The sequence below is a fragment of the Lissotriton helveticus genome, chromosome 7 (genome assembly GCF_964261635.1).
Source record: "Lissotriton helveticus chromosome 7, aLisHel1.1, whole genome shotgun sequence".
Lineage (NCBI taxonomy): Eukaryota > Metazoa > Chordata > Amphibia > Caudata > Salamandridae > Lissotriton > Lissotriton helveticus.
The window spans coordinates 1,445,973,609-1,446,407,852 of NC_136068.1; the positions used below are offsets into that span (position 1 = coordinate 1,445,973,609).

The 434,244-nt window shown below is 45.5% G+C and overlaps 1 protein-coding gene across 1 annotated transcript; it reads left to right on the plus strand.

Moving 5' to 3' along the window:
• Positions 1-87,965: 87,965 nt before the first annotated feature.
• Positions 87,966-358,156, plus strand: LOC144769520 (uncharacterized). The gene is made up of 15 exons (XM_078653661.1): positions 87,966-88,101; positions 102,390-102,505; positions 125,297-125,431; positions 147,490-147,616; positions 158,950-159,054; positions 166,452-166,562; positions 167,810-168,849; positions 234,766-235,352; positions 237,597-237,648; positions 278,724-278,786; positions 279,198-279,324; positions 313,968-314,069; positions 328,715-328,828; positions 351,965-352,084; positions 356,943-358,156. The coding sequence occupies exons 3-15, from the start codon at positions 125,408-125,410 to the stop codon at positions 358,007-358,009; spliced, it is 3,639 nt and encodes a 1,212-aa protein (XP_078509787.1). The 5' UTR covers positions 87,966-88,101; positions 102,390-102,505; positions 125,297-125,407; the 3' UTR covers positions 358,010-358,156.
• Positions 358,157-434,244: the final 76,088 nt, after the last annotated feature.

Here is a 434,244-nt window from a genome sequence, read left to right on the forward strand (position 1 = left end):
TTCAAACAGGATTCATGTCTGGTAGGGTGGTAATATACCACTGATCTATTCATCCTTCCTTGTTCCTTGTGACACGTGTTTATATAACATATATCGCACTAAGTATATTATTCCTGCAGTAGCACACCACATCATCTAGGTCCTGAAGAAAGCCGGGCTAATTGGCCATTAACGGCTGAAACATGTTGACCTCACATTTAGCCAGGAGATAGTAAATTTGTTCCATACTATCGTTTTTTTTTATCCATGACACTTGGACAATATTCAATAAACACATTTTTTGTCCTCTTAGTAATTTTTAGTTCAAATCTATTTTATTTTGAACACAGCGTTAAGCCTACAACCTCATGCCGAGGCCGGCCGCGTATGGGATATCTCTCGTTGTTCAGTGCCAGTGTGGTCGGGGAAGAAGCTTTAACACCTCTTAGTCATTTGTATCACTTTCACTTTCACCTTCACTAGCACTGCACCCCATCAGCTGTACTATACTTTGACAAGCTTTCTAGCTGAGATGATTGGAGTATGAGATTAAGTATTTCATCTTGTTAGCCGCTGCGGAACACTGGCTACTTTCTCTTTACTCCTCTAGATTTCCAGATGATGAGGCTCCGCCAATTGGGTGGGCTGATGGAGATCACACTCATACTAGAGGCGGGGCAAACTATTTGTTCCTGGTGAACAATTTTCTGCTGAGTATTTAGAGGTTTAATTGTCCTATCCCTAGACTGACTATCTCCCAGTATCTGTTCAGTGTTCAGTAGTATCCATCCCCCTTCTAAATCCATATTGCAGTCTTGACACAATCCCTGTACTATTCGCCCAGGTCTCAAGTCCCGCAAGGATAACCCTCTTCATTATTTTAGCCGTAGCATCAATTAACGAAATTGACCTGTAGCAGGCAGGGTCATTCCTACTACCTTTCTTATATACTGGAACACCAATTACCTCCTTCCAGGTTAATGGTATGGGACTGATCACTACAGCTTTAAAAACATTAGTTAGTATGGGTGCCCATAATTTAGGATTATTTTTAAACAAATCAGGAGGAACTCCATTGGGGCCTGTGGCTTTCATACTAATTACCCTTGATAGAGCCTCCTCTACCTATTATACTGTAATCAATAAGCTTAATGGTAAGGCCAAGCTTAAATCAAATACCGGTTCCCCTTTTGCTTCGACTATTGAGGCATTTTTTGGATTAAATATGGCTGAGAAGCGAGATTTCCAGATAGGCCCCAAAATCAGTGAATCCACAAGTTTAGGTTCATCCATAAATAGAGGGTGATTAATTATTTCCCAGAAACTCTTTGCATCTTTCAGAGCACTTCCTCTCTTGGTGGTCCTCCCACACCAGACTCCTCAGTTCATCTCGTCCTTGTTTGATAGTACGTTTATAGATCTGCCTTATATTTTTAATTTGTGTACTGTCACGTGGGGTGGTATAAAGGGTAATTTTTAGATTCCTAGGTGCTCTAGAACACTCCGCATTAAACCATCTTACCCCCTGAGGTTCCTTTCTTCGAACCGATCTGGTCAGATCTTTTGCCACTTCTGCATCAGTTCAAAGTCATGAACCACCTCATTAGGGGGAGTATCATCATGAATTCAATTCATAATAAGATTTAAGTTTGCCTTAATAATTTTTACTTCAAATTGTGTGGGATCAACTATACCCCATTTTAGCCTCTTTCCCTTGTTTTGATTGAAATCAATAACACATCCCTTACCTTTCCCTATTCTGGCTGTTATTTTAAAGTACAGTTAGTGGATTATGGTCAATTACAACATATGGTGCTAACTCAAAGTCACCAACAAGAGGGGAATACTTCCAGGGTATAAACATAAAATCGATTGTACTTCCTCTACCTCCTCCAACATATGTGGAGCATTGAGTAACGAACTGCAGTCCAAACAATTATTATTTCTGAGACCTAGATAGTTATCCATGATAATGGAGTTCAAGGCATCACCCTGTACAGTATGGGTAACATGTGGCTGACCATCTGTGTCTAACAGCCCACAAACTCCAGTATTACTCAAAGTGCAAATAGTATAATTAAAATCCCCTACCCACAAGATACATAAGGGCTGCCACTTCCCTGCAATGTTAATAATCTGCACCTGTAAGTCCTCAATCATATGACTGCTGTTCTGGTCAAAGATATTATAGTACCAGTTTATTAGCAGTAACTTAACCTGAATTAGGTTAGAAATGAGGACTAAATGGTACTAAGGTGTGGTTTTTACAACATGGGTTTGTATATACCCATATTTAACTCAGATAAAAATCACAAGCCCTCCTTTAGCCCTCCCAGCTGCTGAAGGTGTTGCATTGACACTAAGGGAACAATAACCGTCCAACACAATGTCAGCTTGGTGCTATGTCTCTTGGAGACAAATAATATCAGAATCCTTAATATAATTCACCCAATACTCATTGGTTAGTTTTACACATATTCCTGCAATGTTCCATGAGATAATTCTACACAGGGGGTAGCAGGATCCTGGCTCACCAGACCTACATTGGTTGGTTGCGATGCAGATATGGTGGGCGTGGAGAAGATACTGGATCCCTCACTCCCCAAATTCAGATTTAAAAAACAGAATTAAGTCCCAAATGAGAGATTCAGGGATCTTCAAATCATGGCTAGGGGTATTGATGTTTAGAAAAATGGGACAAGATAGATCTGTTAGTTTTCTACTCCCGATGTCATCCGTATCTAAACTTCTCCCTGAAACAGGGCGCCATGGCTATAATCTTTTCAGATTGACTAGACTGCCTGATTAAACAGTCATTTGTTGTATTATCCATCCAATGTCTGGTGTGAGGGAAATGGCTTTAGGGAGAGTGAGGAGTGGACTAGTAGTTACTACTTCACTGACTGCAGTTGCAACTCCAATTCGGCAAAAAAAGAGTAAGACGGTCAGGATGGATTGTGAACAAGAAGGACAGTGACACACACAAATAATAAAGTAAATGATGTTCCTCAGCTATATATATATTTTTTTGTGCTTCAAAAAGGAAGAAAGAAAGTAACTTGAGTCAACTTGAAAGCCTAGTTGTCAGGGAAATAGAGCTCGTCCTCAAACTCTAGTGGTTTACCCAGAAGTGTGTCACCTAACACACTACTTCCATGACCTGAGTCGCCGTCATCATCTTCCTGCTGTGCTACTTCAGGTATGGTGTAATGCAGTGGTATAAAGTGCTGAATCATTTTGATCATGGTTAATCTCTCTACTTTTTGGGGTGAGAGACTGGTCCTTCTCACCGTCAGAACTGCACCAGCAGCACTGGAAACACGCTCAAAAGAGACACTTGGACAGGGCAGGCCAGATAGTTTATCGCCAGCCTCCTGAGCACTGGCTATTGGCGCCTTTTCCCATACCAATACAGCAACAGGTTTTAATCAAAGTAGACCTTTGTTGGGTCATCCAGATAGGCTTGGACCGTCCGCTCAATGCTCATGGGTGCTCCGCTTTGCTCAGCCTCTTTTGTCTTTGCCTCAGCACTGGACTTAAGCCCTTGCTGTAGAAACCATTCCTATGCCGATTTTGGGGCTGATGCTCTGGTGCTTGTTGATGTTGTTCTTGGTGTTCTTGGTGGTTTTGGCTACTGTGAGCTAACCGCACTGCCCTCAAGCTCTGAATTTGAACTTGAAGCAGGCTGCCCTGGAGTAGCGGGCCTCTAATTCCCGGCTGTTCTTTTTCTAAATGACTGGCTTCCATAGCTATCTAAGTTTTGTAGTCAGCAATATCCCTGTCTGAAAAAAGAATGAAAGTGTGCAGTAATGGTTTGTACCGTGGATCAAAAATTGTGGCACACATGTAATGGTTGGATGACACAATGCCTCTTTACACCCTTTTATTTTCAGATAAGCGAAGGGTTAAACTCTTCACCAACTCATGTTTCTTTTTTTCCTCCACACCTGCGTACATTGCAGACACCCTCTTCAGCTTTTCCTGTAGAATGTGCAACAATGGGATAGCTTGGCCTACACTACAGTCCTCCTTGTTGACTTCACCTGTGAAGACCTTGAAAGGATGTAGCATCTCTGTCAGACATTTAACTAGGCTCCATTGGTCCATCTCAATGATCATGCCTTTCACAGTAGCATCCCCTGTTTGCATGACATATTCATTGATTGGTCTGTACTGCTCAAACAGACGTTCAAGCATGTAATAAGTAGAGTTCCAACGTGTTCGCACCTTCTGGATGAGTGCCTTAACTGACATTCTAATATCAGGTTGAATGATACTCAGCTCCCTCAGAGCTTTAAAAGAATTGCTGAAATGTGTGCAGATTCTTTTGCAGGTGGTCACTAAGTTGCTGACTCGGTCTTCCTCTTTCAGAAAGTGTTAAACAATGATGCTGATGCAGTGCACCAAACACAGCACCCTGAAATAGGCACCATCAGCCATGGCCTTAACTATATTACAGCCATTGTCCGTGGCCAATGTTAAGCCCTCTTGGTCACAGACATTCAAAGACCTTGCTGTCAAAGTCTTCCAAGATGTTTGCAGCAGTATGAGATTTCTCCATGGCATGGCTACAGTTGGATGTTTACGGGCGGCATTAAAAATCTCAGTAGTGGGGGGCGGAGCCGGGCCAGCGGCCAAGATGGTCGCACGAGTGCCCGGCTCCGCCGGCTCTCCTCTCCAGCCGCCTGTCTTCCCGTCTGCCCCGCACAACTTTGGAGCTTTCGTGTGTCAGAGGGGGAGCCGAGTGGATGAGTTCGCCTCCGAGCGCTTTCCGTGCCTCGGGAGCGGAGTTACGGCTATTTGTGTTCCTGGCCTGTGAGCGACTTCCAGCCGGGCCCTGGCATGATTGCGCCGCCGCCAGCGAGATCCACAACGTCGGATGCAGAGCTTCAGAAGGAACCGCCCCACAATTGAACAGGTCAGCCCGCCCCTGTAGACTTGGCTCCAGCACTACCCATGCACCGGGAGGTCAGAACGTACGCTGCTTTTCGCGCCGGTTTGGTGTCCCCCCCATCCCCTCTCCTTAATGGACTTCTTTGACCCCTACTTGTTGCTGGCTGCTTGGATGGCGTGCTGCCTGGCCTGCAAGGGGCTGCCTACTCCACATTTTCGCTGCGTGGGGCTGGCTCCGGCGCGGTACCACCACTGCGCCCTTTCGGATCGTGGGGGTTCGATCATGTTTATTCACATGCAGTGGGGCATAGACACTAATGGGTAGTGCGTGAGACTGCCGACTCCCTCTCCCCCCTTTTATCGGGCTTGGGGCGGGCGGCCATGACACTTGCTTTGGCGGCACTGGGATTTGGGGTCCCCCCGACGAGTGGTGATTTGATCGGTTGAGCCCACAGAATGTGCTGGAAGTGCACGAGGTGAAGGCTGGGGAGTAGAGTGGACGTCCCCCGTGCGCTGACAGGGAGGAGCTGGAATTGGATTACTGCGGGGGGCGCCGGACACCACCAGAACGGAGAGACGCATCGTCGCGGGCATTTTGAGTACGAGACTTTGCCCGTGCAGCCTTTGCTCGGACCTTTATTGCATATGTTTGGTGTTGGGACCCTGCTCCGTTTTTCTTGGCGACGTGGGAGAATGTTTGCGCTGGTATCACTTCTTGTGTGCTCTTCATTGACTGCCCACTTGACACTTGTTCATAAGCCTACGTTGGATGCTCGGGGAGTCCGCTGCTTTCATTTGACACATTATCCTTTTATTTGTTTATCCTGATGTCGAGCTTTGCAACCACGAAATGGCCGTCCTGGTTTTCCTATCTACTGTGCTTGGAAAGAAGACGCAAAATGGCGGCGGCGCCCCTGACGGTGCGGCTTCTTGTAACATTGCAGGACATTCTGTTCCTTTTGCGTTGGCATGCCCGCTCACTGTGTTGATTCACTTGTGTTTTCTCGCTTGTAACTTTGTGCCATGTTTCTATTCGGGCCGGTAAATTGTATGTACAACAATGACACTTGGCTCCTTTTTCCCTGGCATGGAGAGTTTTGCATATTGCCTGATTAGCTTGCGGGGGTGGACTGTATAACTGATTTTGTCCCTGCTTATGTTTTTTGTATCTCATTATTCGTCACAGTATTATTGCAGGGGTGCGGGACCCGGGGGGGGGGGGGGGGGGGGGTCGGGTTCCTTGTTAGGAGCCCCCCTAGCTTCTTTTCCCCTTCTGTGGGGTTTTCGATTATTTTCTTCTCTTTCCCCTCATTTTGTGTTGGATATTGTCTTTCTCTTTCCTCTTGCCTCTTTCTTTCTATATTTCGGGTTTAGACTCTGGGCGACAGGCACGCTGCTAGGGGGGTGGGCCGTGGCCGTATGCAGTGGTGCAGGGTGGGGGGATGGGGGTGGGGTATTGTTTTTGATTCTTTTTAGTTCCATGGCCTCTTTTCATGTTGTTATTTCGGCTTTTCTTTCCCTTTTCTTCCCTCTTTTTCCTTTTTTGGGGGTCGGATTCTAGGCTTGTCATTGTGCGTTTCTCTAGTTCAGTACAGGGGTCTCTGTTCTACTGCTTATTTACGTGGCGGGCGGGTATTGTCTGGGCAGAGGTCGGACCTGTTTGTCGAATATCCTGATTGTACGTTTTGCTATGCATACCCTGCCTATGATGGTCCTGCCGTAAATATCCTGTCTCGAGTGTAACCCTAGTGGTGGCGATGTTTAATGCTGTGATATCCGATCCTGTTTTTCTTCCTTTAAAAAAATAAAAAAATAAAACGAAACCTTTTTGATCCTGTGACCATGTTCCATTCGGCTCTCCTGAGTTGCGCATCGATGCTACAGGTGTACTATTGCTTTGATCCTGACTTACATTGTTTGACTATATTACCTCTGTACCCTTGCTTCACCGTGCCGTCTGCCGGACTTTGACTGTAACTGTGAAATGTCAATAAAGGTTTAAAAAAAAAAAAAAAAAATCTCAGTAGTGTCAACAACACCTTCTGCAGATATCTTTTCTCTAACCTCCACAAAAGAGATCCAGTGTGCAGTGATGCACATGTTATCAGTGGGTTGGCAACTGGCCCACATGTCTGTTGTCAGGTGGATGGTGTGAACAGCACTCTGCTGCAAAGCTTGCCAAGCAATTACATCACGTTGTGATGTAGTGCTGGAACAGCAAATCTGATGAAATAGGACCGGCTGGGAACCTTCCATTTCGGGCAGATGGCTGCCACAAATTCAAGAAAACCCACCCCTTCCACAAATGAAAAAGGGAGGAGGTCCAGCGCTATCATTTTAGCCAGCTTCACGTTGTACAAATGTGCCATTGGGTGGGTGCGTTCGTACTGCCCCTCCTACCTAAACATGCTGAGAATGGTAGCCTAGATTTTTTTCATTTCTGGTGCCACTGATGCAGGTGACTTCTTGACGTTGCAGTACTCTCTTGTGCCACTGCGATGTTGCTGATGATGATGTGGGCGGTACCACTCCACTGCTGGGGACAGGGCTGCTTTGTGTAACATAGAAAATGTCTCCATCTTGTTCACCTTCAACCGTGATTGTTTCTTCTTTTTTATCACCTCCACCAACAACAGGTGCAGTTTTTTGGCCACTAAGGTGCGCCTCCCACTGTATCAAGTGGTCTTTTCTCAGATGGGTTGTTTGGCCTCAGGTACCATAGTGTGTACCAAGCTTACCCCGACTAGCACCTTGCCCACAAATAGATCACATAGCAATGTTCACCTCCTTCTTGCTAACAGAAAAAAAGTCTCAAACTGCTGGTGCCACTTGCAATGTCGGATAAACTGGTGGGCGTGATGTTTGACTCTCTGCAGTACCTATTTCTACTCAGGTGGTTGTGCTGGATGCAAGTCACTGCCGGAGAAATATAGAAGCTGTGGGTGGTATTGGTGATATCCATGCCACATCCCTCACAGCAATTTTGTAGGGGATAATGTTGGTCTCCATTGGGGCAGCACTAATGTCTATGATGACTGGCTCATCATCATCCTCCTCTTCTACATCTACCTCCATAACTCTAAGGCTTTCTGGAACCTTCCTTTTCACTAGCCTTGTCTTGTGGCGTTTCTCCCTCTCAGACTGAGGTGGCTTCTAAGTGGTGTCTAGATCATCAGAAGGGGGGCTTTCAGAAGAAGTTGATGGACTAACCCTCCTTTTCCTTGCTGGGGAACTGGAAGACATTGGATCTTCTGAAAGAGTGGCTTGTTCATCTTCTTCCTTTGTAGGAATCTTGATCTCCTGAACTGCCCCTACTTCGGGAGAAACATCTAGTATTGGGGGTGGTTGTGGCTGTTGTTGCCCACTTATACGAGTTTCCTGCATTGACTGGGTACTACTTTGCGATAGCAATAAGTCAATTTCAACATCACTGTTCATCAGTGTTGGACTCGTGATTAGACTGGCTGTCTATGGGATAGACATGGGCTTGGGCCTAGGTTGGTGGGGTGGGTCCACTGATGCAGGGGTGCTGCTCCCAGCTTGCGCCCCAGATACCGCTGCTGCTGTAGTTGCGATTGTTGGTTTACTAAAAAAGGTCTTGGGCGACATACCGGTCTTGGTAAGTGTCAGTGCCTTCTTTGCACTGGCAACTGTCTTGGTAATGGACCTGGTACCTTTCTTTGGGGATATCTTAAAGATGTCAGCAGCACGCAGTGACACAAGTTAAAGAGATGCCTGTGGTCGCACGTCACGTGACGTCGTGCGTAGCGGGACTTTTGTCTGGCAGTATAATGAGTGATGTTGTCTCCTCCTCTTTTGTGTACCTAAAAGCAAAGAAGCAAGAAGAACATCAATGAAATGTGGCATTCATTGTTGAGGTTCAATTACTACTAGTACAAACAAACAAATATAAAATATTAGTTAGTGTGTGGTCACACTTGTTAGTGGTATTAATATTCTAAAGTGTATTACCTCAGTTATTTAAAAAAAAATAACATAACAATGTAGCCATTCGTGAGACTTTGAAAACAACAAGGGCGTTCATGGTTGGTGTACTGTACAGTACACTCAGGAAGGATAGGGAAGAAGAACAACAACAAAAGTGCAAATGCAACCGACCTAGTTTGGCATTGTGCATCAAGTGGGATTCAGCATTCAGGGAGCTGCAGCTGACAATATATAGAAGCAATAAACCAAGAGGAACAAAGGAAAGACATGCAGGCCTATGGCAAAAGCACACTAACTACCACCAGAAAGTGCCCACCAGCCACATGGTCACTCACAACAAGCAGGAGGACTGGAAAACAATGAGCTCAAGCAGGCCTATATGGACATAGACTTTACAAAAAGGCCCCTAGCCACATGGGGAGGCTCAGCCAAGGCAAATGCTGGCCCACTATTACACTCACACTCTTGCCAGACAGAGGAGGCATGCTTAACAACAAAGCTTTAATGCAACAATGCCAAAAAGTGAAAACCCACAGGGCTAAAAAAGGTTTGCATATTACAACCGCACACATCCAACAGAGGCATTTATTTAAGAGACATGAAAAAAAGTGAACTACCAAAAAAAAACATTTTGCATTTCAATCCAATACCAACTATGCCCTAAATGTTCTTTAAATTCAACAGACACCATAGAAACAGTTGTTTCATGCACCCATGAGTAGCTCTGGGCCTACTGGCTGAAAGGCTATTGGCAGACTATTGATCTTGTGAATTAAATAAATATCGCAAATTGATTTCAATAAATGTAAACAAAAATATGAAAAGTACAATAAGATGTAGGTGCAATGCCCCATTCAAACAAACAACACCAATTTTCCAATTTACAAGTGAAATCTCAAATTCAAAAGTCCTCAAATCCAATGATATATGATGCAGCTGACACAAAGAGGGATCTTTCCAGCTCCAAATCCAAATGAAAAGTGAACAAGAGATGGACAAAGAACTGGGAGGAGCCTGCTGGACAGGAACAGGAAGTTGTAGACTCTGGGACACTTCCTTCCTCTTAAAAATAATGTAAAAAAAAGTAAAAGGACTACGTGCACAAAAAAGCACAGCCAAATGTCAATCTGAGGAGGTTTTTTTAATCCAAATCATCATTTCAAGAAGGCTATGATGCTGCTCGGGAGAGAACCTTCTCCAGATTGCAGATTCTGCGTGTTCGAGATCACGTTCTTCATAAAACATCCGCCGGAAGACCGATGGTGTGACCGAATGGCGTGTTTGCGATTGCAGATTCTTGTGGGACTGTGAAGCCGGCTAGCAAATCTCATGGTGCTCGCAAATGGATGGGATATCTCGTCGGCGATCGCAGGCACCTGGTAAATCGCTCCAGCGCACATGAAAATGCATTTTGGGCGAGCAAACACAAAAAAACTCTGCTCCACTGTGCTGAGTCCCTTACGGAACCAGTACTGGCGGTCACTTATAATGTCCTCTTCCTCTGCCCATACCAGCATTCTGTCTAAAAGGACCCACCCCATGATCCTAACTGTTGAATCCAACAATGAGATCGGGCGGTAGCAAGCAGGATCTGCCCTGTCTCCCTTTTTAAAAATGGGGACGATAACGGATTCATACCAAGTTGGTAGGAAGCTGCATTTAGTGCAAGCACTAAAAACCTGTGTCAAAAGTGGTCCCCATAAGGCAACATTTGATTTCAAAATATCAACAGGAAGACCCAGGGGCCTTGCCACCCAGACTTAAATGAATTACCGCAGTAACTTCACTAAGTGTAAAATCTAGTGAAAGTTCTAATGCAATGACGTCCATGTTATGTGTGATTCCCTGGACATCTGATACAGGGTTGTTATATAGTTTATAGTAATGTTTTATCCACTCTGTTTCCGTAATGGAGATCTCTATGGATGCTATTACTTTATTAGCTAAGAAGGGGGCATTCACAGCCTTCCAAAAGGTAGAAGAATCACGAATTTCAGAAGCGCAGTGCAGTGCACGCCAAGCTTCCTCCTTTAAGACACTCTTTCTTGCGTTAAGTGCATGATTATAGTTTCTTCTAGCCTCTCTAATGTGTTCCCTGTTTTTCACTATAGCGTGAATAGAGAGTTTAAGTTGAGTATATGCCTTTGTACAAACAGTATCAAACCACCCTAGTTTAATAGTGGGTTTCCTCTTCGCTTTTACAAACAGTGACTTTTTTACATACTTAGAAATGGCCGAAAAATTATCCATAATTTCTTGTCTGGGTGAATTTTCATCCAGGCACACTAGGAGCATGTTTTTACAATTCTGCACAGTTTTAATAACAAATTCCTCGGTGTCCACATTAGTCCATCTAAGTACATATTCATTTTGTCTACTTAAATCAACATTATCAACAATATCGGCGGAATTAGTTCTAGAATTAATACCATGTCTATACAGCATCACATCTACACTTAGAGGAAAATGATCGCTAAGAGCAATCTCATGAGTCTTGAAATTTTTAATATGTGAAGAATATCTACTTGAGCATATTATAAAATCTATTGTAGAAAATGTGCCTCGGACACTAAAAGTAGGGCTAAAAGGAACCATAGGCAAACACAGATGATTAGCAAATCCTAAATCAAACATAAACATAATATAATTAAGGGAATCGCCATATGATGTGTGTGGAAAACGGGCGAAACTGGCGTCTTTCTCAAAAGTCAGACCGCAGACCTCATTGTCAGAATATTTACATAAGGGGGAATTAAGATCCCCACCCCAAACAACGAGGACCTCCTTCTTTATGCCCGTATGTAAATTATGTATATGGTAGCTTAAATATTTCAAAATTTCTTTTATCATCTCATGAGTTACATTATTATAAAAATTCAATATAGCCAGACAAAACATACAATCTATATGCAAACTAAATATTTGATAGTGAGCTTCAGTGATAATTGATTCAATTTTCCCTATATTCAAATAATTTGAGATGCATGTACACAACCCCCCTTTTGCTCTTCCATGCGAAGATGTAATAGCTGGGGTGTGAAAGGTTTTATATCCACTTCTATGAATACGGTCTGTCACCCACATTTCCTGTAGGCTAATGATATTAAAATTTCTTACAAACTCAATCCATAAGTCATTTGACACCTTAGTTTTTAAGCCTGCTACGTTCCAAAACACTAGCTGACAAATATCCCCCTGTTCTTTCTCACAATCTTTATTCATTCCAATGAAGGAATTGGTTAAGTTAGTTTGCTGAGGAGGGGGAATAATGAGTTACAAGGTGGTATGTGCCGTATAATTACCAGTCTCTACAATTTCTGTCATGGCTAAGCCATGTTGAGTAGATTTATTATTATTAGACAATAATCCCAGTGGGCATGCAATATACGGCATATCGGCACTACTAGTTATTACAGTGTGCTGTTCCCCCAGTCGTAGTCAGTCAACTAGGTCAAGGTTGTTAAAAGTCTCAAAACGATTATAAGTGGGCACCGTAAAATGGTGTCTAAGGCCCATTGATTGAGATTCCTTAAAGTTAGTACCAGTATTGTTACTCGGTGGTTTATAGAAATATCCCAATGGTACTACATTAACCCCCTGCCTTATAATTGTGTAGCTTCCAGCTCTATTCAGGATTAGTTGTACTAATTGTGGTGTTTTAACCGTCAATACCACACAGCCCCCAATCAAGCTCTTTCGGCCACCCACAGAAGCATCCTGTAAAAGTGTGTCTCAGGTCTGCCATTGCAGAGGCTGTGTGCAGTCTGGTACTGCCATGCTGCCTGGGCAAGTGCACCCACTTGCCAGTCCCTACAACTTCCCTTTTCGTCATATTAGACACCCCTATGGTAGGCCCAAGGGCAGGGTGCATTGTAGGTATAAGGTAGGACATGCCCTGGTGTGTGTGGCATGTCCTAATAGTGAATTACAGCCATTTTCGTTTTTCACTATTGCAAGGCTATCTGTTCTCCATAGGTCAGAATGGGCAGTTGGATTTTTACATCTTACAATCCTAACTGACTCAGGGAACATGGTAGAAATTCGAGTTTAGTATGCCTGAACTCAGAATGAAAAATTACATATTTTAGTTAGGTCGGTTTTAACATTCTGTGTTTGAAAAACCTCTTTTACAAAGTAGGTATTTTCTTGACTAACTAACCAAGCCTGCCTCTTCTAGGTTGTGTATTCCTTGTCTGGAGTTCGAGTGACAGGGCTGGGGGATTCCAGGAGACAGGGTGAGTAAGCCCAGTGGTGAATAGAGAGATTTGCATCTAGATGGGAGGGAGGAGTTGCACCTGGGACCTGAATAGAGCTTTGCCTTCCCTCCACAATGCTGGATCCACCTCCTGTGGTGCGTCTGATGTCTCTCCCCTGCACTGTGAAAGGAAGAAGTCATGTCAACAGAGTGCTCCAGAACTGGTTTGGACTATTCAAAGGCCTCTCTGCACTCAGAGGACAAAGGATTTTGGGGTATAAGTATTGGGACCCTGATCCCAAGAATTTAGATCACTTTTGGACACAAAGAAGAAACCCTTGCTGAGGAGAGGAACCTGGAGAAACTGAGTAGAGACTATCCCTAAGCTGAAGTGCGGCTTGGGGGATTGGCCTGCAGTAGTTGCCTGGCTGCCAAAGAAAGGAGAAAGGACTTTGTGTGCACTTTATTCAACTTGTGAAGGATCCCCAAAGGCCTGGGAAAAGAGCTTGCCTCCTGCTGAAGTCTCAGGGACAACAGACTTCAACCCCCAGCTCCCCAAAAGTTCTTTGAAAGTGCCTGCTGCTGTTTTGGGCCTTCTGAGGGACTGCGTGTCGCAAGGAGCTGGAAGCGCGACTCAAAAGGAAGAAGCGTATCACCGTCGCAGCCGCTGCTGTCGCATCATGAAGATGACGCCACTGTAGCTGCCGCATGGCACCACATCACAAGAAACGTTTCGCAACCTCGAAGCGGCGCGGCGCAGTCGCAGCCGCTGCCGTTGCATCACAGATGACGCCGCTGTAGCTGTCTCATTACACCACATCACAAGAAGTGCCTCACATCCACGGAGAAATCAAAAAATGGTGCCTGTGGTATATTTTATCAGTATTTTTTGCAGGACCGATACTATTAATTATCTTTCCTTGGAGCAATTAATCTAAAAAGAGATAAATCAATCTTAAATTGTATTTACACTTATTCATCTAAGTACAATCCAACAAATTCAATAAATCAGGAGAAACAGTCAAAGGTTGGTTAGCATAATTAGTTTAGTAAACCATATCTTTTTCAAAGAAAATCAATTCTCTTTTCTATTTTTTCTCCGTTTTTTTTAAACACACATATACACATTCAACATATATATCAACACATACCTACAATATATACATTCACAATATACAAACAAATGAAAAAATCAACAATGAAAAAATTTATTGAACCTTTTTTGTGGTTCTTTTGCCCACAATTATTTCAAAAAAGGATGTTTGGCAATTAATTACAAAACCACAATCCTTATGAACAGGTCACCAAACCCAAATACAGTGGAGCATATGAAGGTACAATCCTTAACCCTTCCCTTATGTTTAGCTCCTCTTCATTAATTTTATATGTTCAACATCAATTCTTGTATGGTGGTGCCTTTTCAACAACAGTGAACGCGTTTCAGCCTTTCATCAAATTGAGGCATCTTCAGGACTTTGGGCAAACAAAGCTCAACCTAAGAAGTTAAATATATCTTATTTACAAATATACATTATCTAGAATCACATTCTCAATATACACAACAGGTCTTGAAAAACAAATTTAGATGTGTCTAGTACCTCGAGGTAAGTGGCAACGTGAAGTCGACCAATCAGACACCCTTAAATGTGAATAAGTGCTTTCAGAGTGAAAGAAGGAAAGACCTCAAACATATTTTAAGAAAACAAGAATTTCATTAATATATCTATTTTCAAATCTCCTGTGTCTAAAATACATTTAGTGTATGAAACAACTACTCATTCTCACCCAAGTGACCCATAAAGCCTAAAATTCCATGCCGTCACCATCTACATCCATTTGAAGTATGGAATGCCTTATCCTTCTCTGTCCGACAACAAGCCAAATCTAAAGAGGAAGAAAAGGTTTCAAAAGTCATACTCTCTTCTCGAATTTATGCAGAATTGGGAACAATTGTCTCCAAGTCAGGTTATTACCAAGATAGTGCAGCTAAATTGAAGCTTACCGACAATCTGTAACGTGGGAATCCTCACTGTTCACAATATGGCCAAAACAACATTTCTGAAATTAAATTAAACGAAGTTGCAGTTGGCCACAAGCATATCAATGAAGTATCTATACAAGATACGAGCCTAAACGCTGGTCATAAATTAAGGCTGTTAAGGACACTAACCTTCACATTAAACTCAGAGTCACATCTCCTCCTTCGCCGCCAGCCCAGTATCGCATTGCAGCTCAGTCTCATACCGCGGTATTTACCCTCGGCGTGACTTCCATAATAAACATGAAAAACAGACTATACAGGAGCCTGAAAACACTTCACCAACATGGATGAGGGACTAAAAAGTATATCCCAACTATCCGTAGGGCGGAAAGAAAGACTACTTCTCACTGTAGGGAGATCTTCAAAAAAGGAAATTCCAACTTAGGAACGACCGTATTGTGAGGCCCTAAATAACTTGAGTAGACAAGTAAAATAGAATTAAAACGGCAACAAATTAAATAAACGGAGTGCAAACAAGTGTCCAAAAAGAAAATCGCATATAATTTGAATAGATACCTTATAGCCCTGTGCATTGCCCGTACCTCGTACAATCTGGAAATATGTATTCAGCCTAACAAGTAAAACAAATATCAGAACATGTAAGCATTGTTATACAATTTATGGAAACACAGTATATATGGCAATAAAACTATCTTTTCATGATAAAAGTGCCCAGATCTCATCTCTATCATTGAGGCCAATCTTAGATGTTTGGTATTTCTCAATCATTCTTGCTTCCAAACGATTCAATTTGATTTCTGTCTCTCCTCTATTTGCATTTGTGACAGTACACAATGCAGACCAATGTCCTTTTCTGAGTGATTGTACATTTAGAAATTACTTACCAAAGGGGCCCCTGGTGTTTTACATTTAACTCTAGATTTGTGTTGCAAAATACGAGTTTTTACTGTTTGAATGGTCTGTCCAATGTAAAATTTATTACAAGGACACTTGATACAGTATATCGTGTTTTTCGAATTGCAATTTGAAAATGATCTTTGAGTATGTATGGTTCCATTTATCACAATTTCTTTTGAATCTTTGGTTAAATCACATGGCAAGCAATTATGACATCTAAAATGTCCAATTATCGGAGGTAGTCTGAAGAGATCTCTAGTATCTCTCGGAGGGGACACAGTTTTCGTTGTTGCTTTTACAAGTTGATTCCGAATGTTTTTACCTTTTTTAAAAGCAAAGAGTGGTTTGGGTATGCCTAGGTCTTCTATCAATTTCCAATTTTTTTGGATAAATTTCTTGACTTTATTAGCCCTCGGATCAAAGGTCAGCACGCATGTAAGGGGAGTATTCTTATCCTTTATCTTTGGTACCAATAATGTCTCTCTTGGAGTATACCAAGCTCTTTTCAGAGCTACTTTTACTAATCTTTTGGGCTACCCCCGATTTAAAAGCTTTTCTTTTAGTCTTTCAGCATGAAAAAAGTAATTTTCCTTGGTACTGCAATTCCTCCTGACCTGGAGGAATTGACCGTACGGTAAATTTGCTTTCAGTGTACGGGGATGACTACTTGTAAAATGTAACAACGTGTTACAGTCTGTAGGTTTGGTGCACAGACTAACACTCAGTTTACCCTCTTCATGTTGAATGTATACATCCAGAACGTTTATCTTTTTTTGGTCACTCGTAACTGTGAAGTTACATTCCCGAGTTCTGCAATTCAGCCAATTATGGAACTCTGTTAACTGGGAAACATCCCCATTCCAAATCATGAATATATCATCTATATAGCGACACCAAAACTCCACATGATGTTTAAATGGGTTGGTGTCGCTATATATCCATTTTTGTTCGAACTGAGCCATAACCAGGTTGGCTATTTCTGGTGAAAAACTGCACCCTATTGCCACTCCAGATATTTGGAGGAAGAGATTGTCTTTGAAGTTGAAGAAGTTATTCTTCAAACACACTTACCTCGAGGTACTAGACACATCTAAATTTGTTTTTCAACACCTGTTGTGTATATTGAGAATGTGATTCTAGATAATGTATATTTGTAAATAAGATATATTTAAGTTAGGTTGAGCTTTGTTTGGCCAAAGTCCTGAAGATGACTCAATTTGATGAAAGGCTGAAACGCGTCGACTGTTGTTGAAAAGGCACCACCATACAAGAATTAATGTTGAACATATAAAATTAATGGAGAGGAGCTAAACATAAGGGAAGGGTAAAGGATTGTACCTTCATATGCTCCACCGTATTTGGGTTTGGTGACCTGGTCATAAGGAATGTGGTTTTGTAATTAATCGCCAAACATCCTTTTTTGAAATAATTGTGGGCATAAGAACCACAAAAAAGGTTTAATATATTTTTTCATTGTTGATTTTTTCCATTTGTTTGTATATTGTGAATGTATATATTGTAGATATGTGTTGATATATATGTTGAATGTGTATATATAAGTGGAGAAAAAATAGAAAAGAGAATTGATTTTCTTTGAAAAAGATATGCTTTACTAAACTAATTACGCTAACCAACCTTTGACTGTTTCTCCTGATTTATTGAATTTGTTGGATTGTATTTAGATGAATAAGTGTAAATACAATTTAAGATTGATTTAGCTCTTTTGAGATTAATTGCTCTAAGGAAAGATAATTAATAGTATCGGTCCTGCAAAAAATACTGATAAAATATACCACAGGCATCATTTTTTGATTTCTTAGTGTTTTATCCCAGATGCCTCCTGGTTTAATGGGTTCCCCCTGTTGTATTGATCACATCCACGGTGAAGCATGCCGCTGTCGTCCCATCATGGAACAAGGATGTCTCCGCTGCAGCTGTCGCAACGAGCGGGAGCGCCTCGCATCGTCGGAGCAGAGTGTCACTGCCAAAGCTGCTGTCGTTGCATCATGGAGCACGGGTGTCGCTGCTGCAGCATCGAGCCGAGACTTCTCACAACATCGGAGAAGCCTGCCGCATCAGGAAGAAAACAGCGTCTTTATTTCTTTGACTCGGATCTTAGCCGCATTTCCATCGCTGCAACACTCTTCGTTGCCCTGTGTGTTGCATCTTAAGGTACATTGACTCAAAGTGTTGCATTTTAAGATCTGAAGAGAATTAAGATAAACCTACCATTTTAAGAACAGTATTGTGGATTTTTGTCGTTTGTGATCTTGTGTTAAATCTATATAAAGAATACTTATTTTTAATATATAACTTGTGTGGTGTCCATCTGTAGTGTTGTCATTTGATTACTGTATGTGTTCACAAATGCTTTACACACTGCCTATTAGATAAGCCTGCCTGCTCGTGCCAAGCTACCAAGGGGGTGAGCAGGGGTTATTTTAGGAGTGTACCCCCTTACCCTGACCAGAGGCAAGGGTCACTATTTGTCACAAGTACCTACCTGTGCCAACTAGAGACCCCCAAATCTAACAGGGTGTTTAAGGCTTGGCAAGGGGTTTAAAATGCCAAGTCAACATGGCAGTAAAACTGCTCACACAGACTCTGTAGTGACAGACTCAGGACATGTTTAAAGGGCTACTGGTGTGGGTGGCACAGTCAGTGCTGAAGGCCCACTAGTAGCATTTAATTTACAGCACTGGGCACAGGTAGTACACTCTAATAGGTACCTATATATAAATTAAATCACCCAATTGTGGATAAACCAATGTAACCATGTTTAAGGGAAAAGCATATGCACTTTTGCACTGATCAGCAGTGGTAAAGTGCTCTGAGTCCTAAGGCCAACATAAAGAATCAGCAAAAAGAGGTGATAAGCAGGCATACGGTTTGGGGAAAGAGCACCCCAAGGCTGACAGGTTTAACAATTTTCCAATGCCTCAACTAACCACTTGTAAAACATGACCCCCCATACCTGACGCCTATCTTATTCCCTGCCCATTGCCCTTCCAAACTTTTCTTCCCTGAACCCCATCTCGGTCCCCCCCCTAATTTTACCCCTTGTAGGGCTCCTTGACCTCTTCACTTCACACTCTGCTGCAAGTAGTGCAATTTCAAAAACATTAGTTTAGATTAAACATTGTCTTTCTTTTTTCGTGTAAAGCCACGCAGTAATAGGCACCAGTCACTCATTTCACAAGCTTTTTAGATTGCCATCCAAAGCATATTGTCATCAGTTAACTTTGCACATTCAACAACAATCCGTGCACAAAGGTAGCACTTACAGATTCCTAAATCATCTCCACTGGAGATGACTAGATTACATTTCAGACACACCCTTGAGTCTGTCTAAATAATCTGTGAGGGATTCACCCTTATTCTGTTTGCAATTTCAAATCTTGAATTCTAATCTGCTCTTACCGGGGACACATCCACAACAGCATTCAACAATGAATTGTTTACATGTTAAAGGCCCCATCATTCCTGGACCCTGTTTTGTCCATGGCAACTTTCTCACTCCTCTTGAAACCACTACCCGCAGCAATTACCTCAGCCCCGATCAGTCAGCACGTTTCAAACACGCTTTGCAATTCTTCACAGAACTGAGTGGGTAAGGGGGTTGGGGGTAATGATCCAATATTGGGAAGCTTTTTCATAATGCTCATTGCTGCAGATGGGGTCTAAGGGGCCACTGACTCTACCCCTGCCCTCGGAGTGGGATACTCTTTTAAGCATATCAGCAGGGTGGGGTCCTTTCCATGGCTAGAGTGAGGGGAGACTTCTGCCCTCCCTCTCAGGAAGAGTCTCCTAGCCAGTTGGTCTGCTGTCCTCCTTAGACTTTCTTGAGTAATGGCGGGGCTGTGCACAGGGGGATCTCAATGCATAGCATCTACATCTCTCCAAATGAGTAGAGTCTGTGCCTTGTTTGTATATTTGCGTGCTTCTGCCTGATTGTCTATGGGCAGCCGCTCACATCACAGCACTCACTTGCAGCTACATCCTTGTGCTCCATCCACTGGTGGTCCTGCAGGTGTGCTCCATTTCCTGCAGCTTCATTTCTGACCTCATTGGCCAGTATGGGAAAACATCCAACAAAACAGCATCCCTCCAGTTCACACTCTCTGTTTCTCTTATGGTTTAGTGGTTTGGGTATTAAATAGGGAGGAGGCGGAGCAGTACAATAAAAGTATGTATACTTCTGTAATTCCTATGCCGTGGCAATTTTGGGGGGCAAAGAGTACTTCAGTTACTGCTGGATAAGATATCTGTGTTTCTTTGATATCTTCTTTTGGCTAACTGGTAGACAGCTTTTATTCTGAAATCTGACTGCTCACCCCGATTCTCTGTAGATGGGTTTGATATCTTACCTAGGGCATCACAACCAATGTTGGCCTTTACAGGGGGTTACTGGATTTAGAAATGGTACAAGGATAAAGCAGCTAGCAAATTGTGCATAATTGCATTCAACTTTGCTTTTTGGCTCACATACATTATTGAGCGGTTATCAGTGGCTCTATAGCTTTAACCATAGCACTATTCAGTTATTCAGTTATGGTCCTTCCGAATGCTAGGAATTCTAGTTTATGTCTCGGAAAGCTCTTCTGAACCTGGGCAGGAAACCATGTTTTGTACTGTTTTATGCAGCTGCGATTTATGTTGTGGTATTTTGTAGTAATTTTACTGTTAGGCCACATTTGATGGAGTGTGGCATAGTGAGTTGTGCTGTGTTTTTTTGTGTAGAATCTAGTGTTTTTTGGCAAGACTTTCGGGGGAGTTCCACTTTTTTGTGCTCTTTTGTGTTTTGCTTACATTTTCTGATTACGTTTTGTTTATTCTGTGTATTTTGTTTGTTTTGTCTGTTATTTGATGTGATATGTGTTATCTCTATTTATCGAGGGTGCTGCATTTTGTCAGCATTATTTGTTCCCCTGTCCTTACAATTCCCAAGACGATGTATTCATGTTGTGTGACCCCTCAACCAATCGCAAATCACCCAGTGGTTTCTAAATGCCCTTGTCATTTAATGATTTTGACCTGTAGAATCTTGGTTGGAAGGTTAGCTCCTATTGTGAGAATGGTAGGTGTGGCTTTATTACAGCAACCACTGTTCGTGTAAGGGACAGACAACATTTAACAGACAGGGGTTGCAATACCACCATATTGCAAATACTGCTACTCCTTGTATGTTTTAGTGCATAATTCGCATCTGGTCAAATACTGTCTCATGCAGCTTATGGCCAGCCTCTTTGTGTATACATCAGGCGCCGCTCAAAAAACTGACCACGTTGAATAAGCGCTGTAATAGTACCTGACCTGTGATCCCAACAGACACAAAGTCCTTACCTTGTACTTAGAGACAGCTTTTCGAACAGAAATGACAGAGTGAGTTTTGTGTTCCGGGCTCTGGTGGCATGCTTCACAGATAGGCTGCGTGTCATCTTGGCAGAACATCTCCAGCTCCGCCTTGTGCTTCTTGCAGTGGTTGTCCATTGCATTTCTCTTTCTCTTCAGGCTCATTTCTTTCACTATTTCTGCAACGTTGCCCAGCTGCCGGTTCGGAAGTAAGCGGATTTCTGGAAATATCTCCTGGCACTGAGGGCAGGGGTATTCTCCTGGTAGGACCTCCCAGCGGGCAGTGATGCAGGCCTTGCAGAAATTGTGCCCACATTCTGTAGTCACTGGTTCTGTGAAGAGCCGCAGGCAAATCAAGCAAGTTGCTTCGGTTTTGAGAGGCAGGTACTCATCAGCTGCATTCATTGTTTTGGCTAAGAGAAGCGGAGGGATATCATTTACAACTGTAGTCAGTTTCTTTAAACAATCATTCTCAAAGGCAGATCTGGCTTAACTGTGCTAATGCATTTGAACATAGGTATGTACACAAGCCCTATTTGTTTTGGCAGTAATTTCATGACACATGTCTGTGAAATTGTTATGGAATGCCAGATCACACTAAGGAACATCAAACAGACAAAAGGTGATGGAAGAAATGCTTGTAATAAGTCTAACCACCGGCAATCGCTCAGGGTAGCATTCCAACCCATCAGTCTTTTGCCCACCATACCACCTCAGTTTAGACCCAGTCAATGCAAATCAGTCATCAACCCTGCTCTGACAGGAACAGCCCGGCACAAATTTCCAGGCCAGGAAATCCCTAGACCAGAACACAAGAAACTCGGTGTAGCCTGGTGCCAGTGACACAGTGAGCATGGAACCCATGGCTGGACATACCCTTGCCTTGTATTCAGTAGGCTGCTGTATGCACACTATTAAGGAGACAGAAAGAATCTATAGCTTTTGTTACAAATTAATGATGAATGCAGAGCACAAGTTAAGGCATATCAACTTCTTCCATTTTTTTGGCCAAATATTCAGTGGAGAGAGGGCAAATAGAAAACAGAACAGTGAGATATGCTTAGACCAAACAATGGAACCAATGGAGATCTCTCTATGTGGTGGCAGAATGGAGACGTTACATGGCGGTTTAGTGTTTCGGCTATCGGCTCATCTCCAAAGGTTCTCATTGGCCTTTGGCTGGGTTTATGGCGGGTGATGTTGTTGGGGGATATGGGTGGCATAGCAGGTGGTTGCACAAGAAGCAACAGGAGTGGTTTGATAATATTGCACCTCTATGGCATTCAGAGGGCACTTCATGTCTTGGCACTGGAGTAGAAGCACTCTTTTGGTAGACTGAGAAAACTGCAGACATCTCAATATTCTGTTTTTAATCTTTTTTTTGCTATTACAGTAGCTCTGGCACACAACAATAGCTGCATCTGGACAGACTTAAAAATTAATAAGTCTCATTCATTCCTAATCGGGGCACAAGTCACAGTATTTGCACAGTTTAAATATCCCTTGCAAGGGGTGTGGCCAAGATGGCGGAGGAGTAGCTGCGTTTCTGCTGAGCTCTGCTTGCTGGCGCCGGTTCATTGGCACTGCAGCCGCATCGGGTCCCTAACCAGCATGGAATTGTCACAAACACACCGGGCACACTATTAAATTACTCTGGATCATAAGTACATTTTAAGTTGGTTTATTCAATAACAGCATGGCAGAACATCTATGCAAATGAAAGCTCCAGGCGCAACTGAAGTCCTTCACTGGATAAAATCACAGAGGTTCCAAATGGAGCTTAGAATAACAACTGAACAATAACAAAGCACATGCACAAGGTAATTTAAAGAGACAGAGGGAGAAATGCAACACATCCCTCTCATTTAATAAATGGAAAGATTAATACAGATAACCAGAACAAGTGAACTAAACATAATCTTCAAACCTTTTGGGGAACAATCTTACACGGTTAGAAATTTTAACCCTTGAAGAAACAGAATCATCTTTGGTAGCTTATTTTGGCCCATGGACAATATCAGGAATAAACTTGTTGTTAAAAGCAGAATTCACCTGAGTATTATGAAACATGTTAACAGGACATTTGGCAACTCTTCTAATGTTCCATATCTTACCATATTGAGAGGCAACAGAATTTCTAAAAACTCTTTTAATCTGGATGGGTTTTCCAAATTTATTAGCACCTTTGCTGATGATACCCGGTTTTAATATTCTGACCCAATCGCAAATTTCAAAAGATGGAATTTTAGTTTTCCACTTTTTGTCAAACCATGAACAAGTTTTATGTTGTTTATTCTCAACTCGAAAAGCAGTGTCTCTTACACAATCCCTTTACACTTCTTCCTAAACCACCATGGACATATTTTAAAAGCAGGTTCCCTTCCCTCCAGCAATTTGAAAGGACTGACCTCAGTCGTGGTGTCAGGAGTTATTCTATATAACCATATTTTTTCTCGAACTCTACTCAACCAATCATTTCCTAGTTTAATTGATTCAATTACTAAATCTTTCAAAACACGGTTAAATCTTTCTACCTGACCATTTTCATGTGGTCCATATAATGATGTAAATACATGTTTAATACCACATTCAGTCACAAAACTTTTCATTTATGTAGAAGTAAATTGTACTCCATTGTCAGTAACTAGACAAGATGGGCACCTGTCACGTGCAAAAACTTCTTTTAGAAAGTTTAAAACAACACTTGTGGTAATTTTCGCTACAAATTTTACTTCCGGCCACTTTGAATGATAATCCACTAAAACTAACGCAAAGTGGGAATTTTCTGGCAACATGTTAAACGGACCAGAAATGTCAAAGGCTATTTTCTGCCATGGTTCTTTTGGCCATTCAACCATTCTTAAAGGGGGAGTTTTAACACTCAACATTCTCTCACTAGATACACAAAATACACATTCCCTGACAATGCGGTCAATAAATTTGTCCATTCCAGGCCACCAAAAGAAATTTCTGATTAGACGTTTCATAGATGAAATGCCAGGATGTGTCTTGTGTGCTATACTGAGAATGACATCCTGCATCCTTTTGGGGGAATAGATTTGCCATTTTTAAAAAGAAGATCTCCTTCAAACTCCAAATCTTCTGCAACTTTTGAACATAGATAATAACTCAGGTCTAATTTGATTTTTGTTGGGCCAACCTTCCTTGATAAACCTCTTAATATCTAACCAATCTTTGTCCTTACTGACACATTCATTCCACATTCTTTCACTTATATCTTGAAATTATGCAGTCATAATGTCACAAATGGTTAGAACAAAATCAGACTCTTTGACTACACTTACTCCATTTTGAGCACATGGCAATCTAGAAAGAAAATCAGCTGTCACATTTTTCTTCCCTGGTACATGCTCTGTCTTAAAATTAAACTCTTGAAGCTTGGAGGATAGTCTGGCTACTCTAGCAGTAGAATTCAATCCTCCACCAGGAGAAAGAATATTAACCAAAGGTTTGTGGTCAGTCCTTAACGTAAATGTATTGCCCCACACATACAGCTTGTAGTGTTCAATAGCCCAAACACAGGCAAGGAGTTCTCTTTCTATCACAGCATACTTTCTCTCGGTGGTCTCATTTAGTGTCCTTGATAAGCATGGGCTGAAAATTTGTTCCGCTCGCGGAATTTGCGGATTTTCCACGATTTCGCGATCCGCGAATCTCGCGAAATCGCGGTAAAATCCGCGAACCAGCGGGGACGAATTTTCAGCCAAGCACTTACAGGGTTACAGCAGCAGGTGCAAAAGTTGAAGCTAATTTATTGTAACCTTTTACAAAAGGGTTACAAAGAAATTAACTGCAACTTGGGCACCTGCTGCTGTAAGCCTGTAAGTGCTTCCTGGCGCCTAGTTACCTACTTGCAACTATTCTCTGACCCTGCTCTGACCCTTGAAGCAGGGTCAGAGAATAGTTACAAGTAGACAATGAGGCGCCTGTCACGAATATTAAACCTCAACAGAAAGCACTGACAGATATAAAAACAAGCATTTGCAATGCAATAGGTCTCGCATTAGGAAAGTTTGAGCTATTGGTCTTGTAAATGACAATTTTTTTAATTTATGTGTTGTTTTTGAAAATAGCTAAATTAATAGCTTTGTCATTTACAATGCCAATAGTTATAACTTTCGCAAATGTGACACCTATAGCATGTGTAATGCAACATGTTTTGTATTTACGTGACTTAGCTGTATTGATATTACAAATTACAATGGCTTTTAATTTTTTTAAATAATTAATACTTAAATAAAAGTGATTTTAATTTATAATGGCAATAGCTTAAACTTTTGTAAATAACTTTTGTGAAGATTATGTTCAGTGTATTTTATTGTGACGAAAATCCAAGAACAGAAGTGAAATATTAACATCTTTTTGTGACATTTGTAATAAAGTTTGAAACATTCAGAGAACATATTTGAACCAGTTGTTGTTGAATGGTTGCGCAGATTGATGCTGGGGTGGTGCTGAGTGGTGCTGTGGTTGTGCTGAGTGGTGCTGTGGTGGTGCTGAGTGGGGCTGTGGTGGTGCTGAGTGATATTGGGATGGTGCTGAGTGATGCTGTGGTGGTGCTGAGTGATGCTGTGGTGGTACTGAGTGATGCTGTGGTGGTGCTGAGTGGTGCTGAGTGATAATGTGGTGGTGCTGAGTGATGCTGTGGTGGTGCTGAGTGATGCTCTGGTGGTGCTGAGTGGTGCTGTGGTTGTGCTGATTAGTGCTGTGGCGGTGCTGAGTGATGCTGTGGTGGTGCTGAGTGATGCTGTGGTGGTGCTGAGAGGTGCTGTGGTAGTGCTGAGTGATAATGTGGTGGCGCTGAGTGATGCTGTGGTGGCGCTGAGTGGTGCTGTGGTGGTGCTGAGTGGTGCTGTGGTGGTGCTGAGTGATGCTGTGGTGGTGCTGAGTGGTGCTGTGGTGGTGCTGAGTGATGCTGTGGTGGTGCTGAGTGATGCTGTGGTGGTGCTGAGTGGTGCTGTGGTGGTGCTGAGTGATAATGTGGTGGTGCTGACTGATGCTGTGGTGGTGCTGAGTGATGCTGTGGTGGCACTGAGTGGTGCTGTGGTGGTGCTGAGTGGTGCTGTGGTGGTGCTGAGTGATGCTGTGGTGGTGCTGAGTGATGCTGTGGTGGTGCTGAGTGGTGCTGTGGTGGTGCTGAGTGATAATGTGGTGGTGCTGAGTGATAATGTGGTGGTGCTGAGTGATGCTGGGGTAGCGCTGAGTGATGATGTGGTGATGCAGAGGGCAGAAAGGCACAAAAAGCAGTCTAACAAAGGGCAGAAGGGCAGAAAAACAAAGGAAAAACAAGTCTAACAGAGGGCAGAAGGGCACAAAAAAACAGTCTAATAGAGGACAGAAGGGCAGAAAAACAAGGGGAAAATGAGTCTAACAGAGGGCACCAGGGCACAAAAAACAAGTCTAACGGGGCAGAAAGGCACAAAAACGAGTCTAACAGTGGGCAGAAGGGCACAAAAAACGAGTCTAACAGAGGGCAGAAGGGAACAAAAACAAGGGAATAACAGAGGGCAGAGGGCACAAAAAACGAGCCTAACAGAGGGCAGAAGGGCAGAAAAACAAGGGAAAAACGAGTTAACAGAGGGCAGAAGGGCACAAAAAACGAGTCTAACAGGGGACAGAATGAATCCCGTCCTGCGTGTTTGTCCACGAAGATGCCACCTTTTTGTGCAATACCTCTACTCAACTGGAGTACTTCCTACTGTCTAATCAGTAAGTGCTCCCTCGTTGGCTAAATGTATAGGGGCAGATTTACAATAACTGGCGCATCCCCAGGGATGCGCCAGTTATTGTGCGCCGCAGCTCCGCCACCCATGGTGCGCCCCATTTACAATGTGGCAAAAACGGCACAGATGCGCCACGCATCTGTGCCGTAAAAGCAGCGCATTGCTGGAGCTGCGTCACGCTTGCGACGCAGCTCCAGCAATGCTCTGGGGGACTCTATCTCCCCAATGCTGCATCAAGCCTTGCGCCTGCTTCAAGCAGGCGCAGGGTTTTGACGCAGCATTGGCCTAAAAGTGACTGAGTGAAATTTTGTAGATTTCACTCAGCCACATTTAGGAGGCGTTCCTGCGCAGGAACGCCCTCCCCTGCGCCGGAACGCCTCCTGATGGCGCAGGGCTTTACAACGTGACGCATCACTCAGATGCGTCACATTGTTAATACCCAGCACCATGGCGCATCTTTTGTGCTGCCGCTGGGTCACAAAAGGTCTCGGTAGAGGGTGGCAGTGGTGAACTAGAGGGTGGCAGTGATGAACCAGAGGGTGACAGTGATGAACCAGAGGGTGACAGTGCTGAACCAGAGGGTGGCAGTGGTGAACCAGAGGGTGGCAGGGGTGAACCAGAGGGTGGCAGTGATGAACCAGATGGTGGCAGGGGTGAACCAGAAGGTGGCAGTGGTGAACCAGAGGGTGGCATGGGAGAACCAGAGGGTGGCAGTGGTAAACCAGACAGTGGCAGTGGTGAACCAGAGGGTGGCAGTGGTGAACCAGAGGGTGGCAGTGCTGAACCAGAGGGTGACAGTGGTTAACCAGAGGGTGGCAGTGGTGAACCAGAGGTGCTGTGATGAACCAGAGGGTGGCAGTCGTGAACCATAGGGTGGCAGTGGTGAACCAGAGGGTGACAGTGCTGAACCAGAGGGTGGCAGGGGTGAACCAGAGGGTGCTGTGATGAACCAGAGGCTGGCAGTGGTGAACCAGAGGGTGGCAGAGGTGAACCAGAGGGTGGCAGTGGTGAACCAGAGAGTGGCAGTGGTGAACCAGAGGGTGGCAGTGGTGAACCAGAGGGTGGCAGTGCTGAACCAGAGTGTGACAGTGGTTAACCAGAGGGTGGCAGTGGTGAACCAGAGGTGCTGTGATGAACCAGAGGGTGGCAGTCGTGAACCAGAGGGTGGCAGTGGTGAACCAGAAGGTGACAGTGCTGAACCAGAGGGTGGCAGGGGTGAACCAGAGGGTGCTGTGATGAACCAGAGGCTGGCAGTGGTGAACCAGAGGGTGGCAGAGGTGAACCAGAGGGTGGCAGTGGTGAACCAGAGGGTGGCAGTGCTGAACCAGAGGGTGACAGTGGTTAACCAGAGGGTGGCAGTGGTAAACCAGAGGTGCTGTGATGAACCAGAGGGTGGCAGTCGTGAACCAGAGGGTGGCAGTGGTGAACCAGAGGGTATGCAAAGTACAAAGGTAGGAAGCGCACAGCTTCTTTTGAACTTTACACAAGTTTTCTATAGAAAGTTCCTTAAATGCTTGGGTGCTCCTGACAGGTAACGTGTCCGTCCAACACGTCTCTTAATAATACATCATGTGTCACCATGGAATCATGGCGACATCCCTGAACGTTTTTTCACCATATCGTTAACCGCACGCCATGCGCTTCTTTAAGCACACCAGTATTTTGTTAGCATGTTTGTTCACGCTATGTTAATACTTAGACTCCGTCAGGCACTGTAAGATACACTCACTCGTTTTTTAACAGCGGACACCATTAGGCGTCCCTCACTATTGTTAGGCACCTTCATAAGTCGGGTTCTCAATGGCACGTTTTTGCACGTTAATGATTCTGACCCTCACTCGCGTACACAGTTTGATCTGCTTTAAAGGTTGTTTGTGGAGCACTCGATGCGCATATAATTCCCACGGCTATTTTTTCATTTTTTCACTTTCACTTAGAATTAATGTAAATGGGTAGACTATTGTTATTAAGGTTTTTTTAGTACATGATACCGATTGCTATGTCTGATTTGATTGCAGAAGCTCCCCGATGAAGGGCTTGCCATAGCCCGAAATGCATTGGAGCATGGAAATAAGTTTCTTTGGACAAATTCACTGTGAAATATCTAACTGATGAACTTCGTAAGAAATCGAATAATGAATGATTAAAATTCTTTTCGAACTTTTTTTCTGGAATCTCATTTTCTGAGAACCTAAAGGAGTGCCCTACGTTCAGGGATGTCGCCATGATTCCATGGTGACACATGATGTGAACCAGAGGGTGACAGTGCTGAACCAGAGGGTGGCAGGGGTGAACCAGAGAGTGGCAGTGCTGAACCTGAGGGGGGCAGTGGTGAACCAGAGGGTGGCAGTGGTGAACCAGAGGGTTGCAGGGGTGAACCAGAGGGTAGCAGGGGTGAACCAGAGGGTGGCAGTGGTGAACCAGAGGGTGGCAGTGATGAACCAGAGGGTGGCAGTGGTGAACCAGAGGGTGCTGTGCCCATACACGACCGCATGGGTAACTTCGCCATTCAAGCGGCCCGCGAACACGCAAAAAGCCCCGCGAACAGGCAAAAAACCCTGCGAACACGCAAAAAACCCTGTGAACACGCAAAAAAACAAAAATCTGCAAATTCGCACGAATTCGCGGATTTTGCGGATGGCGAATTCGATTTTGCGCGAATTCGCGGAACGCGAATTAGCAAATTTCGCCCATACTTAGTCCTTGAAGCGAATTCTACATTCCATTCTTCTCTACCACACCTTTGTGAAAGAACACCACCAATACCATAAAGACTTGCGTCCACTGTGAAAATACATTCTTTCTTTAGACAAAAAGGTTTCAAAGTTGGTGCATACACTATTTTTTGCTTTATATCATCAAAAGCTGATTGTTGAGTACAAGACCAATCATATTTAGCATCCTTTCTGAGTAAAACTCTCAAAGGTTCCATTTTGCTTGCAAAGTTATTAATGAATTCACATTTACTAAAGTACTCGCACATTCCCATAAAACTTAACAACTTTTCCTTGTTAATGGGAGCTGAAGCTTTTAAAATAGCATCCACATTAGATTTTCTTGGAACAACCCCATCGCCCGATAAAGTATATGCTAAGTACACTTTTTTTAAACAATTTGTATTTTTTTTCTTTAAGTGTGAGTCCATGCTTCTCCAATCTCATACAGACTTCATTTAAATGTAAAGAATGTTCAGACTCACTTTTAGAAAAGATTAATATGTCATCCTGAAAGCATTTTACATACTGATCTAAATCCCTGAAAATTTTGAACATAACCCTTCGGCGGCCAAAGTTAAACCAAAAGGCATCCTTGTATAATGATACAGACCTTGAGGGGTTATAAAAGCTGTCAAATTTTGGACTCCTCGGAAAGACAAATCTGATGGTACGCACACCTTAATTCCAATGTTGAAAACACCATGGCAACTTCCAACATGGATACCACCTCATTTATATTTGGAAGTGGATGACAGTCAATGATTATATTAGCATTCAAAGCTCTAAGGTCCACACATACCCTCAAATTTTTATTAGCCTTATGCACTAAAACTATGGGTGAAACCCATTCTGAAGATTCAATCTCTTCAACTACTCCTTTTTTTGTGAGATCCTTCAACAAATCTCTAAGCTCTTCTGTAACATTAATGGAAACACCCCATAGTTTTTGTATTACAGGTCGTGCATTTTAAAAAAAACAATTTTGTGCTCAAAATTCTTAAATTTTCCTAATTTGTCACTGAAAACGTTTTCTAATTTTCCAACTAATTCCTTAACTCTGTCACATGAATCTAACACAGCTACATTGTGTTTCAAACCATACTCTCCTAATATAACTGGTTCAGACAAACGTGAATCAAGCATGATACCAAGTTTCCACTGATCACGCCATCCTAGCACATTTACGCCCTTCACAGCAATGTATAACTTAATATCAGCAGATCTTCCTTAAACTAACAAAGTAACATTAAAATAACCTTCCATGTTGATTCTTGACCCATCAAAACTTTCAACAATGTCGTCACCGGCATGTAATGTTTTCCCATTACACATTACTGATAGTTTCTCTTTAAAATATTCCTTTGATATGATGGTCCATGGCGATGATGAATCAGCCATGAGTTGTAGATCTATTGCACTTGTATGATACATTTAGATGACTCAAGTAAAATGTCTTTCTTCCCTTCTATATTTCTCTCTACGATGGACACTACAAAACCTCTTTCACACTCAGAATTACAAGGATTCTCTTTTTCTTCAACACCATCATGTAACTTCTCACCTCCATTAATTGTCAATATTGACCCTGTAGAAGGTGTGTTATATCTCCTATTATGTCTGCAAACATTGCTAAAATGACCTAACCTCCCACATTTTCTGCATTCTCTGTTAATGGCAGGACAACCCATGAAAGATGCTAAATGTGTCTTACTACCACATTTAGAACATGAATTTTGGTTTCCAAATCTTCCATTACCTCTAAAAGAATGACTATTAATGTTTCTGTTTCCTGTAAATTTCTGATGAACATTTTCCTGCTTGCTACTATAACTCTCAGGTCTATCTCCAACTTTACTCTTAATTGCACACACTTCTTCAGCACCTTCATTTGTTTTGTATTTTGCCTGTTTGCATCCAACTTTCAAATTGTTCTACTGCTTTTGCATTTGCAATGGCTTCCAATAAATTAGGATCACCCATAACCCACAAATTCTTTTGAACCTTGTTTCTAACATGCACTATTATTTGATCTCTAATCATTTCATCTGCCATTGCGCCAAATTTACAATGAACACAGAAAGATCTTAAAGCAGTTAATAAGTAATCAAAAGATTTGTCTTCTTTTTGTGCCCTCGTATAACATTTAAATCTGTTCAAAGAAATGCTGGTAGTTGGCTTGAACCTTTTTTCTAGTCTCTGTAAGGCTTCAACATAAACATTTACATGTTCTTCTCCTAATTGCGGTGTGACTTGTGGTAATGCTCTAAAAATGTCCTGTCCTTCAGACCCCAAACAGTGTAGTAGAATACTTTTCTTTCTCTCTGCGCCCATGCGTTCTCCATCAATTGCACTCATATCGTTTAAAAATTCCTCTTTCCACCTTGTCCAAGGTAATGGAGATCTCCCTTGTTCTGTAAAAATGTTCCTGGTGGATCAAACTGCATTTTTTAAATATAATCCTTATCTTAACTTCCTTCTTGTTCCAATTTTCTTTTTCTTTTTTTTTACTTTTATTGATAAATAAAATACAACAACAACAATCAAGGCATTAGAGACAATACTAGCGGTCATGTGTCCGCACAGAGCGTTACTCCAAACATTCAGGAAAAATCATACACTTATAATCAGTCGAGAGGGGGGGGCAGTGGGGAAACAGTGCAACACTCATAGTACTAAACAGTACATGGAACGTCATTTTAGGGGGACAAGGGAACATCAAGTAATAAGTCTTGTGGGGGAGTACATATATTCCCACGATAGGCATTCCACTGAGACCAGACACTGTTCCATTTCCTAGGTCTACCCCTAGCCAGATACACCGTTTTCTCCCTAAACATACACCAATCCATGCTCTCCTTCCATACCAAGACCGTGGGCGACCTCTGGGAACACCACAACTGTGCGATGTCTCTCTTAGCTATCATGTTACCAAGGGTCGCCCAACGGATCTGAGCAACAGTGTAATCATTCGGCTCCCACACGTTCAGCAGGCAGCGCCTAGCTTCGGGTAATAACGACACTCCGGTAACTCTTTCCATCACCGCATGCACTCGGGCCCAATACCCCGCCACCGCCGAACACTCCCACAGAATGTGAAGGAAGGTTCCAGCCATGCCGCAACCACGTTTACACAACCCATCCAGAGAATAGCCCATTCGCACCAGACTCGGACCAGTAACATATATAGGGTGAAGGATCTTAAGTTGGACAAAGCGAAGACGGGCAGGAATAGCAACCTCCTTGGGTGACGACAACGCGGATTGCCAGTCTTCGTCATCTAATTCCAATCCATCCTCAGTCCATACCGCTCTGAGACGCACAAGTAGATCAGTCCGATTATTGATCAATTTTTTATAAATCAATGAGATCGTGCTGTCAGGGACATAACCGTCTAATATACGGTCTTCGAGAGGAGAGGACTCTGGAACGTCAGTGCCTGCGGCGAAAACCGACAGCAAGGCATGGCGCACCTGCACGTATCTGAAAAATTCCTTATCTCCGAGCTCATATTCCGTCCTCAGCGCCTCAAAGTTTTTAACATTTCCCTTAGTCCAGAGGTCACCCACTCTGCTGATACCAATCATGTTCCATTTCTCAAAACCTTTCGTTCTCCATAAATAACCCAAACGTTCAGAGTCATACAACAGAGCCGCACGAGTCAATCTATCACCCCACCCCAAAGCCGCATTTGCATCTCGCCAAACTCGCACAGCAATCTTAGTGGGCCCAGTTAACGTCCTGCAAATCCCCTTGGAGTAAAGCGCCCTACTATAATTCCCACCCGGTAAAAGGTGTTTATCTATCTCGAAAGCCGGTGAAGGACCCGGTGCACAGGTGGCATGATTAATCGCACTCAATTGAGAGGCCCAGTAGTAACGCTTAATGTCTGGGAAAGCGATGCCCCCATCGTACCAAGGGAGCGTAAGCTTGGGGAGAGCAATATGCGCGCGTCCGTCCCAAAACAAACGTCGCTGTAGGCTCTCCACCTCCCGAAAAAACCCGGAGGGAATAGGGTCAAAGAAGTTTTGGAGTGCGTAGAAAAATCTCGGCAGCGACATCATCTTAAAAAGAGCAGCACGCCCGAGCGGCGACAACGGTAACCGACGCCAGCGCGAGACATCAAGTTTCAGCCGCTGGAGTGGGGGAAGCAGGTTGTGCTCGTAGCGAACCACAGGATCCAGGGAGATATAAATCCCCAAATACTTAAACCCTGACTCGGTGACTTGAATCGGGAATCTGCGAGGCAGCGTGGGAAGCCCTCCTGCTAACACATAGACACAGGATTTCGTCCAATTAATAACAAGACCTGAGTTCTTCCCGAATGAAGTTAAAACGTCAAAAGGAACATTCATTTCTGGGGGATGTGAGGTACAAAAGGATGTCATCCACATAAAGCGAAATACGATCCTCGAAGTCAGGAGTCCACCTAATGCCCCTTATCGAGGGCTCCCAGCGGTTCGAGCACAAGGGCAAAAAGCAAGGGAGACAACGGGCAGCCCTGCCGAGTGCCCCGTCCGAGAGTAAAAATGCCAGATACCTTCCCATTAACCACCACCTGAGCCAGAGGCTTCTCATAAAGAAGTTTAACCCATGCAATGAATATAGGGCCAAAACCAAATTTGGCGAGAGCCGCCCAGAGATAAGGCCATTCAATAGTATCAAAAGCCATAGTGGCATCCAAGGAAGCCAAAATGGCCGGCTCAGAGAGGGTCCCGGCTCTCGCGAGAACTCCATGCAGCCGCCGAAGATTAAGGGCAGTATTGCAATGTGGGATAAAACCGGATTGCTCCGGATGGATCAAATCACAGATCACCTTAACCAAACGGTTAGCTAACAATTTGGCTAAAATTTTGGGTTCGGTGTTTAAAAGGGAGATGGGCCTATAAGAGGCACAACGGTCGCGCGGCTTACCTTCCTTGTGTATTACCACGATAGAGGCCAGCCGCTGATCTGCGGGGAGGGAACCAGATTTCAGCGCCTCAAGGAACATATCCCTCAGATAGGGCGCCATTTTGTCAGGCCGCAGTTTGTACAATTCAATAGGCAAGCCATTGGGGCCCAGCGCCTTACCAGAATGAAGGGAGCGGATGGCAATCGCTATTTCATCTGTCGTAAGCGATGCGTCCATAAAATCCCTATCAACATCAGAGAGACAGGGCAATGCAATGTCCCACAATAACAACTGGGAATCCTCCTCGTCCCTATCACAAACTGAAGAATACACAGTACGGAAATGATCCACAAAACAGTCAATGATCCCAGCCGGGTCAGTCACACACACTCCATCCGACCTTTCAATCACAGGAACTACACGATTCGCTCTTTCCTTCTTATCAAGCCATGCAAGCAATTTACCAGCCTTGTCACCCACATCATACAGCCTACCCTGTTGCTCTCTGTCCATTACTTTGGCAGCGTCGGTCACCAGGGCTTTATAATCAGATTGTTTTAAGCTGCGGGAGTGGAGTTTAGCACGGGTGACACCCGCCTCGAGGTCACTCTCAATGACAGTTATGTCAGCTTCAATGCGCACCAGTTCCTCACATTTGGCCTTCTTGGCGCCAGCAATTAACGACAAAGAATGTCCACGTATAACAGTCTTGAAAGCCTCCCACAATGACACAGATAAAGAAACTGATCCCACATTATCGAGGAAGTAATGATCAATAGATTTTATCAGCTCCTAGCGGATCTTAGGATTCCGGAGATACCAGGGGTTGATTGGAGCAACCCTGCCCTCACAACACGCCCCAGCTTCCACACAGAGCCACAAGGGGGAATGATCTGAGATGCCCCTGGGAAGGTGTCGGATTTCCCTGATAGAGGAGGATTGAGCCGCTGGCATTAGGAAATAATCAAGCCTGGAGAGGCTTCCGTGGGCTCCTGAATGGAAGGTATATTGTAACTGCACAGGATGCATCATGATGCATCAACCTCCAACTATCCACCAGCCCGAAAGTTTCCAAAAACCCACTCATCCATAACTGAGATCTAGCCAAATCTCTGGGAGGGTAGCGGTCCGAGGAGCCAGAGACGACAGAGTTAAAGTCCCCACCCAGGATTAAAAGACCTTCAGGAAGCCCTAGAACAACCTGTTCAATATCAGCAAAGGTGGAAGTCTTCAGGCCAGGGGGGACATAGATCGTGAGTATGGAGAGCGTCTTCCCCTCCCATCTACCAGTGAGCGCGGCGTAGCGTCCCCTATCATCAAGTATTACGTCATCAATCTCAAAGGGGAGGGAAGACCGGACCAGAATACCCACCCCCCTAGAGCCAGAAGTAAATCCGGAATGAGCAACCAAGCGATAGCCTCGTCTATTCATGGCTTGACAAGCGTTACCAATTAAGTGTGTCTCTTGCAGAAGGACAAAATCAGGAGAATGACGTCTCAAAAACTGCAGCACAATCCCTCGTTTTATCCTGTCCCCCAACCCGTTGACATTCCAAGACAGCAGTCTCAACTCACTACCCCCATTCCCGAAGAGACTGTAGAGCACACCCCACAAAGAACACATCCATCGAAGCAATAAGGAATACATTACGATGCCTTGCAAAAAAGAACAAACGAACAAACACCCCCCCACCACCCCCCAACTGGAACCCGTTACAACTCCCCCCACCCTGCACCCCTGCGTAAGACTCAATAGCCACCCCAACTTGCAGTGTGCCTGTCGCCCAGTCATTAAACTAATCTAAACAAAGAAACCCAGGAGGAGGAAAGAGTCCCGATTTACCCCCCCCCGCCACCCCGGGCCAAGATAGAACAGGACATAAGAAGACCCAAATATTAGACTCAGCTGAAATACGAATAAAAAGTTCAGACATCGGGAACCACAGTGTCACTCTTGTTCCGGCAAACCACCCTCGGCACCACCAGGGTGTTTGGATCGATCATCCTTTTTAGGCAAAGAGTCAAGCCAGTCACCGACACTCTCCGGGCGGTCAAAGAAAAATGTCCGATCCTCATACTCGATCCGAAGTCTAGTTGGGAACAGCATGGCGTACTTAAGGCCCAAGTCACGTAGCCGCCGTTTCACACCCTGAAAACCCATTCTCTGCCTTTGAACCAACTGAGTAAAATCCGGGTAGAAGTGAACGGACGTATTCTCGAACTTCACCGGGCCGCCCACCCGAGAAGCCTGCAGGATAGCGTCTCTATCACGAAAGTGAAAAAGTTTTGCAATGATAGGTCTAGGTGGGGCACCCAGTTTCTGTTTTCCACCCGGAACTCGATGGGCTCGCTCAACGGCGAAGAATTTGCTGAGCCCAAAGGGGGCGAGATGATTCAAAACAAGATCTTCCACCAGGAGATCGATCGAAGAATGTTCATGGTTCTCAGGGACTCCAATAATGTGTACATTATTACGCCGTGCCCTATTTTCAAAATACTCAAGCCGGTGTGCCATCAAGTCGTTCGAGGAACGTAGGTTGCCGACTTCAGTCTGTATGTCGGAGACGTCGGTAGTTAGGCTGGAGGTCTTCAAATCTAAGGACTTGACCCTCTCATTAGTTTTCGCCAGGTCCGCTCTAATCAAAGTGACGTCGACAGCCACCGTGTCGATCTTCGAGGCAAGGGCCTCGTATTGCTGACCCATGGAAGCCTTCATGCCGGCGATGGCACTCATGACATCCTGTAGAGAGGGTTCAGGAGAAGCAGCAGATTAAGCCCCAGGATTGTCAGGAGTACGGCCGGTACCACCGGGGGATGGGTGTAACGATCCATAACATTGGTTTGAATCTGTCCCCCTCGGAGAGGCGTCTTAGTCTTGCGCTTCTCTGGGTCAGGTCTGGTGGCCATATTGAAAAGGTTGCCCCGAAGGGGCCCGCGAGACTTGGTGAAAATGGCCGTTTATGGCGAGGCCAAAAGTCAGCAAAAGTGAGACACAGTGGGATAAGTGCCGGAAAAATTGAAGGCAAAATGTTCACAGACGTAACACGTTGCAGAGGGGCGAAGCCAGGCCCGATCAAGGGTAGATCGGAGCCGTTCTCCAATCGAACGAGGCCCGGAGTAGGAAAGCGAAACCGAAAGTTAAGATGAGGCCGTCTGGGGGAACCCCCTTCGGCCGATGTCATTCAACTATTCCACGGCTTGCTGGCTAAGAGAGTCCCCGGCCACGTCCTGGGGCAGGCCGCAAAAGTTGAAGTCGATGTAGCAGTGGTTCCCGACGTCCAAATGAAATTCTCGAAAAAGTTTTGAGATCAGCCAAAGCGCGTCTTCAAAAGCCCATCTCTGAAATCAGGATATATGTCAGGATAGTTGCGAAGGGCGGCGAGGGTCCCGGGAGCTCTGTGCTCACGCGACCATCTTGGATGATCGTGAAGCTCCTCCTCCAAATTTTTTTTTTTTAAAGAAACCTTAGTCAAAGAAAAATTATCATTTCCCTTTTTTGAATGAAATAAATAAATAAACTCTTTATTTTCATTGACAGTCTTTCTTTTCCTTGCATGTAATTTTGCTAATCAGTCTCTCTTTTCTTTCCTCGTTGAATAGCTTATGTATGTTTTTCTTTTCTTATTTAAGAATTTTCGGCTTGAAAATATCTTTAGAATTACCAACTTTCCACTCACCACCCGAATGTGCCACACTACCCGTTCCGGCGTGTGAAAAAATGCTTTGTTCAAACCTCTTAACCATTAATTTCCTTGTTAAAACGTGACAATCTCGTCTTGACACGGTACTTGTTTCCGTGTATTGGTTTCTATGGAAACTCAAAATTGCTTCCACATTGCGTACTTCGTCAGCGTGCGTCACTGCGTGATTTTCCTTGAGGCGCTGACGTGTACGTTACCAATGCTGCCTGAAGACTCTTTACTGTCGCCCAGATACTTGTGTGTAACGTCCGTGGCGTTCTAACTTTCCGCTCTACAGTATGATGATGTTGCTGTATGTTTTGTTTTGAACTCCTTCGTTGAGTTATGTTCCAATTCTTCCTAATCAAGCGATTTCTTCCAGAATAGGGACAACTTTGTTAAATTCCACAAGATATACGCTGTAAGCCTCTTCCTTAGCTTTTCTTCGAAATCCTCTGAAGGGCTGTTCACACCTAAAAATAAGTTCAGTTTCACCAAGAACAAAAATCATTCAATTTCTTAACATTCTTCGTTCCCATGCTGATGCTGACTGGAGAAATTATTCCTTGTCCCTCGTCGCCAATATTAAATTACTCTGGACCATTTTAAGTTGGTTTATTCAATAACAGCACGGCAGCACATCTATGCAGATGAAAGTTCCAGGCGCAACTGAAGTCCTTCACTCGATAAAATCACAGAGGTTTCAAATGGAGCTTAGAATAACAACTGAACAATAACAAAGCTCATGCACAGAGTGTTTACATGAACAAGGTAATTTAAAGAGAAAGAGGGAGAAATGCAACACACACATTGTCTGCTGGTGGGATCTGCAACGGGCGACGGACTCGATTGGCAGGCTGAGAGGCGCATCCGCTGGCGCCCGGAGGCTCGCGGCGTGGTGCACAGCAGGCCCTACCTTGAAGCAGTCTCATGAAGTGCAGAGTTTGAACTGGCGAGGGGCGCCCTCCATGAGCTGCGGGGATGCCCGATGAGATACTGGAGCGGAGCCGGGCCTGTGCCTGACCGGCCTGCAGTCTGGTCTAGTGTGAGGCATCTGGGAAGGCCATCCAGTGGCTTCGCTCCCAGCCCCAGTGCAGATGCGCTCCCAGCGGCTGCCCGGCTGACGAGGTGAAGAGTGTGGGGGATCCAGCCTCCGAACATAGAGAACTTTGCTGTTCGCTGTGCCGACACTGCAGTTGGCCCAACTACGAAACAGTGGCCTGAGCGAGCGGGGCCCATGCTGGTGCAGCCACGAGTAATGAGACCTTGGAGTGGCCCTGACGGCGCTCTTTGAGAAGAGGGCGCGCCTTCCCCTCTTTGGAGGATCTAAGCTACAGTGTGCTGTGGCCTGCGGGAGGGGGGCATCAGATCTGAAGGCTGTGAGGCGGTGAGTCGGCGGATTCCGCTTAACGAGGTGCCCATGCCTGACTGGCCTGAGCCTCTGGAGCAGGCCTTACCTCACTTGAGCCTCGGGAATCAGGCGGCACGTCGGAGAAGCCTCCGGGCATGGGCAAGAGCTGATTTTCCCCCAACTATTGTGAACAGCGCAGGGAGAGCCAGTGCACAGCAGAGCTGAGGAGCCAGGAATAGGCAGAGGCCTAGAGCCGCCCAGGTCTGAGATTGGGGAGTGGGCCTCGCCTGACGGAAGCCATGTCCTTGCCAGCACACTGCGGTCATGCCTGGGCAGGGACGATGATTGAGTGGGCCCCAGAGAGAAGAACCAAGTGACTGAGGCGAGAACTATAGCTCATGGCAGCAGCGCCATCAGTCGGTCGGGTGCCCTTGAGGCGGCGCACAAAGACAGATGTTGGGCTATCTGTGGCGCCCCTTCATGGGCGAGGCCCGATGGTTGGCCGCATGCTTGGCTGGCTCCCATGCTTTCAGGGCCCCCTGGATCGTAGCTGACTGATTCCTGGGGCACTGTCCCGAACATAGCAGCATTGGTGTAACCCACAGCATTAAGTCTGGGACCGGTCACAGGCGGAGTACCCCTGCAGTCTCATGGGGTCGGTGGCCCCTGAATAGTCTTGCAAACTAGTCTGACTTGGGTCCGGACACTGGGCAGTCGGTGAGCGCCTGCTCAGGCCCTGCAGAGATGTCCACGCATCGCCCAAAAAAGGACCCCACTAACAAAGACCACCTACAGAAACCAGGCCTCAAGAAGGGAGACCTGTCGATGGCCCAACAACAAGAGAAGGAAGTAGACTCTCCAGGTGAGCATGAGGAACCTATCACTCACGGATTCCTAGAACAGCTATTCGGCTCCCTTAGAGAGGACTTTGTGAACCTGAGGCAGGACGTTGCCTCAGACATCAAACAGATTAGAGTGGAGGTGCAGGAAATCGGCGACCGGTTAGATACACTGGAAATTAATGGCAACCGGAGGGAAGAGGAGATCACCGAGCAGACCTGTGAGTTGCGTGAGCTCAGGGACCGAAACGAGGAGCTTTACCTCCGCCTCGAGGACTTGGAGAACCGCTCTTGAAGGTCCGATATACGCATCAAAGGAGTACCTCTCCTGGCTGATGGGGGGAAATTAGGAAGGTGAGGAGCTGATCGGCCAAACTCAGAGTCGAGATGGGACCGGGGACAGCCTGAGCGTCTGACTGCATGTCCTGAGTTTGGCCCATACTGCTGTGTCTTGGAAATGCTGTGTTACACCCTGAGATGACAAAAACTGGCCTTGGCTGAGGGAGCCCAGGTCATACGACCTGATGACCACCTTACGGTCACATGGACTCTTGCACAATGGTGCGACTTCTGCCAGGTTCTTGTCATGTTCTCAATGTTTGCCTGTATGCTCGCTTCCTCCTTCTTTTCCTTTTTCTTCTACTCTTTCCTTTGCTAGAGAGACCTCTTACCTCTACTGTAGTCATGGAGGGGTGGAGTGATGGGGGAGTGGTCTGAGGGCACTCCTGTTAAAGGGCGGAAGCATAGTTCACACACTGGGGGTTCGACGACAGATTCTGGGCAGCTCCCATCTCATATGGTATATTAGGCCTGCATGCAGGTCACTAAGCCCCAAGGGATAAAATGGGAGGGACGCGGGGTGACACTCAACTCGAGGCCCACTGTTCTTGAAAGGAGTGGTCCTGAGGGGAGAGGGGATGGTACACTGTTGTCTTTGAAATTGGGTGCCTTAGAGGGCCATGGGCAGCTTTGGAAGGCTGGGTACGAGCCCCTGCATTGATGCAACTCCATACAGGGATCCCTGCATGCTGTTCAGGTAGCTAATATGTCCTTGATTAAGGTTAGAATAATGAGCTTTGATGTTCGAGCACTCAATACCCCGGTTAAGCGGTGGGCCTTACTCGCATTACTTAAAGAGGAGGGGTGTGACATTTGTTTATTGCAAGAGACCCATCTAATGCAGGTAGATTGGAAGCGTCTCTGCTCCAAATGGTTTGACAGACAATATTTTTCCTCAACGCCTAGTAAAAAGCGGGGATGGCCATACTGTTAGTGTGATGTATTCCTATAGGTACTGTATCGATTCCCCTATTCCTGACCCTGGTTTGGTTAATAATTAACTAGCAGCCATCCAACGGTGCAAAAAACGTTATCTGATTAAGCCACACCACGGCACAGAAGCGCGTTATCTGATTAGGTCATAACGCATGCCATCTAATTAGACAAGCGATATTCCTCCAGCCCTTGAAAAGGCATACGGAGTTCACAAAACAAATCAAACCTACAGCGACCTGGGAAATTCCCATAGCCATTGTTTTGATTTCACCGAGAACTTCAGCAAAAGAATGTGCGAACGAGCCCGTTCATATGACATCCTTATTGACGTATATATGTCCATCCTTACGTCAATCTCGGCACCTTTCAGGTATAAATATTACCGACATTGCCTTAAGCAAACACATGCGGTGGTGACGAGATCGGAGCAGCGAGACGTGCTGAGGAGCCCAGCAGAGAGCGAAGCCCACAGACGCTGCCCGCCTTCCTGACGCGCTGAGAACGAGACGCTGCCTTTCTCCTGCCGAGAAATCCAGCTCCGGCGCTTCCAAGCAGCCCTCGCAGGCAGCTGGAATATCAAGACCTGGGATAAGAGATACCAGCCCTCCATCATTCTAGATCTCAGGTACAGAACTGAATAACCCCTTGCAGAGAATTCTCGAGTCAGTCCCTTGGCAAAACAAACTTAACTTAAACTGCTACTTATCTACTCCCGCCCACGTATTAGGCTTAGGTCAGGTACATTGGGGTAGGCGTGGTTAGAAGCACCAGTTGAGTACGATTAGTCAAATGTATATATGTATGTATCTATTTTATCCATTTTAAAGTATCATATGGCTCAGAAACCATATCAATGCTTTTACAGTATTATTTTATAATTCTGTCTCTACTGTATGCACTTTACTTAACTACAAGTATTGCAATAATAGCGATTCATTTCTCTTGTATGAGAAAAGAGACTGATCAATAAATAACATCTTTTATTGAACCACGCCCATCTCTTATTTCTCTACAAACTGGTGAAACTAAGAATGCACGTACTGACTGAGTAAAATAAGTTGTCTATTGTTTTCACACGACTCTAGAGATACACTCTTGATTAGGGGAGAGCAAAGTTGTCATGTTCTATGGTTGTCAGAAACTAAATCCCTTCTTGTCTATCCAGGGAGGTTAAAATCCTCCTTGCCTATTCGAGAAAGTTTCTAGTGAACTCTGAGCTAGCTGGCAAACACAAAACTTTAAGTCTAATATCGTCGGTAGAAGACCTAGTTAACCTCTGCCCTAGGTCTATACTATTGAAGATATTATTCCAATGCGCAGAGCCTATTGGGATAATAGGAACTACACTACATTAGCCTCTCACTTCTTTGGCACGGTTACAGAGGTACTCACAGAAATTCAAGGCAGGATGTTAGCGCTGCTTGGAGACATGGTAGCACCACGGTCCGACCATATACCTTCTTCTTGGCGTCGCATCATACCTATGCGACGTTTGATCTGTTCCGGGTCTCCCAAAGAGTGTTGGGATATATGCAGGTTGCTACATTAGGGATAGCAGCCCTGTCGGACAACTCCCGGATCAGTCTTATCCTGGTCCTTCCAGGGTGCCCACCATGACAACGCTCTTGGAGGCTCAATCATAAACTACTCACATATGACTCTAATCTTGATCACATCTGGGCTACGATCCGAGAGTATATCGCAACTAACGATGATGGGTCAGTCCCACTTCCCCATGTCTGGGATGCACTTAAGGCTCTAAACAGGGGTCAAAACTAGTCCATCTCCACAGGGCTTAATAAAGAAAGGAGACATAAGAGGGAACTACTGGAGGTGCAAGTCAGTGGGTCCACCACCGCACAGGAACAACTCAGGCGCAAAGGCAACTTAATACGGCATGGAAACAGTTAAAGGCGCCGGATTATGATCGGGTGGAGTACGCACTCCTATGTACTAAGCAGCGCTACTATGAAGGTGGAAACAAGGCTGGAAAGCTACTTGCACTCCTCCTGCGTGCACAGACATATGCATGTCGAATTGCTTGCATAAGGAAACCGGATGGGGAGCTTCTCCAGTGGCATGCAGACATTGCGGCCGAGTTTGCAGCCTTCTACACCTCCTTATATATGGCGGAACACTTGGATGAGTCAGTAGCCATAAACTATTTCCAACAGGCGCCAGTGACTACTCTCCCCCGGACTGATGCTGAGGAGGTCTTGCGAACTATACAGAAATGTCTGGGAGGCAAGGTGCCGGGGTGTGATGGTTTCCCTGTAGATTTTTACAAGGCATTTGCCCCAGAGCTGGTGCCCATCTTGGTCCCTCTTTTCAATGGCTTCAGTGATGCGAGCTCGATAACCCCCACGATGACGATGGTAGAAGTGGTTGTGATATTGAAGCCAGGAATGCGCCTCATACTGTCCGATTTCTTTATTGAATGTGTACCTAAAGATATTTACTAGCATTTTGGCCACGTGGCTGGCTATGCACATGCAAGGCCTGGTTGACCCAGACCACTCAGGCTTCATCTATGTCACCTACTGGACAAAATCCACCACACACGACAGCCCATGGTTCATTTATCAGTCGACACCGAAAAGGCGTTTGACCTAGTACACTGGCCGTTCTTGAGACAAGCCTTGAACATATTAGGGGTTAGGGCCCACTTTCAGACATGGGTGCAGTGCATATATCGGGCACCGGAAGCACGTATTAAAGTGAATGGGATAACCTTCAGGCCAGGGGGACTCGCCAGGGCTGTCCTCTGCCCCCCTTGCTTTTCGTGCTCTATATGGAGCCATTCGCTGAGAGGGTACGTCATCTGCGGACGATTGCAGGGATCCGCATGGGAGACAGGAAGCATAAAATATCCCTTTATGCGGACCATGTGATGTTGTTTCTCACACTGCCAACTTTGTCTCTCCCCCCTCTGCTGGAGGAATTTGCAACATTTTGTGGCGTCTCAGGTTTTAAGATCAACCTAAAAAAAATGCAGGCTCTTAGCCTTACCCTCAAACGCAAGTTGCAGGATCAGCTGAGACAGGATTTCCCATTTGCATGGTCCTAAGGTGGCGTCCCCTATTTGGGGTTGCAAATCTTCCCCACGACCGAAAGCACAGCAAGGGCCAACTACTCCTCCACCTTATTGGACAAAACTCGACTCAAGCTCCTCAGTTGGAAGAAGCATGCCATGTCCTGGCTGAGTAGGCTGGCATCCAATAAAATGACCCTCCTGCCCGTATCCTGTATGTGATACAGATGCTCCCGCTGAGCCCCCACCCCATGTGTTGGCGCAACTACAGTACCTAATAGGGAACTTTATCTGGGAAGGGAAAAGAGCCCGTATGGCGCAACATCAAACCTTTATTCCACAGGTGGACAGAGGCCTCAGGGTACCGCATCTAGTGAAGTACTTCCAAGCAGCGCAACTGCGATACATGGTCGAATGGTACAACCGGGAATCAGAGAAGCATTGGTGCTTTATCGATCGTGGTGTTGCCGGGATGCATATTTGGAAGGTCCCCATGCTACCCAAAATCTACAGACTAGCAGGAGCTTATTTATCTCCAGTACTGAAGGTGACTATGGGGCCCTGGGATAGAGTGCAGGAAACCAATGGCCTTTCGACCCCGTCTCTCCGCTGACCCCTATCTCAGTCAACCCAGAGTTCCCCCCAGCGCTGGAAGAGACAGGGTACTTGCCTTGGCGAGAGGCTGACTGTAAAAGTGTAGGTGACTTATTTCATGAGAGAGGGATCATGGACTTTGACAAGCGGGTATCTGGTTTTGGACTACCCTGAGACACCTACTGGCAGTACAGGACGATCCGAAACTGGGTAACTCGACCGCATATGCAGCCTCAACCCACCCGCCCTCTCACTAAATTCAAACAATGGTACATCACTCGCACTTCCAACAAATGCCTACTCTCTGATATCTACTCTTTCCTCAATAAATCTAAACACAGTGGTAAAACCCCAGCGCAGCATAGATGGGAGGTAGAGCTGGAGTGGGAATTCTCCTCCAAAGAATTGCAAGTCATCATCCATAGGGCCAGAGCTTCCGCCTGTAGCATGGCTGGGAAAGAGATGTTTTTAAAGATTGCCCACCACTGGTACTACACCCCGGTGAGACTTGCTAAATGGAAACCAGCTGCCAGTGATTTATGCTGGCGTAACTGTGGTCAGTTAGGCACGTTAACTCACATTCTCTGGCAAAGCCCAAAGGTACAGCCCAACTGGGACTTGATCCTTCAGGAGGTAGACTCCATACACCACACCGAAATACCGAGATCCCCAGTTACATCCTCCTGGGATTGCCTAATCTCCTGACCTACCCTCTTAAATCATACAGAGGAAGAGACATTACTTTAACTCTGGGAGCCGCCAAACAGGTGTTACTATCGAAGTGGGGAACGGACGAGGTCCCAACCAGACTAGATTGGCTGTATCGGGTATGGGAGGTAGTGTGCATGGAAAAGATTACGGCTGGCTTGTCTCACACTCTCCCTAGATTCGACAAAATGTGGGGCACCACAATTGAACTCCTCTCCTCCGAGTTTGTAAGAACTTACATGCCCAAGATACCTGTGAGTACTCCACCTCTCTACCACGCAGACCTAGATTGGTGACCAACCCCAGCTCAAGACATAACCCCCTCTTTGTCCTCCAGGAAGTCAGGGACTCCCCTGCTGCATACTATAGCTGCTACCTTCTCTACTTCCTATCTGCCTTCTTCACTTCTCTCTTCCCTCTCTTTATCTATGTTGAACGACTTTAAAATCAAGATCCCCACCGGCCAAAGGATGTAGGTGGTGGCTAATGTTCATCTTTGCATCAAAATTAATAAAAAGATTGTAAACCATAAATATCCCTTACACAGTTGCATGAGCTCTGGGATTACATGATACTGGCCGACTTTAAGAAGGCGCTCCACACTATTGAATGGAAGTTCCTTTTTTGAGTGTTGCAGTGCATGAGGCTAAGCCCCCGCATTCTACTACATATTATATTCTTAAATGGTAGGAACCTAGCCCTGCTCAAATTGAAGGGAACACTCTTAGCACCCTTCCTGATCAAACGTAGCACCAGGCAGGGCTTATCCCTGCTCTTCACCTTTGCAAAGGAGCAATCTGGATCCAAGGCGACACTCAAGTAAGGGAATTTCACAAGGAGGGAGGGGGGGTGGTTCCTTCATATCGCTGTAGGTGGACGTTGCACTGCTCTTCATGGGAATTCTCCAGTGGATAGGGCCTAGATTTGTATTGAGATGTCTCTAACCTGAAGATTAACTGGGGAAAATAATCAGTTTGGGACTCAATGAATGGAGGGCCTGAGTCACCAACTGCCAGTCCAGATTGAGACTTCAAATTCAAAGTTTCAAATCTCTAGGCATATATATTAAAATAGACCCCGGACTCAACTGGAGCCTTAATCTGACTCAGATAGGCTACAAAAAGATGGACAAGCCTCCCATTGAACATCCTGGGTATGGTGGCCTTATACAATATTTGATAATACCTAAACTACTGTATGTGCAATAGATTGTCCCACTAAAGATTGCCCAGAAATGGTTTGATGATCTACAAGCTACTGTGTGGTTGTTTCTGCCTGCAGCGAAACACAACAAATGTATATAATCAATGTTTGATGGCAGTAGAATTTCACTTGTACAAAACAAAATGTTGTTATTATCAGCATTTGAGACATGAGCGTATAGCCCACCAAGCAGTTATAGCTGATACCCCTGAATATAACCCATTGGAAGATGAGGCGGTTCTATGCCCAATAGGAAAGGACTGAATTATACAGATATATTGACCCTTTGTAATAAATGCACCAGCCCTCTCCATGGGATGTTCCCCTAGGAGATGAACATTTCAGCAAAACTGCGTATCATAAAGCTCATATTGTGGCACATGAGCTGGATTCCTTCGCCACTATGCCACTATAGTTTAGATGAAGGCAGGTGAGGAGAAAGTTCTATCACGTTGTTCGGGAATTGTTACTGTTAACCCAATTGAACTTTTGTGTAGACCAGCTGAACTATCAGCACAAATTACATGATAGTGGGGGATATGAACATATTGTTTTCTAATATTTTCTCCACTAAGAAAACTTATTTTGAAAAATCTGTTGTAGTCATCAATGGAACGTAACATAGTGTAGAATCTAGTGACATCATCTGGAATGTGTTTGGCATTGAGGTATGGAACGCTGGGAGTACTGGCGTAACGCTGGCTGAGAGTCTGTTGGAGAGGGTAACCAGTTTTCTGGTCCATGGTGGTGTCAGCTGTTACAGCTACGAAACAGAGTGAATTTGGATTAAAGATATGGGACCAGTGGAGTAAGATGTACAACCGTTTTTTGTGGTCCCAACCAGGAAATTGGCCCGTTTGTGACCGCAAAAAATGGGGATGGTATTTACAAACACTATTTTGCAAAATAGTGTTTGCGAGTTGCAATTAGGAAGGGAAATACAGAGTATCCCTTCTTAATAGGGAATCAGAATGGTATGTACCATCGTTTTGCAACCGCATTTATGGTCGCAAAACACTCGCAGTTTACCACCTACTTCAAGTAGTTGGTAAGCCAAATGGTACGAATATACTTTTTAAGAGCAGGCTGTAGTGCCATGGACCACTGCCTACTCTTAAAAAATGAAACAGAAACGTCTCACTTTTCTTTTTTAAATGCAGCCCAGAAAACGGGCTGTATTTCATTTTTTAAACCTGCTGTATTGAAAAAACAGTCACAGGGATGGTGGTATGCTGACCCCAGCAGGCCACTATCCATGCGAGTGCTGGTCCTTCCCAAAGGGTCGAAAATTGCGACCTGCCTCGGGAATATTGATGAGGCTGATCATTTGCGACCCCATTAGGAATCGGAAACAGTGTCTGAGACACTGTTATACATTCCATTTTGAGAGTCACAAAACGTAGCAATTTGCGACTCACAAAATGGAATGGTCGTACATCTGTCCTTCAGTCTCTTCATTCCCCAAATTCAAAACAATTGACTTCTTTCCCTAAAAGTGCATTCAGAATAGGAAAAAGGTTTGAGGATAGTCCCAAATTTGCAAAATGTTTTGTCTTTGTAATCCTTCACAACTTTCATTCCCAATGGCTTTCCGCGTCCACTCCCATGAGTACTCCCATTTTTCCACTTGGCAGATTTCCCGCAGTTGTGGATTGCGCCCTGGTTGTAATGGTTCACAGGTCATTGGGGAAGTAGCTGTCACTGTAGTGGCAGAAAACACATTTTCCTCTCCTAGGTTAAACGTCAGTGAGCAAAGTTCTGACATTTGGACATTTAATTAACTGTTATGTTTCTTTGGAGCCACGGTGCCTCCATTTCCTACTATTGCAATGGTCTACAGTCGTTTGAATGCCAGCCCCCATTTGAGTTAAAAAAAAATCAGTCTGGGTGTAGTGTGCTTAATGACATGCCTGTCAATGTTTTACTACTGCCTCTTTAATTTAAAGAATCCTCATAGTATTGCTTGTTCCATGTTCTTTGCAGAACACCTGTATCAGAGGTTGTGCCAGCTGCTGTTTGACCCTCCTCTGATGCTGTGGTGTTCTTGCCTTGGGCCCATCTTTTGGATGTATGGAATAAACTACATTTTCATATACTTTGAAGAGTCCTGTCACGGTCATTCAGTCTAACCTCGAAACTACACTGGGTCTCAGCAAGTGACATTAAATGTTTAATGCGGGATGTGTTAGAGAGCATCACAAGCCCCTGGAGGGCTGGGTGGCATCCTTCTACTTAACACAGAATAGCAACAAGCTGATGTCCTGAGTCCTATGCTTTGTCCAGGATACTGTGGCCGGAGACTGTGGTGCTCCCTGACTCAAGAGCCAGAACACAGGGGGTGACCAAGACCTATTTTCTGTTGCGTAGATCCAGAGCGTTTTGGCCTCCTGTTTTTTTATACAAAGGGTGCTAAAAAGGATCCTCCCCTTTACCCAGAGGAAATGAGAGCATCTGTCATAGGGATATCATGCCTTGATTATGACAATGCTGTCTTCCTGAGTTTGTCTGAGTACTGGTGCGAAAGCAAGGCTGTAGAAGACGGCATGTGTCGCGTCGCCATCGGAAGATGGCTTGCTGAAAAAAACGTGCTTGTAGTTTAAGATGCTCTCATCGGTTCAGGAAACATTCTTCAGATTTGGACCGCTGTTCATTTCAATTTTTCCTCTACAGTATCTACTGTATACGATTACCACTATGCATTTAAAAATGTGAAAAAATGGTTTTACATTTTAGAACCACTAGTTTTTTTTATTTTTTTATTTAGGAAGTTTTCTATAGTGCTGTCAAGACCCGGAGGTAGCAGAGTGCTTTACAGTAATAGGATGACAACAATCTGTATAAACATATACATAACATAAACATGAACATAACATATGTAAGGTATAAGCATTCAATGAGTGACATTGTAAGCGGAACATGAGTGAGTTGCCGAGCTTCTTTGGTTATGGGATTCACTGTAGTCACATAGTTCAGGGGTTGCTTGCTGACCCCGGTTATCCACAGCCAAGGGAGCGGATCAGGAACAAGGATTTGAGTTGCCTTTTGAATTCCACAAAAGAAGGAATAGTTCTGATGTGCGGGGGGATGGAGTTCCAGATTTTGGGGGCGTTTCCAGTGAAGGAGCAGTCCGCTGTTCTTTTCTTTCTGGTTTTGGGTAGGATGAGCAGGAAGGAGTTAGAGCTTCTCAGATTCCTGGCTTGGCCTGCTTTTTTGAGTTTATTTGCCAGGTATTCGGGTTTGCCGGTATGGAGGGCTTTGTGTGTTAGGCAGGCCGTTAAGCATGGACGTAAAATCCGTTCCGCTCGCGGAATTTGCGGATTTTCGGTAAATTCGCAATCCGCGAGCTCTAGCGAATTTGCCGAAAATCCGTCAATTCGCACGCGGTGGATTTTTTTGCTTGGTGATACAATATTGCGGCGTGCGGCGTGGCGCACGGCGTTCACTTTCCGTCATTCAACGTTTGCCGAGTTGTTTTTCTCGATATTTTGCGAGTGCTGCGCCATTTTGGATCTTGCTGCGGGATCCCGCGGGAGTTGGCGCCCGCGAATACGTAATCGCGGCTTGCCACCTTACCTTGCACAGCACGCATCGCGAGAGTTCGCAATTGCGAACACGTAGGTGCGGCGGGCAGGAACAATCTCGCACTCGCGAAATAGAGATTTTGCAATTCTGCACAAGAAATCCACCAGCAAACAGCATAAACCTTCAGAAAATGATGATTTTTATCAGAATCACTCCTCAGGTTGACATTTGCCTGCACTTTTTTTTGCAAGGAATCCATTTTTTGGGGGGAGAGGAAGGAAGTGCCCCACAGTCTCCAACTTCCTGTTCCTGTCCAGCAGGCTCCTCCCAGTGCTTTCTTCATGTGCTGGTCACTTTCATTTGGACCTTGACCTGGAAGGATTACTTTTTGTGGGTGCTGCTGGATATTTGGATTTGAGGCCTTTTTGACTTTCTTTGGATCACTTTTGGATTAGAAATCAACTTTCACAAGTAAGTTTGTTTGGGGCATTACAGTTGCTGCAACTACAATTTTGGAACTTTTTCAGGACATTAAATAAAATATATTGTGGGTAGCCACAGTATCCAGTAGGACCAGGGTTGGTTATGGGTGCATGATACAACTGTTTTGTTGAATTTAAACATCATTGAGGCCATGGATGGGCTGGGATTGTGCTTAATTTTGTGTTTTTTGTCGATTTTTTGGGGCTGCTGTTGGGGCCTTTTGCCCAGGGGTAGTGAGTGGTGCATGGACTGAGTCTGCCTGTGGGGTCTTTTTAATGTAAACATCCTGGATGGCATTGGATTGTGGTGATTTTTGTGTGTTTTTTTTTGGGGTGTACTGTTGATTTGGACTGGCCATGTGGGTGGTGGTGGTGGCCATCTTGAGTGCTGGTACAGGCAACATGTGCTTGGGGTGCAAGGGGCCATTTTGAAGAGAGGCAGTGTCTGAGGCCTGCACTTATTTTGCCTCGCTTTCATCCATTATGCCCAGGGGTAGTGAGTGGTGCATGGGCCTAGTCTTTCTGTGGGGTGTCTTCTTGAATTTAAACACCATTGAGGCCATGGATGGGCTGGGATTGTGCTGAATTTTGTGTTTTTTGTCGTTTTTTTGGGGCTGCTGGTGGGCCCTTTTGCCCAGGGGTAGTGAGTGGTGCATGGGCCTAGTCTTTCTGTGGGGTGTCTTCTTGGATTTAAACACCATTGAGGCCATGGATGGGCTGGGATTGTGCTGAATTTTGTGTTTTTTGTCGTTTTTTTGGGGCTGCTGGTGGGGCCTTTTGCCCAGGGGTAGTGAGTGGTGCATGGGCCTAGTCTTTCTGTGGGGTGTCTTCGTGGATTTAAACACCATTGAGGCCATGGATGGGCTGGGATTGTGCTGAATTTTGTGGTTTTTGTCGATTTTTTTGGGGCTGCTGGTGTGGCCTTTTGCCCAGGGGTAGTGAGTGGTGCATGGGCCTAGTCTTTCTGTGGGGTGTCTTCTTGAATTTAAACATCATTGAGGCCATGGATGGGCTGGGATTGTGCTGAATTTTGTGTTTTTTGTTTTTTTTTTGGGGCTGCTGGTGGGGCCTTTTGCCCAGGGGTAGTGGTGCATGGACTGAGTCTGCCTGTGGGGTCTTTTTAATGTAAACATCCTGGATGGCATTGGATTGTGGTGATTTTTGTGTTTTTTCGTTTCTTTTTGGGGTGTACTGTTGATGTGGACTGGCCATGTGGGTGGTGGTGGTGGCCATCTTGAGTGCTGGTACAGGCAACATGTGCTTGGGGTTCAGGGGGCCATTTTGAAGAGAGGCAGTGTCTGAGGCCTGCACTTATTTTTCCTAGCTTTCATCCATTATGCCCAGGGGTAGTGAGTGGTGCATGGGCCTAGTCTTTCTGTGGGGTGTCTTTCTTGAATTTAAACACCATTGAGGCCATGGATGGGCTGGGATTGTGCTGAATTTTGTGTTTTTTGTCGTTTTTTTGGGGCTGCTGGTGGGGCCTTTTGCCCAGGGGTAGTGAGTGGTGCATGGGCCTAGTCTTTCTGTGGGGTGTCTTTCTTGAATTTAAACACCATTGAGGCCATGGATGGGCTTGGATTGTGCTGAATTTTGTGTTTTGTCGTTTTTTGGGGGCTGCTGGTGGGGCCTTTTGCCCAGGGGTAGTGGTGCATGGACTGAGTCTGCCTGTGGGGTCTTTTTAATGTAAACATCCTGGATGGCATTGGATTGTGGTGATTTTTGTGTGTTTTTCGTTTCTTTTTGGGGTGTACTGTTGATGTGGACTGGCCATGTGGGTGGTGGTGGTGGCCATCTTGAGTGCTGGACTGGTACAGGCAACATGTGCTTGGGGTTCAGGGGGCCATTTTGAAGAGAGGCAGTGTCTGAGGCCTGCACTTATTTTGCCTAGCTTTCATCCATTATGCCCAGGGGTAGTGAGTGGTGCATGGGCCTAGTCTTTCTGTGGGGTGTCTTTCTTGAATTTAAACACCATTGAGGCCATGGATGGGCTGGGCTTGTGCTGATTTTTGTGTGTTTTTTTCGACTTTTTGGGGTGTATAACTGATGTTCCTCTGTCTTCCATTGCTTGTAGGTGCACAAGAGAACCACCAGTGCCAGGAAGAAGTCCTGCTGCGGTGTGTGCAGCACAACGTCACGTGTGGCCACAGAAAACTCTGCAACTTGTGCAACTGCGGCCTGCTGTTCAGAGTGACATCTGAAGAAGATGGCCCCAAAAAAAGTTGTCCGTAGCTCCTCTAGCAAGAAAGTTGCCAGTAAGGAGCAGAAGAAGCAAGTGGCGCCACTTACCAAGGAGACTGGTGTGATGACGACCGCCACATTTTTTGGGATAAAAAAAGTACGCCTGCAGCAGCAGCGGGGTCTGCTGGGGACCAAGCTGGGAGCAGCACCTCCGCTCCATTGAGCTCAGTGCCACCCACACCACGCCAACTTAGGTCCAAGCCCTTGAGTGCTGCAGAGGCAGCCAGTATAGTTGTTCAATCACCATCGACCAGTGATGTTGGCTCATCGCAAGAAAGTAGCAGCAATGTCCCTCAATCAACACAGGTTGTTGTAACTCATCTGACGAGTGTTGAACAACCACAGCCGCAGCAACAATCACATGTGCAAGTACAAGACCAAGTACATGTGGAAGGAGAGGCGGCGCAAGGAGAGGAGCAAGCAGAGGTGCATGGAGGGGCACAACAAGTGGCCACAATAGTTGTTCCTCCAGAAGTAGGGGCACATCTGGAAATCGACAATCAAGCCATTCGAGGAATCATTCGAGGAAGCCACTTCTCCTGATGATCATTCATTGTCTTCCACATCCCGAGCAAGGAAAAGATCAAGGGTGTTGGTGTCTACATCTTCTTCAAGCCCACCTCCTTCTGATGATATGGATCTTACTTGGGACCCAGCACCACTGCCGTCTGAGAGTGAGGTTGAGGAGGCACACCATGATCTGACAAAGGTAGCTAAGCGTAAAAGGAAGGTCGTCGAAACTCTCCGAGTTATGGAGTGTGATGACGCTCAACAAGAAGTGGCGTATACTCCTGCTGCTGAAGACTCTCACGACGACGACGTAGTCATCATCACTAACGTCACTGAAGCCCCAGCGGGCATGCAGCAAACAGACATTTTGACCGTAGCCCGACAAGCTGCTGAGCGTGATGATGAAGCCGACGAGGAGGCAATGGGAATACCACAATCATTGATGTTAATTAGTACACCACAACCTACCGCTTCCATATTTCTTACTCGCCAGAAGGGACCTCCATCCACCTCGACCTCAATTAGTGGTGGTGAAAGTGCACAACGTAGTAAAGTTCAGCAATACACATCCTCCACTTCATCTGGCATTAGCAGCACGACCACCACCAGTATCGCCTCCTCCGGCCCCCACAGACATTTCAAGTCCGCAGTTTGGGACTTCTTTAGTGTTTGCCCAAAAAGGGAAAACATAGCCATTTGTAGCATTTGTAAGCTTGCAGTTAGTCGTGGTAAGCTTGGTACCAACTATGGGACTGGAGGCTAGAGAGGTCATCTTAAGAGACAGCACCTTGTCCAATGGCTTGCGCACCTAAAGGAGATCAAGGAAGCCCGAATTGCAAGTCGAGAAAACGTTGATGTAACATCTGATGATGACGAGGAGGAAGAAGTGTCACACACTTCACTTACACCCAGTACCCCTGTCAGCACACCCCCTGTGAGCCACACTAAGAGTGTGGGACAGAGTGAGACACCAATGCGAAAAAGTTCATCAGCGAGCGTAACTGGGTCGACGAAGTCATCATCATCATCCCGTAAAATGGTCCAGGGCAACATTAAAACAATGTTGTTTTCAGAAGCGCCATATGACCGCAACCACCCAGTGGTGCGTCTGTATAACACTAAGCTGGCTAAAATGCTAGCGCTGGATCTTCTCCCTTTTTCTTTTGTAGAAGGGGTTGGTTTTCTAGAATTAGTGGCAGCGCTCTGCCCTAAATGGAAGGTCCCTAGCCGGTACTATTTTGCCCGAGTTGCGGTTCCAGCACTACATGAAGATGTGCTGGAGGTGATTGGGGCAGCTTTGCAGAAGAGTGCTGTTCACACTATACATCTCACAACAGACATGTGGACCAGTGGCGCAGGCACTTATTACATGTGCATCACTGCACACTGGGTCTCTTTTTCAGGGGTTAAAGCAAAGCTAAACGCAGGTGCTGACCTGGACCAAGTTTTTAAAGCTGCTCGGAAACATGCAACACTAGCCATGTTTGGCTTGGAGAAACGTCATACAGCACAAAACATTTTGAATGAGTTCAACACAAAGGTCTTTCACTGTCTGTCTCCAAAAAAACGCGGCATTGGTTATGTTTCCACGGATAATGGCGCCAATGTAGTTAAGGCCATGGAACTGGGTGACTATTTCAGAGTGCCGTGTTTGGCGCACTGTATAAACCTGGTTGTTAAAAAATTCTTGGAGAAAGAAAGTCCAGGATGCCAGTTAGTGGTCACCTGCCGAAAAATGTGCCCAGAAGCATCTGAGGAGCCTGCTACATGAACGTCGAATGCCAGTGAAAGCACTCATCCAGGAGGTGCCAACACGTTGGAACTCAACCTTCTACATGCTTGAGCGTCTGTATGAGCAGTTTACGGTACTCGATCAGTATTTCTTAACAATGGGTACAGCTGTAAAGGAGGACCTGAGGTTAAATGCGGCGCAATGGGAGCTAGTTAAAAGCCTGACAGACATGCTTCGTCCTTTTGAGTTCTTCACGCGTGCAGTCAGCAGGGAGGACTGTAATTTGGGAAAAGCTATCCCATTGTTGCGCATGCTGGAGCACAAACTGAAGGCGGTGTCTTCAAAGTTTCAAAACGATGAAGAAAAGCAAGAAGCTTTTGTTTTGGCGGAGAAATTATTAGAGCGTCTACGTGGCGATGAACGTCTTCAAAAGATCCACTCAGAACAGCATTACATTGGATATGGATACTTTTGCTTGCTTGCAAGTGGTTTGGAAATACAATCCACGGTGGGTAAGGGGATATTTGGGCCTACTTTTACTTTCAAAGTACGTTTTGTCACCAGTTTTCTGCTAGGCCTCTTTTTTTGAGATCTGATTGGGGGTCTTCTACATTTTTGCGACTGGCTTTAGTAAGGGTCTAGGTGGGAGGCGGGAGCACTGATGGGAAGGTCTAATTTTGTTCTAAAACACAGTTTACAGTACACCTAGCTTGAGGGGAAAGATCCGCTAAATTAATTTGCCCATACTTATTTATCCTTCAAAAGGTGACTCAGACAGAGTACGCACTTTCAAAAATATTGTACTGTCTATTTGGAAAATCAAAGTGTGACTTTTTGCACTACACAGCGTACATACCTTGTATTTATTTATCAGTGGTGTTGTAATAGCACTTCCTATTTTTCGTTAAATAATTACAGGCCGGGTTTCAGTCTGTGCAATGGGGAAAAAAGGATGGAGTCAGGCTTCATATTAGCGAGCCGCAATTCAGCATCCGCCAGGCAAGCAGTGGACAGGGTGTCTTCTGGTCACCAACATTGATGGACGAAGCGTCAGCTGGAATGGAGGAGTGCCGCTAATAAGAGGAATTGTTTGCTGCATGCAACTTACTTACCAAATTCAACAGGACAACTACAACAACATACAGATACAGTATCCATTGTTTTCTTCTATGAGTGTGACTGCATTTCTTGGATATCTCTCTGCTTTTAAATTGATCCCTACAGCCATTCTATAGGTTTTACTTCGGCTAATTTTTAAACCTAATTTAATGTAAGAATAAGAAGTGTTTCTCTGAGTGCAGAGATAGGCAAGTGAAAACGCTGCAGCCCTGTACTGTCGCATTCTGGTACTACTTACTTTTCAGTAACAATGCATGCAGTAGGGCATGCACTTCCTTTATGTCACTTAAAAAGATTTATGGTTAGCTTTGTACCCAAAGATTTCTTTATCTTGAATTATTGTTTGTCCATGCTGGGCTTTTTTTTTCTCTCAACAAAACCTACCCAAAAAGAAACCCCCATTCCCATCCATTTTCCAAACCCTGACCCTCTTCCCCCGGGCTGTGTGGTTTTGCTTGATGTCTGACTAAATGACATCAATAATTCCACACACTTGCTGGGGAGGATAAGGTCATAGCAACAGGCTGGTGAAGGAATCCGAGGATATATTCTAGACTTACTCAGCTTCAGTACTATTTCTTGTAGTAGTAGCCAATGTCAAAGAAATTCAACGCAAGTACTAGTTATACTTTCAATACTTTACCATTTGTTAGGCTCTGTGTGGCACTGTTCTAGTGTACTGTCACCTGCTATATTCTCTATCGTACCGTTGTAATGCTACAGTAAGGACAAACCAGGTTTCATTTTCTTTTTTTCCATAGGCATGCAACTGCCACTGTGTCACACCACTAGTACCACCGCAATGAGGACATTTCATCCGCCCAGGATTGCCAACCTTAATCGCCATTTCCCGTGGAGCCAGCCCTGGGCCTAGCCCTACTTTCAAACACAAACTACAGGTAAGATAAGCGTTTGGTGGGAGGTAGTATAATGGAGTATTAGGAATAGACGAGAGATTGATGGTAGTACTACTAAAGTCCTAGGACTCTTCAGGAAAACAAACTTACTGTTAAACCCCCACCCACCAGACTCAAAAGCAGTAAAAAACAGGTATGGTCAGATAAAGTTTCAAAAGGTATATTTTTGTAGCCCTTACAAAATATTCTCCCGCAAGACCCTCCCTAACCCCAACGATTGTCCTTCAAAAGTCCCACAACCCAACTCCCAATTCCCACCCCCCAAAAGTCTCTAAAAAAGGGGCAAGGGACACTACACTACGGGAGGGTGCTGTTGACTTTAGCGGCCAGGGCATCATACTCCTTGCGGAGGGTGGCATGGTCGAAGCGGAGGCCCTCCACCAAGTTCTTATAGGTATGGACCTCCTGCTCCAGGTAGGACACTCTTAGGGATAAGCGGCGCTGGCGTGCCTTGCAACTCCTGTGGGGGGCAGCTGCTGTCTTTGCTGCTCGGCGGTGGCGGTTGGCTTTGGTAGCCCGACTCCGTACCGCTGGAGCACTGCGCTGGCTGGCAGTCCGTGGGTGCACGGAGGAGGATGCAGCTGTCCCAGTGGATGTTGTTGTTGTACCGGTAGACTGCGTCTCCTCCTCCTCCAGGGCCACCAGCCGCCGATATTCGGCGACAGTGGCATCCAGCCTCCGTTGCCGGGCCATTTGAGCTAGGTCACTCCTTGATGATCTTCTGGTTGATTTGGAAGGAGCAACTATATGAAGAAAGAAAGACATAGTCTGTAACCAATGCTCCTTAAGATTAACACAAAATGATTGAGCAGAAAGTTGTGTCACAGTACAAGTAGCAAATTTAAAGCACTGTACATAACTATTGAGGACAGTATCTATCTAACCTCCCACTTCTTCATCCTTGCTCTAACATTAGTGGGAGTTTAAGGAACAAATTCTACGAGCACGATGGACTTCCATTACAGTCGACTATGACAGTACACCAGTCTTATTCTTCTTCTTCTCTCTTGTTTAGGAAAATTGGTACGTTATCTTATGCAAGCCGGCATAATGCCAGCGCAGTGAACTTGCACCCGAGAAAAACAGACGCACAACATGATGAGTGAGACAGACTGTACCGGCCCAGTACATGCAGGTGGTGAAGCTCTTACTTTTCTATGACGGGTGGCACTGAGAATACTCTGTTAAAAGGGCTACTGCTTAATTAATTTAGCTTTCACCCTACAGTGCAAATGAGTACTAGAAAAGGAAAATGAAGAAGCTAAATAATCTGATTATCTATCACTTCACATGGGATGTATTTGATGACATATGGGATGACTTTAGGTGCTTTGCTTATTATTGAGTGAACAGTGTGCCCACACATGAATGACGTACTACTACTAAACTAAAGTTATTAAGAGAGGTAGGGAGTGTCCACCGTAATAACCGGATATATGCTGTGCTTGCAGTTGCTATACAAACTACTGCTACTATTCATGGTAGTATTTGGACAAAATTACAACTTCTTTTCCTTGCCTTTCCTACACTGGAACGGACTTGCGGGTGCGGTATTACATGCTCTTCAAAGTAACACTTAGTTCATCCAGTGACCGTCTACTCTCTCTAGATACACTTATGCTATCTAAGAGTCAGATAATACCATGATCCAGGCATCCATCCATTCAAAGTATATGCACACATACAGTTTCTGTTTCACCCACCCAGGTGGTTCTCCTTCCACCCATCCTTGCTTCATCATTCACCCAGCCATGCACCATACCATATTCTTACCTTCCCAGCCACCTCGGGGACCAAGCAAACACATATCATTCTCCTTTGCCAGTCATCATTAAATTTCTCGTCCTTCCACACTTACTTACACCCTTCTTTCGCTTTTCGTTCATCCCATCCATCAAGTTCATCTCAGATCTTATTGGGATTCTTCTCGCCAAAACCTTCACAGCTAAGTCGAAGTACATTTAGAGGAGGCTACTACCTGGTTGATTTATAATACACCCATGCAGAAAGCACACTATGCAGTCTTCAATCTCAATAAGTAAGGAATATATAGCTTACCTCTGCTCGCCACCACCGTGTGAACCCTCAGAGGCACGTCCGGCACTTGCACCGCCTCCTCCCCAGAGTTGTCCCCCTCATCCAATACCACCACCTCCGCGCTGGCCCCGCCACCAGATGTTCCACCTACAAAGTACATTTAAGAATGTTAGAATACACCACTCACTACTATATAATATTTGGTCTAGGAGGAATAAAGAAATGTGAAAAAACCAGAATACAATGTAATAATTTGTGTCTATCTACTCTAAAGTAAAAATTTCCCTTTTTCCAGGGAAGGCTGTTGTCTTGCTGCACTTTTTGGCACAACTGATGAATGCTTGCTTTTTATTTTTAACACGCACCACTTTTTCTCCTAACAGACAGAAGCTTGACTTCTAAGAACACGAGCAGGATCAAGTTCAAACCAGGTGAGAGCTCGGCTCGACCACAAGAAATGTGTCCAATTAATCGTCAGCACTAAGCAATTTACCATTTTCAGTTAAACGTTTAGTTTTATGACAAAGTTGATTTTTATAAATGTGTTTACTTTTAATAAAGCTTTTAAACTTAAATAGACTCTGTGGTTTTTGGTCCTCCAGACTAGAGTGGATGAGCTAAAGGTTGTGGAATTTTTGCAAGCATGAGTCCGTGCCTCTGACACTTCTTGACTCTGACTCCGTACTCTTGTCCTGCGTTGGATAATCTAATCATCATTGGGGATCAATCATCGGTGACTTTGGGAGCTAAATGACTCTGCCACACTATCTAGTCAGTAAGGAGATTGGGGGTTCAACTACAAAGTCTGTTATCACTGAGGTATGTGGAAAGTCTAACAGCACCTATTATAATTGATAAGCTAAGCAATGCATTATTTAGTGTCCATAGTTCTGTTTGTGCAGATTTGTCCCTGCAACAGTAGTAGAATGGATTGTCCTACTAGCCAAACCAAAAGTCTACAAGAAGATCAAAGACGATTTAGAAAAAATCGAATGAGGAACGCTAGGAAACAATAGGTACTCTATATTAAAATTAAAAACTTACTGGGGCCAGCAAAGGAGCCCTCGCCTGCCCGATCCTGGCCTGCATCCTGAACAGCACCCTCCTCCTCCTGTGTCCTCTTGCCCCTGGGGGGAGCTGATGTACAACATGAAAGAAAGAAAGACCAGAAAACATGGATGATATTTGTCAACCAAATCAAACATTTCAAAAGAACAATAACAAAATATTTTGGCGAATTAGCAAATAGACAACTATTCCACGGGATATACTGACCGATCTCATGTGGTCTACTACGTTATTGATTTGCGGACCGTTGACTTGGAAAGTTCCTATGTAACTCACTAAACAAACTACTAAAAAGGTTTGCCTAGGCCTGGCAGGCAGCAGTCCGCAGCACGCGAAGTGACAGACAAAGTCCATCGTGCTTGCAGATCAGTGAATACTCAAACTATCAATCCACCGACCACCACCACTATTTCTTCTTATAGCCATGTGTCTAAAGGAAGGACGGGACTTGAGTCTGTAGGGGCTGATTTAGTAGCCCCTTGCGGCTCTTTTGCTCCATTGTTGCGTGACTTTTGTGACGCAGCGTGGAAGGGTATACTCAGATGTGAGTCCCTTGCTCATTGCACCATCAGGATTCAAGCAAGCCGGGCCGACGACGCCTGAAATGGCAGAAACCGGTCCCCGGAAGCTTGTTTCCTTCCCAGTACAAGAATTGGCTTGGTAGTTTGGTTTGCCCTGTTCCCATCATGCACTGGGACAGGAACAGACTAATTTGCATATAGCCAAGTTCTGAGCTGGGATGGTGCAGTGAGCTAAAAAACGGTGATGGATCAAGCCCTGATCTTTGGACTGGGTAAGAGTGGTCTGCTTAATTCAGGCACTCTGTTCATCACCACCCCCTTTTCTGAATCATTTTGTGACGCAGCGGCAGAACAAAAGAGGCGCCATGGTGCGGCGTATATTAACAAAGTGACGCATATGGGAGATGCATCACGTTGTAAAGCCCTGCGCCATCAGGGGGCGTTCCGGCGCAAGGGAGGGCGTTCCTGCGCAGGAACGAATCCTAAAAGTGGCTGAGGGAAATCTACAAGATGTCAATCAGTCACTTTTAGGACAATGATGCGTGACTCAAACCCTGCGCCTGCTTGAAGCCGACGTAAGGCTTGATGCAGCATTGGGGAGATAGGGCACCCCAGAGCATTGCTGGAGCTGCTCCATCGTTGGCACGCAACTCCAGCAATGCGCTGCCTTTACGGCACAGATGTGTAAGGCTTCTGTGACGTTTTGGGCCCATGGTGCGCCATATTGTAAATACGGCGCACCATGGGTGGTGGTGGCATGGCGCACAATTACTGGCGCATCCCTGCTACTTTGCAGGGATGCGCCGGTAATTGAAAATCTGACCCTTAGTGTCTAGCATTACGCAGTTCTTTACACTACACTCATACATAATTTCTCAGGCCAATGAAATGAACATAAAATAGAAAACAAAAAAGCATAGTAGCAAGGCTACTGAGAAGGAGAGCAGTGCACCTGAAATGCATAGAAGATTTTGAAATATAATTTACCTACAATGTAATCGACAGCATTATTGCTCTTGGTAAAAAACAAAAATTTGCAATATAATAACACACAGAGCTGGATAAAACAGAGTAGTGATGAAATAGATATAAATAGCTACTACTACTCACCAAGCCCGGGGATCTCTACGCCGAGCACGTCCAGCAAGTCGCGTTCCCGGTCCATGAGATCCGTCCAGCGGTGGGTGGCCTGGTTATAGGTGCGCCGGACCCCAGAGTGTTCAAACATGGCCCGGCACACCTTCTCCCACCGCTTCCGGCGCTCCCGGATCCCGTAGCCGGTAGCGATCCTGCCGCCTCCCATGATGGTCTTGGGGAGGCGGCGCTGGACATGAAAGACTAGTGCGGCCACCTCCTCCGCACTAAAAATCTCCCGAGCTACAACTGTCTCCCCCCTCAAACGCCCGCACGGGAGCCGGGCACGGGGTGCGGGACCCTTCCCCTTTGCGGGCTTCTTCCCGGCTCCCTTTGCCATGGTCTGGGCAGAAAGGAAGCAAAATAAGAAAGAAGAAATAGAACAGGGAAGAAGAAAAGAAAAGTGTTTAAAAAAGTAGTTTAAAATGAACAAAAAGTAGCAGAAAACACAAAAATATAGAGCTAGAAAAATAGAGGGATAGATAATGAGTAAAATAGATCAAAAACAACTTCAAACAAGCAAAGGATGGCAGAGATTAAGAAAGGATACAGAGAGCATGCCCAGAACCATAGCAATGAATGAGAAACAAGATGGCCGCGCCCGTTCACGACCGCATGGGTAAGTTCGCACGAGATTTTCCTCGCGATCACACGCGAACATGTACGAGCGAGCCGCACACTTTGCGAGATTACACATAGCGCCCGGAAACGGAATTACGTCACGCAAACAAGATGGCTGCGCCCATGTACGACCGCTAGGGTAACTTCGCAAATGTTGCCCTACAAGCGGCTTGCGAACATGCAAAAAATCACGCGAACAAACACGCAGCAAAAAACAAATCGTGTATTCGCACGAATTCGCGGCTTCCGAAATCGATCTCGCACGAATTCGCGCCCTGCAAATTGCGCGAAATTGCAGAAAAACGATTTTTGCAAAACTGAAAGCAATCAGCAGGTGCAAAAGTTCAATCTTAACATTAGTAACCATTCACTCTAGTGCTTCCTGAGGGGCCCCTCCAGAGTTCAGTTGCCTATTTGCAACTATTCTATGACCCTGCTCTGACCCTCACAGCAGGCTCATAGAATAGCTACAAGTAGGCCATAAAGGTCCTGTGAAAAAAAATTGCACTGTAACAGAAAGCAAATTACAGATAAGGAAGGAAGCAGGTGCCAGCCAGACTGGAAGTTTAAAAATCAGTGACACATTAATCAACCCCAAATTAATTCATGGCAGTTGAAGCAGGGCAGGTGTGCTTGCTTTTTTTCACCCCCATAATCTACAGTGATAAACCAAACAGACGGTGGCAGTGAGGATGTACCAGAGGGTGGCATGGGTGTACCAGAGGGTGGCAGTGGTGAAACAGAGGGTGCTGTGAACCTGTGATGATGAACCAGACGTAGAAACAACATAGTCGCGGCCGTTGCGAGCCGAAAAGTAAGTTCGCAATTGCGAACTGGTAAACAAACCTCGCGAACTGGCAGAAACCCTTGCGAACACAAAAAAACACAAAAATCCGCAAATTCGCGAGAGTTCGCAGATTTTGCGGATTGCGAATCCGTAAATACGCAAGTTCGCGTACGCCAGATTCGCTAAATCCGCCCATGCTTACAGGCCGTTCTGAAGTTACTACGCATTTCTACTGGGAGCCATTTGAGTTCCTTGAGTGCTGGGGAGATGTGATCCGATTTTTTGATGCTGGTAGTCATTCTAGCTGCAGCATGTAGTGTTGTTTTGATCGGTGCCAAGTTCGATTTTGGGATGCCTGTTAGGATTGCGTTCCCATAGTCTAACCTTGACAGTACCAGAGATTGAGTGGCCAGTTTGAGATCCTTGTTAGGAATGTAGGGTTTGATCTTGTTTAACAGTCTGAGGTTAAAGAAAGCACCATTGGCTGCATTCTTGATGTGTTTTACCATGTTTAGTTTGGGGTCTATGATGATGCCAAGAGATTTAACAGAGTCGGCTAGAGTAAGATTTCCTTTAAGTGCATCGATAGCTTTTAGCCATTCGGTGATTTGGGGGTTGTCTTCCTTGTTCGAGATGAGGAGTGTCTCAGTTTTGTCTGGATTCAATATCAAGTGATTGTTTGTCAGCCATTGTTGAACATCTTTCAGGACATCATTTAGTCTATGTATATCAATGAGAGAGGAAGTTTCCAGATAGATTTGTGTATCATCCGCGTAGAGGTGAAAGCGGATGTTGGCTTTTCTGAGTAGCTTGGAGAGTGGTTCCATATAGATGTTAAAGAGCTGAGGCGAGAGCACCGAACCTTGGGGGATGCCCTTATTGACCTGTTGGATTTCAGAGGTGAAATTCTTGATTTTTATTATTTGTGTTCGGTTGTGTATGAATGAGGAGAACCATTTGAGAACTACTTCGCCGAGGCCAGCTCTTTCTTGAAGAGCCTTGGTGAGGAGTTTGTGATCCACCATATCGAATGCTGCAGAAAGGTCAAGGAGAATGAGGAGGCAGCATTTGTCTGAATCCAGAGATCCGTGGATATCATCTATGATGTTCAGCATCGCTGTTTCTGTGCTGCATCCTTGTCTGAAGCCACACTGGAGGGGGTCTAGGAGATTGATGTTGTCCAGATGATGAGTCAGTTGCAGGAGTACACAGCGTTCCAATGTTTTGGCTAGTAGAGGGAGGTTAGATATTGGTCTGAAGTTGTTCAGGTCTGTTGAGTCAAGACCTGGTTTTTTCAGCAGGGGGGTAACTTGCCCAATTTTTTAGGCAGTCAGGGACCACTCCGTTTTTTAGGGAGCTGTTTATGATTGTGCCCCATATAGGTGCAAGAGAGTGTTTCATTTTCATGATTAGTGAGGGAGGAATGGGGTCAGAGATATGAGCTGATGGTTTGGAGGACGAGATCAGCGAGATTATCTCTGCGTCTGGGACGGGGCGGAAGCTAAGCCAGGGGGTGCTCAAAGAGCCGGGAGAGAGAACCTGAGGAGCAGCCGAACTGGTCTTCTTGGGGTGTGAATTGTTGGGGTCAAGTGAAAGTTCAATTTTTGTGATCTTTTCGTTGAAGAAGTGGGCGAAATTGTCGCAAAGATCTTTGGACGCAGAAGAAGACAGTGGTTTGGACGTTTGTTGCCTGATGACGCTGTAAAGTTCCTTCGGTCTATTTTTGGCTTTGTCCAGAGCCTCGCGCAAGAAGCTGGATTTTTTTGTTTTTGATGTGGTTGTTGTATTTCCTTCGGGCTGCTTTCAGTTGATCACGAAGGATGGTCGTTGGGTTGTTTCTCCACTTTCTTTCCTTGGCTCTTAGAGTTCTCCTTTCTGCGTTGAGGTCAGCGTTGAACCACGTTCTGGAAGGGATAACGCTGCTTCTTTTGAGCTTTAGTGGCGCAAGTTTGTCGAGTATGGACACTAGCTCGGAGTTGTAGCAGTCAATGAGCTCATTGGTGGAAATGTGCGCTTTATTGGCCGGAAGAAGAGAGCTTAACTGATCATCCAGGATATCCAGGGGTATTTGAGAGAGGTTTCTTGTCCATTTGGAGGGTCTTGGGGGGGTTTATGTGAGGTAATGGGGTGATTGATATGAAAGAGGATCATGTGGTGGTCTGACCAGTCGACGGGAAGGATGTGGTTGATCGTGATTGATTTCTTTTGTGAGATGATAGCATCCAGTGTGGCTCCTTTGTAATGAGTCTCCTCGGTGCAATGTTGTTGCAGGTTGTTATCATGAAGGAGGCTGGATAACGATTGGATTAGGGGATTGTGTGTCTCATTCCAGCGAACATTCAGATCCCCAAGAATTAGGTTATTGGAGTCGCCGAGTGCGCCTTGTGCAAGCAGGTCGGAGGGTTGTTTTTACCTGGGGGGTGGTAGAGCAGGTGACACCGTAGAGAGTCTTGTCATTGGTCTTGATGATGGTGGATAAGCATTCGAATGTATCGTAGTCAAAAGAGGTGGTTTCCGAGATGTCCAGGCTGTCCTTGTGGATGATAGCCACCCCTCCTCCCCTATGCTCTATCCTGTCTTTGGTAATGAGGGAGAAGCCAGGTGGTACCAGCAAGTCAAGGCAGGGAGGGGATATCTTATTTAGCCAGGTCTCTGTGAGGAACGCAATGTCAATATCGTTAGTGAGGATGGCTTCAGCTAGTTCTGTTGCGTGCAGTGAGGCCGATCTACAGTTGATTAGCAAGCAATTGGAGAATTACTCCTGATTGCTGGCCGATTTATCTTTGATCTCCCTTGATATTGCGGTGAGGACCGGGTATCTCTGAGATTTCGTGCTGGGAGGGACTTTCCGGTGACCTGTGATTACTTGGATTTTGGATTTGGGAGAATCTAAGGCGGGGGTGTTGTATGTGGCAGATAGTAGGGCTGCTTCGTTGTCTGACATAGGTGCTGCTGATCTTAAAGGCCTTGAAGTCAAGTGTTTGGTGTCTGATAGGGGGTTTGGAGGAGTGTGGGGAGGAGTATGAGTCTTGGACCTAGGGAAGGGGTCTCCGGTTTTTGCAGTCTGCTGTAGGCAGGATTCCGAGATCTTGAGGGGGGGATAGTGAAGCTGGGTACTAGAGGTTTCTGTGGGCCTAGGAGAGCTGTTAGCGTTGCCGGAGTGAGCTGTCAGCGGGGGGCATTTGGAGGGTCTGCGGGCTATACCTAGGTTAGAAAGGATCTCCAGTAGGCCCTGGGTGATTGTGACAATCTGGTTTTCGAGAGCCGCGAGGCGTTGTGACACAGAGTTGAGGAAGGGGATGGGGGTATCTGGGGTAGCGCCAGGTGTGTTGTGGTTCGGGTTGGGTGTTGAGGGGTCCGGGGAGAGGACGGGCGAAAGGGAGGGGAAGGTGCAGGGGAGGACTTTGAGTGACTGTGAGCTGGGATGGGACTCGAGGGGAGGGGGGTTCCTGAAGGCGAAGGAAGGGAAGGGGAAGGGACAGGGGGAGGCTTTGAATGACTGTGAGCTGTGATGAGGCTCATGGGATCAGGTTGAGGGATCAGGGTGCGGTTGATGGGATCAGGTTGAGGGATCAGGGGAGAAGGCGGGGTAAGGGGAGGGGAAGGGACAGAAGAGGGCTTTGAGTGACTGTGAGTAGGGATGAGACTCGAGGGGGGGTTACTGAAGACGGAGGACGGGGAAGGGAAGGGACAGGGGGAGGCTTTGAGTGACTGTGAGTTGGGATGAAGTTCGTGGGGTGTGAGGTTCCTGGGGGTGAAGAAGTATTGTCAGTGGGGGGATGAGGGAGGCGGTAACTGGGGGAGGTGTGGCTGTTGGAAGAGGGGATTGAAGGAGGGGTTGGAGTTTCCTGTTGTGGCTGATTGGTAGTAAATGCCCGTTGTGAGACAACGGGGCAAGGGGGGGCGTAGCAGGCAGGAAAGATACCACGGAGGAGAGGATCATAGTCTTCTCTGTTAGTAGTAAGGGAGGGCGGAGAGGGGGTTGCGGCGTGGTGAGGTATGGTTGGGGAGGTTGATCTTAATGTGGGGAAAAGGACGTCGAAGGCTTCAAGGTTCTCGTTATTGGCCTGGATAAGGACCGTGCCGTTGGTGTTGGTGTAGATGGTCATCGTAGTGTAGCCTCTACCGACCGATTTAAAAGGGAGTATAGTGGTAAGTTTGCAATTATGGGGAGTGGATGTGGTTTTGGCGATAAATAGTTGCGTTCTGATCACGGAGATCCAGTAATCAGGTCTCTCAGTATGGAATATAAGGTCCATCTTAGTCGGACGAGTGGTAGATGTCTGTGATTAGGTTTTCCCTATGTTGACGGATAAGTTTCTGTTTGAAAGAGCGTCTCGATTTAGTAGAGAGGAGGGGGGGGGGTGATGGTGAAGGAGTTACGGCTGTGGGGTTTCAGGTGGGTAGATAATACTTGAGGGGAAGGGGAAGGTCGGTCTCGAGCTATCCTGAAGGTAGTGAAGGGCGTGAGAGTACCTTAGTTTAGTTACGATGTTGCGCTAGGTGACGTGACTCACCAAGGTTGTATCTGGTGTCCGTGAGCCGGAGAGTCCTTGAAGACAGCCAAATTGTAGACGAACCAGCATCAACTAGAGGATTGCGGGGACGGCTGAAGGTGGCTCCGGTACCTGTAAGTTTCGATCTGGAGGTGTCCTGGGGTTCACGGGAAGGCAGGGGAGCGTGGATCACGTTAACATGTGATCGGGCAGACAATCCCTGCTTTCCGATAGCGTGAGTCAGGCTGCACTTCCTTGCTTAGAGGTGGGCTAGAAGGTATGGAGCCGAGGCGCCAGCTTTGTTAGAGGGCAGAGTTTGAGCGTTTAAGGCAGTCGTAGTGCCCGAGTTGGGCCACAGATTGTGGAAAGGCTAGCGTTACTTCTTTGTTGACTGATTCGACAGGCTACGGTGACGCCCTACCGTGTCTCACGTATCTAACATGAGCACATGTTCGACTCGTTCAAGGAGCGCACCGGGCCTTTCGGGGCAGTATGTTCCTCATGGTTGGGTCTGGGCAGGACGATCTGCACCTCCTTGGTGCGCTGCCGGTAAGGGGGGGGGGGTAACTGGGGTGCCAGGTGTACTATAGATAGGAGGGCAGGAATCTGGGAGGTCAGGTGTACAAGGGGTGAAACGAACAATGTACTCACTGTTGCAGGAGAGACTGGAGCGCAAAGGGGAAATAACACGTTGCGGGCCCCTAGCCCGGTGTGAAACGAACAATGTACTCACTAGTGACTTCTTCCCGTATTTAAGACCCCACATCTCAGAGCCAGAGAAATACCCAGTAGACCCAGGGCTTTAAGTGAAATGAAAAAACTGGGGGTCTCTGTAAGGGGCGTGGCTTAACACACATAAGCTAAAAACCTGTGCTTAGCCCTCAGAACACCATAGGCAAAAAGACAATTGATGGACAGAATGCAGACAATTGATGCACAGAATGCAGAACAATGTCGTACATTCACCCCAGTACAGGGATCTGGGCCTAAATCCATCATTTTTTTGCTCCACATGCCATTCCAGTTTGGATCCAGCCATATGCAAATCAGTCTTGACCCTGCGCACAATGGGAACAGTCCAGCCCGAACTGCCAGGCCAGGTCCTCCCTGGACTGGAAACAAGCAATCTAGGACCCGTTTTGGGCTTTCAGTACACCACACGGTCCTTTCCTATCTACACCTCCTTCCCATTTACACTCACTGCATCCCCATGCTCTATTCCTTCCCTTGCTGGCCACTGCCTTTGCCGCACCTGTTATGTTTCCACGCAATGGAGACTGGAGCTCTGGGTTAAAACTTGGCCTTCACTCTGCACAGCTATGCGAAGATGGAACTGTGCAGAGGTGACATCACAAAGCTCTCTCTGGCACCAGGCACCAGGCCACTGTTTAAAGAAACAGTCTTAATTTATATTTACTTTTTCTTTCTAATGTCATGCCAGATCTAAAAACTAGTAACACCAAATCGTTTTAGGGCCCTGTACTGGGAAAATGCCTTTGTTTTTTATTTCTATCATTAAAACTCTCTCAAACTGCTCTCATGTGGTTGGATTAGTCAACAGAGACACAGGGAAAGAATGATTAGCCAAAGATGAAACAGTTTATTAAAGTCGGAGGCCTGTGATTGTAAAATTGATCTTCTTGATGCAAAGGTATTTTGGTGACTAGCCTATGAGAGTATGCACTCTCTACTTACTGGGATATAATCTCCCTGGCCCACTGAAACTGTGGCTAACAGATGTCCACCTTTCCTCTACTGTCTTTTGGGGTTTATCTACACTAACTATAGGTTCAACCCCCCACGTTCTTTGGATGAGGTCTGGCACTGGACCAGCACCTCTCTTTGGCTCAGACCAACCAATGAGACAATCAAGGGGGAGGTCTTTATTGACTATCACCTTTCTTCAACTAAGGGACCCAGCTATTTCTAGGAGCACTACAGCCCCAGGCCTGACAGTGACCTCCCCTGGGATAGCCCTTACTCTTTTTGTTTCCCCTGGTGATGCCGGTTTGAGAGTACCAACCTGTCATGAACCACAGTGTGACTAGCACAGGTATCTCTCAGGGCAGTGGCTGGGATTCCATTCACCAGTAGGCGGTGGAAGTGACTACTCCCTTCTGGAATCTACAACTGATCTTTTCGGCCCATCTTCCACCTGAAGGCTAGGAGGACTGCTTCATCTGAGGAACCACCCTCCAAAGCTACACTGGCAAACCCTGGAGCTAGGGTCCTGGCTTTTAGGACTGCTAGGGTCCTTGGTGTGGTGTCCTGTCTTTTGACAGTTGTGACATCATACCTTGTTGGGATCCCAACTCTTACCTTGGTAACCAGTTTTAGTTTGTGAGGTATATTTGGGCCCACCCTTTTGGACAGGTTTTAGGGGAGATACCTGGCACTCCTTACTTTTATCTTCAGGGTGGTCACTGTCTTTACTCTGGGGAGGTTTTGTAACCCTTTTCTTCAGGTCACCTCCAGTGGATGTCCTGGTCACTCTTGTCTTGACCCAGTGGTCCCCCTTCTTTCCCAGTTGTTGGGGAGAAATTGGACCAAGGTCTACCAGATACTGATGCAACTTTTCATAAATGCAATTACTTAATATGTGTTCTTTCATAAACAAATTATACAGACCATAATATTCTTGCACTTTACTTCCAGTCAATCAGCCACCTAGTGTTTTCATTGAGTAGTCTACAAATTCCACCCAGGGATGACTCTGGATTTTCTGAGCCCCCTGAATATAATTCTATACTCCTTAGTAGTGAGTTTGAATCCCTCAATCAGGGTGCCTTTCATGAGTTCATAGGCCTCTGCTTCTTTCCCCACTAAGGGTCAGAAGTCTGTCTCTGCACTTACCAGAGAACAATTCCCAAAGGAATGCCCCCTGTGAGTTTTCTTCACTCGTCTGGCTGCACAAGCCCTCTCAAAGGCTGTGAACCACTTGGTGATATGCTCACCATCCTCAAATTTAGGGACAATCCCTTTGGGGATTTTGGGATCATACGATTGCTCTCTGGCTCTAGTTACTACGTTGCTGCCACCACTGATGGGTGCTAGGTCCATCTCTGCTCTTTCTTTTTCTAGAGCCAGGAGTCGTGTCTCCAGGCCTAATCTTTTAGCCAACCTTACTAAATGGTCCGTCTCTTCATTGAGGCTGTCCTCAATGTCCTCAGAAGCACCTGACCCACCTGTGTGGGATCTTGATGCTGTGAGTTGTATTCTTGGATATTGGGGCACTGGGTCCTTCTCTCTCTCCCTAAGAAATTGGGGGGGGGGGGTAGTGGAAGGTATTCTCATCCCCTCCATCATCTTCCCCCCTTTGAAAGGTCTTCATCATTCTCAGAGGGAAGGTCCTTAGCATACTCTGCCAACAGCTCCTGGAGCTTTTGTTTGGAGGGATGTGACCCCATGTTTATGTTTTTAAGTTTACATGGAGACCTTAACTCCCTAAACTTTAAGTGGAGATAGGGGGTGAGGTTGAGCTCCTCAACCATATTCTCTATGTCATTAGTTTTATTTTCACTAACAGTTCTTGTTAAGAGACATTGTAAAAGAAAACTTATAACCCCTCTTAACACTAACTAAAACAGGCTTTCATTTTTCTAAAATTCTAAAGGGACTTAACCAAAGCCCAAACAAGACTTCTAGTATTTTGGAAAAATTTGTCATTTCAAAAATCTGAATTCTAAAGACAATTTAAGAGTTCTGTTGTGTGATCAGTTGTTGACCAAGTTAGTCCAGCAAATGCAAAATATGCCACCGCTGATCTACCAATGTAGGAAGCTGGCTCTGTATATACTATACCAAAATGAGGTACAGTGTGCACAGAGTCCGGTGGAACCCCAAAGGTGGGCAGAGGTAATAGCACCTTACTCTCTATTTGTGGTAGTGTGGGCGAGCAGTAAGGTTTTATCAGAGGGTATAGTTGAGCATTTGTTGTACACACTCAATCAGCAAATGATGTCACAAAACTCAAAGACTGAACTCAGAACAATTCGATTTGCATAAAAATAATATTTAGCTGTATTTATTTCCTAGAACCAAGCAAGCCTGGCACAGGTAAGTGAATTTAATATTTTTCAAGGCAGGTTGAACAATACAAGCATGCTGAATGAAAATAACTTATTTACAGGTTTGTAAATGCTTTCAATACAGTGGAAATTACTGTTAGATTACTTTTAATTACTTTGCAGATTACTTTCTGGATTACTTTTTCAATTCAATGTGATACGCCTAGATATCACACTGGGATATTTTCTAGCGAAAAGGTAAGTGAGCAATTTTTAGTTCTTTGCAGTTCTTTTTTTAAAGTTCAATACAACAACCAACTCCACATTTTTCAAGGAAAAACTGTCAATGTATTCTTATGGAGAGTAATGAAGTTATGCGTTAATATGTAAGTACTTTGTTGTGGGATTTGGTATTCTGGGATTAGAACCAGGGTTCCCCCAGGGTCAAGGATGCACTCTAGAAACACCCTCGACAGCTCCACTACGGCCGGGTGGTTTGCATGTTGACTCCACTTTGTTCTGCACCAAAACACACAGCCTGCAATGGCAGTGTGTGTGTGTGTGTGTAAGTAAAGGTGCAGGGCCTCTAAGGGTGGCACAATAAGTGCTACAGGCCCTAGAGGACTTCCCTGGCCACAGTGCCCATTGGTACCCATGGTACCTTTTACAAGGGACTGACATGTGGCCAGAGAGGTGCCAAATGGGGGTAAAAGGTACAGTTTTGGGAAAGAACACAAGCCCTGGGAACCTGATTGGCATGGACCCAGGGCACATCAAGTCAAAGTGCATCAGTAGTCTGGCAAAAAGTTGGGGGGTTACTGCAACAGAAACCCAGCTTCCTATACACACCCCTAGGATTAAATACAGGGTCTCTGAAACCATTAATTACGGAGTATGTGTAATGTTTCTGAGTTAACAATCAACCAAGTTCTTCTAAAACCAGGTAACAGAAAAGACAACAAAAGCGCACCAACGCAATATAAAGTCAAGCCACATGGGACTCATGCCAATGGAAGGAGGAAAGACCCATGGGACGTCAGTAAGGGGCCTGCTTAATACCCAAGTGTGTGCACCATTGCTTCATGTAGTTGAGCCGTTCCATGGTGATGACACCCAAGAACTAAATACCGCAAATATTTTGAAACTGGTACAAAGAAACACAGCCACCGAAGGAACTTCAAAGGGACTCACACCTTTAACTACCGCAAGACCACAAAAGTTATGTATGTTTCTGTGGTGGGTATGATATGCCTACAATAGGTAGTCCAACACTCGAGTACTATAGAGGCAATACCAAGTCAAAAGAGTCACTAATGGGGAACTACATCTGTTTAGGGACCTTTTGTATTTCACCAATAATTACACTAAACAGAACTCTAGCATCCCCATGCACTGCCCAGCGCCCTTTTACATAACACCTGGCATCATCACATGATCACAATCAGCTCTCAAGCATCATCCAGGTCATGTTATATCTGCTCGTTAACACCACATACCGCAGATAGGCTTTATCTGTCCCGAAAGGTAGCCCCTGAGAAAGCAGAATGCCTCATTCAGCTCTATCTGTGTAGAATAGAACCACACAGGGTAGTTGTAAACCTGATTTGATACAACACCAACTCAACAGCATTGTACCTCTTCACTGAGCCCATTGATATCGAAACCAAGCTTGACAGGTTGTGTAGGAAGGGCACCATAAGGGAAGATATCATTTGGTCCCAAGGTTTCCCAGAGAAGAGATTTTTGGAGGTAGCCAAACCCCCAACTCAGTGCACACATATGTCTGCTCCAATATTCACCTGCGGACTAAGAATGGCTCTTAGCATGTCTGGGGCAGTCTTCTTTAACAACAAGTGGTTTACTAACATGGAATTCCTGTGTAGGGCTTTTCCGCTCAGGGATGAAAAGCGGAATGGGTTGCATGGGGGAGGAATGAATGGAAGCATAGATTACCAATGTCAGGAAATCTGGGATACCGAGGTGGGTGTATACACTTGGTTCGAAAGAAAAGGTAAACTCCTGATTGTACGGAAACTTACACTATATTCCATATGTTTCAGAGGAAAAGGAACGCTTCTGATGGGCATGAATGCTAACTGCAGAATGATATTACACATTCCGGATACGCAATGGGGCACCTCCACGCTTATGAATTTCTACTGGCAGTGCGGCGAGCATGCCTATAGACAGCTGGTTCCTGGGTGGACAGGTCGGTTCTCCCTGGTAATACTGCACACCGAGCCTGGTCATTCCTGGAGAAGAGCTAACAGACTTGTATTAGCACCCATTAAGAAAAAAGACCACCTTGCTGCACCAAACTCGTGATAACAGAGCAATGGACTAGTTTGGCTGGGCTCAGTTCAAGGACATCCCAGAAGAATGTTGACTATTCACAGAGGCACAACTGAGGGTGGGGGTGGTCAATACCCTTTTCACCCTGCAGACAAAAGCTTCACATTACCTGTTGGGACATGCTCAAGATGATGAACAGCACTGAGCTCGGCCTCAATTTGAACAAGGAAGAAATGCGAGCTATCCGCCTCCTGGTAATGCAGCTTTGGGATGTGCTGGACTTAATGACTGCAATGCAGGGAGGGGTATGCCCCAAGGTCAGCGTTGTCTGCTGCAAATTTAACCGAGCCAAGGTTATGGACAAAGGAACATGGACACTTGCCATCCAAGCACTGCATAACCTATAGAGAAGCATACATGAAGAAGGAGGTGTCCCCGAGCAGGAGTGGTTTTCGAATTGGTTCTCCTGGCTCCCATGATGGGTCTGTTTAAATAACTGTCGCCAGTTATTATTGTGTTTCTATTGGTGTGTGGGGTCCTACAATTGGGGATCACCTGCTGTAAAAAAGCTTCCCTCAAATTGGGCAGAATGTAAGTAACTCAAAAGGTTGTCATAGTCAGAAGCAAGGAAAGGGAACAGCAGGACCCAAGTAACGTGATGGTTCAAATGCATGTATTAGATAGTGTAGTTGAAGAATCAACTATAGGGGGAAATGTTAATATGGATATCAATGAGTTTATTGATAAAAATGAACTGTCATCCTTACTAATAAGAATCGCCAGTCCTGACCTCAACACCGAGGTGGGTGGATACACTTGGTTCGAAAGGAAAGGTCAACCCCTGATTGTACGGAAACTTACACTATATTCCATATGTTTCAGAGGAAAAGGAACGTTTCTGATGGGCACGAATGCTAACTGCGGAATGATACTACACATTCCGGATTTACAATGGGGCACCTCCACGCTTATGAATTTCTACTGGCAGTGCGGCGAGCATGCCTATACTCAGCTGGTTCCAGGGTGGACAGGTTGGTTCTCTTTGGTAACACTCCACATTCATGGAGAAGAGCTAAGAGACTTGTATTGGCACCCGTTAAGGAAAAAGACCACCTTGTTCACCAAACTCGTGATAACAGAGCAATGGACTAGTTTGGCTGGGCTCAGTTCAAGGACATCCCAGAAGAATTGAGGCACAACTGAGGGTAGGGGGGTCAATACCCTTTTTCACCCTGCAGACAAATGCTTTACATTACCTGGTAATTGCAAACACAACAATGATGGACAGAATGTGGATCAATGTCACACATTCACCCCAGTCCAAAGATCTGGGCCCAAATCCATCGTTTTTCCACTCCACACCACCCTGGGTTAGACAATGGCGATATGCAAATCAGCGCTGACCCTGTGCCCCATGGGAACAGTCCAGTCCGAACTACAAATGCCATGTCCTTCCCAGAACGGAAACAAGCATCCGAGGACCGGCCCGGTTTCGAGGTAACACCTCTCATCAGCCCGGCTAGCTTGATTCCAGTGGTGTGGAGTGCCTGGGACTCACGTCTGAGCAGCCCCAGTACACTTAGAGCGGTAATTGCAAACACAACAATGATGGACAGAATGTGGATCAATGTCACACATTCACCCCAGTCCAAAGATCTGGGCCCAAATCCATCGTTTTTCCACTCCACACCACCCTGGGTTAGACAATGGCGATATGCAAATCAGCGCTGACCCTGTGGCCCAGATCTTTTGACTGGGGTGAATGTGTGACATTGATCCACATTCTGTTCATCATTGTTGTGTTTGCAGTTACCGCTCTAAGTGTACTGGGGATGCTCAGACGTGAGTCCCAGGCACTCCACACCACTGGAATCAAGCTAGCCGGGCTGATGAGAGGTGTTACCTCGAAACCGGGCCGGTCCTCGGATGCTTGTTTCCGTTCTGGGAAGGACATGGCTTTTGTAGTTCGGACTGGACTGTTCCCACGGGGCACAGGGTCAGCGCTGATTTGCATATCGCCATTGTCTAACCCAGGGTGGTGTGGAGTGGAAAAACTATGGATTTGGGCCCAGATCTTTGGACTGGGGTGAATGTGTGACATTGATCCACATTCTGTCCATCATTGTTGTGTTTGCAGTTACCGCTCTAAGTGTACTGGGGATGCTCAGACGTGAGTCCCAGGCACTCCACACCACTGGAATCAAGCTAGCCGGGCTGATGAGAGGTGTTACCTCGAAACCGGGCCGGTCCTCGGATGCTTGTTTCCGTTCTGGGAAGGACTTGGCTTTTGTAGTTCGGACTGGACTGTTCCCACGGGGCACAGGGTCAGCGCTGATTTGCATATCGCCATTGTCTAACCCAGGGTGGTGTGGAGTGGAAAAACGATGGGTTTGGGCCCAGATCTTTGGACTGGGGTGAATGTGTGACATTGATCCACATTCTGTCCATCATTGTTGTGTTTGCAGTTACCGCTCTAAGTGTACTGGGGATGCTCAGACGTGAGTCCCAGGCACTCCACACCACTGGAATCAAGCTAGAAGGGCTGATGAGAGGTGTTACCTCGAAACCGGGCCGGTCCTCGGATGCTTGTTTCCGTTCTCGGAAGGACATGGCTTTTGTAGTTCGGACTGGACTGTTCCCACGGGGCACAGGGTCAGCGCTGATTTGCATATCGCCATTGTCTAACCCAGGGTGGTGTGGAGTGAAAAAACGATGGATTTGGGCCCAGATCTTTGGACTGGGGTGAATGTGTGACATTGATCCACATTCTGTCCATCATTGTTGTGTTTGCAGTTACATTACCTGGTGGGACATGCTCAAGATGATGAACAGCACTGAGCTCGGCCTCAATTTGAACAAGGAAGAAATGCGAGCTAACCGCCTCATGGTAATGCAGCATTGGGATGTTCTGGACTTAATGACTGCAATGCAGGGAGGGGTATGCCCCAAGATCAGCACTGTCTGCTGCAACTTTAACCCAGAGAATGTCATGGACAATGGAACATTGACACTTGCCATCCAAGCACTGCATAACCTACAGAGAAGCATACATGAAGAAGGAGGTGCCCCTGAGCAGGAGTGGTTTTCGAATTGGTTCTCATGGCTCCCATGATGGATATCTGGTCTATTGTGTTTCTATTGGTTTGTGGGGTCGTACAATTGAGGGATCACCTGCTGTAAAAATGCAGTCCTCAAATTGGGCTGAATGTAAGTAACTCGAAAGGTTGTCATAGTCAAAAGCATGGAAAGGGGACAGCAGGACCGATGTAAAGTGATGGTTCAAATGCATGCATTAGATAGTGTAGTGCAGAATCAATTATAGGGGGAAATGTTAATATGGATATCGATGAGTTTATTGATAAAAATGAACTATCATCCTTACTAATGAGAATCGCCAGTCCTGACCTCAACATCTCCCTCAACACGCAAGTATGTAGTCAGGCAGGCCCCTGCGACCTAGGTCCGGGATTACTGATTGATGGGTCACAAGTGGGATGGTGCATAGCTGGCAGGCAAACACACGGGCAGATAACTCTTGATTAATCCCACAGACAGACTCAACGACATTACAATGGTCAGGGGAGATTGCCCCCAGTAAAGCGCACATGGCCAGAGGGAGTATACGTGTTTCTGAAAGTCAGATGCCACATTACTTAGGAACACATAGCCAATCAGGACCTAGCACACATAGTGATCATGCACGCATCTGGACATGTTCACCACTGGCCACACCGCGGCCATTCAAGGTCGACACCCACCTGTAGTATCCATTTGACCATTAATTTATGGCTCTAAAGCACCAGACACTATTCCTCACCATGTATAATATGCCGGAAACTTTTATTGCCTGTTGTGATTTTGTATATCAAGAGAGCAAAAACCCAATTTAAATTGAGACAGTCCTCAGACCTTCTGCATGTAACTGTTCTCCCGGATAAACTGATTAATTAAACAAACTGTTCCTGTTTTGCCAAACACCTCTTGTCTTCTGTTTTTACTAAGGAATTCGAACCCAGCAACAAAATAAAACAAGGATCACTAGCCATGATAAAGTACTGAAATCATTGCAGCCTTAGAGAGACACCAGCACCCAGAGAGGCAGGGAAGTGATGGGAGACCTGAGAGAACAGATTTGTTCTTATTTTCTGTAAATAGACAGAGGTCCAACTAACTTGTGTGTGCTCATTGTTCTTGGCATATTTATGGCTTGAGGTCCCGTCAGGTCACACACTCTTGTCTCCCAGAGGCGCACTGGATGAAGTTATTTAGTGACTTATAGTCCTCTGCCTCTACTCTTTTCCTGCAATGCGGGGAATAGGGGATTTCAAGTAATGCCACATGCTCTTAATACAATGTGACTTCTGATAACATGCTTCTAGCCCACCCTTTCCCATTTCGTCATAGATTGGAGTGTGGCCAGTAAGGCTTGTTGATCACACCCCACCATTTGAGTAGATAGGAAAGGGTGGAGTAATAGCAGCTGAGTGGCATGCAGACTTTAGAAGCCCAGGCTGGATAGCAAAACAGTCAAGGCTGTTTACTATGGGCGCTCCTGATGGAGGAGGATATGTCAGTGATGTCACTACATTATGAGAAAACATAAGGGCTGTGTGTGGGCAAGCCCTGTCTGACCTGCTGTGGAGCTTCAGCCACATATTCATACAGGTGCAGTGGGTCTTATGAAAGTGCAAGACTTCCACTTAGAGTAAGGGTCAAAGAAAATGCTGTGAACAAAATGCTTTCTTTTTAAAATGTATTTAAATAAGTGCTTTATTAGAGAGACCACAAATGGGAAGGGGTGTAGCCCTTCCCCCTTGAACACCAGCCATTCCTGCTTCTAGCAGAGTGAACATAATGTCATTAATGTTTAATTCACAATCTCATCATTTCAGAATTAAAACATTTCCAATATTAATTACTTACCGAAATATACTTGTTGTTACTTGTTTACTCATTTATCTTAAACAGCTAACAATCAATGACAAAGCCAATAGCCCTGACTGATTTTAGAGGTATGTTATTGTTGAGTAAAGAAGACTCCGTGAAGTAAGAAAAGGTCTTTATTAACAGGTCCTCTGGCACCGACTCCACAAGCTGTCTCAACATTCTAAGGCAAGCTTCAGTGTCAACGTTCTAAGGAGGGCGATACCAAAGGAGGAGAGAGGGGTAGAACATAGTACAAATAAAGCAGGGGCGGGGCATACCACTTGCGTAATGGGAAAAACACATGAAGATAAATACATATGACGGTAGGATTTGAACTGTAATGTATCTATTTATAACACAGCTCCTTCATCAAAAAAAATATGAAAACTGAAGGAGAACCACGGAATGGGAGAGGAGAGAAAGGGAAACCAGGGGAGGAACTCAGAGGAAGAAGGGAGGAGAGGCTAGAGACCAAGGGTGGAAAGAGGGAAAAGAAAGAGGAGAAAGGAACAGAAGTGAAATGAGAGAAACAGATCAGACAAGGAACTCTGAACAAAGAAGATAAATTCATGTCAAGATTCCCATGAAAATAGGGCAAGTGAACAAAAGTACTCTTTATAAGATATTAGCCTCCAAAAACAGGAAAGACAATACATAACTTAAATAATAAAACGAGTTAGTATATATCATAATCTCCATGCCATTTGGGTACTTGAATTTCCCTTCCACTCCGTTTACATTAGTCTCTTTCCCTGAATACTTGGTACCACCATTATTTTTGTCGTCCTTATCCAGCTTAAACCATGGTACCAACCTATCCATGCTCCAGATACATCCATCTGTCAGGACTGCCATATTTTTCTTCACTTCTTTTATTCTTTCTGGGCCAAGGTATTTATTGTACCTATTTTAGCTAAGGCCAGGTTTCTTGATCCATACATATTGTCCTACTTTCCAATGACGGTGCACCACTCCCCATTTATTGACATATACCTGTTTGTATTTCTTTTGGTGAGAACATATCTTTTCCTTAACCTCTTGTTCATCCCAATCAAAAAATTTGTTTTCAATTAGCCATTTAGGTGCTAATTTAGAGCCCGGTTTGCGACTTCTCAACAAGCAAAAAGGGGAGTAACCCGTTACACTGTGAGGAGTAATATGATATGACCATAACATGTCCCTGATGGATTGCACAATGGGCCTTTGAGCAACGATAGTCAATTGTAGAGCGTCTTTGATAAGTCTATTGCAGCGTTCCACCAAGCCATTTGCACGGGAGCAGTATAAGGGAGTGGGAACATGTTTAATTGCCAAACTTCTGAGGAACACCTTCATTTCTTCTGAAACTAATTGGACACCATTATCTGTTATGAGAGTATGGGGTATACTCTCATTGGCAAACACTTCTGACAAAAAACAAGTTATGATTTTGGTGTCCACCTTGTTGACAAATTTGATCGTAATCATTTTGAAAAATAGTCCACCAAGACTAAAAGGAATTTTTCTTGAAGCCCTGAAATTTGCAATGGACCTATGATGTCAAAACCAAGTTTTTCCCAGGTTTTTATGGGAATCTGCACTGGTTCTTAAGGTGCTTTTCTTGTGCATTTGGACTTATCACTAAGACCATAGGCATGACAACTTTTAACTAAATATTCAATCATAGAGTCCATGTGGGGGAACCAGTATCCTGAACGTAATTTGCTTTTTGTGAGGTTCCTCCCTAAGTGACCTTCATGGGCTATTTCACATATGTGTTTTCTGAGACCCTCTGGGGGAATGAGTTTATCGTACTTAAAAATGCTAATCCCCTCTAAAGAAAGTTCCTCCCTAACATTCCAAAATGGTTATATTTCCTCAGGAAGCTCCTTACACTTCTTGGGCCAACTTTTCCTTATAAATCCAGCAACATTTCTCAGCGTAGTATCCTTAGACATACTGCTTTCCCAAACCTCTCTTAATATGGCAGGAATACCCATGTGTAACACTTCAAAATCTTCAACAGATTCTTCTGCTTGCTTATTAACTGGAAGCCTAGAAAGAAAATCTGCTATACAATTTTTAGTACCAGGTATATATTCCATTTTGAAATTGAAACACTGTAAAGAAACCAACCATTTGCTGATTCTGGGTGTTGGTATTTTCAATATCTTTCAAAGTGAACAACGAAACCAAAGGTTTATGGTCCGTTCTGAGTACAAACGGTATTCCCCACAAAAAGTACATGAAATGATTGGTGGCCCAGAAACAGGAAAGAGCCTCTTTCTCAATAGTAGAATAATTGATTTCAGCATCTTTCAAAGTCCTAGAGGCAAAGGCTATTATTTTTTCCTTGCCTTCATGTATTTGTGAAAGAGTTGCTCCAATGCCCTTATTACTGGCATCTGTGGTTAGAAAAGTGTCCATTTTGCAGTCAAACTTTTCAATACATGGAGCTGAAGCAATGGCTTTTTTTGATGTTTTTGAAAGCATGTTCGTGGAATTGTGACCAACAAAAACTGGATCCTTTTTTTAAAAAATTCTCTTATAGGTTGTAGCACTTCCGAAAAGTTTATGAATTTGGACATATACTCTGTGAGACCTAAAAATGATTTCACTTCTTCTTTGTTAGAGGAAGTGGGAGCTTCTACAACTGATTCTATAAGATTCATTTTTGGTTTCATACCTTCAATAGAAAGAGTGTAGCCTAAAAAAATCCACGGAGGCCCCACCAATACTACATTTATCTTTCTTAATGGTAAAACCAGCTCCACAAAGTTTTGAACAAACTGTCCTAAAGTTTTTATTGTGATCTTCTTCATCAGCGCCATAAATGAGGATATCATCCTGAAAGCAAATGTTTTTTTCCACTCCTCCCAACACATGCTGCATAATTCTCTGAAATGCAGATGCAGCGGATGCCAATCCAAAAGGCATTCTCAAAAATTGGTATGTGCCGAAAGGAGTGGTAAAAGCAGTAAGGACCTGAGACTCAGGATGCAAAGCAACTTTATAATATGCAGAGGATAGGTCCAGCACTGAATAATATTTGGCTTCCTTAACGATGGACAACATTTCGTTTATTTTAGGTAAAGGATATCTGTCCATCCAAATGTTCGCATTAAGAGATCCTAAGTCAACACACATGTGAATATCATTTGTATTTTTCTTAGACGTGATCACGATGGCGGCCAACCACTCTGAACTTTCAATAACTTTTATGAAGCCTTGACCTTCTAATTTTTCCAGTTCCCTCTTTAATGGTTCTCTTATAACCAACGGAATACACCTTGTCCTATGTGCCACAGAACATGCATCTTTTTTAATATTGATATTGTGCACGTAATTTTTTAACATACCAATCTTATCCGTGAAAACTTCAGGTAATTCTTTACAAATATCCACTTTTATCAAAGATCTGTCAATAAGTAAAACTTGTTCTTGGTATTAGGGTCTAGAGTCTTTCTGATGTTTCCATCCCAAAAAATTACTTCCTTGCTCCGTGATGTAAACCTTACCAATAGTATGCCTATCTTTAAAGGTGATACGCATCCTAACCATACCTTTTAAAGGAATTGGCTCTTTATTATACCCACCTGGATGTATATCAGGCTTTTCTAAAATGTACTCATCTTCCTGGAACATGCCTTGGAAGGTATCATTGTCAATTAAGGTATAAGGGGAACAGGAATCAGCAAAGGCATTAACTTTTTTCCCATCCAAGTGTATTTCACATACTGGATATCTGATATTTTCATTATTCTCTAGACAATGCACTTGGAAAACAAACTTATCATCTGAAAATTCTGTCTTAGGTCGTTCATGTATGACGTTTATAACTTTACTTACATCTTTAGACTTGCATCATTTTGCAAAATGGCCTACTCTATTGCACTTTCTGCAGTGAACCCCTTTTGGTGAACACTTTAGGTAATTAGCCAGATGATTGGCATTACCACAGCGAAAGCATCTCACATTTTAATTTTTATGCTTATTTTTAACATCTATAACAGTATTCTGTACTTTACATATTGAACTTTCATCTTTAAGTTCATTCACATTTTTATCTTCACTGTTTACATCTTTATTAACTTTCATTTCTTTCACACAAAAAGCTGTGTGCTCAAAGCTCTTGGCAATAGAAATTGCTTCATCAAGATCAGGATTGCGGGTCAACAATCTTTCTTGCACTTTGTTGTCGTTTGTACAGCGAACTAAATGGTCCCTAATGAGGGAATCTGTGAGGACACCAAACTTGCATGTGGCAGACAAACCTCTCAAAGAGGCAATATAAGATGTAACCTTTTCATTTTTCCATTGTACCTTTGAAAAAACGTTTGTCTTTCCAACACAACATTGACTTTATCCTTAAAGTGTGCACCCAATTTTCTTAAAGTGGTAGTAAAAACATCAACATCCCCCTCACTCTCTTCGTCTGCAGTGTCAGCTAAATCTTCATATACTTTTCTCCCAAGAATTCCTAAATTATGTAACAAAGTGTGTTGTTTTCTAACTAATGAAAATGTTTCTCCTCCTCTAGCAATTAAATAGGAATGGAGTACTTTGGCCCATCTGTCCCATGGAATTTCAGGTTCTCCTTCATCATTTAAAAAAGGAGGAGGTTGACTCATGTTTGTAATTGACATGACAGCAAAGAAGACACTACTAAATTGAAAAATAGGAAGAGCAGTGCAGGGGTGTACAAGAGAGAATAACAGGTGCAAATACGTACTACAAGCAACCTAAAGCTCTGCTTGTCAGCGAGGAAACCTACATGCCAGGGAAGACACAGAGAGTCTCCTGAAGTTTCAAGAAAAACTAAAAACTTGAGTGTAGAAACATTGTGCCTACAAAGAAAAACACAATATTAAGGCATTTACAAAAATCTTTAACAAGTGGCAAACTGTGCTTGTCAGCGTCGATGATAAGAATAAAGCTGGAAAGCTGAAAAGGAATCTGTGAATAATGTAATGGAGTACTATGGAAAGCTGTGCCTGTCAGCGCTAAAAGAGGTTGACAGTCAGTAATTGGATGAAAAGTGAAATTAACTGCTTATTGTACTAAGGAAAGCTGTGCCCATCAGCGTTGGTAAAAATTGGCAGATAATAATACAGGCAGCTTCTTCTTATAGAAATGTTTTCCCTTCAGATATTTGTACAGAGAGAAACTTCTGTTCTGCACGTTTGAATTAGAATATGGAGAACCAATCTTTTATTAAAGTGAAATCTACCAGGAAATTTAGCAAAGGCTGAGGCTTGATGAAAATATGAGACTGAAGGCAGGAACAGAGATATTAGTGCCAAAGGTCTTTTAGTTATCACTCCCCAAAGTAGCAGTAAAAAAACAAGGAATAATCACTTGAGCGGACACTGCCACCTGCTGGAAGTAGGACGGAGATGCGCGTCTAAGATCTCCACAGCTGACGAACTTGTCAGTTACATGCAGAAGGCATCAGCACTCACGAAACTCCAGCCAAAGGAACACACCACAGCCTCAACACAAAAGCATAGGCACGGGGAAAGGAAGTGAGGCTTCACAATGCTGAAAATTCCTCAGGATTGTCAAATACGCTGACTGCACATTTCCAGTCGACGCCTCACACCATATGATTCCCATGGAACGCTGTGGAGAGAAGCAGGGAAAGCAGATATTCAATAGACGCTTCACTTGTAATAAATATTAACACAGCGATCCTCACAAATATAGTTCAAGTTCAAATAAAGATGTTGCCTCATAAGTAAACGTTTAAAATGCGGCTCCTTAAACTCTTTGCAAAATACAGTTCCCAACACGGAATTCACGGTGATGTCAGGATTAAAGCAGAAAAGAATTGCGTGTGAATTGATGAAGCAATATGCGACAGGATCATTCGGTGATGTAGGAATCAACAGGGGAGAGGACCCGACACTGCCCCCAGCGCAGTACAGACGAGAAAACAATCCCCGTCACCAAATGGTTGAGTAAAGAAGACTCTGTGAAGTAAAAAAAGGTCTTTATTAACTAGTCCTCTGGCACCGACTCCACAAGCTGTCCCTACATTCTAAGGCAAGCTTCAGTGTCAACGTTTTAAGGAGGGCGATACCAAAGGAGGAGAAGAAGGGAAGGACATAATACAATGAAATCAGGGGTGGAGCATACCACTTGCATAATGGGAAAAACACATGAAGATAAATACATATGAAGGTAGGATTTGAATTGTAATGTATCTATTTATAACAGTTATTTGTTGTGTTCTATATGAGGATGCAATAACAGAAAGCTCAGAGAGGCGCCAAAATACTGGTTGGGTAGCATGCTATAGAAATCACAGAAATTTAATTTACATTATTATCCCCTTTTATTATAGATCGTCCACTTTTTAACCAGACGTTCCTACAATGCTTACTCCTGTTAAGTGGTAAATGTACTGGAGCTACGTAGAGTAAGACATAATAATCACTATTATTGTGCTCAATATATGGACAGGTGAAACCTTTTAAAAATGATTAATTCAAAGGAGGAGAGATCTAGAATGTGTTCCATGGCTCGTAGACTATCAGGCGACGTTTCTTGAGGAGTAGGGGTACTATGAGCTATAGTACACTGACTCCTCAGCAACAGAGTGACCAGATGTCCCAGATTTTCCAGGACAGCTCCAGCTTTTAGAGGACTGTTCAAGCGTCCTGACGTTTTTCTTAATTTTAATTACATGTGCAGTTTTTGGGACAAATAACAACTCATCCTGCAAAGCAGATTTGAAACGTATGCTCTTGTTTCCACAGGTGCTTCTAAAATATTAAATGTTACCTAATTGTTCTTTTTCTCTCAGGTAACACCGGAGGAGATCAGCTGCATGCTCCCAACAGAGAAAAGACAGAGAGGGAGGAAAGAAAGCTTTAGGCTCAGAAAGGAGGTTCTGCTATAGCCAAGGTTGTGTAACCGTAGCCTAGTAATGTGTGCCTATGAAAAGGGGCACACATTTGCATGGCCACGTTTACATCTGACTTCCTTCTGTACTGCCTGAACGAAAAAGATAAATGATGCACATTATTTCAGATTTTAAAGGTGCCTGTGGAAACAGGAGTATATGTTTCAATTCTGCTAATATGTTTTGCCTGTCCCAGTTTTTGTTTCCCAAAGTCTGGTCCCCCCACTCAGCAAATGTGGGAAGAGGATGTAGCCTTAAGGCTAGAGCTGCTGACTTTGGACTTGGGGAACCAGGTCTTGGCGTCGGCTCAGCATCCTGTGATTCTGGCCAAATCCCTTAATCTCTCTGTGCCCGCCAAAAATGGCTGTGTCCTTGTGTAACGTAACTAGTGCTCACGTAAAGTGCTCTAATACCTTCGGGTTGAATTTGTGCTATATAAATACACAAAACAAAAAAGTTGTCTACACATGTGCATTGTGTCTCCAAGTGCACTAAGTGTCTACAAGCATGCAAAGATCTTCAGATATTGCAAGCTTTGCATTGTCTTATTTGCTCCTCATTGCATCTAATTTATTCATGTTTATAAGCGCACATTTCTTATTGATAAATGTGTAATTTACATTTACTTAATTGTGCGTTTACTATACATATATGCTAATCGACCCGATTTAGGCGGGAGGCTCCCGATGTTCGAAGCCCAAAATGTCTCTATTTTAGTTGTTTCCTGCCTGAAATTCCCTCTGTTTCAGTACTAATCAATGGGAAAAATGAATTCTCCCGATTTATTGTTTTAAATCACTTACTTGTTCTAAAATATTGGCATGTCTTGCTATACGTCGTTTGCGTTATTTTTAAGTTGATAATGCAGCAAAATAAAAGCCACCCCCATTAGTAAAGCAGAAAGCTAATAGAAGTGGTAATATCAGAGGAATCAACAGTAAATCCTGCCAACAACCGCCCTATAGGCCAGTTCGACCCTTTATGCATCAACATGTATTATAAAGTATAGTAGATTTTAGTAAATACAGTTCCTACCATTGCTAATAAGGGCACTTTCAAAGTTATCTCTGCTGCAAAAACAGATAAAACTGCTCAATCTTACAGGACAGCGCCATCTACTGGCAAAGCAGGCGGCGCACTAGTTCATTTATCTGTTTTATGAAGCCATACAGGGTCGCATGAGTATTTAGCGAGAAAAAAACAAAAAGTACCTTTGATAAGGTGCATCCAATTCTTTATGCCTCATAATTAAAACCAACGAAGACTAAGGTTGCCTTGCAAATGCGAAAAATCGGAAAAGAAAAACCTCGTAGACATGCTGTTTTTGATGCCACCGGTGTGGAAGCACTTTGGAACGCATGCGCAAAGCTCACCACCCGTGACGTCACTCGGGTGCGCTTTCAGGGTCTCTCTTGTACTTGCGCAGTGACACCGCTGTTGGGAGAAATGTGTTTTGGATGTTTTCTGGATCAGGGGACGTCAGAGGTTTAAGGACTTCTCTTAGTAGGTGAGTGGACTGCGACCATGTGTGGCTAACAGAAATGTCATTATCCCCAACTCAAATGAAGAGGCACTCACTCACACGCAGTTATCTTCAGACTGAAAGCTTCGGTGCCTCTGACTTCAGTCTAACAACCAGACCTACCCATGTGCACAGACTTGGAAAATATATTGTAGTGTGATCCTTTATCCATGGGGGGAGGGGGGGTCTATTTTTGCTGCTCGTGTAGTGGGTAAATCGCATCATGTGTCATTTCCTCCAAGGAAGTACAACAGTGGTATAAACCAGTACCAGTGCTTTAAACGGGGGGAAAAAGTGCAGGTACTCATCAGATCGAGTTGGGGGGCGGTGCAAGGAGGCGGGGCTAGAGGCAGGACTAAGGGTGGGTCTAATGAAAAACATTTGAAGGCTGCAAGAATGTTTTTTGGTTGCGAATGATGACAAATTGCTTCCCTCTGCAATTTATTGTTGATGCCCTTGCATGTATTAAGTTGTACTAGTTGACAGACTGTTGAAAGGTAACTATCCGGTTTCCCTTTTTGTCAGAGGCACCTGTAAATTAAGCAAAACATTAAAAGGTGCAGAAACTTGTTTCACTGAAAATTAATTAAAGGAAAAAAGACTACATATTAAAATGCAACTCTGACCCACATCGGGTGGAAGGAAGCCATCAGTTGTCATGCTTGTGATCCTTGGAGAAGAAAGTTATCTGGGGGTCTCACAATAGAGCAATAATATTTCACCCTTTCATTCACTTTCAGATACTGTGCCACGAAGCAAAACCTAGTCCAAATTTCTGAGGGGCTAGTAAAGGCACATATAACCATGAACATATGAGCATGGCGTCACTGATGATGGTGGTCAGCAGGCCTGCTGTAGCCACTGTTTCTGATATGGGAGGCACCCTGTACCCACATGTGTCTGATGCGCAAAGCTTCCCTTAGGCCTGCTCCTTCTCCTCAAGTCCAAGGTTTGGCTTCCTCCCTTGGGTGCTTTGGGTTCCCTGGTGCTCCCACTCCTACTGTGTGGCTCACTTTTTCATGAATACCAGATACAGCCAGCTGTTGTGTCAACTGGTGATGATGACCAGTCTGGTGCACCTAATAGTGCAGTGGAACCGTACAGATTTCTAACCTGCTGTAGTGGAAATTGGGTGGGGCATTGGGAGGGCCAGACATTTGGCACTTCTCGTTCATATCTCTGTACTGCTCACAGCCGCACACTTATGGATGCCTCCACAGCATTGTCCTGGAAAGACATACCTGCGATTCCCCGGCTAACCATGATCCTTTCTTCTTTTGACTTCTCTACCTGCTCCCTCCTTCCAGTGCGGGGATATGTGTCCTGGCCTGTAGTGGTGTGGGCGGTTCTTAAGCTCCCTGCCTGGCGGGAGGGGTCTAGCCCTCTGGCCACAACTGAAATAACAACTACATTCTTGGGACAATATTTACAGTAGTCTGTGTACCCCTTTGCCAATTCACTAATTTTACATGGATTGAAATCCATGTTCATATTAACTTTAACTTTATAAAGCTTTATTCCACAACAGTCATAAAAGCAATTTTACATCCTTACTTACACAATACAATAAATATTAAAACATGGTAAAAAACATCTTTTAAGAAACTGATTAAACATAATACTGTTGTTTACGAAATTAGCTTCCACAAATCATAATGATCAACCATATCTATGGTATCTTTAGACTGTGCCTAACTGCTGTAAAGTACGAGTACGTATGATCCATGACCAGCCTAGGAATTTTGCGATAGCAATAGCCAGATAGGGTGTACAGTCTGATTCCAATATTCTTAGTGCCTCTGTGCACCTGCGTATTCCTAGGTTCAGGCACGCTGGTTTTATCCATTTACGCCGTGGATTGACATACAAAGGGCAAACAAACAGTATATGGGCTGTATCCTCTATCAAATCTTTACAATAGGGACATTTATCGTCTGTATTTGTCGACCATTTGCAGGTAAACGCCTTTATGGGAAGCGTCCCAATCCTAAATTGAAAATACAATTTTCTGTCAAGTGGTTTTTCGATAATGTCCCAATAGAGTTCACAAGAAGGTACAGATTTAATATTCAAATATCGTATTGTTAAATTTGCGTTAGAGCCTGAACATTGGGTAGACAACCATACCATTTCCCAATACATGTTCTTTAACGTAGCCTTTGATGGGAAACTTTCGATGTTGGAATCGTTCCATAAGTGATCAAGTTCCATCTTGCTAAGCAATCCTCTTATTTCTTTTAACCACAGGATCGAGTGAAAACGATCTGCCCTTATAACATCTTTTAGGGCATTTGCAAAGTGCACGAGTTCTGGCGTGGTCATTAAGCGTCTCCAATATAGCAACGGACGAAGCCGTGCCAAATCCTTGATGCTTTTCCTGCCCAGATCATAGGCCAATGCTACGGTAGGAGTACTTTGGGGTACCCCAATCAAGCGACGGAAAAAACTGTTTTCCGCCATTGTTAATTGCTTCAGGTTGGAGAAACCCCAAAGTTCCGATCCATATAAAGAGGTACTGACTACCTTCATGTTATAAATTTCTAGTGCAGGAGTAATAGGCTTGGTCAATGAGGTTTTATGTTTATGAGCCACTATGCCTGCCAATTGGTGAAACTTTAACACAGCCATATCCGTATGTTTTTTCCAGCTCAAATTACTTTGCAGGCTTATTCCTAAGTATGTGAAAGCTTCAACCTGTTCCAGTGGGGTGCCATCAAAATTTATAGAACCCCTGAGGGTGTTCCGCTGGTTTAAGCACATGAATTTTGTCTTAGATGTATTTATCTCAAGTCCATGAGCTTTACAGAACTCTCCGAAGGCATTAACTGCCTTCTGGAGCCCACTTGGTGTACGGGACACTATGAACGTATCGTCCGCGAACATGAGAACGGGTACTCGAGCTCCAGCCAATATTGGTGCATCAGTGGGTAAGCGGCTTAAATGGTATACAATCCCATTGATGTAAATAGAGAACAACGTCGGTGCCAGGACACACCCCTGCCGTACCCCTCGCTCGATAGGGAATGTGTCAGTCACCTCGCCCTGAGCACCCCACCTGATTCTCGCATAATTGTTCTCATGTAAGCGGACGAGTAGCGTCAATAGTTCCCCGGGCTAGCCAGCTTCAGCCAGTACCCCCCAAAGTTTGGAACGAGGTACTCAATCAAAGGCTGATTTTAAGTCTACGAACACAGCGTAGAGGGTACCATTGGTGAGCAACACATTCCTCCAATACAGGGCTAAAAAGAAAAAGACCTGGTCAACTGAGCTTGTACAGGGACGAAACCCGGCTTGGTACGGGGATAGAATATCGTTTTCATCGATCCAGGTTTGTAATTTATTTTGTATTAAACGACCTATTATTTTTTGGGCAGTGTCTATAAGACTAATAGGTCTGTAGTTGCTGGGTAATGATTTATCTCCCTTTTTAAAAACCGGAATTATTTCTGCACCCTTCCAAGATGCAGGTATAGGTGCACCTCTAGCCACAGAATTTGCTAACCACACAAAATACTGGCACCAGGATGGGCGATCACTTAAAAACACATCCGCTGGTATGGCATCCATTCCTGGGGCGCGGCCCATGGTCACACAATCCAATGCTATACTAACCTCTTTTATAGTAAATAGCTGGTGTTGGTAGAAGATTGTAGGGGGTAAAATATATTCCCCGTTAGTTGGCGCAAAAGCGTATTGGGGTCTAAAGAAATCTACCCATTGATTTTGGGCTACGTTATTTTGTGGGGGTTCAGCCACCCCTCCTCTCTCCCATTTAACCTGAGCCCAAAATTGACTCTGGTTCCTTGTGTCACAGGCGGATTTCAAATCACGCCAATGGGCCTCATCCCATTTTTTCTTGGCCTCTTTTTGCACCTTCCTGTAGTTGTCCCTTGCTTTTCTCACCCCTAGAATATTCTTTTTCCTCAGTTCTAAGCTAAGGTTCTCACGGGCCTCTCTACAGGTCTTATCATACCATCCTTGCGTGGGCTTTTTATTCTGAGCATATCCTGTTTTATTCTCCCTCTTAAAAAACCCCTGGAGCTTTGTAAAGAAGGTCGAATGAGCATCAAGCATGATTTCAGGGAAATTTTGCTTGTTAACGTGTGTATTTATCTCAGCGACCTCTTCTAACACAGCTTTTTTTAGGTCCTCTAATCTCTCCGTGTTCTCAATAAGTCTACCCCATTTAATATGGCGCTGGTTGTTGGAAGAGACTATGTCTAGGGTGGTTTTACCTTCTCCTACAATTGGATATCTCAATCCTACATTTACTTTGAAAGCCATACAGAGAGGATTGTGGTCACTCTCTAATCGAGTTTTGACTACCATGTCAATTAGGCTGTGCCATAATCTGACATCCACTAGAATATAATCTATTCGACTGGAGGACCTACCATTATTAAATGTTTTGGTCCCCTGTCGATCTGATGGAGTTCTTCCATTTGCTGCTCTAATTCCTCTTGCTAGGCATAAGGCCTTCAATTGGATGGCCGGCTCTGTCCATCTATTAACTACAGGGAGTTCTAGCTGTGGAATACCCCATTTGCTGTCTTCTTCATCTGTTAAAATTTGGTCTTCTTGGCCAAGCGGTTCAAAGGTGGTATTAACATCACCCCCTACAATAAAAGGTAGGTATGTTGGAAGAACTTCAAGCTCGTGATCCAGAGCAGTTATTACTTCCGATGTTTTGCCACCCGCTATTCCCCTGGCGTAGATATTAAATATGACCATCCCATGACCATTGGTCCAGGTGAGACTAATTGACAATATGTCTATTAGTGGGGAGCTCCTTTGGTGGATACTGCAGCATAAATTTTGGCGAACCCAAATTATTAGACCCCCTAGTGGATGTCCCTTAGGGTTTTTTGTCGCTGGAATATGAAAATTAAGGTACCCATGGCGAAGTATTGGGATCACAGACCATGTTTCCTGGAACAGTAGAATATCGAATTGTTATATAAATGAGCACCATTCAGGAGATGTCAACTTATTGGTTATTCCAGCAATGTTCCAGGAAAGAAGGGTCAACCCTGTCTCTTCTATACCAGCTATCACTGCCTCAGGTGGAATCTGTAAAAGGGGAGATCCATGAGGATCACCCCCCCTCCCCATTTCTAAATCTATATGAATGTTATTGTGACATGGGGTTTCAAACATGAGTGCAGGTAAGTTGTGAACCTGTTCCACTATCAAAGGATCTAACTGTGACTTCAGAGGTCTATTCATATTTCCACTACTTAGGGTAGATGCTCCCTCTACCCTTGTCCCCATAACCGAGTGATTGGCATATGTCAAACTGTACTCTTCCTCTGCGGGGGTATCCTTGCTAATTAACTCCATTGGCTTATTTTGCACTGCTCTATCAGCCGGTTTGAGTCAATCACATTCATTCAAGTTAGATAACGCCCCAAATCGGTTTTCCAGATTAATTTCCCATTCACTGGGTTGGGGAATCCTACCCCACTTGTGCGATACCAGGTTCCACTTTGTTTTTAAGATACTCGGGTTCCCTATTTTACTGCTCTGGTAAAAAAAATCCAAAGTTAATGGAACGATATCTGTGCTCCTACGTTGTGGTGGAAGAAGATTTCTCAAGACCTCAGGAAGTACTTCCGGGTTTAAGAAATGTAGGACTACACAGTCGCCTTTGAATTTTTTAGCACCATTCCCTATCCAAACCACCCTTCTTGCCATAGTGATTTCTTCTGCTAATTGTTGTTTACCCCAAGGAGATATCACCATGTTATTGGATAGCCAGTGAAAAGCTTTGCTAATCAAAGAGGCTGTGGGTTCAGCTTGGCCAGATTTTAAGGGAGGTACATTGGCCAGAACCAAAACTAAAGGGGAGGCCTCTACTACAATTTGGACCGGGCCTTTCTCGGTACCTGTGCTCATGAATTTCGATGGTTGGGTTTCGATGTTAATTCCCTGGTCATTGTTGGATGCACAGTGGGGGGGAATTTGGGGCCGTTTTTTCCCTACTTTCTATCCCAGCACCTGGTGCATTTACTATTGGATCAACTCTACTGAAGACTGGGGTTGTTATATTACCCACCAATTCCACTGACTGGTTTATGATGCCCCCAAGCCTAGCCACCTCTTCAGTTAGATGATCAATTTTGTCTATCAGGGGTTTAACAATATTTGTAATTTTGGCGTCAATCATATTCACAAGTAATTTAATTTGCTCTTCCTCCAAGGACACCTTCTCACCAAGCTCCCCAGTTGTGTCTTTTTCGGGCATAGTTTTAGGAGTGGGGACAATCCTTTTCCTGCTAGAGCGCAGCCCACCATGTTTATTCAAGCCCTTTCTACAAGTTCTAACTGGTCTAGTTACTGGAACAGACACAGGGGAGGGTGGGGGTGATTTTTCTTGGGTCGTATTGGATTGTTCTAGGGAATCATTTACCAAATTGATAGCAGTGGAGATAGTTTGGTCAGGGTTGTCTTCCTGAGTGAATACATTATCAAGGGAGTCACTACGATGTACCTGTATCGGTACTTCAACCTGATTCGGTTCTAGTAGGGAGTTCTCAATAGGGATTATGGGAGTGGAACTCAAACCCAGGGATAATCTTCTAGACTTATTGATTGTACTAACTACCTGCACTAGGTAGTTGTCTATAGTGTTGGTAGCAGAGGAAGACTTCTGTTTAGACATTATGCGCTCGATAAATTGATGCCACAGTTAAACAAAAAAGCTCCAACAGCGCCAAGAAAATCAATTAACAATATAACATATCACCAGCAGTACGCAAGAGAAACAACAAAGAGTCTTACGGTCAGAGTGCCGCGAGGAAGCAGCAAGAGCAACGAGCCAAAGTCCCGGCCCAGTCCAGTCACGGTCAGTCTCGGACTGTCTCAGGCTGTCCGCCCTTTGTCCGGGCTTCGTCCGGCGTCCCGCACACGCGTCCCGCTATGCGTGGAGGGGCGGGAAGAGACACCAGGTGCGCTGTGTTGGACGTGCGCGAAGGACCCTGGTTCTCGCAGTCCCGGCCCCTGTGTGCAATCCGTAGAAATTCAAATGGAGATATTATCCCCTCTGCAAGGCTGGATGGATGGCTCTCTGTCACGGAGGGAGGCAGGATCAGGTAGCGTGTCCCAAAGCTACAGCTGCGTTCATGTGTTCATATTATACTATTATACTTTTGTCACAACACAGTAGTGGCACTCTGTGGGTGTAGAACTCCCAAGCTGGGGTGTTTGGTGTGCATCCAGAAGAAGGCAGCACATGAAACATAAACCACACCTAAAATAGATGGTTTTACTTTATTTAGCTGAAAACTGCAGTTATTTTCCTCAGAGAGTAATGTGAATTTGCATCAATTTGCTATAAATGGAGGTGAAGGGCTGGCTGTAAGTGTCCCTTCCCCAAGGCAGACAGTCTTTGGCATGCAGAAATAAAACTGAATTTCCCCATTTGTGATTATTGTAGGATGTCAGTAACATTCACTGTTTGGGGAATCTAGTAATTTCTGCATCTGTGGCAGGTAACTCGGTATGGGCCTGTCCCAGTATGGTAAGAGCTCTGCCTCCAGACATCCTTCCCTCCAGATGTCTGTGTCAGTCGAAGCCCTGGTCCTCACCCACCTAAATGGAGGCAACTCTCTGCCTATTAGCCTCCTTAACAATATTCAGACACCCATGAAAGCACCTTAACCACTGTAACACTTCCCATCATTGGCTTGTAGAAGTTGGCCAAATCCATCCACACTGAAGGTATTGTATTGTATTGTAATTGCATTTATATAGCCCTTACTACCCCCGACGAGGCATCAAAGTGCTTTTTTGGCGAGTAACACGCTACTCCGGAACCTAAGAAGGATTAGTGTTGAATTAGTATAGTGAAAATGTGAAAGTAATTTGAGTGGTGCATAGGTTAGTCAGTTATTTGGATTCAGAAGGATAGTGGAGGGATCGAAGGGGGAAAAAGGTTTGCATTTATATAGCGCTTGTTACCCCTGATGGGGTGTTGAAGCGCTTTTGTTTAGAGAGTAGCACTTATCAGGTTTAAAGAACAAAGAAATACCAAAAAGTGTGGCTGAGCATGTGTATGAAAGCAAAAAAAGCGTACTTGGCAATCTTGAATAGGCCTAGTTTCTGAGAAATGCTTGATATCAGACACAAGCATTCTGGAAGCAATTTAAATTGTGATCTAACATCATAGAAAGGAATGAGAAACATTCACCAAGCCATGTGACGTCATGTCTTAGTCGTGTTTGAATGCTTATATTGTTAGCTACTTTCAGTGTTTTCTGGTAAATGTGCATTTTCAACTCCGTGCACATCATTCTTCCCCTTCCACTGTGCCCCAGTAAGGTCTATACTGTGTTTAAGCATTTTGATAAATCCATTCTAACTCCAAATGTGCAATCTGAATTCTTATGATTGTTTGTTGGGCCTTTCATTGTTTAAGTTTGTTACAAAAAAATTAGTCACATTATGGTAAACTTTGTATTAGCTGATGAAAAAAAAAACACGACTTAAAAATTCCACCCTCCCCTCAAAATAATGTTTCTATTCAGCTGCCGCCCCCGCTTTAGATAACACTTTTTTGGATGACGAGATTCTCCCTACCTCTACCCTCTGATGTCCTACTCCCTAGCCCTTACTTACTAGCCCTCTGTCCCCTCCGATGCCCCATGTGTCTCTTTACATTTTCTCTTTTTGCAGGTGGTCACACCACCTTTCATCTTAAATGTCCCCTCGTTCCTTTCATCAAATTCCTTATCTTGCTTTTTCTAGGATACCCCTCCCCCACTTAAAATACCAGTCTGCCACTGCAGCTGTCACTCTGTCCTCACTCAACAGGCCCCTTCCAAAGACCTGTGTCATTATCGAAAGCTTTGGCTCTTACTTGGGACACCTACCCACCTCTGACTCTCATCAGATGATCCGCATCTCATCCATCAGCTGCTTTATTTTAATTTAAACCCACTGCCCCGCGCCCGCAGTGTATTCTCTAATATCGTTTGCTTGCCCCCTTCTTCATCTTCAGATAACCCCTCGATTTCTTCAGCTGACTGTGCTTTTACAAGCTCTCCTCAGTTGTCCCCTTTCTTATCCGCCAGCTGATGTGCTATCCTTTCCGTTTTTTTCGCATAGAAGAAAGGAAAAACCAGAGCAAATTCTGCTTTTTAAAGAGCTTCCCTTTCTTCCTGCGCGTCAAATTTCGGAGAGGGGTGAGGGGGGCTTGATTCCTCAGGCAAAAGGCAGAGTTGAGCTGCAGGGGCTCTGAGAAGGGGTGAAACACTTCAACGCCTCATTAACAAGCGAAAGGTCTTTTGAAGACCTGTGAAGTACTCGGGTGCGGTGTGTATGTCTGCCGGGAAGGTTGTCTCGGCCGAGCTGACACACACGAGATGGGGGGGCTGAAGCCCTTTGATCACAACGTTGCGCGCCTGGGTCATACGTTGCTCTGCCTTGGCGCCCTGGCGTTACTGCCCTCCTTGTGAAATCACCAATCTGTGAGCATGCGCCGCAGTGTAGAAATGCGATGCATGCTCACATGACTGTGTGACAGTGAGTACCGGTACTCTATTTAGTAACGGAGAAGTGCTGGTACTCTTGAGGGGGGGAAAAAAGAAGTACCGGTGAGTACCGGCCCATTTAAAGCACTGAGACCAGGACATTCCCATCCTCCTTTCCCCTGACGCGAATCTGGGTATGGCTAAAACGTTTTGCGTGAGTATTTTTTTAAAAAACTTGTCGCAGGTACTACCAGCTAGAACGTTAACGGAAAAAAGTCTTCCCTGTAGCAGTTCCTACAAGCTCTCCCAAAGCAATATAAGTATAATAATGTACGTACCTGCGCTACTCAGTCCCGGAGAGGCGGTAAAGCCCCGAATGTGTCGGAGCACAGCCTCCCAAAATAAAAGGCAGACTGCTTGCCCCACCTCCAGGTGTCGTTTGACCCCCGCCTCCAAATACAGGTCAGCCTGACCTCCTCCTCTCCTAGGTGCAGCCTCCCTCCAGGTCAGTGCACAAGTCCTAAAACAAGCATTTGCAATGCAATAGGTCTCGCTTTAATGAAAGTTTAAGCTATTGGCGTTGCAAATAATAATGCATTTGTGAGACTTTCAGTTATTGTATTTGTAAATATAAAAGCCGGTGCCATGCTGCAACATAAAGCGCAGGACCCGTGTTGTAAATATGAAAGCAGGCGCCTTGCTGAAACCTAAAGTCCGGCACCCATGCACATAAGTTATGCAGATGGTGGCCCAAAAAGCTGGCGCCATGCTAATAAAAAAAAAGATAATGGCGTGTACCGTGCTAAGACATAAAGTGCGGTGCCTGAGCATATTTGTTATTGGGGAGGGGGGAAACAAGTGCAAAAATACATAACAAAGCGCAGCTTAAATAGAACAGAAGATAATGTATCCAGGCGTGTGCAGCGTTTATGGTGAGGCAGCCATTTTTAAAGCAAAAACCATAAGTTAAAGCACAGTGTGTCGCTCTGCAGGTGAGCATGTTGTGTGTGCAATAGTAGAAAGTCATTTAAGAAAATAGCGCTGAGAGATTGTAAATAAAACACGCAGAGTAACAATACGTTACTGGGGCAGTCCTCATGGGAGGTTACAACAGGAGAAAAGGACGTAATAAGGAGGGACTACTAAGCCTATTCACAAATCTAAAGCCACCATTTACAAAGGATAGTCAGGGGAGCCAATTGAAAAGATGGGCAGGGAAAAAGTCCATACCTGAATACCGCATGCCTAGAAGAGACCGCGCTAGTATTGCTAAGCCAGTGATGTAAATGGGGGGGAAATAGTGCAGGTACTCATTTAAATATGGCGAGTGGGCGGGGCTTGGGGGTGTGGCTGAGGGAAAGACATGCCGATACTTAAGATAATACTTGCAGCACATACCAAAACAGATGAGAAATTTCTCTCAATAAACAAAGCAGGTTTGGTTACTCATTACTCATTATACACAAGTAAAGCCAAACGCTGCGATATTTAACATTTCCTTGTTTTGTTATATGTGCAACATCCATACTGTTAATTGCGGTTGCTTGGCACAATTCTATATATTCTCGAGGGACACAGAAAGAAACCAGCAGCCATGTACACACAAAGCATTCACACATTTCCTTCAATATAACCTCCAAGAGTGTCTCTATTCTCTCCCCCTTTCTCTTGTTAAATAAGAAAGCCCCATCCCGTCCCTGCCTGCGTGTTGTTGCAGATGGAAAGCAGACAACGTGTAGGTGCTGCTGAAAATGTCCCATGGTTTGGAAATTATACCGGGACGAGTACAGCACATTATTCAGTGGGGCCCAAATTCTTGGCAGGTTGGATGGCGTTCACCCTGTGAAAAAAGTGGGTGGACGCCGTCCTCCCGCGTGTACTCCCGACTCGTGCCCTGCTCCAGGTATAGCATACGTCTCCCCCCTCATATGGCTGACTGCACAGCTGCCAAGTTTTCAGGTTGCTTATGTGTGACATTTCAGTGGCTCCAATGTACTTATGAGTGACATTCAGCTGCCATATGTGTGACAATTTCTCGCCATTAAAGCCATGCAATGAAGTGCATTGAAAGAGCTAATATCAGAAATGGGGAGAGGATGTGGTCTAACTGCCAGGGCGGTCGACCTCAAACCGGGGAGCTGGGTTCGAGGCTCGGCAATGACGCTCAACATTCCTTGATTCTGAAATCACTTATTCTCCCTGTGCCTAACAAAAATGAATATGTCCTTGTGTGAAGCAACTGGTGCTCGTGTAAAGCATTCTGATACCTTTGGGTCAAGTTTGTGTTATATAAAACTGAATAATGTGAAGCCCTGAAGATAACTTCAAACTAATAGAAACTCATGAAATGAAACCTCTTTTAAAGATGACCATACTGTAATACAATTGTGGCAAAGCTTTTCATGGCAATGAAGACGCACAATGAGGAAGTTCGCAGGGTGGATGTGAGGCACTTGCTTAGCCTGACAAGACTTCAACCTTGGGGGGGCGTGGCTTGCGCGCCATAGAGAGAGGACGGCTTCTCTGTGAGCTCTGCTACGGACACTCAGCGCGGATGCCGTGAGAGCCTTTCTCGCCGTTTTCCGAACGGCTGACTGGGCTACAGTGTCGGCGGAAGGTGCGTGGACCAGGAAGACACAGATGTCCGACGCCTTCATGCAGCGAACCGGCATTTATCTGCTCCGGTAATTCCAACTTCTCCATTAACGTGAGCGGCCGCCATTTTATATGCCGACCTCCTGTTTTCACCTATCTTCATACGCTGCCTCTCTTCACATGACTGCCATTTAACTTTTGAAGGAGACACCTGGCTAAATCGTTCTTTTCTGCCAGTCCCTTGCTGTTATCTGCCAAATGCTTCTTGTCTCTCAGCTCCTGGCTCCTTATATTTGATCTATGTGAGGAAATCCGGCCGCCATTTTAGGAGTACCGATTTTGGAGTGTCCTATTTTCCTTCTTTACTGCTTATTATCTTTGCTCAATGTGTTGTTCGGAGGAAATGCCTGACATTATTTTTTTTTGCATATTTTCAACTTTCTTGTTGTTCCTGACCTCTGACCTCTTGCTACTACATTGGTAATGCCTTTTATCTCCTTTGTGAAGATAACACAATCGCCATTTTAGTCATGTTGGTTTTGGAATGTCATCTTCATTTTTATTGCTTTATATGGCGCAAACACCTATAACTTCTCAGCGTTTTTACAGTGTACTGCACCATATCTGGGCTGGCGTTTGTAGATGCTCTCCATATGTTTTGTGGTAATTATTAACTCAGTTTTGCGGATCTTTTTGGACATTCTCAACACTGTGAGTGCCTAAGCTCGCAAGGGTCGTGCATTCCTACCTGACCTTTTTCGTTTGCCTCACCTTACCATTTTTGGTGTGCCTCTATTACTACTTAAGCATCTTCACGCCAGTGCAACCTCTTCACTTTCATAGTCTCCTGCTGATTTCCTGTGAGGCTCTCTTTGCTAGGATTTTATCATCATGGCGAATGACTCTATTAATCCAAAATTGTCTCATACTGGAACTAAACCTAAGAGGCCTAAGAATGACCCGCCTTCTCCCATGAAGTCATCCTCTAATCCTGTTTTGGATACTATTCTTGAGGAAGTGCGTGGCCTTCAACCATTCATGATTGCCACTAATGCGAAGCTTCAGCAGATTGAGGAGCGCTGGGTTATCATGGAAGTCAAGGTTTTGAATCTGGAACAACGTGTTAGCGATATTCAAGATGCCTCATCTAAAATCCCATTATTGGAACAGGAGATCCACAAGCTCAAACTCCACACAGAGGATTTGAAAAATCGCAATCGTAGGAACAATCTACGCGTTTATGGTGTTCCGGAAAATGTAGAAGGATCTGACATGGTGTCTTTTATTCGGAAATTTCTGCGGGAACTCTTGGATCTTCAGCCAACTTTGCATCCTCTTAATATTCAGAGAGCCCATCGTCTTGGTCGTATTAATTCCAACTCTACGAAACCACGTGTCATCATTATGCTGTTCCTAGAATTTACGGAATTAATGTCCGTTCTGAAGGCCGCCAGGATTAAGCGACGTCTCCAATGGTCTGGTCATAACATTTTTATCTCGCAAGATCTTTCATCTGCTACGAATGCCCGACGCAAAGAATTCTTGAATCTTCGACCTCTAATGAGACAATTGAACATCCAATATGGAATCCTGCATCCTTGTTTTTGCAAGATCATACACAATGGCCGTACCAGATCCTTTGATGACCCGCAGAAGCTTCACACTTATCTTCAGAGTGTTTCCCCTTCCAACATGGACACTAATATATAATGTTTTTCCTCCTTTGTATTCTTCGCTGTAACTCTTCTTATTTTCTTTCTTGACCTCTTTTGTTCCTCTTTTTGTATCTTGATCCTCTTCTTGAGGTCTTGCTTTCACGTTCTTATTTCTTTTTGTTATGTTTATGTCCGTTCGTTCTTGGTAGCTCATGGGGTATGTCCCTCTTTCTGGTGCATCCTCGCCTCGAATGTTTTGCTCATTCTCTTTTTCTCAGATCAGACCTTTGTGCCTTGATCTGTTCATTCTCTCTCTTTCTTTACTTGTCTCTTTTTCCTATTCCTTCCTCTTCTTTTTTCCTCCTTCTTCTTGGCTGCTATTCCTTTTTCCCCTTTTTCAGTTTCATTCTAATCCTATACGTTCTCTACTTCTATTCTTGTTCTTCGTGTTGTTATTTCTTTTATTTCTTGATGTATTTGTTTTCAGTATTGTAAAAGTTCTGGGAGTTCCCTTCTTTAATCACTTATGTATTTTTTATCTTCCCTTTTGTAGTTATCTCCTTGCCATGTGTTTGCTCCATTTGTCGCCCATTTTCCCTTCTTACCATCATGTGTAACTTTGTTTCTTGGAACGTGCGTGGTCTTGGTCATCCTGTCAAGCGTCAAAAGGTATTGTCCCATTTATCTAAATTTCATTCACAGGTTGTTTTTCTTCAGGAAACGCACTGTTCGGATGCCGAATCTATTAAGCTAAAGAGGCAATGGGTGGGTCAAGTTGTGTTCTTCCCTGCTGTAAATAAAAAGGGAGGGGTTGCTATATTGTTTCATTAGTCTCTAAATGTTCAGATTCTTTCCTCTCATAATGATGATGAAGGACGTTGGGCAATGGCTAAGGTTGTCATACAAAATAAGACGTTGGTATTACTCAACATATATGGTCCTGTACGCCCTGATCCAAAATTTTGGAAAGGTATTAAAGTCCTGATTTCGTCCATAGATTGCCCTGACTTTGTCGTAGCAGGTGATTTTAACCAGTGGTTAGACCCATTTTCAGACAGATTATCCTCCAGTAAATTTGAACCTGACAAATCCCATAAGAGTTTTCAATCTACCATTGCCTCTCGTCCTTTATATGACTCTTGGAAAATGTGTAATCCGGATTTGCTAGAATATACTTTTTTTTCCAAATGTACATCATACACGCTCTAGAATTGATTACATTATGGTTAGTAAGTCTCTTTTGCCCTCCATTCAAAAATCTGTCATTGGTTCTATATTCATTTCTGACCATGCTCCTGTTTATACTACCCTAGACTTCTCCCTTATTTCTTCTAAATTCAGTCGTTGGAAATATAATTCTTTTCTTTTATCTGATGCCAGTTTTCTGAAAGAGTGTATGGGGTTTTTTACTGAGTTTTTCACTTATAATAATCCTTCGGACACCTCCATTCCTAACACTTGTGATGCCTTTAAGGCTGCTTTCCGAGCATTCACTATATCTTATGTTTCCAAAAAGAAGAAACTTAATAGACAAAAGTACGAAGACCAACTTCAGACCATTAAGCGCCTTGAACATTCCTATTCTTCCTCCAAGTCCTCCTCTGCCCTTCAGGAGCTAATCCTTGCCAAAACAGACCTCAACAAAATTATCACCAATGAAGCCTGTCACACCCTTCTCAAAATCAAATCTAAATTCCACGGTGGCCAGAATAAAGCAGGGAGAATGTTGGCGAACTATTTAAAAATCAAATCCGAACGTAAAACTGTAGGTCCCATATTTAATGAATCCATAAATAAATTAGTTTCGTCTGATGAGGATATCGCTGAAGTATTTCATAATTATTATCAAGTCCTATATACTGATGACACACACCCCTCTGACGAGCACTTATCGTCATTTTTTGACAACCTCCCATCCCCTCCTTCCCTTCCGGATGACTTTGCTCACTTGTACGGGAAATCAGTCTTCAAGAAGTCACGGCTGCCATTAATTATCTCAAAAAGTCAAAAGCCCCTGGTCCAGATGGTTTACCTGTTGAGTTTTATTCTTCTTTTCACTCCTCTTTTGCACCAAAACTCCTTCAATTGTTAAATTCATTTATTTTAGATGCCAAAGCCTCTGGATCCTTCTTGGATGCTCTAATTGTCATTATTCCCAAACCTGACAAAGATCACTCATATTGTAAAAATTACCGCCCCATCTCTTTAATTAATTACGACTGTAAAATTTTTGCTAAAATCCTTGCTTCTCGCCTTGATTCTATTATTCCCCGTTTAATCAAAACAGATCATATGGGATTTGTGAAAGGTAGACTTGCTGCTGACAATGCTCGCCTGTTTTCCAATGTCATTGCTCACAGTAAAAACAAAAGACTGCCAGCTCGGACATTTGGGGTTGTTTATATAGTACTAAAAAGAAGTCGCTAATTAGCATGGGATATAAACTTCTTAGTCAGTATAATGCGGATGACTGCATACGATTGTCACATAAGTGGACGCTAAAACTAGGAATTAATGTGACACCACAGAATATTTCAAACGCTTTCGTCAGCATTAACAAATTAGTACACTCCTCAAGCCTAAAATTACAACTATACAGGACGGTCAGTCAATTATATCATACTCCACTAAAAATATCCAAATGGTCAAAGAATAATCTAAATAATGACCGTACTAAATGCCCTAAATGCGATCTGGTGGCAGCAGATCTTATTCACATGCTTTATTCTTGTCCTAAGCTTGCAAACTACTGGAAAGAAATAGAAAATACTTTAAGTCAAAAACAATTGATTCATACATCACTCTCTGCACCTGTGGTTTTACTTTCTTTACACACGATGGGGAACAATAATATTAGCTGGCTTAATATAGCTCTGTCTTGTGCTAGATTGGTGGTAGCTCGAGCATGGATTTCACCAAACCCACCCTGTAGGACGGAGTGGTTAAATTTACTACACGAAATCTATACTATGGAAAAGGCCCTTGCCAATGGCAGAGGTCGAAAGTCTGTAGCGAAAACTGAAAAAATATGGATTAACTTTGTATAATTCTGAAAAGACACAATTTGTACATAATGTTTTCTCTGGTTTTTTTTTTATATATTTTTTTAACGTATAATGGGCCTTGTCTAGTGCTTGCTGTACATGACTTATCCTGGTTATCACTCAAAACTTGTATGTTTAAGAATATGTATTGTATATACTTTCTTTCTTCAAAAATGTATTTTTTTTTTGACTTGTTTGCCAAATAAAAAAAAAAAAAAAAAAAAAAAGCTCACAGTAAAAACATTAAAGTCCCGTTGGCGGCTTTGTCCTTAGATGCTGAAAAAGCTTTCGATCGTATAAATTGGCAATTCATGTTTTATACCCTTAAATGGTTTGGTTTTGGTCCCTCTTTCATATCCTTGGTCAAACTCCTTTACTCTTCCCCCCGTGCCAGTATTTTTGTCAACAACCAATTTTCTAGGTTTTTTTCATTATCTAGAGGCACGAGACAAGGTTGTCCCCTTTCCCCCTTATTATTTATTCCCTGTCTTGAACCTTTCTTAGAACGTATTCGTTCCAACCCTAATATTACTGGCCTCAAACTCTTATCTACTGAAACTAAATTGTCTGCTTATGCTGATGACGTCCTGATATACATGTCAGATCCTGAATCTTCCCTCCCACACTTTCTAAGTGAAGTACGTTTATATTCCTCTATATCAGGATACAAACTCAACTTGTCTAAAACGGAAGTTCTGCCCCTAAACTCGATCTGTTTCCAATACATGTTTGACAATACGGATTTTGCATGGTGTCCCTCCAAAATCAAATACCTTGGTATATGATTTTCATCTTCGTTAAAGAATACTCTTAAATTAACTTTTGATTCACTTTTTAAGAAGATCCAGTCCCTTCTTCAATGTTGGTCCCCCTTATTCCTTTCCTGGTGGGGCAGATTAGACACCATCAAAATTATGATTACTCCACATGTTCTTTATACTATTTCCATGCTCCCTTTTAAAATTCCCAAATCCTATTTTTCACGTATTAACTCTATTTGTGCCAAATTTTTGTGGAACAACAAACGCCCCCGAATTGCACTGCACAAGTTAATTCGACCTAAACCTGAAGGCGGTGTTCGATTTCCTGATTTCCAACTTTACCACTCTGCCTTCTTGATTAAACAATCCTTCTCTTTGGCATATGACTTCGCTGATAACCCCGTACCTAAATGGGTCCTCCTAGAGCGCTCCCTCTTAAAAGATTTCTCATTTCAACACACTGTTTTCATGTCAAATTGTTCTTTTTTAACCAAATATCCTATTTTGAAATACTCCCACTCACTGTTACATACTGTTTTCTTTTCTACTCTATCACCTCTTCAATGTATTTTATCCTCTACTGTGTGGTACAACAAATTCCTTAGATATAAATGCAAATCATTCTACTTTAAACATTGGAAAGAAAAGAATATCTTTTTTGTACATCAATTTTTTGTTGGTCCATCTCTCATTTCCTTTTCAGCAATGCAAAATTCATTCCATTTGCCTTCATCGTTTCTCCCTGAATATACCATTATAACATCTACCATTCAGTCACATTTATCTTCCTTTTCCTTGCCTGCTGCTTTTCCTTCCTTTATCCCTGCTACCCCATTGTATTCTTTATTTTCTATTCACCAACCCAAGGCTGCTCTTGTTTATTCAATTTTGTTATCAAATGTTTCTGACCGCCCTAAATCGAATGTAGAGAACGCTTGGGAGGCTGACCTAGATGTCTCCCTATCTGTTGCATTGTGGGATCGATTATGGTCCAAACTTTTTAAGGTATCTAATTACTCAATCTTTATTTTTTTATATATCATAGGGTTGTTATTACACCGGTTAGCATACACAAGTTTTCTCATACTTCTTCCTCGTTATGTTGGTCATGCTCCAAGGAAACTGGGACTCTTAAACATCAATTATACGAATGTCCCTCTGTTTTATCATTTTGGACTGAAGTATGGAATATCTGCATGCCAATGTTTTCTTGCTCCACCCCATTATCTTTATTGAATGTTTTTTTAGGTTCTTTATCTGATAATATTGTTATTGTATCCTCATCTGCTAAGTTATTGGACCTGTTTATTGCACTTGCATTCAAAGTTATTTTATCGTGTTGGAAAGATAATTCTAAGCTCTCTGTGCATACTTGGTGGAACTTTATTTGTGATGAACACAGAATTTCTATTGCATCCTCCAATTCTGTCCCCCTAAAAATTAAATCTGATCTTCTTTGGCTCCCGTTCACCACTTATCTTCCTCCAAGTCTCCTACTTCCTTACTTTCTACTAATCCCACGTTTTAATTCTTATCATCTCTTTCTTTTATTCTTTTCCCTCTTTCCTCTCCTCTTTTTTCCCTTCTCTTCCCCTATCCTCTTTCTCTTTTCCCCTCTTACTTATAAAATTATTTATGATTTCATATGACATGTATACGTAGTCTTATGTATTTTTTTTTCTTTTAACATACACAACATGTCTTTTGTATTATCTTTCAAATGATAAATAAAATATTTCTAAACAAAAAAAAAAAAGACTTCAACCTTGGATCAAAACTATGTAGCAGGCACCAAGTAAGTTTTAGAGGCCAGCACATCTGTAAATATACAGAGATTTAAAAAAAGCATGCCTCTGGGCATCAGTACAATATAACTAATAAAAAATGAAATGGTGGTGTAGTATGGTAATGTAGGCTGAAGAGTTGCAGCTAGTCCAGTCCTGAGCTGTCTTAGAGCTCGACTGTGTCTGCCAGCCAGACCGGGGAGGGAATGTCCCCCACACAAGGCCAGGACTTGGACAGAAAATAAACTATGTCACCAGACTAAAAGTGGCCCCCTAAATTAGCAAATCAGACAATGACCATCAGGGCAGTTTTGAACTTGTCAAGACACGCTCATGTTTTGTAATATAGCCTCAGAGACCGACCATATTCAAATGTTCTAATGTATAGAAGACTGCATGCATCTAAGCTTGCTGACTGTAATCGGATATCAGGTAAATCAATGGCAAAGCCCGGCGCTCTAGGCCAATGAACAGCCCAAATACATCAGCCCACACACTGACTTGGCATATGATCTATCATTCGGGAACTGGACTGGCAGCTGGCGTTTTAAGGAAAAAGAAAGCTGCTGGCATGCCAACCCCGCTATGTAGATAAAGGCTCCTTCATTTAAGCACCGGGCATGGTTTGGTAATTATATGAGGGGAATCAACATAAAAACCCAGTGCTGCCCACAAGACCAAACAGGCCCTCAAATAGCCAAAGAAAGTCTGCACACTCGCTGACCTGTGATAATGGCATTTATACTTTAGGAAGGGACTGCATTCACAGCAGGGAAAATGAAGGCTGCCACCCGCTGCCTCAGTGTCTCCACGAGCCAATCAGCTAGACTGCGAGATCACTGTGGAGGGGCACCTTGCTGGTAAAGAACAAACAGGCAAGGTGCCACCCCTGGACCTTCATGAGGTCACTGCCGGATCCTCCTGATTTCCTATTCTACAGGTGGTGCTGACAGACCACGTGCTATGCAGGAGCGTGAGGCCGGCTTGGCTAACTGAGGCCGCCCAAGTATACTATGGTGTTCTAATTAGTTATTTGACACTGCAGATCTGGTTTTAAGGCTGCACATAATGCATTCACTGGCAGTGCACGCTGCAAAGAAAGAGCTCCAGGTTCATTGGACAAGCGTGGCACAAGGTGCATGACTAATGCATTTTAGTTGCGGTGATGTGGAAATCACATTAAAATGCGTTAGCATAACTCCTAATGCGTGATACTTGACAGGGATGACTGTTTATCAGTTGCTCCTCTGGATAAACTGTCCTGACCTCCTGCTGTAGGTGCAGACTACTTTACTCCCCACCATATGTACTGCTCTTCCCCATCCTCCGGTGCAACCTGCTTTCCTTGCTGCCCCTTTCAGGAGCAGCTTGCCCCCAGAGGACCTCTCCCTTCCTCCAAGTGCAGCCTGCTTCCAGTGCAAACTGCGTCCACCCCCCCATCCCAGGAGTATTGTTTTTTATGGGCTATAAAATTGGATGAAGTCGTTAGTCTACATAAAGCTGGAATGGGTGTTTGGAATAATGACCCTTAAAGATCATTATCATCATTTCACTAATGTAGAGGCTTCAGGGCAGTCCCCTGCAGGTCGCATTGCTTCTTACTAGAGTCTCTGAAAAAGAATCGTTGTTCCTTAAGTACAACTCCATAATCGCAATAAACCATGGGTTTCTAATCGTTTCTTTAGTAAGAGCTATTTATATTCAGTGAAAACCACCCCAAGCTTCTATTAACATTGTATTACTGACTTATGTCAGACAAGATTACGTTAGGGGTCAGCCCGTGCAAGATTGTCAGCAGTGATCTTGATCAGCGGTAATATAAATAAATGCTTTATCAATGTAGCATGCCTCAAAGTATATATATATTTTTTTTTATATAGCGCGAACTAGTCCCGAAGGTATCAGAGCGCGTTCCATGAGCACCAGTTGCACACTTTCGGACACATTCATTAGGCTGCAATCGCTTGTTATGTTTGCCTCCCTGCGTATGTTTAGCAGAACACTTCCTGAAGATTTTGATTGTATAAGAATCCTTATGTTTGGTGTTACATTGGCTTCATCATTTGCACATAAAATGCATTTTATTAGGGGACCAGGGGCCTGTGATGACTTAATCACTGACAGCTAACTGTGGTTATCAGACTACACCTGCTGAAGTTGAAATCTCCCACCCACTCCCCTCCCACCAGGGGCCGCAGCCTTCGTCCCCCAAATCCATTGCATTTGTAAGCCTTTCTTAACTTCCTCAGCAGTGCAGATGCGTTACCCTTTTCTCTCCCTGGTGCAGACATACACTTTGCATTCCCAGTCTAGAAGGAACTCTTTTATTTTCGCCCTCGTGTGCCGATGTATTACTTATCCAAAAATGCAGAGGAACACTCTTCCCCTCATGGTGCAGATTACTGTACCCCTTGCTCCAATCCCATCATTCCAATTACTATCCAAAGGCGCCTCTCCTGTTGTGGACAGAATAGAATGTATTTGCAGAAGGTGGCATAATCTGTTGGTTCACAGATAAATGGTGGAAGTAAGTTCCAATGCTTTCTGATAGATAATAGAAAAATTAAAAAAAATCCTTGCAGGTTAGAGTGGGATTTGGAGAAAATGGATTGGTTAACTTGGTTTCCGGGCTATTCCTATATGACTTTTTTTGGTGGCGTAGGAGGTTTATACAGCGCGGGCTAGACTCGAAGGTATCAGAGCACTTAACATGAGCAGCAGTTGCGTTACAGACGGACACATTCATTTTATGTGAGGATTAAGTGATCTGCCCTGACGAGCGTCCCTGACGAGACTCAAGCACAGTACCTCAGCTTCAAGGTCGACCAATCTAACAGTTAGGCCACGTCCTCATTCTGAACATGAGTGGGGTAGGGGCTAGGATGTATTGTGCAGGTGTTTCTGTTTTTAGGTCTCGCTAGACGTACGTAAAAGCAAAGCTTTTGCACGCAAAAGCTTTGCTTTTGCGTACGTCTAGCGAGACAACTAATGTAATCACTTTCAGGGGAATGTAGACAGCAGACTGTCACGAGCGTCTCCTGCCGGAGATTCTACCTCGTGAGCGCGCACGTCGCCGTCCCTCATATTCCCATGCAAAGAAAGGCACACTGAACACACACATGCAGGCAAGAAGGCACACACACACAGGAGCGCACCTACACACATACAAAGCCCCCCCACACCCCCCCCCGCCGACGCCACATACATAGAAGTCCCCCCGCCACCTGCCGCCGCCGCATACATAGAAGGGCCCCCCCTCCCCCTGGCCGCCGCCGCATACATATAAGCCCCCCCCTCCCCCGCCGCATACATAGAAGTTCCCCCCCCCCACCGCCGTATACGTAAAAGTGCCCCCCCAGGTGCCGCATACATGCAAGCGCCCCCCCCACACCATACATGCAAGCGCCCCCCCCACACCATACATGCAAGCGCCCCCCCCTTACCGTGATTCTAAGGTCTTGCAGCCTCCGCGGGGCTCTCCCTCGGGCATGAGCCCCGCGTCACCAGCACTGCTTTCCCGTGGGCGCGTGCGCGGGCTTCCGAAGACGGAAGTCCCGCCCTAAGGAAGGTTTCGCTTTCGGAGCTGGTTTTGCTGGGAGGAGGGGGAAGGAGCCAGGTGCTGGTCCCGCGTTGGCACACTTGTGTTTTCTTGCGAGCGGCGGGAGGTCACTGGACATCCAATCTTATGCTTCAGACTAGGGTTGCCCTACAGTTCCACTGTTCGATGTGCTGCCCTAATGTGCGTACAGGCCCTCTCCGCTACTTGGAGTCCCTGACCTCCTGCTCAGACATGTGTAGCTAACCTCTATTATGGTTTGGCCCTCAAACTCCGAGCTATGTCGATTGAGAACCTTACCGTATCATAGCATCTGTTATTTTGAGCGCCGAGAAACACATGGGTTGTATGAAGCGCTGCATAAAATGCAAAAAACACAGTTGATGGACAGAATGTAGAACAATGTCATACATTCACCCCAGTACAAGGATCTGGGCCTAAATCCATCGTTTTTTTGCACTCCACATCACCCTGGGTTAGACACTGGCTATATGCAAATCAGCTCTGACCACTGGAATCAAGCTAGCCGGGCTGATGAGAGGTGTTACCTCGAAACCGGGCCGGTCCTCGGATGCTTGTTTCCGTTCTGGGAAGGACATGGCTTTTGTAGTTCGGACTGGACTGTTCCCATGGGGCACAGGGTCAACGCTGATTTGCATATCGCCATTGTCTAACCCAGGGTGGTGTGGAGTGGAAAAACGATGGATTTGGGCCCAGATCTTTGGACTGGGGTGAATGTGTGACATTGATCCACATTCTGTCCATCACTGTTGTGTTTGCAATTACCGCTCTAAGTGTACTGGGGATGCTCAGACGTGAGTCCCAGGCACTCCACACCACTGGAATCAAGCTAGCCGGGCTGATGAGAGGTGTTACCTCGAAACCGGGCCGGTCCTCGGATGCTTGTTTCCGTTCTGGGAAGGACATGGCTTTTGTAGTTCGGACTGGACTGTTCCCATGGGGCACAGGGTCAGCGCTGATTTGCATATCGCCATTGTCTAACCCAGGGTGGTGTGGAGTGGAAAAACGATGGATTTGGGCCCAGATCTTTGGACTGGGGTGAATGTGTGACATTGATCCACATTCTGTCCATCACTGTTGTGTTTGCAATTACCGCTCTAAGTGTACTGGGGATGCTCAGACGTGAGTCCCAGGCACTCCACACCACTGGAATCAAGCTAGCCGGGCTGATGAGAGGTGTTACCTCGAAACCGGGCCGGTCCTCGGATGCTTGTTTCCGTTCTGGGAAGGACATGGCTTTTGTAGTTCGGACTGGACTGTTCCCATGGGGCACAGGGTCAGCGCTGATTTGCATATCGCCATTGTCTAACCCAGGGTGGTGTGGAGTGGAAAAACGATGGATTTGGGCCCAGATCTTTGGACTGGGGTGAATGTGTGACATTGATCCACATTCTGTCCATCACTGTTGTGTTTGCAATTACCGCTCTAAGTGTACTGGGGATGCTCAGACGTGAGTCCCAGGCACTCCACACCACTGGAATCAAGCTAGCCGGGCTGATGAGAGGTGTTACCTCGAAACCGGGCCGGTCCTCGGATGCTTGTTTCCGTTCTGGGAAGGACATGGCTTTTGTAGTTCGGACTGGACTGTTCCCATGGGGCACAGGGTCAGCTCTGATTTGCATATCGCCATTGTCTAACCCAGGGTGGTGTGGAGTGGAAAAACGATGGATTTGGGCCCAGATCTTTGGACTGGGGTGAATGTGTGACATTGATCCACATTCTGTCCATCACTGTTGTGTTTGCAATTACCGCTCTAAGTGTACTGGGGATGCTCAGACGTGAGTCCCAGGCACTCCACACCACTGGAATCAAGCTAGCCGGGCTGATGAGAGGTGTTACCTCGAAACCGGGCCGGTCCTCGGATGCTTGTTTCCGTTCTGGGAAGGACCATGGCTTTTGTAGTTCGGACTGGACTGTTCCCATGGGGCACAGGGTCAGCGCTGATTTGCATATCGCCATTGTCTAACCCAGGGTGGTGTGGAGTGGAAAAACGATGGATTTGGGCCCAGATCTTTGGACTGGGGTGAATGTGTGACATTGATCCACATTCTGTCCATCACTGTTGTGTTTGCAATTACCGCTCTAAGTGTACTGGGGATGCTCAGACGTGAGTCCCAGGCACTCCACACCACTGGAATCAAGCTAGCCGGGCTGATGAGAGGTGTTACCTCGAAACCGGGCCGGTCCTCGGATGCTTGTTTCCGTTCTGGGAAGGACATGGCTTTTGTAGTTCGGACTGGACTGTTCCCATGGGGCACAGGGTCAGCGCTGATTTGCATATCGCCATTGTCTAACCCAGGGTGGTGTGGAGTGGAAAAACAATGGATTTGGGCCCAGATCTTTGGACTGGGGTGAATGTGTGACATTGATCCACATTCTGTCCATCACTGTTGTGTTTGCAATTACCGCTCTAAGTGTACTGGGGATGCTCAGACGTGAGTCCCAGGCACTCCACACCACTGGAATCAAGCTAGCCGGGCTGATGAGAGGTGTTACCTCGAAACCGGGCCGGTCCTCGGATGCTTGTTTCCGTTCTGGGAAGGACATGGCTTTTGTAGTTCGGACTGAACTGTTCCCATGGGGCACAGGGTCAGCGCTGATTTGCATATCGCCATTGTCTAACCCAGGGTGGTGTGGAGTGGAAAAACGATGGATTTGGGCCCAGATCTTTGGACTGGGGTGAATGTGTGACATTGATCCACATTCTGTCCATCACTGTTGTGTTTGCAATTACCGCATAAAATGCATCACTATAATTATTAGGCTAGAGTCGGCTAACTGTTGTGTTTGGGTTGAAGGGGGAGCTGAGCCCCTACGCCGTGTTTCACCCGCACACCCTCGCAGCCTGGTGTGTTGCACAGTAGGGCACAGCACCTCTGGGCGGGGACCTCCCTCGGGTCATGGATGCGAGTGGGGGGCGTTCTTTGTCCTGTCATGCCAGGCTGCTGGACCACAGAGCTGCCTTGTTCGGCCCTGCTCGGGGTGCCGGGAGCAGCCTGTGACCAGTGTTTGTGATGGTGTGTGCAGTTGGCTCGGCGCCTGCTGCATGTGCCCTCCGGCAGTCTGCCTCTGCAGAGCCCGCTTGTATCTACAGCACCTCTCCACAGTGAGAGCCTTTGCGTGTTTTCCTTTCTCAGAAGCGTTGCTTTTTGGGCGTGAATGTCCAAATACTGGTTTAACAAACAAAAGCCAAACGGTACAAGCGCGTTGTATTGAATAAAAAAATGGACCATAGACTGTCGTGTTTTTCCTACATCCAGAAAGTATTCTGAGGCAGCGAGTGAGGGGTTGAGCGGGTAGGGAGAGGCATCCCATGATCCAGATACAACTATATGTATATTCTATACCTTCTCGGGTTGCTTATTTCACTCGCCGTCTGCGTGTTTTACAGCAATCAGCTTTGTATGTGGGGCCCTGCCTTGGCACCGGGCCGTGGGCACTTCCTGGGCACCTCACCCACAACTTCGACTGCTGCGGGGAGGGCGGCCCCCCATGCCGCCGAACAGGTTGTTTGGATATGTGGAATCCTGTCGGGTGTGTGCGTGCCCGCGCGTGTGGGGGATCGGCCGGATGCCTTTGCTCCGAATACCTTGGTGCGTTTCTCTACTGTGTGTGTGTGTGTGTGTGTGTGTGTGTGCGCGCGCGCGCACACAGCACCACTCTTTCAGTGTTGGGGGGGAAGGTGGTCTCATTTCTGCGGTGTGTGGCTTGTCTGTTGTTTTGTGTGTGCGGTGTGTTTGTCTGCTGTGTGGGTGCGGCATGTCTGTTTGGTTGCTCTGTGTCTTGTGTCCTTTGTGTGTGCGGTGTGTCTGTATGCAGTGTCTCTTTTGTCTGCTGTTTCTTGTCTCCTTTGTGCCCGCGGTGTGTGGCTGCTGTGTTTTTGCTGTATGAGTGTGTCTGGTCTCTTGTGTGTATCTCGCCTGTGTGTGTGTGTCTGTCTGCTGTGGGGTGGGCTGTTTGCCATGTGTGGTGTCTATCGGCTGCGGGTGGTGCTTGGTCTTATCTGCTGGGTGTGTGCGTGCGTGTCTGTCTGCAGTGTGTGCATGGCGGCACTCTTTCAGTGTCTGGGCTGCCTCTGCTCCTCTCCGGTGGATTTATGGCCGTGTTCAAGGTCCTCCGAGTGATGGCCGCTCGCCCGCCGCGGCCCCGTCTGCTCTCGGTGTATCCCGGCCAGAAGGGACTGTTCTTTGCCTGGGGAGACGCTCCCCCGCGGGAGCAGTGGTGAGCCAAGCCTGGGCTCGTGTAAAGTAAATACCGGAGAAGTCACATGACCCGGCCTGAGAACTGAGGCCGTGCAGCGCTCTCTGCCCTGCCTTTGCGAGGGAGCTATCCCCCAACCCGTGTGTTGGGGAGGTACCCTTCTCTCGGGCAAGGACCCTCCGGCGCCCCCCAGCCCTTCTGTGGGGAGAGGGGACCTGTGATGGGACCCTCGTCTGCGAACAGCCCCGCTGGCTGCGGGGCGAGGGGACCTCTGCGGGGCCGCGCCCTAAGTACATTCGGCGTATCCAGCCATGCAGTGTGAATGACAACCGACATCCTTCTTGGGTCGGGCCTCTTTCTATGGACGGCGTGAACTAACCAAATCTGTGGACTCACTAAGCGTGCCACAAAATGTAACCCACACTAGAGTTGGTGCTTGCGTCCTGTCATGTAGCATGTGTGAGTGATGTAGGAGCTGGTCTTGCCTGTGCATCCTCCAAGGCCTGGGGTGGCAGTGCCGGGTTTCCTTTCCGCAGACAGGCGCAGTTTGTCTGCCTGCTGCAGGAGGGGTGCTCTGGCTCGCCTTCCCTGCAGTATGGTAGAGTTGCTGTGGCGATAGTGTTGGAAGTTGGGATTTTTGGTCCCAAATAGCACAATCCCCTGTCTGGGTGAAGCAGCGGCTCTCGGCCAGATGCGACCTTGGTGTGAACGTCGAGGCTGTAGACCCCAGCGGCTTTGAGACCACTTTCACTGATGCCAAGTCCCCTGGACTTTCTTTTAATTAGTTCACCAGTTTGCTGCCAAGTGAATTTGAGAGTAATAGTGGCAATCATGTTTGAAACTGCATAACGTGAGCGGAATAAGCTTGCAAGCCGCAATCACCCCACATCCACCACATCCACCACATCCACCACCACATCCACCACCACCTCCACATCCACCACCACCGCATCCACCACCACATCCACCACCACATCCACCCTCACCCTCACCCACCCTCAACCCCTCACCCTCAACCCCTCACTCACCCTCACCCTCACCCTCACCCTCACTCTCACTCACCCTCACTCACCCTCAACCCCTCACCCTCACCCTCACTCACCCTCACTCACCCTCACCCTCACTCACCCTCAACCCCTCACCCTCACTCACCCTCACCCTCACTCACCCTCAACCCCTCACCCTCACCCTCACTCACCCTCACCCACCCTCACCCTCACTCACCCTCAACCCCTCACCCTCACTCACCCTCACCCTCACTCACCCTCAACCCCTCACCCTCACTCACCCTCACTCACCCTCAACCCCTCACCCTCACCCTCAACCCCTCACCCTCACCCTCACTCACCCTCACCCTCACTCACCCTCACTCACCCTCACCCTCACTCACCCTCACTCACCCTCACTCACCCTCACCCTCACTCACCCTCAACCCCTCACCCTCACTCACCCTCAACCCCTCACCCCCTCACCCTCACTCACCCTCAACCCCTCACCCTCACTCACCCTCAACCCCTCACCCTCACTCACCCTCAACCCCTCACCCACCCTCAACCCCTCACCCTCAACCCCTCACTCACCCTCACTCTCACTCACCCTCACTCACCCTCAACCCCTCACCCACCCTCAACCCCTCACCCTCAACCCCTCACTCACCCTCACTCTCACTCACCCTCACTCACCCTCAACCCCTCACCCTCACTCACCCTCACTCACCCTCAACCCCTCACCCTCACTCACCCTCAACCCCTCACCATCACCCTCACTCACCCTCACTCACCCTCAACCCCTCACCCACCCTCAACCCCTCACCCTCACTCACTCTCAACCCCTCACCCTCACTCACCCTCAACCCCTCACCCTCACTCACCCTCAACCCCTCACCCTCACTCACCCTCAACCCCTCACCCTCACTCACCCTCAACCCCTCACCCTCAACCCCTCACCCACCCTCACAACACATATTGTGTTACAATAGGTGTCACATTTGCGAAAGATAAAACTATTGGCATTGTAAATAACAAAGCTATTAATTTCGCTATTTTCAAAACAAGCACATAAATAAAAAATGTGTCCTGTACAATACCAATAGCTCAAACTTTCCTAATGCGAGACCTATTGCATTGCTGTGCTTCTCTCCCCTGCTGCACTCTCCTGCTCTCTAGAGATGTGGCCTAACGACCAGAGCTGCCATCTAAGTCACGTAAATACAAAACATGTTGTATTCCAAATGCTATAGGTGTCACATTCGCGAAAGTTATAACTATTGGCATTGTAAATGACAAAGCCATCAATTTAGCAATTTTAAAAACCAACAAATAAATAAAATATGTCATTTACAAGACCAATAACTCCAACTTTTCTAATGCGAGACCTATTGCATTTGCAATGCTTGTTTTTTAATGTAATACATTCACTGTAGTGTTGAATTGTTGACCGAAGGGCTGTGAATGTCTGACAACTTGAATAAAAATTAGTTCTCCCCCCATATAAACTACTTCCCATCTAAATTTTCTTTATGGCTGAAACTGTCACAATTGACTCTGGATTTAATGGTTGTTTCATCATATTTTTCTGATATTCCAATAGGAGCAACGGCATAGCCGTGCACAACATTCTATATTTGAAGCAGTCTGGATGAGACTGATCTCGAAAAGGAAAGGCACAATAAAAACCAACACTCCAATTTCGGGCTGACTCAACCAACAAAGGGGCACTGCATACGGGGAGGCTAGCAAGGGGAACATCCTTTAGAACGCGGTGTTTACACCGCAGTGCCTTTAGAACGCTGCCATTACAACGCAAGTCGTTACTACGACTTGCGCTGAATGGCGCTGTTGGGCAAGGAATGTTGTAATTTTATATTCCAACACCTTCCCTACTGTTACGTGGACTGGTGTTGGAATATAAAATTATAAGATTCCAAAATCCGCGCCGACTTGCGTTGTAAGGCCCGCGTTGTCAAGTACCGTGATCTTTCAGATCGCGTTGTACTGACATACATCCTGCTAGCAATCTGGGGTCCAAAGCGTAATTGGTCATCCAAGGATAAAGATCTTGATCTTTGAGTTTCAAGAAAATTGTCTCATCCAAGAATGTACATTAGATATATAGGCTCTACAATTCTCTTTAAGGTAGCACAGATCTTCGTTAAAAATTGAATGATCAATGTGCCATCAGAATGGGACACATGGGAACAATGAAGTGCAACTATAAAAGGTAATGCCAGAGGGGTAAGATGAAGGTTGACAATATTAGGGTTCTGGGAAGAGCTGTTGAGTACCCACCAAATGGGAAATTTTAGGTTAGAGGGAAATGAAGGACGGTTCACAGATTGAGTTTGATGATAGTTCAATTTAAGTGCTCTGTTGAATACCTACAGAGTCAAGATGATGGATAATAATTGAGTGAGCAACTGTTTCAAAGACTGTGCAAAGGTTGAGCAGCATAAGAACTAATCATCATGCAGCTTGATGGAGGAACTTGTGAAATCCTCTTTTAACTGGCAACAGGGCAGCTTTTGCCCAGGTATGGGATAAACTCAGATCTAGCAGGTTGTTGATCTAAATAACGTCTGACATCTGTCCATTATTTTTTTTCCCTACAGTTTTAAAGAGAAAGGAAACAGGCATAGTGGTGTTTATTTTCAGAGGACTGACTGATTAGCTGAAGTTTTTTTTTTTTAACAAAGGGAGCACTATTACCTGATTTCATGTTTCCAGAACCAATGCTTCTGAGAGTAATTAATAATGCAAGGCTTTGAGTACAGGTGCAATAGTGTCTAATGTCTTCATAATCATTGTTGGATAATGATTTGTCAGGGAGCCACACTTGATAAAAGGACGGGGGAAATAGGTTATTTCCTGAGTGAGTGGAAAAAAAAGAGGGCAATATATTCTGGGAAGTGGGAGAATAACATCTTTATCAAATGATTGAAGCGATCTTCTGATGGATGAATTCCTTGAGGGTGGAGCAAATAAGTCTCTACAAATGTAAAACCCTTCTCTTGAAGAGTTTTTTTTTCTTTTTAGGTCTCGCCTGAGCCAGCGCGCATGTGCCTCACTGCGAGGCTTTTAGTAAGGGCTTTAAACTCGGAGCACACGCTTGTGCGTGTGTTTTTTCTTTTCTTCATCACCCGATATTGGCCTCTGCGTGCATCTTTCTAAGAAAGACAGCACGCAGTTGGCTAAAAAGGCGGGTGCATGTCCCGCCTTCTTTCTCCCCTGGCTTAGGGAACTTGGGAGCGAGCAGCAGCGCGGCTGGGTGCCATCTGTTTTTAATTAGCAGCGGCGGCGCGCAGTGTGCCAGATGGAGGGTAGGCTGCATTCCAGTCTCAGGTTACTTGTTTGTTTACTGTTCTTGTTTTAGGGTGGGTTTTTTCATGCCAGAGTCTTTTCCATGGACCATCGTGCATGTGAGTAAGGACACCCTTCTTGGCACCCATGTCATCTCCCCACTGCTCATATTACTCAGGTCCCACAAACGTTGTGGTCAACCTGGCGCCTATGGGGCCGGTATGAAATTAAGCAGCGAGATTAATTAACGCACGTGAGCAGAGTTTAGTTGGCTTCATCTAGAGAGTTGCACATATAAAGCATGTTGAACATTCAGCATAATTCAGGTTGTGGTTATAAATGTGGCCGATTTACTTTCTTCTACATTAGTCCAGCAGCGGGGACTTGGAAAAAGGCTTGGTTGGCAAGGCTCGCAACTGCAATATCCGCCCACACATCTGCCAAGGGGCATGCGTTAGAATTCATTTGTGCTGATTTGCAATCCCCTCGGGGTGCCTCACCTCTGCTCAAAGGCCTCGCTGCGTGCTGTACTGCTGCGCAGAGGTTCAGCTCACAGGCAGTGTCCTTGCTTGCTGTCTTTGGCCTCTTGCCCTCTGGGAGGGCAGGGCCCTTTCTCTTTACCAGGAACAGGGGACGGAGGACAAAAGTGACGAGAGGGGAATGGGACGGGTGCTATATTACATTTCCAGCCCCTCGTCCGAGCCGAGATGACGAGGGCACAAGGGCAGGCATGTGTTTCTGCTCGCGCATGGGCTGGGAGAAGCTGTGAAAGAATGGTTTGTAGTGTTACAAAACGGGGTCCATTGAAAGCGCGCGGAGGGGAGGGTTCCAAGTTCAAGCCGATTGCCGTATTCGGTGAATGCAGAGTTAAGACCAACTGACACCCTGATCTCTGCAGCGGCCCCTATCTCCATAACCTTCGAATGTACTTATGTGTCGGGAGCCCTCACCAGGGAGCGAGCCTCTTCCCTGGGGACGTATTTAAAGGTTGGGAAGAGGCGGGGGAGATAAAAGCATGGATAAAGAATTATGCTTTTATAGTTGATCTTTTATATGGCACCAACTCACCCACTGCTCAAAGTACCGGCGAGATATGTTATCACTCAGGCGACCTGCGAAGCAGGAGTGGACGCTGGATGTAGCCCGCGGTGCTGTTAACCCCCTGATGTAGCTCATCGGTTTGACTTTGCTTCCTGCACCACCGCCTTGCTGTCCTACCCCCAACACCCAGCTAATGAAGAGCCAGCGAAGTGCGCCGGATTTACTTTGTGTGATGCGCCTAGTATACATCTGTCAATCATTTCATGCACTAGTTGTACTCCGTGGGCGGGGAGGCAACTGCAGCAATCACCAGGGAACAACATCAACCTAGCCACGCCTTTGCAAACTTAATTTGTTGATGTCATGGAGGGTAGGATCTGTCCGTGCCGCCCTTCTGCCAACACTTGCTCGAAACGGCTTTCATGATCTGTTGCCATGCCAAAACAAGCATTGGCATAGCCAATAGGTCTCGCCTTTGGGACCTTATAAGTGTTTAGCCATGCAACAGTTGATGTTGTTGCACCAAGGATATTGCGCTGGATAACTAAACACTTATAAGGTCCCAAAGGCGAGACATATTGGCTATGCAAATGCTTGTTTTAGTTTAATAGGATAAGCGAGGCATAGCACATCAACCTCGTTTTTCTGACTAACTTAGTAGTTTTTGATGATGAAAAGATATCCGGCTTGAGTAGATGGACAATAATTTCACCTCAAATCTGCCTGCAGCATGACATTTATGGTTAGCTGTAAGCAGCTTCTCCGAACACCAAGGGCAGCGAATCGCTGAGATTGAGCATACATCTCCGGAGCAGTGTTGTCTAAAGGTGTCTTGATCTGAGAATCGAAAGCTTTGATGGATATGTTAATTTTTGAGGTACAGGATGGGGCACTGTGCATAATGGAGCTGTGGTTCTTCCAGGTATGCTTATGAACTAGGTAGGCAAAAGATTTAGTTTGAAGTAGTCAGCGTAACAGAGACTCCTAAATGAATGTCCAAACAAAAGGGTGGGGCTGTTGGGTCCAATCCCTGCTGAGAAGATAGATGCAAATAAAAATGATTGTGAAGTGTTTAAGCTCTAACAAGCTGTTGAAAATGTAGTAACAGCATTTCAGGGTATACGTCCAAGCATTAAGATTCACAGTAATGGAAAAACAAGCATTGGCCTGGCCAATATGTCTCGCGTTTGGGAGCTTATAAGTGTTAGCCATGCAGCACATTATTCCCCACTGGCATGCTATTCACTCTAAACATCTTGGAATAATCGTACAAGTTTTTTCTTTTTTTTAAATGGATCTGAAAATAAAATGTTGGGTTTTGCAGCTCATTGACAAGTAAACATCACATGAAAACAGACTAAAAACAGAGACAAGTTTAATGTACTGATAGTCTGGGAAAACAGTTAGTTGCTTTTAGAACTATAAATGCAAAACAAACACACAGCATATGTGATATTGGTACTTAGAAATGGTATGTCTAAAAGTGTCGACCATAAACGCCCGTGCTACTGATCTTTTCTTGTCTGCTGCGCAAAAAGTGGGTCCATGTTGGGGAGTAGAGACCGGCTAGGGTTGGAGTGACGAGCAGATGACCTGCTGCTTGCTCTGAAGCAAATGAGGTTGCAGGAGACGGAGCGCAGAAGGAGAGGCCGATGCTAGCGGGTGAGAGAGGAAAGCCGCGGCTAGTCTCTTGTCTCCACCTCTTTCAAATCAGTTCCAGAGGGGACAAGACCAGTGAGTGGGTCCGCAGAGGGCCCTCATGAGCAACAGACTGCCAGCACTGCAAAGGAGACCTACATCAGTTGCCAAGCTCCTAGTGGCGCTCTAAGGAGGTTTGAGGGAGGAAGAAGCGCAGTGCAACGGGAGGGGGAGGCAATGAGGGGTGAGAGGCAGCCAATTAAACTTCTGACCGACACATACATTAAGAAAATGTGGATGCCTATAATGTATCATTTCGGAGACAAAAGTAGCAATACGGTGGCAATAAGATTTCACATTGTATTTTTGTTAATGCTGTTGTAAATCTGTTTAGATGAAAAGCAGCATGCGAACCAGACACTCCGAATATGTAAGTGTTTACAACGGGTACCCTCTGTTTCATTGGTAAACCAGAAGAACAGACATGGGCAGCGCGAGGGGAAAAGAGAAGCGTACCTGAGCCAGCCGGTGTACACTGCCAAAGCATCCCTACTATCACCGGCATGCATCCTTTTTCTGCTGTCTGCTGCCCACCACTGACCTCGGTGTGCAACCAATTCAAAGGGGAAAAAAAAGTGCGCCGCACAAACCATAAATTATAGAGTATGGGGACATGTAACCAGGGCAGTAGCCATGAAAGTGTAAAACACACCCAAAGGCGGGACAAATGGCAATGTTTCACCAACGAAAAGAAACGAATTTAGAAAGGCACATGAAGGAGCCAATGAAAAGAGATGGCCGTGATGAAAGCACATACAGTAGATACAGCATGTCTCAAATTATTCTAACATAAGGCTACAATATGCCTTAGTGGACAAAGTTACAGTGCTTCAGTTACTAATAATGGTTCAGTGGTTTGCTGCTCAAGCAGGGAGGAGTGGTCACCTGGACAGACCTCAACTGGAACAAAGGCAAATTGCCTCCGAGCACTCTAGAACATCAAAAAGAAGTCTTCAATCGATATTCTTGTACTTCTATTCACTGTTTCCTTCAGTGTTTCAGAAAATGCACTTGTCATTGGATTTAATTGCCACCCACTTCTTCAGGGCTAGAATAAGTTTAGTATAGTGTTACTCTGTGTCCTACTTATATTCACAAAACGTCCACCATGGCCATACCAGCCTTAATAGATGAACTGCAAAGTGCAAGAACTGGTGCCAAGCCACCTCTAAAGGAAAGAGCTCTTTCTCTGAAGACTACTTGGTAAAATAACATTTAAATAAATAAAATATAAAAACAAAGAAACCAAAACAAGCTAAATTGACAAACAGTGAGCTGCTCTTCACTAAAACGGTCAGTTAAAATGAGCCCTCCTAGTGCAAACTATTTGCGCCCCAGCATAAAAAGACTCATCTTTTGGCGGTAGTGCATTTCTCTTCTGATCCGTTTCCAGTTGCTACCATTCCCACTGTGTCCAAATACACCTTTGTCATCTTCTGTGACAATGGGCCTTACCCCACCTCTAGCTCTGATTGTACTGGACTGGCTGTGAGAGCAGGACCCTCCTAACTCCCTGTGCAGACTGACGAGTACCATTGCAAATTATTAACTCCATGTCGACATACCGCCTGCCTTACACTGGTCTGCTTGACTGGATGTAAACCATGTTTTTTCCTGCATACATTTTATTCAGTTTTTCCATTTGTTTATTCATAGCTGCCAAGTTTTCTGATTGCTTATGTGTGACATTTCCATTGTTTCAATGTACTTGTGAGTGACATTAAACTGCCAAATGTGTGACACTTAGTGACACTTTCTAGCAAGTAAAACTGAGTGATGAAGTTCATGGAAAGAGATAAATGTAAAAAGAATACACCCTTATGAGCAATGAGAAGCTCTAAAACAATATTGAAACTGCTGGAAACCCCTGATATGAAATGACACTAACAGACTGCCCCTGTTTCAAAATAATGACTTGCACAGTCACAGTGCTTTTGGTTACAGTCTGGTACCTCGTAGCACTATAAATGCACAGTCGCATTCCTCGCTGCCAGGATTCAAAATCTGTTTCTCTGTGATCACACACACAGACATTAACATATGCACACCTCTGCAGTGATTGCATTAACTAATTGAGGTTTCATTACTTGAAAGAGGACATTTTCCACTGATGTTATTTTATATGCAATTTCCTTTGTGCATTATTTATATATCTGCAAATAAATTGCTTTAAATTAACCACTAAACCCCTTTGCACATTTTGCGGCAGCCTATCTAATACTGTGTGTAATACAGTTTTGAAATAATGACTATTCACAGCGCTTTTACTCGCAGTCTAGGACCTTGTAGCACTACAAGTACAGAAGCCCGTGTTTGCCACTGCACCAAACAGTGTTCTATTTGGTTTCTCTCTGGCTATTAACACACAGATATCTGTAGTGATTGTATTTACTATTGGGGGAAGTCAGCAGCAGTATTCTTGCGCTCGCACTGAGGCAATAGGGCAGTATCTTTTCATATAAAACTAACTCAGCAGCGAAACAAACACAGCTTAACTTGCTCAATTAAGTCTTATTGCTAACCAAGAGGATGGTGAGATGATACATTTTTAAAGTCTACGTGCAAATTTGATCTGGGGTGGGAGGACCCTGCCCAGGCACCGGCGATTATTGTCTCTGCCAGTGGGGGCTCATGGTGCTCAGCAGGCTGGGGCTACGATGAAAACTTAATTTGCCTGCTGCAGACTGACGTACCCCTGATGCGTGGTACTTAGCAGGTATGTTTATTATTTGTATTGGACATCTCAGCTGTGTGTGGGAACCATGCTTGCCTGTCTTTTTTTCCCGTCTGTTTAGTTATTTGTTACTTTATAATTCACATGGAGCATCATCAGGACACATGAATCCATAAGAGTACATTTTAATGACCGGAGCTTCATATTTGCTGCAAGGTTTCCCTGTCTGACCATTTGTTTCTGATCATTATACATTTCTGTTTTCTCAGTTGTTTAGCTTGCTTCAGCCCGGAACCTGATTTGAAAGATGGACACGAAAAGAAATGCTTCAATAATCACCTCTGTCAAATCATGTTGTCTTAACTGTTTTTTCTCTTTCTCTGCAGTTAGAGATGGACAGAGTTGTCTTCTCATTGAACCTTAGTCACTTTTAAAATTCATTTTGAAAGTGACCACACACACACCCTACTCCCATTTGGACGGAAACCGACCAGAACATGGAAGAATATATTTCAGCACAGGTACAACCTATGAATTTTTCCTGCAGTAACAGACGTGTTTTTAAATGCATTACAGTCATTTGTGTTACAAGTGAAAATCATTGAATGCGTGTTCAACATGGCAACTTATCCTTTCTCATCATTGTTCTGTGCTTTCAAACATTCGATTATCATTTCTATGGGCATGGTCGGTTCTTAAATGATTGAGACAGAGATGCTCAAAGTCATAAAGACGCAATAGTTATTCATGTGTGTTTTTGCCGCGTTACGTTTGACACAACTACTGTTCATCGAAGAGACCACTTCTAAGCCTTTTTTAGGACCAGAAAATAGTCTTGCGGTTCTTTTATATGCAGGTACACATGTCGCTTCTGTCCTGGAATAGTACCAGATTATGGGATAGGCCAAGGTGGGTTAAGGTCTAACTGAACAGTGAGAGAGATGGAGGCAATTGCCATGTCTGAATGACATTTTTATATTGTGGTGTCATTGCTGAGTTCTAGATTGTGGAGTAAATGCTGAGTAATAGAGAGATTTTGGTGTCAGTGCTAAGATAAATGTAGTGTTATGATTGTGAGATAGGCATACCATACAATGTGTATTTATATATATTAATCTTAAAAAAAAACTGGCAATCCCGTATAAACAGTTACATTATCTGCATCAAAAAATACCATTCCAGCAGGTAAAGCAGTTATGACCAAAAACATTTACAGCATTTCAGTGTGACGTTACTGTAGTCAAGCTATAGAATTATATCGCTATCTACAGTCCTAAAAGCAGGCATTTATAAATGGGGTTTCTACTTACAAAGTCATTTCTCATGCTCAAGGATTTCCTGATTCTCATATGACATCCCCAGCTCTATTGCAATCTTACCAATAGATTCAGGGAAAAGGTGAAACATCTAAACAACAGATACATTTAAGCTTATAGCCTCTGCAGGATAGATAAGTGTTTCAAGATGACTTCAGAGATGACATGTTGGTTGATAAGTTTGAAAATTTAGCATTCGTGAGATGCCATTGTCCCATAGCGTCACACCAATCCTCCAGAGCCAGGGTGTAGGTGATTTTCATTGGCAGAATATGGATAGTGCTGCTTTAGGCGGAGGTTAGCCAACGTCTTTTATGGTTAGCCATTCTTCGGATTTTGTTTGTATGGCGAAGCATAACTACATTGAGGGGCAAAGTGCAAGATCATTGGTCTGAGTCAGTTTCTCCCAGATCTTGTCCCAGAATTGCAAAGTAGCTTTTTGTGAAACCTCCCAATCCCTCACCTCCCACCTTTGTGGGTACATATATTTTGTAGAGTCTTGTATCTCGTCTCGCTTTCAAACGAGAGCGGCATTCACACAACTCTGGAGTTGATTATAATGTAGTAGGAAGTGCCAATCTAGGTGGTATTCCTCTTGTAGTTCCTACAAAGGTTTTGCTCTCTCTTCTGTGAGCACCTTCGAGACTGCCTTCGTGCTTCCATTTGTGTCAGGTGAAGGGGTGGCCCTCAATCATCAGTTAGGCATTGTCTCATGGGTGTCTGGAGGTAGCTAAGACTATCCAGCCAAAGAAGATGATCCGTATTTTCCATGCCCAAAGCGCAGTGGACATGAGCGGCTGTCTTTGGCTTCTCAGCAATGCTTTGTAAGTACAGAATTTACATACCCATCATTTTGTTCCGGAGAGCCTTTTTAAGTTTCCCCCAGTCTGGTATTTCTAAGCCCATGGTGAAGTAAGACTCCGTGTGTGACCGGTGTTGCGCATAGAAGTACATTGTTATATTCGTAAGCCTCCTAAAAGCGTGTTGGCTTATAGTTTTGGCATTGACCACACATTGTGGTGGTCAAGCTGTGGGGTAAAGAAATATCGAGACCGAGCGGTGAGAGGGGTGGTCTGTCGGTTAAGCTTTTACTGTTTGATGAGCTATTGCTTTAGGAGTTTGGTTTACAGCCTCTTGTGGACGTTTGAGAAGGGACAGATCCTGGTGGATTTAGAATGTGATAGTGTTCCAGATCCTTGGAGTTCAGTAGGAGAATGCTTGGCAATTCATAATTTTACATTTCAGTATTTCTAGCCTGGATATATGCTGCTGTTTGTAGTGTATGCTCCACTAGAGGTCTTGATCTTGGTTGCTAAGTTTTGTTAGTTGCCTTGATTTTTAGACAGTGTAGCATGAATAAGCTTTAGCTGGGCAGTGGGCACCATTGTAGTTCCTTGGGGATTGGTGTGATCTCTCATTCTTACAATGATCTTTGATGAAATAGACTTCAGCATGGACAACGTTCCATGTTGGAGTAAAGTGGATGTCGTGGGCGCTGCCCAGCAGAACTTTGCCTCTTAAGATAGTGGTCCTGAAGTTGGCTTCTAATAAAAAATAATTGCCTCTTTGGAGCAGTTGCAGCCGGGCATTTTCCATCTGTTAGCCCACAATTTAAGGATAGTATCAAGGTTTAATTTTAGGAACTTGCCGTTGTTGTCAAGTATGATTTCAAGAGAGACAGATTTTTACCTCTAGTTGTTTCCAGTTATGGCATTGCGGAATGACATTGGTAACTGTGCTCTTATAGTAAAGGGAAGGGTGAAAGACTATACTTAGGGTATAACACCAGACAGAATTTCTTTTTAAGTGTACGTTTGAACTTTTTAAAATAATTTTAAAGATCTAGGTTGTCCTGTTATTAAATTCTCCATATTTTGTACTAGATGAACTGTGGAGCAGATGTGATTTCCCCAAGGTTACTCCTTTTTAGGTCTCGCTGAGCCAGCGCGCATGCGCTGTCAGCGAGACATTTTGTAAGCCGCTTTTGTAAGTGCTTCCAAAGCGGCGAAAGTGGCGACCAGCTTACATGCACGCGCACAAGCACGTGCGCGATGTGCACAGCACTTCTTTCGTCGCGTGCGCACAACTCGCATTTAAAATAAAAATATTTTAATTCGCGGCCGGCCGCGCGGCCAATGCTTACGTCCTGCAGCCAGTGCGGTGTCCTCACAACTGGCCCTCCCCCACTACAGAGTGCGTTTCACGGCCGCACGGCATGCTTGTTTACCTGTGTCCAGTAGGTTCAAGATTCTGTTTTAATTGTGTCTTTACTCCAGCAGACAGCATTTAGAGGCACTCGCCACAAGCTCGTTTTTTTCAGGAGGAAGGGGTGCGCTTTAAAAAATACTGACTAAACTAGTTTTCTGTAAAAAAAAAAACAGTAAAATGGAATACTTTGATACAATACTAGTCCTGGATGTGCAGTGGACGCTCTTAGCGAACCTCAGGTTCAGTCTGGCTCGTGGGTCACACTGAGGGTCAAACTAAATATCGTCCTTCCAACCTTTGACTGTATAAGCAACTTAACGTACTCGGGAGTCCTGCTGGAACTGGCCCCTTGTTTTACGTTGATGTTGCTCACTTCTTCCACCCTCCCTTCATGTTATGCCCCATTTGGCTCGTCTTGTCGCCCCTCTCTTGCTCTACCACAAGCTATCCAACTCTTTCTTCTGCTTCTACGAACTTCTCTCATTCTAGGCTGTCCCCTAACATCCCTATGCTTCCCTGCTCTTTCGCCCTCCTCCAGGTCATGCCCTTTGCCCCCTCCAGGCTCAACTTTTCCGCTCCCGTTATTGCCCTGAAGTCCTCCTGACCCTTCTTTCCCCATGCTATCCCCCTTCTGCACCTTTCATCTTCCCCTGATGTCGCCTTCTGTGTTCTAGGTCTCCTTTCCTTCTTTCTTCCTTGCCCACCTCCTGCCACGTCTTTCTTCCCCCACTCCTATTCCCGCAACCTCATGTAACTCACCTGTGAGCGTTCTCTCCTCTAGCCCCTCAAGGTGTGCTCACTCACTATCCCCGTCCCCTCTCTGCTAGTCTCATAGTAACTTCTGCATCACTTTCTTCTCTCTTCACCATCTTTTCTCTTCACGCATGCTGTCTCCTTCTCCCCCCCCACACCTCCCCACCCCCTGGTTCTGCGGCAGTCTTCCCAGTCTCCCCCTCCTTGAAAGGTGAGATCAGCCTCTGTTGTATCCCCCTCTCAGGCCCGCACAGGGGGTCGTGCAATGTGCACTTCTGATTTCAGTGAGTGGAATATTTAGCATTTTTCCGGCTTCCTGGCGGTGCTGCCAGGGGCGTGGGGCAGGCACAAGCCAGGGCTCCGCAAATCATCTTCTGATCACTGATGCGGGGCCTACACAGCCTCCTGGCCTTGACAAACTGCGATGTGTCCCATAGCTGAAAGGAGGCTGGAATTAAAATCAGATTATTTTATTGTGCCCTGACCCAGAACCACTGCATCCGACCCCTACGGAGAGATGTGGTTTAGCGCTTCAGCCTTATTCTGTTTACTTGTAATTTCCTTGCCCATCTTTGTCGTGCAGTCGGTCATGAGTGGCTCTCGTCAGGTCCCGTCTGTGCTCCTCTCTTGGTTCTGGTCCGTTCTTTGCACCATTGGTTTAGTCGCGTGCTATCCTCACGTTCGTGTTTGGTCATAAATGGATTGATTTTTCTTGATGTATTCTTCTGGTGTACCTCATCCTTACCCCCTGCTTTTGCCTCGCACTTGTGTCGCTGTCCAGTTTCTCTTTTTCAGCTTTTTTTCTGGTCAGTTTATTGTGAGACTTAGTTTCTTTTTGATTTTCCTCTCATGTTTAAGTCGCATCCTACCCGCGTTCTATGGTTTGGTTTCTAGTCCTATCCTTTCTGTGCTGCCCAATTGTCAGTTGTTGCTGTGTTTAGCTTGCCTCATTCAGTAGATTGTTTGATTTTTATATTTTACAAGTTTTATATAGCGCTAGCTTGTTTCATCTTCTGTTTACTCTGTGCAATCTTTTACTTTTTCAAGTCACACTCGTGTTTTCTGTAGTCCCTCAGTCTGTAATCGAGAAAAGACTTGTAACAAACAGCCTTCCATAAGTCACTAAGGTCACTTTACATAGCTAGCAAGATGAGTTAGTGAGTTAAGGGCTTAGCTCTGCATTTGTTGTGATCTGCAGGGTGTAAGTGCAATTTCGTCAGGGATGATCAACATTTAACTTGTTTGATGTTCATACATGGAGTGACAAAGTACTGAAAACTGCATAAATGAAGTATTACACGCTAAATAAAAACAAGTTAGCATTTGCTATCTGCACTGACATTATAGCCTTATATAGTTATTACCCTCCTTTCTATGCTCAATACCTAATAATACGCATACATTGTTTCAACAACTAAATGCTGAAGGGGTCTTGAGGTTTGACCTCATCAGACTTTAGATCTACCTTGTTGCACCCAAGGGCCAACGATCCGAAATTCTGAAAGATAAAGGTCGCTAACATACTGCTGTAATTGGACCTAAGAGACTGAGCCAGGTGCTACCGAAGCAAATTGGAACCCTCTAAATCTTTGAGCCTTCACAGGAATCTAACGGTAGATTTATGCAAATACATAGAAAATTATAAAAAGTAATCTTCCAAAGGTAAAGATTAAAAACACGATGATTACATGATTGCAAAATGTTCCAACAAGGGCAATTTCAGAACAGTTCAATTGCACGTATTTTAGCACAAAATAGACCATGACACTTCAGTAAGAGCTATCTTCGATGTTTGCATATGCATGTACTGCAAATGATCCCGTAGCAGAAGAAATGATACGTTCTTACTGCATTCAATGCATTCAATTGTTTGCCTCTGAAAGTAATCCGTTCAGCAAGCTTCAACGATTATATGATTTAAAAAGAATCTATAAGCATGGCTAACATGCTTTAATCAGCAAAGGTAAGGCATGAATGCATACAGTTTTATGTAAGCTTCAAGTAAAACGCAACCTTAGCAAAGTGGAGTACATTTCAGCATCTTAATAAAACGACTCATCAGTGTAGAGCTGGGAGGCCTGTATCTACTACACCTAACTTCAGTTCATCATCAATTTTTATGTAAATAAAAGGCATTGTCATTTATAATGCCAATAGCTCAAACTCTCGCAAATGCGAGACCTATTGCATTGCAAATGCTTGTTTGTAATGTAAAGAAGGCAGAATTAGCATTCAGGTCGTATTCAGTTTTATCAAGTGTTATTACTGTCATTGTATATCGCTTACTCACAGGTCTGGGGGCGTGGCTAAACTAGCCAGGATGGCTGACTGATTTCCCTGAGGCTCCGTAAGCGGGTACGGCAATCGCCTTGCATCCATATCGGTGGGGCTCTGAAAATGGCCAAAAGGAAATTAAAAGACACACTGCGAATTCTGAAATGGCAAAGGCCACACCAGAGCATGGAGAAAACACGATTTGGCCAAGAGCACAGGAGAATAGAATACAGGACGCCTGAGCCCAACATGGCGGCTCCCTGAACACGGCGCAAACACACAAGCAGTACACACCTAACCGCCACCGTTCTCAGCCTGCAGATTATCCCCGCATGGTGCCAGAATTCATTTAACTAGGACGGAAGAAGTAACCGGAGCGTCCCCTTAAAGGAAGCACTGAGAGAGGGGAATTCAGTGCTGCAGTAGCCAGGCCGGGGAAGAGGAGGCCCGATCGAGGAACAAGTGGGTATACCGTGAGAGCTGCAGCAATGAGAAACTCCAGAAAATCTATACCCCCAGCCACCACAACGGGCGTATTTTGGGAAGGAGGCTGCTGCTGAATATACACAGCTCAAGGCTCGGAACACAGTGATCGTTCATGCGGCGAGACCTCTTGCTGTCAGTAGCCAATGTGAAGACCGGTAGAACTCAAGAGACAGATAAGCGGGGCCTCTCCCCTCTGTACACCCCCACCACCTCCGAAGATAGAGACCAAAGCGTGGTCTGGGCCCAGAGAGGGGGATTCACCAATGGGAACGCCTACAGTGGAAGAGAGAAGGGGTGCCCCCTCCAAGAGGGAGTATGTCCCCCCCATCCTCCAGACGAACTCCTATCCGGCACCTAGACTGAGGGCTCCATGCGCGGACGAGAGGCGCTTCTCCCTCCCTCGGAACATAACTGCAGGGCTTAGATTCTCAGGGACAGTGCCAAGTGCAAGGTCGGTCGCCAAAACGCACTCATACAGTAACCAGGGAAAAAGACCACAATACTGGCAACTCTGTCCCCTGCATTCAAACGCCTGGGGGGACACTCAGTTACTGGCACAAGACACGACGGGGGACTAGAGGGTGACCTTGCCTCCTCTTACCTCCCCCACAACGATACAGTGCTACACCAGACAGCAACCACAAATGTACATGTGGAGGGTGACCAAAATCTATCGTTTCAGAAGAGAACTAATAGAATCCTGGTGCGAGAAGAACCGTTTGTACCACATTGGGCGCTAATGTGGGCAGTTCTCGTTCTCCCCCAAGCCTGAAAGACAAAGAGAAGCTACAGGCAGGCACAGGAGAAACGGGAGGAAGCCAAACCGTGTCCCCACGAATCCAGAACCAAACATGCTGCCATACGAAAGCAGATCGACTCGGAACCGACATTCCCCTGACCCAGCCCTCAGGAACCACCTATTTCGGACCTAGACACAAACGCCAATGGCAGAAACGAAGAGTGAAACTCTTTGTATACTGAGAAAAGAAAACTAAAAAGATGCCGGACACCTGCAACAGCCCTCTGCAGCAATGGGGAGATTGCGCACCAATGGAGGATTTCAAACTTCCCACCCAATGCAGAATAAGTCCCCAATCACTGAAGGCCATTGTCTGACAGCAGAATCCTCATAACCACCTCCATGTTTGACAAACTCAAGAGTGCTAGTGGCCATTGAACACTCCAAGGTTACTATGGAGGACCGTTTACGAGCACTTGCCACAGATCCTAACCTTTTATGGGATGATCATCAAAAACTGGCAGACAAAGTTGCGGATGGAGAAAAGGCCCTATCTACATTACAACCTTTTTCAAAGACACAACAAGATGCACTGCGAGATCTAAAAACCCGGATCACACTAGAGTAGGGGAAAGCAGACCACCTGGAAGGATGCTCCAGACAGAGCAATCTCCGGGTGCTGAACCTACCAGAAGGGGTAGAAGGAACAACCCCCTGTCAACTACATAGAAACTTGGCTTAAATCGTTTACCCTGCTCACTGAACTGACTGCCTTCTTTTCTGTCAAAAGAGTGCACCGGGTGCCCGCGTGGCAGCCAACCCTGGGCTCACCCCCAAGACCACAACTTGTTACTCTCCTTCACTTCTGGGACTAAGACACAATATTACGGGCCGCCAGACCTAATGGTCCTATCACAGTGGAGGACAAGCATGTTATGCTCTTCCCTGACTACTCTAGAGCTGTGCAACACCAAAGATCTCCCTTCCTCGAGATAAAGCGGGGACTCCTGAATTCAGTACTCACTGCTGTTCCCGGCCTGCTTTAAAATCATACACAGAGTCCGCGATCTTCTTCACTGAACCAAAAGAAGCAATAAACTGGGCAGAACTTCATCTGCAAGTCAACCAGAGTGCGAGTGACATCCGGAAGGGTCAAGCACGTACGCCTTGGAACAAACGCCAGCAAGGAAAGAACACCCTACACCAATTGAGGTCCTAACCGCACGGCATCCTCAGTAAATCTCCAGATCTAGAACAAAAAAATCACAGAATGATGGAAAACCCACCAGGTGGCAGCAGAACTGGGAGCGGGCCTTATAGCCTCAGACGAGGCCCACACATCTTTCAGCAAACTCGAGGACCCCACCCCTGGTCACCCCTCAAACAGCAGACACACTTACATGAATGAAGTAGTTAAAGGTCCACACAATCTATCCTACTTTCTTGTCCACTATGGCACCCCAACAAATATGTCCCAACCAATCCACAAACGCAACATAACTAACTTGCCAACAACCAGAGCCCACACCGATGATCTATGTGGTCTTAACGGGCCGCGCCTACCGCAAACCCCGGTATTTTTCTCAAACCACCCCCCACAATACACTAGACCACAGCTTTCCAAACTATTCATGTTGGTGACACACCCTTTTGTGAAAAATTTTGTAGGGACACGGTAACGCGAGGAAGCGCAGCAAGCGAGCCCGAACCACCTATGGTGGGTTCGGGCACCACACCCCACACACACACACCCCACCCCACACACAAACCCACACACACCACCCCACAGACACACCACCCCACACAAACCCCACACACACACCCAACACACACCCCACACACATCCCACACACACACATCACACCCACCCCCCCCCACACACACACCCCACCCCCCCACACACACACACCTCCCACACACACCCCCCACATACACACACCGCACACACACACCCCACCCCCCCACACACACACCCCACACACAGAGACTTGAGGGGCACCGTTAAAAGGTACTAGTGAGGTGGCCTTTCCCTCCAACTGTCTCCCTCCATCTGTCTCCCTCCGACTGTCTGTCTCCCTCCCTCCCTCTCTGTCTCAATCCCTCTCTATCTCACACCTTCTCTGTCTCCCTCCCTCTCTGTCTTCCTCCCTCTGTCTTCCTCCCTCTGTCTCACTCCCTCCGACTGTCTACCTCCCTCTCTGTCTCACTCCCTCTCTGTCTCACACCCTCTGACTGTCTCTCTCCCTCCGTCTCCCTCTGTCTCACTCTCTCTGTTTCACTCTTTGTCTCTCTCCCTGTCTCCCTCTGTCTCACTCTCTCTTTCTGTCATCCTCCCTCTCTGTCTCCCTCCCTCCCTCTGCCTCACTCCCTCCCTCTCTGTCTCACTCCCTCCCTCTCCCCCAATGCAGTTAAGAGCAAGGGTTTCCTAATTGCAAGGAAGATTTTGTTCCTCTGACGAGGCCCTGAGCGGGATAAAGCTTTTTAGGTCGAGCCTGTCCCATTCCGCAGGAATGGATAGGATCGAATTCATGTCGGCAAAATCCTCTTCAAACTAAGGGGTTTCAGCCCGGCGTTTTCTTGCAGTTCACGTGAACATGCACGAGCATTCACGGCCAGGGCTTCTCCTCCCCTAGCAGCCCTCCTCCCACACCAGACACTCCCCCCTCCCACACCAGCACCTCCCCCCTCCCACACCAGCACCTCCCCTCTCTCTCCCTGCAAACACAGCCTTGCCGTAGCAGCACTCCTCCCCCTCCCCAGCCAGCTTCCCCCAGGCCGTGTTCCCTCAGATATGCTATTGCATATCGTTTGCTACCTCTTGTATTTTGTTGCTCTTGATACTTGCACAACTGTCACTATTGTCTCATGTAACGTAACGTTTGCTTTTGTAACATGCTCACTTGTAATTTTGGCTTCATGTATCTAAAAACGCCTCCCTCGCGCTCCTTTCTCCCTCTCTCCCACTGCCTAGTCCTCCCACCCCCTCCCTCTCCAGCGCGCGCTCCACTCGCATCTGCCTGCTGCTCCCCCGCCCACCCCCCCCACTCCCCCAACCAGCAATGCCGAGAAGCTTGTTTCCTCAAAGAACATATCATTTGCTACCTCCAGGCCGTGTTCCCTCAGATATGCTATTGCATATCGTTTGCTACCTCTTGTATTTTGTTGCTCTTGATACTTGCACAACTGTCACTATTGTCTCATGTAACGTAACGTTTGCTTTTGTAACATGCTCACTTGTAATTTTGGCTTCATGTATCTAAAAACGCCTCCCTCGCGCTCCTTTCTCCCTCTCTCCCGCTGCCTAGTCCTCCCACCCCCTCCCTCTCCAGCGCGCGCTCCACTCGCATCTGCCTGCTGCTCCCCCGCCCACCCCCCCACTCCCCCAACCAGCAATTCACACACAGCAACGCCACTCACACACGCAACGCAACTCATCCACGCAACCCCACTCATCGACGCAACCCCACTCATCAACGCAACGCCACTCACACACGCAACGCCACTCACACACGCAACGCCACTCACACACGCAACGCCACTCACACACGCAACGCCACTCACACGCAACGCCACTCACACACGCAACGCCACTCACACACGCAACGCCACTCACACACGCAACACCACTCACACACGCAACGCCACTCACACACGCAACGCCACTCACACACGCAACGCCACTCACACACGCAACGCCACTCACACACGCAACGCCACTCACACACGCAACGCCACTCACCCACGCAACGTCACTCACCCACGCAACCCCACTCACCCACGCAACGCCACTCACCCACGCAACGCCACTCACCCACGCAAAGCCACTCACCCACGCAACGCCACTCACCCACGCAACGCCACTCACCCACGCAACGCCACTCACACACGCAACGCCACTCACACGCAACGCCACTCACACACGCAACGCCACTCACACGCAACGCCACTCACACGCAACGCCACTCACACACGCAACGCCACTCACACACGCAACGCCACTCACACACCCAACGCCACTCACACACGCAACGCCACTCACACACGCAACGCCACTCACACACGCAACGCCACTCACCCACGCAACGCCACTCACCCACGCAACCCCACTCACCCACGCAACGCCACTCACACACGCAACGCCACTCACACACGCAACGCCACTCACACACGCAACGCCACTCACACACGCAACGCCACTCACACGCAACGCCACTCACACACGCAACACCACTCACACACGCAACGCCACTCACACACGCAACGCCACTCACACACGCAACACCACTCACACACGCAACGCCACTCACACACGCAACGCCACTCATCATATTGTGCTGCAAAACTAAATACTTATAAGGTCCCACAAGCGAGACCTATTGGCAATGCCAATGCTTGTTTGGATGCTGTATGCAGACATGTCCTTTTATCATGGCATGAAGAGGCGATAGCCACTGATAGGACAAGGCCCTTAATGTAAAGACACGAAGTGGACTGAAGGTAGTACTGTGAAAACATTGTACTTATGCTAAAAAAAATAGAGCAAACACATTTTGCTACTTTTTCCTCATATGATAGTGAATAGAGCAAACAGTTTTTCTCCAACCTCATTTCTTAATTATTTCCTCACCACTGGAGAAAAGAAGAAGTAATTGCAAAAAAAAGCAGATGGCGTTAATTTCCCCAAAAATATTTACCAGATAAATAGAGCTGTTAAACCAGTGCTCCATGAATATCAAGTAGTGTCAACCCCTATGGTAGCATCAGGTGTAATTGGTTTAGCACATCACGGCAGTACTTGAATATTTAATGATGGCTCTTTCAAATCCTATGACTGGAGCAAATCAGTGAAAACTGCGCTTTAAAATGTACCATTTGACCAACTTATTTCAACAATTTCTCAGGGTGCGAGGGAGGTGAAAGCAGAGAGGAACACCCTAAAACCCTCTTAGAAGCCCTGGGGGGGGGAGGGCAGGGGGGGCTCGCTGGAATTCGAGCATTGTATTCACCCTACTACTCTGGAAGGTGAACAGCCGTTAACATTGAATGCAACCAGAGAATGTAAATGGGGTGAAATGTCAAGAGCAAAACACGTTAAAAAGTTAAAGAAAGGACGCACCTTTAGGGTCCTCTCCATGACATACTCTTTTGGCGGACAGCATCTCACCTTTAACAGCAGTGACACTTTTACGAGCAGGAGGTTTCGACTCGGGTGAAACTTGGCATTCAATGCAGCTTGAGCACTCTGCCACCTGGAGAGTCAGTTCCCACTTAGGGTTCTTGGTCTTCCTTTGCTTCAATTGCTTTTACTTCAGTTTCTGCAACTCAGCTACCTTTGCTCAATATGTATTAGCTTTACCATTTCCCATACCATCTACCCAGGGCAGAACCTACAGGCTACTGAACACTGCCTTTAGCGCTTTTCTTTCTTGCTTTCTTTCTATTCATAAGCACAGTGGACCCTACAAAGTGGCCACAGCTGGCACAGACACAGTGCTTCAAAAGGACAGGTACTGTCAGGTACTGGGGTCCTGCACTTCATTAAGTTTAAAGGGAGATTACCTGTACTTTTCAGCATAGGTGCAATGTCTTCAATAGGAGAGTTCTGACACGTCGCAGCTGACAAAAGGTACTCTGGGACACTGAGTACCTATACTTCGATATTCACATTTCTAGCACTGCACAGGCACGCTGTTATGTTTTAGGTCTTTTGGAAAGGGAGAAGATGAGTACGTTTTCATTTCATTATGTGCTCTCACAATTTTGGAACTGTAGTTCTTGGGTTCTGGATTTGCAGCGCCACTCTGCCTGTTGCTGGAAGGACCGCGGGGGTGATCTAAACAGCTTACTAAAACCAGGACATTTGGATGTTTTACCCGGACGCTGTTGTAAAACCCGGACATTTCTCTGATTCAGCAACCTCACCCCCTCCCCCCCCCGTCGCCCTCCCCCCCGTCGTGTGTGGCAGCCCGGGACCGCTCACAGCCGCACCCGAGCACTTCACAGGTCTTTCAAGACCTTGTGCATGTTAATAGGGCTTTGTTGTTGCTTCACCCCTTCTAAGAGCCCCTGCAGCTCGACTCTGCCATTGCGACACACCTATATATGGGTCGCGACACAGTAATGTGTCGCGCCACATAGTTTGGAAAGCTGTGCACTAGACCGTTTGTTAGAACACGTTTGGATGTGCTGCCTATTGCAGCAGATCTCCATTGCAGCAGATCTCCAGTACTGGGTCCCAACCCAGTTTCAGTTCTTATTGTTCCCCTTGCCCGTCCCAACCTAATATCTATTCACAAATAATGGGCAACCTCGAAAGACTATTTCGGTTGGCTACTCACAAGGCATGGACAACTATCACACGGGGGCCTCCAGTCTCGCTTCCACATTGTAAACAACCCGCCATGACTTCCATAACAGATATTCAATTCCTCATCCTAAATACCCAAGGAATACACGCAGCGTGGAAACACTATGCCATTCATGCGTCTATCAAGCGCCAACATGCGCAGATAGTACTACTGCAGGAAACGCACCTCACCATAGGGGAACTAGACAAACCTAAGAGACGCTGGCATGGCACCTTCTGTGCCACTGCATACTCAGAATCTTCTCAGGTAACACTGTTATGGCTCAGACCAGGAGTTTCCTTCCAGGAGACTCGTAGGGTAGTAGACACAGAGGGACATTGTGCACTCCTTGCAGGACTACTAGAGGAACAATTAATTTCAGTAGGCCACTCACGAGCGCGGACAACTTTCACACAGGTGCCTTCAGTCTCGTCCCCCCCCCACATTGTAAACAACCCCCATGACTTCCATAACAGATAATAAATTCCTCACCATAAACACCCGAGGAATACACGCAGAGTGGAAATGCTATGTCATTCATGCGTATATCACGATATGCACTTCAAGAAGGACTACTAGACGAACAACCAATACTAATAGGAAGTATATAAGCTCCCAAATCTGAGCAGAAAATGTTGTAATTTAGCAGCGATTAGGTTAAGCATTAGGAGAAGACATCTTGAATTTAGAGACTATCTTGTCCGTTTCGTGGAATCCATTTTGCATTCTGTCCGCCATTTTGTTTGCCATGTGCTCGCCATGTGCTCTGTCCTACCTTCCTGTCAACTGCTCTTGAAAACTGCCTAGAGACGAGATATATTTAGCCTCTTCTGCTTCGCACATGCTCAGTTGAGATTACAGCTGTCCCCAACTTGTAACTGTCAGGATGTGTCCACCAGAATTAGCTAACTGTCAGCCCCTCCCACTTGTTGCCAGCACACTCTCTGTATGACCTTATATGTATTTAAAACCAGCATTCTGTACTTGTACCGCCTTCATTTGAGCCCCTGTGTGGGTATAAAAGGACCAAGCTTCTTCCATTCTGGGTGCTACTTCATACATTACCGAAGGGTCCTCATGAGGTTGAGGAAAAACAGCCCAAATTACAACCGATGCCCAGGCTGCTGGCACAAGACGCCTCTTAGTTCCCATTTTGATCAGTTACCAAATAAAGAGACGGGCGCTGGAAGCGGGAGTGCAAGAACAGATTTTTATTTCTCATGAGGAGAGCCTGTTATTTCGGACACGCGCACAATGTCTTCAAGAGGTGCTCTAAAAAGTTTCTCTTAGGCTCCGTCTTTTATACACAGGTTTATGATGTACAAACATTCCTTATTGCAATAAAGAAACTTTGAAGTACGAAAAGGCACGTTTGGAATCCCAGCTTCAGGCCTATTCCCATGCCTGTCGCTCGGATGTCGTTTCCCCTCCCAAATGTAACATGTGATTGTAATCTTGCAGCCGGACATTCCAACAGGACACGAGGGCAAGAGGGGGGTGGTCAGATCTAAGGTTGGGCAGGCGATAAGATCGGGCACTTCAGTTGGTGTATCACGTTTTGCTATGCGGGGCCAGGGGGGGGGGTACATCCATGAGGCTTTGTTTTATGACTTGGGACCGGGTCGAGAGGCCAGGTGTAGCCGGGGGGGGTCATCAGAAGAGGGGAAGGGTGTTCCTGGGAGGAATGCAGGGGGTGTCGGTCAGGCAGGGGTGTCACTTTTAGAGCAGGGTCGCGCAGAGGGAGAGGGTTTTATGGCCTATGCATGAGAGAGCGGGGGTGTACAACGGGGGGGGGGGTGCTGGGGATTTTAACAAACGGGCAGAGAGGCCTTGGTGCCTAAAATGGCTGTCGTGTACGTGCGTGCATGGGCCTAGGCTGGCGGGATGATGCGGTCAATGCTTCGCGGTATGCGTTCTGCTTACAGCGAGGGGTATGGTGAACACAAATGAACGCCGCTTATGTACATATACATTGTCATTTTCCACAAGGTTTAATAAACTGTCTTTTCTATTCCAGCTTCTGTGCCAACTTCTTTCTATTGGTCTGAGGACTCTGTGCAGAGAAGGGAGACCCCCTAGCACTGGTAGGCCTTGCTGAGGCTCACCACCACAAAAATAATCTGGAGACCTGATTGAGTGTCCTCGCCCTATTCACAAACTCGCCATGGATTCTAGGAGGAGATTTCAATTGCACACTAGATCTCTCCCTGGACAGATCCCACCATTCCATTCCCACCTCCCCAGCACACAAGCAAAAGGCTTGCTTCCGTGTATGGACGAACCAATGGTCACTGTTAGATGCCTGGAGACATATATACCCGACAACCAAACTCTATTCCTTCCTCTCCATCCCTCACAATCTCTGTGTACGACTTGACCGCTTCTGTGTTCACCGTCACTCATCCTCATGATTCAAAACAGATTATTTAGGTCAGGTGCTCTCAGCCCATGATGCGCATGACCTATTCTAAGATGGCGCCCCCCATACCACCACAATTCCTACATGGCGATTACCCTGAGACTGCTTTGAAGATCCAGTGTTTAGACACGAACAAACGGACAGTATACGAAATTACTGGGTGGAAAATGCACACAGAACCTCATGTAGGATTCTAAAGTGGGATGCCTTCAAGTAGTCTTAAGAGGAGGATGCATTAGGCAAATTACAGGAGTACAAGCAACACTGGAAAGGACCATATGAGCGACTGAGCAGCAATTAGCGACTCTGACAAAAACCGTGGATACCGGGACGGAGTCCCTAACACAGCTAGCGGAAGCGCCAAGACCGCATATGCGGAGGCCCTTGCGGACCTACGCAGATACAATTTTAAAGCTTACACTGCAAGAACACATAGGGTAGGAGATCGAGCCGGAGCACTATTAGCCTGGTTAATACGACAAGACAAGGACACACAACCAATCACAAGAATAACCGACTCCACTGGAAACGTCCACCACCTACATACAAGCAGAGATCTTACAGGCTTTTCATAAATACTATGCGAAAATATACAGAGCCTGACATTAGACACTTCGGAATCAATTGACAAATTCCTAAACCGTTTCACCATACCACAGCTTGCCCCTTCCGACAGAACCTCCCTAGACAAGCAGATTACATCGACAAACATTAAAAGTGCAATACAAACCATGGCACGAAATAAAGTCCCCCGCCACAATGGATTGCCGCTAAAATACTATAGCACATTTTGCTCACAACAGGCTCAGAGACTGGAAACAGTATTCACAGCAGCATTAAAAGCCAGGGAACTCCCCAGTTCCATGCGCAAATCCATAATAGTAACATTTCCAAAACCAGACCGTGATCCCCTACTACAAACCTCATACCAACCAATCACACTATTATTAACCGACTGCAAGATTCTTGGCAAGATACTAGCAGACCGATACACTGTTCCACGTCCAAGATGGAGCACCAAACCGATTACCCCAACGCTGCATGCTTGATCCTAGACCTGGAGAAAGCATTCAACACCTTGACATGGGCGTATCCTTTTGCGGTCCTTCTGCGGGTGGGTAGAGGTCCCAAGCTCAATGCATATACCAGACTGTTATACACAAAACATACGTCTCGAATCCGTATCGGCCGTCACATATCAGCTCCCTTGCAGGTAGGGCGTGGTACACGTCAGGGATGCCCACTATCCCCCTCCTCTTTGCCCCTGCAATAGAGCCATTAGCAATACGGCTACTCAAGAGGGATGAGACTTGGGGTATCCCACTAGCAGGCATCACAGGGTGTCCCTATACCCTGACGACCTACTGATATATATACGGGATATTACAATGAATCTGACACTCCTATGGGGAACACTAGATGACTTTGCGCAAGCAGCTGGGCTAAAAGTCACCTGGGAAAAATCTACTATATGCCCCCTTCTTTCTGACCTTTTCCCACGAGAGATCCATATTGGACCAGTCAGACTGGCTTGTAGAGGGGAAACCCCACGATACTTAGGAATCAGAGTATCACTCCCCTAGGGACCTATATGAAAGCAACCTCTGTAGGGCATTGACGGGCATAGGCACCCAAATCAACTTCTGGCGGACCTTACCCCTGGCCCCCAATAGGAAGAATAGCCTTAGCAAAAAATGGTAGTGGTGCCCTGCCTCCTCTACTACTTTCCGAACGTGCCGGTAATCCCCCCACAATCTTTTTTTCGGGAGCCGAATTCCATATTGGTCTCCCTAAGATGGGGAACAGGACATTGAAGGATATCCCGAACAATATTACAGCTACCAGTGACCACAGGGGATTGAGTGCCCCATCTTTCGAAGCTTACTTTCTTGCAGCACAGCTCCGGTGGCTATCACGCTGCACAGCAGGACGCCATCTGGAAGAGACAGGTACAGACTCGGGGGATGTGGGGGGGTCCTAACAATCCCGGCGATACACCGTTTACTCCTACCAGGCACCCGGCCAGACCCAACCCACCCATTCAACTGACAGTAGCCAGGTCCTGTATGCTACAAATTCACCGCCTATCCCGCAACACAGCATTATACACCCCTTTGTTGTCCCTGGCAGGCTTACCCCGAGGCCGCACTCAGGGGTAAGCTTGAGACCTACGAGTATGGACAGAAAACTCCCTTCTGGGGGTAGAGTCCATATTTGCAGGCAGACAACTCCTCCCGTTTCGCCACTTATCAGAGGAGAGTGGGCTCCCACATGGACAATTTCTCTGACATAGACAACTTGCCTCAGACTGTAAACAGATATGGGATCTATTGGAAGGTTAACCTGCAATACATCCGATACTCCACACTGTTCTAACCATGGGCACAGGGCACCACCTCACCACATGGATCTACAGGGCTATCGGGAAACTCACGGCAGTACCACTCACCCAGCTTAGGCAGAAATGGGAGGAGGAATTTGTGCGTTTACTGCATGACAAGGAATGGCAAACCACGTTAGAACATCCCAAGAAAGTGTCACAAAAGCCACGCTTCAAAAACATGCAATTTACTATACTATACCAAGCATATTTATCGCCGATGAAACTCCCAACACTTTTATCTTACGACACAATTTCTCTGCCAACGATGCCAGCTTCCCAAAGCAACATTTAAACATATGTTCTGGAACTGCCCCACTCTACAACCCTCCTGGGGGTAATACACAACACACACTATAAGAGTCCACAGGACTCGCCTACATCGACACATGGGAGGCAAATGCACAAGGGATATACCGAGGAAGTCGCAATTAGATTTGAGGAGGCACACTGGATAAGGCGCCGCCGCATCTCCATGGAGTGGGCAACACTCCTTCAAAATTTCAGACGTCAGGAGAAACTCGCCCATTCACCCACAAAATCACCCACTGCAATCGGGTTACCAGACCCAGACCCCTCGACAACAAATACAAAAGAGTTTACCCCCCCCCCCAACTTCACCCGCACGGATGCATGATTGGACTCCCCGGGAAGACACACACTCATTAGGCACCACAAAATAGCCCTGCGTTGGGGCCAACACAGAGAAAGATCTACAAATGCCCGCCCCACATCCCTACCCCCAATCACTCACCCCCAGTTCGATCCCCAGTTTGCTGATCATACCCATTCTTTTTACCCATCGAAGATGAGACCAATAATTAAGCCACTGAAACGAAGGCAATGCACAAAGACTCAGTACCTTTCCATTCAGACAATGCAACAGTTAACCCACCCTAACACGCCCACAATCATAGACACTGTTCAGAGTTATTTAATTCACCTTCTGTAACCTGAAAATGATGTTGATGTTGAATGTAGTTTGTAAAATGGAAAATCCAATAAAATGGTTTTTTTAAAAAACCTTACGAGTCCTAGAGTAAACATTTACTAGTTGAAGCTTTTACCCCAGGAAAGCCATATGCGTAAAGGAGTATTTTGGTTATTTGACTAGTTCATTAGTTTTGGTAGCACCTGGATGCTGTGGAAAACAATAGATACTCTCAAGTAAACAATGGCAGCCAAGGTAGCCCAAGAAAAGGCCTCACACACACAATTTCTTTAGACAGACTATAGGAAAACATAGGAAGAGAAAGTAAGAAATTAATCCAAAATATACACCCAATATTAGAGCATGGCTTCGTCAATATCTTTCTCCATTTTGAGATTGAGTATTCTGGATGTGAAATACATGCAGCTGCTAGAACCAGTTTGTGAACGGGGTTTCCATGATGTATGAGAAATGAGTTGCCAGATCTTATTTTGTTGCAGAACATGTAGGCCATCTGGGCAAGACACTAGTGTGGTTCTCCGTTCCTTTTAAAGGGGTCAATTTCTTCATTCTGTAAGTGAGATTTAGGGTAATCGTTTCGCCACATCAGAATCACACTTCGTGGCTAACCATTAAGTATTAGAGGAGTGCCATTCTACTGTAACAATCTGAATGCTTAGTAAGAACTAGTAGATATGTTATAGATAACATTTGAAAGAAATTCAATAATTACTTGAAACTATATTTCTCAAGTTGGACTTAGTCAAAGCAAATCCTACATGGTAAAATTATACTAGGTTTTAACAGTGGCATTTTCCTGCCCCTTTTGTAGAAACACAATTTACTGGGCTATAGTTAGGGTTCTTTTTTAAATTATGATTAGTCATTTGGTGGTAGGGCAAATTGTGCCCTACTCTAAATTTTCTTAGTGTCCCAGTGATCTTTCTCCATTAAAAGTGTATTGCTATTTAATTTTTCTGATGAATTATTAAAAACAATCAGTCATAGGAAATTATTATCCCACTGTTAGTGACGGATATGATGCTAGAACAGGGGTACCGCAGTGAAACAGTGCATGCATGCCATTAGTTGGCTTATGGATTGGCTGTTTGGAAGTGCTCCTGTTCATAAGGGGTCTCCAAACTTTCTGTAGTTAGAGCTTCTTCTGATCACTGAAAATTATTGTGAGCGTCTGAAGGCTAAGCAACTCACACATTGTTACCAGACATCCCCAAAGTCCAGCTACGCCTGATGTCCATAGAGCCTGACACTATGGTTTGAACAAAATTATTTGGCTGGGGGAAGCATGACAGGGCTGCTTTGTGTGGCTGTGACTTTGGGGATGTACACGCATGTGTATGAATGCGATTTATGTGTATAGTTGACAGAGAGCCTATGTCATATGTACTTGTGGCACAGGACATGGTTCTCGCCATACATGGCACCGTTAAATGTATAACAGAAACATACACCATTTTAAAAAAAAATTCTCCCACTTAAAATAATGGTTGTATTTACCAGTTATAAGAATGTCACTGTGTCTTCCAGCCACTGGCAGCAAGATGCCTGCTATGTGTATAGGCAACATTTTGAAATGGAAGATAATTAAACTGAAGAGTTAACTTTATGTTTAAATGAATTCCACAAAACCCATCATTTGAATGTTCTCCCATTTCCAAGTGTCCGATTTACAAACAGCAGACATCTTGCTCCCAGTGCCATATTTATAGCAGGAAAATACAACCATTTGTTTAAATGGGAGGAATCAATCTAAAGTGAGGAAACATACTTCCTAAAATATTCAGATGTAATTGACTTAACTGGAAGGGGAGAAAAACATTAAGACGTGTTGTTTCGTAGAAATATTTTTCTTCACTTTAAACTTCTCCCATTTAAAAAACAAAACCAACTATTTTTTTGTTGTAAATGTGGCACGTTGTCTACTGGCCCTTGGGAGCAAGAGGTCTGCTGTTTGTAAATGCAACACTTTGAAATGGGAGAAAATAAATATGAAAAGATAACTTAACCACTAAGATAACTTTTCATTTACATTTTCTCCCATCATTTAAAAGCCTTCAGGAACATCATTTGTGCTCACACTCCAATATTGAGTTGACAAGGGCTTTTATTTAAGAGTTGAGTACCTCTGGTCTTTACCGCTATACCCAAGCCTGGGTCATACATCTGACAGAACACAGCTTATTATCAGGGCCTGCTATCTGCAGTCTGATCATCATAAAGTAAAATAAACATAGCTTTCCCGTAACTTTAAAAGAAAAATATGACCCTGTGCTTATTTAAAAATAAAGAAAAGACTGCGAGCTAATCTGAAGGTGTCTGCGAGCTACTAGAAGATCGCGATCAAAGGGTTGGAAACACCTGCTGTTCATAATACTGACAGGTCTTTTGGGTTGTGAAATAACAAGATAAGTTGTATGTTTAGGAAAACTGTGATCACCATCATGAAGATGTGTGTCAACTAAATATAATGCCGGAACTCTTGTATTTGCCATCACCACATTTAAAATGATTCAAAATTATTCATTCTATTCTATTGGTTTCTGAATCCCAAGTGGTTTCAGAAACTACTTGGGATTCAGTACCTTTAAGAGATAGCATGGCACTTACACAGAAATTGTAGTGATGCTGTGGGTATAGAAGCTAATTGTCGCCTTAGATGAGGTTTCACAGCGCACATACTGAGGTTGCAGTTTTTCTCATTTCAGGTCTCTGTGACGTTCAGTGACGTGGCTGCATATTTTTCAGAGAAGGAATGGAGACTACTAGGGGATTGGCAGAAGGAACTATACAGGAGAGTGATGAGGGAGATCCATACAGCTCTAACTTCCCTGGGTAAGATGACATCCATCAGCCTTATTCTCTAGAGAAGACTGCAGTGATGAATAGTCTGCAGCAATTATTATAGCAGCAACTCAATTATGGTTAAACTAAATAAGCTGTTGGCAGATGTTTCGTAAAGTAATAGCAGTATCACTGATTTGTTCTTCATTTGGTTGTTATTTTGAAAATTGAAAAATTAGAAAGACCAAAACTGGTAAAGGTTGACCATGTAGAAGCATCTTGTACACAAGAATCTTCCAAACTGTAGAGCAGTAGAAGTTTAAAGAATGCAGTATGAATGTGCTGTTTTCATCTAAAACAAGCATTGGAAATGCAATAGGTCTCGCATTAGAAAAGTTGGAGCTATTGGTCTTGTAAATGATTTTTTTTTATTTATGTGTTGTTTTTGAAAATAGCTAAATTAATAGCTTTGTCATTTACAATGCCAATAGTTATAACTTTTGCTAATGTGACACCTATAGCATTTGTAATGCAACATGTTTTGTATTTACGTGACTTAGATGTATTGATATTAGAAATAACAATGGCTTTTAATTTTTGTAAATAATTAATACTTAAATAATTTATTTAATTTATAATGGCAATAGCTTAAACGTTTGTAAATAACTTTTGTGAAGATTATGTTCAGTGTATTTTATTGTGACAAAAATCCAAGAACATTGCATTTGCACCTACACACACACAGAGCCACACACATATAGATGTGGTGGTGGTGGATCTGGGGGATATGGTGGTGGTGGATATGGTGGTGGTGGTGATGGTGATGTGGTGGTGGATGTGGTGGTGGATGTGGTGGTGGATGTGGTGGTTGTGGATGTGGTGAAAGTGGTGGTGGATGTGGTGGTGGAAGTGCTGGTGGTGGGTGTGGTGGATGTGGTGGTGGTGGATGCGGTGGTGGATGAGGTGGCGGATGGGAGAGAGTATAAAAGTATAACTGGTTGCTGCCTGTAGTGGATGATGCTACACCCACCTGCCTGGCTTTCCACACAGGGCAGTTGATTAAAATGTAGTTGCAGTTTACAAGTCACTCTTCGTGACAAGGGGCCCACGTTCTTGTTCGCGATTTGACTAAGAATTGAAGGAGGTAGGAGGGAGTATACAAAAGCATAACATTCGAACTCTTCTTCATGAAACTAATATGTCTAGTTGCAGCATCATTTTTGTCTCTGGACCTTAGGACACACATCTGACCTAGACCCTCAGACTCTTGAAAAAGGCCAGCATTCTGAGCCCACAGCAGTGCCAGCTGCCCCTATATTTATGAGGAGAAATCAGACCTATTAGATTACATTTTAATACAATGGAGGTTCAAACCAATATGATTTACGCACATGAAGGTGTGGCAGAAAGGGATGTGGTATGTCTACTATGTGGTTAAGTGATTAGTATGGAAAGTACGGATCTACGAATATAACTAATGTAAGAATGTACACACGATTAGAATCATCAGTGCAACAACTCAGAACAAATGCACGGCCAGTTAATTGTCTTTTCTATTCCGCTCTATTACCAACTAGGATTACAGCAGGTTGTATATGTGCCGTTCAGTTAAGGCAGCAAAGCACAATAGATCAGTAATGTTAGCACGACTATATTCAGATACTCAATTTCCCAATAGTAGAATGGCACTCTGATTACACTGGAATGTTCTCATCATAAATATGGTACGCTGTTGAAACCGCATGAAAAAGAAGGCAGCATACAGTAAAACTACCAAAGTTAAGTTTATCTGAATAATGGCAATATCTTACACCTCAAATAGACATTGCTATTGGCAGGTACTGAGTAGGTGAGCAAATTGCGAAGGCTTTTGAATTAAAAATACATTAATATCCTAAACCGACAACGTTTTATATTTTGCATTTGGAACAGGAATCCTATGTCTATATGGGAATTTATTTATAGGGCCATGCCATTTTACGCACCGAACAGTGTGCTCATGCTTGACGAGTGTATACCAGAAAAGTTGCAGTGCTCTTTAAAGTTTGTAAGACTACATTCAAATTGATGCATGCATTGCAAACTGGCAATCTACATCTAGCCAGAGAATATACTTTCACCATAAGCGCAGTATGTACGGGTACAGATGTTAAAGTATCCTTTTAGCGGAAAACGACAAACCCATTTGTGTACACACATGATGCATCTTTTGCAGAAGGTGAGATTCAAGAACAGTTTTTTACCCAGTACAACGAAATATGCTGGAGGGGGAGGTGTGCTGGGAGAGAGAGTGGGGAGGGGGCGGAGCGGGAGGAGCGTCGTGAGGGGAGAGAGAGTGGGGAGAGGGCGGAGCAGGAAGAGCTGCTCTCGCAAACTGGCAATCTACATCTAGCTAGAGAATATACTTTCACCATAAGTGCAGTATGTACGGGTACAGATGTTAAAGTATCCTTTTAGCGGAAAACGACAAACCCATTTGTGTACACACATGATGCATCTTTTGCAGAAGGTGAGATTCAAGAACAGTTTTTTACCCAGTACAACGAAATATGCTGGAGGGGGAGGTGTGCTGGGAGAGAGAGTGGGGAGGGGGCGGAGCGGGAGGAGCGTCGTGAGGGGAGAGAGAGTGGGGAGAGGGCGGAGCAGGAAGAGCTGCTCTCGGCAGGCTGGGGAACAGATGCTGCTGGGGAACTGATGAGGGGAGGTGCCCTGAAGAAATGCGACACAGCAGGCAGGGGAGGGGGCGGAGCGGGGGTGTGGGAGGAGTGCGGCTGAGGGAAAAGACATGCAAGGCAGGCGGCTGGGGGCATGTGCACGCGCTTTTAATGTCAATGCGCATGCGCATTGAGCTTGAATTTCACGGGCACTGCAAGGAATCGCCATCGATTCCTTGCAAGTTGGTTAAAGTCTGTTTAAGCCCCCATAGTCTCGCAAGCTCAATGCGCATGCGCATTGACAGGCGAGACCTAAAAAGGTACATTATAGAAGGTCGCATACTCCCATTTCCCGTAAAGCGGCCGTAGCTCAAGCTCCCATAGGGAAATGGGAGATTGTGTTGTGATACCTGCCATACAGTGCAGGGATCAACAGGGGGCACCAACTGAAGGCTGCAAAGATAAGGGGGTCCAGCTAGGGGCCTGTAATCCCAACGGCAGAAACGCAGTCCATTGGGATTGCGAGCCGGTCACAGACTGGTCGCTGGGCTCCTTGAGCCCGTCGGAATCCAGCCAGAATGACCGTCCATTTTCAATTCTACCGTCTACATTGAATTTAGGTGGGTCAGAATTGAAACGGACTACGACGGTCGGAAAGCCTCCGACCTGTGGTCGGAGGCTTTCCAACCATAATTGAAATAGTCCCCAATTTACCTGATAACTGATCATTTTCAATGTAACCTATTTTACTGAAATGCAAGTGTCAATAAAACATCTAACAACTTGTTGCTGGGAAACAATGGAGTTATGGATTGAGATAATATACCCAAAAATAAATAAAGGACATTGAAAGAAGGTTGTATACAAAAAATTAATCTGATCTAGGACCAAACCCTGCGCCAGAATAAGTGTTTTAGGACAGTGAAACAACATATGCATAAAATCCGCCTAAAGAAAATCACGCGACCAACATTTAGCAGTTACAATCAGAGGAGAACATAGAACATTGTACTGGAGTAAAGTAACATCTGTGATAAATAAAGAATAAGGATTGAGTAACGTTAGCTGATCTAGAAATTTTATATATATGTGCCCATATTTTATTCCTAAAAGCAACATCCCAACGTAGTCTTTTTTATATATATATATATATATATATATACATGTGCCCATATTTTATTCCTAAAAGCACCATCCCAACGTAGTCTTTTTTTCAACCTTGAATTGTTTCTAGCGGAGTCAGGGTTCAAAAGACATATATAAGTAAAAGACGCTCTAGGTCTTGATCTAAGAAGCCAGTAAGGGGCCAAAAATTATGATCAGGGAGTGTAGGAGCATACACATTTAACACAGTACCAATAAGGCTGGCAATAAACCATTGCGGACAGCCCTGCCTCACACCTCGATATAGAGGAAAGTAGGAAGAAACTTTACCATTCACCAGGACTGCCGCTCGAGGAGCTTGATACAAAAGAAAAGAGAAACAAAAGCTATAAATGTAGGTCCAAAACCATGCCAATGTAATGACCGAAGCATAAAGTCCCAACTAATCCTATCAAATGCTTTTTCTGCATCTATTGTAATGTCTGCAAGCGAGGGTTTTAATAGAGGGGCTCTACAAAGAACATTAAACTAGAAAACAAGAATTATCTGATCTAAGCCCACCCTTAATGAATCGTGATTGTTCTTTGCCTATAAGATACGAGAGGAGGGACTCTAAACGAAGAGCAAGGAGCTAAGCAAGAATCTTATAATCCACGTATAACAAAGAGATAGGCCTGTAGTTTTTACAACCTTTGGGATTCGTGCCATCTTTGTGAATGATCATCACAGAATTGTGACACACAAAACTTCGGGTACCACTTGAGTTGCACAGCCTTTATGCAGATTTGTGATATATTTACATGTACTCAGTAATGTTATCAAAGTTCATTCAAATTTTATTTTGATAATTCATGCAGCTTTTTCCGTCATGTCAAGGAAATGAAGATCATCTATTTCACGCATTTTAAATGACACTGGAATTGCCCATCCGGGCCTATACGCAGACACGTAATCTGTCTCCATTTCTACTACACATTTTTCAGGGGTATCTCAAATATTAAAAAATGCACATCAGCACCATACAGTTCATAATCAAAAAATTCAAAAATGAATATCAAACACAAGCTTTGTATTACACTATGTGACGCCATGTTGTAAACAAACCTTTTAAACAAAGCATACCCATCCGTTAACGTGTATCCCACTAATTTACCTTCCTTTAAAAAATTACTCATTTCATGCGAACCCGGTCACCTTTGTGTCCCAAATAAAATAACCATTATTTCAATCCCCAATACCTACGGTTTTTGACCTCCAGATTATACCGCCCAGCTCACTCATTCCCCAACTCCCCAGTTTATACTTTCTATAATTTTGTTGTTAATGCAGCCAGTATAACCACAAAGCTCAAACCCTGTTTGAAATCCCGTGTGCTCACTAGTAATAAAGAAATCTTTGTGAATGAGACATATTGTAGCCTCCTGGAAGTTACCAGTCATAGAAGATGAAGTAACTATGTTTAAACAAGCGGAATAAGGATAGAAGAAGTATGTTAGAAAAATTCCACTTTTTAAACCATCAGGTTCCTATGTTTTCCCCCTGCATAATGCTCTTAATGCTTGAGAAACTTCATCTAAAGTAAGAACTTTTTCTAAAGAAATAAAATCCAAATCAGGGGGAAATATGATTCAAGTGTAAATAGGGATTTATACAAGTTAACAAATTCCTTTAAAATAATCTTCTGATTAGTAATTGAACTATCCTGCGCAGTCATCACTGATGCAATAACTCGTCTCTCTTTTCAGATTTTTAGATAATTCACCATTCATTTATCTGCTTAATGTCTACCCCATAATACCTTGCATTTTTCCTAAGAAGTATAGAACTAGCTTCATTAGTAGAAATAGTTACATTTTAATTTTGCTTGTTATAAATTATGAAGATCAGAAGGCTATTTAGAAGAAAAATAATGTTGCTATTGGAAGAAAGCAAAGCAATGTGCTCCTTAGCACAACTCTTTTTCAGCTGAGAAACATAATTTAAAATAAAGTCCCTCGCCGATGCTTTAAAAGTATCCCAAAGTAAAGAAGGAGAAATAGTAGGATTATCATTGAAAGAAAAAAACTCGAAAGTAAAGGAAATAAAGGAAGTAGAAAATTGAGCATCTTGTAGACGAGAGTTATTAAACTCCATCTATGCGAAGGGGAACAGGGAGGAACCAAATCCAAGTCAGTAATAACCATAGCATGATCAGAAATTATAAAGGGAGAACTATGAGATTGTATAAGATATTGATAAGAGATTTGGAAAGAAAAATGTGGTCTAATCGTGAAAGTGTAACATAAGAGGATGAGTAGTAAATATGATCCCGTGATGTAGGGTTTATGAGCCTCCATGAGTCTACTAGGGCACTGTTATTAACTGTAGAACAGAAGTGTTTATGCATTCCCTGGGACAAAAATTGGGGCGACGAACACCGGTCTAAAAAAGGATCTATAATTTGATTACAGTCACCACCCAAAATAAAATGTGGATGTTGATATTGTGTACATTTCCTGGCTATAAGGGGACACAAATTATGATCGGGGAGTGTAGGAGCATACACATTTAACACTACCAATAAGGCTAGCAATAAACCGTCTGCCAATATCATCTATTTCATGTGATGGCAAAGTAACATTAAGCGATATTCTTTTTTTCTTTTTTATTATTTCCATCTTCACACACTATAACCACATTCTTGTTGTTCGGTGAAGGAGAAACAAACACATTTCCCACCCAAGTTCTCTTAAACTTTAATGCTTCCAATTCAGTCAGTTGGGTTTCCTGAAGGATAAAGTTCTCTGTCTGTTAATAGCCCTTTAATGTTTGAAGATATTACCTGAAATATATACGAGAAATTATAGATACATTTTATGATAACATTGAAATAATTAAGAAAATGCCAGATGAATACAAACGAGAAAGAAGTAGAGATAGATCAAGAGAAAAAAGAAAAGTGGAAACCAACAAAGAATAAAGGAGACAAAGAAGACAAAAGGGAGAAGAAGGATGAAAAACCAGAAGGAGAGACAGTACATATTCAAAAAAGGACAACTGCAAAAACATACCTGAATAAATAACAAAAAAGATAAAGGGGGTAATTACACATGAAACAATGACGTACCCAAAAGGGGAGGACCATGTACATTCAGGAGAAAGAACGGCACAATGGAAACATACAAGATGGATCTGTAAGGATAAACAACAAATAATATATCATATTAAAACATTACCAATAATGACTTAAATACTATAATAAACATTGCAGGACAATCATTGTGAACTACCTGAAAAACTCTAGCAAAGATAATCAACCAGTAGAAGCTCAAGCTATGTCCATATTGATCAAAGTATGTGATTGTATAAGCTTTTTAAGCTCAGCCAGGTCTTCAAAAGTGGTAGTATTACTCTGAAAGGCCACTTTAAAGAGGTAGGGATGAAAAAGACCATATCTGATACCCAAATAACGTAAAGGAGCTTGAAGATTAAAGAACTCCTTTCTGGCTGCAGTAGCATTGGAGATGTATTGAGACAAGAAAATTAATTGACCCATCCAAGTAACTTGCTGTTTCCGCATAAAGTAATTGTCAATAAGTCGGTACATTTCAAGAAAAGAATGATAACTCCTCATGATTTGACAAGAATTGTAGACTATGTAGAACGAGAACCAAGCCTATGAGCTCTCTGAATACACAGCAAGGTTGAGGAAGGCATGTCAAGCAATTTTGGAAGGAAGGACGTGAAAAGGGAAACAGGATCATTCCCTTCCAATGACTCAAGAACACCATACATTCGTAGATTATTGCATATGTTCCATATTTCTAAATCCTCTGTGTGTTGTTTAAGTCTAAAAACCTCTTTTTCCAAACAAGAAATGTTATTAGTTTCATCATGCAAGTCTACAAGCTGCTGCTCCACCACAGAAACACGACTCTCCATTGTGACCATTTATCATCTGAATGCTGTATCTGGTCATTAGTCTCTTCCACAAAAGGGCGTAGCTCCAGAATTTCCTCCAACAACAATTCTAAAGAAATAGGAGACCTAGCTTTCTCAGGCGAAGGAGGATCTTGTTTCAATCCCTTGTAAGCAGAAGAGGGTGACTGAATATTACTTGTAGAGGGCTGCAGTGTAGCCGTACAAATAGCAAAGGAATTAGCCATGTCATTAGAGGAGTCCGATTTGTCTGTAGATATTAAACGTGAAGTAGACCCAGCACTCCATTTCGAAGAGGAATGCACCTTTGGTGTAAAAACAAACTGATGCTTCTTTAATTTTCCCATAATAAAAAGGTAAATATAAAAAAAAGCTAGTCAGGCACTTCTATAGAGATATACTTTTGAGGGCGACACTGCCACAAATGTTGTGTGTAATATTAATGAAGAAACCAATGAAGGGCCAAGCTACACAGCCACCAGGAAAAGCAAAACTTCCTCAAGCCCCAGTAGATGCTGCCTGTGAAAGAAATTAGATGCCTAAAGTTATAATTTTACTTCCAGACTGGCAAAAGCTCAAAATTTTGAACATTTCCATTATACAAGCTGGAAGTATAAGAGAGTGCTGTGGCATTGCAATATATACAAAATGGTGGCTGCAACTGAGGGAGCTTCCACAGTGCCAATAAAATATTCAAAAAGGCACAAAACAACTAAAATGAAAAGTGCATCAGTGTTGTGCTGCCTTCTGCAGAAATGATGAACTCCTTCAGACACATCGGTACACAGGATCTGGAAATCAGCCGAGCTTCACTTTCAGGCAGACATCTTAGGTGGTGCCAAAGCCACGTTCCCGTGCTATGTTTTTTTTTTTTTTTAAGCTGACACAGGGGTGTGAAACACCGTGGCAGTGAAAGGGTCATACTTCTTTGCTGTTAAACAAAAATGCATTCTGTTATCCATGTACATTTAAAAACAATTGTTAGCAAGCGCTGAAAAGATAGACCCTTCCTTTATCTGCGCTACCATTAAGTGCTTTATACGGTTGCTACTCCGAGAGACTAATGTCTTCTCACAAGGACTTTTGTTTGAGGCAGTTTGTTGGGTTTCAGTTTTATGAATGTTTATTTTTTGCCTTAGAAATGAAAGGGACAACTCCTGGTGGACGATCCAGAATTGTATCTAGGCCTCGCTTCCTTGTTCAGCATCTACTTTTCTAGCATCACATTCTACAAATATCCATCCTTACTAACCCTGGGCGTAGTTTGCGTAGTAGCGCTATGCGAAGGGCACTTCGCACTAAGCACGTTACGCGTAGCTACGCTAACTGTGTAGTGCGGTAGGGAAAATGCTGTTTGCACAGTGCCGGATGCCTGCCGTACTGTGCAATCATTGCAAACGACATATTGCACAGTGCAAACGGTCGTTATCTGCCGCTCCAAGTAGATTTGTACTCTAGCGGCAGCTTTCTCAACACAGAATGGTAGTTTTTCATCGTGAGCATACGCGACCACTCGCAATGAGAAACCTGACCTCTCCGCATTGAGAATCTCGCCGAGAGGTTTATTTTCCACGCTCGCGATCGACAACTTGATGTTGCTGATCGCGAACGAGGAAAAAGTCTCGCTGGGATGTTGATTTTGCTCACTCGCGGTCGCCAACTTGAGGTTGAGGACCGCGAGCAAGCAAAAAATGCCTGCTATGCGTTTTTGCTACGTGCAATTCGCGTAATAGCGCAAACTACGCACGCTCCGCGAGCGCAGCATAGTACTTCACCCAGGGTTAATCCATACATGCCTACTTAACCAATAATTTTAGCCAACCACAAAATGTATTATTTTTTGGCAACAATCCGAGTAACTTCTGTGGGAACTAACACCACTACCGCCAGTTCAACCGCATGTTTGAGGCCTTTTTCTCTCGGTCCGTGGCCATCCGTGATTACCGGCCGGTTTCTGTAATGAGCACAGTAATTTAGCAGTAGTGTGCCAAACTACATTTGAATGACCGAGTTGCTTGCTTTGTACGCTTAACTCTCATGATTAACGGGGGTGAGCATTTTCAGCTTAGAGGTGGTAGTTTAAGGTTTGAAAATCAGCAACTCTGTATCAATTCAACAGTCCATAACTTAACATTTTATTTACATAAATGAAGTGTGACAGTTAACATTGGGGATATCACAAGCACAGACGGGCCTAGCACCCTCTGAGTCTGAGAAACCACTCCAAACACAATGGTAATGCTTTGGCAAAACACCTATGGCTAATGTTTTTCCTTTGGGGCAAGGTTTGAGCATAGACAGTTCACCTCTGGAGTTATTAGTGTTTAACTGTTGGCTTTGTATGCAAGTTTTGATCAATGGGGTAAACGTGACAGGCAGAATACCACAGTGCATCAAGTTTGCATTGTACGTTTGCCCTTTTCATTAGTTTCCAAGTGGGTGTACACCAATGAGAGACCATTCAGTTTGTAAAAGCCCAGGAGGCAGTGAATTTCCAAAATTAATTAAAAGATATATATAAATAGGTCAGCCAAATTCCATCATCCAAAATGAACATGTGGACCACCCAATGATGCTTTTCGACTGCCCAACAGATAGTTTATGAAGGCAACTAAGTCTTGGTGGTAAACTAACATGGATAGCGTGGATGCAGTAATTGGTGTGTTAGATGTTGGACACAATTTAGGGGGGCCAATCCCGATCAAAACTGGTTTTCGATTCGTAAAAGCTGCGAGACTGATGGAGCTGGAACTGGGCCAGCCCTCAAAGCCAGCCAAAATCTGTTCCTTTTTAATACTAAGTGCCTGATTTAAGTCTCGGTGGATGATGACAGATATCCTGTCAGCTGAAATATAAAACCATAGGATAAAATAGAATTTGTATTTCGGTGGATGGGATATCCGTCACAGTTGTGACAGTGTAACCCATCCGCAGAGATGTACAGCAGGCGCTGAGTCTCACAGGCCTATCTCTCAAAATGTGCTGCTCTATTTGAGATTTTCAGTTTGCAGGTGCACCCATTAGAATGAGGGAACCAACTAGCACCAACAGATCACCTGCTGGCACGGGCAGCCAGCATTTAGGGTCTGGGTTCAATTGTGACTTCAAACTGATACCTCTGGAACTAGAGGGGCTGCAGAGATGGTGAAAATGTATCTGGATTCAGGTTCCCTAAGTTGAATAAAAGAAACCACTGTGTCCCTCTCAGTGAAAAATACGCCAAATAAATGTTCTAGCATAGTAAGCAATTGTATGGGGCAGATCCAGGACAATGCTGGTTTAATTAACCATTTGCAGTCTCAAAATTGTATCTGAATGTCCTCACTCGTCTGCTCACAAATAAGCCTTTAATGTCCTCGTGGTTACCAAGAGTTTACTTTGAATAATATGTATTTATGGCAGACCGAGTAGACCACTCAGTGGCTTAAGTAATCCACATAGAATTTCTATGTTGAGGAATTGTGCAGTTGCAATAAAACAACATTACTAAGGGAGTGAGCATTCCTTGAAACCGTAGCTGATCTGTTTACATACAACTGCAGTCTACAAAAAGGCTACCAATACAGACATGTACACCATGTTAGTATGCAGGTGTTCACCAGCACACCAACACCCATTATTGCTAAGCTATTCCATATGATTGAGAAATCACACTTTAGTTAATCGCCAGGCCCTTATGACCATATGCTTATTATTTTCTTGAAACAGGATACACAATCCTCAACAGTGACACTCTATTACGGGTTAAAGAAGAGAACCAGGACCAGCTCAACATGACGCACAAAGATGCTGCTAAAACGAGCATATCCACAGGTGAGGACAAGATTGTTTGAAATTATCTTTGAAGTGAACAAACAAGGTGGGTTCATATTCCAATGAGAATAAAGGAGATGAATATGTCCTAAGGTAATGAGGAAAATGGGTTTGGCGTTTGCTTTTCATCCTTCTCCGAGGCCACATCTCACTGACCAATTTATAATGTGAATTTGATGTGCACCAGTCTTTTTGTTGGATTTTCCTGTATGGCTTTGGGTACTGAGGAGTATCAGTTAAAACCACCTAACTCCAATTTTATTTCACCACCAGCACTTGTATTACAACATTAACTGGACACTCTAGCCCAGGGGTCTCTTAAATGTTCTGTAATAAGAGCTACTTAAGTTTAATGAAATCATCCAATGCTACTAATTTTAGTGATGTGGTATAGGCCACCTCATCCTAGATGATCAGCAGTGTGTTAAGCTGGGTTACCTGCCCAAAAGTGAAAAAGCACTATCATTTTTTAATGCATCAACATGGGTAATAAGTAACAGGCATATCTGCAATCCTCCATGCACCAAAGTAAGATGGGTAATGAAACTCTCCAACACAAAAAATAGCTAGAAATTAATTTTGGAAACGTAACCATTTTTCTCCAAACATCTGCATTTTGATGTAGAAATAATAATTCAACCAACTGACCTGACCTTGCTTGCAGGCCAGGTCGCTCCTCTCCTGCCGCACAGCTCCACCTGTGTGCCAGTGCCTTCCCCCTCGCTGCCGGGGGTTCTATCCTGCTGTGCTGACTGTTTTCGTATCCCTATCTGCTGCCACTTTTTTTTCCACTGCTGTGTGCCATTTCTCATTTGTATTGTAAGTTTACTTGCCCTTATTCTTTGCGCCCTGCCCGTTTCCCCGCCTCCCCCCCTTTTTCCTTCTGTACCCTCGCCAGATTCCCGACACTGCCCCCCTGCGGCCCCGTCCCCTCACCGCCCCACTCTCGCCTCCCAGCTGCTCCTCCCTCCCTCCCCGCCTTAAAGGGCTGCGCCGCTGACGCGCCAGAGGCAACCCCTTCTGCGCCATCCGTGCCTGGACCACGCCCAGTGCCAGAACCCCTGGACCCCGCGTGCACCACAACGCCAGACTCCGATACAACGCTAGCACTCTCCTCGCACTCAACGCAGGCCGAGACCACCGCTGCTTCCAGGCCGCCCCGAAACGCACCCACGGAGCTTTCTCTTGCCGCACCTGCAACTTTACCTGCGACAGAATCACCAAACAATCCAAGGACCGTACCCAACCACCTTCTCTGCATACTCCTCAACACCCGATCCGCACGCAAACACACCGTCGAGCTCTGGGACTTACTCGACACCTCTGACCCAGACGTTGCCTTTCTGACCGAGACCTGGTGGAACGACTCCTCGGTACCCGACATTGCCATAGCCATCCCGGATGGCTACAAGATCACCCGCAGGGATCGCGCCAACGGAATTGGAGGTGGCTTAGCCATCGTCCACAAATCCACCCTCCAGGTCCACACCCACACAGACGACACCCTCAACACCGCCGAACACCTGCACTTCCGGATCCACACCGACCCCAACACCACCCTCAGAGGAACACTCGTCTACACACCCCCCGGGCTTAGTTCAGCAACTTCATCGCCGACCTTGCCAGCACACCCGCAATCGCCCCCATGGGCTACGTCCTCCTCGGGGACTTGAACTTCCACCTCGAAAACAACAACGACGACATCATCTGCGGCGTACCCCAGGGGTCATACCTCAGCCCGACCCTGTTCAACATCTGCATGGCCCCCCTCGCACAAGTAGCCCGCCAGCACGACCTCAACATCATTCCTACGTCGACGACACCCAGCTCATCCTCTCCACCACCAAGGACCCACACACCGCCAAACCCAACCTCCACGATGGAATGAAGGCCGTCGCCAAGTGGATGAGGAGCAGCCGTCTGAAACGGAACTCGGACAAGACGGAGGTCCTCATCCTCGGCCCCACCCCCTCTGCCTGGGACGATTCCTGGTGGCCGACCACACTAGAAACATCGCCGACACCTACGGACCACGCACGCAACCTAGGATTCATCCTCAACTCCTCCCTCTCCATGTCGAAGCAGGTCAACGCCGTCTCCACCTCCTGCTACAACACCCTCCGCAGGATCCCGACTGAAACAAGAAGAACGGTGACCCAAGCCCTCGTCAGCAGCAGGCTAGACTATGGCAACGCACTCTACGCAGGAATTCCTTCTAAACACCTACTACGACTGCAACACATCCAAAACGCGCCCGCCCGACTGATCCTCAACATCCCCCATCGCAACATCACCCCCACCTGAGAGACCTACACTGGCTCCCCGTCAACAAGAGGATCACCTTCAAGCTCCTCACCCACGCACACAAAGCACTCCACAACACCGGACCAGCCTACCTGAACAGCAGACTCCGCTTCTACACCCCCACCCGCCAGCTCCGCTCCACCAGCCTCGCCCTCGCCGCCGTTCCCCGCATCCAACGAATGACCTCCGGTGGCAGATCCTTCTCCTTCCTCGCTGCCAAGACCTGGAACACCCTCCCTACCCACCTGTGGCAAACCCAAGACCTGCTCACCTTCAGAAGACTCCTCAAGACCTGGCTCTTCGAGCAGTAGCTGCACTCCCTCCCCTCAATGCCTTGAGACCCTCACGGGTAAGTAGCGTGCTTTACAAGTGATTGATTGATTGAACCAAGTACACAAGTTCTATACTACTAGGCACGGCTGTCCACAGGAGAGTTACTCAAAGGTAGTTGGAGAGCTACTAGTAGCTCACGAGCTACTTGTTGGAGACACCTGCTCTTGCCTGTATTTCTGTTTACATTTGTTCTCTTGTTTTCTACCTACCTTCTAAGGGATGTTAAGGTTTCGCCTGTTCAGCGTTTGCAAAATCTCTTGTAACTAAAGAAATTAATTAAATCTTATAAGGGGTTTACAGCCCGCCTATAACTTACCATTTGTTAGGTTGCTTGTCACTCTGATTTCCTTGCTTCTTATTATTTTTGTATGTCATTTCCTTTAGGTTTCTGGTTTCTCTTCATCTGCCCTCGTAAGTGTGTCTATTCTGTGGAGCTCGAGTACTTCTTCCTGTTGAAGTCTTCATCCACATTTTTCCTGCAAACTAGTCCACTCTGGCCATAACGTCACAGCCTCAGTACTGACATATCTTCAAGCGCTTCTCTACCCCCATCTTTTTGTTCAACATTATTGTAATTAATGCAGATACCACTCTTATTTCTTTTCTCTATATGTTAATTCTCTGCCTCTGTCCGTCACATCTCTCCCCATCCCCATCACGGCATAGATGTCCTGCAGCCATATAGTCAGTGCCGAAACAAAGGCCCTGCAGTGCAGGGGGGCCTGAGCTCCAGGGGCCCCCCCTCAGAATAATAACCTGGCCTGAGAGCTCCTGAGCGAGTCCGGGGAGAGGGGGCGAGGTGGTCCCCTCTATGTACTTTGCTGGGGGCCCCTCCAGTCTCATTACTCCATTGCACAATGCTGGGTGCGTCGCACAAAGTCGGTGCCCCTCATCCCCTCTCCTTTCCTCGTTTACAGATGTTCGGTGCCCTGCATTGGTATGCACTCCTGGCTGCCAGACTGTGCCTGCCTGGATGATTTCTTTAGGAGTGATCTGCATCAAGTCTCCGGGCCATCTATCTTTACGCTGTCACAGTTGTGATTGTGAGCCAGCATTAGCAGTATGAGCGCTTCCCAGCTGCTCGCAAGCTGATGCCCCCTGCTTTAATCGCTGTAGCAACCTGCTCGAGGTGGGCAAGCCACTGAAAACATGATCCAGGCTCAAGCCTGGTTCTGGCTCAGCTTGAGGTGCTGTTAGAACCTCGACCTCATGCAGAGCTTTCATCTTTATTGTGGCTCCCCCTGCCTCCTAACCTCTAGGAAGTGGCGTTATGGTGAGAGCTGCTGACATGGGAAACCGGTTCGAAACTCGGTGTAGGTTCAACATCCTGTGATTCTGGGCAAATCACTTTAACTCCCATGCCTATAAGCATGTGTACTGTAACTGGTGCTCATGTTGATTGCTCTAGTACCTTCGAGTCGAGTTTGCGCTATATTTTAAAAAATGCACTAAGCCTTGACATGAGAAAAGACAAATCGGTCCCCATTTACTGGCTGATTTCTACAAAGTGAACCCAGAAAATCTGGAAAATCACTGCTCCCTCTTAAATTGTGTGATATTAGGCAAATATTTTATTTCACCAACTTTTTTCTTTTGTTATTGCGCATGAAGGCACTTTAAAATGTTTTGAGTCCAGACTACAAGTTGTGCAAAACAATCACTTTTAATAAATACTTCCCAGTGCAGTGCTATAATGTACCCATCTAATGTCAAAGCTTCCAAATGTTAAAGAAATCAGCTTTTAAATTTTGAGTATACTTTATTATATTTTGCGTGATGTTTGTTGTATGTTTTGCATAGCAAATATTTTCAGGCCTCGGCTTGTTCAGGAAGATCCGAGTGTCCATTGTCCCCTCACCCCCACTCTCCTCCCTCGTGTTGCTTGAGCACCCTCCTATCCCCCCATCCCTGCCATTTTCCATTTTTCATTTTATATGCAGCGAAAGGTGCTGTGCAACATGACTTAAAGTAGAACAAAAAACGTTATGATGCTGTCAACGCTGCCCGCTTCATCACGCTTGTTAAATAAAAATTGTTTACTTTAAGACATGTAACCTTGTTGCACAACATGTAAAAAATAAATGATTGACAAAGCAAATAGATGACACATAGGCGAAACCTGTTGGCTTTGCCCTTGCTTGTTTTGTTTCTGTGTCTCTGATGTCTATTTTGTTAAACTGTCTATCTGTACATACTTTGTGGGATCCTTTATGATCTCTCTCTTATGTCTATGGCTAAGAAATAGTAATAGATGATGTAGAAGTGCCTTTTCGTCCGGGCAGTTGAGATGTGGGAATGAGCAAGACATGCCTGTTGTTTTTAGGTCGAAGCCTGGCGTTCACTGCGCAAGCAGTGTCCCGCAGGCGAGATTTTTTGATATCCAGTATGGTGCTTTAACCCGCCTCTCTCTTCCATTGGCTAGCTCCATAAATGGAGGCTAGCCATTGGAAGAGAGATGTGGCAATCATTCTCGGAGCAGATTCGTGGGCGTTCCTGTCTTTTTTAGGCCCCGCCCCTTTTCCGTCATGAAGTTGTGGGCGTTTACTTTATTTTTTTTTTGCACCGATATTTTTCTTTATTGTTAACCTCGTTCCTGTCCCGCGTGGTTGTATCCGTCCCCCCTCCCACTGTCCTTGTCTTTGTACCCACCAGACGGCTTCCAGATTCCGGGCACCATCTGCAGCGTCGCCCGGATACTGAACCCAGGCGAAGGGGCTTCACCTGGTACCGGCGGTCTGCTGCCTACACATGTTACCGTGCACAAGTCAGTGCCCGGATTGCTTTGAACATGTGTGTGTTTGTTTGTACAGAGAAAACCTGGCTAGGGAGCAAGGAGGCACTGGAATTGTCCTAATGTTTAGTGTCTTTGGGCCTGTACAGCGCTCCGCTGCCTCTCGGCGCTATAAAAGGCGCATGCATCAGAGAGCGGGTGTCCTGTGAAGAGAAGGGTTTTCCGATCCGTTCTGGGCGGCGGGCGAGTGAAGGGGCTCTGGTGCTGGTTCGGATTTGGTTTCCGAACTTGTTTTTAATGACAGATTCTAGTTTGCAGTCCAGCGACGCTGTGCTTTCGTGTGTGGCGTCGACAGCCACAGGCCGTGTTACTGGTGTGTACACACAACACACCACCAGGGCTCACTGCTCCCCACAGACACACCTTTAGTGTTACACTCTTTTCAGGAATACGATACCCATCAAATCAGTGCTCGGCTGCTCCTGAGTCCTGCAGGGGGTTGAACAAGCAAGCACACACAGACACGCACACACAAGCCCACGCACACACACGCACATCCACCGCCTTGTAGCTGCCGCTCTGCTACACACATTCTTGTACGTGAAACTACAAGTTCCAATGTTGCGTATTCACATTCGAAGTGTTGACCTTCTCGATTACTACAGATAACTGCTTCGAAGCGCTAACCACGTGCGTGCAGCTTTAAATACAAACAGTAGGTTTAAACGACATAACAAAACGTCCCACATTGCGGGAAACAGTGCCACCCCCCTCATTTCTCTAGTCGGTGCCCCCCCCTGCTGACACTCCCAACCCACCCCTCCCCCTTGAGATCTCGGGACCGGGGTGCGACAGGTTCACCACTGTCTCCCCTCTCCATCCTCCCTGTCACCCACACGTCACTGCTCACCTTTGACCTCTCCTTCAATACCTACAAAGCCCTCACTCGTCATACCTTCTGTCACTCACACTGAACCCCTCCTTCTCGCCCATAACTACCTTAACCCTGCCCTCTCCCCACACCCGGCAGCTCCCCCTCCCTCACCGGCACACATGGACACTTCTTGAATTGGAAGACCCCCCCTCCAGTCTGCAGCCTGGGGCGAACCCCCTACCACTCTCTCCTCTCACACTCCCTTGCCCCACCAGCATAAGTTAACACTTCTTGGAAGTCCCTGTGGACTCTCCCTCCCGAACCTCCCACCCCTCCAGCCTGGATCCAGGGGTGAAACCCACACCCCCCCCCCCCCCATCCCAGCACCCCTCTCTCAGACTCCCGTGACCCATCGGCATAAGTTGACACTTCATGGAAGACCCATCCCTCCAGCCTGGAGCCAGGGGCCGGGCTGCAGCCCCCCACACACTCCCTCACCCCACCGGCATGAGTTGACACTTCATAGAAGTGCCTGTGCCCTTCTCTGTGTGGATAGCTTTTTTTGTAGGTGGCTCTATGTGTGGGTGGCTCTCTCTGTGTGAGGGTGGCTCTGTGTAGGTGGCTCTGTGTGCGTGAGGGTGGCTCTGTGTAGGTGGCTCTGTGTGTGTGGGTGGCTCTATGTGAATGACTGTGTGGGTGGCTCTGTGTGTGTGTGTGTGTGTGGCTCTGTCTGTGTGGCTCTGTCTGTGTGTGTGTGTGTGTGTGTGTGTGTGTGGCTTTGTGTGTGTGTGCAAATGCAATAGGTCTCGCATTTGTGAGAGATTAAGCTATTGGCATTGTAAATGACAATGCCACTTATTTATGTTTTCTAACCAACACATAAATACAAAATTTGTCATTTACAATGCCAATAGCTCTAACTTTTACAAAGGCGAGACCGTTGCATTGTAAATGCTTGTTTAATGTGATATTTAGGTTTCCTTTTTTGGCCTTTTCTGCATTGACATCATCCTCACTCCACCAATCTCCACCACTGCCCAGTAAACAGTTGACCGTCTGTGTCATTTATGGCATGAGGTTGTGGCCCTATTATCGCAGAACTCTCATCTTTTATTTCACATTTGGCATCATGATGTATTTGCTTCTATGTTCTAGGCTACCGAGTTACTCCTGAAATTTTATGCAGAGTTCAGCATCTTCCAGACCTTCCCTTTATGAGCCAGCACACCTATGGGGAAGGTACTTCTGCTAGCAAGACTACCACACGTGAGTAAAATATTTTAAAAAATCAGTCATATTTATGATTTGTAATTTTCTTGATTTGGGATGGCGGCACTATTGTGGGTTTGTTTTTTGTGTCATTGTCACTTAATGTAATTAGCTGTTTGGTGTATCATTTCACCTCTTATGAAGTGCTTGCTTTGCAATGCATAACAAACTATTTTATACCTAAAATTATGCTCAGTCTTCGCCCATTCACTTTTTAATATATACATGTACTTTATATATACTAACATTAGCACAACCACCATTAATTGTCACTGCCATTACCTGCGCTGTCCACCATTATCCCCACCAACCAGCATCATTATCACCACCAAAACCGGAGTGTGTATGTATGTGTGTGCTCACTCTACAAGCATTGGTACTGTGATGAGGTTTATATCGGAAATATAAGCAAGATTCATTGGCTTTGCAAGTATTGTATAAGCTTGTGAAAGATTCTTCCAAAATTATTTTTAACTTGCCCTCAAACAATTTTATTTTGTCTTAGTCATGATCAGCGAGCTGTGGCAGTTTCAAATTCAGAGATTATCTAGTATATACCATTGCTAGGTGGTCACTTCAGTGCAGGGATTTTCCCTCCCAAGATGCTAATCCAATAATGTAACATGCCCCTAAGTAGGTGAGGGTTTAACCTATTTTGTATTCTAACCAGCTACCTTTAAGCTGATGTTTATTGTAGTAGTGATCAAAGAATGGAGTGGAATAAATCACACAAGATGTTGTCATACTAAGTGTGATAAAGTGGTACTAGGCTACTTGAGCTTTTGAACATTTTTGTTTTGGTTTGGGAGGGCTCAGTAGTTGGGCGGGAGTGCAATAAGGATCTGGTGAATGAGGGCATTGTTGGGGAAAGAAGGGTTAATGATGAGGGGGATGAAGGGCATGTGCATATCTTGTCCAATGGGTTGCTATGTGAAAGGGCTCGGAATACATTTCTCATGGAGTGTATAGAGAGGCTTTGTGTGATAAGAATCTTCTGTTCCTTTTTTTCAGTTTTAAGTTTGGTACTAGAGTATTGTAATATTTGTCCTGGGCTCTAAAGGAGTATCAATAAGGAAAGCTGGCATATGTATTCATGCATTGCCTTTAGACATTAATTAAAAAATACAATCAAAAAAATGCATACCAAACCCCACGTCTCATTTCTCTCCCCACATCCTCAACCCATATCCCCTCGTTTGAGCTGCCTCTTTTATAACTTTGTGTTTTTTCATTTATATTCATAGGTGCCTTGCCAAGTGAAATGGCTCCTAAGAACCAACGTCATCAGAAGTTAGTTGATAGCCTTTACACAAGGCACTTGCTGCTCAAAAAGGTCAAAGAGAATAGCTCCCAAGGATCCGAAAAGGGGTCATTTTTGGAAAATCAGGATAGAGCACAAAAGATGGAGCCTCATCGCAGTGGACTCAAGCCAGCTATTTCCACACCATTCAAAACAGCCTACTTTCCCTCCAAAGCACAGCATACACCTCAAGTTCCAGAAAAGCAGTTTCAGTGCAGCTTGTGTGAAAAGAGTTTTACTACAAATACATTCCTGGATGTTCACTTAAGAACACACACTAGTGAGCTGTCGTACCCATGCAACGCATGCGACCGGAGCTTCATCAGCCGTGCCAATCTCAGCCGCCATCAAATATCTCACAGAGGAGAGCGCCCCTATAAGTGTCCAGTGTGTGAGAAGAGCTTTGTCATCCGCTCTAAACTGAAAATACACTTGAGGAACCACACAGGGGAGAGGCCGTACCAGTGTAGTGAATGTGAAAAAACCTTCACATCACATACCTATCTCACCCTTCACCAAAAGACTCATGCTCAGGAGCGATCATTCCAATGTAACCAGTGCCAGAAGAGCTTTCTCAATAATTCCAGATTAATAGTGCACCAGCGAACGCACACTGGGGAAAGGCCCTACAAGTGCTCAGAGTGTGATAAGCGATTCAGTGATAACAAAAGTCTTAAACTCCACCATAGAAGTCACACAGGTGAGCGGCCTTATCGGTGCAAGCTGTGTGGGAAGGGCTTCAGCAGCTGCTCAAACCTTGTCCGACACCAGAAAACACATGCACGCCTCAGGCCCTACATATGCACAGATTGCGGGAAATGCTACAATAAGCGTCCTGAGCTTAACCAGCACATGCGGACACACTTGGCTGAGCGACAGCACCACAGCATTTGGTACAAAGAGCAATATCAGGATGGCTTAGCGCTTGCTAAGCATAAAATGCCCCATAGTTCGGAGAACAGCCCAATCATAGAAGTTATTGTGGTCTAGAGTACTGTGGAGAGTGAAGAACAGCAATTCTTTTGAGGTCAAAGCGTGTAAAGTTTCTCAAAAGTAAGCCCCAACTAGCGGGCTTGTGGTACTGAAACAGTTGAGGTCTGGAGGAGTTTCAAAGTACATGCTAGCTCCACTACACCTTGGTCCTTGTATTGCCTGCAAGAAGAGTCCTTTTCTAACTAATATCTGGATAAAGCAGAATGGAATCCCAGACACATCTTGTCCTGTTGTCAGCGGACTTGTGTCAAAGGCCCCAAGAGGCCAATCCAGGTTTGTTAATGGGATATTATGAGCCTGAGGATTTTTTTGTAAAAGGTCTGCACTGAAGATAGCTTGTCGAGAATGTATTAAAAATAAAGAGTTAGACTGGAAACGGACTGGGGGTGATACACACATTTCAGGTAGATTGAATGACCGAAAGTGGCAACTTCATGTTAATGTTGTTTATTGTTACATAATAAAATTAGACCGGTCACTATTCGCACGCTGAGCACGAACAACTGGCACAGGTAAATGTTGGACGCCGCCGCACCTCCGGGGTGGCGGCATACAGTTTGTGTAATCGAATACATAATGTGTACGAACGATAAAGTGGCGGTCGGCCCCAGAGGTTGTAGGCCAGAAGCTGTGTGCTGTTCGCTAGTGATCAATAAAGGTCTTTAAAAAAAAAAGAAAAAGAGTTAAAATCAAAACCCAAGTCAGGGTGCAGACATAAAAAAAAATCAGGCAATATAATTAACCCAAATTATTACTTGTGCTTTTGAAACCCTATGCTGAAGGTGAACTTTCAGACACTAGAACATTTATCTCATAGTGTTACATGCCGCTGGAGCAATGATGACAGCCTGTAGTAGGAATTTTCAAAATGGAAAGTAACAATGTTGGAAAGCTGTTCAAATACTTCTTTGATCCCTTATCTGGTAGAATATGATAAGGGCAAAGAGCATTATATGACCATCTGTGAAATCTAATTATGTATTTCAAGAAGTAGCATCTCCCATTCCTTCACTTCTCTTCTTGTTCCTTATTCGGACTAGGAGATCGAACTTTTGGGAATAACACACAAAAGTGACACCCAATCTAAAAAGCAAGTTGGACATTGTTGGGATTAGAGACTCCTTTCTGTTCAAGGCTGCAATGAAGCACCCATGGTAACCAAAGTTAGTCCAGCCAGTGGAGCTTATTTTATTGTCACACAAAAAATCTGGTGTGTGTAGACTTACTTCTCTAGTCTCATGGTACCAAATGCTATGTTTTTAGGGGCAGACTGCAAACCATGATTTTCATTTATGATGTTTACTCTTTGACTTTGGAGAAGAATACATTTGTTTTATTAATGTTGGTGTCTTGTGTTCTGTTGGGCTGTAAGTGGAAAAGAATACGTAACAGCCATCAAAAACCTCTGCCTACAAGAAAGCTCCATCCAAATCTAAATATTAGCACTGCGTCAAAGACAGTTTTGTCGTTTTAGTTAAGTTAATTGTTTATTGTTTGGGTTTGAGAGATTATCAAAAAGGCAACTTATTAGGCAATTTTATTTTCCACCCTGCTGTAGGGTTTTTGTCATTGTCAATCCTTGGTTCCTGCCCACTTTCTCATTTTGGGGAACTCTAAAAAGGGAGGAAGTGAAGCTCTGAATATGTTACTGCAAGAAGATGTGACTGTTGTTATCCGTTATCAAGACCTCTCCTGTAATATGTGGTCTCTTAATAGGGAAATGTCATTGTTTTTTCTTTTGACTAAAATACAAATCAATCAATCATATCATTTGTAAAGCGCACTACTCACCCGTGAGGGTCTCAAGGGGCTGGGGTGAGAATGCTGCTACTGCTCGAAAAGCCAGGTCTTGAGGAGTTTTCTGAAGGTCAGCAAGTCTTGGGTCTGTCGTAGGTGGATGGGGAGGGTGTTCCAGGTCTTGGCGGCGAGGTGGGAGAACGATCTGTCGCCTGAGGTAGCTCTTCGGAAGCGGGGGACTGTAGCGAGGGCGAGGTCAGCGGAGCGGAGCTGGCGGGTCGGGGTGTAGAAGCTGAGTCGTCATGTTGAGGTACGTTGGTCCGGTGTTGTGGAGTGCCTTGTGTGCGTGGGTGCGGAGCTTGAAGGTTATCCTCTTGTTGACCGGGAGCCAGTGCAGGTCTCTCCGGTGCTGTGTGATGTTGACGGTCTTCTCGATGACCTTTGCCGGGAACGGGAGCAGGGAGATGGGCCGGACGTTCTTGAGGTCCTTGGGGTCCGCCTTGGTTTTCTTGAGTAAGGCGTTGATCTCGGCGTGCTTCCAGCTCTCCGGGAAGGTTGCTGTCTCGAAGGAGGTGTTGATGACTTTCTGGAGATGGGGTGCGATGGATGTGCTGTCTATGTTGAAGATGTGGTGTGGGCATGGATCTGAAGGACATCCGGAGTGGATGGTGTTCATGATCTTCATGGTGTCAGGGTCGTTGATGTTGGTCCAGTAGAGCAGGCGGTTGGTGCGGATGGTGGTCGTGGAGGTCTCAGTGGTTGTCGGGGCGGTCGTGGTGTTGAAACTGTCGTGGATGTCTGTGATCTTGCGGTGGAAGAAGGTGGCCAGCGAGTCGCAAAGGTCTTGCGAGGGTGGGACTTCGTTGGTGTTGAAGCTGGGGTTGGAGAGTTCCTTCACGATGTTGAAGAGCTCTTTGCTGTTGTGCACGTTGTTGTCTAGGCGGTCTTTGAAGGAGGCCCTTTTGGCGGATATGATGAGGTGATGGTGTCTGCGGGTGGCATTCTTGTGGGCGGCGTGGCTGTCCGGTGTTCGTTCACGGAGCCAGATCTGCTCCAGCTTTCAGCAGGTTTGCTTGGAGGCCCGGAGGTCTTCAGTGAACCACTGGCTTTCCTGTTGGTATGATTGTTGGAGGGTTTCTTGATCGGGGCGAGCGTGTTGGCGCAGTCGTTGAGCCACTGTCTGAGGTTGCGGGCGGCGGTGTCGGGGTCGGTATGGTCGGCGGGTGGGCTCTGGGCGAGGGTGGTGGTTAGCTGGTCTTCGGTGACTTTGCTCCAGCAGCCGTGAGGCATCTGTTGGGTGCGGTGGTGCGTGGTGGGTTTCTTGAAGGTGAAGTGGATGCAGCGGTGGTCGGTCCAGTGAAGTTCGGTGGTTTGGTTGAAGGAGAATTGGGGGCTTGCGGAGAAGATGGGGGTCAAGCGTGTGACCGGCAGAGTGGGTGGGTGTTGTGACGAGTTGTCTGAGTCCGAGGTTGGCTAGGTTGTCGATCAGGGTGGTGGAGTTGGTGTCGTCATTGTTCTCGAGGTGGAAGTTCCGGTCCCCGATGAGGATGTAGTCCGTGGAGGCGAGGGCGTATGTGCTGACGAAGTCGGCGATGGAGTCGCTGAACTGTGGTCGGGATCCGGGCGGTCTGTAGATGAGGGTTCCTCTGAGGGTGGTGTTGGGGTCGGTGTGGATCTGGAAGTGCAGGTGTTCGGCGGTGCTGAGGGTGTCGTCGGTGTTGGTCGAGACTCTGAAAGTGTTCCTCTGGACGATGGCGATTCCTCCTCCGGCTCTGTTGGTGCGGTCCTTGCGGGTGATCTTGTAGCCTTCCGGGACGGCTATGGCTATGTCGGGGGCCGAGGCGGGGTTCAGCCAGGTCTCCAAATGATTGTATTTTTAGATTTTAAAAAAATGATTCTATAGAATTATAGATATTACACTTTAATGGATTTGTCACTTGTCCTAATTTTATGTTGGACAGACCAACTCTTCACTGAAATGTTCCAATTTCCTTTAAGATATAGAGGTTGTGCATTTCAGTTGTTTAGGCCCCTCTGCAACAATAAGGCACGCTTACTTCAGTACCCCTGGATACAATTTGAAAAGGCAATGGCTGTATATTTCAAAGAGAACTCAAATACAATTACCAGAATCGTTGGGCAAACTTATTTGCAAGAATAAAGCACTAAGTGATCCTTTGAAGAAATAAAAGCTGTTTTATCACTAATGAAATCACAAGCAGCAATAACTAGTGTCACTAACCTTTGTACCATTAACATTTGTAAGTGAAGTCTCTGCAACACAGATCAGTGTATATATTTTTGATGTCAATACATTTAGTAGAGACACGTCAGTTTGTGGTGTTTGCTTTTTGAATGTAAAAAATTGAGTCTTTCATTGTAAGATGGAGAACAGTGGCTTCTTGTTATTTCATGGAGCTTTTGATCAGGTATTTGGCTACAAGGTGCCTCGTCTGTCAAGTGGCTTTACATGTTTATTTATCTGTGTAAGGCTGATTGCTGATCTTTTATGTATAAAAGAAAGCAAGATTTTGGTTCAGAAAGCATGCATTTTTGTGATTTGGTGTTATTACTTTTAGTAGTTTCAGAGAACTTAAGGGTTAAAAATAAGATACATTAAAAAATGCGGAGGATCTGCGAAACCTACATCTCAAGATGAGATCTGATTTGCTGCCATTTCATGAACAAAGATGTGAAGGCAGGCATTTTAGAACTCATGGGCTCAGTCTACTGTCCTAGAAAAATGTAAACATAAAAAAAAAGGAAGGCGGGGTTGAGAAAACCTGTCCCCTTGGCCTGGTGAAGGGGGGCTCAGAGGGAGCCTCTCCAGGCACAAAAACAGCAATATTTTTATTGGCGGCAAGAGTCTCTGATTAAAAATTTCTTTCTCCCACTTTTCATACACAAAAACAACAGTGGAAGGTGCCCCGTTAAATTTTTGAGGAGAGATCATGTGGCTCCTGTCTCTAAGAAGCCCCAGTGATCTCTTCGCCCTGGGCAGTTATAAAAATGAAGGGGAGGATGCAGTTTCTGTCCCTGAGCCACAGTAGGGCCACCCTCTCCGAGCAAAGATCTTCCCCAGGGCCCCCATGCCACGGAGTCCTAACCACGCAGTGTCCCAAGGACCCCATCACCCGGGATACTGCAGTTCCTTGCCCGGATGACTGTGGGCATACCCTGCCTCCTGTCTCCCGGGCAAAGAACACAACTTTTCTCCCGCCTGAGAGGGAAAATGAAGCTGCTCCTGTTAGCACCACTACGGGTGTTGGCTGGGGGTGTGTCAACATTGTGAAAACATTCCTCTTTAGAAATTAGGTCTCCCTCTGGTTTCCTTCTCCTTTTTTTTCCCTCAGAGTCTTTATTTCCTCTATCTAGTGCTTGGACGCCCTCGGGCAGCAGCCGCGCTCTACAAAACCCCTTTTCATTTCATTTCATTTCACTCACTCTGCGGACTCCGACATTTTGCAACACGTGGGTGCCCTGGGCACTCACTTTGTAAAACCCAAACACCAAAACCATTAAAAAATAAAAGAATAAATGACACACTCACTGGATGATGTCATTTGAGTTGTCATCAGTGATGTCACTGACCATGTCATGAGTGATGTAATATGTGAAGTTATAAACAACGTATTGCACAGGTGTAAGTTATAGTTAACTCTGGTAATTATAACTGCTCGATTTCTATGGTTTTGTACAAGTGAAATCTGAACCTATCTATTACATCCCTGTGATCTTTGCTTTTTTCTGTGAATTTCTAAGGTTTTTTAAAATTCTGTTTCCTAACTATAACGTCTGTGTAACCTTTGGTTTTTCTGTGAATTTCTAAGGTTTTTTATTCAATTTCCTAACTTTAATCTTCTCAGTGAGTTTCTATGTTTTTTAAATTATATTTTCAAACTAACCTGTAAACTTTGACACTGGGTGTGTGAGTGGCTGTATAGGCTGGTGAGAGAGTGTACAAGTGGCTGTATTGGTCTGTGAGTGTGGTGTGAGTGCCTGCGTGTGGGTGTGTGACTGCCTTTGTGGGCCTGCAGTTTAGTCTATGAGTAGCTTAATGAGTCTCTGAGTAGGTGTGTGTGTGGGTCTGAGTGTGCGCAAGGGTCTATGAGTGTGCATGAGTATGAGTTGGCACATCAGTGTCTGAGTGGGTCTCTGGGTGCGTGAGTCTTTGAGTTGATCTGTCAGTGGGGGTGTGCGCCTGTTTCGGTGAGTGTGTGTCTTGGAATTGGCTTGTACATGGGTCTGAGTGGAACTGTGAGTGGGTGTGTGAATGTCTGTGAGTAGGTGCATGGGTCTCCGAATGGGCCTGTAAGTGGGTGTGAGTCTGTGAGTAGGTCTGTGAGTGGGTTTTAGACTGTGTGAGGGGTCTGTGAGTAGGTGCATTATCGCTATATGAATGTGTGTGTGTCTGCCTGAGTCTGAGTAGGTCTGTGAGTGGGTTCATGAGTCTGTGAGTGGGTGTGCAAGTGTCTGAGTGGGGTCTGTGACTGGGTGCTCCGTGAGTGTCTGAGTGGGTTAATCAGTTGCTGACTGGATCTCTGAGTGGGTGGGTGAGTGTATTGTGGTATATAAATAAATAATACCGGATCTAGGTTTGACTGGACATAGTAATAACAGATAGCTCAATAAATAAGAGTCAAGATTCGAGGTAGTAGGAGTTTGCAGGTTTAATACAGCATAAAGGACAGGAACAGGACAACCTGCACAGGAATAGGATGGCAGCGCTGCCTGGGACAGGATTGGACTGGCGTAAGGGATCGGCGTAAGGGGATAACTTTTAATAACAGTGCACAAGCATATATACTAAAACAGTTGCATTACAATACATACGATAGGCGGAGCAGTGGGTGTGGTCAATAGCAGTCGCGAAAGATAAGGGTGAAAGTAGGTGTAACAGGAGGCGTGTACAAAGATATGTGATGTAAACGTAACAGAATATGTCATAAATGGGGCGGAAACATGGAGGGGGCTACCTAAGGAGCCGGGACCTCTAACCTAATGGTGCGCGCAAACTAACAATGACGTGTTACTAGGAGAAGCTGGGGGCTATGACTTCTGCGCTAGGAGCAGAGACTGAAGTCTGGAGAGTCAGGGCGACATGTACCTAAACACTATCTAGTATCTGATGTTTGGAGAACATGTTGATAGAATCCAAAAGTTATCGGGGTAAAGGCTAACAGACTCTAAGACTGGTGCATGCATTATTCTACATGTAGTGCGTGTTGAAGAATATTAAATGACCATAAATACAGTATTTCTCTTACATGGAGACGTAAAGGCTAGACTGTGACGGAAACTATTGATGCGATTCAGTAGCTTAGGAATGCAGAGAAGGAGGGCTGGACTGATAACTGGAATCATAACATACTCTTGGCAGACTCAGAGGCAGAGCCAGGCCGAGCCGGGCACTGTGAGGCAGGAAGTAAGTGAAGGGTCAGGAATACAGGTGGGGGCTGTATCGCTCCTCAGCGAGGGCTCAGGAGACAGGAGCTGAATCTGGTGTCCGGGCCCTTTTGAGGCCTAGAAACGGGGACTTTTCAATGAAATAACGTGCACACTAAGAAACGTGGCAACGTAACTTTTGCATAGGCCTAATACTCGTAGCGTTCACGAGAACTGGAAACTGGCATACTAGAGATGGACACAACTGTAATTGCGTCTTTAATCAAACATGGGGAATACATATGCATATTAATCATGCACACATAACATAAGATGGGGAACACGTAGGGACACAGAACATGGCAAAATTTACTTTTCCACATTCCCTCCTTGTCACTACGTTTCCATCAGGAAACATCAATATTCATGATACCATCTATCATTTCATACAGTATCATTTGCTCGTCTCGGATTTTCTTGGAACGGGATTTAGAACGGGACTCGGGACTAGGAATACAAGAGGTAGCACAAATGCCGCAAATCGCAGGGCCACATTGTATACAGAGGCAGCAACTGAATATGATCGCTACTGCAATACCTAGAAAGGACAATACTTTCCATCCCCAGGCGGAAATTATATTCCAGAACCAACCGGACCATGTCCAGGTGCCTGGATCTTGGTGTAACATATGAGCTATTTTATGGAGTCTGGTTATAGCTGAATAAACAGACGGCGCGTTATTAGGAATGAAAATGCAGCAACTAGATCCGATGACTCTACATGCCCCGCCCCTATCGGCCAGTATGACGTCAAGGACGAGACGATTCTGGAGCACGACAATTCTCATAAAGGATTGCTCTTCGGTTAAGTTACCTAGAGCAGAGGTAGTCTCAATCACTACTGCTTCAAGGGTTCTGGTTAATCTACGTATCAGTTTACTATTCACGACAGTACCTAAGTAGGGAAAGACACCTTTATTGATATCTATGTATTGTTCTAGAGCAGTTTCAGTATAATCGACAATCGGGAGGTCTCTCTTGTGTCTAGTATGTACTAGGTGGGAATTCCTATGATAGTCAGGTGGGGCTAGAAAAACTGGTGGCAGTAGGAAGGCAATGTAACAGGTTCCCTCCCAATCGAGGGGCAGACGAACATATGCGGTCTGACCACAAACAAAATAAGAATGACGTGAAGCTTTGAAAATAGATTTCCCACTGTCACTATACTTGACAATAGTAGTACAATCACTATGTCCTACATGTACGGAACCATTCTTTCGGACACATAATTCACCTTTGACTGGTAATACTGACATAGCAGGTAAGTCTGGAGTAGTATCAGACTGAACATTCAGGACCATGAAATTCGAAGAATAATTACCTAAATTATAAACTTCATTTTCTAGATCTAACCCTGTTCTGTGGGGGAGACCTTGCTTGTCTGGAAAACATGTACTGTTAAGAAAAGACATATCTGTTGAGGATGACGTTAACGTGGACCATGCTCCACATGAACCATTATGTGAAAATGGATAAGGAAAGAGTGGCAGAACTCCCTTCGGTGTCTGGAAAGGGGGGAGTCGACCACACACCCAACAATTAGTGGCATTGCTGGTCTGGTGTGAATAATGTAACATGCGGATAAATGAGTTGTTACGCATAGCAAGACGATAAGAAAGTTCATGAGGAGGCAGATCACTAAACGTGTGCTCTACTGTAGTATTAGAAAACTTATTTACATGAGAAACTGGAAAACACAAATAAAAAGCATAACTTGTGCAGGTAATCATAAGGCTGAAAAACAATATGAAACTTAGAAAAACGATACATCGGATTGAGTTTTGACTAACTCTCTCACTATGGGGGTCTATTTTATACATGTCAGAAACCGGTCTAACCGTTTCACCTAGGGGAGGACTTAGACAATCAAACTGGCTGACTTATTTTACTAGACCTTAATTTTAACTTATACTCCTGTTGCGGAGTTTTCTCTAACAGGGAGGGATTTGTATCATTGTCTTTTGCGGGACAGTCCTTGAGAATAGTACTTTGGCAGTCTTTGAAATCCTCGGGAATGTTCTTGGAAACAGTCTTTAGTCCATAAAACTTTTTCACATGAGACAGGTGGACCCAGCCCTTCCTGCCTTCCAGCTTGACGGCAGTACGGGTGGCCAGGAGTACTTGTTTTGGCTCCTTCCAGCGGGGCTCCAGCGGACTTGAACGATCAAAGTTCCTTACAAGAACCAAACTTCCGGGAACGATGTCATGCGGTGCCACCTCGGTATTGTCTGGAAATGCGGCAGAAACCTGTGAACGACGAGAGTGCAGGGCAGACATCAAGGAAGCTAGGTAATCTGTCAGCATATTACTTGAAACATCTGTAATACATCGGGGTCTAGGTGTACCCCACATATTAGGGGGGCGGCCGAATACGACCTCGTACGGGGACAGACCTGATCTGGAATGTGCGACCATGCGCATATAAAACAAAGCGACTGGCAGAGCTACTAACCAGTCTACACCTTTTTCTTGACAGACTAGCAATACGGATTTTCAGGGTCTGATTATGTCTCTCTACGAGACCGGCTGCTTCAGGATGGCGTACACAATGGAACTTCCACTGGTACCCTAACAAAAGGGAAACGTGTTTCATCAGTTCAGATGAGAATGGCTGGCCGTTATCAGAATATACGACCCTTGGGAGTCCATAACGGGGGAAGAATTCACGAACCAACTGCTTGGCAGTGGTCGCGGCTGTGTAATCTGGGACTGGATATGCCTCTGTCCACCTGGACAAAGCGCATACAACTACAAGGACATACTTGAAACCTCGACATCGCTCCATCTGAATATAATCCATCTGGAGGACTTCAAAAGGGTGGTCAGGGGGCTGGAAACCACCTTGTTCCACCGGGACACTTTTACCTGGATTAAACTGGCAACATATCATACAGGTACGGACTTTCTGCTTGGCTGCAGCTCGTAAATGCTTGTTGAACCAAATGTTCTGGATACTGTCTAACATAGCTTTTTCTCCTAAATGTGCTGGACTATGTGCGGTATTGATAATGACTTGAACCATAGAGTCGGGGAGAAACCATGTGGCTCTACCCTTCGTTACCCATCCCTGATCTGTCTGGACCCCTCCTTGTTCGGACCATTTCTTAATTTCATCGGGAGTAGCATGTAACTGGATATCTATGACATCTTGAGTAGGGTCCTTAACTGTCATACAGGTAGTCGGATCTGGAGTACGTGTCTGTGTCGGATTAACTGAAATGTCTGGAGTCTGTGCTGTAAGCTTGGCTGTGCGATCTGCTAGATCATTACCTTGGGAAATAATGTCAGTAACTTTCGTATGTGCTTTGCACTTCATGATAGCAATAGATGTCGGTAAATGTATTGCATCTAACAGAGCTTGAATAAGGAGACCATGCTGAATCTTGGTTCCATGAGAAGTCATGAAACCTCTCTCCTGCCAGAGCACTCCGAAGTCGTGTACAACTCCAAATGCGTAGCGTGAATCTGTGTAAACATTAACTTTCAGGTTCTTGGCGTGTATGCAGGCTTGTGTCAGAGCAACTAGCTCTGCTGCTTGAGCAGACAGGGTGTCAATACGGTGTGTTTCTATAACTTCAGTGTCAGTAGTCACTGCATACGCGGCTACTAGTTCTCCTGTACTTGTTCTCATACATGAACCATCCACATAAAGTGTCAGGTCAGGATCTAGTAATGGAATATCTGTCAGATCTTGTCTTGGCTTTGTCATAGTGTTAACTACTTCCACACAGTCGTGTGTGGCAGGACTCGAAATAACTGATGGTAACAGTGTAGCAGGATTCAGAACATTGCAGCGTCTGATTTCTATGTGTGGCTGGAACAGTGTCAGTTCATAACCTGTTAAACGTGCAATTGTCAAGTGTTGAGTCTGTGTTCGGTTTAAAAGAACTTCCACGGAGTGTGGAACTTGTACTGTCAGGGAATGTCCTAATACTATGGAATCACTTTGTCTGATAGCTAGTGCTGTGGCTGCAACTGACTTGAGGCACGCAGGCAGAGCCTGGGCTACTGGATCTAATGTGCTAGAAAAGTAAGCACAGGGCTTGTATTGTCCTGCTTGATCTTGTGTGAGAACAGATAATGCTGTACCCTCACGTTCTGTGACAAAAAGTGTAAAAGGCTTACTGTAGTTCGGTGTAGCTAGAACAGGAGCTTGGCATAAAGCTTTCTTTAACTCATTGAAACTAAGTGTATGTTCAGATGTCCAAGGGAGGACAGTCGATACGGCTGCCTCCTGTGTCGTTAACTGTTATCAGTGGCTTAGCTAGAAATGCATACTGAGGAATCCATTGTCTGCAATAAGAAGTAAGGCCAATAAAAGCATGTACCTCCTTCTGTGTCTTGGGCTGAGGAAGACTCGCTATTAACTGGATACGGTCTGGTGTCAACGGCCTACCCCACTTGGACAGTAAGTGGCCTAAGTAGATCACTTGCTGGACACAGAATTGAAGCTTCGAAGGGGACACCTTGTGCCCCATCTCGGCAAGGAAATACAAGACTGTAAGTGATGCTCGCTCGCAAGCACGTTCAGAACGGGCTGTGATCAGTAGATCATCGACATACTGGAGCAGGGCAGTGTCAGTTGGCATGCGAATGTTGTCTAGTTGTCTCTTAAGTGCTTGACTGTAAATACTAGGACTTTCTGTGAAACCTTGAGGAGCTCGGGTGAATTTATAGCTCCTTCCATTTAAACAAAATCCGAAAAGAAACTGGCTGTCTGGATGAATGGGGACACTGAAAAACGCGTTCTTGAGGTCAATGACTGTAAAATATGAGGCTTCGGAATCAATGGCTGTCAATAGGGAAGAGATATCTGGGACAACTGGGTACTGGGGAATAACACATTTATTGAGTTCTCGAAGGTCAATCACTAATCGATATACTGGGGGTGCATTTGGATCAGTACGTTTCATGACTGGAATGATCGGAGAATTACATACATTGGAGTCAGTTTCTACAACTACTCCTTGAGCCATGAGCTCGTCAATAATTTTGGATAAGGCTGCTACAGCCTCAGGTGGTAATCTGTACTGTCTGATTCGTGGTAACACTACACCTGGTTTGAGAGTCACACGGTGGGGTGTGATTTGCATGAATCCAACATCAGTTGGACCTTGCGCCCATAGATGCTGCGGAACATTAGACAATCTTGGATCAAAATCTCGTAATACATAGTGACCCTTGAAGTCACGTAAAAACAATCGTATTCCCTCTGGGGAACAACATATAACTGCACCTAATTCTTTCAATGTCTTAATGCCTAACAAATTTTCTGGACATGACTTCGTAAGTAATAGATCAGTAGTGCGGGACAATGGACCTACTTCTAGAGTAACTGGCTTAGATATCTCGTTTACAATAGGCTTTCCTGAAAATCCAAGGGAAACATTTCTAGAGCCTGAGAGCGGAGCCCCTGGAACTTCGGCGTGACTGATGGTCGTCCTACTTGCCCCTGTATCAATCAGAAACTTTCTGTCTTTCCCTAGTACCTGACTATGAACATAGGGACCTTCTTGATCTACAGGAATCTTGATGAGAGGCAAGCCTACCTCCCTCTCTAGGCTGTTTCATGAATACTGTTGATACTCTGGATACTCTGTCTGTGCATACTGGTACATCTGCTGTGTAACATGTTGTGTTGCAGCAATAGGCTGCGGTGCTGGAACTGTCGTGCATTCTGTGGCTGAGAAGTCTGTGAAACTTGTTCTTGTCTAGGCGGACGTGGCCTTTCTTTAGTTTTACCAGTGGCTATATTATGTTTCAGAACTGCACACTCGTTTATGAAATGACCTGGCTGTTTACAATAATTGCATGTCCCTTTAACGGGAGCTGCAGGATGACTGGCTTGATTCGGACCCCTCTTCTGACTGTCTTGAGGAACAGATTGTGCAACTAGTACTTTCATTTTCGTGTCTTTCATACGTTTTCTCTCGTGTTCTTGTTCTTCTCTGATTCTATTCTGGTGGTACTGGAGCATCTGTAACATCTGGGACGGGGTACTAGCTTGCCATGTACTTTCGACTTTCAAAACTCGATTCTTAACTTGTGGACTTGAATTCTCGACTAATTTAGTAACAAAAAGATGAGGGTATGACTCGCTACTCGTCTTCAAGCCACTGTTTATAATGAAACATTTCTCGAATCTAGAATAAAAATCACTAGTATCTTCATCTTGTTTCTGTTTACAGGCTGAGATTGCATCCCAGTCTTCCTTTTTAGTGGCTAATAATCTGGGCAAAACTTGTATTAACAGTTCTGGTAATTCTTTACATTTCTCTCCAAGACCGGTACCTGGTACTCGTATCTTATCTTCAGCTTCTAGAACTGCCCAATCGATCTTTTTCTCTCCCACCTCCCATTCTTTTTCCTTGAGTTTTTCGTATACCCCTGCGGGCAACAGGAAACATTAGCATTTTAATAATATCTGGATACGTGTATTCTCCCATACGGAGCATGTCTTTTAATTCTCGGTGGAACCCTGCTGGATCTTTGTCATGACAAGGAATTAATTTCTTCATCTCTAAGAGTTCCATCTTTGTAATCGGGGTGTAAACAAATACTCTTTGCATTTCACCATCTGCTGTCCTGACTGGGTGTACTTCTCGTAACGGATTCTGTCTATCTATGTAAAACGGTTTACTTTCTGGAGGTGAGACATGAACAAAATGCGGGTTCAAAAACGTTCTATATTTGTGACGCTGTTCTAGAATGACACTAATTAAATCGGTACCTAAACCTTTCCATCTATACTGGAGTAACTCGTTCAGGACATCATGTAACGGACCTGGATCAGAATGTTGACCCTCATACAATGTGATGAGGTGCTGGATCATATACATACCCACCAGTCGCTGCTCGGCTGGGGGCAATTTCAGAAACATTTGTGCCACTATTTCGTCTGGAAAAGTGGTAGAATCAGTAGCCCATCGGACTGCTGATCGGACTAGTTCTTGTTCATGCATAGTACTTAACTCACTATAACCGATTCGTGATTTCAGAATATGATCGGTAGCTTGAAATACTTGTTCTAGAGAACCTTGTTCTGGTGCTGGATGATGAAAAACTGACTTGCGTTCTAGGCGTAAATGGCGGTCTGGAAATCTAGATTTTCCTACATACGCTATTCTAGCGGGATTCTCGTCCTCTACCTCTTCTGTAAAAGAGTCATTCTCTTTCTCGCTTACTTGTACTGCTTTACGTTGTTCGTGTAACCTTATTATTTCCTTACGAATTTTCTTGTACATACTCTCTATACTACTGATAGTTCTGTGCTTACCCTCGGCTATATTATCACTCCACCTTGTCAGTGTTCTCATTTCGGCCGGATCTTTGGTCGGATAATCTTGTTCCCTTATTAAACAATTAATCAGAAACTTTAATATCATGAGCTGGATCTCAGCTTTCCTTTGAGACATGGCTTCGCCAATACTTTCTGGATCATCCCCTGTACGGGTGAAACAATATATTCTGTCTAGATCTTCTTTCATATCCGGTAGGGTGTCCAAATACCCGGTCACCCGTCTTACACGTATGGAGTATATAACCGTACTATCATCGCCTGTGACTGGATCATAGCGGCATTCAGTAAGAGCTCGTCGGATATCTGCAACGGACTTATATTTGGGCGTACGCTGTAACGCACGTTCATGTAACTCGACTAACGTTACACGTTGGTGTGGTGGCGGGGTGCCAGGAGGACCTCCTCCTGCGGCCCCTAAACTGGAATCGTCGACTGATACTCTTCGTGCTGGCAGAGTGGCTGATGTGGCGGGAAATTGTAATGTAGGCTGGACCGGGGGTACCGTAGCAGGTACTGCAAAGGGTGCCCCGGTGTCTGGAGGTGCAGGAATTGCATGATTTGCAGGGACTGGCGGAACAGGATTTGCATATTCTGGGACTGTGTCGTCCAAATAGGACGAGATGAAAATATCAGCTGCGGTCGGTTTGTGACGTAGCTTGGTCGGAACTAATGGTGGCGGAAAATTACTGGATGCCTCCGGGGTCGCTTTTGGCAAGCCCTCGGCAAGAAGAGGATACATACCCTTAATGAGGGCATTCCTCTGTCTGTCTGACTTGTTCGGCTTTGACTCGTTCACCTATCTCGATTAATTCCCTTTCGTGGGCTCTTTCTAAAGATTCTCTACTTAATTCTGACTTTCTGATTTCTTTTTCGGTTCGTTTATGAGATTCTTTGCGCCATAACTCGATGGCATCTTTCTGTGACTGTCTGGCTTTCTTTTTCCATAATGCTTCTTCTACTCGCATGATGCACTCGGCATCCCACGTACCTGATACGGGCCATCTATACTTTTCTTCTAACTGCTTGGTATACTCTACCCATAAATCTAGATATAATATGGCACTTATGCCATGCTTCTGATACATAAAATGACCTGGACTGTCCCTAGGCGGGACAGGAACTGCTTCTTCTAACAGACCTTTTCTAGTTCTTAACTGACGTAGTTTGGAAAACAACGGCATGACTGGACTGTAATCTAGACACAATTACAATACACAATGAACACGATAATTACACCACTTTCATACCACGACATTTAAATACATGACGAACATTTAAAATAACAGTCTGAACAGAATACTACCTGAAATACGGAAAACAGAATACATGAATCTTCAAGAGAACAGAACTGACTAGAACAGAAACTAGATGCACTGCTGCAACAGTACGAAACTTACCGGTCTCATAAAGAGACACGTCAGGACCCGCATCCACCGGAGTGGACACTTCGTTTTGGGTCTGTGTACCACCAAACCCACGGACCAGAGTCAATTAAATTGACCCTGTCTAGATACTACCCCAGCAACGGTACTCACCGGGCAGCAAGAACGGAAGGCCTCGGACTGGACTGGACTGCTTCGACGCCGGACGGACGAACTTCGGACTTCTGTTACGGGTGGGCCTCCGGATACCTCGGACCTTGGACTCTCGGCTTGGGCTCTGGTCGGGACTCGCCGCGTTCCTCCACCGCCTCGTCTGGATGCTGGACCGCAACCTCCGTCTCCTCCGTGGGCCTGAGGGATACTTGAAGCAGAAATATCTGCCGGTGCGCAGAAGAGTTCCGTCACGGCTGCAGAGGGTCAGGGGGCATACGTGGCTTCACCGGCGCGTGGGGAAAGGGCAAGTCCCTGTTCGGGCGCCATTATGTGGTATATAAATAAATAATACCGGATCTAGGTTTGACTGGACATAGTAATGACAGATAGCTCAATAAATAAGAGTCAAGATTCGAGGTAGTAGGAGTTTGCAGGTTTAATACAGCATAAAGGACAGGAACAGGACAACCTGCACAGGAATAGGATGGCAGCGCTGCCTGGGACAGGATTGGACTGGCGTAAGGGATCGGCGTAAGGGGATAACTTTTAATAACAGTGCACAAGCATATATACTAAAACAGTTGCATTACAATACATACGATAGGCGGAGCAGTGGGTGTGGTCAATAGCAGTCGCGAAAGATAAGGGTGAAAGTAGGTGTAACAGGAGGCGTGTACAAAGATATGTGATGTAAACGTAACAGAATATGTCATAAATGGGGCGGAAACATGGAGGGGGCTACCTAAGGAGCCGGGACCTCTAACCTAATGGTGCGCGCAAACTAACAATGATGTGTTACTAGGAGAAGCTGGGGGCTATGACTTCTGCGCTAGGAGCAGAGACTGAAGTCTGGAGAGTCAGGGCGACATGTACCTAAACACTATCTAGTATCTGATGTTTGGAGAACATGTTGATAGAATCCAAAAGTTATCGGGGTAAAGGCTAACAGACTCTAAGACTGGTGCATGCATTATTCTACATGTAGTGCGTGTTGAAGAATATTAAATGACCATAAATACAGTATTTCTCTTACATGGAGACGTAAAGGCTAGACTGTGACGGAAACTATTGATGCGATTCAGTAGCTTAGGAATGCAGAGAAGGAGGGCTGGACTGATAACTAGAATCATAACATACTCTTGGCAGACTCAGAGGCAGAGCCAGGCCGAGCCGGGCACTGTGAGGCAGGAAGTAAGTGAAGGGTCAGGAATACAGGTGGGGGCTGTATCGCTCCTCAGCGAGGGCTCAGGAGACAGGAGCTGAATCTGGTGTCCGGGCCCTTTTGAGGCCTAGAAACGGGGACTTTTCAATGAAATAACGTGCACACTAAGAAACGTGGCAACGTAACTTTTACATAGGCCTAATACTCGTAGCGTTCACGAGAACTGGAAACTGGCATACTAGAGATGGACACAACTGTAATTGCGTCTTTAATCAAACATGGGGAATACATATGCATATTAATCATGCACACATAACATAAGATGGGGAACACGTAGGGACACAGAACATGGCAAAATTTACTTTTCCACAGTATGAGTGGGCATGTGCACCTCTGAATGCATGTTTCTGTGGGTGTGTGAGTGTCTGGGTGGGTTTTTGAGTATGTGAGTCTGAGTGGGACTGTGAGTAGCTTCATGACTGAGTGGGTTTGTGAGTGAGTCTCTGTATGAGACTAAAGGAATGCGTAAGTGTCTTGGTCTCCAAGTGGGATTGTGAGTGGGTGCGTGAGTCTCTGAGTGCCTCTGTGAGTATGTTTATGTTTAGGCAACTTGTATAGCGTGCAAATACCCTGGGGTGTCTCGGCGCTTCAAGAGTAATTCGAAGGGTGAACGAAGAAAGTGAGGACTACTGGCTGAAAAGCCAGGTCTTTAATTGTTTCCTGAATATAGTGAGTGTAGGGCTAGTTTTAATGGGGAGTGGAAGGGTGTTCCAAAGTCTGGCCGTGGTGACAAGGAAACAACGGTCTCCTCAGGAGGCTTTCTTGGTGCGTGGGACCGGGAGCAGGTGTGCTGTGGACGAGCGTAGTGGTCTGTTGGGAGAGTAAAGGCTTAGTGATTGTTTTAGGAACTGAGGTCCAATGTTGTTGATTGCCTTGTATGTGTGGCTCACTGGTTAGAAGCGGCAGACCCTGAAGCAGAGATCGGCCCGGGACCAGGGTTCAATTCCCGACGCGGCAGGGTCTTGGGTCAATGTCTGGGGACTCGATAATTCTCGCCGAGGTGCCTACGCTAACCATGGGTCCCACTCTGCAACTCTGGGCAATAGCTTGCTTAATCCCCACAACGGCCCCATCAACGCCGGGGATGCCTGGCTTCACCTTGGAGGTGCCCAGGAGGGACCATCTCACAGGGAAAGCCAGGACGGGTTCCCCAGCCGTATACAGCGCCAGGACACTCCGAGATGAAGTAATAGTGCGCTTTACAAGTATACTGATGCACAAGGCTTTGAATTTGGCCCGGCTTTTGATGGGCAACCAATGAAGTTGGCAGATGGGTTGGAACCTAGGGGTGCCTGCTAGGATTCTGGCTGCGAATTCTGGACCAACTGTAGTTTATTGAGAGCTTTCTGTTGCGCATTGAGAAGATGTGCATTGCAGTAGTCTATTTTTGAAAGTATTAGTGTGGACATCAGGGTTTTGCCTGCAGAGAGTGGGAGGAAAGGCAGTATTTTCTTTATTTTTTTTAGTGTGTAGAAGGAGGAGGAGACGACCGCATTGGCATGATGAATAAACAAGAGTTAATCATCAAACTTGATCCCCAAGTTTCTGACTTTTGTGACTGGTTTTGGTGAGGGACCTAACTCATTAGGCCACCATGTGGGTGACCAGTGTGGGGTGAGGGATCCGAAGGTCATTACCTCCGTCTTCTTGGAGTTTAATTTTAAGCAGTTGCTCATCATCCATGAGCTGATGGCTAGCATTCCCTCCTGGAATCTCGCAGTGACCGCTTCACCATCATTGTGGACTGCTAACACCAGTTGGGTGTCGTCGGCATAAGAGGTTAGCCTCATCCCATGCGTTTTGATGATCCTGGCCAAGTCTGACACGTAGATGTTAAATAAGGTCGGACTTAGCGAGGATCCTTGAGGCACGCCACATTGGAGGGTGAACACTGGGGAGTAGAAGTCGCCTATTTTTACAGAGTAAGTACGGGTCTCTGAGTGGGACTGTGTGTGTACTAGTCTGTGAGTGGGTACAGGACTGTCTAGTGGGTCTGAGTGGGTGCATCACTGTCTGAGTGGGTCTGTGAGTGGGTACTTGAGTGAGTGGTTGTATGAGTTGGTGTTTGGGTCTCAGTGGGACTGTGAGTGGGTGCATGATTTGAATGCATCTGTGAGTGAGTGCTTGGGTCTCTGAGTGGGACTTGAGTTGCTGCATGCTTCTCTGAGTGGGTGCATATGTTTCTAAGTGAATCTATGAGTGGGTACATGCGTCGCTGAATGGGTCTTTGAGCGGGTGCATGGCTGAGTGGCTCTGTTAGTGAGTGCATGAATCTCTGAATTAGACTGTGAGGGTGCATCAATGTCTGAGTGAGATCTTTGGGTGTGTGAGTGAGTGGGTCTGGTAAGTGGGTCAGTGTCTGACTAGGTGTCTGAGTTGATGCGTGAGTGGGTCCATGAGTGGGCGTATGTGTGCATGTTTCAGTGAGTATGAGTCTCTGAGTAGGTCTGCGAGTGGGTGCGTGGACTGTGAGTGTGTGTGTTTCTGAGTGGGTGCATGAGTCTCAGAGTGCATCTTTGAGTGGATGTGTGACTCAGTGGGCCTGTGAGTGGGTGCATGAGTCTCAGAGTGCATCTTTGAGTGGGTGCGTGACTCAGTAAGCATGTGAGTCTGTGAGTGGGTGCATGGGTATCAAAGTGTGTCTGTGAGTGGATGTGTGACTTATTGGGTCTCTGAGTGAGTCTGTGGGTCTCTGAGTGAGACTGAGGAGTTGCAGGAGTGTCTGAATGGCTATGTGAGTGGGTGCATGCCTCTCTGAGTGCATCTATGAGTGCATTAGTGTCTGAATGGTTTATCCAGCATTTTGTCACAGGGCAGGTCATTATAAACCACACAATGCCTACAACCATGCAGTTTTTAGTAAAACAAAATAATTAAAGATCAGATTTGGTGAGTGCAGGACCTGTTGTGTGCGATCTATAGTAGTGGTTTCTGTTAATTGTAACTGACTGCTGGCATCTTGTTAACTACCCTTTCCCATCACACGGGCCTTGCTTCCTAAATGACCTAGTCTAACAGTAGTTCTAGTCACAGCCCTATATGTTGATGTGTCTTTGTCACTTTAAGGCAGTCCTCTTTTGTTTTCGTGCTGACCGCAGCCACAGCAGCTTGGCGGTCTACAGCGAGAGGAGACGCTGAACCGCCGCCCTTGGCTCCTGGCTTCAGGTATTCGCCGTCTTGCCATCTTTGCCCTCGTCTGCCTGTAACTCGCAGCCCGCTCCCACTCCTGCAGCCGAATCCACACCGCACCGGGTCTACATACATCAGGTAGACCCGGGAACACCTGGAGATCGGGACATCAGGAAGCCGAATAGCGGTGGGAGCAGCGGCGGTTTGGAGGAGAGGCCGGACACAGGAGGAGGCACAGACAGGCAAGTGCGCTGCGAGGCCCACAAGGGGGCTTCAAGTGGGTTTTAAGAGTGCGAGAGCCACTGTCACCCTGCTTGAGGTCGGGCCAAGCTGCACCTGCTCAACGCAAACTTCGCATTACACCCCCACCCCAATCAAACTCCTACCCATCTTCTCCCCAACTTCGGTTGGTGGCAACGGGGAATGCGGTCAGGGAAAATCAGAGGACCACCCCCGCCAAAGGAAAAGGTCAAAGAGGCTGCAGCCAAAGATCTCCCCAGTATGGCTTCCCCAGTAACTTGTCTATTAATTAAAGAAGATAAAAACCGGCGGCAAGTATTGGGAGTCTCAATTGACGCAACATTAACACACTCAAGCAACTGGCTAAAGGTCATACCAAAAACACCCATAGTGGCGACTTCAGAAGTAAAACGGGGGGCAGCACCAAAGCTATTTCTGCGGTCCCAGTTAGGCATCACTCAGCACCAAACAGCAGCAAACGGGCACTGATTTCACGACTTTTTAAAAGTTATGATAAAATCTACTTCGGATAATCGACATCGCAATGACATTAGGGCCCTCAAAGCAAGAGATGAAACTAGCATTAGCACAGTCTCTGTGAGTGAGGCCATCATGAGCCCTCCCAACGAGAAAAAACGTCCACGAGCCGTGAGTGCATGTGGAGCAGTCCCCAGGCACCCCATGCACCCCAGCGATCAGGCTGGGAAGCCCCTCATGAAGCAACCAATGCAGTTCCAAGCCTCCTACTCATCATCTAAAGCTCTCCTCCTGCAGGAACTCAGACAAAGGCAAAACAACCAAGTTCTCGAGGCACAAATACACCACCATCACCACTATTCTGTCGATTTCCTTAGTCAGCAGACACCATTTCTACTTTCACCTGAAAACAATGGCCCCCGAGGATTCAATGAAGGGGCCCTCGCCAACCAAGCAACTATAAAACCCTCAAGCTTAATAGGGAATAGCATAATAGGGAATCCGACAAAATCTCCAGGTGCTCAACGCCCCAAATTTCAGGAGTCTGTCTTCTCCAATATCAAAACTATTGCGATGAGCCTGGCTTTTCTTCGTTCTTGTCAGAATTGCCAGGGGAAACACAGAAGGGGCAGAACCCTTGCCAAGTTGATCCACAGGAGGAACGGTTTCTCTACCAAGATACGCATGGTTCAACCTACTTGGCGCATCCCTCCCAAATAAGGGAACAACCTAGCAGGACCTGGGCCTTCTGCAAGCTCCCTTGTCAGCACATTCAAACTACTGGGAACATAATGCCCAGGCACTTCCAACTGAACCAGGCATTCTCCCAGTATCTTCAGCTTGGCAGGTTTTGTTACATACAATGGATACAACCGCCAAAGCAATGGCTTACCATGCAGATAAGCTGGACACCCAATTGGACCTCATAAACATCCTAGCAATCCACGTTCAGGGAGTAGAACAGAAACTGCATAGCTTCAATGAGATGATCTTGAGGGTTCAGCGAGACTGGGAAACAACATACAAAATGTTCCACTGCACCCAAATAATTGCCAAATTAGCAGCAGTCCCCACCCTTCTGTCAGACCTTTTGGTTACAACTAGGGAAGCTCCAACAAAGAATGTTCCACAAGCAGAGACATCACGAGGCACTGCGGGTAATCAACACTGTACAACTCTGCCCCAAGCGGGGCACATAACCAGTGGAACGGAATCTAACTTAGAACAAATACAGGCAGATTCAACCACATCTAGCTCAGCAACTACCTTTGACAATCTAAATGTTTCGTCTCTTCAATCAATTGACCAATGTGAACAATCATTAGGTCAGCCGTCAACAGCGGCCAAGATATTAACCAAGCGAGAGAGAAAACGCCTTAGAAAAGCAAGAAACAGGAGACATTCCAGACAGGCAACCAACTCATTTCCGTCAGAACAGGGAACAGAACGACCAAGACGCAGCTTTACCTCCCCCGGATGCAATTATAAACAAGGATCAATTGAACTCCTTACCCACTGAACCCAGCTATCTAAATGACACCAAAAGGGAACCACCGCAATCTGGGAAAATATACAGTATATTTAAGCCTCCAAGGAAAGAGAAACATCTTTTATCCACCCAGGCTACACCAACCACACAAACTGCGAAACCCTCAATTACATCAAGGATTGTCATGAAAGAAATCAGCACAACCTGCTCACGGGTAGTAAATTTGGTTACTGACAACGAGAGGAAAGAAAATTGCCACCCAGATTCAACCCATGATCTCAACCCGGGAAGCAATAATGCAGCTTGAATAAGGGTCAACTAACAATGTTCACCAAACAACACCAACGTTGTTCCGACATACCATCGGCTATCATAGAGCCCATACCGGCCGACAAAGTTACGGTAAGAGGTGCACACCAAAAGCCGCAGTAGGACACTTCTTCACACAACAACAAACTGGACTTTATCCCTCTCTACGCCTCAAGGGGAAACCATGATATCCTCAACAGAAGTGTCCTGCTCACACTCTTTAAAGCCTTCCCCCCTCTGAGCCACATAATATACCTGTAGAGTTTAAACAGAACCCGCATGTCATGGGCCAAGAAATAACAACAGCAACATTCGTGGCCAACTCTCATTGAACCAATCTGGCAGCAGAGGGATCAATTTGCAAAGTGGGGTATTAAGTTAAAACAATAGACCCCCCTTGCTACCCCAACCTGCTTCAACCATCTACTCAACCTGCAGGTCTGTTAAACGGAGCCAAAGGCCCAGACAATCAAACCCCTCCAAAGAGGAAAGAGCCCACAACCAAGAAAATTACCATCACATTTGCCCGTCCAGAAGCCAGTAAGCCTTCAGGTTTCTGGAATTTAATCTTGGTCGGAACACCCTCATACACGGCATGAACCAAATCTCGCGTAGCCACCAATTTACTCCTGGGCTGTAACATCTGCTCCTGGAACGTGTTTGGCTTTAGTACTAAAATAGAGGCTTTATGGAATTAATTACAAAGTACAATATCCTTCTTTTTCAAGAAACCTGGCTGACAAACTCTACACCCATAACCGGCTATAAGAAATTTCTAAAGCTGGCCAAAAAAGTTGCTAACCAAGGCAGAACCAAAGTGGGCCTCTCAATTTTCATTTCAACCGACATTCCCTGGCAAGATTCTGCTATAGACCTTGAGTTTCTTGGTTGCAATGTGTCAAACTTGAAGCTCCGCCCCTCAATTGTTTGCTTATTCTTGACATCTACATTCATCCAGCTTTCAAACAAAAACGGACAAGAGTTGACCATTTATTAGCAACACCGGCAACACTAAAACTTGCCCACTTGGATGCGAACATAATCCTGTCGGGATTTTAACATGAATTTATTGCAAAACGGAAACAAAGGATCCAAAGAACATACACAGGCCCTGAACCAACGTGATACCCTTGGCAAGAGATTTGTGGCCAGGCTGGTTGACCATTCAATGAGCATGCTTAATGAGAGTAGCCCGATAGACAGCCCTGCAGCATATACTAGGATCACCCAAAAATCAGCCTCAACCATAGACTACACCTTACGGATCAAGATCCTTTTCCATCATCTATCACGAACTTCCAAATAACGGATAGGACAGAAAGTGACCACCAACTGCAATCTTTCACGTTGCTAGGAAATATCGTAAACTCAGTGCTAGCCAACGCATCATCTCAACAAACGCAATGTTACAATCTACAATGCCTTGTATGGAAAAAGTATACGATCAGCGACATGCATCTGTCTCCTGGAAAGATTTCAAACTGAACTCATAAACATACTGGCCGCATACTGGAGCGCTTTAACCAAGAACTAAATGAAAAATGTTATAACCAGACCACAGGAAAAAAAGTGAGAAGACATCAAGGAGCCGATTGGTTCACCAAACACCTCAGGGTTCAAAAACAACAATTGAAGAAACATCTTAGAAGACTACGTACCCAGGGCTCCGCCCTCTCCCAGGACCTCTTGCTATCAATCTCTACAGCTAGAAAAGACCTAAAAAGAGACACAAATGTGTCAAAAAAAGCATTTCAAGAACACCTCTGGGCCAAACACCATTCCTGCAAACAAAGGAATTCCAGGCTCTCTTGGGAAATTATCAACCAGTTAACAAACGGCAAGAACCGGCATTACAACTCGGACATAATGAAGGGCACTTGAAGAGCTCACATCGATCTCCTATATAACGAAACGTCAACTGCCGGACTCGCAACTTACGGTTCTCAACTAGGTGAGGGGGCACTTGCTGCAAGTCGTGTCAAAGTCACTCCCAACCCAGAAGCACTCGAATATTCCCTGCAGATCCGGAAAGCGCAAGTTCTAACAATCATAAAAAATCTAAGATCCGAGGGAGCCCCAGGTCCAACGGCTTGCCAAACGCTTTATTTCTGCACAACCCTCCATTCTGGTCCGGCCTCCTCACGCCACTCTTCTCTTCCATCCTAGCATCCAGTACTATCCCAGATTCTTGGAGGGGTAGTATTCTAAACCCAAAATACAAGTCAGGCGCCCGCTCTGACCCCTCAAACTATCGCTTGATAGCCCTGATTGACGCGGAGGCAAAAATGTACGCATCAAACCTTTTGGTTGATTCAGAGGACTTGGTCAGGATATGTAATGTCATTCCCTATAAACGATTAGGATTCAGGGCAAGGATGGACATACTCACGAATATCTCTGCGGTCACCCTGCTAGCCAATCAAGCCCTCGCAAAATCAAGGCCTCTGTATGCATGCTTCATAGACCTTAAAGCAGCCTTTGATAAAGTCCCGAGAGCCAAGTTATGGGCAAAATGCAAAACTGGGGTGCCCCAACTAAACTCCTGGAGGCCATAATTAACCTGTATTCCAAGACTTTGGTCTAGGTCAGGAAAGGAGACTGGCACAGCATAACTAAAAAGTTTCAAACTCTTAATTTATTTATTTTATTTATTTATTTGATGGGTTAAAACAAGGGTGCCGCTGGCACCCTGCCTCTTCAACATCTATATCGCTGACCTTGACAAACAACTCCGGTCAATTCAATCTGACCCCCATAAATTGGGCAAAATACCCACACCCAGTTTACAATATGCGGATGATATCGTGCTCCTCGCTCAAACACCTGTAGGCCTGCAACGACTCATCACTAAATTAGGAGCTTACACCATCTTGGTTCAATTAACAATCAACCATCAAAAAACAAAGGTGATGTTCTTTGCCAGACAGCTCAAAACAACGGAAAATCGTAAAATCCTCTGGTACTTGGACGAGCAACCTTTGACCCGGGTTGACTTATACAAATATCTAGGTTTTCAAATAGACCGCAACTTTATTTTTTTATTTTTTTTAAAGATGATTTTATACATTTTATACAATCATAAACATTTCTTGTTGCGGTACGGTTAGCTATTAGAAGGATAAGGAAAGATGGCAAGGATAGAGCAGTCAGAGGGAAGAGAAGAGAGGGATAGGAAAGCCCAGTGGGGAGGTGTACTGTACACTGGCTAGGCACCCAAAACAGTCACATGGCATTTCTCGGTACCGAGTTCAGGGTTCAAACGTGTTGCCCCGAAGATCTTGTGGACTTGAGAGCTGTTCCGAGGTTCTTTCAGGGCTGGGAGCTTTGGTTCTTTCAGCTCATGGGGGGGTTTGCGGGACTAGAGACCTGTCTAGGGCTTCCCACAGACCCTGGAGGACGCCTTCCATGGGGAGTACTGCATCTTCAAGCTGAGTCTTTCCAATTGTTTTGTACCGTTTTGACCGCTGCTTGTCAATCAAAGGTCCATTAGTTCCTTCTCCGATGTGAGGTCTGTCCTTATAAAAAACTACAACTGGCACAAGGCCGTACTAAAGCCAAACAACTGCAGTTCGCCTTCAAAGTTCTAAAGAACTAAACTTGCAGGTTGTTCTACAGGACACCTGCTAAAAGCCATTGCAGCAAATGTTCTACCTTCTATCTCATACGGCTCAGAAATGTTAAACCTTAAAGATGTCACCTTTTTAACACAGTACGATCAACCTTTTTTAAGAACCTGTTTTTGATTCCCGGACACATCCCACAATCCCAAATGCGATTAGAGCACGGACTAAGAAACCTGATTCCTGACAGACAAGGGGCATTAGTCAAGTACTACTGGAGAATGAGCTATGCAGAGGACAACACCCTTGCGTATCACTGTTGGGTGGAAATTGAAACCTAACCAAGCTAGGCTAAATATTTCAACGTTCAGAGCTCTGAAGGAATCCCTCGCGGCATTGCAGCTCGAGGAGGCCTGACTTACTCTTCCCACCTATTCTGGCTACAAAACTGTAGCCAACAAAGCAATCGAATGTACATTTTTACTAATAGACAAAACAGCCTTTTCAAAAAGAATCTCCTGCTCGGGTAGTGATCCAAGCCTCCCATCAGAAAAAGCACTACCTGACGTTACTGCGGCTGGGGTCATTTCCATCAAAGGACCTGATGCCGAAATGGAAACATTTTTGGCAATCCAAGGAATGTTGCTTATGTGGAGGAGGGGACGAGTCTTTTTTGCACTTCTTATGCCTCTGCCCCTTCCTGGTAGATACCTGAAGAATGGTCCTTCGGGAAGCCTTCAGGAAGGAACAAATAAGGTCATGCAGAGTAGCCGTAATCCAATGCATTGGAGGACCATCAATTCAACTGCCCTGTAGAGCTATAAACTTCCTGAAAATTGTGGCAATAGAACTGGAAAAAAAAAGAAAACGATAACTGATTTATCAAATTTTAGTACAACCAGTCTTGAAATCCTTATGGCATTGATCGTATATTTTACATTTTTAACTTAACCGCAGTAGAACGTACCTTTGTGTGCTTTTATTTTTATAAGTTTTCAAAATGTACATTTTATGTATGGTGGTTTCTCCACCCTTTTATGATTTTTTATGAAATCAAATAAAAGTATCTACTCTCGTCACTTTAAGCCCACACATGCATGCCTTTCACATGTAATTGAATGAATGAATGAGTGCATCTATAGAGTGCACGGCTACTCAACAAGAGTGTCCTGGCACTAATGAACTGTAATGTGTGTGGTTGGACCCTCCTATCCAAATAGTATTCTTGTCTATGTTAACCATAAGATTAAATACAGAAGGTGTGTCTCAATCCCTTTGCATAGTTGACATTTTCTTGCATTTGGAGACTCACTGTGTACTTTACATTCATGAGCGTCTTTGAATGCGCCTAAGGCAAGCCCGTCTGCGCCCGTGCGCGACAGGCCGGGACCAGGGGCCACAACCCCTATCTCTCCTATTAAAAATATCAGGAGTTACACATCCACAGAATTACGAGCCATTAACTCACAGGTAAATCTGTCTTCCATACATAAGTACCCCCCCCCCCCAGACCTACCCACTCAGTGCAGACATTGTAACACACATCTTATTCCTAAGCCTCACACATACAAACAACAACTATTTAGAATGTTCCTCTTAAACTGCAGGTCACTGCCAAGACACTGCACAGAACTATCATTGCTACTCGATGAGAGAAAACCTGACGTACTTTTTCTCACCGAGACATGGCTGACTCCTCAATCCAACCCTGAGTTTGTTCAAACCCTGGGGCAAGGTTACCAAATTGTGAGACAGGACCGCGTAGATGAAAGGGGGGGTGGCTTAGCAGTCATTTTCAGAGACTGTTTTACCTGTCGCTGCACCCCTAACCCCTTCACGGACTGTGAAAGCATGTCTTTCTCCCTGGAATTTTCCCCCAATACTAGTTTTTCTGGGGCACTGGTATATCGCCCACCGGGCCCAGCCAAACAGTTTCACGATTCTCTGCCCCCGCTGGTCGCTGACCTTGCTTTTTCGCCCTCCAACTTTACGTTATTGGGCGATCTTAACATTCACTTCGATGAACCTAATGACTCCACTGCCAATAAACTAATTGGTGATTTCTCTGCCCTACAGCTGTTCCAGCTGGTTTTATCCCCCACGCACACCAAAGGTCATTTGCTGGATCCGGTGTTCAGCAACTGCCCTAACCTGAAGGCATGCACTCCTGTAGCACTCCCCTGGACAGACCATGCATTAATCCCGTTACTATGGAAAACTGACAAGCTCTCGTCCCTTACACCCACAGTACGAGAAATACGCAATTGGTCTAAAATCCCGTTGGTTCAGTGGACTCATGAGTTACAAAACTCAACTCCTTCAGTTGGTCAGACTCCATCACTGGCCAATGAAATGTTTAATGAATGGATAAACAACTCTCTAAATGCTACGCTCCCCTTGAAGAAAATTATCTTAAAAAGATCTAGGATTTCTGCTCCCTGGTACTCGAATGAGCTACAGGAGAAAAAGTGCTACTGCAAGAGACTAGAACGCAAATGGCGACTAGGTTATGCCGGAGCAGACAAAATTATCTATAGAGAGGCTATCAGAGCATATAAAAAAGACATAAAGAGCGCGCAATCCTTATATTACTCACATAAAATCGCGAGGCCAGCTCCAGCTCCAAGGAGATTTATAAAATTTTAAAAAGTCTTGTTAATCTCCCAACGCCCCCACTTATTTACGAAAATCCTCAGCTCCGTTGTGAAGATCTGGCCGAGTTCTTCTTTCAGAAAATCAACCTCATCTACTCCTCTTTTCCATCCTCAGAACAGATTAGATCGAAGGAGACACCCCTATGTCCCCCACAAGAAAACAAATCCAATTGCCCCCCAGTGTTGGTGGAACTTCCCCAGATGGATGCGGACGAACTCACCTCCCTCATGCGTCAGGTGAAATCAGGCTCACCTAGGGACCTAGCACCACCACATATTCTAGTTTCTGCCATACAGACCATCCTCGCCACACTGCTAGCAGTACTTAACGCCTCGATCTCCACCAGCACAGTCCCAGTGGCTTGGAAACAGGCCATGGTGAGGGCCCTTATTAAAAAACCCAACCTTGACACCAAAAATCCTAACAACTTTCGCCCAATCTCCTTGCTGCCTTGGGCAGCTAAAATCTTGGAGAAATACATAAACGGTCTACTAACAACCTTTCTTGAACAAAACCAGCTGCTCGATCCCTCCCAGACAGGCTTTCGGCCCAAGCATGGGACCGAGACTGCACTACTGGCTGTCACAGAGGAGTCCAGGAGGATCTTAGATCGGGGAGGATCGGTGGCAGTCATCCTCCTCGATCTGAGCGCTGCATTTGATACCGTTAACCACGACATCCTTTTGCAGCGTCTCCTGGATACCGGGTTATCTGACAAAGCCTTGGAGTGGTTCAGGTCCTACCTGAATGATAGATCTTTCCAGGTATATGAGGGAAATGTCACCTCCACCAGTAAGACTCTGGGATGTGGAGTCCCGCAGGGATCATCGTTGAGCCCGACGTTATTTAACGTCTATATGAGGCCACTGGCTGAGATCGTCCGTCCGTATGGCATTAAGATCATTACCTACGCGGAGGACACTCAGCTGGTGGTCTCTCTGGCGCAGGAAGGGGGTTCCGTAGCGGGTGTGGATCTTGCAGGCTGCCTGGAGATGGTCATCAGCTGGATGACCAAGTCTTGTCTCAAACTCAACGGAGACAAGACTGAGCTCATGCTCTTAGGTCGTCTCGCACCATCTTCTATCGACACTCTTTGGCCACCCTGCTTAGGACCTGCCCCGGCACCTAAAGATACCATTAAGAGCCTTGGTATGTGGCTGGACAGGTCCTTGTCGTTTGACCAGCAGGCAATAAGACTATCTGCCATCTGTTTCGGCATCCTCAGAGTCATCAGAAAGATCCTCCCTCTACTCCCCTTCGAAGCAAGAAAGACCGTGGTTCTGGGCCTGATCCAATCACGGTTAGATTTCGGGAACGCTCTATACCTGGAAGCCCCTGACTTCACCCTGCGCAAATTGCAGTTGATACAAAATTGCGCCGCACGGACTCTTTTACAAATCCCCCGCAGATCATCAGTAAAGTCCGGCCTAAGGAGACTGCACTGGCTTCCCCGTTAGGGAAAGAGTCAATTTTAAATCACTCTGTATTGCACATCAGGCCTTTTGGTCTTTAGGCCCAGTATTCAATCTTCCTCTCATTACACCCTATCACCCTGCCAGACAGCTGTGCTCAACCGCTGCCAACCTGGCCATTGTTCCAAAAATAAAGAAATCAAGATCGGGAGGCCGCTCTTTTTCCTACAATGTGGCCAAGCTGTGGAATGCTCTCCCCCAGCATCTAAGGTCCAACCTGTGGTTCTGAAATTCTGGACCCTACTGTTGTCCCGGTATCGAGGTCCGATACCCGTGTCCCGAAACATCAACGTACCATGACGAATTTGGTGTCGACGAACCGAGAATGATTAGGACCTCATTCCTGTGCATTTGCGTCATGATCGAGACATGCTAACACCCCTGAATCGTAGTTTCCGTCCCGACCCCTCAGACTCCATTTTGTAAACGGTATCCATCTTGTGTCTTGCCCTCATGATAAGTCAATTAAAGATGGAGCTTGATCTCAAAGGACACGTCCACCTTCCCTGACTCCCCCCTGACCTGTCCCAACTGACTCCCTTGCCTCCAGCCAAACCTGTTTGGGCAGCTCCTCGCCCAGTGGCCAAACACGATAGCATCAATGCACAACATACCACAAACCATTCACCGCGTACAGATCATGTTTTCTACACACATACACACCTGTCCACGCTCCCTGTTTATGGCCAGTTTTATGACTAGGAGGTGCCTTCTTTTATTGGAGCTTCACCGATATCTGATGGGAGTTCCGGGCCTGGCTAGGTAATCTATCACGACTTGGACATCTAAAATACGGGCTTGCCTACATGACTTTGCTCTTTTGTATTATTGTAGAAATATGTGTATAGCCATATCATAAACTCAAGAATTCTTGCTTGCAGCTATTATTTCTGTATATAAGGAGAAGGCTGGTTCTGTAAAAACGAACAGTCTCCTGAGAACACATGACCCGTGCTTGTCGTGCTTCTAGGACTTCTGTTACTTGGTAGCTACCAATAAAACTTGATCTTTGACTGCGACTAGAAGACTCCGTGTTTCTGTGGTCCGGAACAGGGAGAACTCAGAGGTCTTCGGGTGTTATCCCCTGGCACCAAACGGGTTCGTAAAAACCTGTTACCTCAGTTGGCGCCCAACTCGGGGCGGTATCAAGCGGCGACGGTCCAAGCCAGATGTTCGTGAGGAGCTTCGTGTGAAAATTCCAGAGGACGGCCAGCCACTTCAGCGACCCCTGTATGTCGACGTGGTTCCGAAGGTCTTTGCTGCGAGGTTCCCCGCGTCCCGACGGCTACGAAGGACTGCTGCCCTGACTATCGCCTTGTTTTGGACCCAATGATCCTTGGTAGAGCGAAACGATAGACGAGTCTTCTAGCGACGTCACCGATCTTCAAATACTTCAGTTAAGTATAAGTGGAGCGTCTCCCAGTCCTTAGTTTGTCCTTAGTTTTTGGTATCCTTGAGATACGCTTTGATTTGGTACTTCCAAGCCCCAAAGCCGAAGGACTTGTGTATTCACGAGAAATATCGTAACAGATAATCCTTTGAAGTTTGAAGCTAGACTAGTGAGCAAAGATGCCTGGTTTTAGCAGACTTGGAAACTTGTTTTGTCTTGGTTATAGTAAGGACTCCCGATTAGAGGATCCCTGTCCGGTTCCTCCGATTGGAACTCCAACATATGAGCTCTATGTAAAGCACGGCGTAGGTCCTATCACATATAACGAAGTGTGGATAAAATACACCCGCAAGGATGGTGTTTTAAAATGGCCCCAATATGGTAGTTTCGACTCAGAAATATTAGATAACCTAGAGGTCAAATTATTTAAGAGAAAAGCCCGGCCGGCGATGTTTGACTCTTTCCGCTTATGGCGCAAAGAAGCCAAACAGAAAGAAATAAAATTAGCAAAAAGGAATAAAAGAGGTATGTCAATGGTGCAAGCTGCCGTTGCATACAGGGATAACGAGGAAGAGCAAGAAAGCGAACAAATACTTAGGAGCAAGAAACTAGCAGTAGATAAATGCTACCCGATGTTACCAAATAAGGGACAAGGTCAAGAGGAGAGATCCGAGAAAGATCCATTAATGTCCCACTTATTAAGCTCACCTCCACCGTATGCGTTAGACGCTACTACAACGCCAAAGCATTTTACTATACCGCGCCCCGGCGCACGTAATCCGGCTCTTGCACGAACGCCAGCTCCTCTTCAGCTGGTTTCTACTTCTCCGGCGCAGCCTTCTCAAAGGCCGCCATCTTTGCTACCTACTCCATCTACTTCTACGACTTTGCCTACAGCTCCAGCTATTGTCTATGATACTACGTCTGCTACTACTTCAACTTCCTCTGCTATTGCCTCTACTTCTTCTTTGCCTCAGCCTGTTTTTTCCGATGCACTTGCTCCTCCGCAAGGTTCTCCTTCTATTAGACAAAGAGTGACAGGTACCGTCACTGGTCTGCTTTCACCTTTCTTCGGGTCGCCTAAAACGACCCCTAAAACAGAAGATAGACAGTTACGTAGTCAACTGCCTGATTACGAGGAAAGAAAAGTGCTGAATGAACTAGCACGCCGATGGATTACGGATACTGTTAGATATGATGTTCAGTCTGTTATGGAAGTTTTCCGTCAATGGAATGCACCCACTCAGAGATACGTATTCGAAGAAATGTGTGTATATCTGGGCGAAGATGTGAAGACAAATGATCCCAAATACACAATGAACGAACTATGGCGTACACGCTTTAAGTTCTATGAAGGTATGATTATAGGTGCAGATGTTGAGAAAGCGATAGAGTTATTACTCTCTTATAGGAGTAAGGGAAACGTCTCTAGATCATGTCACGAAGACGATGCACCAGGCGGGAAAAGAGCGAGACAGCACCCCATGAGAGAGGTTCCTCCGGTTTGGAGGGAAGGTGATGCGAATGCGAATCCACCAATTCTGCCTCATTTCCAGCGTGTATGGGTACATGTCCCATGGAAAAGATCCGATGTCTTAGCACTCAAGCAGACACTGCCTGATCCTCGTAAAAACCCGACTGGGTATTATAAGGAGTTATCACAAACTGCAAGCTCATGTATAATGAATTTAGCGGATATCGACATGTTGTTTGGGAACGTTGTTCCACATCCTCTATGGAGCAAAATACGTCATACGAACCATGACCAAGAACTAGGTGACTCATGGGCGAACATTGCCGCTATAGATGCTAGACAAATTGGTGGTTCTAAACCTGAGCCGTTAATAGCTGAACTTCCCGGTAGAATTATCGCATACATGAAGACGATAATGCCTGAAGTACGCGTAAACTGGGACAAGCTATCTGCGTGCAAGCAGAAGAAAGATGAGAATGTGTCTGACTTTTTCACAAGATTTGAGGAGACTTTCACCGATCATAGTGGTCAGGATATGGCTACCGAGGGTGGTCAAAGATTGTTTGTAGACAAATTCGTACATAATTTAATCCCTGAACTGTGTAATAAACTGAAAGATTCAGAGAGTGCTTGGGCTGTCTCTACGTCAGCGCAAATTTTAGCTACAGCCCAGTACTATGAAAATAGGCGCAAAGACGAGCTAGATAAAGTCGACAAAAAGACAAAAGATTTAAAAACTAAAGTTCTTCTCCAGCAAGCCTATCCGCCTCGTACGGCTAGTCAGCCCAATTACCAACAACAACAGCAGTATTCGAGAAACGCGCAAGGAAACGAGTTTACGCATCAGCGTATTGCTTATGGCCCGAATCAATGTGCGTATTGCAAAGAAGAGGGTCATTTTAAAGGTAATTGTCCGGCTCTTGCGCGACGTTTGAGCGGTGCTTCAGGTGTAAGGGGAAGAGGTGTTCAACATGCCCCTAGAGGTAGGGGCCATGGAAATTTCACCCAGAATACAACTTCTTTTCCGCCTCAGAATTCGATGAACAGCATTGACCAACAGAATAATGCGTCGTCCAGGTCAGCTCAGTACTATGCTGACGACTATTACACCGAACACGAAAATGAGGGTAACGATTGCTAGGACAGCCATGGACAAAGAGAGGGAGTTGTTTCAGTTCCAGTAGATCAGAATGGACCTTATGTCAAGGTAATTACCTCAGGAGTGTCAGAGCCATTTCTGCTGGATACTGGTGCTACAAAAAGTTCTATCATGCACTCGAAACTTCCTGGCGCACCTTTGTCTGGCGAAATGAATGTTTCAGTAGGTTTCTCTGGCGCCCCTGTTAGAAACCTGTGGAAAAGTAAATTTTGCCATGTTCTGTGTCCCTACGCGTCATCCATCATATGTTATCTATGCATGATTAATATGCATATGTATTCCCCATGTTCGATTAAAGACGCAATTACAGTTGTGTCCACCACTAGTATGCCAGTTTTCAGTTCTCGTGAATACTACGAATATAAGGCCTATGTAAAGTTACGTAGCCACGTTTCTCAGTGTGCACGTTATTCCATTGTAAAGTCCCCGTTTCTAGGCCTCAAAAGGGCCCGGACACCAGATTCAGCTCCTGTCTCCTGAAGCCTCGCTGAGGAGCGATACAGCCCCCACCTGTATCCTCGACCCTTCACTTACTTCCTGCCTCGCAGTGCCCGGCTCAGCCTGGCCCTGCCTCTGAGTCTGCCAAGAGTATGTTATGATTCCAGTTATCAGTTAGTCCTCCTTCTCTGCATTCCTAAGCTACTGAATTGCATCAATAGTTACCATCATAGTCTAGCCTTTGTGTCTCCATGTTGGAGAAATACTGTATTAATGATCATTTAATATTCTTCATCACGCACTACATGTAGAATAATGCATGCTCCAGTCTTAGAGTCTGTTCGCCTTTACCCCGATAACTTTTGGATTCTATCAACATGTTCTCTAAACCTCAGATACTAGATAGTGCTTAGGTACATGTCGCCCTGACTCTCCAGACTTCAGTCTCTGCTCCTAGCACAGAGTTCGAAGCCCCCAGCTTCTCCTAGTAACACGTCATTGCCAGCTTGCGCGCACCATTAGGTCAGAGGTCCCGGCTCCTTAGGTAGCCCCCTCCATGTTTCCGCCCCATTCATGACATATTCTGTTACGTTTGCATCACATGTCTATGTATACGCCTCTGTTACACCTACTTTCACCCTTATCTTTCGCGACTGCTATTGACCACACCCACTGCTCCGCCTATCGTATGTATTGTAATGCAACTGTTTTAGTATATATGATCGTGTATTGTTATTAAATGTTAGCGCGCTCATCCCAGATCCAGCCCCGGCAGCTGCTGGGCCCTGCCATCCTATTCCTATGCAGGTTGTCCCGCTCCTGTCCTTTATGCTGTAATAAACCTGCAAAAACTCCTACTACCTCGAATCTTGACTCTTATTTATTGAGCTATCTGTTATTGCTATGCCTAGACAAAAATAGATCTGGTATTATTTATTTATATACCACATAATGGCGCCCGAATAGGGACTTGCCCTTTCCCCACGCGTCGGTGAAGCCACGCCGACCCCCTGACCCTCTGCAGTCGTGACGGAACTCTTCTGCGCACCGGCAGATATTTCTGCTTCAAGTATCCCTCAGGCCCACGGAGGAGATGGAGGAGGCGGTCCAGCATCCAGACGAGACGGTGGAGGAACGCGGCGAGTCCCGACCAGAGCCCAAGCCGAGAGTCCAAGGTCCGAGGTATCCGGAGGCCCACCCGTAACAGAAGTCCGAAGTTCGTCCGTCCGGCGTCGAAGCAGTCCAGTCCAGTCCGAGGCCTTCCGTTCTTGCTGCCCGGTGAGTACCGTTGCTGGGGTAGTATCTAGACAGGGTCAATCTAATTGACTCTGGTCCGTGGGTTGGTGGTACACAGACCCACAAACGAAGTATCCACTTCGGTGGATGCGGGTCCTGACGTGTCTCTGAATGGGACCGGTAAGTTTCGTACTGTTTCAGCAGTGCATCTAGTTTCTGTTCTAGTCAGTTCTGTTCTCGAGAAAATTCATGTATTCTGTTTTCCGTATTCCAGGTAGTATTCTGTTCGAACTGTTATTCTGAATGTTATTCATGTATTTTAATGTCGTGGTATGAGTGTGAAGTAATTATCGTGTTTATTGTGTATTGTGTTGTGTCCAGATTATAGTTCAGTCATGCCGCTCTTTTCAAAACTGCGTCAGTTAAAAACCAGAAAAGGTCTGCTAGAAGCAGCAGTTCCTGTTCCGCCTAGGGACAGTCCAGGTCATTTCATGTATCAGAAGCATGGCATAAGCGCCATATTGTATCTAGATTTATGGGTAGAGTATACCAAACAGTTAGAAGAAAAGTATAGATGGCCCGTATCGGGTACATGGGATGCCGAGTGCATCATGAGAGTAGAAGAAGCATTATGGAAAAAGAAAGCCAGACAGTCACAGAAAGAGGCCATCGAGTTATGGCGCAAAGAATCTCATAAAAGAACTGAAAAAGAAATCAGAAAGTCAGAACTAAGTAGAGAATCCTTAGAACGAGCCCAAGAAAGGGAATTAATCGAGATAGGTGAACGAGTCAAAACCGAACAGTCAGACAGACAGAGGCATGCCCTTATTAAGGGTATGTATCCTCTTCTTGCCGAGGGCTTGCCAAAAGCGACCCCGGAGGCATCCAGTAATTTCCCGCCACCATTAGTTCCGCTCAAGCTACGTCACAAACCGACCGCAGCTGATATTTTTATTTCGTCCTATTTGGACGACACAGTCCCAGAATATGCAAATCCCGCTCCGCCAGTCCCTGTAAATCAGGCACTTCCCGCTCCTCCAGACACCGGAGTACCTGTTACGGTACCCCCGGTCCAGCCCGCCATACAAGTCCAGCCTGCATTTCCATTTCCCACTCTGCCAGGACGAAGAGCATCAGTAGACGACTCTAGTTTGGGGGCCGCAGGGGGAGGTCCTCCTCAAACCCCGCCGCCACACAAGCGTTTAACGTTAGCCGAATTACATGCACAAGCGTCACAGCGTACGCCCAGGTATCAGTCTGTTGCAGAAATAAGAAAAGCCCTTACCGAATGTGGCTATGATCCAGTCCCAGGCGAGGATAATATGGTTTTATATTCATTACGCGTAAGAAAGGTGACCGAGTATCTAGTTACCCTACCAGATATGAAAGAAGATCTAGACAGAATATATCGTTTCATCCGTACAGGGAATGATCCAGAAAGTATTAGTGACGTCATGTGCCAAAGAAAAGTTGAAGTCCAGCTCATGATATTAAAGTTTCTGATTAATTGTCTAATAAGGGAACAAGATTATCCGACCAAAGATCGAGCCGAAATGAAAGTCCTGACAAGATGGAGTGATAATATAGCCGAGGGTAAGCACAAGACTATCAGTAGTATAGAGAGTATGTACAAGAAAATCCGTAAAGAAATAATAAGGGTACATGAACAACGTAAAGAAGCACAAGTAAGCGAGAAAGAAAATGACTCTTCTACAGAAGAGGTAGAGGACGAGAATCCCGACAGAATAGCGTATGTAGGAAAATCTAGATTTCCAGATCGCCATTTGCGCCTAGAACACAAGTCAATTTTTCATCATCAAGCACCAGAACAAGGTTCTCTGGAACAAGTATTTCAAGCTACCGATCACATTCTGAAATCACGAATCGGTTATAGCGAGTTAAGTACTATGCATGAACAAGAACTAGTCCGATCAGCAGTCCGATGGATTACTGATTCTACCACTTTTCCAGACGAAATAGTGGCACAAATGTTTCTGAAAATGCCCCCAGCCGAGCAACGACTGGCGGGTATGTATATGATCCAGCACCTCATTACATTGTATGAGGGTCAACATTCTGATCCAGGTCCGTTACACGATGTCCTGAACGAGTTACTCCAGTATAAATGGAAAAGGTTTAGGTACCGATTTGATCAGTGTCATTCTAGAACAGCGCCACAAATACAGAACGTTTCTGAACCCACATTTTGTTCACGTCTCACCCCCAGAAAGTAAACCCTTTTACATAGACAGACAGAATCCGTTACGAGAAGTGCATCCAATTAAGACAGACGGTGGTGAAATGCAACGAGTGTTTGTTTACACCCCTATCACAAAGATGGAACTCTTAGAGATGAAAAAATTAATTCCCTGTCATGATAAAGATCCAGCAGGGTTCCACCGAGAATTAAAAGACATGCCCCGTATGGGAGAATACACGTATCCAGATATTATTAAAATGTTAAAAGTCTTGTTGCCCGCAGGGGTATATGAGAAACTCAAAGAAAAAGAATGGGAGGTGGGAGAGAAAAAGATCGATTGGGCAGTTCTAGAAGCTGAAGACAAGGCACGAGTACCAGGTACTGGTCTTGGAGATAAATGTAAAGAATTACCAGAATTATTAATACAAGTTTTGCCTAGGTTATTGACAACTAGAAAAGAAGACTGGGATGCAATCTCAGCATGTAAACAGAAACAAGACGAAGATATTAGTGATTACTATTCCAGATTTGAGAAATGTTTTACCATAAACAGTGGCCTCAAGACAAGTAGCGAGTCATACCCTCATCTTTTTGTTACTAAATTAGTCGAGAATTCAAGTCCACAAATTAAAAACCGAGTTTTGAAAGTCGAAAGTACCTGGCAAGCTAATACCCCGTCCCAGATGTTACAGATGCTTCAATACCACCAGAATAGAATCAGAGAAGAGCAAGAACATGAGAGAAAACGTATGAAAGACACGAAAATGAAAGTACTAGTTGCACAATCTGTTCCTCAAGACAGTCAGAAAAGGGGTCCGAATCAAGCCAGTCATCCTGCAGCTCCCGTTAAAGGAAACTGCAATTATTGTAAACAGCCAGGTCATTTTATAAACGAGTGTGCAGTTCTGAAGCACAACATAGCTACCGGTAAGACTAAAGAAAGACCACGTCCGCCGAGACAAGAGCAAGTTTCACAGACTCCTCAGTCACAGATTGCACCACAGACAGTTACAGCTCCGCAGCCTATCGCTGCAACACAGCATGTTACACAGCAGATGTACCAGTATGCGCAGTCTGAGTATCCAGAGTATCAGCCATATTCATGAAACAGCCTAGAGAGGGAGGTAGGCTTGCCTCTCATCGAGATACCTGTAGATCAAGAAGGTCCCTATGTTCATAGTCAAGTATTAGGGAAAGACAGAAAGTTTTTGATTGATACAGGGGCAAGTAGGACCACTATAAGTCACGCCGAAGTTCCAGGGGCTCCGCTCTCAGGCTCTAGAAATGTTTCCCTTGGATTTTCAGAAAAACCTATTGTAAATGAAATATCAAAGCCAGTTACTCTAGAAGTAGGTCCATTGTCCCGCACTACTGACCTGTTACTTACTAAGTCATGTCCAGAAAATCTATTAGGCATTAAGACACTGAAAGAGTTAGGTGCAGTCATATGCTGTTCCCCAGAGGGAATACGATTGTTCCTACGTGACTTCAAGGGTCACTATGTATTACGAGATTTTGATCCGAGATTGTCTAATGTTCCACAGCATCTATGGGCGCAAGGTCCAACTGATGTTGGCTTTATGCAAATCACACCCCATCGTGTGACTCTCAAGCCAGGTGTAGTCCTGCCACGAATCAGACAGTACAGATTGCCACCTGAGGCTGTAGCAGCCTTATCCAAAATTATTGACGAGCTCATGGCTCAAGGAGTAGTTGTAGAAACTGACTCCAATGTATGCAATTCTCCGATCATTCCTGTTATGAAACGTACTGATCCAAATGCACCTCCAGTATATTGTTTAGTGATTGATCTCCGAGAACTTAATAAATGTATTATTCCCCAGTATCCAGTTGTCCCAGATATCTCTTCCCTGTTGACAGTCATTGATTCTGAAGCTTCATTTTTTACTGTCATAGACCTCAAGAACGCGTTCTTCAGTGTTCCCATTCATCCAGACAGCCAGTTTCTTTTCGGATTTTGTTTAAATGGAAGGAGCTATATGTTCACACGCGCTCCTCAAGGTTTCACAGAAAGTCCTAGTATTTACAGTCAAGCACTCAAGAGACAACTAGACAACATTCACATGCCAACTGACACTGCCCTGCTCCAGTATGTCGATGATCTCCTGATCACAGCCCGTTCTGAATGTGCTTGCGAGCGAGCATCCCTTACAGTTTTGTATTTCCTAGCCGAGATGGGGCACAAGGTGTCCCCTTCGAAGCTTCAATTCTGTGTCCAGCAAGTGGTCTACTTAGGACACTTACTGTCCAAGAGGGGTAGGCAGTTGACACCAGACCGTATCCAGTTAATAGCGAGTCTTCCTCAGCCCAAGACCCAGAAGGAGGTACGTGCTTTTATTGGCCTTACTTCTTATTGCAGACAATGGATTCCTCAGTATGCATTTCTAGCCAAGCCACTGATACAGTTAACGACACAGGAGGCAGCCGTATCGACTGTCCTCCCTTGGACATCTGAACATACACTTAGTTTCTATGAGTTAAAGAAAGCCCTATGCCAAGCTCCAGTTCTAGCAACACCGAACTACAGTAAGCCTTTTACACTTTTCGTCACAGAACGCGAAGGAACAGCATTATCTGTTCTCACACAAGATCAAGCAGGACAATACAAGCCCTGTGCTTATTTTTCGAGCACATTAGATCCTGTAGCCCAGGCTCTGCCTGCGTGCCTCAAGTCAGTTGCAGCCACAGCACTAGCTATCAGACAAAGTGATTCCATAGTATTAGGACATTCCTTGACAGTACAAGTCCCACACTCCGTGGAAGTTCTTTTAAACCGAACACAAACTCAGCACTTGACAATTGCACGTTTAACAGGTTATGAATTGACACTGTTCCAGCCACACATAGAAATCAGACGCTGCAACGTTTTAAATCCTGCTACATTGTTACCATCAGTTACTTCGAATTCTGCCACACACGACTGTGTGGAAGTAGTTAACATCATGACAAAGCCAAGACAAGATCTGACAGATATTCCATTACCAGATCCCGACCTGACACTTTATGTGGATGGTTCATGCATGAGAACTAGTACAGGAGAACTAGTAGCCGCGTATGCAGTGACTACTGACACTGACGTTATAGAGACACACCGTATTGACACCCTGTCTGCTCAAGCAGCAGAGCTAGTTGCTCTGACTCAAGCCTGCATACACGCCAAGAACCTGAAAGTTAATGTTTATACAGATTCACGTTACGCATTTGGAGTTGTACACGACTTCGGAGTGCTCTGGCAGGAGAGAGGTTTCATGACTTCTCATGGAACCAAGATTCAGCATGGTCTCCTCATTCAGGCTCTGTTAGATGCAATACATTTACCGACATCCATTGCTATCATGAAGTGCAAAGCACATACGAAAGTTACTGACATTATTTCCCAGGGTAATGATCTAGCAGATCGCACAGCCAAGCTTACAGCTCAGACTCCAGACATTTCAGTTAATCCGACACAGACGCACACTCCAGATCCGACTACATGCATGACAGTTAAAGACCCTACTCAAGATGTCATAGATATCCAGTTACATGCTACTCCCGATGAAATCAAGAAATGGTCTGAACAAGGAGGGGTCCAGACAGATCAGGGATGGGTAACAAAGGGTAAAGCCACTTGGTTTCTCCCCGACTCTATGGTTCAAGTCATTATTAATACCGCACATAGTCCAGCACATTTAGGAGAAAAAGCCATGTTAGACAGTATCCAGAATATTTGGTTCAACAAGCATTTACGAGCTGCAGCCAAGCAGAAGGTCCGTACCTGTATGATATGTTGTCAGTTTAATCCAGGTAAAAGTGTCCCGGTGGAACAAGGTGGATTCCAGCCCCCTGACCACCCTTTTGAAGTCCTCCAGATGGATTACATTCAGATGGAGCGATGTCGAGGTTTCAAGTATGTCCTTGTAGTTGTATGCGCTTTGTCCAGGTGGACGGAGGCATATCCAGTCCCAGATTACACAGCTGCGACCACTGCCAAGCAGTTGGTTCGTGAGTTCTTCCCCCGTTACGGACTCCCTAGAGTCGTATATTCTGACAACGGCCAGCCATTCTCATCTGAACTCATGAAACATGTGTCCCTTTTGTTAGGGTACCAGTGGAAGTTCCATTGTGTACGCCATCCTGAAGCAGCCGGTCTCGTAGAGAGACATAATCAGACTCTGAAAATTCAAATTGCAAAGGTTTGTCAAGAGAAAGGTGTGGACTGGCTAGTAGCTCTGCCGGTCGCCCTGTTCTATATGCGCATGGTCGCACATTCCAGATCAGGTCTGTCCCCGTATGAGGTCGTTTTCGGCCGCCCCCCTAACATGTGGGGTACTCCTAGACCCCGAAGTATTACCGATGTTTCAAGTAATATGCTGACAGATTACCTAGCTTCCTTGATGTCTGCCCTCAACTCTTGTCGTTCACAGGTTGCCGCCGCATTTCCAGACAATACCGAGGTGGCACCGCATGAAATCGTTCCCGGATCCATGGTCCTAGTGCGAAATTTCGATCGCTCAAGTCCACTGGAGCCTCGCTGGAAGGAGCCCCGACAGGTCCTCCTGGCCACCCGTACAGCCGTGAAGTTGGAGGGACGCAAAGGCTGGGTGCATCTTTCGCATATTAAAAAATTTTATGGATTAAAGCCAGTCTCAAAGAACATTTCCCAGGATTCAAAGGACTGTCAGAGTACTATTCTTAAGGACTGTCCCGCAAAAGACAATGATACTGCACCCTCCCTGTTAGAGAAAACTCCGCAACAGGAGTATAAGCTCAAGTTAAGGTCTAGTAAAATAAGTCAGCCAGTTTGATTGTCTAAGTCCTCCCCTAGGTGAAACGGTTAGACCGGTTTCTGACATGTATAAAATAGACCCCCATAGTGAGAGAGTTAGTCAAAACTCAATCCGATGTATAGTTTTTCTATGTTTCATATTATTTCTCAGTATTATGATTTCCTGCACCAGTTATGCATTCTACTTGTATTTTCCAGTTTCTCATGTAAATAAGTCTTCTAATGCTACAGTAGAGCACACGTTTAGTGATCTGCCTCCACATGAACTTTCTTACCGCCTCGCTATGCGTAACAATTCTTTCATCCGCATGTTACATTATTCACACCAGACCAGCAATGCCACAAATTGTTGGGTGTGTGGTCGACTCCCCCCTTTCCAGACACCGAAGGGAGTTCTGCCACTCTTTCCTTATCCATTTTCACATAATGGTTCGTGTGGAGCATGGTCCACGTTAACGTCATCCTCAACAGATATGTCTTTTCTTAACAGTACATGTTTTCCAGACAAGCAAGGTCTTCCCCACAGAACAGGGTTAGATCTAGAAAACGAAGTTTACAATTTAGGTAATTATTCTTCGAATTTCATGGTCCTGAATGTTCAGTCTGATTCCACTCCAGACTTACCTGCTATTTCAGTACTACCAGTCAAAGGCAAATTATGTGTTAGAAATAATGGTTCCGTACATGTAGGACATAGCGATTGTACTACTATTGTCAAATATAGTGACAGTGGGAAATCTATTTTCAAAGCTTCACGCCATTCTTATTTTATTTGTGGTCAGACCGCATATGTTCGTCTGCCCCTCGATTGGGAGGGAACCTGTTACATTGCCTTCCTACTGCCACCTGTTTTCCTAGCCCCATCTGATTACCATAGAAACACACATCTAGTACACCTTAGACATAGAAGGGAGTCCCCCATTGTCGACTATACTGAAACTGCTCTAGAACAGTATACAGATTTCAATAGAGGTTTTTTCTTCTTTATAGGCCCTATCCAGAATAGTAAACTAATTCGTAGGTTAACCAGAACCCTTGAAGCAGTAGTTAATGAGACTGCCTCTGCTCTAGGTAACTTAACCGAAGAGCAATCTGCTATGAGATTTGTCGTTTTACAGAATCGTCTCGTCCTTGACGTCATATTGGCCGATAGGGGCGGGGCCTGTAGAGTCATCGGATCTAGTTGCTGCATTTTCATCCCAAATAACGCACCGTCTGTTTATTCAGCTATAACCAGACTCCATAAAATTGCCCATCTGTTACACCAAGATCCAGGCATCTGGACATGGTCCGGTTGGTTCTGGAATATAATTTCCGCTTGGGGATGGAAAGTCTTGTCCTTTCTAGGTATTGCCGTAGCGATCATATTCAGCTGCTGCCTCTGTATACAATGTGGCCCTGCGATTTGCGGCATTTGTGCTACCTCTTGTATTCCTAGTCCCAAGTCCCGTTCTAAAACACGTTCCCAGAAAATTCGAGACGAACAATTGATGCTGTATGAAATGATAGATGGTATCATGAACATTGATGTTTCCTGATGGAAACGTAGTGACAAGGAGGGAATGTGGAAAAGTAAATTTTGCCATGTTCTGTGTCCCTACGCGTCATCCATCATATGTTATCTATGCATGATTAATATGCATATGTATTCCCCATGTTCGATTAAAGACGCAATTACAGTTGTGTCCACCACTAGTATGCCAGTTTTCAGTTCTCGTGAATACTACGAATATCAGGCCTATGTAAAGTTACGTAGCCACGTTTCTCAGTGTGCACGTTATTCCATTGTAAAGTCCCCGTTTCTAGGCCTCAAAAGGGCCCGGACACCAGATTCAGCTCCTGTCTCCTGAAGCCTCGCTGAGGAGCGATACAGCCCCCACCTGTATCCTCGACCCTTCACTTACTTCCTGCCTCGCAGTGCCCGGCTCAGCCTGGCCCTGCCTCTGAGTCTGCCAAGAGTATGTTATGATTCCAGTTATCAGTTAGTCCTCCTTCTCTGCATTCCTAAGCTACTGAATCGCATCAATAGTTACCATCATAGTCTAGCCTTTGTGTCTCCATGTTGGAGAAATACTGTATTAATGATCATTTAATATTCTTCATCACGCACTACATGTAGAATAATGCATGCTCCAGTCTTAGAGTCTGTTCGCCTTTACCCCGATAACTTTTGGATTCTATCAACATGTTCTCTAAACCTCAGATACTAGATAGTGCTTAGGTACATGTCGCCCTGACTCTCCAGACTTCAGTCTCTGCTCCTAGCACAGAGTTCGAAGCCCCCAGCTTCTCCTAGTAACACGTCATTGCCAGCTTGCGCGCACCATTAGGTCAGAGGTCCCGGCTCCTTAGGTAGCCCCCTCCATGTTTCCGCCCCATTCATGACATATTCTGTTACTTTTGCATCACATGTCTATGTATACGCCTCTGTTACACCTACTTTCACCCTTATCTTTCGCGACTGCTATTGACCACACCCACTGCTCCGCCTATCGTATGTATTGTAATGCAACTGTTTTAGTATATATGATCGTGTATTGTTATTAAATGTTAGCGCGCTCATCCCAGATCCAGCCCCGGCAGCTGCTGGGCCCTGCCATCCTATTCCTATGCAGGTTGTCCCGCTCCTGTCCTTTATGCTGTAATAAACCTGCAAAAACTCCTACTACCTCGAATCTTGACTCTTATTTATTGAGCTATCTGTTATTGCTATGCCTAGACAAAAATAGATCCGGTATTATTTATTTATATACCACAAACCCGATCTCCAGTCCTATATCTCTTTCTATTGCCCCGTGCGAATTAGAAGCACCCCTCATTCTTACAACAGGTTGCGGCGAAAATTTGTTAGGTTTGGATTTGCTAAAAAGGTTATATGCGACTTTGTACTGTTCCCCCTTGGGAGTACAACTTACTTTAGGTAAGAAAGTCATTTCTCCAATGTATTTGTCAAAGGACAATATTCCGACTGAATTGTCATCACTTCCTGATATACTTTGGGCTAGTGGCTCAAATGATGTAGGTCGTTTGGAGATAGCACCGTATGTCATAACATTGAAAGCCAACGTTAGGTTGCCACGTATTCCCCAATACAAAATATCTAGCGAATGCGAAAATGCATTATTGACGATTGTTTATGACCTGATTGATAAAGACGTCATCGAAGAAACAACAGGAAATGTTTGTAACAGTCCAGTTCTGCCCGTCTTAAAGCGTACTGATCCTTTACAACAGCCTGTGTACAGGTTCGTGATCGACCTCAGAGAAGTGAACAAGATAGTTATCCCACAGTTTCCAGTTGTCCCCGACATTACTGCTTTATTGACGATGGTTCCAGCTTCAGCAAATTGGTTCTTGGTGATCGACCTGAAGAACGCTTTCTTCAGCATCCCGATTGCCGAGGAGAGTAGAGATATTTTTGGATTCAATTTAGGAGGACGAAGCTTCCGCTTCAAGTGCGCTCCTCAAGGCTACTGCGAAAGCCCATCAATATTCAGTCAGGCCCTGAAAACACAACTAGACACGATTATTCTACCGAATGGTTCAACTCTGATTCAGTACGTAGACGATCTGCTGATCGCTGCAGACACTGAAGAGATTTGCAAGAAAGCTGCGTTATCATTATTACGTAACTTATGTGACATGAAGCACAAAGTCTCTCTTTCCAAACTACAATTTTGCCGACAAGAAGTAACATACTTAGGTCACATCTTGTCAAAGGAGGGAAGGAGACTGACACCAGAAAGAATACAGGCAATTGCAGAACTGAGTGCCCCAAGGACACAGAGAGAGGTTCGAGCCTTCTTGGGCATTACATCGTACTGTAGACAATGGATACCGAATTTCTCACTACTAGCCAAACCCTTGCTGGCACTAATCTGTAATGACACGCCAAATCCTATGCCCTGGTCTGAAGATTATCAGACGAGTTTCCACGAGTTGCGTGATGCATTATGTTCGGCTCCTGTGTTGGGAAACCCCAACTACAGTAAGTCTTTTACATTATATGTCCATGAGAAGGAAGGTTGTGCATTATCAGTTTTAACACAACATTTTGGGGACAGACAGCGCCCATGCGGGTATTTTTCGGCAACTCTAGACCCTGTGGCTAAAGCCCTACCAAGTTGTCTGAGGGCTACCGCCGCAGCAGCTGTCTGCATCCGACAATCCGCTGGATTAGTCATGAACAATACTCTGATCGTTATGGTTCCACATGCAGTAGACATTTTACTAAACAGGACGAAGACACAACACCTTACTAGCGCTCGACTATCCAGTTACGAACTTACACTGCTAGCAAGTCACATCCACATAAGGAGGTGCGATGCACTGAATCCCGCAACGTTATTACCCATTCCGACAGAAACAGACAAGATCGATAACCATGACTGCTGTTTTAGGACAGAAGAAGAGAAAAAAGGGAGAGTAGACTTACAGGACACTCCCCTTCCTGAATGCAACGATACTTTATGGGTTGATGGTTCATGTTTCAAGCTGCCGAATGGTGATACGACTGCAGCATATGCCGTAACGACATTACACACCATTATAGAGACCGCGCGCATTTCCCATAATTCTGCACAAGCTGCAGAGCTAATTGCGCTTACCAGAGCATGTGTGTTAGCGAAAGGAAAGCGAGTGAATGTGTACACTGACAGCCAATACGCCTTTGGTGTGGCTCACAGTTTTGGGAGATTGTGGCGTGAACGTGGGTTTCTTACGTCACATGGTGCAAAGATACAACATGGTCAGTTAGTTAACGAACTCCTCGAGTCACTGACCTTGCCACTACAAGTTGCAATTGTAAAATGCAGTGCACACAAAAAGATTCAGGATGATGTTGGCCGCGGGAATGCATTTGCAGACGAGGTTGCGAAAGAGACTGCAAGGAACATGAGTCGGATGTATGTTGTAGGTCCCGCTAGATGGATTACTGATGTGGGAATGTGTGAGGACACCATCGAAAGCGTGAAATCTATACAAGCCGAGGCAACTGAGAAAGAGGTGAATGAATGGAGAGAAAGTAAGGGTAGGTTAGATGCGAATGGTTGTTGGGTCGAATTGTCAGAACACCAGCGATGGCTATTACTTAACGCCTATGTACTTGCAGTAGTAACAATGGCTCATGGATTTGCGCACATCAGTTCGAAAGGAATATGTAAAGTATTGGCCCCAGTATGGCAAAATAGCAATATCCCGAAATATGCAGAGAATGTGGTCAGAAACTGTATGGTGTGTTTGAAGTACAATCCCGGTAGGGGAACCCCAACTCCAGCTGGTCATTTTGCGCCTCCAACGTATCCGTTCGAGGTTTTGCAGCTCGATTTCATTCACATGGAGAGATGCAACAATCTGAAGTATGTGCTCGTTGTTGTTTGCGCTTTCTCCAGGTGGGTGGAAGCATACCCCTTAAGGACAATACTGCCTTGTCAACTGCCAAAGCCCTTGTCAAAGAGTTCTTCCCGAGATTCGGCATGCCTAGAATCGTCTGGAGTGATAATGGAAGTGAATTCGTAGGACGCGTGATGAAGAGAGTGTGTGAGTGTTTAGGCATACAACAAAAGTTCCACTCTGCGAATCACCCCCAATCAGCTGGATTAGTAGAGTGCTACAATGGCACTTTAAAGCTCAAATTAGCCAAGATCCAAGCCTGTACAGGTCTTAAATGGCCTGACGCCTTGCCCCTAGCACTCTTGTCAACCAGAATGACCGTCCATTCCAGGTTAGGACTTAGCCCCCATGAGATAATGTTTGGCCGCCCAGCCAACGTCTGGGGCGTGCCAAGGCCAAAGAAACTCAGCGAAATAGAGCACCCCGTACTGCTTGACTATTTGTGCGAATTAACAACTAAATTGCGTGTTTTACACCAACAGGTTCACAGTTCCTCTCCGCCAGCCTCTGACGATCCAGGTCACTCCATCGAACCCGGCACGTGGGTCTTGGTGCGGAATTTCCAGCGCACAAACAACGGACAGCCGAGGTGGACCGGACCGTACCTGGTACTTCTTTCCACGAGATCAGCCGTTCGGGTGGAAGGCAAAAAGAACTGGGTGCACGGGACCCATTGTAAACGGGTCCCTCTGCCCCTTCCATACGACCGGTGGGTCAACGAAGGAATTGCCGACTCCGAGACAGAATCCATACCTCGCTTCATCCCTTTCAGCGATGCACGTTTAAAAGAAACTAGTACCGAAAAGGAGAGTGATCATATCTTACAAGGACTTGTGCCACCGTCAATGCAGTTGGACACTACCGAACCTGAGACATTGTTTGAAGACCACACCGTACCTGGGAAACAACAATATAATCTAAGGTCAAGACAAAGAGACTAATAAAATAAAAAGCAAATTAATGTGATTTCCTTTCCCCCAAGAACTATTTTTGATTTTTCAGCTCTCTCACTCTCAGGAAACTTGCTCATTTTTGATTTTCGAACCGCCATCCGGTTCTGCTGCTAGGGTCGTGGTTGAAGTCTGGGGAGTGCAACTGGGGACGTCTAGGTCAACGGTTCTGGTTGGTCCAAGGGAGTTACCCCGGACTGAACAGAGCGCACTCCCTGGCAGAACCAACCTACCACCGCGGGCAGCAACTAGAGGATGGAGTTTCCTAGGGTAAAGAGACCTACCAGACTCACGAACTTTGAAAGACAATTATGCACTGTACTGGCCAAAAGAAGGTTTTTGATAACGTGTATTTTAATGTTGTGTAGCATAACGATGTTTTTGACTGGTTATACTCTATTCGTATTCCAAGTTACTTTTTCAAATGACACCCGGCCACCACCTCCTCCTACTATCTCTCCACACTACTTTCACCCTCTACCTGAACACGAGTCTGCCAGAAGACTCGAATTTGTAAATAACTCATTCATTCAACTTCTACACCAACACCAGTCCATAATGAACACATCGAACTGTTGGGTATGCGGACTCATGCCGCACACGACTGATAAGGGTATCCCATACTTCATCCTGCCATTCAGTTATTATGGTTCTCTGTGGGCTTTCCAGACCATGTTCCTATTCGCCCTAGAACCATACCCGACCCGTTCTACTGAAAGTGATTCCAGTAACAAGGCACTAATAGCAGGGATAAGAAATATGAGTAGAGAGTTCGACACCTATCTTACGATTCCCAAAGATGAACTCACTCCGTACACTCGTTGGAACGTAACTAAATATGGGGTTTACCTGAGTAGGAGCCAGACAGCAAAGAAATCCCGCCCAGTTTGGATAGTACCCAACCGAGGTCACCTATGTTTACAAGGTATCGGCAGGGATCCCAAAGCACAATTAGGAAAGAGTATATGCACGGAAACCTATGTGTTCGCTTCCCGAACTTCCCCTATACTATTAGCAGCCAAAGGCACGTATTTCGTCTGCCATGACCAAGCCTACACCTGGTTGCCCCCTGACTTCTCAGGTACATGTTTTATCTCATTTCTGCTGCCTCCCACCTACACGGCCAGAGCAGATTACCATCGGACAAGGACAGCTAGAGGGGTCGTGAGTAAAGACGACACCGCGGGTCAGGAATTCGCTGACTTCGCAAAGGGTTTTCTGCCATTTTGGGGGCCTATGGTGAACAGCAGGAATATTCGCCAGTTATCAAGGATAGTTGAATCCGCCGTGATTACAACGGCCGGAGCCCTTGGCAATTTGACGACCGAACTTCAGTCGGATCGACTTATGACCCTTCAGAACCGAGTTGCCCTAGATATCATACTCGCCGATCGTGGTGGTGTGTGTAGAGTGATCCAATCCAGTTGTTGCATTTTCATCCCTGATAACGCACCAACAGTGTACCAGGCCATCTCTAAGCTACACGAGATATCTGGTTCCCTTCACGTAGAAAAAGGGGACTGGTCCTTACTAGGGTGGTTCTGGGAACTGATCGCTACCTGGGGATGGAAAACACTGATCTTCATTGGGATGATCTTAGCACTTCTGTTTATTTTCTGCCTGTGTGTACAATGCGCTCCTGCACTATGTGGCCTCTGTGCTACCTCATGTGTACGGAAGCCTGTGTCAAGGGACGAACTGAGCAACAGAATGATGCTACAGCAGCATCTCCACGAATTCCTTCATACAGACTTAGACTCGGATTAACATGAATTATTGCCTTATATGAGGGCAAAAGGAGGGTCTGTGGTTCTGAAATTCTGGACCCTACTGTTGTCCCGGTATCGAGGTCCGATACCCGTGTCCCGAAACAGCAACGTACCATGACGAATTTGGTGTCGACGAACCGAGAATGATTAGGACATCATTCCTGTGCATTTGCGTCATGATCGAGACATGCTAACACCCCTGAATCGTAGTTTCCGTCCCGACCCCTCAGACTCCATTTTGTAAACGGTATCCATCTTGTGTCTTGCCCTCATGATAAGTCAATTAAAGGTCGAGCTTGATATCAAAGGACACGTCCACCTTCCCTGACTCCCCCCTGACCTGTCCCAACTGACTCCCTTGCCTCCAGCCAAACCTGTTTGGGCAGCTCCTCGCCCAGTGGCCAAACACGATAGCATCAATGCACAACATACCACAAACCATTCACCGCGTACAGATCATGTTTTCTACACACATACACACCTGTCCACGCTCCCTGTTTATGGCCAGTTTTATGACTAGGAGGTGCCTTCTTTTATTGGGGCTTCACCGATATCTGATGGGAGTTCCGGGCCTGGCTAGGTAATCTATCACGACTTGGACATCTAAAATACGGGCTTGCCTACATGACTTTGCTCTTTTGTATTATTGTAGAAATATGTGTATAGCCATATCATAAACTCAAGAATTCTTGCTTGCAGCTATTATTTCTGTATATAAGGAGAAGGCTGGTTCTGTAAAAACGAACAGTCTCCTGAGAACACTTGACCCGTGCTTGTCGTGCTTCTAGGACTTCTGTTACTTGGTAGCTACCAATAAAACTTGATCTTTGACTGCGACTAGAAGACTCCGTGTTTCTGTGGTCCGGAACAGGGAGAACTCAGAGGTCTTCGGGTGTTATCCCCTGGCACCAAACGGGTTCGTAAAAACCCGTTACCTCAAACCCCGATCTCACTTCTTTCCGCAAACACCTGAAAACGTTCCTGTTCACTAATTAGTAGTTGGGTAGATAACCTTCCCTCAAGCAACCTAGCCTCAGTTGGTAATCTTAGCGCTTGGATGCCTCAGGGCAGCTATGTGCGCTCTATAAAACTCAATTCATTCATAAATGAAGTGTGCTAAATGATCAGTTCATAAATTCTATCTAGAGCACGGGTACTCCTAGTACAGCCCGCGGACCTTGCAGACATTGTACCTGTGTTTTTTTTTAATGTAAAGTGTCAGCAAAAACCCCCGCCGCAGCAGGGCGGACTCCGAGACATTCGGCTCTATGGGGGCTGGGCGATTCACAACAAAGCCTCATTAACAAGTGAATGGTCTGTTAAAGACATTTGAAATACTCGGGTGGAGCTGTGTGTGTGCCCAGGAAGCTGGGGTGAGGTGACAGACAGAGGGTGACAGACCGAGGGAGACAGAGGGAGACAGACAGAGGGAGGAAGACCGAGGGAGGGAGACAGAGGGAGGAAGACAGAGGGGGGAGACAGAGAGGGATGGAGACAGAGAGGGAGGGAGACAGACAGAGGGAGACAGACCGAGGGAGTGAGGTAGACAGAGAGAGAAGGAAACAGAGAGAGAGGGAAACCGAGATAGAGGGAGACAGAGAGAGAGGGAGACAGAGAGGGAGACAGAGGGAGGGAGACAGTGGGAGGGAGTTCGGGGGAGACAGAGGGAGGGAGAGGGAGACAGAGAGATAGGGAGACAGCGGGAGAGAGAGAGATAGAGACAGAGGGAGGGAGACAGACAGAGGGTGACAGCCCGAGGGGACAGAGAGGGAGGGAGACAGACAGAGGGAGACAGACCGAGGGAGGGAGGGAGACAGAGAGAGAGGGAAACAGAGGGAGACAGAGAGAGAGGGAGACAGAGGGAGGGAGACAGTGGGAGGGAGTCCGGGGGAGACAGAGAGAGAGGTAGACAGAGAGAGGGAGACAGCGGGAGAGAGACAGAGAGAGAGACAGAGGGAGGGAGGGAGACAGAGGGCGACAGACAGAGAGAGGAGGCTGACAGAGGGAGTGCGCCAGAGGGAGGGATACAGATACAGGGAGACAGAGGGATGGAGACAGACATAGAGAGGCAGACAGAGGGAGGAGAGCAACCGAGGGAGACAGACAGAGCGAGACAGAGGGAGCGAGACAGAGGAAGGTAGACAGAGTGAGGGAGGGACACAGAGAGAGATGGAAACAGAGAGGGGGAGACACAGAGAGATGGAGACAGGGAGGGAGTCCGAGGGAGACAGAGACAGGGAGCCAGAGAAAGGGAGACAGAGAGAAAGGGAGACCGAGAGAGAGGGAGACCGAGGGAGAGGGAGACCGAGGGAGCGAGACAGAGGGAGCGAGACAGAGGAAGGTAGACAGGGAGGTTGACAGACAGAGGGAGACAGATAGAGGGAAACACAGAGAGAGAGACAGACAGAGTGAGTGAGACAGAGGGAGACAGATAGAGAGAGAGGGAGGGAGACAGAGAGAGGGAGGGAGATCGAGAGAGAGAAAGATGTGTGTTTGCCAGGTCTGGTGGCTCAGTGGACGAAGGCGTCTGCTCCTGGGGCCTTTGTTCAACCTCATGGTCACAGATTTTAATTGCTCTAGCCCCGTCCCCTCCCTCACTGACCCCACCCCCACCGATGCGGCCCTCAGCCACAAACCACACTGTAAATTCGGCCCGAGAGAAAGTTTGTGAGTACCCTATGATCTAGAGGTTGTATTTGTGCTTATGTTGGCACATTTGTTACAGACCTTACTCGTATGCCATAACGTTCCCTCAGTTTGGTTTAATTAAAAATGTATCCCACATACTTAAATGCCAGTTTGTGGCATGTATAGCACTAGATCAGGCATCGCCAGTGAATAGCTAGTGAGCTTATGGTAACTCTCCAGCTATCTGTAAGTAGCTCTCCTGTGTGCATCACAGTCTTCTAATTTTTGAACTTTTACTTGTCTGAAATAATATATGTACACCAAAATTGAAAATATATAATAGACACAAAATTTGTGTATTTTTCAAACTGATAAATTATGGTTTTATTTTTAAAAAAAGGTTGAATTTTCAAAATATATTTAAAGCTGATATTTGAGTGATAAATCGTGGGACATTGTTGAGGCTTGTTACTAATATTGTTACCTTGGTGCCAAGCACATTACAGCTATGGCAGATATGTATTTTTAATGTAGTCATATTCCACGTTGACAAACCCTTTTTTACATTACTGCTGGCAACCTTGCCTGATGCACTGAGGTGATTACTGCTGGTAATCTTATACAGTGTTGCCGTTAATTTTGTTGTGTCTGATGTGGTCTTTGTTACAACACTAAAAATGAGTCGCTTGGGATGTATTTTATTGGAAACAAGTAGCTCTTATTACAGAAAAGGTTGGAGATCACTACTCAAGATAGTCTGGCATCTAGTGTTGGACTCAGATGTGAATGAATGAATGAATGAATGAATGAAGGGAATCTTGTATCGCGCAACTTAACCCAAGGGCATCAAAGCACCTAAGCAGGTCCAATAATATGTAGTTACCAATGAAGTACAATGTGTAGAACTTGTTTTTCTTCAAAAGAAGTCTTTTCGAGTCACAGTGTCACGTGACCCCACCTATTACTGGTAATGTGCATAGGCATCGCATGCATTGTTAGCTTGCTTTTTCTTCGCCATCATGTTCAAACATGTCTTCGTGGGCTCTGGTTCTTCACTGTGTGGCGTTCTCACTTACCCTTCAGACCCATTGTCGTTTCTAGGAAACAATATTGCTTTGCCAATTTATTTTCAATCGCCATGCTTCGTTTCAGTTTTGTGTTGGCTTCATACCTCTCGACTCACACCATCTGGGTCGAGAATGTCTTCGTGATAGAAAAGACTCCATTCAGATTTTGCCTTAACTGCCACACAACTCCGAAGAGGAGATAGAGGGGGGAAAAACCTTTGTCTATCCAGTAGTAACAAAAGATCAGAGTGAGTACTCATGCTTCCCCTACTCACCACCAACAAGGATCAGCCTATGAAGTTCCTGATGCTCCACTGCCTTCCAGCCATGATCAACATCAACTTTCGGAGACAAATCCAAATGCCCAGACTTAATTTGGTGCCAAAGTCCTCCTCGAAACATAGAGCCTCATCCGCTGCCCTGGTGCATGATCCAAAGGCGCATCCCGAACACACTCAGAGCCGAAGACTTAGTAGCTGAGACATCCTGCACTGAAAACGTTGATGTCAAGACCTGCTTAGCCCAAGCATTGAGCGCCGATATAGAGTTCGGTGCCCTCCGGTGGGCGACCATCTCGTTCATCGAGACCCTCCTCCACTGCTGCCTAGTCTGCAGCTTCCAAGGAATTTGACAGTCATTTGTAAAAAGGCTGCAACGCCATCTGGACGCTATACAAAAGAGGATACATATTTAGCTGTGCACTGTGAGACTCTTGGCAAAGCCTCCACAGAGGCACAATGACACTGCACCCCATAAGAGAAAGTTAACTTTGAGGAGGCCATCAACCCACCAACGCCTATCCCTCCTAAAAGGACAAAGAAGCATTAATGAGCTACCTCTCCTCTGCTTCCTGCTCATTCATCCTTTCCTCCCTCCTCCTTCTGTACCCTCTATGTTGCTTTTGGAGTCACCACACCATTCACTTAGGGGTTCTTCACAATCATGAGGTGGGGACAGTCTACGACTCCCCTTTGACCCTTATGACAGAATTAATGACCCGCAGGGCTCAGACCCTTGGGATGATTGACATTGAACACCCTGCATGAGGAAAACAAAGGGACCTCCAGTGGGACAGATGTATACTGAATTGAAATTGGAGGTTGATTTATAATTAGATACCTCTAGTGAAATAACTCACCTCAAAAGATTAAATCAATTGTATTCTAATATCATAAGCCACTTATAGTTCTAGAGGCATTGCTGCACCACAGTCAAGAAAAGCTCTGGCTACAAAAGATCATTTCACATATGCACATTCACTTCTTTAAAGATATTTATCTATTTCATAAAATAAACACAGAATGACCAATAGTTGCAGAAGTGCAGCCCCAAAGTGCCCACTCTCTCAAAACAGTGATACCTTTCAGCTTCCCCCGCCCCCTGATCACCAAACACTGGGACAATTACAGGGGTTTCTGCCCCTTTGGTAGGAAATAACATCAGACCAATGGGATCTAGAAATCATACAGGGGGGTATTGTCTCTAACTCAGAAACACACCAAACATTCTCCCTCGCCAACACAGTTTATCAGAAGAACATATGTGCCTCCTTCACAAGCAGGTATAGCCCTTCTAGACAAAGGTGCAATAGAATCTGTTCCGCAGCAAAACCACAGAAGCGGTGTGTACTCACTATACTTTCTTATCCCAAATAAAGACTGCTCCCTCTGGCCTATTCTCGATCTCGGGCCTCTTAACAAATACATTCTGTCGGAGCAGTTCCATGTTTTAACTCTAGAGAATGTCATATCACTATTGCTGAAAGGCGACTTCATGACAGCTCTGGATCTGAAGGATGCCTACTTCCACATACTCATCCACCCAGTGCATCGAAAATACCTCAGGTTTGTGGTAAGTGGACAGCATTATCTATTCAGAGTACTTCCCTTCGGGGTTACTACTGGACCAAGAGTCTTTCCCAAATGTTTGGCCAGCATCCACGTGTTCCTTTACATAGACGACTGGCTGATTAAAAGTAGTACCCAGCAACTCTATCTCGCTCATACCCTGACAACAATAGACACCCTGCAGAACCTGGTTTTCACTATCAATTTGACCAAATCCCATCTCCAACCCCTAACGTTACAACATTTTCTAGGGGCTGTTTTAAATGCCTCTGTTGGAAAAGCATACTCCATCCCTACTAGAGTTCAAGATTTTCAAAACATGTTGCCTCTTTTTCAGGCAGATTGACATGTAACAGCCAGAAATGTAAAGCGCCTATTAGGGATGATAGATTAGAATAGCAATAGGCCCTCATGCCAGACTCCACATGCACCTATTACAAGAGACCCCCGCTATCCCACTTGAAGTTACAACAAAGGAAGGGAGTGCTCTGCAGAGTGCTCAGATTGTTGATGTGAGACTAGGGCTAGTGTCCGCTTGATAGCCCGTCTACCATAGGTGAAGGGACAGCTCCATAAAGTCCGGTACGCCTTCTGGAGAAACTGTATACTTGTCGTGAAGCACCTGCCTGTTTGCTCAGAGAATGCAAGAGACTGCCTACCATGCAGAAGGAGAGTCTGTATAGGAAGGAAGAGGTGCCGTGAATCCGGTGGCTGCGGGGACTCCACAGAGTAGTGTAATTATAGGCAAGTTGAGGCAAATGACCTACCTGTAACTATCCTGGCCCAATCCTCCTTCCCCAGTCCCACCACTGGGAGACAGGTGCAGGTTGCACACCTCATTTCAGTTTGGGAACAGCAATGTTGTTCCTCTTTACATTTTAATTACTCTTTCATTCTTAAAGAGGATTTGCTTTTTCCAGGATGTTTTTGTGTAGTTTTTTCATGCAGCATATTACTTATGTCAAGTGTGTCCAGTTAAGAGTCACCTTTGTGTATCAGTGGAGTATAGGTTGTGGGTGGATGTTTATTGTGGGCCACAATTACAATTGCCATACCTGTAGAGATGTCGAGGCTTTAATGTGCATGTATTCTGAGCCCCTTTATGACCCACTGACAGGCACTGTGAGAAATGTGTACTGCCTGCAGCCTGAACTCCACAGTTCTAAATTGTGATTCTCTGAGAAAGTGTCTGAAGGAGTCCACATCTTTTGATTGATTGCCAGGGCAAAATGCAGTGCTTACAAATGAGTGGGTGCATTTTGTGTGAAGGGGCAATGAAGTGAAGGCGATGCATACAAAGGAGGGAGAAAAAAAATCGGCTTATAAAGAAAAAATATGAGTTGTGAGATATTCGGGAAATGGTCTTAACTACACGGGCTGAGCCACACATACAGTTTCCCCGCAAGCCATACTCCGCTTGCCTTAACCACGAATGTGCCTTAACAACACATATGCGTGGTTAAGGCATTGCTCTAGTTGCCTAGCGGAAGGGGAAGACAGAAGGAGGAAGACTGAATACTCAGGACTCTGGAGAGGACACAGTGAAGTAAGTGGTGCTTGTTCTTTGGGGATGGAGGGGGTATAATGGACAGTTTACAGGGCAGGGTCGGGGTGGTTTAGGGATGTAGGAGATCGTTTTTAGGGCTCAGGGCAGGGGAGCTGGAGTCGGGGTAGTTTTTGGGGCGTGGACTTAATTTTTGGAGCTTAGGGCAGGGGGAGAAAGGACAGTTTACAGGGCATTGTCGGGGTAGTTTAGGGAAGTATGGGATATTTTGGTGCTCAGTGTGGGGGGGCTGGGGTCGTTTTTGGGGCGTGGGTTTAATTTTTAGGGGGCAGGGGAGAGAGAAAATGTACAGGTTACAAGGCAGGGGTATGATCTTTAGACCGCATGCCCCTTTACCCATCATGTCTTTACAACATATTTGTGTGGTAAAGACATGCATGCTAAAGACGCGGTTGTGGTACAGGCATGTGTGGTTTAGGCATGTGTTGTACCATCATATAACCGAAATATGCAGTTGGAGGGTTTCCGAAGTGTCTCACTGAGAAACAGCAGAAGAAAGTAGTGTGAAGAGGACAATGATGATTGATACCCCTACTTCATCCACAAACCTTAGGAAGTGTCAATGCACAATCTGCTTAAAAAGTTTAAACGACTATATATATATATGACAACCATCAGGTCTCAACGTTACAGAAGATCTGTTTACATGCCTCTGAAAATATTAATCTGTTTCTTAGTGGGATTTTTTATACATGAGTACAAAGAAGCAACAGGTTGAGATGTCATCAGTGATGTCATGAGTGATGTCACTGACCATGTCATGAGTGATGTAATATGTGACGTCATCCGCAGAGCATTGCGGGCACGCAAGTTATAGTTAGCTGAACTAACTATAACGGGGGAATTTCAATGGTTTTGTATGAGTGAAATGTCCAGCTAACTATAACGTGTGAAACCTATGGTTTTTTCAATGAATTTATAAGGTTTTTTAAAATGCTAATTCCTAACTATAACGTGGCTGAAACCAATGTTTTTTTCAGTGAATTTCTAAGGTTTTTTAAATGCTTATTCCTTACTATAATGTGGCTGAAACCTATGGTTTTTTCAGTGAATTTCAAAGGTTTTGTGAATGATAATTTTTTTAATGTATTAATTGTTATATTCTTTTTTATACTGATTTACTACATTGTTTTAAACTATTTATTTTTAGATATTTTATTTTTTTAATTACATTACATACTTTTAATATAAATTGAAAAAAATGTTTTAAAAAATATTGACATTGTAATAATTTTTTTGTATTTTATTTATTTTTTAATTTATATATATATATATCTTATAAAGCAGGCAATGATATCCTATGGAAGGAAATTCAATTTACTGTAAGTATGGTTAGAATTACTTGTCAGGATCAGTAGTAGGCTGAAAGGTGCAGCACTGAGGTCTCTCCTGATAACAGATGAGTAAATCGGAATTCGTAGTTCGGCTGATTTTAGAGGAATTTTTTAATGTTCCAAAACTCCACACTTAGAAGAATTTCCAAGTGAAACCAGTCAATGTTAGCCTATGGAAGGAACTTCAAGTTACTGTAAGTACGGTTAGAATTACTTTTCAGGATCAGTAGTGGGCTGAAAGTTGCAGCACTGAGGTCTCTCCTGATAACAGGTGAGTAAATCGGAATTCGTAGATCGGCTGATTTTAGAGGAATATTTGTACGTTTAAAAAATAGACACTGAAACTTTTCTGGTGAAAACCACACAATAGATTCCTATGGAAGGAAATGCAAGTAACTGGTAAATACGCTTAGATTTACTTTTCAGGGTCCATACTGGGCTCAAAGTTGCAGCACTGACGTCTCTCGTGATAACAGGTATATTGCTCAATAGTGAAGGAAGGGGCGGGGCCTGAGGTGACATTTGTGCAAACACGCCCTGTGGCGCGTTTTAAGTTGGGGAATTAATTCCTCTTCAATCCTGAGGTCCCCTGTGGGCCAACTAGCCCACCAGGTACCTCCAGTATGCACCAGGGAGTTGGCCCCTAGGGGACCTCAGGATTGGAGAGGAATTAATTCCCCAACTTAAAACGCGCCACAGTGCATGTTTGCACACATATCACCTCAAGCCCCGCCCCATACTTTCGCCGCTGTGCAAACGTGCCCCGTAACGCATTCTAAGTTGGGGGATTAAGTCCCCTTGCATACTGGGTGTCCCTGGGGACCAACTAGCCCACCAGGAATCTCCAGTATGCGCCATGGGGCTGCCATGCAGAGAGGTGTAAAAAGGGGCATGGCCTCATTACACCTCTCTGCAACACAGCCCCCTGGCGTGTTTCCAGAGGGGAACTAAATCCCCTTGAATACTGGGGGTCTTTGGGGTCCAACTAGCCCACCGGGAACCTCCAGTATGCACCAGGGGGCTGAGTTGCAGAGAGGTGTAAAAAGGGGCATGACCCCATTACACCTCTCTGCAACGCAGCCCCCTGGCGCATACTGGAGGTTCCTGGTGGGCTACTTGGCCCCCAGGGCCCCCAGTATTCAAGGGGAATTACTTCCCCCTCTGCAAACGCGCCAGGGGGCGTGCGTTTGCAGAGTGGTGCAGGGGGGGTGCGTGGCCTCCTCCTCGATCACGTTTAAATGTTGGTTATCTCCTTACATGCAAACCGTCAATAGATATCTAAGAAGAGGGGGTTTCATAGGAACCATAAAAGGATAGCTTTCAACCAAAAATTCTGTATTTTTGATAATGAGGTGTCAATTGTTATTTGCACCCTGTTCTGGGAGATAAACCTGTAATCAGGTCTCCTGTAGCTTAATTCCCCTTTTTCTTTTTTTTGCTTGAATGCAGTTGGGTAGCTGGTCATCTTTATCCAACCATTCCTAAATAGGATTTATGGTGCTATACACCCCAAAGGATTCCATGAGTTTCAGGGCATGCTATCACTCAGCTGTATACCTTGAAGGGATTCACTCAGGCAATTATTCACTCCTCAGGCAGCGAGGACACAAATCAGGCCCTTTTGCAAAACCCAACCATTTCAAAAGAGGGAAGGGGTTCATAATTAGATTCCAAGAACCAAGCAACAGCATTTTGTAACTGTGCTATTAAACATATTTATAAAGCAAACACAAGGAGATGATGGACAGAGTGCTGAAACTTTTCAGCCACTCACCCCTAGTCACAGATCAGGGTTGAATCCATCATCATTCTTATATATATATATATATATATATATATATATATATATATATATATATATATATTTCTTACTTCTTGCTCCCAAACAAACACCAGCCTGCTGCACTCTCGAGCGGGTGCTCCTTCCAGGCGGGGGTGCGCCCGCCGAACAAATTACTGCTGCCACAATCCTTTCACATTTTCATGCGAACCAGAAACAGCACTTTCAGGGGGGTTATTAAAGCCAACAAATCTTTATTTGGCAAACCAGCACGGACAAGACGCGTTTCGGCGCTTAGCCTTTGTCAATTGACAAAGGCTAAGCGCCGAAACAAATAAAGATTTGTTGGCTTTAATAACCCCCCTGAGAGTGCTGTTTCTGGTTCGCATGAAAATGTGAAAGGATTGTGGCAGCAGTAATATATATATATATATATATATATATTCAACGCTCAGCTTTAGACTTCGTTTTTTCCAAAGAACCGCACTCGTGGAATCAAGGTTTGCCGTGCTCACACCATAAGTTTTTTAATCACAAAGTTTAACAGACGCGTTTCAGCATCAAGCCTTCGTCAGTGTCAATTACATTGCGGAAGTTAGCATGGGTATTAATGCAGACATTCATAGACATGGTTGACGGACTCAATTGTTATTACGGGTCGCGCCATCTTAAAGCATGTTAATACATTTGCGTGCTCTATCTCGACTCCAAGTGTTACCTTGATTAGTAGTATATCGCCGTGTATCGGCATAGCTCCCCGCAATATTACACTGCGGAGAGATACAAAAAGGGGGTGCAAAAACTTTACAGTCCCCGCTATCAAGATTCCCACGTGTCCATCAAGCCATGTATTGGCAAGTCTCCGCTTTCAAATACCAGCTTATTTACACCAAGTGCATTGCCATTTCAACAAATATCAAAAAAATTCAAAAAATTCAAAAAATTTATCAAAATCAATCAATTGATCAAAATATATTTTCACACATTATTATCAGAAAAGCTTCCTGCCCAACCAAATTAGATCAAATCAAACACTGGGTCTGTTGCCTCATCTCCTTACATCTTCACCGCTCTTCCCCATATTATCATCTGTCTTTTCATACTTTTGTTATTCATTACTCTTTCGATTACAGATTGAGAAAAACGGGCTTGTTATAGGGGATTAATAGAGGGTGACAACAACTTAGATATTCTCAATACCACTCAGGATAAGTCATCCCATCAGTTCCTGATTGTTCCTTTTCAAATATGAAGTTCTCTTAATGACCTAAACCAAAACCAAAGAGAAGAAGAAGAAAGTCATCTCTTTGGGTGTTCAAGTTATTTTCCCAGGTGAACAGCGAGTTCTTCTCCGCTGTTCAATCCCAGTGGTGCCTTAGTCATGAGGTCAATGATATACCTGGATTCCAGGCGTCTCCGTTTTTTCAGTCTGTCACCTCCTCTAGCACACTCGGACACAAAGTCAAGGCCAAAATACTGCAATTTACTTCTGTCTCTCTGATGCATTTGGTCAAAATGTCTTGCAACGGGGTATGCTGGGTCTGCTTTCTCAATCGCCCTTTGATGTTCGAGTACCCTGATCTTAAGCTGATGGATCGTGCTCCCAATGTACTTTAGACCACACGGGCAGACCAGACAATAAACCGCATAGCTAGTGCTGCATGTCATAAACTTGTTAATGGTTTTAGAGATGTTTGTACCAGGAATTCCATATTTTCGTACCCTTTTGCTTCCTATGCAGGCTTTACATTTCCCGCAGGGGTAAAAACCTCCAATTTCTGCAATTTTACCTGTCTTACTGGTGACTTGTTCGAAGTGACTTTTCACCAGTGAGTCTTTCAGGGACCTTGCCTTACGATAGGTAACTAGTGGTTTCCCTGGAATTTCATCCTTAAGGATGCGATCCGTCTTCAGAATATGCCAGTTTCTTTGCAATATTCTTTTCAAGTTCATGGATTCACTGGTATATGGAGTAATCAAGCGAAATTTCCCTTCGTTGCCAGATTGTTCAATCTTTGGTTTAGGTTTAAAGAGATCCTCTCTTCTGATTTTTCTGACTTTTTTTAGTGTTTTGGATAGAGAGACTGGATCATATCCTCTTCTGCAAAATCTCTCTATGCAACTCTTTGCTGCCAACTCAAAGTCTTGGTCCCTGCTACTGTTCCTTTTCATCCTGAGCATTTCGCCATACGAGAAACTTTGTATCAGTCTCGTGGGGTGATTGCTGTCTGCTCTTAGGATGGAATTGCCTGACGTTGGCTTGCGGTATAGTGATGTATGTAAACCTTCTTGGTCTACACTCACCCTCAAATCCAGGTAGTCAGCTGTAGTCGAGCTAACCGTCCCTGAAAAGTGTAGGTTGCAGTTGTTGTCATTTAGGATTTCTATATATTGATACGCCCCCTCCATCGTCCCTTGCCACACGATGAAGAGGTCGTCAATATATCTGAACCACCTCACCACTTTCGCTGTTTCCTGTCCCTCAATCTGTAGAGCCATGGGCACCCGCTCCTCCCACCAGCCAACGAACAAGTTCGCATAACTGGGGGCAAAGCAGGTGCCCATCGTAGTTCCAGAGATTTGTGTGTATAACTGCTCGTCGAACAGGAAAATGTTGCTTGTTAAGCAGAATTCTATAAATTCTAGCAGCATTTGGTTATGTAATACAAACCTTGCAGGTCTTTTATTTAGGAAATGTTCCACTGCGACTAGACCCAATTTGTGCTTGATGTTAGTGTAAAGACTTGTTATGTCTAATACTAGTAGGAGATAAGATGGGTCCCATACCATGTCCGCAATTTTCATCACAAAGTCTTTAGTGTCTTTTATGTGGGATTTCAGTTGGGTCGCAAGGGGAAACAAGAAGCTGTCTATAAACTTTGACATGTTTTCCGTTAGTCCATTGATAGATGAAACTATAGGTCGACCCGGTGGTTCTATTGCGTTTTTGTGTAGTTTTGGAAGATGGTAAAAAGTGGGGATTGTGGGGTTGTTACTACGTAAATACATGTTTTCATCACTTCCCAACATTAGTTTCTTGTACCATTTGTTGACCAGTTCATCGTATCTCTTTATGCCATCTTTGTACTTCCTCTCGTCTGTTCGTTGATAGTATTGTTTATCCGAGAGCTGTCTTAGTGCTTCTTTGTGATAGTATTCCCGAGTAAGTAACACCACATTGCCGCCCTTATCTGAAGGCTTGATTATGGTATTTTCATCTTTCTGAAGATTCTTTAGGGCTTCTCTTTCTTGAGGATCAATGTTGTCATTCCCCCTTATCGTTGTTCGTTTGTTTCTTAGGGTCACCAGATCTTTCAGAACGGTCTCGGAGAAGGCATCTATCGCATCCCATGGCATTACGGGGTTAAATGTTGACATAGGTTTTAATCCACTTTCCTCTCTTTCTTGTGTGATATCATTCATCAATGCTCTGTCGATCACAGTGTTGCCTTGTGTGCTTTGCGTGTTCCTTTCCATCCTAAGGCTTTCTAAATTTTCTATCCCTCTCAGATCTTCACAGGATAAAATATCAGTCGCGGTCAGTCTTTTGTTGGCTAATTTTGGTCCTTTGGAAGCTATTCTGAGCTGGTGATATTTATGTAACTTAAGTTTTCTTACGAACGTGTACAGATCGATCCTCATCTGCGTGTATTCGCTCTTGTTATTAGGGCAGAAGCTGAGGCCTCGGCTAAGTAGATTTTCTTCTACTTCGGTCAGTGTTCTCTTGGACAGGTTGACCACTGTGGATGGATGGGTGGATGGATAGGTTTTTATATAGCGCAATATCACCGCCAGGTCTCAAAGCGCTTTGCATTGGGAACCCGTCCTGGTTTTTCCCTGTGAGATAGCCCCTACTGGGTATCCCCAAGGTGAAAGCCAGGCATCCCGCCGCGGGGGGCCGTAGTGGAGATTAAGCAAGCTATTGCCCAGAGTTGCAGAGTGTGAACCTGTGATTCGAGTAGGCACCGAAGCGAGAATTACCGAGTCCGTGGACATTTTGGGCTCAAGACCCTGCCTCGTCGGGAATTGAACCCTGGTCCCGGGTCTGATCTCAGCGTCCGGGTCTGCCTCCTCTAAACAGTGAGCCACACTTCTCCACTGTCCATCAGTCATTACTTGTTGGTTTTTCTTCTGTTCCTCCATGTCTGGGCTCTTCCTCTTCCTGCCCCCACCTGCCCTCCTTGTTCTCCTCCTGCTCCGTTCTCTGGGGGTTTGGTCTTTCCGCCTCGCAACCATGCCTGGCGAATTACTGTACACTCGTTGTGAAAAGGAGGAGAAATAGAAGTCTGTCCTCCTTTCTGCTTCCCAACTGTTGGTGAAGCTTGAGAGATTGCACGAACGCGAGGTGCGCAAATGGTGGGAAGCCACCAGCCTCCAAAGTTATATAGATGACAAGGTCATACGACTGAGAGGGATAGAAAATTTAGAAAGCCTTAGGATGGAAAGGAACACGCAAAGCACACAAGGCAACACTGTGATCGACAGAGCATTGATGAATGATATCACACAAGAAAGAGAGGAAAGTGGATTAAAACCTATGTCAACATTTAACCCCGTAATGCCAGGGGATGCGATAGATGCCTTCTCCGAGACCGTTCTGAAAGATCTGGTGACCCTAAGAAACAAACGAACAACGATAAGGGGGAATGACAACATTGATCCTCAAGAAAGAGAAGCCCTACAGAATCTTCAGAAAGATGAAAATACCATAATCAAGCCTTCAGATAAGGGCGGCAATGTGGTGTTACTTACTCGGGAATACTATCACAAAGAAGCACTAAGACAGCTCTCGGATAAACAATACTATCAACGAACAGACGAGAGGAAGTACAAAGATGGCATAAAGAGATATGATGAACTGGTCAACAAATGGTACAAGAAACTAATGTTGGGAAGTGATGAAAACATGTATTTACGTAGTAACAACCCCACAATCCCCACTTTTTACCATCTTCCAAAACTACACAAAACGCAATAGAACCACCGGGTCGACCTATAGTTTCATCTATCAATGGACTAACGGAAAACATGTCAAAGTTTATAGACAGCTTCTTGTTTCCCCTTGCGACCCAACTGAAATCCCACATAAAAGACACTAAAGACTTTGTGATGAAAATTGCGGACATGGTATGGGATCCATCTTATCTCCTACTAGTATTAGACATAACAAGTCTTTACACTAACATCAAGCACGAATTGGGTCTAGTCGCAGTGGAACATTTCCTAAATAAAAGACCTGCAAGGTTTGCATTACATAACCAAATGCTGCTAGAATTTATAGAATTCTGCTTAACAAGCAACATTTTCCTGTTCGACGAGCAGTTATACACACAAATCTCTGGAACTGCGATGGGCACCTGCTTTGCCCCCAGTTACGCGAACTTGTTCGTTGGCTGGTGGGAGGAGCGGGTGCCCATGGCTCTACAGATTGAGGGACAGGAAACGGGGAAAGTGGTGAGGTGGTTCAGATATATTGACGACCTCTTCATCGTGTGGCAAGGGACGATGGAGGGGGCGTATCAATATATAGAAATCCTAAATGACAACAACTGCAACCTACACTTTTCAGGGACGGTTAGCTCGACTACAGCTGACTACCTGGATTTGAGGGTGAGTGTAGACCAAGAAGGTTTACATACATCACTATACCGCAAGCCAACGGCAGGCAATTCCATCCTAAGAGCAGACAGCAATCACCCCACGAGACTGATACAAAGTATCCCGTATGGCGAAATGCTCAGGATGAAAAGGAACAGTAGCAGGGACCAAGACTTTGAGTTGGCAGCAAAGAGTTGCATAGAGAGATTTTGCAGAACAGGATATGATCCAGTCTCTCTATCCAAAACACTAAAAAAAGTCAGAAAAATCAGAAGAGAGGATCTCTTTAAACCTAAACCAAAGATTGAACAATCTGGCAACGAAGGGAAATTTCGCTTGATTACTCCATATACCAGTGAATCCATGAACTTGAAAAGAATATTGCAAAGAAACTGGCATATTCTGAAGACGGATCCCATCCTTAAGGATGAAATTCCAGGGAAACCACTAGTTACCTATCGTAAGGCAAGGTCCCTGAAAGACTCACTGGTGAAAAGTCACTTCGAACAAGTCACCAGTAAGACAGGTAAAATTGCAGAAATGGGAGGTTTTTACCCCTGCGGGAAATGTAAAGCCTGCATAGGAAGCAAAAGGGTACGAAAATATGGAATTCCTGGTACAAACATCTCTAAAACCATTAACAAGTTTATGACATGCAGCACTAGCTATGCGGTTTATTGTCTGGTCTGCCCGTGTGGTCTAAAATACATTGGGAGCACGATCCATCAGCTTAAGATCAGGGTACTCGAACATCAAAGGGCGATTGAGAAAGCAGACCCAGCATACCCCGTTGCAAGACATTTTGACCAAATGCATCAGAGAGACAGAAGTAAATTGCAGTATTTTGGCCTTGACTTTGTGTCCGAGTGTGCTAGAGGAGGTGACAGACTGAAAAAACTGAGACGCCTGGAATCCAGGTATATCATTGACCTCATGACTAAGGCACCACTGGGATTGAACAGCGGAGAAGAACTGGCTGTTCACCTGGGAAAATAACTCGAACACCCAGAGAGATGACTTTCTTCTTCTTCCCTTCTTCTCTTTGGTTTTGGTTTAGGTCATTAAGAGAACTTCATATTTGAAAAGGAACAATCAGGAACTGATGGGATGAGTTATCCTGAGTGGTATTGAGAATATCTAAGTTGTTGTCACCCTCTATTAATCCCCTATAACAAGCCCGTTTTTCTCAATCTGTAATCGAAAGAGTAATGAATAACAAAAGTATGAAAAGACAGATGATAATATGGGGAAGAGCGGTGAAGATGTAAGGATATGAGGCAACAGACCCAGTGTTTGATTTGATCTAATTTGGTTGGGCAGGAAGCTTTTCTGATAATAATGTGTGAAAATATATTTTGATCAATTGATTGATTTTGATAAATTTTTTGAATTTTTTGAATTTTTTTGATATTTGTTGAAATGGCAATGCACTTGGTGTAAATAAGCTGGTATTTGAAAGCGGAGACTTGCCAATACATGGCTTGATGGACAAGTGGGAATCTTGATAGCGGGGACTGTAAAGTTTTTGCACCCCCTTTTTGTATCTCTCCGCAGTGTAATATTGCAGGGAGCTATGCCGATACACGGCGATATACTACTAATCAAGGTAACACTTGGAGTCGAGATAGAGCACGCAAATGTATTAACATGCTTTAAGATGGCGCGACCCGTAATAACAATTGAGTCCGTCAACCATGTCTATGAATGTCTGCATTAATACCCATGCTAACTTCTGCAATGTAATTGACACTGACGAAGGCTTGATGCTGAAACGCGTCTGTTAAACTTTGTGATTAAAAAACTTATGGTGTGAGCACGGCAAACCTTGATTCCACGAGTGCGGTTCTTTGGAAAAAACGAAGTCTAAAGCTGAGCGTTGTGTTACTGCGGTCACCCATTACCGCATACCGCACCCACCCGCGAGTGCCTTGATTCTCAGTGGGACAGAGAGCGTTCATATATATATATATGTGTATATATATATGTATATATTATAATTTTTTTATTAAAGTCAAACTTGTCACATTCAGACTTACAGATGCATATATTCCATTATACATAAGGCAGTTACATATCAATATTTATCATGCACATTGTGTTAGATCATCTATTCATGTTCGTGATTTCCCCTCTTTGACATTTCCATTTCTACCGTTTGTGAACTACACAATTCTCCTCTATATGCATTCCACCCTCCCCATTTTTTGTCCCATTTTTTAGGACAGCCTCTGGATTTATTGACATCTTTTTCAGAAATCATACATCTGTCCATTTCCGCTACCCAGCCTATTGTCAATGGTCGATTTGCTGCCCCCCACTTCATAGCGATTGCTCTCTTCACCAATGTGTAGCCTAGGGTGGCTAATTTCTGCTCTATGTCTTTTAAATCAGTGGCCTACCAAATATTTAGGATCCCCGTTGGTGGCGTTAAAGTAAACTGTTTCCCCAGCGCATCTTGCAACTTCTCTGTTGCCCTCTCCCACAGGGGTCTTATCTGGGGGCAGTCCCAAAGAATATGATAAAATGTTGCCTCTTGGTTACATCCACGCAGGCATAGTGTGTCTTGCTTTGTTCCTATTTTAGCTAGGGTTACTCCAGTGAGGTATGTTCGGTGCAGAACTTTCAGTTGAATCAATTTAAAGCGATGGTTTATTGCTGCCTCTCTTGGAGACATCAATGCCGCCTGCCAGTCATCATCTTCAATTGGTCCTAGATATGCTTGCCAGCAGTTTCTGAGAGTGTGGAAGGGCTCTGGCAAATTGTTACACAATTTACGATATGTGATTGAAATGGCTTTGTCTGGGATAGGTTCTGACAATATCAGGTCCTCCAAGGGAAACAATTCTGGTAGTGTTGTTAAGTCAGGGAGTGCAGTCCTAAGAGCATGGCGGATCTGTAGATATCTAAATATCCCCGCTTGTGCTAGTTCATGTTTCACTTGTAATTCTTTGAATTTGAGAATCTTATCCTTATGTATGAGAATTCCTATGGTAGACAGTCCAATGGTGTCCCATTTGTCAAAACTTTTATGGTGACAGAGCAACCCTAGCTGTTGAGAATACCATAATGGTGTAGCTTTCGTCAATACTTCCGTCCAGCGCAGACGCTTAGTTGTCTGATGCCAGATGGGGATCGTTTGAGCCATAGGGCCTAAATATCTCCCTTTACTGACCTTGGTGTATAGGGCCCCAAGATAACCCTCTCGTCCCGTCTGATATCTTTCTAATCTGTATGCTGGGTTCATAGGATGGCCATACAGCCATTGGTTAATTGCCACCAATTGTTATGCCCAGTAATAGAGCTGTATATCTGGGAGTGCGATTTCCCCCGTCATACCACCCCTTTGTCTATTTCCCTAGAGCTATCCGCGGTGCACCTCCACCGCACAATAATGTTCGGGCCTTCGCCTCCACGCTATTAAAATATGTGTTGAAATCTGGTATGGGCAATTCTGAAGCAGATAAAGGAACCACGAAGGGCACATGCTGCCCGAAATGCATTGGGTTTTTAATTAAACGCTGCTTTTGACAAACTTCTGTCGTGTTTCGGCAAGAGGTCCGGATGGGCACAGCCTCAACATGAGAAATTTGAAAATGGCACATTTCAGAAAATGTTTAATGAAAGGAAAGGCTAAAAAAACATGGTCAACATGATTAAAAAAGGATTTATAATGGTAAAAAATATGAATTGTTGCTGAACTGGCGTGATGTAGCTGTGCATTCGGTCTGGGGCAAGATGATGCCCCATCCCTTCACTTTAGTCCAATACATAGCATACCCTGAATATTTGCAAACATTTGTGAATATATTTAGTAATCTGTGTATTGAGGCATACAGGGATGCTAAGTATATCAGTCTATCGTCTGCATACAAGGAAATTCTGTCTTCATTATCTTCCTCGCATTTTAGCCCTCGAAGAGCTACGTTGTGTCTCACCCAAGATGCCAGTGGTTCTAGTACTAAGGCGAAAAGTAGGGGGGACAAGGGGCAGCGTGTCTAGACCCTCTGTTTTATTTAAACATTTGGGATGTGCAGTTATTCACCCTAACCTGACCCTGTAACTCAGTGTAAGGCAGCCTGACCCACTGTACAAACCGCGGACCAAATCCCAGATGAACCAGAACTTCAAAGAGATAAAGCCATTTAATAGAACCAAGTGCCCTGGAGGTATCCCGCGACAGTATTACTGCGTCGTCTTCTATGCATTGTTGACGTGCTAAGACAATATTTACTCAGCGAATATTCAGTGCCGTGTTCCTTCCCGGAAAAAAGCCTGATTGATCTGCATGAACCAGTGATGGGAGAACAGCACTCAAACGGGACAGCAGTAGTTTGGCTAGAATTTTAGCCTCCTCATTGATGAAGGAGATCAGTCTATAGGAGCTCAGCTGTTCGCCCATTTGCCGGGTTTTCGGATTACCACTATGGAGGCTAATCTTTGGTCTTCAGGCAGGATTCCCTTCTCTAAGCTTTCTTTATACATATGTTTAAGATGGGGTTCTACCCGTAGGGCATTGATTTGAGGAACTCAATTGGAACCCCATTGGGCCCCATTGCCTTCCCTTATTGGATGTTGAAATTGGCTTTACAGATTTCGTCATCCGTTATGTCTGCATCCAGCTCGGCCCTTTCTGTATCTGACAATGAGGGCAGGTTTATGTCAGTCAACAGCTGACATGATTCTTCAGATGTTTACATGGTGGAGGAGGAATACACCGCCTCCAAATAGTCCGCAAATGTCTCCGCTACCTCTTGGGGATCAGAGATCCTTTTATTCTTGCTAACGGATAGTTCAGGTACCCATCATTCCCCTTGTTCCCTTCTCTCTAGCCATGCAAGCATTTTCCCCACTCTATCTCCCTATTCATAAACCCTATTACATGTGAAGTAGTTTCTCTGAGTTTTTTCCCCTTCCATATTTTTATATTCGAGTTGTTTGATGGTTAAGCGGTGTGTGGCAGCCCCACTAGGTGAGGAGTTCTTTTGTGTTTGTAGTTGTTGGAGCGCCCTCTGTAATTGCAGTGTTTGTTGGTTATGTTGTCATATATAGCCTGTCTTTAATGCCAGAGCATGCTCTTTCAGCACCACTTTATAAGCTTCCCAAATGGTCTGAGCTGAGGCCACTGAGCCTAGATTTTCGGCTAAATAGTAGTCTGTCTGTTAAGTGAGATCCTCTTTTATTTCTGGAATTGTTAGGAGCCATGGAGTAATAAGTATGGAGCTGCGCTGTCTCTTTTGGTTGAAGGTGAGTTCAAGCCATACTGGGGAATGATCTAAGATTCACCTGGGGAGTCGGCGAGGGTTTTGAAAGTGGCCAAGGTCTACCAGGGGCATAAGGAAGTAATCAATCTGGGACATACTGTTGTGTGCATTGGAGTAGTGGGTATAATGCGTCATGTTTGGTTGCAATGAGCGCCATATCTCTGTCAGTCCCATGGCTCAAGTAAAGTCCTCCATTTGAGTGCTGTGCCGTGTTGGGGGTTGTCGAAGATACCTATCTAGTGTATCGTCCATAGTCATATTAAAATCACCTCCCAGTATTAATGTACCTTCTAGGAGATCGATCAGGATGCTGCCCAATTCGCTGAGTGCTTCCTTTCCAAGCGCTGGTGGGAGATACACTGAAACCACATTTATCGGCTTCCCCTCCAAACTGGCCACCATCACTGCCAACCGGCCTTGTGGGTCGGCCCATTTATGAGTGGGTGTGAGAGCTAGGTTTTTCCGCACTAAAATACTTGTGCCTCTGGAACCGGTTGTAATCCCTGCATGAACCAAAAGTTTGTATCCCCACCTGTTGAGGGCCTTGGAGTTATTACCTACTAGGTGTGTTTCCTGCAGTAATACTAAATTAGGTGTCTGTCTTTTGAGGTTTTGCAATACTACTCCCCTATTTATTTTGCCTCCCAGACTGTTCACATTCCACGTCATAATGGACAATTTTGTTTCTATTGTTCTACCCATGAGAAATCGGCATTAGGGACTGGCGAAACTCCTGCGGATAACACTGGAGGGGTGACCATCTCCCCTAACGAGTTAGTAGCCCTCCGTATAATCTTGGTTCTATTGTATGTTCTAGAGTGTTCCTGCAACTCTATATTTCTATACCATGCCATCTCAGGGGGGACACTGCTTTTCAAATCTTGTTCAGAACACGGTGCTTTGTGACATTTAACTTTAAAACTGACAAAAAGAAAACCCCTCCCTTCGCCCCACTCCACCCCCCTCGCTGCCCCCCTGCCAGTGGATTTCCAACTACCCACACACCAACAAGGCAGAGTGCCTGTCGCCCCCACCCCCCATTCATGAGGTGCTTGGTTACAACCCTCCCCCTGCCGTAATTTTAAGATAAAAGCATGTTACACATTATGTAATACAAACATGTCCAAGTCCCTTCTTATGTCTTCACTTCTAAAGCAGCTCAGTATTGACCAGTCGCCTAGATCAGTGCTAGTGGAGCATACCCTGTCAGCAACGGGTTGGTGGTGAGTACCCCAATGCTTTTCCCAGGTGTCTTACCCTATACCCAAGAACATTAGTCGTCCCTCAGCCTTCACACCCCGGAGTCCAAAACACTGTGTTTCTTTTGCCTTTCGTTGTTAAGTTCGGCTAGCCCAGGGTCGGGTCGTCTCGTGCTTTGTCCATGTTGTTCCGTCTATTGCTACGGGTTCTGTCATTTCGTTTTCCATTCGGCTTCCCAGCTCTTCGCCAGCCCTCCAACCATTCCCATGTCTCTTATGGGGACAAAAAAAGAATACGTTTTATCCTCTGATTCAACCCGGAGTCTTCCCGGGAAGAGCATTAAGTACTTTATTTCTTTATCCTGCAGTGCCTTATTGACCGTTATGAAACTTCATCTTTGGGCTTGGACTTTGGTGGTAAAGTCCGGGAGGAAGGTGACTCCACTGTCTTCCAGTTTCAATGGTGAGTTGGCTTGCGCTGTCTGGAGTATAACGTCCCAGTCACGAAAGTAGAACACTCTTGCGGTAATCGGTCTTGGAGGGCTCCAGGCTTTGGTCTACCCACAGGGACTCGATGAGCGCGTTCAATAGAAAAGTAACTGGATAGACGCCTCGGCTGGAGGCACTAAGTCCTCGACAAAGAGGTCTGCCACCGACCCCTCAGCCCGTTCCGGAACTCCCAGAATATGAATGTTATTCCTGTGTGCTCTTCCTTCATACTTATCTAGTAGTCCCTCCATTTACATCTGTTGGTCATGGAGTTGGATTACTTGTTGCTTAAGAAGGGCCGTGTCTGAGGCTAGCATTTCGGTAGCCTCCTTCACTCTGGAGTCCATTTTACGCAGGTCAGCTCTGGTGAGGGAAACCTCAATATTAACAGAGTCAATGCGAGTCTCTAGTGAGGTCCACACTCCGGCAATGGCCTCCATGACATCTTGAAGGGTTACATCTGGGTGGGGAGTTTGACATTGAGGGCCTTCTGTTCCCCCTGTGGGGGTGGTTTTGTCCTCTTCACCCGTTTTGCCCCAGGCATAGTTGGCTAACTTGCTTTGAGCCTGCAACTTGGGTCCGTTTCCGCTGGCCATTTATGTGCAGTGTTGAGCAGTGTCCCTCTAGCTACTGAGGGTCTCGCACCAGTACTTACCGCCGCCTGTGCAGGAGAGATTCCCACCTCTGCCGGTCTGTTGGGCTTCCCAGGAAGGCAAGTGGACTGCTCTCTGGGGAAGGAGTCACGATGGGTCACCGCCCAGGTTCAGAGCCCTTCAGGTGAGGGGCACGGGATGGCATGGAGTCAGAAGGAGCCCGCACTACTACTCAATATCCCTCAGTCCTCACTTACCATTCGCTGTATTTTAGCCCGGACAATTACTGGGTGACACTGGAGGGCTGAAGGGCCTCGTTGCACCTGCAGTTTCCAGCCTCCTTAAGCCCCCTCTGATTGGGTAGGTTGCTTCCGTGCATGTTGTTTCGCCCCCGGCGTTCGTGGGTATTGTCGTGTCTGTCGTGATCTGGAGACACTGACTATGGTGCAATCAACCTTTGCGACCGGCTCCTTGGCCTTGCATTCTCTGAGATTCCCAGTTCCTTAGGCCTTTTTTCGCTTTTTATGAGCTTTGTTTCAGCACGTTGTGGCAATCGCACCTCCTGTGTGTTCTCCTGCCCCTCTATCAAGTCACCGGAGAGTGACCTCTCCTTCTTGCAACGTGATACACTGGGCCGCTAAGCAGGGGCCTCGATTTCCTTCGCCGTTCTGGCACCCTAATCGCAAGCGACATTAAAGCCCCTCCCACCACCGGGGCTTCGCGATTTCCCGGGTCGCTGACAGCACTGGTTGCGCCGCTTTTGTTTGCGGGCTGCGGGGCTCATAGTCCTCTGCTCCAGGACCTCCCAACCGGCACTATAGTCGTGGCATCCCCTCACGCTCACCTTTTCCAGCTGACAGAGCGAGGAGGGGCCGCCATTTTTGTCCTGCTTGGGCTCCGAGTACTCCGATGGTGCTCCGGTTCAGCTGCAATTTCCACAGTGGGCTGCCCAGATCTGCTTTCTTGGACTTGACTTGGACCCCCGGTTATGGGGGGGGGGGATACCTTCAATTTAGATGCCTGATATTTCAGGAGGAACGGCGAGGGCAGCGGAGCCGCTTCAGAGTGCGGCGATACCTGATGGCTGCTAGCCACGCCCCTATCATCATTCTTTAGCTCACTTTGCCACCTCAGTTCAGACTCAGCTATATGCAAATCAGTCTTGACGCTGTGCCTTATGAGAACTGTCCAGCCAGGTATTCCCTGAACCGGAAACAAGCAACCTGGGACCGGTTTCTGGGTGACACCTTTCATCTCCTTGTATTTGCTTTGTTCGCCCTAAGTTGGCAGGGTATACCCAGACGTGGGTCCCTTGCTCGCTGTTGTAATCTAGCAAGTGTTATGCATCCTTCCTATGGTTGCCCCCTGCTCTACTGCTTGGCCTACATGATGTCATCGGAATGTTGAGAGGGTTTGATGGGAAGTAAGAATAAGTAGGTGTCAAGGGCTGAGCAGTGAAGTGCTGCTCCTGGTGGGGTCTATAACTTGTCTCTATAATATATCTCTATAATATGGATCTGATCTATAGAATAAAGCTATGATCCTGAACTACATTACTTGGACTACAGATCTTTCTTTTAACTTTAACACGTGCTTTGCCAAAGGATTCAAACTACTCTGGCTGATGAGGCCTGTAAGCCCGAAACCGGTCCCAGGATGCCTGCTTCCGGTCCAGGGAAGACATGGTTTGGCAGTTCGGTGGACTGCTATCATGAGGCACAGGGTGAAAATTGATTTGCATATAGCTGTGTCTGAACTGGGGTAGCGAATTGAGCTAAAGAATGATGATGGGGGGGCGATGATGGATTCAACCCAGATCTCTGACTGGGAGTGAGTGTCTGAAAAGTTTCAGCGCTCCGTCCACCAACAGATTCTTTAAAGGAAGGGGAGTTTCTTTGCAAGGACAGCTCTTTTGTTTCTCCCATATTGCTACTTCAGCCAGGCAGATGCAGAATCTTATTTCATTGTTTTGGATACTATTGCTCAGAGCCAGCATCATTACTACCTGCTGTGAGTACCTTCACTTTCCACAAAGGCTGTTTACTGCCAGACAATGAAATCTGAGGACCTTAGTGAATCGACATGCCCTGTCTGGAAAATGTATTATAACAGACAATGTCTCAACAGGTAATATTAATGGATAATTATGTAAATCATGCACAATATTTCATAAATGGAACTCAATGCAGTCTTTTGTACTAAAGAAAAACGCGTGCGCTAGGGAAAGAAACACTATTCATTCACTTTGAGGGTGTGGATTAAGGGCAAGAACGGCCGTCTTTGAAGCTGGGTTAACAGGTTCGAGTCTGGCAGTGGCTCAAACATCCCGTGGGTCTGGGCAAATCACGTAATTTCCCAGTGCCTAAAACACGACTGTGTCCATATGTAATGCAACTGGTGCTCATGTAAGGCGCTCTGATACTTACGAGTTCCCGCTAAAGAATTGTATTTTTATCACATTTTACATAAACGATTGTTTGGAGATTTACAAGCCAAATATGTTTTTGCTCTTAAAGCTAACCAGAACCTTGGTTCGGTTCTCCAATCTTACTTTAAACTGCTGCCTTTCCCATCGCTGGTAAACATTCTGTTCTACAATACTCCCTTGCCTAACCTACTTGTACAATGCACCTACTTTCGAGGTGTCTGCCGTTCGTGGACGAGAGCCACCCGGCCTGTAGTTGCATCATGGAGCGCGTCATGTCCTGCGTCCCCAGCCGGTCAGTCGCTGCCTCCCTGGGACCGGGGCTCTGTTTCCAGTCGTGTCACCTGCTGTTGCACGCCGACTTGTCCTACTACCTGCGCCGCAGGTGACACCGTTACGAGGACGGTGAGTCGGCGGTGCTGGGCTGCGCACGACCAGCCTCTGCAAGGTGAAACTGCCCGGCTGCGCACCCGCTGCCCGGTGGGGAGCGGGACTAGTTCGCATCCCCCGTAACCGCTGCTGCACATCTTCGGATGCTCCTCTTTTAGGCTCCCTGTTGAGAACGGTGCGGAAAGCCGCCGATTTTAATTGTCGAGGTGCTCTAACACGGTAGGGGACGTTGGTTTTGGGAGCTATGCGATTTCTATGGTTGAGGTGCTCGTTTATTTTTTATTTTTATTTAATGCGATTTTATATAGCGCGAATATTACCCGAAGGTGTCAGAGCGCTTTACAAAAGAACCAGTTGCGTTACATAAGGACTTTGGGTTACATGAGTTACATAAGAGATATAAACAGAAATTCGTTTTTTTGCAAATGTACAAGTGGAGCGAAGGGAGGAAAAAATTGCAAATTTACAAGTTGTAGAGTCTATCAAGGAAGAGATACAATCAAGTGCACTCTAAAATCACATAGGAATGGTAGTAAGTACAAAGGTCTCGTGTGGAGTCCCGCCTTAGAAACACGATCCTAATGGTAGAATGTACATGTTCTAGTTTGTGTGAAATGTGTATCCCACCTGCTGTGGTTTTTTAGATGTTTTGTAGAACAAAAATGGCAATGCTGTCAATTTCTAGATTCAGCTGAAAGAATGCGTTTCCTGGTCCTTGGTCCTTCCTAGCAAAATGCTAAACTGTTCTTTGCTTTAGGTTAATAGGGGCGCGCTTATCTTTTGCCAATCCACCCTGGTATCCCTGTTTTAATGAGTTCATAATGTTCAACCCTACTGCTGGTCATTTAGTTGTAGTGCGCTATCATAGAAATTAGAGCACGCCCGACACCGCGGCTATGTGCTCTCTGGCCTCCTGCTCCTTTTGAAGGCGTTATTGTGACCGTAGGTAGTTAATGGGGTGGATGGATAGTACTGATTGGATTGGTACCCCATGCAGCTATCAACCGAAATCTTCTATACAAGCTCTAGACCAGCCAGACTTGTCGTCTGGACCCTGCGACACAGACACATGACCCAACACCTAAGAGAACTACACTGGCTCCCCGTCGAGAAGAGAGTAACCTTCAAACTCCTCGCCCACACCTACAAATCCCTCCACAACATCAGTTCCAAATACCTCAATGGGAGAGTCTTCTTCCATGCACCCAAAAGGAACCTCCGCTCCGTAGACCTCACCCTAGCAGAGACTCCCCTCATCTGCAGAAACAGAGCTGGCGGAAGAGCCTTCTCCTAAGTCAGATAATCCCCGACCCTGCACACCTTCAGGAAGAACCTCAAGACCTGGCTCTTCCAATGAACTGCAGCTGCCCTCCACCCCCCACCGCCTTGAGACCTTCACGGGTGAGCAGCGCGCTTTACAAAACTCTGATTTATAGATTGATTAGCAATATAGTTGTCAAAGGTTACCGCAGTGCCTCAATAAACCTGCAAAACTGTTCAAAGGCTGCTCTCTCTCCACCCAAACAGTAGTTGGAGCCCCGCGACAGAGAACGACAGCACCTTGGGTGGGAGTCGGCTCCAAAACCCACTAAATCACTTGCCAACTCACCGCAATACACGTGGGGATATGCCGCACAAAGTATGACATTCATCGCTCCTTGTTGCTTGCGCGCTGGGTACCATGAGGTTACTCCTTCCTCATGCTCGATGTCACCCGGCAGGCTTAATATGGGCCAAGCAATTGTCGCCAAATATTGTAAGTAAAGATCGTCCAGACCGTTCATGTCATTTCTATTAGAAGCTTTATTCAGACTACCTTGGCAGTACTTCCCTCGCCAGCCTCAACTCTCATCTGACAATAAAATAATCTCCACAACAAACCTTCCTCATGAACCGAACACCCAAGGATTGTCAAGTAGAAACTCAAAGCTAGAACTGATTTGAGTATTTATTCATAGAAATGAGGAAATGAACACCACCAACCGTGCACTCCTTCTTCGTCCTGAAGCCTCCTGCAACTCTCGCTCAGCTCCACAGAACTCTCCATTTGGAATTCTAAACTCATGCAGTGACAGAGCTAGAAACGTAAAGCTATTCACAACACATCTCCTCCTATTACACTTTGAAAGACAATAAACATGGAGTGCTGTAAATAATTACAATAACACAATTCCATAAAACAATAACACCATAATAAATATTGTAACATACAACTTAAAAAGGAAAAGAAACTACACAACAGGTTTTTCCCATTCGTCTTTATCACTCCCTGCCATCTGAATAGCCCCCTAAAGTACCTTATAAAATCTTTCAATCATACCATTTCCACTAGGATTATAAAGAGATGTGGTACAATGTTTGACTCACACCCTCTTAGAATAATCCTTGGCTTTATTGGACACAAATTGTACACCATTATCAGTGATGATGGTGACCGGTTATCCTTCCCGAGTGAACACCTTGTCCAAAAAACACACAAAATCGTGTCTCTGTCCACTTTCTCCACCACCTGCACCTTGGGCCATCTTTAAAATATATCAATAACAGCAAAAATATACTTTGGGTGCTCTCCAATAGGTCCCATAATATCCACAGCTACAGTATTAAATGGTTCTTTAGGAATAATAAGGTCACAAATATTAGGTCTCAAAGTTTTGAGAGACTTCAGAATTAGTACAACTTGTACAATTTCTAGCTGTTCTTTCTTTAAATAAGTCCATACCTGGCTACCAAAATCCTTTTATAATTCTTTGCTTAGTTTTGACAATACCTCCTTGACCTTCATGACCCTGCATGCTAATCTTATTTCTTAACATAGATAGTGGGACTACTCTATCTCGTCTTAATATTATACCGTCCTCAGAAGTCCATTTATTCCTAATTTCCCAAAAGCTTCATATTGCAGACTTACATCCCCTCCTTTGTAAGTCATCCATTTACCATATACTCAAACACCTTTTGTAGTACGTCCTCTTCAGCATACTCTTTCATCCAGACCTCCTTCTCTATAGCCGAAACACCATGTTCATGTACCTATGCTATGTGATACTCACCCCATTCTACGCTCAAGTCTTCTTTAACCCCTTCCACGCTCATGACGAGCTGGGCTCGTCATGAGGTAGCCTCCTCGCACGCTCATGACGAGCCCAGCTCGTCATGGTACATGTGTTTTTGCATTTTCCAGCACACAGCGGGAAAATGCATAGCATTGATGTGGTTAATCTGCAAAGACATTCTAGACCAGAAGTCTGCAGTTACATTTTCTTTTCCTAGCACACAAAAAATTCTGTACATATAATCTTGCAATTTCATAGACATGCTTGCTATGCACACAGACACTTTTATAATACCCTCTGTGGTAAGTAATCTGACCAAGGGCATATGATCGCTCTGTTACAAACATTGCTTACCCCCTCACAAATGATCTAAAATGCTCCAATGCCCATATGCATGCTGAAGTCTCTCTCTCAATAACTGATGGTGTTGGAGCTCTAGAGGCATATGCAATTTCAACTTCACCTTTGTCCTTTACTTGTGACTATACAGTGCTTATTCCCTTGCAACTTGCATCGGCAGTAATGACCCTCAGCAGGTTGGGATCAAATCCACTCAAAGCTGTGGCATCAGCAATGGCTGATTTTACATCAGCAAATTCTCTTAAGCAATCATTGCTCCACTCAAATTTTCATTTATTATTGAGTAATTGGCAAATATTAAAAGTTCTTGTGGAAAAATTGTTCACATACTTTGAATAGAATCCTGCGAGTCCTAGGAAAAATCTTACATCATCCTTACTCACTGGTTCTGGTGCTAGTTGAATTGCCTCTACAAAGTCTGGTTTGGGCTTAACTCTATCCTTACTTAGCACATAGCCCAAATAGGTAACAGATTCCAAAGCAAATTTGCACATAGTAAATTCAACAATCAACCAAAATTGCCAAAAATGTCTTCAAAATATCATCATGCTCCTCTTTGCATTTACCATTTATTAGTATATCATCTTGGAAGCATTCAACATTTGCAACTTTAGAAAATAATGAGTGCATCATACGCTGAAAAACTGCTTCTGCAGAAGCGCCCCAAACTGCTTTCTTTTATACCGATAACAGCCCATAGATGTTACAAATGTGGTGTATGATCTACATAGGAAGACCTGATGATGGACTGCAGATAAGTCTGTTGTAGTGAAATATTTCACATCTTTTACAATAGCTAGCATTTCAGATATCAGGTTTCGAAAAATCCACTCCCCCACTCACATTGTCGAGCAAGATTTTATTTAGGACAAGCTAGTTTTACGGACTACTAAGGCAAGTTGAAAATCCTCTAACTGCAAGGAAGACAAACAGATTTTTTTGTTTTGATAATCAATTTTATTGAGTTTAAATCACACCAAAACAATACATTGGCAGCAGAATCAAACACATAATGACGAATGTTTACAGCCACTCAACTGGAGACAGGGCAGCATAAGGCACAAATGCAGGGTAAAATAATGCCCATAAGGGACATTGAGCCTACACATCCGCAACCCCTTTAGGGGACTAGGTTGAACCATTTGCCCCACACCCCCTGAAAAAGTTCAGGACAACCACGAGCTTTAAAGAGAGATTCCTCTTGGGTCCCACACCAGTCAACCCCCCGTTTTTCACCTCCTGACGCTAGGAGGCTTGGCCAGGGACCAGAGTGCCCTAATGTCTCGCTTAGCCACTGCCACCGCCAAACACCCCCAGGAGCAAGCGCACAGGGTCGTGCGGGACCTCCCAACCCAGGGTCAGTGTAAGTTCCAGCTCCACCCCTGCCCAAAACGCCACCAGGACCAGACATAGCCAGACCATGTGATAAAAGTCTGCAGGGGCATAGTCGCATCGCGGGCAATTGGGGGAGGGCCGCAGTCGCACACTGTAAAGACGCGCAGGGGTGAGGTATGCCACGTGCAAGTAATAGATTTGAACTAACCTCAGCCACTCGCGTAGCTAGTGAGGTGCGGGGGGGGGCGGACCGCCCCAGGCGGCACAATTTAAGGGGCGGCGGGCGGCGGCCGGCGGCACTGATGGCCCATTGTGACGGCCTTTATAATTTATTTGGGGACACTAACAGTAGTGTCGGTGTCCCCAAATAAATTATAAAGGGCGGCGCAACGGGCCATCAGTGTTGTGCACTGCATTAGCTGTGAGGTCAGGAGCTACTGGCAGCCTCAACTCACACACTATTGAAAATCATTCACCCGCGGCGCTGCTCTTACTGATAGCCTGACGTCAGGTTGTGCTACTTTGCAGCCACGCAGGGGACGTCACATCCTGCTGCTAGAGCAGGCCGGGAGTTGAGGAGGTTGCGCACCTCCGTGCTGGCTGTTTTGCTGGTGGTGTCTGTTGTATATCACTCGTCTTTCACAACTCAGTGTCCCAAATTGAATGATGGCACCCGCGCTGGCGTTCACAACGCTGCTGCAGGCACCTCGCACCGACCCGAGCTGTCACTGTGCCTTTAGCTCAGCTGTTAATTTACCCGCGGGCCCTGCCGAAATTATTGCAGCCGCCTTCACTATTTCTAAATGATTAGGGCCTCATTCAGACTTGCCAAGCTACTGAAGTGTCTTTCGAGTACCTGTCAACGCTCACCCTGCAGCCTCGTGCCCAACTTGGACGTCACCTCTCAAACAAGTAGAGTGCAGGCTGCAGTGCCTGCTCACAGCCTCTCTCATGCCATGATGGCAGGCCGCTCTGGTGACGTCACTGGGCTATGCTCGGTGCCAGAGGATCAACTCAGGTGAATTAAGGAGCGAGACCTTCTGTCACAGACTACGGGCACCCTGGCAAGCGGCAGTTATGTTTCTTTGCGCACCACTGAATGTGCTGACAGTTTGGCGCCTCACAGAGTCACAGTGCCATGCTGCAAGACTCGTCTCGGCTGCTCTCCGGTCTGTGAGTATTATTCATGGCTGACATGTTCTTGATATATGTATTAATAGTATTAATAGCGTTCATTTAATTTAGCAGCCTGCAAGTAAACGTTACCTGCTCACCTCAGACTCGGTGCCGAGACGGGCCGGGCTCAGCTGACTTACTGTTGTGATTAGCAGCTGAGTTGGCCCCGCAGCCCCACAGGATCTGTCTGTAATGTGTCCGTAGTTCCTTGCATCAGTAAAATAAATACATCCAGGATGGCACCTTCCCTGTTGCTGTTTTTCCAGCAAATCACGTGCTACCCCCAGTGTCACACTCCACTGACCTTTCGGGAGCACGGCTTCTTTGGGCATTCTGAATGCGGGAGAATCACTGTGAATGCGCAATGGCACAACCTGTGTGCAGTTTTTTCAATATTATCCAGCGCCAGAATGGGGCCGCTTTTGCCTCTGAAGTCGATCTGCTGGTCACACTCTGTCAACAATTAATAATACTATTGTGGCAACAATGATCCAACATAACCGACACCAAGGACGACAGATTAGCCCCTACAGGCGCAGGATGATTTTAATTTCTTGCCGGCCCATGCCCCCCAGGAATTGTTGCAGCCGCCCTGCAGCACAGTTAAATTAGGACAATACTATTTGACCTGGACAAGTGCTGCTGTGGGTTCGTGTTCTGTCCGGTCAGTGAGTCCGAGAGCAGGTGCTGTCAGTGTCTTTTAAAGGCACAAGGAACTGCTCTCAAAGCTCTTCTCACTGTCCGTCATGTCATTCAGACTTTAATCTCATCTACACTACAACACCTCAGTCTGCAGCCAGTCAGTGTGACAGAGACACTTCAGCAACAACACATCGGCAGACGACTTTTTCCCCAGCTAGGTACAGCAGTAGGTAGAATTGTTGTGGCTCAGTACTTCTGTAAGCAAGTCAAAAACGAAGGCTGCTGTAATTAAATATATCTGTTCAAAGGTCGGAAATCTGTCAACTGGCAGTTTACTCTGCATGTTTTATCGCAGAAGATTCATATCCCTGCAGCAGAGAACGCCACTCTACAATGCAAATCGCAAAATTATTTATGAGGATCTCTCTGAGTTACTGGATGCTATGTTATTGCCCTTCCATTTCTAGTACTGTGCAGCAGTTTCAAGCTCTAAGAGTTCCTTGTTGCTCAAATGGGTGTAACTTCTGATATTTATGTGTTTCCCTCATCTTCATGACTTGGTTTTGATCGGGAAGCAGTGTCACTCATAGTCATTGAAATGTCATTCATAATTACACTGACATTTTAAAAATGTCACACATAGCAATCTGAAACCTTGGCAGCTATGAACAACGGGAGTACTTTTATAGAACATTTTCAGTGTTCCCTAATCTACTGTACAAAAGGGGGTGGTGATGGACGGAGCATCTGAACCAATCAAACACTCACACCCAGTCAAAAGATCTGGGTTTAATCCATCACCCTTCTTTAGCCCACTCAGCCACCCCAGTTCAGACATGGCCATATATATATAAATTTCTTTATTCGGCTTTACACATTGGCAAACCATAAAAGCGACATTTTTGATAATACAATTTCATATCTTAAAAAATAAACAAGTAAACATGTTACAAACTAAGATTCAGGTGAGATCAAGTTAATACATTTAAAAAGTCAAGGCGTTTTGTTACATTGCCTCATCTAGAACCACGTCCGAGATAAATTTTACAGGTTTTTCCTGTGCCTCATGATACATTTTAAAAAGTTCATGACATGAAAACAAACGGGTTCAGATTCTAGCAATTGGAGACGCAGCATTGCTGGACGGCATTGTCTCAGTCCCCATTGCCTTAACAAGGGTAGTAGCCATATTTTCCGATGCGGAAGATAACATTTACAGAATAATATTGTGTGTAAATTAGTTTGTTTTGATTCTTCATCGCAAGGACAGACAGGAATGGTTGCACCCCATCTGTTTCCATCATAAAAGGCTACTAATCTAAAAAAGAGGTCTAGTCTGAATCTTGTCAATAGCATCCTCTCGTAGGTGTTAATCTGTAGTGTTAAATAGGGCTGGATCAGATTTGTGGCCTGAATCATATTAGCGTGAAGGACCGAAGGTTTCATGGACTCAGATGTCAACCTCAATGACTCTAGGTGGCTCAGTGCCAGTTGTTTCAGCACTCTCTTTGGTAGATCGATGATGCCTTCGGGTTGGGAGTAGTGCTTTTCCATACCTAGATCTTTGAAAAATTTTCTAATATACCGAAGCCATATTATATTATTAGTTCGATCAAGAGTCATTGTCTCTATTGCAATTGTCTGTGTCAGTGAGTTTTTTTCAGAGGTCCAGATGCGTCTCCAGAGCAGTAGTGGTTGAATCTTTATAAGGTCCTCTAAATATGGGACACCAAGTTCCAGGTGGGATGCATAGATGGAAGTGCATCTCGGTGTTGCTAGGAGGAATTTAAAAAAAGATTTTTCTGCGACCTGAAGAGTGGTAACGTCTACATGTCCCCAGAGGCCCGCCCCATATAGAGCAATTGCCTGGCACTTTGCGCTATAAATTTTTAGTAGCTCTACTGGTGCCCTTCGCCCTAGCCTCTGGGAAAAACTCATCAGGGCCGCTGTGGCTCTTTTAAAAAGGTGACATCTTGCCTCTACTGCGGACCGCCAATTTAATTTTTTGTCGATCATAATGCCTAGGTAAGGGTACTGGGCAGTTACCTCAAGTTTTTGACCTTTAAGGTAAATGCTCTTCAGTTGGGTAAATGCAAATCAGTCTGACCCTGTGCCTCATGGGAACAGTCCAGCCCGAACTGCCAAGCCATGCCTTCCCTGGACCGGAAACAAGCTTCCGAGGACCGGTTTCTGGCATTACAGCCTTCTTCAGCCCGGCTTGCTTGAATCCAGTGGCAAAGTGAGCAAGGGACTCACGTCTGAGCTTACCCTGCCACACTTATGGTGGCCAAAGCGGTACAAAAGGGGGTGGTGATGGACGGAGCATCTGAACTAATCTACTGTGGCACGCGGTTGTGGTGGGGATTTGTATTTGGAAAGTGTACCATAACCCACAATGGTATCCTGGTAATTCACTTGGCTTTTTTCAAGAGATCCCCAAAGCAAAGGAGGTTTCAGGTGGGTCTTTATTTAGTTGACACTATTCAGTTAGTTTTTCAAACACACTGGGACTTTTTTCACAGGGCATGTTTTCATTTGCAGTTTTATATGGCGCGAAGGCGACCAATGGTATTGGAGGCCTTTAAGTGCACCGCAGTTACATTAGAAGGACACATTCATTTGTTGTTTGGCACGTGGAAATTAACTGTTTTCCTCCAGAATCACAAGTTTGTGGTCTAGTTCGCCGAGACCCAAACCTGGCTCCCAGTGCCAAAGTCAGCAGCCAATAATTATTTTTCCATGACCAGCACCCCCATGTTCTGCATTGTGAATGCAGAAAAAAACACAGCAGATTTGTTTTGCCCTCTTATGTAATGCCATACCAAATTGTAGCAGTTGACGCCTCACACCACTGCTGCAAGGCTTCTATGGCGATGGAGCTACTGTACAATTCCGCATTGAACACAGCGATGTACGCAACCTCTGAATGAGGAGTTGCAGTACTGTGGGGTGCTGAGAGGTAAGACATATTTTGTAACCATCCGTTTTCGGTTGATGTCCCATTACCTGCCATCTCTACATGACAGCTTTCTGCTTTGCAGTCCCCATCTAATTGCATCACAGGCAAGCAATCACCAGTCCGTTCCACTGAGCTCAAATACCACTTCAGATTGCAAGGGCACTAGGTTAGTGCCTTTCCATTTCTCGTACTTTGCAGGAGTTAACCTCTTAAGAGTTTCTTGTTGCTCAGATGGGTGTAATTTCTGATATTTGTTTTATCTTGTCTTCATTTTGCTACCGAGAAACTGTCACTCAGTCTTTCAAATGCACTCATAATTACACTGAAATTATGAATATGTCACACACAGCAATCTGAAACCTTGGCAGCTATGTGCCTGCAGCGCACGCACCACCACCTAGCGTAGTGGTGTGGTCGTGCGCGCGCCGCAACGGAGGTCACAGGGGAAAGTCTAATGAGCCCTCTCAGCTCAGGGTCCGGGATCCAGCCGACGAGCCCTCCCTTTCATAGGCCAGTGTACATGTGTGCAGGCAATCAAGCGGAGGTGCGCAAGGGTCTGTATTGTGGTACGTACAGGCTTTGAAGTTTGAATATATGTCTGTGATATTTGACGCCATGACGTACCGTGTTTGTGGGTGCTTGTGGTTCCGTTGCATGCTATACACAATCAGAGAATTATAAAAAAAATGTTTTATGGCAATTCATTGGGACACAAGACTCTAAAGAGAAAACCAGAGGGCATGTTTTTAATTATCAAGCTGTTTGCTTTGCAATTAACGTTTCCAGCAGGCTGTTATGTGTGTGGTCTTTATTTGTTATTCCATACATGAAAAAGGCAGCCAACACGTGTTTCCTCCTAGTGGCCAATTGGACGTGGGCTTTTTCAAGGCAGAATTTGATTGGCAGGTAAAGTTTGTGATTCTCTGGATGGAAGGTATTCAGTTTCTGCGGTCCCGGAACAAGACGAGTTCCGTTCACCGTCGGCAATTGTGCTCTGACTATGGGGGCCATAAGGGCATCCCTCCAGTCTGCATCCTCCAAGGTGCCCAGCCACCCCTCCCAATGGGCGTGCAGTGAGTCTAAAGATGCGGTACCGTTGTTCTCCAAGGAGCGGTAAATCCGAGACACCCCTCCTCTACCCAAATTACCCCTCATCACCTGGACTTCTAGATGACTGAATTCCGGGAGGGAGATGAGAGACGGAATGTGTACGCGGAGCGCATGTCTAAGTTGCAAGTATTTGTAGAATTGGCAGGGGTGGAGGGAGAAGCCCTGTTGCAAGTCCACAAAGGATCTGATGTGGTCCCCCACCCAGAGGTCGCCGAGAAGCGACATCCCGATGCTGTCCCATCAGTTAAAGTCCAAAAGAGATGAGGTCTCCCGCAGCCACATACCACACCACAGAGGTTTCTGTCTAGTGAGTTTCCAGTCCCACTGCGTGTGGCGCAAAGCCAAGAAAACTGTCCTGGTGACTGGGCAGAGATCTTTGGGTATGGGGGCTCCATATAGGTAAGCCTGGAGTTGAGGGAAATCCATCGAGCGAGGTTTCACCTGGTACGCCGGGTCGGACCAGCCACCCGCGAACTAATCATGAATCACAATGAATCTCGTGGCTAAATAGTAAAGGTGGAGATTGGTGACTCCCATGCCCCCGTCATAGGGGGGTATACAGCAATGCGCCAGGGACATTCGCGGTCTCCAACCTCCCCAGAGAAACTGGGTGAGGATACCGTCAATTTTCCGGAACTAGCTCCCTGGAAGATGAAGGGAGACCTTTTGTAAAATACACAAGAACCGGGAGAGTACCATCATTTTATTGAGGGCACTCCTGCCCATGGGGTTGAGCGGGAGGGACTGCCACTTCCGAAGGACCGCTTTCGTCTCGTTGACCAGGGGCGTAATGTTTAAGGCCCATTCGAGTTCCGGGAGTAGGGCGATCCACACACCCAAATATTTGAAGGACAGCCTGCGCAGAGGAATGTTCGTGTGCCAGTCAAAGCAGACCCACGATGGGTGGAGAGGCACCAGGGTGGATTGAGCCGCCGGCCCGAGACCTGCTCAAATGCGGAGAATACCGCCAGACAACGCGGGCCAGAGCTCTCTCGTTCCGCCAGAAAAAGGAGAATGTAGTCGGCGTAGAGATTGATCTTGTCGACCCGATAAAGGTCCCAAGCCCACTCATGGATGCTGGAGTCTTGGCGCACAAAAGATACAAGGGCTCCATCGCCAGCGGGAGCAAGAGCGGCGAGAGTGGGCATCCCTGGCGAGTGCCCCTCTCTGGATGGGAAATTTCTCAGAGAGCACCCCGTTGATTAGGACCCTCGCCAAGGGACTGGAGTAAATGACGCGGACAAGGTGGCAGAACGGAAGGCCGAACCCATCAATTCCAGCACTTCCTCCAAATATCCCCAAGCAACCGTGTCAAATGCTTTTCCAAAATCAATGAGAAGCAAGGCCAGGTACCGGGGGAGGAGGTGGCGGTGTGCAAGGGCGAGATGGAGGCGACGTATGCAGTGCCGAGTGCCTCAGGCGGGCATAAAACAACTCTGAACCAGGATGTGTAAGTGAGGGCAGACCCGTTGGGCCACTATGGTAGCAAAGAGTTTCACCTCTGTGTTGATGAGGGAAATGGGGCGGTAGTGTGCACAGGCAAGGAAGGGCGATCGTGTCTTCGGGAGAACCACTATGGTGGCCACATCCTTTCAGGGGGAAAAGACCCTGTGTCCACCATGTGCCGGAACAGCGCCAACAGGTGCGGGACCAGTAGATCTCGATAGGTTGCGTAGTATTCTTGCGGATACCCAGGCGCCATGCCTGAGTGTAGGAGTGAAATGGCCTCGTGGATCTCCTCTGGGGAGAGGGGAAGATCTAGGGTCTGGGAAGCGTCCCTGGGGCGGTGGGGCAGATGGGTCCCGGTCTCTGACAGAACCTCAGCCAGAGAGTCCGCAGGAGGCCCGGCGGCATACAACTTGGCATAGTACCCTGCAAAGGCGTGGGCAATGGCCCTCAAGGTGGAATGGTGATGGGCGGCTGTGTCGCGGGCCTCCGGGATGACGCGGTCCGACCTGGGGTACGAGATTAGCTTAATGGGCAATTTGCCATTTCTATCACCCCATCCATACACGCGTGCAACTGAGAAACGCCAAAGCATTTTGGCAGAGTCCAAGGAAACATGACAAATTTCCTCGCGTAGTAAAGCAAGTTGCCGGGAGGAGTCAGGATCGCGCGGTCCTCCAGCTGTGCTAGGCGGGCAGTCTGAGCCGCGCGTCATGCGTGAAACAAGTCTCTAGCCACTCCCCGCATTGTTGCCTTGCCAGCCTCCCACATCGTGGCCGGCGTGGCGACCGATCCTGTGTTAATCAGGAAGTATTACCACAACTCCTGTTCGAGGGAGTCGGCGAAGTTCTCGTCCTGCAAGAACTTTCATACGCCAGGTTGTACGGACACCCCCAGGTTGAGTCCAGAGTCGAAGGGAGAACGGGGAATGATCCGAGATGTCCCGTGGTAGAATATACGCCCCAGACACCAATTGGCAGTCGTTGGCCGGCACCAAGAACAGATCAATATGAGAATGGGTGTGGTGGGCTGCCGCAGTGTGTGTGTATTGGTCCCGGCGAGGATGCCACATCCTTCAAGCGTCGCAGAGAACCAGGGCAGAGGACCAATCAGAGAGTCGCTTAGCAGAGGATAGACGGGACACAGAGGGAGCACTGGATGTGTTGCGGGGTTGATGCATGACAGCGTTAAAATCGCTGCCGACAACCGCCAAGCCAGGCGGGAAAGAGGAAAAAACACTTGTGAGGTGTCAGAGGGTGGATGACAGCTTAGCAGGAGGAACATATACACTCGGGAGATTAAGAAGGTTCCTCTCGATCTTGCCGGACAGGGCGACGTAGCGGCCTTGTGTGTCCGTCTCGGCCCATGCCAAGGAAAAGGGAAGGCCTTTACGAATCAGTATGGCCACCCCCATGGAACTCCGCGAGAAGCCGGAATGCCAAACCCTGTCGAACCCATAGCAGGCGAGGAAGGATCAGTGGGTACCCATGAGGTGCATCTCTTGCAGAAAGAGGAAATCGGGGGCCTGACGGTGGGAGCTACGGTAGACAGCAGTGCGCTTAATGCGGTCTAAGAGGCCATTGATGTTCCAGGACAGGATGTGGAGGGGTCTATCCAGGACCGACAGCATTAGGATGGACAGTGTGAGTAGAGGGCTGTGCGGGAGGTGACCGGGCTCCAATGGAGTGAGCGATCCCAGGTTGGAGCATGGGGGTAGGGGAGAACCATACGGCAGGGCAAGGCCCATGCCCCCACCGGACTCCCGGATACCCAGGGAGGCGCTATTAAGAACCAGGGATGGCGGCCCGTAGGCGGCCAAACACAATAGACATGCAAGAAAGAACATGGTGTCCCTCCACCCACAACCCCTCCCCTACCCTATCCCCTCATTGTAGGCGGGCCTGAAAGTGAGGTCCGCGTGGTCTGCCAAAGCTCGTGTCGGTGGCGTGTGTGTAAAGTAAGCTACCAAGGAAAACAAACAACAGCAGTGGCTTGTAAGCGGCCGAAAACAATAAACCAGTGGGAGACAACGATCTACCCACCCTCCCTCGTCCCCCAACTGCCCCCACCCTACACTTCCAAACATGAAGCATCTGTCGACCTGAAACAAGCACCTAAAACAACAATAAGAAAAGAAAGATTTTAAGCTAAAACGCTTAGCAGGACGTGAGCGTATCAATGAGGGACCCAAGAAGCGAGCGTAAGTTACTCAGGGTACCCAAGAAACCAGCAAGTCAAGCAGAGTCTTGGCGAAGGTGGACGCCTCCATACTATACGGATACATCAAAGTTAACAGCTGCAAGGAACGATAAAGAACAGATGTGGGCCCCACTCAATTGGGCCGTATGAGTCAGTTAGCATCTTCTTCGGCAGATCCGTGAAGCACGGGGCTCCGGGATAGGTTCGAGTCAGACAGGGAGGGCCGCAGCTTTGCGGATGGGATCGGAATTGGGCCTAGGCCCCCAACGAACCAGGCAGGCCAAGACGATCCACGCTCCGAGGAGGTGTAGGAGGAGGGGGTGTTTTGGACCTCGCCACCGGGGATAGCGAGGCCCCTCCTCGCCGGTTGGTCTTCTTGCGGGAGCGATTGCGGCGTCTCTGAGGTTTAGGAGGGGGTGATTGGGAGTGCCGTGGGCCGTTGCGCCCAGGAGGGGAGGCCGGACATGCATGAAGAGGGCGCTCCTCCGTGAGCCAGTCCAGGCCTCTTGGGGAGTATCGAAGAAGAAGGTCTTGTCCTGAAGACGACCCGGAGGCGGCAAACTGACTTTTAACCTCTGTCTCTGAAAGCAGAGTAAATGTGACAAGATTTAAAGGCATCTTCATTGCTCACAAAGTGAAAGAGCACTAAAAATGCCTTTACATCTTATTTTGTCATATTTGCTGGCTTTCAGAGACAGAGGTCAAAAGTCAGCATCTCTTATTACATCTTTTTTTCTTTCTGTGATTTAAGTTATAGGATTTTGTAAAGTGAACTGTGTGACAAATGAACTGTACAACACATGTTAAATGAAAGGCTGTAAGATGTGAGGCCTTTTTCTAACACACACCGAAACAACTAAGTGAACTGTTACAACCTTTCAAATATATTTCACTAGTTATGAAGACCAATTTTTGTGATTCTGTGGTGAAAAATATATTTTTATAGGATCAAAACAAGTTAGAACACTTTACTTGGTGATGGGCGAATTCTAAATATTCTTGCTGAAACCCAATTTCTAAAAATTATTTATGCGCTATTATCAGTAAAAATACATGTTAGTGGCAAAGTTTAGTGGCCATTTCAATAGAAAAAATGCTATCTGTAAATGACAATGCACTACCACATCATGATTTGGTTATATATTTATGAAAAGTGAACTGGGAATTGTTACTGCTCCTGCCCAGATGACATTGCTATTAGTGAACTAAGAGGCAAGCCAGGAATCATCTGTACCCTATATATGGGCTCAATTTTAGTTTACATAGAGCTAACATTTAGTCAAGTAAATAAAGAGTTTTTTTGTTCAGCAGAAATAGTGAACTTGCAAATTTGAAGGTGCTCTCTTATGTGATTATAAAGAAAAAGGCAACTCCATAAGACAACATATTTGCCTAGGATCACCAAATTTGAGATCAGTTCACGGGTCAAGTACATTACAGTTAGATCGAGTATATTATTAAAGTTACTAGACCTGCAGGCCTAGTAACATTTTGATGATTTTTCGAGCCCCGGATATTTTAGGCTAGGAAAACTGATCCACTGGAATATTATTATTTAAATGTTGCAGATCAATGCACAGCCTAATTTTTCCGTTATTACTTCTAGCTAATACATTGGTGAAACTCGTTCTGAAGACTCCACTCCTTCAATGTCATTGTTTACCAATTTTTGTAGTTCTTTCAACTTCCTTTCTCAGTAAAATATGTATATTTCTAGCCTTATGTATTTTGGGAACTGCATCCTTCTAAAGTACAATTTCATGCTCAAAATCACCCAGTTTCCAAATTTTACCTCTAATCACCGTGGAAAATTTATGGAACACACACTGACCAGTATTTTCCCTCTCGTCAACAATCAGCACAGTTTCCAAACTATTGGGGTTCAACATCATGTTAAAATTACCCTGATCTTGCCACCAGAGTACACAAGGGCCTCTCTTCACCACATACAATTTTCATATAGCTTTATGATCTTTTTACCTAAAAATGAGTGTACGGTATCCTAACAGTTTGATTTTCTCTCCAGGATACCCAACAGGATTGATATCCGTATTTTCCAAATCATTACCTATACTATCCAAAAACGTGGATTTCCATACACTTTTATTTACTATACGGTACAGGCCTCGAACGAGTGAAATTCTACCAAGCTGAGCTATTTTAAGGACTTACGGGACCCTGCTGGTGAGTAAACTTTAGTTGTAAGAAACAGGTGTTCTGTTCGTTCAGAAAGGGAATGAGCAATTAAACAATGCACATGTCCACAAACAGGCTTATGGTATCAGCATCATCCCTTTCAGGAGTTTTTTTGCAGTTTCAAGTGAGCTGTGCAGGTAGACAACATTTATAAGGTACAGTGATGAGAGGCAGTACTTGTTACAAGAATTGTCCAGTACTTCTGAGTCTACCAGCTTTTGTACTATTGAACTGCCTTGTGAGTGATAATGTTGTGAGGTATGGTGCTTTAAATTAGTGCTGTCTTATTTTGTCATCTATGTAATAACTGTTTAGAGGTCACTTTGTCAGAGAGACATTTATACAAATTTTAATGCAGTCACCAGTATATTGCAAAGTTAAATCCTTGTCTAGAGGACACTGGCTTTTTTTTCTTTAAAGTAAGTCGATAAACTGTTTTAGTAATGAGTGTCAACTGAATATTTTGAGAACATAATGACAGAGGCCTCGCAGAAAAGTAATCTTCAATACAAAGAGTGTTAGCCCAGGTCTTCACTCAACCCTCCTATAGGCCACAAAACTCTTGACAGCTTTGAGAAACCAGTAACAGATAATTTCACAATAATGCATCCATCCAAGATCCATTGCTAAATGGATGTAAGACAGTTGCCTGAAACTAAATGCTTACAAGATTGAGATCCTGCTATTCGGCAAAGCCAACATCTTCTGCTCACCAAGTGAATTAGGCTATCCCTCAATTCCACTAAGATAGCCTGTAATCTTGACATCATGGTGGATAACACTTTATCAATAAAGAAAACAAATAATGGCACGCTGCAGATCCTTCTACAGGATCTTCTGTATGTTACAGAAAAAATTTGAATGGATCCCTCTGAACTGGAGGAAAACAGCTACAAAAGCTCTCATCACCAGCTGTCTAGACTATAGTAATGCCCTATGTGTTTTTCATTGCCCAGTATCTTCAACACAGACTCCAAACCAGGTTTCTCCAACAAGCTTGTGAGCTATTGGTAGTACTCCAGCTACCTGTAAGGAGCTTTTCTGTGTTCAATTCAGCCAAATGAGAATGTTCTTGGTTGAATTAATATAGGTATTCCAAAATTGAAAAGCGTGTATCTGAGACAAAAATGTGTGTATGTCCGAAACCCATGAGCTGATGTTTTATTAAAAATGGTTGAATTTCATAAATATATTTAGAGCTGATATTTGAGCGATAAATCATATGACGTTGGGGAGACTTATTGCTAGCGTTATTACTTGGATCCTGGGGCATTGCAGCTAGGGCTGTTATGTATTACCCACATAAGGCATTCCACATTGTTAAAGACTTTATTGTTACATTACTTTTGATAACTCTGCCTGATGCACTGACGTGATTACTGATGTTAAACTAATGTTATTCTGTCTAGTGTTGTCAGTGCTGCAACATTAATTATAGTAGTAGCTAGAATTTTTTTTTTTTTTAATATCAGTAACTCTTATTACAGAAAAGGTTGGAAGACCCTGCTCCAAACCATTCAGAAAACAGCAGCGTGTTTCATAATAAACCTTCAACTCGCACCAGTTTTTCTCAAATCCCTCCATTGGCTCCCAATACGGGGGGGGACAGGGTGCTGCTGCTATTGGTCGAAGAGCCAGGTCTTGAGTTGTCTCCTGAAGGTCAGCAGGTCTTCGATTTGTCATAGGTAGAGGGGGAGGGTGTTCCAGGTCCTGGCCGCGTGATCGTAGAAGGATCTGCCTCCGGAAGTAGTTCCACGGATGCGCAGGACCTTGGCCAGGGCGTGGTCAGCAGAGCGGAGTTTCCTGTTGGGTACTTAGAAGGCGAGCCGATTGTTGAGATAGACTGGTCCGGTCTTGTGGATTGCCTTGTGTGTGCGTGGATCAGGAGCTTGAAGGAGATTCTCCTGTCGACGGGGAGCCAGTGCAGGTTCCTCAGGTGGGGAGTAATGTGGTCGCGGCGCGGGACATCGAGGATCAGGCGTGCAGAGGCGTTCTGGATTCTCTGCAGTCTGTTGATGAGCTTGGATGAGACTCCAGCGTAGAGGGCGTTTCCGTAGTCGAGTCTGCTGCTGACTTGGGCCTGGGTGACTGTTTTCCTTGTGTTTGTCGGGATACATCTGTAGATCTTGCCGAGCATGCGAAGGGTGCTGAAGCAGGTGGAGGAGACTGCGTTGACTTGTTTGGTCATGGTGAGTTTCGGGTCGAGGATGACTCCCAGGTTGCGTGCGTGGTCGGTGGGGGCCGGGGGGTCCCCCGAGATGTGGGCCACCATGAGTCTTCCCATGCTGAGGGGTTGGACCCGAGGATGAGGATCTCCGTCTTGTCTGTGTTCAGTTTAAGGCGGCTATCCTCCATCCAGTCTGCGACGGCCTTCATTCCCTGGTGGAGGTTGGATTTGGCGGTCAGAGGGTCCTTGGTGAGGGAGAGGATCAGCTGAGTGTCGTCGGCGTAGGAGATTATGTTGAGGTCGTGTTGTCGGGCGATGCGTGCTAGTGGTGCCATGTAGACGTTGAACAGCGTCGGGCTGAGGGAAGATCCTTGAGGGACGCCGCAGATGATCTCGGAGGCATTGGACCTGAACGGGGGGGGAGGCGGACTCTCTGAGTTCTGCCGGAGAGGAAGGAGGTGGTCCAGTTCAAGGCTTTCTCCCGGATCCCTGCGTCTTGGAGTCACGTACGTAGTGTGCGGTGGCAGACGGTGTCGAAGGCGGCGGAGAGATCCAGGAGGATGAGGGCCGCCGTCTCGCCGCTGTCTAGAAGGATCCTGATGTCGTCTGTGGCGGCGATGAGGGCAGTCTCGGTGCTGTGGTTGCTGCGGAATCCTGATTGGGATGGGTCCAGGATGCTGTTGTCTTCGAGGTGACGGGTGAGCTGGGTGTTAACTATCTTCTTGATGAGCTTTGCTGGGAACGGAAGCAGGGAGATGGGTCGGAAGTTCTTGAGTTCACTCGGATCCGCCTTGGGTTTCTTGAGTAGGGCGCTGATCTCTGCGTGCTTCCAGTTCTCAGGGATGTTGGCGGTCTCGAAGGAGAGGTTGACGATTTTGTGCAGGTGGGGAGCGATGGAGTTGCTGGCTTTGTTAAAGATGTGGTGCGGGAGAAGGTCAGACGGGGATCCGGAGTGGATTGTTCCCATGGTCTTGATTGTGTCCTCGATGCTCACGTTGGCCCAGGTTGTCAGGGTGTCGTGGGCGGTGTGGTGCGTTCGGTGCGGCGAGGTCTGCAGGGGTAGTCCGGGGTTTGAAACTGTCATGGATGTCGGTGATTTTCCGGTGAAAGAAGGTGGCGAGGGAGTCGCCCAGGGCTTGCGATGGTAGGATGTCGTTGGCACTGGAGCTGGGGTTGGAGAGTTCCTTCGCGATGGTGAAGAGCTCCTTGCTGTTGTGTGCGTTGTTGAGGCGGACTGTGAAGGAGGTCCTTTTGGCGGTCCTGATGAGGTGGTGGTGGTTGTGGATGGCGTCTTTGTGGGCAGTGCGGCTGTCTGGTGTCTTGTCGCTGTGCCATATGTTCTCCAGTTTCCGGCAGGTACGTTTTGAGTCGAGGAGCTCCGGGGTGAACCAGCTGACTCTTTTGCTGGTCTTTTGCACTCCTCCTTCTGGGCCTTAGCCCACACCCCCAGATTTACTGTGCTAGAACGGGTTGTATATTTTGTTCTTACTGGGCCACCCGCATTGGAACTCTCTTCATTTTCACATCTGCACCATCTTGAATCACACATTCTTCAGGAAACTGATTAAACTTGGCTCTTTTAAAATTCCCCTCCTACCAACAACAGCCTAGGTAGAACAGGCATCCCACTACTTGGAAACTTCCAACCCTCCATCTTCCTCAACAGAAGTGAATTCATTATGATCAATTATATTGCTCCTCCATGGGTCCAAATCAACAGCTACCATCTACTGGGTTCAGAGTGTACACTTCTGATGAGGAAGATGGAGGGTTGGAATAAATAAATTGGAGTTGAACATAGAATATTTGATGACTCATCTTTAATACTATCGTCTGGGATCCACCCAGTTACAACACAAAGCATAACTAGAGCTGATACACCTGTTTTTGAGCATTTACTTACAACCCTGATGAAGTCCGTTTAGAACGAACACATTGGGTGGGTTGAATTCATTGTTACATCTACAAAAATAATAGAAATAAATTAATATTTTTTCATCAAGATTCTGTGACTCCTGTGTATTACTAATGTACACTCCCGTAGTTACTGGTTGGATAATTTATATATTTGGTCTACATTAATTATGATGTCTGGGCATCATCAATGATGGAAATGTGAAGTTTAAAAAAAAGATTAATGATATTATCAATGATAACACGTGTAGATAATAGACACTCCTGTCCTTTATGTGCTAAGTAGTTTTGTGTAGTGATTCGTTGGCGATAGAATCGCAAACAGTTGAGTGTCTGGGTCTAACTAATGAACTAATACGAATAACTACTTGTTCAACTGTCCCATACCCCTAGTGCTTTTCTTTGTCTTATAAAAAATGTTTAACCTGTTTTGAGCTTATAAAGGAATGTAACATTCATTTTTCTTGAACTATATTTAAATTGCTTTTAATTAGTTCTATACATTACCTATATTAATCCAGAATAAAATATATTTTTTAAAGTTTTGGTAAATTTATTTTTAATTTTAAACTTCAGGAAAATAATTTTCACTTAATATATTAAGATAACAGATTTAGTTCAAAATTAAGCTACTAGTGCTGTAGCAAATGGTTCCACTAACGGTTTTCAAGTTTAATCAATACTTTTCCCTATAATTTAACGTATGGGGATATTTACTCTGACTGTGGAGCCTCCCTATAATCATTTTATTATGCATTAAGTATTAACGATAAGGTATAGAGTTAGGTAAACGTAGTAAACTTACTAGTGTGAGGATCTTCCCATAGAAAAGATGGGCGAGGTGGAGGTGAAAATTTACACTTTTAGCTTTCTAAATGGCATTTTTTAATACCTTTAGCGGTACTATTGTAGTACTACTTAAGATACTCCAATATGCAGTCTGTGATAAGGTCCCATAATGTTAAAAAAACAGAGAGAATAGTTAAAGACTCTTTTAAATGAGCACAGTTGCCCTGATTCAACTGATTGAGAGCATGTTGCCCTTTCTGGAGACCGTACACTTAGCTTCATGCATCAGGCAGTGGTAAAAAACAATATGACTTTTTAGCTGTTATATGCATGAAAATTACAATATTATTTCATCTATGCCACCTTTGAATCCATTTAGGAAAACTGTTTTTGGCTGAACCCGTCCACTCCTTTTTAGGTCTCAGCTAGCGCAGCGCACATGTGCTGCGATAGGAGAGGGCCTCTTATCGTCACTCCACACTTTGCGAAAGCTTTGAGAAAGCTTGTGCATGTGGTTGTTACATTAATTGGCTTTTGTGTGTGGCTTTCAAGAAATGAAAACATGCAATTGGCCAAAGATGGCAGCATGTCCCGCCTTTTCTTTTCAGGTTAACTCCCCTGGCCTAGAGAGATCGGGAGCGAGCAGGGCGCTCTTTGTGCATACTTTCCTTATCGGGATCTCAACTCATGTTCTACTAACCTGACCCCTGTCGTTACTTTTTGCTCCGCTGTTGTACCCCCTCCTATGTCGTGTCACCACCAGCCCCCTGCCTCACCCTCTCCCGTGTTGCATATTTCAAGTTCAGCTCTCTACTTTCCATTGCCAAATTTCAGTGTCTAATGTAATATAAACGGGGGGCATATGCAAAGACACAGAGCGCCGCAATGCATTATTGTGCGCTTGAAAACTATTCTTTGCTACAGTGTTGTTGCTATTTATTTTCTTGATGGGTAATATGCCTTTGGCTTATAAAATATTCATTTTGCCAGTAAAAGGCACCTCGTTTGTTGACGGAGCGTTGCCCGTGAGAATTGAAAAGCGCAGAATGGCTCGCCTCTGCAGAATCACTGTGTACATCTGAAGTCTCATGAGGCGCCGGCGCCTCTTCGCAAACACGTAACATATATTAACCAGAACATATCGGACGCTGCCTTGTGCATCCTGGCCCGGGGGACTTGAGAAGTGCTTAAAGGATCAGCAGAAAAAAAAACTTTCTAGGACTTTTTCAAGGTAAAGAGGACAACGTGGTACATCATACAAAGGAAGAAAAAAAATCTTTTTATTTTTTTCCTTTTCCTTACCGATTTTCCTACACCTTTTCTTAAGGTGTTTCTGTAGTAGGGGATCTCTGTGTATAGTCATAATCTAGTGAATAGTCCCGCCCATGTGCGTGGACCCCGGCAATCAAAAATAATCTCTTAAGTTGTCAAAAAATTGCAGAACTGCAAAGACACTTAAGAGAAAATTTAAAGACAAATAATGCAGCCTATATCCACAGGCTACACTGTCCAGTACTTCAACTAGAAATTCCACCAAAAATCCACAAACAGCAAAGCCTGTCCAGATTTCCCTTGCTTTTACTGCAAAAACCCCTCAGAAATGATAGAGAGGAAGGCCTGGACAGACAAGCCCCATAGGCTGCCATTATGTGGCTTAAACAGGATACTGTGCCTTTAAGGAAACCTTCTAGAACCTTCTCCCAGTATCCCAGAATGCATAGCAGGTCCCACTGACTTCAGTTCTTTTTTCCGGCTCCTGCTTACAGGACCCTGGCATTGAGCTCTCCCTTGTTTCAAGGGTTTATTGCATGTTTTGGCACTTTTTGTATTCTAAAAGTGTTGCAGTTTACTCTCTTGGTTTTCTCTTCTCTTCTGTGTGCTGCTTCAGGTGTTTTAGGGCTCTAAAATGCCTGGACTCTTTGTGAAGTGTCCAGCATGTGAGAGGAAGAAGGCCAGAGGTGATCCACATGATGTCTGCATCGTCTGCCTCCCTGAAGATCATGTCCCTGAGGAGTGTGTCATCTGCCAGCAGTTTACAACTCGCACTCTGAAGGAAAGGGCGAAGATCAGGCTGTCTGGCCTTGAGGAGAGGCGCCTGCAGGCTGCAGGTGGGTCTGGGCAGTCAGGGAAGGTTCCCTCTGCCTCTGCTGAGGCCTCTGGGGGGCTCCCCAGAGGCAGGAAGCCCAGCAAGCGATCCCGGTCTCCGTCGACGTCGATAGCGTCGACGACGACGTCGAGAGGGATGACGGCGGTGTGCTCCCCTTCTCCCCGGGGCTCCGGGTCGAGACATCGGGACGACTCGACGTCGAAGCCACCGCGGACGAAGCCGCCGTCGACGTCGTCTTCGTCGTCGGCGTCGAGGGCTTCGCGCCGACGTCATGGACGGAGCAGGCATCGGCGCTCGCCGTCGAGGCGACACCGCCGGTCGACGTCGAGGGGATCCTCTACGTCGAGAGCATCCAGACGACGGCGGCGACACTCGTCGTCGAGGAAGGACCGTTCGACGTCGCGGAGGCGTGCGACGTCGCGGAGGAAGAGGTCGACGTCGAGGGGTCGACGTTCGACGTCGAGGGATCGGCGTTCGACGCCGAGGAAGAAGAGGTCGACGTCGCGGAGGCGGCGTTCGACGCCGGAGTCAAGGAAACGTCCTTCGACGCCGGAAAAGCGACGCTCGACGTCGAGCAGGCGGAGGTCGACGTCTGGGAGTCGGTCAGGATCTCCGAAGCGTCGCAAGAGGGATTCTAGTCCCAGGAGTCACACGGCTTCCAGTGGGGGACGCAAGAGGAAGCGGTCTCCGGCTGAAGGGGCGGGCTCTCAGCCCTCTTCGCCTAAGGGATCACATGGCACGGTGTACTCTGCGGTGTACACTCCTTCTCGGCCTCGGTCGACGCATACACCTGTTCCTAAGGCGGTCACTCCTCCTCCTCCTCCTCTGCCTCAAGAGGATCCTCCGACACTGCCTCCACTTCCAGCGGACGACCCGCCGCCACCGGTCCCTCCGCGTGGGCCGACACCGCAGCCGGAAGTTCCTCCGCCGAGGTCCACTTCGCTGCCGTTTTTGCCTGTGCCTCCTAAGGGGACCCCTAAACCTGCACCCAAGGAGGCTCCGAGGAAGACTCCACCACGGAAACCGGTGGGGAGGCCAAGGACTGGCAGGTCTCGCTCTCGCTCTGGGAGGCGGGACAGGTCGCGACACAGATCGTCCACGCGGTCGAGACGCCGCCATAGGAGGCGCGAGTCTCGCTCCCGTACGGGATCCTCTGGCTCCAGGGAGCGTTCTCCTACCCTGTCGGGATCACCGGATACGAGGGTGTCCCCAATTGATGACCATGGCGTTCCAGGATGTCCTCTTGAGGGGCGCTGCGAAGCTGGGCATACCCCTGACAGTGCCCACGCCGAAGACGTCCGTGATCTTTGAGACGTTGCACCAAAAACACTCGTCTCGCCCTCTCCTTCCTCTGGTACCGGGCCTGGAGGAACCAGCTATGGACCTTTTCCTCACCCCAGCGGTGACAAAGGCGGCGCCATCTAGGTTGCTGAGGAAGTACCGGATTCGGATCCGGCTTTTCTGAGAGCGGAACCCCCTCCGGACTCCGTCATTGTGACGGCGGCACGCAAACAACATGCCTCCGCTCCGTCATCCACGGTCCCCCCGGATAAGGACTCCAGGTGGATGGATTCGGCAGGGAGAAAGGTCTGTGGAACAGCCGCCACCTCCATGAAGGCTGCGAGTGCCACGGCGCTTTTGGGTCGGTACGCCCGCGCCCTCTGGGACTCCCTTGAGCGTTTTGCGGAGCACTTGCCTCGTGAACAGCGTGAGGATTTTCAGGAAGTGCTGAGTGAAGGGATGCTGGTGGCCAACCAGATCATCAGTGCGGCAGCGGACTCTTCCCTGTTGGCTGCTCATGGGTTTTGCCATGGGGTCAACCAGAGGCGTCACGCCTGGCTCCGTCTTACGTCCCTGAAACCGGACGCGCAGCAGAGGGTGGCCAACCTGCCGTTCTCCGGCAAGTCTCTTTTTGGGCAGCATGCGGACGACGAGATGGCCCGCATGAAAGCGGAGGCCGAGACGCTCACGGCGGTGGGCCTCGAGAAGCCTAAGGAGACGAAGAAGCCGTACCGCCCTTTCCAACGGCGGTCCGGTGGACAGGGCCGTGGACGTGGCCAGGCTTCGGGACATTCGCAACAGCAACAGCAGTTCCGTAAGCCGTTCCAGAAGTGCCAGAGGGGCAGGGGAGGCCAGCAGTCGGCTCTGGCGCCCAAGGGCCAGGCTGGGTCTAGGCCCTAGGAACTTACTTCCCCCGGATCCGTTACCCACTCCGGTAGGGGGAAGCATCCAATTTTTTCCGGCAGAGTGGAGAAAAATTACTCAGGACAAGTGGGTGCTGAATATTGTTTGCAATGGATACAGTCTTCGGTTCACCAGCCCGCCTCCATCGATTTCTCCGGTCAGCTCGCGGTTTCAGCTGCTAGAGCTCCAGGTGGAGGCCGATACCCTGTTAAGGAAAAGGGCGATAGAAGACGTGCCTCTGTCCCAGAGAGGAAGAGGCCTGTACTCCCGGTTCTTCCTGGTTCGCAAGAAGGACAAGAACGAGTTCAGGCCCATTCTGGACTTGCGACAGGCAAACAAGTGGATTCGCAGGGAAAAGTTTCGCATGCTGTTGTTGCATCAGATTTATCCTCAGTTGCAACAGGGGGACTGGCTCTGTGCCATAGACCTACAGGATGCATACTTCCATGTGCCCATTGCACGCAAACACAGGAAGTTCCTGCGGTTCCAAGTCGGCACCAATCACTATCAATACACAGTACTCCCATTCGGACTGAAGTCTGCGCCGAGAACGTTCTCGAAGTGCATGGCGGTGGTGGCAGCGCACCTGCGGAAGAACAAGGTGTTTGTCTACCCGTACCTGGACGATTGGTTGATCAAGGCATCCTCCTTCTCGGAAGCGCGAGCACACTTCCAGAAGACGTGCGTTCTCTTGGACAAGCTGGGGTTGCACATCAACATGGCCAAGTCGGTCCCGACTCCGGTCCAATGCATACAGTACTTGGGAGCCTCCATCGATACGCTGTCAGCAAGCGTGTCTCCTTCGGAAGAGCGACGATTATCTCTCCTTCGGAAGGCTCAGGCTCTTATGTCGACTCCATCTACAACAGTGAGGACGGTGTCTTCTCTACTGGGTTCGATGGCCTCTTGTATCTTCCTGACGCCGCACGCACGACTGCACATGAGACCGCTGCAGGAGTGCTTGGAGGACCAGTGGGATCAGAGGAAAGGATCCTGGGATGACAGGATACGACTGTCTCTGCATGCTCTTCAGTCTCTGAAGTGGTGGTGTTCGGCGGAGAATCTCCTCAGAGGGGTTCCTTTTCACAAGGACATTCCCACGCAGACTGTCGTGACGGATGCTTCTCTCCTGGGATGGGGAGCGCACTCCGGGACTCTGCAGATTCAGGGAACGTGGTCTCCGGTGGAGGCCACTTATCACATCAACTTCCTGGAACTCAGAGCTGTTCACTTGGCACTGAAGGCCTTTCTTCCGTCCTTCCAGACCAGCTCCCTGCTTGTGCAAACGGACAACACTACCACGATGTACTACCTCAACAAGCAGGGGGGCTCGAGATCTCGCACTCTGTCACAGGAGGCGCAGGCGATCTGGCACTGGCTCCTGGCCAGAGGACTGACGATAACGGCTACCCATCTGCCAGGTGTGCAGAATGTTCAGGCGGACGAACTCAGCAGACTCATTCAGGAAAACCACGAATGGGTCATAAACGACGAAGTACTGGGAGAAGTCTTCGCAAGGTGGGGAACTCCAGACGTAGATCTGTTCGCCACCGCCGAAAACAGCAAATGCCGAGACTTCGCCTCCAGGTACTACCAGCCGGGGTCGCTGGGGAATGCGCTATGGATCAGCTGGTCGAACAGCTTTCTGTACGCTTTTCCACCCATTCCCCTGATTCCGGCGGTACTCATCAAGCTGGCCCGGTCCAGGGCTCGGATGATTCTCATTGCCCCGGAGTGGCCCAGGCAGTGGTGGTTCACGGACCTGCTTCACCGTTCTCTCCTTCCTCACATTCGGTTGCCGTGCAGGCCGGACCTTCTCACGAAGTTCGGGGGGCGGATGTTACACCCCAGCCTCTCGTCTTTGAGTTTGGCGGCATGGCTCCTGAGATAGTGCAGTATGGACATCTGAATCTGCCCGAAGATTGCATGGACATACTGAAGGAGTCTAAGAGACCTTCCACTAGGACTTCATATGCTTACAAGTGGAAGAGGTTTTGTATCTGGTGCCAGTCTAGGAACCATGACCCTACAACCTGCAAGGAAGATGTCATCCTTCCTTACCTTTTACATTTGGCGCAGTCTGGCCTTAATGTTCATTCCATTAGGGTTCATCTTGCTGCATTGACTGCCTACAGGAAATGCCCTTCACAGACTTCTTTTTTCCAGATCCCTGTGATCAAAGACTTTCTTGAAGGATTGAAGAAGGTGTTCCCTCCTGTCAGGCTTCCCTCGCCTTCATGGGAATTGAATGTGGTGCTGTCCAGATTGATGAAGGAGCCTTTTGAACCCGTTCACAAGGCTTCGTTGCAGCACCTGTCCTGGAAGGCGGCGTTCCTTGTGGCCATTACATCGGCCCGCAGGGTGAGCGAAATTCAGGCGTTGTGTTGTACTGAACCTTATACTGTGTTTCATGCTGCTAAGGTTGTGATGCGTACTCACCCTAAATTTCTTCCCAAGGTTATTTCTGATTTTCATGTCAACCAGACCATAACTTTACCTACGTTTTTTCAGAATCCTTCCTCTCCGGCGGAACGATCTTTGCATTCCCTGGATGTTAGGAGGGTGTTGAAATTTTATCTGGATAAGACCAAAGATATTCGTAGGTCAGACCAATTGTTTGTCAATTATGGATCAGTCAGGACGGGTCTTGCTACCTCTAAGCAGTCCATTTCTAGGTGGATTGTGTCCTGCATTCAATTGTGTTACCAAAAAGCTAATAAGACCTTAGGAGGTAAGCCTAAGGCTCATTCCACCAGGGGCAAAGCTGCCACGACAGCCTTGCTCCGTAATGTGCCGATTGCAGAAATCTGCAAGGCCGCCACTTGGAAGTCGGTTCATACCTTTGCTAAGCATTACTGCCTGGACTCTGATGCCAGGGCAGACGCTCAGGTTGGGCAGGCTTCGCTGCGGAATTTGTTCGCACAGTAGTGGCGTTATGTTCTTTCTCCACCGCCGCTTTGGTGTGGGGATGGGCTTGCCATTCTATTCACTAGATTATGACTATACACAGAGATCCCCTACTACAGAAGGAGTAGTTTCTGTTCTGTAACTCCAGTTCTGTAGTAGGGGTATCTCTGTTATAGTCATAAGCGCCCGCCCTCCTCCCCGGTGGAGAATTGTTCATGTAAGTAATGCTACAGGTCTGGCGTTTTTTACGCCTTCAAAAAGAACTGAAGTCAGTGGGACATGCTATGCATTCTGGGATACTGGGAGAAGGTTCTAGAAGGTTTCCTTAAAGGCACAGTATCCTGTTTAAGCCACATAATGGCAGCCTATGGGGCTTGTCTGTCCAGGCCTTCCTCTCTATCATTTCTGAGGGGTTTTTGCAGTAAAAGCAAGGGAAATCTGGACAGGCTTTGCTGTTTGTGGATTTTTGGTGGAATTTCTAGTTGAAGTACTGGACAGTGTAGCCTGTGGATATAGGCTGCATTATTTGTCTTTAAATTTTCTCTTAAGTGTCTTTGCAGTTCTGCAATTTTTTGACAACTTAAGAGATTATTTTTGATTGCCGGGGTCCACGCACATGGGTGGGACTATTCACTAGATTATGACTATAACAGAGATACCCCTACTACAGAACTGGAGTTACAGAACAGAAACTACTCCTTACTCTCCGTGTTTATATTTCTAGAAACCCCTTTCGCCTTGTTGTAGAATATAGAAAACCTTCAATCACACAATGTTTGAAAATTCTCTTCTGACGGCATGCCCACTGACCCAAGGTCCCAAGTCACGACAGGCGTCTCAGGAACCCTGTCTCTGTGACTGTGGCAGTATTAGTTGCGTCTTCGGGCAGGAAGCGCCTTGGTGGGCGTGAAGAGGTGTGTTGTAGGGGCTGTGGTTCAAAGGTCACTTACACTACTGAATCAAACGCGTCAACATTTGCCCCCTTGTCTCATGGACGTGAGTGAGCGCTTGCTGCCTTGTACCCAGTGGAGAGCAGTGCGGTCCTAAGCTTAGAGTGACTTGTTAAAAGCTATGTATGTCACCTAGAAGGCTTCTTGGCGCTGGCATATCACTGCCAACCGGCTGCGAAGAGAACACATGGTTAAACACAGGCAGAATGCTCCCGATTACTACTGTGGGTAGACTACGCTAAGAGGCCAGAGATTGAATGATCATGGCGGGTAAAACAAACCGCAGAAGGCCGTTCATGAGACGGCACCCTCTTCCGTGCCTTTTTAGGTCGAGCTCCGCAATGCAAAGCATTGCGTCTAGCTCGACAACTTATGTCGCCCATCTCCTGGGAATCTGAGACGGGTCGGACACGCGCACGTCCATGCCGGCGCCGTGCACATCCCCTGCCCCAGATTCCCTGTGCGCAAACACACACACACAGCCACACTCACGCCCGCACACACACACACGCACACACATACACACGCGCGCACACATCCCCCCCTCACACCCCACTTTCCATGCCTAAGCGCACTAGCGGGCCCCACTCACCGAGCTTCTGTGCGATGCCGCAACACACCCCGTCTCTCCACTTCACCCGGGCCCCCTCCTAGGACCCGGGACATCTCTGCATTTCCACTGGTACCGCAGGGCTCTCTCTTCCTCATGGGAGCCCTGCATTAACGCGCAACACCGGCCTCTTCCGGCCGCGTCAAAGGCTCCGCCCATGTCACGGGCAAGGATGCCTGACTTCCTTGTTGAAACATGCCAAGAGAGGAAATTGCCTTTCCTCTATCGCCAGAGTGGTGTGCTTGTGCTAACATGATGTGAACTTGAAATGAGGACCATTTTGTTTTCTGCTGAAACCAGTTTAATACAGAGTAGTTTTTTGTAAGAAAAAAGCGTAATGTGAGCCTTGGTTCGCACCCTTCCTCACCGGCCGCCATCTTCCTTCGTTTGGCTTTGAAACCAAACGTCATAAGCGCTTTATAAAAAGGCAGTGTTTCACTAATCCTTAATTCTTAGGATCAATATTTAATCCGTGATTCAGTGTTTGAAAACTTCATTTATTTTGCTTTAACGAAGGTTCTCATGTATAAAACAGTTTTTCTGTCACAAAGACTCGGATTATAGTGCGTCATCATAATCCATCACCTCATTGCGTGTCGGAAAAGTCTTTGCGATTGCGATTCACGAAGTGACCTTTGTAGTTCGTAGTGCCTTGTGGCGTGTAGCGTCCGTCTCGACTTTAAGGCTCTTTCCGCAGTCTATCGTGCGTTCGTAGTACATTGATCAGGTACAGTTTGTGCATTTTCCTGAAGGCCAGCTTTTATTATTGAAACCAGCTTTCGTTCCTATAAATCACAAGGGTAGCTTTTTGAAGAATATTTTTCATTCAGGGAATGTGGGGATGAAGTCCTCCATCCCTGCGTTGCAGCCATTAGACGGGGATTGGAAAAGGGCTTGTTCCTCGTGCACATTAAGGAGGCGACAGTTATTGCACACTCTTCTGATTTAGCAGTTATGGATTAGTTCTTCAGTTGCAGAGCGAAATGTCGGTTTACAACGCAGTCAGCGTGCATGAAACGACGACTGGATTAGGATATGACATTGGTGTCTCAGCCCTAAAGTTTCTCCAGTTTAGAGCTGTGACTTTATTTTGTACACACTGGAGTTGCACGTGTGGAATACAGGACTGCGAACATGTCTCCTAAATGGAGTCCATGGGATTGAGAAGAGGGAATGTTTGATTTGTACATGTTACATTTGTAAGAAACATAAACAAATTACAGTCTGTCTGTTAATAAAGTGCTAAATGACGACTTATTTTAAAACAAGCATTTGCAATGCAATAGGTCTCACAATTGTGAGAGTTTGAGCTATTGGCATTGTAAATGGCAATGCCTTTTATTTACCTTTTAAAAACCAACACATAAATAAAAAGCAGTGCCATTTACAATGCCAATGGCTCAAACAACTGCGAGACCTATTGCATTGCAAATGCTTGTTTCTGTTTGTCTACAATCCCGTGTTGCATAACTAAATACTTATAAAGTCCCAAAGGCGAGACCTATTGGCTTTGCCAATGCTTGTTATTATTATTGGGCCATCATTTTAATTTTTTTATGTGGCAAAATAGACTAGGGAAATAACCCTCCGTCTTTCCACATTTGCAGTGTTCGTTATTCACAACTAACATGTTGCCAATACAAGCTGGATTTTAACCCCTTGTGTGCTCATGACGGAACCAAGCCATCATGAGCCACGTGTGCTCATGACGGCGTGGTTCGGTCATGCTGCGGCCCCTCCGCCGACGCGACATTGATTCCCCGAATGTGCGGGCGAATTATTGAGCAGGTGTGGTCCTGGCGGAACCGCGCTGTCATGAGCACACGCCACCCGTGACTCATGACTGCGTGGTTCTGTCATGAGCACGGAAGTGCCTCACTCATCCCCTAGCCCCCCAGCGCCGCGGCGGATTTCGCGGCGCTGGGAAGGGGTTAAAACTAATTTTTGAAAGAAATCATATATAGTTCATGTATGTTTGTTCCCCAGAAGATTGAAGAAGGAGTTGTGTTAGGATGTAAAATCCAGTTACATGGAAACGATCAGACCATTACATCAAAGGAATGTTGGCAGGTATTTTTAGTTTGTAATCTAAGGATTTGCATGTTTATTTGTTGTTGCAGGTTTCCTCTACTCGATTCAACTGGATGGCTGTTATTTCCTTGTTGGTTAAGGCCTCTTCATCAGGAGAGCTCTGCATATTTGTCTCTTGGTTTGTAGCTCTACGTTTTGCAGCCTCCCACTTCGGTAGCCATGAACGTGACTGAATATTTCTCCATCAGGGTAAGTTAAGAGCTGTAACCTGTTTGACTTGCGCCACACTGTAGAGCAGTGTTTTTGGGAGGGAGTTTGGAAGGGGTTGATGGAATTTATTTCATGACACCACACCAAGGGATTTTAGATATTACAAGTCATCGATAATGACGTTTTGATACCTCCCATCCTCACAAAGTATCTTGAAAGACTGCAGCTGCATTTGCTAGACTCCCAGGTTTCAGCTCTACATGCTGACCTAAAGGTTCAGCCCCTTGTCCCTAGTAAACCGGCGCACATGCCTAAATAACCTTACCGCCATCCTCTTGTACACAGTTGAAACGAAAATAGAGATGGAAGGAGGGAAATAAAATGACAGTAGGAAAAACGCACATGCAGTAGAATTACACTGGGTTTACACCAAGATTCTTCTATTTTAAGGCCTCTGTGACATTCAGTGATGTGGTTGCCTATTTCTCTGAAAAGGAGTGGCGGCTTATGGGAGACTGGCAGAAGGAGTTATACAAGAATGTGATGCAAGACATCCACTCAGCCCTGATTTCCCTAGGTAAGCTTTCTGTTCTCTTTCACTCAGAATCTGTTCTCTCTGTCATGTTTCGACCTTTCATTAAGAAAGAGGGTTATTCCAGCTCAGCCCTCTGGAACTCAAAGCTGCATTATTTCGTCGTTGCCTTCCTGTCTACAGAGGTTCTATCTAAATTGAAAACGCTTATCTAATGATTCACACAAAACATGGTTTCTGCAATATAATAACCACATAGGACAAAATATAAAGAAAACCCTCTCTGCTGTTTCCAACATTCTTCATGTGAAAAACAATTACCTGCAAATAAGTCCTCTTTGTACTGCATTAAAGACTACCTGCAGAATAACGAGCCATGCAGCCTTAATAACAATCTTAAAGGCCTGGGCTGGGCATGCATGTGTCTTGAGTTCTAAAAAGGGAATCGGAAATTGAAATTTCATGTTGATCTGTTCATTCAGACCTTTGACTCCGAACTAACCTGTTCAGGTTTATATGCCTGCTGCCCTGAGCAGTTTGTACAAGTGGGCTTTTTTCTTCTCTGGGAAAGTTTTAACAGATGAATGTAGCATTGTCAGAACAAACATTCTTGGTGAACCTTGGGGCAGAGCAAAACAGCAGGACCTGATGTCCAATCCAAGCATAAAATGATAGCCCTAAAGATTACAAAACACTATTGTGTAGATGTGTTAGCTAGACAAGCTAATGTAGGTCAGGCAGTTCTACGTACACTATTTCAAACGACTGCAACATCTACAGGTTAGGGAGATGACTGCTGTATAGTCTATGCAAAGCATGTGATCTACAGCTCACATGCCTCGAATGGAAAATGCTACTTACCCAGTATGCATCTGTTCTTGGCATGTAGAGCTGTAGATTCACATGTGCCCTCCCACCTCCCCGGGTACCTGTACCTGTTCCAGTACTATCTTACTTAGATAAATATACATGGACATCTCTATTCTACTCCTACTAACTCCATTCTCAAACTCTGCGGGAAAACAATATAACAATTTATTTATTTATTTAAAAGAGTTTTATATAGCGCTTGCTAGACCCGGAGGTATCAGAGCGCTTTTCATGAGAATCAACAATGTAACAGAAAAAGTTCAACAATTACACAATAAATCCAAAAAATAGGCAATACAATTAGGAGAGGAGAGAAAGGAGAGAGAGAAAAGTAGCAGAGGGAGCAGGGGAGGTGAGAAAGGGAGTATAAGGGAAGATACAATACGGAGAGACGAAAAGAAGTCTATCACCGAAAGGAGGAGTTACCTACCTTGTGAGTGCAGGGGACTTCTTCGAACAAAAACAAGGTGCGGACATCCGTACCCAACACTAGATATGAATCTACAGCTCTTCATGCCAAGAACAGATGCATACTGGGTAAGTAGCATTTTCCTTCTGGAAGCAGCACTGGTTTAGGAAACATTCTAGATCTTTATGAAGCAGTCAACATCACAGGTTTGTCCAGATACTAGGCATGATAGTCAGATACTGAAGTCAGTACCTGAAAAGGATTGTGAGAGTGTTTTGTGAAAATATGTATGGCAAGGAACAGAGAAAAACAAAAAAGTGATGACCGAATTGCTTAAATTAATCTCATCCATGGTAATTATTGTGGGCTGTGATCCATTCCATTGTGTTTTTTTGAACCACTGTGCCACCTCAGTCAGGAACCAGCCAGCCCGAACTGCTAGGTCCCTTCTGAAATAGGACACAAGCAACTGTTTCTGCCTATGTGGGCCTCATTAGTGGGATTCAGCTTGAGACCTTTGGTGCTCTGAGCACAGATTTCATTTCTGGGCATACATGTCACACTTTGAGTGCTGCACTGAAGAAAACAAAAAAGTAATTACTGGACAGAACTTTGGCATTGTTAATGTTTGTGATAAGTAATTCAGGATTTCAGAGAGAACTTTGTTTACATTACATCTGAGCATGGAAATACCCTAAGCTTTCAGGGTTAGCTGCTGAAGTGTAGTTAGAACATGTGTGATACATTCTGAGGGTTTAGGATGAGCCTACTTTTCCTAGTTGTAAACTATCTGGTTCAACCCATGCGAAAGTGGTGTGTTAATTAAGGGTGGGCAACATTTTCCATTCCACTCACAGAATTGGGTGCATTTTGTCCACCCCGTGTTAGTCTTTAATGGGGAGTGGCATAATTATTCTCCTGCGAGGCTCCAGAATATGCGAGCTCGCAAGTGAGATTTGACATCCACTTGCACGCATTCTTAACGCAGGAGTTCGTGGTGGATTTTGGTCAGTGGGCTGCAGTTTGAGGAGTAGATTTGCTGCAGCTCGAGTAGCACTTTTGAGCAATCCTTGATGTTGTTTGCCCTTATTTTCGGCGCTGCCAGCGCTACCGCCACTACATTTTAGCGCAAGTTGTATATTTCCCACCCATTGGCTGGATTCTGTGGAATCTCGCAGAGTTTTTCTGTAACTCCATGGAATTCCGCAGAGTGAAACTCCGCCAGTTCCGCCCACCTCTAGATTTAATAGTGTTAGTCCAATAGGGGAGATGAAGGTGTTTCTCTCTCAACTGGTGGCCTTATACCTTGATACTTGACAGTGAAAGCTCTAAGCTTTTTTCTTTTCTTTTTAAGGAATAGTTTTTCTTTAAGATTGTTGATTGCTGGAAAAACATAGGGACATGTTCTTCTTTATTGTTTTTCGGCGTTGAACTGAGTTTGGAGGTAGTTATGAAAGGAGGCAATTGCAAGACATCTGTGCATTCTGCCTGCCTGAATATAAGCTAAACTCGTATAGGATGATATTGTTAAAAGATGAGTGACTGTAGCATGATTGCCCCTTGACCGTCACCTACCCAGCTGGACATTGCGCATTGTCCCTCCTCGTCTCTCCGCTATTACTCCTTCCTCCCGTTGTTTTTTTACTGTACCTACTACGCTATTGTAACTGATATAATTTGTAACGCAATCTTCCTCTGCTATAGCGCTCTGATACCTACGGGTCTAGCCAGCGCTTTATAAACCTTTTTGATGTACCTTATAATGCAACGTTCCCCTGGTTATGTGCTCTGATACCTCCGGGTCTAGATAGTGCCATATAACCTTTGCATATCAAATAAACTAAAAATTGGCTTTTCCTGAATGCTGAGACCTGAGCAACATGGCTGATGACCAGTGGAGCTGCTTGACAGCTAATGAGGAGTATGGCCCTGGTTTTCCGCCTTGACCGTCATCTACCCAGCCGGACATTGGGCATTGTTCCTTCTCGTTTCCCCGCTATTACTTTGTGGTAAATAAATAATTAAATACCTGTTCTATTTTTGACTAGATATACAATAACAGATAGCTCAATAAATAAGAGTCAAGATTCGAGGTAGCTGGAGTTTGCAGGTTTTAATCAGGCATAAAGGGCAGGAACAGGACAACCTGCATGGGAATGGGATGGCAGCTGCCGGGGGGCAGGATCTGGGAGCATAAGGGTAACTTTTAATAACAGTGCACAATATTTATAGTTAAACAATTGCATTACATTCAGTATAGTAGGCGTAGCAGTGGGTGGAGTTCATAGCAGTCGCGAAAGATAAGGCATAAAGTGGGTGGAACAAGAGGCGTATACATAGACATGTGATGTAAACGTAACAGAATATGTCATAAACGGGGCGGAAACATGGAGGGGGCTACCTAAGGAGCCGGGACCTCTGACCTAGTGGTGCGCGCAAGCTGGCAATGACGTGTTACTAGGAGGAACTGGGGGCTATGACTTCTGCGCTAGAAGAGGAGACGAAAGTCTGGAGTGTCAGAGCGACATGTACCTAAACACTATCTAGTATCTGATGTTTAGAGAACATCTTGATAGAATCCAAAAGTTATCAGGGTAAAGGCTAACAGACTCTAAGACTGGTGCATGCATCATTCTATATGTAGTGCGTGTTGAGGAATATTAAATGACCATTAATACAGTATTTCTCTTACATGGAGACGTAAAGGCTAGACGATGACTGAAACTATTGATGCGATTCAGTAGCTTTAGGAATGCAGAGAAGGAGGGCTGGACTGATAACTAGAATCATAACATACTCTTGGCAGACTGGCAGGCAGAGTCAGGCCGAGCCGGGCACTGTGAGGCAGGAAGTAAGTGAAGGGTCAGGGATACAGGTGGGGGCTGTATCGCTCCTCAGCGAGGGTTCAGGAGACAGGAGCTGAATCTGGTGTCCGGGCCCTTTTGAGGCCTAGAAACGGAGACTTTTCAATGAATTAACGTGCACACTGTAAAACGTGGCAACATAACTTTACATAGGCCTAATACTCGTAGCTTTAACGAGAACTGAAAACTGGCATACTAGAGATGGACACAACTAAAATTGCGTCTTTAATCGATCATAAGGGAATACATATGCATATTAATCATGCACATATAACATAAGATGGGGAACACGTAGGGACACAGAACATGGCAAAATTTACTTTTCCACATTCCCTCCTTGTCACTACGTTTCCATCAGGAAACATCAATATTCATGATACCATCTATCATTTCATACAGTATCATTTGCTCGTCTCGAATTGTCTTGGAACGGGACTTAGGACTAGGACTTGGAATACAGGATGTAGCACAAATGCCGCAAATCGCAGGGCCACATTGTAAACAGAGGCAGCAACTGAAAATGATCATTACTGCTATACCTAGGAATGACAATACTTTCCATCCCCAGGCAGAGATTATACTCCAGAGCCAACCGGACCATGTCCAGGTGCCTGGATTCTGGTGTAACTGATGGGCAATTTTATGAAGTCTGGTTATAGCTGAATAAACAGACGGCGCGTTATTAGGAATGAAAATGCAGCAACTAGATCCGATGACTCTACATGCTCCTCCTCTATCGGCCAGTATGACGTCAAGAACGAGACGATTTTGGAGCACGACAAATCTCATAGCAGATTGCTCTTCGGTTAAGTTACCTAGAGCAGAAGTAGTCTCATTCACTACTGCTTCAAGGGTTCTGGTTAACCTACGGATTAACTTACTATTCTGGATAGGTCCTATAAAGAAGAAGAAACCTCTATTGAAGTCTGTATACTGTTCTAGAGCAGTTTCAGTTTGATCGACAATCGGGGACTCAATCTCCCTTCTATGTCTAATGTGTACTAGATGTGTGTTTCTATGATAATCGGATGGGGCTAGGAAAACTGGTGGCAGTAGGAAGGCAATGTAACATGTTCCATCCCAATCGAGGGGCAGACGAACATATGCGGTCTGACCACAAACAAAATAAGAATGACGTGAGGCTTTGAAAATAGATTTCCCACTGTCACTATACTTGACAATAGTAGTACAATCACTATGTCCTACATGTGCGGAACCATTTTTTCGGACACATAATTCGCCTTTGACTGGTAGTACTGAAATAGCAGGTAAATCTGGAGTAGTATCAGACTGAACATTCAGGACCATAAAATTCGAAGAATAATTACCTAAATTATAAACTTCATTTTCTAGGTCTAACCCGGTTCTATGGGTGAGACCTTGCTTGTCTGGAAAACATGTACTATTCAGAAGGGACATATCAGTTGAGGATGACGTTAACGTGGACCACGCTCCACACGAACCATTATGTGAAAACGGATAAGGAAAGAGTGGCAGAACTCCCTTCGGTGTCTGGAAAGGGGGGAGTCGACCACACACCCAACAATTAGTGGCATTGCTGGTCTGGTGTGAATAGTGTAACATACGGATAAACGTATTATTTCTCATAGCAAGACGATAGGATAGCTCGTGAGGAGGCAGATCACTGAATGTGTGTTCTACTGTAGCATTAGAAAACTTATTTACATGAGAAATTGAAAAACATAAATGCAATGCATAACTTGTGCAGGTAACCATCAAACTCAAAAATAGAAGAAAACATAAAATAACAATACATCTGATGGAGTTTTGACTAACTCTCTCACTATGGGGGTCTATCTCATACATGTCAGAAACCTGTCTAACCGTTTCACCCGAGGGGGACTTAGACAATTAAACTGGCTGACTTATTTTACTAGACCGGAGCTTCTGTTTATACTCCTGCTGCGGAGTTTCCTCTAACAGGGGAGGCTTGGAATCAAAGTTTGTAGCGGGACAGTCCTTGAGAATAGGGCAGTTTTTAGAATTCTGGCAGTCCTTAAAAATGTTCTTGGAAAAAGTTTTTTCTCGGAGTCCATGAAACTTCTTGACGTGAGACAGGTGGACCCACCCCTTGCGGCCTTCCAGCTTCACGGCCGTGCGGGTGGTCAGAAGGACAAGTTGAGGCAGTTTCCAGCGGGGCTCCAGCGGACTTGAACGATCAAAATTCCTCACAAGGACTAGGTCGCCTGGAATGACCTCATGTGGTTTCACCTCGGTATTGTCTGGAAATGCGGCGGCAACCTGTGAACGACAAGAGTGTAGGGCAGACATCAAGGAAGCTAGGTAATCTGTCAGCATATTACTGGAAACATCTGTAATACTTCGGGGTCTAGGTGTACCCCACATGTTCGGGGGCGGCCGAATACGACCTCATAAGGGGACAGACCTGATCTGGAATGTGCGACCATGCGCATATAAAATAGGGCGACTGGCAGAGCTACTAGCCAGTCTACACCTTTCTCTTTACAGACTTTGGCAAGACGGATTTTTAATGTCTGGTTATGTCTCTCTACGAGACCTGCTGCTTCAGGATGGCGTACACAATGAAACTTCCACTGGTACCCTAACAGAAGGGAAACATACTTCATCAACTCTGATGAGAATGGCTGGCCGTTATCTGAGTACACGACCCTAGGGAGTCCATAACGGGGGAAGAATTCACGAACCAGCTGCTTGGCAGTGGTCGCGGCTGTGTAATCTGGGACTGGATATGCCTCTGTCCACCTGGACAAAGCGCATACAACTACAAGGACATACTTAAAACCTCGACATCGCTCCATCTGAATGTAATCCATTTGGAGGACCTCAAAAGGGTGGTCAGGAGGCTGGAATCCCCCTTGTTCCACCGGGACACTTTTACCTGGATTGAACTGACAACATATCATACAGGTACGGACTTTCTGCTTGGCTGCAGCTCGTAAATGCTTGTTGAACCAAATGTTCTGGATACTGTCTAACATGGCTTTTTCTCCTAAATGTGCAGGACTATGTGCGGTATTAATAATGACTTGAACCATTGAGTCGGGGAGAAACCATGTGGCTTTTCCCTTCGTCAACCATCCCTGATCTGTCTGGACCCCTCCTTGTTCGGACCATTTCTTGATTTCCTCGGGAGTAGCATGTGACTGGATATCTATGACATCTTGAGTGGGGTCCTTAACTGTCATACATGTAGTCGGATCTGGAGTGTGTGTCAGTGTTGCGTTAACTGGAATGTCTGGAGTCTGGGCTGTAAACTTGGCTGTTCGATCTGCTAGATCGTTACCTTGGGAAATAATGTCAGTGACTTTCGTATGTGCTTTGCACTTCATGATAGCGATAGCTGTTGGTAAATGTATTGCATCTAACAGAGCTTGGATAAGGAGACCATGCTGAATCTTGGTTCCATGAGAAGTCATAAAACCTCTTTCTTGCCAGAGCACTCCAAAGTCGTGTACGACTCCGAATGCATAACGTGAATCTGTGTAAATGTTAACTTTCAGGTTTTTGGCACGTATGCAGGCTTGGGTCAGAGCAACTAGCTCTGCTGCTTGAGCGGACAGAGTGTCAATACGGTGTGTCTCTATAACTTCAGTCTCAGTAGTCACTGCATACGCGGCTACTAGTTCTCCTGTACTTGTTCTCATACATGAACCATCCACATAAAGTGTCAGGTCGGGATCTGGTAATGGAATATCTGTCAGGTCTTGTCTTGGCTTTGTCATGGTGTTAACTACTTCCACACAGTCATGTGTGGCAGGATTTGAAGTAACTGACGGTAACAGTGTAGCAGGATTTAGAACGTTGCAGCGTCTGATTTCTATGTGTGGCTGGAACAGTGTCAATTCATAACCTGTTAAACGTGCAATGGTCAAGTGCTGAGTCTGGGTTCGGTTTAAAAGAACTTCCACGGAGTGTGGAACTTGTACTGTCAGGGAATGTCCTAACACTATGGAATCACTTTGTCTGATAGCTAGTGCTGTGGCTGCAACTGACTTGAGGCACGCAGGCAGAGCCTGGGCTACTGGATCTAATGTGCTCGAAAAATAAGCACAGGGCTTGTGTTGTCCTGCTTGATCTTGTGTGAGAACAGATAATGCTGTACCATTACATTCTGTGACAAAAAGTGTAAAGGGCTTACTGTAGTTTGGAGTAGCTAGAACAGGAGCTTGACATAAAGCTTTCTTTAACTCATTAAAAGCAAGTGTATGTTCCTGGGTCCAAGGGAGGACAGTCGATACGGCTGCCTCCTGTGTCGTTAACTGCATCAGTGGCTTGGCTAGAAATGCATACTGAGGAATCCATTGTCGGCAATAAGAAGTGAGGCCGATAAAAGCTCGTACCTCCTTCTGGGTCTTGGGCTGAGGAAGACTCGCTATTAACTGGATACGGTCAGGTGTCAACTGCCTACCCCTCTTGGACAGTAAGTGGCCTAAGTAGATCACTTGCTGGACACAGAATTGAAGCTTCGAAGGGGACACCTTGTGCCCCATCTCGGCTAGGAAATACAGGACTGTAAGTGACGCACGCTCGCAGGCACGTTCAGAACAGGCTGTGATCAGTAGATCATCGACATACTGGAGCAGGGCAGTGTCAGTTGGCATGTGAATATTGTCTAGTTGTCTCTTAAGTGCTTGACTGTAAATACTAGGACTTTCTGTGAAACCTTGAGGAGCTCGTGTGAATTTATAGCTCCTTCCATTTAAACAGAATCCGAAAAGAAACTGACTGTCTGGATGAATGGGGACACTGAAAAATGCGTTTTTGAGGTCTATGACTGTGAAAAATGTAGCCTCAGAATCCATGGCTGTCAATAGGGAAGAAATATCTGGGACAACTGGGTACTGGGGAATGATACATTTATTAAGTTCTCGAAGGTCAATCACTAATCGATATACTGGAGGTGCATTTGGATCAGTACGTTTCATGACTGGAATTATAGGAGAATTACATACATTGGAGTCAGTTTCTACAACTACTCCTTGAGCAATGAGCGCGTCAATAATTTTGGATAAGGCTGCTACAGCCTCAGGTGGCAATCTGTACTGTCTGATTTGTGGTAACACTACACCTGGTTTGAGAGTCACGCGATGGGGTGTGATTTGCATAAAACCAACATCAGTTGGACCTTGTGCCCATAGATGCTGCGGAACATTCAATAATCTTGGATCAAAATCACGTAATACATAGTGACCCTTAAAGTCACGTAAAAACAAACGTATTCCTTCTGGGGAGCAGCAAATAACTGCACCTAATTCTTTTAATGTCTTAATGCCTAACAAATTTTCTGGACATGATTTCGTGAGTAGCAGGTCAGTAGTTCGGGACAATGGACCTACTTCTAGAGTAACTGGTTTGGAAATCTCGTTAACAATTGGCTTTCCTGAAAATCCAAGGGAAACATTTCTAGAGCCTGAGAGCGGAGCCCCTGGAACCTCGTCATGACTGATAGTAGTCCTACTTGCCCCTGTATCAATCAGAAACTTTCTGTCTTTCCCTAATACTTGACTGTGAACATAGGGACCCTCTTGATCTACAGGAATCTCGATGAGAGGCAAGCCTACCTCCCTCTCTAGGCTGTTTCATGAATACGGCTGGTACTCTGGATACTCTGACTGTGCATACTGGTACATCTGCTGTGTAACATGCTGTGTTGCAGCTATAGGCTGCGGTGCTGTAACTGTCTGTGGTGTATTCTGTGGTAACTGGGAAGTCTGTGAAACTTGTTCTTGTCTAGGCGGACGTGGTCTTTCTTTAGTCTTACCAGTGGCTATGTTGTGTTTCAGAACTGCACACTCGTTTATAAAATGACCTGGCTGTTTACAATAATTGCAGGTCCCTTTAACAGGAACTGCAGGATGACTGGCTTGATTTGGACCCCTCTTCTGACTGTCCTGTGGAACAGATTGTGCAACTAATACTTTCATTTTCGTGTCTTTCATACGTTTCCTTTCGTGTTCTTGCTCTTCCCTGATTATATTCTGGTGATACCGGAGCATCTGGAGCATTTGGGACGGAGTATTAGCTTGCCAGGTACTCTCGACTTTCAAAACTCTATTTTTAACTTGTGGACTTGAATTCTCGACTAGTTTAGTAACAAAAAGATGAGGGTATGACTCACTACTCGTCTTCAAACCACTGTTGATGCTAAAACATTTCTCAAATCTAGAATAAAAATCACTAGTATCTTCGTCTGGTTTCTGTTTACAGGCTGAGATTGCATCCCAGTCTTCCTTTTTCGTGGCTAGTAATCTTGGCAAAACTTGTATTAACAGTTCAGGTAATTCTTTACATTTATCTCCTTGACCGGTACCTGGTACACGTGTATTTTCTTCAGCTTCTAGAGCTGCCCAATCTATCTTTTTCTCTCCCACCTCCCATTCTTTCTCCTTGAGTTTTTCATATATGCCCGCGGGCAACAGGACCTTTAACATTTTAATTATATCTGGATACGTGTATTCTCCCATACGGAGCATGTCTTTTAATTCACGGTGGAACCCTGCTGGATCTTTATCGTGATAGGGAATTAACTTTTTCATCTCTAAGAGTTCCATCTTTGTAATCGGGGTGTAAACAAATACTCGTTGCATTTCACCACCCGCTGTCCTAACTGGGTGTACTTCTCGTAACGGATGCTGTCTGTCTATGTAAAAGGGTTTACTTTCTGGGGGTGAGACGTGAACAAAATGCGGGTTCAGAAACGTTCTATATTTGTGGCGCTGTTCTAGAATGATACTAATTAAGTCGGTACCTAGACCTCTCCATTTATACTGGAGTAACTCGTTCAGAACATCATGTAACGGACCTGGATCGGAATGCTGACCCTCATACAATGTAATGAGGTGCTGGATCATATACATACCCACCAGTCGCTGCTCGGCTGGGGGCAGTTTCAGAAACATTTGTGCCACTATTTCGTCTGAAAAAGTGGTAGAATCAGTAGCCCATCGGACTGCTGATCGGGCTAGTTCTTGTTCATGCATGGTACTAAGTTCACTATAACCGATTCGTGATTTCAGAATGTGATCGGCAGCTTGAAATACTTGCTCTAGAGAACCTTGTTCTGGTGCTGGAAGAGGAACAGTTTTCTTGTGTTCTAGACGTGAATGTCGGTCGGGAAGTCTAGCTTTACCTACATGCGCTATTCTGGCGGTATTCTCGTCGTCTACCTCTTCAGTAGAAGAGTCGTTTTCCTTCTCGCTTACTTGTGCTGCTTTGCGTTTCTCGTGTAACCTTATTATTTCCTTACGAATTTTCTTGTACATACTCTCTATACAACTGAGCGTCCTGTGTCTTCCCTCGGCTATATTATCACTCCACCTTGTCAGGACTTTCATTTCGGTCGGATCTTTAGTCGGATAATCTTGTTCCCTTATTAAACAATTAATTAGAAACTTTAATAGCATGAGCTGAATCTCAGCTTTTCTTAGAAACATGACTTCGCCAATACTTTCTGGGTCTGTTCCTGTACGAATGAAACGATATATTCTGTCTAGATCTTCTTTCATATTTGGTAGGGTGTCCAAATACTCGGTCACCCGTCTTACACGTAATGAATATATAACCATACTATCATCACCTGGGACCGGATCATAACGGCATTCGGTAAGAGCTCGTCTGATATCTGCAACAGACTGATGTTTGGGCGTGCGCTGTAACGCACGTTCATGTAACTCGACTGACGTTACACGTTTGTGTGGCGGCGGGGTTCCCGGAGGACCTCCTCCCGCGGCCCCTAAACTGGAATCGTCGACTGATACTCTTCGTGCTGGCAGAGTGACCTGTGTAGCGGGTACTTGTAATGTAGGCTGGACCGGGGGTACCGTAACAGGTGCTGTAACAGGTGCCCCGGTGACTGGAGGAGCAGGATTTACATTATTTACAGGAGCTGGCGGAACAGGATTTGCATATTCTGGGACTGTGTCGTCCAAATAGGACGAGAGAAAAATATCAGCTGCGGTCGGTTTGTGACGTAGCTTGGTCGGAACTAAGGGTGGCGGAAAATTACTGGATGCCTCCGGGGTTGCTTTTGGCAAGCCCTCGGCAAGAAGAGGGTACATACCCTTAATAAGGGCATTCCTCTGTCTGTCTGACTGTTCGGTTTTAACTCGTTCACCTATTTCGATTAATTCCCTTTCTTGGGCTCTTTCTGAGGATTCTCTACTTAATTCTGACTTTCTGATTTCTTTTTCGGTTCTTTTATGAGATTCTTTGCGCCATAACTCGATGGCATCTTTCTGTGACTGTCTGGCTTTCTTTTTCCATAATACTTCTTCTACTCGCATGATGCACTCGGCATCCCATGTGCCTGATACAGGCCATCTATATTTCTCTTCTAATTCCTTAGTGTACTCGACCCATAAGTCTAGATATAATATGGCACTTATGCCATGCTTATGATACATAAAATGACCTGGACTGTCCCTAGGTGGGACAGGAACTGCTTCCTTGAGCAGACCTTTTCTAGTTCTTAACTGACGTAATTTTGAGAACAGAGGCATGACGTGAACTGGGATCTGGACACAATACAATACACAATGAACACAATAATGACTTGAGACTGATCACTCATACCACGACATTAAAAACACATTGAAATGACATTTAAAATAACAGTTCGAACAGAAACATTACCTGGAATACTTGAGAACAGAAACACATGAATTTCTCGAGACTAGAACTTACTAGAGTTACTAGATGCACTGCTGAAACAGTACGAAACACACCGGTCTCATAAAGAGACACGTCAGGACCCGCATCCACCTAGGTGGATACTTCGTGTTGGATTTGCGTACCCAAACCCACGGACCAGAGACAAATTAATTGACCCTGTCTAGATACTACCCCAGCAACGGTACTCACCGGGCAGCAAGAACGGAAGGCCTCGGACTGGACTGGACTGCTACGACGACGGACTACGAACTTCGGACTTCAGTTACGGGTGGGCCTCCGGATACCTCGGACCTTGGACTCTCGGCTTGGGCTCTGGTCGGGACTCGCCGCGTTCCTCCACCGCCTCGTCTGGATGCTGGACCGCAACCTCCGTCTCCTCCGTGGGCCTGAGGGATATTTGAAGCAGAAATATCTGCACGTGCACGGTATGGTTCCGTCACGGCTGCAGAGGGTCAGGGGGGCTGGCGTGGCTTCTCCGGCGCGTGGGGAAAGGGCAAGTCCCTATTCGGGCGCCATTATGTGGTAAATAAATAATTAAATACCTGTTCTATTTTTGACTAGATATACAATAACAGATAGCTCAATAAATAAGAGTCAAGATTCGAGGTAGCTGGAGTTTGCAGGTTTTAATCAGGCATAAAGGGCAGGAACAGGACAACCTGCATGGGAATGGGATGGCAGCTGCCGGGGGGGCAGGATCTGGGAGCATAAGGGTAACTTTTAATAACAGTGCACAATATTTATAGTTAAACAATTGCATTACATTCAGTATAGTAGGCGTAGCAGTGGGTGGAGTTCATAGCAGTCGCGAAAGATAAGGCATAAAGTGGGTGGAACAAGAGGCGTATACATAGACATGTGATGTAAACGTAACAGAATATGTCATAAACGGGGCGGAAACATGGAGGGGGCTACCTAAGGAGCCGGGACCTCTGACCTAGTGGTGCGCGCAAGCTGGCAATGACGTGTTACTAGGAGGAACTGGGGGCTATGACTTCTGCGCTAGAAGAGGAGACGAAAGTCTGGAGTGTCAGAGCGACATGTACCTAAACACTATCTAGTATCTGATGTTTAGAGAACATCTTGATAGAATCCAAAAGTTATCAGGGTAAAGGCTAACAGACTCTAAGACTGGTGCATGCATCATTCTATATGTAGTGCGTGTTGAGGAATATTAAATGACCATTAATACAGTATTTCTCTTACATGGAGACGTAAAGGCTAGACGATGACTGAAACTATTGATGCGATTCAGTAGCTTTAGGAATGCAGAGAAGGAGGGCTGGACTGATAACTAGAATCATAACATACTCTTGGCAGACTGGCAGGCAGAGTCAGGCCGAGCCGGGCACTGTGAGGCAGGAAGTAAGTGAAGGGTCAGGGATACAGGTGGGGGCTGTATCGCTCCTCAGCGAGGGTTCAGGAGACAGGAGCTGAATCTGGTGTCCGGGCCCTTTTGAGGCCTAGAAACGGAGACTTTTCAATGAATTAACGTGCACACTGTAAAACGTGGCAACATAACTTTACATAGGCCTAATACTCGTAGCTTTAACGAGAACTGAAAACTGGCATACTAGAGATGGACACAACTAAAATTGCGTCTTTAATCGATCATAAGGGAATACATATGCATATTAATCATGCACATATAACATAAGATGGGGAACACGTAGGGACACAGAACATGGCAAAATTTACTTTTCCACAACTTAGTGGAGCTGCTTGACAGCTAATGAGGAGTATGGCCCAGGTTTTCACCCTTGACCGTCATCTACCCAGCCGGACATTGGGCATTGTTCCTTCTCGTTTCCCCCTCCCTCCTTCGAATTACTGTAACATTGTTTCATGTGGTGTAGTGGTCATCACTATGCTTTTGTATCTGGTGTAACTTGTAACGCAACAATCCTAAATGTAAAGTGCTCTGATATCCTCTTGGGTCAAGTTCGCGCAATATAAAACTTTATAAATAAATAAAAATAAAATAAAAATAAATAGCCATTTACATAGAGTAGGTGCTCTATACAGAAATATGCCACAGTGCACAGTCGCTTGTGGGTTTTACAATGCACGTTGCACATCATTTTTTGGTACACATTGCTTTACATTGATGCATGTTTTTCAGCAGTACATTTACTGTCCTGTGTTTCCTGTAGAACTTGTATGCTAAGACCAATAACACAAATAAGAACTGTCTAAGCCAAGCATAAAATTATAGTCCAAAAGTAGCCTTTAGCAAAGACTATGTGAACTATACAGAAATATGCCACAGTGCCCAGGCGCTTCTGGGTTTTACATTGCGCATCAGCCTTTAGCACACATTGCTTAACATTGATGCATGTTTTTCCGCAGTACATTTACTGTCTTTGACTTGCAACAGAAATTGTATGTAAGGACCAAATAACACAAGTAAGAACGGTCTAAGCCAAGCATAACGTTTTAGCAGTCCAAAAGAAGCCATCAACCTAGAGTAAGTGTTCTATACAGAAACATGCAACAGTGCACACCTAATAACAGCCCATTCATTGTATGGTGCTGTATAACAGTCAATTTCCCACAAAGCACTATCGCAAAAAAATACGGCATATTCCTTAAAGTGCACTGACCAGAGATCCACCTGCTAAAAGTAAAGTGTTAAAAGTAACACATTTAATAGTACATAAGCCTACAATACACAAAGTTTACACTGCATACAATTTATTTTGGGTTTGTAGAAAAAACAAAATCCAAAAAGTGCAATAGACTAAGCGCACAAGCTTAAATGTGTACGTAACTAAAGATATATTAAAAACACAGACAACTCAAAGTGTGCAAGATTAAACAGTTTTCTCACTTTCAAGTCAGAGAGATGGGCTACATGCACGTGTTGCTTTACAGAGGGAGCGCTATTCTTGTATCACTGATACCCTAAGAGTAGTGTGAGGGAAAGGGAAATAGTGCTGCTGTCTGCCAGATAAACGTTTTACCCTACAAAGAGGCAGTCATTTATCACTAGATAATCATGTGCTAGAATTGGAGACGGTTGCAGGGATAGTCCTTTTTTAGGTCTCGCCTAGCTGTGCAGCGCTTGCCGTGCTCACTCGGTGAGACATATTGTGAGAGAGGAGATTTTAGAAGGGGACTTGAAGCCCCGCCCATCATTTTCATTAGGTCGCGTCAGCGTGTATGCTAAATGCTGGCTTCCCATTGAAAATTATGCTTTGTGGCCACTGCCCTTTCTCCCTTGCCTCCGGCCCATCCGGACTGGTTCGTCTGCTTCATGGCTGTCGTGAAGCAATTTCTTATCTTTAGGGGGGCATCTGTTTCTAATTAGCATGGCGTCAGCGCGCCCATGCTAATTAGAAGCACATGCCCCCCCTAAAGATAAGAAAGTCTGCAGGCACTACCCTGCACACTGAGGCCCATGCGAGCGAACCCGCGCGGCTCTCCGGTCTCCCCCTGGAGGAGATTAAATAAAGAACGCTCCCCTTTCGCACCCGTTCCTTTAACTAGCTTATGGTATCATGGGAACCATATTTAGGTAAGATTACTTATTTAATAACTCTCGGTAGGTGATCAAAAAATCGAAGGCGGCCTTCTATGCAGGAAAAATCTTAGGGGCAAAGAACTCGGCTAAGGAGCTCTTCTGCATTTACAAGTCTTTGACAACGATAGATTCATCTGCAGATCCGGAGAACTGTTCGACGGAATCATGCGATCGCATCGCCGACTACTTCTCCACTAAGGTTGCAAAGATCTCCTCGACCTTCCCTAACCCTCCCCCCACATGGGCTGAGCCTGAGGTAACATCTGAGGACACGGAGAACCTGGGGCTTCTCACAAGCTTCAGCACCCCCCCTCCTGAAGAGCTAGTCAGGATATGTCTCTCTGTAAAATCTGGCTCCCCTTTAGATCCGGTGTCCCCTAAACGGCTGGGAGACAGCCTGGAGGTCTTGGAGCCTTACATTAGGCATGTCCTGGATGTCTCTTTCAAGTCTGGTATGTTACCTAAGGGGTGGAAACAGGCAGTTGTGCTCCCTCTCCGGAAGAAACCTCACATGAGTTTTGAGGTGTTAGAAAATCTGAGGCCCATCTCTCTCTTGCCTTTTATGTCCAAAGTGGCTGAGAAGGTAGTAAACACCCAAATTATGCAATATGTGGAGGAGGCAGGGCTGCTCCATACTACGCAGTTCGGCTTTAGACCCCGCCATTCGACGGAGTCTGCCCTACTGATGGCTACTGAACATCTGAGACAGGGTGTAGATGAGGGGCATACGATGGCCTTGATCTTGTTGGACCTCAGAGCGGCGTTCGACACTGTAGCACATTCCACCTTGCTACAGTGTCTGAGCAGAGGTGGCATTGCTAATACCGCGATGAGGTGGATCCAGGCCTTCCTAACGGGCAGAAGCTTCCAAGTGAGACAAGGAGACTGCTACTCCAAAGGGGTCCCTTTGGGCCAGGGCGTGCCTCAGGGCTCGTCTCTGAGCCCGACCCTTTTTAATCTTTATGTAGCGCCTCTTGCCTCCATTGTACTGAGGCATGGCCTCCAAATAGTATCCTACGCCGATGACACGCAGCTGGTCATCTCCCTGTCGCACGCGCCCTGTCTTGCTGCAGATGGCTTCCGGTAGTGCATGAAAGATCTTGCCGATTGGATGGCTATGAATTGTTTAAAACTTAACGGTAGCAAGACAGAGGTGCTGGTGGTGGGGAGAGACCAGTCTGCTTGGTCATCGGCTTGGTGGCCACCCTGCCTTGGGCCGACCCCCACCCCCTGTCCGGAGGCAAAAAACCTGGGACATGCATTGGTGACCGCAAGGTTGGATTATGCGAACCTGCTGTACCTGGGGGCACCTGGGAAAAGTTTTGGTCGCCTTCAAGTGCTGCAGAATGCGGCAGCACGTTTAATCCTCAGGCTGCCCAAAAGGGCTCCCTCGAGGGAAGCCTTGCAGAAGCTACACTGGCTCCCAGTGAGGAGCAGAATAGAGTACAAGGCCCTCTGCATCTGCCATCGGATTCTGAATGGCAGGGCACCTCGACCACTGCAGAGCTTGATTGAATCCTATGAACCAGCTCGAGCGCTAAGATCTGCGGGTGGAGGATTGTTGAGAATCCCCAAGGTTAAGAAAGCCCGTATGGGAGGCAGATCGTTTAGGTACTTAGCGGCAAACCATTGGAACAAACTTCCGGTTGATCTACGCTTAGAACCGGCAGAAACTAAGTTCCGTGCTAAATTAAAAACCTACCTATATATCAGATAGGCTGCCCGCCCGTCAGCTAAACTTCCAGCTTCTGCCTCTCTCACCTTAGCGCGGGGACACGCCGATTTGCGTAACTCAGCGCTCTACAAATGCCCCTATTATTATTATTATTATTATTATTATTAGGGAGAAGGGATCAGAATACGAAAAAACTGCAACCTTTTGGGAAGAGACGTAGAATGCTGTATACATGCGTAGTGTTAAGCTGTGTCATGTGAAACCGATGCATGTGAGGGTTTGCAGTGCTCATCAGTCAGACCCTGATTGGGGGGAGGGGCTCAGGTGGGAGGCCTGGGTGGAGGGGGATAGTGCAGACACAAGCAACAGGACCCCCGACCTGGTGGTTGAGATGGTTACTATTGGTGTCCTGGTGTCTCCCCGATCCGAAGCTCTACTTTTGGTTAATCAGAGGCGTGTGGAGGTGTCCTGAGTGTTCATAGACACCCCCTCCGTGCAGAAACTTGTTTGCTCGTTGCTCGCATGTCAAGCTCCTTGACTGCTCATAGATCTCGAAGGGGCACGCTGGCTACTCACTGATCTGCTGCTGAGTCTGCTTGCCTGCCCATAGTAAGTAAAACCTGGGGTGTATGGTTATCCATGGAGAAATCTAGCTGCTCCGATTTCTTGGTGCCCATAGCTCTCTGTTCGGGGTTGCTCACATCTCCTTTGGGACCCCACCTCTGCCTCTGTTCGTCTCTGCTGGGGTTTTCGTCTCCCTGGGCCGTTCCCAGCCCTGCTCCTCGGCTGTTCATACTGGCGACTGCAGCGTAGAGCGGTCTCGCAGATGGGGCCTCTTTTATTTTTGGTGCCTGACCTATTTTCTGTCACAGTCCGATTCTGACCATGGAATACGCATGTATCCAACCTGTGTGTTGCTCTGTTACAACTTATGCCACCCTTATCCCAACCCTGAAACCTGTGTCCTTTAGGAATCAATGCTATGTATAGCTCTGTTGCCCAGCTTTGTAGAACCCCGCATTCAACTTATCACAGGGTAATTGGAATAGAATTCAAATGTACAGCCTTTAATGTTTTCCCCCACCTCTCATACTTATAATATCCAGTCCATTTCATTATTACATCATATTGAGACTATCCTTCCAGTGCCATTTTCACACCCTTGAACCACCCCCTGCAGTACACTCGGAAACCCTATTGTACCATCTACACTCGACACATGCACTGCATTTACCACAAGAGGCCTGCCCTCCCCCTCACTGCACACAAGTTCCATCTCCTCTTAATGTCCTATGAAGAGGGAGCTCCCCTCCACAGCCGCCGCTCCAATTCTAATTTCTCAAACTACCCTCGAAAGACTCTTCACGCTACCCACAGAATCCACCATTTTCTCCTGACCCTTTGTTCCTCTTTCTACATGGGGCCCCATTGGACCAAGTGCCAGCTTCTCACTGTACCCCGGAAGCAGCTTCTAAATCTGCTAGGAGTAATAGCTTCTTACGGTGCCACTACTGCAAGCCAATTGATGCTCACGCATGCTATCACTGTGCCCATCAGGGCCAGGTCTCTCAGTGCCCACCAGTGTGTCCTTCTTGCATTACCTCCATGGTGGGTTCCTCAGACTTCTCAGCGATGACGGGTGCATGCTGATGAGCTTTGCGGGGGTCAAAGGGAGTAAAAGACACTGTCATTTACAACGCCATTACTTGATTAATGCTTCACGAAGGAAAAAAAAACAAGAACATTTTCAATGCCAATAGCTCAAAACAATGTCATTGTGATACCTATTACATTTTAAATGCTTTTTTTGTAAAATTTACATTGGAATGGAAGTGCGAGAGAGCAGCATCTTCTTTAGACAGCTGGAGTCCGGACAGGGAGTGAGTGCATGATACAGCTCGCCATTAGCCCCACGATTATCATCAGTCGCACCTTTTTTGTTTTATGTCGCTTAATTGCTTAAATGACACATCTGTAGCAGCTAACAACAGTTAAGGTGGTCCGATGTGGAAAACTGTGTGAGCAGTCCACATTTCTTTCAGTATTTTAACTCTTCACACTCTTTTTGTAGTCTAAAAGTGCTTTATTGAATCAAAAATGTTCAGATAACAATATTGGCAATAGTAATAACATAAACTGCTATTAGATAGATGCACCTACCACATTACAATTATACATGAAAGCGTGTCATTTAAATCAGCAAAATCTAATCAATGAAATAACAAAACCTCTCTATTCAAAATATAGAAAAAGGAATTGATAAATCAATTAGCACTTTCGAAATGATAGCAAGAAAAAGAAAAGAAACTTCCTACATACAATGAATAACACACCATATAAGACTACTATGTAGAAACAGAAATTAACTATAATGCGCACACTAAAGACATGACAAAAAAACGTTTTATACCTGTATGTAATTTATCAAGGAGGTTCAAAAACATTAGTCTTGGTATTAATATTAGTATTGATAAAAAGGAAGCCCAAGGCCACCACGACAGATCTCTTTTAAATAAAAATAAGGTAGATTAACTGTATCTAATCTATGTTTATGGCAAGGAAAAATGTTATTAAAGGACTTCCAGTTGCAGGACACTATAAATGATAAGATCAACAAACTTGCCCATTAATATATTTGTAAACCAAATATCTGAGGAATCACAGAGAAGAATATGTAAAAAGTCAAATGGTGTGGCAATTTGGCAAATCTGACTCATTTATGCCATACTTCTTTCCAGAAGTAAATTAACATGAGGATAAAAAAAGAAAAAACATATGTAAAAAATTCACTATTGTTGGCATTATAAGAACATCGCTTGGTATATTTGGAGACTTTCATTTTATATAAAGAACATGGGGTAAAAAGTAAACTATTACAATAAAAGAATAGTTTCTGGGTGATTCTGGCGGAGGAAAAAGTACAATTCATTTTAAGCCAAATTATATTCCATAATAAAATAGAAAAGATCATATTAAGTACTTTTTCCTACGGTAGTTTTATTGCAGTTTTAAGCTGAACTGTTTTGGAGTCTGAATCTTTTTATATAGGTAACAAGCTTGAAATTTAGTTTTAACACCATGCAATTGTGATGAAGCCATAACATCTTAATAGAATACCAAGAAAGAATCTTGGATATTCTGTCTGATAGTAGTAAGCAATTGATATTGCAAATTTGATGGTAGAGTTATACCATATGGGGAATAGTATTGTGAGGTGATTGTGAATAAACACGGAGCAGAAACAATCTGGCCACAACACATGAATGACTTCATGAAGGAGAGGAGAGTTGTTGGAAGGTGTCCGAAAACTAAGTACACTGAGTAGAGAGTCCAGGCAACCCTTATTGGTTTACAGAGCTTTCTTTAACAAATCCTATGTGCTCTATCCTGGTAGTGTGTTTGGGCAGCTTTGGCTAATCAAGGGGGTGTGTTGAGCATTTGTTATACACACACAGTCAATAAAATAAAAAATAACACATTTTCTATCATTTTAGGCGCCAAGATTTTCGTGATCAGGTAAGTACTTTTCAAGATAGGTTTTCGGCATTAAAATAGACATTAAAATAGACAATGCTGTATTCGCTACTGTGAATGTATGAGGAAAACATACACTGCATAGGACCACTTGTCAACGACTTACAAGACTGTTCTTCAGGACTTAAGCTCAGTAGGGGCCAAGGTACAAGGCAGCACCAACAGGTCACATTGGTCGGCTCTGGGGCACTCTGGTGCAGTGTATTTAAGTCAATGTAAAATGGGTCCTTCAAAAAGAAGCTGCAAGCGGAGACTGGGGGGGACAGTCGCTTTGAACCCAAAGGAGGGCTCAGGTCTTTAGGGTCCTTGGGAGCCGGGGTTCACTGTTGGTTGATCTGGACTCGGGCTATGGGTCTCATGTGCAGTGGTCTTTTAGTCCGGTGTGTTGCGGCGGTAAGAGGCTCTCTGTTTAGTGAGCCTGCAAAAAGAGACTGCCGGCAGGGACAAGGTGGTCAGTCTGTCTAAACTTAAAGGTGAGTTTAGGTCTTGTAGGTCTCTATGTACTAGGGCCACAGTCGGTTCACTTGGACTTGGGCTGTGAGGCCCGGGCATAGAGGTGCTTTGAGGTGTCTGGTGACAGCGGTCAGAGACAGTTGCTTCAGGTGAGGACCTGAAGAAGGGGACGCAACGGGACAGCTGCGCCACTCTGGATGATGTCTTCTAATGTGCTGGCATTCGTCGTCGGCTGGTCGGTGTCCTCATCCTAGGTGGTTGCTGTACATAGGAACAAGGGTCCCAGAAAGCAATTATACAACACACAAAATTCACATGGCTCAAACCAAAAATTAGAACAATACAAAAGATACTTATTGTGTTATTTAATCACATCACACTAGACCTTGGTCTCTTAGTATCATCATTTAGACATTCTTGCATCTAAAGTGCCCCTAGAGAAGGAACAGGATAGGGGGGGGAGACGGTGGGGTGGTTACAGTTCAAGTGAGGATAAGGAAGTGAAGGAAGGATACAGTGTACATCACAAAAGTCCGTTATTCAGAAAACACGTGGCTCATTTCGCGAGCCATTATTCAACAATTTATCCAAACAATAAATAGCCATGATTTTAAACAGTAACACAGTGTTGGATCTCTGTTGTTCAAGGTGGGTAGCAATATAGATGTTGATGTTTTGACCCCAAGAAAAAATGTAGGCTGGTATATCCCTTACACCGGGGTCTTCCTCAGGACAGAAGTGGTAGAGAAGGGAGGGGGAGTAACCACGTGTAGCCTTTCAACGAAGGCTAAGGACGGAGAAGGGTGCGTAGGCTCCTAAATCAAGACGGTGAGAACCAGCACTTCATAGAGAGTTAAGTGTTAGCTGGACCCTGCTGGATTACTCGGCTGGACCTGACATAGTTAATGTAATCTGAGCTACTTAAAAGACGTTGGGCATAAAGGTCCCTGCTTCCGAGTGAATCTGGGCTTAAGTGTATAGGCCCCAATGGTCCTGGTTTCTTTCCCGTTGCTGTTCATCTCTGATGTCTCCGTTCTCGACTAGCTAAGTAGGGGCCAAGGTACAAGGCAGCACCAACAGGTCACATTGGTCGGCTCTGGGGCACTCGGGTGCAGTGTATTTAAGTCAATGTAAAATGGGTCCTTCAAAAAGAAGCTGCAAGCGGAGACTGGGGGGACAGTCGCTTTGAACCCAGAGGGCTCAGGTCTTTAGGGTCTTTGGAGCCAGGGTGCACTGTTAGTTGATCTGGACTCGGGCTATGGGTCTCATGTGCAGTGGTCTTTTAGTCCGGTGTGTTGCGGCGGTAAGAGGCTCTCTGTTTAGTGAGCCTGCAAAAAGAGACTGCCGGCAGGGACAAGGGGTCAGTGTATCTAAACTTAAAGGTGAGTTTAGGTCTTGTAGGTCTCTAGGTACCAGGGCCACAGTCTGTTCACTTGGACTTGGGCTGTGAGGCCCGGGCGTAGAGGTGCTTTGAGGTGTCTGGTGACAGAGGCCAGAGACAGTTGCTTCAGGTGAGGACCTGGAGAAGGGGACAACAGGATAGCTGCGCCACTCTGGATCATGGCTTCTGTGGTGCTGGCATCCGTCGTCGGCTGGTCGGTGTCTGGAAGGACCACAAGTTGTGGCTGCTGGAGGGCTCCTGGGGTCTTGAGTTTCGTTTTTTCACTGGGGAGACAGGGCTGGCCTGTGGGAGCACAGTACACCTCATTCTAGGTGGCTGCTGTGTCAGTGCGGCGGGGGCAGTTTCGTAAACCGAAGCTTGCGTTCCGGTGTCTGCAGAATGCAGGGAATTAGTTTCGCTACTCCACTGGATATGCTGGCTGTTTTGCGAAGATCTGGCAGCCCTCCTAGGCCTTTGGAGGCCGAACAGCTGCAGGACGAGTCATCTTTGTCGCAATTGTCGGGGACAGCAAGCAGGCCGGCAGGGTTGGCACCAAGTCAGTTGCTGCTTCTCAGTTCTTGTGGGTGACTCTTTGGTATAGTTCTTCTTGAGTCAGTCAATTCTGTTTTGTGATTCCAGGGCCTCCCTTAAATACTAGATTTAGCGACTTGAAGTGAAGGGTAGTAGCCAATGGGCTACTTACTTTGGGGTCACTACACCTCCTATATCATCGCTTCCTGTGTGGAGTCAGCATAACCCTGTCCCAGAGTTCCTAGTTTCACCCAAAACAAGTGGTGGAACCCTTCCTTTGTGGAGCACATCAAATAGTCCACATTAGGGCAACATGCCAACTGCATAGCTCAGTGGTTCCCAAACCTTTGACTTCTGGGGACCCCCATTCAATCATTACTGGAACCCAGGGACCCCAACGGAATCGTTATTAGAATCCGGGGAGCCACCCAACGAGTCTTTACTGGAAGCCGAGGACACCGGCCTAAGCAATGTCGATGATTTGAACCACAAAACAATACAGAAAAAAACATTCATCAAACAAATAAACAAATGACACATTTTATTTAATTTGCAAACATATATAAATAAAAAAGAAATCAAAATGTAATTTCAATAGAAAGGTTGGAGTTTTTCTAAATTCAATTGAAGCCACTCCTCATCCATACTATATTCAGTTTGATGCATCTGCACTGCTCCCATGAATCAATCTGAGGATACTAATTTCATTTTTAGCCTCCAGTTTCAAATTCCTTCACATTTACAGTATGTTTTAAAATGTTCAATTGTGCATTTAGCTTCTATATTTATATACTTTATTAATCAGTTAATATTATTTGATTTTCAAAGTGGTTGCAGACCCCCTGAGGAGGCTTCAGGGACCCCCAGGGGTCCGTGGACCACTGGCATAGCTACTTTCCCACCCGTCATGGTGCTAAATGGGCCTCAGGGCAAGGGGTGGCATCTCCCAAGTCTAAAGGAAGCTGGGGTCACATAGAGATGGCAGGGGCTTTCATGTCCTTGGCCGTGATATGCTAAATCCCTAGCCATCCTGCTGGAGGAGGTGTGAACACCTTCCTCCAGATCAGGCATTGTTTCTGGCCTCAGAAAGTGTGGGCTTTCACCATCAGGGAGTCCTAAACCTGCCGGTGGTGACAGGCTGGACTACACCAGTCATCCAGCACATTAAAGGCTGGTTGGTTTCAAGGGGCACCTCTAAGGTGCCCTCTGGGTGCATGGTATAATAAATCTTATACTGGAATTAGTATAGATTTATTAAACCAAGGTGTTTGATACTAAACACCATAGATTTCAGTGAAGCCATTATGTAGCTGGGTAACTTGTTTGACCAGTGCCCAGTACATACCTTAAGATGTTTACTTGCAATATATAGCAACTTAACTAGACATTATAGGACCATATCTGCTCATGCAGATATGTCCTCACGTAGGACATAAAGCACCCTGTCTTAGGGCTGTAAGGTCTGCTGTAGGGGTGAATTACGTTTACCATGTGCAGTGATTTGGGCATGGCACACAGGGGTGTGTGCCATGTTGTGTTTTCACTATGGTTTGCACCATGTCACACTTGTAATGGCAGTCTGCATGCACTTTGTATGGGTGGTCCCTTAGGGTGGCATAAGATATGCTGCAGCCCTTAGGGACCCTCTCTGGTACCCATCCCCTAGGTACCAGGAGTACCATTTACTAGGGAATTGCAAGGGTGTCACAGTGAATGCCAATTGTATGCAAATGGTATATTTGACCTTTTTTTAAGGAAAGAGCTTTGGCACCCTGAAACTTTCCAGGAAGGAGCTGAGGTGGATGAGACTTTTTTTTGTTGCAACGTTTCATGAAGATTCGTCAAACATCAGCAAAGTTATTAGCAAACAAAAAAATCCATTCCCTCTGGGAATGTGATCCTAACTATAACTACCCAGTGGCGACTTCCACATGGAAATAAATATATATCCAAGTGGCAGGTAAAGAGGTCCTGGGGACCCCATCCCATGGTCATTGCTGTTTCCTGCCCGGGAGAGTGCAGGTAGGGAATAAAAGTGTAATTCTCTGATTGCACTCTCCCAGACAGCAACCACAACTTTGCTTCTGCCTCGCGAAAGCTCAGAAAAAAGCTGCTCACGCTCGTGCCCTTAAGTAGCTATAGTTTGTGCCCTCACTATGCACTGCTAATTACCTCACACATTACATCACTCACAACCACTGTTCCCACTAACCAGCGCGCCTGTGCGGCCGCGCATGTGTTTAATCTGAGCGCGCAGTCACCTCTAAGAAGCGCGCACACCGCCAGAGGCAATTTTTCATGTTAATCGCAGCGCCCTGTAGAAGCATGATGGGCGCTGCGATTAACACGAATACGTGAAGAAATGCAGGCAATCTGCCCCCCTCTGCGCTCCATCAGGAAAAGGCAGACAGCAAGCTTAAAGGCGCAACATGTGCTTTCACAATCATTAACATACATTAGTGATTGTGAAAGCACACGTGGTGAAGTTGTGCGTGCTGCCTGCCTTTTCTTAACAGAACTCTGCAGTTTGTGTGCCTAGAGTTTATCCATTTGTATCTCTTCCTTGAGTGACTTTACAACTTGTACATTTGCAATTTTTTTTCCTGTTTGTATCTTTTATGTAACTCATGTAATGCTAAATTCTTATGTATCGCAACTGGTTCTTTTGTAAAGCGCTCAGACACCTTCGGGTAATGTTCGCGCTATAGAAAATCGCATTAAAGAAAAAAAAAAACAATCTGTGCAAAATAGGATATTGTTCTAACAGCCTTCCTGCTGCAATGTGTGTAACTGACAAGCTAAAAAAAAAGTCTGCCCTCATAGGTCTCAATATTGCATGCCTGTCAGGCCGGCAAATGACTGTTAAAAGTCCCTACTGCGGCACCTACAGCCACTGGCAGCGCAGCCTGTGACACGCCGCCGTTGGTGAATCTCTGCTAGCGTGGTATGCTTGCCATCAGCTGGTTTAACACAAGCAGATAACTCAGCATGTCACTGCAACTGTTGTCGAATATCGGAACAGGGAGGCCATCTACTTAAAGATATAGCTCGGTTGACTAATGCCCCTGCAGTGGAGACCGCGTGTGTCATCGATGGAGACCACCCGATCACAATTTCCAACTCTGGGCTTATTAATATATATTATTATTATATATGGCTTTGAAAGTAATCCCGGGTCTCAAATTAAGAATACATCGTGCAGTGGGCAAGAAAGTTGCTTCGGAGATTAGCCTGCATGTTGCAGATTCCAGCCCCAGGAAGATATCTCAGTGGGTCATGCGGATGTGGCAGAGATGTCCGTAAAACTGCAGGGCGCGTGTTTGAATCACGGTTGGGTTGAAAACTGTGCTCAGCACCTACTGAGGAGAGTCTGTGTGTGACTGGTGAGTCACGGGTTCGAATCCCAGCAGGCCTTTCATCCGGCCGAGGCCAGAAATAGTGTTATTTCTGTTCCCCTCTGCGCTCATCCGGGCACCCCGGGGCTGTGCGGGCACTGCCCTCTGGTACAGGTGTGAAGGACTCCAGGCACGCACAGAGGCCTGCCCTACACATGCCAACTCTCCCCGAGTCCGCCGGCTCTTCCCGCTGTACCCGCAGATGCTGGTAATATAGTTCCGCAGGATAAAGCACCTGCTTGGGCTGAGATTGTGTAACATTCCGCAGTTCTCAGGTTTGTTCACGGAGGGAGACAGTGAGATAGAGGGAGGAACACAGGGAGAGAGAGGGAAACAGAGAGAAGGAGACAGAGACAGGGAGGGAGACAGAGGGACGGATACAGAGGGACGGATACAGAGGGATTGAGACAGAGGGAAGGATACAGAGAGAAGGATACAGAGAGAAGGATACAGAGGGAGACAGACAGAGGGAGGGAGACAGACAGAGGGAGACAGAGGGGGACAGGGAGAGGGAGATGGAGAGTGAGGGAGACAGAGGGGGAGACAGAGAGAGGGAGACGGAGAGGGGGAGACAGGGAGAGCGGGGGAGACAGAGAGAGGGAGACATAGAGAGGGAGACATAGAGAGGGAGACAGACAGGGGGAGACAGAGGGTGGCAGACAGAGGGTGGCAGACAGAGGGTGGCAGACAGAGGGTGGCAGACAGAGGGTGGGAGACAGAGAGCGACATACAGACAGAGTGAGGGAGACCGAGGAAGCGAGACAGACAGACAGAGGGAGGGGGTAGACAGACAGACAGAGACAGACCGAGGGAGACAGACAGACAGAGACATAGGGAGACAGACAGAGGGAGACAGAGGGAGACAGAGGGAGACAGAGGGAGAGAGAGGGAGGGAGACAGGGAGACAGAGGGAGGGAGACAGAGGGAGGGAGACATAGGGAGAGAGAGGGAGCGAGACAGAGGAAGAGAGAGGGAGGGAGACAGAAGAAGAGGGAGGGAGGGAGAGAGGGAGGGAGACGGAGGGAGGGAGACGGAGGGAGGGAGACGGAGGGAGGGAGACGGAGGGAGGGAGACGGAGGGAGGGAGACGGAGGGAGGGAGACGGAGGGAGGGAGACGGAGGGAGGGAGACAGAGGGAGGGAGACAGAGGGAGGGAGACAGAGGGAGGGAGACAGAGGGTGGGAGACAGAGGGTGGGAGACAGAGGGTGGGAGACAGAGGGTGGGAGACAGAGGGTGGGAGACAGAGGGCAACAGACAGAGGGAGGGTGACAGAGGAAGCAAGACAGACAGATACAGAGGGAGGTCGACAGACCGAGGGAGACCGACAGACGGAGACAGGCAGAGGGAGACTGACCGACAGAGGGAGACAGACAGAGACAGACAGAGGGAGACGGACAGACAGAGGGAGACAGACAGAGACAGACAGAGGGAGACGGACAGACAGAGAAAGACAGACAGAGGGAGAGAGAGGGAGGGAGAGAGAAGGGGAGGGAGACAGAGGAAGAGAGAGGGAGGGGGACATAGGGAGAGAGAACCCCCTTCCCCCCCCCCCCCCCCACCGAACCACCCTTAGGTAGTTTGGGCTCACAATGCTACGTTCGCTCGCTACACTGCCTTACTGTGTCCCAAAATGATGCATCTCCAAAAAGTGTGTCCCCCACCATAAAAAGTTTGGAAAGCTGTGGCTTAACTATTCTAGATAGACATTATAGTGAAGATCCGTTTGCCCTGAAAAAGTCCTTCTGATAAGGACGAAACACGTCGGCTGTCTCTCAATCATCCTGAATATGTTTTAAAGACTCCATTGAATAAAGGAAGTCATTTTTGAAGAATATTTTGCGGACATGTATTTTATTTAATCCGTTGTCCAATTTGTTATGTGGCGCAAATGTGATGATGAGCAAAAATTGCTAAACTCCTGTATGGGAATTACAGTGTGACTGTGTGTGTTTTTCAGTGTGCACACTTGTTTTCTGGGTAATTCCACACCACTTATATATTGATTAGTGATAGTGGGTTAGGTGCAGAGGCCCATGTTTAGACTATTTCTATTCTTCCAGTGCATGCATATCTCCTAACCGGGACTGCAGGAAGTGAAAAGCTGCCCCTCTTAAGTAAGTGTAAAGAGCTAACAAGGTTTGAGCCTTTGTTTTCCCTCCGCTTAATTTACATCACGTGTGAGGCTCCTGACTGCTCACAGCCAAGAGACTCGAACAAAAGGAGGCCTGATGACCCCTCAAATTCCGCTTTTGTTTTGGGTCCAGCAGGAGTCTTAAATAAGAAAGCCCCATCCCGCCTGAACATTGTTGCTTGTTGGAGATGGAAAGCAGACAATATGCAGGTGCTGCTGAAAGTGTCCCAGTGTTTGAAATTACACCAGGACGAGTTCAGAACATTATTTAATAGGGCACAAATTCTTGGCAGGGTGGACAGCATTCACCCTGTGAAAAAAGTGGGTGGACACCATCCACCCACATGTACCCCTGACTCATGCCAAGAGTGCAATTATGAGTGACATTTCAACAGCTTTGAGTGGCACTTTCTTGAGAGCAAATTCAGCCTTATTCAACCAAGTAAACTGGAACCCCATTCCCAATATGAACAAACATTCCCCACACAGTGCATTCAAACACCACACAGCCATTAGAGCTAACTCCATTCATATCCACCAGAACCAACCTGCTCCTTCGCAGTCTATCTTAACCACATTCACATCTGCAGTGTTCAGTTCACCTGTGCCAAGCAAGATTCAGGCCAGGTTGAGATGGTGTTGCTTTGCTGATTTTTGCAGGAGAGAGGCCGGGCCTGGCCTTTCAGGACTAGCCTCAGATTGTATGGTGCTTCGTTATGGGTATTTAACAAAAGTGGTAGCAAGGGATACATTATTACATTAAAAGACTTTTTAATGGAGAATATGCTTTTGAATACTGTATCCTTTTTATATTTGTTGTAAGTTGCAAACCTGTCTTATGACCCTTCATGTGGTGCTGTATGTGTAGAAATACACTGTCTTTTCACTTTATTAAGCAAATGTTTGAGTGATATTTGCACTATTTGTCGCTGCACCCACACATGCGGTTGGGTTCTTGGCGCACATAGCCTTGGCTGCAGCGCACAGAGACCTTATCCTGCCGCACACAGAAGAAAAATATTAGAGGGAACATTGCTCACAACATCACTGCAATATCTGAAATGACAGCATTGCAGAGGCACAAGTTATAGTTAGTTAAAATGACTATAACTGGGGAATTTCAGTGGTTTTGTTAATTTAAAATGGTATGTTTTAACAGCTACCTTCTCACTGTAACACTCCTTTAACCTTTGTTTTTTGTTCCCTTAATGACAATCCTCAGGATTTGAGGTTCACCTACTCAACAAGCAAAAATAGATTAACTTTTTTAGATAGTGGCCTTTACAGTGATCAAGACAAAATTGGTACACAATTTTATTAGAAATCCTAAGGCGGGAATAATCTTCTTTTTTGCAAACAGTGCACACCGACAGCTCTGAACTGGAGCATACCGTTTGTACAATTCCTAAGAATAAAAGGGAATTGTTCTGAGGTGAAATATTATGACCAAAAGTCCAAACAGATGACCTAAAGGTTTTCAAGACATGGTTATCCAACATCTGTTCTAATAACGTTCTGGACAGAGCTAAACAAAAAAACAGAGATCTTCTAATACCAAAAAGGAAAGGGGACTCAATGGAAGTCAGTAAAATTAGATATATCATGGATTTCAGTTAATCGGAAAAGGAGATAAAAACATTGATTACGAGTAATTGGAAGATTATAGAACAGGATGAAGACCTAAGAATCATCCAGAAAAAATATCAAATTGGTTACCCCCCAAAAGACCTGGCTTCCATGAATGTACAAAATGCAAAGCCTGCAGATGGGGGTACAACAGAAAAATGGTTAAGCTATTAGATGGAAGGATAAAAAATATCAAAGATCATGTACATTGTGAAAACACGTGTTGTTTATTGCATTTGAATGTGTAAAGATAACATAGGAAGTACTAAAGCTCCAGATTTTAGAACATTTTCTTGCGATTTCAAATGAAGATTTGACCTATGTTATTGCAAAACACACATGAACACAATGGGGGCATAAGCAAAGTTGTATTTTATGAAATTCAACAAATTGCATTGAATCCAAGAGTAGGTGACAGTGAACTAAATTTACAAAGATCTGAGTCAAGATGGATTCTAGAAATTATTACTGAAAATCCATGGGGCGTAAATACTGATGCTGAACTCCATGTGCATCTTGAGACTGAAAAATTGAACATCTGTCTTGCTATTATTAGTGATACGAACTGTTTTAATAGAAAAAGAAAAATGTAATACCAAAGCGGAGTATAGAATAAGGATAAATGTACTTGAAAGTCTCTTGAACTTAAAAATCTCAATTTGATTTTAATCAATTTCAAAGCCATAAAGTGTGTTTTAACCAGTTAGGTCTATAAACCATCAATTTATGAATATCTTGTCCAGATAGGATTTTATTAGGAGGATAATATATGTATTTATTTGTTTAGGTCTCTACCAATTTATTTGCATGGTTTAATTTGTATATGATGAGTTGCACAAAGCATTTTTATTATCCATAGGCACAGATCCGTTTTGCACTGTCTAAAATGAGAACTGTAAACACAGCACTGGTCTATTATTTAGCCTATACCTATGCCATGCACATAAAAGAAATGTTTACAAATCTTCTTGAGATAGTACAAACCATTTGCAGATGCACAATGTTGATCTCATTTTTTTTGAGAAAATTATTTGTTCAGCATCTTTTGTAAACCTTTTAACATGTGTAAAAGGCGAAAAACATGGTATATGGGCAACAAGCACTACACTTTAGCACTTTATTAGTATTCAGAATTGGCACTAAGCACTTTATATAGGCCATATCTGGCTCTTATCTTACCAGCACCAATCACTTTATAGTTGTTAGATGGAGAATCAAGTTATAGACGAGGGACCGTAGGGCCATATTAAGGCATGAGTCGTTTTCTATATTTATAAGCACTAAGCACTCTACCTTTAGGCTGCGGACTAATTTTTTTTGTGACTTAAATGTCATTAAGTCTGAGTATTAGAGATATTGCACTTTCATGGAGATTTCTCATTTTTGATGCAATAAATATTTGCAATCAATGAAACGATCGTACAGAGGGGTCATAGAGCCAGAATAGGTTGTAGGCCATTGTTTGTTTACAAGCATTTTTATTGATTACATCTATATGCAGGCTGTATATGGATGTTTTCTGTGACACAAAGGTTCAACAAGTTGAAGTTTTATATGCTTTGCATTTCTGCAAAAACATTACATCTTATATATGAAATCTGTTATCGTGTATAGTGCAAGTAAAATATTCTGACCGATCTATTAGCTTGCAACAGTACTGATTCTATAGCCTGTCTAAGTGCCTATGATAGAAAATAATACATACGTGGTTGAATACAACATAACCGTATTATAAATATTGAGCTATGGAACATCCTAGATGATCTGTGAACAAGTGAAAGGTCCATAAAGGCAAATAGGAAATACAAAATAATAATAGATACAAAAATAAATCTATATCTAGACCACACCAAGTGGTAATTCTGAATGAATATATCTACCTAGATGGATATATATATATATATATATATATATATATATATATATATATATATATATAAATTCAAAATTATCACTTGTGTGCTCTATTGTTCTGCTTTGTAACAAATCATCTGGTAGTCATTTTCGCAAGGTATCTCAATAGGACAGTTTTAAGATGTTTAAAGGTACACTCCTCACCTTGCAGATTTACAAATGGCAAATCTTCACGTGCGCTTCTTGATATTAACTCTGTATGCTGTTGAACATTTTTACCTCCCTCCCGAGTTAAAGAGGGAGTTACTAGTTCAGCTGAACTCATGCTTTTACGGTTGTAGGCCTCATGTATGAAATGATATGTGGTGGCAGACCATGGTTCATGAACAACTTCATGTATCTTAATGATAAACAGAATATTAATTGGATAATGTGGTCTTATCTTGTGGCCACAAATGAGAACATTAAATCATATTTAACTTCAGAGCCTTAGCTGGGTCCGAGTGTCAATAATTCTTATGTTCATTGTATATTGTGCCTTGTCTTATACCTAGAGTGTATGCTCCCATTGGAAGTTTTGTAATTCTGCTGTTTCCATCGGACATATTAATCGTTTAAACTAATCCTGTAAGGAGATTTACTAGACCTTGCTAATGTCAGAATCTTACGCTTTGAGGGTCACCGTGACCCTTGGAATCATTAGGCATCTCCGTAGTGTTCACCTGGAAAGGGAGGAACTGAAAGTAGAAGACCGTATTTCAGATAGAATCTTGCCTGATCAAGACAAATTCCTCCAGTTTCTCATTTCTTAAGTTCTCATACCCCAGAAAATTCTGGAAATTTAAACTTAAAGGCTTTTTGCTTCCACTTAAATTTTCTCTAACACACAACTCACAACTTCCGGTTCCTGCCTTCCTCCGAAACCTTTTGACACAGTCTAGAGCAGGGTCTCCAACCTTTCCTGTAACAAGAGCTACTCCTGTTCAATGAAAATTATCCAGAGCTACTAGTATTATTAGTGTTGTAATACTGACTGTAGTGGACTAGAAAACCTTAGTATCCACCATAGGAAATATTACCAGCAGTGATCAACTCTGTGCATCAAGCAGGCTTGAAAATAGTATTGTAAAAAAAGCCAATGTCAATCTGGATGATTTTCCGTAGGTAGTACATTTGCAATTCACATGCCACGCAGGTAATAATAGTATTAAGTGTCTCCAACCCAACATGATTTATCACGTGATTTAGCATTCAGATATCAGCTTGTTTTAAATATATTCAGCCAAGTAAAGGCATCTACCTAATTTAGTAGGATGGGCTGCACACAGGAGGGCTACTTACAGGTAGGTATCTGGAGAGCTACCAGTAGCTCGCTACCAGTAGCTCGCGACCTAGAGCCTGCACAGGCCTCCTCCCTAGAACAATGCATGGAAGCAAAGCTCTGTTGAACTTCCATGAAATACTGGAGAGCGCCATCAGCTTGCGCGTAGTGTACGAATTCTAAAAATATCATTCCACAATGTCAAGTCAATGGCGTGCTTTTAATCATGGTTGCGGGTATATCAGACTAGACTTTATGTGCAAGTCTCCGCTCACCCGCTACTGCGAGGGCTCTTTCTCTATTGCATCGACCAACACTGTACCTCTGGACAGGAACGGAGGTCGAGGTTTTGTGGTAATGCATACATGCCGCGAACATGTCCAAAAAGATCCGCATCGTGCTTGGGTCATTGTATAAACTGTAACTACTCTCCCTTTTGCCCCCTCAGGCTACACAATTGTCAACAGCGACGCTTTGCTTCGAGTTAAGGATGAGGACAAGCCAAGTGTTAGAGATCGCCGCTGTGCGGATGCTGTGAAGGACGCCTTGGGTAATAGCCATGGTTGATTTTTCTGTGACGCAGTAACTGTCCCCTTTTACATTCCGTGTGTATATTTTCCTGGCTGGTAAAGGGGGCTGATCTTCGCAGTGATACTGTTGAGTCCTAAAATGCAGAGACCATGATTATGTATAATCGTACATTTCCGAATACTTTCGAGATCCCCCCCCCCCCTTCCTTCTGTGAGGGCGCTGCTTCGAACACGTGTGACTGTTCCAGCGGTGGGCCTGTCCTTGCACTGAGGCCGTGTAAACTTAACTGCAAACAATACCCTGTGTGAGTACATTCTGACCTACAAAGAAACCTCTCAGGGCAAAAGTAGAAAAAAAAACCTGGTTTAAAATATTGCAGAAGAAATAATAACAGGGGTAACGGCGCAGTAATTAATAGGGGTGCGGTAAGGGAAAGGGGAGTATGGAATAGTGTATTGCCTCCTCGTAAGTCTTCCTCGCTGCATGACTAAGAAAGTGAGCTTCAGCTCCAGACCAGAACCCTCCAAAGCAAAAAAGTCAGCCTCCCATCCCTCCCATCCCAATATGGCTGACCCATTATACCCTTGACCTCTATAAGAGGCGGGCTGGCCCAACCCTTCAACCTGTTTTTTTTGGTTCTGCACTGCAGATTCTCGAGAGAGTGTTTCAGGTAAGTTGGGGCGAGGTCCTGCTCCAGCAGGTCCCAGTGCCTTGGAGGGGGGTGGGGGGCTTGGGGCTGTTCCTTCTTGAGCGGTCTATCACACTGGTACCCCCGCCTTCTGGCCCTCGTGCTGCCTTTTTGGGTTTGAGGCTCTGCTGTAGCAGGCTCTGGTGGTTGCAGGCTCTTGGTTTATTCTCCCCTACGCTCCTTCCCTTGTAGCTTGTGGCCCTGCTATAGCAGGTGCTGTGTTCTGCTGCCTGGCTGCCCGGCACGGGCAGGCTCTGGCGGGGAGTATTTTCGGCCTTGCTCCCGGGGCGGCTGCGGGCTTCTCTATGGTTTGCTTACGGGGTCTGGGGCTCTGCCTTCCGGTCCTTTCGTTCCCCGGCTGTGTATGCTGTGGTTTATGACCCCCCATTGTCTGTGCCTGGGCCTCCCGTCGGTGCTCCTTGATCCCGAGATTCCACTTGGTTTCTGGTAGGTGCGGGGCCTGGCTGGCTTTTCCCGAGTCTCCAGTTACTCATTGGGGAAGCTTCCTGGCAGGAGACGGGACTTTGGCTGGTTTGGGCACGGGGGCCCGCTGAACCATTTTACAAGTCTCTGCCGTGCCCCCATTGGTCTAATTGCAAGGGGCCTCGCGGCGTCCAACGCTCTCAGTCCGTGGGACTGGCTTTCGGCACAGGCTGCGGGGTTTCTCTTCTTTTGTTTTCCGTGCTCCTCGTGGCTCCTGGAGCTTTTCTGCTTATGGCTGGGGCGGATGTGGTCCCCGGCGCAGGCTGCTGCCTCCCGTTGTGGGGATTCCTCCCATCTCTTCTACGAGTCGAGGTGCCGTTTTCTGACTCGTTTCTAGTCTGGCCTCCGTTGGGCGGGCCCGGGCAATTCCGGCTCGCCGCTCGTCTGTGTCCCTCAGGTGCACAGGGTTCCGGTCTGTGGTTCTTTCCTTGGCTGTGGCCTACCCTGTTTTAGTCCAAAGGGGCTGGCAGCCGGCATTGGCTGTTAAGGGACTCTGTTTTGGTGGTACGACTCTATTGCTGTTGTCTCGTTTCGGACTCTTACATTTCGTTGTTTCTGGGTCGTGGTAGCCCTGTGCTGTGAGGCGGGCACAACATGCTGTGGGTGTGTGTTGTATATATGTCTGTATTTACATGTTTTGCAGTTCTGGATTTTTCCCGATCCGGGTACTGTTTGGTCCTTGGTTCCCACCTTTATGGACTAGTATTATCGGACCTGCTTCTGAGGGCAATGTGTGTATCACGACTGGTGTTGCCGATCCTGCTTTGTGGCGCATTCTGTGAATGGACTTATGGGTTTTTTGCTCGCGCAGGATGTGGGTTCAATTCCTGCCTGTGCTCCACATTGCATGTGTGTGCTATGTGTACGTAGTTCTTCTGCTTGCTCCCTTGGTTAAGTTGATTCCTCGATTGTTCACCTGGATGAGGCGCTGTGGCCTGGCAGTTTAGGTGTCTGACTCTTAATCCGACGGTTGTAAGTTCCGTCCTGCTGTCTCACTTGTTCTGAGTTCTTTTTCAAGGATGGGGTTACTTTTTTATGTGGCTGGACACTGCATTTGAGCCTTCCCTGTGTTTTCTCACTCTTCCTTTTCTGGGGCTGGCAGTGGGGGTTCCTTTGGGTAGTGCTACACGCATTCTGATGGAACTGTGCGTTTTGTCATTATTGGCCGTCCTGGTGGTAGCCCCTCCATCGTGGCTTTGAGCCTGCGGTCCGTTTCTCCGGCTCTCCTAGATTGTACGGGGTCTGGCCTGGTTGATCCCTGTTTGGCTGTCCTCCAGGGGATTCCAGGGGCTGTTGGCTTCTGTGTTTCTGATGGGGGCGGGCTTCTATTGGCGCCTGTCCTTCCTTCCCTGGGCTGCTTCTGTGTGGGTGCACAAGCGAACTGGGATGTGGCCATTTTTCCTCGTCTGTTTCTTCCACATTCCCCGAGAGTCCCTACTGGTGCTTGAGACACTGTGTTGGGCGTAGGCGCTTTGTGTTTTTTCTTTTCTGCACTCCTTGTCGTCTGCTTAAGGTTCAGCAAGAGTGTGGCTCTCCACTGTGCAGCTTGTTCTTGGACTCCTTGCCCCCGATGCAGGGGGGTCCCCTTCATCTCGGAGGGTGCTTCCGTCTACCGGTATGGCAGAGTATGTTTTTCGGCATTTTTTGGGTGTGTTTTGGAAGCCTAGGTTGAGGTGGCCTCTTACGTGCAGCCTCTGTGTTTGTTATCTCGGATTTTGTTTGTGCTTCCCGGGGCTCGTTTTCATGCGGGTCCCTTGTTGTGCTTTCCCTTGTCCGTGGGTCACTGTGGCCTGGTGGTTGAGGTCTCTTCCTCCACTTGTTTGTGTTCAAATTCTTTTCTAGATTCCCCTTCACAAGCTTGTGGGGTATTCTGGTTGAGACTGGGGTCATTCTCCTTTTGTTGTCTGGATTGCATTCAGATGATCTGGTGAGGTAGTTGGGTGTAGAGTTCCTTCCTCTCTGAGGCACCCTCTCAGGTATCTTTGTACACAGAGGTGTGGCTTGCTGCCACAGTGTTGGGGTACTGCGTCTTGACATTGGTTGTATACTCCAGCTTCCCGTACTTGGTCTTCCAGGGCCCTATGGCACTACTACTCTAAAAGCATCTGATCTCGTCTAAAAGCATCTATCTCTATGTCCGAAACTTAAAGATAGCTGCTACCATACTTTACAGGCTGACTCTTTACCTCTCTTCTGTGAGACCTGCAATTACACTTCTCAATTCTCGAAGAGGGAAAAGCGGGAGACAGCTAAGTTAAAAATGTCTCTACTGAACTGTAGATCTATGAAGAAACATAAAATAGAGATACATGATTTACTGACGGAGAGTGGCCCTGATGTGCTGTGGAGACGTGGCTAGACGAAGCTTCGGCTATTGCCTGCTCAGATTAGACAGACAGAGACAGAGAGGAGGGGGGTTAGCTCTTATCTATAAGACAGACTTAGAATGTACCTTACAGAAGGCTACGCTACCTAATAGCGAGAGTGGTTTCTTCACAATAAAAGCAGGAACCCAAAAACAACATTGACGGACTGCTTATATACCGCCCACCCGGAGGGGCAGCACAGTTCTGTGACCAACTTACAGAACTGATAACCCAGCCGGCACTTCGGTACACAAAATTTCTTATTTTGGGTGACCTTAACCTTCACTTTGAAAATACTGAATGGGGGGAGGCACAGGCTGTGGCACTAGCATTGAAATCCCTAGAGCTCAACCTACAATCTAGGTCCCCCTCGCACCTATTAGGGCATCTTTTGGACCCTATCTTTGCTAACTGGGAGGGTGTTAATGTCTCCTCCCCGATCAGAACGATTTGGTCTGATAATTTTATCATTCCGTACGAAATAGAAGGTATCCCCTCAGAAATTAGAACTAACAAACCCTTACCCCAGAAACGTAGAGACTGGAAGAAATTCAAGCAGGAGACCTTTAAACTTGCCCTACTTGAGAAACTCCCGCCCCCTAGCAACACTTTGCAGGAGGCGTGGAATAGTTACGAAAATTGGGTGTCCAATGCGTTGGATATGGTAGCACCCTGGACACTCAAACCTCCCGCAAGACAGACCAAAACTGCCCCTTGGTTCTCTAAAGAACTCAAAGTAGCCAAAGCAAAATGCAAAAATTTGGAAAGATACTGGAGGAAAAGTTACAATCCAGAATGTAAGTCACATTATAGAACAGAACTAAAAAAATATCATAAACTTGTAAGATCAGCTAAAGGCGCCCACTTTAAGGGTAGAATAGAATCTGCCGACAACCCCACTAGGGAACTCTTTGCCATTTATAAAGAACTAACGGTCCCGACCAGACTCTAAGTCCAGGACACCTACTCCAGCGAGCTATGTGACTCCTTAGCTGACTATTTTGTTGGCAAGGTCGACAAAATCCATGCCACCTTCACAGACTACGTTGATCCTTTGAGTAAACACGTGGAAGTAAGAGACAACTCTACCATTAAACCTCGTCTGACATGCTTTAAAGTACCAGATAGGCAGGAATTGCTGAACATTGCTAACAGCATACAGTCTGGTTCCCCCTGTGACGTGAGTCCCCCCCAATCGCTGTAAGGGAGTCTTGGAGAGTATGATCGATCAGATTACACATATCGTCACTCTTTCTTTCCAAGAATGCCATGTGCTTGATGCATGGAAAACAGCCCAGGTTATCCCTCTGAAAAAAAAAAAACTATGTCCACATCTCCCAACTTCAAAATCTTCGTCCCATCTCCCTTCTTCCCTTCTGTACGAAAATAGTGGAAAAAGTGGTAAATGGGCAACTCATGAAATATCTGGAGGAGGAATCCCTCCTCCACCCCACACAATCTGGGTTCAGAGCCGGCTACTCTACGGAGTCAGCCGTTCTCTATTCCACTGAGTGTCTTAGCCAGATGGTGGATGAAAGACAGACAGCAGCGTTGGTTCTATTAGACCTCAGTGCAGCTTTTGACACCGTGCTGCACACAACGCTGCTGTCCCGCCTCTCAGATATGGGAGTGGAGGGATCTGCCCATGCCTGGTTAAAAAAATTTCTGGAAAATAGGAGTTTTCAGATGCACTGTCCCCCTTTCAAATCTTCCCCCCCGGAAGCTGAGACATGGGGTTCCACAGGGCTCTAGCCTGAGCCCTACTTTGTTCAATCTCTATATGGAATCCCTGGCTCATATAGTTGAAGCTTTCGGGGTGGATATTGTCACTTATGCTGACGATACCCAACTGATGATCAAGCTTACGCTCGACCACACGGAAGATGCTACTAACTTTTCTAAATGCTTGTCATCAGTGGCAACGTAGATGAATAACAACTGTCTGCGCCTGAACGGCGAAAAAACAGAACGTTTGGTTGTTGGTAAATCCCCCTCTGCCTGGTCGCACATGTGGTGGCCTACTGAATTGGGCAATATTCCCTCTCCCACGGACTCTGTCAGAAATCTTGGAGTGATGCTTGACTCTGACCTCTCTTTCAAATCTCAAGTTAGTAAAGTTACGGGAAGGTGTTTCAGCATATTGAAAACCCTCCGTAAAGTCCTTGACCTTCTCCCCATCAACGTCAGGAAGACACTTGTCCATGCCTTAATCACACCCCATCTTGACTATGGCAATGCCCTGCTCCTAGGTTTAAGTAAAAAAGGCATGCACCAACGACAGTGCGTGCAAAACGCTGCTGCCCTCCTGGTACTTAACCTGCCTCGTAGAGCATCTGGGAAGACTGCTCTAGCGAAACTTCACTGGCTTCCGGTCAAGTAACGCATTAAATTCAAAGCTTTATGTTTTACACACCGCACTGCCCAGGGCAAAGGCCCAGCTATCTGCAAAAGCTCCTCACAATTCACCGCCCCACTCGGAATCTGAGGTCGACCGGAGCTATGTTTTTTAAACTCCTCCGTACCCGCAGAGCCAGGATGGGTGGTCGTTCTTTCAGGTATCTGGCTCCTAAACACTGGAATGAACTGCCGCTTGACCTCCGAATGGAACCTTCAGAAACCAGATTCCGTGCAAAACTTAAAACTCACCTGTTTCCAGTCATCTAATTCACCCTCTTCTCTTTGACCTTGGCTTTCTTTTTCTCTAACATCTGCCTTTTGAGAAATAGTAGCAATCTAGCGCGGGGACACACTGTTCTGAGTGTTCTTTATTATTATGATTGTTCTGAGCAGTTGAGCTGGGTCTGGAATGTTTAGCACCTTGATGGGTGACCGCCTGGGTCTACCTGGTGCTGTGGCTAACTCTCCTGTGGGGCCATGTATTGTGTGTGTTGTGGCTCCGCGTCTTTGGACACTTCCTTTCTGGGCCAGTGGTCTTTCTGTTCTGAGTTCCTCTTCCCGGGTGATGACGGCCTTTGCGTAGGTTCACAGTCGGTGATGGGTTGGTTTATCTGCCTTCTGTCGACCGTTACTTGGCTTGTCTGGGATTTGCCCCGGCCCTGCGGTTCGCCCCTGTTGTCTTTTTAGCATGGTGCTGTCCTTGCCTGGGTCTCTTTTATTCTGGATACGGCGTACCACCCTGAATGCACATGTTCCCGTCTAATCTCAGACGTTAAGCTGGGTTGGGCCTCTAGTTCTTGGATGGGAGATCTCCTGGGAGCGTCAGGTGCTGTAGGCTTTATTTGTGTCCCCGGTGTTGGCTCTTCCGCCTTTTCGTCAGGGCTCCCGGCTTTGTGCTTCCTAGTGTCCTTTTTTCTTCATGGGGTTCAGGGCTTTTTGGCCTGGCCGGGGCATTTGTCCTGTTGGTGGTGCTCCCCTGGGTGCTTCTCCATTGGCGTCTGCTGCTGCAGTTGGTGGACTTGGGAGCTGTTGCTCAATGGTCCGTATTATGCCTCTGTGGGCACGGGTTTTGTGTCCTACCCCTGCTTTCTGGCATTCCCTTGGGGGTTTTTGTTTTCAGCAGTGGTTTTGGGTGTCCCGTGGTGCTGAGATTCCCGGTTCTCCTCTTCCAGGCGGGTCCCTGCGCTTCCGGTGTGGACTTTTTATCCTCTTCTTCTTTGTCCCTGGCTTTGGGGTCCTGGGCATGGCCAGCTCGGGTGGCTCCCTGGGAGTGTTGTCATGGCTCGGGCCTGTTTCGCCCGGCTCTTCTGTCCTTATCACCTTTGGTGTGTTTTTGCCTGTGGCTTTTCCTCCCTGTGCGCTCCTGTTCCTGTCAGTTCTTCCTTGTTCGTCTGGGCTGGGCCTGGTTGTTGGCTAGCAGTGTGGTCGCCTGTGTGCTCGCTTCCTTCTTGTGGCACGTTCCTGGGACGGTTGCTTGGGCCCTGTGCGGGGCGGTCTCGCACCTCCGTGCTACATTCCTCTCCCTGCCGGGCTCTGTGTTTTTTCTTCTGCATGGGGGGCCTCTGGTGGACTTTCGCTTCCCTTCTGGTGGCTTGGCCCTGGGCCTGGTCCCTTCCGCCTTCGGGCTCTGTGGGCGGCCTTATGGGCTTTCCGCTTTTCGCTGTTGGCCGGTTGGGTTCCCTTGGTGGCCGGGTCTCTTTGGTGACGTCTCCTGCGCCTTCCTGGGTCTGTTTTGCCTTGTGCCTGCTTGGGTTCTCTCCATGGGGTCGCACTCCCTTCCGAGAGGGTGTGGGGGGTCCATTGTGTGACTGGGATCCATGTCCCACCTGTTTCTTTCCTGGCAGGTGGGGTTGTGGTACCATTCATTTTTTTTGGGGTTGTTCGGTTGGCGTGCTGAGTTCCTTGTGCACCCCTCTCCGTTCTTGCGGCTCCTGCCAGTCTGTTTGATTGTGTCTGGTTCCGCTGCCCTGTTACTCTGGTAGTTTCGGCTCTCTCGCGGTTGGTGGTCCGCCGTAATGTGTTTTGTCGGACTGCCTCTTTTCTGCTGTGGCTTTTTGGTTGGGTCGCTGTGGTGGGAATGCCCTCTGTTTCTTTGGTTCCTCTGTCTGGGCTTTTGCTCCCCTGTCGCTTTCAGCTGTCCTTTAGGCAGTCTTAGTGTGTTTGGACAGGCTTGCTGCTTTCTATTCTGGAGCCTGTTTGCTGTTGCTTTTGGCTCCGTGCGGTCTGGTTCTGTTCCTTCTCTGTCCTCCTTTGGCCTTTGGTTAGGACTGGATTTTCGGGCGACACTACGTGTCTCGGGGGTCCGGGTTTTCAGCCCTCCTGGTGTGTCTCTGTCCCGGGCTGGTTCTTCCTGCTCGTGGTTGCCTCTCCCTTGGGTGGTCCTTCCACTCATCTGGTCTTTTGGGTTTGCCCTCTTTCATGGGCGTCCCATTCTGATCCATTGGTTTCTTGTGAGTTTCCATGAAGCCGCTTGGCTTTGGTATGTGCTCACTTTGTTTGTCATGTGGCGAGTAAGACTTACGAGGAGGTAATACCCCGGTTACTTACCGGTAATCTTCATTACTCCAAGTATAGTCTTCTTCACCACGAGTTCCCATCCCACCCTACCTGTCTGGCAATAGGCTTCATGTTTATGCTTGGTAGAGTCTATCTGAAGGTTTGGGCCGGCCCACCTCTTATACAGGTCAAGGGCGTAATGGGTCGGCCATATTGGGAAGGGATGGGAGGCCGACTTTTTGCTTTGGAGGGTTCTGGTGTGGAGCTGAAGCTCACTTTGTTAGTCATGTGGCGAGGAGCATGTGGCGAGGAAGACTATACGCAGATTAATGAAGATTTTGGTAAGTAACTGGGGCATAAGCGGTGCGGTAAGGGAAAGGGGAGTATGGAATAGTCTAAAAATTGGAAGTACAGAGGTCTCCCTCTAGTAATGAAATAAATGGTTTTGAGTTGCATATAGATGTAACCAGCGTTGGTAAAGGAAATAGGTCGTGTTTTAATAAAAAATAAATATGACCACTCTTATAAACACAGACTTTCACCAATACTCTTTAAGTGTGTTGTGTGCACGCATGCTGTTTATCTTATTAAATCCTTTCCTATTGGTATTGCCAACCCTGCCAAAAAGTACACAGAAGTATTGCTTTCTGTTTAGAATAGTTAGAATATATGTAGAAGATAAAGAATTAAATGTGACGACAGCGGTACCAGTTGCAGATGTAAGAATCCATCCCTTGTGTATTCCAGTGGAAGCACTTCCTGTCAGGCAGAATGATAAACAAAACAGGCAATAACATCTAATGAAACAGTTCTACTTCTCTTGGTAGAGTCAAGTCAAATATACTTTTATTTGATTTCATAGAGAAAAATAATAAAAATGGTGGAAAAACCACCATTGCTGTGGAATACATAAAATGAATATTTTAAAAATGTTGAAAAGCACGAGCAAGACAGTCGGAAGACAAATGTTATGTTATGTTAAATGCGCACGGCTACTCGGGCAGAGTGTCCCGGCGCTATACAGATCTGTAGAGGAGAGGCCAGGAACATAGACGATGATCCAGCGCTCTGTTAGGTAGCGTTTTTGAGACAGTTTTTCTATCACCTCAATACTCACCATTAATCATGAAACACATATAAAGGCCCATAACACCTATGAGACAATTTTGAGCAACTGAATTAGGTGGTATGATTAATAATAACTACTTACATATTATTTACATTATTATATACAACTGCAGTTTATCTAATTTCACCATGGTTTTAAACACTTATTATTATTAGTCAGACCACTTAAGGCGATTGGATCAACTGATGGAAACTAGACCATGAATAAACAAGACCAGCTTGTCTTTCCAAATCTAATTTTATTAACTTTATTTTTCATAAAGAAAAATAGCATTTACGTTTAAAGATCTTTATTTTATAAGCAATTAAGAAAGCAGCATTTTAATAAGGAAATGAACTAATGAACTGACATTTTCAAAGCAAGCTCAGAAACATGAAATATTAGCAAAATAACAGTTTCCATTCCCTAAATCTATTTCCCTGTCTATTTCTCACTTCACCTGGAAAGGAAAAATCATTTAAAGTCTGCTGTCCTTACATGCGCCAAAGTCCAACAGCATGTCACCTCATTCAGGAATCGGAAAGGAAGAGAAACAGCAAGCAAACCTTTTTTCCTGTTCACAGTGTCAGGTTTTATACCTTTCTTTCTCGCTAAACTTTCTACCTTTTACATTCTTTAAAGTAAATCCGAGCTTTTCATTGGCTGTCCTGTGTCAGTCCATGATAAAGTGTATTAGGTCATCTCCGATTCTTGACCAAGTCCAGGCTTCACATAAAGCCCTATTGTCTTTCACTTCCACATCTTTCAGCTTCCTCAAGAAAGTTACTTTTCCTCGAGTTTTGAACATTTACTGCCTAGCCTTGGCAGACACTTTAAGTTTCTGTCCTTGAGCCTTTTCATCATGAGCACGTTCAACTCAACCAAAGAACTGCTTTTTCAATTAACGATGACAGTGCAGTAAAAATCTTCACAGCTACGCATGTGCAAAGACTTCACTCTGGACAAGCTTTCGCGTCTGCAGCTCTGTCAGCCATGTTTTTCTGAACCACCTTTAGGCCTCACTTTGGAAACTATTATTAAACAAACACAAGACATCAATTAATTAAAGAATTGAGACCCATTCTGTTACCCACCCCCTTTACTAATTAATCCTGTTAATTATGTTACCTAGCAAAAGCACAATCGGGCAGCATTATATTTACTTCTCCTTTAGGAACTGCACAAACTCCTTGAGCTTTCGTCACAGAAAAGACATAACATAAGCACACAAAATAAGCACATGCCATTAGTTAAACAGCCGCATTTAATACTGACAAAGACAATAGACTAGGTTAGTTTATTATTTTTTCTTTGTGTTTGTAACATAAAGCACATTAGTTTATCCCACGTGTATTGATGAATGTATTTTTAAACTAAGTTGATTAGTAATTTCACCACAAGCTTATTAATTTAATTACGGTTATGGGAGATTAACTTCACAAGTTTGAACAAAATTTTGTTCTTCACCTTGCTTCATCAACGACTATAAGCCAAAGAGCCAAGTCTTAAGTTCTTTTCTAAAGGACAACAGATTGTCTAGCTTCCTAAGAGACAAGGGAAGTTTATTCCAAAATTGAGGGGCCAGCAATCTGTAGGAACGTCCGCCAATACGAACACGTTTGATGGTTGGGATAATGGCCAAAGCTTGTGAGGCCGAGCGAAGAGATCTAGACGGAAGATAAAATTGAACTATTTTCCTTAAGTAAACAGCACCAATACCGTGCAATGATTTGAAGGCCATGGTCAGAGTTTTAAAATGAATACGCTTCTGCACCGGCAGCCAATGAAGCGAATCGAGGAGAGCTGAGGTGTGAATCCTGCGGCTGAGGTCAAAAATGGCCCTCGCTGCTGAATTCTGAACTGTCTGGAGGGGTGCAAGAAGGTACTCCGGAAGGCCCAGATATAGTATATTAGAGTAATCGAGCCTGGAACCAATCAGTGCCTGGACTGTAATTCTCCTATGACTATGGGAGAGGAAAGGAGGACATTTCCTAAGAGTACGCAACAAGGCAAAACATTGGCCAACTATGCTGAGAATCTGGGGCTTAAAGGTTAGACCAGTGTCAATCTTTATACCTAGGTTCTTTGCCACTGACGTGGGTGATGCAGGAGGATGCATATCGGCCGTCCACCAGGATTTCCAATGGGCATCAGGAGGACAGCCACAGAAAATAATCTCTGACTTGTCCGAGTTGCATTTTAACTGGTTCTCTTGAAACCAGGAAAAAACGGCCTCAAGGCACCTCCTGATAGAATTGCCGACAAACTCAGTATTCTTGTCGCAGGTAAAGAGGAGCTGCGTGTCGTCGGCATACGACACAATACGCGCTCCATGCGACTCAACCAATTCAGCCAAGGGAGAAAGATAAACATTAAAAAGAGTGGGGCTCAACACCGACCCCTGTGGCACTCCTACGGCCAAAGGAGGAACAGCAGCTGAGAAAGGGGGGGCCCAGATCAATTGTTGGCGGTCGGACAAGAAGGACTTAAACCAATTGAATACCGTCCCTCTCAGTCCAATCTCCTGAAGTCTTGTAAGAAGACGGCAGTGAGGGACGGTATCAAAGGCCGCCGACCAGTCCAATAGCACCAGCATCGCCTTCCCACCACTGTCCAGAACCTCCTTAATAGACTCAGTTATTCCAATAAAGCTGTCTCAGTGCTCAAATTTGAGCGGAAGCCAGACTGTGTAGGGTGCTAAATATCTCTAGCTTCAAGGAAGCTGGAGAGAGTGGAATGTACGTGCTTTTCCGCTATTTTAGCCAGAGCAGGGAGCAACGAGATCGGTCTATAATTGCAGTGCTTTAAAGGATCAAGGTTTGGTTTTTTTAACAGTGGAACGATGTGCGCCTTTTTCCATGCACTAGGGACGATACCGGTTTCAAGAGAGGCGTTGAGAATCGGATTAACCAAAGGGTTGATAACATGGGCCATTTTGGCTAAAATTTTTGCAGGGCAAGGATCCGATGGGGAGCCGGACTTTAATTTTAGTAACAGATCCAGTGACAATTGAAGAGATAGAGGGGGAAAGGTTGTAAGCATATGATTATCAGGGAGGGAACACTGATTGTCAGGGAGGGAACATATTCCAGACGAAATTGAAGAAAGCTTTTTTGTAGAAATATCAGGCAAGAAAGAGGCCTGAATGCTTAAGATCTTATTCGAAAAAAAATTCGCCAATTGCTTGATCCAAGATTCAGATGGGGAGGGTTTAGAAATTAAGGCCGCAGGGAAGGTAAACTCCTTAACGATTCTAAAAATTTCTTTACTAATGTTACTCACTGAATAGATTCTTCTAGCGAAGTACAATTTCTTCTCAGCGACCATAGCTTTATGATAGTCCATAATGAGGACTTTATACGTCACTTGAGATGCCGCATCGTAACAGCGACGCCATACTCTTTCGGCCTTCTTGCAACTCCTTCTGGTCTCATGGAGTGCAGGAGTAAACCATGGAGCCGATGTGCGTCGGCCAGATTTGAACTGAGTAGGAATAGGTGCTAACTCGTCAAAGCGCTGAAGAAGCCATGACTGAAAGATGGCAAGATCATTTTCCAACTCCACCGTGAGTTGGCAAGGATAAATAGTAAAGGAGCGCTCCAACATATCAGCCGTAACCCGATGATAGGGGCGGAAAACCGTAGACTAAGAGTCTACACCGCTACTAGTAGTCTTAGAGATATTAAGTATATCAAAATTCAGCAAGTAGTGGTCCGACCAGACCAGGGGTACCGGAGGAAAGGACATAATAGGAAGCAAAGAATATATCTGGTCCAGAATAAGACCTTTATTATGAGTGGCGGAAAGAATATATGGGGAAAGACCAAAAGTGCTAGTTACATCCTGAAGTTTCAAGGAATCCGCAGCCTCATCATCATCCATATGAATGTTAAAATCTCCAAGAAGTAACCAGTGCTTATATTTCATAATCAATGGGGACATAGCCAGATGAAGGTCTTCATAGAAGGAGCTAAGGTGACCAGGAGGCCTGTACACCAACAAACCAGCACACGACTGGTGAGAGGAGAAGGATAGACAAAAGCCAAGTGACTCCACTCCTGAGATAGCCTCTGTCTCAACCACTGAGCAGGAGTATCGCCTATCAATCACAATGGCCACAGCCCCGCCCCGACCTACAACACGGTCTTCCCTCACCATATAGTAGTTCGAAGGAAGGGCAGTAGCAATATCAGGGCTTGAAGCGTCGCCAAGCCAGGTCTCTGTTAGATAGAGGCAAGCCGGCTTATACTCTGTTAAAAGGTAAAAAGATCTAGGGCATGATTGCCCACCGATCGAGTGTTAAGAAGCATACAGGAGTGGGGCCTACCCTTAGCCCGCGCCAGAACAGAGGGATTAGTCACACATACAGTGGCCGGTCTGAGGGGTGCGGTACTAACCGTCCACCCGCATCGCGCACAATTTAAAACAGCAGTGGAGGGGTCACACAGAGGCTGAGGGCACTCGCAAATGGCAGTGGTTAAGTCAAAGATATTAAAACATACAGGCATTGTTTACCATTTTTATTTGTTAATAAAGCTTTCAAACTAAAAAAAAACATACAGGCAGTGCAATAGAGAAGTGTTGAGGCTGGTTAATCTTAAACCACTTAGGTTTGAAGGCAGTTTCTATTTTGTCCATCTTAGTAGAGTCAATTCCCACTGTGTATATTTTAAAGATTTGGTAACAATACGCTAGCAGACGGCTCCGCTGATTAAAGGAATTGTTTTAATTAAAGCAGAATAGATGCCTTTAGATGAAGCAACACTACCACCTACAGGCCAAAACATCACACACAAAGGGTGAAATTAATCGGATGTTGATAGAACAAGCTCAAATAAATGTAAGACTGAAAATATTTATCCATAAATTAATCATTTGAGATTAACTTCGAAAAAGGAAATGGTCCTATGATAAGCACCTGGAAGGACCCCTTCTATTTAACTTAATACTACATGGGGCTTCTTGGCTTAGAAGCACTACTTTGGTTTGGAGTTGAGCGAAGTTACTTTAATTGTTGTGTATTTTTTTCTTACTGATGCTTCCAAAGTACATCACTCTCAAAGCAGTCTGCATTCCCCTGAATTTAAGAGTGATAATTTCTCACCTGCTGCCTTCTTTCCCGACAGGCCTCCCCTTCATCAGCCCGGACATTCTATGCCGAATCAAGCAGGAGCATGACCTCAAATTGCAGGATTGCCAACCCTCTGATGTGAGCGAATCTGTGGCGCAGCCGGCTACAGGTGACTAGGAACTACTGTAGAATATCTGTTTGGTTAACTTCATTGTGATTGGTTAAGACAAATACAGAGCCAGTGTGCAATGTTAAAAAGGCATTGGTGTTGGGAGCAAGGAGGTGCATCAGGAAAACAAATCCAGTCCCATAAGTTTTGTAAAGAAATCCTTTATTTCACTCTTCAAGATTCTTTTTGTATCAAATGCAATCCAGCCAACGCGTTTTGTTCCAAAAAACACTCCTAGAACTTCGTCAAGGCCAATATACCTCTAGTATCTCCAATAGTCCAGCAACGTATATTCGTTTGTGTGGGCATTCTCAAGCCCCATAACTGCCACAATGATAAGTGAGCCTTCTCGTGTGACTGCGGTCTGAGTTGAAAACTCAGACCGCCGTCATTCGCAGAAGTATATTGGCCTATTTAATTAAAAAGCCCTGACGAAGTTCCAGGAGTATTTTTTTTGGAACAACACACAGTTGGATTGCATTCGTTACAAAAAGAATATTGAAGACTGATAAAATAAAGGATGTCTCTTTGCTCACAACAACTTTGGAACCTGTCAAACAGTGATACTTAAGAGCGACAAGTGCCGGCGGATTTATGCACAGCTCCTTTATACTGTGAGTGATAAATAAGTGAGGTGCAGCCTGGATAGTCCATTGCCTCTTTCTATTTTTGTGTTCTATTAAAAGGGCATTGTCTCTCTCTTTTGAATTTTTTAAGCAATCTGCTTTTCTTACGCGACCTCCTGGGACCGCATGCTTAGTCTGCATTAAAAAGTCACCCGACCTACAGGTTAATAAGAAGTACTATTAATTACTGGCTTAATTATACTCTGCTCTTGCTCGTCACAAGGATGAAAGTGTTAGTCGTCTGTTCCCTTTTTATTTAAACCTGTGACCGAAATGTTGAGGAGGAGTGTTCTGCCAACTCAGTGGCACATATTTCATTCTCTTGGTATCCATGGCCTGGTTCATAGCCATGACCGACAGTTTGCGTGCAGATATATGAAAAAGCCTTTCAATATTTATAAGCAGTGTTTACATTCTGCACAATCGGGGTCTAGAGCGACAGCGCAGTTGTTTGCAGCACCTACTGTTACCAATTCCTTAAACATACACAGAACGGACTGTACTTCTTTCTCGCCTCCTGCTGATTGGTGAATCATTTGTCTCCTGCGATGTGCGTGTGTTTCAATGCATGAGGGACCGATTTAGATCTCAGATTACAATGAATTATCATTGAGTACACTTTCAATTGTCTAACTTCTTTATTTCCCAAACTATGGTTCGTAAAAATTGATCCTTTTAAAGTCTGTATTTAAGATAGGGGTCAAATGTCAGGCTGTCTTCTGACAGATTGCTGCTTATTTTTTAACTCGAGGATTGGTGTTTACAGACTCCTCTCCCTTTGCAGTCCAAGAAATAAAAGTAAGTGAACTATTTGGCAATCTTGCTGTGGTTCAGGCAATGTGAGAGGAAAGTCTGTAGGGTGTCATTTTTGTAGCAAAAGAGCCCATCCTTGTTCCCTATACTAATTCTCCACAGGATACCTTTGGTTTTCTTAGATAACCCTCCTCTTTTCCCCGCCCATCCTGAACACTAGACCGCTATCTGCCTTAAGCACGCATCTGCATAGTTAAGGCATATGCGTGGTTCAGGCAAGCATGGTTGCCCTTGCGTTGGAACAGCACATGTGGTTCTGCCTGCGTTGTTACGGCTGTTTCCTGAATCAGGAAGTTAGATCCTTAGTCCTGAAGAAAAGCTATGGGGATTGGCTTGAAATATTTAGACCATTAGGAAGTCAGGTACATTATCCACTACACTTTACACTCTCTCCCCTTTTTCTGACCTTACCTCCCGGAAGACAGATTAAAAATATCACTTACCTACTAGGAAGGTATTTTTAACCTCCCACGTATGACTCCTCCCACTCCTATTTCTTCTATAATTTGGAATATACTACTCCGCGCTCCCACGTATTGCGCAGGTCGCATCACGCCCTTTCGCAGTGGAACGGGAGGAACCCTATGATGCATGCCACAAAGGGGCAACCATGGTGTGTGATGGTTAAATAAGAAAACCGAGCGTTTTCTCTGTCCTGTAGAGGGTTAGTACACTGAACACTGATTGCTCTTTTGTTTTTGAAAGTATACTTGTAGGAGGATAGGCCTCTCCGGTCTTTTTTTCATCTTACCTCTCCCTTTCTTTTGAGATTTTTTTGTAACACCCAACAAAATGTAAATACCTGTAAATGAACTGTACTTATTTAGCAGTCAGGAAAGCAAACATGAAGCACATTATTTGTAATGATGAAGTGTGATTGAAGCAAAGATTTAAATAGCATAAAAACCAATCAAGGCACTTTACTTGTTGGTGCTCAAATGATAAATATTCACTGAAGCACAATTTTCAACAAACTATCATTTGTGTGCAATATAATTTTAATCGTAAAATTGTATCCCTGTAAATGTATTGGTCTTTTCAATGGAAAGGTAACTGTTGGTAAATGGCAGTGCGCCACCACACAATGCTTTAGTTACATTAAAAGAATCACCCACCTCATGTCCATTAAAGCTAGGTGGGTCACGGAAGATTGCCGTTCAAAAAATTGGTCCATGGGTCTAAAAGGTTTGAGAATTACTCATCAATCTCAGTCATGCATTGTATACAGAAAACAATATTTTCTGTACTTTCTGTTTTGGTACTGTAGATCTTTCAAGCTTTTGTCAGGACTCGATGCGACGCTTAGCTTGGAATTCCAAAACACAACAATCAAAGAACACCCTCGTTCAATTCAGTTGCCTTCACTTCATTACCCACCTGGAAGATTACAGCTCAGAATTTGATTCCATTCGTTTCCCTTTGTAAAAGACAGCGTATGGCACAGAAAGAGACAGGCTGTACAGAGAGACTGTACAGAAAGTACACCGTTTTTGCAGGCCGTTGCTTGCCAGTCCTAGCACAGCACCAAACTGATTACCTGTCTTTCAACATTCCAACCCTAGATGTAATTTGTATCTCAAAGCAACAAAGAAAGAGCATGTCCTGAACGCCAGTGCTGACAAAGAACATCAAGCCCAAAGATGGTTGGATGAAATGATCCAGAGTGGCTTCAGCCTGAGACTTGTCGACAGTGCCCAATTCCTCTGATTTCATATTGACAGCAACATAAGCTTTGCTTCATACATTGCACACAAAACCAAGACCATATGGCCGAAACTTCCCCTGGATGTCAAAGTGAAATCTTCTTGCAAGGCACTTTATTGATTTGCCTCAAAACTGACCAGGTATCACCCCTCTTAAAGAAGTGTTTAGCGGGGTATGCAGATATTGTTTTACTTTTTTTTTGCCAATGAACATTTCACCACCTGCAGTGCCTAATAAAACAGCGCTGCAGTTGGAGGTGGTGGCACAATGCCCCTGAGCAGTGTGGGGAGGGCAACAGGGGCCCGGGAATGTCTTATCCGATGAAAAAATCGTACAAAAAAGGCAATCATTGTGGGCAAAACACCGGCGCCAAGTGTGTGTCAGTATTTGCCCCACTGTGAAATATCCAGAAATGGTTGAACGTAAACTATCTCAATAACCTTTGTTTTATCTCTGGTCTACTCTTACTAGAAAAGGTGGCAGAACATAGTCTCTCTGCAGCTCATGAAAGATCAATGATCCCCTCAATAATTGTCAATACGTCTTTCTTCTGGGTTGGAGCACCCAAACCGCCAGCCTCCAAGTTGTTGACTATGCTTTACGACTACTCGACAATGGAAACTCCTGCACATTAGTGCTTCTAGACCGGTCTGCTGCTTTTGACCCGGCCAATCGTTCTCTGTTGATCAACATCCTCAAAGAAAGAATGTGCACTGAGGGAATTGTTCTTGAATGGTTCTCTTCCTTGCTGTCCGATCGGGCGGGCCCCTAGGAGTTGGAATCTGGAGCTTTTTTACAACTTGTCGAAGATACTACCAGAGGTTCCCTGTGGCTCTATTCTTTCACCCAACGTGTTCATCTCTACATGGCACCTACCAGGGTTCTCACTCTTGGTACCCTCTTTTATTGATATGCTGTTGACACTTTGCAGGACCTAAAGGTTTCCTCCCTCTGACATTTCTCTCTTTTCTAAAATACGGGAGACAGTCAAAAGATGAATGCACACAATCCACCTAAAATGCATCCCTAACAAAAAATAAAAAAGGTAAAAAAGAACAGAATTTCTCTTAATTTAACCCATGAAGTCTAATTTATGGGTACAATTTTGGGGGTTACACTTCCTCAACTGCCACCCCTCTATAGTTGACAATGGCAAATCACTGGGAGTCTTCCTAATCGGCAGATGCAAGATCCAGTTCCAAATCAATGCCCCTGCCTGAAGTGGTCAATTCCATTTCTAATCATTCTGAAGAGGAACTGAAATATGATGTTGAAGTCCACATTTCTTATAGGCTAGATTACTGGAACTAACTCGTCATTGGTCTAATCAAAGCCCAACTTTCTCCTCTTAGAACAGGGTTGAATGCTGCAGCTCGATTTGTCTCCTGAAGCACAAGGTTTGGTCACATAACTCCTGTGTGTTTTGGGCTACCGTGGCTTCCCACTGAAGCTAAAGCTCAGGTCATGTAAACATGATTTACCCACAAACCCTACACAGAGTGAACCCCAGCTACGTGGCTAAAAAGCTGACATTCGCAGGTAGTCTGCATCTTTTGTGCTGCTTTATTTTGTTACTATTCAAAACTTGCCAGTTTCACTTAGGAACTGAAGAAAACAATATCTCAAGACTTATCTAGAACCACAACAAGACTTTGCCTCCTCCTGTCTTGTTTATTGACATTCAAAAAGAAACCGTAAACCCTAGTCCATGTTGTGAGCCAATTTTATCTTTACCTCACCAATGCTGGGATCTGACCACCCTGCTCTTGCCTGACTGCTTTAAGCTGAAGTTGTATTTATTTTACTTTAACCCTCCTCGATGCTTCACTAATAATGTATGCTAGGTTTTGCTTGTCGTCTCACATCAATGTCACACACTGGCATTGCTCCGACATATAATAATAATTTTTTTGTCTTCTGCAAGATATTTTTGACCCTTATGCCTTTCCATAATACAACGCTGTAATGGCGTAGGCCAAGATTGCGCTATAAAACAGCGTAATGAAAAAAATAAATCCAGAAACCAACATGCGCGCTGTGAATAGTTTTCTTAACACTGTAATTTGCCTTATCAGGAGTTTCTAAAATGTATCCAATGCTGGAAGGGCTTCTAAAGTCATAACAGTGATACTCTTCAAAAATTCAGACTATGGAAAACCATCAGCAGTCTGGATCAGAAGTTGTAATTAAAAGACATTAAGATGCCATCTCAGGCACAATATGGCAGATGCTATTAACCCTCTGCTTCTAGAAATAAATGAAGACATGATTATTATTATATGTTATTATTATATGTCATTTGTAATGCGCACGAATCATCCCCAAGGGGATCTCTCGGCACCTGAGAAGGACAAGCAGCCAAATAAAGTACAGATTAGAAAAGCCAGGTCTTAATCCATTTTTTAAATAGGGACAGGTTTGGGCATTCCCGAATGTGTTCGGGGAGGTCGTTCCAGAATTTGGGGGCCAGATATGAGAAGGCCCGACCTCCCATTTTTACCTTCCTAATTCTCTGGCAGCACAGCAACTTACGGTTGGTAGATCTGAGCTGACGTGCAGGAAGGTACCATTGAAGTTTATTTGTCAGATAGACCGACCCCAGTCCGTGCAGGGACCTGAAGACCATACACAGCATTTTAAAGATGGCCCGTTACTTGGCTGGAAGCCAATGTAATTGGCGAAGAAGGGGCTGGGAGGGGATTCTGGCTGGTTTATCCAGTGCAAGACGTGCAGCGGTGTTCTGCACAACCTGTAATTTAGATAAAAGGTCTTCCTCCAATTCCCACCAATAGTGAATTGCCGTAATCAAGGCGACTAACTAAAAGAGCCTGAATCAGGGTCTTCCTGGCACTGAGCGGGATCCATGGGAAGATCTTTTTCAACATCCGCATGGTCCCGAAACAGGAGCCTGCAAGCGTCTTCACCTGCTCCTCCATTGAAAGCTGATTGTCGATGCTTGTAAAGCATAATCTCATAGTGTGTAGATCAAGATATACTTACCCTTCTCATGATGTCCTTGAGGGGAGACTTCTCCCTTCATTTTGCCTGTATGGGAGGCTTCCTCTTGGTCTTCTTTCTTAGTGATACCTTTCATTGCACAGGGCTCCACTACTTTATAGCTAATATTGTTCTTTATTAATTCAATATGTAAAAACCTTGGTTTATGGTGTGTTGTATTATTTCATTAAATAATTTTCATTATTTTATTAAAGTATTATTTTGTTGACCCATATTTCAGAAAAAACAATATTGCATTCAGTGATGGAGCACTATATGGGCAAAGTAAATGTTTCGAAATTGGTTATTGATTACACTTGCTTAGTGGAGGCTATTTCTTGTCATTTTGTAATTCTATTTGGATTCAGCCTCCCACTCGTTTTCTGAGGCTAAGCAACGAGCTCAATTGATAATACATGTTTAAAAGAGTTATTTTGGGCTTATACAGCGCCATTCTAGCTCTAAAATGTAGTTTCCCAATGATATGGGAATCTTGAGAGTTAGAAGATCCTGCAACTTTGATATTTTTGTTGAATGTTGGCATCCTTCATTTTGATGAGAGATCGCCTTCCTCAATTGGATAAACCCTTTGAGTTAGTCAGAAGAATCAGAAAATGTATGTATGCGCTGCACTCCTTGATATGAGTTAATAAGTATTTACAATGCAATAGGTCTCGCAATTGCGATATTTTGAGCTATTGGCCTTGTAAATGTCAATCCCTTTAATAATATTAAAAGCATTGTCATTTACAATACCAAAAGTTCAAACTTTGGCACTTGAGCGTGGTGTCCCTAAAGCGGGTATCGCGGTCAGCATGCCACTTAGAGCAACAAAGCGCTCCTTAAGAAAAGCGGCTACCATTGTTCTGTGTGCGCGCACAGCACATATTAAAAGTAGCCGCTATGGTCCTCATCCGTGTCCATAAACAAAATAGTGCTCACTGACTTATAATGCAGGCTGTGTACATGGAAGGTAACAAATACAGACAAGGTGGTACCAAGGAGGGACTAACAAGCCTATGTACGAATCAGAAACCAGCATTTATGAAGCACAATGACACAAGCCAATGACCAATATGGGCGAAGAGTGGGTGGGGCTTCCAGTGCATACTCCAATACACAATGCCTCGCAAAGTGAGCAGCTCATTTGCGCTGCCACTAGGCTCGACCTAATAAAAAGGGAGACCATTTCAGTTAAGAACATCAATAACATTCCCTAGTGCAGTGCAATACAATAAAATTTAATTTGCAATATAGTGTCCTCATGCCACCTATCAGCGTATTGCACATCATCATACGTTATAAAAAAAAACCGATTGAAACATAATGGAATGACAGATCAGAGGAATGGAGTTAATACATAAATGTGGAATCTTATCAGAAAATCATTGCAATATTATTGCACTCTACCATACGTTTAAAAACCCATCAGACCGTAGTAGGGTAACGGATAAAGGAAGAGTAAAATTAGTATGTAAACACCAACGCTGATCAAGAGATTATTGCATTAAAATGACACAGGAGCAATACACTAATACAGTAGGGTTATCCGACCCCCTAACAGAATGGTACTCTCCTCCTCAGTCTTAAAAACTGTTAAATAAACAGCACCATAGAGTAACATCAGAGGGCAATGCAGTTGTTATAAAAAAAGAAAAGCAGCTCTGATCTGCACCGTCGGAATTTAATACTTTTAAAAAAGTGTCCATATCACATTTGTTCTAGGGCCCCCATAAAAGGGACAGAAGAACACAGTATGTAAATTAGATTGAATGGATACACTGTGACAGGGATCTAAATCGGGCCGGGAATAACAAATCACTGGATAGCTTACCATGAGGGCTAAGTAATTAAAACGGGATCTAGTTAAAACATAATGGTTGCTTGTCCTGGATTGAGTATAAGTATGTTTGAAGCCCCTGTTGCAAGCACACCAATGTATAAAAATACATTGCAACTTTGTGTCGATCAGACAGCGATCGGTTTGTCGTGGCTTTTGCTAGAAACAACTTTCAGCTCGGCCTTCTCACTGAAGCAGGAATTTGGACAGGTATATAACTCGGTACGCCCAATCTCCTCCAATGTTGCTTTCCCATAAGCGAGCCAAGGTATGTCAAGGGCTGCATGCAGTTTCTGGCAATCCTCTAGACTTGTCGATTTAGTGGAGCAGTTTGCCTGGACCAAATGGGGTGTCGCAGCAGGCGTTGTGCTAATTTTATTTTATCCTCAATATAAGGAGTGCCCAGCTCGTCATGGTAAAAAGTATTCGGACAGCTACAAGGAACTGCTAAAAGTTGTTTTTTTAAATGTATTTTCCACAAGTTGTATACTATGGGTACCAACCATGCCTTGTATGCCTGACCCATATGCTGCAGTCGCCACCCACTTTGCTGCATGGATGGTCAAAAGCTCTTTTACTGGTTTGGAACCCAATGTTTTACAGAAACTCTGGAGCCACAGGAATGAATGAATGAATGAATAAGGCTTTATTTCGATCAAAATATATCTTATAAGCACACATATATTATAAAACATTGACATCTTAAAACTTCACAGAAGAAATGCATTTTTTAATAATTTACAGTATACCGTATAAAATACACAAATTTCCTCAAAATTAAAGTGCATAGTGATATCAGGATAAAATGCCTAGTAATAGAGACTACTACATATGCATAATTTAAGATATCAAATTAAACAATTTCCTTTAACCTTTTCATTCTAATCAACCAAGCCCATCTCAAAAACTTCGCGAGGCCGCATGCATACAGTGCTCTTGTATCGGACTTAAAAATACGGAGCGCTACTGTATGGGATCTAGTGCCCAATTCTCTACATAATGGTTTGAGCCAGCAGTTTCTCGAAGATTTGTATGCCGGACATTCAAAGAAAATATGGGCCATTGATTCCGGCCTAGAAGGACAATATGGGCAAAAGGGGGATGTTCGATAGGGAACTTTCCAACGAGCAGTCAATTCTCGTATTGGCAATGAACCCACCCGGAATCTAAAATATAGAGCCCTATCAAAGGGTTTCTGAATAATATCAAGGTACGGTTCACAAAATTCAACATCCTTGGCTATTAGGAATTCGTCAGTTATTCTACCCAGCTTAGGATCAGAATTGCGCTTACTAGTTAGCCAGTTCCAATAAAACTTCTTCAGATCTGCTTTCGGAGGGGCAGATCGATTTTCCCAAGCTACCTCTAGGCCCAAAGCATAAAGCAAAGATTTTACATCTTTTAACCACTTTATTTTGTGCCATCCCTCCATGGACATGAGTTCTGACAGGTCCTCTGCATATTTTGCCAACTCGGGCACTCGCCACAGCCGTGCCCATAATAATAACGGTCGGACTTTAGCCAGGTCAGAGATCGAGTGGCACCCTAAATCAAATAAAAGTGGGACTGTAGGGGTACTCTGCGGTTCTACCATTAGATCTTTAAAAATTTGTTTTCAGACCTCGTTATCTGATCCATGTTGCTTGTGCCCCACAATTCGGCTCCATAAAGGGCCGAACTTACTCCTTTGGCCTTATATATTTCAATGACCATAGCAATGGGTCGAGTGGATGAGGAGCGCTGTTTCTTTTGGATTGCCCCCGCCACCCTTTTATGGCATAAAAGCATTTTCTGTATGTGTAGATTCCACTGCATTGTGTCAGAAATGCGTATGCCAAGATAGTCAAATTCCGTGACCCTCTCTAGAGATACGTGGTTCAGGACGGGTGGCCTGCTCTGTTTTTTTGGTGGGTTCAGAACCAGATACTTTGTCTTATCTGTGTTGATTACAAGCCCTCTCTGACTGCAAAAGGACTGGAAACCAACCAGGAGGTTCTGGAGGCCCACTGGGTTTTAGAGATAAGAAGGGTATCGTCCGCGAATAGGAGTGTTGGGATTCGCTCTCCCGCCAGGGATGGTGCGTCAGATGGTACTTTCAGCAGGTGCTCAACAACTCCGTTCACATAGAGTGAAAATAGAGTTGGAGCAAGAACGCATCCCTGGCGGACACCCCTATTCACTGGGATTTTACTTGTCTTCTGCCCTTGCGCACCCCACCTGATCTGGGCAAAATTTCCATCATGGAGCCTTACTAATAATGATAGGATGTACGATTGGATCCCCATCTCAGACAGTACACCCCAAAGGTGGCCCCGGGGCACCAGATCGAAGGCAGTCTTCAGATCGATGAACGCTAAATAAAGGCTGCCTTTTCCTATTTGGACCACTTTCCAGTAGATGTGAAGCAATTTAAATGCCTGCTCTATGGTCCCAGTGCCAGCCCTGACGCCAGCTTGGTAATCCGAAAGGATCTTGTTGCTCTCTGCCCATTCTAGGATTCGCTAGAGGACCAACTTCCCGACAACCTTCTGGGTGGAATCAACCAGGCTTATCGGGCAGTAGTTGGCATGGTCGCCCCTATGCCCTTTCTTAACCCCTTCGACGCTCATGACGAGCCCAGCTCGTCATGGAGTTTCCATTGACTTCAATGGAAATTACATTCAAAGCCATAAAACACCTTAGCATCCCAGTGGTTAAAAATTGGGGCGACCTCTGCCCCCTTCCACGAGTCCGGTATTGGAGCACCATTCTCAATTGCCTTAATCAGAGTACAGATAAGCTTCCCCCACTTTGGGGGGCGGAGCTAGCCGGCAGCCGAGATGGCCGCCTGATCCCAGAGCTCCGCTCAGCGCCACAAATTATCCTCACTCTATCCTACCTGGACCGGCCGTAGACGACTCTGCTCTCCCTCCCTTGACGGCGGAATACCTGGCGGGTGTAGTGGCCCCGGTGCGGCGAAGATCCGACGTGTGAGGCGTGGACTCGGACACTGTTGTGATCAGGTGGTTTAGAGGCCGCAAGACGCAGTCTCCAGTGTCCCCTTAGGCCGGGCTGCGTGCTCCGACGTGCGGACACGGGGAGCGGGTCGACCCCGGAGGTCGTGGACGGCTCCTCCCCCATCGGCTTTGGAACGTCGAGGAGAGGCTGCGCTGGAGGCTGCTGCCAGTTTTCTTTTGAACGTTGCGGAGGTACGTCTGCTAGGGACCGAGGAGGGAGCTCCGAGGAACGGAGGAGAGGCGAGAGACGCCATTCGCGTGCGGCGCCATTTTCGGCATCCGGCCCAGTTGGGGACGGGCCTAGGCATTGCTGGGCCTGGGAGTGTAGCACGCAGCTGGCGTACCTCTTAACCTGAGATCCTGAGCGGTGGTGAGCCTCTACGCGGTCAACCAACGCAACGAGGGGGGCACTCCTTTATTTAGTGACTGCTTGCTGTGCCCTTACCCCCAGATTGTACCTACCTACACTTCGTCCTACCTCCTGGACCCGTGGAATCCTTGGTGGTCTCTGTCCTTGTTTTTCTGGCAGTGCACATTGATGAGCCTTGCATGTGCAAGATTGCTGATCCACGGAGTGTTACACGACAGCGCGGTGAGTCCAGATACTGCCTGCTGTACAACACTCATAGTGCCCTGCCTCGGATAGCGGTGGAACCTGGTGGTGCCAAGTGGGTCTGACTGTGCGGGGTTGGGGCCGGCCGCAGAAGTCGTGTGGCCGTCTATACCCCTAATATACTGCAGCGATTCTCGGGTGATACTGCCGACTGCCTTACCCAGTGGTGGGTAGTCTGGTCACTTCTGCCTCACCCACGGAGAGGTCCACTCTGCGTTCCTCACTACTTGGGGGACACTCAACGACAGCGATGGGGAAGGGAGATAGGACACAGAGCAAGCTCCCCTGTGCGCAGCGTAGACTTCCCACACAGGTCTCCCCTGCGCAGCACAGAGAGAGCCCACCACGGGAAGACGAGCAGACCGTGGACTCCGACCTCAAGACCATGCTCCGGTCCATGGAGCACAGCCTACAGTCCAGTATCTCAGCTCTAGGCACAAAAATGGACGCCATGACATACAGGATGGACTGCATGGCGGAACGCCTGGACAAACACACCGAGAGGCATGAAATGGCGGAAAGGAGAATAACTGAGGTTGAGGAAGCGCAGACGGAACTAGATACTGCCAACAAACGGATGCACCACCTGATAAGAACCCTTCAGGACAAGACAGAGAATTTAGAGGCGCGTTCGCGACTCTGCAACCTCCGCATAACGGGCCTGCCGGAGTCCACACAGACTGGCAAGATGGAGCTCTTCATCGAGAAATTGCTCACTACTCTCCTGGGCGACGATGTGTTCGCGCCGATGTTTGTGGTAGAACGGGCGCATAGATCGTTAGCTCCCCAGCCGCGCCCGGGGATGCCCGCACGACCAATCATAGCTAAACTACTCAATTACCGGGATAGAGACATGGCACTTCGGCTTGCCCGTGCCAACGCGGACCTGCAGTATGAAGGATCGGCGATTTCTTTATTTCCTGACTTCACAGCCAGAGTGCAGGAGGCACGAAAACACTTTGCCCCACACAAGAAGCGTCTGCGGGAACTGGGACTAGACTATGCAATGTTGTACCCTGCTAAACTCCGTGTCAACAGACAGGGCCATTCCCACATCTTTACTGACCCTAACGAACTGCAGCAAGCACTGAAAAAATGGTCCCGAGAAAAACGGAATGCTACTCCGTAGCGTCTGGCCGAGGTGGAGCATAGTCGACTTGATGAACAAGAGTGACTCGGACCATTCTCCACTGGGATATTTGCCATGTGGGTGTCCACTTGTTGATTGCTGTGAATTTCTGTTGACCTGCGGAGCTGCTGATACTACAACTGTCTGCCCCGAGAACCATCGCCTTCCTGCAGATAAGTTGTTGTGCTCTTGCCGGAAGGGACTTGGCCCTTAAAAGTAGACTGATGTGGGTGAACTGGCATGCTATTTTTGGTGTACTACAGGGGCGTTGTGCGCTGCCGATTGGGGCGGCGGGGGGGGGACGTGTCCATCACTGGAGTGGGGAAAGAGTAGATGTATAACTGTGCCGGTTGTACTACATGTGGCGACTGGTGGGGGAGGGAGGGTGGCCTGATGTAACGCACTGATAACATAGTGAGTCAGGTGTTGTTTGGCGACTCTGGTCCCTGTGCGCTATGCCTTATTGAAGTTCTGGTCCTCATGCTTAGTTGTAGGATCTTGGTTGGGAATGGGTGGGGAATGGGTCGGCAAGGCCAGGTTGGGGAGGGTCTGCTGTGGGAGGGGGGTGGTGGATTGGGGAATGTTTTTGATGTAATGTTCTGTTCTATGCCTGCCAATACTGCCTGTGCTGAGATTGAGCCCACAGTCACTGCTTGCAGATCTCCCTTACCGTTCAAGTTTCTATCATGTGCCGGGCGACTGGCGCCCTTAAGCCCCCCTTGTCCTGCCTTTCCCGCGTTGATTATACTAGTCACTGTTTCGTACCATGGGACATGGGATGTTACCTGATGTCTACACGCTCTCGCAACTGGGATGTCTGATTCTGTTATGCAAACCGGTGATAACTGTGTAAATTCCCTGAGAATGTTGTCATGGAATGTGAGAGGGCTAAATGATTATCGGAAGCTTAGAAAAGTATTGAATTATCTCCGCAGGCACCACATAGATCTTGCCCTTATTCAAGTGACACACCTGCCACTTACGAGAAAAATGTTGACTACCAAGGGTCTTATAGGTAATAGTACGGCCGCAGGATTCACGACGCATTCCAGAGGGGTGATCACATGGGTCAATCCCAAGTCTAATTTACGATTGACGCCTCTCGAGGCAGACCCCGATGGCCGTTATTTAATTTCTAGATGCGTTGGGAAGGGACACGATCTCATTGGTGAATGTCTACGGCCCAAACTATGATGCCCCAGACTTTTATAGGGCTCTGGCCACCCGATGCAGGTCTCACACACATTCCAAGATGCTCTGGGGGCGTGACTTTAACTTTGTGTTCGACCCGGAGCTGGATAGATCCTATGGTCCCGCCAGACGACCATCGAACGCTGCCTTGACCATGCAGGCGGAACTTATCAAGCTCGATCTTATAGATGTCTGGAGAAGTAGAAATCCGGGGAGAGGCGGATTCTCGCACTACTCTGCCTATCATAATATTCATACCAGAATCGATTACTGGCTGGCTTCCCAAGCGGTCCTCCGCAGCATACGGGGGTGCGCAATTCTACCACGTACCCTTTCGGACCACTCGCCACTGCTCCTGATAATGGAAACACCTATAAAGAGAATCCCTCCTTTTACATGGCGGTTTCCCCCGTACTCTTTATTAGACGAGGTATTCAGAGGGGAATTGGCGGAGGAAATTGACAATTTCTTTGACACGAATGTTGGCTCTGTCGATAGTTTCCAGACTGTATGGGAGGCATTCAAGGTCTTTATTCGTGGTGTAGCCATGTCAAAGCACTCTAGTGTCCTTAAATCGATCAGGCAGCGGCTAAAACTCCTTGAAACCCAACTGTCGGCCCTTGAGTTGCTCCAACTTGCTGGGCCGGATGCGGACATTAATGATCTAATCAAACTGTTAATCACCGAATATAATGAGGAGGTGGACAGGGAGGTGCAACATATGGGCAAATACGCTACTGCGCGCTCGTATGGAGAGGGGGAGAGGCCCGGCTCTCTGCTGCCGAGAGTTATAAGTAGGGGTAGGAAGCCTCTAGTGATAAGCGAGTTGGAATCAACCTCGGGGTCAGTACTCACCGAAGAAGAAGAGATACTGTCAGAGTTTAGACATTACTACGCAGATTTATACAAATCGAGGTCCTCCCACATTGAGGAGGAAATAGATGACTATCTGAGCTATATTAAGATGTCTTTCCTGACCGACTCCCAGAGGGAATTTCTGATGATGCCAATTCAGAGGGAGGAAATTATGGACGCACTGGAAGGGATGTGCTCTGGTAGTGCCCCGGGTGCGGACGGGCTCACGGTGTGCTTTTATAAGGCCTTTAAAGACAAACTTGTCCCATACTTGTCGGCCCTCTTCGATGACATTTGCCTGGAGGGCTGCATGCCTGACTCTATGCGTGAAGCTCTGCTTGTCACGCTTCTCAAGCCTGGAAAATCGCCTAGGGAGTGCGGATCTTACAGGCCGTTGTCCCTGATTAATGTTGATGCCAAATTATACGCGAAGGTATTAGCCACCCGCCTAGCACTACTAGCTCCCGCGCTGGTTGCACCAGAGCAGGCCGGGTTTATACCCAACCGCAACCTTACCTATAATATTTGCACGGTACTGGGGACAATGCAGCATGTTCGTCAGGAGTCTAAAGCTATGGCCATCTTCCTAGACATGGAGAAAGCCTTTGACTTTGGAGTGGTCCTTCATGCTGCGAGTTCTCCGGAAATTAGGGCTGGGCGAACCTTTTCTACAGATGATTGGAGCGTTATACTACCTGCCCATGGCTAGATTGCGCATAGGTGATCGAGTCACGGAGGCCTTTCTAATCAGTAGAGGTACTAGACAGGGCTGCCAACTCTCCCCTTTGCTGTACGCTTTGGTGGCAGAACCCTTGGCCTGCGCACTACGGGAGTACCATAGCCACGAAGGCATTAACTTTCCCACATATAAGATCTGTATTTCTACATACGCCGACGATACCCTCTTGTATGTCCGGGACCCGGAAGTTAACCTCTCTTCAGTGTTGAGGGAGGTGGTTCGATTCGGTGCCCTCTCGGGTTTGAGGGTGAATTGGGCCAAGTCCGTGGCGTTCCCGTTGACCCCGGTTACACTGCCATTTGACATGGAGTACCCGCTGCAATGGACGACGGAGTCGGTCCGATATTTGGGAATCCAGCTCCATACAGACCCCGATGTTTTGATACGGGAGAATTATGGAGTTGCCTACGCTAAACTAGTGGAAGATGTGGATACATGGTGCAAACTTCCGCTGACATTAATGGGGCGGATTGCCCTCATGAAAATGGTGGTCCTACCCAGGTTCCTTTTCTTTTTCAGTACCATCCCTGTGGTCTTATCTAAGTCCTTTTTCAAAACCCTCACACAGACTCTTGTTAGGCTTGCATGAGGTGGAAAACAGCCCAGAGTGCGATGGCAGGTTCTGGTGCTCCCATATGAGCAGGGGGGGCTGGGCGCGCCAGACATGGAGCGATATTACCGAGTCACCCAGGCTACACACTTACATACATGGATACACGGAGACCCTAATATCCCGCATGTGATCCTAGAGCGCTTGTTCACAGACCCTTACCCTCCCCCGCCACAGTGTTTCAGCCAGTGGACCGCAGGGTGGGCATTCTGGACTCTATTAAGACCACGAAACATGCGTGGCACGCGCTGTTACGGGAACGGGGGCATGAGTTGCTGTATTCCCCTCTGATGCCGATAGAGTGGGCAGAGTGGCTCGCCCCGTTGACGGAGAAAGGGGTTGCACGCGCGCTGTCTCAGCTAGGAATCCAAACAATGGGAGATCTGTTTAAAGACGGAGTGCTGAAAACCTGGGAACAAACTGCTCCCCTGGATATTGGTACCACAATTCTGCAACGCTTTCAGTTTCATAGGGTACGCTCTGCGTTGAAGGACCTTTTAGGTCCAGACCAGGCGGAACCCCCGGAGATCCCAGAGCTAACGTATGTGATCAAATCGGCATCGTCACGCAAATTGATTACCAATTTATTTAAAGCAGGAACCACATTTAAAGACCCTTCTCCCTCGAAGGCCAGACTTGCGTGGCAGAGTGATCTGCGACTGCAGATTGGGGATGAAATGTGGCAGTACTGCTGTAACAGTACGAAGAAACTCTCTTAATGGTAGACACAGATTGATACACTTCAAATTTCAGCAACGCGTGTACTACACGCCAGAACGATTGCATAGATATGGGCTCCGGCAGTCTGCTGAATGCGAACGTTGTCGTACACCGGTGGCAGACTTCATGCTCATGGCGTGGCATTGCCCCGGCATTCACAAGTTTTGGACCGATGTGTTTATAGAAATGAGTCGGATACTGGATATGGAAATTCAAATTAGTCCCGCACTGGCGTTGCCTGGATACTCCAAGCCACTCCCTGTGGCAGTACGTCGCTTGTTCGATATGGTTTTTTTTGATGGCCAGACGAGTTGTGGCCCTGTGCTGGATGAGAGGTCCGTTGCCTACTAAGAACAGATGGGCAAGAGATGTGATGTACTGTTGCACACAATCACAGACTTACAGTGAACTTCTTCCCCCTGTGAGCAGACCGAAGAACTTCTGGGGGTTGTATCAGACCTATATGAACACGGGGGTGGTGTGGAGGTGGAGCGGGAGGGGTCCGACCATGACCAAGTTCCTCTGGAGGAGGTATTGGGCACTGACGGGTTAGTGTCTCCCTAAGCTGAACACATTGCATATAGAGGAGGAGGGAACAGCTACAGTTACATACTAGGAGTGGTGAGAGGACAGATCCCTTTACACTTTGCCCTGTTCACCCTAGCTCGTGGGTGGGGTGGCACAGGGGGGCTCTGGGAGGATGAGCACTGGTGGAGTTAGGTGGCTGCTATAATGGAGAAGGTGGGGCGGTCTAGGGGAGGGAGTCTGCATTGGCACTGTGTGGAAATCTACTTACGACGTTGTAGGGCAGGATAATGGGCAGGGAGGGGGGGTTCTCGTTTTCATCTAGTTGGGTTGGTGGGGGGGAAGTTTTGGGGTTAGTTCAGGGACTATTTTACAGGAAGGGCTCATGCTGGTATACATATAGGTCCCGATCTCACAACAGTGACTTGCAAACAGAGATTGCCTTGGGCACTGGGAGGCGGGATGGGAAGAGGATAACGGAGATACATGGACTTTACACTGTCCCAATATCATTATGTTATTGCTTGACGCCGGACCGCCGGGTTACCGGTAGATTGGCTGTGTATATCTCATGCTATCAACATGCTTTGATTGTTTATATTCTGCTGCCGGCCCCAGGGTTGTAGGCTACAAGCTGTGTGAGATGTATGTGCCCTAATAAAGGTTTTTGAATTAAAAAAAATTAAATAAAAAAAAGCTTCCCCCACTTTGGGAGGTCTGAACGAAGAAGGTCTCCAGAGATGCCATCTGGGCCTGCCGCTTTATTAGGTACAATACGCCTGATTGCATTTTCTACTACTTCTTCTGTGAATGGATAGTCATTAAGACTCCCCACTGTCTCTGGCCAACTTTGTAAGGTGCACTCACTTTGAGCGCCCTGAGGGCACGAATACAGTCTTGAGAAATGATCAAACCGCGTTTGGCCATCAAGATTGCATGTTATGAGGTCATTTTCCGGCCTATTCTTAGATCTTAGGATACTCCAGAAGCGGCCGGCTTCCCTCCGCTTACCAGCCTCCTTAAGTGCCTGCAGTACTGGTCCTCCCATTCATTCTTTGCTTCTAGGATGGCCTGCTTATACTCCTTCTTGGCTTGCTGGATCAGCACTAAGGACTTTAGCTTGACTGCCTTAACTAATTCAGTTTTCTTGAGACGGCATTTAGCTGTATACCAGCCCTCTTTACCGTTGGGCTTATTTGATTCATTCCTCCCCCCACCCTTGTTGTGGACTAAGAATAAATTGCCTAATTCTTTAATGGTGTCTTGGAAGATCACAGACACATTAGACGGATCAGGACATTCCATGTGGAGTAGGTCCAGTCTAGTCTGAGCTGCAATCAAGATGGCCGTGATATTCTGAACTTTCCCATCATCAGTGGCCACTTTACACCATTTCAGACGTCTCCCACAGTTAGATGGGATAACGTCTAGAGTAGACAATTTCTTTGGTGGGGGTACACAACTTTGTTCACTTACCCATAGGGAGTATAAACTCAGAGAGAGCAAGTTATGGTCACTATCTATAGTCTGGTGGACCTTCATATCCTGCATGAACTGCCAGAGCTTGAAGTTGAGGAGGATATAGTCAATTCTTGACGAGTGGTTGACCCTATTGTAGGTGTGAATCCCAGTTGGGTCTGAGGTGGTTCTACCATTTGCGGCCCTTAGGCCAAATTCCATGGCTAGTGAGTTCATCTGGGTAGCCCGTTGGGACCACCTCTTTATAGGTTTGATGGTGAGAGTAGGAATGCCCCTCCCAGCATCATCTTCGAAGATGTCAAGGATGTCCTCAGCCGCCAGGGGCTCAAAAGTACAGTTAAAGTCCCCGGCGACAAGGACATATGTGCTAGGGTTGCATTACCCAAGTTCACCTTCAAAGATATTGACTATGGGGGATACTGCCCCCCCTTCGTGCCTCGAGCATATATATTGAATATTTCCAACATCCTCCCTCTCCTTGCATCACTAACCGAGATCCTCAGGATGTCGGGGGAAATGCATGGCATTTGCTTAATACTGCAGCCTAACTGATACTGGTCCATATTAAGAGCCCACCTGACGGGCGACCTCTCCTGTCGAATTGGTTACTGCTGGCAGGAAAAAGGTAGGATAACCAACTTTATAGCAGGGCTCAAGGCTCCAGGTCTCCTGGAAAAGGCAGATGGTATGGGATTCAACCAATGCATTCCAGTCTGGCAGGTCTAGTTTTTTAGATATTCCCGCTATGTTCCAACTCAGGATCTTTATCGGAGGATTATCTACAACTATAGCTGAGGATAATTCTGTTTGGACTGGTGGCAAACTTGCCTGCGAGTCAGTGGAAAATATTTCTGAAGACGATGTGGTGACAATCTTCGCACTAGTTGTATTGCCCCCACTAAACAGAGGGACTGGCCAAAGTAAGCTCGATTCTTGGGAATCATTATAAGAGGCCAGGGTCAGCTGTAGCTGTCCCTGTCCCTAGCTCTTGGGGTTTGCCCTCTCTAGTGGTCTTACCAATACACCGTGTGTTTTGTGTATCCAACCCTGGACTATTAATGGGGCTAGTTAAACTGGTTGCAGAGATGAAATCAGAAATTTCCAAAGTCTCTTGCTGTTCTAAAATCGTCCTGCTGCAAGTATGCCAAAACCTACTAGTGCTGTTTACTATCAAGGCAGAGGGGCAGTAACGATCGTGTCAGAACCCATAAGCCATTCCAAATTGGTTAAAATTTCTGTTAGTGGCTGGCGCTAAATGGGTAGGATACTCGTTCAGATATTAGGAAAGGGCCCACCTTGCACCTCCCTCCAAAGTGGGCAATAGGTATCCCGATTGTGCTGCAAGTAGGTGGATTGCAAGTGGAAGTGGCTTAGGTCATAAGTGCTGATTCCACTGCTGTCCTGGCCAGGTTGTTGCCTGCATATAAACCTTGCAACACGCGCATCCCTGAAGTTTACAAGAATGCAATCTCCGGTGGTATCCTTAATCCTATTGCCCACCCAATATACCCTTCTCATAAGCAGAACCTGTCCCATCAAGTCCGCTAGGGAGCGCGCTATTCTTGTTCAGCCAATGAATGGATTTGTTTTTGAGTTCTTGATAAGTTTCTGTCTTGCCAGGCATTAGCCGTGGAACGCCAGTTAAGACCACTACATAAGGTAGGCATTTGGGCGGTAGGTTAACATGGCCTAGATTTTGGGGCGCAGGCGTAGCAAGGTCATTTGCTGGTTTTGAGGTGTTTTGTTTTGCTGTCTCCCTGCCCAACGCAGGAGGGCCTCCGGCTGAGTCTCCAGCCCCTTTGGCTATAGACTCGCTCGGAGCCTTCCTACCAGATTTGGCACTACTTTTTTGGGTTTCCTGCCACTGGACAGTTTACTGTAGGCGGGGGTGCAGAAATTACAACATTGGCTGCTGGTGCTGGTACAGGGATAATCACGGGATCTGCCAGGGAATTTAGTTTTGGGTCGTACTCATCCTGTCTAATCCTGGAATGGAGCTTAATTAATGCTTTTACAGAGAAGAAATTGTCTAGAGTGGCTTGGTCGAATCAGTCTAGCCTCTCTGCCAATACCTTTACCCTCTCCAGGATCGGAAGGATAACTGATTTTGTAATCTGCTCTACTTGGGCTATGAGAGGGATCTGAGATGTGCTATTTATGGTGGTGGATGGATTTTGGCTCAGGGATACCAGCTCAGGTGAATCGCGGCAGACTAAGCTGCCGTCAGAAGGATTGGCTCTTTGAGATACTTGTATAGGTTTTGCCAAGCTCCCCTGCCCTGTTGGTTTCTCATTCACACTGTGCGGCTTTAATTTAAATTTTTTAGAGGTTTGTGTGCGACCCCCCCCCCCCCCGCTTACCACTACCCACTCTTTTCCTTTTGGGACGAGCAGCATTCTGCCCTGTGATGTTCGCGGGCTTAGAGTGCATCATGGGACCCTGTGGAGGCTTGGTCTTACTAGCACTAGCTTGGGCCCCATCTACCAAAGCTGTCTGCGATGGAATCAAGGGGTCCGAGGGTTTTGTGGGCACCTCTCTCGTGACAGCATCAGAGGCTGCCCCCAAACCAGATGGACCCAGTAGAGGGCTACCACGCGGGACACCCTCTACACACGCTTTGGTATTTGCAGGAGAGACCGCCAACGCCAATGGCCCCAGGGAAGAGCGCTTGTAGTTCGATAGTTCGGTGGATATGCGTCGCTCAGTGATAGTGATTTCATGATCAAGAACCGAGAATGCTTGGGTAATAAATTGATCTAATGTGCCACTCACACAACCCCCTGCTCACCTTTCTTCCCTTTCCCGACCGTGTGGACATTGGCATATGCAACAAGGATGTTATAAAATGCAATAAATCCAGAAGTCATACGATATAAATGGCAGTTGGCAATAGTGCGCTTTTCAGAGTACCTCATGATGGCTGGGTCGGCTGGACGAAACGTTAGAGGGGTGGCCCAGCCCGGCCTCTCCTTGCCCCGGACGACCACAGACGGTCCCGCCCTTGTCCCGGGCATCTCCCGGGACGCTCCCGCGCAGCGGTTGCAGAGCCCGTCTAGATAACACGTGTGGTAGCTTGTGGGTGGGGCTGGCAGGCGGGCGCGGGACAAGGTGGTTCAGGTCAGGCAGGGACTCCTGGTACTTGGAGTCCCTGCGGCATCCAGCACAGACTCGCCCTCACCGCAGCAGCGCCGACCAAAGCACGGCAACAGTAGAAGCCCAAGTCCCCCGCAAAAGCCCAGCTCCAGAACAACGGAGCGCCACCCGCGAAGCGCCACCCGCGAAGCGGGTGCGGCGAGAGGTGATGGCAGGCAGGTAGGCGGTTACTCCCGTGGCATCCTCAAAGCATTAGGCAGTACAGTGTCTGCAGTATAGGTGGTGCAGAGATCTTTTGTGCATGTGGTGGCTTGTGGGCGGGGCTGGCAGGCGGGCGCGGGACCAGGTGGTTCAGGTCAGGCAGGGACTCCTGGTACTTGGAGTCCCTGCGGCGTCCAGTACAGACTCGCCCTCACCGTAGCAGCGCCGACCAAAGCACGGCAACAGCAGAAGCCCAAGTCCCCCGCAAAAGCCCGGCTCCAGAACAACGAAGCGGCGAGAGGTGATGGCAGGCAGTTAGGCGGTTACTCCTGTGGCGTCCTCACAGCATTAGGCAGTACAGTGTCCACAGTAATGACTTTTCCATCATGGCAATTCTATCAGTATCCATATAAATTTGCTATCAACATAACTCTCAAATAGGAGAAAGAAACTGCCTCTCCTACCCGGATTTGTTCATGTAGTTCAGTGCCTCCCACATGACATAGTAAAGGTTTTGCTTTCATTAACCTGTAAATCTAGCTTTCTCATGAAGATGATTTAATCATCAATTAGCCCTTGCAGTGCCCTCCGAGTTCTTCCAACTAACTGCCATTCGCATAAAGGAGTGAGTGTCTTTGGATCTTAGTGTAAGTGCAGATTTGACTCTATTGGTGTAAAATGAGAAAAGGATGGGGGCAAGAACACACCCTTGCCTCATTCCTCAAAATGTTTTGTATAGTCCCTATTCCTTCCATAAAGTAGACTTGCTATCACCACCGAGTAGTCATGTTTGGTGAATTACAGCGCTGTTGACAGGCATTTAAAGGTGGCTTCAAATTAGATTTACATTTTAAGATAGCTTGCAAAGAGCCAAAACACTTGGACCCTTGCGCCAAACATGTGCATGTAAAAGAAAGAAAATAGCAGCATTTGTTTCATGTTCAACTCAAATTATTCTCAATCACCCATGCCTTAAACTGACTTGATTTTGCACTTTGTCTCTAGGGTCTGCCTACCAGATTGTGGCACCTGGTAGCTTATTGAGGATCAAGCAAGAAACTGAACATTCCTCGAGTGGCTGTCATGACCCTAGGACAAAGGACCAGATGTCCAGTTTCACAGCTAGTGAGTAGCGATACTAAGATTTTGAAAGATTGGTGGGTAAATTTGAGAAATAGCCTGAAAGTTGTTCCTGACTTACTGTGCGATAATAGACTTGCTTTGTTTTAATTTTCTTATATGTATATGAGGTGTTTTTTTTAGCTTCCTAAATGGGGCTTTTTGTCATTGTCAATTAAGTTTGTTTATATGGGTTGAAAACCAAAACATACGAGAATGCAATCACTATCCATTTTATCTAAAGCAAAATCATTTTTTTAAACCTTAAAAAGTTTACACGCTTATCTAGAATTGTTAAAATGTTACTTACAGGTGTGTAGCTTTAGTTTGACTCAGTTTTACCAACCCAGTCAAAAAGCGAGGGACTGCAGAACAGGTCAAATGACCAGATAAAATTGACAGTTCTAAAAAAAAAAAACTGGTCTACAGCTTCAACATTAGCTGTTTATAGTAAGCGTCACTAAAGCTTCTCTCATTAATGATTACAACCCTCAATAGAATGAAAACGTGCAAGTTCATTTAGGCAGACACGTTGTAACAAAGGCAAAAGAAGGTAATTCTAAAAAGGGCCGTTCCTTAGGAAGCTGTAATATATGGAGGAAACTATACTTTTTAGTCGACTGTGTGGATAGTGCATTTACCACTGATGATAGATCGGCTCTAATCCAGGTGTTCTCACTTGGCACGTGAGAGTAGCAAAGTAGCAAAGTTAAGCAGTGATGGTTCACTGTATGAGTTGATGGGGCAACGACTCATGCATGGTAAATAGTGTTCAAGCACCAAAGTATAACTAGATAAAGCTCTTTTATTTACATGAAGAAGCAGCTAGGATCGGACCAACAGGAAAACCAGAAGGAGCTAGCATCTTCTGTAGCAATGACAGCTCAACGGTTTTAAGGTGCGTTTGTGTTGTCTGTTAGGTGGGCCATTGTGGCCACTCTTCTGCTTTGTGGCTGCTTGGATTGGTTTAGGAAACCTCTGGACATATTGAATCTTTTACTATGTTTGTAAACTGCCTTTTGATGCTGTAGCCATTTGGGGAGGGGAGGGGGGGCAAGAGTAAAATAAGGAATCAATCTTTGCCCTGGTCTGCCTTGCCGACTGTTTCATTGGCTTTGGCTGCTTCTGCGTCTCGGTGACCCGGTCAGTGATAACCAGAGAACCAGCCATTGGTGTCTCACACGAGACAGTTCAGGTATCCCAGTTAGTGGCCCAACAAGTTTTTAGTTATTAGCAAAGCTGCCAGTTGAACGGTAGGTGAGGACCTAGTATGAATTGCTCTTTGATGCACCTATGTTTGAGGCCCTACCTCAGAAAATGTCCAGTTGAGAGGGCACATGTAGGACTCTGGCACCCACTAGTCCCCAAGCCTTCACCATTTTCCACTAGGAACTGGACCTTAGGAGGAGGCATCAACCATGATTACAAACAAATATGTCTCTTTACCCGTAAAGGCCAGGGAGATGATTCCAGTGGTTCTGGAATTAAGACGAACTCCTCCAGCAAAGGGAATTGGGCTCCACTCTGGGTGTCAAGGTAAGACCTTAAGGCCCCTTTGTGACCGGGGAAGGGGTTAATACAGGCACTGTAAGAGTCCTGGGTTGGCTTTGGATGGTAAACTTGAAGGAAAGATTCAGATCCTTGACACGCACAGTGCTTTGTATGTTCTTCTCAAGGCAAGTGTTGGGGGGCAGGGGGGCGGTGGGGAGGGTGGTTGTTCAATCCCATGCAATGTGTTTGCTGTGAGCCGGTCCAGAGTCCCCCGGATTTCCAAATACTGTCTCAAGGGATCCGGTATTTATCTGCCATAACAGGCTGTATAAAGCCCATTCTGCTGCCTTTCTCACTTGACCCACTCCTAGAGATCTACATGATTCTTCTTGTCATGTGTGTTTTACACACTTCCATAGCAGAGCTTTTGATGGGCAAAGTGGTATTAGTGCCTCTTGCTCACAGCAAGAAAGGGTAAGTGGCTTTCGCTCTAGTAGAGGGAATCTATCCTAAAGAAAAGGGACGCCTCCACTCACCAGCAAGGGCACTACTATTGGTCTCTTAAGTGGTCTGTGCCTTTACCAGAAGTCTGTCTTCTAATATTCATTCCCAGACTCTCACATTTCCTTGCTTGGGTCCTCAGAATGGTTGCATACCCCTTGGTGTTCCACTTCTTGCAATCAGGAACAGTTCCCTCCCAGCACCCCTTGTGGTTTCCTTCCAGAGTACCGCAATGTACTGTTAAAGCTCTTCTACGATTCCCCTATAGGAACGACAACCCCTCCCTCACTGGAAACAAATGCTCTCCTCCTAGTCTCTTCACGAGCTGCCTCTATTTTAGAACTGTCTAGCTGGAACAAGTTGACAGATATCTGGGTGATAGATGGACTCTCCGAGTGTGAAGTTGAAAGCCAGAGAACCCAGTGGCCCCTCTACCTTGAATTAAGATGCAGTCCGCTCAATCTTTGGCACAGTTCCTTAGACCATAGAATCAGCTCAGGGAGGAGGTCCCCCCAAAGAGCAGGAGGATACTGACATAGCAGTGAGGGCCAATTTGAAAGGCAAACAGAGCATATTTGGCCTCATTTATAGCTTCCGAGTATATGGTGTTGCCCAGGACTAAGAGCAGAGCAGTTACTACAAGAGGATACTATTGTTTTCACATTGAATAATTATTTTGAAATACTGAACAGTAGTTGTCAAGCTTTTTTCCAGATCTTTGAAGTGATGGGAACCACCTTTCAATGTCGAATGTGAGATTGCATAAGTTCTCTACTTACCAGGATGTTTGGCACTTGGTTTGCGATGGAAGTTTTTCCTATCTTAGCTTCCTTGCCTGTACAATAGAAGAGGGTAACGATTCAAGGCCATGCTCAAAGGAGGTGTTGTGAAGGCTGAGTTTAATTAGTTAATTAGAGAATAACAATGTTGATGGAATATCAGAAAAGATGGCGTCGAACCCAAGTTGCTACTTTTGTTTTAAAGGAAATTGAAAAACCTGCACAATATAATATAACCCAAACAGTAAAAACACACAACACAAATACGAACAAAACAAACGCAGTTTCAACACATGCAATCCAGATCGAAATCAAAATATGGTTTATTGATCATTACCATGACCACAGTTACTGTGAGGGTCTTATTTAAGGTCATAAGAAACAAAAAACAATGTGCTACTATTGAATAGGACCTGACGGTACTGATTTCTACTCACAAATTAGGACTCTCACTGTACTGGCTTGGACTTTCCTGAGTGAGCTTAACATGTTTTGCTACCTAGGTACATAACCATTCTTTCTCAAAGGATGCATAAGGATCTGAATACCTTGTCTGCCTATTAAAATGTTATGTCTCTTTCTATGTTATTCACTATATCAACTGATCACTTGTAACTTTACGACCCAGATACTATAGTGTGAATGCAACCAGTAAAGATCTTGAAGTTGACATTAACATGTTAATATCAGGGCCCTTAGTTTTCGTCCAGGAAGCTGTTTTTGTCTCCCAGGTTAAGGTTAGAGTTCCACAGTACCTATAAAGGTAACTAAGTCGACATTGGTTTTGGCTAGCAATCTCAGTAGTAAGCCTGGGGTGGTGGGAGAGACTAAATTCAGATGGTTGGATCGGACCACTCTGAGACCTGAAGGGGGTGGCAGATATGTTCCCACAAGGGTAAAGGAACACACAAGGATCAGTCTGAACATTCTTGAAGCTCTGGATCTGGCGAATCTAGAAAGCCAATAGTTACTGCACTTCTGCAAAATCAGTTAGAGGACACTTCTTCAGACACTTAGGCCAGTATAGCTGATAACTGGGCAATTGATAATGCAATGTAGGAGGAAACGTAGTGGGTGCTGGGAAGTGTAAAGTGTCTGGGCAGGCGTCCACAAATACTAAGCTGGCCCGTTTTAGCATGAGGGAGTGTGGTGCTCGACACAGTGTTTCTGGACTACTTGGTCTGGCCAAGAGGTACCACAACAGCAAACCGGGCAGTCCAGCAGACCTTCTGCAACGTGTCTGACTTAGTCTTAGCCTAGAGGAAATGGGCATCCCCAAGTCTGCATTTATCATCATATTCAGCTATAAAATAGCCATAAGGTCTGCATTCATAAAAACACCCATTTAGGGTTCATGCATGGTTGGGTGAAGTGAGAGTCTTCAATGATCTGCTCCCATCATGTACTGCAGCACTCCTAGCTATGTTTCCTCAAATAGAGAAATTGCTCTGTCTCGTCCAACCAATCCCTTCTTGTATGTATGTGGCATTTGTATAGCACAAACCCAGATAAAAAGGTAATGAAGCACTGTACAGGGTCAGAACTTTGTAGTTTGGCTGAACAGCACCCGTCTGGCAGTCCATGTAAACACAAAGATGTCTATGATCAGATATGCTTGTACTACAGATGAGAATATTTTCACATGTTCGCCTTTCGATGATGATCAATGCAGAGGTTATATTCCAGATAATGTGACTGTCACTAAAAAATGTATACAATAATCAAATGGGTCACTGTCACCAGGTGCCACTGATTCTAGTACGCAAGGAGCAGATGCAACTACTATTCCTCAATACTACAGTTATGCTGCTACCAACCTTAAATTAAAAAATGGGGAGAACACTTTGAGACATTACTGGGGGGAGACACGTTTAGGATGTCCTTTGTCTCGGGTACCTCATACCTACCCAAAACTTTAAAATGTGTCCAAACATATGGGGACAAAGTAATCAATTGTCAAATGGGATACCTGCTGCATATAATTGGGGCTTTGGCCCGCTCAGTATTGTTTCAATACATTCAGAAGAGCCATTTTTATAAAAAAATAATATATAAATATAATAATCAAACTGTCTCTCCTCTTTGTTCAATAGGAGATTGGCGACTGGGCAAGAATAGAGACCAAGACTCAAAGAAAACCACTGAGAAACTACACCTGAGGCAAGCCTCTGGGAAAACCAAAGAAAATAAACCTGAGTGTTACATTGAAGAAAAGATCTTTGAGAAGACTAACAAACCATCGATACAACAGCCAATTAATCTGACAAAATACCATCTAGACAAATCACAACTGGAGCAATCACATGAGTATGCACGTTTTTTCAGCCGACCCATGAACCTTGCTGTACCACCCAAGCAGCACCCAATAGAAAGGCGTTTTAAATGCAATGCTTGTGACAAGAGCTTCACAAAAAGTGCCTTGCTGGTAATTCATCTGCGGACACACAGTGGCGAGAAATCCTACCCCTGCAATGAATGCGACAGAAGCTTTGGTGACAGCGCCAACCTCACCCGCCACCAAAAGACGCACAGGTTGGCACGCCCTTTCAAGTGTACAGAGTGTGAGAAGAGCTTTATGAACAGCTCCAAGCTTAAGATTCACCTCCGGAACCACACTGGGGAACGGCCATACCAGTGCACAGCTTGCAACAAAACCTTCACCACTTACACACACCTCACTCTGCACCTCAAGACCCACACAGTAGAAAGGTTGTACCAGTGTAAAATTTGCCAGAAAAGTTTCATCAACAACTCACGTCTGGTGATTCACCAACGGACTCACACTGGGGAGAGGCCTTATAAGTGCACAGAATGTGAAAAGAGTTTCAGTGATAAACCAAGCCTAAAGCTACACCACCGAACACACACAGGCGAGAGGCCCTACCGTTGCAAGCAGTGCGGTAAGGGATTCAGCAGTAGCTCCAATCTGATTCGGCACCAGCGAACCCATACAGGCCTCAAGCCCTACAAATGCTTGGCCTGTGGAAAGAGCTTCTGTCAGAGCTCAGACCTCACTCAGCATGTTAGGACCCATACTGGTGAGAGGCCATATAAGTGCACAGTGTGTGACAAGAGCTACCACCACACATCAGCCCTGAGCCAGCACAAGAAGACCCATCGAGGAATGACAGGTTCCATAATCCAAGTTGTTGTCACCTAGGCCCTGATCTAAGGCATGCACCGAATAGGCATTTACATAGATAACTATTTAGAAATTGCTTGAGGGTTTCTAAAATCCCAGGATAAAGATTGTAAGTTGTGAAGATAAACAGAGCTGGACTATTCTTTAACTGGTATTACTGGAGGGGGAACGTGATCTGCTGCCCTATGGAATATAGATAGTCTTGAGAAGACAAAAAATGCAAGATTTTCAAAGTTACTTTTGAATGCATCTAAACTACCTTCAGCACAGTCTTTCCTCATGGCCAATCAAAGCATGATCCGTGTCAGAAAGGGCTGGCTTATTAGGAAAGAGCCTGCAGAACACCTCTTCGGGCCGTGTGTATGTCATACTGTAATCATGGGGTATTGTGGTATTAATGATAATGGGACAATTTTGTTTTAGAACTTTCCCACCACCCCCTTCCCCCCTTTTCGAAAATGCTAGCTTAGGCTTGTAAGATTGTAACAGGGAAAAGGGTTATGGAGTTGGCACTACACCATGTTTTTCCAGGCAGAATCAAACGCCACAAGAAATAGACTGCATCGAAACCCTCCTCTGCTCTCAGTATTGAGGTGTTTGTCCCATTGTTTGTCCTTTTTAATGTTCGTAGCACTTAACCCTTTAGTGCTTACCTGTAGATCTGGTCCCTGCATCAGGAAGACCACAAATACTTCTCAAACCTATTGAGTCATGATTTGTTATTCGTCTTACCCCCAGGTAAAATCACCTTAAAGGGTGAATTTGACTTCCTCTTTTGGGGGTTCGTGTCATATGTATCAGTTTCTAGACTTAGTAATGTTATGTTCAATTGAAAAGAGAAGCTGGAGATTTAAGCATGTGTCTTTGTCAATCCTTAGGGTTGCTGGGAAAATGATTCCCATTGTAAAAAAAAATGGAAGCTGTGGTTCTAGATACCTTTCTCACTGCTTTTTAACAGAGGTATTTTCGTTTATGGGATCTGGGTTGCAGAGCAAAAGGAAGCTAGGGAAAACACCTTAATGTGGATATTCAAGAATGGACTACTCTCATATCAACAATAAAGAGTGTTTTCTTATCATTGAGCATTACTTCTCCAGTGTTCTACTACATCATACTTTTTGTTGCTGTCTGTTCAACCTTTTAGAAAATCCTCCTTGCACTCCACCAAGTACCTATTCTTGGTGGTACCGTTGCCACATACTGTCAGTACCAGTATTACCAGAGCTCATTTTTTTTCTTTCTGTGTTGAATTTCCCTTTTTGTTTGCATTTTCGTGCTCAGTAGCCGTATTTGCCTTCTTTCTTTGTTTTGTCCCCTTTTCTGTCAGAAGCACATTGCCTTGGGTCATTTAGTTTGAATATTTGGCCTCCTTGCTGCACAGTAACTTATGATCCACATCACCTTCCTATTACTTATAATGTTTGTTTACTGCTCATTAGACAAATTACCCCAGTCCATTATTACCACAGGCGTGTTAGTTTACTCTTGTTGATCATTAGCAGTACTGCAGTTTCTTTTGTGTTGTCACATTGCATAATTACACATTTTTCCCAGTGCTGGGTTGCAGAGTAGCTCTGCTGTCTCTGTAAAACCACCACAGAAATATAATTCGGAGATCTACGACGGTGCCTATCAATTTCAAAGCAAAGTCTCAATGTAATTTATTTTACTCATGTAGTATATTGCAGCAGTTGCAGCTAAATATGACACTTCATGTTTAGCATGATCTCCTCTCTCTGCACTGTCTCAAATGGTGAGGTCTGTAACCATCATCTTAATGTTCTTCCATTCCAGTTCCCGTGATTTTCAAAGCACAACTCAGTCTATATCTACCACGAATCTCTGACATGTCATCTGCCCATAAATCCTAATTTTCCTACCGACACTTCCACCTGCCCATGACAGTCTACCAGATGGTGGTCTCAGTTCACAAACCACTTGCAACTCATTTTTTTAATGTTTTTAATTTTTTTTGTATTAATCTATGATAGTTACAATACATTACAATGCATTAACACAATAATTTAAAGTACAAGGGAAAGAAAGCAGTAGGAAGCCTTAAAAAGCATTTCGAATAGATACAAATAGATTACAGGACTAAATACATGAAGTTGCTTAAAGTGCAAGTGCACAGGACCGTAAAATAGTCACCTCAAGCTAAAACCTCATTCCTCTGTAAAAGACACCACCAGCCCCCAAATCTCCATGCCTAATTTCTTTTTCTGAATACCTTTACATTCATATAAACTATATTCTGTGTTAAACATGGGAAGAAATCGAGCCCTCCATAATTCAAAGGTTGGCGCCTCTTTCTGAAGCCACATTGAGGCAATACATAGACTAGCCACAGCTGTAGCGAGAAAAATCAGGTACCTACATTTATAGGCCAGTTGATTCAATCTCTCTCTCAGCTACCCCCAACAGTACCTGAGTAGATTTCCGCTAAGAATTTCTCTATGTGCCCAAACAGGTTCACTAGGTGCCTACATGTGAAAAAGATATGTAAAATATTGGCCTATTCTGTTCCAAATCGAAAACATTTCCCATTTAGACAATTTGGCTGGGGTATAGTAGAGATTAAACATGGTCTTATAATGTGCTCAGAGATTGGCAGATATTAACAATCTCCCTGCCAAATCAATGGAGGTTTCTACCCGCGTACCAACGCAGCCCAGCCTATTGCCCATTTTGTATTATGGTTCTCTGGATCATCACCCTTAGTATCTAACAATAAATTGTACAGTGTCCAAATGCGTGCATTCTTCCTCACAGCTTCGATAACCGGGTTTCCTGCTATATTCCACCAATGTTTTCCTAAATAGTCATGCACCTGTAGATATTAAAAAAAATTCGAACCTATTCAGGTTAAATGTCTGTTCGCATTTCAAAATACATTAATCCCTTATTGGCATATTGATCTCCAATAAAATGAATCCCTTTGGTCTGCCATCTATCTATGATCCTATCCCAAAATATCGGTGGAAGGAGTGTCGTAGCTGTGAGAGGGGTATACTGAGATATCCTCTCTAATCCATAATACTTTCGCACCGATTTCCACACCATATAGACGCTATTTAAAACCTTAAACCTGGTTTTCCTATAGTAACTTGGCTCAATCAATCAATCAATCAATCAATCATGCCATTTGTATAGCGCACTACTCACCCGGGAGGGTCTCAAGGCGCTTGGGGGGAGGGGTATGCTACTGCTCGAACAGCCAGGTCTTGAGTTGTTTCCTGAAGGCGAGATGGTCCTGGGTCAGCCGAAGGTGGATGGGGAGGGAGTTCCAAGTCTTGGCAGCCAGGTAAGAGAAGGATCTTCCTCCGGCGGTGGCTCTTCGGATGCGTGGTACAGCTGCGAGGGCGAGGCTGGTGGACCGTAGCTGGCGGGTGGGCGTGTAGAAGGTCAGGCGGTCGTTGAGGTACTTGGGGCCCAGGTCGTGGAGAGACTTGTGTGCGTGGGTGAGGAGCCGGAACGTGATCCTCTTGTCGACGGGGAGCCAGTGCAGGTTCCTCAGGTGGCTGGAGATGTGGCTGCGTCGGGGGACATCCAGGATGAGTCGGGCGGAGGCGTTCTGGATGCGCTGGAGTCTTTTCTGTAGCTTGGCTGTGGTTCCGGCGTAGAGGGCGTTTCCGTAGTCCAGTCGGCTGGTGACGAGTGCCTGGGTGACAGTCTTCCTGGTCTCGGTCGGGATCCAGCGGAAGATCTTGCGAAGCATACGCAGGGTGTTGAAGCACACATTAATAAACAATCGATTTTTGGCATCACTGCCCGATAGAATTTGATAAATCTAGGGGGTTTCGGCAGCGCTAGCTGGTTCTCCACCTGTTAATAAAATATTCATGTGTTTCAAAATACATACATAGTGATCTAAGGTAAAATCAGGAACAGCCCAACCTCCTCTCTCACGAGGGAGGGTCATATAGCGCATAGCTCTACCCGGGGCCCATAGGAACCTAGCACAAATTGACTGTAATACTACAAGTTGGGGACGGGGAATTTCTAATGGTACAGATCTAAAAAAGTATAACATTTTTGGTAGAATAAACATTTTGAGGACATTACAGCGTCCCACAAGTGAAAGAGGTAAACACTCACACCGGTCCAATTGCTTCCGCACTTCATTTAAAATATTACACCAATTAACCCCACCAGTGATTTTAAGCATGTCCTCAACTTGACCGCCAAATATGTTACCTCGTTCAAAACCCGTTGGTCATCAAATGTAGCAATGTTAGAACATAAGATTTGTGTCTTTGCCACATTGAGTTTGTATCCTGAGGCAGCCCCAAACTCTACCGCCAACTGCTCTATTTCTAGCATAGCAGTGATAGGATTCGGTGTTACCACTGCCACATCATCTGCATACACAAACACTCGAAAGTGCTCCTGCCTCCACATTACTGACTCTATCTCTTTACTTTGTTCTAGCATTTTTAAAAACTGATCTATATACAATGAGAACAACAAGAGGGAGCAGGAACATCTCTGCCTTGTTCCCTGCGAGATATGTACTGGGTTTGATTCCAGGCTCATAATGCAGACTTTAGCTGATGGACGACGATCTAAAACTTGTATAGCAGTGACAATCGAGCCCATAAAAATTTCCAGGCACCCCGGTCAAATGCCTTTTTGGCGTCTTAATAGTTTCAAGCTAAATTCACTCCCTGTGATGTTAGCTTTATCTAGCAGGGTTACAACCCTGTTGATGTGATTGGTTGTCCTCCTCTCGGGGATAAACCCATGTTGTCGCAATGACACCAACAGGGTTATTACTTCAGCCAACCGGGTCGCTAGAATCTTGGCATAGATTTTACCATCTGAGTTTAAAAGCGATACAGGCCGATATGAGCCAGGTTGATCAGCCGGTTTATCTTTTTTTTTTTTAAAACAATAATGCTAGCCTCATCCCAAGTTAAGGGGGAAGCTCCTGCTTGGGCCTGTTGAAAGGTGATTAACATATCTGTCTTTAATACTCCCATAAATGTTTTATAGACTTCCAATGGAAGTTTGTCGGGCCATGTCGCTTTGCCCAAAGCTAAGCTATTAATAGCCCTTTCCAGCTCCTCCATAGTGATAGGGGCTTCTAGAAGTTCTGCATCTTGCGTGTCCAGGTTATTACAGCAGTTCTGTAACAGAGGTTCCCCAACATGTGAATCATAACCCTCCCCAGTTTAAAGTGCCGCGTAAAAATCATGAAACACCTTTAAAATCCCAAGATCGGTTTCTACTATATTGCCCCTGGAGTCTACCATTTAGCTAATCCTCTGAGCCACTTTAGATCTTAATCTCTGTGCCAAGCAGCGTCCAGTTGCCTCCCCATATTCATAATTTAAATTCCTGTTAATAGAATGCTTCTTAGCTATCTCTTTGCTCCAATACTGATTCATTTTGGCTTTACCCTGAGCTACTTCCATTTGCAGGGCTGTAATCTCCTGGCCCAAATGTATACCCTGCATAAGTTTCTCTTTCGCTATCGTAAGACAAGCTTATAATTCCTGTAATACCACTCACATTTGTTTTTGCTTATATATGCCAAAGCATATAAACCTGCTTTAAAAGCATCCCATACACAACCAGTCCCTGCTGAATTGCGATTTGACAAAAAATTGCTCAACCCATGTCTGCATATGTGCAACGTAACTTTCATCCAGTAATAACTTTCTATCGAATGAATAAGATCCCGGTTTGATTCCAGTCCTAGCCATACAAAGGTTTAACACTGAGGGTCCATGGTCAGAAGACACCCGTGGGTGCACTTGTATTTTGGCTCCCGACAGCAGAAGACGTGATACAAAAACATAATCAAGTCTTACGAATTTCTTGTGCGGATAGGAGTAAAAAGTATACCCTGCATCCACACCTCTCCGAGTAGCCCATGCGTCCACCAGTCCGTCATCTGCCAATTAAGATTGTAAAGCCTTAAATACCCTTGGTTTCCTTGCTTTGTAAGGTTTACTATCATCTTTTAGCGCATCAGGCTTAAGATGTATATTTAGATCACCCCATACAATTAATGGTGTGGGCCATAACGCCAATTCCACATTTAGCCCTTCAATTATAAGGGCCTCATTAAAATTAGAGCCATATATAGAGCATATCGTATATATCTGGCCTCCTATCCTACATTCCACTATAGCCAACCTCCCTTGTTTGTCTGCCAATACCCTTCCTGTCCCTTTTATATCATTCTTCGCTAGAATTGCTACCCCCCCCTGTAGTGGTGGATTGCTCAGTACAAACTAATGGTGTCAGGCCTAATTCTGCCAATAGTTTCCATTTGGCCCATGGTATATGGGTCTCCTGTATACATTCCAGGTCAGTCTGCAGCGCCCGCAGCTCATTGGCGACATGTTGCCTTTTATTATAATTGTTCAAACCGCTGACATTGAGGGAGCAGAACCGGATACCACCAATTATACCAGTATTCCCCCATCTATCTTCCCTGTATCTTTCTGCTCATATACTGTGTGCTTAAAACCATTGAATTTCATGTTTCTCTTCATCAAACAATCATGGATTCTTTTTACTGCTCCCCCCCCCCTCGCCCCGACTCCCAACCCTAAACGATGACCCCCCTTCCTCACCCAAACGCGGTTCCAGCCGGCACTGTCTCCCACCCCCACCCATCCCCAAACTAGAGGCTTGGAGACACAAGGTCTCCGAGATGGATCGAGCTTCCCAAACCCTGGATCCCCCTGCCCCGTTCCATGTTTGATTACAAAAAATATTCACCACCTTATCTGATATCCATACCTCCATCCTGACTAAAGAACCAATATGTTGAAACAAAATAATGCAATCAATGCCTAGCAAAAGGGGTTCAAAATAATATCAGATAATATCAATTAATATCAGAGAATATTGTTAGCCCTTCCTTTCCCCCCCCCTGCCTTCATAAAGAAAAGTACCACACATGTTCATTGTGTATGATTTTAAGTTTAGCTGGATTCCGCAAAAAGGCTTGTGCCCCTTTATCACGGAATGGTGTAATGAGTTGGCGAAGTTGCCTTCTTTTCTCAACTGTGAGAGGGCAGTAATCAGGGCGCACAAAGAACTCAACCCCTTTCCCAGTTTTCTTTATGTCTGGACATGCCGGGTCATATACTGCTTCTCTCGCTAGATTAAATTCGCCCTTGGTCTAGGAGAGCTCTGGCCCGACCTAATGCGTTGCACAAATGGAAATCTGTGTGCCCTCTGAATCTCCCGGCTCCAATCCCATTGGTTTAACCCGGGAAATGCTTCAGAGAAAAGTTCAATGATACATTTTCGGGGGTCTTGCCCTTTGACACCCTCAGAAATATCATGTACTTGAAGATTGTTCCGTCACAGACGATTTTCTAAATCAGTGATTTTCCAGATGGTGTCATCCTTAGTGCTGCGCAAGGTCTCTGTAGTTGTTTTCTGTATAGCAAGTTCATCCTCCAAGTTTGATATGCGTGTCTCAGCCTCATTGAACCTGTCAGCAAACTCTGAGCAAGACTTAGCAATTCTTCGCACTGCATTCTGAGGTGTTCGACAAACCCCTTGCGTGCGCTGGCTCTCTGCCCACGTCTCCTCCCTGTGGGCCATAATGCTCTGGTAGATAATAACCAGGGAGATATCTTCAGGTTTCTCAACAGTTTCAAAGTTGGGCTGCATCCCGCTGGCCGTCTCAGTCTCACACCACACAAGATGAAGGACGGAATGTTGCACACACACATTCACCCCCAGTCACAGATCTGGGTTTAATCCATCGTTATTTTGCTCACCAAGCCACCCCAGTTCAGACATGACCATATGCAAATCAGTCTTGACCCTGTGCCTCATGGGAACAGTCCAGACCGAACAGCCAAGCCGTGTCTTCCCTGGACCGGAATCAAGCATCCTAGGACCGGTTTCTGGCTATCAGCCTTCATCAGCCAGGATAGCTTGACTCCAGTGGCGTAGTGAGCAAGGGACCCACGTCTGGGCATACCCTTCCCACAAAGGGTGATCAGCAAAACACACAAGATGATGGACGGAATGTTGCACAATGGCAAAACATTCACCCCCAGTCACAGATCTGGGTTTCATCCATCGTTATTTTGCTCACCTAGCCACCCCAGTTCAAACATGGCCATATGCAAATCAGCCTTGACCCTGTGCCTCATGGGAACAGTCCAGACCGAACTGCCAAGCCATGTCTTCCCTGGCCCCTCTGTATTAGATTCAGGTTCAAGAGTGGCTGACATTGCAGAAATGTTTTTTCTTGGTTTCACAATCTGAAAAAAATGCAGGGACAGCCCTCTTACCACCCTCTATGCTTGCAGCGTCCTTCTTCCCCATGTTTCTTGCCCTCTGCACTGTCAGGCATGTCGGTGGGGTTGCGTGCTCTACCGCGCCCAGCCTTTGGGGGCATTACATCGCCGTAGTGCTTAGAGTTCAATTCCGCATTGAGCCGTCTATTCGCCGGCACCATCAGCTCCGTAGTCCGGCCGGCGCGCACACCAGGAAGCACATCTCGTCAACACCAGCAGCCGAAGGACAACCAAGTGGGGAGCACCACAGGCGATCCACAGCATTCCCGCTGAGCCAGCATTTCACCTCGGGGTCAATACAAGATAACCAGACCCAGCCAAAACTGCCCACAGATCATGGTGAGTGGAGCAGTTGAAGGAACCTCCAGGAGCTCAAGCCCACACAAAGCAAGATAGTGGCCGTGACTACGGTTGTGTGGTCTTGAGCTCCCGGAGAGTCCCCCTCGCTCCACTTGCAACTCATTTGAGAGCGGAAACCACATTTATTTTCATAATGAAAAGAACAATTATAAGAACCTTTCTGAAAATCTGTTGCAAAGTCATCCTGTGCCCTGGGCACCCCCAACTTTTTGCAGACTGATACTGGTGATAACTGATTTTGACTGACCCTGGGCTATGCCAAACCAGGGCCAGTGCTATGCTGAAAGAGACACATTAGAATACAGTTAAAACACCTACATACACTAGGGTACACAATGGTATGGTGGGGCACCCCTGTGATTGGCATGACCTCCCCTATAGGCCCCTAGTATATAAGAGGGCAGGGTATTGAAACTACCTAGAAGTCCCCAGTACCCTGAGGCATGGTAGTTTAGAGGCCAGCAGCCTTTTTCTGCACTTGCATTTGTGCACTGCTGAAGTTTTAAAAAGCCCTGGGTGCCAGAACTGCTTTTAAAAAGTAAATTGTGCCCAAACTCGACTTTGGTTTTTGGGGCACTTAAAAATGGATAACCTACAATGTTTTGGCACATTAGGGACCCCTGGGGTTTCCCCTAGGTATCCCAGGGGTGAGCAGTCGGGTATTTATAATGTACACCCTTATAAAATGAGTTTTGATATGCCTCCGTAAAGTGAAATTTCACATTTCACTCCCCACATTGTGGTAAAGTGCTGCTCAAATTCGACTGATGCTAGGAGCACTGTGGAGGGAAAATCTGCAATATTTTTACCGATTCAGACCCCCTAGTTGCACATGGGGTGGGGTTCTGGTAGATATAAGGCAAGTACTTATAAAATATGTTTTTGTAAGTCCTGGTGCTGGAAAAATGGCCCAAGTCATTTTTCCCATTGCAAATCCCCTGTTACATAGGTTAAAATGGAAGGAAGTTATTGATTACTAACTCTTGATAGGAGAGGGATAGAAATGTCACTCAAAGACTTCCCAGAATGGTGTTAAAAAATCCAGCAATATCATATTGTTGAATTTCTCCTAAAGTGTACTTACATGAAGTTATAAGACTTTCTTGTTTGTAAGTCCAAATTCAACCTTCCAGTGGTCTGCCCTGATTGGTCAGAGTTAAGTGGATTGGCCAGGCTGCCTTGAAGAGATGATAAAGAGCCCCTGGGGTTAACCAACGCTGCTGGCAGGGTGTGCTGTTCCATAGGAATGCCAGGCCAGGGGGAGGCGTCGCAAAATGTGTTCTTCAAAGAGGAGAGTAGAGACCATTGTTGTTTACAGCTCTGAACTTCCCACCTTAGGCAGATGGTAGGATTAAGGAAGGTATGAGCAGATTCAGGGGGGTGGAGGAGTCTAAGTAAATTAGCCCTCCTGGGGTTGTGGGGGGATGTAAAGCCAGCTCTTACCTCCTTGCTGGAAAAACAGCCATTATGGATTTGGAAGATGTGATGCGCTCTGACACAAAATAATGCCACACTCTTCAGGATGTGGTAAAAACTTTGAGGAGTTACCCTGCTCCCATTGGTCAGAAGTGACCTCCTTAATGACCCAGAGAACTTGGAATACATATCAGAGAGGGGCAGAGCCTCTCAGATGTGCTGCTTGAAACTTACTAAAACAAGAAGTGTCCTGTTGAGAAGTGTTGCTGTGCAAAGATTTCTAAGGCCTGACCTCTGAAGACTGCACCATCTGAAACTACAGCCCTGTGGATTATCTTGCTGAAAAAGAACTAAAGAGTGGACTCCCTGAAAGCTACTGGTTAAAAGAGCTCATCTGGAACTTCACCAACTAAATCTACATCTTGGAGTACCATCAGTGGATTTGTAAGGGTTTTGTACCAGTGGATTGTGGGAACTGAAGTCATCAACTTTCAAGGACCATCTTGGAGCTTCCAGACCCTAGGAGTGAGTTTGAGACATTTCGGGACCCCATGAGGAACTTCAGGAAGAAGTTCAAGAAGTTTGGAGAACTTTGGACCAACTTTGAAAAAAAGCTCCTTAGCCTCATCGATGCGGCGCATATTTCCGCTGTGCGCTAACCGCAAACGGAAACCTATGCGAGCTCGTCATGAGCGTAGGAGAGGTGTACCTCATGACGAGCTGAGCTCGTCATCAGCGTCGAAGGTGATAGAGGGACCGACTCAACCTGGCCAGCCAGGCTGCCTGCCTTCAACCTCGAGCCGGCCAAGCCAACCAGGTTTGTCCTGCTAAAAGCTCCATCGCTCTAACTTCCAGAGATTGACCGTGAATAGAGAAAATCTGAAGCTGGCGAACCCTCACCGGATCCGGCTACATGAGGAGCATCGAGCGACCCTGCGATAAAAAAGCTCCGGAAAAGTTTCTAAGTCAGCTCGTAGAAAACGTGACCGGGAGCAACCGCGAAAGCCAAGCCGCCTGCCTTCCATCGCGTGCTGGCCGTGATTCCTGGGTTGCACGCTGAAGGGATCTTGAGAAATGTTCGAAGTCCGCTCCAGGGAAGTTGACTGGGACCTCGTCACAAGTCAAGCCGGAGACCCCTCTCCGAATTCGGACTAGCTGGGAGCTTTGAGGGGCCTTGAGAAGAGAAGCTCCAGAAAGTTTCTAAGTGTGAAGGTAGAAACTGAGACTGGGACCTGCCGCGAGCTGTACCCGCTCAGGGCTCCATCGCGCCCAGCCTGAAACTTTGACTTTGCCCCGGTCTATCAAGAGCAGGTATCACAATATGGTGCTATAATCTTCTAAGTGCTATATTTTATGAAATCTTTGAAAATTCATATCTCCGCCTCCCTACATTGGATTTTTGTTGTTTTGGTGTTATTTTACAGATACAAATATTTCCTATTTTTATAAATCGGTATTGGATTTTTATTATGTGTTGTGTCTTAATTTCTACTGAAATGGTGTTTTTAAATGCTTTACATACCTGTCTTTGAAGTTAAGCCTGTCTGTTCGCAGCCACGTTACCAAGGGTTGAGCATAGGAATAATTTTCTAAGACCCATGCTGAGTCCTATCAAATGTTAGTGGCCGTATTGCCAGTGGCAGACCTACATTTGCCCCTACCAATAACTCACTTTCCAACATTTGGTAGCAGCGGTGGGATGAGGGCTTGTGTTTAAAAAGTACACCTTTCAGTGAATGATTTAAGATTATAAAAATCCTCTACATTGCCTTAGAACAACACTTTTGAGTTTGATTTTTGGAATTTGGACTAAACTGTTTTTAATCCATTGTTTTGATTTTTCCAAATTGTTCCAAGTCTGTTGTGCCTAGTTATTTGTGACCCAAAACTAGGGAACCATGGAGCTGGACCTGGCTAAACTGTTCCAGTTCAAGCTTTCTGAGCTTAGGGAACAGTGTAAGCTTAGGGACCTGCCTGCTGTCAAGAAGATGAGGAAGGCATTGTTGCTTGAGTCCCTAAAGACCTGAGCAGCTGAGGAGAACCCAGGAGGTGGGAAGATGTTCCCCCAACCTCACCCAAGAAGGAGGTTAGGATGAGACCTCTTCCATTGTGACTAGTGTTAGCCAAGTGAATCAAGGTGGTGGTGGGAGTGGCGAAGGGTCTCTTACTCAGGTACCACTACTGTCCATTGCAGAGAGACTGCTTCAGGCTCAATTAGAGTTGATTGCCTTGCAGAAATTCGAATTGGCTAAGAGAAAGTGGGAGAGGGAGGAGAAGAGGAATTGTGGCAGCGAAAATGAAGAAGATGTTGCGATGTCCAGGGGTGGTAAATTTGAACCTAAACTTCAATCCATATAAACCAAAAGACTGATCTAGGGTAGAGCAGAAACTGGATATTTGCAAGATTGGCTGCCAAATTTATGACACTGGGTACAGCATTCCTGCCGACATCTATTCTCTCTGGGATTACCTTGGCAGGCTCAAACAGACCTTACAGGGAAAGTCCAAACTTTTTCCTTTCTGCTGGAAAAAGCTCTCATTGAGTGAGGGATATCTTTTTTTCTCAAAATCAGAATCCTGCTTTAACAAGAGTGGCAATAGCTTTGCCTTCCTGCTGAGGCATGGTGGAACCAACCTTTCCCGCTCAATGACACCCCCCCCCACCCCCCAACTCCTTTCTAAGCAGCTCCTTCTTCGTCAGAAGGAGCCATTTCAGGGGGAAGGCTCTCCCATTTACATTTTCTTTACTAGTGAGCAGTGACACGAATTATGGGCCTCTTTAAATCCTTATTTTAAGTTTTCTCTCCATAGTGACCCCACAAAAAATTTCTCTCATCTGAGCTCACTTTTTTCCCCACAGAAAAAGTTTTTTTATTTTTTTTGTCTGTGGTTTTATCAGTGTCTTTTTCTTTGGTCACCATGTGTGCTATTGCCTCTGATTATTTTCAGCCTTGTGCATTTTCATGACAAAACAACTTAAGACTGCTATGAATTCATTCATTTTGAATGCAAAATGCAGAAGAACACTCTTGTGTCTTTCTGAACAAAACACAACTATCTGCAGGCATTGTTGAAATGATGCCCAAGTCTTGCAGCTGTCAGAACAAAGATTGTGAGTGTCCGTTAGTATTCAAAAGGCATGACCATCGAATATCCTAAAACAGAGGACAAACCCCGCAGCTATGAGTCGACCCTGAATGGTGGACTTTGTCTTTGGGAGACAGGCTCAGCCTCTTGTAGCCGGAAAGGCCGCACTTGCACTTTAGAAGTGACTTTCACACTTATAGTCCACTGCTTCACAGCATTCCTTGGACACTCATGTTTACATCCAGATCAACGTCCAGAGGCTCGAAGGAATCAAGAAATTACATGACCTTACAGTTAATCTCCATCTAGTCCAGAAAAACGTCATGCATGTGCTCATCATCAGCAGACTAGAATACGGCAACACACTACGCTGGCACCTCCCAGAAACTTCAAAAGAAACAGCAGAACGCCTCCGCCAGACTCATCCTGAACATCACTCATCACAACTACATCACCGGCCACCTGAGAGAGGTTCACTGGCTATCAACAAGATATTCACCTTCAAGCTTCTCATGCATGCCTACCAAGCCCTCTACAATGCCGGACCTGCATACCTCACCTCCACCAGACAACTTTGCTCTGCCCAACTGGCCCTGGCCACCGTCCCACAGATCCGCCAGACCACAGCTGGAAAAAGTTACTTCTCCTACCTCGCTGCAAGACCTGGAACCCCCTGCCTCTGTGCCTCAGGCAATCCCCATCACTGCTGCAATTCAGGAAGGACCTGAAGACATGGTTCTTCGACTAAACCACAGACCCAGCCCGCCGCACCTTTAGACCCTCACAGGTGAGTAGTCACACTTAATAAGGTCCCTGATTGATTGATTTAGGAAACACTCAATATGTCTAGAACTTTCACATTTGTGGGATCCTTTGGCTATTAATTAAACCACAGAATTTTCAGATCTGGGATTTACCAAAAGACTGCTCCAAAATAACCTTAATACCAACTCATTCTTCTCCAGGACTTTTTATAATAGTCATTTATTTTCGTCCTTTCGTAGCCAACATAAATGATGATACTGAGGATAGTCAATACCTGTCCACATATTCCTCTTTTAAATACCCTTTCCTCCTATGATCTTATTTTCGTTTTTTCATAATACATAGATGGACACTATGGAGTTTCAAATAGCCTTTTTTTTTGTAGAACTTTGTATTTACAGAATAGAGGTGCTGTAGCCTTCTAATTGTGCATTGCCAGTATTATTGGGGATTTTTAACCTGGCAGTGCCCTTGGTACTGATTTGTGCAGTATTAAAGTCTTCCTCCACTCACAAGGTAAATAAATGGGAATTGGGGCTCTGTCACAATTCCGCTTCTTCCGAACTGTTGGTGGTGGCACTGGTGCAAACACCTGCTCTCTATTTGATCTAGTGTAAGAGCTCCCTTAGGCACACACAGCTGAAGAGTACGATTTTTCACAAGATATAAACCTTTTCAATCACAATTTGTCAGAGTAATTTAAGTGGCCATCCTTCAAATTTTTGACATGCCCTTGTTGGTGAAGATAACCAATAGCGGTTGCTCATGGTGTCTTACTTCGTTATAAGTTGTGGTTGTCTTACAGAGCTTCGTCTTCATGTTAAAAAGGGACTATATTTCTATGTTTAAAATGTATGGTTTACATGGAGATGACATGCAGAGAATTAGGTAGAAGCTGGAACATACTGGCAGGAGGAGTATCATATGGTATATAATAATAGTATGTGGGATTTTTTTTAAATTGTGTGTATCTACATATATGCTATATTGCACACTTTGGTGCAGTTTGACGAATCTGCACAGAATAGTCCAAATACAAAGTTCGTCCTTCTCAGTTCTTTCATGAAAAAGTTCATGTTGATCTATCATATGGGGCGAAGAAAAAGCTGGGAGGTAAAGTTTTGTAGGAAACTTTGATCTCCAGTAAGGAAAGCCGGCTGAAGAGAAATACACTACCTTTGGTAAAAGTCCAAATTTTACTCCAAGCATGCTTTTATGATTTGGTGTAAATTTGTTCTGCCGTTTTTGAGAAATTGGTGTTTGAAGAAGGTGTAATAAGGTGTTAACACTCAGAAATAGTTTGTTTTATCCGAACTGTTGGTCTGGTTGGAGTCCCATGGTATAAAAAAAATTAAAACAAAATAAAGACTTTTGATCGGCAAGGGAGCTTTTACTCTCATCTGCTAATGTGGTATTGTGGTACCAGCAGTGGTGGCTAGTGGAATTTGAAAGGGGCGGGCGTAAGACCAGTTAATTAACTTTGGTGCGCAAGCAAGTCCAGTGATGGAGCTTGACATTTCCCTGGGAGATCGGGGGGGTTTTGCCTGAAGATTTTTTATGAAAAGGAGTGGGAAAATGTGCATTTGCAAGTACAATTTCGGTAATAAAATGATCAAAAACACATAAAGGTATGCCCTTATGTAGCGCCCACTTTTACTCCTCCTCATTAATAGCACATTCTAATGCAGATGGTTTAGGGAAACTGAAATCCTGTTTCAAAGGTGGTGTCCAAAACGTAGAAAGCACTAAAAAAGAGATTAGATTCAGTTAGATGGTTGCCTACAAAGTAGCATTCCATACAATGTGCCTAGCGTATGCTATCTGGTTCTGGACCACAAGTTAGCTGTCATGTGAACTGTTGTTGAAATGCATAAAAAACATGTATGGGAAGTGTGAAGCTGAGTGCCATGTGGTGTGGGGATTAGTGAGTGTGAGGGTGGGTCAAAGACGTCCGTAAAGGCCAACATGTTCTGTAACTATTTTTTTCTCATCTTCAGGTACTGATTATCAAATAACGCATACATTTTAAGTGAAAAATAAATGTTAGTTAAACTAAGCTGTGAGAAAGGAACTTTTTATGTTATGAAACCTTAGTTGGATTATGCAAGTTATGAAACCTTAATTGGATTATGCAATAATGCAGATGTTGGTTTGTGTATCCAGAGAGTCGCAGAATGTAATCCTGGTTGGCTCACTGGAGACTAGGGATGTGTGTATTGACGGTGCTATTATGTCCCTTGTCGTAACTGAAAGCACTGTGAACTTGTAGTCATTATTTTACAACTAAATGACACACACTGTCTTGCCAAATGTGGAAAACATTGTACTGGTAAAAATAAAACAAGTGCTTTCAACATATATATATTTTTTATGTGCCTATTGAAAGAACACACCCCAGAACTCACCAAGTAACACCCTAACATCACCTCGGAAAAAATAAATATTTGTCTCCCACCATAAAGCTTGAAGCGACTCTCAATTAAAGCACATACTGTCAGCCTACCAGTAATTCCACTTGCAATTAACCAACCTCACACATTAACATTTTTTCCCAGTTACCAGCAGGCGCTTACCTTTAAGAAGAGACAGGGCCTGGACCAGTCAAGCTATTCTATCCATTTCAACAATTGCTACATTCAACTTAAGACCTCAACTCTGAGCTGCGCTCTGCAGCGGATGGGTTTCTGTGCAAGTGACATGCTAAAGTAGCTTTCCCGTACCACTCTTTCAAAAAGCTGAATTTTCTCCAGTGTATTTATCTTATTACAGTTAACTGTTCTGTACTGCGAACAACTTGGCCTGAGGGTTTTGTCACACTTTTTTACATGAGCACTTGTTTCATTACACCAGGTCAGATTTAAATATATTTTTCTTTAGGTGCTGCAAGATTAATTTATTTGCCCAGAGTCACAGTATGTATTTAGGAGATGCTGAAAATCGAACCCATGTTTCCAGTTTCAAAGCTAGTAGCTCTGTATTTACCCTGAACTCGCTCGTGAAAGGCCAAGTGCCTGTTACAGCAGCGTGGATGCCAGCAGACATATCTGTGTGGCATACGGGCTTGCGATCTGTATTTACAGCAGTCACACTATGACGCATAGGCCGGGGTCCCACTCGATTACATAGGGATTTGTATGCAGCAGGATTGGCATTTGCAGCCTCCGGTCACGGAAAAGGCAGCAGGGGCTCCAGTCTTGCTGGGTAGGGGTCTGCTGGAGAAAGCCACCGTGACCTGTGCAACAGCCGCCTGCCCCTAGCGCGAGACGATCTTGATTGCCGCCTTTCACAGTCGTCACAAGGCGGGGTGGGATCTGTGATTCTTACGAACCACACCCCTTCTTATGACGACATGAGAAAGGGGGCAGTGAAAATAAGTCTGAAGCCCCGGTCGCTAAGCTGATACTCATGCTGCCCGGGGCTGCTTCAAAAACTGACGCTCCTGCGCGTCATCTGGGGGTGGACTCTGAAGTACCCTGATAAAGACAGGCCAGGGCGGCAGTGAATAAAGCCCTTTCAGCTACTCAAGAACTGACTCATGCGTGTGCAAAAGACAAAAGTGCACGTGTGTGTCAGTAAAAGGGCCTGTCTGACCCTCCACGTCGTGTCAGAGTATGAAGCCAACAAAAATAAGGTGCTGACGTCGATAAGACTTTGGATTTGCTATGTTTTTCATGCTGTAGGTGCCATCCTCAAGTCACTGATAATTAAATAATCATGATACACATCAGGCCCGGTTCCAGGAATTTTTATTTGGGTGGTCCAAGGATGCATTCGGGTGGGCCACTGCGGGCTCGATTTGTTGCTTATATGTCTAGGCAAGCCTGCTTCAGGGCCCTCCTTTATCTCTTCTTAGTCTTACTAGGCCCAGTAAAACGCACTCTTTCCCAAATCTCTTTCTAAATGTGATCACTCTCAAAAAGTGTTTTTTCCATGTAATGTCCCCTTGATGGGAAGAGCAGGTTTCTGAGGTGGGAGTACCAGGCAAGTGATACTTCTCTGGCTCCCTCTGTGCGAGCCGTCAGGGAGAATCCCTCTTCATTACTACCTCCACCTGACCACGGACTCTACAGCGAACTCCCTAACAGGCTTGATTATCCACTACTCCTCTCCAGTGCACCTTATCTCACAGATGACCTTGGGCCCCAGCCCCATGTCCGGCACCATTGGGCTTCACTTTCATTTTTCCCGGTAAAAACATTAGTAAAACCACCTTCAAACTTAAAACTTAAAACATTGAATATAGTAGTAAATATAATTAGCACACACTTTAAAGTATGTTCCACAGTAGCCCTTATGACCCAACTGCTAATTAAATAAACAAAAACAGAAATGCCGGCTTCAGCGCTGATGCGAAAGTCTTTTTTGGTGCCGCACCAATAACCTTTCTCCGTAAATACCTTTACTCCCACCTTCCAACAGTGCCCCTCATCTCCCAATGGCCCCCTCTATTGGCCTCCTTCTCGGATTCCCTCACTGCCACCCTCCGCCAGTGCCCCTCATCTCTCCCTAACTCCCTCCTCCACCCCATGACCTCTTCCTCGGATTCCCTCATGACCACCCTCCACCAGTGCCCCTCATCGCTTCATAGCCCCTCCCACTACCTCCTCTTCGGATTCCCTCACTGCCACCCTCCAACAGTGCCCCTCATCTCTCCCTAATGAGCCCCCCCACCCAATGACCTCTTCCTCGGATTCCCTCACTACCACCCTCCACCAGTGCCCCTCATCGCTCCATAACCCTTCCCACTACCTCCTCGGATTCCCTCACTGCCACCCTCCAACAGTGCCCCTCATCTCTCCGTAGCCCCTCCCACTACCACCTCCTCAGATTCCCTCACTGCCACCGTCCAACAGTGCCCCTCCTATCTCCGTAGCCCCTCTCACTACCACCTCCTCGGATTCCCTCGCTGCCACCGTCCAACAGTGCCCCTTATCTTTACGTAGCCCCTCTCTCATATGCATTTCATTTGTTGTATAGCGCTACTCATATCAGTGTATTGTGTGTAACAGTACTTTACACAATGCACACATTATACAGAGACAATGAATCATACAAGTATGTAAATCAGTCTATAGGGAATGTCATATAAGCCAATGAGGATTACAAGGTGAATGAATCACATGTCATTCATACTGGTGGGCAGGATATTTTAAGAGGGTTTGGTCTGGGGAAACACAACCTTAGAATTTAAAGAGTTTTCCATGGGGGTCAGCTTTACTGATACAAATGTATATCTGCCCAAACATACTCATTTTAGCAACATTAGAATAATGAAAGACTGGGGAAGTTCTAACTATATCACAAAAACAAAAAAAGCGACATTCTAACTATACTATTCATGTTTGTATGCAGCTCTTTGATGACAGTTCATTGGTTACTTTCCCATGTTAGGATTGTAACTTCTGGGGGCGTGGCTTGGCGCCCGGCGAGGACGGCGGCTCGAATGTGAGCGCTCCGGGTCGGAAGGGGTGTTCACTGTTTATCCGACCTCACTACCGCCTGCAAAGTTCATTTTCCTGGGTCGGAGACCGAGGACACCAGCGCACTTCTGGCTGTTACAGAATACGAGCGGCAGAATGGTCATTTTCACTACTTCTGTAGCGGACGCGGCTGTGTGAAGGTCGCGCCCGCCATCTTGCATCCTGTTATCGCGGACCACAGCGCTCCCGTTCTGGAAACATGCGAGCCTGCCACAGAGCTCTTCATACCTTTAGCGGCTCCTGGTGAGACACTTTCTTCGTCTTGATACCTCCGCTGCAGGAGTTTACAGCATGACGCTTTTTTAAAGGAGTTTAGGCTAGTTTTCCTCATGACTTTGAAACCTTGGCGGCCATTTTAAGCAATTGATGTTCCTCCTACCTCAGGTAACCTGCATGCACACGCAGTTGTAGCCCACTCTCCTTTACAAGCGTTTTATTTCCTCACGCTTTTATTTCATGGCTATTCACAACCTGGAGCAGTTTTGCGCATTGTTGCTGCACGTTTTTTTTCTACTTGCTTTCCCTGCATCTGTGATGTTCCTTCATTGATGGTCCTCCCCAGCACTACATTGTGCCATTTTTTTTTTTTTTTTCATACATCTCAGTGCCATGGTGTTTCTCTGCTTCCATCATCAATGTGTTAATTCCTCCAACGACTCAAATGCTGCTCCACTCACCTGCCTAATTTCCTGGCATTCCTGAATTCTGCGCAGATAGCCTTCTTTTCCTTCTTCTTATTTTTTGGAAGTCCAGGTGACCTCCTCCTATCCAGAGTTTCTGCATATACTTACAGCTGTCTATGGGCTCGCAGTGAACACTACTGAACTCTATTTCTCCTTACCAATAACTCTTTTTATGGAAAGTAGGGCAATTCCTCGCACTCTCAAAACTCCACGTCGTGTCTTCATTAAAAACTCAAAAGTCTTCTCTGCACTGGCGCACCTCGAAGCCTCTCGGGCGCTTGTCACTCAGATGTCGCAGTCTACCACGGAGCGGTCTGCACAGCCTAATGGTAAAGTCATGACGAAACGTCTTAAACAACATCCACCTTCACCACCAGGATCCACCTCGGTTGTCTCCATGGAGCTGTTATTGGAGGAAATTCGTGCCCTCAGACCTTTCATGGAGGAAACTAATTCTAAGTTGCAGGTTCTTACCGACAACTGGTCTCAAATGGATGCCAGGGTAACAACAGTGGAACACTCTTTGTCTTCTCTCCAAGAGTCGTCTTCCAAGGTCTCACATATGCAGTCTCGGATCTCCTCTCTTCAAAAGCAAGTTGAAGAATTGGAGAATCGAAATAGACGCAACAATCTCCGTCTCTACGGCCTAGCAGAGAATTGTGAAGGGACTGATCCCATCGCCTTCTTCAAATCATTTCTACCCAAGCTTCTTCATTTGCCTGAGGGTACAACGCTTAACATCCAGCGTGCACACAGACTGGGCCGCCTCCCTTCTACTCCCTCTCCTTCTTCACGGCCGAGAGGTGTCATTATGTACTTCCTGGAATATACTGACCTTCTCAAAGTTATCTCAGCAGCTCGTGCTTCACCTCGTCTCCAATGGTCAGGATCCAATCTCTTCTTTGCGCAGGATTATGCCAAAACTACAGCCAGTCGCCGCAAAGCCTTTTTGGATATGCGACCAGAGCTTCGTGCCATCGGAGCCAGATACGGCCTTTTTCATCCTTGCCTGTTCAGAGTGACCCACAACAACAAGACCACGACCTACGAGGATCCTGTTCGCCTCAGAAGTTTTTTGAATGCTGCACAGTCGTCGGACATGGACTTCTCTGGCACCTCATCAGCTTTTCCTCCGTGAACCTTGTTAATATGACTTCATAGTCTTACTCATTTTAAATGTTTTATGTTTGATGTTTGCTGTTTTACAGTTTGCCTTTCCTAGGCACCCCAATGTCTTCCATTTCTGTGTTTCCCTCTGACTCTTTTCTACCTCTCTTGCATTCCTGTTGGATGGTCAGGTAATTTTCCTTAATGTCTCTATATATTGTCTCATTCTGCACCGTTGTTTTGTTTCTTTTCTCTCTTCTTCACATTATTCCTTTACACCTTTTTCTCTTTTAACGTTGTGCTGTTTTCTTCTTCCTTCAGTAGTCTCACTCATTTATGTTTTTCCTCCCTCTTTCTCGCAGGTTTACAATATGTATGGCGTTTTCCCCCCGACTTGTTGGTTCGCTTGCATTGGACGCTTGCTTCCTTTGCCTGGCGCTCCCCTCTCACTCTTTCTTCTCGTCTACTTTCCCTGGTGATCATTCCTCCCCGCCTCTACCCTCCGTAAGTATGTTTTCCCCTTTCTCCCGAATGTTCACTTTCCTTATTCTGATTTTTTTTCCCTCCAGTTTCCTAGTTTCCTATCTTCCACAGGTGTCTCTCTTTCTTATTTCTCGACAACTTTTCTTCTATCATCTCCTCCCTATCATTCTTGCTACTTCATGGTCTACCTTCTCATATTTCTCATATCAACTGCTTTTCTCTCTCTCTCTTTTGCTCTTTTTCTTCTCCATCACCCTTCTCTTTATCATCCTACTGTATTGCCTCTCATTGATTCTTTCATTTTTTCTGGTTTTCTTCTTCTTCTGGGTTCTTATTGCCTCTTCTTTCTTTCTCATAACATTTTTCTCCTTTCTTATTTGATATGTCTCTGAAAGTGATTACATGGAATGTTAAGGGCGTTAATTCCCCCATCAAACGACAGAGAATTTTATCTCACCTTGCTCGTTTGAATGTGGATATTGCTTTTTTGCAAGAAACTCACTTATCTGCTGAAGAATCTGTTAAATTGCAAAGAAGTTGGGTGGGCGATGTTTATTACTCTCCTGGGGATGGTAAACGCAATGGTGTTGCTATTTTATGTCACAAGGCTCTTTCTCATTCCCTGCTTGCTCAAGAATCAGATGCTGAAGGCCGATGGATATATGCCAAACTCTCTATCAAGAATGTTCCAATTTCTCTCCTCAATGTTTATGCCCCTACCACTGGTGATCCCACTTTTTGGCACTCATTCTCTCAGCACATCACCAGATTCATTGATGATAATTTTATACTGGCAGGAGATTGTAATCAGCCCCTAGACCCCTTTCTAGATAGGAACTCCAAAGCACACTTCATCCCCAACAAATCTCATAAATCCTTTTCTCAAGCTATTTCCCAACACAAACTCACAGATGCTTGGCGCCTATGTAATCCTGAACTTCAGGAATTTACTTTCTATTCTCCATGCCACCATTCCCAATCCCGAATTGATTACGTTTTCGTTACCCACAACATTGCCCAAACTCTCACTCATGCGGAAATTGGTCCAATTTTACTTTCTGACCATGCCCCCACATTAGTTCAATTGGACATCTTACCCAAATCAATAGGCCCCAAACGCTGGCGTTTCAACAACTCCCTCCTCTTGGACCCTAAGTTCACTACCTCCTTCACCTCCTTCTCCCACGAGTTTTTCTCGCTAAATGATACCTCCCCTGTCCCCAAACACACCATTTGGGATGCCTTTAAAGCGGCGGCAAGAGATTTCATCATTGGCTTTGTTGCTAAAAAACGTAGAGCTGCTCGCGATTTTACCAAGGCTATCCTTCTGGATATTAAGAAATTGGAACATTCTTATTTTACTTCCCGCTCACAGCAAACTTTAACCGCCCTGGTTAACGCTAAGATGAAATTTAACAAAAAATCTACAGACGATGCATCTCTGTACTTATTAAAATCTAGTGCCAAGTTCTATGGAGGCAAAAATAAGGCAGGCAAGATCTTAGCCAACTATCTCAAGGTGAAACACAATAAATTAAATATTGAATCAATCTACGACGCCAACTCAAATCTCAAACACACTGACGCGGACATTCTTACTGAATTCTCTACCTTCTATAAGACCTTGTATTCTTCTGAAACTCAGCCTTCTTCCCACTCTCTAGACACGTTTTTTTCCTCCATTCAAAAACCATCTCACTTTCCACTTGACCTTTCTCACTTAGAACTTGATATATCCCAACAAGAACTACTCAAAGCGCTTCAAACCCTCCAGAAAGACAAGGCCCCTGGGCCGGACGGCTTCACAGTAGAATTTTTTCTCCACTTTTCAAAACTCCTTATTCCTAGACTCCATTCCCTTATTGGCACCTTCCTTTCCCTGGGTTCCTCCTCCGGCTCTTTTTCAGACGCCCATATCTGCCTCATACCCAAGGAGGGGAAGGATCCCCAACACTGCAAGAATTATAGGCCAATCTCTCTGGTCAATATTGACTATAAAATTTTTGCAAAGTCTCTTGCGGCACGTCTCGACCTTCTTCTTCCAGACCTCTTGGGCGAGGAACAGTCGGGCTTTGTCAAGGGTCGTTACATCACTGACAACACCAGACTCCTCTTCAATATTCTTTCTCAATCTCGCCTTTTACCCCATCCCCTAGCGGCCATTGCCCTGGATGCCGAAAAGGCGTTTGATAGGGTCGAATGGACCTATCTCTTTCACACCCTACGCTGGTTTGGTTTTGGTCCTATTTTTATATCCTTAATTTCACTCCTTTATTCTCATCCACGCGCAGCGGTTTGTGCCAATGGTCAAATATCCTCCTTTTTTGATTTAAACAGAGGTGTTCGCCAAGGTTGTCCCCTATCTCCCTTTCTCTTTAACCTGGCCTTAGAACCCTTCCTCTCCAAACTCCGTCAACATCCCTCCATCCACGGTTTTCAATTGTCAGATTCCCACGTCAAACTAGCTGCTTATGCAGATGACATTTTGCTCTTTGTCTCCAACCCCTCCGTTTCCATTCCTGCCTTTCTCAGTGAAGTCCATGCCTATTCACAAATATCTGGCTATAAACTTAATAACGATAAATGCGAGATCCTCCCCTTGACTAAATTCACTTTCAAACCCGATTTTGCCGCCTCTAATTTCACGTGGAAACCTTCCAATATCAAGTACCTAGGCATGCATATTACCCCTACCATCCCAGACACTGTTTCTCTGTGCATGTCCAAATGCATTCAGAAATTAACGGATCTCACATCTAAATGGCATCCCCTTTACCTATCCTGGTGGGGTCGCCTTGACACTATAAAAATGATGTTGTCTCCCATCGTTCTCTACACCCTCTCCAATATTCCGGTCCCTGTCCCCTCCAAATTTTTCAAAAAGATCAACTCTATTCTACTGTCCTTTCTTTGGAATAAAAAGAAGCCAAGAATGTCTCTAGTACGTCTGATTCGTCCTAAAACAGAAGGTGGGGTTAATTTTCCTGACTTTCCTGCCTACCACAAGGCGTTCCAACTGAGGCAAGCTTCCTTTTGGCTACAAGACCCTGAGACCTCATGTCCTCTATGGGCCAAATTTGAACGCCTCCTTCTTTCTCCCTTTTCCTTTGCTGAATACCTCTCCTTCTCCCGTAAACCCACTTCTATCTCTACTCCGATTCATAAGTTTACCACTAAATTACTCCTCTCTTCCACTCACTTACCTCCTATTACCATTGCTGCTTTCCTCTCCTCCCCCATATGGCATAACACGTCTTTACTCATACGTGCCAGACCCTTCTTTTGGAAAACTTGGCATACTCGAGGTCTTCAGTGGATCTCCCAACTTTTTTCTCAATCCTCTTTCTTATCTTTTGACACCCTTCGCTCCCTCTATGACCTACCCACTTCCTTTGCACGCAAATATCAATTGCTTAAAGACACAGTCCTGACGAAATACAATGACCTTTCTCAGGCCTGCCCTCCTCCTCCTTCATCCACTCCCACTTCCACACTCCACTCCTTCTTACGCACTTCACCAAAAGCTGCTGCTATTTACAAATACCTTCACGCTGGTGAGACTCCAAGACCTAAATCTAAAGTGGAAGAGTCCTGGGAGCATGATTTATCTGTCTCTTGGTCGGCTTCCTTCTGGGACAAAATCTGGACCAAACTCCGCAGATCCTCCAGAGCAGCAACCCTCACTCAGACTTTGTTTTTCATTTACAATAGACTCCTCTTCACACCCTCTGACCTTCACAAACGCTTTCCTAATACTCCCCACACATGCTGGTCTTGTTCGTCGCCTCAAGCTAATTTATTTCATATGTTATTTTTATGCATTCATGTTCGTAATTTTTGGCTACAGGTTTGGGCTCAAATTAACTTAATTTTCCACACTACTATCCCTTTTTCCCACACGCATGTTTTTATGGGAAGCCTCTCCCCCTGCTGGGATGACGTTGATCTAAAACCTCAGATTGTTGATCTATTACTTGCCGCTGCCTTCCAACAAATCACTGTCAATTGGAAAGACTTCTCCAAAATTTCCTTCAAGGCGTGGTGGTTTAATGTGTGCCACAACCACAGACTCGATACTGCTTATGTTTTCCCGGCATGTATGGCTACTAAACGCATGGACTTATGGACTCCCGTTACACTTTATTTGGACTCATGTAGTAAACGCTTGTTTCACCCTCTGCCTCCACAACAGGAAGTTCCTAAACCGCCTTAGTCGCTCGATACATTCCACTTATCCTCCATTGTACCATTTTGTTTGAATTCTTTCCAATGTTTTCATGCTTTTCATATTTCATGCTTAATATGTTTTCTCTTTGCCTTTTCCTTGTCTCCCATCTTGTACTCAGATTTCTTTTATTATACTGCTTGCTTTTGTATGCTCGTTTTACTCTGCTCAGAGTCTTTACCTTGATATCACTTTGTACTCTGTTTTGACACCTGGTTTTCTCTCTTATTATTATCAAATAAAATTTTCTTGAACTTAAAAAGGATTGTAACTTCTGAACTGCAAGTAACACAAGGATCTCTGTGACAAAGGCAGTAACGCACTGAGCTATCCAGGGCTTTAAGTGGGCCGGGTCTCACTGGGTCTGAGCACCAGCAGTTGTTTTAAGGGGATCTCGAAACGGGTCTCTATCGGGCTCTGTTTTGTGCTCTGGTCATAAGTAGTCTGTTTTTTTCCGAATTGCAGTGACAGCAGTCTGCTGTCACTGCGTCGGGGAAAAAAGTGCCAGGGCACAAAAAAAGAGCCCGATAGAGACCCGTTTCGAGACAGCAGGCACATTGGTGTACCCTGTTCACACTACTCACAAGTGGAAAGTTACGGCATGACGTCATGCCAGGTGAGAGTTGCAGGGGGAAGGGAAATCCTTTAAAGAGAGTCATTTTCTCTCTGGATTTCCCTTCTCTTTTTGAAACTCAGGAGCAGCAACATTGTTGTGATGTCACCAGTGCTTTAAGTGGAAGCTTTTGCAATATTATATACAAGCCATAGTTGCTGTTATTTATCTTATGCCACTAACAACCATTGACAAAGCCAATAGTCCTGGCTTGTAAGTATGATGTTACCTGTTTTATCATATACCTGAATGAAATGACAGAAACCGCAAAATACAAGTAGGGCCGCACACTGTTAAACACAGATTTTTAACTTACTGTTTTAAGCCACGTCCTCAATTGCATTGGCCACGCCCTTTGAGAGACCCCCCAGTTTTTTCATCCCACTTAAAGCCCTGGAGCTATTCACATAAAATACAGTTCATCAGCATTTAAAAACTACCAACAGACAGCATTTTGTATTATTATTATTGTCCTGCATCGGCCATGATAATGTTAATAACTGTATAAATGAAGCACACACGAAGTATGTGTCCTGCTGGGCCTGTGCAGATTTTAAAAACAACAAAAAAATGTAGTAACACATTCTCTTACTTACCCCATTAGTCAAACTTTGTGTCACAACCTTATGTGATAAGCCACTGCTCGGGTCAGGAAAGGTGAATAGAAATAAACAAACTTCTTTACTCCTTAGAAAAAGAAATATCACTGCAGCAGGACAGTAGGCACAGGTTACCTTTGTCAAAGAAAGGATTTGTCACCTTCTGCCATGCAGAGATAAAGGGGTGAAAAAATAAACAAAGTCTTGTTAACATGTACATGGTCTTGTAAAGACCTGTGAAGTACTCTGGTGCGGCTGCGATAATCTCTAAAACTGTCTGTGTGTGTGTGCGCCCGGAAAGCTGTCGACGGGGGAAGGGTTGGAGCACTTTGAACCCAAAGGTGGTGCGGGCCTGCCTTCAAGCCCTCACTGCGAGGGCCAAGGATCCTGTTTGGGTGGGCCAGGCTCATGTTTGGGTGGGCCTGGCCCACCCGCTAGAACCGGGCCTGATACACAGTGTGTAATGTGATTATTTAATTACCATTGTGTATGGCTCATACAGCACAAACATAGAGGGGCGCAGTCCCAGCGCCCAAAGCAAGCAGCCGCCCCTGGGTACCAGTGTCAAGTGATCTAATTGACTGGGCACAAATCTTCTTCAAATCAGTTTATTCGTTTCCCCCCCCCCCCCCCCCCCCCCCCCCAAACATTCCAGAGTTAAGTAACAACATTTCAGAAATCACGAATCAAAGATGGGTCGTACATAGCAGGCAGAGTAATCACAATGTGGACTAACAGCTAAGAAGTAGCTGCGAGCAGGTGGCTAAGGAGTGTAGAAGGAAGAAAGCAAAAAGGTATTTTGGCATGTTCAGCAAGGAGGCGACAAAGAAAACTCATTCATTGAATATTGTGTACAGAAAGTGGAGGGCTATGCCCAACAATCATAATCTACAATCACTTACAAAAGAGAGAAACTCTAAGGAGGAGGGGAGTGAAAGAAGAAGCTGCTTGATTCCGCCCAGCGAAACCTAGGTGAGAGAACAAAGAGGCCAACATTTCACAAAGTGAGAAACTATACTAGAAACATGTCTCCAGTTGTGCCACGAACAGAGCAGCGAGGGCATAGCTGGGATGGGGGACGGTTGGGATGGGATGGATTCAGGGGCAAGGATGCCAGAAGGGGGCTTCCGTGCCACAGCACCAGTCACTAATCAAACAGATAGAGGGCCAGAAGCCTGGGCAGGTGAAAACCTGCATAGTCTATCCTGTACATCACAGCTTTCCAAACTTTTAAATTGTGCAGCGGTCTCCCCGGATGCAGGGAGCGAACGTCGATGGCGGCACGACTTGCCTCCAGGGGGGGCAATGCGGCACAGCTGTATGTTTTGAGAGCTGCCAATGGTGGCAAAAAGGAACTATGCAGCCCACAGGAGCCCGAAGCTCAGGTGTGCCACATTCTACTTCATTCCTGGTCAAGCCATGCCCCCTGGCCACAAATATGAACAAAATGTAGCAGCTACCATTACAAAACTCAGGGACTCCATCCCTGTGTTCTGAAAAGGGACATACGGGGGCATGGGAAGGGCACCCTTCCCCCTAGGATCTTGAGGGTTGTCCCAGAGGACTCCTCCAGAGATAAAAAAATTGGGAAACGTATACTGAGGTACCCAGTACATTTCTCCCATGGTACAATAGTAATCCCACGAGAGCCACCATACAAACGTCCACTCTATGGTACCATGAAAGCTTCACTGCTGTACCATGATCTGGAAGCTTGTGTGACGGGTACCACAGAAGTACCACGTTATCTGAAGAAATGTCAAAAAAGGAGAAGAGAATGCTGTTTGAGCGCTCACAGCTGAAGAATGTGCACAACATGAGTTGACTGCATGGGTGGTTGTTGGTCACAGGGCTTATCGACAGGCCATGCAGCTAAGGCTTCACTGTGTAAGGATGAAGGTTATGTACAGTGGTGGGTTGGCCACCTCCCTGCCAGCCAATCTCCAACTGCAAACAGCCCAAGGCGTTGGATGCAGATTGTACATATACTTAAGTTTGAATACGATAAAAACAAATACAAATTCCATGAAAGAAACATTGGTAAAATTATGTTCTAGTTTGATATGGTAATAAGATCATACGTTATCTTAAAAAAATTAAAACACAGGAAAAAAAACAAAGTTTATAGTGACCATCAGCATACTATCCACTTTATGATATGCCAGAAGTAGGCTTTATTACCATATGTTCTGTATATTGCTAAATTAAGACTGCGGTTTTCTTCTATTGTGATATAGCATATATTTATCTCAGCTTACAGGAAAAGTCCATCTTGCAAATTTTTTGTCAATTGCTTACAAAGAACTTTATTAAGGGCTTAAGAGTTCTTTCTCAACCTTTTAGGAAACCATCTCTTAGAAGCAAAATGTTTTAACAAAATGAATGGCTCCAATGAACCTATTTACATTACAGTATTTTTCATAGAAGACTGTTTTTTTAAGTAGCAGTAACTTCAGGTCATGTAGTTAGTGAGAGGTTCAAGGTCTGGGGCCCAAGAATTAAACCATATTTTCCAATCCGGGCTGTCTGTAATGAGAACTCATCCTTCTATCTTTGCTAAATTATTCTTGGAATTTCTATCCACCAACTATTTTCATATATTTAAAACAAAATCCTAACTCTCCAGCCGAAGGATCATGGCATACTCTTGATATCAGAGAACACATTTTTTAGAGAGTCAGGAACTATTCGAGAATTATGGTTATATGAGAATCAGGATGTCTACTTACAAACAGTCCATTTCAAGGCGGATTAAAGCATGTGTAAAGTCGGTGTATCAGAAAATAAGCCCCTGTCAGTCAAGCGGATAGCTTGTTTCATCTGTCCCTATTTTGTATATGTGCAGGGAAACTACTTAAAGATTCTACCAAAGGGGGCAAGGTCAGTTTCAAGAATCTTTTTAGATAGATGTTTTCTACTTTGATCCTATATTTATACTGCCCTCTAGCTATTATTCTTGATATCAGAGGATATGCTTGCTACTCCATCTCAAAGCTTTAGGACTCAGAAGTAATAGTTAGTTATTATAATCCTAGTTTGCATCATATGACTCTTCCTTGAAATCTTTAACAGCTCTTTTCCTCTTTGTGTGAGGTTTAGCTTTAGCTTGAAAAGTGGGGTGATTTAACTACTTATCTAAAAGATATGAAGCTGTTGCTCAAATATGAAATTACCTTGAAAAGACAAGAGGCGTTTGTCAAAACAGGAACAGGTAGTTTAATTAAACGCTTCAGCCGGGAATACAGTTACATAAGGTATCATAAAATGTTTGTCGATCCTTTTTAGGTAAAGAATGCGGACCTTGTTTTTGGAGTTATAAATAGGGCCCCTTATAACAAGTGCAGATGGTCCTCGATCTTGCTTGGACACAATGGGGGCCAGTGATTAACATGTTCAGCATGAGGGGTGTGTGATCACTGCATGTACTTTGTGGGCTGTGTCCTGATTGGCTGTGTGTTCCTAACTTCGCATGGCATCTAACTTGATAGTTTTTTGGGAATGCGTGCACCCTTCCGGCCATGTGTGCTTTATTGGGGCCTGTCTCCCTGGACCATTGTGGTGTTGCCGCACCTATCTCTGGGAAGGATCTGAGTTTCCTGTTTGCGTGCCGGCTATGTGCCACCCCAACTGTGATGTGTCGGTAACCTCAGGGCTAGGTCTCGGAGACTGCCTGACTAACTTTTTGGGGTTGACTAGAGTTCATGATGGATGAATTCAAATATAAATCCGATTTCATCCTTACATATGAATGTATCATTATTTACATTGGCATTGACTTTTTTAATATTAACATTCCCCCTCCAATTAAATTTTCAACTATACTATCCAACCCATACTTCATGACAGTCCCGATATTGAGGATTTGTTGTTCTTCAGTTTTGATCATTACTACTTTTCTAATTACATGTATTTTACCCATTTTGAGGACTGTGTTTTTACTGAAGGAAACTACACAAATACAATAGCAATAAGAAAGTGGGCAGCAATGACGTGCAGAGTTGGTACAGCCACAGGTGAAGCCAGGAGAACTAGTTTGTGAACCATTTCTGCTCAAGGGCACCTACCTCTTCACATGTGTCTTTGTAATGGGGGCAGTGCTTGGATGGTAGGAGTCAGAGTCACATTGTCCGTTATATTTATTGGGATAGATGTGTGGCAGACGCACTGATCTTTGCACACACCTCCCTCCATCAGGGTCATGAAGTCTAACGCATATCAATGTTGCATCACCATGAGGCAGATGGCTCTTCCTTGATTCAATTAAGGCAGAGATCAGTGCAGTTCATCATCTTTAGCATTTCCTGCCTTGTTATCTGCAACCAGTGGGCGTTTGCGTTTGTCTGTAAGGTGGAGAAGGGTATGGACCCTCCCACTGATACTTGTGCATCAGAAAACAGACTGAATTATTCTGCAATGTTCTTGTACTGAGCCCAGCCAAAATAATCAGCAGTTCTTTTTTCACAAGCCTGATGCAACAGAGTGATCTTCTTTAGTGGGTGTTGGTACAAATTCAACAGTTCTCTGGTAGTGAGATCCAGGGTATGTATGTTGATCAAGTAGCAGAGGCCACGCCATCAGGGGATGAGCTAAGTGTAGGCAAACTCGCTGCACTGAGAACAAAGTCCTGGGCAAATGTTATGAAGATATCACCCTGGTGGAAATGTCTTGTAGTATACCAATTCTAGTGGTCGACACCAGAGTATTTGTTCCAAAGTATTTATTAAAGCAACAACAAAGAAACAACCAGCCAACACGTGTTTCGTCACATGAAGGAAGTTTACTGTTATTCTTCAGGGCTGGGAAAGATACAAGACACTGAGTAAGTAATTACAAAAACAAAGATTTTACGTTGTTGCTGGGAAAACCGTAGTAAATTCATGTGGGGGATGTGGATCAGGCTCACCCCTATCACGTGGAAACCCTAAGTGGAGCAAAGTGATGAAGGTAATTGTACTAGTGACTTGGTGTATGTACAGAAGTCATAGTGGCAAAATCATGACTTTTTGATGGGGAGGAAAAAGCAGAGCAACAAGTGACATATTCCAAGAACAAGGTGACTGTTTGAAGGGGAGGAAAACACGGAACAACAAGAGACATAATCCAAAAACAAGGTGACTGCTGGTGCTCAGGTGGCCTCAAAATCGTGACTTTACAAAGACACATAACCTGTTCATCAATAATATGGACACATCAACACTCCACATCTTAAGTATAAGCATGACCCACGTTTGGTTGGTGTGCGGGGAAATGTAAATGACTGCCAACCAGCCATGTGGGTTGATGTATGATACCTGGCATAAAAGGGAGACTCAGGCACAGAAACTGTTGCAAGGGCTGGGTGGATGACCCAAACCAAAATAGGAAGCCAGATGGTCTCTAAAGGATGGAAGATTCGTACACAAGCTCACAAATGAAGGGAAACCGAGAATGAAGTGAGTGTGGCGGTGATGGGAGACATTACCTGTGTGGCGGTGTCAATCGATCGTGCTGTCTAGGGAAAGGGAGAGAAAGAAGGCCAGAATAAGGAGACTACCAGGGTACGTGGGGTAGAAACGCCCACTTAATATGGGGGTGGACATGAAAGAGCAAAAGGTACGAAAACTCACAACGAGGCCGATCGGGGATTGCAAACGGCCTATGTATCCTAGTACAATGTGCGGTCCACGTCGGGAAAACTTGACGTGGGTGCGGCCACTGGTGTGCGAGGCCACGAAGCAAGTGGTGCCTAGGGAGAAGTACAAAGGAAGAAAACGATATAACAAAGGTCATGAAGAACATGGATAATGGGAAAGTAGGAGCTCCAATCGCCTACCTTAAAGGAGCTCTAGTTACGTTGATGTGCGACGTGGAACTGAAGAAGGTGAGACCCCCGATCGGGTGTGAAATGCTGTGGGGAGGGAGAAGATATATTTTAAATGTATCTTCTCCCTCCCCACAGCACATTTCTGGTGTGGGGTTTACGACTTACACATTCACAGGGGTTACAGGGTATTTCCCCTGACCTGGCAGCACTGTGTTCACTCTCAGCATAACATACATAACGCATATCAGCCAGAGCGCCAAGCTTCCTGTTTTACTAAAAACCCTACATCGAGATAAATCTCGCTGCACTGCCAGAAGGTATCCATCAGCGTGGAAGTGACCCATTGCATGTCCAAAATGTGCAGGATTGTGCCACAGTTTTCATACGTGCCTAGTGGAATTGTTCCTTTACCTCTGAAACACAAGGAATACCGTGTAAGTTTCTGTGCAATTAGGGGTGGCCCCATCCTTTCTAGCTATGTATATTCACCCACCTTGGTATCCCAGATCGCCTGACACGAAATATCTAAGCTGTTGTTGAACCCTCCCCAATGAGACTCATTTCCCTTTGTATCATCGAGATGTATGGCCCTACACTGGAATTTCATGTCTGGAGTCCATTTGTTATTAAATAAGACTGCCCCAGACATGCTAAGGGCCAACATGGGACCACAGATGGAAGCAGGGGCTTAAGTGTTTGTGCACTGGTTCAGTGGTTTTGCAAATTTCAAGGATCTCTTCTCTGTGAAGTCTTGGGGCCAAAAGTATCCTACTCTATGGTGCCCTTCCTGTGCATCCTGTCTAGCTCAGTTTGAATGCTGCTAGGCTCAGTGAAAAGGTACAGTGTTGTTGATTGATTTTGTATCGTGTCATAGTCACTACTAATCTGTGGGGTTCTACCTTGTTGGGTTGTATTTCAGTCCTAATCCTACATAGGTATAGGTGGAGAAGGTATTTTGCTTTTTGGGGCATACCTTTTGGGGCAAGTGAAGTCTATCTGCACTTATTTCATGCAGTATTAGCTAACAGATGTGACATGACCTGGCTGTTGCCTTGGAGCAAACTGTGGTTATGTGCTGATACCATGTGTTGTGTAGGAGGGCACTGTTTAGTGCAAGTGGGATGGTAGTGTTAGGTTCGGTGTAATTGTAAGTGATATGGGAGAGGTCCCCACACAAGCGCTGTAATAGTCCCTGGGCGGACTCCATTAAACTAGGCAGATCTTTAGAGACGAATAGATGCCGCAACACCCAAAATAAATAGAAGGTATATAGGAGTGCAACAACACACAACTTATTGAACATCGCAGTTGTAGGATGAATCCTGGGGAGGTGTTGTCATTTGCCCGAGTTAGGCCCTGTAGGAATTGGTATAATTCTTGCACATATACAAGACCTTCATCCTAGACTTGCCTTTATTTTGCCATATTACCTTTTGACACACATTTTGCATTTGTGAAGGTTGGATTGGTTTCCCAGAAACACCCACCTTGCTGACACAAAACACTTTGTGAGAATCCTATCACACTGCCTTGGCATTTGATGCAAGGCCTCTCACATGCGTAATACCAATGTGTTTTATTATTACCTCCATATGGCAACCCAGCTATCTGTAGAACACAATGGCTACCTGATTACAATCTTGACCTGAGGCAAGGATGTCATTTGCTATATATAGCCTTTTGTTTCCTGAGTGTGCTGGGAGCGAAACATTACTCCACGTGTCACTGTTCATGCAATGCGGTGTAATGCGTGGCTCAGAGGCAGAAAAAAAACAGCAGGTGAGTGTGCATGTTGGTTGTGTGTGGATGGTGGGTCCAACAGCAGCTGAGGCTGGCTCCCCCACCCCCACTCACCTTAGGAGCAGTAAATGGGCTCTAGGCCACTGAAGGGGCCTGTCTGGCAAAGGGCAATGAAACAGTGACCCCTGAGGCTCTGCAGCTCGCCTGGGGCAGAGGCCTGTTTGAATGGTGCATGCTATGCCAAGCCGTGTTGTCTAGTAACCACCTTTAGAGGAGCCACAGGTGAAACGAGCACTGGGAGGTGGGAGGGTTAGGGGGATTGAGGTAGCAGTAGCTACACACGGTGTAAGAGCGAAAACGAGCTCCACCTAAGCTATAAGACCCACATATTTCACAATACCAACTGAAAACAAGTGTATGGTATTGTTTGAGACTTCAGGTTTTAGCCTGCATCGAAATTCCTGTATTTTCCAGCGCGCTCTGCATCAGCCAGCACCCGACTACAGTACTAGTACAGTGCTTTGTTTAACGAGGTGCCTCCACTTTCCCTTTCTGTCATAGTGCAACGAGGGTGGAAAGTGACGGGCGGAAGAGAGGCTGGGGAGTGGAACTAATATGGCGGGAGTTAAAATTAAATGCACTTTGTGACAGCAGGGGTACCTCTCCACTGCCACAGCATTAATCAACAGAGTGGAGGTGATCAAAGCACTTTTGTAACACCTCGGGTGGCTGACATGGCAACTGGAAAAGTGCTGCAATATTCAAAAACAAGCACCCAGAGTGGTCCTGACTTTACCCGCCCACCTCCTCTAAAGAGCGACTGCATCAGATCAGAGCTGCGACTCTGGACCTGAGGATCGGTCTTCGAGCCTCAGTGAATCTGGGCAAAACACTTAATCACCCTCGTGCGGTCGATAAATAATTGTACAAATTGACATAAAAAAAGCAGTGATCTCAGAAGGGTGGCCGCGTAATGTAAATTGGGGTCCTCGGGGGGAAGTGAGCGCTAAGCGGTCTCCCCCCGAGGAATTTCGCCCGTGTGGTACAGGCCATCAAAACTGATTGGCTAAGAGGCAGGGAGCAGCGCGAGCCAGGTAGGGACGTTAATTTAGGCAGGGAGTGAGCGCCGTAATTGCGCAGTTTAGTGAGGAGAGTAAGAGGGTTTTTCTGTGAGATTCAAGCGAACGCCTAGCGCCATGGTATCACAGGAAGCGCTGCGAGAGGCACTTCGAGTTATTGCGGAGGCAGGGAGAAGTGTCCTGCTTTTCCCCGAGGTTGACGATGTCGCTGCCCCCCCTGGTGAGGCCGCCGAGGAGGAATGTGGCGAGGGGTGTGCAGCATGCGGTGGAGGCTTGCCGGCTGGCGTCAGCGCTTCGAAGTGGCCTGCGGAGAGCGCGCTCGGCGAGAGGTCGAGGGACGCTCCCAGTGAGAAGAGGCCAGCTGAAGTCTTCAGGAGGCAGGAAGACACATTCGGTTTCCCCGGCGTTGTTGAGGGGGAACAACTGGCGTGGAGGGCTGCCGGGTGAGTCGTGCAGGGTCACGGGGAAGAGGGGTGTCCTAATTGAGGGAGGCCTTCAAGTGAGCTGAGGGGCACAGGAGTAGGGAGGGGCCGAGGAGCAGGGCCCAGCAGGGCAAGGCTAACGAGACCTAGACCTGTGGCAGTTTTTAGTGTGCCTCAGAGTGCAAGCAAGGCTCAAGGGAATGACGTTGACCAGCAGGTGCAGGGTAGCCTATTTCAAGGAGAGGAAAAGGTTCACCCCCTGGCGCTGGTGGATTATTTAAGTGGCAGTGAGGAGGATCCGACAGAACAGCACCAGCAGGTAGAGACTTGTATAGTACAACGCAATGTGGTGCCAGCAATTTTCATCGGCAAGGGGGTAAAAGACTCGGGGAGTATGGCAGGCGTGGGTCAATTTAACATTGTCAAGAATACCAGTGATGCTGCGCGAGATAGGCAGGCAGTTGAGACAGAGCGTCTGGGTCCACAGGAACAGGGAAAAAGGGGGCTGGTGAAGGAGGTCTCGCACCAAGGGAGTACTCAGGAGTATTACATAGCTTTCATGTATGACCAGGGATTGGAGCATACTCGTTTTAACAGGGAATACATTTTTCGGGATGCTTTGCTCAGCAGAGTAGATGCATTCAAGGGTCAAGGACTGGGTGAAGTACCGGGTTATTTAGAACCCAGCGGTGCCAGGGGACACACCCAAAGACTTCGGATTCTCCTGTCTCAGACTACAGAAATGCAGAGACTTCTTGGTGACGTCAAAGATCAGATTTATTGGCTGCAACCAGTAACAGGTATCCTGGAAGTACAACACGGTGTATGTTCTCAGGAGACTGCTCAACTTTACAAAGCTGGTCATCCCTTTTATACCAAATATTATGCTTCAGGCAAACATTCCTTATTTACAGTTGACCATTCACATATTTTCACGCCAAAGAAAAAGCAGAATCATGATGACAAGCCCATATTTCAGTTTGTCTGGCCCACAATCATTTACCCGGCAAGGCCCAACACTTTTTATCAGATAATCGGACGGACCCCTAATAAAATTGGGCACCTCCTCATCGTAAAGCAGGCCATAAAGAAAGGAACAGAGACAGGTGTGAGTAAGATTAGACATAGTTGTGTGCAATACAGGGTTTATGACATGTTGTGGCTTGATTCCTAATCTCGATCGGCCACTGGAAAAGGAACTGGCCGAACAGGTTTGGCTTCGGGCAGTGGAGTCAGCTTGCCCAGGTCACACAGAAGTCAACAGAGAGTGTACGTGTTCCTAAGACTTGTTCGGCCTTAGTCATCGGCCTATGTGAGGGCAACCACAAAATGGCTGCTGTACACAAAATGGAATCCGAGGGTTCAGAACGGAATCCCTGATTTCATGGTGATCTCACCACTCAAATGTGACGAAAAATACTCGCACACCTTACACTTGTCATTTTCGGTCTGATGTTACCAAAATCGTCATGATACGGCGATTCTTTTGACACGGGTGCAGAATTTCAGTACCACAGAACCTCCTTTTGCCCTTACATAGGCAATAACCTACACTCACGCTAATCTGAGTCTAGGTCTATATGCATGAAATCATTGAAATGATGCTGTAGCATCAACCTATTACTTAGCTCGTCTCTCGATATAGGTTTCCTTACACATGATGTAGCACAGAGGCCACATATAGTAGGAGCACACTGTACGCACAGACAGAACAGAAAAAGAATGGCTAAGATCATCCCAATGATCATCAGAATCTTCCATCCCCAGGCGGATATCAGTTCCCAGAACCACCCCATCAACGACCAATCTCCTTTATCCACATGTATAGAGTCGGAGATCTTATGCAGTTTGGAAATGGCCTGGTACACTGTCGGGGCATTATCTGGAATGAAAATGCAGCAACTTGATTGGATCACTTTACATACCCCACCTCGGTCTGCAAGTATGACATCTAATGCAACTCTGTTCAGGAGTGTCATAAGACGATCCGACTGGAGCTCAGCAGTCAAGTTACTAAGGGCACCGGCAGTTTCAACTACGGTGGATTCGACCACCCTCGTCAATTGTCGTATGATCCTGCTGTTAACCATAGGTCCCCAAAACGGCAGAAAACCCTTCAAGAAATCTCCTAATTCTTGTCCTGCAGTATCTTCCTCAGTGAAGACACCTCTAACTACCCTTGTCTTGTGGTAGTCTGCCACGGCTGTGTAGGTGGGAGGCAACAGGAACGAGACAAAACATGTGCCAGAGAAATCAGGGGCAACCATGTGTAGGCTCTATCATAGCAGATGAAATAGGTACCCTTAGCTGCTAAGAACGAATGGGAAGTCTGGGACGCAAAGACATATGTCTCTTTGCAGATACTCTTCCCTAGCTGAGCTCTTGGATTCTTGCCATTACCCTGCAGACAGTAGTGACCCTGATAGGGTACAACGCAAATCGGGGAGGATCTTTTTGCACGCTGGTTCTCACTCAGACTAACTCCATATCCGGTTACATTCCATCCAATGTATGCCAGTGTCTCATCTCTCGGGATAGTCTCATAGGAAGTTATGTTATGTTATGTTTAGGTCTCTTTTATAGCGCCCGGCTACCCCGAGGGGTGTCCCGTCGCTTTGGCAAAGAGAACTGTAGAGGAGAACACAACACAGCAGCTCACGGAGGTCTAAGAGGAAGTCATACTGAAAAGAGCCAGGTTTTCAGCTCCTTTCTGAAAGAAAGGAGACTGTTTGACTTTCTTAAGGAGACAGGTAGCTCATTCCAGCAACGCGGGACCAAGTATCGGAAGGAAAGTTCCTCTAATCATATCTACTACACCCTTAACGAGAGCACTACTCTTTGGACTATCTTTTACAGAACGTAGGGGATGGACTTCACGAGCATAGATGAACATCGTTCTGTATGCCCATACAGAACCATTGTAGCTGAATGGCAGGACCAGGTAGGGAATCCCTATATCAGTAGTATGAGGCATAAGACCACACACCCAACAGTTAGTTGTGTTCACTACTAATTGGTGTTGGTGCAGAAGCTGAATGAAAGAGTATTAACGAATTCCAATCTTCTAAAGGATTCATGTTCAGGCAGAGGGTGAAAAGAATGTGAGGAAACAGTAGAAGAAGGCATAGGCTGTGCAGTGGGTAAAAACGTCACTCGAAAAGAGAATAAAACATATCCTAATAAAAACATCATTACGCTAAACAACATGAAAATGCATAGTGTCAGAAAACGTTTTCTAGTCATCATTGTACACATTTTGGCTCTAAAGCTCATCTCTTTGGCAGGTCTCTCCATCTCGAAAAACTCCATCCTCTAACCTTGCTGCTCGCGGAGGTAGGGTGTTCCGTGCTAAGGAATGCGCCTGTCAGTCCAGGGAACTCCCAAGGACCAGCCAGAACCGTCGACCTTGTGTCTTCGGCTTGCACTCCAAAGACTTGACGCCGCGACCCTACAGCTGAACCCGGATGGTGGTTCGAAAAACAAAAATCAAAAAAGTTTCTCAGATGAGAGAGCTGCACTTTCAAAAATAGCAAAGAAAAGGAATTTTTATTTATTTGTCCATAGTTCTCGGCCTCAAATTATAACGGCTTTTTCCTGGTAATGTCTCATTTCGAAACAACAGGTCAGGCTCAGTAGTGTCCAATCGAACTGCAGATGGCACGGTTTCTTGCAGAAGATCGTCGCTTTCACGCTCAGAATTTGTCCCAATTAAACGTGCATCGCGAAAAGGCAGAAAACGAGGCACAGTCTCAGTTTCAGAATCTGCGATACCCTCCTGGACCCACGGCAGAGGCAAAGGGACCCTCTTACAGTGTACGCCGTGGATCCAGTTCTTCTTTCCTTGCACTCGCACTGCAGATCTCGTTGATAACAGGACTAAATAGGGGCCGTTCCAGCGGGGCTGATCATTCTTTGTCCGCTGAAAGTTTTTGACTAAAACCCATGAACCAGGATCGATGATGTGTCCTGGATCTTCAGATGCCTGAGGCAGTGTATCGTGAACCTGTTGGTGTAAAACACGCAATTTAGCCGTCAAATCATACAAGTAATCGAGCAGTACAGGGTGTTCAATCTCGCTGAATTTCGTCGGCCTCGGCACTCCCCATATGTTGGCCGGGCGACCGAACACAATCTCATACGGACTAAGTCCCACTCGTGAATGCACAGTCATTCTTGTCGAAAGAAGTGCTAGTCGCAACGCATCAGGCCATTTAAGACCAGAGCTCGCTTGTATCTTGGCCAGTTTCAGTTTTAATGTGCCATTATAGCACTCTACTAGTCCAGCTGATTGGGGGTGATTTGCAGCGTGAAATTTTTGCCGGATTCCTAGCCCTTCACATACTCTCTTCATCACTCGACCTACAAATTCACTCCCATTATCACTCCAGACCATTCTCGGCAAACCAAATCTGGGGAAGAATTCTTTGACAAGGGCTTTAGCTGTGGACATGGCAGTGTTATCTTTCAGGGGATATGCTTCTACCCATCTCGAAAAGGCACAAACAACAACGCGTACGTATTTTAAGTTGTTGCACCTCTCCATGTGGATGAAATCTAGCTGCAAAACCTCGAACGGATACGTTGGAGGGGCAAAATGACCAGCTGGAGTTGGAGTTCCCCTACCAGGGTTGTATTTCAGACAAACCATACAATTCTTGACCACATTCTCTGCACACTTAGGAATTCCAGCATTTTGCCATACTGGAGCAACTTACAGATCCCTTTCACACTGAAAAGAGCCATTCCATGCGCCATCGTAACCACTGCAAGCACATACGCATCGGGTAACAACCATCGCTGATGCTCTGACAATTCAACCCAACAACCATTCGCATCCAATTTACCCGTGCTCTCTCTCCACACACTCAACTCTTTCTCTGTAGCTTCAGCTTGAATAGACTTCACACTCTCTAGCATATCTTCACACATTCCAACGTCACCAATCCATCTTGCAGGGCCCGCCACATACATTCGACTCATCACATCTCTTGCTGTTGCTTTCGCCACTTCATTAGCAAACGCATTACCGCGACCAACGTCGTCAGTAACCTTCTTGTGTGCACTACATTTCACAATCGCAACTTGCAATGGCAAGGTAAGTGACTCAAGAAGCTCATTCACCAGCTGACCATGCTGTATCTTGGCTCCATGCGAAGTCAGAAACCCACGCTCTTTCCACAATCGTCCAAAACTATGAGCCACACCAAACGCATACTGGCTGTCAGTATATATGTTCACTTTCATTCCTTTCGATAATACACACGCTCTCGTAAGTGCAATCAACTCGGCTGCTTGAGCTGAATTATGTGGGATACGTGCAGCTTCAACAACCGTCTGCAAAGTCGTGACAGCATATGCTGCAGTCGTATCACCATTCGGAAGCTTGAAGCATGAACCATCCACCCATAAGGTACCATCATACTTCACAAGAGGAGTGTCCTTAAGATCTACTCTCCCTTTCATTTCTTCTTCTGTCCTAAGAAAGCAATCATGCTGTTCAGAAACATCTGTCTCTGCTACAATCGGCAACAACGTGGCTGGATTCAACGTGTTGCATCTCTTTATGTGCACATGACTCGCTAAAAGTGTTAACTCATAACCTGACAATCGAGCACTAGTTAAGTGCTGTGTCTTGGTCCTGTTTAACAAAGTGTCCACTGCATGTGGAACCATTACAATTAACATATTATTCATCACTAAACCAGCAGACTGTCGAATAGAAACAGCTGCTGCTGCCGTCGCTCTCAAGCAACTCGGCAACGCTCTAGCCACCGGATTTAAAGTTGACGAAAAATACGCACATGGACGGTGCTTGTCCCCAAAAGACTGTGTCAGCACTGACAACGCACAACCTTCTTTCTCATGGACATACAGTGTAAAGGGCTTACTGTAGTCGGGGGTACCCAACACAGGAGCCGGACACAATGCATCACGTAATTCGGAAAAACTTTTCTGACAATCTTCAGACCACGGAAGGGGATTAGGCGTATCTTTACAGGTCAATGCCACCAAAGGTTTGGCCAGCAAGGAAAAATTCGGTATCCATTGTCTGCAATATGACGTGATACCCAAGAAAGCTCGCACTTCTCTCTGTGTAATTGGCACACTCAACTTTGCAATCGCTTGAATTCGTTCTGGGGTCAATCTTCTTCCCTCCTTCGATAAGAGATGACCTAAGTAGGTCACTTCTTGTCGACAATACTGTAATTTAGAAAGGGACACTTTATGATGCAGATCAGACAAATGACGCAACAACGACAAGGTGGCTTCTTTACAAATCTCCTCAGTATCTGCAGCGACTAGTACATCGTCGACGTACTGAATAAGAGCAGCACCATCAGGTAAAACAATCGTATCAAGCTGTGTCTTCAACGCCTGACTATATATTGATGGACTCTCCCAATAGCCTTGGGGAGCGCGTTTGAACCGGAATCTTCGTCCTCCTAAACGGAAGCCGAAAATATCCCTACTCTCCTCGGCAATCGGGATGCTGAAAAAGGCATTTTTCAGGTCAATCACCGAGAACCAAGTGGCGGAAGCTGGAATCATCGTTAATAAGGCAGTGATATCAGGAACAACTGGAAACTGTGGAACAACTATTTTATTCACCTCCCTAAGATCAATCACAAACCTGTAAACAGGTGGCTGAGAAGAGTCAGTTCGTTTCAGAACAGGCAGAACAGGGCTATTGCAAACGTTACCTCTTGTTTCTTCAATGACACCTTTCTCAATCAGGTCATGAATGATCGCTAGCAACGCCTTTTCACCTTCACTAGAGATCTTGTATTGGGGAATACGTGGCATTTTAACATTCGCTTTCAATGTCACAACATATGGCGGAATCTCCAAAAGACCCACATCATTAGGACAAGTAGCCCAAATAGTATCAGGAAGAGAAAACCGTTCTGCCGGAAGTTTATCCTTCGACAAATACATTGAGGAGACCACTTTCTTACCCAGTGTAAGCTGTACTCCCGAAGGAGAACAATACAATGTTGCGTACAATCTTTTCAACAGATCCAATCCTAACAAGTTCTCACCACAACCTGTTGTCAGAATAAGGGGCGCTTCGAATTCACAAGGTCCAACAGAAAGAGACATAGGACTAGAAATCGGGTTCCTAACCGGGGCGCCAAAAAAACCTACTGAAACATTCATTTCGCCAGACAAAGGTGCGCCAGGGAGTTTAGAGTGCATAATAGAACTCTTTGTAGCACCAGTATCCAACAGAAAAGGCTCTGACACACCTGATGTAATTACCTCAACATAAGGTCCACTCTGATCTACTGGAACTGAAACAACTCCCTCTCTTTGTCTATGGCTGTCCTCGCAATCATCACCTTCCATATTCTCACCTTCTGCATAGTAGTCATCAGCATAGTACTGAGTCGTTCTACCAGACGCGCTATTCTGCTGATCAAAATTATTCATTGAATTCTGTGGAGGAAAGGGACGTGTGTTTTGGGGAAAACCTCCACGTCCTCTACCTCTAGGAGCTTGTGGAGCACCCCGACCTCTTGCGCTAGAAACACCATTCACACTTTGTAACAAAACAGGGCAGCTACTTTTAAAATGACCCTCTTCTTTGCAATATGCACACTGATTAGGGCCTACAGGAAAACGTTGCTGAGAAAACTCGAACCTTTGCGAGTTTCTCTGAAATTGCTGAGGTTGCTGATAATCATGCTGGCCACCACGAGGTGGATACGCCTGCTGCAAAAGAACCTTCGTCTTCAATTCTTTAGTTTTCTTGTCTGCTCTATCCTTCTCGTCCGTATCTCTATTCTCGTAGTACTGTGCAGTAGCCAATATCTGTGCTGATGAGGAAACGGCCCACGAACTCTCTGAATCTTTCAATTTCTTACACAACTCAGGAAGCAAATTGTGCACAAACTTGTCAACGAACAACCGTTGACCACCTTCTGTACTCATGTCTTGACCACTGTGGTCGATAAACGTCTCTTCAAACCTGGTGAAGAAATCAGACACGGTTTCCTCTTTCTTCTGCTTACATGCAGACAATTTATCCCAATTTACATGCATCGCAGGCATTAAAGTCTTTATATAAGTAACGATCTTACCAGGGAGTTCTGCTACTAAAGGCTCAGGTTTAGCACCACCAACTTGTCGGCCGTCTGCAGCAGCAATATTAACCCAGGTATCACCTAACTCCTGCGCATGATCTGTATGACGAATCAATCCCCACAAAGGCTGTGGAACCACATTTCCAAATAACATGTCTATATCAGCTAGATTCATAACACATGAGTCTGCAGTCTGAGATAGTTCCTTATAATACCCTGCAGGATTTTTCCGGGGGTCAAGTAAAGTCTGCTTAAGAGCCAAGACTTCAGCACGTTTCCATGGAATATGTACCCAAACACGCTGAAAATGAGGCTGAACAGGTGGATTAGCTGCTAGATCCCCTTCTTTCCAAACTGGGGGAACTTCTCTCATCGGATATTGTCGCGCTTTTCTCCTAGCAGAGGGATCAGGTTCAAACAACGACCGAGAGATAGCCTCACTCCTAAATGACAACAATGTCGCAACTGCTCTCTCAACATCGGAACCCACAATCGTGCCTTTCGCAAATTCGAACCGTACACAACATAACTCAGGTGGATTGGGTTCCAAACCATTATCCTCCAATTCTTCACAAAGAAAAGCACACATTTTGTCAAAAACATATCTCTGCTTTGGTGCTTCCCATTGACGAAAAACATCCATAACAGACTCTAGCTCATATCTTGTGGGGTCAGTAACCCATTTATGTGCCAAATAATCCAATGTTTCCCGTTCTCTAGAATCAGGTAGTTGACTACGCAACTGTTTACGCGTTGAAACAGGGGTCATACTTGATGCCCCAAAGAAAGGAGATAGAAGACTAGCAACAGTATCAGTCATCCTCTGTCGAACAGAAGGAGAAGTCGACAAAAGAACAGGAGGAAAAACAGGATGAGACAAGGCAGACGCAGAGGCAGTATCGGAAGGAATATCGGAAGAAGTAGTCGATACAGTAGGCAAAGTCGTAGGAAATACAGGTGGAGCAGGTAGCAAAGTCGGCGGCCCTTGAGGAGGCTGCGCCGTAGCAGTGGGAACCAACTGAAGAGGAGCTGGCGGTTGTGGAAGAACCTGAGGTAAAACAACCGGAGGTTGCACAACTAAAGGTTGCGGAGGTGCTGTAGCACTCTGCGCATAAGGGGGTGGCGAGCTCAGCAAATGCGACATTAAAGGATCTTTCTCAAGTTCCTTTGCTGCATCCCGCTGAAGAGGCGGCAAAACTGGATAGCATTTATCAACTGCCATTTTACGTTGCCTGTGCCTCACTCGCTTGTTCTTCTTCTTCGTCTTTATACTGCATACCAGCTTGCATTATCGAGATACCCTTTTCTCTTTTATTCCTTTTTGCTAATTTAATTTCTTTCTGTTTGGCTTCCTTTCGCCATAGGCGGAATGAGTCAAACATTGCCGGCCGGGATTTCTTCTTAAAAAGTCTAACCTCTAGATTGTCTAAGATTTCCGTGTCAAAACTACCATATTGGGGCCATTTGAGGACACCGTCCTTTCTCGTGTATCGGATCCACACTTCATTATATGTGATGGGGCCCACGCCGTGCTTCACATAGAGTTCATAGGTTGGAGTTCCAATCGGAGGAACCGGACACGAGTCCTCCAATCGGGAATCCCTATTTCGACCACAACAAAACAAATTTCCAAGTCTGCTAAGACCAGACATCTTCGCTCACTAGTCTAGCTTCAAACTTCAAAGGATTATCAAATACGATAGTCTCGTGAATACACGAGTCCCTCGGCTTTGGTACTTGCAAGTTCCAAATCAAAGATCCCAAGGGGATACCCAAAAACTAAGGACTGGGAGACGCTCCACTCATACTTAACTGAGGTATCGATGGCGTCACCAGAAGACTCGTCTATCGTCTCGCTCTACAAATCGTCAAAGGGTCCAAGACAGGGTGATATTCAGGGCAGCAGTCCTTCATAGCCGTTGGAAAGCGGGGAACCTCGCAGCAAAGACTTTCGGACCACCACGACATACAGGGGTCGATGAAGTGGTTGGCCTTCCTCCAGAATTTTCACACGAAGCTCCTCACGAACCTCTGGCTTGGACCGGTACCGCTGAAATCGCCCGACGTTGGGCGCCAAATGAAGTACCGGGTTATTTAGAACCCAGCGGTGCCAGGGGACACACCCAAAGACTTCGGATTCTCCTGTCTCAGACTACAGAAATGCAGAGACTTCTTGGTGACGTCAAAGATCAGATTTATTGGCTGCAACCAGTAACAGGTATCCTGGAAGTACAACACAGTGTATGTTCTCAGGAGACTGCTCAACTTTACAAAGGTGGTCATCCCTTTTATACCAAATATTATGCTTCAGGCAAACATTCCTTATTTACAGTTGACCATTCACATATTTTCGCGACAAAGAAAAAGCAGAATCATGATGACAAGCCCATATTTCAGTTTGTCCGGCCCACAATCAATTACCCAGCAAGGCCCAACACTTTTCATCAGATAATCGGACGGACCCCTAATAAAATTGGGCACCTCCTCATCGTAAAGCAGGCCATAAAGAAAGGAACAGAGACAGGTGTGAGTAAGATTAGACATAGTTGTGTGCAATACAGGGTTTATGACATGTTGTGGCTTGATTCCTAATCTCGATCGGCCACTGGAAAAGGAACTGGCCGAACAGGTTTGGCTTCGGACAGTGGAGTCAGCTTGCCCAGGTCACACAGAAGTCAACAGAGAGTGTACGTGTTCCTAAGACTTTTTTGGCCTTAGTCATCGGCCTATGTGAGGGCAACCACAAAATGGCTGCCGTACACAAAATGGAATCCGAAGGTTCAGAACGGAATCCCTGATTTCATGGTGATCTCACCACTCAAATGTGACGAAAAATACTCGCACACCTTACACTTGTCATTTTCGGTCTGATGTTACCAAAATCGTCATGATATGGCGATTCTTTTGACACGGGTACAGAATTTCAGTACCACATGGGGTGGCACTATTTGGCAAGGTAGACTGTCAGATTGCCGAGTCCAAGTGCAGTGGTTGGAAGCCCTTTATGTCCCTGCGCCTTCAGATCATGAGGCCAGCCAACTACTCCTTGGAGTCACCCTGGGTTATGGGTTCTAGAGATGCAGGTCCAGTACTTCTCACCCAGGCAGGTGGTTAGCAGGCAACAGATCAGCACATCAACGTAGGAGTGGCAGTCTTTCAGAAGCACAGCAGTCCTTCCTAGAAGAGTAACTACAGGTCCAGATATGTACTGAAGTGATGGTGTATGAGGTCCAGTATTTATACCCAGTGGTGCTGTTGAAGTCGGGGAGACTTCAAAAGACATGCCTTTTGAAGTGCTCCTATGTCCTCCCAACCCTGCCATGGCCCCTGACTAACCAAAGGGGTATGCAGCCTTTGTGTGGGGTCAGGACACAAACTATTCAGATGTAAGCGAGACTGTGTACTGCTCCTCCCTCCTATCCTACCAGTGATGGCCCATTGAGACACACCTAAGCTTCTTTTGTGAGCATGGCTGTCTAGGAGGAATACACAAAGCCCAATTGCCAACTCCACCCAGTCAGGTGACCAGAGACAGGGTGCAGACACCAAATGGCTAAGGAAAGAAAATGCAAACTATCTAAAAGTGAGAGATGGAGCTGTGATGCACTCAATAATCTAGTTTAAACAATGTAATCAATTAAACACTTTAAGAAACATAGATAAACCAATATGTGTGCACCAGGTAAAAGGCCCTGCAAGCCGTCTGTATCATAATGAAAAGAAAACCCAGATAGCTATCTGGGGATACCCAGTGCACTACAGGGGTGTCGCTGAACGCATTTCAACAAAATTGTCAGATCATTTTATCCAATGTAGGAATCACAAAATATACGCTATTAACCATAGTCCTCTTTAGTTGTTCGATGTATCCAATGAATCCAAAATTCCAAACTTCAAGTGAAGAGAAAATGCAAAAATGCTTGACATCAGTTGCCTGTCACTGCACTGCACTGCACTGCACTGGTTACCTGTCCGCGAGAGGATAAAGTTTAAATCCCTCTGTATTGCTCACAAATCACTACAAGGCAAGGGCCCCCCCATTCTGAAGGAATTAGTGCTCCCCTACAAAGCTAATAGGCCCCTTCGTTCAGATCATGAACGTCGAGCCATAGTACACAGAGCAAAAAGGGCACGATCAGGTGGACGTAGGTTTTCCATCAATGCAGCTACCTTGTGGAATTCTTTACCACTCAAGCTCCGAGTTGAACCAAACCTTCTTCGCTTTCGCAAGCTCCTAAAAACCTTCCTGTTCCCTCAGGGCCTTTGATTCCACCTTCCGTCTGTAGCAGTTTGGGTTCTGCTGCGCTGGGATGCCCCAGGGTAAACACGCGCTTTATAAATCCGCATCCAATCCAATTCAATCCACATCAGCATATGATGTCAAGCATTTTTGCATTTTGATTTTGTGAAACTTCATTGCAAATATTGTGAATAAACCAATTTGCAATTTTCCCTTCACTTGAAGTTTGGAATTTTGGATTCATTAGATACATCGAACAACTAAAGAGGACTATGGTTAATAGTGTATATTTTGTGATTCCTAACATTGGATAAAATTATCTGACAATTTTGTTGAAACACGTTCAGCGACACCCCTGAGGTGCACTGGGTATCCCCAGATAGCTATCTGGGTTTTCTTTTCAACTTTCTAAAAGTGGCATTTTCAGAATTGTAATTTAAAGTCCGACCTTAACATAAGTCAGGATGTTAAATTAAGATTCTAGAGACACCATGGGCCGTTTAGGGTGCTCAAAAGGGTTTTAGACCCGTTTGCGCATGCTAAACCTTGGGCCCATGTACAAAACCTATTTTGCAAGTTGTTAATTAATTAGCGACTCTCAAAATTTGTTTTGCGACTTGCTATTAGGAAGGGGCGTTCCCTTCCTAATAGCGACTCGTGAGGCATGTATGAATGTTTTGCTCCTGCAATTGCGGTCGCGAAACACTTGCAAATTACCACCCACTTCAAGTAGGTGGTAATGCAATCGCAAATGGGAAGGGGTCCCCAGGGGACCCCTTCCCCATTGCAAATGCATGCGAAAATATTTTTACGGGCAGGCAGTGGTCCCATCAACCAGGGCATGCCCTTAAAAAATTAAACGAAAACGTAAGGTAGTGAGGACCCCATAGATAGGGAGTCCCTTGATGGGTCCAGTGCCGGGTGCAGTGCCCCATCACTTTCCCTGTCCCCAGAGGAGTGGGTAGATAGGAGAGAAGAAATGGGGCACAGCTGGCTATGCCAAGGAGATAGCTCGGTTGGGTTTGGAGGATAAAAAGGCCTTGTTGGCCTAGGAGTTGAGTCTCAAGGCGTTGATCCTTGAAGAGAAAAAGCTAAAGACTGAGAGGGTCTTAGCACAGGAGAGGATGGCAGAGGCAGAGAGGGCCTTTTCCAGCGAGCTCTGGAGGGTAGAATGTCCCCTGAGAGTAGTTTTAGTTGTCTGGATTCACCAGTGAGGGTCGGGTCCAGTGGTGGCAGCAATATGGAGTCCAGTGCAGGAAGTCCCACTCCCAGGTCCTAGAGCTTGGTACCTACTTCCCAGGAAGAGGGTTTTACACCTGAAGGGTATAGGTTGAGGTTCGGGGGCAGTAGGAAACTTTCTCACCAGTCTTGGGGGGAGTTTGTGGATGAATGCTGTGATGCACTGACAGGTTGGGTGATGGGTAGCACGGCAAATAATTTGGAAGGGCTGTTCAATCTGGTTGTCAGAGAGCACATGTTCAGTAATTGTTTTCCGGGGTTACGCCAACACCTGTTGGAATGTGAATTCCAACAGGTGTTGGCGTAACCCTGATCCCAGGGAGCTTGCACGGGAGGCAGACATCTGGCTGTGTGACGGAGGGTCTGAAGAGGCAATTGGAAGTGATCCTAAAAAGAGTGGCTCAGGTATATTCTGGTTCAGTGTGGGGGGAGAGGTTCTGAGTAGCCCAGCCAGGTCCCGGTGTAGTGGGAGGGGTGTAGGAGGTCACATCCTGTCTCAGTGGAGGAGGAGTGAGTGTGCGCTGTGTTCCAAGGTGCCCAACACCCAGTCTCAGGTCCTGGAGGGTTCCCTAAGGGAACGCCAGGTTAGTGGCTTAGACTGTACTAGTAGGCCATTTGAGGGGGATCTCCTAGTATCAGGAGAACGTGGAGCGTCTGTAAACAGAGCTCCAGCAATTCTGGTGTCTGGCAGTGCCGCTCCTAAGTGGAGGGTGCAGAAGTCCAGAGTGAGGGGTGAGAGGGTGATGTGTTCCCCAGTGGAAGAACTAGTGGGTCAGGGGCCAGCCAGAAGAGCTGAGCCTTCTAGGAGTGACCATGGTGACACCACTTCTGTCCTAGGGGATCTTCGCGTAGTGTCAGATGGACAGGGGTCGGGAGATCTGCGCTAGGCAGACTGTCACGCAACACATGAGGTATGTGTTACCATCAGGGGGAAGCTGTGTGCGCCCCCGGAACTCCTGGTGTGCCAGGCAAGTGTTGAACCGCAGGGATTAGTCCCTGGGTTGTGAGGCTAGGTTCAGGTTCTGCCTGACCTGGAGGGAAGGACATCTGTAACCAGTGTCCTGACCGGTTTGTCTTCTAGGGGTACCACTCCAGGCTGGAGGGTGCAAAGGGAGGAATTCTCCCACCTCTGATCCCGGTTCAACCGCAGGGTTAAGTCCCTGGGTTGGGAGGCCAGGTTCAGGTTCTGCCTGACCTGGAGGGAAAGACATCTGTAATCAGTGTCCCTACCATTTTGTCTTCTAGGGGTACCCCTCCAGGTTGGAGGTGCAGAGCTCTGGAAGGGGGTGCAGAGGGAGGGATTCCTCGCCGCTGACCCCAGTGCAATCTGAGGGTTTAGACCCTAGGTTAGGAGACCAGTTGCTCGAGAGAGAGGTCCTGAACTGGTGGGAGAATTGTGTTCTGAGGGTGCCTCATAGGAGGAGAATGCGGAACCCCAGAAGGAGATGTAGGGGGAGGAGGGCCTCGCCCGTGACTTCTGGACAGCCTGAGGGTGCGGTCCCTAGGCTGGAGGATCAGTGGAAATTTAGAACTGCACTGATGAGAGGAAGGGTGTAGAATGGTTACTATGTGCCAGGGGTTACTGCCCCCCACTCTGTGAGATGGCAAGGACCAGAGACATATTAATGGCCTAGGGCCTGGTCCTGGCCACGGACAACGAGGGAGAGCCAGTGGGGTAGCTTAGTTGGTCCTGGGAACTTTGACATAGGGAACCACTTGGGTTCAGAATGGCGTAGTACCGGAGTGTGCCCCTGCAGTTGTGGGCCCGCGTCTGTGTTCTATCACCCAAAGCAGGGAAGTCCATCAAGGTAGGGATTGGTCTGCCCTGCGTTTTGGCTGGATGGGGGTTGTGTAGGACTTGGCCCTTTTTGCACGGTCATCCCTGAACTCTTTGCCTTCCTCCTAGCCTTTTTTCTGACATGGTCTTGGTGGTTCTAGGACTCTGGGCACTTTAGCACTTCTGTCCAGTGTAAAGTGCCTGTGCTCTCTGTTGTAAACATGGTAAGATTGGTCTACACCTGTTTGGCATATTTAATTTACCTGTCTGTCCCTTGTAAAGGGGTATCTCAGATATCCAGGCCGGTAAATTAAATGCTACTGGTGGGCTTGCAGCGCTGATTGCGCCAACCACCAAAGTAGCCTTTCAAACCTATCTCAGGCCTCTGCCATTGCAGGGCCTGTGCACCCAGCGTTACGGCCGCTGTGACGTGACACCTACAGTGTGTGCCATGTTGGTGACCCCCCCTTTTACTGCATGTAAGTCACCCCTAAGGTAGCCCCTAGCTAGCAGGGTGCATTATACGCAAAAGGTAGGACATGTACCTTAAGTGTGTGACATGTCCTGGTAGTCACTGATGTGAGGCTGCCCTCTCATAGGAATGCATTGGGGATACTCTGATAAGTGTTTCAGTGGTAATTCCTGGTATGAGAGGACCAGCGTGGTCAAGTTTGGTATGGTTGGAATAGTAATAATAAATGCTGCGCAATGGTGTGTGCAGATTTATTTTCACTATTTTAGAAGTGCCACATTTGGAAGTTGGCATTTCTGTGTGCTATGTGTCTGCCTCCCTGATGTGGATTGCATGTCTGGCTTTGGAGTGACAGGGGCTGGTGAGGTGTATGTGGCACCAGTGAGGGCAGGGTGAGTCAGCTCTAGGCTTTATGGGAGATCTGCATTTGGAGTAGTGGGAGGAGTAGTACCCTGACCCTGAATAGGTCTGTGACTGCCTGGGTGAATGCTGGCTCCACCCCCCTGTGGTGGTCTGATTACCGAGCCCCCACCTGATAATGGGGAAGAGGAGCCCTGTAAACAGAATGCTAAAAAAAAAACAGTTCAGGCTGTTTCCCCTAAGCCCTGTGCCAAGGGCTGACAAAGAAAATGTACTATAAATGTTGGGGTTGTGACTGCATGAAAAGGTTATGCTTTGTGTGCTTCCTGGTGACTGGTTGCTGCTGGGCCCAAGGAGGAACCGCCACGACGGACTACCTCACTGCTGGAGGGCCCTGTGAGCTGTTCTGCCTGGACCCAGCCTTTTTCCCTTGACCTTTGGGGTCCCAGCGCCTCATGAGCGCTGCACCTTTATTTGTATGCTCCAGGAAGAGGGGAGTGTGAGGGGAGTGTTTTGTTTCAATTTGCAGCGCTGTGCTGTGACAAATGTAGAGGGAATCCTGATGTGGGGATTCCCCTGCAATTGTTGTTGGAAGCGGGAGCCCACCACGCTATTTTGGGATCCTGACGGCGGGAGCCTATGCCACATTGTTGCTGCTGCTGGAAGTGGGAGCCCACCCCGCACTGTGGTGTCCTGAGAAGACGTGTGGGCATCCCCCCTGCATTGCTAGAAATAGCGGGAGCCCACCCCGCATTGGAGTTATTTTGTATTGAAGAGTGGGCGCCCACCCCGCTGTTGTGTGCCCCTCTGAGCGGGAGTCCACCCCTCATTGATGTCTATTTTACGGTGGGAGCCTACCCCGCACTTCGCCATGAAGAAGAGGGAGCCTCCGCAACGTGACCCGGAAGCCAGGCAAAGTGCCACCTGGTTGTGGGCGGAGCCTCGCATTACCATCAGGAAGCCGAGCGCCCAAGCTACTGCCAAGCCTGAAGTCCAGGCGGGAGCCTACCCTGCGCTGATGCATCCCTGGAGGAACCGGAGACTTTGCTCCAGTTTCTGCGCGGCGCAGAAGGTGGTGTGGCTGCCCGAGGAGACCGGAGGAGTCTGTAGAGATCGTCCCGGTGAGTGGGGCTTAAGTCTGTGCGCATTGGTGGTGCCGATTGAGGGCACCGGGAAGAGGCACCGGAAGAGTCCCAGAAGAAGGGGCTCACGGGGCACGGTGTCTGGAAGGCCTGAAAGGGGGCTTTAAAGGCACAGTGGTGCCAGTGCTGATCGGATCCCTCCACAGCTGCACTGCCCAAGCGCAGGCAGCTGCAACGTGGGGCCATATTGTTTTTGAGAGTCCCAGAGTGAGACTCCCCCAGGCATAGTGGTGCCACGGCCAATTTCCTACAGCTACCCCGCCGGACAGAGGGGAGCTGCAACAAAGGGGGCATTTTTGTTTGGTCATTGATGAGGAGGGGGTGAGATGCACCCCTGTGCCCCAGTGCATTTTGTACATTGCTGCACTGCATCGGCAGCCAGATGATCACGTGGAAGGCTCTAGCATCGCGCCCAGACATTCTGGACAAAGGGCATTGGGCCCACCTTCAAAGGCCAGTTGGCCTGGGGTCATTTTTATGGTGAGGCCTAATGAGATGGTATAATGTGTTTATGCCTAATATGAGGCTTGCATAATGTGTTTATGCTAATGTGATGCCTAATGCAAATGTCATGCTGTGATGTTTAGGCCTAATGAGATGGTATAATATAGTATGCTTATGATGTTTTATGCCTAAGGTGATGCTAAGTGCAGTATTTAGCCAGTAGTTACTGGTAGTGTTTCATTTTTAGGTCTCGCCTGAGCTAGCGCATGCGCTGCTCTGCGAGACATTTAGTAAGCGGGCTTTTAAAAGTGCTACCACACACTTTTGCTGACCTAGCGCTTGTGGTTACGCATGTGTGCACGCGCGCAGCCGACAGCTTTCAGCGCCCGATCAGGCGCCATATGGCTTTCCTCTCACTTGCTCTTTCAATGCACCTCCGCCCCTGCCACACCGCGTCCCGCGTTAATTGTAAACATATGTGCAAACGTGCTTTCACTCGTGTGCACCACTTTCGAAGCCGGACTGTCCATGTCCTAATTCCCTGATTGATTATCGCTGGGTTTGCACCTTTATGGAGTGCTAGCAACCCCCTGCACAGTGCCCGCACTCATACTCCTCCTGCTGTCCACCTTCTTGCTGCCCCCTCCCGCTGTCAGTAGTGCTCCTAGCCCCCTCCCACTGTCCGTGTTAGCCACAACAACATAAAGTGTTGCGTGTTATTTCCCTTTTGCTGCTCTACAACGTGGCAAAATAATTTACAAAATCAATGGATCTCGCACTGGTGCAAACTATTGGCTTTAGCAATGTATGGCATGCCTTTAGAATTATGCCTAGAGGAAAATAATGTTTTTTTTTTTAATTAAGTTTGTGGATCTTCTATCCCTGTGCTGCATATTACCAGAAAGTGCAATAGGTATTCTCACTTGAAGAAAAAAAACGTCCAAAAGTATGTTACTAAAAAATATTTTACTTGGTTTCTAAATGTGTTTGACAGACATTTCATTCAGTAATCCAAGCAACAGACAACTTCGAACTAACTAAAAATCTGAATTCTCACAAAATCATAGGATGCTCGTGATAAAAACACAGTCACTGACGTCTGTACCTTGGCGCTCATGTTAAAGTCATGAGCAGGCTACCCGGTAAACAATCCTAGGATTACAGACGTGGGCTTCCTGCCAATAGGACACTTTCTTCCATCTTAGAAGATGGCCTGTTCTGCCTTCCGCCGCGTCAGTATGAGACGCCCTACACCGCTTGCAGCTCGGGCCGTTGCTAGGAAGGCGGGTTGTCTCCAGACTGCAACTCAGATGACTTAGGCTAAGGCTACTTCAGCAACCTAACCAATGCTTACCGCCAACTTCCCGGCCATATTTAAAGTTCAATAGGAAGTACATGCACCGTTGACATAACCCGTAAAATAAATAATTTCTTTATATCACTATGGTAAGTGAAACAAGGTGCATAATGATAGCGAGTACAATAAAATATTGTGCACCAATACGTAATAACAGACATGATTGATTACATACCTTTTTACGGAATACAGGTTATTCATGCTAGTAATCAACATATAAACACCTTGCCACTGTCAAACATGTATCGACACCACACTACATAATTGGAACTTTCAAGGAACAAACCTGTATCTACTGCTGTTTACATGAATTTTATATTTGGAACCTTAACGTATAAGTTATAAAGTAAAGACAAGCATTGGCATAGCCAATAGGTCTCGCCTTTGGGAACTTATAAGTGTTTAGCCATGCAACAATTGATGTTGTTGCACCAATGATATTGTGCTGGATAACTAAACACTTATAAGGTCCCAAAAGCAAGACCTATTGGTTATGCCAATGCTTGTTACTACTTGTGCTTGTGATGGTTCTGACAGTGGCACCATTGGCCCTGTCATGTATATAATTGCCTGTCAATTAGCACCTGGTGCCAGTTGCCACAGTGTATATGTGTGGTTAGAATTGAATGTGTTTTGGATAATACAAAGGCTATTTTTATATAACTTTGTGTGGAGTTTCTTTTGTGGTGTGCCTTGTGTGTTGCTGCTGTGTGTGTGTGTGTGTGTGTGTGTGTGTTGCGCAAACGCTTTACACATTGCCTCAGGGATAAGCCTGACTGTTCGGTCCTAGCTAGCAAAGGTGTGAGCAGAGGTTTTCTTCAGCATGTAACTTCCTTGCCCTTAAATTTACCTAGGTGAGGGACCTGCAACAGGATCTCACAACAACCCCCAACGGGAAACAAACTGGACACTTACCTCACAGGAGGAGCTGCAGAGAACCTCAGGTCATTTCGGGAGTATGATGACCACGATTGAGGAACTCTGCACCTGCTGATTGCAGCCGTCTGGGCCACATGCAGTAAGCTCATCAGAACACAGCTGCTCTGAGTGCTTCAGGCAGGGCCTGCCAGTGTGGGTAAGACTAATTTCAGGTTGTCTGCCCCCCTGTGGTGCTGCAACACGTTTGACTTTAAATTAGATTCAAAGTGGACTCTTGAGACTCGGACTACTATTGGACCATATCCTGGATGTTTCAAGTATTGAATGGGGAATAACCACTATCGCTTGCATGGGGAAGCAGTGGGGCTGGGAACCACCAAAAAGAGCCCACAACTCAGGGGGAGGGATTGTGTAATTGTTTCTGAATTATGTATTTTTCCTTTGTGTTAGTAAAGATTGAAATAAAATACTTCTCTTTTTAGGTCTCAGCCTACCAGACAGCACAGCTGTCTGGTATGTTAAAGACTTTTTGAGGAGTTCAGAAAGTTGACCTGGGAATGAATTCTGCCTGTTGCTTGGCATTGGCTTTGTGGTTTATAGCTCAATTTTTCTTTCTTTGCTCACTTAGGCTCTTCCGGTTCATTTCATCTCTCCTGATGCCAAAACAATATTTACCAGCATCTGAGAGCTCCCTCTTCAAACAGGCCTGTAAATCGTGTTTTTTCTCATCACATTTGCTGTGCATTCAAAGACAGAGGTCAAATGTCAAGCTGTGTCTTCGAGGGAGCTTGACTTGATGTTTACTTTGCGCTTGACTTACTAATGTACTGATACCGCATGGCTTGCGCTTATCTTCCACACTTGTCTGTTGTGACAAAAACAAAATTGAATGTATAAACTATGCTTCTGACCTTTAAATAATGTATTAATTTGCTTTGGTCCTTGAAATTTCCTGTTTGGGAAAATGCGTAACTTGTCCTTTCCAGCAGGGCAGTGCGTGTGCTTATGAAGAAAACACGATGTACATGAAAACAGTGTACTGCCATCAGAGCGCGAGTGAGAATGGCTTCTGACGGAGAGCCCAGTCGCCTCAACTAATTTCCTTCCTCACAGAGATAGAATGAGAGTTAAGAGGCTGTGTTTGTATCTGTGTATAAAGCAACTCCCATGTGTGCTTGTATGTTTACTGTTTAGAAATACTGTGAAGTGTACCTTTTCTATTTATGTAGTGCTTATTTTCAGAAAGGAGCTGTCGGTTTTTGGGCACTTGCAATTTAATTTACACCGATTGGATAATTGTAATGATTTGCAAACCAGGGGCTGTATCATAATGGCTCTGCACAAAGCTGAGCGCCTGTTTGGTGGCGCACCCGGCTCCCACCCCCTTCTCAACAGTGCTGTTCCATCTCTATCAAATGAGATTCTGACCTCAAGAGCAGCTCTCGATGTACCTTTCGCAAGGTCGCACAATAGGAGATGTCAACTCCTCGAATCACAGCTTTCATGGCCTCCCAGAGTGTTTCAGTCACCTCTACAAATCCCACATTGGCCTCCATGTATCGCTCTATTTCTTGGCATATGTGGGTGTAGTACTGTTCAGCTTGGAGGTGCCAGGTGGAAAGGCGCCAACGGAAGGGCTGCCACTCCGGGCCAATCTGCAATCCCAACGCCACCAGGGAGTGATCCGATAGACTCCTTGGGAGAATTGTCACATTGGTCACTCTGTGAGCCACCCTGGATGGGACAAAAATATAATCAAGGTGGGGAAAGGAGTCATACTCCCCCAAATAATAAGTATAGCCTTGTGCCCTCGGGTTCAACCTCCTCCATGTATCTGTTCAGGACAAACCCTCCACCATGGAATTTAGCTTCGAGGCTTGGGAACTACATGGTTGCCCTGATGCTCGCCATCTATTTTTGGTTTGATCCAGCACATCATTCCCGTCATCGCTCACCACAGCTACCCCTTCCGGCAATTCAGACCACAGGGAAATCATACGTTCAACCAATGACCATGTAAGGGGCGGGGGGCATAAACACTACCTAGAAGCACTTGCTCTCATAAAGAGTCCCCGAGATAAAGACGTGCCTCCCCTGCACGTCTGTCCATGTTTTCTCATGTTGGTACAGGACCCTACGGTGAAACAAGATGGTAACTCTCCTGGACCCACTAGTAAATCCAGAGTGATAGACCTGAGCGAAGCCATATCTAAGTAGACATTTTACTTTATTACCCAAGAGATGAGTCTCCTGCAGTATCAGGATGTCTGTCTTATATCTTTTGGCTTGTTAGAGTAATGCCCCACGTTTTATCTTATCTCAGGCCCCTCTAATGTTCCAGCTGACCACTCGAAGTTCATCCCCTAGGGACGGGTGGTCAAGGTACCAGAGTCACCATATGCAGCTGGTGATATATGCGATGGTGGGCCACAACCACTGAATGGAAAGAAAGAATGATCATTGCAGCACATAAAACCGTTAATTCCTTCCCAACTCCCCCATCACCCCCACCTGGACGGATGAAGTACCTGTCACGATCGGCATAAGGAGCGGGACCAAACAGGAACATACTACCCTTCCCAAACAATGAATCCCCAAAATCCATCCCACAAATATCAGGCGTTCCCTTTGACTATATACAGTCCAGTTGCAGTACTGGTCTAATATCATGTGACCCCACCATCAGAGTGTTGCTTGAGCCATGGCCCCTTCCAGTGTCTCTACACAGCATCCAATTCAATCAGAGGTACCAATGCATCTCTTTTAGCATCGCTGTGTGATTCGGAGCGCCAGCACGATCCATTCCTTTTGGGGTGTAGTTGCTTGTGATTACATCACTTGAGGAAGAATCTGATTCCTGACGAGGTGGTGTGTTGAGTTGGATTTTGACGGTTTAGTTAATCCATGTAAAGACTTCCACCGGTGACTCAAAGAATAGAGTGCAGGATCGATATACCACTCTCAGCCTAGCCGGATAGAGCAGGGCATAGGGGAGCTTCAAGTCCCTTAGGCGGGCTTTGGCTGCCATGAATGACTGTCTCCTTTGTTGGACCAGCCTTGTGTAGTCCGGGAAGATAAGTATACTAGTCGACTCATATGGGAGGGGGCCCACACTATAAAATGTTATTTAGTATATTGAGCCATTTCAATGCTTTGTAGACACAACTGATGGTAGACAAGACTACCTGAACGTTCCACTCGATGCAAAATTGCCTCGAGTAGCATCAGTGGCATCACTAGGCGGGTGCGGGGGGTGCGGACCGCACCGGGTGACACCATTACATGGGGTGATATCGTGGTCACTGTGGAAAATAATCCTGGCGCTTGTCTTCCTCTGCAGCCTGCAGCTGGTAAGTGCGAGCTGTGCTACTCCTTCCGGGCACCCCGAAAACTTCAACCGCCCTGGGGTGCTGGTGTTTCAATCATGCGCCAAGGCCTGCCAGCAGTGCCCAATTACATTTCCCCCATTCCACATTAGCCCTCCCAGAGACATGGTCTCTGTATGTATTGTTTACATGTTCGAGCCTCCCTCTAGGGCCCTAGAATAGCCACCTGCGCAGGGGGCCCTGTTTCCCCCGCATTTCCCCTTTTTATCTTGATATGTGACGTCGATTTCTAGGGGGGTCCTAGTTTTGTGTTACACCCCTGACGGGGAGGCGAGCGGGCACAGATCCCAGCTGATAGATGGGATTGCTGATAATGCCGGCGGTGCCCCCGGGCCCTAGCAGGAGCCACAACGGAAGTGCGATGGGCGAGCTGCAGGCCACGGGCATGGGTGCCTGCGGGCACACGTCATGCCCACGCTTGGGTTTATTGATGTCTGTGGCCCCCCGCTCCGAGAAGGGTGAATGACCCTCCTGCTGTCATTGCCCCCCTCCCTGGGGAAGGAGAACATGTGAAGGCAGTGGCTCTACACCCTGGAGTCCCCATGGAAGACAAGAGACTGAAATATCAGCTCACAGGAGGAGACGGCAAAGACTTAAATTGAATTATGCATTTGTAATGAGAAGTCACTTCTTGGTGCAGAGCCTTCATCTGCGCGCAACAAGCAAGGGGCGTGGGGGTCAAAAATGTATTAAAAAAAGAGTTGATGCCAACAGTAGTCTATAGAGGTGAGGGGAAGGGGAAAAGATTGATGAGGGAGAGAAGGAAAGGGGAAAGGAGAAAATAAAGAGGAAAGGAAAGGGAAAGGGAAAGGAAAGGAAGAACCAGCGATGAGGAAGACCGGAATAGAAGGGTTCAAAAGAAACTGAACATAGGAGAGGGTAGATGGCAAAGCAAGTAAAAAAAAACCTGGAGTGAAAAGGCAAAATAAATTAAATGGAGAAGTAGGCAGAGCAAAGGGAGAAAGATTTAGTGGAGTAGAAAGAAGGAGAGTAGAGTGAAGCAATTGGTAATGAAAGAAGGAGACGGGAGGGGAAGGAAAGAGTGTTTGGTGCTAGAGCTTTGGCAAGGTTGCCCCTGCGAGTGGGTGGTCCCTGGGGCGACCAGCGCCTCCTTCTAACGCACCCCCTCAGAAGCTGGGAGACGCGTCAGGGCCTTGGAAAGATGGAACCAGGGGCCGGCCTGGTGACCCCAGGGGAACGGCGAGGCTTCCCAGCAGACGGTTCCCCTGGAAGCCCGCCAGAGACTGGGCAGAAGAGGTCGCATGTCACGCCTGGCATGGCTGGACCTGCCCCAGCTCCGGCTTCCTGTCGTGAAATCTCCTCTGTCCCCAAAGGAACGCCGACTGAATTATGCGGCAAGAAAAGGGACATTTGGCCTAACAGTGGCCTAGAGCGACACACACTGTGCGGCCACGTAGGTGTCTCACCTCAAAATTACCAGTTTAGCACATGAATAGAGCAATTTGCAACTAAAAGGAGACCAGTGCGCCTTTGTATGTAGCCCCCACTGTGTAGCAGCATGTGTGTTACTCTCCTGTAGTGAGGTTTGATCCATGTGAACTAGAAGCATCTTTTTTGGTGAAATATGCATTTAATGCATCCGGCAGTGAATTATGTGGCAAGTGCGGTAAACCCACATTTACACAGAAATGAGATAATTCTAGTGGCCCTGCCGTTAGTCTCTGTAACTGCAAGTTCACTTCTCCCCAGGTTACTTTAGGTGTGTACGATCTGACGCAAACCTGAGAATTCCCCAATATCTGGGCTTTGTTTTGCATTCTTGTTCTTGCAGTCTTATTCATTGTGTTATAAATATGTGAATGACTACAAGTACCAGAATGCACCTGGACTGAATGACCTGCACACGCATTGAACTGGTAAACTTGAGCGTTCGGCTCTGCTGAGGGAGATGTGGGGGGGCCGTGTAAGGGTATCTGGGGGGCATCATGGATTCATGGGGTAAGTCGTTAGGGGGTGACACCATGAGTACCCCGCACTGGGTGACACCCACCCTAGTGACGCCACTGAGTAACATGCTCAGGTAGTCTTGTTTTTCTGCCATCAGCTGCGTACCAGTGTTCAGTGTTATATTTGTCTACAAATCATTGAAATGGTTCATTATGCTAAATAATATTTTATAGTGTGGGGCCCATGGCTGCATTTCTTCCTCCACTGCTGCTGGCTTTTAACTTTAAAAAAAGATACATTTTGCCATCAGCACACATTCTTGCAATCTTATATAGTGAAATTAGAAGTCCCTCAACGCAATGTGCTATGCTAGTTCTTCAAAGCCTTGTACTGGCTAAAGGTAGCACACATTATGGGGCCAATTGGCCACTATTCAGCACAGCTCACCAACCTAGCCGTACTATAATGCTGCTACATAGACTACACAAGCAGTTGTCATTGGAGTTTTACCTTCCTGCAGTAAAGGTTCCCATCGATCGGTGGGCTTAACTGAGTGTGGGGGAGTGGTTTTGAAAGTGGTGAGTTGCAACCTGTTAATGTCCTGTGCAACTACGTCCTCTGCCAGTCTTTAATTTTTAGCCTTATTACATCTGGCTTTTAGCAGTGTTAGGGGAGGATGTGGGTCGAGCCAATAGAGTAAGTAGGTGAAGACAGTAGAGGAAGTGGGTGAGGCCGGGGGACATGCGTGTGGCCTCCTACAAAAATGTGAGCACCTGGACTTGATATTTTACAAATTAAGCACTAAGGTCAATGCAGTCTCATTTACCTGCTTCCACACCCTCTGCATGCTCCGCTAGGTCTTCAGGTGAATCCCAGTTAACACCAGAACAACCATCCCGCAGGCCCTCCACCCCATCAGCCTGGACTACAGAAACACACTCTACATAGGAATCTCTGCACGCCTCCTGAAGAGACTTCATACAATACAAAACACAGTGGCAAGACTCATCCTCGTCCCTCCGAGAAAGATCTACATCCCACCACACCTCAGGAACCTCAACCGCCCTCAACCCTGGGAGACACGCCGCATGCCACCTACTGTCACTAAAGAAAACCCATGGACCCTTTGCCTGCCGGAACTGCAACCACGCCTTCACCCATGCTTAAACGCCAGCTCCTCTCGCCGCCCTGCTGACCAACAGCGCACCCAACCGAATCAACTGCATCCTCCTCAACATGCGATCCCTCCACAAACACGGCACGAAAATCTGGGACTTCGTCAATGCTACCTCTCTCGACATCCCTTTCTTCATGGATACCTGAACCAACCCCAGCTCCGACTGAACATCGTCATCGCCATCCTCGACGGCTACAAAACTACTCTCAAAAGAGCATCCCGACCCCCCCCAGGAGGAGGAACCTCCATCGCCCCCAAGAACAACCTCTGACTTACCATGCACTCTAGCATCCACTTCCAGATCCAGAACAACCCCATAACACAACCCTCCACGGCACCTTCATCTAGAGGCCCCCGATGCCATCGTAGACCTCATCGCACCCCAGCTCTTTCATCAACAACTACATCCTACTCAGAGACCTCAACTTCTACATAGACAACCGCAGTGACCAGAGCATCGCCTCCCTACTGGAGAACCTCACCAACATCAGGCTCAAGCAGCTAATCATGACACTGATCCACACAGCCGTACACACACTTGACCTTGTTTTCTCCCCCAGCGCAGACATCTGCTACAGCCACACCACGGAACTCTCCTGGCCAGACCACTACTGTGTGCATCTAGCCTTCACCACACCCACCGTACACCACCGCCCTCATCATCCCCCCCCTGTCGCAGCTGGGGTATGGCCACTTAAGAACTTCTCAACGACTCCCTCAACACAACCACTCTGTCAACACCAACTGACACCAACACCACAGCAAGCAAGCGCCACCTATGAATCTCCGACTGAGCTGACACTCTGGCACCCCTCAAGAAGAGACCAGGCAAGCAACACTCCAAGAAAGCCAGCTGGTTCACTCCTGCCCTCCACGAGTCCAGACGTCCCTGCTGACAACTCGAGAAGAGATGGAGGAACAACACAACTCGGGAAACCCATGCAAACTTCAAATCCACCATCAACGCACACCACCTCCTCTTCAAAACGATAAAGAAAAAGACGTTCCAAGAAAGAATAAATGCTAATGTGTAAACCACATCCTTGACACCTCTCAATCTGGCTCCATTGCACGGCACTATTCAGCTCCGAACGACTCGGACTGACAGGATCGGGTTCGGAAATGATTCGGTCTGCGTGGACGAGATCTTTGCATCGTATTTGGTCCTTCGGAACGGGGATCGATTCAGTTGGAAACATAGGCTTCGAATCGATTGGTTCATTCCAGAACCCGTCTGGAGGCCTTCCTAACCGGATCGGAATCAGGCCTTAAGTTGGAAATTTTCTCCCCATCTCGTTGCTTATTTCAGTGGCTAAAGTTTTGGAAAACCTGTAAATCGCTAATTGAATACATATTTGGTGGCAAATAATTTACTCAACCCATCACAATTGGGGTTTTGTTATAATTACAGTACAGAAACAGCCCATCTGGAGGCATCTAAAGAGACTAGATTCTGTCTTGACCAGGGCCTGATGGTCACACTCATCTTGTTAGATTTGTTGACGGCCTTTGACACTATCTCTTGCCAGAAGCTACTAACCAGACTAGCAGACCTGGGATTTGGTGGTATAGCACTTAGTTGGAATCAGTCGTTCCTGTTGTAAAGAGAGCAATCAGTGTACTTTAAAGCCTTTTTTCTCGGCACCTTAAGTAATACAGTGATGCGTTCATCAAGGCTCCTCTTTGAGCCCACACTGTTCAAAGTTTATATGATGCCTTTTGCACATATTGTGGAAAAAAATGGCATTAAGGTGATCTCATGTGCCAATGAAACCCAACTTATCTTTTCGTTTGGGAAGCAGGCGTCAGGTGAGTCTTCTCGGTTCAAGCAATACCTCCTAACTGGATGAGAAGGAATTGTTTAATGTGCAATGTGCAATGCTTCCAAAACAAAGATTTTAATCTTCAGATGCTCTGTTGATGCTTGGTCCAACAATTGGTGACAAGAGGGACTGGGGCTATATATTTTATTTGCAACCTTTTAATGTTAGTATGTTCTATTAATCCATAATCACCTTTATTAAGGCCAGGTTTACTACTTTTTACATGATTCCACTGAAATTAGTGATATATTAAGAATTTTCATTTATGAATATCAAAGGCACAAGTAACACTATATTGCTTGATTCTGTTATTTCATTCATCTTAGCTTAATGCTATGCCTATAGTTTTTTAAGGACAGTGCTACTTTAATATGTGTATATCTGCACTAGACTAGCATTATGATTTTTTTACACAACACTAGCTGGGGTGCGTTAAGTCAAACTCCTACAACATATTGAGACAAATGTTCTTCTTCTCTCATTTTTTTCATATAACATACATACGTTGCCCTAAAAACTTTCAAAGCCTTTTACCTTATCGCCCCCTTATCGCCCCCACTTAGAAATATATTGAAGAGATTATTATATCTGTGACTTCTGTTGCAAATGGGAAAATTAAACACACAAATCAGAGTTATCTCAAACAGGTTTGTTGGTAGTATTTATTTATTTATTTATGCGATTTTATATAGCACAAACTTTACCCGAAGGTGTCGGAGCGCTTTACATAAGAACCGGTTGAAACATAAGGACTTAGGATTACATGCGTTACATAAAGGATACAAACAGAAAAAAATTGCAAATGTACAAGATGTAAAGTCACACAAGGAGGAGATACAAATGGATATACTCTAAGAGTCACATAGGAATGGTAGATAGTACAAAGGTCTACTGCATATACTAGTGATTAGAGTTATCTCTATATACATAGAGAAGGGATACACATGGATATAGTATAAATATAGTATAAATCTATATTTTAAATTTCATTTTTCTTCGCATCACAACATATATTTATACTTTTAACCCTGAAAGGTGATGTACAAAATGTACATTTTGGTTATACAGTTCTTTATTTTTATCGAAAATTTATGAAAAGGCTATGTATGTTATTTCTGAAAACATACAGATTTATAGCTTTGATGTTAGAAGCCATGTTGATGTTTAGAATAACTCACATAGCACAGACCGTGTCCTTGCCTGAATTGATGTGGTGTTTTTACGTTCCCAGTATCAACATTGTTCTGTCGCCACAAAAACCATTAGCCTTTGAGAGTACTAGGTTGAGGTAGGTAGTCTTACGCTAACAGGTACTCATGGTCCTTATTTGATTTGCTAATATGTTAGTCAAAATATACTGCGTAAATGCAGGTCCACCCTGAATTGGTTTTGTAAGGACAACAGGACCAGGAGTTAATATCATTTCTTGCATCACATTGTCCACAGGAAGTGACATTGCTGTGCTGAGTTGCATGACAGGAAGAGAGCATAAGAGTCCAAAAGTTTTAAAAGAAATGATGCGGTTTTGCTCTCTCTATGCACTAGTCTGCTGTGTACTGATGAGCTCCAACAGCTGCGCACAGACACCATAGATTAAGGGTGCCTGTGTTAAGGTGATGACTGTTTTGTTCTGCAAGGGGTACATCCCTTCACAAAATCTATCCTGGGAAGCTTCTTTATCTTTGTAATTTTTAATGAATCGTAATTAGAGAATTGCAAAACGCAATGTATGTAGGATTTGCTAAAAATGTTGTGAATCCTACATATTCCTTATTTGTCAATCGCAAATTGAGATTCGCAAATAAGGAATACCTTCCTATTCATTCCTATGGGCTAGGAGGCCCATAGGAATGAATGGGAAGACATTCTCAATTTGCGATTACCAATTAGAGAATCGCAAATTGAGAATGCAATTTCAAGGTTGCAAGGGTGTCAAAAGGACACCCTGTTGCACCCCTGAAATATGCATGTGTGCACATTTTGTACAAATACATGCCCTAAGGGCATGTATGTGTGCCAAATGGCACTTTGAAAAAAGCAAATACGTACTTCTTTCTAGAAAATTGTAAATTACCACCAACTTGAAGTTGGTGGTAATTTGCAATTCCTTAAGGCCACATAGCACATTTCTGGTGCTTCCAATTTTGCATTTAAGGAACCGCAATTTACAATTCCTTAATTGCATTTACAAAATAGAGAATTGCAAATTTTGCGATTCTTGATTTTGCGATGGCCTTTTGGGATTATGCCTCCCGAAAGGCTGTTTCCCATTAGCAAACTAGCAGATTCTGAGAATCGGGCTGTTTGCGAATGGAAAAAGGCTTGATACATATGACCCATGGAGAAATAAATACATTTATTTTTGTTACACCAGTCTCAGACACACAGACCATTTTGGCGCAAACACATGTCTCAAAATCTTTGTCAATATGGCAATGCCTTGGAGTCCATAGGTGCAAAGTAACACACGACAGTGCAATGTTCTGCGCTGCAATACTTTCTCATTCAAAGCCAGAAAAGTCATAATTGTGTGGCTTTGTAAATACTGAAATTGAATATGCTTTAGGGATGTGTCTATAAAGTTATGCAAACCTAACATAAAATCTTTGTTAATCCGGGCCTTTGTTCTCACATTATCTATATGTTCTATGTTGTCATTGATGAGTAATTTTGAAGATGACTAACCCATAATGCACATTTTTGCATAATGTAAAAATGTTTTCTCCATGATTTTGTTAGGCATAATAATGTGCTGATATCTGTAATTTCATAGTAAAAAATCAGAAGAATACAAGTATTTAGTATATAGGTAATATGTAACTGAAATACCAGCATGTAATATAAAAATGCCACACTAACCTACTCCTAATTTGAGCAACTATTACCTATCTAGAAATTTTAACTGTAACAACTAATTTATAAAATCTAAAACTATAAATTCCCCCATTCTAAAACCCGATGTAAAAGCTATTCTACATTACATTTTAAACACACTAAATACACTCATCTAAACATTCACTATTATGTGTAATCCTTCATACATACTAAAGCATTAACCCCCTCCCTCTCGACCCATTCACATATATTCTATTATCCAACTGTCAGGGCTACTGGAATTATGCAGTCTCACTGCTTTTTTTTGCATAATTTTGGACTTGCAATATGTGACACATAATCCATCATCTGTTGCATAATCTGCAAACTTTGACAGAAAAAAATAGTTTTTTTCTCAAAGTTACTGAATACATTGCACGTGTGTTCCCGTGCAGTGGGAGGCCCTTTGCAAAGGTTAACTGGTCATCTTTCTGTTGTTTTTTTCAGCATTTGGTTGTTAAGCTTACTTTTTCTCTCTGGCTCTTTCAAAAACCTAGTTATGTCAGGAGCTCTCAGCTACCACTACACAGGTCCCATGTCAAATTTTACCACCATATTAGCTGACATATTGTCCACATTAGCTAAGCACTACTCCAATTTGCTGGTGCTAGGTGATTTTAACATTCACTTATATGACACCACTACCTGGCAGCCAAAGCCTTAATTGATGATCTGGAGAGTCTGCAACTTCTCCAACTAGTGCTTACCCCTATGCACAGATGGAGGCATATCCTCGATGCTCTGTTCCCCAACATGGCACATATTCAAAGTCGGGCACCTATTCCAATAGCCTTGTCAGATCACCTAACAGTTCCTAAAAACGTATTCCATGGTAGATACCAGTGAATCCCTTTCCTGTTCCCACGTGGACCCACAAATGGTCCAAAGTGACCCATTAGAGCCTAAATCAAGCACTGAAAAATCACAGTCCGAATCTGGGCCATTTTGCTGAGTAAGCCAGCTCACAACTGGATAGTTGACCTCAGAGAAGCATAAGACTAGATTGCCCCCTGACTAAACAAGTAGCATGGAAAAAAAAAATTCAGCAGGATGGTTCAATGATGAGCTGTCTGCCCTCAAAATGAAATGCAGTAGGCTTGAGTGTCTCTGGTGTAGAGCCTATGACCCATGTTGCAGGAATGATTATAAGGTGGCATTAAAAGCATATCACCAGCTTATTAATCAATCCTATTGATACTATTCTTAGAAAATTCAAGCCACCCATAACTCCTGCCGCAAATTCTTCTAGACTGTCAAATCCCTAACTTCACTGTCCTTTGTCTCTCCCTCATCTGTCCACTCTGAAGAGAGCTGTAATGCACTGGCCTCTTTTTCTCTTTAAAAGTGGACAACATTCATGCCTCCTTCCCTGTGGAAGCTAGAAGTCACCCAATGCTGGAGACATGGTTTGACTCTTTAGCTGATAGTATCAAGCTCTGGAAATGTTTCTCAATCCAATTTATGGAATTTCGTTCCTTATGATCTGCTATCAAATCTGTCTTGCCAGCAGATTTAATATCCCCTTCCATCTTGGAGCAATGCTGCAAGATAATGTAACCTGTTGTGTGTTAAATAATGCATCTCTCCCTGCCCTCCAGTCATGTCCCCCAGCAGTGGAAACATGCATTGGAGGGCCATCTCTTAAAAATAACCATGACTTGACCCATCCAGGCCTGAAAACTATTGGCCTATATCATTGCTGTCTCTCTTTTCTTAAATGAAAAAAGAACAATTAATGCACAGAATGCTGAATTTTGTCAAAAACTCAATCCCCATGTGAGATCTAGGCCTAAATCCATTATGTTTCTGCCCACCATGCGATTCCAGTTTGACCCCAGCCATGTGCAAATCAGTCTTGAACCTGCTCCCCATGGGAACGGTTCAGCACAAACTGCCAGACCAGGTCCTCCCCAGACACAATCATCCTAGGGCTGGTTTCGGGGTATCACCCCTCATCAACCAGGATAACTTGAATCAAGTTCTATAGGGAGTACGGGACCCACCTCTGGGCATACCCGTCCCACAACTGGGCATACCCATCCCACTTGTGCGGACAAGTGCAAAAAGAACAGTTGATGAAAGGAATGCTGAACAATGTCGAACACTCACCCTAGTCAGAGATCTAGACCTAAGTTCATAGTGTTTTTGCCCACCATGCCATTCCAGTTTGGATCCAGCCATATGCAAATCAGCCTTGACCCTGCTCCCTATGTGAACAGTCCAGCCCGAAATGCCAGGCCAGGTGCTACCTCGACACAAGCCCCCTAGGACCGGTTTCGATGTGTCACCCTCATTAGTCAGGATAGCTTGAATTCAGTGGCATGTTGAGCATGGGACCCCCGTCTGGACATTCCCGTCCCACTCAGGGTGACAAATGCAAAAAGAACAATTTATGGACGTAATGCATAACAATGTCAAACACTCACTCCCAGTCAGAGAGTTGGGCCTAAATCCATTGTTTCTTTGCTCACCACACCATTCCAAACGTAGCCCAGGCATATGCAAATCAGTTTTGACCCTGCTCCCCATGGCAATAGTCCAGCCCGAACTGCCAGGCCAGGTCCTCCTTGAACCAGAAAAAAACATCCTGGAACCAGTTTTAGGATAGCATCAATCATCAGCCAGGATAGCTTGAATTCAGTGGCATGGCAAGCAAAGGACCCATGTCTGGGCATACACGTCCTACTCTGGGTGAGCAGTGAATAAAGAACAATTGATGGATGGAATGTAACATGCCACCGGATTCAAGCTATCCAACAAATAATGCACCAGTACATGAACACAGCAAAAATGCATAATTTATACAAAGACAAGGGGCTGTTCAGCATTGCCACCTTCATGAAACACAGCACATGCTGCTGTGCTTAGAGTACATTTATCAAAAATATATATTATTTAAAATGACAATTTTTATAATGACTCACCTAAACATTGAATAAATAGCCCTCTACATGTCTTCTTAAGGTAATCAAGTAAAAAATAAAAAAATAAAAACACAAGATAAATATTACTTACCAAGAGGTCGGGTTACCAATGTGGTGTAGCAGGCAACCGATGCTTGAGCTGATGCACTGTGACCTCAGTTTTGCTAATTAATACTAGGTGGCCTCGCTCCTTCTCCCAACGCCGCTTTCTTTAATTTTAGACATAATTGCAACAAAAAAAACAAGAATTACTTATCTATCCCTAACTAACCCCTATAAGTGTCATACATACAATCAAATCTGTAAAATAACTACAAACAGCCTATAGAGACAGACTAACAGACACCTCTATAATTAGAAAAGGTATAGGCTTAACAATTTGTGTTATTTTTTTAGATTCCTAAAGATAGTTGTTAGACACAACCAACACTTCACACAATTATGATTAATTGTAAGTTATGCTAGTGTGTAAATTGTAAATCACAGCATTACTTATTATAAGATATGTGTCTTGAGCAAGGCAGAGATCCAGAGTATATGGTTAGACAATAGTCAGAATATACATTTTGTAATACACTTAGATTGTTGTTGGTGATACACGCAACACACCGACCTTATTGCATGTATTTTTAATTTAGATTAATTTTTGAATTTTAATATATAGCCTGTATGGCCACATTTTCCATTATGCATGATATACATATATAATAATGAGCATTTTGATAGTGGCATATAAGAATGTCTGTGGTCATGTTGACAGCTACACATGCTATTAAATTAAAGAGGCTTGTGAGAGTAGACAGGCTAATAACATTTCACACGACAAACTCCTTACATGTATCCTCATGTAATTGTGAATCAAGTGGGCATATATTTTATTAAAACATTTTGATAAAGGGAGTTAAAGAAGATCTATTGGCTACTGTGTATAGCTTCTAGTGTTGGAATCTTAATAAAGAAAATAACAACTTTTTGCGAAGCAATGTTTATATCAAAATGGTGAACCCAATATATTATAATAATATAGTCAGTAACAGGAGTACTGAGTTTCACCAAATAAAAAGTATAATGTAAACACAATATGTGTACTTTATTAATACATTCCATTGAGTTTATAGTGTGGTTTCTAATTTTATGAACACAAATTGACTGAAATTATTGAATACTCCAATGATATATTATATCATTATTAAGTTTGGTTAAGACAATGAAAGATCTGTAGTGTACATAGCAGTGTGTGACTGCAGATCCGCTAGTGATTACAAAATACTTCCAGATATAGGATCCAAAAATGTTGGGATGGAGATATGTTTATGTAACACATACAAATAATAAATAAATAAAACATTAAATGTAGATTAGGTGTTCCTATTGTTTTGCAACTGTAATTAAATGATTGTTTTGTACAAATGTGAATAGAGTCAACACATGATGGTGGATGCGGGAAGGTTTGCTTATAATCTTGCCATGCTTACTACTTGAATTGTTTTTATTTGCATTTGAAGGCTCATATTAGCCTAATTGCCTAATTGAAAACCTTATATGTGTTATTGGGAGGACCTTGCAGCTCCCCTCGTTTTTTTGGAAGCACGGTTCAGTGCACCTACAAGAGCACCACCTAAAGGATTCAGCAACTGATTTGATGTGGCCCTAGATTTACGCTAATGGCCTCGTTATGATGTCGGTCGGAGTTGCCTCTGACTGACATCTGTGAGGTTGCAGAACCGACCCACTTCTGGTCGGCGGTCCCGACACCGCAATTACAATGTGACCATACATGGTGCAGTCGCAAACTCCCATTTCTATATGGGAGCTTGTGCAGCTGTCAGCACAAGCTACCATAGAGAAATGGGATTTACTGTAAATCCCTGCACCGTGTGGCAGGTACCGTGAGGTAATAAAAACACCATAGGTGCCCCCCATTGCCCACAACCGAAGGACCAGGGTCAGAAGGCAGCCCTGCTAGGGGACCCCAAAGTCACACCTACAAAAGTCTTTCCATGTTGGGAAGGCCGATATGGAAAGGCTGTTGGAAACCAATATCAGAATCCCAATGGTGGAAGCACCGTCCATAAGGGATTATGTGGAAGTTTTCAACTGGCCGACTGGTTCCTTGAGCCTGTCGGGAACCATTCGATTGACCGACCTGTATGCACTACAACCACCAACATTGTCATTCAGCGTTCGGATTGCAAACCTACCATGTCGGTCGGTAGGCCTCAGACGAGTTGTCGAAGGCATACCGACCGACATCGTCATAGGTTCCATAGTTGGGAGCAGTCGTGCCTAACAATTTGGGTGTGCCTGCATGTAAAGGGCAGTGTTGCCCAAGCAAGCGCTGTGGTCTTAAACATTTTGGGGCCTAATTTTCAGGTGTCCAGCTCTGCCGTATCATGCTCCAGAAGAAGGTACTTCAGTAAGGCAGCTATCTTGGATGTGGCTGGGTGTGGCTTCCTGCCAAGCAACAGTGAAAGAAAATTCAGCAAGGCAGGCTAACTAGGCATGGCCTGGCTGTAAAGCAGACAGCATCTCCTGGAATGCGGCAGTTATTAAGAATACCAGTCAGAAGTAGGACTCCTTTGGGCTCTCCTGTACCTACTCCTGCATTTCTTCAGAAGACCGGTAAGATAGGAGACCAGACACTTAATTTACAAGGAAGAGCACTCAGGAAGAGTGGTAAGTTGCTTTTAATAGAGTTTGTTTAGTGCCATTTTCTAAAGCTTTGGGAGATCTGCCACATCCTCAAGCCAGGAAAACTTTACCTACACACATGGTTCAAAACCTTTGGGCACATTTTCTGGAGACAAAGAAAGAAATTGTTTTGAGACTAAGGTTCGAGTTGCTTATGCTTCTTTATTTTGGAGAGCATTTTAAACCACACCTTTGAGTTTGATAGCCAGTGAAGGAACTGTCTCTTTACAATCCAGTAGACTTTCAATGATCTTAGACATAATGACTTGAACTTTTTTTTTTTAATAGTCACTTAAAAGTAACCCTGGGCGGAGTATTCATTGTGGTGCTCCTGGTAGTTCTACAGAGTAAAAAAAAAACCTCGGTGGAACTACGCAGAGCTCCGCTCCGGGACCACAGTCACACAAAGCTGTAGTATCCTGCATATTATACTGTAAGGTGTTTTACCAGCCCTGCTCTGCCAGTGCCTGTGCTCTGACTCATTAGAATGTTGGAGTCTGATGATGCCTCGGAATGTTTGGACTGAGGGAGGTAGAGTGACAGTTGGTCATGGGCTGTGCAGCTGACAGGCAGCTCCTGGTGGGGCTCTGATCTACAATCCAACTACATGATGTCCTGTACTTTACTACTTGTCATCTTAATGAATAAAACATCTTGAATTACTACCTTCCTGAGTGGACCTTCTTCACTACAAAAGCATTATAATTTTTTTATTTTTTTTAAACACCACTTACCTTGTCTTCTGCCTTCCCTGCTCCTCGCTGCGTTGTCTCCCTTCTTTCCGCGTCCCCCTCCTCCTGGCCCTGTAGGTATTACGTCTTCCATGAACTCATGGCAGAAATTAAAGCATCATTTTGCCCCATTCTATAATGGATAAATTGGATAGCTGCTTGGCATCGTCACCAGTAACAGAAGGAGAAGACTCTCTCTTCTCATTCATGACTTTGGCAATGTCAGCTAGAAACTCATCAATCCGATTGAGCCAAGAATGGGTGCCTTTTATAGCATGAGCCAAGATATATTTGGGGTTCAAACCCCTCTGTACCCTCCTAGAGTGTCCACCAATGCCTGCACCCCCAACATGACCTCTTCCACTAGTCACAACTGTGTTCTGTAGATTTTGTACTCAAAGGTGATGTCAGGCACTTCATCTATAGGAACATGCTGAGCAGATGTTCGATGGAAAGAAGTCTGGGTCGGTTCGCTTGGAGACACAGCCCCATTGTCATGAGGAGAACCATTGGAAACATCCAGGAGTTCATTGAATGAAGTATCGTCAATTGGGGTCAGGTTAGAATCGAGCGCAGGAAATCTGAAGATTGTTGTTCTACCTCTGAAACATCGCATGTAAAATAATGTTATGTTTGATTTGCCATAAATTAGCAACACATTTTCTAATGTAGACAATATAATAATATGAACATTTACAATTGACATATATTGTGAAACCATTTAAGTGTTAAGCAAAAATAAGCAAAATTAGGAAAAAAATGACATTTATACAACAACAAATATAAGCAAACATAATAATAGACAACACATTTACAAATGTTTTGTTTTACCACGTAGTTGTTAACCTAGATATAAGCAAACATTACTTCTGTGCTTTCAGCCAAAAATGTAATACGTGTGTTGTTTTAGAAAAAGAAAACAACACAGTGCATTGCGCTGCCTTGCCTGATTTCTTGTCAGGGAGGTATACCACTGATGGTGCATGGATGTTCCTGTGCATACATACATTCATGTAGACAACCATCCCTATCAGCAGAGACTTTTTGACCTGGATTAGAGCCAAAAAAGTACACCTGCCTGAGACTGGTGTAACCCTGAGAACATATTTGAAAAAGTCCATGTTAATTCCTCTTTGCATGTATGCTGCATTGTGATTACACACATAGGGGAACAAGTCACGAAGGATATTTAAAAAAGGGAGCAGTCCCAGTCCTTAAAATGTGACAGCCAACGCACACACCTTTACTCAGTGTTGGAAGGATGCCTGCATTGGAGCAAGGCAGCACTAACTGCAGCAGCACATGGAAAGAACAGCACTGCAATAGTTTTTTACGAAATGGCACAGTTCTGCTCTCTACAGGTGACGCAATTTAGCACAGCAACTTATCTACTTTCTCAGTGCTGGACAACATATTTGGAATTATGAACATACATGTGCAAGGTAGAAAGAGTATAGACAGAGCTAGATATGAGATTTTTTTCTCTCCAATGATGATGTACAGCTTAATCATTGACTGAAAGGTGAATCCAAAAATACCTCCATTGGATCCAAGGCTGCTACCACTGCATTGATACACAAGGTGCATGTCATGGACATTTGCCAGGTGGCTACGTGGCTACATGAACTCTACCGCCCATTCTCCTTCCTCTATACAAGATAATATGTTCTCCCTTGAGGCTTAAGATGGCAGCAAGGTTACGTGGTCACTGACTTCTTCGTTGAGGAAGAAGTGGTAGCAGAGATGTTCTCCTCCCTGATAACTAAGGCTCACCAGCAATGTGTAACAAAATATTAAAAGGGTTCCTTGTGGTGCAATGCCTGCACAATTCTTATTTGTAGTTAACAATGAGGAATCTGCAGTTAGATAGAGTCTCTACTGGAAAGAACATTACCGAAGGTAAGTAACTATTAATCTGATAGAGACTTCTAACTACAGATCCCTCCCTTTTTTAATAGCTACCAAAGCAATACCTCGCAGGTGGCAAACCGACTCAAACCAAAATGTCCTGCAGGACCGAGCAGACCAAGTGCCCTCTCAACAGACCTTGCTGTCCAGACAGTAGTGCTTCATAAATATATGGAGGGACACACACATAGCCACCTGGCAAATGTCCAGGAAAGGCATTATGAGTGTCAACACAAGGGTAGCAGCATTGGCTCAGGTGGAATGGGCCCTCAAATCTTAAAGAGGGTGCTCTTTTGGCCAGTGGGTAGCGGAGCACAATCTAAAGCTAGATGATCATCTAGATGGCACTGCCTTGCCTTTCTTTGCTCCAGACAATTTAATAAAGAGCTGATTGTCCTCCCTGTAGTCTCAGGTATGATCAATATAGAAACTTAGAACCCTTTTTGGATGCAATAAATGGAATCTCAACTGCCCCTTAGAGGGATGCTGTGATGCAAAGGGTCTCAAGTCTGTAGAACCAGCTTGGCTGGGTAGTGGTGTAAAGTGAGTTGCCAGAGAGGACTTGCCGCTCGCTCACCAGCTGTGCTGATGTTATGACAACAAGAAAGACTTTCTTGAGGGAAAGTAGCCAAAGCAGACAGCTACGCAGACTTGAAGGGAAGGGAGCAAATGTAAATCCCATTGAGGCATAACAAA

Bases quoted from the DNA above. Each gene is read 5' to 3' on its own strand.
- LOC144769520 (XM_078653661.1), top strand. From the start codon at position 125,408: ATGGAAGAATATATTTCAGCACAG. The intron at 166,563-167,809 runs GTGAGTAAAATA...TTATATTCATAG, and splicing joins TGCTAGCAAGACTACCACAC to GTGCCTTGCCAAGTGAAATG. The intron at 235,353-237,596 runs GTATTTACGTAG...ATCTCTCCGCAG, and splicing joins TTGGGAAGTGATGAAAACAT to TGTAATATTGCAGGGAGCTA.